This window comes from Fusarium falciforme, chromosome 1 (assembly GCF_026873545.1).
Source record: "Fusarium falciforme chromosome 1, complete sequence".
Lineage (NCBI taxonomy): Eukaryota > Fungi > Ascomycota > Sordariomycetes > Hypocreales > Nectriaceae > Fusarium > Fusarium falciforme.
This window is the reverse complement of record NC_070544.1, coordinates 1,133,772-1,654,677: the sequence shown is the minus strand read 5'-3', so window position 1 is coordinate 1,654,677 and position 520,906 is coordinate 1,133,772. Positions and strand designations below refer to the sequence as shown.

The window sequence follows — 520,906 nt, the reverse complement described above, 5'->3', positions numbered from 1 at the left end:
CAAATGAGAGGGATCGTCGAGGCGCACACCGGCAATGCAATGCTGCGTAAAATCCATGGTTGTCGGTACGTACCTATGTCAACAACCGGCACCTCTCTCGGTCTTGAATTAGCCCGATGAGACGAGCCTCATCCACTCCGGCCATAGGCCTCGGGAGTCAGGACCGGAGATAAGCCCGGGATCAAGGTCCGAACGGTTTAAGCTTGACAGAGAGGCAAGACAAACAAGCAAGCAAGCAAGCAAAACAGAGACAGGCGACCGGAAACCTGAGATGTGACAACTCCTGATGCACGTCAAGGAGACAGACAACGGTCCATCCATCCATCCATGATGCGAGTCAAGCCAGGCCAAGCCAAGGTGAAGGGTCCAGTCACAGGTTGCAACTCCGAGGCTCAACGCTTAATAATAGGCTAGACAGCAAAAGCGCACCAGGTGATTCGAAAAGTGGTGAGACGGTGAAGCCAGAAACAGACAGGTCAGGCACGGATACCGAACTCGTCCCTTCGGCTTGGATCGCGTTGCGTCGGTGAAAGGCCCCGATGTCGCCGGAGCGGCGATTGGCTGACGAGCAGGTACATGTCCGGGAGGTACGTACCGCACCCTCCGACCCCGACAGCCCAGGTCCAAGTCGGGTGCTATCCCGGTCCATCACGGGCATGGGGATGCGGCGTCAATGAATCAAGCTGTCGAGCATTGGGCAACCAGAAGCCAAAGGTCCAGAAAAGTGGGGTCAGATCTGGTGATGTCTCGCGAGGGGATCTCGGTGAAGACCTGGGACCTGGCAGACTGGGGGGTGAAAACCCGACCAGATTTCGGGTTTCTCTCTCTGTGCGTGCGTGTCCATGTCCGTGTGTGTGGGTGTGTGTGTGCGGGCGGGCGAGTGTGCTGACATTCTTCTTTTCTGTGTTAGACCTGGGGACCTGAGACACCCAAGAAATAAGAGTACATAAATAATGGCATCATGCATGGGCTTGGAGTTGCTGCAAATGCCGCCATGGGCATGAGATGAGGCCATCATGGCCATGTGGGATGCCGCCACCGACGATGTGTGCGACCATGTGGCGGTCGGATATCTACGCAGCTACTCGTGCTCGCTTTGTGCGCATCCCAGGTATCTTGTCTGGGGGGTTTCCTGCCCTGTCCTGTCCTCTCTTGTCTCGCTGTTCTGGGGACGTGATAGATGAGAGTGCCTGGTGTGCAAGACATGGCCGCCAAGACCCAAGGTATTAACCTCGGTGAATCTGTCCTGGAAGGGACCGGGGCTGCTGCTGGTGCTGCTTTAGTACAGAGAAAAAGAACAAAAGACTGGGCCTTCTCTTGCTCACGGGCACGGGGGCGGAGAATTCATCCCTTGTCCTGACCTGTAAGAACCCCTGGTCATGATGAGCTCCTGGCTCCTTGGCGGAGCACCCCTGGTTGCCGACGCCTTCTGGTAACAAATCCTGGGGTGAGGTGAGCCGATCCAGCGTCTCTTGTTGACGAGTCCGGTCGTCCATTGCGGACTTAGACCACCGGCCACCCGTCGTCCATGCGCGCACGCAAACATCCGCGAACGGGCGCCATGTTGGCTCCTTTGCCCGTGTGTAATTGACACAAGATAGGACTGCCATTGAGTCGTTAGGTAACAGAACGACATCGATTGCTGTCACACATATCCCGTCCGTGGCCTCAGGTTCCCTTCCCTTCATCAGCAGGAGTCTTGGCCCGGTCGGTGGCTGGCAAGGCGGCGTGCAGGTCTGTCATGCATACTCGTACTGTGGGAGGGTGTGCGTGCGTGCGTGCGTGCGTGAGTGTGTGTGTGTGCGCGTCGAGGGCTCGTTTTGCTCCTTCGGGAGATATTGGGGGATAGAGGGAGGGACGGGATGACGGATGATGGACGGCCAGCCATGTGTCTGCCAGTTCTGCAAAGAAATAACGTCCCGTCACTAACAACCGTCATCAAATAACCCGCCGCCGTTCAAGATGCATCGTCCTGCTCCCTTCGCCTAGCCTCCCTTCTTAGTGCCAGACAGGGTGCCCATTTGACTACCTAACTGTATTGGGTTCGGCTGCCTGCTTCCCGAGGTCAGAGCCGAATATCAACGTTAGCCTCGACCCTACCGTCGCCCTTCTCACCGAGCCCGAAACGGGGCGTCGGAGGGCGGCGAACGACAACAACTTCGTGCGGTTCCCGTTTTGAGTGGTTTTCTCTCTGGATGCTTGGTCCTTCCTTGGACGTTGGGATGGAGATGGGCTGGAGACGGCCAGCTCCTTCAATGGAGGCGCACCTATGGAACATGCGGGCGTGGGGCACAGGCGTGGAGGTATGGAGACACTTGGGGGAGCTAAGCTAGAACGCGCAGTAGGGGTGGTGGTAGGTGCGTCGAGAAGGGCCCTCTGACGGCCTTTGGCCTTGGTAGCTCAATGCTTAGCCGCGGATAAGTTCTCGAGGCTGATGGCACATGAATCTGTCTTGGTTTCGGGAGCGAAGGCTGATGTCGACGTATGGGGTATTTCGCTGGGATCTGTCTTCATGTCAATGAGTCCGAGCATCGTGTCCAGGATGAGAGTGGGGGCCAGGGGAGTCATGATGGTGTCTGAATTCCTCATGCGTTGTGGTAACCAGGGTCCCGCTCAAGATGTCTGGGGATGTCATCACCATCGAGCCAGCCAGGTGATCTCTTGCCAGCGGCCATCCTAGGGCGTTCTAGAGCCAGGCACCGAGGCATTGGGGACAAGGTGAGGACGGGGTGAGAGATGAAGGTCGGTGCTGGGTGGCAACGGTAAATGGACGGGCGGGTGAATTAAAAATAGCGCGGATGCGGGCAGAGGACAGGAACGATAATGACGGCAGAAGGTCTGTCTCTAGGCAGTCGGTCGACGCAGATTCAGAGGTGCACTCATGCAAGCACATCCCGCTTCGGCCTATCGGAGCTGCAGGCGCCGGTGAGGCTGGCCACAGAGCACCGGCCGGTGAAGGCACCCGGTCACAGCTATCTCTCGCTGTGGGAGTCAAGAGCTCGACAAAGACAAAGAGGGTGACAAGAGCATCATGAGAGCAACGGCGATTTCGGAGCTTTAACGATTGATGACTGAACGGCATGGATCCACGACCCGAGAGTTTGAAAAGGCGGAAAGGGAGCAGATAGGACAGCACATCTTCGCTTGCGGAACAAGAGAGATAATAACAACGTGATGAATAGAGCCGTGTCCGCTGCGAGCCTGTGACGTTGAGTGAGATTTGAGGCTTGAGAGTCTGTGCTCGGTCTTGCACCTCCGGGCAACATAGAGCGACCTGGGCGAGATGCTAGACAGCTGCCCTGTACGGAACGTTGACGGGTCCCTTACACAGATCCCCTTGGGGGAGCATCAAGTGCCATGGGCAGGCCATGCGGCGAGCAGGGACCAGGTCTCGGTCAACCCGTGGTGCTGGTCACACACAGACTGCCCTACCTCACATTCATCTCATCCATGACAGAACAGACAGGCTTCAAGGCACAGGTACATATGTACTTACATTGCAGAATCTGGAGTACAGCAGGCGTGCAACGGGGAGGCGGACGTTGACCGGGCAAAGTGCAATTGTTCATGGCTTCCTCCCCAGGCCTGTTTGCTGACAAGCCGGGGTGCTCTATAGCCGAAAGGTTTTTCGAGATGAGCCTCCAACGGCAGGCATATCACGACCTTTCGGAGGAATTATGTGGCTCGGCCAGACCGGTACGGTATTCGATAGTCGAAGGAGGGTTGTATTCGGTCGGGAGTGAAAGATGGAATCCCGTGCCGGGTCATGGCAACCCCTACCGAGATCCTGACCTTGGAAGAGCCCCCGATATCGCCTCGCCTGACTGCTTTACCTGGGCTGCTGCCGTGTGCCAATGGCTGCTGCCCGGTTGATATCGACATATCTGGATTTGGGCTTGGAACCGCTTCTTGGAGACCCCTCAGTGAGATATGGATCCCGTCTCGGAGGAGGTCCGTTGACGATTGACTGCAAGTCAAAGTGGGACGGGTTGGGGAGACGAACAAGCGGTGCAAGTCTAAGAGAGAGAAAAAAGAAAGCAAACCCGAGGAAAGTCCATGGAGACAGTTCAAGTGATGTGCAGAGCTGGAGCTGGAGCCAGAGGAACACCATCAGCGGCAGGTTTGGTAGGTGCGTTGCAGAGCTAAAGTAGAAAGATTAAGCCCACCTGCCCACACTCTGGAGGTGAGGATTGCCGCCAGAGCCGCCATCGCGGCGCCACCTGGTGTGACCCTTGCGGGAAGTGTATTGGACTGGAAAGGTCCTGGCCTTGAGACACGAGACTGGATGTTCATTTTCAAAGGGAAGAAAAAACAAAGACCAGGTTCTGCGACTGGTGTCTCTGGCCGAATGGATGCCCCAATGTGCAGGTGCAGGCCGTTGGTGCGGTACAGCCCGCCCGTACAGTACAGAGGTACAGTACGAGGCGCTGTCGCTGAGAAATCTCACAGTGGTACGTACTGTACTCGGCCGGGATGCTGTAGCCGGGTCTAGCCTAAATCGTCTCACCTTGGAGGACCCCCATTTTGCATCCCCATCTTTCCATTCATCCATTCATCCATCCCAGGACTTCGGCGGTCTCTTGTCGGTATTTCCTGGCTGGCCCGTCGCCCTGGGTCTGAGCCTTTCCGAGCCAATCGTCTCTCTGTGAATTCACCACCTGGGCAGATGCCATCACCGACTGATACGGAATACCACTCTCCTGGACATCCAATCTTGGGACCAAACACGGTACGGTCAACTTGGCATCTCCCGTCGGTATTCCTCCTCCCCGGCACCGTGAGCCCGGCCGGACAGCCTTGACCTCGACTGACCTTGAGCCCACCTGACAGTCCAGTGACCACAACAGCCAGCAGCCCAGGCCACACTCAGGTCCCCCCGCCGTGGCTCGTTTCTACCCCAAAGTTGATTTGATTCCCGGGCCGGTCCCTTATTCTCGGCTGCAAGTACCACATCCATATAATTGCCGTGTGCTGGTACTTGGGCCTAGGCCTCCGGGGAAGTCCACTTCCCCCTCTGCTCTGACACTGTCACCGCATGCACTGGGCTCCTCTCCGCCGCCCAGTGCCCAGGTTCCGCCCACCCCCTTCCCACTCGCTCGCCCTACTCCTCCCCCTAGGTATTCCCATCCCACGCCCTTCCACCTCCGTTATCACACGCCACTCCCAACTGCTAGTCGTCTTCGCGAAGACGGGACTCTCTCGGTCTCTTTCCATGAACCTCTCTCTTCCTTCTCTTTACCAACCCATTTCCTCGGCCAACTCAGCGGACTGACCTCGAGCTGCTCTCCTCTCACCGTTGCTCTCCTCACTCACCTTGACGAGTTGTCGACGTCTACCTGCAACAGAGAAGTCTGCATATCTATCCAACCCGAGTTATACAACTACACAGAGCCCGGCCCTCTCGTATATACGACTACCATCTCCGCCCGCTCGCTGTCTTGACCCGACTCCGGGGCTCCCTCCAATTACCACGCACCTAGCACGCCCGAAAACCGAATCCGCGCGCCTCTTCTGCGACCGACCCGGGGACGGAATTGTCATCCACCTCCTCCACTGAGTCGCCATCGTGCGTTGCGCGCCTACCCGAGGAGGCTGCAACTTGTTCGCCTTGTTTGCTTGAGCTGCCCGCCCCCGGCTTTGCCATTCCCGTTCCAATTACCAATTCTACTGCTGCCCTGGGCTACGTTGCGTTCAATTGAACTGCCCGCCGCCCGACAAGCCCCCATTTACACTGCGTCTCCATTCCTGTCCTCACTCGCGCCTCAGGCTGTTTTGCCTTGCCGTCACAAGTCATCCAGCCTACCTGACCTGCCTTACCTATCCACCAATAAGTCTCCTTGTTTAACCTCGACGCTCACCACCCGCTCTGTCCTCTTCTTTCATACTACCTCGCATCGGAGACGGATCCCTATATCCTGCAGAACAGTGCAGCAGTACCCTGTCCCGCCTGCGATCCTCTTTACTCGACTTGGACGCGCCTCTTGGTGGGGTCAAATCTATTTCAACGCACACTTTAACGCATCGCTCACGGCCTACCTGCGCCGTACGCTTGCGCCTGCGCCTACACAATTCGCACACCCGCGCGCAACAAACCTAACGGCTACGACCTATCACGGCTTCGGCTTTAGCCAATTCATCGATTGGCACGGTATTTTGACGCCTACGAGCCGCCTCCCGCCCGCTCGACTCTTCTTCCTTCCCCTCAGCTTCTTCCCCTCCGAGATAATGGGCGTTTGATTTCTCAACGCGCCTGTCCTATCTCCCTGCACTGTTAGCCATGAACACCGTCGCCCATAGCCTGGCCGAGGCTCCTCCCCCAGCTTCCGCTGTCGCGCCCATCAACCAACACCAGCACCAGCAACCGCAGCCTCCGCCATCACCGTCGCCCTCGCAGCCGACCTCCGTCTCCGAGACCGCTCCAACTCCCGTGCTGCCGCCCATCTCCTCGCCGTCTGCTCCTCCCGTTTCGCTGCCTGCTGCTCTCGCCGCCGCCGCCGCCGCTTCTGCGCCCTCTCACTGCCTCCCGCAAAACCCCGATGAGCTTCCCCCGCTCCGCCAGCCGTCGCCCACCTCGCCGGCGCATTATACGTTTGAGCAGCATCAGCAGCAGCAGCACTCTCACCACCACCTTCACCCGGTCACCCCGCCTCTGAGAAAGGACACATGCTCCTCCATCTCGACGCAGGCCACTACCGCCACCTTGGCCTCCACCGAGACCAACAACACATCGTACAGTGCCGACACCTCTCCTAACCTGCACCAGTCTATTTTCTCTGTAAAGGATGGCTCCGACGTCTCTAACAACCGCCGCACGAGCAGGAGACGGACCGGGCCCCTTTCCCAGCAGTCTAGAGAGCGCGCCGCACTCATCAGGAAGCTCGGTGCTTGCAATGATTGCCGGAGGCGCAGAGTTGCTGTAAGTCATGGCCTGCCCTACCAGATGCGCACTTGCGCTTGACTGAACCCTTGTCATTATCCCTCCCGTGTCAATTCTCGACTTAGATGCCAACACTGGCTTTCTCCTAATATAGTGCCACCCCAGTCACCACAACATGACATGGGAGGATGTTGTCTCCAAGTTTCATCGATCCCACAGCCCGACTATCCAGGACATCGCGCCCTCCCTCGCCGCTGCTGGCCGGCCATTGAGCCCCGCCCCCGCCGTCGCCAACGTCCAGTCCCTGTTCGCCCACGACCCTCAAGAGATGGATATTGATTCGAACCCTCCCTCTTCTCATCAACCCGGCCGGCCTCCGTTGAGTGATGCTAGAATCCGCACTCCGCTGCCATCGGGCCCTCGCCTTGAGAAGTCGTTGTCATTGCCAGGTATCGAGAGCTTTAAGAACGACCTTCAGACTAACGTGGGGCGCATGCTCTCCACCCCAAGCCGAGACCGGTACACCTCGGTCCAGGTCCTGTTTCTGTTCTGGCAGGACGACGAGGACGTGTCTACGATTCACTCGGCTGTTCGGGAGCTTGGTGAGGTCTTTGACAAGTACTACCATTATGGCTTCCAGGTTCAGACAATACCTTCGTCGTCTGATGGCTGCAAGAGCTCCTGGAGGTGGCTTTCGCGACAGCTCAACGAGTTTGCCGAGGACCGTGACGAGCGCGATGTCTTGAAAATTGTCTATTATGCCGGACATACATATCTAGACGGCAATCGCGAGATGGTCTTGGCGAGGTAAGGATATCACATGTGATTTTTTCAACTTGGTGCTAACATGAGTGTAGTTCGAGAGACCCAGAACGAGCTTCGACCATCCGATGGGGTGGAATTCAGCAGACCCTGGAGGAGGCTCGAGCCGATACTCTCATCATCATGGATGCGGCGTACTACCCATCATCTCGTATGGTTCGACAGCAAGGTGTTCTGGAGCTGCTGGCAGCGTCAGTGTCGGAGGAGCACTTCTATGGCCTCGATCGGTGTGCCTTCACACGAGCTCTGGCTGAGCAACTTCGAGTCAGAGCAGCACGGTTGAGCCCCCTTTCGGCCGCTGAGCTGCACGCAAACCTATTCTCCCACTATGCCAAGATGGTGCAGGACAAGAACCCAGAGCAAGAGGTGGTAACCAGCTTCCCCTCGCCGCTGCACATGATGATGTCGGGTAACTCGAGGCTTCCGTCAATCTTCTTGTCGCCGGTATACCAGAATAGCCCGATGCGCAGCAGCTTCTCGTCGTACGAGAACAGTCCGCAATTGCATCTGTCGATTCGTCTGGACGACGACAACGTGAACCTCGAGAGCTGGAACGAGTGGCTCCGGCTGATGCCCGAGGGAATCAAGGACATCAAGGTTGAAGGCCCCTTTCGAGCTACCTTTAGATGAGGAGCTGAGGGTTCTGGGATGGTACCCTTCACATACGTTCAACGGCTCAAGCCATACCATCAGTCAGCTACTGGTGCTCCTCTAGAAATAGAGGCGGCCGAATCCTCTAGAAACAGAGGATTGCTGTTTGGTTTACCCTGAAAATGGGAAGAAGCCTCGACCACGATGTCGGATGCTGTTGATGACCTGCTCCAGGACAGGACACTATGAACGGTGGTCCTGGGGACGGCTCTCTCAAAGACTTTGCAGCAAGCACGCACTCCCCTCTTGTTACGCTCGCATTGTTTTTTACCACACTATGATTTGATCTGCAACATGTAATGACGAGTCCATGAAATGAAAGCGCATGGAGTCTGATGGACCGGGCAAAAAGCAAAAGGGGGGGTGACGGACCCGGCAGGATATGGAACTGTGCCGGGGTTATTTGACGGACCGGACCAGGCCGAACAACGGACGGCCGGGCGGAAAGACAGAGGGATTGGCGAAAAGGCGAAAAGAGGGCCGAAAGGCAGGACAATGAAGAACATGGCTTGGGTTTGTTGGGTTTGGTTTGATTTGGTTGGGTTATAATGGCATATAGGCATACATAGCATCTCTGATTGTTTGTGTTCGGTTATCAAAAAGTTTCACTCCACCTCTCTGGACCTTGACATGGATGGACTCGGGCACGGACGGACAGCCTCGCCTGTCCTCGGGCACCTGCAGGGAATGACGAGGGCCAGCCCGACATGTGAAAAGGGCGGGCTGGGCTAGATGAAGGTCCAATGATGACGAAATAGTCAACGATTCGCAATGCCAGCCATCCTTTGCACAGGGTTGTTGAGGAGGAGGAGAAGGAGGAGAAGGAGAGGAGCAGACCGGGGCTATGAGTCGGGTGATGTAGCGGTGCTAGCTAGATGTGACTGTTCATGGAGCGGGACCGTGGGGGATTGTCCAAGGATTCTTTCAGGACAAGGCTGCGAGGTGGTAATTCGGTTATCGTATGTTTGCAATCGAGGGTCGAGGAGGGGTTTGAGAGTGTTTGATAGAAGCTGGGAGAAGCTGGTGGTTCCCCTCCATCATGACTCTTACCCTGCCATGGGTGGTGGTGGTGTCGAGAAAGCTCTGCTGTCTACGCGGCAGACGGTGACATGTCGAGCAACCAAAACCCCCCCACCAGGGGCCGCAACAGATGCATTGATATGGACAAGTCGAACAATTCAGACCCAAAAGGGCCAAACTAAGGCCGTGAATCCCGCTTGGCATCCAATGTTGCCTTACCGAGCACGGCCCAGCCATTCATTTTATCACCGAGGTGACCGCCCGAGAAATTTATCACCCAAGGAGAGGCCTGATACGATTTTCGGACGGGACCTGGGCTAGCTAGCCGCCATTGATCCATATCCAAGCCAGCACAGCAGGCGGGCAGCCCACCACCCGACCTCATACCTGACCTAACGCTACCTACCCGCCGCCGCCTCCACTGCACCACCAACCACAAGGTACCTAAAGCTACGCAGCCGCCCTCCATCCCATTGAGTGAAAAAAAAAAAGAAAGGCTTCCCGTCTGCAGCCCAACCTAACCTCTCACCTCTTGCAAATTCCTAAGCCTCTCATAGCTTTTTCCTCTTCCTCTCTTCTTTCCTTTCGTATTCATTCTCCTCCCCTCATCATCATACCCCCAGGACCCATAATCAAAATCTGATCGACATGGGCGGTGTCATATCTTCTTTCTCAGGCAGTAGCGGTGAAGACTCCATCGCCGCGCGACAGGCACTCGAGAAGAAGCTCGCCGACCGGGAAGAGACCATCTCGGTCCTTGAGGAGGACCTCAGCAAGAAGGAGAGGGAGTGCACAACAGTTTCTCAGGATGTCGACGACCTGAGGAAAAAGATCAAGGAGCTCGAGGCTCAGTCCTCGTCGGCTCTCGACGAGACCCACGCTCGCATCGCCATCCTGCAGGACGAGCTCAAGAAGGGCGGTGACACATCTTCCGAGCAGCTTCGCAGCACCAAGGAAGCCGCCTCCAAGAGCGCCCAGGAGCTCGACGCCGCCAAGGCCGAGCTGGTTGCCCTCGAGGACAAGTTCAAGACTCTGGAGCAGGAGAAGCAGTCCATCGTCGACCAGCTCGCCGCTCTCAAGGCCGAGCTCGCCGAGGTCAAGGAGGCCCGCGAGGCCCTCGAGTCTGCCCTCAACAAGGAGATTGCCACCCTCAAGGCTCAGATCACCGAGGCTGAGGAGAAGAACCAGACCCTGCAGCAGGCCCACAGCAAGCTCGAGGGTGACCTCACCGCCGCCTCCAGCGCTGCTGACGAGGGCAAGAAGGCCCTGACAGGCACCGAGGAGAAGTACAACACCCTTCAACAGACTCACGACAAGCTCGAGACCGACCTGGCTGCCGCTGTCTCCGCTCTGGATGAGCAGAAGAAGGCCTTGGCCGGATCCGAGGAGAAGTACGCCACCCTGCAGCAGTCTCTCGACAAGCTCAAGGAGGAGTCCGACGCTCAGCTTTCCTCCGCCAAGACCGACCTGGCTCAGGCTGAGGAGAAGACTGCTGCCCTTCAGCAAACACACGACAAGCTCAAGACGGATTCCGAGAGTGAGCTCTCATCGCTCAAGGCCCAGCTGGCTGAGCTTGCCGAGCTCCAGACCAAGCACGCCGCCCTCGAGCAGACCAACCAGACCCTGGAGAAGGAGCTGGCCGAGCTCAAGGAGAAGGTTGCTTCCCTGGAGAAGAACAACGAGGCACTTAAGAGCGATTCCTCCGCCGGGCTGGTGGCTGCCCAGAAGGAGGCTTCCGAGTGGCAGGAGAAGCACGGTGCCCTGCAGACCGCCCACGACGGTCTCTCCAGCGATCTTGAGGCTGCCAAGAAGCAGCTCGCTGACTCCGAGGAGGCCCAGAAGAAGTCCAGCGAGGAGCAGGCCGCTCAATTGGAGGCCGCCAAGAAGGAGACCGCCGAGGTCCAGGCCAAGCTCACCGCCACGACTGAGGAGCATGCCGCTCTCGAGAAGAAGCTCGAGGAGCAGGAGGCTAAGCTGAACGACGTCGAGAAGCAAGCGGAGGAGGCCAAGGCCAATGCTACAAAGATTGAGGAGGACCTCAAGGCCTCCCAGGCGGTAAGCAATCTCTCTTGACAACTCCACTTACAGAAGCTAATGAGTAAATAGGAGAAGGAAGCCCTCCAGGCCAAGATTGCTGGCCTCGAGTCTGACTCTCAAAACTCCAAGGAGGCCGAGTCCGGTCTCAAGACCAAGCTTGAGGAGGCCGAGGCCAAGGTTACCAGCCTTGAGGCTGATGCCGCCAAGGCCAAGGAGACTGAATCCGAGCTCAAGGCCCAGGTCGAGGCAGCCCAAGCCAAGGTCACCAGCCTCGAGGCTGAGGTCCAACAAGCCAAGGATGCCGAGGCCGCCTTGAAGACCAAGGTCGAGGAAGCTGAGGCCAAGGCCGCCAGCCTCGAGTCGGAGCTGCAGAAGGCCAAGGACGCCGAAGCGGAGCTCAAGGCCAAGGTTGAGGAGGCCGAGGCCAAGATCGCCACTCTGGAAGCGGATGCGCAAAAGTCGACCGACGCCGAGTCCGGCTTGAAGACGAAGCTCGAGGAGGCCCAGGCCACCGAGGCTGATCTGAAGAGCAAGCTTGAGGAGGCTCAGGCTGGTCAGACCAGCGCGCAGACTGAGAAGGAGGAGGCTCTCGAGAAGGTCAAGGCTGCCGAGGCCGAGAAGACCGCCGCCGTCGAGAAGGCCGAGGCTGCGGAGAAGGAGAAGGCTGATGCTATCGCCAAGGTTGAGGCTTCTGAAAAGGAGGCTTCCGAGGCCACTGGCAAGGTCGAGGCCGCTGAGAAGCAGGCTTCTGAGGCTGCCGAGAAGGCTGAAGCCGCCGAAAAGGAGAAGACCGAGGCTGCTGCTAAGGCTGAGGCTTCTGCTAAGGAGGCTGCTGATGCCATCGCCAAGGCCGAGGCCGCCGAAAAGGAGGCCGCTGAGGCCAAGGAGAAGGTCGAAGCTGCCGAGAAGGAGAAGGCTGATGCCATTGCCAAGGTAGAGGCTGCTGAGAAGCAGGCTTCTGAGGCGACCGAGAAGGCCGAATCTCTGGAGAAGGAGAAGGCCGACGCTCTCGCCAAGGCTGAGGCTTCCGAGAAGGAGGCTGCTGAAGCGGCAGAGAAGGTCAAGGCTCTGGAGGCTGAGAAGACCTCTGCGGCGGAGAAGGCCACTGCCCTCGAGAAGGAAAAGACTGATGCCGAGGAGAAGACCAAGGCTGCTCAGTCTGCCTTCTCCAGCGCCCTTGAGAAGGTCAAGGCCATCCAGGCTGAGAAGAAGGAGGCCGTGGAGAAGAGCGAGGCGTCCGCTAAGGAGACTGCCGAGGCTCTCGAGAAGATCAAGGCATTGGAGGCGGAGCTCAAGGAGCTCAAGGAGAAGCAGACCAACGGAACGGCCGAGGCATGAGCCAAGGCTACGTGACGTTGGTGATGTGAAGTGATGGATGGACGAGATGCCCCCTGACGAATCTCTCGGTGAAGAAGAGAAGAAAAAGTTTATATGATCGATGTATGACGCTGGATGAACTGAAATGTCTGTCTAATTCATATCACGGGAAACGAAGGAGTGGACACATGCGTCTTTGATGAACTCGATACCCTTACATTAGTTTTTAGAGCGTAATTTAGATGAGCGTCTATGCCACTCTTTTACCTGCCATCTTTGTCTCTATACTGTCCCTGTCTCTATGTTGTGACTGAGTTGAGTTGCCATTGGTGAAGCCATCACGGTTTGGGTATATACTGTACTCAATATATAAGACTGGTATTATCACTAGACAGTTGAAGGGTCCAGAATAGGCAATGGCCGAGACTCGAGATGGCGATGCTAGGGATCAATTAATTGGCTGCTTATGGTTTCATGCTCGCTAAGCCACCTCATCGCATCCTTCCTCGTGTTCTAGGCAAGCCTGAGCAGGGATCACATCACAGCCATCTTTTCAGCTCGGGGCTTCAACATGATCTCATGTCGACCAACTCATCTAGTCCTTGATAATTCCTTTCCAAGTCGAGAGAGAGAGAGCAGGTTGACGATATCCTTCCACCTTTAGAGACTCTTGTGTCATCGCGACCATGTCCTCGCTACGGACTTTAGGCGCCATCCTCTACCTCGCCGTCTCCGCGGCCGGGGCAAACCCCTCTTTCAACCTCGCCGACGGCCTCGTCGACGGCCAAACTGGCGACGACGCATGCCGCGATGCCTTCAGCGCCGACGTCGCGTGTGGGCCAGAATTGAACAAGTTCATAAGAACCCGCTCCATGTACCGCGAAGGAAGCCGTCTCCCCACCGATGAAGACCTGGACTCCTTCTGCACCGACTCATGTTATGTGAGCCTGCTTGAGTATCGGCAGTCCGTGAGGAGCAACTGCGGGGATGCCGTGTACAAGGAGCTTGGCGCCGGACGGCCCTGGAAGCCTTATCATCGCGCCGAATTGGCTCTCTTTGCGTACAAGCGCAGATGTCTCAAGAACCCGTCAGTTGAACGCTTGTTTATTCGACTCATTCCATTCCTGACTAACCATCCTCTAGTGATGGCCAATACTGCAACGTCTTGGGGGAAAAGGGCCTCCCCCGCGTCCTAACCGACCTGCGATGCGACGGGTGCTGGTCTAGGATGCTCCATCTTGAGGCTACATGCCCCCTCAACCCAAGAGCCTCAGAAAGGGCTACTCAACTTTACGCTTTTCAACGTTCATACTGCCCACCCGAAGGAAATTCGTTTAGGTCCGTCCCTCCTCTCCGATATTGGACGAAAACACTAACAAAAAATAGAGTGACGAATTGCTGGCGCGGAGGAGGAGACTGCACATGCAAGCAGCTCATCCACGTCAAACCAGAAGACACCTGGCTGAGCCTGTCCCTGGAGCACGGCGTCACAACGCGTGACCTGAGCAGGAACAACGGCCTCGACTTTGTCCCCGGGAACCTCCACCGCCTCGGCCTGCTCTGCATCCCCAGCCCGTGCCGCCTCCACGCCATCGAGGTGGGTGACACGTGCGAGTCGATCGCCGCCGCCGCGGGCGTTGAGAGGGATGAACTGGTGGACTGGAACCCTTATATTGAGTCTAGGTGTGGCAATCTCTCTTTCAGGGCTGGGGAGACGATTTGTGTGTCGGAGCGGTATGTTGAGGGTAGGTCTGATGAGGAGGCGAGGAGGAGGAAGGGTGCTCATGGTGACTCTCCATTTGATGTCGACCCAGATCAGGATGTCTTGATGCCGGATGACTTGTGATTGCAACAGACTGGAAGACGTAGATTATTGGGCATCTCTTGCTGCTGGACAGGAAGTGAAGGAAGTTAGTTGCCTGGTTGCTCAGAGGCCGAGATAGAAGTGCTCTCTGACACCATCCGTTGTCGGTCAGTTCCTTGAAACACTGGAGCTGAGATATTCTCCCGAGGAGGCGACAAAGAAGCCATTGGCTCTTCTAAGGCAGTCACTACAGTTATACCATGTATAACCTTGTATTCCTTTCAATTGACAAATGAGAAACGCCGTACGAGACATCCAGTATGCCGATATATCCAAATCCATCGAATTCTGCACACCGTCCAACACACCATCAACAGGCTCCAAAGATAAACTCTCCAAAGGCGTTTGTCAATCATAACACCATGAATCTTCTCAGACCCTTGACGAGCACCTTGAAAGCAAGAACGTGTCAACTCTACAGGCTGAGGATCTTCCTCACTTCGTCGTACGGGCTATGCAATACTGACTTGACACTGACGGTGTATGCTCGTTCAAGCACAACGCTACGCAGGCCCTCAAGTGAGACAGTTCTTCCGTGCTACAGCCACACGTCAATCTATTCGATCACCATCTCTTGGTGTTGTGTCGTCATGGCAGAATTCGCAAGACGGGTTCCGAAGATCTATCATGTTTCCAATACTCTGCCAAGTGTCAACCATGACGCTTCTGGAGAAGGAGAGATATATAGAAGAGAACCTCTCCCCTATCCTCTCTTATCTTGGTTGCTGCTAATGCTATACTCACACAATGACCGTCACCGACACGACCATGAAGCTGCCCACCGTGGTGCTAGACACTACGCTGACGGATCTATACCGTCAATCTGGGAGTCCCTGTGCCGACAAGTGTATTGGCCAGGTCCTTGGTACCTTTAGCGCGACTCTAACACTCGGTCCTAAGGTGCCTCCCAACCGCAAATACATCTATCAAGACAGCCCCTTCACTAGCAGCCATGATGTAACTCCCGCCGACGACGCTATAACGACCATCAAGTATCTCTCCCTCCTAAACCAGCGAGATGCTTTCATGTGTGGCACGTCGCCTGCCATCTTCTTCCATATGGGTTCCTCGTCACAGCGCAAGAGGCATGACCAGAAGCAAGTTGTCAAGACGCTAGCCATACTATCGGATGCACAGCGACCTCCCCTCGTCTTCTGCGATGGACCCGAGTACATCCCCATCAAGGAAGCAAACATCGATGTGGTGGCGTGCAAGGCTATCAGCGACTACCTTGAGGGGTACGAAAACGTCGTGCCGCTCGAGACGCATTGGTTCCTCAACACGAAGCGCGCCCTCGCCGAGTCTGGTCTCCCGACGCCAAAGAGCGTGGCTGTCACTGTCGAGGGCTTCCCCATAAACGCCGAGTCATGCTGTGCGCTCTGCATCGAGAACTGTCTGGATGGCTTCGTCATACCCAGGGGCTGCGCGGGGGCCCGAGGGACGTGGTTGAGGGAGCAGAATTCGAGGTTGTACCAGGCCGTCGAGTCGTACCCGCTGCCGTTTGTGCTCAAGAGCCAAATGACGTTTGGAGGAGCGGGTACGTTCATCGTGAGGACCGAAAAGGATCGTCAAGGAATCATCAACGACTTCGGAAAGGGCTTTCTCAGTCGTCTGCTCTCGTCCGTCAACGAGATCAACTCGCACCTCGAACCAGCGACCCTCCTCTTCTCAGACCTCATCCAAGACCCGATCGGCGACTACGGTATAACCTTTTTCGTCAACGAAAAAGGACGACGGCCCATCTTTCTCGGTGTCTCGGAGCAGATCATCGAGGGTGACACGGCATGGATCGGCAGCATTATCGACTACCGCCAGCAGAACGAGCTCCGTCTCAAGTTCTCCTCGCTGATGGTTCAGATCTCGGAATGGCTGCAGTCGTACGGCTACGTCGGGCCTGCGGGCGCAGACGTTCTTGAGGATGCCGATGGGACGCTTTATGTTGTCGACCTTAATGTGCGGACGACGGGGTCGTGTTCCCTGCCGCTGCTGAGGACTCACTTTACGAGTAGGGGCCTCGATTGTGCTTCTTCATTCGCTGTTGACGTGGAGAAGCGCAGAGATGACTTTATCAACATGTTTTCGAGCGAGTTCCAGGAAGGTCGCATGTGTATCCTAAGCTGGTACGAAGATGAGATGTCAGGATGTAGCTTAGGTCACTTGGTAGTAGGCGCACAGGACGAGGCGAGCTTAAAAGAGCTCACAGATCGAGTGAGGGAGACATGCGGGCATGTGATATTCTAAGCAACGACATGGAGAATTTCAACAATGGCTTTGCAGTTTGCGGTAATGGGCAAGTTTGACGATAGTGGAGAGGAGGTTGGTAATGCTGACAAGGGTCACGGTTAAACTGCCGAAAGCGTGGAGGGGGAGGGGAAGCTTTTAGTTGGAGGCGGCCGACCCTTGGGGTCTAAGCTAATCAAGCATAACTTGGTCTGAACCCAATTCACCGTCATTGTTTGTGTGATGAATTGGGCATCTTGAAGTCGATGGATGTGCTTGGGATGTGAGAATGACAGTGAGAGTGAGCTGTGAATCTTCACCTCCTAGCACAAGATGTAGCTACACGACATCATCACCATCACCATCACCAACCACTAGACTAGACGGATCCAACCTGCATGTGTAATCCCCTGCATGGGTTGGTAATGGCCCTGTCAGCCACATCAACCACCTAAACTAAACTCCCCTAGTCTCAGCTGAACAAAAGACACAAGGTTAAAAAGGGTAAAATGCAAGACAAGCTCCAATGAGAAGCGCGTAGCACAAAAAGCTCTCCTCTTCCTCCTCACCTTGTCTCTCCCTTTGCATCATCATAATTGCTTCAAGATGAATTGCAACGAGCTTCAGGGTCACGCCAAAGCCGACTGCTTCGTCGTCAAGAGGCCTAGGGCGCTGCAATGGTTCTACAAGGGAGAGCTGCAAAAGACATCTGAGGAGGAGCGTCAGGCGGGGCGCTTTGAGCTCTTCCTCGATCTGCTCTGTGAGTATCACCAACCTTGACTTTCAACAACAAAGACTAATTCACCGTAGACGTCGCCATCGTCGCCAACTTTAGCGATGAGCTGGCAGAGCATCCAGATGGCGCTCACCTCGCCAAGTACATCCTCATCTTCGCCCCGGCCTGGCACATCTGGGCCGACCTCCGCGAGATCATGAATTCGTACTACACCGACGACCTTCTGCAGCGCCTCGTCATCCTCTGGGTAATGGCCCTTCTGGTTCTCTACGCCAACAACGCCAATTTCGCCGACGAGGACATCTCAGCCATGCGCACCACCGTCGGCGCCTACCTAGTCGCTCGCTTCACCACCCTGAGTGTCTTCGTCCTCACTTCGATTGCTGCCTATCAGCACCGTACGCAGGCTCGCATCATGGCTGGCTTCATGTTTGTCGGTTTGCTCATCACTATTCCTCTCTTCTTTGAGAACATCAGCATCCGCGCCAAGGCTGCCGTTGTTGCAGTGTCCATCTTTTACCAAGAGGCGACTTGGGCCCTCACATTGAGTCCTTGGATCAAGCGCAAGCTGAAGCTGACATATAGCACTGCCGTCGATATTGCCCACGAGATTGATCGCATGGGTGCCTTTTTCATTATTATCCTTGGAGAGTTTGTGTACAGCATCATCGTGGGTAACAAGACGGGTATTGGATTGACATCCGGGTATGCCAAGGCCGTTTGCACTTTGATTATCGCCTTTGTGCTCAACTGGATCTATTCGAGCGGCGACGGCAGCATCCAGGCTACTCACCCGATCCGACGGTCCGCTTGGACGGCTTTCGGTTTCTTCCTCCTTCACCTACCGCTGGCGGCTTCGTTCCTCATCGGAGGTCACGTTGCGGCGGCAAGCACAGGGGTGGAAGAGTTTGAAGACGGACAGCGCTGGCTTCTTGGCGGAGGACTGGGAGTTGGCATGTTTTGCCTGTGGGTGTACGGGATGCTATATCGAGTTGAAGGAGAGTGCGAGCTCTTCCTAACCCAGGTTCCGCGTATCGGCATGAGGTTGGTTGTGGCCATCATCCTCATCGTGTTACCCGAGTCGCACAACCATCTCAACGCCGAGGACTTTATGTTTGTCATTATGGCTTTGTTCGGCTTCTTATTGATCTGGGAGACCATTGGTGGACTATCCAAGACGTCCAAGCTCTTTGAGCCTTGGAATGAGAGGTTCCCGCCGCAAGAGGAGGAAGACACAGAGAGCTTAGCGAACTAGAGGTAGAGAAGACAAGACGGGGTTGTTGATGAGTGGGGAGATACGTACAGGGTTTGTCAGTAGACGGAGTCTTGGCCTTTTGAGAGTAAAGTATGCATAAAATAACGCGAACACGAGATATACCTAGGTAGTTGAATCAAGCAATTGAGAGTTCGGTCATGGCCCAATGAGAGTCTGGCGTATTCTGCACTGGGGCACATACTTGCATTTGACGTTGGCAGTCATGAGGATGCACTGCCACGATGAGTAACTACCTCGAGACCTTATGCTCGAGCTGGAGGCTGATGGAAGCTTCCACGAAAGAGACCGAGGCATCGATCACTGAACGTCATCGCCACTAGTCGTCATCTGTGGCGCATGCTTTGTATCGAGCATCATTCCAAATTGCTAGCGGAGAGAAATTCGATGGCTGTGAAGAACAGTGATTCCAAAATTCAAAGTCTGTGAGGCAGCCCAATCAATGTTGTACCTTGGTAGACGGCTAAAGCCAAGAGAAAGAGGGCAGTGTTTTGCGAAAAGCCTGGGGTCTGCTACCTATTCACCCCGATGACCTTGTCATAAATCATGTACCTCTGGACCCATTTACATGCAGTCACCATGCGAAATGCGCAGAACAAGTACATGCAGGGACGACAGCTTGGCATCAACTGACCAATGTCTCTACCGCTGAATGAACAAACATAACTCTACAGATCATGGCCTCACAAAGAGGGGCTTTGGACTCTTCTCGTCCCTTTTAATAGAGGGTCTCATGCAAGCCTTGGGTACTGTAGATGCCGGAGATCCGAAAGGAGGCTGTGCGGCTTTCCCTAACTGCAACCCGATGTTCTCGAACCAATGGCGTCACCTGCGCCGCGCGCGTTGCGTGCGCTGGGGGCGATCGGGCAGGTCGGGGTCCGGGTGGTGACTGCCCCTCCTCCCCCCCCCATCGCATCCCGTCGCCTTTCAAGGTGGCGCGGGGTGGGTATCAGGAAGGCGCGAAGCTGTAGCAAGAAAGGTCACAGGTGGTAGCGGTAGTGGCAGTGGCAGGTGCCATCACGCCAAGGGGAAACGCTGACGACGAAAGAGGAGAGGACGGCACGGGAGGGAGGCAATCGCTTTAAAAGGCCAGCGGAGCCAGTGGTTCCTTTAAGTTCCTTCCTTGCACGAACGATTCCGTGATTCAGTTTGATTCATAGATTGTCAAACAATACTTTTCCCTCATTCACCTTACATCCTACGGGTACCTACCTATTACCTCTAGTACCTGCATCATCGACTCTCCCTCATCTGCGTCCTCAATCGCCGCAAGTATCCATCCCCATCGCCCTCACTAAACACTCCGTCATTATCTCTTCCATGGACGACTTTGCTCCTCCAACTGGCCCGCCCCCGCCCAAGGCCCCCGAGGTCCCTGCCGGATGGGCCGTGCGATGGAACGACCAGTACAAGGAATGGTGAGTTCTCAACCTGCATCCTTCGCCGCACATCCGTGTCCTGACTTGCGTCTCTTACAGGTTCTACGTCAACATCTACACCAAAAAGTCCCAATGGGAGAAGCCCACTGCTCCCGTCTTCCCCGTCGGTGAGGATGCGCCCCAGGGCCCTCCTCCCGGATACCAGCCCGGCGACGGCCCTGTACCGACAGACACAAAAAAGAATCCCTATGACGACCAGCGCAACCAGACAGTCGGCGGCCCCTCTTCTACCGAGGAAGATGATGCTAAGCTTGCAGCCAGACTCCAGGCTGAGGAGGATGCGCGCGCTCGCGGTGGCCCCGGTGGCCCTGATGTTCCTGCAGGATATGGCGGCTCAAATAGCCCTTTCCCTCAGAGCAACAGTCCTTATCCCCAGCAGTCTGGCAGTCCCTATCCTACAGAACTCCCTCCGAGGGAGAGGAGTAAGAGCGGTGGTGGCTTCCTAGGTAAACTACTGGGCAAGGGCAAGCAAATGGCCGGAGGCCATCAGAGCGGTTCTCCTGGTGGCGGCTATGGAGGCGGCTACCAGCAACAGCAGTATTACGGCCAACAACCCCAAGGATATCCTGGACAGGGTCCTCCCATGGGCTACGGCGCTCAACCCCATTACGGCCAACAAGGCTATGGCGCACCCGGTGGATATGGCGGTTACGGTGGTGCTCCCGGCTATGGTGGTGGCTACGGCGGTGGTTACGGAGGTGGCCACGGTGGCGGCTTCGGCGGCCACAGTGGTGGTCGCAAGCCGGGAGGTGGCGGTATGGGCATGCTGGGTGGTGCTGCTCTCGGTGCCGGTGCCGGTATTCTGGGTGGTGCTCTGATTGCGGATGCCATCAACGACAATGAACAAGACGCCTACCAGGAAGGTTTCGGTAAGTCATGACATCAAGTCCTGCATACTCATGACAGCGCTAACTCGTGAGTAGAAGATGGAGCCGACTATGGTGATGATGGTGGTGACTTTGGTGACTAAGGCAACAGCTGAGATGTTCTCATCCGGTCGCCCTCATGCGATTTACTTATGAACATGGTTCACTGGAGTCTCGGATTGGCGGTTGGCTGGGTTTTTTTCTTCATGAATGCACGATGGGTAGCAGGGATTTGGGTTTCGGATTGAGCATATGACTGAACCACACCAAAGGGTTTGGCTAGAATTCCAGAAGAATTGGCCTCTATTGGGCAGAACCATTGACTCAAGGAGAAGCCAAATTGATTAATGATATCCATTGCCAAGGGCATCCAACGCCCGTTGTTTCATAATCTCTCTATCATATCATATGCTGTAAGCCTCTCGGCAACGCCACCTCTTGGGTTTATATCCCGGTGATCAGGTCACAATTCCGATTTTGTATGTGCATTACCGTCTCACGCCCTGGTTCTTTGAAGAGCCACCGCCATTGTTGCCGCTGTTTCCGCCCTCCTTCTTGTTGGAGCCGGCGAGATAGGCAGCCATATCAAAGTTGGTGAGAGGGTTCTCGCCCGAAGCCTGTGCATTCATGACGGCGTTCATGGGGCTGTTCTTCTGCTGAGCTTCAAACTCGGCGCGCAGCTCGGGATCCACTAAGTAGCTTGTTAACTTTTGTTCAAGTGTTGAGGTGGTGTAGGGGCCACGTACTGCTGTCCATGAGTTTGGGCATGCCGACCAGCAGAACCAAACTGACAAGAGCCATGAGGATCATGGGGTTCTTGAGAATAGAAAAGACAGAGACTAAAGTCACAAGGTCAGCATCTTTTTCAAACCGCGAGCAGCCGGATATCCATCACTCACATTGCGGCCTCTCCATAAAGTAGTTCTTAGAGCCAATCGCCCTAACCTCGAATCCCCTCCCCTTGCTCCCCTCCTTCACGGGGACAACCTCGCCCTTGTTTCCCCAGTCATTTCCGCGGAAAGTCTCCCACGCCTGGACGACATCGTGCTCAGCGCCCTCGACGACCTGGATGTCGATGCGTAGCGGGTGGAACGCGTCGGTCGGGGCGTGGATGTCGGCGAGGTACGACCCGGGAGTGACGTTTCGGAAGACAAAGGTGTTGGATGAAGATAGCGGCGCAGAGTAGTGCACGCCGGAGGAGGAGAGCGTCGCGTGGGTGGAAGGCGGGAGGGTGAAGGGGTTCGGCTTCGCGGGGAGGTACAGCGTAAGAGGATCAGAGGCGAGAGCAAAAGAGAAGAAGGCGCTGAGGAGAGCGCCAGTTTCGGGGACCGTGAGACGCATCTTGAAGGGAGGGATTGGCGATGAGGTTTTATGGGTTGAGGATGGTGGTGATGTGTGGAGGTTGGACAGAGTGACGTTTGTGGTGTTGAGAGTTGTTGCTAGAGACCAAGTGGGCCAATCAGATTGAGTCTAGGCGGGTGTGGCTTGGAGCTCCTTGTCAGCCTCAATTCGAGCACGCAACGTTATGGCGTCAACTTTTTTCATCCCATCTTTTACATCTCAGGCATTCAATTGGTTTATACATCATGTAATTGATAATAAGATGACGCTTTCTTCATTCAACTATCTTCATTGGGTATTTCATCAAAATCATCCCCGTCGCTCTTTATCCAAACAGCAAACAATACTCTATTCGTCTTTCTAAGGAGCAATGGGGGCCTCGGCCCCCTTACCCTCGGGGACAACAACCTTTTGCTCCTCGCCCTTGGTGGTGGCGTCGGCGGCAGCCTTGAAGGACTGCTCAAAGTCGGCAATGATGTCGTCAATGTGCTCGATACCGACCGAGATTCGGATCAGGTCCTGAAAAACAACTAGTTAGCAAGGAACAAGTGACAAGAGATAAAGAATGCTTACCTCGGTGACACCAGAGCTGAGCTTCTCCTCGTCAGAGAGCTGCTCGTGTGTGGTGCTCCAGGGGTGGATGGCAAGGGTCTTGGCATCACCAACGTTGGCAAGGTTGGAGATGAGCTTGAAGCCGTCCACAACCTCGCTGCCGGCACCGCCGCCCTTGACGCCGAAGCTGAGAACACCACCGAAGCCTCGCTTGAGGTACTTCTTGGCCGTCTCGTGGTAGGGGTGGCTCTCGAGTCCGGGGTACGAGACCCAGCTGACGTAGGGACTGGCCTCGAGGTACTTTGCGAGGGCCAGGGCGTTCTGGGCGTGGCGCTCGGCGCGCAGGCTCAGGGTCTCGGTGCCGAGGAGGAGCTGCTGAGCAGCAAAGGGGTTGAGGGTGGCACCAAGGTCACGGAGGATCTCGACTCGGGCGCGGATGATGAAAGTGGCAGCGCCGAAAGTCTCGTAGAACTTGAGGCCGTGGTAGCCGTCAGAGGGCTCGTGGAACTGGGGGAAGCGGTCGGCGTGCTTGAGCCAGTCAAACTTGCCAGAGTCGACGACGACACCGCCGATGGTGGTGCCGTGGCCGCCGATCCACTTGGTGGCAGAGTGGACGACAATATCGGCGCCGTGGTCGATGGGGCGGATGTAGTAACCACCAGCACCGAAGGTGTTGTCAACCTAGGGCAGGTGAGCCAATGGCAAGCAAGTAACTCGGGGTTTCAACTTACAACAACGGGAACACCCTTCTCGTGGGCAACCTTGGCAATAGCCTCCAGGTCAGGAACGTTGTACTTGGGGTTACCAATGCTCTCGAGGTAGACGGCCTTTGTCTTGTCGTCAATGGCAGCAGCAATGTCCTCAGGCTTGTCGCCGTTGATAAACTTGGTCTCGATGCCCAGACGTGGGAGGAAGACCTTGAGCTGGTTGTAGGTGCCGCCGTAGAGGTTGGAGGTGGACACGATGTTGTCGCCGGCGTGGGCCAGAGTGTTGATGGCGATGAACTGGGCGGCCTGGCCGGAGGAGGCGGCGAGGGCAGCGGCACCGCCTTCGAGAGCAGCTATTCTCTTTTCAAAGACATCGACCGTAGGCTGTTGTGCTTGTTAGCCAATAGCTTGCTTGCAAAGTGAAGCCGAGGCAACTCACGTTCATGATACGGCTGTAGATGTTGCCAAACTCCTTGAGGCCGAAAAGCCTCGCGCCGTGAGCCGAATCATCAAAGACGTAGCTCTATTCGAAGCCATTGTCAGCATTAATTACCGAGCTAAGAGGTTTGGAAGCCGACGACCCGAAAGCTGTATGAATCGGGGAGGTGGGTCATTTGTGGGGGAGGCACAAAAGCAACAACAGACGTACAGTCGTGGCGTAGATGGGGACGGCTCGAGAGTGGGTAGTAGGATCGGGCTCAGCGCTAAAGGAGAGACGTTAGCTGAAGCTATTCAAGATGATTATTGTAGACGTGGTGTCGTCCAAGGGCGAGGTTGAGGGTGAAAATGGTGGGATGTAAATACCCCGCCATCAGGGTGAGGTCGAGTTGGGAACGTACCCCGCGTGGAGCTGCAGCGTCTCAAAGTTCTTGCTCAAGTCGGACATGATGAGAGAGGAATAGGTGAGAAGAGCAACGGAAGAGTGAAAAGAAAGTTGACAAGTCTCTAGAAAAGTCTAAACAAGAAGAGGGGACAAGAGAGAAGGAGGGAAAGGGAAGAGGTTCAGCTTTGCAGTTCGTGTCATTGCTCTTTATACTTTTGCTCAACACCCCCCTCAGAAGAAAGTCCCCTTGCGTGGAACAAGCAAGTTATGCGCTCAGCAATGGTCTTGCATCCAGCTCAACCACCAAGCCCAGCTCTGTCCCCCTCGCAGACCCCTACTTGTCCCCGTTTCCCCTGCCTCGGACAAGCAGAATTGACAACAGACAAGACAATCCCACGACCTCTCGCGGTGTCACCATCCAATCCAAGCCCCTTCGGGCATGGGCCTGTGGGGAAGGTCTCGGAGCACGCCATCGACGACAAGTCCCATCGCGTCGATTTCGAGGTCGCCTCATTCGCTGTGCCCCCCGCGAACAACTGCCCATGAGTTGTGAAGTATGAGACATGGCTTCATCCTCTCCTCTGTCCGGTTGCCGGAGCCCATGGTGCAATTCCGACGGCCGGACCGAGGGCCGTTTAGCTGCTGCGCCGTGTGCCTGGTTACTCGAGTTTAATCGGACGTTTTACGTTTCAATAATATTGAGACTTCTTGTGCTTCCGTGGTCGGGCATGTGGCATGTGAGCTTTCAACTCCATCATGTCGATCCAAGTGCGGGGCAGGTGACAGGTTGACCGAGGGAACATTGAGAGTTGAAGAACGAGGGGCACAGAAGCGGGATGACAAGCTCCCAAAGCGGCAACTCGAGGGTTGCATTCTACAAGGTAGAAACCAAGAGGTACAGATACTCTCACTCAGTGTATGTACATGGCTCGTCCAATATCTCGGTATGGAATGGATCATGATGGATGGATGGGCAAATAAACCTCCCCCATGGCACAACGAGATCATCCCCAGCTCTTACATCGACCTGCAGCATTACCCAATGCCACCGCAGGATGGTGCAATTGGCTTCCATGCTGCCATCCCGCTCTTGTCCCCCACCATCAACAGACACAAACTCGTTCCAAGACAATGAGGCGTCGACACCGCGAACCGGAGCTGTCGGGGACACCACCCCTGGGCGACAGCACGACTAAGCCCAATAGGCTGTGAGTTCTTAAATTGAGAACCTCCCTCGTACGACTTCGAACCCTCGTCCTCTTTCGATTCTGGCATACGCACGAGCCTCACCTCACCTCACCCCCGGGCGCTCCTCGGTCTGGAACTCGACATGATGTATGTGTCGTGATTGCGATAATTCAACGATAATCCAAGGTCCATTGAAAACGAGCCAGCCCGGCTGCTCTTCAGCTCCCAAAAAGGTTGCCAGCTTCCTCTCTCGGACGATTCTAGCTATTCAGCCATGCTATGAGCTACCAAAAAAAAACGCCTGGTGCCGCCACCACCGCCCCCTCCATGAGGGGAAAAAAAAAAAAGAACTCCAGAAGGTATTGTCCTTGCCGATACACCTTTAACAATTTGGAGAGGCCATACCGGAATGGCGCCGTCTATCTCCTTGCAAATCAATCAATGCCTGAACGCCTGTCATGAATCCCATCTTCCGTCCTTTACGCATTTCCCATGTTGTATCGAAAGCATCCGAAGCTGAGTGACCGGCCAGCATTCAGCTGAATAAATGCCGAGGTTGGACATCGCTCCACGTCTTGGATGTTGTAATTTGGCCCTAACTTTGATATTTTAGGCCTCTTCAAACTTGTCCCATTTCCCGGCTGTTGTCGGCGTACTTGGGTTGCTCAAAGCCCCTTTTAAACATGTCCTTGGCCATGAGGATTGTCGTGGCGATCCACGTCGTGAACTGGCCCGCGGCAACCACGGCGTCGGCCCGGCCGGAAGAGCAGACGGCTCCCTCGCAAAAGATCAGCGACCCGATGTAGATGGCGATCGCAATGAAACCAGCAAAGTATAAAGCGGCGTTGACGGATTCGACCCCGATGGCGACGTATTGTTGTGAGAAGCGAGGTGCGAAACGAGGCACCAGTTCCAGGTATACGAGCGAGAATACCGAGAGGATCGATGATACGAGGAGGTAGTTGAAGGGTGATGGTATGGACTTCTTGTTGCTCATAAACCAGTTGATAACTGCACACGGAATAGGTTAGTCACATCAGATCTCGCTCGATAAGGGCCCATCGAGTCTTGACGCCAAGAACTCAGCTCGGCTCAGCTCTTGGTCAAAAACGCCGTGGTCTCAAATGAGGCCATTTGACTCTCTCAACGCACCATAGCTGCTAAGACTGATGCTGGCTAAAGACAAGGCCAGCTGCAAAACTCGCAGAGATATGAGGACGACTCGACCCATGATGAAATAAACTCTCGGCAGCGCAGGGGCGGGATGGCCGAGACGAGGCGAAGACTAATAAGACACACGAGGGATTCTCTCCAAGAAAGAAAAAAAAAAAGATGGACAAGTTTCCGACAAGAATATCGAACAGACTTTCGCCCAGAAGGAGGGAGAAGGTCCCAAGAACGACGGCAACGTGGGAATCTATATAAACCAGGCCGGCTGACGAGACATCTCTCAGACGATGTGGGGTCCGCGGGCGATCCAAGGGAGATGCTCCGAGAGAGAGACCGTGGACCCGTCAGGGAACCGCAAGGGGCCACTAAAAAGGAAAAGGGAGTCAAAGAGAGAGAGAGAAGAAAAAAAAAGACCTTTTTTTAGGTGCCGAAGGAAACGTCGATCGGAAACAAGCAGGATGGTGGCATTAAAAATGTCCTTTTCCGGGTATCACCAGAGGGGCGCATAGTACTGCAACGACAACCAGCGCCGTCTTGAGTCGTGCTTTCTGACCCGCCGAGGCAACGCTGAGACGGGGCACGTCAATGTGAAACGACCTTGTTTCTAGGGGCAGGTCCTCTTTTTTAATGCGAGGGTCCCTTATCGAGGTGACGCTCTTGGGCATCACCCATCCCATCGGCAAATGTCAAAAACCGTGCTCAGGACCCAAGACGGCATCCAGGGGCATCATCAATGCGCTCATGCGAACCCGCATCAGGACCAACAACCCTTTTCTGTCAATGCTGAGCAACTCACTCAGGTAGAGCGACCGGCCACAAGGGGATCCCTACCTCGTGCGGCCCAGTCGGATTCGTAGGATTTCCCAACCAACCAGCCAGGTCGTCGACGGGCGTGCCAGCGCTGTGAGACGGTTTGCTGCAGATCTCGTAGATCCTCTATGGCCTCGCATACCGTACCGTGGTTGAAAGGCGTGAGAGCCCGTGATATGAGCTGGGAGATGACCGGACGGAGGCTCAAACAGAATGTGACGGGAATGCAGTCACAGCGGCCGGGCCAGGCTTAGAGCCTGATTTGCGGCCGGCACTACTGTTGCTGATCATCCAGCCCTAGCTGGGTGCTGGCCAAATAAGACGGGCCACTCGGCCAATAATGTTTGCGACATGCCTACAGGCCTCTCGAGTGAAGAACGGGAGTTGGGAGTTGAGATGCAACATCGGCAGCCGTGTCTTCGGCTGTTGGTTCTTCGAAGACAGACATACATAGCTGGCGAGATTGCGATGATGATCCGCATCAGCAGCCGCTTGGCATGCTGTGAGTGTCCGTGAGAGGGCCGGGAATGCCAGCACGTGCAGGCAGCGTCTCACGTGCCGGAGCGCGACTCGACTCGGGACGGGAAGAAAGAAAAGCGTGACCTGGCAGACAAGAATTTGTGTTTTCCGTCTGCGTTGAAGAGGTGACGTCGTAGTCCCAAAGCTTGAGTATGAGCAACGGTCCTTTCATCTGGTGACAAGCTAATCACAAACTTTGTGAACGGCATATCCGTAGTCGGCCAACGATATCGTGTCTCGAGTTAATCAACAATATTGAACAACGTGGTCGTCCTGAAAGATTCGCTCCTTGAGCGCATAATCCGTCATGATGTTGAACAAGACAGAGGAGGCATGGATTTCGTTGCCGAAGGATACGCGATTGGTTTGTGGTAAGATTCTGGGGAGACGAAGGATCATGTCATGAACCAGACAAGAAAAGAAAAAAAGAGGAGACGAGGCCGTGAAAGCTGGGGGAGATGGACAAGGGCATGTAGCGACAGCCAGTTAAAACCAGACAGATTGTCGAGATGGATGGGATCACGAGGAAGCCAAGCCATCAGATGAACTTGACAAGAAGTGCTCAGCCACATTGAATAGATTTGGGGAAAGGAAGAAATTCACATGAAACCGAACAAGACCCGACAAGACTGACTGGCCTTCACTCAAGGGTCAGAGAAGGGGGGGGACACGCCAGACTCTTTAAGACAAAGAACCATCTTCTGTTTGGACAGAAGACGGGAGGCATCAACTCCACTTTCTTGGTCTTGCAGCCTCCCTAGCGTCCGTTACGACCGACTCGGGGGGGAATGGGGAGCAACAGAGTGCTGACGGTGCGCATGTGCCACAGCATGTGTTTGTTGTACGACCCCATGTAATTCATTCACCAATATCTCTGTTTCTGGACGGGCATCCTCAGTCGCCTGTGTTTTTCTTCTGCACAAAAGCCACTGCGTCCACAGCGTGCGCAAGTGCTGACAAGCTGAAAAAAGAAGGGTGATACTGCGCGCTCCAAATGTCGTTGAGAGACTCAACAGCAGGCCGCAGTGAGACTTGACACGAGATACATACAGCGCTCTGCCGTCATGGTCATGGCAATGGCAATCTCATGGCGACCACCCCCGCATTCTCTCCATAACATGGACCCTCGCCAAGTCGTCTAGGGCGATTCAGTCCAGCGCCCATCTTGCCATCTCCAGGTCATGGCCTCGGCTCAAATCTCTGAATAAGGCCATGCCCGAGTCCTTTTCCTTCCCTCCGCCCATGCGACGACGGTTTATTGTCCTGTTCGCGACAAACCAGGCCGAATCAGCCAGTCACAGCGAGGCCAATTTCCCCATGCTTCGGGGACATGCAGAGGCCCGGCGTGCCCCCCCGTGCCCCAGTCCAGAGATGGATGGAGAAAAATCTGGGGCTGCCGAGGCACATGGGGTTTAAAGGTGCGGCGCCTCGGTCCCTCCTCTCCAAGCTTGACGTTGGAACCTTGGAAGCCGATGGCGTCGTCGGGGGCTTGGGTGTCCATTAGTACCAGTACCGTACAGTAGAGCTGCTCAAAAACCCAATCCCCTCCGATCCAGTCGCCGTCGTCTGTTTCTCTCTTGTTATTTTTCCCCGTGCCTCTCCCTCATCCCTTGCTTTGCTTGTCTGGGCCGTCCACGACAGTAGAACCTTCTCTCAAGGCATCATCGCCATTGTCCTTTTTGCTTCCTCCAAGTAAAAAGACCCAAGATCCAGGCTCCTTCCCAGCGTCCCCAGACTCTCCCATCGGCTCCGTGTCTTGTCTTGTCTCGCCTCGCCTTCCCGGGCCGCTTCCTCCGATCCATTCTCCAGCGTCGACCCGTCGACGACTCGCCCTCGCGACCATGGCGCCTCAGACAGAAAAGGACTATGCCGCCTTGTACAAGAAGCTCTCGACTCCTCCGCCCCCGGGCTCCCCCTACGGACTTCCGATCCCCGGCTCCGAGCGGCCCAACCGATCCCCCGTCTACCGGCACTGGGCCGTCCGCGACGGGCCTCTCATCACCACGCTAGAGCCCGAGGTGCACTCGACACACGACGTCTTTGAGAGGAGCGCCCGGAAGTGGCCCAATGCCAACTGTCTCGGCACCCGTCACTGGAACCCAGCTTCCCAGAAGTGGGAGGACAAGTACGACTGGCTCAGCTACGCCCAGGTCGACGCCCGGAGGAAGAACTTTGGCGCCGGCATTGTCGAGATCCACAAGGCCATCAACTACCCGGCCGACAAGTACGGCGTGGCACTATGGTCGCAGAACCGCGCCGAGTGGCAGATAACTGGTAAGACCTCCCCTCCCCCGAGCTCCGCGACACGGGCCGTCATGTGCGTGTAAATGTGAAGTCTAACATGTCTTGGTAGACCTCGGCCTTGTTTCTCAGTCTCTCTACTCCGTCTCCCTCTATGAGACACTCGGCCCTGACACAACCGAGTACATCATCAACCATGCCGAAGTCGCCTGTGTCGTCTGTTCTCTGCCTCATATCCCCGTCCTCCTCAAGATGTCGCCTCGCCTGCCCGGCCTGAAGCTCATCGTGTCTCTGGACCCTCTGGATCATGGCGAGCTGGCTTCCCACACCAAGGCTGCGGTTCTCAACGAAATCGCTTCTCATCATGGTATCCAGATTTTCTCCATGGCTCAGGTTGAGGAGATTGGTGCGAGGTCTGGACTTGCGCCTCGAAGCCCAAGCCCCGATGATGTGTGCACCATCAACTACACCTCTGGCACCACTGGTAACCCCAAGGGTGTTTTGATTACCCACAAGAATGCCGTGGCTGCTATTGCGGGTGGAAGAACCAACGGAAACATTGGTCCAGGTCCCAAGGACGTTCACATGTCGTATCTGCCTCTTGCGCATATCTACGGCCGTCTTATTGACCAGATCGCATTTTCTGAAGGCTCAGCCATTGGCTTTTTCCGAGGCGATATTCTCGGTCTGGTTGACGATATGAAGATTCTCCAGCCCACTGGCTTCATTTCTGTACCACGACTCTTCAACCGCTTCAACTCGGCTATTCGAACCGCCACCATTGAGGCTGACGGTGTCCGAGGCGCCCTGTCTCGGCGTGTCATCAACACCAAGAAGGCCAACATGCGAGCGGCGCCCGGCAAGGCCTCCAACTCACACTTCCTGTACGATAGAATCTGGACGCCCAAGGTCAAGGCCGCTGTTGGCCTCCAAAAGGCCCACAGCATGGTCAGCGGCAGCGCTCAGCTCGACCCCGATGTCCAGGAGTTCCTCCGCGCTGCCTTTGGCAACCACTTTGCCCAGGGATTCGGCATGACGGAAACGTATGCCGTCGGAACCATCCAAGCACGAGGCGACTTTACCCTCGGCAACATTGGTGGCCCCATGTGCTGCGTTGAAATTTGCCTCGAGTCGGTGCCAGAGTTTGATTACACGGTGGATGACAAGCCCAACCCGCGCGGTGAGCTCCTGCTACGCGGACCCGTCATCTTCCGCGAGTATTACAAAAATGAGGAGGAGACCAGCAAGACGCTCGATCCCGACGGATGGTTCCACAGCGGTGATATCGCCGAAGTCGACAAGATGGGCCGCTTCAAGATCATCGACCGTAAGAAGAACGTGCTGAAGCTGGCCCAGGGCGAGTACATCTCCCCCGAGCGCATCGAAAACGTCTACATGGGCAGCACCAACCTCATCACCATGGCCTACGTCCACGGCGACGGCACTCAGTCGTCGCTGGTCGGAATCTTTGGCATCGACGTGGAGAACTTTGCGCCGTTCGCCAGCAAGATTCTGCAGGAGACTATCGCCCCCAGCGAGGTTGCAGCTCTCCGGGAGGCGGCCAACAACCCCAAGGTGAAGGCCAAGTTCCTCAAGCTCCTGGATGACATTGGTCGCAAGCACAAGTTTAATAGCTTTGAGAAAGTGCGCAATGTCCACCTCGAGATTGACCCCTTTACCATCGACAATGGGTTGTTCACTCCTACGTAAGTTTTTACCCCAAAAATGACGTTTACTGGCTGGCTAACAAAGTAAAAAATAGGCTGAAGCTGAAGCGTCCTCAGACGGCCAAGGCTTTCCGGGACCACCTGGACCGCTTGTACGAGGAGCTCAACGCCCAGGAACCTACTGGCAAGAGCAGGCTGTAAGATAGCAAGTTGTAGAGGGCTTAAACATTTTATTTTGGCGTCAGAGGGCCATCGAGGATATAGTGTGTATGTTAGGAGGTAGTTAGCGACTTGACCTTGTATATGACTGAAATACTACCACCATATTGAACTGATTCCAATTGACAACGAATCCGCATGTAAATGTCAGGCTTCGCACCTGGGGGAATGCCTGCTTGACTACTCACTTAAAGACCGTGTTTCTTTCATTAATTCATATTTAAAAGACAATTCAAACCTGAAGCTATTATTCCTAGAAATAGTTATAAATACAGCTAAAGGGAGCAGGTTTTATTATATAACTACTAAATAGCATCTTTTACTTATAATATAGTTATATACTACTAATAGCTTTAAAAGACCTTATAAGCTAGTATTAGATAAACTTTATAAGTATTAGCATTTTAATGAGTCGGGTTAAGATTTTTCCGCCTTCTATACCCACTAATCCCCATGCTTAGGCCCTTTAGCTGCCTGGTAACCTCGCAACCTCCGCTAAACGGGGCGATGTGGTAAGTGAACTCTTCCAGCCTCTGCTATTACCTCTTGGAACGCGTGGAATCGGCCTATCTTGGCCCTCTTTACATATCCAAGCTGTCAGGCTTTTTCCCCAATGAGTTTCGGGCTAACAACGACTATTACCAGGCCATTCAACGACGGTGGTGGCCGTCCGCCTGTGGTGCCGCTCTCGCTGTTAACCACTATTCCGCCGCCCCGCGACGAACCACCCCAAAAGCGCCGTCGCGTCGATCACAGCGAGACGCGTTGGAGACCCGTCAAGGACTGTCTAAACCAACAAGTCGTACCACACGTCAGCAGAGCCATCGGGACACTGTCAGCGAGTGTTTACCGCGTCAATGACATTGCGATAGGGGTACGGAGAGGCCGCAGTCAGGGCATGTGGGTTAGAGTTTGCTAACAAAGGGTCTATCTAGACGCTCACCGAACTCACCGGGAGCAACTTCTTTCGCACGCGATGGGACGAGACGGGCGGTTATCTTCTTCCGCAGGATGAGGCCTGGCTGGGGGCGCAGGCGCGCGACTGCGTCAAGAGGCTCGCGGCAACGGGAGTAGGTGTGACAAAGGATGAGGTTACGGAGAGGGTGGCTAACGAATCAAAGGAATACCACCATCAACCTACACCTTCAAATACAAAACCAGCGACAATAATCACCGAAATACCGAAGCCTCTTGCTGTGCCTACACCCCCTACGAAACCCTCCATACCATTTGAGAACCTTGAACCACCACCCTACAAGCCCCGAGAGCGGTGCGAGCCAAAACCCAAGAACCGATTTTACCAGCTCGACGCACGCCCATATCGAACAGCAGCAGACCGCAAAGCCATCGAGCAGGGGGCAAAGAAGCCGGTGAGGGTTAATAGAACGGTCGTCTCACAACCCACCGCCTACCATGTCGACTTCACCGCCCAAGAAGTTGCCGAAATCGCCAAATGTCTTTCAGCGTACGAAACAATACCCGTCCCAGCGACATATGAAGCGCTCGCGCAACGATGTATGAAATACAACATCCCAACATTGGTCGGAAACAGCATCAAGGGGAGGTCTATTGAGGACATTCGCAACTTCTGCTCGGACTTGCTGGCGGGACAGGCCACATCCCCTAACGACCTCCGAGTGTTGTCATTAAGTGAAGGACCTAGCAAACAGCAGGCCCAAACGAAACGGACCAGCCAACTTTCGTCACTGCTCTTAGCGCGCGAGCTGTACGGAAACAAGGGCTTTCACCGAACGAGAAGATACGTCAACTTTCAGAACGAGTTCAAGACATTGCGCGAGGACGAATTCGAGGTGGTGGCCGAGTTCACCAACTGCGCGGGCGATATCACGACTAGCGCATGGGTTTCCAACAACAGCTTTCTCTGCGGAACCACTGCGCATTCCGATACACACAACCAACAATATAACAAGCCAGGCAACCTGCTCCTCTGTTCTACGAGCAAGGGCACATTGCGCGCCTTTCCCGACCACCGAATACCGCGGCCACATGTGGAAAAGGGAGAGAATTCTACAGAGGCGATGCGCCGAAGTCAGGACCCATGGCTATACTCGTCAGTCGTGTCATCAGATTACGACCAGCTTAATGATCTGGCCTACACTTCGAGCTTTGACAAGACGGTCAAAGTGTGGAAGGTCGACCCGAATGGCGAGGATATGGAGGCCATCGCAACGTGGCAGCACACTGGCAACGTCAACTTTGTAGCTGCCGCAAAAGATGGATCCGGCCGCGTAGCCACAGCCGCAGACTCGCCCACGGATGCTGTGCGAGTTTACACCGTCAACAAGAACAACATTGCCGACAGCCCATACCAGACCTTTTCTTGCTCACGAACTGACGCTGATGGCTCTGACAAGTGGGCTTACTTTCCAGCAACCATGCAATGGGGACGAGCACCAGGAACACAGCATTTGCTTCTCGTTGGATATTCCCCTCGTAGCCGCAGTGGCGACGATCACGACATTCCCGAAGAGAAGAGAAACTCTGGAGAGATTACACTATGGAATGCCGCGGAAGGTCGTCGCATCCCTGTCATGACAGCCTCAACGGCAAACGTCTTTGAAGTCGCATGGCACCCGAATCTGCAACGCTTCATCATCGCCACCACGCCCACAGGTCTGAATGTAGTTGGCCACAAGATCCGGACGCAGGTGCATGTCTTCCAGCGCGATAGGGAGCGCGCGGATGGGGGATATGGTCAGTTCCAGGCACTAGACTGCTATGCCTCAGATATTAACGAGCTTACCATCCTGCCAAACTCGGTCACCCACGCTTATGTCACCGCTGCGTGTACCGATGGCAAAGTATATATATGGGACACGGCACAAGGCGACAAGCCGATCCACACCCTCCGGCACGGGAAGCCGATAGAGGAATACTACGGCGACCGAGAAAAGGAGGACACCGGCGTCAAGTTCACAGCATGGGGCTCCTCGCCGGATCGGTTCTACACTGGATCCAGCGACGGCGTCATCAAGGTCTGGAACGTGCGCAAGGGGAAAAAGCCCTTTGTGCGAGACGTCCTCACGGCTCCCGGTCCGATCGCCTATGGCGGATTCTCCCCGGATAACTCCAAGCTCGCCATCGGAGACGCGACGGGCCGCGTCTTTGTCCTCTCGGTGGACGAGCGCGACACGCCAGAGTCGCACTTCATGACCCTCCCCGGGACCGATCGGCGAATCCGCCGACCGAAACCCCTCATCCCGCACCCTGAGCCGGACCCACCCGGCGCCGACTCGGACGACGACGCCATGTCCGACTCCGACCTCTCCGACTGCGACATCAGCACCTACACCCGCCGCACATATCTCGACACCAAACAGCTTTCTCTAACAAATAACCCTGTCATCGGTGCCGTCCAGGGACCTGATTATGCCTCGACGGGCTTCTTTCGCCGCGATGCGCACCTTGACAGCGACCCGTCACTACCCCTCCTCGCCGACTTTGAGCGCCAGCAGCAAGACAGCGAAGCCGCTAGCCTCGGCGGTCGGCGCCGCTCCGTGCGTCGGGTCAAGCAACCAGGACCCCCGGATGAGTGCCTTCAAGCCGCCCACGCTCAGAATCAGAGCCGAGATTTAGATATAGGCCAGCTGCCGGGCGAGGAGATGGATGAGCTCGTCAAAGCTGGTGCATTGCTTACTGTCGAGGAGGATTGGGGGTTTAGATATGAGGAGATGCCCGATGGGCCGCTTGGTGTTTAGGACACCTCATGTTAGGATTACATATCACGGCTCAGTGTGGCCGGTTAACGCTTGTAGTGATGACTATCTCTTGCTAATAAACACACATTGCTATAAATCATAATTGACATGTTCGTAACTGGGTCGCTAGCCAACAGTCTAGCGAGATATAGATGACCCCCACCCCGGATGGAGAAACGAACCCACACGACCCTTTTCCACGAACGTTTGCTACTTGGGTCCATCAGCTCTGCCTACCGGGTAACCTGCGTTAATAGATCTCCGACCTCGCCCTTGATCATTCCGGGACGGCCCGACAGCCGCGGTTGAGCTTCCGACCTCGCTCCGGAGGCCAGAATAGCCTCCGTTCTCAGTTCAGTGGTTGTTGAATGAGCTCAAGGCCTAGGTTCTGGTCGATGCATTCAGTGAGAGAGGATGAAAGCAATGGCAACAGTATAGCTGTTTCAGCCATGAGCATGCACGTCGCGAATAGTTATGCTACTACTACAGCTCCTGCATACGTCGGGAGCTACCAAAGCTACCCCAATGCGACTGCGAGTGAAACGCCATGACAAGATGCGCACATGTTTTCCGTCTATTTTGACCAACCCATAGGGCTGAGAGCTCGTCTACAGCTAGAGATCACACAGTAAAAGCATACAGCATACGCGCGTCTCCCTGATACAGGACATGACCGACCCGCATCACTCGTTACATGAACCCAAATCCAAACCCATATAGAACTGACGACCCATATATAAACCCCCTTTGAGCCATGTTATAACGCTCCCCTAACGCCTTCTAATGCTTAGCAGTAACCGCATCGCCGGTCAGCTTCTCGACGTAAGCCTTGGCCCTGTGGTTGAGTTGGATTAGTATATAGCCGAGTTGATTGGCTGCGGGGAAACTCACATGTCACCAAACGCAACCATGCAGACCGTCTGCCAGATACCCAGAGAGATACGGGGGGTGATGCCACGGTAGAGACCGCGGACACCGTTGGTCTCGTAGATGTACTTGAAAGTGTTGCCAACCGTCATCTTCTTGGGACGGTTGGGGTCCTCCTTCTTGCTCTGCATCTCAACGCGGATGACCTCGATGGGCTGGTTCCAGGCGCTGAGACCACCACCGACGGCGCTGGCAATGACCTTTTCGCCAGCAGAGAGCTTCTCACCCTCCTTCTTGCCAGTGGCGGAGCGGATCCAGCCCTCGGCGAGACGGCTCAGACCGAAGCGGCTACCCCAGTTGGTCATCTGGCGGATAGCGACGGCGTTGACACCCTTGTTGATGCCACGGATACCCTCCTTGCGGTAGATGTCGCCAAAGGTCTGGAAGGTAGAGGGGGGCTTGACACCGGTGGCGGCGATCTTGTGCTTGGTGATCTCGACCGTCTTCATGCAGGTGCAGAAGCCCATGGTGGCATAGGCCTGAGCGACACCACCGGTAATACCACCGATGATGCCACCGCCAAACTCGGAGGCGCCAGCGACGCGGGCGTAGTACTCGGCCTCGGAGGCGACGAAGAGAAGGACGGCGCCCTTGGTGGAAGCTTCGATCCAGGCCCAGGGGATGAGACCTTGGTAGACTCGAGGGGGGTTAGCGAACAAGCAGCCAGGAGAAAGGAGATGATCGACTTACAGCCCAGAGGACCACCGCGGGACCAGACGCGTCCCAAAGCCTTGGCCATGCCGTCACCTCGGTTGGCAGCCATGGTAGTCTTGACGACCTCGAGAGGCTGACCCAGGGTGGTCACCTCGAACATGTTGAGGCCAGCGCCCAGCAGCAAGTTGGAGAACTTGATGGGCTTCTTCTCCAGCTTCTTGTCCCCAATGGGGCCGGGAAGGTCGGTACGGATGGCAGCCATGACTTTGGGATGTGTCGCAGAATGAGGGCCCTGACCAAGGGAAAAGGGAGCTTCTTCGCAAAAAAAAAAAGGTGTTGGAGGAGGAAAAGTATGTAGGAGGGAGAAGGGGAAGCGGAGGGTGGGAAGCTAGAGGCGTGCGTGGAAACTTGCCAGGGTGGGGGGGAAGGCCAATGGGCAGTGAGTGGCCGTGGGAGGGATAAAATGTGCTGAGTCAGACAGCAACAATACAAGCAAAAGAAGCAAGTTGAAGCAAAAAAGTGATGAGCTACCTGTGCAACACACCTAGCTAGTACAAAAAAATAATGCTTGGGGGAACACTGCGATCGGGATGGGCGCCCGAGTACGGAGGCGTTGAGGATCCGAGGGGTGAGGGGGGCCGCAGAGACAGAACTGCGGAGGGAAGACCGAGGTTGGAGGGCTACGCGAAAACCCGGGTCGAAGGGGGAGGGGGATACGATTCAAGGGATTTGCACGTGTCTTTTTTTGTTTCCTGGTGTTGTTGCTCTGTTCTTTTGCACAGGGGAAACCTTGCTTGGCACGATTTACTTGTCGATGCTGTTCAACACGAGATGAATTGGTTTACAGGATAAAAATGGGAGTAGATTTCCATCTCAGGGGATGTTGAACCTTATACCCCAAAGAGGCAAATACTGGCTGACCCCTATCTGAGTAAACATTTGGCGTACAGTAGGTTGAGAAGATGGATGGAAGCCGAGATTTCGGGTGAGATAAGATCCATCTCGAACTATCAGCCCATGTGAAATCCGGGGGTGGGTGCGCGTGGTGCAAGATCCATCAGTTACCGACAGGAGGGATTAGATAGATGCCGACATGATGCGAAAAATGGCTTGTGATAGCGGAGGTCTTGCTCTCTGAAGCTCCCCAGAAGCTTCACGGCCGTTCTAGACTTGCTATTCCTTTTTACTTGTGACCGTTTGTTACTTTGATGACAGTTGCTGATCCGAGTTACTTCTAAGCCTGACCTCAGCCAGGAATAGACACACACAAACCTTCAGCCTCTGTCAATCCAACGTCAGTCACCTCAATCATCACGAAACCACCAAAAAAGGAGAAGCCAGCCTCTTCCATCCTTCAATTACCTCTTTAGGTATCAACCTCAGCCACCGCCTCCGAAATCCAACACAACAAACAGCTTCTCTCTATCCCCCCCCTGCCAGGAGCTGAGCCCATCCATCGAATTAGGACCCTCGTCCCCTCAACGCCCCTCCACCTTTCTGTACCCAACTGCTGAGTGTTGAGCAACCCCCTGAACCACCCCCGGATTCCATCGGTGCAATCTCTCACCGAGCCCACGTTTTTTTTTTTTTTTTTGTTTCTGTTTGCGACGACAAGGGCCCTTTTTTCTCGCTCTTTTGGAGGGGAAGCTTTTGGGGCCAAAGAAAGGCCTGTGCGCGAGCTCTCATGGACGGTACTTACGCCTGGCTTGATCCAAGTACCGATGGCTCAGGTACCGTTGAATTGAAGCTTTGGGGTCAACGCCTGCGCACCAGTCAAAATTTAAAGACATGGCGGACGCCATCGCGGGATGGTAAGTGATCGGCACACAATCCGTTTTGCATCAACGGCCATGATATAGTAAATTAGAATTCAATAATTCATGCTTCACAAGGCCTTCAATTAATTCACTCTTCACGGTCATCCACAATGTAGGCAGAATAGTAAAGCTGGAAATCATTTCATTTCAATCGCCGCTCCTGCGACGACTTCTCATTACCAAACGAAAACAGTCCCGTTGTATTTTACAAGTGCCACCGAGTTGGCAATCCATTCTGCCCATCTCCTGGCTGTCCTCCTCGTATTCCACAACATGCCGTCCTCGTCCTTTTCCCCTTTTGCTTTTATCCCCTTACAGCTTCTTGACGAGCTCGATCCACTTCTCAGTGGAGAAAGACTTGGGTCGCTCAATGGGAGCACCGAAGGCGCGGTCGATGATGAGCTGGGGAAGGACACCAATGGCGCGCGACACACCGAAGAGGACGGTGTAGTAGTTGGCCTCGGTGAGACCGTAGTACTGGAGGAGGACACCAGAGTGGGCGTCGACGTTGGGGTAGGGGTTCTTGGTCTTGCCGTGCTCGGTGAGGACCTTGGGGGCGATCTTGTAGACCTGGCTGACGAGCTTGAACATGGGGTCGTCGGGCATCTTCTGCTGGGCAAAGGTGCGCTGGGCGGTGTAGCGGGGGTCAGTCTTGCGGAGGACGGCGTGGCCGTAGCCGGGGACGACGCGGCCGGCGTTGAGGGTGGACCAGAGGTAATCGGTGATGGCCTTGTCGCTGAGGTCGTCGCCAATCGACTTCTTCATCTCGGTAAGCCAGTTGAGCACCTCCTGGTTGGCCAGGCCGTGCAGGGGACCGGCAAGACCGTTGAGACCGGCAGCCAGGGAGAGGAAGGGAGAGCTGAGAGCGCTGCCGACGAGGTGGGTGGTGTGGGCAGAGACGTTGCCACCTTCGTGGTCAGTGTGGATGGTCAGGTACAGACGCATGAGCTCAACAAAGTCAGCGTTGTCGCCGAAGCCGAGCTGGTTAGCAAAGTTGAAGGAGTAGTCCTTGTCCTTCTGGATGGGAGCGACCTTGCCACCCTTGAAGACGTTCTGGTAGATGCGCGAAGCAATGTTGGGGAGCTTGGCAATGAGGTCCATGGAGTCCTCAAAGGTGTAACCCCAGTACTCCTTCTTGTTGATACCCTTGGCGTAGGCCTTGGCGAAGCTGGAGGTGTGCTCGAGAGCGGTCACGGCCAGAGAGAACTGGGCCATGGGGTGGAGGTCGGTCGGGCAGTGGTCGATGAGCTCCTCGACGAACTTGGGGAGGTCGGAGCGGGCAGCCCACTCGGCGGAGAGGTCGCGGACCTGCTGCTCGGTGGGAACCTCGCCGGTCAGGAGAAGCCAGAAGAGACCTGAAGGGTTCGACGTTAGCACACAATGGCACGCGCACATACACAACTCATGTCTACTCACCCTCAGGAAGAGGCTCCTTGCCACCGGGAGCCTTGGGGAGAACCTCCTGGCACTCGGGGATGGTCTTGCCACGGAATCGGATACCCTCCTCAGCGTCGAGGACGGAACCCTCCCAGACGAGGGCCTTGATGCCACGGGCACCACCGTAGACCTGGTCGAGGGTGACCTTGTCGACAACCTTGGAGCCATGCTCCCTGTACATGCATGTCAGCTCGAGTGCTCAATATTTTTGATGCTCACATGCTATGCCGGCGCTGAAAGCACATGCCCGTGCTTCACGTTCCGAACATGGCCGAGCGTCGGCCAACAATAAGCCGAGGGAGGGGAATGCGACTGACTTTCGGAGGGCCTTGACCTGCTCAATCTTCTCGGGCAGCAGCTCGGCGAATCGCTCCTTCAGGGTCTATGAGGGATCACTGTCAGCGTCTGCCGCGCACACATACAGGGAGCCATTGGGCTCGGGGACAGCAAGCTTACCTGGGTCTTGGCAGAGTAGCATCGCACAGCGTTGAAGGCAGAGCCATTGACGGGAGAGGAGCGGAGGGTAGCCCGCAGGGCAGCGTTGCTGAGACGGGTAACAGAAGCCATTGTGAGAGGATGTGATGATGCAAAGAAGAGGAGCAGATCAAGTGGCGGAGGTGCCGGGAGAGGAAGAGGACGGTATATGAGAGGAGGGGAGAAAAGGTTTAAGGGGAGGACGAGGTTAATAAAAAGGCGCAGGTTCGACCTGGACGGGAGCCCGAGGAGAAAAAAAATACCTGCTTTTTTGGTTCAGGCATGTCCCGCCCCGGCCGAAGACATTACCATTGATCCATACACCTACACCTACAGCACACCTACGTACAGTACTTGGCTGCCCGTGACCCTCTCAACGCCTCCTCCTCCTCTCAACCTACCTCGGGGGCCGGGGGGACGGGGCCCGTGAAGCATGGAGACAGCCAAGGCCCCGTGGAGCGGAGCTCAGCAGCGCAGCGTGGAGCGCCAGGTAACGGGACTTGCGGGGCGGGAATTGCAGGTTTCTTCCAGGGACGGGCATGCTACAGGGGTCTAGGCAATTTTTTTTCCCTCTGCCACTGGGCCTCAGGGCTGCCTCTTTTCTTTGGTCATGCTGCAGCCGATTTGCAAGGGGGGGTTTCTGGGGACAGCCAGTGAGTGCCCTCCAAGGCCATCCAGGGCATGGGTTGCGGAACTGGCCTTCGCGGGGACACCTTGACAGAGTACCAGATGAGGAAATGTATCTTGTATCGTTTCGTTGCACGTAGGAGAATTTGCGCCCAGCCCAGTTCAATCCAATCCGATCCATGATGGCATCCAATCCCTCGTCTCGCTAGGTTGTTACCGAGCCATACAGACCTCCCTCCTCTGACGTGCCTAGCTCCCCATTCCGTCATCAATTGCTACCGACTTTTCCTGACCTCTCTGTCCCGGACCTACATGTCCACCTGCCCTCCTTGCTGTCTCTGTTTTTTTTTTTAGTGAGGTTGCACAGTCCTCAGTCAAGGATTATTGCCGCGGCTGCACCACCCCCAACCTGCGAGCCCCAAAATTTCCGTCCAATCCATCTGGTCTGCCCCTCGACGCCTCCTCCAATTCGACGCCGTCCCCCAAGTGACCGAGACGCGGCCCCAACAGCTTTCCAGCGGTTTCCCGTCTGGGGTTTGTGTGTGTGTTGGCCTGTCGGCAAAGGGAGAGGGAGGAGGGCTGGATCTTGAGGGCTTGCGCCTGCAGCCCTGAGGAACAGGAGGGTGTTCGTGTGCTCTCCCAAGAAAAAAAGAAGCGAGCATTTCATCCTACGTAATCCTACGCAGTGCAGCTCAGGAGCTTGCCGTAGCGAGACTCACCGGGGCAGAAGAAGAAACGTGACGGTGCATTCAAGATCTTGCTGACCAGGTCCCCCCGTTGCGTTGCCCTCGCGACTCCATCATGACAACCTACAGTACCCAACTGCGCCGTACCGGTACATCCTGTTTGCGCCCGGGGTGCAGCAACCACTGGAGGGCATCCCGTCCTGCTCCATCATTTTTCGGTTATGCCTCTGGGCTCCATTGGCAGACCGAGAATTGATAAGAGCACCGCCCGCCCCCTTCGAACGAAGAAGTGGAGATGTTCTCCTTCGTTCATGCTTCGGGGGACCTCGGCCACATGTCGTCCTGCTGCGACGTAGCGTCGCGGTTTGGCTTTGACGTCAGATGGGTTCCTACTAACGTCGCAGGGAAGCAGCGTGGACGTGACGGAGCTCGTCGAATGGCTGGCCAATCCCGCCCTCCATGGCCCCCAGCGGCGGGCCCAGAGCAAGCAGCCAAGCACGCTGTGTGGACAATCTTGGAGTGGAGGGCGTCCGGATCTCCCGTACCCCATTGCCGCCGCCGGGCCTCCGAAGGGCCCTGCGGCGCTGGCTCGGAGTGCCGAAGTCCCCTCCATCCGGACAGACATCCCATCCAGCGTAGCTGGCTGACCGTGAGGAGAAGCGAGCTCTCGATTGCCCCTCACGTTCTCCGATTGTCCTAGCTGCCGTGGTCTAAAAGAGGCAGACGTTCCCCCAATCCGATCTGAAAATGTCGTGCCCTGATTGTCGACAGGCACTGGTTCCAGGACAAGGTCTCCGATCACCCGGTCAGCTCGGCAGTCTCGCAGTCACAGATAAGTCGTCATTGTCGGCTATTCCTCCAACCTCCCTGAACTCGGTAATCAATTGGCTTTTACTTGTTGCCTCCGCGCTTGCCAGTCTCCAACAGAGACGCTCGTCGTGTATCGTGGGCCCTGTCCTGTACGATTCCATTATTAATTATCAGCCATGCGTCTCACGGGGCGCCTTGTGGCCCAGGCCGTCCAGGACATCCTTGGCTCTTTTCTCTTCGGTGAACGATGACCGAGCGCTATTAAAACAACGCACTTCTCTCTTGTCCTTACCTCGTAGGCAGGCTCGGCCGAAATTCGCGCTCTGACGGGATTGCCTTGCCCTTTGCAGGGTCGTCGTTTGTCGTTGTTGTTAATCTGTTAGTCAGTGCTGGATCGATCGCCAAAAGAGGCGTCTCTCGGCATCAACGCGGATATACGGCGCAACTACCCTTTGAGTAACAGTCCGTCTATGATTCACGTGACCGCCCCCCCCTCTCAAACAAACTGCAAGATTTTCACACCTGAGCTGCCTCAGGTGCCGTTTCGGAGAAACCACGGCAAGTGGGAGAACGAAGGCTGCCTCTGACCAACCGCGGCTCTCAACACGTGCTCCATCTGTCATACTCCTCGCATCACCTTTTCTTCCTCCCTCCTCATCACTCCATCATCGTCACCTCACGACGACCATCAGACACAGCATCAACGACGACGACGCCCATCAAGGCAACAGCAGCCAGCATCGGCGCTCTATTCTTGTGCACTTTTCTCGACATTGTCTAGTACTGACGGCCATCTGTTAGACGGTCTGGGTTGGCTTTCGCCGCTGCAGATCACTCAGCATCTTGTGACCTCGTCGCGCTCCTGACGCAACAGTAGAAGAGCTTTTCTCTCGCGCAAGTCGTACCGTACCGTACTCCTGAGGTCTGCCTTCTATCGTATCTGCAACGCAGACTTTTTGCTCTCGTACACTTCACCAGTCGCGATCGCGTAAAAGGGTTCTGAACTTTCGTACCAAACAACGCGGCCAAAAAAGAAACACCGCACTGGGGAAATCTCTTCTCGTCTCTGCTCTCCCGTGCTACAGGCTTCCGCCAAGGCGTGGTTTCGCCCATATCTGGACATCTCCGCCCCTGATCTCGTCTTCCCTGGAGTGCATATTGAGGCATCGCGCGTAGCTCGTCGGCGACTACAGTTCCTGACAACATGGCGTCCGCAGTCGCGGATCTGGAGGTCGGCCTCCAGGCAATGCTCAACCTAAAGCCGCCAGGCGTTTCCGGATCTCGCATTACCAGCCTGACATCGCTTTGCGTGTCCAACATCCAGGTAAGATTCTCCACCAAGCTGCTTCTCGTGTTTGCTCCGCAGCCTCTGACTCGTCTTGCTTGCACAGTCCGAATCGGTTCTCATCCAAAAGATCTACACACACTTCAAGAAGGCTCCAGGAACACACAAGTTGGGGGTACTCTACGTCGTAGACTCTGTAACCCGGAAATGGCTCGAACAGGCCAAGGCTCAGGCACAGGCAATAAACAGCTCTGCCCAGGATGGAACCTATGCCGCTGGCGTCCATCGAGTGACGGAACTCATGCCCGTTTTGATGAATGACATCCTGCAAACCGCCCCGGAGGAACAAAAGGTACGCATCTTTGAAACTTGCATTGCAACATTACCCTTCTGTAGCTGGCATCGAGTACCATGTGCCGCAATCCGTGGAGCGCCGTCAAAGGCGCTGCTACGAGCCCGTCTCGTTTCATGACCTACTCGGTCCCGTATCGTCTCGTCTTGTTTGGATCGTAACTCACATATCGCGCGGCGTGCAGGAAAAGATTAAGAAGCTTCTTGATATCTGGGAGAAGGGACAGACGTTCCCCATGCCAATGATTGAGTCTTTCAAGGAAAAGCTCAATGCACCACCACAGAGTACGTTGTCCCTCGGACGGCATCACGTCAGGGTCTACACCTTGACGCTGCTGCTGTGCTGCTTGAGGAGAGGATATCCCATCTAACCATTGTGACGCTGCAGACGAATCGACAACTCCCCCCGGCAGCCCACCTCCAAGTGTGCTGGCCTCATTCCAGGGCCACTCGACTGCTCCTCCAGCCGCCCCAGCTCCCCCGGCCCCCAATGGTTCTTCCATCCTGGAGGCTCTGGCCAATATTGCACGACAGAACACCAGTGCTCCCCCGGCCGGCGCTCCCCTTCCCGCCCCTACGGCATCGTATAGTCTGCCGGCTTCTGGGCCGCCGCAGCCAGTATCATCGGCTCTGCCGCCCGTGTCGTATCCCCCGACCTCGCAGCCTGTGAATGTGCCGTCTCTTCCTTTCGGCCTCCCGCAGATGCCGGTCCACAGTGCCCTTCCAGGTGCTCTACCCAACAATGCGAGTAATCCGCCCAACCCAGTTGGCGGGGCCGTGCCCGGGGCGCCCATTCCCGGTGCTTCGGCCCCTGGCCTAGGCCTTGATCCCAACACCCAGCAGCAGATTCTCTTGATCAAGGCGCTGGCTGATCAAGGCGTTCCGTTTGATAAGATTCCCGCCCTGATCCAGAGCATGACCTCGGGCCCGGGAGCGGCACCGGGAGCGGCCTCTCCGGGCCAGCAGCATCTCCCTCTGCCCCAGAACTCTCATGTTCCCGGTCAACCTGCATGGGGTGGCCCATCGGGGAAGCCAGATGAATCACGTGACCGAGACTATGCCCATGTAAGATCTCCCCCCAGATATCATGGACGATCTCGATCAAGATCTCCGGACCGTGGCTGGGGTGCCCGAGGCTCGCCTCGCAATGGACGTGACCGGATGGAGTACGGACGTGAGTCGCCCAACCGTGGGCGTCACGATGACCGACGCGGAGGCGACTACCGCCAGCGAAGCCCTCACGGACGCCGTGGCCGAAGCCCAAGCCCGCCTCGCGACCTTAGCCAGGGCGAGAAATGGATTGAGTACGATCCGACTCTTCCATCTGGACACATCAAGGTGTACAGTCGAACCCTGTTCGTGGGTGGAGTAAAGTGAGTACAGTGCCAGTCTTGGATGCGTCGGACACTATGTTTGCTAACCATGGATCAGCTGCCCCGAGAGCGAATTGCGCAGCATCTTTAGCCGCTATGGCACCGTGCAAACCTGCATCGTCAACAAGGAGAAGCGGCATGCCTTTGTCAAGATGCTCACACGGCGTGATGCCGAGAGTGCCAAGGAGGGCACTGAGGAGTCAAGAAACCAGACCCTGCTTCTTCGTGTAAGTATCTACCCGTTCCCGACGCTATGACTCGAGCTAACAGTTCCCGAGACTCGCTGGGGTGTTGGTTTTGGTCCCCGAGACTGCAGCGACTACTCGACGGGTATTAGCATTATCCCCATCCACAAGCTGACCGAGGCCGACCGCAAGTGGATGCTGACGGCCCCCTTCGGCGGCAGCGGCGGACGTCCCATCGAGACAGGCCTGTGCGTGGAGGAGCCCGATATTGAAATAGGAGCTGGTGTTTCATCCAAGGCCATCAGCCGACGCATGCAGACCGACAAGGGCGGTAGCAACGGACCCAAGTCGACCCGCAACCGGGATGATGACCTCACCCGATGGCGCCGGAGCCGAGAGAACGGCGGCAACCAGAACGGCGGCAACCAGAACGGGGCCCACCACCGACGGGACGATCGCCGGGACGGCCCTAGGGACAACCACCAGGGCATGTCGGCGGGATTCCCATTCGGCATCGGCACCCTGCCCAACGGCATGCCCAGCTTCCCGGCAGGCTTTGCATTCCCCGATCCCAACTCCGGCAAGTAAGCGGAGGAGGGGAGTTTTGAGAGTTGCGCGCAGTTACCTACTACCTATGTGATACCCCAAGGGCAAAAAGGAAAACGGGAGGACATTTGTGTTTTTTTGGCTTGGTTTCTCTGGTCTATCCTGATCCTTGAAGGAGGGAGACGATGATGATTGGCGTTGGTGGCGTGGCTGGCATCTTGTTGCATTGAGCAAGCAAGCAAGCAATCGATGGCGAGTCGGCAGTTTGCCCATTGGTACAGAGGGAGCCATCTAGGCTTCATGAGATGAGATGAGATGAAACTCGCGGTAGAATTAGTAGCAGCGAAAGCTACAGCATAAAAAGTCTTTTGGAATTTCAATGGTTGTTTAAGGTGTTTCAGTATGTGATGTCTTTTGAGCGAGATGCCTGGCAGAATGGTCATTTGTAGTCCATTATATCTCCGGTGATAAGCTCATGCCTTGTTCGTTCGTTCGTTCGTGCTCGATAGCTACAATCATCTAGCTCTGTGTGTGTTCCATTTGTAGTCGCGGATGTGTACGGTGATGCTTCGTGGTGTTGTCTCTGTGACGAGCACACTCAACACTCGTCGATGGCGATGTGACATTGACCTTTCTGGGGGTCTATACATGAATTGAATCATTCTCTTATTGGTGCTCTAAACCTACGCATTCAATGTGTGGTCTTCTGGTAGTTGTAGTTATAGTTGTATACATGGTGATGGGGGTTGTTGATGTTATCACCCGAGTGTGAATAGCAGATGCTCATTGGCCGTTGTATGCCGTCAACCAGTTAATGAATTATACACCAAAAGAGATTTTTTTGGCTGGGTTATTATGCCTGTGCCGTTGAGCTATACTATCTCTTGTTGGTTGCGTATGCAGATAGAGGTGATGGGGTTTGGTGGTGTTGCTGTGAACACACTTGACACTTGTCAGCAGTTGTGCATTTCCAGCCAATCGACAAACCGCACGTGAATGAGCTCGTTTTTATTGAATTCTTGAATCCTATACTTGGTGTGCTGTCTCTTGTTTGTCATGTAAACGCATGTGGTGGCTAAGTTTGGTGGTGCTGTCATCCTCGTGAGCATACTTGACACTCATCGATAGCTGTGCATTACCAGCCTATATATGGATTATACCTACGCAAGTGGATTTTGGCTGAGCTTTTGGTCCTATTTCTTTGGTTTTGTCTCTCTTATTGGCCGTAGATGCATATCGTGATGTGTCCGTGGTGTCATGGCAGTGAACCAGCATGCTTGACACTCATCAACAGTTGCCCATTAATAACCGATTGACGAATTATAGGTGTACGACCTCATTTATTGCAGGCTTTCTGGGCCTTTTAACTTGTCATTTTATCTATTGTTCAGCATGGATATCTGTCGCTGTGGGCTTGGTGGTGCTGTCACTTTGGAAAACATATTCAATATATATCGACAGCGATGTACCATCAGCCCCGTAAATTGATGCCATGTGATCTCTTGCTTTATAGTTCTATATATGTATATACATGTGTGCGTGTGCGTGTGTTTGTGTGTGTGTGTGAGAGGGAGCGAGAGAGAGAAAAAGGGAGGGATAAGTGGTCTACCTGTGGCCGTAGATATAGTGATTGAGCCTCGGTGTGCTGTTATCCTAGAAGCATCTTGTATATCAAGTGTTGGCATCGCCGCCACTGTCAGGTATCTGGCGAATCATGGAAGTATCTCATTCACAGTTGACTGTCTGTGTCTTCATTGCAGAGTCTCTTCGTCTCCGATCACTTACCCTATATCATCAGAGAATGGTGTTGTCGCTCCTAGCAGGTACACTCAACACTCATCTCCCATAACTGCCGCCATGGAAGGTTAACCGTATCTAGGTTTCCGTGTTTCTCGGTTTGGATTCGGTGCTATGGCGCAGTGGTTACTGGGTTCTTTGTCATTGTACCTGATGCCTTCTTCTGGAGACGTGATTGAGATCAACAATCAACAACCCGACACTCGTCGATAATGACAGATCGTCAGCCCGAACCACTATAATTCTACGTGTATTATATTAATCCTTCTCTTGGCATCGATAGTCTTTGTCTTGATCGTCGAAACTGTTGAACCCCTATCACCTGAGGATCAATGTCTTGGTGAGTCTTGCGCTTGTTTCAATCACCATTGTGATCTACCGCCAAGCCAACAGGCTCTGTGCAATCTCGATGAGAATACCACACCTAGAACAGCCACGCCGTCGACCAGAATACTAGTCAACAGATACAGCGAGGGTTGCAAGGGAGATAAACAGTCATGACAAGCTTTCGAGTCAGATTCCATGTCAAGGTGTAGGGTAGCGATCATCACGACAGACACCTCGTCACAATAACCATTTCGATCAACACGATGCAATTTAACTCTAAAAAACTAAGAGTCATGCTATAGACTTGACAGTCACCTCGTTAGAACTGGCGGGGAAGAGTCGATCGTGACCGCGCCGTCGTAAACTTGCCGGGAGCCATCTCGGCCATATCTCAGGAGTCTTTGTCGATCAACGCTTTGCTAGAGAAGACGCGGTGTGCAATAGTCGGGCGACAGACTGTTACCTTATCGGTGGTTGTCATTATTATTACCTACACACGACGATCAAGTATCCATGATCCATGGAGGATTGAGGCCGGAACAGGCCCCCTGTATTTAATCCGAGCATTACGGACATGCATACGGCCAGGAGAAACACGCTACTGGCCGGAGCTACGCTATCGAAGCTTGACTATAATTACACGACGCCAAAGAAAGAAAATAAGCATTCAGGCATTGCAAACGAGATGCCAAGACGCCGAGTTCGACAGAGTAAGACTAGAGGACACGTCGAGAATGCAACTATTCACGAAAAGCCCACATATGACACCCCCTGAAAGACAAGACCCCAGCTGAGAACCAACTTGCGGATCCCTCCTTTTCCCACTTGGGGATCCAGAGCAATATCCCAATGCATGCCAATCAAAGCTCCAGTTGTCCCACGCCCAAAGCATGCAGCAATCTTACTAGCATACCCACCCTCGTTATCAAAGGTCATGACATCAAACACACAAACCATTCACGAACCAAAGGAACCACCCCCCTTGGTCGTGCATGTCAGTTATGTAGGTCATGTCCGATGACACGAGGAAGAAGAAGAAGAAGAAGGAAAAAAAAGAGGATCGAGAGTGGGAAATATTCATCAAGCACTCGCATGAGCTGTAAAAAGAAAGTAACCAAGGCGGTTCCAATTGCTCTAACAGATGGATGGGTACGTAAGAGCAACAAAAAGCACGCTCAATCAAAAGAAACAAGCAAGCAAGCAAGCAATCTTCAATCACGCGCAGCGGAAGTGCCCGTCGCCTCGGACCACGATCAAATTCCAGACCAGACCAGAACAGACCCTCTCATACAAAACAAACAAACAAACAATTGGGACATGCTCTCATCGAGGGCATCGAAGGGAGGGAGGTGTTGACTTGAGGACGACCGAAGAAAAAAAAAAAAGAAAAAAGTGGGCTGATGGAGATGGGGTCTGGAATCCTACCTCCAACTCGGCCGGGTCGTAACGGTCTGGACGATGAGGAATGCAAAGCTCGAGACCTGACGTGCATCTGCTTCTGCTGCTGCTGCAAGAGTCTAGACGAATATCCGCGCGTATGGTTGCACGTCTGCGTGAGTCGTGCAGCTGTGTCGTGTAGTGCAGTGTAGTCTATCCCGCATATCAAACCACCTCAACACCATCACGTCCATGCTCCATCGCCGTCTAGAGCTCTCTACTTGGCATCGGGCACGGCGCACACGATGCGCCGCCACACAGAGAAACAGGAAGATGGTGCATGGCATGGCATGGGTGGCCAGAAGCAAGCCAAGACGGCAAGCCGAGGGAAAAAAAAAAAAAAAAAAAAAAAAAAACCTCACGCCCTTCCTGTGCCAACCAACAACCGAGCAAGCAGAAAGCCAAGAGTCAAAGCCAAGAGTCACTCTGCAACGTGCCCAAACATTGGCATCGGTTGAATCCGTCTTGGGAGTTTGCCAATCCCACGCTGCCAAGATGGCCCAGAGTTGGACAGGGCTGCAAACATCAACCTCGCTCAGTCTTGCTGGATGAACCTTCTTTTCTGCCTCATCAACTTGTACACTCTGTACAGCTGAGCCAAGATGGGACACTCTAGTCGAGACGTGCTGCAACAGGCTCGGATGGAACGAACGCGTAAATCTTGAAACTAGCATGACGAATAGTAGTCGTCAACTGCTGAGGCTTTTCTCAACCAAGCCTCCCCAAACGAGTAATGCGCCGCGTCGTCCGGTATCAGACTGATGTGTAAATATAGATCAACTCGAGACACCGTTGGTCCAGTCATGGTAGAACGCAACACACAAACATGCCCTGCCCCAGTTGGTAGGATCCCGCCTCCTCTGTAGCTGCGAGGCATACAAGGAGAATAGGAAAGTAACCACGCGAGGCAAAAACAAGCAACCCCAGACAAAAGACATTCACCGCACCCCGGATATCACACAAGGATCAAGTAGAGTGCACCCATCGTCCGAGGACAGCAGCAGAGAATAAACATCTCACCTGCATCCTCTATGCCATGCCGCCATGCCATGTACGGAGTATTGTATCCCGCCAACAAACCTACCGCCTTGTTCTCCCCGACGACGAGGTTTCCCCAGCCTCCTCGTCCTCCTCGACTGTTGTCTCCTGCCTCGATAGCCATATCCAGCGCGGCAAACCCCACAGAACGGCGTACCACGGCCCGCCGGTCGACCGGCAGCCTGCGCGATGCAAGCAACCTTTCCTGGGGAAGACCTAGATAGAGCGAGGGGGGATGTCGGGGACGAACGAGACTGGCCACCCTCGTGGCGTGGCCCGCCGCTATGCGCCTGTGTATGCGAGAGCCCATGTAAGTGTGCCTCTGTCTCTGCCTATCTGCCTCCATGTGTGACCGTGAGTGCGTCCTGGAAACGCCTCTTGTCAGCCAGAAACTCTGCCTGTTTGTACGACGACCGAGGCAAAGATGTTTCATCAACCGGTCGTTCCTCGCTTCACAGCTCTTGGCGTGTCCGGAGCGATGGAGGTCGAGATTGGCTCATGACACACGGGAAGCACCGTCGCGGCCGTCCAATCCATCGCCCACCATTCACCACATTGTCTGTGTTACTCGGCCGCCAAGTCGTCAATTGTCCATCGAAATCTCAGCGTGGCGGCCAGGCGCAGGACTAGCACGACGAGCATGTGTCTTGGGTATCTCTTGATATCCCACAGTATCGGCCTGGCCTCTGCGAGCCAAGACCTGGGGTACGACAAGGCGTTGGCCGTGTAAGCAACAGGCAGGTCGTGAGTATCAAAGGAGCATCACCAACATCTTTGATGTAGAGTCCCGTCTTCGGCTCCGTGTCTTCATCTGCAAGTCGCAACCCGCGCTTAAGTCTTCGTTCGCCCCAGTTCAAGGGACCAGTTCCCGATGCCTTGCCTTGCCTTGCCTTGTCTGACCGCTCAGGAACCAGCATCCTTTCAGCTAGCCTGCCGCGTCAAATCAGTCCCAATGTGCTAGCCCGAGATAGCCGGCTGAGTGATTTGATGATTTGATTTGCTTTGATTCATAGTGCTGCTCATTTTGACCGCCACAGTAGTCGTAGTAGCTGGCTGGTGAGCCTCCGCCAGCCGGGCTGCATGGTCCTGTGCTGGCTGTACGGCACTCGGCGACCAGGCCTGTGTTAGCGGCGAGACTTGCGCCATATCAATTCTCCCATATCAACAGCTCCAAATTGTATGAGTGAATTAGTTGTCGAGATAGCATGCAGGGTCCTCTGACAGCCTCGGATCCAGCCATCCATGGTTGGCTTGCAACGCCCCGGTTTTCCACTCTCGACCAGACCAGACCAGCCAAGCCGGCCGGGGTCCGTCTCCATCACAGTCTCCATCCAACGTTTGGAAGCCTTGCCATGGATGGAGCCTCTTGCTCGATTGCGAGCTGCGGACAGGTGCCAATGAGAGCTGACCGCCAAAGTGCCGGTCCCTCGTCGATCACGCCTGGCCTGCCTCGTACAGTACGTACCTCGTACAGTGCATCCCAAGTCCCAGGTACGTCCCGGCGCCGTCTCTAAGTGCCCGGGACGTGGCGCGCAACCACTCGAGTCAGGACAGAGCCTCTGGCGCCCCGATGTCTTCTCCGCACCGTTGTCATGCAAAACGTAAAAGAAAAACCTCTCACATTTTTTTTTTTTTTTTCCACTTGCTAGCTTGGGAAGGAGATGCGCCGCCCGTCTTCGGCAGAGATGACAGACGAGGCAGACACACAGAGACAAGACCATGATCGAGGCCTGGCTGTCATCAAACCAGTCCAGTCCTGCTGCCGCCAAAGCCAATTAGGTCAAGGCGGGCGCCCCGTTGCTGAATATCCGACGGGCCTGTTTCAGGACCAACGCAACATGCCGACGTCACCGTAGCCTCTGATGTTAGTGCTTCGTATCAGGTACAGAGCAAAATTATTTCTTATCCAATTTCCAGCGCTCCAGGCGAGGATTCCGCCCGCCTGGCATCCATTGACATCATACTACGACGCCCGGTGGGCTTGCAGATTCGCGATTGATTCAACCATGTGTGTTTCGGGAATGACGGCACGGATAGATAGCATCTTGGATGGGGGAGAGAGCCTCATTTGCCGCCTGCAGAGATGGGATGCGGCAGGACTGGGCTAACAGAGCCAACAGCAGCCCCGATTGACATTGGCAAGTGATAGCGGGTGGGTTGTCATCAAAGTCCAAGAGCCACGTAAAGAAAATAACAACAGAAAAAAAAGCCGCGCCTGGGGGTCCTCTAGCCTGGTGCGTCTAGTGCCTCTCTGCCTTGGGGGAAGTAATGTCCGACGAGTGACAGGGCCGGGCCTGGACTTCCTGGGCATTCGACTGGAGCGATGCGATGCACTGTCCACACCAGCTCCCAGCACCACAAGAACAGGGCACGGCCAGCCGCGGCAACCAAGTTCGTGAGCTGGGGAGAAAAGGCGAATCAAACAAGTGGGCATCAGGAAACTAAACTGGAGCCCTTGCAGGTGGTCCGGAGGTGGAGCAAGTCAACGAGACGACGACCGTGCCAGTTTGCAACCAGCTTTTGACCTCGCTCATCGGCCCTAAGCCCTGGTCTTACTTCCGGCTCCGGTGAGGCTTTTGTCAAGAAGCCTGTATCGATTCTGCCGATGACTGACACCCCGAACGCTTTCAGGAGGTCCCAGTCTCGAGCTGTTCCAGACAGAGAGACCCTGATTTCGTGCAGTTGTGGCTCGGGCGGCCAGAGTTGCACACGGAGTGGATGTGACCAGCGCCAACCAGGACACGACCGCGGCTCCACGAATGCCGAGAGGTCGCGTGCGAAGCCAAAATCGCCTGGATCGGTACCAGCGGGTCTTTATGCGGGCGTGTTGCAAATCCCTGCATTTCCATTTGTTTGCCCCGTTGGGGTTTTTGGGGTTCGCAGTTGGAGCTCGAGCTATAGCTTGCAGCCTCACGAGCCTCGAGAACAAGTCGACAGCCTGCCTGCATCAAGAAGCATTGATCACTTCCATCGTCAGGGTTCGAGCTGTGGCAACGTCGAGAATGCAGGTTTTCCACCTCTGTCTGTGCTGTGACTCGAGACTGGGACCCTTGAAGTATGACGTATATATCCCATGCTCGCTCGCTTCGCCATCGTTTTCGTAGTCGGCTTTACAACGGCTGTGTATGAGTAACACCTCAGCCTCGAGGGGCAACGTCAGCTGAGGCGAGGCCAGATGCTCCTGATCATGTCCTCATGCTCTCTGTCGTGGATTGCGAGGTCCTTGTCGGTGACACAGAGGCGATGAAAGCTTGAGGCGAAGCCAAGGCGCAAGGTAGTGAGAAGCCCATGCTTTGATGGCGCCTGTCGGACGAACAGTCCTCCCCCGGACTTTGGCTGCTGGGACTGTAAGAAGTGCGGAAAAATGGTAAAGCGACCAGGGCCCCAGGGACATGGGAGCCAGCTCGCATGTCAATGTCCCTCAACTCCCCCGCAATTGTGCATTGTTGCCAAGGAGGTCCAGAGTGAGGCAAGCGGTGGACATGTAGGTGCGGTCAAGAGAAGACGGAGATGCAGAGTGTGAAATGGGGACGAGGAAGCCTGGAGCAGTAGGGAAGTATCCTGGGGTATCATGTTTCGTGGGGAGGAAGGTGGTTGGTGTAAGTCAACGAGTTGGAAGGCACGACCAGTCGCCTGCGATATTTCCCATTCAGGCAACTCCAGAGAGAGAACTTCAAACAAGCTCACACATCTCCCTACCGTAGCGCACGGCACTGTGTCGCTGTCACTTGATTAAGGTACAGTACCCGCCTGGCTGATGCTGATCCTGGACATGTTACCCGTTAATGGTCAATGGTTGACAGTCCATCGACGAGAGCACACGTATCAAGCAGAGTCAGTGAGTGAGCGATATTGGCAAGAGTCTAGGTCGAGTCCATGGGCTTGGACCGTTTCAATGGTCTCCAATTCCCGCATCCACCCCGACCGGCCAATGGTAGTGGCCAATTCACAGAGCTTCCCCCTGGTGCGACAATTGGAGCTCTTGTTTCGAGGCGCCACACCCCCATGCTTCTAGCTCAGGCGCCTCCCGGGCGACCCCGGATCCGCCCAAGGTCGATGATGGGGAAAGCAAGATGCAGGAGCATGGAGCGAAGAAATGCCTCGTCCACTTGGGGCATCGTGAAGGGGGATTGGATGGGGCGGGCTAGAGCTGGGCGAGATGAGCAGCAAGTTACCTATACGTGTACTTTGCCAATGGCCCTATGCGCGCATACGAACCATGTACTCCAGGTTCCTGTCGATGCGATTGCGATGCGACAGGGCGAGCTGTCGTGGGATAATACGTCTCCACGATAATAGACGTGCATGATGCAAATGTCCTCAAGCTCATATGACCCGGCTCCGTCGGCGCGAGAGTGGACACGACAATCTGCAACTTCTCATTCTGCTTCTTCTCATCTCATCTCTTGGATTCCCTGCCTTTCCCAGTTTGACATGGCTCGATGCTAAAAGTAGACGTAGGGTAATTCGTACGTATTTTGACGGGACAAGAACGGCCGGCGGCGGATATCGGATCACGATGTTTTTTCCCCAGTGACATGTCCCCGATGGGTTGGAATAAGGGTATAGGCGTGCGTCTCACAATAATACAGGCGTCAACGTAAGGTGTTAAACACGCGGAGGATCAGCGACAGAAGGCTTGCAGTGATGTGAGTGGGCTTCAGTGTGGTCTTGGTGCGTCAGCAGGGTAGATGGGGCTTAAGGGATTTCTGGGCAATGAACGACAGGCGCGGCAAAGTCTTGGGGATTCTGGGCGAGGCAATTCATCGCGGCCGAGTAAGCGTCAGGGTGTCGAGAGTCAGTCAGACTGCCGGTGCCGGTTGCGGTGAGCGACTCGACTCGTTGGAGGACCCGTGAGCGACTCAGGACCCTTCCGCCTTGGAGCCTCGGCGAGCAAGAAAGGGTTTACCGTAGCCGTGCGCTCCGATCTCTATTGCCCCCCCGAGAGACCCAGTGAAAAAAGTCCTAGCCGGAGAAGCATGGTTCACCGTGAAAAGCCCGGATTTTCTCCTCTATCGCCATTTGACACACCGAGGCAGCGGCGCCAAACAAAGAGCCGACCGACGGACAGCCACTCGCCTCCCGGAGCTCGCGGCCGCCAAGCGCCGATCGAGCAAAAAGCTGTTGATGGCCGACGGAAGAAAGCGACCCCAGTTTTGGCAAGGTCCCCCCACGGCAAAGCCGAGATGTGGTGAGCGGATGTAACACAGGAGAAAAAAAAAAAAAAGACGCGCGAAAAGGCGAGAGCGAGAGCGGTTAGTCGATCGGACCAGTAGGCGCCGCCATTGGCCACCATTCGTCTCACCTTCTTTTTGCGCGTTTTCCCCGTTGGAGGAACCAGAGGGAGGTTGGGGAGGATCACGACCGCCATTCCAATGACGTAGCTCTGTTGGTGCGTGTCCTTTGACGACTCTGGGGCACGACAGGGCTGCCCTGGGAGCTGACGGGGACTCCCAGCTTGTCCAGCCCAAGGTCTTTCTCAAGGACATGGGGGAGAATACAGCACAGCAGCAGCGACATGGTCGGGACCGGCCTGGAGCGGCTTGGCTGCGGCTGGCTGAGAGGCGATGACTGCCATCATGACCATGGCCAGCGGCGGCCAAGCTCCGAGCATCACAGTCACGGGTCGAGTCAGCGCCATGAGGCAACGAGAAGGCATTGGCGAGAACGAGGCGAGAAGCCGTGGTCAGCATGGAACGGTCACCTTCCAGAAGAATTCCAAGTGGACTCCCCGAGCCACAGACCGATCATGAGTGGACTGGAGCTTTCCCGTTCGTTGAAGACTACGCTGCGCGTGAGGCTTGGAAGCTCGGCCGTCAGAATTACAGCCCAGACCATGGCGGTCGACATAATCATTGGGGCAACCTTTCGAGAGTTCTCACACCGCAAGAGCACTGACCATTATGTCCCCTCCTGCCAGCTGAGGCAAGATTTTGCCCAGGTTCAGCTTGGCGCGCGGCCAGCGTTGCACATGGCGTTGCAGGCGGAATGCCGTTTTGGAGATGGCTTCAGCGTTCTCACCCTCTGCCCCAAGTTTTCCCGCGTTCACCCGCAGACCGGATCGAAGCCGCTAGTGGCGCCTCATGCGTGGAAGGCCAAGCGAATGAAGCAGGTGGATTTTTAGATGTCCATCCATCCATCCCTCGGTCATCAAAACACACGGACACGGAGAAGGGAGAACGAGCCTAAGAGAGCCAAGCCGATCCAGGCCAGGCGAGGCCCAGGGACCGACAGGGCTCCTCTTTCCAGCCGAGGACAACGAGCGACGAGGCAATTCGCCGGTTGGTAGACAGCTTTGATCAATCTCTGGAGGGCGCCATCCCATCCCATCCATCCAGCGCCTGGTCTGGCCGTGCCGCGCACCGTACGAGGCACCTTGCCAAGGCTGGCATGGTTCAATAGCTGCCGATAAGGCGATTGGACAAGGTTTCATGAGGCACAATCGTGGCCAGTCAGAGTTTGCAATCTGCGGCCCCGCAGCAGATGCCGGCCAAGTTCCCTTGGTCAAGCTGGAACAGTTCCGTCATAGCAGACCATTGCGCTCAGAGCATGGCCGCCGGTGAAAGAAACCCGTGAAGGGCAGGACGAGAAGGGCAAGGCAGGAAAAAAAAGAGAGACCTTGCTCTATACGCGCGGCCGCCTGTCGCAAAAATGACGATTGTCGTCTTTTGCGGCGAGACACGGCGATCCCGTTTTGGTCTTGCCATCCGTGAATACGAAGCAGAGCGACATTGAAATAACCTTATGCTCCCTCGTGCACGCGGCGACACCAATTGACAGGTTATGGTTATGCTTTGCACGTGAACCTCGAGGCTGTTGACGCAGACAGAGCACATGCGTCGTCGTCATCGAGAGGGCGGGATCTGTGAACCTAGAGTTTGTCTGTCGTCCATCTCAGATTCCGTCCAATGTCACGCCAGTTCCCAGTCCCGAGGCAGATCTGTCCCGTGGGGCGGGCATTTGGGAAATTTGAACCTCGATGCTTGCGTGCAAATCGCAACCAGGCACTGGATAGGCGGATGAGATGAGTATCCGTAGATAGGTAATACCTAGGACCGCGAACTGCGCGTCTCCAGGCAAAACACGTCGAGTGGGTTAAGCATAGGCAGAGGAAGGACCCGTCCATGTAATTGTCTGCCAAGTGATCTCAGTTGCTGCGCTGCAGCGTTCCGCAGTCAAGCTCCAAGCCCGCAGCACGCTTGCTGGAGCCACGAGCTCCACGAGCCACGAGGACCGCTGTTTCCAGTGGGTAGCAGTAGAGGATGAGATCGTCCCTGGATGGAGATTGAGGCCAAGATTGGCAAATCCGCCTTGTCCCATGAGCGGCCCCCATAACCGCCGTCCTCCGACTCAGTCCTGGCAGCCATCGCCAGAGAGTCAGTCTCCAGTGCCGCCAGTCGCGATTTTGCTGACCGCCGGGGGATGGGCCATCCAGTGTCGTCATCCTTCCCACGGTCGTGAGAATCGTCCAAGAGATCACAGTGCACATGGGCATGGGGGAAGGGGGCCCGGGATGGGGGTCCCATGGGCGAAAATCCCTCAGCGCGACGGGGGGGGGCAGCTGGGACGCCTGGTACAAGCAGCGCCAGCAATGACATACAGCAGAGGTACCAGGGCCCCAGGCGGCAGCACGCGCACGAGGACAGTGGAGGTGGTGACAGGCACAGGTATTCAGCAGGTCCAACACGGGCAGACGTCGAGGTCGAGAGTTGTACTAGGCTTCTTGCTATCGTGAGGCAAAAAATGGACCGAGCTTGGGGATGGATGGATTGATGTGCATCCTGTGCAACAGGGTCTCCAGGGCGGAAGCCAGCGGGATCCGGGAGATGCACAGTGTCGTACAGTATTGTGTCGAATTGAGCTGCCGTGGAGATGCTTTCGGATCGCCTGGAGCATGAGGCAATAGAGAGCATGAATGGATGGATACCCTCAAATTGCCTTGGTCTCGATGTGGATTGCCTCTTGCCTCTCCAAGGCCGGGCGACCAGCGAAGTATCGCCGACCGATCAGACCGGAGCGGGAATTCCCCCTACCCATGCTTTATCGCTCGTGCTCGGTGTTGGTTGTCCATCGGATTCGGCATTGCATCAAGATCAAGGAAAGCAGGTAGTTGGTTACGAGGCAAGGCTGGTGGTGGCTAAACATGGATTGGTGTCATATCAGTCATATTCAGTCCAATCCGGGTCACCAGTATCAGCCATTGAGCATCAGCCACCAGGGACTCGAGACACGCGAGAGAGACACCTGGTTCATCGTCATCAGACGCGATGGGGGGATGCGGTTTCGCCGTCGGTCCTGGTGTTTACTCTGCGTGTTTTGATGTCTCGGTCGGCCGGTTGAAGCCTCTTGCTGCAATCTCCTTTGTTTGGAGATGCTCTGCGGCAACGTCTCTCGAGGTAAAACTCTCCACCCTGCTGAGATTACCGTCTTGTTTCCATTCCCCACGCTGCGAAGCGCCACGCACTGTGCACTGAACATCTGCACCTGCATGGAAGGACCTGGGCCGAGGACAAGTTTGACCAAGAGACTGGGGCAAGGGCAAGGGCAAGGGCGATTTCGATGGGTCATGATGGTCGTCGGCCCCAGCACAGATGCAGCGACCGACGTTTGGAGAGCATACGGTCACCCCCTGACACGAGCTGGCACGCCCCCCGGCAGAGCAAACATTGCGACAAGTGAGAGAGGGAATATCAGCACCAGCATCAAAGCTGCCGCCTGTCCTGCGTGGACCAGAGTCCAGCCGACGCTACCGGGTGCGGGTAGCTCAGTAGCTCCTAACACTGGCGTGCTCGCTGGTGCAGCCGACGGACGCTGATGTGGATGTGGGTGCGGATGCTACTGCGTTGTTTAGAATGAAGGTATTGATTGCTCGATGCATGGGGTTCATTGTTGATCTTTCGTGTTTACTGTTGGCGTCTCATTTGGTTGTTGCGGCTACCTGGTGTAATTACTGCTCCCGCTGCTCATGGCTCCCACTGCAAGCTACCCTGAATTGAGCAAAATCTGACATCTTTCCATTGATTGCATTGATGATCTGGCGAGTCAATTTCTGGCCATTGAGCATCCCATTGATGTTGCCCGAGGCTAGATACGTCCAATTGATACTCGCGACATTGGCACTCTACTTTGAATTGAGGCGAGACTACGGTGGCGGAGGGTGCAGCTAGCAGGACAAAAGGGTGTGATCCAATTGCCCTTTTTCCGTATGTGCGGGCAAATGTCGTCAATCCCGAGTACATGCGTTGTTAATCGGCAGCCAAAAAGTAAGAAGGGAAAAAAAATTGAGCGCGAAAAAACGAAAAAGGCAAATGACTCTGGCCTCTCACAGGTTGAATTCGCTGGCGCATGAGCGAGGCAGCAGAGTCCTGCAATCGCTGCGTGTAAAAAAAAATGAGGTGTGTGCCAGAGTCCTGACTACGGGACCGGCAGGGCCGTGGCTCCCCCAACTCAATTGGTCGTGATGTGTGTGTTGTTGTCAATCGCCGGTACCTCGAGGCCTTTCCGGTTGTACCTGGAGACGGCAAGGGCCTCACAACCTGGGGCACTTGGAGATTCACAGAGGACCAGACTAGGACCTGCGCGAGACTCGTGGGAAGTCGCTGATGACATCCACCCATCCCGGCTTGGGACTCCATCCAATTCTTTCGTGGTGGGGACTTGAGTCTCCGTGAGACCCGTTTGCTTCAATGAGACCCCGGTCCTGTTGTCTCTTGGAGGGTGACCCACCTTGACACAGAAGGAGCGGGTCAAGGTGCAGATGCAGGCATTGAGCAAGAAGAGTGGGTCCACCCGAAAAGACCAGCGACGACCGGGACCCATTGTTTTGATCAGGGCCGAAAGACTGCTGGCATGGGACGTGGGCCGGCAACCTCGCCGGTAAAAGAAAGCTGTTGAGCTCGGTCATCTCGCGGCCACATTGAAATAGAAGCTCTCGCCCACCTTCAGAGCCTCTTTTTTCTTTCCTTCCTCTTCACCCACGAATGCTTCATATATAAGCGACCCTAACTTCGTGCGGTGCTAGACACTTCTTTTTTTCTCTCTCCCCCCCTCTCCACTCAACCTCGTTCCTCAACTTCTCCCCCAAACGCCCAACAGCGCGCAACCTCAGCTTTATCACTACAACCCCGTTTGCCTGCTGTTGCCTACAGCCGCCCTACAGACTCTCACCTACAACAACCAAGCAACGCTACCGCGCCCTACCGCTTCGACTCCCCAGCAATGGCGGAAGAGAAGGTCACCGGCGCTCCGGCGCTGGACACCAACATTGAGACTGGCGGCTTCGATGAGAAGCGAGGACAGGTTCCTCCCCCCTCCCACGCTCCTGCCAAGGGCCCCGCCGACGACGAGGAGCCCGATGAGGATATGGACGCCCTGATCGAGGACCTTGAGTCCGAGGATGGCCACCAGTTCGAGGAAGAGGAGGAGACCCAGCCCGGTGGTGGACGTGTCGTCCCCGAGGATATGCTCCAGACCGACTCTCGCGTGGGCCTAACTGAGAGCGAGGTCATTGCACGACGACGCAAGTATGGCCTGAACCAAATGAAAGAGGAGAAAGAGAATCTCATCCTCAAGTTCCTGATGTGTGAGTCTTCCCGCGGATCGAAGGGTCCCTTCAAACTGAACTATACTTTGAACAACCAAAACTAACGGAAAAACCCCACAGTCTTCGTGGGACCCATCCAATTCGTTATGGTACGTTTTTCTCTACAAAATGAGCATATTCCCGTTCAAATACGCCTCGATTCGACCCCAATATGCCCGGAAACAACTAGATGAGATCTGGGGTGAAGCTATTCGCAACATCGAGAACTTGGCCCCACCGGCCCACTTTTCTCGACATCATCGGATTTTTCATCCCATCTCAATTGCAACATCTGTTGACAGACTGACAATTGCGATCACTGGAACCCTTCTTAAGAGGTTCTCGTCGTCTTTTGCTGGCCTTGTCCATGTTGACAAATTGACCTGCCACCCCAAACCCCCACGTCCACAAAACTTGCCTCTTGGCGGAGCTCAGAGGTGAAGCTATCACCAACGAGAAGAGTCGCAAACACGTCGACCAGCTGCTATTGGTGAATCGTGTGGATGATTTTCAGTGCTCCAAGTGGAGCTGTTCTCATCTCCAACTTAGTTTTTCTCGTTCGAGTTCAATTTGACTAACAATCCACACAGGAAGCCGCTGCGGTTCTCGCTGCTGGTCTCGAGGATTGGATCGATTTCGGAGTCATCTGCGCTCTGCTTCTTCTGAACGCAGCTGTTGGTTTCATCCAGGAATTCCAGGCCGTACGTCTCCCTAACCCTTTTGGAACGATTCAAACTGACATAAACCTAGGGATCCATCGTTGAGGAGCTCAAGAAGACCCTGGCCCTTAAGGCTGTCGTCCTCCGTGACGGCACCCTCAAGGAGATTGAGGCCCCCGAGGTTGTTCCCGGTGATATCCTCCAGGTTGAGGAGGGTACCATCATCCCCGCCGACGGTCGCTTCGTTACCGAGGGCTGCTTCGTTCAGGTTGATCAGTCTGCCATCACCGGCGAGTCTCTGGCTGTCGACAAGCACCAGGGTGACAACTGCTATGCTTCGTCCGCTGTCAAGCGTGGTGAGGCTTTCGTTGTTATCACCGCTACTGGTGACAACACCTTTGTTGGTCGCGCCGCTGCCCTCGTCTCCCAGTCTGCTGGTGGCACCGGTCACTTCACTGAGGTTCTCAACGGCATTGGTACGATCTTGCTTGTTCTCGTCGTCCTTACTCTCCTCATTGTCTGGGTTTCTTCCTTCTACCGCTCCAATGGCATTGTCGATATCCTCCGTTTCACCCTGGCCATCACCATTGTCGGTGTCCCCGTCGGTCTTCCCGCCGTCGTTACCACCACCATGGCCGTCGGTGCTGCCTACCTCGCCAAGAAGCAGGCCATTGTCCAGAAGCTTTCCGCCATCGAGTCCCTCGCTGGTGTCGAGATTCTCTGCTCTGACAAGACCGGTACTCTGACCAAGAACAAGCTTTCTCTTGCCGAGCCCTTCACTGTCGAGGGTGTTGAGCCTGATGACCTGATGCTTACTGCCTGCTTGGCCGCTTCCCGCAAGAAGAAGGGTATCGATGCCATCGACAAGGCTTTCCTCAAGTCGCTGAAGTTCTACCCCCGTGCCAAGAGCGTCCTCTCCAAGTACAAGGTCCTTGACTTCCAGCCTTTCGACCCCGTCTCCAAGAAGGTTCAGGCCGTTGTCGAGTCCCCTCAGGGCGAGCGCATCATCTGTGTCAAGGGCGCCCCTCTTTTCGTTCTCAAGACCGTCGAGGAGGACCACCCCATCCCTGAGGAGGTTGACCGTGCCTACAAGAACTGTGTCGCCGAGTTCGCTACCCGTGGTTTCCGATCCCTTGGTGTTGCCCGCAAGCGTGGTGAGGGTGCCTGGGAGATTCTCGGTATCATGCCCTGCTCTGACCCTCCCCGTCACGACACTGCCCGCACCATCAACGAAGCCAAGCGCCTGGGTCTCTCCATCAAGATGCTTACTGGTGACGCCGTCGGTATTGCCCGTGAGACTTCTCGTCAGCTCGGTCTCGGTACCAACGTCTACAACGCTGAGCGTCTCGGTCTCGGTGGTGGCGGTGACATGCCCGGTTCTGAGGTCTATGATTTCGTTGAGGCTGCCGATGGTTTTGCCGAGGTCTTCCCCCAGCACAAGTACAATGTCGTCGAGATTCTTCAGCAGCGTGGTTACCTCGTTGCCATGACTGGTGATGGTGTCAACGACGCTCCCTCTCTGAAGAAGGCTGATACTGGTATTGCTGTCGAGGGTGCCTCCGATGCTGCTCGTTCTGCCGCCGATATTGTCTTCCTTGCCCCTGGTCTCGGTGCCATCATTGATGCCCTCAAGACTTCCCGCCAGATTTTCCACCGCATGTACGCTTACGTCGTCTACCGTATCGCCCTGTCCCTGCACATGGAGATCTTCCTTGGTCTCTGGATTGCTATCCTGAACAAGTCCCTCAACATTGAGCTGGTTGTCTTCATCGCCATTTTCGCCGATATCGCCACCCTGGCTATTGCCTACGACAACGCCCCCTACTCGCCTACCCCCGTCAAGTGGAACCTGCCCAAGCTCTGGGGTATGTCCGTCCTTCTCGGTGTTGTCCTGGCTGTCGGCACCTGGATTGCTCTCACCACCATGTACGCCAACTCGCACGACGGTGGTATCGTCCAGAACTTCGGTAACATCGACGAGGTCCTCTTCCTTGAGATTTCGCTCACTGAGAACTGGCTCATCTTCATCACCCGTGCCAACGGTCCCTTCTGGTCCTCCATTCCCTCTTGGCAGCTCGCTGGTGCCATCCTTGTCGTCGATATCCTTGCCACTCTCTTCGCCATCTTCGGTTGGTTCGTCGAGGATGGCCGCACCAGCATTGTCGCCGTGGTCCGTATCTGGATCTTCTCTTTCGGTATCTTCTGTGTCATGGGTGGTCTCTACTACTTCATGCAGGGCAGCACTGGTTTCGACAACCTGATGCACGGCAAGTCCCCCAAGCAGAACCAGAAGCAGCGTTCCCTTGAGGATTTCGGTAAGTTGGAATCTATCCCTTCGCACATTCATGACCATGTTGCTGACTCTTTTCTCAGTCGTTTCCCTCCAGCGTGTCTCTACTCAGCACGAGAAGTCTCAGTAAATAACGATGGTTTATACCCGGACTACCATCAGCCGGACTTTTCACTTTCGCCCTGTCCAAATTTGAATTGTACTGCTCATACCCGAGTACTGAGACTTTTGGAGCGGTTCACGAAACCTTCCATACCCTTAGAGATCGTCTTTTAGACACCTAATAATAAAAGTAAAATAAAAAAAACTCGTGCCTCCGCTGTGACGTGACATGATTTTTATCTTTGCGAATGGGCGAGTTTTTAATTGTAACCACCACCTGTGTAGAGCTTTAAAAAGAGGTGTTTCTGCGATAAATGACATCGAGTAGCCTTGTAGGTTGTCACGTGGTGTATCGTATGTTGGACCTGCCGGGTGGTTACGTCAGGGCAAAGCATCCAATCCAATCGATCCCTAACCTAACCTGACTTCCTTCGCCTACTTCCCGTTTTCAATGCCATCAATCAAGGCCAACGCAGCGTTCGACCATGTCTGGTACCTTGCACAAAATTTTACCAATATCTCATCTCTTTCGCTGATAGTCTCATAATTCTCGTCATTCTGTGGTTTCAAAGAGAAGCCTCAGTGGGACGGCGAAGATGAATCGCGACATCCCGGGCTATTACTATGGTACCATTATCACCTTGCGGATTCCCCCAGGTTTACTCACATGCTTGTACAGATACCGAGAAGAAGAAGTACTTCAAGATTGAAAAGTCGCAGACGGCGCCTTCATCAGCGTCATGGTCATCAAATGCTGTCAAAAGGCGTAAAGTTGAGGGTCAAGCCCAACAGGCGGCGAGACATAGAGCACATCTCGTACGGAATCACATCAAGAGGCACCGCCTCGCCCAGGATGCCGTTGCATCTGGTCTAATCGCTAGGGAGATTGGGCTCCCGTTTTCTGCAGAGCGTGGGCGCGGCAGGATGGAGGACGGTGATCTTGGGGCCGCAGCATGGGCGAACGGCGTGGTGGCCAAGGGGAGCGTGCCGTTTCCGTCTGGACCCACGAGGACGCGGTATGCCAATATGCCGTGCTTCTACGTTGCAGCAGAGGATGAGAAGACGGGATTGGGGGTTGCATATGCGAGTGAGTCTTGAGCGGGATGAGATTTGGTTAGGTGACGACTGACCGAGTGTGTAGCCTTGGATGAGGAAACACTAGTTGGGAGTCATATTCCCACAGACAAGAACGACAGGTATACATACTATGAGATCCCCATAGCCCTACTCGAAGGCTAACTTGGCGTAGAATCCACTTCTCGCGCGATGCGCCCAACTCTTCTGGGAGAGCCCAAGTCTTTCGCACCGAGATGATCCGGTGTCCACAGATGTCCTCGATCAAGTATCACCGTCCCACACACAGAATCCTCCTGACTTCCCGCGAGCCCGATCATAGCTGCGGAGTCTACTTCTTCTCACCACCCCTCTCCGATTCTGAAGACGAGACACGCCCTCAGTGGCGGCTTGGTGAGAGTATGTCTGAGAAGCATTTGCACACTTGGATGCCGGCTAATCTCACGGCAGCAAACCACTATCAGAGACTCTCTATCCGCCATGGCCTCCATGACGACTGGGTCGTCCACAGCAGCACGCCCGCTCCTCCCTCCTCAGACCTCATATGCGTCATTGGCTCAAACAGTGGCTTACTCCAAGTCCGCTCCAACGAGAGCCTCTCAGCCATTGCCCCTAGTGTCACCCCAAAGGGCATGCAACTTCCGCAGGAGATATTTACGCAGGACTTTCAACAGGGGAATCACAACGTATTGTTTGCAGGTGGGCGTCAACCGAGGCTCTGGAGAACTGACCTCCGAGCCCCTGAGGCACGATGGTCATTTGCAAAACACACGAGCTCGATAGCGCATCTGAAGAGTGTAAACCCGCACCAGGTTCTCGTCTCGGGTCTTCAGAGCTCAATGGCTCTCTACGACGTGCGCTTTCTGAGCCAGAACCCCAGAGGGGCCAGGCCACTGCTCAAGTTCCAAGATCACCAGAACGATGCGCACTTTCACATTGGATGGGATGTTAACTCGGATCTCAACGTCGTCGCTGCTGCACAGGACAACGGGACCGTGAAGATCTTCTCGCTTAAATCTGGACGGCGATTGCGGTGCCCAGTCGTGGATTCGATCAATGTCGACTCACCGATCAAAGCGCTCATGTTCCAGCGGATGCCGAGAGAGAGGCTGCCCAGCTTGTTTGTAGGCGAGGGGCCGTCACTGAGGAAGTTTTCGTTTGGGGCCGTGAAGTGGGAGGATGAAGTTTGATCAAGACCAGGTATTTGTCCTTAATTTTCGAGGAAATGTTCTGATACTTAGAAGAGTTGAGCTAAAACTTTGAAGATTTACTCTTGATTATCAAAAAGTCTCTTCTTAAATCATCAAAGAGCTGCTCTACCTTTACAGAAAGTCACTCTAAAAGCCATACGGGGCTGGGGAGGGACCCGGAGGGAACCAGGCTGAAGGGCCACTCGATTAGAATCTACTTCTTCTTCCTTATCCTAGGTTGCGTCCATTTTCCATCACAGACTAGCCCCTCAGTCTCCTTGCACCTATTGCAAGGGTCGAGAGATGATGATGCATGTGGGCGCTTGCAAGGGACTTTTTCCTTGTCACAATTGCCGCATTTGCCCGTGCAGCTCCTCGTGTGTTGGGACATGGAGTGCTTATCACGCATGGTATCACACTTTGGGCACTTCCCCTTGGGTACCATATGCGCATGGTCCTTTGTACCGCAGATGGCGATCTTCTCCTTCCGACAACGGGCACATGTTCCGGAGGTATCACCTTTGACGGTGACGCAGGGTTCCTTGGCCTTGACGCAGGCCGAGCACCTCCCGGAGCAGGTGCTTACATGCCTGCGCAACATGTGCCCGTCGACTTGACATCTTGGGCACTTCTCCCTTTTCTGTTCAACCTTGTCCGAGTAGCCGCGCGGGCAGTCGACCTTGTCTGCCTTGCAGGTGGAACATCCGGCCGTTGTCTTGACGCCGCAACCTTTACCAAGCTCTTTACAGCGTTTGCATCTCCCCATGCAAGACCTCTCGTGAGTGTTGACATTGTGGTAATCAAGACCGCACTTCGTACACTCATTCGTGTCGTCAAGCTCAAGCAAATGCTGATGAGAAAACCCCTCGCACTCGACGTTGATGGGGCTCTCTTTACACCGCGTACACTTCATCAACGGCCCCGTCGTGGGAACGCAAGGCTCACCGGCAACCTGGCAGGATTTGCACCTTCCTGGGCACCCGTCTCTATGATGCCGTAGGTATTCCTGCGTCATGAAGCGCTTGCACCGCACGCACTGAACTTTCGCGTCTTGACGTTCATGCGAGTAGCCTGTGCAGAAGTGCTGTCCTTGGGTCTTGCAGGTGATGCATCCAGATCCAAACGGATTAGGGATACAGGCCTTATCGAACTTTTGACAATATTGACATCTTCCGCGACAGTTTTTCCGGTGTTCGGGCAGGTTGTTGCTGACGGCCCCGCACCAGGTACAGGTGCCCGTGTTGGGCGGATCGCGTTGAGCAGTGTGTTGGGCGTTGCTCTTTGATGGGGAGGGGGGGCGGAGCGGCGTTTGGACGGCTGCTGGACGGCGAACAGCCTCGTCTTGAGGGACTCGCAGTTCTGGTCCCATAGCTCGAATGGGACGTCGGCGTCGTCGACATTCCCGATGGCAGCAGCCGCGTCAGCCTTGGCCTGGGATCTGTACTGTGATGCTCTACCCTTGGCCTGGAAGATCTCGGCTGGCCTCACATTGCCATCCAGCAGGAGCTGCAGGTTCCGGCAAACCTGCCGGCCTGAGACGTTCCAGGACGAGACGGGAAGAGCGGATGTAGGGCGCAGATGCGGCACTCCGCGGCTTGTAGTCGACGGCCCGGCTGGAGAGAAGGCTCATGTTGAGGTTTTCGGCATAAAGAGCCAACGCCGCACACTTCTGGTGGGTAGAATCGGCTGGGTCGCGCATGTCTACTGGAAACCGTTGGCTTGGTAGGAAGAAGCGCTCCTCTGAGCGCCCGAGCTGTACATGGGCCAGGAGGATTGACTTGTCCAAGAAAGTTTGCTTCAGTTGTCGTCCACGGATCATATCCTCGAGGTCTAAGTTGAGGACCTTGTTGTGGCATGCCATTCCTGGCTGCTTCGCCAATCATGGAAGCAGTTGGGTCCGTTGATGTCGCGCTGCCACTATAAATATAATGTGTAGCCTGCGAAAGGTGTCCAACCGCAATGTATGCGGTGACGAAGTCTCCGCCCTCATCGGCCCTGGAAAGATCGATCTTGGGCCATATTGGGTCAAGCATGGTGGGCCACCATACGGGAGCACCAAGGCGATACTGCAAGGCAGGTAGCTGCACAGAGGGGTGCGTCAACAAGTTGAGCAGTCGTTCCCGACGCTCTTCCGTGGCGTTGGCCGCTATATATAAGAACCAACCCTGCATAGACCGTGGCAAGTCGTCGCGAACGGTAGCGGCGAGCATGAGCTGCGCCAGGGACTTGATCAAAGTGCGGACGTGTTGTCGATAAGTCTCGACGCACCTCTTGATGTCCGGGTTGTTTCCCATGTCGTTGACTACAGAGGTCAGTTGGTTGTCACACACACACACACATAGCCTAGGCTGTAGAGAAAATAGGTACTTACCGACTTGGGTGTTTGCTGGAAACAGAGAAAAGATCATCTCCTTGGCTTCTAGTGTCAATCCGAGACACCTGCGCTCGTGCCCTCCAATGGCCTCCTGGATACGTCTTTCGATCTCCTCCTCGTCATCCATGTTGACGGTTGGCATGTTGTCTAGGACCTTCTGTATATTGAACTTTTCAATCTCCTTCATTTCCTCTTCTGTCATGCCGTACCTCCCGGCGTCGTTGTCGTCGTCGTCGTCGTCATCGTCACTTTCATCATCATCGCTTTTGTCTTCGTCGTCGCTAACATCGCTCTCGCTGTCTTCATTGGGCGAATCAAGGTACATGTCATCGTCACAGACGTAGTCATCTTTATCGTCATAGCTGTCTTCAGTGGGAACGTCAATGTTCATGTTGTCGTCGTCACCTCCGTTGCCGTCTTCGTTATCTTCGCCACCTTCATCAGCATTGTTGAGGCTGCGCTCAGGGTTATTTCCATTCTCAGATGAATCACCCCCAGGCCCGGCCAGCCACATGAGCTCGTAGCCACCGGGGCCATCAGGGAACGCCCACCACTCTGCTCCAGCAGGCACTTCCTGGTTGACGGGAGGCTGGTTTCGAGGCATCTATTCCTAAAGTTAGTGGCTTGGGATCAAAGCAACAGTGGATATCTTCAGACCTACCTTGGAAATAGTATTGGTGGAGGGGGGAGAGGACAGATAGAGGATGGGAGGAGATAAAGGAGGAGGAAGAGGAGGAGCGGCGCTATGGGTGCCTTTGATATCCTTCACTGAGGGGGATAGGGGGCGCTTGGTTGATATCTGATCCAACCACACTTCAGAACTTGACCGAGTGGGTGAGATGTGGGTTGGAAATCGATGAAGATGAATCAGAAAAGTCTGAAGTGACTCTGGCAGGCGTCACTCAAGAGCGTCTTTGTGCAAGTAAGTGTGAAGTCGATGCAAAAGCTCTGACTGTCGCAGATGCTGGAGGAGGGTGAGTGGAAGGAAGAGTGCTGATTATAACTCGATGAGCCGACCACTCCAGATTATCGAGTTCCACTTGTCGTGAGACACCTCCGATGTATCTCATCTGTGAAAAGATGAGGCCGTTGCTTGTCGGTTCAACAACCTATGCAACTATTTCCAACAGAGGCAGTTGGTCCGGGGATACAAACGAATTAACAGCGAACCCCATACACCCGCAATGCGTCGGAATGAGAGGACGAGCGAATATCGGCGAAATAGTACGGGAAGTGGCAGCGGCAATGGCCATCCGGCCTGCACTGTCAAGGGCCGGCACCACATCCGGACGAATCATTCCTTTTCAACGGTTCCAATCAGGAAGCGTTCAACGGCAAATGGGCTTAAACCGATGCCAACGTTACCTGGCAGACGAAAAAGAAGGACCCGGAACTGCTCTCCTGGCACTATAAACGAAACCAGGCTTGCCAACAATAGCAACTTGTATGAGAGACAGCCTAGGAGAAGACGGCATCAAGCGAGAGACCCGCTGACCAATCGGCGCCTTGCATTAGTTGCGGCAACTTAGCTCTGTGCGACTTGGGCTGGGGCCGCGGATGCAATGTTCCAACCCGGCCTCCTCCTTGTTTGGTAACGATGAGGCCGAAAGGAATCTTTTGCATTTGGAGCTTGTTTTCCCTTCCCCCCAAGACTAGTCATGCTTCTCCGTTTCGGTGAGCTTGCAGGTATCTTCCTGTTGCTTGAGGGTGTGGGCGGAATATGAAATGACACACTCTTTGCACGCCTCCCCCTCAACAGAGCCATCGTGCATGGGCAATCCCAACGTGAGACGCGGCACTCGCATGACGTACCACCCCTCCATAGTGTCAGGGGGCATCTGACCTGTTTCAATAGTGTGATATACAATGTCTTGAAGTTTACCTTGGCCTTGTCGACTTCCTCCATGTTGGCCCACAGATCGGCCTCGGATTGATTCAAGCTAACCTTGAGATCCCTGATAACTCGGGAGATGACGCTGCTAACCCTGCGTTTCAACGTTTCGCTTTCCCAAACTCAGTCCACTGAGGTGCTGAGACCAACGTCGTGCTTGAACCGTTCGATGACGGGGCTGCGTAGAAGCTTTTGGTTTCGCACTGGCTGGTTTTCGATCTGGACTCTCGTCTCAGTCTCCCTGATCCGCCCTTCTCCTGCCAGGTGCTGGTAGACTATACAATTATAGAATCTGTGCTCGGGCTCATCGCCGCCATCGTTGGTATTGTTGTTGTTGTTGTCGTCGTCGTTTCCGTTGTTATCGATATCCATGGGGTCCCCGTTGCCGTCGCCGGGAATATCAATATCCGTGCGGTCATCGTTGTCGACGACGAGACGTCCGTTCCCAGGCGCCATCTATGTTCTGGCCCTAAAACATTGTCCACTATCTAGCTAGACATACCATTAGAGATGCTGCTGATGAAGAAGGAAAGAATAGGAGTATGGTTTAAGGAGATTAGGGAAAGAATAGGAAGACCCTAGGGAGAGGATAGGAAGAAGATAGAAGAGGATACGACGAGGATATGAAGAGAGTGGAAGATATTAGGAGGAGGAAAGAAAGAAAAGGTAGGGAAATGAAGGGCACGGGGTAATTTATCAAGGGGAGGGGGAGGCTAGATCAATCAAAGAGCTTAGTCTTCTTCCCTGGCAATGGTTTGTTGTCTGCAACCATCTGGCTGGCCGTGTCAAACAAAGGTGATTGATTCCTCGGTGGACATTCCCCTTTGGTACTACAAATCCACGTAACCTTAGCAAAGGACCAAATCAAACGTATTCAAGCTGCTCTTGCTCTGTTTGTATTACTTTCTTCGGAAGAAGAGGAGGGTCGTGGTCAGAGACAACCACGCTTGGTAGCCTCGTCAAATTGATAAGGTTGGACATCAAAATTGCACAATACTATGTCTACTTTTGACGGCTCTGCCAGTTTTGCACGGAGAGACTGCTCGGAACCGGGAGGCCGCCGCTGCCGTGCATTCCTAGACAATCAAGCTGACTGATTTTCTAGATTATTCCATGAGTCGTGGGCCATCTTCGATGTAGCTCGGCCGTGAATCACGAGGCGGGTGTCCGTCAGTTTTGACGCAAGTGTTTCCATCAGGGGCAGGTGGCCCGGAGGACACAAAGGGGATAATAATTTAGAATGAAAGAGGGAAAAAACTCTTCGGAAACATACCGTGACCTATGAAAACATCCTTCCGGTCTGTAATATAAGGACTGACAAGAAGGGAACAAACAGTCGCCGTCAATGTTACCAATCAAGAAGGGTTAAACGGCATGCTGCATGGCAACGTTCCCAGCCAGACGGGAAATCAGGCACGGCATTGCGTACCTAGTTGAACAAGGGATATTGCCTATAACGTAAACCAACTAGCCAACAATAGTTTGCGGCGGGATGACTGACGACAAAGGAGAGAGGGCGACCAAAAGAAAAAAAAAAAAGTTAGCATTAAGAAACAAGATTCCTGACAAATCAGGGCCTTGCATTACTTCCCGCAACTCCTTGGTAGTTAGTTGTGTGGGCGCCATGACTAGCTCTGTATTACTTGCGCCGGACCGCGGATGTCACATTTCAGCGGGACTGTTTGCCTATTTGGTAACGATAACACTAAAAAGAGTCTCCTACATTTGGAGTTTGCTTTCTCTTTCCTCTATTCAAGGTCAAGTGTACCCAGGGTCCCATCTGCCCGAAATACGAACTACTGACCGAGCAATGAACGAAAGGAAGCAGTGACGAGACCAAGGCATCTGTCATTACTGACTTTAGGAAAGACTTTCGATAGCGGAGGATAGATTTACCATAGAGCACTGTGAGAAGGGTACCATGTCTATCACAAGTGTCATCATAAGCCACACTTCTGTCTAGGCTATGAGTCTTATGGGAAACACTCTGTACAAGGCCCTTTGCCCACCCTGGATCAGGCTGTTCATCTTGCCCAAAGATTCAACTCCAGATAATGAAAGGCAATGGTTGCTGAGGAGTTGCTGAGTGCGTCGTGGCTAGTTGGTATACCGAATTCGCTCCCTTAGTGATGGCGTCACAGCAAGGACTTGGAATCAATAGTTTTGGATACCTTACATACCTAATGCGTGCATACGTGCGTGCATACCTACATACATCATGACCAAAAACAAAACCCTCCCCGCAAACTCCATGGCGTTGAAGCCCCTGCCAGAACCCAGCGTACAAGTGATGATGATACAAACCTATTGTATGCATGCCGTTTCCCCCCTAGTGACACAGTGAAAGAAAGCAGGTCTTGGAAGGCCTGATTTGACAAACAGCTAACCTATGCACACAAAAAACACCCTCCCCCCAAAACGCCAGCAAAACAAAAACCACCAACCCATTACATTTTTTGTTGTGGTGCGGTCGCGGGCCCCTAGCGGCTCCCAGATGAACAAGGCCGCGCCGGGGACTGTGAGCTCAGGTTGAACGAGCCCACGAGGGTGGGAAACGCCTTGGCAAAAGCGTCCCCCAGCTTCCAGTTGTCCAGGTTCCGCAAGTGCCGCTCAAAGACGGGGTTAATCATGAGCTCGTCACCGTCCGGGCTCTGGAGCAGCGTGTCGGTGTCCTCGTAGGGCCAGGAGAGCGACAGCGTGGTCGTGAAGGGGATAAAGAAGTTGTCAAAGGGGTACAGGAGGGGGTTGTGGTCGCGCACGAGGCGGTCCCGCATCTTGGGGAAGGGGATGTGATCGAGCCAGGCAGCATGGGGGACTGTGAGCTGCGAGGGACGGGGTGTCATCCACTCTGGGAGACGGTCGTAGTTCTCCTGAGTGGGGGAGATCTGCCAGCGCATGACAAGAAACATTATGTAGAGGACCGCGACGCGCTCGGGTAGCGTAGAGATGTCGGGAAAAGTAGCGAGTATATCGGTAAAGACTTTAGACAGCGGGTGGCTGTAGACGCTGTTGGAAGGGTTGAGAAGCGAAGAGACGGACGGATAGCGAGGGCCAACGACGTCTTGGACGGGAAGACCGTCGGCGGCACGCTGGCGGCGCTCGCTGAGAAAGTCGAGGAGGAGGGAGTCAAGAGGGCACGTCGGCGCGCAGTTCTTGATGGGGGCCGAGCAGTCGACGAGGCTGGGGTCGCTCCGGGGAGGGGCGTGGCCCGCGGCAGAGCTCATGGCAGGACTATAACCAGGACTATGAGTACTTTCAGGGGTATGGGCGGCCGAGAGGGCATGCGGGTGCTGACCCTGATATTGCTGCTCCTGCTGGGGCTGCCCCGGCCTCCCCTGCGAGCCCCAGCTTGTAGACCTGCTGTGCAGGGCGCGCTCCTGGGAGACGCCTGTCCAGTCGTGCTTCATAGGCACGTGATGATACTGAGGCGTGTCTTGGGCGCCGTTGATGCCGTTCTGAATACGATTCACCCGTTGCGCCGGGTCGAGGAGAAAGTCTAGGCCTAGACGCTCAGGACCCAGCTCAAGTCCGTGTCGGAGCTCATGTCGTTGTTGGTTCAGCTGGCTGGTAGCGTGAGATTCGCTGGTGGGAGTGCCAGCAGGATGATGGTGTGGCGGCTGCTGAGGGTGCCAGTGCTGAGAATGACTCTGGCCAGGAGGTGGCTCATGACTTGGAGGAGAGGCGGCACTTCCAGGCGTTGAAGCAGCGTTTGTGTTGGTATTATTGTGGTTGCTGTGAACGCTCAAAGGAGGTTGATGATGTGCCGGAGGGGCATAAGTCTGAGCAGGTGATATGTACGCCTGCTCAACAGCACCTGTCCTGCCTGTTAATCCCAAAACTCGAACTGGGGGGCTATGGGGAAAATAAACTTGCCCTGGCCGATGAGCGGCTGAAGCATGGCGACGATGCCAGCCAAGCGGCGCTTGATATCGGCATTCTCCTGCTCGACAACCTCCTTTGCGCGGAGGACGGCCTGCAGTTCCTGATATGGCTGCTGATTTGTGAGCTCCTGGATGCGGCGCTCCAGCGTCTCAATCTGATTCTTTGTACGTTCACGGATGGCACGTTGAGCCTCTCGATCTTGAGAAAGTTAGCGACATGTCGAGCAACTAGTGAAACAAGAGCCAAGATGGAAGGGTTAAGTCGATCCGGAACCACAACCGACCAGGGTGTGAAAGAAATCAACCTGTCATGACTGCAAACTCACCATTAGCTCTCTTCTTGGCCAACTGCTCAGGGGTCAGATTGGCAACCCCACGACTCCCCGGCCCCGTCTTCTTCTTCTTCCGTGCACTGCCGTCGTCCCCCGCAGCCGGAGAACCCACCACGTTGGCCGCCTCGGCATCCCGTTTGACGCCGGCCCCATCGTCACCCACTGGGGCGGGACTCTGTACCGGTCCCGCTCCCGCCCCCGGCGTATCGGGGCCGGGACTCATTGGAGCACGACAGGACAAGGGACGGGAGAGGAGAGACCAAAAAAGGGGGGACCCCCTTCCCCGTGAGACCTTGTGATTCGGGGCTCGGTAGTTGGGATATGCGCGTGTGTGTGGAGAGAGAGGGAGGGAAAAAAAAAAAAGCGGGATGCGGCTCCCGCAGCTTGGGGGGTGCGGGATATCCACCCCCGACCGCAGAGATGTGAAAGGGAAGAGAACAAAGAAACAATCGCCAACCACGACCGCGCTCCTTCCTTCCTTGGCCTGATTCGTTGATCTCTTGACTCAAAAAAAGACGAACCTCGAGTAACTATAGTAGGTAGTGGGATCAGATGGGGAAAGGGGAAATAACACGGGTATTGCTGTGCTTATGGGCCCCCCGGACACGACGACACGCGTGTCTGCCCTCAAGGCTGTTGAGATAAGAGAGGGGGGATCGGGGATAAGGAAAAAAAAAAAAAGCAAGCCAAGGCTAAACCTGACCGACCGTCGTACAGAGAGGATTTTTTTTCTACCGGGTCCGTGGGAACATGTTGCAGCTGGGGAGAGAGAGGCAGGTTGCGCCGCAGTCCCGAAGGGGGGAAGGTTGACTCATAAAGCCCAGGAGGTCCAGGTTGGCACCGAGTCATGGACCCCTTGGAGCCTCGAAGGGGGCGTTGCACAGACCACAAGGTTCGTGCATCCAGCAGACCCACGGGCTCAGAGTCCAGGCTGTCAGGTGACCCTCGCCAAGAAGGACCCCAACACCTCCACAGCAATAACGCCGAAACTCTCTGCTCTGTGATGGAGTGAGTTGGACGGGGGTTGCCGCATCATCGATTGTTGAATATTGTGTAGTCCGAGGTATGTAGGAATCAATCAATGCATTTCCCACAATGCCAGCAACTGCCGCTTCTTGCCCTGCCGGCAACACTTGAAGATAGTGTTTTGCGCGATGGACAGGGTGGCTTAAGCCAGGGTCCAGCCCCCCGTCCTTCCATCCTGGTTGGTACCCTTTACGACAACCAAACAAACTCATCATGGCACTCAACATGACCTCAAATATGACCCTTTCAATACATCCATATATACGCCTGTACAATTACGATGAGGCCGCGCGCAAAAATAGCCCCCTATCTCTCTGTCATCTCTTCCAGACAGTGTTGTATGCTACGTACCCAGGTACTACAATGGGCGCCCAATGTTGCATTCACCCTTGATCTTGCCCTGTACTTGACCATCCGGACACTCTCCGATATTGATTCCACCCGTCCGGTCTCCTCCGCCCACCCGCCGCGCTCAAGCCACACACGGCATCAGCCATATCCCACCATCACACATCTCGCAACTCCATCCATCACTCGGCTGATGCCCTCGCAAGAGCTTCGTGCAAGTGTGGCGGGAACCGGTATCGCAGCTGGCTGGTGTAAGTCGTCAAGTCCAGCGTCATCTGCTTCAGCTGCTCCACCATCAGCCGTCGCGTTCCCTCGTTGCCGCTGAACTGTCCACTCGTCAGCTGCTCCCGCTGGCGGACGCAGCAGATGATGGTCCACATCAGCAGGTTGGGCACGTTGATCGAGACAGGCTGCGACAAGCCCGAGAACTTGGAGGCGTAGGCTCGGATCGTGCTGCCATCGCCCGCCGCGTCCAGGGGCAGAATCTCGAGGCTTCGGATTTTCTATTCCTCATGTTAGCACATATGACGCTTCATTTCACGACTAGGTAACTTACGTCGAGGCATTGAGCCCACTGTCCGGCCTCCACCAGTCCCTTGATGCTGCTCATCTCCAGGAGTACCCGGCAGGCCACCTTATTCTGATCCTGGATTCTCCTGTAGAACATGGCGTCTCGCTCGTACATGCTCATCATAGTCCTGGCGAGCTCCACCGGGTCATCGATGGCCGCCAAGCTGAGGCTGCTGCCTGCCTCCGCCTCTTGCTCACCAGCACGGGGCTTGACTGGCATAAGTCGCATGGGGTCCTCTCCGATCTCGATGGAGACAGCCTCGCTCAGCGCCCGGCTGACAATGGCAACGACAGTGTCATACTCGCCGGCGAGATGGTACAGCAGCACCGAGTCTGTGGTGCGTCCGTTTTCGTCCGCAAAGCTGGCAGCCTGGAGTGTGACCGTGTTGACAAAGTCATCCTCAGCATCCAGACCGATGAGCGGGCCGCGCTCCTCGATAATGCCACGAATGCGCTGTCCGTCTGGTCGAATATCGCCAATGAGCTTGCTAAACTCACGGGTTTCCAGAACCAGCTCTCGCAACGCCTCGTGGCAGAGGCTACCGTGTCGCTGACCAGCCTCACCACCAAGGTCCCGGTTGAGACAGATCAGTGTCAGGTAGTCTACGGCAGATACAACATCCGCGGCCCTAAAGTCTCGCGTGTAGTATCCGATCATGCGACCAAAGTTGATCTGTGGTAGGTTCTTGGTGCTGTAGCTGCGAAGGTCGTTGGCCGACGACAGAGCGTCACTCGGCCGTAGCAGACCGTAGAACTCGAGAGCCAGACCAAAGTGAACTGCATCCACATAGGAGAAGGGATACAAATAGGCAATGGCATCCTCAAACATACCCGACAGGATTTGAAGATAGAAGAACATGCCGAAGCTGCCGTTGCTGTCCTCCGAGCTGGCCTTGGGGAAGTGCTTCAGACCAATCTCTCGGATGCTGGACTGCAGCTCGGCCAAGCCGTACGACTCTCCCGCCATTTCGATAGTCTTGTCTCCCTCTCGCGCCAGGTTGAACTGCAACCAGATCCAGTCGTTGATGTCCGTGTTGAGTCCGTCCAGGTTGCGGTTTCCAAGCTCGATGCGTCCAATGACCTTGTAGCAGGCCATGCGGAAGGGGTCTATCGAGTTCTCAGGCGCGTTGCGTGATCGTTGGATGTACTCATTCGTGCAACGGTCCAGAAGCTTTCTGTTGGTGATACGTCGATCCTCGCTCGCTGCGTAGTTGTTCAAGTATGTGGCAAATGTCCGATCAATGCCTCGGAACTGGTTGGTGTTGTCGTTGACATACTTGGCTGCCTCGTTCACATGTCCAGAGCGTAGCAGGTAGAACACAATAGCCCACACAAACTCGCCCTGAACCTGCTGCAGATCAGTGTTGTCGGGGACAAGATCTTTCCGGGCAGATCGTAGTCGAATATATGCCTTGATCTTGCTGACAATGTCGGGGAGACCACCGAGCTTCGCCTCGTGAGGGTGCTTGGCGATGAGCGACTCAACCTCACGCAGGAACTGCTTCTCGAGGAATCTGTTTGCGCCACTGAGAATGCGCTTCCTCATCTCCACAGACTTGGCCGAGTTGGGGTTCTCATTAAGATACATGTCTGCAAACTCGCGCTCCTTGGCTGTCGCGTTGTTGAGCGTCGTCTCAGCCTCGGGGTTCTCGCCTACAATCTCCATGACAGCCAGATACGCCTCCACAACATGGGGCGCGTGAGGCTCATGAGACTTTTGTTCCGCAGCTGCCAACTCGGAGAGGATGGGGTAAGGGCGCTTCGACATACGAGCCGCGTTGAGATGGCGAATCTTTTCAGATAGCCGCGTCTGCCTCTCGCGAAGCACTCGATCGTCGGAGGACACACGACCATCCAGACCTCCAGCCTCGGAGGAGCGGTCGACGTCTGCGAAATCTGTCTGATGGGCTCCAATTCGGCTGGGAGTTCCAATCACAGAGCGGTGAAGTGTCGACTTGCCAAGCACGCTGCTCTTGCCAGCTCGCGAGGGAGCGGTGCTCTTTCTTCTAGAACGGCCAAATGCGCTCTGGGATTCGCGTCCAGCAGTCGCCGTGTCCTCGCGGGGTGTGATTCCAAAGTGCTGGTAGATGCGCTTCCTCTGCGCCTCCCACTCCATCGTCACATTGTCCTCGAGGAAGTTATCAAAGTCGCGAACCGATCGTTCGAGTCCATCGGCAATCATGCTGAGAGTTGTCTTGGTCTGGAGGTTCGAGAGATAGGTTTCGACATCGAGTTCGTTGGGACCGTGAGTCGCTCGCTCAGCGCGACCAGTCTGAATGTCGAGAAGACCGAGGTCCTTGGCAGCGGCGCTGGGGTCGACACCGGATGCCGCCAACAGGTAATGAGCCTTACCATCCAAAGGCTTCTCGTTTGGCTTGGACTGAAGCTTTCTCAATCGGTGGCGCAGGTCACCCAGACCAAGCTCGAGGCTTGGGAGGTCTTCCATATTCGACTTGCCGTCGGCCTTCTGGCTCTTTGCGAAGAGACTGTCAAAGTAGGCGCCGGCTGGTTGCGACTGAGCTTGAGATTGGCCATTGGCAGCCTGGCTGGCAAAAAGACTACCACCTAAAGTGCTCGCGCCCAGGGCGTTGCCGCCCAAGATGGAGCCCGCCATGTTTTGTTGAGGCTGCTGCTGTTGCTGCTGCTGCTGTCCGGTTCCGAAGAGAGAGGGCTTCGCTGCCGTGGCGGGTTGTGCGAGGGAAGAGCCAAACAGCGATGGCTTCGGCTGGTTCTGCTGCGCGTTGCCGAACAAGCCTCCCGTGGTGCCGGTCTGGGCATTTTGCGCTGGCTGGCCAAAGAGCCCCGTGCCCATGGCCGCGCCTTGCTGCTGCTGCTGTGTGTTCGCCTGGCCAAACAGACCGCCGCCGGTGGTAGCTCCCGCCTGTTGTTGGTTTTGCTGCTGCTGTGGCTGACCGAACAGACCACCCGTAGTCGCGGGTTTGTTTGCGCCAAGGCCGCCTCCAAATAGACCTCCAGCTCCAGTTGCACCCGTTTGCTGCTGCTGATTCTGCGTCGACTGTCCAAATAGACCTCCGCCAGACGTGCCTCCCTGCTGCTGGTTCTGCTGTGTCTGTCCAAAGAGTCCGCCGCCCGTAGTTCCTCCCGTGCCGCCACCAAACAGTGAGCCTCCAAGGCCACCGCCGGTGTTGCCAGTCTGCCCAAAGAGAGACATGGCGCCTCAGGATATAGGTGGATTTCGACGACCGCGAGAGGGGAGAGGGGGCGAGGATGATGATTTAGGTGGGCGATTCGTCTGGTTTCGTGGTTGAGGAAAAATAAAGGTCGGTCAACAAGAGCTCTTCGGTGCGCGTCTGTCTAGAAATTTGGAGGTGGACCAAGGCAAGGCTGGGATGATGGAGTGAAGCTTGGACCAATCATCGACGAGAGCCGTTCCCAGGCAACGCCAGGCACCCCTTAGCGCTGCAGGCCTCAAAGAGCTGGGACAAGTCACTACGTTTTCAGCTCCATGTCACAGCTTCTACAGGCCCAGAACAAAGCCATTGATATCAATATTGAATGAATGTGAGGCAGATTAACTTTGTTCTATTTCTTTCACCATTTTAAAAGCTTCCCCTATCCATCTACATATATGCCATCAATCATTACTACCATATATAGGTACCCATTATCCGACGCCATTTGCCCAATCCGAGTGTCCCAGCTGTTCTATCATCAAAACTGCAATCATCCTCTCTTCTCTTTATTTAGGCACCAAATTCAGCACCCCACTGGGCAACAGCCTTGTCGACCTTGCTTCGGTATTCTTGCTGAGTTCTGCACATGTCCAGGAAGACCTCGTACTTGGCATCGAGAAGAGCCTTCTCTCCAGGGTCCGACTGGGGCTCCACGAGACGGCCTCGCTTGCTCATCCTGTCCATGATGCTCCAAAGCGTCTCGGGCTCACTACCATCCTCCTTGCTGTGACTGGCAGCCTTGGCACCGAGCATGGCAGCACCGTGAACCACAGCAGCGTTGACATAACGCGGGATCAAGACGGGCATGCCGCAGGTGGTGGCCAGAAGAGACATGAGAATGGGGTTCTGGCACTGAGATCCCGACATGAAGATGGACGAGATCTCGTGACCGGCCTTGTTCATCTGCTCAATGATCTGACGCGTCTGCATGGCAATGAACTCCATAGTGGCATAGTACCACAACGCCATGTTGTCAGTGCTCTTGTCGCTGTCCAGGCCGATCATGCAGCCCTTCATGTTGGGATCGGCAATGGGGGATCGGTTGCCCCACAGATCACCATAGAAGAAGTGATGACGTCCCAAGTAGGACACGGAGGGCGCGTTTGTGTTCTCAACCATCAGCTCAAGGTGGTTGTTGAGGAAGTCGTAAATGTGCTTGTCCTCAGCCTTGGCCAGGGCGCATGTCTCATTGTAAGCGGGGTGGATGTCGAGCATATGTCGAAGCAGCTCGCCAGTAGCAGACTGACCACCCTCAGCCATCCAGTACTCGGGGAGGAGAACATCGCGGTAAGGTCCCCACACGCCGGGCACAAACACAGGCTCCTTGGACAGAGCCAAGTGGCAAGTCGAAGTACCGGCAACAGCGGCGAGACGGGTAAAGGCCTGAGAAAGATCGTTGTGGGGCACCTCGGCGTTGAGCTCATCGTCACCAAGCTCGACCTTGGCTCCGACAGTTCCGATCCAGCCAGCATAGGCGTCAATGACGCCGCTTCCAACGGGGATGCCCATGGGGAGACCAAGCTGGTAGGCTGCTTGTCGGCTCAGAGTGCCAACAGGCTCACCGGCGCTGACATACGATCCGTTCTGTGGATTCGATCGTTAGCCTGGGTTACGACAACAGCGCGAGAGTATATAGATTCAAAATGCAGGGCGTATGAGAAAAGGAAAAGGCTCACCACCCCGTTGACGCCACCCATCTGCTTAAAGTCATCCTTGGTAAGGTCTCCGAGACCAATCTCGTGGTAAAAGTCCTCTTGCCAGCCCTTGACGCTGCCGTCGACGCCGACGGGGACATAGCCCTGCTTACAGACAACGCTGCAGTAGCTGCGAGTCTCGTTGCCGGTGGCCAAGTGTGTGAGAGCATCAGCAAGATCATAAAACTTGGCGCGCTCAAAGACCTCGGGTGGCATGTGGTTCTTGAGCCAGAGCACCTTGGGCATCTCCATCTCGATGCTCATCTTGCCGCCAACATACTTGAGGAGCTTGTGCTTGGTATTGTTGATCTTCTCGGTCTCTTCAACAGGTCGATGGTCGAGCCAAAGAATGACGTTCCGGTCGTTGCCATCGTTGGCAAAGTCAGGCCCTGTGACAGGCAGCGGCTCATCGGTATCATGGGTGAAGACAGCGAGGGAGCAGGTGGCGTCAAAGCCAATGCCCTTGATCTTGGTAGGGTCGACGGCCGACTCGCTGACGACTCGGCGAACACACTCGCAGATACATTGCCAGATGTCTGTGGTAGATTGCTCCTAGGAGAGGGTCAGAATAGGTCATGTCTCGAGGATTGGGGCAACATACGTAGTAGCCGACCTCGGGCTGCCACAGCTTGATGTTCTCAGAGGCCAATGCCTTGATGTCACCTGTCTCGTCAATGATACAGGCACGAGCTGAGCCCGTACCGACATCGACACCAATGTAATGGTCCTACACAAACAGTCAGTCAAGGTTCAAAGCTTGGCATGCCGCTGCCACCGTCAACGGCCACGGCTCATGACATTGGCAATGGGCCAATTGAGGTTATCGGGACGGGAGTCGCATACAAGAACTTGAGGAGGCCTATCCATTGTGGCAAAAAGAGTGTCTGTCAGCCAAGTACGTTCCACAGGGATGGGCAAGACTGAGAGCAGATTTGAAAGCTGAAGAGAAAGGGAAGACGAGGAGAACTCACTCCATGGCAGTGATCGGTTTGTTGTAGGTATACATAATGTGCGATCGAGGTGGGCGCAATCGAATCGATGCTTTTTGTTACCGGAAAGGATAAGCTCTGGGCCTGCGCCAAAGATTCCCAATGGGGAAGATGAAGAGGGGGAGGGGGAGCCGAGAAGGAGGCGTTGAACGGAGATGTCACCCCGCGAAGAAGGTCTCGATTCGGGAAGGAGGAGGCGTGTGTGATGAGGGGATGTTATGTCTGAGGTGTGTGTGTGCGCGTGAGGACGTTGAGTGGTAGACTTTCTTTTGGTGTTTCTTTGTAAGAGATCAAGACACACGATTTGTAAGGAGAAAGAGTGACGTTGGAGAGAGCAAGAGAAGAAGGGAAGAGCTCTAATACCTACCTAGCTAGAGATCATCAGATGACCATGAATCAACAAACCCCCTTGCCCAAAGGCGACTCGAGCTTTGGGACATGATGGGAGAGCCAGCCAGCGAGCCCAAAGCTCCATCATGGCAAACAGCTCCTTGCCCATCGAAAACCCCCACCATTCCCACTAAATTTTGCCATCTTTTTGGCGGGGCCCTCATGCTTGGAGCTCGGGGCACGGGGTCCAAGACCAGGGAAGAGGCGACAGGGGCAAGGAAGCGAATCGAGGGGGAAAAAAGGGTGTGGCATTAGCCAAGCGTCCAAGGGAAGCTCTAGAAGCTTGTTGAGGCTGTCTGGGAAAGAAAGCTCTCTCCAATCCTGCACACGGGAGCTTGTTCTCGGCATCCCGCCAAGTATTGACGCTGTCGCCGAATGCTACATGCATACGCGTGAGGTGGGCGGCGGTCCTTGTCCTGCAGCACACTCTGATAGACGGCCCCTTCGTGTGTCGCTCAGGTCTTTCTTTTTCCTCTCTCGACATTTCCCCCACCATCAGCCAAGAAAGAAGGTCTTTTTTCAAGCCCAAGACTAATGCCCAAGACGGCATCGCCGTTTCTCCCCCATGTGAAAAAAAGCTGCTGCCTGGGGGGAGGGGGCGGATCGTTTCCACGGAGCCGAAGGCCCTCGACACGAGCCATCAGTCCATCACAGCCCGATGGAGCTAGTGGGAAGACTTCATGATCAGCTGTAGAACCCATGATGGGCAACAAAAATGTGACGGGATACAAGGCGAATTGGATGAATTGGAAGAGACTTGGCTTGGTAAGAAGCAGATGATATTTTCTAATGCCCTATTCTCCTCCTTGTTGCGTCTTCCTTTTGGCGATCCTCAACTGCCTGATGACCAATCATGAGACCGTGGGGATCAAAGGAAAGAGCTGATCCAAGAAGGAGCTACACAGAAACCACCACTCTTTCATCCCGACTTTGGACCGTCATGCATTCAAGCAAACTCGCATCAAACATTTTTGTTGACTAGACTGCTTTACTCAACAACAACTCCCTCCTCTCTCAAACGATTGCCTAGCCGTTAGCACGATGCGATAACTGCTCTAGCCTCGCAGCAACGTCTATCGACCCGCGCGACTCACGGCTCGCCATGATCGGCCGCTGCGCACCCACACACGCAGCAGTCTTCTCCACCTCCTCGCTCGCACAGCAGGCGCTCACCGCTGCCGCTTCGCTCACCTCCGGTCTTCGCTCTTCTCCTTCACACATCCCGTCGTCAACCTCCATTCTGTGCCTGCAACCATGGTGAGACGAGGGTGATGTGGCGTCGGCTCGTCGTTGTCTCCCCCTGCCTTATCCCGCGCGCACCGCAGCGGGTACAGAAAAATCCATTCTTGTTCAGATGACCTCGCAAAAAATATGACCTTAGCCGGGATTATCTGTTCCTATTAGACAAGAACCCGGCTGTGTTCCCCGTCCTGCTTCTCTCTCTGCCGAGCCGGTCGGCTATTATCCGACTTGCCTAGAGGCTCGGGTTAGCTCTCTTCTCCGTCCTCTTAAGCATGCACTTGCTATCTCTCCGTCCACCTCAAGAGGGGTTGATTTAACATCATGCAGCTCAGGCCCCCCTCCGGGTATCTCTGGCCGGGGTGCTGCATCCGGGCAATGGAACGGTCCCAAAGCCTCGGGCTTCCAGATCCGGACTATCCGTAGACTCTGGCCACTGAGCAATTGCGCTGACAGAGCCAATTGGCCAATAGCAAGCTGCATGCCGCTCACCGAGAATGCTCACCTGCTGGACCTGCCCCGGTACGGTGAACAACTCAGTCAGGTCATGATTCAACCCATAACACCTGAGAGCTATGGACCTTCGCGGCGAATGACCTACTCCCGCTACAGGCAACCCCATTATAGCAACTATTCTTTTGAGTTGTGAAACTATCCACTAACTTTCGGGGCCCAACTAAACCTTGTTCCTCGTCCAAGGTCGGCCGATCCTTCACCGAGCCCGAGCGTGACCTCTGAAACCCTCAATCAATATACAAGCATTCATACAACTGCTCCCTCACCGCCAGATGAGCCCTACTCTTATCCCTTGGTTCACAAATCAGACCCTTGCCTTTAAACTCCGCCCACCCTCGACAGATTTCCCATTATTTGTCCCTCTTGGCCTTCGAGACTCAAGATTCACTCTTCGCACCCATTCCCGCATCGCCAGCCAGTCTCGCAACGCAACGCTGGCAGGAAAAGGCGAACAGTACATAACTTCATAACAGTCATTAATCATCATTGGGGTATTCCTGTCCTTCTACCAGGATCACCACTGTAAGCGTAGCCGCGTACGCTTCTCGGATGGCACACGCCATGCTGCACGTCTGTCAGCTCAAGTCATGATAGCTTCATAGCTCAGTATTCAACTCACCATGTCTTTTGAACATCTGCCACGATCGCGCTGAGGCCCCAATGCGAGCACCAAGCTCGAGCGAGGACCTCATTGTCGCGCACCCCGAACGCTTCAACCACGAGCACCTTCTCGTCGTCGTCTTCTTCCTCGTTGGCGCCATGGCCGAATAGGTGACCCTGAAGACGGTTATGACCAAAGCTATGGCTGAACATATCCCGGTACGGTCCCTGCATCATGCCTGGACCGGGGCTCGATCGCACACTATGCGACGGTGGTCCCCCGTAAAGGCCTCCCCAGTCCCGTACCCCAACTATCGAGTCAACACGGATCGCCGTATATATGTAGTCGAAGAAGAGTGGATGTGGCCCCTCGGAACACGGCCATGCTGCCACAAAAGATACGTCATACATGAGCCGCAACGGCCATGATACCCCATCGATAGCGAACTGCACCGTCGCGTCAAACAGCCGTGAGCCTGAACTTGTGGGGGATGCACCGTCGGGCCGATCCGCAGCTTTGAGGCTCAGCAGTTCTATCCGCACCGTGTCAACAGCATCATCAGGGCCACCTTTCGGCGCTACCGGCTGATATTCGTCCACGGGATAGACCTCAGCCGGCGGACCCAGCGGGTCGGATCGCTCCCCCATCGACTCCACGTCCTTGTCACTCATCCGTTGTTTTGGTTTTCTACTGCGGATACGTGCAATCTGAGATGGAGCTAGATCTGTCGTCGTCCGCGCGGGACCGACCCACCCAGCAACCCCGTGGCAGGTAGGTGCTAGAACCTTGCCTACAATGCAAGTGGCAGACCAGTATGTGTAGCTGTTTCGATACTGGAAACCGCACTGAGGGTGCATGTGTGAAAGAAGGGCCAATTCATTGGTGGCATTATCAGGGTCGAGATCAAGGAGTGTGTTCATGATGAGAAAGGGGAACGTTTGCTGTTCCTCAAGTCAGCCTTCACGCATCAAACAAGCCAACGACTACCGCCGCTTATAAGTTCCAGGGTCATGAACGGTCAAACTCACCCCAGGCAGCACGAGCCCGCTGAAAAAGGCAAAGGCATCAGAGCTGACTTCATCCAAAGACATCTCCGAGTCTTTTTGTTTCATATTATCAAGGGTCTCATCCAGGTTTGGCCACCTCATCATCTGGGCAAAGCGCCTCAGCATCCTGATCTGGCGCTTCTTTAATTTGTAGCGGAGAAGGACTGCAGCCAGTGTTAGAAAACCCAAATTCTTGGTGTATGTCATGCTCCGTAGCATGTCGCTACCAACACGGGCTGCTTACTATCTTCAGGGGTCTTGCCAAAGTCGTCAACGCGGACGAAATTCTGCCATCGACGAGCCAGGGCCAGGTTCCACTGGATCGTGGGAGGGATCTGAGAGGTTAGCTTCTCTTTTGCCCAGTCGCCATGTTGTTGCGACTGAATGCGCAGCTCCAGCTCGAGACTGAGAAGTAGCTGGTGGAAGAACTTCTGGTATTGTTCGCGGTTTTCTTCGCCCCTGTCAAAGATGAAGCGGGTCGCGACCTGGTTGCGCGGATTGCTAAAGTCGATCCATTCTGGGCGTGACAGGACAAGGATGAGGTCGGTAATTTGCTTGTCGAGGGTCCGATGGGGACTAAAGATCTTGTCGGGGTCCCTCAGAATGCGTTTGTAAAGGTTGCGATACAACATAGCCTCATTATCATCCTCGAGGCCATAGCGCAGTTCCTGTAATCGGTCGAAGATGCTCTCAAGATCCATCGGTCGAGGCACGACGCCGGAGTCGCGGAGCATGATGGCAGGAGGCAAGACGCTCGACATGGAGGCCCATTCATTAAGAGTGATAGTTCCCGGCAAGTGGCCAAAAAAGAATGAGTAGCTAGGCTGCTCGAGTGTTTCCCATGGATAAGTGGCATGGCCGTGACCAAGCAGTCGCAGGGTCATCAGCTGGGTCATCGAATCGTGAAGGTTGGAGACATCCATATGGTCGGTGCCTTTGCCATTAGATCGATTACCACCAGAGGTTGTGTAGAGCGAGAAGAACTCTTCGGGGTGATGGGGGATTGGACGTTTATGGCCTTTGTGAGAGGGAGCGCCGCGGGCGACAAGTTCCAGGGCATGCTGTGGCGGCAACTCATCGTTGATAGAGATGCCTTCGGGAGGCCAGGAGGTGGTAAGAGGTTCACGGGATCGGGCTGTGGTGGCGGTGCGTCCGTTTACACCACGAGGTTTCTTCAAGAAGGGGGTAGACCTCACTTGTCGAGGTTCGGGCTCAGGTTCGGGCTGCGACCTTCTAGGTCGGCGTCGGACGCGAGATTCGTCATCGGCGGTCGCGGGGCGGCGCTTCTCGTAGCTGAGATCGGGAGCAGAACCAGAGTTTTGTGGAAAGGGTTGAATAGCATCGCCATTGCTAGCACGGCGGGGTCGGTGGTATTCCTTGGGCTCGAGGTGTTCCCTTGTCTAGAAGCCACGGGGTACAGTCAGCAAAGAGACTCTCAAGTGATGAGGTTGTCGAGTTAAGCTTGGCTTGGCATGGCAGAGCTAGAGCTCTGCAGAAGCCGAGGCACGGCGCGCTCAAGAACAAAGAAGATGCCACTACGCACCGGTGGTTTGGTGGATTGTCTCCTGCTACTGGCTCTTCGGAAAAGGCTCCAAAGACCCTTCTTTTCGCCTTGGTCCGTCATGATGTCATGAGCAGCGACAGCGCAGCTCTAGGGCGACTCGCGAAGCTGGCGAAGAGGATGGGGTTATCGAGAAAAGCCCATGAGGAGGGAGGATGATGTCGCGAAAAGAGATGTTGGTCGCAGGTCGTGCGGTTCGCGACGCCCGATGGCGCGCGGGACTGGGTTCAGGTAGAAAGGGAAATCGGAAACCCAGGGTATGGTACGTAGCTCGCCGAGTTAGCTAAGTTAGCAGCAGACGGGCTCGACGTTGCACATGATCTCCCCGCTCCTGTCAAGTCTTGGTTGTTTCTCTGAGGAGAAGCGATAAGAGAGAGAGAGAGAGAGAGCTAGGGAATTGCTCGTGAAAGCGGGAAGAGAAGGGGAGATGAAAATGCGCAGCCCAGAATTGCCCACACCCAGCGCACGCAGGCCTCAAAATGGACGGCCCGGGCAGGGGAAGCCGCGTTTTTTTTTGTGGCGCGACTTGCAGGTCGACAATCGTGGAGGCGAGGCTGTCGTCCAAGCAGCGGGAAGCTCTCTGGAGGCCGATGTGACAGGGATATGAGACGGAGGGGGAGGAGGCCCAGTTGGAGTTGTTGTCACCTCACAGCAACACCGTAGTTGACACGCCTCAAGATGAAAGTTTAAAAGACCACGAAGTCACACTCGAAAAAGAGACATGAGAAGAAAAAGTGTAAAGTTGCGAAAGAGGCTTTTCTTCCGTCCGGAATAATTGAAGGGATGGGATGGGGGCAGGGGAAAAAGAGAGACAGGGCAGGTACGGTACGGACGGGGACGCGCAGCACATATGCGCGTAGAGGGCCTTCGAGCCTGCCTCACCATCCTTGCCTCGCCTTGCCGCCGGAGGCCTATTGTTCCTCAAGGCCGAGGCACCCAGGGCAAGACATTCTGCCGCATTGAAACCAAAAGAAGATTTATTGTTCAATTGCAATAATTACTCCGCGAACAAGTTCAAGCTGGGCCATCTACATTATCCTACGCATCTCCATGAATCATTACACATAGAGGTACATGCAAGTTCATAAATGTGGAGAGCAAGAGCTGCAATCAACAAGCCCATGCCTGCATGCTGCGCTTCAGGGGTTCTATCAAAGATGGATGCTTCGGCTTGATCATCCTACGCTATATTTGGACGGGGACAGTCTTGGCTCAAGATTAGGACCTGCCTTATTGCAGGGAGTCTTGCAAATGTCACCATAGACGCAGGTCCCATGTTCAACAACAGTGAGAGCACTGCTCACATCATGAACATGATGGCTCCTATCGATGACAACCAGAGTCATATTTAGGTACTCAACCTCAACACAAGACCAATCACAACTGGTGAAAACATATGAGTCTAGCAGTAAAATGGCCGATGCCTCCCTCTCCAACATCTTCAAACCGATCAAAACGAAACACCAAAGGAATGCATCATCCAACGCCCATCCTATCCGATTCTCACAAAACCAACACTACAACTTCCATCTCTTTCATGCTCGCCTACCTCAGGTCTTCGGACAAAGGCTCACTTCCATCCTTACCATCATTCATTCGTCCAAAAGCTGCCCGATACTGTTGACTGATGTTAGCACTTGATAGACCCTTGCCGTACCAGTAAGACGTACCTGAAAGAAAAAGTTCAGGATCAGGGCAGCCATCAGAGAGACGCTGATGATCATGGGTCCAATCATATTATCAAAATCCTTGCCACTCCGTTCCAAGATCATGGTTCGGCGCACCCTAAGCATGCCGTAGCCCCAAGCTCCTGCAAAGACGGCGATCAGAACATAGACAAGGCCCATGATAGAGGCAACCGTATCCTTGCCGGCCGCTGTGTATAGTCCAACGGCCAGACCACCCTGAAGGATGCAGATGTGCTGCCACTTGAGGAACGTTCGCTCGTTGGCGAGCCAGACCTTGGGTTCGACCTTGAGCTCGCCAGCGTTCTTGATCCACTCAGTTGGCGCCACCACGCCCTCGGGAAGAGCTTGCTGCGATGCTCGCTTCGCTCTAGAGTACTTGGAAAGTGAGAAACCTGGGATCACCGAAGAGAGAGTTCCATAAGACCTCTCCTGCTGCTCCTCCTGCTGTCGCGAGCTGCCCTCCCCGCTCTCCTCCCCGTTGGCGACCCTAGATGATCGGTTGTTGAGGGCTTGAGCGATCGAGTCCTTGGACATGCGATCTGCCAGATATGACTTGCTCACTGGGGAGCTCTGTGTAGGCTTATACGATCCTGACTTTGCGCCCGCGCCAATCAAGCTGCCCACCGCCATCACGTCCTCGTGTCGTTGGGCACGACGCTGCTCCTCTTCCTCAAATGACTTCTGAGGATCCTTTCGAATATCTCCCTCGAGGTCACTGAGCCAGAAGGGCAAGTTGTTGACATAGTCTTCAAATAGAACCGCCACACCATGCACAAACTTGGAGAAGCGCGGCGTGGGATGGACCAAGTGAGAAGACATCAAATCCTCAACCCAGGATGGGCGCTTCCGGAGACCGTCCTCCTTCAACTTGATTTCCAGAAGAGCATAGGGGAACCGGTTGACCTCACTCTGGTTCATCTTCTTGAAGGGATAGGTCATCTCACTCTCGTCAATGTCCAGGCGGTGCCACTCGTTGGGATCACGGCAAGGGCGGTCGCGATCGAGGGTGTCCTCGCGGATAAAGGCAACATCAGTGTCAATGGCAATGCGGATGCGATCATCGGCGGGTTTTTGGAACGCGGTTCGCACGTAGTTGGCCCGTAGAACAGGGCTCAGACCCATCTCCTTGACAAAGTTCTGGATGGCATTCACAGTCTTCTTGTAGGCGTCCACCTGCTCAGGTGTGAAACTCTGCCTCTTCATCTTCTGGATCGCCTTGTCCATCTTGTAGTCGCCGTCCACAAACGACTTGACATACTTGTCTTTGATGGAGAACTTGAGCTCCCTGCTGCCCTTGTCGTCCACAGTCTTTTCCTCAACAAAGATCTCCGGGCGGGTGGTCAGCTGCCCATACCAGCGAAGGCGCAGGGAAGTAGCCTCGGCTTGACGGTTGACCTTTTCGCCATAGAGATCAAATTGCCTGTTGTCAAAGTAAAGCGAAGTGATAGACGGCGAGTCGCTGCCATCAAGTTCCTTGGCAGACTGCTCGCTGTAAACAAGGGCAGGCAGATGTCGAAGAATGACCGTCTTGACCTCGAGAAGGTTGTCGGGATGAACCCAGACTGCCGAGACATGTTAGTACTTTGTTGTGTTTCACGACACGGTACGACTGCCAAGCAACGTCCCGTCCTCGGAAGGAAACCTACACTTGTGAGCGGTGTACCGCTCGCCGTTGTGAGTCTCGCCCTGGGACTCGAGGTCCAGAGGAGGGAGCTGGTCTCCGCCCTCCTCGAGCTGTTGCCTGATGGCAAAGTACATAATGGACAGCTTGTTGAGGAGGGGCGAGTAGCCGGTCTCCGAGTTGAAGGGGCGCTGAGCGAGGCTCAGCTGCATCATGGGTCGGACCTTGTAGTGATCACCCCGCTTTCGATCGTGCTTCTTGATGATCTTGAGGAAGCCCGTGTAGTTGATATTGCTGTACTTCTTGAGCTCGCGGACCTCGTTAGTAATGTCGTCGAGCTCCGACTCGAGAGCACGCAGGCGGGAGGCCGAGATCTCGCCCTTGGGGATGGTTCCGTCATCCTCGGTAGACTCGACGGGAGCAAGCTCCTTGAGCTTCTCAAAGGCGGAATCGACGCGCTCCTTGAGGGCGTTGAAGCGCTGCTCCTGGAACTCGGCCACCTTCTCGAGCTGCTTGTTGAAGATCTCCTCGCAGAAGCGAGTCTCGTCGTCCTCAGTCCACGGGCGGTCGTCGTCGGCGACGTCCTCACGCAGCAAGCTCTTGAGCTTTGCGTAGTCGATGTACTTGTCCTTCCATGGCGCGTAGATGGACTCGCGCAGGGTGCGACCGAAGCGCATTGTGGGCGAGGAGGGGCTGGTCGTCCACGGCCTAGGAAGCAACTACACTTATCAAGGCAGGCAGGCCGGCCGGGCGGCGGAGAATGGACGGCCGGGTAGGGCGATTATCACGTCGGGATCGGAGGATCGGAGCGAGACAATCAATGGATGGCAGGCGCAGGTAACACGGGATCCGGGAGATGGGTCGGGTCACAGGATCATGACACAATGATGATGTCGTTCTGCAGGAGTGTCGAGTCGAAGAAGGCGCGACGAGATGATGGAGATGAGAGAAGGATGGACGAGAGGGCAGAAGGTGAAAAAAAAAATTGATGGATTCCCAAGGGAGTAGTAGAGTCGTGATCCACGGTCCCACGTTGTCGCGAGACTGGAAAAAAGAACGAGCAAGAGTAATGCACCCACTCGAGCAAGTTCAGGTTGTTTAGGTAGGTAGACACGATGGAAGGAAAAAAGGCCGACCGACGTGAAACCAAGCATAGACAGACGACGCAACAATGGAGCCCACCCATTGCCACCGCGCCCACCACCTGCAGCAGGTACCCAAAGTGTCACCGGGGCTTGCTCAGTAGCTCCCTTTCAACAGCTCTAGCAGCTCGGCCCAGCCACTTGCATTAGCCAATTCATTCGTCTCGAGAGCTCAGCGGCTCCTCGGTGTCTCGCAGCGGACAGCCCGCTGCAAACTTAGCTGGGCTCCCTGGGTCGGGCTAGTCCTCAGAGGGAAGTGCGGGTCCCGGTGTCGCTTGCTGGTGCCGCTGCTTCTTCTCTCCCCGATTGCCCTATCAGATCCCCCGACTTATACACGTGCGGCTAGTGACGCAGCGGGTAGGCATGCATGCACCCCGATTCCAGGTACCTGACCCATGCTTTCATTCTTGCTGCTCTGTGCATTCTGGTGCTGTAGTTGACGCACGTGAAGGGGAGGGGAAGGAATAGCTTCATCTGAAGATTTTGGAAATCAAGTTGCTGGTCCAGATTGGTGACCCCCTCGGTTCGCAAAATCATCGCAGTTCTTGACCTCTCGGGCATCAAGATGTCACTCGTGTCGAGAGAAACTTGGCTTCTGCTAGAGCCCACGGACTAGACCCAAAGGGACGATAGCCCATCTCCCAAGCAACGCAATTGCAACGTCCTTCTCAACAGCACGTGAGCGGCTCAAGACGTCAATATTGACCCTGTCTGAGAAGGAAAATGGTCTCTTGATGGCAGCATTCCTGTCTCATTTGACCATGAGTCCCCTATTCCCTGTCGCCAGACTGAGCTCGGAATATCAAGGGCGCACACGACATGTCTTGTCGAGGCCACATTCGTCTAGGATTTTTCAAAGTGAGAACCCAATGCACCTCGCGATCCCTTCTCGGCGCTTCTCGAGACGAACATCTGCCACCGAGGGCGACTCCGTACCTAAACGATTGCCAAGTACCGTTGCTCTAGCGTCAACACGGTTAGCCTCAGTGTGATGTGCCCCGTATTGAATCGTGTTCGGTGTTCCCCAGTGACAAACCATTGACGGGTTGGTTTTCTGAAGGGACCCAGTACGACAATTCATCAGCTTTGACTGACACAGGGCAAGGGTTCCCGCAGTCCTCAGTAGTTGATCAAGGGGGGGGCTAAACACAGTCCGCAATGACCAATTTAAGGAGCAGGTGGCAAGAGTCTCTATTAGAAATAGAAGGTCGCCATCCTCCGTCTCAGCCGCCTTAGCGAACACACCTGAATATGAGAATTCGCTAGGATGAAGAGCCTGGAGCAAGCAATGGGCCTGAGATGGTTCAATGGGAGAATTGATACTCTTAAGGTAGCCACAGAAGATTCACAACTCCCAGTTCTACCCATGGCTTGCCCGGACATGGTTACCTCGCACTTTCATCTCAGGCTCGTGGTTCCGGCTGGTGAACCGTCTGGCGCGCCACATTCAGGATGGCAATAGACGACAGAGTCAACTCGACAACGCAACCTTCTATGGCCGTAGACAGGTCATGACGCAGGGACATTGAGGGCTCAGAGTCTAGAGTGTGCTGGAGCTGACGTGCCAGATCTGTGACCTTCTTGTCCTCGGTTGGTGGAACTGACTCTGGAAGAGGGCACGAGAGGGCCCCAGTTTACCTTGCCACAGCGGATACTGAGTCCATCCAACATTAGGTTAATCAGATATTTCGGATGTGGATGGCTCTGCTTTGGTTCTGATGCAAGGAGGTGATCGGTTGGCAAAGAGAGCTGCGTAGCTTTGAAGTGTGTATCGACGTGTCGATCTCAGATGTAGCCATATCCCGAGTGATGAGCTCTTCCAAGTTGACATTCTAATTCCAACCAATTCATATAGAATCACGAGATATTTCAATGGTTTGATGGCAGCATCGTCTTCCCTCGGACACTCCCTACGAATAGCAGGCACATCGCCGATACGTTCTCATCGACCCTCCCCTTGAGCTACTGAACCAACCCATGAAGACGCACGTAGTAATGCTACACAATCAATCGAGAGCCTTGTGGTTTGAAAACTCTGCAGGGCCATTCGTATTATCCTAGGTTCAAATTGCGCAGTCCCCCAACTCTGAGACAGCTGTCTTTGATTCATGCAGGAACACAATTGGCTGCATAGAGTCCCCCTGGTTGAGAAGACCTTGCAGGCAATGCCCCATTTTGATATCCCAGATAGGCCAGCTCTTGGTGAGAGCTAGATCGGGTCCCATATCAAGTCTTGCGCTGAAATGAGTTACAGCATTCCAGGCCGGCGCAGGACCGGTCGACACAACCATTACCAATTTTTATTCGTCCAAGAATGAAATTGAGATCAAGTATCGCTAACCGGCAATTGCATAGGAGGAGAAACCAGCAGCTGTATCCCAAATTCTCGTAGTCCAGCCACATATCGCCGACGTACTCAGCTTGGAGTCTTGTGGGAATCCAACGAGGACGGCATGGTCCTGGCGGCATTCGAGAGTCTTGCGGCATACACGACGCTCCAGCAGTGTTCCTATTTTCAATCCTGTTAGATTCAACGTCTACGTAAAAGAGTATCTTTCACACAAGCCGCGGGCCGGGATACCGCCCTGCAGGAATGTGAACGCCGCAATGGCTGATAGACAGGGCTGGAGTAGCATAATACCAAGCCCCTAGACAAAAATAAAAGGAAGCCAGTCCCTCCATGAAGACAATTTCTAGCTCTCCTAGGCTAAGAGGATAGTACCTCCATTGGAGAAGGTTTCCTAAGCCACCCCTCCCGACATGGTTGTGAAGAGTATTTACCGAAATGGCGGTTAAACATGCTACCCAGAAATCCAAAGAACTCATGTCCGAGGGAGAAAACGGTCTCAGAAACAATTACAGAAATATCCATCATCTCTGAATATAGCACTAGTCCAGATAATGCATCGTCATGGACAAGCGTGGTGAGTGTGCCGACAAAGGAGCTTTTTCAGGTTACAAGCACATTCTGGACATCACTAGGTAGGATCCAAGATACCTCTTAAGAACGATTCTGCAGTATCTTGTATGGTCAACTGGGAATTCGGCTTATGTTACTTGACTGGGACAGATTTAAACGATATCCATGGTTTATAACTCATGAGCTAAGAGAAAACCAAACGGCCATCGCCAAAATACAGGGGCCCAAGTCTAGAGGCGATGACTGTCGATGAAATGTTCAGAGGCGACGAGGAAGACGCTGCCGAAAGGGGTTTGCCGCAAAAGTGAAAACGGTTCTGCTAGCAAACAATTTAGTGTGAATTATAACGGAGGGAGCTTCACCCCATCTACCGATCTCTGACTTGTTGGTGTTGTGGCGGGGTGATTATGGAGAACCCCCTTGGGAGCTACCAATTAGGACTATGCGGCAGATGAACTATCACAAAGTTCAGATGATAAAATGAATAGTTAGACGTTCATTTTTGCAAGAGTGCTGCCGATGCTGCCTCCTCGCCATGCTTCCAGTGGCCAGTGTTGAGGCAGTGGGATGGGTCGAACAGCAAGGGCTACCACGTACCTTCGATCCTCCTAGACTCGCTTGTTTTGAAGAGCATTTCCCCAAGAAAGCCCTCATCTATGAAGGGCTTGGCAACGGCCCTTGAGATCAATGGCTTTGTCATGTCTTGTGACTACAATGCTACAGTTTCTTACCCTCCAAGATCGAGCAGGGGGACCAACCCCATTATCTAGATGACTTGGCATACTCCATTCTGCAATAGTAACGTTATTAAACATGATCGAAAGATTAGCATGAGAGATTCTAATACCACCTTTGACCAAGGATACGGTATACGTGGCGACGCTGGAGTGGCTGGTCGGCACTACAACGACCCCTGGATGAGGAACTTCGACATGATATCACTAAGTTAGAATGAACAGATGGGTATAAAGGTCAGGTAATGCTTAGGGATGGGAGTTAGGCAGTATTACCTAAATGTCCAGATAAATCTGGTCAGAGTTAGGGGCGATATTTAGGTGTGGACACAAGCTCTGAACGGTCGAATAAATGCCATGCGGCCAACTTCGCTCAGGAGGCAATTAAAAACGAGCAAGTGATACAAATCATAATTTTATATACCCAGCCAAAAGCGCAATTCTACAAATTGGTATAGAAAAACAACAAAGTCGCAGTTCCCCGTTAACCCAAGCCTGCATGAGCTCCAATTGTCCCACAATCAGGGTATATCGCTGAACCGTTTGCTCCCATGCCCACAAAAAACACGAGAGAAAGACCATCTTGGAATGACGGCGTCATCTATCTAAGCCTCGACCTGGATCTGGGTGAAGATCTCCTGCGCGGTGTGCTTGGTGATACCACCGGTGACTGGCAGGTTGGTGTACTGCTCGAGGTAAAGATCAACCTCACGAGCAGCCTGGCGACCTTCGTTGATACCCCTGATGAAACAGTTAGCTTTTGGTTCACAATCAAGAACACATGTTTAGTGATAACTTACCAGACAATCAGAGACTGGCCACGGCGGGCGTCACCGGCAGCAAAGACACCCTCAATGTTGGTGCAGTACTTGCCAGGAGGCGTCTTGACGTTCTTGCGAGCGTCCTTCTCAATGTCGTCACCGAGCACGCGAGCCTCAGGGCCAAGGAAACCCATGGCAAGCAGGACAAGGTCAGCATTGAAGTACTGCTGAGAACCGTCGACCTTCTTCATGTCCCAACCACCGCTGGGAGACTTGGTCCACTCCACCCGAACGGTGACGATACCCTTGACCTTGCCGGAACCGTCGCCCATGAACTCCTCAGACATGATGCAGTACTCACGAGGATCCTTACCAGTGTGCTGGCGGACCTCGGTGTGACCGTAGTCCACACGGTAGATGCGAGGCCACTGCGGCCAGGGGTTATCGTTGGCACGCTCAGGCGGGGGCTGGGGCAGCAGCTCGAAGTTGGTGACCGACTTGGCACCGTGGCGGAGAGAGGTTCCGATACAATCGTTACCAGTGTCACCACCACCAATGACAATAACGTGCTTGTCCTTGGCAGAGATGTAGGTGTTGTCGGCAAGCTCGGAGTCGAGGAGAGACTTGGTGTTCTTGTGCAGGAACTCCATGGCGTAGTGGATGCCGTCGAGCTCGCGGCCCTTGATAGGCAGATCACGAGCGACAGTGGCACCGGTAGCAATGATGACAGCGTTGTGGCTAGCCCGAAGGTCGTTGAGAGAGGGATGACCCTCTTCACCAACAGCAACACCAGTCTTGAAGATGACGCCCTCAGAAGCCATGAAGTCGGTTCGGCGCTTAACGATACGCTTGTCAAGCTTCATGTTAGGGATACCGTACATGAGCAGACCTCCCAGACGGTCAGCACGCTCGTAGACAGTGACGAGGTGACCAGCCCGGTTGAGCTGATCAGCAGCGGCCAGACCAGCGGGGCCAGAGCCAATGATGGCAACAGTCTTGCCAGTGCGGACCTCGGGAGGTTGGGGAACCATCCAGCCCATCTCGAAACCTCGGTCAATGATGGCGCACTCGATCGACTTGATGCCGACAGGGTCCTCGTTGATACCCAGGACACAAGCACCCTCGCAAGGAGCAGGGCACACACGGCCAGTGAACTCGGGGAAGTTGTTGGTCATCAGCAGACGGTTAAGAGCATCTTTCCATTGCCCTTGGAAGACCAATTCATTCCATTTAGGGATAATGTTGGAGATGGGGCAACCAGTCTCGGACTGACAGAAAGGAACACCACAGTCCATGCATCGAGCTGACTGATACTTGAGCTCATCCTGGTCCAGGCGAGAGCTGAGCTCAGCCCAGTCCTTGAGACGGGAGGTCACAGGTCTGTACTTCTCAGCGCGACGCTTGTACTTCATAAAACCCTTAGTCTTGTCAAGAACAAGGGCGCGCTTCTTCTCAGCGGCGTTGTCGCCAACAGCCTCTTCGAGATCCTGGAGTTTGGCGGCCTTGTCTGCCTTCTTGGTGTGAACACCCGAGACGACGGGCAGGTTGTACTCGGCACGCTTGGCCTCTGCCGCCTTGGCAGCCTCCTCCTCGAGAACACGCTTGTAGTCGACGGGAAGGACCTTGATGAAGCGAGGCAGAGCACGGTTGAAGTCAACCAGGATGCGAGCCGCACGCTCGGATCCAGTGTAGTGGTGGTGGTCCTCAATGAGACCGCGGACGAAAGCAATCTCAGTGGCGTCCTCGATGGGACCAGCCTCAACCATCTCATCGTTCAGCTTGGACATGAAGTCGCCGTGGACATCCAAGATGTAGGCGATACCACCAGACATACCAGCCGCAAAGTTGCGACCAGTAGATCCAAGAATGACAACGCGGCCACCAGTCATGTACTCACAACCGTGATCACCAACACCCTCAACAACTGCGGTAGCGCCCGAGTTTCGGACAGCGAATCGCTCAGCTGCAACACCGCGGAAGAAGCAAGTACCAGTGGTAGCACCGTACAAGCAAGTGTTTCCAATAAGGATGTTCTCCTCAGCCTTGAAGACAGCAGAGCGAGGAGGGTAGATGATCAGGCGACCACCCGACAGACCCTTGCCGACATAGTCGTTCGCATCACCCTCCAACTCAAGTGTGACACCAGGGGCGAGGAAAGCACCGAAGGACTGACCGGCAGAGCCCTTGATATTAACATGGACAGTGTCCAGAGGCAGACCGGCCTCTCCGTAGCGCTTGGAGATATGGTAGGAGAGGGAGGTACCCATCGCTCGGTCAGTGTTGACAATGTCACACTCGATTCTCGAGGGTAGACCCTTGTCGAGGGTCAACTCGGCCTCAGAAATCAGCTTGTTGTCGAGTCGGACATAGAGCTTGTGGTCCTGCTTTCGGACGTTGAAGGTGGCGACACCAGGTCGGAGCTTATGGGCTGGGGTCAGGAGGAGAGACAGGTCAATGTTGGCTGTCTTGTTGGTTCGCAGGTCATCGCGCATCTTGAGGACTTCGACGTGGCCAACCATCTCGTTGATGGTACGGAAACCAAGCTGAGCCATGATGGCTCGGAGCTCGTTGGCAACATAGTAGAAGAAGTTGATGACATGCTCAGGGGTACCCTTGAACTTCTTGCGCAACTCGGGATCCTGAGTAGCAATACCAACAGGGCACGTGTTCAAATGGCACTTGCGCATGAAGACACATCCCATGGCGATGAGAGGAGCGGTGGCGAAGCCCCATTCCTCAGCACCAAGCAGACAGGCCAGGGCGACATCGCGACCAGTCTTGAGCTGTCCATCAGTCTGCACAACGACACGACCACGGAGATCGTTGAGGACCAGAGTCTGGTGAGTCTCAGCCAGACCCAGCTCCCAGGGCAGACCGGCGTACTTGATACCAGTCCATCGGGAGGCACCGGTACCACCGTCGTGGCCAGAGATCAGGATGTGATCGGCCTTGGCCTTGGCGACACCAGAGGCGACGATACCAACACCAACCTCGGAAACAAGCTTGACGGAAACTCGGGATCGAGGGCTGGAGCACTTCAGATCGTAGATCAGCTGCTTCAAATCCTCAATGGAGTAAATGTCGTGGTGAGGAGGAGGCGAAATGAGACCGACACCAGGAGTCGAGTGACGAGTGCGAGCAATCGACTTGGAGACCTTGTGGCCAGGAAGCTCACCACCCTCACCAGGCTTGGCACCCTGGGCCATCTTGATCTGAAGCTCGTCAGAGTCAGCCAGGTAGGCGGAGGTGACACCGAAACGACCAGAGGCGACCTGCTTGATGGCAGAGCGCATGGTATCACCGTTGGGAAGACGCTGAGATCGCTCAGGATCCTCACCACCCTCACCAGTGTTGGACTTGCCGCCAAGTCGGTTCATGGCGACAGCAAGGGTAGAGTGAGACTCCATAGAGATGGAACCATAAGACATGGCACCAGTGCAGAAGCGGCGGACGATGTCGGTCCAGGGCTCAACCTGGTCAATGGGGACAGGAGTGCAGTCCTCAAACTTGAAGTCGAGGAGACCTCGGAGAGTACAGTTCTTGATCTGCTCATACTCGGAGCGGGAGTAGGCTTCGTAGGACTTGTCGTTCTTGGTTCGAACGGCGTCCTGGATGTTGGCAATCGAGGTAGGGTCGTTGACGTGAGGCTCACCGCCATCACGCCAGTGGTACTCGCCGGACTCGGGAAGGCCAGTAGGTCCAACGGTGGATCGCGAGGGGAAACCACGCTCGTGGAATCGGAAGGCGTCTTCAGCAATGAGCTCAAAGGTCAGGCCCTGGATGCGGGAGGCAGTGCCCTTGAAGCATCGCTCGACAACGGACTCGTCGAGACCGAGGGCCTCGAAGATCTGAGCACCCTTGTAAGAAGCAAGAGTTGAGATACCCATCTTGCTCATAACCTTGAGGATACCGCCGTCGCACGAGTGCTTGTAGTTTCGGATAAGAGCATCATCGCTCAGTTTCTTCTTGATAAGACCCTCACGGTTCAACTTGAGGATGCACTCCATAGCAAGGTAAGGGTTAATGGCGTCCGCACCATAACCGAGAAGAACACACATGTGGTGGACCTCACGAGCCTCGGCAGTCTCAACAACCAGGGCAGCCATGGATCGCCACTTGTTGCTGACCAGGTGGTGGTGGACCATGGCAGAAGCCAGAACAGCAGAGACCGGAACGCGGTCAGGGGAAGTGTTACGGTCAGAGAGAACAATGACACGGTCTCGGGCCTCGATAGCAGCAGTAGCCTCTTCGCAGATCTTGTCGAGGTGGCTGATGTAGCCCTGGACACCCTGGCTCTTGGGGAATGTAAGGTCAATAGTCTTGACAGTCCAGTCAGAGTAGGTGGAGGACATGTTGTTGATGGCATTGAACTCCGGGATGGAGAGGATGGGGCTGGGAAGCAGCAGACGACCGCACTGGGAGGGGTCCATTTCCAGCAGGTTACCCTGAGGGCCAACATAGCACTCCAGAGACATGACAATGGACTCTCGGATAGGGTCAATGGGAGGGTTGGTGACCTGGGCAAAGAGCTGTCGGAAGTAGTCATAGAGCAGACGAGGAGCCTGGGTCAGGCAAGCCAGAGGGGCATCGTTACCCATGGAACCAAGGGCTTCCTTCTCATCGGCGGCCATGGGGGCAAGCAGCAAGCTAACCTGCTCGTGAGTATATCCAAAGGAGAGCAGAAGGGGATCAGCCTGGAGAGTCTTGTCGTCCAACTTGGGCGCAAGGTCCATAGCCTGCTCCATGGTCTCGAGGACCTTGGGCATGGTAATCAATTCCCTATCAAGCCACGCTCGGAAGTCGTGTCTGCTAGCAACAGCCTCCTTCAACTCCTTGTCGTCAATGATACGGCCAGCCTGAGTATCAACCAGCAACATGCGACCAGGCTGGAGACGGCCCTTCTGGATGACAGTCTCAGGCTCGACGGGGATGGTACCGACTTCGGAAGCGCAGATGATACGGTCGTCGTCCATGACGTAGAAACGGCAAGGTCGAAGACCATTTCGGTCCAAGTTAGCACCACAGTATCGGCCATCAGCAAAGGTGAACAGAGCGGGACCATCCCAAGGCTCCATCTGGCAGGCAGCCCATTCGTAGAATGCGGCCTTCTTGGGGTCCATGTGCTGGTTGCCTTGCCAAGCCTCGGGGACCATCAGCATGACAGCCTCGGGCAGAGAGAGGACTCCGTTGATGGTCAGAAGCTCAAGAACGTTGTCAAAGGCAGCAGAGTCAGAGCCACCGTCCTCGACGACGGGGTACATCTGCTCAAGCTCCTCCTTGAAGATATCAGACTGCATGACACCCTCACGGGCGCGCATCCAGTTCTTGTTACCTCGCAGAGTGTTGATTTCACCATTGTGGGCAGCCCATCGCAGAGGCTGAGCACGGTCCCAAGATGGGAAGGTGTTTGTGGAGAAACGAGAGTGCACCAGGGCGAAGTGCGCCTCGTAGTCGGCGTTGACGAGATCGTGGTAGTAAGAGTAGACTTGTACAGGAGCAAGCTGACCCTTGTAAACAATGTTCTTGTTGGAAAGGGAGCAGATGTAGAACCAGTTGTGCAGTCCAATGCTCTGAGTAGCACGCTTGCGGAGGATGTACAGCTGTCGCTCGAAGAGGCGATCGTCGAACTGCTCAGGATCAGTCATCTCCGGAGCAACGCCGGCACCATAGGCGGAGGCAAGGACGACAAAAGGCTGAGCAATGATGGGCTCGCGAGACTTGGCAGCGGGACCCAGAAGAGTCGAATCAACAGGGGGCCGTCGCCATCCCAGGACTCGCAGACCCAACGACTCGGCAACATCTTCCAGCTGCCTCTTGGACTCCTCAAGAGTCTCCTCGTCGGGCTTGAAGAACAGGTTTCCCACGGCGTACTGGCCCAGAGGAGGCAGCTTAATGTCCTCCTCCTTCTCAAAGTTCTTGATAAAGAACCGATGGGGAATGGATGTCATGACACCAGCACCGTCACCATCTCGAGCATCGGAACCCACAGCACCGCGGTGGGTCATGTTGCAGAGCAGGTTTCGGGCTGCAAGAGATCAGTCTTGTGCAACTACACTTGGGACGAAAAACTCACCATCGCTGACAATCTTGTGGCTAGGCTTGCCCTTGATGTGGCAAGCAAAGCCGACACCACAGGCATCCTTCTCGAGAGAAGGGTCATACAGACCCTGCTTCACCGGCAAGGCACCAGCCCACGAGTCATTGTTATCAGTCTGATACTCATAGGGGATGTATGGTTGTTGCTCGGATTCGATATGGATCTGTCGGTCGTCGAATTCCTCGTTTAGGCCCATGCTAGGCGAGGGTGTCGACCGGGTCTAGGTGGGGTTGGTGGGGGTGTTTGGTGGGGTGGAGGATCGCGGGGTTCCTCGGTGGAAGAGCAGCAGTAGCGACTCTAGCGGAGATCTAAGCATTTGGAATTAGCATGGGTAAGGGGACAGGATGGATACGACAGGTAGAATGGATTGTGCAGCGAGATCCAGTGGTCGGGCAATAAAAATCCAAGGTTATTCCTCCAGGCTGCCAATCCCCACAAACTGTGCCGAGGTTGGTGCGAGATGGATCCTTCATTGATTCCCATTCCGGCTTCGGGAGTGGCGCTGATAAGGGTATCTTGCGATAAACTCAATCCGTCAACCACACAAGATGCGGCCGTGTTGCCCCGCTAAACAGCACCAGTGGCTCCCACCACACTGACTCTGTGCCGCACCATGAGTCGCCGGTGAGCTGATTCCGTTGCGGACATTGCTCCCGAGAACACATCACGGCAGCTGTCCACTCCAAGACAAGACGACGCAGTGCCAGGAGAGGTTCACGCAGCCGCATCAGCCAAGCTTTCACAGCTGTCTTGTTTGGGCCATCGACCCACAAAGTGGCCAAGTTGGTGGTCCTCTCGGTGGTCTCCCGGGCGGGCCCCCTTGCCCCGGTGTGCAGAGTGGGATGTTGCAGGGCGGCACAGCCAATAATGGCCCTCGCAATGCCAACAATGCATGCGGCTAAGACAAGGGGCCCCTAGGAGGCGCCTGGGGAGGACGTCACCTCGGCGATGCCACCACTGGCCGAACATGGGAACAAGCGCCACGCCAGTCAGAGAAGCCGCGAAACCGGAGAGATGGTTGCTGCATGGCTCCGCTACAAGAGTCGTTGTTTTTTATCGGTTGAGAAGGTGACATGTGATTTCGGGACTGTCGCCAGTTGAGGTCTTGTCGTTTTCTCCTGGCAGCGATGGCCCGTTTGTCGATTCTCCATGAATTCAGGTCGGAGGCACAGGCATGTCGTCCATAGTCGTAGGAGAGAAGGCGGGGTATCCAAACAAGGTGCCGAAGTAATGAGGGATGCAATGAGGGCAGCACTCAGCACACAACTTACCAGGGATGCTTGGTCCTCTTTACCAGAGTAGGGCAGTAAAGCGAAAGGGTATCAAAATGCGACTGGCTTGCAGCGGCAGGATAGGCACGTTGGATACTAGGGAAGGGCGAACGCGAGAGGACAGAGCAGAGAGGTAGGAGGAAGAGGAAGGGCGAGAGGGAAGAAAAGTTGGAGGGGGAGGGCAACGGGTCTGCTTTTATGGAAGGAGGAGAGTTGTGGGAGGTGGATGGGGAGCAACCTGAGGGTGGGAGAATGGGAATAGATGTCCGGAGCCGTCACCAATGCTAAAGCAGTGCCAACTCGGTCTCTCGGCAGCTCAGAGCAAGCCAACTCGAGTCACAGCTCGCCCAGCACTGGCAGTCTGCTGGGGGGTCTGCCCGGTTCGAGTCAATCGACTGGGTCCAGCTAGGTCCAAAGCAAGCAGCTTAATCCAAGCCCCACGAAAGGGAAATGGGCGAGCAAAGAAAAAAAAATCCAATGGAGCGGCTGCGGCGTGCGTAGATGGTTCAGGCTAGGTACCGGGGGAGGGGTGTGTGTGAGGGGAAGACGGGGAGAGGGGGGGTACGTAGTGTAGGGCTCCAGCTCTCAGGTTGAGTGAGGAGAGGAGAAGCAGACAAGACGCATAGCGGAGGAGAGCAGCCCAGCCCACAGTCGCACTGCGAAGACGGGGAGACACACACGGCGTCAGAAACGGAGGGTCCAGGGAGCAAGCCCACAGGGTTATGCGTAGCGGGGTGGGGGACCGATGATGCTGATGATGTTGATGGCTGGCGCTCGAGTAAACGCTGGCGGGGGTTTTGATGAGCAAGGGTGCACTACACGGAGTCGAGAATGGATGGGATGGCGGAAGGGTGCATCAATTGTGTTGTGCTGGCGTCTATTGAGAGGTTGGATGGCAGATGTATATCACATGGGAAATCCAGACAATCCGCTTGGATAGGTCGATAATATCTAGCTTTTTGCGTTATCTATCAAACTTTCTTCTTTGTGTGCTGAAGAAAAACAAAAACGACCTCGTCGCCCCCAAAACACCATGGACGCCCACTCCATGTCTAGGACAGAGACAAACTCCTACTACGTCTTCGGCGTGCAGACCCCGAACCCGAACTAGGCGGGCGCACACCACCCTACCGTGGACCGATTTGTCTACCGTTTTTTCTGGTTAACTTATGAAATGGGGGAACGAGAAAGCACATGCCAACAAAAACAGCGCAGGCAAATGAGGTTCCAGGCATTTGCACGACGCTCCCGTCATTGACATGCCACCATCCGGGGCGCATCAGAGCAGTCAGAAATTCATGGATTCCACGGACTGCCAGCCTAGGGTGGGCAAGCCCTCATCCCCTCGGCGTCACTCCCGCACCCCAGGTGCCGCTGCCCATGGGCATCTCGGGCATTTGGACCTTGCGATTCGAGCCTGTTCCGCCGATGCGCGAGGTCCAGGGTTGGTTGATTGAAGCTCGGACACGTCCCATTCATCCATACGGAATGCCGCGCTTGAGAGAGGTTTACGTTTGGCCTCTGCTCTTGGTCCCAGCTTTCCCATCCCCCATGCCAAGTTGAAATAACCATATCCATGTCTACCTACCTATTTCTTCGGTATGTGTATGTCGTGATACTATATCGGCCTTCCCCTTCCATCCTTCGGGTTGTCCTCCGAAGCAACCTGGAGATGCGAGTCTGGAGCCTCGCAGGGCTTCAACGCCTTGTCCATGACCTGCCTTAGCCCGTCTTCTCCATCCCGCCGTCCCGCCACCCGTCAATCCAATCTTCCGCTCCATCCCTCTCCATCGTCCGTCCCGTTCTCTGCTCCATGTCTTGCCCTCCACTTGTTCCATCCATCCTTGATCCCATCTATCCATTCACCCTCCTCCGTGGATCGGCATGTCTTCGGACCAGGGGATCCTGCTTCCCCGGCAAATTCCCTTTCCTCTGGGCGGACACAGGCAAGAGGAGGCGAAAACGCCCATCTTTTGCTGGGCGAGATGGCACTCGGAGATGCCGTGGATGGAGGAGCTTCGACGAGAGAACCCCTCCTTTCCGATCTGCACCGTTCAAGGGATGAGATCTACTGCCAGCTACGTCTTTGATACCGGCCAGCCCACTCAGAGAATTGATGACATACTGCCCACATACCACTACCGTACGCTCGCCTCATTGAGATGAGATGTCCACTGCAGAATGCACATCCTGGTGTCTACCAAGGTGTTGTTTCCCCCATGTATTCGTTGACCGAAATACCTGGTCTGCTTCTCCATGTTGCGGGCGCTCACCGACTCGCTTACACCGTGGCAAGCAGACAATGCTCCCCGTGTTTCTGAATTAATCAAGCCATGCACCGTCGTTGCCTGATTCTGATCCTCTTACCGTTGTCCTGACCTGACGGCACGGTTGACAAACCCAGAAAAACACCAAGCGGTCAGTCCGTCAGCCCGTTGGAGTCAGTCAACTTACTCGCGGTGGATACAGACAGACAAGCAACCATCCATGCAGTGGCCAAACAGCCTCAATTGCTCTCCTCCCCCGGCCATTTCTCCTTTTGCGCTTCTCTCCGCTCCTCTCCACTCTCCGCATTCATATCAAGCCCGATCTGTTTAACCGACGCGAGGGGGATGAAAGAGATCTTCCCTCACTCGGCCCAATCACCTACAGGCTGATTCGGCGTTGACGGCGCATCTCTATCTCTTGTCAATCTGTGAATGGGTTTGCAACATGGTTCGTGTAAGAGAAATCCGGCCGAGGGGACGAGACTCTACCGCAGGCCAAGGACCAGCCACGCACGAGCGCACCCCACAGAGCTGCAGCTCCCTCCGTCACCCTTTCAAGCCTTTTCCCTCTGTCCAGCGACGCCTCAAGCCAGGGTCGAGGGCGCTAGGGTGCCAGGCAACCAGGGTCCGGCTGGATATAGCGCCGAATGGCTGGAAGATGCTGCGAATCCGTGCGACGCCGCCTGGAACGTTAAACCTACCTCCGCAGGGATCAGCTTCGACCTCTCAACTTGCGACACCAATCACGGCTCGCCATTTTCAAAGCCCAGGCTGGCCGATGTCGCGCCCACGTTGCTCGCCTCCAAAAACGAGGCTAGAGAAGGGCTGCGATGAGCCATCCCGTACGCTTGCGAGCCTGGGGGACCTTTGACGTACAGATGCTGCGCGCGGGGGAGCTAAGCCGGGTCTGATTCGTCGGGAGACCCCCAACTTGAGCCATCTCGCAGTCCGCATCTAGAGCGACCTCTCCGAGGAGCTGGATGTTGCATCTGCTGCGCTGCGCAACGGGCGCGAGATTTGAGATGTGATTCCGCGAGTCACAGCTATCCGCCCCGACGTCCCTACGCACATGCGCCATCACCGCAGCTTGCTGCTACGTAGCATGTCCGTCCCTCTCGTCTGCAGTTGGGCAAACCCAACATTGATTGTCACGCCAGGCTGGATATTGAGGCTTCCCAGGGCTGATCAAGGGACTGGGGTCCTCAAACTGCAGAGCTGTTTGGGTTTGGCTATGATCTTCACGATTGGATGTCATGGCTGCCAGTGCTGTGCTTCTGCCACGCCGCCGCAATTCCAACCGGCGTCATCGACATACGAAGCAAACGTTACTGCTTATGAGATGAAAACTATCCCCCGTCATCCTCATTGGCGAGAACCTTGGTCAAGGCCGCCGACCAAGCCGAATGGGCTTCTCGGTCTGGCGTGAGAAGCAGGCCACACAGCATAGCGGAGTTGGCCCTGAGATTATGCCCTGGGGGTCTTCGGGATGTTTGCAAGACTCGCCGAGCGCACAGCAGAGGCGGCCGAGGCCCTGACCCTCTATCTCCATGCCTCCAGTCGTTGAGTGTCGTCTCACGGTCTGCCATCACCCCATATCGCACAGTCACAAAATGGACAACAGAAAATTGGGGGAGGCGGCCAATCACGGACCCAGCCGTCTTCGGTGCCGTTTCTTATCTCGAACCAACCAACTGCTACCATCGCGTCTGCGGCATCTCTACACTAAAACGGAAGAAGCTCGTGCCGTAGAGTCGCACACCACACGGCAGCCAAGGGTGCGAGATCGCCTAGCGCCGTCTTTAGTCGACGCCATCGCGCAGACGCACATGTCTCGCCACGCTTCGGGGGTCCCTGCGAGGTGCGAGGGGCCCTGTGAGGTTCTGCGAGGTGTTGCAGACGCCTGCAGCGAAAGACGTCACTCGTTTTGGTAATTTGAACCGGTCGACGACTTACATGGCAGTCAAAGGAGATGTTCCATCAGCCATGGCTGCTGGGACCGCCTGTCAGCGGCGGCGGATATTCAATTATCAATCAAGGCCTCTGCTCATTGTCCATCTTCTTTGTGTAACGGGCGACGTCTAAAAGTCGTGGTAGCAGGCATCTGGCTCGAGCACACGGATCTCATCCCCATCTTCCCCGACGCATGCAAACATGGCCCTACCGAGCCTCACGGTCTTTGTCCTCCGCCAACCATGACCGACACCTTGACGAATACGTGTACAATGGGATTTCTCCTGAACAACTCGGACGCATTGCAGGATGGATGCTGGTGGCGGACCACACACATACGTCGGCGCCGTATCTCCTAGCGCGAGTGCTACAGTTTCTTATCTCTGGGCCTGGCATGCTAAAACGGCGGGCAAATGGATGCCGAGAGCAGCTCAAATCAAGTCGAGGCATTATAAATATGAAAGCGAGCAACTGGCCGGGCGGAGCCTGTGGTCCTGTGGAGGTCGAGACGATGGCAGCAAACTTGGGGGTAAGCTCTCAGGAAGAGGGCCGAATTCGGCGGTGCTAACGGTCGGCCTGCATTTTTGCAGTGCGTGTCGCGGATTTGCGGAGCCGTCATGGCCAGTACCTACGCCCACAGCCTCACTCGCACGCAGCCTGGACGAGCCAGTTCCCGATTCCCGACGACTCAAAGAACCTCCCTCCTTGCGAAGGACGGGGCAGATGCCGACGGACCTCCACGGTCCAAGTCCGGGGTTCTCATCTCATCAAGGCGGTCCTCGGCGGGCACCCCCAGCGTCCTGCTCAACCTACTTCCCCCGACCGCAACGACCCGACATCTCCCGAGGTGCAACTCGAATGCCATTCCAAGTCTTAGTTCCGAACAGCATAGTCTGTTTCGGTGCATAAGGGAACGACCTAGCGCAGGAGCGGAAGCGACGCTGCAGGAGTTTGTCGCCGAGCAAGGGTTGAGGCACACCCGATGGTCCTTTTTTTCCCTTTACCTCACACAATGAATAAACCCATCGGGCGCATCCCCTTGCGACCGAACGAACGATGGGCAGGACTGGGAAAAGGAGAACCATCCCTCTGAGCTTGGCCGCAGGCGGTGAGTTACAGAGTTGTAATTTCACAACGGCAGAGTTGCAGTCGTTGTCTGGCCTTCATTTCCCAGAAACACGAGCCTAGAACCTAGTGTCGAGCCAGAAACTGCCCACACCCAGTTGGCATTCCCCCAACCGATCCAGCCGCTGCAAAATTAGGGGGCCCTACTTGAGCGAAACCCTGGAAATCCGAGGGGCGTCCTCTCTTGGGCGGAATTTCCAGTTCGTAGTCTCGGTTTCTGTCGATCGAGTTGAAGATTCATCGTTGTCGTGGAATTTTTGTTGGTGATGTTTCATTCTTGACCTGCCTGTAAAGGCATTTCGGCGGCTGCGGCTACTAAGCGCGGCGTCGCGCCTGTCGCGTGAATTGCCCCGCCATTTTTGGAATGCACCTCAGCAACGTTGGCGATACATACCTTATCTTCAAAACATCACACATACATCCATCAGATTCGACGGTGACGACGCCGTCGATAACTCCCATGTTTACCACACTGCCAGACTTTACACCACGGGATGTATGTTTCTTCAATTCTTCTGCAATCGCATCTACTAACGCCCAACAGTCACATCTTCTGTGGTATAGATCTTCTCGCAGTTCCTTCTCCCCACCGGGACCCCTCGAAGAACTCAGCAGCGAATCGCAAAATCCTCAGAATGCCGGGAACCAGTCGCGTCAGCGCGGCAAGATTATCGAGCGCTCAGCTCTCGCGCGTCTCGCCTCGGACGAGCAATACATGCAGCGGCGACGGCTGAATATCCAGAATTATGGCAGTGGCTGGCTAAAACCACCAGGTGTGCCCAAGACTCTGCACCAGATGCGCGAGGAGAAACGGGAGCAGGAAGAACATCAAGAGGCAATGCGACGGGAACAGCTAGCTCAGGAGTTGGCCGAAGCTGAGGCAGAAGGCATGCCCGAAGACGGCACAATGGACGATGTACAACTCGATGGTGCTCAGGATCTAGATGACGAAATTCCCGATGCTGATGATGGATTTGGTTTTGACGACGACGACGATGATGAGGACGAAGAAGATGAAGGGGAGGAAGAAGAGGAGGATGACGATGCGACCGAAGCAGACGAATCAGCACTCAGGGAAGAGCGACAGAACGACCTCATGGCTTCACAAATAAGAATGAACGATGACACGTTCCGAGAAGCTCTAGTCCGAGGCGAGCCAGACGCCGGCGACATGTACGGTGACGGCGAGGATCTCGAGGCGGAAGATAATGGCCATCTTCTCGACGAAGACGATTTCACCCAGGAGGGTACGGACGACGGGCTCGGCGTGGACATGGATGCCGACCTCGATGACGACATCCCCGAGGCCGAGAGCGGTGGTTATGAGCACACCGACTCCGAGGCCGAGTTGACTAGCAGCGAGGAAGAGGCTGATGAAGATGAAGAGGATGAGGACGAAGATGACGATGACGCTGATGTTAGCTATGCACCTCGCTCCACGACCCTCCCGCCTCCACGATCACCAACATTCCACGGCCGCTCCAGCATGTCACATCCACGCGTCAGCATGGACCTCAGCAACCTCCTCTCCCAGGACGGCAGCAGCTTCATGGAGAGCAGTCCAGCTGGACGACGTGCCCGCCAAGGGTAGCATTTGATGACAGGACACGAACGAGATGGGATACGGGATAGAAATAGGGTTTTTGGGAAGTAGCTTTTATATACCCTTTTGTTTTTTGGCCTCATTATCAAGAATTGAGAAGATAAAATGAACGCGCTCTTGGTCTCACTGGATAGCTGGCTACCAGGCAAGTCAAGAACGGCGAAGATTACAAACTTTGTATGGGCAACGCTCGACGTGATGATGCTTCTCATGTCTGCCCGAATATTTACTCCCCCCATATCATGATGCAGAAAAAAAAAATCCCAATACGCCATCCCAAACGCCATCCAGAAAAATGCACCCCTTACTGCCTTCTCTTTTTCCTCATGGTGAACCCTCCAGCTCTAGTGTGGTTGTCAACTGGACATTGACATTTGGCCCCCGTCAATTATGTACCCTCCATTACTCGGCGTTTATCTCGTTAATCCGAATCGAGTGTTGTTTTTGGCATTAAAAGAGCCACACGTAGGTAAAGAGCAGGATGACGGCAGCAAAGAAGGCGATCCAGACCTTCCAGCCCACACCAGTTCGCTCGGCCATGAGGAGCATGCGGTTCATAGTGCCGCGGAGGCGGACTCGTGTCGAGTCGAATGTGTCGTTCATCTTCTCGGCTAGGGCCGAGGACTCGCGGATCTCGTCTCCGATGGCGACCGTCATCTAGAAGCCAGCTGTCAGTGTCTGTCCAACTCAACTGGCTGTATCCTCCCTGTCATTTCCTTGTCTCCTCGAGAAACCAAGGGAAAGGCATGGGAGAGCGTCCAGAGAAACTCACATCCTTCAACACCTTGACCTTGCCGAGGATACCCTCCACCTGCGCATCATTCTGGCTCTCGAGCTCATTCAACACAGCATCACTGTACTGTCCCCTCCGGTTCGGAGTCGCAGACCTAAACCCGCCCCTCGCGGCCGCCGCGCCGCCGTCGTACCCTCCAGCCCCGAGAGGCGATGGCGAAGGAGCCCCGTATCCGCCGTAGCCGTACCCGCGGCTCGGGCTGGCGCTGACGGGCCGCCGCGAGGCCGCATCCCCAGTGTATCCCTCGAAGAGCGCGCTGCGCGAGTCGCGCTGGTGGAGCGATGAGGCGCCGAATCTGTTTTTGGTCGCGGGATTGTCAGTGAGTGTCGATGTGGTGACGTGGTTGCCGCTAAGGACAAGAGAGATGCCTGAGACGAGACATACCGTTGCGCCATGGTTAGAGGGTTTGAACAACTAGGAGCGGAATTCAAGATTGAGCCAAGAGGAAAGAGAATTATGTTTTAAGAAGGAAGAAAAGAAGAGGAAAGGGAAAAAATCGAGGGGCTCGCGAATCTCGGACTTGGCCCCCTACGATGATCCTGGTTGGGTCAACTTTTTTTTTTAGGTGTTCGTGTTCTCTCTGGCCTGGTCTGATGATCAGGGGAGGCGGAAATCGGGGGGGTTATGGGGACGGGGTGATGGACACATGGATGGATACGTACCGACCGAGGGGCTGCCCAATGATGGATCCAATGCCATCGCCACTTGAGTTTAAGCTCAACATTGCGAGAACGACAAAGGATTGGACACGATTGGTAGATTAAATAATTATGCCTGGGGATTGATCAAAGACAGATGAGAACTGTTCTTTCAGGGGTGCTCAAATTGGATGCTGACATGGTCAAAAACGTGTACAAGTTCATGCAACTAACCATCGAATCTGCATCAACGGCCTCTCGCAGATTCAAGACAGCCTCGTATGACCGTATTAAGGTGCTTCCATATTGCTCCATGTCTAACTAATGGGGACAGTAGCTATGCAAAGCAGAGAATGCTGGGTTTTGGCTGATGCTATCCACGACTCCCTCCATCCCGCCCAGATCCCAAATCCAGGCCCGAGTTAAAGAGTTGCCTGCCAGTTCCCGTTTTTTATTTGTTCACGTCCCAAATCATAACATCATGCCTCTCCCACCCGTTAAATCCTGCGCGAACGTGTCGTCAAATCGAGGTTTTGCGACTTCTCGACGTGCGCCAACTTAGTCGGACATCTTGACATCCTCGGTGGGCTGGAAGTCGTCATCATCCTCCTCATCCTCGTCCTCGGCGGGATGTTGCTCGGCGGCCTTGGCAAAGTCGATGACGGCGCCTCGGGTGCGACGGCCACCCTCGACGATGTTGTTGAGATCAATCTCCTCCATGCCGTCCTCATCTGTGCAGAATGGTTAGCTATGGTCAGGGTCTAAGTATTGCGAGTGGGCGTATACCAGCTTCGACGACCTAGGAACCCCATGTTAGTAATGCGTACGGAAATAAACAAATCGCGGCAGCACATACCTCCTCATCATCGTCACTGTCGTCATCATCATCATCCTCGTCCATGGCAGTATCCTCATGGATATCCTCAGGGGCAGCAGCGCCCTTGCCCTTGGACTCGGCGACGGTATCCTCCTGGATCTTGGTGGGATCCTGGGGAATGGTAGCGCTGTTCTCGGCCATTGTTGCGGTGGAGGATGTTATTTGCGGTAGTGTGGAGTGGGGAAGTGGTGTTTTGGTAGAAGTTCGCAAAGAATTGGGAGTTTATGCAAAAGCGAAAGATGCGACGCGAAATGCAGGTGAGCGAGCCAAGTGAATTGGTTCCAGCGCGAGCGGGTTGCGACGAGCTTCAGTTTTAAAGCAGGTGCATGCGACGCCCAGCCAGATCTTCTCATAGCAACCGCTCTAAGCCTGATTCGTCTTAGCGGTATGCGACCTTGGTATGGTTTGCCGTGTCACATGGTCTTGCACGTGATGCTATTGATTCTTCCCCTGAATACAGCGCCCAGGCAAGGGAACAAGCAAGCAAAGAGAAGGAATCAAAGAGAAAGTGAGTACGGTCAGTTTGTATCAATCCATGTTGATCCCCGGATACTCAAAATCACAACGCATCATGGGAGAAATGGTCAGTTGGCAACATACAGGACACCCCCCAGAGCATGTACCGAGACACTCAATTCGAATCTGAACCAGGCGGAAAGCCATGATACTCGAGACCTAGGGCGGAAGAACAGGCTCCCGCCATATCACAATATGTTGTGCTTGGTAGTGAAGGCATCCCGCTGTACCCGGCCGCCGTTCACACGTCCACGTTCATGAGAACACACGGTGAACATAGAGGTCTCAGATCGTACACACAAAACCGGGATCAAGTGAATTCGTCGTAAAATGGTTGAATTAAAGCGGGTATTGATTGCGCTGTATCCTCTATTTGTCGCCTCCTCCGGCCATCGACATGACAACCACAACAGCAATAAGCCACCAGTACCTATACCAAACAGTTAGCATTCCATCACTCTTAGGTCTTCTGGGAGAAACAGTTTGAACTCACTTTTGCAAAAACGTCTTCTCCTCCTCCTCGCCCACCTTCTTGCCGTTGGGCGACAGCACAACCGGCTTGTTCAGCTCCGGCTGGCTCCCCTTCTTGTCCGCAAACACAACAGCCTTGGGACCGAAATCCCTCGTCTGCCCAGCGTCGATCCGCACGCCCTTGAACGCGACGCTGCGCACGTCGCCGGCGCTGTCCACGGAGAGCATCACAGTCGGCGCGTAGCCCTTGCCAAAGTTGTCGGCCGACGCGGCCGTGGTGCCGCTAATCCACTGCGAAGACTTGGTGTCGTAGAGGCCGATGCGGACGAGCGATGCGCCCTCGGGTAGCTCGGGCGCCTCGTAGGAGATGACTTCGGTAGAGGAGAGGGCGGCGACATCGTAGGCTACTTCGGCCAGTGGTACAGGGGCTGATGCTGAGGAGTGGACAGGCTGGACATAGATCTGGGCGGTGCGCGGCTCAGCCGCAGCAAGCGCAGCAGCGCAGATGGTTGATAGAAGTGTCGTGATCCTCATTATGGGCAGCGCAGTGGGACACGGCTGTATTTTTAGGATGAGATGGTTGTCGTGGGGGTGTAGACCGTGTAGCTGTCGATGCTCGGAATTGACACCTAGACAGCGTCATGCCCATGGCGGCTGATCCTCGGTAGAATTCTCCGGACGTCCAGGCCTACCCATGGAGATGGGGAATTGGCATAGAGGTCCCAGCTCAACGGCTACCGCCTCAAGACCCTGGACATGGAACACGTTTGATTGATGAATAATTGCTCTTAAGTCTGAAAACTTGTCTCTGGCGAAATGCAATGTAATTTTTTCGACATAATGGTCGAGTCTAACGTCTGCCTCCCAAGCTGTGTGTACAGATGCTTCATTGCCCAACCCGGTGATGCTGTCTTAAAATGAATCAATCGAATCGCCCCGGTCCCCAACGCCAGTAAATGTCGTGTTATGCAGGGTCCACCCTCGGTCCCTCCGTCATGGTCATGCATCCATCCGCTCGCCATGTAGTATCCGTCCAAATCCGCCGACCGAGATGGCGTCTTCGAGCTGTCGGTCGGTCGGTCTGCAAAGTGGAAATATATGCTCCGATATCGTCTTGGAATGAGCACCAGGCTGACGACGTTCTAATCGTCCGAACTAGCATTATCTTCTCCATCCATGCCATCGGCCTCGGTGTCGTCTTCGTCGTCTTCGGACCCGTCTGATTCTAGAATGTAACCTGGAGTTCGTTCCACCAACCCTTTGTAGTAGGCCACCAGGACCTCTGGATTCGGCACAATCTTCCAGTCCACGCGGTAGAGAAACTCGAGTTCAAGCAGTTTAAGCTCGGCTACTCGAACACCACCGACCCTGGCGTACGTAGTGTTGTTCCAGAAGGAATCGGATAATCCTTTTGCGGCTACCGTAGCCGCGGTTATCAGAAACCGGTGTACAGTCAACGTATTGATGGTAAATTCTGGGTACATGGCGCACAATCGGTCAATGTAATAAACCATGGCCAGTAGAAGCGGCGGTGTCAGGGTCGCATGTCGGGCCAGGCGGTGTAGATAATCTCGAACAGAAATACCGGGTGCAGTCCTGTAATACACGTCAGTTAGTTGGCTCCATTGTAAAAGCTGCAAAAGAGCCTCAAAATACCTCGAGTGAAATCGTGTCAGGCCGCCATTCGATATTCGGATGGCGTCATTTGTAGCTATTAACTCTGCCAGCATGTGGGCAATCAACTCGACCATGTCCTCGACCGGGCAGAATTGATAACTCTCGGGCAAGACCTTTGGCGGCGGCGCATCGGGTTTTGGTCGCTTAGTCGACGGCGGTGGTGATTTGGCAGCGGCAGTGGCTTGCGAGTTGGCCAGAGCGGGCGAACTTCGACGTTTGGTTGGCGACACCCCGCTCAGCGCTTGGGCTTGTTGCACGCTCTGCTCCTGGGAAGGGCGTGAGGGGGTTACGGACGACTTTGACATGGGAGACGGCCGAGGCGACTGCAAGGGCTGCGCCGGAGGCTTCTGGGAGAGCGACGACGAGAGTTGCTGAGCATCGGCGGGGGACCCTTGGACGCCCGAGTCGTTTGCGACATACTGTCTCGGGCGCTGGATCGGAGACGACTTCATAGCGTCGGCAGAGGAAGAGGCGCTAGAGCGTGTGGAATGCCGTCGCCGGAGAGCTGGCGAAGGCTTTGAGGAGTGCTGGGGAGACGACGTCGCATATCGAAAGACGGTAGGCGAGGCATTGGTGGAGGCGGACAAGGCAGGAGACGTCTTGAGCATCATCTGCGGCGCATGGTCGAGTTGTCTGTCGTCGGTTCGTCGGTTCGTGGATGTCAGTCGAGGGGTTTTCGGCTGTCAAAGTTCAAAGTGCGTGGTTGATAGGGCTGAGGGCCGGCTGGAAAGGAGGGAGGAGAACAAAGGGGATTTGAAGATTTGAAGTGGCGACCAAGGAGCACCAAGTTGTAGATATGGGGTCGAATCGAATCGCGAATTAGATCATGGCGTTGGGGTCGATTCCATGTGGACGCGACACTGCGCAAACTGGCTGCCAAGAACTGGCGCTATCGACGAGAACGCTCACCGAGGGATATCAGACTAACAAGAACAAAGCCCCCAATGCGGCTGGGTTATGGTGGTGCACCGATGCAATGGTGGCTGTTTGTCAGACACGCGCGCACGAAGAGTTTGGCTGGTGGAATGGTGCCGGATGGCGGCCGGGCAATGGATGGGTTGTGTGGACTGTGAGGGAGTGGGTGTGGATATTGGGTCGCCGGCGGATGGGCTGCGAATGGGTGCGTGCGCTGAGCAGGAAGGGACAGGCCGGAACCCTTCGCACAGGGTGAGTCCCTGAGACGGTTTTCCGGGCCTTCTCGGTGCCTTTTGGGCAGTCTAGGTGGTTCTCGGGCCTCTAGGAGCCTCTGGCTGAATTCCCCGTCTCCAGCTGGTGCTCTTTTTCCCGGCGTGGAACCTGCCGGACCGCGCTGCCTCAGTCAGGAGGAGGTCGTCTTCCAAGCCGTTAGTTACCTAACGCAAGCTTGGCAGGCCTTGTTAGGACTCGGGGGATGTGTGTGCCCTCAGGATGGGAGCCTTGGGCTACTCCTTTCGGAAATAGATGTGTAGAAAATTTTCCAGGGGCCGTTGAGAGCCGAGAAAGTGTGAGTCCAAGTCGAGGGCGTGATTCTGGTGGTTCTAAAGATGATGTCAGTGTGTGCGAACAACAAGAATGCCCAGGCTCAAGCCGCCTATCGCGATCTGTGGTTGGCCGGCTGAAGCTCTTGTGATTGACTTAACGAGGCAGTCTTGTTCGAGTTATTGCTTCTCGCCTGCAAAACACGAGATGAATGCCGGCACACCACTATCACGGCAGCACTCGATCAAGGGATTCACACTGCCGCCTGGCTTTGCAAGCATCGAGCTGGAAGCCAAGCAACCTGCTAGCCCTGTCTCAGAGAAGACGGTCCCTGATTTTTGGCGTTACCCCAGACGCATCTCACTCCCCCAGAAAGAGCCTCGCACAAGCAGGCGCTCGTCTGGCCGTTTGTGAGCCACTCGATGGGCAACGTGGGTGGAAGCAGGGCTGCCAGAGGGCGAAGCTCCCCAGGGTCCCGTCGACCCCTCGCCCATTTCGCCGGCTGATGAGTCGTCCAGGAAGGGAGCTCGGTGAGGAGTACCGCAGGATCGTGGAGCTTTGAGCTTGATTGCTGCTGCATGGCGGCATCATGGAGATAGTCGGTCCACAATCAAGACAAGAGCGCGGCTAGACCATGATGAATGAGGAAGGTTTAGTTTCTGCTGGCCGCGTCGTCGACACGCAAGACGTCGTGACACAATCAAACTGACACATCTCCCAACTCACTGGGACGTCGAATGCAGGTGGAACGAGTCTTTTCCCATCTTCCCCATTGCCTTGCTCTCTCGTACCTGTGCACAAATCTTTCTTTTTTCGTCTCTCATCTCGTGGTATTGCCCAGAGCCTCCGTCATCTGCGTGTAAGCGGCATCAGCGGCTGTCGGGGGCTTACACGCCGGCGGTTCAACAAGAGGACACATTGCCCTGTGCAAGCGAGCAGGAGTAGTCAGCGGTACACAAGAACAGGCAAGACAAGGTAAAAGCCCTTCTTGGCCAAGGCAGAACGCAGTCATGATGGCTTCAGATAATTGTCGTCAGATTTAAAGGTGAGTCCACCGTGGGGGCTCATGAGCCGTCAGCCACGGTTGCACGAGTGTCCCAAGGCTCATTCCCTCTCTTATCGGCCCCGATAAGGCAGGAGAAGCGCGGAACACGTGCCTCCCGCTACTCGGAGTCCGCCTGGAAATCCATCCATGCCGTCTTGACGTGATTGACCTGACGCCGGGTTCCCCAGGCTGTACCTACGTAGCAACGCAACTCGCATGTTTAATGGTTTGACACTCTAGGCTCCATCACGACAGCACATCGATCGCCTAGCCATCGCATCAGCCCCTTGGCATAGTACTTTGATTCTCGACTTTTGCTTCTTCTCTTCTCTTTGCATCTGGAACATAGCTCCCCAGTTCGTTGGCGCATGCAGATTGGGTGTACAGACGCGATCATCGGGTGGCCAGTGTCCTCGAATTTTAGCATCCTCGAACGACAATCGCAACAACATTTTGCATCATCCGCAACGTCTCTGTTTATCGCTTCTTCGACCCCGACTGCATATCCAAAGTTTCCCGTTTGTCTCATTAATTCGTCTTGATGGCTCGACCGCAGAGTCCCCCGATCTTGGCGCAACTGCGAAGCGCCAGAACTTTGCCCGAGCAGACCGCTGCCCTGAGAGCTCTGAAGAACGAGGTTGTCGGTCACGTACAAAGAAAGGAGCTTTGGATCAGCTTGGGTGTTCTTGATCCTATTGTCAGGACATTGGCTTCAGCCAGGCCGCCGGTCAAGCCAAATGGAAAGGATGCACGATTCCCTCTCACGCAGAGGCCGCTATCGGAGGATGAGAGCGTGAGGTTACAGGCGCTGCAGCTGGTGGCTAGTTTCGCCAATGGTACGGTATTATACATGTTGAAATTTCGTTGTTGTGGTTGCTGATAAAGAAAAACAGGTGGTCCAGCTTTCCTTGCTCCCCTCCATGCCGCGCGGGCGATCCCCGCCCTCATGGCCAACATATCTCCGTTTACGAACGCACCGCAGCTTGTCGTGGCTTCTCTCAAAGCCTTGACAGATATTGCAGAAGCCTCGATCCTAGCACCGCCGTCCTCGCCCATCGATATCGAGTCTCTAGCCGATACTGTCTTCTCACCACAATATCTCGACTCGTTTGGAGCTATGCTCTCCATTACCTCTACCAACTCTCTTCTACAATCTCAGGTCCCGCTCGCGGCAGGTCTGATTTCTCGCCTTTGTCGAGAAGACCGCCATCAACAAGCATTGACGACATCTGGAATTCTGGATGCACTAGCCACGCGGCTGGCCAGCGTTGCCGTGCTTCGTGGCGAGGTCGTTCCTGGTGCCGATGAAGCGGCGAGGAACGACGGGCTTTTGGACGCCTTCCCTGAACCTGCCCCCAAGAGCCTAAGGCTTGCGCCGATACTTGAGGCTATTGCAGCTATTCTTGGGGATTCAAAATACAGGGCCAACAGACTCATCGACTCTCCCTCCATCCTCGCCGTGTTCCCCTCGATCAAGTTTGAGCCTGCAGAAGTCGCGGACCCCCGTTACGATGCCGAGCAGCCAGGGCCCAATGTGTCACGTCAACCTCCATTGACTGCGATGGAGTTCATGCTTCCAATCGGCTTGCCTCGAAGTCTATCGACATCCCCATATGGCTCGTTCTCTCAGGGAGCATCTTCGGATTCACAGTCTTCTTCTCGGTCATCGCTGAGTAAATTCAGTTCATCCGCGATCTGGGATTCACCTCGCTATCCGCCAGTCGGGTCGAATAGCGATGACACGGAAGAGATTGAAAGTCCCTTCATTCCCTGGCTGGTGCACCTTGTGAGGTGCTCGGAGGAATATGAGCGACTCCTTGCTTCCTCTATTCTTGCTGCGCTCATTAAGGGTGGCGTCGGAAGTAAGGGTATGAGAGAAGCAAGCTTGGGACTCCTTGTTGTTCCTCTACTGGTCGACATGATCTGTAAAAATGACAAGGACGCTTCTGATGTGAACGAGGTGGATGATGCGAGCAAGCGCATTATTCTGGAGCGAGCGCCAGTGGTGCTGGCCCGGATGATCACGGATAGCGAATACCTCCAGAAAGCCGCTTACGAATGTGAGGCCGTGCCGGTATTGAGCAGGCTTTTGAAGCACGCATATGCCCCTGTCCGAGACACTGCGCAGCCGCGTTATTGGTCGCCACAACCTGATACGGATATGGAGGTTGAGAGCAATTCTCCGCTTTCTCAGCTAGGTCAAGAGGGCCAGAATGGACTTTTGATCCATCGGCTCAGGGTGCGAGAAAGCACACTCAAGGCCATCGCCGCCCTTGCGGGGGGCAAGGAAGACTACAGGAAGGCGTTTGTGGCCGAGGATATCACCTCGTACGTTGTCGAGTCCCTCTCGGAGTATCCCAGAAAGCCACAGACAGCCAAGGAACGAACAGCAGAAAAGTCAAGCGGCGATGCTACCAGGAAGGGGGAAACTGCAGGATACGGTGCCAACCCCGCGTCAGTGATCATCGCGGGCTGCCATGTTGTCAGGATGCTGTCTCGGTCGGTCAATATCTTGCGTACGTCGCTGGTGGACCACGGAGTTGCGCTTCCCATCTTTCGATTCATGAAACACTCGGACGTCAATGTTCAAGTTGCTGCCACTGCAACCATCTGCAACCTGGTAGTCGAAGTCAGCCCAGTGCGCGAGGTGAGTCGATGGCATATGTTGTCTGCAACGAGCTTGACAGCTAACAGTAACAGCTTCTTGCGGAAAACGGAGTTATGAGGGTGCTCTGCGAGCATGCACACTCGGAGAACCCTGCCCTTCGACTCAACGCCTTGTGGGCGCTCAAGCACTTTATTGATGCTGTTGGACCTGATTTGAAAAAGGCATGCCTGGCGCAGCTTGATCCAGGATGGTTGGAGCAGCTCATTTGTGACGACACAGAAGACTTGGCCTTACAGATGGCCAGGGAGAGGGAGGCGTCGGGACTGGACATGGATGACGATGTGGATATGCAACAATCAGACGAGGCACACCGCTGGGTGTACGGCACCAACGGTATGCTTCGAGAGCTGGATGCAACAAACTCGACAAGGCTGCGTCAGGTGGAAGACAAACTGGCAGCGGTGCGAGAATCCGAGCTAAATCCGGTGCGGAGGGCACGGAACGACGATTTGGCAATTCAGGAGCAGGGCCTGGACTTCATCAGGAACCTGATCGGAAGACCGGGAGCTGGGCTGTCGGAAACGACAAACGAGACGACAGAAATGATCGACTACCTTCTGCGCGAACTCGGGACGGAGCGACTGTTTGAAATCCTGTCATCCAAGCTCCGGGCCAAGGTGCTCCGACCTTTCTCCCGCCGAGCTCCGGTGACGGGGCGGGAGACTCGGTTGCTCCACCCGCAGGCCAAGATTATTGTGGCCGTCATCTACATCCTGGTGCACATCGCGGCTAGCATCCCTCGGCACCGGCAGATGGTGATCAACCAGACTGAGCTCCTGAAGCTTCTGGCCCAGCAGGCGAGCAGCAAGGACAGGGAGGTCAGGGTGGCACTATGCCATCTGGTCATCAACCTCACTTGGCAAGAGGACGACGGCGAGGCTCAGGCGTGCGCCCAGAGAGCGCACGAGCTACGGAAGCTCGGATTCCACGCCAAGATGGAGGCGCTCACCAAGCAGGATGGGGACCTGGATGTTCGCGAGCGAGCCAAGACGGCAGCATATCAGATAGAACAGGCCACATACTGATTGTGGTGCTGCGAGGGAGGGAGGAATGTACTTTTGTGTAGATGTATTATGGACTGACCCTTCAAAGGAAGAGCAGCGGTGACAAAAAGCGATTCTTGTTTTTGGAGTGTAACATTGTAAGTAGAAGAAATGTGGTACATGCAACCTATAGCACCTATACTCTGCACATCACATCACGCAGTGGAATATCATGATGGGGTACGCTGGAAGACGAGTACGCTTCCCCATCACATTTCTCTCGTGATATCATGGAATTGGCGGCAGATTGTACCATGCAGTCCACTGTACATCTGCCGGTGCTAGTTCTACTGCAGCCAAGCCAACAGGGGGTGATTTCCTCGTGACTGACTGACAACGACAAGGGTTGGACGATCGATCAATGTCGAGACGAGTTCGAGTCCAAGATGTGACGGAGGTTGGCATGCAATGCAACATGGATTGACAATGCGAGCGGAAGATGACGGCACATGGCGGTCACTCTATGACTCTGTTTTGATATCAAGCATCTGTCTGTACAAGGTACACGGAAAGGGCTATACTCGATGTTTACATGACAATGAGGTTTTTAAGAGCTGTATTGCGTCAAAGACTTACCCTATATCGCCATGAGTCGAAACAACTTGACTGTCTAGTCCTGGGCATGTAATCACCTTGACGTCAACCACCCGCCGACTTTGATCCAATGTCTCGACATGGAAATGTCTCTCCCCGAACGATGGAAGCCGCTAGAGCCCCATGCTTCTTCTTTAGCTCCCGTAGGGCTCGACACATGACACATCCGGAACCCGCGGAGGTTTTTGTTCCAACATGGCATGACATGTGGGAATTGAGGTGTTGCATTGGATAGATCAATTTTTTCTTTCTGTTCAAGCGAGAATAACGCCAGGTTTTTCAAGGGTAACCGAAAAAAACAGGCGAGGAGATGCTTCCCGGTGGTGCCGGACCTTGTTGTTAATCTGCGGTACTCGGTTGATCTTGGATATTCGGCTTCCAGTCACATCAACCTATCCAATGCCGAGTTAAGGGCTGATTAATGGATCCCCCATACCCCCATGCGAGGCCAGCCGCATCGACAGCCTTGCCCCCATGTACCCTCTACCTCGTCTGTTACTCTCACACGTCATTGCCCAGTCGAGACGAAGTCCAGAATTGCAAAAGCTCTCTTTTCCCGCACTTGTCATCACGAGATGCTGCACGAATTTCTTGCCTAATGGGACAAGACTACTCATCCAATGGGATGAGACGGATGCGTTCAAGCTTGTTGGGGTGGGAATAGTTCCTGAGGAGAGATGTTGGAAGGGTGCGTCATGGTGAGATGAGAGAAGATGTATAAGAGGAGGGGGATGGGACGTTGTTTGTTTGCCTCCTTCTCCTTTCTCTTCACTCTTATTCGAGGCAAAACAGATATACATGCGATCATCATCAAGCAGTTCAACTTGAAATCGACAAGTACAATATATCGTGAACGTCTATCAACCTCAAGTCAACCATGGCCGTCATCTTTACACGTAACGACGCCCTCAACATCAACCCCCAGGCGGGCGACACTCACCTCTCGGTGGGCGGATCAGACTGGCTCTGGGCAGTGACAGCCGTCTACCTGCTCTCCTTCGTGAGTCCCTCAGATATCACATACTACAACAACATCACTAACACCTACAGCTCATCTTCTTCGCCCTGAGCCTCAAGCCTCCGCATGGCGAAAAGATCTTCCACTACCTCTTCACCATTGGCCTCCTCGTCGGCACAATCACATACTACGCCATAGCCTCTGGCCTCGCCTACTCGGTCATCCCCACGCAGCGCAACCGCGGACACGCCGCCTCGTACCAGATCTTCTTTGCAAAGTACATCAACTGGGTCGTGGCATTCCCCGTAGTCATCCTGGCCCTGGGTCTCCTGAGCGGTGTTAGCTGGGCTACCATTGTGTTCAACATCTTCCTCGCCTGGATCTGGTATGTCCACTTCCCCCCCTGACGGAGAGGATATATAGCTGACGTGAATAGGGTCATCTCATACCTCTGCTCCGCTTACACGGCCACCTCGTACAAATGGGGTTTCTTCGCCTTTGGCACAGCCGCCTACCTCCTCCTGGCCTTCCAGACCCTCCACGTCGGCCGCACCTCTGCCCGCCGCCTGAACCTGACCCGGGACTACCTCATGCTCGCAGGCTGGCTCAACCTCCTCTGGCTGCTGTACCCCATCGCCTTCGGTGTGGCCGACGGCGGCAACCAGATCAGCGTGACAAAGAGCTTCATCTTCTTCGGCATCCTCGATCTCCTCATGATCCCCGGCCTCGCCTTTGCCTTCCTGTTCCTCTCCCGCAAGTGGGACTACAGTGCCCTCAACCTGCACTTTACCCAGTACGGCCGTGTCAACGCTGGCGAGGGCGTATTCCCCGAGAAGAGGGCTCCCGCTGTTGCGGCTCCTGTCTCTGCTGCTCCTGCGGCTACCCCTGCTGTCTAAGGACGAAACAAAAAAAGCGATGCTACAATAGCTGACTGCTATGATGGCTGGCTTCACTTGGAACCCAGAGTAGTATAGCAAAGGGGGAAGAGTGAAAGCACCCACGGTGCTTGAGATAGGATAATGCGGTTGGAAGCCACTCGTTTAGATGGGGATGTTGGTAATGGAAGGGGGAGAGATTAAGTGGAAGGAATTGTGTTTTGATGCATGTTGAGCTGTTGCTTTTGAGATACCCTCGTTTGGACGGGAGCAGGATACCCGCTGATTGCTGGCTACTTGCTAAGTTGGTCACCCATAATGTCTAATAAACAAACATCCTCAACTCCAAGAGTCCCTAGCTGCTCGTAACTGTTCTGACTCGATCAATTAACAGTCTTCTCGCATACACATCGACACCCATCGTCATGTCCACCCGGTAACCTTCCCTTCTCTCAACCTCACCATCCCTCGCTCTGTCAGTTCTAGAATAGCTCACTCACCAGCAGCCTCTGCCACCATCGCCCCATAGACAAGGCCTAGGCAAGCCGCAAACCCACTCCACGCACATCGAGGCCCTTCCACGAACGTTGAACACGCGGCCGTGACAAGGGAAGAAATATGCAAACCCCAGTCAGCCAGCCTCCTTCTTCTAACCTGAGACACTCTTGTTGCCAAGCAGCACTTTGAGAGGCGGGCCAGAACATGCCGCCATGTCAAGCCCGCTCAGAGAGACGAGAGCTCTCTCTGCGTATCGTAAGCTCTTTTGTTGAGCTCCGACGCTAACCTAGGGTGAGCGTCAATAAAGCCCTACTCCGTATTGTTCAGCAAGCCCTCCCCCCAGCTTCGTCACATATCGACTCGTGGCTTTGGCGCTACCGCCGCGAGGGAGGGGAAAACAGGTTCGCGGGCTGTTGAGACATGCATTAGAGGTGAGGAGAAAGAAGGAAGCTGCATCATGGCCCACGTGGGCTCGAACGTGTGAAATCCACTGTGAACAAGAAAAAGAAGACTTGCTGAAAAGGAATCCCACGGTGAAGCCCGGAGACTACGAAGGCGCGGAGGTTGACGTGCCAAGAGAGGGTAGATCTAGCCCGGGCGGTGATTCCGGGGAAGGCCGCGGGAGAGCTCCGACGTCATCCCGACCAGAGCTTTTTCTCCCAGGGGGACGGTATCGATACCATTTCTGCCCAGGAGCACGGGTAATTGTCTCCTTCAGGTTAAGGTAGGGGAGAAAGGCGACGGTCCACGGCTGCGGAAGAGACAACAATTACCAAGTGTTTCTAAGAAGCAGCTGCAGCTTGGGAGAGACGTCTAAGACGCAGTTGCAGCAAGTACCACTCGGATGCACATATGGGCTTTGAGCCTCACTCCTATGACAGACGTGTGTGTGGCAGGTTCTACGAATCCAACTTGGAGCTACCACACGAGATGGTCACAGAGAAAAAGGGGCGCAGCATCAACGGCCGTTCAAACGTCCTGACATGATGAGACACGGGCTACGCGCGCTCTGCATCATGTAGGTAGGGGATAAGGGCACACAAGGCCGAGACAGCCATGTGCGGTACGGCCGCAGCTCGCAGGATAGTGCTGCATGTTTGCTGATCGACAAGAGATGCCGTCCAACCTCGAGCAAAAAGTGCTCGGCGATGCCCAACAGGGGGTGAGGCTGAGGGTGAGAGGGGCGCACGGCAGAAGAAAAGCATGTGGTGATGGGCATTGCTTGTCAGCCATGGCTTGTTTCTTGGCAAGTTTGGGGCAGTTGAACTCGGTGAGCCAGTATCGAGTGCACAAGATGCCGGTGAGTTTGGTTCTTGTGTGCCCAGGCAAGTCCCAGCGTGAACAGTCAACAGCAGTTTGACGGTTGTCAGTCTTTGTGCTGCTGGCTGCCCATCTTGTATGTGATATCTGTGGGTGTGTCAACCCAAGTCTGTCAGTAGACGCAGATGCCGCCCAGAGCCCTATCGGCAGAGATCGCTGCCCATCCGGTCCATTCAGATCTCGGTGGTCGCATGCGCCAAGATGAACTAAACCTGGGGCATGGGTAGTCAATGGTGACACAGCAGCGATGGCGCTGGGCTTCTCAGGTTCCGAGAGCCTAGACACGCCCACCATCACACCAGAGGCTGGTTTCACTCTTCTTCCTTGGCTATGCCATGAGAGGCAAAGACACTGGCGGCTGAAGGAGGGGAACGTGTCGCAACCAGTCATCATCGGGACCATGATGGGACATGCCAGCATAAGCAACTGGATTGTGGCGTGTAGCGGGCGGTCTCTGGCGAATCTACACCCGCAACTCGAGCCTTGGTCCTGGGTGCGGGAACAAAGAAAGGACAGTATCCGATCGAGAGGTAAGCCGTGCCATGCTGCGCCATGTGAGGGCCAACAACTGAGTTAGCCAAGGCTGTAAGCAATTTGAAAGTGCAGCCACCAGGTGAGATGTTGTTGGTGGCGGACTTGCAGAGCAGCCAATGAGACATACGAATGCATCCTAGACACTTGGTGAGCTTTTCAGCAGCGTCTTCTTCCTGGCAATGGGACAAATGAACACAAACCCACGTACCGCTCCAAAACGCCATCTTGTTGAAATCATCTCGAGTTGGAATGCTGTCCGGGCGAGTTCGGCGGTCAACGCTTAGCACCCAGCCTTGTGGAAACCTTGTTGTTTGAACATGATTCAGGAAGCCAGGCAGCTGGACCGCGTGACGTTCTGGTTACCCGATTCGGCATTCCGTAAGTCCTGACTTTCCGTCTTCCAGAGATATGGACGGCAGTGAGAGGGGGGGAGGGTGACTTGTTGGTGGCGCACAGCAGCATCTCGAGGCATAACGGTCGCCTCAGCGGGCTGATGAATACGATCTGAGGGGAGGGGGAGGCTCAAATCTGCGGTCATCTCTGCCGGCAAGGGTCGTCGACAGGTTATCAAGATTTGCCTCTGCCAAGTTGAGAGGGCTCTGCGGGTCACCAGATGAGTCCCGTTGCGTTTGCTCAGGCTGTTGGTGATGACCGGCAAACTGGAGAAAGAGCCAACTGTCTGTCCTCGTCCCACCCGGCCCGTCCCTCGGATCTGAGGAGGCAAATCGATAGCCCCCTCCTTGACCCGGGAGAAGGGCAGCTGGGAGACCCTTTCCGGGTGGACTGCAGGGAGCCTGGAGTGGCAATACCGTGGAATGAGGAAAACTGGAGGCCACCTCATGACCTGACCAACCCAACAGTGCAGGGTAGGGGCCTGCCGTGACCCTGAGAGGCTGAGACGATGAGAATTGCTGTTGGAACGTAGGGAGCCAGCCAAAGGGTCCGCGCAGGCGCCGCGCCCAGGGAGTCGGGACCCTGCCCGAGATAGGCTTTTTACGAGGCAGCCGATCAGCGTTTTCTGCCCTGCTGCGAGTGTCTCGAGGACGGAGAGCGAAAGAGAAAGAATAGCTGTCGTCGTGAATACGTAGGGTAAATGCGAATTCCAATGTCTGATTCGAGGCCCCGTATGGCCGGAGAATTCGCTCGGGTAATGCAACACCTGCCCCGCCTTAGATCGCCTGGATAATTGGTGCTTGCACACCCATGGATGGGTGGATGGAGGGATCGTTATGAATGAACGTGCTCCAAGTGCGGTATTGGAGCCGCGAACCTTGAGATTAGACAGGGCCCGAGCCGACTCTAGCTGAAACGACAGTGCGCTTCCTCTGCAGGCCGAATTCAAGACATGTTGAGAGCCGAATGCCGACGACGGAGTATTGAGCTGCTGCCCAGTACTCATAGTAGTAGGCTGTTGCTTGAGTCCAAGCCACCCAGTGCAGATGGCTCACTTGCAGTATCACGAAGTCGACCAACTACACAGTGTTCATGGGCTGGCAACTCAACTTGGTGGCACAGGTACAGACAGATCTGAATGGCCATCAACCATCCTGTCGTATCTCGCAAAACGAGAACCGAAAGCAGCGGGATTGCGATGCGTGTTGACTGCAGCCACAAAGTCTGGTCGTCCTCTCCAGGCGCAGGGTTGCGACGGGACAGGGTCTCTCAGGTACCGAAGCGTGGTCAGAGAGAGACGATGGATGCGTGGCTGGAACGGAACAATGACATGGAGTTGGCCTAGTCGAGGGCAGGGCAGGGCAGGGCAGTGAGAGGGATGTAGGGAGGCTAATCCCTGACACCTCCCACGTTAGCTCGTTGCATCGTTGCATGCGCATTGCAGAAGGCATCAATCATAGTCCTGTCAAGGAGGTCATTAACAAGCAGGAGCAGAAGCAGCAGCAGCGGGCTGTCAAATGCGCACTCTGACTGAAACCATATCAGAAAGACGTCGACCTGCAGATGATAGCTTGACGTCGTGAGAGTGAAAATGGTGACATGGATACTCGAATGACTGTTTCAACAACGACCCACGATCTCGAAAGTCGAGAAATACAGTGCAAATAAGATACGGGTTAGCACAGTACGGGGCGGGGATGATCATCAAGGGAAGGAAGGAACAGGTCTGAGCAAGATTCTGCTTCTGCTTGAATTCTAGTGACGGGAGCGAGTGAGAAAAGAGAAGACATTAGCCCATGGACTAAAAGGACGGATGCGGATTAGCCCCAAGACCGGCCTCGAGGATTCCCGCGCACCGGGTCCTGCATCCCGCGTCTCTAGCAGCTCGCTAGCACGATTTTACTGGGACTCGATTATGCGCCATTCCTGGTCAGGAAAGGTCCCCAAGACGATCAGGGTTGTCCAGTGGCCGGGTTTCTCTGATGAAATGACGTCCACCAGATAAAGAGAGACCAGAAACCATATGTACATACGCGGAGGCGGAGACGGAGACGGAGGCCAAGACGGACCCGGAGGATAACTAGAAGCAGGACCAGGGTCAGGTGGGAAGGAGAGAAGGGGAATCTTGAAGATAGATAGCACGGTGCGCACGTAGGCATGTCATGTTCTGATGGAGAATCGCCTAAGCTTGGTTAGTTGCCGAGGGCAGAGACAGAGAGACCTTCTTTCTCCTTGCCTCTGCGTATGAGACATCCAACGTCCGTCCAGCCGATGGTGAATGAATGAATGGATGACAGAGAGGGGCTATAGTTGTCAAACAATGAAATGATGTGCATATCGTCCAGATGCCTGAGTAGAATCCCGTTTCTAGATTTTCTTTTTCGTTCTGCCCTGCCCTGCCTTTCTTGTCAGCTCTTGTTGCTTCTTTCGGGACGTGCTCGTTTCTCTTTGCTTCTTTCTGCGATGGATAGACACAGCTTTCAAGTCGTGCCAGCCCGGCCGACGCCTGTTGGCTGGCATGACCGAGGGGGCGTCCAGCCAGGGCCCGGCCGCTTCTGCAACCCGTGCTGCACCCGCCAGCCCCTGTACCCGGCTAGCGCCTCCTCCCGTGGCCTGGTGGACGGAGGCGGTGGCCTGTGATGAGCTGTGATGGGCTGTGGGCGTGGGGTGGGAGGGAGCGGGAGAGCCAGTCAGGCCGGGTCTTGGCGGCGCCGTCGCGTGCTCGGCTGCAAGGTTGGATATCGAGACGAGAGGAGACGACAGAGTGGCAGCCACTCAGAAGCCGCTGGCAGTGCTCCGAAGAGGCGTGATTGGCCTCGATGCTCTAACACCACCGAGGCTTGTCTCTCGGGATCCTGGTCCCAACAAGCCAACCAAAACCCTCCGATACCCCTGTCAAAAGGCTGTTTCCCTCGTCCCTTGGCCATCTTTCCACTGTGCCGTTCCCTGTCCCTGTCGCACTGTTACATGATCCGCTTCGTTTCTCCATCTCCCGGAGCTTTTCGCCTTTTTGGCTACTTGCCGTTACCGATGCTGCAACGGTATCTGCACTTTTGCTGGCTCTGGGTGCTGTCTTTTGAATTGAATGGCTGCGGTTCTTGTGCTGTGCCTTGTAGCCCGGGCCGGATCTACACGCAATCCTCACCTCACCTCATCTCCTTTTCTCAACCGTTGCCGTTGTATTTTTTACTTGAGCGTCTAGCACAGTATGTCCGGAACGTGCGAGAGACGTTGATGGCGTCCTTCAGCTGAAAGCTGCCAAGATGGAATATCTTACCAGGATTTCTTGGCACTTCCAAACTCTAAAGAACAATCAACCGAGACCGTCATCAGGAGAACTGGTAAAAACTGGAATTCCAGAAACAGCAGCAAATCTAGTTAATGGCAAAACTCTGGGGCACGAGAGGGGGGAAGGGGAGGGGGGTGGTAGGGAAAGGCGGCGCCGGGAACCTGGACCTCTCGTTCGCTCGCTTCAACGCATCGAAGAACAACCAACAACGCAACGGAACAGTTGGGAGGGCATCGATCGATTCCCGTCTCCCTGGCTGTGGACTCCGTCCCTCGCCTTTTTCACCCCGCGGGCGCCCCCGACCTGCGAACTGCCAGCCAATGGAACCCCATTCGCTGCTTGGCGGGCTTGTTCAGCCCCCCGGACGATCCCACCCTCGGGCGGTCTCAGTGGTCTAGGTAGGGGCCCCGAGCCCTCCTCCAATGGATGGGATTGCAGGGTCGGGCGCTGAAGCTGCCACGCCCGGACCTGCCCAGGCGTTCGAGTCAGCTGTGTACCGAATCCAGGCTCCTGGGCCTCTTCAGCCATCCATCGCGATGGGTAGGTAGGTTGGCTGGTAGGCAATATCCCTGCCAGAGCCCGACAGCACACCTCGTCTCATTAATTATCCACCCGAGGGGGCCCCCTCCTTCTGTGTCAAGGTCTGCGAAATCTCATTCCCCGAACCAACAGACCTTGCATTTGAAGTTGTCATCATCGTCAGCATCGACTACTGCTGGCAAAGAGACACCTGTGACTAGACTGAGCTGGACTGGACTGGACTAGACTGGAGAGGACAACACAACACACTGTACTCGCTTCCATCTGCACAGTACCGACGGGAATAGCGTTACTGGGCTTGCTCTGCTCCACTGGCTGAACTGCTAGTCCAGCGCCGACAAAGAGCCACCTTTTTCCCGTTCAAGAAAGCCTGTCACTTTTCTCGCTCGCGCTCGTCTTGCCCGTCCTGGTCCTGGGCCTGGCTCCTCTACTCCTACTCCCTGCTAGCCGAAGACACTACTGGCCTTGTGTGCTCCATCTGCCTCTTCAACGGCCTCCGCCCCCGGCCTCTCACTTTCGTCCTCTCTCTTCCTCTCTTCTCCCTCTCCTCCCCCCGGTTCCATAATCCAATCCTTCACACCCCTTTAGCACGTCCTTTCGTGTCGCGTCGAGGCCTCTCTCTTTCTTCCCTCCTCCGCCGGCACGAATCCCTCTTCACTTCAATCACGGTCGTCGCCCTCCGCCCGTGAGTTGACTTGAATTGATCTCGAATATCCATATCCATATCCACGCTTTCGAGTCGACCCGTGACCCTTGAACTCGGGCGTCTCACATTGAGGGTGAGTCTCGATCACACATCCCAACGGGCGAATCCACCTACTCGCTTCGTCCCGCTCGCATAATATCAACGCTTTTTAAACTTCTTCAACACCTTGGGCTTTGGCTTCGCATGCATACCCGCTCTCCTCTGGCGCCCGCATAAACCGTCGACCGTTTGAGTGACTGACCAAGTCCTCGGGATAGGCTTCATTCTCACATCGAATTCTCCAAAACCGTTCCTTTACGCGCGCACATACGCGCTCCGATAACCGACACCATGGCTACTCCTTCCGCAATCCCCCTCAACGCCCGGCGCGACACCATCGCTCGCCTCCACCGTGTCACCAGAGGAAACCGCAGCCTCTGGTATCAGATGACGGTTCTGCAACAACCAGAGCGTGCCCGTGCTTGCGGTTCTGGAATGAAGGGTAAGCTGACATTGGGCGGCAATGGCTGAAATGCTCTCATCAGCCCTGTCCGCCTTTCGAATATGGTCTCTTGCATGCTGACTCCCAATAGCCAACAGCGACCGACGACCTGTTGATCCTCCTCCCGTTGTCGAGCTCCGAATCATTGAGGGTCCCACAGTTGAGGAGGGCAAGGATATCACTTTCGACTACAACGCCAACTTCTTCCTCTACGCCAGTCTCGAGCATGCCCGTCCGATTGCCCATGGCCGTGTTCAAACTCCTGCCGCCAACAACCCACCCATCTTGACCGGTGTCCCCGCCTCTGGTATGGCATACCTCGACCGTCCCACCGAAGCCGGATACTTCATCTTCCCCGACCTGTCCGTTCGCCACGAGGGTCGATACCGTCTGACTTTTAGCCTGTTTGAGACGACCAAGGAGGAGAAGGATTTCGATCTTGAGCCCACTGATGGCGACCTGCCTCCTGGTGTCGACTTCCGAATGGAGATCAAGACGGAGCCCTTTAGCGTGTATAGCGCCAAGAAGTTTCCCGGATTGATGGAGAGTACTCAGCTCAGCAAGACTGTTGCCGACCAGGGTTGCAGAGTCCGAATTCGCAGGGACGTCCGTATGAGGAAGCGTGACGGAAAGTCTGGTGGCAACGGCGGTAATGGTGGCTACGACCGACGAGAGGAGGATTATGGCCGCCGAAGGACTGTTACACCGGCAGCTGAGGACCCCAACAGTATTCGAGCCCGATCTCTCAGCAACTCGAGCGAGCACCGTGCTCCGTATCATGATGCATCACGCCGGCCCTCGATTGCCGACTCATACCCGCCGCCGCCTCCACCTCCGCCTTCATACGAGCCCGCTTCTTCCGGCTCGCGTCACCTATCTTTCGGCGACCCTTCTGCGCCGCAATACCCAACTCCTCGCCAGTATGCGCCGCAGCCCGGCTTGCAGCTAACCCCAGTTTCGGCCACTGGCCCGTATCCTCCGTCCGCCCAGTCACCGTACCCCAAGCCCGAGAACTCATACGCCTTCCCCAACCGGAACCTTCCCCCGGCCTGTCCTTCACCTGCGCCGTCAATGAAGCATGACGCCTATGATCGACGGCAATCCAACAGCACCTACGTTCCCCCCTCACCTTCAGTATACTCTACCGATGGCCACAACCGAAGAGACTCACAACCATCGTATCCTCCTACGCCTGCTGCTGCCCAGCCTCCCCGGCCAATGCACAGCCAGATCTCCCTGCCCTCGCTCAAGATTGCTGCGCTGGTTTCGCCGCTGCCTCCCATCGAGGCACAGACCGACCCTGCTCCTGAGCTGCCGTCAGTATTGATCGGAGGTAAGCGCAAGCACGACAGCGTCTTCTCCCAAAGTACAAGGCCGCTGCACAACGGTCAAAGACAGCTTGACCCCCACTATGGCAATAACCACCGCGGCATGACACCTGAACCGGATCAGGGCATGTACTCTCGAGCTGATGGCAAGATTGGCGTCGTTACTTTCAACCAATACCAGTAAATACCCAGATGCGCGCGACTTGGGGTGATGGGATCAGACGGCTTTGGCTGGTTGGCGCCGCTTGGCGTTCTGGTGCTGTGTATTTCTAATCACCGGGCGACACTTGGAAGAGATGGGACGCATGAGCGGTATGGTTCAGGAGTTCAGGCGCAAGTGATGTTTCTCTCGGCCTCGGAACAGGCAGTGCATCCATGGGACGATGACTAGGGAAAGCTTTGAGTTCTGTTTGGGACTCATGAATATCTTTGACCGCGCACACACATTTACAACACCACCCTCTTTAACGTTGGATCGCAGGAAGGACTCGATCTTTCTATGACGACGACGCACACTTGAAAACAAACAACGACGAAACCTGTCATTTCTTTACGTCACTCAATTTACTTTACTTTACTTTACTTTGGCATCCTCTTTAGCAAACACGCACCATTTCACACTATTTATTCATCTCCTATTGGCTATCTATCTATCTACTTGTTTCATTCCGTCTCCTCACACTGTCGATTTCACACACACTTCTCTTTTTACAAAATACGTTGATTACCACTGGGTGGCTTGTTCCTGGTTATGAGGCCACTTGCCCATGGATGGATGGGTACTGGAACAACTAGAGACGTTTCTCCAACGTTGGAGCACAGGGCAGGGTCTCTGTGTAGAAGATGCTGTGCCGCCTCCGCCGAGTGTCATTTATTGTTATGGAAACTGGAGATTATGCTGGGGTTTACAAATGGGATTTTCGTGTCTGGTATGGATGGTTAGGTAGTTTATTGACAAGGGTTCAAAACGTCTTGGTGTGCCGTCAATGCAGAGTGAGAAATGTGATGTGCATTGGAGATATGCTGAGCCGTGGTTTACTACGGGTGAGTGCTGCCATGTGTCGCAACTTCCGGGGTTGTGATAAGCATGCAGAAGTCATTTGCAAGATGTCTGAGACTGTCTCATCGGATCATCGGTTGATGCACCCATGCGCGGTCAGTGACAGGCGGAATGTGATGATACAGCAACCGGCTCAAGGTATATCGCTTCAAGTACATTGGACTCATTTGTTAATTGAAGCAAGGACCTGGCTACGATGTTTCCCGAGAGGCTCCAACGAAACGAAAAAAAGACGAGCCCCTTCTTCATCTCAGATAAATTGCTTTCCCCGTCGCTGTGCAGCATCAAAAGCTGCATTTCCCGTTTGGGTAGCCCGACGGTTACTAAGGCGGCCATGTAACCTGGTACCTCCTTCCCATTCCAGGCCGTGTGTCTGTGTGCCAGCAGGAGCAAGTCCACTCGTCTCGCTCGCTACTGCTGCAGGTACGTCGGTACCTCGCGGGTCGCGGGTCGCGGGTCGCGGGTCCCCCGCTCCTGCATTTTTCGCTGGCTACCTAGCATTGCGCTGAGCTACGCTACGCTCCGCTGCGACTGCTGGTTGCCGTGGTGAAATCTCACGTGTGCCCGCCGTTGATATCAACAAAGCATGCCCCGTTGCTACTTGACGATTCACCTCCTCTCCCATCCCCAGATTGTGTTATCTAGCCAGCCACTTTTCCTACTTCTTGTGTGTGTGGATTCTCAATCCGTTTTGAGAAGGTCGACCAAAAGAGAGTTTTTTACTCAGCTCGTCCTCTTCCCGCGACTGCAACGGTTTCCCCTCGCTGGGTACATGCACAACTTACACATATTCAACTACATCTCTACGACGACGACCAAGATAACGGCGGCAGCAGCACCGCATGGGTCGGCCGAAAACCCGCCGCGCGCTCAGCGCGAGCCGCTTCCATGAAGGTTCTATGAACGACCGCACCTCGGCAGCACCGCCAGCTCAGTTCATGGGCCCCGATGAGATTGCCGCATTGGAGCGTCCAGTCTCCTCGAGCGTTCGGTCGCAGCCTCGGCCGGTTAGCGACGACTGGGCGGACAAGCAGGTGAAGCAAAAAAGGCTTCTGGGCCAGGTATGGGACGGCGTGCGAGGCCGACTGCGCTTCAAGAAGGATGGGGAGGATGACAGAGGCTCTAGGAGGCGAGAGAGAAGCCGTAAGCGGGATCATTCGGAGCAGAGGGGAAGACAGAGGGACAGGGATGATAGGTCCAGAGAGGAGAAACCTGTTGAGGAGCCTCAGAGGGATGAGATGCCGAGTCGGGAAGAGATCCTCGCCAACTATCATCACTTGATGGCCTCGGGCTTCTTTTCGTCTCATGCTATTCAGTCTACTCGACAGCCTCCTCCTGGCTCTTCTCAATCTTCCGCCCAATCTTCCTCTCACTCCTCTGTTCAGCCACCTACTCCGGCTTCCTCGGCAAGCATCCTCGAAGCATTGTCTCGAGCACCCACGCCTCAGAACCTGGCCCCTCGCCCACCAGTATCCCGAGTACCAACTCCTCGAGCTCGCACTCCACGGCCTCCTACGCCAACCACCAACCCTACCTCGCCCTCCAAGTCTCGACACTTTCACAGAAACCACTCACCTCAGCATGATCCCCAGGCTGCCACCTATGAGGAGCTTGTCGCCTGTGGCTTCTTCTCTCCCCCAGCTCCTGCAGCTGTTCCACCACCGACTCCCAAGGGCGCTGCGCCAGCTCCTACTGTGCCCACTGGTCGAAACTCGCGGGACTATCTTCAACTGCCTCAGCCGACCCGGAAATCCTCTCGCTCTCGGTCAGTGACACCATCAGCCTCTCGATCTCACTCCCCCATTCAGTCGCCAGCCAGTGCTTCTTCTAGGGGAACCAAGAGAGCAGCAGTTGACTCGACTTCTGACGACGAGGATGATGAGGTGGACCGAGATCCGCCTACCCCGAACAAGAAACTACGCAAATCGGCGTCTCGAGATATTGCGATTCCCAAGCTACGGAATGTGGCATCTCGGCGAGCCATACTATCTCGACGAAGTGTTTCGGGGCCTCATGGATCCAGCAAGGAGCGCAACACCCTTGCCCGCCGTGTCCTCGGACACCTACCTGGCGGCAATGGTCGGAGTTCCTTTGATTCACCTGACCGTCGGACTGAAGCTGCTTCTCGACGTAGTGCAGATGATTCTAGACAGCCACTACAAGAAGTTCAGCATTCGCGAGTTCTACGATCACGTCGGAGTGCTGCCGAAGCGCTCCGTGTTGCGCCCAACGCCAACCGGGGCATCCCCAAGGTGCCAAACATTCCCGAAAAGTTCACCATTTACGACGAGGATGCCGAGAACATTGCCCCAGCAGTGCATATTAGTTACTAGTTGACAGCACTGGCATGTTAGATCGACCCTGCCGAGTTGTGATGGATGGGAAGCACACTGGATCTTTACGACAATGAAAAGGAGTGATGGTGAGACGACAACGATTAGAGTCTCGACTCTTCGTCTCGATAACCGAGGATGGACGATTTTTCATGCGGCCACGACTTTGTTCTTTTTCTCATTCTTGATGACGACAAACACACAAAACAACGTTGCTTTTGGATTTTTGAGCGTCGGCTTGTTGTTGTTGTTAACTGTATTCATGCTGGAGATATCCATGAGGACATGCGACATGACACTTTTTGGTTTTGAAACGTCTCTTTTTCTTTGCTTCACCTGTTTGGACGAAGCTCTGATCTTTGGGTTTTGTTTTATTCGGACAATGAATGGGATCTGGGTCTGGGGTTTGCTTGGATGGGCAAGGAAGGGAAAGGACAGGAAAGGGCATGGATGTCAATTTGATATTCGGGCAAATGGGGTACAACGGTCCTTTGTCCTTGTACGCGTGAATACGCTCGGTTTGGAAGGGACTAGTAAGGAAGGGAATAAGGGGCGTTGGGTTCAAATCTGGCATGTTGATAATAATGAATGACACATCTACTCTTGACGACGTCTTGTCCCTGTTGTAAGTGCCTCTGGTTGGGTATGTCTACTGTCATGTCATCTTTATGGGTCACGATCAAGAGTCTTACTTGAGACTGAATGAATCACGATTGGGCGAGTCTTACTTGATACCTGTGATATTCCCAAGTAACTACCTATCTGCAAAGCATGCCTCCCATGCCTACCACAAATAGGATTGCTATGTACATACTGACAAAGACATACATACATGACTTGCAAACCAACAACGGGTGTTCTGCTTAGTACACCCTTCTTCTCCTCTGGTTTGCTTTTGCGCTGGCATTTATCCTTATACAACAACAACAACAACAACAACAACCACCTTCTTCTCCCATCCATCCGTTCATTGCTCCCCTCAAGAACCCATAACCAGAAATACACAAAACACACCCTTGATCCTCCATAACAATACCTGCTTGTCCACCCATTTATTCCCACCGTCCGTATGAACAATCCACCAGCTTGGTTTCAAGAAGATCCCCCCATGCTCGCCATCACAGGCTCGATCCGATCAGCCTCAATCTGAGGGACTATTCTCCATCCACTACACCTTTCCGAGCATGGGCTCCTCACCCATCAAAGTTTCAACACCCAGTTGATTTCCCCGTTGACTTGCCCCGCCGACCGTCGTTAAAAAAAAGGAGGTAGTAAACACATAAAAAGTCATGCGCTGAGAGACCCGTTGCTTGTTTTCGTGGTCTAAACGAATGACGAGTTTGAAATGTTGAGAAGCAATATATCGGCCGTGGCGGGCAAGTAAAGCAGAGTAAAAAAGTAAGTATGCGGAAAACAGACTCCATAAGCCAGTCGTTTCGAAGAGTACGCCTCAAATCTATTAGTCAAGAATGAAGACAAACACCGTCATGATGAATCTTGCTAGACTTCAACCACCCGCTCTGGCAGGTTCTGTTGAATCAGCTGCTGAGTCCTGTCGAGTCCGTTCTGGTAGAACGACCGGACAAAGGCCCAGATAAAGGTAAAAAGGCCTGGGAAATAGCTGTACGCCATGGCACAGACCATTACGAGCAGAAGAGGAATCTGGACGCTGGTTAGCTTCATGTTCAGGATCGGGTGTCGTTGCATGGTACTTACCCAGATGAAGAATAGGTTGCGATCGCTGCTGAGTCTCTTGAGCTTCACCTCACGAGCCCTGAGGAACTGCTCTTGCTGCTCCTTGGTGATGGCGTTCTTCCGGCCAATCTTGAGAACTCCGGGTTCTTCCGTCCATGTCTCACGAACCTCGACCGCCTCAGTCGTTGTGGTTGTCTGATCGTACAGAGCAGCACACTTCATGTCAGCCTCGGCTTCAACGGCCGCTTGTGCTGCAGACGCCTGCTTCGTGTCGAGGTCTTCCCGAGGGAAGATTTCATCGTACGCCGGGGGTGCCGTTGCCGTGGTCTTGGACGACGAGTCCCACCATCGCTGTGGCTGCCCGTCTTCATTGTCCGTGCGAGGTGCTGCCATTCCTGGCATGAACTGCTGAACCCGGCGCATGAATGGTGCCTGATAGTCAGGCATGTTGGGCAACGCGGGCATCTGAGGGAAGTGTGGCAGGTTTTGGAACTGCAGAGCAATCGACTGCTGGAACTGATGGAGCTGCTGCTGGAAGTGCTCCTTCAAGGCTGCCGACGCAGCTGCCATGGCCGTTGCGGGAGGCTCCATCTCTGGCTCCAGCTCGTTAGTCTTTCGCCGACGGAGGTTTGGCCGCTCGTTCTCTTGTCTGAAGCCACTTGATCTTCTCATGCTCAGATACACGTGCTCATCTGGGTCTTCATCCTCAAAGTCTCCTGATGTGTACTCAGGGCTCTCCTCGCTCGAATCTGGCGAGACAGGCTCCTCGTGAGTATGGACCTGGGTCATGGGCTCCCACAGAGACCGCAGAGATGTGGCGCTGCTAGCCTTGCTATGGAGCGAGCCGCCGCTGCTGCGAGATCGGACATGGCGCTCAGAACGGCGAATAGCACGTAGCACAGCACGCGACTGAGCAACATCGGCGGCGGTAAGGCCAGACAAGCTTCTGATTGTGGGGTCCGCGCGGTTGATCATCAGCCTTCGCACAATCTCGGGGTGGTTGTGGATTGCAGCAAGGTGCAGAGGCGTGAAGCCACCCTTGTCCCTAGCGTCAGGGTTGGCGCCACGCGCGAGCAGAGCGGCAACAAATCGATGGTAGCCGAGGGAGCATGAGAGGTGAAGCATAGTATGGCCAGTCGGCCTCTTAAGATCCAGGCGGGTCCTGTGCGTGCTGTCATCAAGGTCAATGAGATCCAGGCACTTCAGGAGCTGTGACTCGAGGTGCGTGTTGGGAGCATGGTTGAAGGTGTTGCCCATCATCTGGCCGCCAGAAGACGAGCCACCTGATGAACCACCGGACCAGCCCGAGTTGCCATCGTTGAGGATCCTCCTCGCAAGATCGCTGACGTCAACGATTTGTCCCGACATCTTCTGGCCCAGAACTGTGAGAGCCGTCCTTATGAGCTTGTCCTCATTGTCATCGATGTACTTGAAGATTGCCGGCTGCTTGCCCGTCGGGTAAACCTGTGCAGCCTGCGCTGCCTGATGCTTGAAAGTGACGGCGACAGCTCCAGCAACAGGTGATGGCGGCAGCAAGCAGACCAGTGATGACTCGCCCCAGAAGGTAGTGGTAGTAGCCTTCTGGTCACCAAACCAAACTTCGAGCCCTTGGAAGAAGGCCGCACCCAGAACCGTCACCTCGATTCCACCAGTCTTGGGACCCTCGTTGGGGATGATCTTATGAATGACGGGGGACGCCCTCGTCTGGTTCATGCCCATGGGGACGGTAAACAAGCTGCTAGTCAATGTTTGAGCAAACTGGTTCTGGGGGTTAAGGGCGATGGCATTCCTAAGCCCGTTCGGACTGGGGGCACGGCTTGGATGTCCTGATGCAGGCGCTGAGTAAAGCTGTGCTGCGGCTATGTTGTCCATGCTAGCAGAGCGGTTGCTAGGGAAGAAGCCAGGTTGATCATTGCTGCTAGGGGTGGGAGGGCTGGTAGCAAATGGCGCAAGGCCATTCTGCTGGAACAGAGAGTCTCCCTGAGAAAAGGCACTCAAATTCGACGAGAAGGGAGAGGTTGCAGTAACCATCTGGTTGTTCACCTGAGAGCTGGGCGAGGGCGTCGTATCGTCGATACGAGTCATGGCAAGCCCGTTGGGCACTCTTGACGCGCTCGACTTCCTCTTCTTAGCCAAGGGGGCTCCCAACGTTGGCGATGCAGGGCGTGAGAGTGTCCGACCAGTCGGTGTTGTCTTGCCCGATGAGGCTTGGTAAGAAACTTGGCCGTTGCGGTGCATGCTTGAGAGATCGCCAGTCGATGGCGACATGCGGAACGAGTTGTTCGCGGCAGGAGGGATCAGGCCAAGGTTGTCGATGGCCTGTTGAGGAGCTGCGGTCGTCACAGGAGCATCCGGGAGGGGCTGTTGGTGGGCAGTAAGCTGTGTTGTCATCGGGTGCGTCTTGTGGTCGTCTGTGATCATAATAGGATCAGACATGGCCTGGGCAATGACACGGTCCTGGTAATCCTTTATGGTGAAGATGACGTTGAACCCCTGCTTCTCGCCGTGGTGTCGGCAATAGCAGGCAATTCGCATTGGTGCATCGATTTGCATAGTGCCTGCGGGAACGACCGATGCGTCCATCATGACTCCGCTGACAGACTGCCATTCCTTGACCTCGGCCGTGTTAAACACAATTACACGGCGCTCCTCGTCTTTGCTCCAGAGCTTCTCTTCATCAGGTTTCTTGATCTTTTTCCGAGCTGCGCGCTTGCGTTCTCTGGTGATACATCCTTGACATATTCTCACATCACCGCCGTTCTGGGGCGAGTTCTCCTCGTCATCCAACGGAGGTAGATAGCCTTGGGGATGAGAGGCGGCACGCTGGAGTGCGTTCTCTTTCATCCCAGGGCCCTCCATGGCACTGGTGCACACCAAGGAGACGTAGAGTTCAAGCATGTCAGGGGACTTCTCAGGACTTGGCTTTGCGAGAAGCTTGGGTTTTGAGATTGTGTGAGCTGGGAGGTGAAGCCTGTTAACGCCAGGTGGGACTGGGCTGAGCAACATCTTGATGGGAATCTGAGTCTCGACCCTTGACTTGAGGGGTGTGGGCATGATCTTCAACTCGCACCGTCCACCAAAATTCGGATGCGTGGCCATCGCCATCTGCTGCGGCATTGGTACGGTCTGGCCCATCTGACCGCCAAAGTGAAGTGTTGTGGGCAAGACATCGGGTGCAGCTTGTGCCGCCACGTCCATTTTGTTTGGCCACAAGGGTTGCGCACCCAAGCTATTGACAGCCCTCGAAAAATCAACTGCGTGGGGGGATGGTGAAGTGAACATGGCCGCTGGCGATCCGCCCTGGCTCAATACAGCACCATTGGACATGGACATGGGTGACACTTCGCGTGAAGTTGATGTCTTCAGACCGTTCATAGCTGAAGATACTGAGTATTGCTTCAGTCTGTTAGTAACGTCCGAAGTCGACGATGAAACAACCAGTGATGTACGTACTGAGAGAGCCTTGTGGTGGCTCTGGGACTTCTTCTTAGGCGTTGCTTCTTTGCTCGAACTTTTAGCCTTTGCAGTAGGCATGGTTGGTGAGGTGATTGAATTTCGAGCAGCAGTAACCCGGTCGGGGCTACTAGACGCCTCAAACGGCGCTGTCCGGTCGAAAAAGTGGTCATCGTGCTCGAAGTTGTACATGCCATCAATCTGATCGCGGCCAAACTCAAAAGGGCTGTCATCGTCGGGGAAAGCAGTAAACGTCGTACCCCATTCCATCTTGCAATCCAGGTCGTCTATTTGGGCATCGGCCGAGGTGATAGCCGCGTTGACGGCCGTCTTTGAGGATGTGGAGCTGCCGGTGCGCTTGGAGGATGCAGACTCGGACGAGGAATCCTGATAATAACCGCCGGTTGGTGAGTCGGCAAAGGATCCCCTCGTCAGATCCTGGGGCGAGAGGAAGGCCTTGGGGTCGCCGCCGAGCGACTCGAGTGTCTGGAGCGTATCTGGGCTGTTTGAGAAATCGAAGAGGTTGTTGGCGCCGAGGTCGTCATCGGAAAAATCGCCAAATTCGCCGCCCGACATGGCAACACCTGCGATGAGAGGGCTGCCGGGGCCGGTTGGAGCGGGTGTCATGACCAGCGAACGAAGGCTGGGGCTTCCTGGAGGCGTAGCCCAAGTGAGGGTCGTGGTGTTTGGGTAGGGTAATTGATTTCGGCGTCGCAAATTATAGTCGGTGTCTCGCGGTGGGGTTTAATGGGAGGGTCAAAGGCATCGGCACGGGTCGTAGTAGTATCGATAATTGCCCGTATGCGATATGTATGTGGGACTGCTGAGAGTTGCTGAAAAGGATCCGGCTCCAAAAGGAAGAGCGTCGGGTGCAGCGGCGTTGATCGTTGTCGAGACAGGTCCGTGACTGACTGTTGGGGGCAGACGTGCAGTGCAATATGGACGGGCCCCTAGACGCACGCGAACACGGCGGGCACGGTCGGCAGGTCGGTAGGTTAGGTAGGTCGGTCAGTGGAAAAAAGAGACGGTCAGGGTCGCCTGCTGTCGTCACCCCCTGGTCGAAGTCCGTCCCTGCAGCGAAGGCGGCAGGTTTTGGGGACAGGACGAGGTGAGTCGATGTCGAAATGGCGATGTTTGTTCGGAGGAGAAGGTGAGGGCTAGTTCGCGGCGGAGAGAGCGAGGACAAGTCGTCCAGCGATGGAAAGGCGAAGATGGGTTGGGTTTGGTTTGGTTTGGTCGATGCGACAGACAGGGCTAGAGGTAACTAGCTGAGGAGAGTGGAGGTGGTAGACGTCCGGTCTCTCTGGCTGGTTCTCTGGGCGCTCCGCGGGTGGGCGGCTAAACCTTTCTGGGCCAGCGTGCTGGTAATGTACTAAAATGCTCTTCAGAGAGTCGAGTGGTCGTCTCGTCTCCCCGTCTCGTCTTCCCCCTGGTGTGAGTTTTGAAGTGTGCGTGCGTGTATCCCACGCCTTGGGAGGAGAGTGGATTCGCTTGGCCCTCCAGTGGCGGGGGGGGACGAGGTACTTGGAGGCGCAGATAAAAGGGCCTGGCAGTGGGTCCGTTCTCGGCGCTGGACAGTGCGGTTGAGGCTTACCTCGCACAGAGAGTTTGGGACGCTGCAGGCCACCGGGCACGGTGCTAAAGTCCGGTCTCGCACGTCTCGGGGCTGTGCGCCGGTCCCTCTCTGTCGAGTCTTTTCTCCCTCGCAGAGACAGACCGGCCACTTCATGGTGCAATCTGAAGGATGGATGTGATGCAGCCAGGTACCAATGCACGTCTGAACCTGGGTGTCTGTACATACATCCATCCATTTTGGATTCGACTGCCTGCTGTCGCTGCTGCACACTGATAATGCCCTAGCATTGGCGAAAGACAAAATGTGAGCCAGACCGACATTGATAAACACAACTCAAAACACGCAATCTGGATGGACCCCCGAGCAATAGGAGGAGGTCGGTACTTTGCTTGGGCAGCTCCGACGGGATATTGGGTGGCCAATCTCATCTGGCCATCTTTTTTCGCTGCCCTGATGACACTCATTCATCTCTGCTAGCAAGATTAACTGCTGCTGCTCTACAAAAATTGCTGAGAGCGGGGGGCTCCTTCATCAATCCCTGTATCGAGCACAACAGCCAGCGAGGCCTCACGTATTACGCAAGCTTTGTCTGTGACTCTTACAACAGCAGCAATTCAAAGATTACTTCCCCAACCGCCAGGACACGGCGTATCTCGGCCTCCGGCCACCGACGGATGGACATGTCAAGACTCCCGGTTGATTACTTTTCACCCGTACCTTAGCTTTTGGATGGTACAGCGCTACGACACTAGAGGTGGTGCCAACAGAGTCGAATGGTACCTAACTACGAGAGCCCTGTTAGTGCAGGCTGCCGTGCACTCGGTGCCATTACCATTCACACCTCGCACGCACGCGACGCCGCCGAGGCGCTTCGCACGGGAACATCATCCATCAGGAGGACACCCGGGCATCCCCGTGGACATCAACGTGCCTCCCGTCTAATGCCACCGTGTTGTTTCTTGTTCTTTCCTTCTTCCCAAGGAAACTCTTCCGTGACGCACACACACATACACACAGATCTTTGTGCGCAAGTGGAGTTTGAGACACACTTGTCCTGGGTTTGGAGACATCCTCCACCCTCCAAAGACCCTGTAGATCCAATGGATCGCCTCTCACTCCCCCTTCCCATTCCCCTGGAGTCACCGACTAACACGGGGCGAATCACCATGATTCAAGCCTCAATTGCGAGTGTCTGTCGAGAGGCGTTTCTGCCCCCTCTCTCCAATCTCACCAGCCCCAGTTCAAACACACCAGCCCCCTCGCAACTCTTCAGCCGGGAGCCTTCTCCAGCTTTCCCCAGGCTTTTTCGCCCACCTAAGTAGGAGTCCCAAAGAGGAAATCGGGGACGTAACTCCAGAACTCAACAAACTGCAAGCTGGGCCCTGGTCATGAATCTCTCGGCCTTCCGTGTCATCCGCCGGACGGATTGATGACAGTGACGTTTTCTTGTCTTGTCGAGGGTGGGAATCTCATTCGATGAGGACACAATGTCCATTTGCCATCCCACGTTTTCTCTCAGAACTGGAACCCTCTCGGACGTTCAGTTCAGGTACGTAGGTTCCATAGCTTGCTTCACACCTGAGGGGGGGTTGTGTTAGGTTGTCAAGGGCTAATCAAGAGTCTGACACACTCTGCGCCCAAAAGCCCTCTTTGCTCTTCTCTTATCTCTCTGCCTTGGTAGATTGGCTGCCATGGCGAAACTCTCTCCTCTTCGGGAAAACGAGACCCTTTTGTCTTCTACTCTTGGTGCGGGATATCAAATGCCACAGGCCGCCACTCGGGACCGCCACCACACTCATGCTGTCTCTGCCCCTCCCCCCCTTGCGTATAGCCTCATTGCGTCCCTTTTCTGATACAACCCCATTCCTGATAGCCAAGCTGCAGCGGGAGCAAAAGAGATGGTGTGTCCCTCTCACGTCGTGCAAAGGCGTAAGAGGAGCCAATCACATATCAAAGCCCATCCATCCATTTCCATCCTGCCATGCCACAACGTGCGGGCGTCCCAGGTTCGGGATTCTTCTCTGCGCGCGGCTTGGCGCCCTTGCTTCGGAGACGTCTTTGTTGCCCATGTTTGATAGACGCCGAACATCTCAACAAAGATTGGTCCGTCAGCGTTCATCGCTCGCAGCCGTTGTCTGTGGCGTACGAGAATGTCTTCAGCTTGCGTCTCGAGACCGCTTCTTTGGCGTTGCTATCTAGATGTCTCTTGTCAATGTCGTCCCTTTTCTTCTTCCAGAGACACGCGGCAAATGCCTTTAGTCTGAGACACGAGCCGTTTTTTCCTTTCCCATTACACGACCTGTTAATTACACAAGAACATGCTACCAATGTCTCAGCCTTTGGGTCCAGATCGCTGAGCACATCTAGATAGTAAAGCACCAACAATCAACACCGCCATCGCCAAGATCGAATCATGGGCGTTTAAACGAGACGAGAGACCGACTTGTCCTTTGGAACTCACTCTTGACCGGTGAGCCACAATGGAACCCGCCCGGCAGATCTCCGTGGGCTCTCTGCGTATCCGAGAGATTGCGATATGATCCCTACCCATGAGGCGCACTTACACACATACCTCGCCAACCTCCCGAACGACACTAGCCCGGGGCGTCTTTGCAGCCTCAACGCCCAGGAGAGTTGAACGAGTGAGAGCATGGTGTTGCCACCGCCCAGAAAGCTGTCCGTTGCAACTCTGCTATTGCCTCGGATCCGGACGCGAGGATGCGACGTCGGCTATCTCTATCGCCTCGATCACGATTCTACCGGCTCATATTCGTATTATCCATTGGGCTTGACTAACAACTACAGTTAACATCAACGTCAACTTCGATACCGGACCTCCTTCATCCTCCTCCACCACCACCAAAGTTTCATCAATCCTCCATCCATGAACGGTCCACCCCCGGCGAAACCTCAATCGAGCAAAGAAAACCCTCACCAAGACTTTCCTCAATTGACTCGGTTCTGCAGCAAAGGGGCGTTCCCTCGCAGTCATTCTGACATCACCCCAGCCTATTAGCTTCATGATGCCATATCCTTACCCTTACAGTTACTGAAGAGTCCCTTGAAATGTCTCGGGTTTCAAACCGACTTGCTCGTTCGTTATCTTTCCTACTGTATTTTTTCCCCTCTCGCCTCCGATCTTGTCAACGGCCCGATCTAGACAAAACTCGGGCCGCCTCTAGCTCGAACTTGTTCCCACCGCGGCGGGAGGAGGAGGGGGGGACATGAACCTTTCCGAGGACATTTTCGTGTGTTTAGCCGTTTTGCTTAATCGTCTCCGACTTTGCTATTCAAGGCAAAGCAGCAGCTAGGAAAGAAAATATCTCAATTCTAGCCTTGGCCCAGACTTTGCGTGTCAAACCTAGCCCAAAGTCTATTTTTTTTTCCCCTTCAAGTTCGACGGAACGGCACCAGGAGAAGCTTACCCATCTTCCCCGAGCCCACGGCCGGGTCAGCCACCTCGTTCGATGCCCCAGAATAGATAGAGGCTAACACAAGTTACCTTGCCCACTCCATGACTGTGCATTTCTCATCCTAGTCCAATCCAGATGCCCTCGGGGCTTGTCATGGGCCCCCCCGACCATCTCGATACTGCACTTAGCCGCCCGTTGTCACGTTAATCTGCTGTCAATGTCAAAGCACAATCCATGATCTACGCCTTGCGCCCGCGGGCCAAGCGTCACCACCTTCCGGCTCCTCGTTCCGGAGCACCGTAGCCTCATGCCGTGCTGGTTCATAAGCCCCTAGCTAATCTCTCGGGAGATGGTGAGATATGATGAGTTGTAACCGTCTCGTACTTGTCCAACTTGTGCTATCGTGCATTAGACGCCTGCGGAGCCACTATCTTCTCCGCAGTTCTCCTCATGGAGATATAACATACGTTCACCACTTGTACGCAAATATTACAAAGAGAAATCAATCAGGTAGTTGACAGCACTTGCTGAAAGACTTTACGCAATTACCCGAGTTCGGTTCTGTTTCCACGGAGCCAATCCACCAGCAGAACGCATGTAGGAGGCAGGTATCATGATATTTTGACATGAAAGATAACAAAGTCAGCAAACAAGAGCAGAGATCGATCTGGACGAAAGAAACTCCCAAGAACAAGCAAAATAACAAGACGGCATGGAGTAATAGCGCCTCCATATCCACAGGTAAACCGCTAGACTCCTCGATTCTGAAAACAGACGCAAGACCGTGACATCGATATGCTCCATACAACAACACATGTCCGACTCCCCTTATTTTTTTTTTTCCCTCTCCAATCCCTTGTCATATATACGAGGCATCTATTCCCCCCCTGGAGAGCATCTTATGGCATTAGACAGGACTCAAATCGGCTCCAGCGACGGCGAGCTGATCTGCCGCAATATTACCTCGGCTGCTGGCGTGCCCCTTGACCCATTTGAAGTAGGTTGCGCCTCCAGCCCTTTCCCGCTCTGCCTTTTTGGCCAGGACCTCCCGGATGATGTCCTGGTTCTTGACTTCTGCGCCATTAGCTGTCTTCCAGCCCTTGTTCTCCCAGCTCCGCGCCCACTGCGTTACGCAGTTGATCGAGTATTGGCTGTCGGTGAAGATCTGGACCGCCTGCTCCAGGGGTGCAATCTGGAGTGCTCGCAATATGGCCATCAGTTCAGCTCGTTGGTTCGTCTGGGGCAGGCCGGGGAGCCGCTCCGAGAGGTTACGCTTGTCATGGTCTCCGAAGTAGACGCCCAATCCGGCGCGAGCGCTGGTTCTGCCGTTGGCGCGACTGCTGCCGTCGGTGTAGATCTTGAGCACATCCTCCACAGGCCCCGAACCAGGAACCTCATCCGGGACCCGCTTGGTCTTCTTGGCCGGTGGCTCCTCGGGTTGAAGTTCTAATACTGGCTCCGGTTCTGGCTCCGGGTGCGATCGTCCCTCCTCCCCCAGAGCATCAATGGTTTCCTTGTTGCCAAACTGCTTGATATATCCAACTGCCTCTGCCCGTGTCGCAAACCGCTTATACTTGGGTCCCTTGATGCCCTTAATAGCTTCCGAGGCCTCGGTCCAGTCCGTATAGATACCCGTAGGGTTGCCCACGGCTACCGCGTAGAACTTGTCGGGTTCATTTGACGTTGAGGCAACCTTCTTGCCGGCAACAAAGTCCAGGGCGTCCTGCTTCGAAACGAACGACTTGACTGGGACACATGAAGGGTTAGCGGGATGGTCCTCTGACTCTGATATTACCAGATGTACTCACAGACTGCACCTCTGAATCCCGACGTCTGCTGTTGGCACTCGGGATAGGTCAAGTAGACGCCGGGGTTGAACCCAGCTCTGACTGCGTAGTACTTTTGCACACCATCCATCTTCCGCTTCTTGGACGAGGAGCCTGCAGAGGCAACTGCGGCCCCGGGGGCACTGCGCTTCTTATTCATCTCGACAAGTTCTTGGTACTGGAAAGCCGCGTGGCTAATGCTATCGCTGCTGCTGCTGTGTTGATCGGCGGTTGAGATAGTGGGGGCGTTGAGAAAGGTGAAAATCGACAGGTCAATATGCCTTCTTTTTGTTGCATGCTCCTGCGACCCAGCCGGCGCCAATGAGGCGTTTATATGTCGGTCGCAATAGCGCCGGGCTCTTTTGATGGTGTTCGTGAAGCCGTGCTCGGGGACAGCGGGAGTGGTGCAAGAGGTGCCGCGGTAAAGGGTCGTCGCACGAGGCTGAAGGCGGCGTTGACAGAGTCAAAGGAAGTGCATGGCGGGTTGTCCACAGCACCGTGATCGATAGAGGGCAGACCAAAAAGAACCAGAACAAAGAGCCGCCTCTGCTTGTCTTGAGCTGAAAGACCCACGCCGATACGAGCTTCTTTGTGGTGCGTCTAGCCGCGCGGTGCAAGCAGAGGCAGAGCGAGAGGGAGGGGGGGGTTGCGAAAGAAAGACGGACGGGAAGAAAGAGGTGCAGTGCAGAGAGTACAGCGAGCGAGCGACTGGCGCCTTGCGATCCCCGTCAAAGAAAGAGGGGCACCTACCAGAGCAGAGAACAAGGGTTCGCCCAACTAACACGGGTTATGTATCCCTCCGTCTCAACCCGCACCGCACCCATTGCCGTCTTCTTCCATAGACCACATGTAAATGTCTCTTCTGAGGCACTCTAGTCAGCAAGCAAAAGTCAATTGATGCATCGTCGTATCTGATTAAATCTGCCAGTGTGCTTCTCCGCATCCGCATTCCGCGGCCAACTCGCCCAAGGCTCCCCCAGCCGTACTCATTCCCATTCCCAATCCATACATAGTTACAATACCGCCGCCAACGTCCGTAATCCGACTTCTCACCTGGGACATAAAGGACTATCTAAATCCTTTGTTTGTTTTCCAGCCAACGCACCAGCTGCAGGCAGGTCCAACTAGCATACCCCACCAGCCACCAGGGGGTAATTATGCCCTCCAGTTTCATAGCCATGGTACATGGCCAACATCGTGTAATGCGTAATACTCTATCAATGCTCTTCGGGAGCTCCGTCTTCTTTCGTTTCGTGACTGGTCCAGCATCGTGCCTGAATCCACGGAGCCGACGAGTCTCATATCGACCGAGGAGGTGGTAATCCTAAACATGAGTGATGGGTTCAACAGAGGGCAGGTCAGGAACGCCGTCACGTTCCCATTCCCACGCCATCAAGCTCCAGTTGAGCTCTCGTCTCCAGAAGAGCCCTAGTCCTCGTCCACCTCCATCCGGACGATCATCTGAGCTCAGTCCTCCGCTGCGAGGCATGTGCGTGGCAAACACGACCTTGCCCATGCGAGAATGAAGAATGCCCATTGAGCATGAAACACAGGGCTCGTGCGTGACATAGAGCTCTAGCCCGTGGCAAAGGTACCCGTCCTTGTTCGGATGCTCCTGTTCGAAGCATTGTTTCTCCATCTCGAGGAGCGGGCCGTCCTGAAAGGCGTCGTATTCGAGATTGGGCGTCTGTACGGACAGACCAGCAGCCCTTCTTTCGTGCCTGACTAGCTTCTGAGCCACCATGCTAATAGCACGAACGACACAGTGTGTCATGGGGTTGCTTGTGCCGTCTAGCAGGCCGCATTCCTGGTGTCGGCGAGCGTCTCCGGCAAGTCCAACAAGTTCAACCTTGCCTGCATCTCTCTGGACGATCACAGCACCCATCGCTTCACCGATTCCAGCTTCCTTGGCCTGTAGAGCGACGCGGTGTGCCAGCGCCATCCAAACAGAGGCATCTTCTTTGATCTCCTCGGTTCCACGGGCCACCATGCTAGGGTGCGGGCCAAGGGGATTGTTCTTTCGGTAGACCGTAGGCCAAAACTGGGAAGACCACATGGCGGCCTGGACCTGAGATGTGGGTGCGAGGAGTGGGATAGGGATCTTTTCGATAAAGAGGTCTTGCTCCATGCCTTCGATGGGAGATAGCACGGTAGAAAGCTCCTCTCGGGTGAACTCCTTGACCTCTCCGACAATAATATATATCCATGTTGACTTGGCCGTGTGGATCTGACGACCGACTGAGGTGTCGTTCATGAACTGTGTCTTGAGATGGGCGGGAAGGTCTGCAGGTTTGGCGCATCTGCGAAGATGAGGTAGGGGGTTAGCGCTATCATCAGGTCGCATGTTACGCAAAGCCCTGGGAATTGTCAGCAACCGTCATCTTGAGCCGCCGCATGGTGGTGCAGTTGGACGAACGTGATGACCTCGTTGGCCTGCTTGGTTGGCGCTCGTGTAATGAAGGCATGAGTGATGGTGTGATCCTGTCGGACTTCCTGAGTTGTTTTGAGGGGGATCAAAACACCGCGGTTGGTGTGGCTTTCCCTGAGATCGTCGATCAAAACATTCGGAACAATCTCAGAAGGCCCGCGAATCTCGGGCTTGGTGGGCTGGGATGTCTCGACTCCCTCTTGGGCAGGCGAGACCTCGGCGGCTGGCGCCTCGACAGCTGGATCAGGGGTGGTCATTTTCTGTGAGGGTAGAAGGCGACTCTGGAGCAGGCAAGCTATGTTCTAGGATCGGTCAACGACAATGATGGCTCTGGTCACATTCTAAACTTACGTGTGCGATGGCTACGTTTTGATGTTGTGAAGCACCTTGAGGGGCGAGTGAGTGCAGCGAAGCAGCTAGCGCAGCTGGTGCGAAGATGCTGGAGAAGAGAGCGGCAGAATCCTCGGGTGAAGAATCGTTCCTCGAGCAAAAGCAGATTGTAAGGTTTGTGTTTGGGGAGAGCCGGGCGTGCTTAGAAATGGTGGTTCTGGCCACGACTTCTGGCTAGTTGACTTGTCGAACGAGAGAAGGTGCGCTCTTGAGCTGGAAAGCAGGTGCGCGTCACAATATCTCACCTCCGCTTGGGTCCTTTGGAAGCACCCTCTTTATTCTTTGCTTGTCGGAAAGTCAGTAGCTGCGTTTATTGCAAGATCATTCATGGGTTGCACTCACTCTTTCACCGCGCCTTTCAGGGACAGTCTTGGTTTGCAGGAGCAGGGTCGAGGGGGCCGGTTCGGTTTGTTTAAATCCAGTTAATAATGAGTCTTTGACGATCCCAGTGATGCAGGTGCGGGGTTGCCGTTTGGCTCCGATATGGATGCTTGGGTTGATATCGTGGGCAAGTTGACCTTGACAGTGACGGCAACTGGCAGATATTGTTGGGGAAATATCTGTAATAACCACCAACGACTAATGCCTCGCTTTATCGATAAGCTGACAGATATTCCTCTGCCGGTTTTCTTCGGTTCAGAAGCAAACTTGCCAGTCACCTACCTCGACTTCTCATGTAAGAATTCACCTTTCACTGCGCAGGCAGAATCTTGAAAAGGCCTGCTACAAACAGAGCCTTTTTGCGACCGCGAGCAGCTTCAGTAAAGAATTGATACCCAGTTCCTCACCCTTCGAGCACTTCCTGCAGTTAGTGAGATTCCTTTGCCAGCATGCCCTAGTCGCTTTTGACTCTGGCTCTCGATGGTTTCTTGATGTCTTGTATCCCGGTTGTCTGTGAGGATGAGTTCTGTCGTGTGGACCTTGGTGTGGCGAAGACCCTGCATGAGTGGCTTGACTTGTGCGTTCAAGCCACACAGGCACACACGCTTACCCGGAAGGACAATGGATATTCGAGCTTTCAGCTTTCAACTTTCAACATCCACGTATTGTTCAGATGCATCATGAGTTTCTGACAAACGATGGCCTGCTTGCTTCTTGGAACTTGTATATACATTACTGACGTAGTACCAGGGACGAACACAAAGACCGAGCCACCTGAATGAATTGTCACCCTCTAATGGTAGGTGACAGCAGGTTAATGCCATGACAATTCCCAACCAAGAGTTGCATCAGAAAGCACATCATGACGACAATGTCATCAGCCTTACCTCGGAACTCGATTTTGATATTAACCACCACGTGGGACATATGACAACGGCTCCGCGATGACTGTTCCGCCTCGGCCTACAGATGGAACAGGTCATAACCAACCCCGCGTCTCCCCACCAGACATCGTACCCTGGACCGGCTCTTCTCACTGAGCTACATTCCCCAATCTCACGATCAAGGGACGGAGAGGGTTGCCATCGCGGGGTGCAGATGATCCTTCTACCTCTTGTGGTAATTCTCCTTCTGGCATCTCCGTCCTTGATCGTGCGGAGAATGTGTCATTCTCCGCACAAAGCACCTGGTTCCGCCGCGCCGGTGCATGTCCCATCCCAACCGACAGAGTGTGGGTTGCCCAGCTTGTGAAGAACGGATGGGGAGATGGATGGGCTTTTGGGCATTGACGCCCAAGCGAGGTCTCCAAATGGGCAACCGTCAGGCGCCCCCAACCGCCCAGTCCGTGGGATATGGACTGTTGCTCCAAGGCGGCTTCAGCCTGGTGGAAACATATGAGACCAGTTGCCCCTCTCGATTGATATCTGCTATCATATCAGTCGATATCGCCTACACAGCCTAGCTGGGTACGCCCCGACGCAATAAGCTGTTTCATCACGGATTTTGGGTCCCGGCGCTTAGTGCTAGTCTAACCAGTTCGCCAGGCTCCTGGTACGGACGGATCTCTGACCCTAGCATGGGACGTCCACCGGAGGCCATCCGCATCCGCGCTTTTGATGCTCGCCAACGTCGACCCTCAAACGGCAGTTGTTTGCTATGGCATTGAAGATGTTCAATATTGATGTAAGAATGGCCATACTGTTGATCACGCTCTTTAACATGAGACACATGACTTGTAGGATCCAAGTCCTAATCATTGGGAGGCCTACCAAGACATGGTCTCAGCCGCCGGGGAATTGTCAAGTCCCGCTGACGTTGGCTGTAAAGAGCTTGCAGGTTTGTCGCTGGGCATGGTACCACGTATTGCTGACCAAGGCTCACCGCGACATGGAATAATAATAAGCCTGACTGGACAGCGGACGGATACGTTGTGACGGCATCACATGATATCCAGCTCCGTCAATAAAGAATCGAACAAGGGGGAAGATGAGCAACAATAGAACGGCCTATCGGGAAGATCCCCGCGTCTCAGGCCTTGGTCTGTGCCGCCGGAACATGTGAATTGACAACAAAGTCCAGCAAACGCTCGCCAAGGATCCCTTTACCTGCCATCGCCCATCGTCCCGCAGGAAAAAGCAAATAAGGGCAAAAGGGGAATACGGCCGGCAGACGAACAACAAAGTCCGTGAGCCTGGGAGTCATAGACTCGTGTTGAAACCCAAGCGGGCAAGGACAACGACCAGGCTTCCGGGACGCAGCAAAACTCGTACTATATCGATGCTTTGGAGTTTTGCTCGAACGATATTCCAGGGCCAGTGCACCACGGAGACCAAGGCGACTGGGCCCTTGCGGGAGGCTTCATTACGCTTGCGAGCCCACGAGAAGCAACGGTAGCAATGATTCGTACTCTATGGCAGAAGCCAAAAAAAAAGGGATGCGAGGAGGATGCATGCATTGGATGGACAGCAGGCTGCGGGCATGCGAGATGACCGTGGCATTATCCGTACTCCTGTCTGCACCACCACCAATGCAAGGCGAACAAAGGAAACATACTTCCGGCAGTCTGACAATTCCTTGCATGTGGCATTGAGGCTGGAGGTAGAATATCCAATGAGCCTAAAATGTAATAGCAGAAACAACAACAACAGGAGCAGCTGAGAGGGTGACTCAGCCTTGAAGCTCTCTCACCTGCAGGAGAAAAAGAGGCGCCTCGCTGCACGACGCCTCATCTTGGTGTTACAAATACCTCAAAGGTAATTTTAACCGCAGAGACATAGCACACAAGATAGCGGTGGAGATTCAGGTCGCTTTGTTTCCTCCTCTCATGCAACCAACCCCTCTCCCCCTTTGGGTTTTACTCACTCTTGTGCGGATACACCCCGCACCTGGTTGGCGAGATCGGAGGCTAGCAGCAATGACTCTTTCTGGAGTTTGCGATTGTTAGAGCTGAGGCCAGGTTGGAGCTTCCAGTTGCTGGAAGGAAGGTCTTGGACCGCAGTAGCGCGGCAACTTTTGGCAGAAGAGCCACCGAGGCTTGACTCGATAGAGCCTAGAGGCAGCGCACCACGGTCAAGATGGAGGTGGAGGATGGATGCCACTCATGCTGGAGATGGGTCTAGGATGCCCTGGCTGCATTCTGCATGCTGCGAACAGATTGAAACCTTCATTAGGCTCGGCCAATGCATAGGCGGTCGCAGAAAAAAAAAGACCCCAACGTCGGTTGGAATTGTAACGAGTCAAACAAACTCCACCGTCGCCTCGGACTGCCTCTTTACCCCCAAATCGATAAAGCAGTTGTCGTGTCCATGTGTTCCCGCAAGATTGTCATCTAGTGTGTCGACTGACGCACCATGTCGTATGTCATCTGGGGCTTTGAAAAGGAGGGCGATGATGATCAATTCCCAAGCCCCCCTCCTCATCATCAGCTTCAGACCAGGCAAGACAAGACATGGACAACGACTCGCAAGCGAAAGGAGGGTGAGTGAGGCGGCAGGCGAAATGTTGGCGCGGCCCAGCGTCTCGGTGAGTTTAGGGCAGAACAGGGGTTCGGCGTCCAGTTAATGGCCGGCGTGGAGGGAGCTAGCCGTGGTGGATGGGCTCATGGACCCGCGCCACCGTGGTGACCCAGCCGGGGATGGTGTCCATCGAGGTCTTGGCCAAGGGTTTCTTGCCAGGTTGATCCAGACGCTTGGCGAAATTTGGGGGTCTTGCTCCTGCTCTCCTGGGACAGACACAGACAGACTCTCACTCATGGGGATTCCAGTTGGGGGAAGCCCGCGGACCAGAGAATCCGAGTCACTCCCAAACTCGGCCGCCGGCCTGGGGGATAGGATGGGGGTCCCTTACGGCGTAGTTGGCGGGGCGAATCCGATGGGCGCGGGGAGCATCCAGCATCAGCATCCAGCATCTTACCGGACTTGTGATGCCGTGAGATGTATGAAGCAGCTGTGTTGCCAGCGAGCTCACCATGCCATGGATACCAAACATGCCATGTCGTGGGATATTCGGTACATGTTTCCTTTGAATTGGAGCCATGAGGTAAGGGAGGCCCAGGCGGACGGGAACACCGTGGATCTCGGGACCCGAGGTGATCTTTGGGGGGGCGATATCTCTGGGTCTGTCATTTTCCTTTCCACTTTAGCCTGAAGCAGCCCATCTCATTGATAGCATGAACCTATACCCATCGCCGGTGCGGAACGTGCGCTGGTCAAAGGGGTATAGGTACCATATACGAGCGATAAGGGGGTCAAGGTAGATGCGACTTGAGATCTGGATGGAATCCGCAGTGCCGTAACTGTACCTGAGTATAGGGACGGGACCTACGCATGTGGGATGCAGTGGATGAGATTTGCCAACGTACAATGATGTAAGTCGACCTGTGCCAGGATCCATCCATTGAATGGATGCGGCGCCACAGCGAGTCCACGAGAGCCCAGCGCGGCACCTGCAAAGCTAATGGCAGCTATGGAATGGCAGCAGACACACACACACGCTCCGAAAAGGGTCAAACGGAGGGAGGTATGGATGGAGGGTAGTTTGTCCAAGGACCTTGCCTGAAACCTTGAAGCCATTACCAATGTTTCTCCCGCATCCTCCATCTTGACGGCAGCCTTGGGCGTTGCTTTGCTTGCTGGCACCCATACATATTTTTACCTGGGCTCCTGGTCATCCATAACCGCCCGACACGGACCATCGACCACCTCACATCACCTCACATTGCCTCGTCGCTCTCCTGATATCGCTGGTCAACCCCAGCGACCCCCGTCAGGGCAACCGAATACCCAAGCAACCGCCTTCGAGGCCGCCACTATATTACCTGCCTCTGCTTTCCTGACCTGCAGAAGGGGGTTCCCTTCTGACGGGCAGCACAGCCTGAAGTGGTGACGTATCGCATTCAGACACGACCAGCAAAGAAAGGAACAAGAAAAGAGGAAGAGAAAAGAAAAAGCAAAAGAAACGAGACATCTCGCGACGGCTCTGGTATCATATGTGTGCCAAGCTGTACGAGAAATCAATCGACAAGAATAGGACCTCAGCCCAGAGCAGAGGGAAACGAGGCAGACCGCATCGAACAACACATACACAGCAACGTTGCGTACTTGGTTGGTACACGTTGAGGCAACGAGCAACCCATCGACTCATCAACAGTTCTTTTCCTTCCTGTCTCTCGACACCGACAATACCTAGGGCAAGGGCTTGGACGATCGAAGCTCGACTCAACAATTCCCCAACGTGGAAAAGTGCCCGTCTAATTAATCCTCCTGTTGACGCCTTTTCACCTCGCACCTCTTCAAACCTTTTATCAACAGCCCAACTTCCCATGCGAGTCTAGCGACGCATTTAGGGTCCAACAAACTTCTCCACTGGACGGCACCACCGAGTCCACTATCGAAAGGCACCAAATCCTCTTCCAGCTCCATCATTGCAGTCAGCTCGCAGCTAGGCCTCAGGCAGCGGCACCCAAACAGGACGCCCCGAGCGCCCCGACAGAACAGAGACGCCACCTACTGTCCCCCCCGCGCTGCATCGCATCCATCCCATCGAATCCACTGTGAGACTGCCCACAGCCTAGCGCAGCCTCCAAGAAACACACGGCAAATACCCACTGAGGAGCCCTGAGCAGCCACTGTGACCAGACCAGACAGGACGGGATCCCTGAGGTGCGGCCCACTGCGCGCTGCGCCTAAACACCACGCCCTCCCCATTCCCTCCCAGCAAGTCAGGCTAGGTTCGCTGGGACCGTAATCCCTGCCGCTGGATTGGACAAGCCAGCCACTCTCAGTGGTTGCCCTCCCAGAGAGTACGACTCATCGCTCAGTGCTTGGACTTGGCTCTGAGCGCCGAGTCTCCCTCGATACCCAGAAGATGCCTTCAGCAGTCCAGGTCCCTGTCACCCCAGCAGGTACGTACCCATGTAGCTTCCAGACTTGAGGTTGTGTGTGTTGCTGTGTTCACTCCTTGTTTCTTGCTGCACCGCGGAAGCTTCGTCCTTATTATCCTTCCACTCTGCACCTTCCCTTCCCTTCCATCTAACTTTTGTTTTCTCCTCATATATTGCCATTCTCCAAACGATCAACCAAGAATACTACGCAACATTTTTCTTCCATCACATCAACCCTTGTTTACCATCATCACCCCCTGTCTCTCCAATCGAGTTTCCTCCACCACCCACACTCATCGAGACCAACTCGACTCTCGTCTATCGTCTTGTCCGGAAACACAGAACAGCCATACTCACCATTTCATCCATTTAGACGCGGGTCGCAAACAATCAAAACAGTCTGCACTGGCCAAGTTTGTCATGCATAGTCTGCTCGGTCTTTCACCATCGTCCTCGCCCGCTCTGTCGTCTTCGTCAGCTGCGCCGACATCAGCGCCTGAGTCCGATTCTCTTCCTCCCACGTCAGATCCCTCATCGCATTCGCACAATTACGCCGTCCTGCCTCCTCCCACCATCGATGATGACCACCTACCTCCTCCGAGCAACCAGCCTTCCTCTCTGGCTGTGGCCCTGCGAGCGATGAACGACTTGACCGAGACCCCCACATATGCGCGTAGCGTCACATCGACGGCGCCCAGCTCGCCACGCATGTAAGTGCTGTCATTTTTGAAAAAAAAGCCCTCGGAGTCGCGAGTCACAAATCCACCGGCTTCGGCCCTTTTAGCACCGACGATCCCGCTTTGGATGAACTCCCCCGCGCTGACACATGGAAATAGTCCACCTTTGCGACAGAATTCGGGCAGCCAAACACCTCGAGTGCGACCGCATGCCACAACACTCAACATCCCGGGCATGACCCGGTCGAGGGTCTCGCCCGACGGAAGAATCCCCCACCGCGATGTCGCCGCCAAGCTTGTTATTGTCATGGTCGGTCTGCCAGCTCGAGGAAAGTCGTACATCACAAAGAAGCTCCAGCGATACCTGTCCTGGCAGCAGCACGATTCAAGAATTTTCAATGTTGGCAACCGAAGACGTGTGGCCGCTGGCCGCAAGGTTCCTGTGCATCCCAAGCTGCTCCCGGAGCCCGGCCACCTCGATCCTCCCGTCCACGCCGCCTCAATCCTGCTCAATGGCGTGCCCGCGCCCCCGCCGCTGTCTCCCGAGCAGACCGAGCCCGAGATGCTTGACCTCAACGACTCCGTGATCAAGGAAAAGGCCGAGATGGATCAATCGGCTCAATTCTTTGACCCCAAGAACGAGAAGGCCGCTGCCATGCGAGAGCAGTGTGCCATGGACACCCTGGATGAGTTGCTGGATTGGCTGCTCATTCATGGTGGTGCTGTTGGCATTCTCGACGCCACAAACAGCACCATTGAGCGGAGACAAAACATTGTCAACCGCATCAAGAGGCGGGAGCCCAAGCTGGGTATTCTCTTCATCGAGAGTATCTGCCAAGACCCTCTTTTGCTCGAGGCGAACATGCGTCTGAAGTTGTCGGGTCCTGACTACCGGGACAAGGACCCCCAGAAGTCTCTGGACGACTTCAAGAAGCGAGTCGCTGCCTACGAGAGCGCTTATGTGCCCCTGGGCGAGTACGAGGAGGCCCATGACATGCAGTACATTCAGGTACGCCCAATTCCCTACACAAACCCTGGGACTAGTAGCTAATTGCCTCTTAGATGATTGATGTCGGCCGAAAACTGGTGCAACATCGTCTGAAGGGTTTCCTGAGCAGCGGTATTAGCACATACCTTGCCAGTTTCAACCTTGCTCCTCGACAAATCTGGATTACTCGACATGGCCAGAGCGTTGACAACGAGCTTGGAAGACTGGGCGGCAACTCGCCCCTGACCGAGCGAGGTCATTACTACGGACAGGCTCTTCACAGGTTTATTACCTACCAGCGCAAGCAGTGGCTTACCGAGCAGAAGAGCAAGATGGCTCAGGCTACTTTCCCACCTGTGCCTGGTGACAACACTCCTCCTTACCCCGAGATGAACCGCGAACTGGACGACAAGAACTTCTGCGTCTGGACATCGATGCTTGAGCGCAGCGTGGACACGGCCGAATACTTTGAGGCCGATGACGATTATGATGTCAAGAACTGGGAGATGCTCAACGAGATGAACGCGGGTCAATTTGAGGGTATGACGTATGCCGAGATCGCCAAGAAGGAGCCTGAGGAGTACGCCAAACGGGCGAAGGACAAGCTCAACTACATCTACCCTGGCGTCGGCGGCGAGGGATACCTTCAGGTTGTCAGCCGCCTGCGCGACATGGTCCGAGAGGTTGAGCGCATCGAAGATCACCTCCTTATTATTGGACACCGATCCGTCTGTAGGGTCTTGATGGCCTACTTTATGGACCTGTCCCTGGCGGACATTACGGACATGGATGTCCCTCTGGGTATGCTCTACTCGATCGAGCCCAAGCCCTATGGCATTGCTTTCCATGCCTTCCGATACAACGAAGAGCTGGGCTGGTTCGACGAGCTGCCCAACTACAAGCCGCAGAAGACTGCTCGCAACAGCATCTAAGTCGGCGGCACATCGATATTTCCTACCATTTCGCCGGATCTGTCCGGCGTGTACTACTATTACGGCGACAACACCTACTAATTTCGGACATGGTTACTGGGATTTTCCTTTGTCGAAACTCGTCTTTCCTACGGCGTTTTAACGGACTTGGCATTTTGATGATGATGCGCCAAGGAGGGACTATCCACACTATCAATGGAACGGAATGGCAACGACGACATAAACAAAACAAAGACGGGGCTGGCGTTTTCCGTTCGATTGATATAGAGATACCTCCGATAGCGTGACACACTCCGCATCGGCATTTTTGTTTTTCTGGGCGTTTGACATTGTCAGGGATTCACATGATGATTTGAAATTGAGTCTGGGGCGGTTCTGGTCTGAGAGTCGTGTTACAACTGTATCATGTTGTTTGACAGTTGAGACTCTCGATCCGTGGCGTTGCGAGATGTGTTTTTTATCCCCATTGTCTCCTCGCCGCTGGGCGACGAAAGGATTGACATGAGTGATTCTTGTTTTGGAATTGGGATGGGATGAAAATAGACACTCAGCGCGACGCTCACAGCAGACGGATATGCCGCTTATGCACGGGAAACATGAAGCTTTTAGTGTTTGATCAACTGGGATCTTTTGATGTTTAGACTTGATAGCTGAGGGAATGATATTTCTCTGCTTCTAAATGGTGTTTTATGTGTGACAACCTTGATTTTGATATATATGTTAAGTTGTTTAACCAGGAGCTGTGTAAACTGGTAGGTGTGATAGGTGAGCACATATCCAGCACCCATAAACCCATACAGACGTATATAGCACTCAATGCTCGTGGTATTATTCTTAAACAACTCGACCTATCTACTTTTCCCCATAGATAGACGACCTGAACGCCATGCAATGCGATATCATGTCCTTTTAACAAGCCCATTTTCCTTTTTTCATCCATAATAAATCGGATGAAACTATTTCCTCTTTTGGGTGTCCTTTTACTTCTCCGTTGCCAAAACCATCTTCTCTCTTTCATTCCTTCGTCGCTCAAACTGCTTCTTTGTATGGCGGCGCTCATTCTCCTCACGTCGCTTGATGCTCTTGATCTCCTCAGCCTTGATCTCGCCCGCCTTCTTGAGCACCTTGGGCACGTGGCGGTGACGGTGGATGCGACGGATCTCGGGCATGTGCTGGTAGCGCTGGACCAGGGAGTCGTTGTACTCGAGGGCCTGTCGCTGTCGGGCCGACTTGACGCCTTCGCGGCGAGAGGCGTTGGCACGCCAGAGGCGCACGTTGCCGTCATCGGAGCCTGAGAGGACGTAACGGGCGTCGGGTGTCCAGGCGGCCGCCATGACGCGCTGCATGCGCTTGGTATGGTAGATGTCTCGTGAGTGGCCACGGTCGCGGTTCCAGAGGCGGATGGTGCGGTCCCACGAGGCAGAGACGAGCTCCTCACCCGTGGGGGAGAACTCGACGTCCATGACGGCGGCAACGTGGTCCTTGAGGACGTTGAGGGCGCGGTCAAACTTGCGCATGTCGAAGAGGTAGATGTTGTGGTCCTCGGATGCAACAGCCATGTTGAAAGCCTCCATGGGGGACCAGGCGATGCGATTGCTCGCAAACTTGAGGACCGTCTTTGTGACTGGGGTCGAGGTGCGGAGGTCGTAGATGACGATGGAGCGGTCGTTGGAGCACGACGCCAGGATCGACGTCTCGACATAGTTGAACGAGACGTTGGTAATGGTGTCGACAGAGGTTGGCCAGCGGAGAACCTCGGGGGCGGCGGTGTGCCTCTCGAGGTCGTAGATGGATATAACACTTGAAGCAGCGGCAAAGGCGTTCTTTGAGCGGTGATGCGACAGGCTTGTAAAGGCTCCAGATCCTAGCCAGGATGATATAGGCGAGGCGTCGCTGGGTGTGTTGTAGGGGTCAAACAGCTTGATGGTCCGGTCGGCGGCGCAGGTCAACAGCTTCTGATCGCGAGTCCACTCGAGGCCCTTGACGATGTTCTCGTGCGCCGTGGCATGCCATATCTCGTCCCTATCCGCAAGATCCCAGACCTTGACAACTCCGTCACCGCTCGCACTGGCAAAGTGCTCGAGAGAGTTGGGGTCCTTGGCGATGGAGTAGACACCGTCGACGTGACCTCGTCCAAGCTGTCCGATAAAGGGCTGGGCGTGCATGCGCTCAAGCTTGACGGCGTTGAGGGCTCGTTTGTACTCGCGTGCGCGCTCGAAGGGGTGCAGCGCCGAGTCGAGGTTGCGGGGCTGCTTGGAAACGTCCGAGCCGGCGGCCTGCTGTGCCGACACGGAACGGCTAATGGCCTTGATCTTCATGGTTGAGAGGCCCCTATGAGTCGATTGGACTGGGAAAGTTGAAGCTCTCAATCTGAAGATATTTCCTATTGTCGAGGCTGGTTCAATGCAAATGGTGGGGATAACTTTTTTTCTGCCAGTCTTATCGCGATAATGCGAACCATGCAGGCCGATAAGACCCGGATTAGGTAATATTCCGTGAGCAGCAAGTTCTCGATCGCATAGTAGTAATGCCAGGCACATCCGCTCAAAGGTGCTTGGCAAAATCTCTCCTCGCTCTTTGTCCCTTCGTTCGCCCTATCCATTGAACGAGTTGACGACGAAGCAACACCTGAAGCACGATTAACCGATAGACGAATTACAATATCGCTTTTGCGCGATCACCGCGCTCACACTTGCTATCACAAACCGAATCTCGAGATCGAGCGAGCGCGCGCCGCCGCAAGCATGGACGGGATGGACTATGATCCTATGGTTATGGACGGGGAGCCTGAGCAGCCTCAGGTGAAGATCTCTGCGGTATGGGATTGATCCCCTCCCTTCAAGAGTCGCTGGCATGAGCTGATTGTGTGCGACTCAGGCCGACCACACCCACGTCGACTTTGAGCTCTCCAAGACCAACCTCTCTTTCGCCAACGCGCTGCGGCGCGTCATCCAGGCAGAGGTTCCCACCATCGCCATCGACCTAGTCGAGATCGAAGTCAACAGCTCCGTGCTGGCCGACGAGTTTATCGCCCACCGCCTGGGCCTCATCCCGCTCGATTCCAAGGGCGTGGGCGAGCTCAACAACTCGCGCGACTGCGACTGTGAGCAGTACTGCGAGCAGTGCAGCGTCACCCTCAACCTGCACGCCAAGTGTACCTCGGACGAGATCATGAAGGTGTACGCCCGTGACCTTGTCGTTGACGGTAGGCACGCAAACTCGGTCGGCAACCCCGTCATCACCGACCCCGAGGGCTACGGCTGCCTGATCGCCAAGCTGCGCAAGGACCAGGAGCTCAAGATCACCTGCATCGCGAAGAAGGGTATCGCAAAGGAGCACGCCAAGTGGATGCCCACCTCGGCCGTCGGATTCGAGTACGACCCTCACAACAAGCTGCACCATCTTGACATGTGGTTTGAGAACGACACAGATCCTGAAGTAGAATGGTGAGATCTCCAGGCTTTAATGGCTTACTCATTACTGACTACAATTAGGCCCAAGAGCAAATACGCACAGTGGGAAGATCCCCCGCAAGAAGGCGAGCCCTTTGACTACGACGCAGTCCCCAACAGGTTCTACTTTGAGGTGGAAACATCAGGAAGCATGGAACCCGATCAGATCGTGCAGAGCGGCATCCGGGTGCTGCAGCAAAAGATTGGCGGCCTCCTCAAGGGTCTGGACCCTAGGAAGTACGGCGGCGACGAGGCCGAGTTCGACGGGCCCCGGAGCCCTGATATGAACATGGACGGCGGCACGACGCCCTGGCAAGACGGGGGCTACACCACACCATACGGCGGCAATGCCACGGCCTACGGCGGGGGCATGACGGCTTACGGGACGACACCTTATGGACAGTCTTCGTGGCAGTGAGGACTCAAAGAGGGCGTTTGAAATGGGTTATTTAATTCGATAATCAAGGGTGGTGTCCAGGGGTTGAATCTTGAAACGGTAAACAAAAACAGCATAGCAACGGTCGTAGAATGGATTCTTTTCTTGTTTTCTGGATGAACCTGGATAGAACCCTCTCTCCCTCTCAAATGCTACAACTTCTAATGCACATCTCTTCCTCTTTCTCTACCTCTAGTGTGGTATCCAAAGTGAGTTATTCCCTGCTCGACAGAGCTACATCAAGAGCCCTCGAGTTGCCCAACAAACAAACGCCGTCGAGAATGCACCGTGTATATATGGTGACAAGACAATGTTAACGCCAAGATTTTATGCCCATCTCTTTTCCACTCCTCTCATCTATCATACCCAGCCAGTCTATAGGTTCGCATCTAGGCCCTTGACCTTGCGGTAGGCGTTTCTGTGCATCTCTAGGAAGACAAATGTACAAATAGTTTGCCTAATTCCATGTTAGTCGCTGTGTATACCATATTCAAGGGTGGTCACTTACGGTCCGAGTCTGAGAAAGCTAGGAACCCATCCCTTAAACACCCACATGAGGCCATCGGAGCGGTAAATGTCGCCAATGAGATGCAGAACGCCGTGGTTGTGCGACGAAGACATGACGCGGGTCTTGATGACGTCGATGGGGCTCGTGACGGTGGCGGCGACCAGACCGGCGAGGAACGAGGCTGTGAAGTGCGTCTTGAGGTTGTCCTCCATGGGGGTGTACTTGAGCAGCAGGCGCTTCGAGACGTCGTAGCTGGCGAGTTGTCCGGCCGTCATGAACATGGCTCGGGTGCTGTTGGGCCACCATCCTCGGAACATGCTCTTGGGACCCTCCTCGCGGGCCATGCGCACCATGCCGTCAAAGGCGTGGCGGTAGTTACGGCGCTCCGCGTGAGGAAGCGCAGCATCGTGCTGCATGCGCACGTTGAGCACATCCGCAAAGTTGCCCGCGATACCGCCCAGGAAGCCGGAGCCGGCAGCCAGGCCTATGAGCACGGGAAACGAAGGGTCGCGGCCTCCGGCCGAGAGGCGGGTCTTGAGTTCCTCGTAGACGCCGAAGCGGACGGTCGAGTAGGTCATCTGACGGAGGAGGGAGGCCGAGATACCGCTGTAGAGCCCGAGGGGTCCATCGTGCCGCAGGATGTGGACAAAGGTGCCGACCATGTTCTTGGGCGCATTGCCGGTGCGCATCTGGAGACGGACCTAGAAGGGGTGAGCATGTGAATGTATGCGAGATCTGTGGAGACGGGGGCGAGATCTACCTTAACTGTGTTCTCTGGTTAGCCATGTATATGTTCCAAGACGTTCAACACCACGTACCTAGATCCAATGGGTGCGTGACGCAGGCGGCCAAGCTGCTAGCACTTCCGCCAAACCAGAAGGGATACCGTATCGACGCCTTCTTCCTTGTCGGCTCTTCCTTCTTGACGGGCTCCGGCTTTGTCGACATGTTGGCCACAGATTCTTGCGCAGCGGCCATGCTGTGGTTATTGCGGGGAGAGGGGATCCGGCCGTACGGGAGAACAAAGCTTCACGAGCTGCGAGACACTATCGTCGACATCCCCTTGGATCGAGGACGCAGAGAACGAGCGACAAGGTTGCGCAGAGTGGGCGCAATGGTTGAATTGGGGGGGACTCGATGAGTAAACCAGCGTAAGCACGGGGTTGGGATTTTTTTTCGTGACTTTCTCCTCCCTTCGTTTATCCCTGACCCTCAGTTATCTCTGGTTTCCAATTGACCGAGCTTTGGCTGGCAGCCGGAGATTCGGATCGGGGGAGTGCATCCGAGCAGGGATCGTGGGACTCTCTTCTTCTGGTTGCGCCAACGGCGGGCCGTTGAAAAGGCAAATCGTGGAAATTCCGTCTTTTTTTTTTGCGGGCCGGCCGGCTTCGGAGCTGTCCCTCCGGAGCAGCTGTAACGCCGAAAGCCGAACATTTTTGCAAGACGGGAACCATGGAACCACTCACAGTCGAGGTAAATCAACCTAAAGCTCTCTTTGCGATTGTGTCCACTAGCCATTGGCGTCTGCTGCGTGGTCCGGTCGCCTTATAATGTGATTGTCGAGCTCCGTACGCCGTCAAAATGAGATTCTACGCCCAGGGCATGCGCTGCCTCCGGGCCTCTGCCCCGCGAGCCGCCCACCTCTCCCGGAGCTCCATCATCCTCCGAACAGCTTGCGCCGTGAGGGCATACTCGTCGGGTCGGTCCAGTTGCAGCTGAATACTTGCATAGACGTCTCGCTGACTGGCTTGACCGCGTTGCAGCACCTCCGACGGGCTCCCCAAGCTCCAAACAAGGCTCCGTCACTATCCGTGGGCAGACCATCAAGACGGATCCTGAGTGGTTCAACGCCCCGGCCAACGTCCTCGATGCTACTTCGAGGAGCTTGCACCTGCAAAAGGATCACCCCGTCTCCATCACCCGCCAGATCATCCAGTCCAACTTCCCCGAGCCTACCTTCAAGTACCACAATGAGTTCAGCCCCGTTGTGTCCACCGCCCAGAACTTTGACTCGCTCGGCTTTCCCGCGAACCACCCCGGCCGTGCTCTCTCAGATACCTACTACCTGAACAAGGAGACTCTCCTGCGAACGCATACGAGTGCCCACCAAGCCGACACTTTCCGGGCCAACCAGAGCGCTGGTTACCTCATTTCTGCCGACGTGTACAGACGAGACGCCATTGACCGGAGTCACTATCCTGTTTTCCATCAGATGGAGGGTGCCATGTCATGGGACCGTAACGAAGTTCCCAATGGTGACATTGCTGCGGCTGTGTGGAAGGACTTTGAGAACCTTCCCGTGCATGGAGTCCAAGTAGACGACCCAAACCCTGCCATTCATCCCGAGCGCAACCCTCTTCAAGAACCCCATCACACGGCGGCAGAGGCTGAGGCTATCGGTGCTCACCTGAAGAGGTCACTTGAGTCCATGGTTGTCGACATCTTTTCCCGTGCCAAGGCTGCAGCGATCAAGGAGGACCCCGACTTTGTTGATGAACCGCTCCAGATGCGATGGGTTGAGGCCTACTTCCCCTTCACCAGCCCCTCGTGGGAGCTTGAGGTTTACTATGCAGGCGACTGGCTCGAGGTACTCGGATGTGGTGTAGTCAAGCAGGATATCTTGATCAACGCCGGCGTGCCGAACCGCCTCGGTTGGGCGTTTGGCATCGGTATCGACCGCATTGCCATGCTCCTCTTCAAGATCCCTGATATCCGCCTATTCTGGTCAAAAGACAACCGATTCCTGTCACAGTTTGAGGGTGTGACCGACAACCTCGATACGCTGAAGCGCTTCGTGCCCTTCTCCAAGTACCCTCCCTGCCCCAAGGACGTGTCCTTCTGGCTGAGCTCGACGTCGGCGGCGGGTGGCAACACCAAGGGCAGCTTCCACGAGAACGACGTGATGGAGCTGGTGCGCAACGTGGCAGGCGATGTGGTAGAGGATGTGCGGCTGATTGACGAGTTTACGCATCCCAAGACGGGGCGTAGGAGCATGGCTTACCGCATGGTGTATCGCAGCCTGGAGCGGACGCTGACCAACGCCGAGGCCAACGGTTTCCACGAGAGGGTCCGCGAGGCTCTCGTCAAGGAGCTGGGTGTTGAGCTTCGCTGAGCCACTTGGCTCGTGACTGGCCCACGCGCGCAAGGCTAGGGTAGGGAGCGCCGGCAGTGCATCATGCGGAGGAGAAGGGAGCTGGGCCTGTGGAGTAGCTGAGGCTTGTGAGCCTCTTTGCTCCAGATCCAGCTTGACATGGTAGACCCCGGGCTAGACCTAGACCTGTAGGCTGGAAGCGGATCCAGCTGCGGAGATGTACTAGTATCTGTACTGTATCTTAGCTATTCAACGTATGTATGTATCATGACGGATTCCTCCTAAAGGGAGCGCTGCCCCGTAAGCTAGTGTTTTCAATGCCATGGCCATGGCCGCAGCTCATGACGACGCGGTCGCAGAGCTGTTGCTGTTGCTGCTGCGCCCTGCCAGTGGCCAACTCCCCAGCAATCTCAGACAGAGGAGGACCCCATCCAGCCCGAGGCCCGTCTCGGGATGTGGATAAGCAGGTTCGAATTGCAAATGAGCAGGATTCCAATGGCTTTGCGAGAGTGACGTCGTCAGTCCGAGCTGAGCCACGCGACAACGGGGTCGGGTCGTGTTCCTTGCAGATGGTTGAGCTGCCTCCCGGCGGGGCGGATGAATTTGACAGGGGCGGGTGGCTCGTGCACTGTGGCGTTCGAGATTTTGCAGCCGTGGCTTGTTCCGTCTGTTTCGGAGGGAGGTCTCCAACCTTTGATGATGAGCATTCCTCGGCGGTTTATTGGTCTTTATGGGATTAGGCTTGGGGTTGTTTGACGATTAGAGTTGTTTTGTTAATGCGGAATCTTGGTAATTGTCCGAAATATAGGAGGTTGGTTGATACACGTTGAATCATGGCTTCGTCATGAGAGCCTAGATTGATTCAAGATGAGGATAACGATCGACAAAAGTGCTTTACTGGCAATGAAAGCGTAGAGCTGTTTCATAGACTACACAAGTCTCAGGGCATTCCTTGAGAAACTAGTCCCTTTTACCCGTAAACCTGATCTATCGGCGATTTACACGTCTTGTCTCGGACTGACCTCTGAAGATGAACCGACTTCCGCAATAGGAAGGTATGAGAAGACGAGGGACTTGTGTGCTTGGGCGCAATTGCGGAATAGGTGCTGCCATGATTGCAGGTCGTACTGTAACCCCTCGGAATCCCATCGAGGCAGGCTCAGCATGTATTGGACGGTGGATACGCGCATAACGCTAGCAACTCGAAATTGCGGGGGTTGAAGAGCGATAGCAATGTTGTCGAGGCGGAGTTTCATGATTCCATAGTCATGTACTGCGGCTTCTCAGCAGTTGTCAAGGCAGATATTACATATTCTCCATTCTTCATGGCTTAGCTATTGGAGAGGCAGTTGGGCTGAACTTGACTGACCGGCACAACTCCTGTGCAGCATGCCTCGGCAGTACTCGATGGGCCGAGTTTCGCCTACCTACCGTCTGGTTTGTATCCTTCACCGCCCATCATTAACCCCCCAAGGTGCATCGGCGGCACTGACGATGGATGCGGACATCCGGTCCCTCGAACCCCGCTCGGGGGGGATGTATCCCGAGACACTACAACTCTTGTGCTGGTGCAGAGAGGCCAAATGTCTTGGCGAAAAGCTAAGAGAGCACAAGCCCAGAACTGCAGAGAAGCGTATTCTTTGCTGCGGTTGAGGCTGTCACGACGTTCGCAATCTCGTTTAATCAACCCTTCAGCCACGAGTTGGGAGCATGGACAGGTTCTATAGTCTGAATAAGCTGGGCGAAGTTGACATGAGCGTAATCGTGCTCGGCATCTTCGGTCCAGACACTTCAGCAATCTCTTTTCCCTCAGAGGGAAATAAAATGTTTTGTTCACCCCTCTCTTGCACAGCCCCCTTCGAGTAGAGAGTCTTGGACGGTCATCGATCATCGAGAGCCTACGACTGGTTGCGCCCAATTTTTTGACTCGTGGGGGATCCCCGGAACATGGGCGGTTGGGGTGTGAACCTGGTCTGGCGCTTTGTAGGCGCCGGATGTGAAACTTCAAGGCTCGTAGTCAAAACGAAAAAGAGCCCCTTGTTGAGACTATCGTGTTTGATCCTTTCTTTGCTCAGCGCTTATCTAAGAGCGAGAATAGAAGCAAATGTCTTTCGAGTTTCACAGACGCTGAAACCTTTGGAGTGAAGAAAGGTAGCGCAGCGAATCGTCGGTTTGGGGTTGACGTGCACGAGCAAAGTGCAGTGGCCTCATGCACGTCTCCAGGGGGTGGTTGGTTGGGCGTCTGTGTGCGCAGTAGAGATGAAGATGGCGCCTTTTCGAGACAGGACAAGAAGTCTCGAGACAGGGTATGGGAGCAGTGAATTGTCTGCTGCTTTTGCTATTAGGCCTCTTTCGCTTTCGGGTTGATCCAATATCTCTCCACTTGCTTCACTGCCCCCCGTGTGATCCCATGAACATAGGGGATGGCCCATAGGAGCGAGCTCTGGACGGCTCTAGAATCTGGCAAATTTTTTGTTGAAGCACTGCCTCTGTCAACTGAATCGCAAGCCTGGCGTACTCACCCGTGTCCATGTACCGCTGTAGAGAAGTGGGCAGTTAAGGTTTCTAGGCCACCCCTGGAGAGAAATCGCCATCGCCATGGCCGTGGCCGTGACCTTGTCCAAGGGCGGCAGCCCGTTGCTTGAGTGGAGACCAAGAGAGCACAGCCTTCGATGGCCCGTGCCCCACATGCAGCACTACACGCGCCCCCCTGCTTGTACGTGGCCACCAGATGGAACCCTCTTCCCGCTAAGCTAAGCTAAGCCTCTCTTTTTGCCCCGTCTTCGGGACATGCAAGGTCAGTAAGCGGCTTGATATAATAGCCGCCCATATCACCACACTTGCACTTTCTTCAACTCAAACAACAACACCGACAACATCACAACTATAACAACTACAACTACACCAAGAAATATCACAGACTACAGCTGCAGTCACAGTCACACAGACGCAACAGTCTAGAATCAACACCACGAACTTCACCACTTCTCCCTCAACTATCACATCCACATCTACATCCACAATGGAGCCTTCACCTCGACACTCCCGCTCCTCCTCGTCTGCCTCGCGACGATCAAACCTCACCCTCGACCTCTCGTCCATCCCGCCCATGACCCCGCCCACACCCCCATCAAACACCCTCCTCCTCACCAACCTCGCCGACCCGGCCATCTTCCTCCCCGAGAACCTCGACGTCATCCGCGACCTCATTTCCCAATCGGCCACCATCCACGCCTTCTCTCCGCTCAAGTCGTTCCGACGCATCGTCGTCTCCTTCTACGACGAGCAGGCCGCCATCGCCGTCCGACAGATCTGGGACAACGAAGTCATCATGGGTCAGCAGTGCCGCGTCTACTTTGGCAAGCCTACACCTGTCGATCAGCGAGATGAGCACCTCGCTCTCCCCGATGCCGGCAAGCTCTTCTTCATCTCACCTCCTCCTAGCCCTCCCCACGGCTGGGAGGATCGTCTCGAGGATGCTCCCAACAAGCTCGTGCACGCCGAGGACCTGGCCGACGCTCTGGCTAAGCTGCACCACCGCGCCGGCCCCGTCGACGACGATGCCAGCTCGCCCATTACACCTCCCGACTCTGCTCTTCCCGGCCGCACGCGCTCGCGCTCCTCCACGCTCATCTACAAGCCCAACGAGGAGAGCAGCATGCCCGCCGTTTTTGTCGAGGACATGACTGATGAGCCCTGCGAGTACAGCCCCGTGGAGCCCACCAAGCCCATCATGGCTCACACTGCCCGGCCACCTGTCGAGCTTATGAGCGACGCCTAAGTGGCTTGGCTAGCAGCGGGATGAGCATCTATAGATCGAGAATCATGCAACAGATTCTTTCCAGTCTTTAAGGCGTTTCACAGGGGATCGGTGACACACGGGAGGGTTCGGCTGGTGACAGGATCGAGCGGGTCTTTTTTTTCATAACGGTTCGTACGGGAGCATTTTCAGCATTGGTTCTTTGTATTCGCTGGAGTTGGGTAAAAACAAGCATTATCTTTTGTCTGCATATTGCAGACTCGGCGGGTTATCTACACCAGCACAGTACCGTATTCGGTCTTTGCTTGGTTGGCCCAGATAGGAGCCTCTGTACTATAGCTATTCGGAAATATTAATATCTGAAACCAAACTCTGTCTGCTTTGTCTACTGTTTGTGATTGGAATAATGTGCAAATGGCGACTTGATGCCGTTCGACCGATAGGGCTTGTGCAGGATTGCTGACCTCCATCAGAGGGCCTTGTGACTTGCGCATATCAGGCTCCGTGTGTAACAAACTACTTCAGCTGGCAACTTTGAAGAAGAAGATGCTCGAGAGGAATCAATTCGAATAGAATTATCGAGAAAATTTGTTAGTTATTCTTATTTCCCTTACTATTGCACCTGTGCTGTGTTGGAGCGGACCTGTCCAAGTCTGGGGACTCAAAAGTTCTGTGTTGTTCAAGATATCCAGAAACCCATACAACGCCGGATGGGCTGATGAATGGATGCCGGCATAGCGCCAAGTTGCACATTCAAAGCCTCCAACGTCATGTTGCCAAACGTCCTTGTCACTGAGGTCAAGCAGATGCCTCTTTAGCAAGAAAGCGACAACTATAAAGCCCAGTCGGTGTCTACCTACTTAGCCAAGGCACATCTATATCTATACAACCAACTCCAATAACTAGACTAACGGTCACTGCAAGTGAGCGCTCTCCCACCGCGCTTCTAGATGAGCCGACTCACCAAGCCCGAATAGGCTGAATTCTTGACGAGATGACCAGATGTGACGACTGCAGAGGGAGCGGGGAGGTCAGGGTCAAATGCCACAAGTACCGCGGCAACGGCGAGATTCAGTATCCATGCTGCCGGAACCGCAACTGTGGGCAGTGCAACGGAACCGCGAGGAAGAGTTTGCAGTGTGATGAATGCTACGGAACGAGATACGTCCGGGAAGAATGCATGCCATGCGAGGGCACGGGTCACATTCATTATGATTCAGATTCAGATGAAGAAGATTGACATTGAGATACTTGGGTTGTTGGGTCAGTTCAACTTTTGCTGCCTATATCTTGCTGCAAGCCACTGCACAGCCTTCCTCACCATTCTTTACTCAATAAAAACGAAATACCTAAATGAATGTGGCTCCCAAACTCCAGTTCGCCTCGTGCCTTTCGATAATAATTCGAGATAGTAAACAAGATTCGTCACACGAGGCTTTGCAGCAACTGCGTCTGCGCCATGACTGACGAGAGCAGATGGCGCGGCACGCCTCGCAGCCAGCCCGACCATGAGCCCACGAACCGGGCGAGGCTGACCACGGCCACGGCCCCGACTATTGTCCCGACTACGAGCACAGCCCGGATGGGCATCTTGGAATGGCGTGTCATCAATCTTAGCGTGCCCGAGCTCGACACGACCTCCTTCTCGCCCGGCTCCTCGGGTTGCCCCAGCTCCGTAAGCATGCCAATGCGCGGGAGATACTGGAACTCGAACTTGGTGGATTCGCCGATGCCGCCAATCTTTTTGCTGTGGATCATGAAATGCGCAAAGCTTTTGAATTTCTGTTACACAGCGTCAGCCACATTAGCTCCTTTGGTCTCGTATTTCCTATCCCCAGATGCAGGGTCCAGGGGTAAAGAGACAACACATCTCAATGATAGAAGTCAAATTAGAACTGGGAGTGGGGAAATGGTTGCTGATGTGTTGTCTGTGTTGTGCTGATCATGTACGTACCCTGTCCCGGCTCCTCTGCATGTCAGTCGGCAGCCAGGGGTAAGTATAGCTCAGCCAGTAGAGGACGACGCATTGCACCCAAACGATTGCACGGTAATGCCATCGAGGCTTCTCAATGCCTAATGCACCAGCTAGATCATCTCCGTTGAGTTGGTAGGCCTGGGCAGCGAGAAGTTCGCGGGGTGCGTGTAGTGGCGGAATACGTGCTTCGGCTGTGAGGATGTTGTTGGCGAGGATGCGAGAGTTGGCCGACGGTGCCACTTCGGATGTCATGACAGACTCCATCATGGCCTTGGCCTGCGCCGGCGTAGCCATCCAGTCCACTGGCGTGCCTAGCAAGTATCCGACCCAACGCCATAGTGCAAGATAGTCGGTTATCTGCTGATCTGTCAAGTAGATGCCCTGTCGTGGAAGAGCCATGTAAATAATGGCTACCGAATAAACGGAAATAGTGCCGATCGAGTGTAAATCATTGATCGGCACTCCCCACTTGTCCATGTCGAAATAGCCTGGCCGTTCGTGCTCCAGTTGCATAAGCCGACGTCGAACTGCCGCATGTAGTAATCGAACCCGCACTGACGAGACGTAGCCCTTTCCACCAGGCTTAACAGCGTCAATGTCTTCGACAACTTCCATGAAATGCTGTAGTGTCTCCAAAAGACGGCGTCTGGTAACTCGAACTCCAAAGCCTCCTGTTCTTGAGAGGGTTTCGACAACACGATATGCGCCCATGCCGCCTAGTAGTGACTTATATAAGAGCTACGACATAGTTAGCAAGTATTACTTCTTTAGAACGACATTTACTCACCCCAAGGAGAATTTGTGCGCTGTACTGGTAAACCACACGTTGACCACGCTCAATTTGCTCCCAGTCAACCCACTCGGGGACTGTCGAGACCTCTTCCCATAGCTGACCCAGAACCTCATCTGAGTCGGCGTACTTTTGAAGGAGAACATAGAGGTCCCTCTGGCCATCTCCCGCACCATGAGGACACCTCCATGCTTTCGAGGTCGGCGGCGAGAACTCGTCTAGACGGTCCAATGCGTCTGTGGCCAACTTGTCGTATGAGTAGAGCAAGTGAGCAATCTCAGGCGCCGTCTTGTGTTTCGAAGTCCAGTAAAAGTCATGACCCCAGACTGTTCTAAAGTCATCGAATTCAGACATGTGAGAGTGGGGATACATGGTTTCGACAGAGAATTGAGATTGATACCAGACAGAACCAGGAGAGAATCCAACAGGAAGGGACTTGACAGACTTTAAACCCCCCGAACCAACACCCGGGAATCTTCACAAACTGATGACGAGGACTACTCGGCACATGACGGCGGACACTTGTCGCGGTCTGGCCACCCCTTGGATGGACCGGGATCACCGTCAAAAACCTCAACATCCTGGCTCCCGTCGGTCTGCATGTTCTCGATGGAGCTGGTGGACAACGACTGAATCAATTCCCACTGGACAGCGAGGGCGAAATGGCAGACGAGTGGAGAGGTTGCAGTGCGAGGGAGGCCAGGAATAGGCATGGAAGCTCGGCTATAGAAGAACAGGAGCCGGCCATGATGAGACAGACCGGAGGCCAGAAGCCAGGAGGCGACAATGCCTATCAGGATCTGAAGGGGCGGCCAAGGTCCTTCGGGCTCAGGAGAGACCCGAGACAGTGGCATCCCCTCGTGCCAGGTTGTCAGGAAGAGCTCCTATAGGCCAGCCGTAGTTCCGGGAGAGACATGCCGCAACCAAGACGGTGCTCCCACCTTCTTGTAAAGTCGAAGAGTCCGAGTCTGGGCCAACCTGATGCATTAGGGCGGCGACAAGAGTCCCCATCGAGTCCACCTCTGTTCCCGCGAGGGAACTGGTAAAAACAAGACCCTCTCTGGGCGCATGGATGACATTGTTTGATTCAGACGTGCGTTCCAGAGGAAAGGCAACCATTCAGCGCAGAGAGTTCCCGAGCCCGTCTCGTCAGCCATTCCGCTGCAGCGTAAACTAGACAGTCCTTCCTAGGCCCATAGACGTCCACACAACAGGCCGCGCAGCATTTGAAGTGGACCTTGTCCTCGGAGCGGCACCGCAGGTTGACACTTGAAATTGGCCCGGGACAGGGATGATTGACCTGATCTTGTTCAAGCATATTGACGTGGTTGGCGTGGATAAACGGGTTGTTTAAGCGAAGTTCGCCGACAAACCCTCCAAGGATAAGCCGGTCACAGTCTCCCTCCCTCTTGGTTCGGGCAGGGACCTGTTTGCGGGGCGAACTAACAGTGATCGATTGACACGGGTGGCTGCCCCTTAGTTAGTGTGCCCGGAGTAGATCTCCGAATAGCGTAGAAGATCGATAGATCGATGACTCTCCTGGGGGATAATGACGCCCATGATATTGTCCATGGATTTCAGAAGGGGTTGTGTTAATCCGGTCGATGTTGCAATTGTTGGTCCAGAGACTGCAAGCCCTCGCCAAAGGACCCAAGAAAAGCAACGGGAACCGGCCACTAGAATGCGGGATAAACCAAGTACTTGCCAAATTATTTCCTTCTTGCAGCTGCATTTGCATCCATGCCTCAACGACTAGTTGCGTGGAGATGACACCACCCAACGCTGAGGATCCATGGCGGGCCGACCAGTTGAGGTGGTCTCCTGCAACAGCATGGAGGAACATCCTAGAGGCCAGTGAGAGCTGTCAATGCCTCGTCCTTGAACGGGTCAACTCCACGAATAGAGGTGATGCATCACAATCCTAGGTTGAAGAAGCAAAGCAAGGGATTCCAACATGCGTGCCATAGCTCAAGTTGGAGCCCTTATGCCGGGTCTGTTGTATCTTGAAACGTAGACCGAATACGGGCAGGGTTCACGGAAGCACGGAAGGCTTGCATTTCCGTCTCACTGCTTGACGAACGGTGGTCTTGCGTCTGCACCGGCATAACGGCCATGGTGGGTGGACAAGTCAATGAGACCCGAATTCCCCCTTCACATGCAAGTTGGTTGCTGCTCATGCTTGGCACCGGACAACGGAGCTACTTCATCCCGAGGTTCTAAAATGAGACTAGCTCCAATTGACTGATATGCCCCCACCGTCAGACCCTTGCTCGCTCATGATGGAGTCTTATGCTCTTTTCCAGATTTGGTCCGACTTTTTTTGCTATCGTCTCAATCACTCGCTCCGGCACCGCCTGTCATGATGGGCTGTACATGCCGTGTCACGCCCTTGAGGATCTTTGTCCAAGGCCTATCTCAAGTTCACAAGCTTGAAGCCTCGCCCTCCTTCATTCGCCTTCCCGCGTCCGCCACACGACCTGCCCTCTATCAGAATCACTTTGCCTTGTCGCGACAAGCTCGGTCCATTCATGTGTCAAAGCAGCTAGGCCAAGATACTTCCAGCGCAAGTTTTGCTCTGGCCAGCTCAGATTCGGATACCAATTCCTCTCCGAAGGAGGAATCTCCCGCCGTGAGCAGCGAGGCTCCCCAACCCGAGCATCCAACCGAAACACCAGACTCGTCGGAGTCCTTGCCCACACCAGCAACCCCCAAATACCAGCCTCGTAAGAAGGTCGACTCCTACGGTGCGAAATGGAGCAAAAATGTGAAGAGGGAAACAAGCAGCCCGCATAGGAGAGAATTCAAGGGTGCCTCTGTTGAGCCACCTGAGCGGCCCAAGGGACCTTCACCAGGCGAGCCGCAGTCAAAGGTGGATATGTGGAAGGCCCAGAAGGCGGCTCTGAAGGAAAAGTTCCCTGAAGGATGGCGTCCGAGGAAGCGTCTCTCCCCAGATGCGCTGGCCGGTATTCGCGCGTTGAACGCTCAGTTCCCCGATATCTACACGACGGCCGCCCTGGCGACAAAGTTTGAAGTATCGCCCGAGGCGATCCGTCGAATCCTCAGGAGCAAGTGGCAGCCCTCTGTCAAGGAGGAGGAATCGCGACAGGAGCGCTGGTTCCGCCGTGGCAAGGATGTCTGGGAGCAGAAGGCGGCCCTTGGCATCAAGCCGCCGCAGAAATGGCGCCGAGAGGGTGTTGCGCGAGACCCTAGCTATCACGCCTGGAGGCAAGATGCTATTCAGCGCAACCGAGAGAATGAGGAGCAGGACGATCGAGAGGTCCATCGAGGTTATCGACCTCGAACCGGGAGGGGCAGATCATGAACATGTGTGTATGAGTACCATGATTTCCAGCCTTTGTATATAGACCGGCGCTGGTTCTGTAACATAGTTGTAAACTAACCCTACTATCTATCAATGTTGTACAATAAAAAAGTTGAGATAGTTTTCATCCGTTGTCTGGATATTGTGGATGCGCGTAACCACTCGCCATATTCCGGGAGGCAGCTGGGCACTGGCTGTAGCCAGAAAGACGCCTTCATACTTGATAGGTCCTCAATATCGATCCAAGCGCCCAGCATTTAATTCATCGGATGTTGTTGAATTTACCTCCTTGTCGGCTTGGAGGCTCTTGGATGAAGTGGGCTCAGGGCGGCGACACGACAGGGGGTGGTCGGAGCTCCGCGCTTAGAGACGCAGGCGGTTTCAGTGCCACATGCTAACACGCAGTCAAACTCCAACCTCGTCTCACATCTTGGCCTTTTTCCTTCTGGACAGGGGGACCCTTTTTAACTCCTTCACACTCACTTTTGCACGGATCTGATGTACTCTGTGTCTTTGTAATACCTCCATCACTTAGCATCTCTCATCCGAAGTGCCACGGCTCACGTCGCCTCATCTCATCATGCCAGTCAACGCTCAGTACCCGCGCCCTCCCCAGCGCGAATCATGGTTTGCGCCCATGTCGATTGACCTCATCCTCAAGGTCCTCAACACGACATTTCTTCATCCTTTTGTCTGCTGGATTATCCCTCTCTGCTTCCGTGCCCAGACGGTCAAGTGGGATGCCCCGCCCATGATCGCCTCCATCGCCTGGGCCACCTTCATCACCCTCTGCTGGATGGCCAACATCATCAACCAGCGTATTGCTCATGGCATCCCCCGCGAGGTGGACTTGAGTGAGGAGGTCATCGTCATTACTGGCGGAGCCAGCGGGCTTGGTCTTCTGGTTGCTGAGGTGTACGGTATGCGCGGCGCGACGGTGGCTGTGCTGGATGTGAATGAGATGGAGAACACTGAGGCGAGGGGTGTTACGTACTACAAGTGTGATGTTGGAGACAAGGACCAAGTTGCCAAGGTTGCTCTCGAAATCGAGAAGGACGTAAGTTCAAGGCCTCGATATATCCAATGCATTGCTAATCGGACTTTAGCTTGGCACCCCAACTGTGCTCATCAACAACGCTGCCATTGTGGTTGGAAAGACTCTTCTGGACCTGTCACTGGACGAGATCGACCAGAGCCTCGCCACCAACCTCCTTGGACCCTTTTACTGCCTCAAGGCCTTCCTACCTGCTATCATTCGGGGCGGAAACGGTGGCACAATTGTCAACATCTCATCCGTCATTGGCACCGTGGGCGCCGCGCAACTGACAGACTATGCGGCCGCAAAGGCAGGAATCACGGCGATGCACCGATCACTGACAGCCGAGCTGCGCGAAAGTCACCCGGAGATCCGTACCGTGCTCGTGACGCCCGGCCAGTTGAGCACGCCTCTCTTCTACGGTGTTCAGACCCCCAACTCATTTCTTGCGCCCGTCGTTGAACCCGTCGACGTCACCAAGGAGATCGTGGCGGCCATTGACAACGGAAGGGGCGCAACCGTTGGAATGCCCTTCTACGCCAGATGGATCGACTGGTTCAACGTGCTGCCCGTGGGAGTGCAGGTCATTGCGCGGTGGGCAGCAGGTGTTGACGGGGGCATGAAGACGTTTGTTGGAAGACATGGTCAGAAGCTGGAGTGAAATCGGCGCTGGCGCCGGGATCTGTGACGACAAAGGAGCAGGGGACAGAGAGAGGGATACGGATACACGGAATAGAAATGATAATGTATTAGACCCTACAAGGCTGTTGCAAGGCCAAGGACGTGGAATTTGCTGGATCAGCTTTGTTTAAGTCCATGTACTTGTAGATATCCACATGAAGACAGATGGTGATGGGTAATTGACGTTCAGGGGTTATGTGTTGCCCATGGCCATTATCTTCCCATCGTCCTCCGAGAGTCTCCGTCGACAAGGCAGTCAGCCATTCGGACTGGACCTTGGAATACAAGGTGATGATTAGAATCCGATGTCGTATTCTACTAAAAGTGGATTGCTTTGAAAGTTTCTCCATGGCCGAACTCATAGAACAGGCCATTTTTCAGGGGGTGAGTTGGTTCCTGGTTTGTCAGAACCGTTCCGCACAGCAACCAAAGAACTACTACGTAGTATGACGAAAGAACTTTCCCTATCTTCCGCTAGAAAGACAACGACGGCGAGATGGCGTCGAGCTTTTACCTATCCAACTACTTGTTACGGCAAGACTCGAGAACTACTCATTAAGGTAAAACAACGAGTTGCCTAGTTGCTGCCCTAGCCGGAGCCTCTGTGTAACGTGGCTTGCAACACACACCGCGCGCCCTATGACAACTGGTGTCACATAGTCAAGCCAAAGAACCGTTGAACCTGGTCCGAGACCACACGACGCCTGCGTTGTGCAACTGGGCTTTTGAGAAAAAGCATGTGGTGTGACGAAACCTGCCCCTCTGTTAATGCCGTGACTGGCTCGGGGAAGCGTGATCCTGGGCGGGATCGGACAGGAAGAGGTCACGCTTTGAGCCATGGGAGGAGGCATCTGCAGCAGTTGCGGGCGCTCGAGGGTATACAGAACGGCCGTTGGGCTGCAGGGAGTCTGAGTCGTCCGTGGGGAGTAAAACGAGAGCCGCGATCAAAGGAGGTCTGTGGGTGTGCCAAGGCATGGGGACTCTGCAGACGTCAACGTCACCGGAGGCTTAACCGAGAGTGACAGGCTTGGGAAGGTTAGGGATAGAGTTAAAAGAACCGCGAACTTGAGCTTCAAGAAGATCCGTGGAACGTCATGACCCCGTATGGCTTCAAGCCACGGGTTCGTCTGGTCTCTCTCCCCTTGCTTGTGCTAATGGGAACGGATTACAAAGCTACAGTACCATGCGGATAAGCAAGGGAAGATTATCTGCGCTGGTCTTACACGTGGAGTCCAATTTGCATGGTTTGAAGCAGTTGAACGAGACACCATGTGGTGAGGGTGGAGGAGGTAAGGGTAGGTTAAGCAGCAGCTAGCAGCCCCTCTAGGACATTGGCGATGCTTCCGTTCGGAACACCGGCAAGATGGTTCATCCAGCAAAGGCATTAGTAGACGCTACTGCGCCCGTTATGAACTGCACCGAGCCGCAAATGGAGACAAAGAGCCTTTTGGAAGTTCGTGCCCGGGAATGGATGTTTAAAGAGCGAGCTTCAAGTTCGGACTGGAGTGGGGAGGTCAAACATGGACCCCTGCTGGTGATGAAAGATGGCGGGGGGGAACCGTCAAGGGCTCGAATGGATAAAATGTCACTTGGGGCGCCTTCTACGCCCGCAAACCTGCACCTTGAATCCGCCGACATTGTCGACGGGAGGGGCTCTCTCCAGGGCTTTTGACCAAGCAACATCCAATGGCGGGAAGCTAAAGTGGTGATGCCAATCGATCGAAGCGACGCAAACAGTCGGAGTCGACGACATCTAGACAGCCTCGAGAGAGACGCAAGCCAAGGAACGAGACTTTCAAGAGCACGCGACATTACGGATATTCAAAACGCCCCTGCAAGGGCTGCAAGCAACCTATGAACGGAGCGGTACCTCCCGGTAATAAACGCGCTACGATACGCCCGCTGGTTCCATCCTTTGCGACATAAAAACGCCCGCTCTAGCTACAAAGCGGGAATGGGCAGTTGACGTCTTTTAACCTGCGAGCGAATCGCCTCGAGTCAGGCCCAGGCCCCTCTTGAAATCGGATCCCATCCATCGTCTCACTCACGTCTTGTTCCTCTCCTCTCGGTTCCCATTTCAGAGTCACTCTCAGCCCTTCTTATCTGCGCCCGCCGGCCACTGTCTCTCTGCCCCTCCTCGCCAATCACGCCGTCACGACAGCCCGCAGCCACCGCGCGGGCAACCTCACACACCCCCCAGTTCCAGTTTTGCTTTCCGTTCTTGAACGAGATAAGCCTCTAACTCGCGCGCTTTCGCTTGCTCCATCCATTCGTCTTTTACTCTGCATCTGCTGCACCCGAATCCCGACCCCGACCTGTCCGTCTCCCTCGCCTCCATTCTGACGGATCCTGGCCCAAGCCATGTCCATGCCATCCACATGCCACGAGCCATGAGGCGAGCCCCCGAACCCTGGACGCCATCCACTGTCACCTTCTCCACGGCTGCCGTTGTTGCTGCTGCTACTACTACTACTGCATGCATCCATCATATGAAAGTCGTCCATGTCCCCTGAGCAGACAACCACGGCAGTAAACCTTTGATTTCTCGTCCAAGACGGTCTTGTCAAGAGTCAGACGGACGTTAACTGCGCTTCCATCAGTCCCCGCTGCTGCGAGTTTCAAAAGAGCACCGCCATACGGTAGACCCAGCCTCAGCTGCCGCATTGCCCACCTTCAGCGATCTAACCCTCCAACTACAGATGCAGGTCTAGGCGACGCAGCATCGTACACCTAGAGGGGTCATCTCCTTATCCTTCACCTCCCCCCCATATAGTCCGCCAAGTCGACAATGCCACAGTGGTGGGTCGACTCTCGCATCGAAGCCACCGTCACCCGGCCCTTCGTCCTGAGCCAGCTTCTCCCGGATGAGATTGAGCGCCTAGATCGTCCCGTCGCCTTTGGCGGCGAGGACCTCACCGAGCGCACCTACTGGGAGAGCATCCGGAACGATGCCCCCCGCATGTTCCTCATCCTGGTCGACCTTGGCGTGCCCGATCAGATCTTTGGAGTTATTGACGATGGTTGGGACGACGCCGAGCTTCCCATTGCCCTCGAGGACGTGGACCGACTCGCGCTGACTGCAGTCCGTGACGAAAAGGTCGAAAAGAAGTTCTACCAGCGTCAATTCCATTACCTCCTCAAGCCTCTGCAGCGCGGGAGCCACCTTGCGTACGGCGACCACGAGGTTGTGCCCCTCGATGTTGTTGAGCGATCTCCCCTGGCCACTCACAAGTCCCATGCTATCGACAAGGTGAAGCTCCCCAATGTTTCGGGGGCGTTCTTTTGTCGCCGGCGATATTCCCTGGGCGCAGGGCCTGGCGCCATACCGATATCCGAGTTTCTAGACGCCATCCAAGGGATCAAGGGGCTGCAGAACGAGCACATGGTCTCGTACTGGGCGTCTTACACTCACAATGGATTCGGATACGTTCTTTTCTCGCCGCCGAGCGACCTCACGCTCAAGTCGTTTCTGGCGACGACACCATCTCAGTTCAAGCACCTGGCAAAGACACGCCGTAGGGAGCTCCTAATGAACTGGATTCTGTGCCTAGTCGACACCCTCTGCTATCTCCATAGCAAGAATCGATCGCACGGCTACATCAAACCATCAACCATCTTCTTCACCAACCAGAACCACATCTTCTTCTCCGACTCCACTCGACTAACTCCCGACGCTGTTATTCTTCACACGGATAAGTCATCTTTCGATCGAGAATGGTATGACTATGCAGCGCCAGAGCAATGGGCACGGCCTGCGGGCGCGTCGAGTCCGCCAAACCGATTCACGCCTCCCGAGGACAGTCACTTTAACATGATGCAGCACTACAACTCCAACTCGTCCACAGCAATGTTTCTAGCCTCAAACGCGCATCTAAGCGCCCAGCAGGCCGATATATTCTCACTAGGATGCATCATACTAGAAATTCTATCACTGCTGGTCAAAAAGTCATCAAGCAAGTTCGCGGCTTTCCGGTCTGCGAAACACAAGACGGCTGGGCGAGGTGGTGCGGTATTGGACACGTCTTTCCACAAGAATCTGGGCCAAGTAGAAGCATGGATGTCGGGCCTCGCCAAAGACGCCTCTCGGAAAGCGTCGCCAGGCAAGGATGACTCAAACTTCTTCCAAGGAGTCACTCCCATACTACATGTTGTCACGGGTATGTTGTCGGCCAATCCATATGACCGGCCTCCTGCCATTGAGGTACAGCAACGCATCTACCAGATCATGACGGAGGTCTGCGGCATCTCGGAGCCACATTGTGTGCACCAATACTCGCAGGACCTTGAAACCTCGTTTGGTGGGCTACAGATCCAATCCAACGTTGGCAGCGTGGTGGGTCGGTCGCAGTATCAAGCCAGCGTCGGTCACGGTACGATGCGGACATACCAGCACAGCCGGAATAGCAGTAGTGGCGAGTACTCACAGGGTAGCCGCACGACGACCAGCAGCGAGGCCGAAGTGGACGGTCTCTACATGAGTGGGCATCCAAGTCCACCACAGATGATGCCGCAGGGCACTTGGTCGCGAATGACCAATGCTCAGGGCCAGCTCTATGCGGCAGGTCCATAACAGACTTCCGAGCGTGGGTTGAATACGAGAACACGTTGGCTGCGTTGACTGTCATCAAACATTTTATTAATCTTATTGCGATGAGCGATTCCTTTGGAGCGAACTCATTTATGGGGTTGGGGCTATTACTCGAGCTATTACTCAAAATACGTACTCCCGCTGATCTGAAACGTGACGGCTCGTTGTCGGTCTGCCTGGAGTAAGCTCAACCCTGGCAGTGTCAAATTGTGCTTCATATATCTGACACATGAGAGGGGCGTGGGATGCGAGGCTGACTTGTATCTGCATCATCAGCAAGGCGCGGATCTCACACACACACATTGAATCTCTGCCATGGTGTCAGCCTTGAAGACAAGGTAGATGAAGCATATATTTACGAAAAAGGAAGATGATATTGTAGGATATAAAAAGAGCATGAGCCTAGAAAAGGCCGAGACAATGGAAGAAAGTGGGGATTGGATAAGGCACTACGATTCATGAGCTTGAGACATTTGGCATGCAATTTACATTTGACATTCTTGTGATTGGAGGGCACTTCCACGTGAGGCATGGGCATGGGCTCTTGAGCGTTGGTCCTGTTTACTTTCTTTGGACAATGCTGCTGCAGATGTGGATGTGGATGTGAAACACGGGAGAGGCCATCATACGTGAGGCTTTTCCCGTGCTGGGCGACGATGCTGTAACTGGTGTGTCTAAACAGGATCGATCCTTTTATAACGCATGACATCGGCATTGCGACATGACATGGGGAAAAGATCAACGAGGTCCAGTTTGCAGGTGGATGCAGCTCGGCCGATGCCGACTTTGCAAAGGAAGCGTTTCACACTGGGGGGGAGAGGGGGGGCATGGATGGGGTGGCTTCCATGTTTTTTCGTGATCCCGGGACAAGCCCGTTCAGCCAAGCCTGGCGTTCCCTGTCATTGAGTCCCTTGATACATGTCAAGCTTGATCTGAAGGTTCTTGCTCTGGCTGCCAACTGTATCGAGATCAAGGTCCATATCTCTGAGCCAGAGGCGCGTGGGCAAGATGAACCAATCGGTTCTACGGTAGAGTTCTTTCTCTCCAATAAGCCTCGTCCCGTTATCTTTTCCCGAGAGGCGTACGTCATCGACGCCGAGAAAAGTGAGCGAGTGTGGGGGAGGGAGGGGGAGCATGGGAGGCAGCTGAGGGAGAAAGCAGGATCAGGATCAGGATCAGGATCCATCTTTGGTGGAGAGGCTGTGACTTGAACGAGAAGGGACGCGCGGTAATCGCGGGGCAGCATTCAAGCCAACAGCATCAATTTTTCTTCATTTTTCCTTCTAGAGTCTTTTGGATGGATGGCCCAGGGGCTAACTATTGAGTGGCGAAAAGAGCCTGTGCTTTGTTGAGAAATAAATGGACGAATGTCTTTTGCGCATGAGTCGTTTATCCCACCGGCCGCCTCCTGAGGCTGAAATTTTCTGGGCCAGCCTTGCCCCCATTTGAGAAAAGGCCGAGAGAGGTCCTCATGAGACGATTTTCTCCCCCCTCCTTCCTTCTAGAAAGTAGGAGGTATGGGAACCAGTGTCGTCAGCAGGTTGCATCTTAGCCCTGCCTTGCTTCACCCCCTGCAAGGCTGCCCAGACGCGGAGAACGGAGATCTCACACTCCTCCTCTTTTTTTTTGCCCAGGCTGAGCAAAGCAGGATGATTATGAGCTGAGCAAGGCTCCAGCAAAGCAACGAAAAATGGCTCTCTCAATGGTCGATGCGGGCCTTCTTTCCCACCCCCTTTACCCTTTCTAGCGCCAACGCTCTATTTTAGTGAGACTCTGCCAGCACCAAGTTGGAGGGCTGGCACAGCCAATAGCGTCGTGACGCACACACTCCACCATCGACGATGTGCAGCAATAGCGGGAAAAATGAGCTCAAGGGTCAAGGCAAGGTTAAGGAGCTTTACCTTGCCTTGTTTTCTTTTACCTGCGACCTTCTTTTTTTCTAATAAGGGACCACGACCCAGTTTCCCAACGAGATCCTCAAGGCAGTGGTGTTTTTTATTATTTACATTGGGACGACGCTTCATTCCATCCATCAATCGTTTAACATCTGGAACAACAACAAAAAAGGAAAGCCTAAAAGACATTCGACCAAGCTTCTGCCCCCACGATCGAGACACACACCACACCCGTACGCGTGGCCCCGAAAACCCGTCCAATCCCCTTCGCTCTGAATTCTTCAGCTCCCTCCTCGAACGGGCGGCCCCATCGTCATTTGTTTGTTTAAGGAGTGGTGGAAAGGACTGGAGCCTTGGAAGGAATTTTGGATTTTTCGGACCCTCACAGTCTTTTCCTGATCATCGCTACAACCTTCGGGAAAAAACTCTCTTTTTTTTTCGTTTTGCTGTCGCTACCTACTGGTCCGGATTTGGAGGGGCAAAGTTAATTGCTGGTGGCTGCTTCGACCTCACGACGACGATAACGACGCGCAAGAGCTTCAGCTCGTATCTTGGCTTGCCATTACTCGCCCATTCGCTTATATCTAACCGATTTTTCGCCAAAAGGAGGAAGAGAGAGAAAGAGCTCCTTTCATCGCTTTTGCATCACGATGCGTTCGCCGACTTCACTCTTGGTTCTGCTATGGGCATTGGTGTCCATAGCTTTGGCAGCTGATTCTGTCCACCTTTCTGGCACGTCACAGCTCGCGACACATGGTACGTCTCTTTGCGCAAGGCCGCGTCACCGAGCTTCCCCAAGCTAACAAACCACCTTCTAGGCGTGGCATCCCAATTACCTCCTCATGAGCGCCTCGTTCACGCCCAAGACCGCTCAAGACAGGTCGCCCTGACGCAGAAGCTGGGGCCCAGCGCATTCAAGGTGTCCATCCTCGAAGCCGCCTCTGTCAATGTAAAGTCGTTTGCGCACGGCGGCATGAGCCTGCTCCTCGACCTGGCATCATCGTCCAACGACGTCCTCGACTTTATTGGCAACAATACCAACTCCGTCTTTTCACGATCCGAGCCCAGCGAGAAGGGCAACGCAGCTTCGGGACGGAAGCACGTCGCTTACACGAGCATCGCCCTCGTCCTCGTCATGCTCTTTTTCGCCGTCTGGATGTAATCGGCAACAACCCTCATCTACTTCTTTTTGAAACCTTTTTCTACTTCGTATGCATATTATGATACCCCCCCGGTTTGGCGTTTTATCGGGCTGGCTACGCCCCGCGACGGTTTTGGGTGCATTTACTTTTGTGTGAATGATCCCACGTGTATGTTGACTCATACTCTGGAGATGTATCCCGTGGACGGGCATGAGGTGATTTTTGGACCGGGTCTGTTGCTGTTGGGCGGCAATGGGAGCACCCTGGTTGGTGGTCTTGACTAATGATAATGGCTGGATAAATAATGACAAAAATGTAAATGACAATACGTTTCGCATCTGGGAACGCGTGCGTCTCCTGGTGGCGGAATATTCAACAAATATACAGATATAGATCTGCACATAGAAGCAAACACCTTGAAACTCATGTCTACTATTCATAATCAATCGTGGATTTGTGCTATGTCGAGGTCATTGGCTAACCAACTTGCTTCTCAATTTATGCAAACGACACTCAGGGCCCAGATGAATCTACAAGGCGACAAATGACAAGGCCATACCCACAGACAACATCATGCCCATGTACGGTATTTGAAGCATTTCGCTTGTACTTAGCTTGACCATCCCAACTTCGCCAAACTTGAACCCGGTCGAGAGCGCCTTGTGGCTTTCCGCCTTGTCTTGTCCAATGTTGAATGTCTCAGACACGGCCTCTTTATCCATTTCCATTCTCGGCAGCAACAGGCTGTCAAGGAGCCCTGTTCCTGAGTCCAATTGCTGTAGACATCCATCCGGCGAACATGTAGTGCCCTCGGGACAGCATCCACCACCGAGTTCTCGTCCGCACTGCGTCGTGTTGGCTAGACATGTCGCGGGGTGCTCCTTAGAAACAATGCACTCGTCTGTTATAGCGCAGCAGTATATCCCCGAGGGAGACCATTTTGTCTCGTGGCAGACTTGGAGCGGAGGACAACAAAAGTTCTAAGCCATCATGTTAGCAAGGAAGCGCCGCTAAGGGCCAAACATGAAGCGTACGGGCTTAAAGTACGCCTGGCAGTCGTGAAGGTGATTCCCACAGATCTGAAAAGGCGGGTGATACGGATGTTTCTCTTTATCGCCGTGAAACACCTTTGACACCAAAAAGTCGGCAGACATCAGGTTCGACAAGTCAGGTTCCGGCTGCTTCTAGTGACCGTTTGCGAGATCGACCACGACAAGGACAGCTACCACGACGGCGGCGAGAAAGGTGACAAAGAGGATGCCCATAAACAGGTATCGAATGCGGCGGTCGTAGAGATGGGCGGGTTTACCCCAGGGTGTGCGGGTGTGCGTCTGGCATTGCGATTTGTCCACCATGGTAGTCTAGGGATATAGTGAAGCTGGAGTAAAGCAATCTTAGGACGATAAGACTTAGGATCTAGGATATGAGGTGAATTGTAGAATCGGGATGTTGAAAATGAGACTTTAGAAGCTTTGGGGAGTTAAAAATGGTTCATGGATACGGTTCAAGTGGTGGGACACTCCTTCTCTGAGCTCTCAACACGTAAAGCAACGGCTACCTGCCCAGTGCGGATGATGCACCTTCAGACTACCTAAGCCTCCCATCTAACAACATAGGTAGTCATCTAGAGCGCTCAAGGAGCCTCGGCCAAGGACAAGTAATATAGTAGAAACTCGACAATGAGGATACCCCAAGCCAGGTCGGGCTCTTGGGACAGCCCCCAAGGACAGGGTCACAACCTTGATAGAAAACTCACATCGCATTGATGAGAAAGAAGCTGAAGATCGCCTTGGCTTGAGCCATGCATTGTGAAAAATACCCATCAACAACGCCACAGAGTCGGCCGAGTCTAGCGCAACCGTTTTGAGAAGCCACATAGGGGTCTTGTTTCATGGCGTGTAAGGGGTGTATGCCAGCAGAATCGCTGAGTGGGATTTGCTCAATGATGCAAATTAATTGATTCCCGTTCTCATCTCGAGTTCGCATATTGTTGTAGAGATCTGCCACTTCTACTTCGCATGTTGCTGCTTCTCATTGCAAGGGTTGCCACTGAAGCAAATGTGACTTATCACGGGGAGCATACTTCACTCTTAAGCGTACTCGCGCCAGAGCACATTAAAGAACGATACATATTAATTCAGAACCAAAGCGCAAGACCTAACAATGCCATACCGTGAACTAGATGTAGTGTCTACTGTCATCGCCCCGGTATTTGACCTCTAACACCATGACCCACTCGGGCTGAGAGGATGCTTGAGACTCTAAAGGATTGATGTTTTATAAACGGCATTATAAGCTCATGGCTAGTCTAGAGACAGATAAACATTTGTTCTCCTGAAACAAACAAAACAAATACCTAACTTGATAGGTGAGTAAGACGCAACCGAGCGCATCATGGCTGATCAAGAATGGGTAAGACTTGTTGATGAATACACCAAAGAACGCCGAGAGTCAGTATAATTCATCTCTAGGCTTTCGCAATGCTTTGATTGCAGAATTTAATCAAGTCTCGAGGAATGATTCGCGTAACCTCGAAGATGATGTTCAAGTCGCAACTTGAGCATGCACATGTGCAGCCAATCACAAGCCTCGCATTTGTGGCTCGTAAGAAGCTCTTACCCAACGAACAAGCAAATAATTAGACCGCTTCTTGGCCAGGCGTTCTCATGGGCACCAGTAGACTATGGATTGATGTCATCGGAGGGGCAGGTTACACAGCAGTGGTGTTATCGTTGTTGAGGCTACTGGGCAAGATTGAACACCGCCCTCAGACTGGGTGCCTTTCTTGATAAGTCTCTATCTCGGTCAATCGGTGCTTGTATTCGCCGATAGTCGCTTATCAGAAGCATCGACGAGTGCAAGCAAATTGTTTACTGTCGTCGCAAATGCAAACGGGGAGTGTTAAAAATGGTTAATCAGTTAATAATATTGTCTATTGATCCTCAACCAAGGCTTCCATCATCCAAACGGCCAGAATTTTGAATTTTGCGGCGGAATATAAATTTCCCTTCTCATCCTGTGCCGTTTGTGTATCGCTCCTCACCTGAGCTCTGGGGCCAGAAATAAGGGCACCGATCGGACTTACTCAGCAAATTTTCTCCGGACAACCATCATCCCGCCGCCTCTCGACGCCAGAACGAAGCCGTTGCCAGCTGCCGCGCTGCCCTCTGAGCTCCTCAGACGAGAAATACCTCTAATTGCGCCTGTTGCTTATGTACCGATAAAGTCACCATGATGGCTGAGCCCGCCCAGCCCGATCTCAGCGCGGCCATGTCCCCGACGGGTGCGTAGAAATCCATGCTTCCAATGTCCCGCTTGATCCCCCGCCACCTGAAGAACTCTTGCGAGCTCGCGCCGGTCTGCTGCGTAGCCATGCTGACTGCCGTGCCCGTAGGCATCAAGCAAGAGACAAACATCCTCGACGGCCTCGACCTGGACTCGATGCTGCAAGCTGCGACCAAGCGTCCCTTCGATGGAAACACCAATGGCGACGAGTCCTCCAAGAGGGTCAAGACCGAGACCGAGCCTGCCCACGATAACGCGTTCGAGCCAGATCCAGGCGCCGAAGAATCGCTAGAAGATGGGCTTGCGCTTCTGGTTCAGAATGCGCTCAACAATGTCGGCGATCTGGTGTCCCAGTTCACTCAGGACGCAAACATGGCTCAGACGACAAATGATCCGATGGATGTTGATCCCGCGCCCATCCCCGAAGCTTCTCTCCCTCCACCCCCCGTAACCTTCCTCTCTGACCCTCAAAAATACCTTCGTAAGGCCAGTCGACATGCGCTCGGCAACATGGTAGGTTGGCGCGACTACGTACCGCGACCGAGTGCTTACACGACTGGCATAGGCTCTCTCTATCCTCCTCTTGTTCTCGCAATCCTTCGACGACTCAATAAAGCCGATTCGAGAAGCGGAATCGCAACATGCCAAGGCTTTCCGGAACCTGCAGACTTCCTTTGAGCAGATCAAGCAAATCTACTCTACCAGCGCCATTCTATCGGCTGATGAGCTGGAGCTCCAAGACCATGAATCCCGCACCATCCTCGACCTCGCGAATCTCGCCCAATTCGCCATTTGGCTACTCCAGACTACACCATCGTATTCCAACGCTCATCAGAACTTTCACTCCATATTTCGAGGACAAGTCTCCGACCTTGGTTCTGATGCACTCGATCTGTACCTGTCCCTCAAGACTCAAGTGGCGATTGACGCGCTTGCTACGAAAACGCCAGAACAACAGTCCGGGCCTATATTGGATGACGCCATAATAAGCGGGATGGAGGATAAGCTACGTGGGCTTCATCACAATTCGGATCTGACACCAGCAGATCAGGAGTTCATCTCATCTGTACGATCAAGGAAAGACGCGCTTCAGGGCGAGGCGCAACCCGACACTGGTGAGTGTCTTACAGGCGCCGCATCATGAGAGCTCTCGCTGACGAAAAACAGCATCTCTAAGGGAAAAGTACAAAGTGGATGACTTGCTGGCTCAAGTTGCTACTTGTGTCAAGACTCGACTGGCGTTGATGTCGGATCTCGGATCAAGGCTGGGCCATCCCATGCCATCCAGTGAGGAGACTGCGGTTGACCTATTGGGTGACGCGGCCGGAAATGACGATCCCGATCTCGACTTGGACGATCTATCTTCCTTCTTTGAGAAGACAACCTCGGGTCTTGTCCAGGACGCTCTGGCTGGTTTGACCGAGACCAACCCAGAGCCAACACCAACACCTGCAACTGAAACAGTTGAACAACCGGCTGCAGCCGAACCCACAAAGAGCCCCGAGAAGGCAGAGCCTTCTTCGACGCCTCAGACAAATGGCAAGGTGGACTTTATGACGGACTATAAGGAGTTGGAGGCTCTTGTGGCCGAGAGTACTTCAAATTACGTCAAGACCACATTACACGGGCTATCTCCAGTCCCATATCAGCCAACCGTACCTACAAGTACAAGTAAGTGTGAAACCAACCTGGATCTCAAACTTTATCCAAGAACACTTGCCAACAATCTGGTAGCGCAATCGTATCTCAGCCAACTCCAGCAGTCACATGCTCAACATCCTTACTACTCATACACACATAGCATACCTGAGCCTCCTCCTCCTCCTCCGGAGCCTGGTCAAAACTTGCCGCCGAATCAAACCTGCCCAAGTGCTGTCTTGTATGACAAGGCGAGACAGGCGGCAATCTCAAAGTCGTCCGCCCACACTAGGAGAGAGGGTCTCCACTCGACACGCCGCCCTTGGACTCAAGAAGAAGAAAAGGCACTCATGGCTGGTCTTGACATGGTCAAGGGTCCTCACTGGAGTCAAATACTCACTCTGTTTGGGCAGAACGGTACCATATCCGATATACTCAAAGATCGGACACAGGTGCAACTCAAGGACAAGGCTCGTAACCTCAAGCTGTTCTTCCTCAAGACCAACTCAGAGATGCCGTACTATCTACAGGCCGTAACTGGCGAACTCAAGACTCGCGCCCCTACACAGGCAGCCAGGAAGGAGGCGGAGGAACGCGCCAGGTTGAACTCGGAGGAGGATCAGGCTAGGATACAAGGCATAATGACACTGGCCGGGGGACTGCAGAACCCTCCACAAGGACGGGCAGCGGGAACACCAGCCTCAGCAGTCGGCCAGGCTGTCATGACACCCGCTCAAGCGGCGAGTGCAGCACAGGCCGCGTCGACGCAACACGGCTCGCCTGCGCAACATCAAACACCTACTCACTCTTACAACTCTGCCACTTCCTCGGGATATCCGCCCTCCTCGCTGCCGCAAGCCAGACCGAGCTTGATGACTGCTACACAACAGTCTCATCAGTCTACACCTCAGCAGCCCGCCCGGCCACAGGCACCTCACACTCCTCGAGCCCAGCAGCAACACCTGCCGCAACAGCAACAACCCCAGAGCGCCATGCACTCTCCCGCTCAGGCTCGGTCCCACACGTCGACTCCTGTCGGGCAGATGCATCACTCGCCACCGGCTCACCACACCCCAACTCCTCAGCCCGCACCCGCGCAGCCTGCTCAGCCTCAATACTCTCCCCCTCAGCACTCGCAGCTCACATTCCCGTCGCCTCCACCCACAGCGCCCGTTCACACCATGCAGATGCCCCATGTACCTGCCCCTGAGCCTCAACACGATATGCACGACAACGCTGCGGAGGCAGCGCTACTCCAAGGCCTTCAGGCGGCGGTGGCAGAGTCGCTATGATGCAACGTCGCATAAGGACGCCTGCAGTCCAACTCGGTAACAACGGCTGATGCCAAGCCATGAAGAGTTTTTGCTTCCCCTCTGAGCTCATCCACGCCTCATCTTGTTGTTTCTTTTTGAACATTTTTTCTTTTCGGTTTCCCATTTGCTATAACAAAAGCACCATGGATAAAAGTGCACTCGGCTACCCCTAAAGTCCTAGGCATTACCCTGATTTGACTACTTAGGGAGGGGGCCTAGCTATAGATGAAAAAGCCTCGACGGCGGAATTTTAACAAAAAGGGGTGAAATGAACCAGGCTTTGCTTGCAATGATACCACGACTTAGGAGCATGATTGTTGGGTAGGGGAGAGCGGGAATAGTTGCGATAGACTATCAAATCAAAAGTATTACAATTCGGTACCTGGCTTGTCCTCGTGATTCTTGTGCAACGGTCATAGCGATTCTGTGTTATCACGATACGATATAAACCCGGAGAGTTCAAGCCAGGGGGTTGAAAACTCTTGGGTAGCCTTAATATATATTTGCGCCCAACGGCAACGGCATGGTCATGAGACTCGACAAAGGTGTGTTAACTTCCAATCAGGAAGTTATCCTCGATGCCGTATGCCATATGTGGTGCAGCGAGCCGAGACACCACGTCAACTATCTGTAGCATGTACCTAGCCTGAACCATGAAGCTTGTGAGACGTGCCATCCGTGGATATACAGAAAGAGCATCATGTACCATGTATCTGTGTAATAGCACGGAGCAATATAAGGAACATGGCGAGGCCAGCTGCAATCATGCCAATAGTAGTAAACGCGTCGTCCCATTTGCTCATAACCACGCTCCAAAAATCATCAAAAGATTCAACATGTTCCAGAGAGTATATCCCGGCCAAGGAAGTGGCTATGAGGCTACATGCGCAGCAGCCGGAACTGTGTGTCGCAACCCGCCTACAGCACTGAAGCTCAATGGTCAAAGAATTACATCACAGTATTGTCAGTTTCACGCTTGCAGGCAAGTTGAAGGAGGGCGGGCATGCCCGAATGCAAAGCTGCCTCGAGCTGTAGTGTGCAGCCAGCGTGAGTTGATGACTACAACTCGGGAGGGTTGCTAACACATATGCCCAAGATATCCGGTGTCAGGCTATTGACAATGGAACGAGATGCAATCTCGACGTCAAGGACGGAAACTCGGCCTTGTACAGGTACTGCACGCCGCTTCGTGAGACATCCCTGGCCTACAGTGGAACTTGACTTTAGCAATTGACAGCAAGGAAACAGACCTGTGTACGCTACCCGGCTGCGAGGCTCAACGGACGTGGCATAACGGTCACGATCTGGCGTTTTGCCACGAGCATCGCTGCGAGTACGACGACTGCCGAAACCATAAAGCTGCCGGTCCCTTTTGCAAAGACCACACATGTGATGACACTCATTGCATAGCCTTTGCTCAAGGAGTTGATCCAGATGACCCTCAACGCTTCTGTGAGCGACATCGTCACTGCCAGAAACCACAATGCCGGCGTCTCTGTCACGTCCGTGATAACGGCCAACCCTCACCCTTCTGTGGCGCACACTACTGCGAGGCACCCGACTGCGAAGCCGAACGTGAGGGGGGAGCCCACTGCCGCGACCACACATGTGCTGAGCAAGGCTGCCTCGAAGGCCAGGAGTCTCCGGGGAGTGGTTACTGCAAAAAGCACACGTGCAAGACGCGCAATTGTCGGCTGAGAAGGCTTGGCAAAGACTACTGCCCGTATCACGAGTGCGTATATGGCGGCTGTGAAGCTGAGGCGATGGAGGGCCGTTATTGTGAAGGGCACCAACAGTGCTCCGAGGCCGGCTGTGAGAATAGGAGGTTTTCTTTTCAAGGGACGACACACATCGTATGTGAAGACCGTAAGCTCCCCTTCTCCCAGATCCCCTATGAGCAACTCTGAAAGTAAGCAGACCTGTATGGGGTGTGTCCAGGCAACAACGATAGACGAGGCTGTGGTCGACGAGCAGAGCGAGGCACACGATTCTGTGAACACCATCTTTGCCAGGTTCGTGACTGTCAAGACTCAAAGGCTCCTCCGTTCGAATTCTGCATTAGTCACAAGTGTCTTGTACCGGAATGTCACCGACCCAGGCAAACTTCGATCCACGGACTTGCCCAGGGCAATGCTGACGGACTCTTCTGCGACGGACACGGCTGCAGGCAAGTGGGCTGCAACAACCAGGCTGCGGTGGGATCAGGCTGGTGCTTGAACCACGGGAGGAATCGGATAGTCGGCGTCAGGCAGCAAATAGGCGAAGCGGGAGATGAGCTGGGAGAGCAGGTTCCTGGGCATGGCGAGGCTGGGTATCGTCGCCCCCAGAGGCATCTCGGCTGGGCCGAGAGAAGGTATCAAGACCCATGGGCCTCGTGGGGTATGGCGATGTGACGAGAAGGCTCTGAAAGTGTAACAAGCCATGAGGCAGGCTGTCAGAGTGCCTCGCTGCAGCCTGGGGAACAAGCCACGCTGGTTCTTCACCAGTTGTGGGATGTTTGGGGGCCGAGAATGTCAGGAGTGACGGCTGAGAGGAGAATGTGTTTGTTAGTTGAGAGTTGGGGGAGGTGGTGGGCATCTTCAAGTTCAACTTCGTAGCGCAAGCTTCAAATGGTTAGCTCCAGCTGATCCGAGAAGCCTGCTTCTCGAGATAATTGATGGGACTTCTCTTTCGATTCAAATGAAACATGTTAAGAGCGATATGAAATAAATAGGATCAGGAAGCCATCTCAACCAAAGCCTGGTGCGTAGACAAAGAAAAGACTTGGACGGACGCAGAGGCTCAAAGACTGCCCTACGCACTTGCACTGCCCTGCGTCGCATGTTGCAGGGCCTAGAACCGAGTGATCGGGCGGTGCATCTCGGGTCTATGCTGCTGCAAGGGGTCCCGTGGTGACGATTCCTCTTTTGTTTGGTTTGGGCCTTTGATGGTGTGGAGGAGGAGAAGATGGATGGACGATGAGGCCTCACAAGGCGTACATGTCATGCGGTAGCGAAACTGTGTGTCATCCATATACACACTGTAGTGTACTTGTTACCCCTGCCAAGCTTCGTGCATCCATCAGTACCGCCCAAATTAGGCTCTATTCACACTGTATGCTCTTGCAGGTCACCATGTCCATCTCCCGCTCGCCCTCGTGGACGAACTCCTGCACCATGCACGTCACTCCCATCTCCCGCCAAAACGCATGCACGACACAACAAGCTAGAATGGATATTGCTGCTACCGTTATCCCCGTTGCTCTCTTCTCTTTGGTGCCCTTTCGTTAGCCGCATCTTTGACGCCGGTCGGCCCATGCAAGTCAAATCATCGATGCCCCTGGCAGGGCTGCTCGAGGTCAAGCGCCTCTAACAACGGGCATCAAAGACTTTCATGCAAGCCTCCAAGCCCGCAGGTCAACTCTGTTTCATGGATGCTTTCCAAGTATAATCCATCTTGTCGCAGCTGCTCTAAACTCTCCCTGTCAGCCACTCTTTTCTTTGTCTTTGTCTGCCCGGGAATGACCACCATCACCATTGAGACATGGACCACGCGCGCCTCATCCGACCGACTAATTCCCAAAGTCCCCCTCGGACACCCATCAAACCAAAGTGTTGGTTGCTCTGCCACAGTTGTTTGCTTGCTTCTCTCGTCGAGTCTGCCACACTTGTGCTCGAGTCCTAGAGCAAAGGCCAAGACGGAACCTTCAGGAACATTTACACTTGTTGACTCCTACTCATCAGCCGCCCCTACAAGCCACGATAGCATGGCCTTGAGGACGCTTTTCTTCCATTTTTTTCAATCCATGTTTGACTGCCGCGTGGTTTATGTGTCATTCTCTCTACCGGTGACAGAGTCAGAGCAAGTGCCTGATACAGAGGCTGGTGTTTATAAAAGAGAGCTTCTGCTCTGACCTGCAGCAGCCCGGTTCCCCTTGTTCTCTATAAACAACACTTCTGACCTTCTTTGATCACCTGCATTAGCCCAGTGTCCCTTTCAGCTGTCATTCTCTCCTTGGTGGACCCCTTCCGAGACAATCATCAGGGTCATTCATTAGCTTCACAACTGCTCTTCTCTAAAGGCAGACACTACTTGATCCTCTTTAGCCCCGAGTCCTAGATATCTCTCGTGTTGTCTCAGAGATAGACTGTCTTTATATCTCCCATCGCCTACCCAGCTCCCTGGAACTCTGACTGCGACTGATCATCAGAAACCGGTACCACTCTACCATCTCAGGTCACCCAAGCTTCAGAATCAGACATCAGTCAAAGAAACCCCGAGACTTAACCTATGCCCGAAATGACATCTCGACGCTTCTACGTTGAGACCAGCCCCGAGGGGCGGCCTCAGTTCGTCACTGTCAAGCGATCCCGATCCTACCATCACCACCGTCACTCCTGCGACTACTACAAGGTCAGCCGTGAAGAGTGGAAGACTCTTGTCAAGCAGAACCAGCAGCTTGAAGAGGCCAACCAGGACTTTGCTGCTCAGAACGAGACTCTGAGGGCGAGGCTCCATAACGCAGAGGCCGAGACTCATCGCCTGTGCCATGTCGTTATCCCTCAGCTCAGGGACCAAGTCGAGCACCTTGCGGCCGAGAATGAGTGCCTCCGTCGATCCATCGACAATTCCTGCGACTCTACATCCCGGAGCCATCGCGAAATGGATAATCTGCGGGCCAAGGTCTGCCGTCTGGAAAAGGAGAACAAGACGCTGAAGGACGAGAACGGTGACCTCCGCTACCGTGTGTGCCAGCTGTCCAAACAGATCGACCATAACCTCAGCCGCCGTGTCGCCGACTTGACCAAGCAGATCGAGTACTGGACCAACCAATCTGGCTTCTGGAAGAAGACGTACGAGGAGCTGCGGGAGCGCCACATTGGTCTCATCACTGTTGTCGAGTCCAAGACGGAGAAGATTGAGGTCTACGAGGATATCCTCAAGCGGCGACGTGTCTGTTAATTTGATGGATCCCTCCCTCTTTTCTCTTTCTTCTCCTCTGTTCACCGGCACATCTGGATATCTACGGGACAGCAGCCGCGTTGGAGTGGCCAGGCAGTCTGGATCATGACTGGCTTTGTTGGGATTGACGACATCTTGCACTATGTCTTTATGCCGGCTTTGGTTTTCTTTTTTGGACATTATGTGTCTTTATCTTGAGGTGAGCAACATTGTTTACGCTTGTATTCACGACTGGCTAACAAGCTGCGGTTGTAGTTGGAAATACCCCTTTCTGTACCGGGCTGGGACTTTGGATCTCATTCAGACTGGATCAACATTCACCACCCCATGATATCTTTCTTCTTTTTCTTCTTTTCTTCACTTTACGTTTATGCGCTATGACCAATGGGTAGACGACGGCACGGCATGATGGACAGGATGTGTTCGGAAACAAGGAACTTATACCGGCTAGGATAGGGAGGGTGGTCCTCCCACTTTATTCAAATCACCTTATACAACCCCACGAAAGTGTCTCAAAGCAATTAATGCCGTTGGTGAAATTTCCAGTGTTTATCCACTTTAGTTCCGCGTGATAGTTTCTTTGTTCTTGCAAAGTTCATGGTCATCTGGTGTCCAAGTCGTGATGGTTTAGGGTAGCAGTCAATAGCACAATGTCTCGAAACACCGAGGTCTGAGGCACACACTCTGCCCTTCTGCAGGCCATATGTGACAAAAAGAAACAAACTATCCCGTCGGCTCTATACCCCTCATCAGTCAGTCCACTTGGCACCCTGCTGCAAGGTATCTCAGCATGGCCATGACATGAAGTGGGACCACGAAACTGCAGTACAAATTCACAATCACAATAACAAACAACAACGACAAATTCCCCCATGCTTTGTCACCCCGGCCGGGCGATGAGTGTAACGGGATAAACGGGCTTTGTCATCCAAGATGAGCCATCAATTTGAAATTCTGCCTGCCCGAGGTGGAGGGAAGGGGGCGGAGGCGTTGCGCGCGATGCAACGCGATGTCCCGTGGTATCGCGCATCTGTACAATACTCAGCGGGGTCTCTTGACGACGACGACGACGACGCGAAAGGGATGGGGAGGGGTGACGAGGCAACCGAAGAGGGTGTGGCAGAGGGAAAGGGGGTGTTTCACGAGTGATCGCTAGAGAAGGAATGCTGTAGAAAAACTAGAAAAAAGGCAGCCACCCAGCGTGCAGCAGTTGAAATAGAAAAAAAGTCCTATTTCAGGCAGAAGAGGGACTTTGTGGGTGATGGGGATTGGTCGCCTGACATGGGCGCCAAGGGTGTGGTTTTTGGGGGCCATGACGACGGAACCAGGCTGGCTGGTGACGACAATGAGGATGGATGGATGGACGGTAATAATTGACTCCCATGTTTGTTGCACAGAGATGTGTGGAACTGGAGGGGGAGAACGGCGTTTGAGAATACGAGGGCAGGTTTAAGGTGAGAGTGCTGGCCTGAAAATGGATCATCATGATAATCGTGGGTGTTGGATAGTGGTGGTGGGTGGGCAATGTGAAACACCCGACATCATGATGGATGGCGGCACTCGAGGTTTCATGGGCGATATCCTGAGTGGGTGCCAGGAGGACGGGATAGATAATCTGTAGTGGTGTGTGGAAGGCCGAAAGAGAGGGTGTAGAGAGTGGGAATCTCGAGGGGGCATGACCATCACCAAGAGGTTGTAGACCCTGCCAAAGGACTATTCGCATGACCATGAAAACGACACCAACAAAGTCCTATTTTTTCCACTTTGACTCATGGACCTTGGCCTTGGCCCAATCCGCTCGTCGAGACCAGCCACGCAGTGACGAACCGTTTCTATTTTGCGACGTGCCCGCCAGTTCCAGCATGAGCTGGCTGTCAACGTGTGCACGATAGATACGCTTCCCATGAAAATCGAAATCGCCAGCGGGTAGATCCGTGGCTTAGCGAGACGGATAGGCCTGGGATGAGGTTGAGGTGGCCATGGATCGAGTCAAGTCTAAATTACTTGCCCAGTTGGGAAATGCCATCGAAGGCTGTTCACCGAGGGGGGGCTTCCCGATGGCGCTTAGCGACCGTTGAGGGGGGACGGGACGCCCCATCCGCTGGGTAGGGGCTGGAAACTTGCCGTGCGCTGGCTTCGGTGAGGTCGCTCGGTAGGTCGGGACCAGGGGCCACAAACAAGAATACTCGAAATTTGCTTCAAAATGACTGCATCCTCCAGGTAACCCCGTGAAAGGGACGCACGTAGGCAACAAACGAGGAACCGACCTAGGGCTGGAAACGTGGTGACGGGGCAATCTTGGCAGCGGGAGCGGGAATGCAGGGAGAGCCATGACGGCGGACCAAGGGACACTCACTCATCTCATCTCAATCAATCAATCAATCAATCAATCATCCATTCCAGTCGAGGCCTCCTTGTCCAGCCAGGGCCGATTCAGCCCAGCAGTGCCCAGCCAGTCAGGGAGCACCCAGCCAGGCCGAGGCCACCAGAACAAAGGGGGCGGATACCGAAACACCCACACGCAATCCAAAACCATCCATTTCAGCTCCATTCCCACCCATTCCCGCCGTGTCAGAAATTTCTGATGTGCCCCAATTTTGTTTTGACAGGCGGCAAGTCCAAGCGTTTAACTTAGGTTGTGAGGCCCCAGATGCGGGAGGCCCCCCCGGGCGGAAGCTCCCCCGGCCCCGGTCCCAAGCGACCGGCGACCGGCGGCGGGCGGCTTCTCGAGTCGCTAGGGTACCTTGGGATGTTAGACCCGACGGGACTTCCTGTCAACCTTCCGCCGCTCCACAGTCATTGAGGCCCTACTCAGCTTGGGCAGTGCGTGCCCCCGCGATCTTGTCCAGATTTCCAAATTGCAGTACCATTTTGGCTCTGCTTCGTGATGCGCATGTGCTCTCCAGCTCCTGCAGCTTTCGTCATAGCTGGCCAACAATATCTCGCTGCTTCTCGGCCACTCCCGGATGCAAGAAAGACGAGCAGAGGAGGGGTCAAAAGGCAACCGTAGACGAACAAGGGGGGTCAGGCACTACAGGAATCGCCTCTGCGCGAATGTGGCCCTAGTCGCCCACCACGGGAGTTGAAGTTGGTTGCTTCTGCTTCTGGCGTCTGCGAAATCAAAGAAACTTCCATGTGCCGAACGGCTCGCATTGACGACAAGGAATGAGGCGCATCAGATCAGACACAGCCAACGGCCACCACGAGACAAGCCCGTGTTCGAGTTGAACCCTTCTTTTGTCAGCCTATGAGTCACTCAGATCTCTCGTTCAAGACTCTTGGTGCCTTTTCTGCGGCGCCGGCGCAAGATGCGGCGCAGGGTTGTAAGCTGGCGGTGACGGTTACGGGACTTGAGCCACGAGGAGGCGTGGAGCCGAGTCGGCCCTCAATGAATGATCAGCATCTTGCCCTCGCATTTTAACCTCTCAAGCATGCGAACCGGTTGCGGACCAGATCAATGCGGATGTGCCTCTGATTCTCTGATGATGGAGGGTGCGTTGCCGGGTAAACTGGCCATCGATATCGTGATGAAAGACGGGGGGCCAAACGGCCTGCTTCCTGGCACCCCTGTCAGTCAACGAGTGTGTCTGGCACCAGGGTGCTGGTGGTGGTGATTGTGCAAGTGGTGATGGCAGCAGTAGTGCCACTCCCCTCCCGCATTGCTTTTGCTCTGCCCTTCCTTTCTTCTGCCTGGGCGTGGTTACGGTGTTGCACAGCCCCGGCATAGCCAATCAAGGCTCCTTTGCGCCGGCTCCGGGGGATCCAGGAACCAGGGAAAGGCCGAGGGCTTGTGAGGGCATGCAAAAGGCACTGAGGACCAGGAGAGCCGGCGGAGAAGCATGAGGGTTGGGAAGCGGACCCCGGTTTGGCAAGGGTATCGGTAGGGTAGAGGTGTGGGCGAAGTGGGCATTGGGCTCTTGCCAAGTGCCCCTTGGGCACTGATTCTGGTGCTGATGTTGGCGTCACAACGGCGCCTCTCTAGACATTGCGCAGGCCGCAGCGGCGGGATTGTGTGTCGACAAAGGTTGCTGAGAGCGCAAATGCGAGTGAGAGTGTGTGCGTGCGGCCCAGTTTCCATTTCCCGTGTCTTGTGAGCCTCCCAATCACGACAAGATGTGCCTCACCTCTCCCTCACTCCCTCACCCCTCCTCTGCTCCGTTCCATTCTTTGTTGGGAAGAGGAGGAGTCTCCTTCAGTCCAGACAGGCAGGGGCGGACCCAACCTGCAGCTGGCGGTGGAAGAAAAAGAGAGACAAAATGCCCACTCCCTCGGGTCCAGCCCATCGAGGGGCCGACTAGACCGCTGAGAATCTGAGGGTGCCACTAGAATGTTACCGGTAGCTGCCTCTTCCTCTCCGCCTCTCCGCCTTTGCGCGCCGTGATGTACCGAGTCTGCATGTGGGTAGGCAGGCAAGCAGGCAGGCAGGCAGCTAGCTGTCCTGTCCTATTAGCAAACTACTTACCGATGACTCCCTCCCGCCTTTTGTCGTGACCCGTGCCGTCGGCCCTGGGAGTAACAGAGGACAAGAGCGTGAATGTAGACATCCATGGATGGAAATGGATGAGAAAGCAAGGAATAAGCACAAGGCAGTCTTTGGCCCGTGTTGTTAGAGTAGCAAGGCGTGTGCGTACATAGTAATAGAAGGAGCAACAGTCATTTCCAGTTGCACCTTCCCTGCCTTGCTTTGCCTTGCCCTTTGCATTCCCTTCATCTTCCGCCCCCCTCCACCCCCCATTCCAACCAGGCTTTTTTTTTTATTTTTTCCTCCCACACCCGAGTTTGATAAAAATCCATATCAACCCGAACACTTTTTTTTTTTCCCTTTTCCCCTGCCTGCACCCGAACTCATTTCCCTTTTTCTATCGCCCACAGGTTTTTATTCTCGACCTTTTTCCTCATTCCGTGTTGGAAAATTCTCTTGTTACTGCCCTCTTCAGTAACAAACTAACTCGAGTTGACCTGTCAAGTCGTCCATACCAAGACGTCACTCTACCCAGCTTTTTGCCTTTGTGGCCCCTCGCGCTCCCGCTCCCGCCCCTCCCACGGCCCTATTTACCGCTACAGCGCTTCTCCGCCAATTCGCCTGCCCGCGCTCTTATACCGCCTGCCAGACCTAGTCGTCGTTGGGCAGCGCTGCATCGCAGCGAACAGGATATCTCCAAATCACCCCAGAAAATACCTTCAAGACGGCTTCGGTTACTTTTTCCGTTCCTCTTTCCTCTTCTTCCTCTTGTCGTGTGGGCGATCGTGAACTGCCCCAAACCGACGCAATGCCGCTGCACCAGAGGACATCTGCTAGCCCGGTCAAGAGGAGCTCTTCCTCGGCCTCCTCCACCGTTTCTTCCAAGGCCCTGACTGGTGCGCACAACAACGCCCGGCTCTTCCTGCTTCCACCCACTGACCGCCGAAATCTAGTTCACGACTACGACTACTCATACGAATATGACTACGAGTCGGATTTGCGCGACGATCTTCAGAAGGCCAACACCGACCTCAACAAGGCAAACGCCGAAAATGACAAGCTCAAGAACACCATCGAGACACTCACCCGCAAGCTGAACGAGGCCAAGACCTCTCTTGAGCAGGCTAACCGCAAGGCTACCGAATCCAACGTCTCTTACCGCGAGGTCAAGGCGCAGCTCGAGGGCGCCCGCTCCGAGGCCGAGGTCCTCAAGGAGGACAACCGCCGCCTCAACACTGACTTTGAGGAGCTCAAGGAGGATAAGCGCCGCCTCAACAGCGAGTGCGAGGAGCTCAAGGAGGAGAAGGAGACCCTCAAGGAGGAGAACGAGCGTGTCAAGTTTGAGCACCATGACCTCGAGCAGCGCTTCATTGGTCTCACGGCCAAGCATGAGAACCTGACCATGCGCTTCAACGCTCTTAACAACCAGACGCCCACCTCAACCATGACGAGCCCCATGTCGAGCCCAATGCCTAGCCCTCTCCCCGCTCCTCTTCCCGAGGCCACTCGCAAGCCGTCCCGGCCTTCCAGCAAGGCCTCGAGCAAGGCCTCTAGCAAGCCCAGCAGCAAGACTGGTAGCAAGCGCGAGACCCGCGAGGCCCGAGAGGAGCGTCACCGCGAACGAGAGGAGCGACACCAGTCTGAACGCGAAGAGAGCTCCCGCGAGGAGCGCCCACGCGAGCATCGTCACCGGGATGAGCGCACCCGCGAAGAGCGCCGTGAGGATCGGGGCCGACGGAGCGACAAGCCCAAGGACAAGGACAGCCGGCCCGATATCAAGGCGGACAAGGAGCGCTTGTCGAAGCGGTTTGATGAGCGTCCTGCTTCAGGACCTCGCCAGACCAGCTTCATCGAGCCCTGGGGACCCGGAGGTTGGTCTCGCTATGACGCCCCTTCCAATGACCTTGACGCTTACGGTCAAATGACAACAGGACGCAAGGCTGCCAGCGTCGTCTCTAGCCAAGCTACTTACAACGTGCCTCGCACTTCCAGCATCGTCAATGGTCACTTTAGCAGCGACAGCAGCACCTACGATGACGAGCGTTACGAGGATGGCTCATACCACGCGTATCCCATCCCGAACTAACCTCACTCACATTATTCTCTGATCGACCTGCATCTCGAAGGGAGGCAGGCGGTCCTGGCCGAATGCCAGTGACGGCCACTCTGGGAAATTACCAACCTTCCCGTGTCGCAAGTCAGGAGCAAGACTCCATCAGGATCTTGCCCACAAACAAGATTACCTTGGACACACCCCATGAGACATACATCCAAGGGGTGAGGACCATCCTAGCAAGTTGGGCTTAGTAGGGCCCACCATGCTTCTCTCCCAATCGTCACCGACAAGCGGATTCTGATTCCAGAAACTGACTCTAATACTCAATGGGGCAGGCGGGCATACGGATCGAGCCCACCGCTTTGACGCCATTCCGTTCCCCGCACCGCACCCCACGGAATGCATAATCAGTGTATCCCCGACGTCGGTCGACATTTTCTACCGCACACAAATTTGTCTCTGTTTCAAACAACTGGACATCCATCCGCATTCCACTCAATTGCAGCATTGTTTTGCTTTTTTGGCTCTGCGGTTACATTACAGCCCTCAGTTATACTCGAGGTACCTGCTTTTCACATTATACGTTTTTACATACTCGCCATGAAGCTTTATCCGTCCATCACCGAGGAGCTCGCCGAGTGGGTGCAGCGGCAACCCGTCTTCTTCACCGGCTCGGCGCCAACCCTTGGCTCCCACATCAATGTCTCGCCCAAGGGTCTGGCCGACTCTCACTTTGCCATCTTGGGGCCGAACCAGTGTGCCTACATCGATCGCACCGGCTCGGGGTGCGAGACGATTGCGCACTCATATGACAATGGTCGGCTCTGCCTGATGTTTATGAGTTTCGGCGCGGCCCCTCGGATTCTGCGATTCTTTTGTCGGTCCAGAGTCGTCGAATGGGACGAGCCGGCCTTTGCCGATCTCGTCCGCCGCATCTCCCAAGGGAAGCGGTCAGCATTCGATGGCGCCAGGGCCGTGATTGTGGCGGACGTGTTTGAAGTTCAGACGAGCTGCGGCTTTGGTGTGCCCCGGGTCAAGAGGGCCATCTACGATCGCGACTCGACATCTGAGCAACCTGTAGAGCAGGTGCTTCCAGAGGGTGTCGACGGCAAAGTGGACGAACTGGTCGTGTTTGAAGAGCGGCCCACTATGGATGCTTGGCTCAAGAAGAGAGTCGACAGCAATACGCTTCAAGAGTACCACAACGAGACCAACGTGCTGAGCATGGACGGTCTGCCAGGACTCAAGGCTGCTCGTCGAGGCGTGGGAGAGAGGTTGTGGTGGACAGACGCGAAGGCGCACGCGAAGAGGGTTCTCGCCCAGGGTGAAGCGATTGCGGTTGGGTTCATTGTTGCTGTGTTGTTGTACGTTGTCATGAATGTTGTGGGAGCGAAGACTCTTGGTCAGTTTTGAAGGGTATAGGACGGCGCAATGGGGTTTGGATACCAAAAAGTACAGTGTTGTTGGAGCGGAAAAGCTCCCGAGGGATTTCCTTTTTTGTTGTTGTTCAAAGATATCATGTTGTTTTTACTCATCTTGTTTCGATAGACTTGCTGTTTTTGCGTTTGCTACAAGTTCCGGGTTCAACAGCCCGAGTAGAAACGATTCCCCAATGTTAGCATAGGATAGGAAAGGAAAGGATAGTAGTAGTAGTAGTAGTGATAGGATAGGATAGGATAGCCGTACAGATTTTTCATTCAACATTGTCGTTACTTTATGCCCGTGTCTCTTGACATGTTTCTATCTATCACTCCTTGTACTGTCGTCCAAATGAGGTTGACATGCAGGAGTGCATCCTCGTGATATGTGAAACGCTGACCCGACAAGCCACACGGAGATGCAAATAACACACTGCAACGAAAATACCCGCCCTTATTCAAGGCTGAATTTAGCTCAACGAGCTATTCACAAGAAGCAGCTAATCAAAGACGAGCGACATGCTGATCGGTTCTTCAGTCTGCACTCCAAACACCTCTGTCACAGGTCTTGGCCAATGACCCTCCTCAGGGTCACATCTCGAGCGGCCCAGCTGAAAAGGCTTCGAGCAGGGGGGGGTTGACTGCCGTGTGGGCACGGGATGGTGTTCGTGAGGTGGCTTGCAGGGCCTTGGGGTCTTTTTTTTGTGTGAAACGGCGGTGCGCGATTTGGTGATAGATATATATATAGAGAGGGAGGTATATTCACACGAGGGAGTTTTGGTGGCTTCTTCTCTCATGACTGAATGACCTCTTGTTAAACACAACTTCAATATGGGCGTCTCACGGGCTTCTTGCGCCCAGATGTGGGGGATAGAGGAGAACTCGAGGGGATGGAGGGTATGGCTCATCTTTGCAGTGTTTCGTGAGTATCTTGTCTGGGGTGAAGAGTATGTATACAGAGAACTAACTAGACACAGTCGGCCTGATTGTCAACTTCATCGCTGTTCTGGGCTGTCTCTCCCCCGCGACACAGACGATCCATCTATACAAACTCCAGCAGGATGAACTCTTAAGGTCGATCGAGATGGTATCTCAGAAATCTACAAAGTCCCTCGAGAACCCTCATCTACCTCGAGTTTGGTATTGGGGCTTGTCAGGTTAGCAACACCGCCGTCTTTTTAAGAAGCAAAGTTAACAAATTCTCAGGAGTATGTGATGATAACAATCATTGTCATAAATCATTCCCACCGACTCTCTCCCTCGGCGCCATGGTCGACTCGTCCCTTCGTGCCTCCATCTCCAACGAAACGGCTCTCTCTTCAGCGCTTGCTCCTTGGGCGAGTTTCATCCGCAGCTCCTCCATCGACGGCTCCTCCAAGACGGTAAATCCTCGTCTGCACACATCTCGCACAAAGTTTCTCTCCTTTTCACGTGCTTCTGCTGCGTTGGCTGTCCTCGCCCTGTTCACGTCGGCTGGCCTCCTTGCTGTCGCCGTGGTGTCACTACACGCTAGGTTTCGAGGAAAGGTGCGGCTGTGGATGCTGTACCTTGGCACCTTGTTCGACGGACTACTCTTACTCGCATCGGCCGTGTTGGCTATATATGCCATGAACGAGGGTCCAAGGGCAATCGTGCGTTATGCCGGGCTAGAGAAGCAAAACGAACCAAGTGATTTCCTGGGGCCGGGTATGTATGTGCTCGCGGCGGGGGTTCTGGTCAAGTTCCTCGCCATCGCCGGCGTCTTTATTGGATTCCTTCTCTTTGGCTTCATCTCGCTGGTGGTGTCATGTCTGGCCGTCATGTGTGCCTGCGCCTGTCTTGCAGGAGGAGCGGAACGAGGGCGGTACTACTGTCAATATTGTGGATGGTCGTCGGATATACGACCCTATAATGGTTGCTGTCCAAGCTGTCAATGGTAGTGAGTCGATAGCCCAAGATAACATGTCATATGTAGTGCAAAGTAAAGCATTGTATACCTGTGCTCGATTCCTTCGATCCTACTTAGCGTGTTCTAACTACTGCTACTACACCCCCAGTAGACCAGCCTGCATATGTGCCGGCGCGGTCCGCTTGGAGTTGCCGTCGTTGAAGATCGATTCTCCATCGAAATCCCCGTAGCTATCATGCTTGCTTGCAATGAATGGCGGCTTCGTCTGGGAAACGGGCGCAACACATTGAGTTGCTTGCCGTCTTCTCGCTCAACAAAGGCCAATGACTGCTCAGTCTGCAACTTGTCCATCTTCTCTGAACGAGCTGGATCTACAGCGCGGGCTGTGGTCGGCGGTGAGCTCAACGATTAGCGGCGCTGATCGTGACGGACGTCGCCTCGCCGTGCTGCTCGCTAGTATCTGTCTGAAATGCTCGAGAAAGGATCATATAGACTCCTCCTGGTCTCAGCCGCCGCCATTTGTTGCTGTTGTGGCAGCAGCAGCAGTAGCAGTAGCACCACTGTTACCGCCACCCTCCTTGCTGGCTCCCGAATCCTTTGCCTTGTTGCCTCCACCTCGTGCGCGTCGGCCACGGCCGGACGACTTCTCCGGCGGGGCCGGCCCGGAAGCTCCCGATGCTGTAGCCGTGTTCGCCGGCTTCTTGTCCTTGCGTTCCAGAACCTGCACCGTACCCTGCGCAACGGTGATGGGGCTTGACGTGACTGCCTTTACGAGACCCTCGTGCTCGGCAAAGTCCACATAAGCGAAGCCCTTGCGCTTATCGATCTCCACAAACGTGATGGTACCAAACACTTCGAGCGATTGCTTGAGAAGTGCTTCGGTGACGCCCTGTGAGGGGTTGGCGTGCTTGACAAAGCCACGAGTAGCGTCTGCAGAAACAGTTGGGGGCTTCTTCTGTGCGTTTCCAGACTTGTTAGAACCACCCTTGGAACCACCAGGTGCATTGTTTGCCTTTGACCCAGCAGCCTGCGCCTGTGCAGGTGCTGGCTGGGATGTTGTGCCCGTTGGAGTTGCTGGCCGTCGGGGCTCGACTTCAGTGCTCTTCTTCTTGAGAAGGACGACAGGTGGGTTCGGTGTAGCCTGAGATTGGCTTGGCCCGCCCTCCTTGTCCTTGTCCTTGCCCTTCTGCTTTTCATTGTCCTTGTCTTTTTCCTTCTCCTTCTCCTTATTCTTCTCGGAGTTCTTTCCGCCTCGAGTCCTACGACCTGATGATTGAGACTTGGAGGCGGCTCCAGAAGCACCTCGGCCCTTCGCAACTGGAGGGGGTGTCTCTGTAGATTTGACGGGGGAAGTCGGTCTCTCAGTAGTGGTGCTTGCAGTCGCAGGGGGCGTGGTCTCCTTCGTCGACGTCTTTGCATCCGCCTCGGCCTTAGCCGCATCCTGACGCGCCTTCCTATGAGCGCTGCCAGGACTGAGGCCGAGGTCGCGCTGGAGAATCCTAGCAGCGGCCAAGATACCTGCACGCCGACTCTTGGGCGCCGATTCCTGAGCGGCGTTATCGCTGGTCGGTTTCGTGGTCGTGGCCTTGGAAGCTTCCGCGCTCTGTTCAGTGGAGGCCTTCTTGGTCAGGATTTTGACTGTCTCCTTGGGAGTCTTTTCCGCCTTGGATTCCCTCGACTCCTTGCCCTTCTTCTTGCCCGGCTCGTCGTCCTTCGAGGCACCTTTGCCCTTTCCGCTCTTAGATTCTCCTTGTCCGTGCTTAGCGTTCTTAGAGGAAGCACCGTCTTTAGCCTTGTTTGCCTTCTTCTCCTTCAGGTACTCGATAAGTGGTGTGGTTGTGACCTTTGTCTCTGCTTTTCCAATATCATCGCCTTCTTCGCCCTCAGCGTTCTCCTTTGGCGGCGCAGGGTTTGCGAGATCCTCCAGAAAGGCCATAAACTCGGGGTCCTGGTCAATGGTTCCTTGACGTGCGTCGGTTCGCTTCTTGTTACCTGGAACCTTTTTGTAGATGGCAAACTCAACCGAGGGAGGTCCAATTAACGATGGGTTAGTGAAAGTAGCTTTGGCATCTTCCCAGACTGCAGTTCGAACAGCATCGTTTAAAGCCATGATGTCGTCTTTCCTCATCACATGGACATAAGCGCGACCTGGTCGAGACGGCTTTGAGGGACTTGGAACAGCTTGTTAGCGAACAAAACAGCCGATTGAGGAACTGTGGCATACTCGGTGGAAATCTTGCCTGGAGCAAAAGAAAACCAGTCAACCCTTCCCTTACCCAATTCCCAGGCGTTTCCAAGAATCGACACAAACTCTTCCTGCGTCATCCCTGGGGGAAGACGGCGAATGACGAGCTTCTCGCCCTCATTGTGAGCCTTGGTTTTGGCTGGCTTAGGGGCGTCGCCTTCATTCGCTTTCTTCGTCATGATTAGTCCAAGCCCAATCAATTCTTACATCTCACTGTAGAAATAATCCCACCTTGTTTGCCTCAGTAGATCTCGCACTCGAGCCTCTCCCCCTGGATTTTCCGGGCCCGCTGTTGTCGTGCGAACCCTTTCCCTTTGAGACAAGTCAGATGCGAGCGACTCCTTGAATGAGCGACATGGATGTATCACTCACCTTTGCGGTTTCCGAGGTCTGACTCGGCGGCGCCGGGAGAACCCCGTTTGCCCGCCGAGACAGGACTTGCGGTGCCTGAGTTGACATTGCGCATGCCGCAGGCCGTCTCTGGTTCTGGTGATGGGCGCTGATATTGACGAGGCCGAGTGGCTAATCAGCCAGGAAACTTGTAAGGCTTGATGAGTCGCGGCCTTGGGCGATGCCCCGCCAAGCAGCCAGTGGGGCGGTTTTGGAGGATATGCGATTAAAGAGGGGATCTCACGTGCGGGCTGGCGTTCAAGTTGACAGAGGAGTGATGTACTCAGCAGGTGCTTTTGATGTCGCATGTGCTTCGAATATTTTTAAAGATTTCAAGAGTAAAAGATCCGCGTCATGAACTCGGAGAAAACGCTCTGTAACTCAAAGCAACCTCGATTCATCTGACTTAGAAACAGGCGCTCCTCAAGGCCCGAGGATTCTCCGGCGTTTCACTATCGCACCCCTCCATTATCTAAGCCCCACCCCCATTCGTTCCCGTGTCGCCTCAAGGTACCACCACATCGCCTTGCAGCGCTGGGCTGATATATATTCCCCCCTCCATATCCTCCCCCCGACCTTTTCGCGACGGGGCATGCCTGAATATGGCTGCAAGTGTACCTCGACCGGGCCCCGCGAACCTGGGGCCCAATGCTGGCCTTGATGAGTGGCTGGAGGAGGCGAAGCAGTGCCACTACCTGCCTGAGAGGGCCATGAAGGAATTGTGCGAGAAGGTCAAGGAGATTTTGATGGAAGGTGAGGAGCGGTGCTCGGGTGTGCCCAGCGTTTATGGCTGACCCGGCAATCCAGAGTCCAACATCCAGCCGGTCTGCACCCCTGTCACCGTGTGCGGCGACATCCACGGCCAGTTCTACGATCTCCTCGAGCTCTTCCGTGTTTCTGGCGGTATGCCAGGCGAGTCCAACGTGCAGGCGCCAAAGACCGCGACCACAGTCATCACCTCGGACGACATCGAGCCGCCTACCGAGATCACAAACCCTAAGCTGAGGAAGAAGATAAAGGCTTCAGGCGATGGGGCGGCGACGAGCGGAGCTGAAGGGGAGGAGGGCGAGGGAGACGACGCCGAAGAGGACCCCGATGCGACGGTGGCAGACCGCTTAGACTCTGGAGTTGCCGTTACTGCGTCGTCAAGTCAGAGCGCCGATACCCGATATATCTTCCTGGGAGATTTTGTGGATCGAGGATACTTCAGTTTGGAAACCTTCACATTACTAATGTGCTTGAAGGCCAAGTGAGCTTCACAAGATGCACCTCTCATGTTTCGCTGCTCACATCTTCAACAGGTATCCAGACAGAATAGTCCTGGTCCGCGGTAACCACGAATCGCGGCAGATTACCCAGGTCTACGGATTTTACGAGGAGTGCCAGCAAAAGTACGGCAACGCCTCAGTCTGGAAGGCCTGCTGCCATGTGTTTGACTTTCTTGTCCTCGCCGCCATTATCGATGGCGAGATTCTTTGCGTCCACGGAGGGCTGAGCCCCGAGATTAGGACTATTGATCAGATCCGAGTGGTTGCTCGAGCCCAGGAGATCCCCCATGAGGGTGCGTTCTGTGACCTTGTGTGGTCAGATCCCGAAGATGTCGAAACATGGGCCATTAGCCCTCGTGGTGCTGGTTGGCTGTTTGGAGACAAGGTAGCGACGGAGTTTAATCATGTCAACGGTTTGAAGTTGATTGCTCGAGCCCATCAGCTCGTCAACGAGGGATACAAGGTATGTTCCTCCTCTCTGTTGACTGAACCCTATTAACCATGAACAGTATCACTTTCCAGAGAACTCGGTGGTGACTGTGTGGTCAGCACCCAACTACTGTTACCGCTGCGGCAACGTTGCATCTATCATGGCCGTGGACAAGGATCTAAACCCGAAATTTAGCATCTTCTCGGCTGTTCCTGATGACCAGAGGCACGTCCCGGCGAACAGGAGGGGCCCTGGTGATTACTTCCTGTGATGAAGGGACGGTATACGCATAACGGAAATTAATGGCAATGGATGGCTTGCATGTAGAATAGCATAGGGTCACGATACCCATGGACTTGAGGTGACATCAGTGGGAATGGATGGGTACGGTTTCTGGGTAGAGTCGTTATATTAAACCATGATCATGTTGAACAACGTCATTTGATATAAATCCGGCATTGATTTGATGTGTTGGTTCCTTATGATAAATTTGTAGTGATGTGTTTCATTATTAAATATGCTATTTCTGCGATGGTGAGCTTTCTGGCAGGTTTTATCCAGAACCACATCTGCCACGAAAATGCCAAAACCGAAAACGACAAAGGGAAATCCAATCCAAGTCGCCATCCGTGACTGGATTGAGTCAACTACATTCGAAAATACAGAGGCGAACCAAACATGGCAAGATGAACTTCTAAACGGTGCGCCAAAGCGCTTCACAATCTATGAACCGATGGCGCTTCTGCCCACGGGCAGCTTCACAAACATACCCTGGACAACCACGTTGCAAGGTGTCGGCCAAGACGCCCGTGAGCGGCTATGGTCTAGGATCCTACAAGAGCTTTCGAGACAGGCCAAGGGGCCCTTGACTCACCTCGCGGTGAACGAGGGTATTCCTCTGCACAAGGCTGAGGGTGAGGCAGAAGAGAATGTGCTCAGAAGTCCCAGTGGGCTTCGCACCTTTTACGGAGACTTTGGGCCAACAAGTACATCGGCAGAGGGACCATCTCAACAGGATTTCAATAAGACGCTTTGGGTATCGACGAAGCAGAATGGCATCTTCCAGACCTGGGCACCCAGATGGACCATGTTCAGCCGAGGAAACGTCAAGGAAAAGGCGAGGCTTCTGGATATGGGTGACACTGTGAAGGACAGAAATGGGGACGAGAAGTGGGCAGTCGACCTCTATGCAGGTATTGGCTACTTTGTCTTCTCCTACGCCCGTCTCGGAATGAGAGTCCTATGCTGGGAGATCAACCCTTGGAGCGTGGAAGGTCTACGACGGGGCGCCAGAGCAAACGGGTGGAGCGTACGCATCGTCCAGGGCGACGACCTGACGCTTCCGGAAGAAGAGATCCTTAACGGTGGGGAGCAGATCGTCGTGCTCCTGGAGAGTAACGAGGAAGCTCTGCGGAGGATCCACTCTCTACAGGCTCGAGGCATAGCCCAGGATATCCGACACATCAACTGCGGCTTCCTGCCCACGAGTGAGCCGACCTGGAGGCATACATGGGACATGTCGGCCACGTCCAGTGAGACACGGCTGCATCTCCACGAGAACGTGGGCGCCAACGAAACTGAGACAAGACGGAGTGAGATACAGCGCATCTTTGATGGCTGGGGCGAGGGCACGGGACGGGCGGCAGAGGTTGAGCATGTCGAGCTGGTCAAGACGTTTGCGCCAGGCGTCTGGCACTGCGTCTTTGATGTCCGTGTTTACAATATCTAGCTGTTATCATGTATCCCAAAACAAGTTGTTCAGTGCAATTCATCCGTCATGATATCATGCGCCTCTCCCCACGCCTCGCTCCCACTACACCTCTCTCTCGCCGCCGAATGAGTAAAATACAATTTCGTGTCTATCATCTACATGGCCTCTTAAGCTTGCCGCCGGAACTTTTTGGGAATGTTGGACTCGACGATGGCAAGCTTCTGCATGGCCTCGAGCCTCTCCTCGGCGTCCTCCATCTCGTCGTGCTTCTTGAAGTGCTCAATGTCCTCGGGGTGCGTAAGGTCCTCGAGCTTTGTGTTCTCATCGTGATACTTTTCCCAGTGATGGATCTCATACTCGTACTCGTCATCACCGTGGTGGCCGGGCCCGGTGCCCAGGTCAGGCAGCGTCTTTCCGGCACCGACATAGTCCATCCACTCCTTGCGGCTGACCGAGAAGTCGGCGTCGGAGTCGAGGAGGCCCAGCAGGATTTCGAGGACCTCGTCTTTCTGCTTTTGCTCCATGCCCTTGTTCGAGTCGTCAAAGAGACCGTATGTGCGCATGAGCTCGGAGGCTTGCCACCAGCCGTCGCTGTTGAAGTCGTGGAGGGAGAAGAAGGAGTCAGGGTCCCAGCCCTGTACGTGGTGCTCCTCTGTAGGATGTTAGTTTGAGATCCTCTAACCGTACGGAATAAATAGTAGCATACCCGCCATGTGCCTCGTCATCCAGTCTGCGTTGGCGTCCACCACGGGCTTCTGAGAATGGGCGCCGCCGTGGGCGAGCACCGAGGTCGCAAAAGCGACGCTGAAGAGGGCACTTGGGCGCATCGTGAGATGATGACTGGCGCGTCGAGGACGGAGGTGCAGCAAGAGGCTCGGGACTTGCGGCTTGGAGAGGCGACGTAGACACGGAGGCAATTGACGATATGGACAAGCTGGCGACGGCGTGGCTTAAAGGAGACGCTGAGTAGAGGGACGGGGATACCTAGCCCGACAGCGATCCTGGCTCAAAGTGGTCTGGAGCTGGCCGCTGTCGTAATGGTGGTGGATGTTGCCAGGGGCGCACGCTGTCGCTTGGTGGGGGAGGCCACTGAAAGCTTAACTGCTACGGGGAGGAGATACGCTGAAGACGCTTAGCTAGGACGTTTTCATCTGCTGGAATTTCGACATTGGAGGATGGTATGGAGGAGGAACTTTTGACATCTCGAACAGTAGCTTGCGTCTACTGCGTATGTTTTAGGGAAACAAGCACACTCGACTTTCTGGTTTCATATTTATCCGTATTCTATCATTGATGTCTCTCGATCAAGCAACTCATTTGTCTTGCCAAGTGATCGGCATGCTCATTAATTTGGTGGGGGAGGTGAATAGCTGGCATCTTCAATGAGATCCTTGGAGATAGTGGTCCCGTGACCAGGCGTCAGGAGTGACTGCGGCGCTACGCGTCTCAATCTCGTATCGCGTCTCCAACTTCAAACCTCGATTCTCAACAAGTATCTCACAAGCACGACTTCCGCAAACGCCAGAGCTGCCACCATGAGTCGCCAAATCGAGCAGGCATTGCTCTCATTGATGCCAACATACGGCTCTGATCTACCACCAGCTCTTGTGGAACTCGCCGGTTCATTGCTTGCGCAGTCCCGACTTCATGCAAGTACCCTCAAGGCCGAGGAAGAGATTGCTAGGCTCTATGCTTGTGCCAATATTGCGTGCGACCGGTATGATTTATGGTGATTGGCAGAAGCCTTCCAAGCTTACAATTATAGACTTAAAATCACACTCGACCTTCCACCTATCGAACCACGACCACCCATTCCTCCTCGCATCTACAAGCGACTCTATGGCCATCTCGACAACATCCTCCCCAATAGCGCCACGACGCCTGGTAGGGCTGCATCAGGCCGGGTGAGGACACCAAGCTCGAGATTTCGGGATGTTGGAGGCTCACCGGCATCTGGGTCACGGCCGTTGCCATCTCGTGGGACGCCCACAAAAGATCAAAGCCTTGCCCAATTTCGAACCCCTTTAAAGGGGGATGCGGGCACACCGACCAAATCTACTGTCAAGAAAGAAGCCGTTTCGTCAGAGCACGCCCTTCATCCATGGATAAAGCCTACGACTCGATTCTTGTGCGAGGAAACTGATCACAAGAAGCTCGCGCCCACGATTTTGGCCGGCATGGAGGCAATCGTCACACCGGGAGGCCGCAGAACCGAGGATGAATGGGTTCTGAAGAACGTTACAGCCTTGTTTGCTGCCATCTACTTCTTTGTCACAATGCGTGTTAAAGCCCTTGCATCAGGGGAGGCTATCGACCGAGAAGGCTATGTTCCACTTCGCAAAGAGATTCTTGCTCTACTTACCCGAGCTCGCGGTGAGGTCTCTGTCAGGGGTTTGGATGAAGACGAAGCTTGGGATGGGTGGACCAGTCTGAAGACGAAAGAGTTTGACGACGCTGTTGCTCGTGTCAACGAAAGGGCATGGCTCACCGAAGACTGGTATCAAGGTATCGCGGATGTTATCAAGCTGACCCAGCGAAGCCAACTTGACGACGTTGAGATGCTCGACGAGGAGACGATGCCCAAGATGCAGGTCAAGAAGGCAGACACCATGTTTCAAGACAAGTACGACTTGCTTAGTGAAGCTAAGCGCGCGGATTTCATGCACTTCAAGGAAGATATGCTCGCCAGGATTGCTCTATTGACGACAGCGGGCGCTGCCATGGAGGTAGATACAAAATGAAGGACCAAGACCTGCTTTTGGCCACAGAATTATACACATATCGAAAGCTCCCCTTCTATCTTTGGGACAGGATACCCGTCAAAAATCTTCTTCAAATCACGATATCTTTTAAAAAGCTGGTCGGGTCTGGGTGAGGAAGCCAGAGGGAGCGACAGTGGCCTGGTCGTTGTCGCCGAGAGGGACGCCGGGAGTGGCAGCGAAGGTGGGGATCTCACCGGGAGCGTCGTTGGCACCAGTGGGCTGCTCCTGGCTGTCATCGTCACCGCCGGGGAAGTTGCCAGCGCCGTTTCCGGGAGCAGCGCTGAAGGTAGGGATGGCACCAGGAGCACCAGAAGGAGCGCCCTCACCACCACCGAAGCCCGCGCCGGGAGTAGCGATGAAGGTCGGGATGCTGCCTCCGGGAGCAGTGCCGGGGAAGCCACCCTGGCCGGCACCGGGGGTAGGGACAAGCGTGGGCGCGGGAGCGTCGGTAGCATCACCGCCGGGGAAACCGCCGAAGCCAGCACCGGGAGTTCGGGCAGGCCCATCCTCGGAGCCGCTGTGGTGACCATGGCGACCGCCGAATCCGGGGAAGCCACCGAAACCTCCGCTCTGAGAAGGGAAAGCGGGAGCATCGCCGCTGGGGAAGCCGCTGGGGAAGTCACCGAATCCGGCGCCGGGGGTCTGAACGGGAGCCTCGTCGTCGCTGCCGCTACCAGGGAAGCCACCGAAACCGCCGCTCTGGGTTGGGAAAGCAGGAGAGTCACCACCGTCGCTGCCGCCGGTAGGGAAGTCAAAGCCGGCGCCAGGAGTTTGAGCAGCGTCACGGGCACCAATGTCGCCGAAGCCGCCGGTAGGGATGATGGAGTCGTCTCCGCTACCGAAGCCGGCACCGGGAGTCTGGATAGGGACATCGCCGCTGCCGCTGCCGCTGCCGCTGCCGGGGAAGTTACCGAAGCCACCGCTGGGGAAGCTACCGCCGCCACTGGGGAAGTTGCCGCCGAAGCCAGCGCCGGGGGTCTGGATGGGCGACTCGCCGTCGCCGCCGGGGATAAGACCAGTAGGCAGGCTACCAGAATCACCACCAGGGATGATACCAGTGGGCAAGCCAGTGGGAAGACCGCCAGCACCACCACCAATGCCGCTGGGCAGACCAGTTGGGATGTCACCACCGAGTCCGCTGCCGGGGAAACCACCGGGGAAATCACCGAAGCCCTGAGGGCGAGGGCGAGGGCGGGCCATGGCCTGGGAGGAAAAGGCCAAGGCCAATGTCATAAGAGAGAGGACAGCCATTGTGATGGAAGAAGGAAAGATGAGACTTGAAAATTTGAAGGAAAGGGGAAAAGATCGTGTAAGAGACGGATCACAGATGCCGGCAACTGGATGTCTGGTGTTGAAAGAAAAGAGCGTGTGAAGGTGGCGATGAAGAGAATGGTAGAAGACGTTCAAGACACCAGAAGGACAGCCATTTATATCTGATCAACTCCAACATTCTACATCAGGGGATCAACATGTTTCTCACGACTCCTGTTCCGTGATTCGGAGCCGCCGTGGGTGTTACACGCTGACAGCGTCAATCCCGGCTCCGATGGCAAGCTGATGGTTTCACTCACAAGCCTCCGACGACATGGAATTGGGGATGGATTCATCCAGATTCGTTCAAGTCGCCCTGTGCTCATGAACCCCCTGGCGATCAGTGCCAGGATCCACTAACATCTGCTTGGCGGAAGATCTAGCGGACTGGACTAGAAAAAAAAGCCCGATGCTGGTGTTAAACATGGACGGGTTTCGAATTGAGGGACGCGGCGCTCAGCGCATCGGCATGTGGGAGGGATGACGCGGCTGATGTTTGCCAGGGCGCGTTTCCGTCAGATGTTTCCTTGCTGCTACAACGGCAAGGGGGTTCATCACGAAGCTCTCCGTCGTTGCGCGTTTCAGAATTCGGGGGTGGGATGCTTGTTCTTTGAGTCAGGACGGGGCTCGATTGGTGTTTCGACCGACTGGCCCAGACCAGGTCCCGGTTTTTCTCTTGTCAAAGGTAAACTAAACTACAACCTCAACTCGACATGGACGACGGTTTGTGGATATTCGCAATCGATGGTGTGACTGGCACTTGGTCCAAGAGATGGTTCTCTCCTGGATCTTGCATCTCGATGGCGCCATTCTTGACCACCTCTCCTACATTGCTCACTAGCCCAGCTTTCCTGGCACAAAGGGATGTCCCGCGCTCAATCCTCCGTCGACGGCCCATGCCTGTCCGTTAACGTAACTGCTCTCATCACTACCCAGGAAGAGGGCGACCCGGGCAATCTCGTCCGCGTGGCCACCTCTCTTGGTTGGATTCAGCTGCCCAATCTTCTTCTCGTTGCCCCGTGCCCTAGCCGCCTGGTAGACCTCGGCCGTCATGCCCGTTTCGATGAGGCCGGGGCAGATGGCGTTGATGCGCACGCCCGTCCCCGCGAGCTGGAACGATATCGTCTGCGCAAGGGACACTACCGCGGCCTTGGAGGCGGAGTAGGGAGTGGAACCGGCGTTGGAGCGGATGCCGGCGACGGAAGCCGTGCCAATGATGCTGCCTCCAGGCCGGGGCTTCTCGGCAGATGTCTTTTGCATGGCCGGTGCGGCGTGCTTCGCAGCCAGGAAGACGCTGGACGGATTCATTAAGCTGATGCCCGCTGTGGAGCCAAGATGCGAGATGAGACATACCTTAGAGTGTTTGTCTTGAGTATAGACATGAACTCCTCATCTCCAAACTCTGTAAACAATGTGGTCCTGCCGACGACGCCTGCGTTGGCAAAGAAGACGTCTAAGCGGCCGTAGCGTCCAATCGCATCTTGGACCACCTCCTTGACCTTTGACTCGTCCGCGGCATCGAAGCGGCGAACGTGGACCTCTACCTTGGGAAATGCGGCGGTGATCTCTTGCTTGTGAGTCTCCAGATGTGTATCAATGAAGTCGCAGAGATACAGGGCGCGTGCTCCGCTCTCTGCGTACTGGTGGGCTGTGGCGCGACCGATGCCCAGTGGTGAATTGGCGCCTATGAGATCAGTGTGAAAGATGGGTGGAATATCCGAGAGTTGAACACATACCTGTGATGATGATGACCTTGCCCTCGACGCGTAGCTTGCTGGATCCTGGAGCTACCTTGCTGATTGGAGGGAGGAGCTGATTGCCAATGGCCTCGATGCGCTTCTGAGCTTTGTCCGACATTTTGAGATGATTGGATTACACGCAGTGATACAAGAAAACAAAGATGAACTTATAATGAATAGATTAATGGGGTTTTCATGGCAACTCGGCCCCTCATCATGACCCCGAGAGCTCTTGGTGAAGCCGGGGAATGTGGGGCGAAGAGGGGGGCCGCCCCGGAGCCGAGGCTCGGGAAATTTGGAGCTGGGGGGAGCTCCGATGTCACGTGTGTCACTTCCTTCCCCTTTGGTCATGGGCTTGGAAACAACCTCCTTAGGCATCGGAACAGCATCTCGAGCATCAAGTATCATGGTTCATCATCAGGGATATGTCGAGTTTCTCGTCCTCCAAGGCAAACGAACCCCTTTCTGTGCGGTCACCTGCGTAAACGCCTGATCCACTCTCGCATGATTGCATCAGATCAGGCTGCCGGTAGCCAAATTGTTTGCTTCTCGAGTACTCGTTGATTGTGCGAGACAAGGACTCTTTCCCGCCTCCCAAGCACTTGGGGCAAGCTACCGTTCCTGTGTCGACGGACCATTTCTTCAAGATGTATCGTCAGCAAACGGGGGAGGAGGAGGCCTCAGCAAGGCTAATGCATGACGGGCCGCAGGCCTTCGGTATCGGTCCTTTGAGGACGATGTAACACTTGGTCAAGGAGATGATGCCTTGTTGCGGAAGTGTGTAATCCGTCATCTCGGGAGTCTACCAAACGCGCACATCAGACGAGGACGGGAAGGAATAGTTGTGTCTTCGGAACAATCCCAAGCTCGTGTACGATGTGACGACGACCCGTTTGCGCCTATCACAGGGTCATCACCAAGGTGACGAGGAGCAGCAGATGTGATGCCGAAATTATCTGGTGCTTGACTCGTCGCCATTTTCGGATGCTTGAAACTTATGGGGATGGAACAATCCGAAGCATGACGTCGACGATTCCCTTCAAGATGACCAGGGCAATGCTTCTCATGGGCAACTCTGTGGTTCGCTGTCCTATGCCGGGATGTATATCGTCCCGTTGGCCGACCTCAGGGCCTTGGATTGAAATACGAGGTTGCGCAACCCAATTCGACCAGCTGCGGTATTCTGGGCTGTCAGACTGTCCCTGAGCTGGACCTTAACCTGGATCCAGCATCGGCCAATCGCTCTCGCGGGTCTGTTGGTTACATGACAAGAGGCTTCTATTTGGGGCCACTGCCCAGACTCGAGCACTTCAAAGACACTCCCACGTGAGTTCTACCGAGTTCTGCCGTGAGAGGTCGATGGCGTTCGTCCCCTGTCCACCCCTGCCGCGGAGGCGTCGTTGCACAACTCTCAGGTAGCATGTCAAGCCATTCATTTATCAGCAAGCGATTGCGCGCACGTTGTCGACTGTTGTCGAACTGGTTGTGCCGGGTCAGCCTCAGCGTTGGATGTCATGCATCTTGATGCACCTGCCATGTCACTACGCTGGATGTGAGGAGGTGTTTCTGGTCTTCACCGCAAAGTGTGCTGCAGCTTTTCGACGAACAAACATGCACGGACAAAACAATTGTCTCTGAGCATTGATTCAGGGTAGCAGCAGGAAAGAAAGGGGCTGGCGAGGTCAGAGCAGAGGAGAGAACTGCACGATACCGTCTGGGCTGAACGGCGACCAAGGCACGCGCGCGAGAGCCTCAAGATGCAACTGGCTGGGATAAGCTTCCAAATGACGGCATTAAATCAGCCGTCTCTTGGCTCATTCTCACCGAAATCCTGCAGCCCATGACGCGCGTTATCAACTCAGCTTCAGGCGCGGGAAGCATGGCGGGGAAGGCCTCTGTGTGTAACCACACGACGCCAAACGCAACGCAACGGGATGGGCCCAGCCTCGAGCGAGAAGAGCAAACAAAGCATGGAATGACATGATGATCCTTGAAAGACGAATGAGGCTCAATGGGAGCAAAACGGAATGCGCCAGGCTCAAATGCCTGCCTGCTTGCCTCAAGTCAGGATCTGCAAGATTTGCCGGCAAGCTGCACAGGACGAGACAATGCTCAGAGTTTTCCCACCCCAGCCCTAGCAATTGCGCTGAACACTGTTCGCGAAAGGGCTATTGCTATTGGTTACCAGGCTGCAGGACCCCGGTCGACTGCTCGCTTGACCTGCCAAACAATGGCCATGGGAGACTTGGGCATGCGACACAACGAGTGGGAAGTCGGGGGAGAAGAAGGCCTTTGTCAGGCACCCCCATTGTGCGAGGGCTCTGAGGAACCACTGGGGAAATACCCCATCGGGCAGAGTCTCTGAGCAGGTGTTGCTGATATGCCAACACAAAGACAGACAGATATGGCAGCTTCTCTGAACACCAAGTTGGCCTATGGTAGTGACATCCTGCCGGCTCACCTTGCCCCCTACTGTATCAACTTTGACAATGTATGACGGATATGTCTGGCCAGAAGAGTGCAAACCCATCGTGGCAGCCACGCCTACCGACTCCCGTTTGGTCATGGCTACTCGCAACGAGGCGCTCTGATTGCGCGCTGCAAAAGACAAACGGCATCAGAGGCCCTCGAAAAGCTGACCCGCCATGGGCAATTTGCCCGCCTTGTCGCTGCAGCCTCTCGGGACGACGCAGGGCGGCTCGTTCTGAAGCCCGCCATGGACGCTTCCATGCAGGCAGCCCCCTCCCCTTCAGCAACCCGTGGGCATCCGCGTCGTCGCTGGAAGGCTCCTAGAAAGAGAAGAAGGCTATTCCATCACCAATACCATACGAGGCCATTCTCGTCAGACGTGGGTAACCGCAGGGGGGCGGTGTAACGCCCTACGGCCGGTGGCCACGGACACACCAGCCTGATCTTGTCCATGCTGCCGGTCCTGCCGTGGGAACTATCACTGCTTGTGCTTCTGCTTGGTGCGTCTGGACTCACGAACAGGAAGAAGGGGGGCAGAAGAGACCGGTGTTGGTGGGTGAAGACCGTTTATCAAAATGAACCCATCTTGAGCCCTTCCCCCATCCCTCTTACAGCGTCCCGTCTTTTCTGTTTACTGTTTCCATCCCACCCTTCTCTGTTTACATTACTCCGGTTACTGTTCGTCCCGGCTTTCTTGCTCTGTCGTTTCGAGTTGCCAAACTCATATCTGGCTGAAACCCTCCTATCCATATTGCCTTCCCTCGAAGAGCATGTTCGGCCCGAACCATCACTCTTCTTTATCTGCCTCTTGAATCACATCCATGGCACGCCAGGCTTCGAGTCGACTCCGGAAGAGAGGCTGCAGCAGCGGCCACGGCTGGGGCTTCATCGCAGCCGACGTCGAGGATCCGCCGCAATGCATCGCCATGTGCAGGGAGAGGTTCCTGCGGGAGCTGTTGCCCAAGGATGAGACATTCGAGCGAGCGTGCGAGGCGCTGGGGGACAGGGGCGAGCAGCAGCACCGGTCCTTCAGGGCTCTCTACTGCTGCGACTCTCAGCTCTGTGGCGTCGACAACCTCGGCGAGCGTGGGAGAGACCGTATGTGCGACACTAGAAGGTCTGAGGGCACGAGGTGCTGATGAGCAACTAGCCAATGTGAATTGGTTCATCAACGCCTGCCAGGAGTAAGATATCTCTTCTATTTGGGGTTATGAGTGAGCTGAGGCTGACATTGCTATCAGAACCGGCTATCACTCGATAGTTGACCCAGGTCCTCCAGACGTAGACTACGTTTGCGATCCTGAATCTACTCATGGAGGTGATGTTCATTGTCACAAGGCTCAGTCAGCGGATAGGGCCGAGGATGAAGCATTCGAGAGTGTATCGAGCACGTCTCAGGCACCTGCGTCAGAGGATGCCACGTCGAAAAGGTCCACGACGTCAGAGACTTCAACATCAGCACCGGTACAGAGCTCAATGCCCGATACAACATATTCCACCAGTAGTGATCCCTCACTGGTCACCACATTGCAGCCTTCGAACAAGGAGCAAGACAAGAATGATGAAACTGGACTTCCCTTGGGCGTCAAGATCACTATAGCCATCTTGTCTGTTGTTATTCTTGCAGCTGTCATTGTACTTGTCGTATGTCTTCTTCGAAGGAGAAAGCCCCGCCGAAACGACATCCGCAGACTCATCAAGCACCCAACATCACCTCCCCCTGCAGACTCTCCTACTCCCCTCGTCTCGCCGACTCTCTCTCACACCGACGCAGATGGCGTGCCCCTGACACCGCCAGCGCGACTCAGGGAGCGCAAGTTCCTCCCTACGCTCAGCGAGCCAAGCCTATCACCGACCAGTAGTAGGCATCGAGATCGGTCTGGATTTCCCGCGTCCCCTCTCTGCTCGCCTACCAGTAGCAACTTGACGCCAAGGCATGAGAGGACACCCAAGATCTACAGTGCGGACCAAGTTCCGCCTGTCCCTATGATTGTCATGACGGCGCCAGAAGGGGGACAGAACGACGGCTCGGCCAGTTTCAGCGGTGTCACTCCTCCCGCTTCTGTTCAAAAGATGCCTGGTCATGGAAATGGTTCTCTGCCATGGCCCCCACTATCTCATGATGGACTGTTCAAGATACTCGTCAGTCCAGGACCGCCGCCGACCAGGGCACTTCCATCCACGCCCCCCAACCGACCATCGACCCCTACCAAACCCCTATCCAGTCCGCCACGAAAGGGGGCTACAGTCTATCCTCCTGCCCAGCAACTGACGAAGGATATTGTGCTCTCGCCAGAGGCAAGGGAGCTTCGCGACATGACGGAGAGCTACGCCAAAGACGCCGGGAGGCACAGCGGGGGAAGCTGGAGCGGCATTGCTGGGTCGTCGCTCGTCAAGGGGAGGAGTGTGAGTAGCCCAGTGATGGAGGAGGCGGACCTTGAAAGGCTGGGAGGGAGATACTAGATGGGGAAAAGGGAGTGTAAGGGGAGATGAAAAGCAATGTTAGCCTCATACATGAATGTGCATGTATCTGATAGTAGGGTAGACAGGGTCACGGTGATGATGAGTAAGTACATGACATGATGAGACGTCATGGATGTATCGTTACGAGTGTGTTCAACGAGTTTACAGTATAATTACCCCCTTAGGCTTGTAGTGTGTCGCATGTCTTTAAAGCTTGTATTCATTTGTCTACATATCTCCTTAAATGCCCAGCTCCTTCAGCGACTTTACCAAGTCAATGACACTCTCGTCAACCTTGATCCAGTCGATGCCCAGAATCTTGTTGGTCTCGTCAGCGTTGAACTTGAAGATCTGGTCCTTTGGCGGGAGCTCTCCCCCCTTGACCTCAGGCCCGGGTAGTTTGTCTGCAAACTCGGGAAAGTTACGCTGCACAGCGTCGACGAACTCGCGGTGCGTGAACCAGCCGGCTGTGGCAAAGAGTCGCTTCCCACCAGCTTTGGGGTTCTCCAGACCGCGGACGTGGGCGCGAGCGGCATCTCGGACGTCGATCCAGAGGGGCACGGGTGTGCATGGGGGGATGCTGTCCTTCCAACCGCCACGGAGCAGGCTCACAACACGCTCGTTGGATGTGTTGATGCTCTCCAGAGTGGCGAGGTGCTTGGAGACAGGACCGAGGACGAGAGGTGGACACACAGTCACCAGATCAAAAGAGGGCTTCTCGGTAGCGACAAAGTCCCAGGCCGCACGCTCAGCAAGAGTCTTTGAGGCGCGGTAAGCAGTCGCAGGGGATCGCGAGATGTCGTTGACAGTGACTGGGTTCCAGCTCGCCTCAGAAAAGGTGGTTGAAGGGTCAGTAAACTTGTCTTCGTCTAGGATTGAGGCAAACGATGACGTGATGACGACACGCTTGACAGACGGTGCCGAGGCGTGAAGGGCCTTGAGAATACCCGTGGTGCCAATAACGGCCGGATCAATCAGATCCTTCTTGGGATCAGCTACCTCAAGTCAGCCACCCGCTCTCATTGTACCATGTCAAGATCACTCACTGATGTTAAAGTGAAAGGGGCTCGCAGTGTGCAACACGGCATCGATGCCAGGCGTCTTGGCCACCTCGTCAAACGCCCCCGGCTGAGCAATGTCCGGCACGATGACCACCTCGAGCTTGCCGTCGGCGGCCTTTCCCGGGTGGGCGTCGCGGATCTTTTGAGCCTTGGCCTCGGAGCGGACGGTGGTGACGACTGTGTAGTCCTTTTCGAGGAGCTGGTCGAGGATGTGGGCTATGAGGATGGGTTAGGAGAGGTTCATGGGAGATATAGTCATGTCTAGCTGAGAGGTTTGATGGAGGTGCTGAGTACCACGTACCGGCAATGAAGCCTGAACCACCTGAACACATGTTAGCATCATGGAAATCATCTGTTGGGCATCTTGACTTACCAGTGAGTAGAACCTTGGTCATGATGGGAATAGTGTTGTTGAGTCTTCTATCCAGTCTAATCTTTATCGTCCAATGTTTCTAAATGACCAACAGTCTATCAATTGAGTGTATCTTGACTTGTCCAAGCTCTTTCCTGTCGTCAATCCAAGATTGAGTTGGCGAGTGAGTGAAGGAGGGGGTTTATAAGCGATGGAATGCTTGCCCCGCATTCGTCATTCCAGCTGGCAAAGACGGTTGCTTCGGAATCCCCCACTGCTCTTGCCTCTTTTTCTCTTGCTGCTTCCTTATCGGCTTCCATTCGCGGCATACATATATTGATAGGTATCTTAGGTAAACATTGCACATGGACTAAACAGGCAATAGGAGATGCTTAGGCCTCATGTCACGGAAAGGGCGTCTTCATGTCTCGCTCGTATCCTTCACAACCAGACGTCACAAGCTCTGCATCATACAAAGTAAAATTACAATTGAGGCATATAATCGAGAGGGATTGTCCATACTACACGGGCCTATGCCAAAGATTCGCATCCTGCATTAGGGCTGCTTGCTCATGGCTATCGCCTCATCATGGCCGCCCAACTTCCAACTCGGTGTGCAAATCGCTGTCCCTCCTCCTCATAGAAAATCATTCGCTGGGCGCCCATTCATTAGGCCAAATTGCCCTCGCTTCATGAATCCCACTCTCGGATATGTCTCGCGAGCGCAATCCACCCAATTCCATTCTATGCTCGCCATGAACACATGCCCTCGAGTTGGATCGCCGCTCGTTTCTTTTGCGTGTTTGCCCATCTACTATCGTGGTGCAAACTCGCCAGGGCCGTCATCTCTCTCCTCGGCCCTGACATGCTGTAGGTTGCTGATTAAACCTCTCAGCTGTTGGTATCGGATGTCTCCGCCGCCGCTGGGGGTGCTGGTGTCTCCGGAGGTTGAGGTTGGCCTACACCACCCAGACCTGGGGGTGTAGGGGTCTCTTGTGGGATGGGTAGCGTCAGGGGTCCTTTGGGTACTACCACTCGGCCGGGGAGGGACTCGCCCCGTATCACCTTCTCCACCTCAGACTTGTCCAGCGTCTCGTACTTAACGAGAGCCTTGGCCAACAAGTCCAGTTCCTTTCGCTTCTCTGTGAGCAGGTGTCTGACATCCTCGTATGACTTTCTCAATGTCTTTTGGACCTCGCCCTCGATCGCAGCCTTGGTCGCTGAGCTGAGATTCTCGTATCTCCTGCCATATTCGACAGGGCCAAGAGCGCTCGACATGCCAAAGAGGGTCACCATCATGAAACTGAGATCGGTCGCTCGCTCCAAATCCTACAGGCCCAGAGTTAGTTCAACACATTCAAAAGACTGACAGTAAGTTCTTACCGATGAAACACCCGACGTGACCTTGTCGTCACCATATCGCATTTCCTCAGCCATCTTGCCTCCGAGCAACACTCGGATGTTGGACATATATTCGGCAGCGGTGTAAGAGTACTTGTCCATCTGAGGAAGCTGTGCTGTGTGACCCAGAGAAGGGCCCTTGGGGAGAATCGTGACCTTGTACAGGGTGCTGGAACTTTCCTTGTCAAAGAGCTGGACAAGAGCGTGTCCGGCCTCATGGTACGCTGTCATTTCCTTCTCCTTTTCCGTAACAACCATCGACTTGCGCTCAGAACCCATCGTCACACGGTCAAATGCCCAGTCCATGTCCTGCTTTGAAACCATCGTGGCCTTGGCTCGGCTTGCTCGGAGAGCCGCAACATTGAGCATGTTCTCAAGCTCAGCACCAGATCGGCCGGGGCAGCGGGCAGCGATAGCCTCCAGGTCAACGTCAGGAGAAACCTTGATCTTCTTCGCGTGGTGCTTGAGAATCGCAATTCGGCCACGAACATCAGGAAGTTCAACATTGACATGACGGTCAAAACGTCCGGGGCGAGTAAGGGCCTTGTCGAGCATCGTGGGCAGGTTGGTGGCTCCAATGATGATAATCTTGGTTTCCTGGTCAAATCCATCCAGTTCGGTGAGCAGCTGGTTCAGAGTTTGCTTGGCGTGAGCCTGATCTCTCGGGTTTCGCTTGCCTCCAATGGCGTCAAGCTCATCAATGAAGACGATGGCGGGAGACTTGGACTTGGCAGCGGTGAAGAGCTCGCGAACTCGCTTGGCTCCGACACCCACAAAGATCTCATCAAACTCACTACCAGACATGTAGAAGAAGGGAACACCGGCTTCACCAGCAACAGCTCGAGCAAGAAGCGTCTTTCCGGTACCGGGAGGGCCAACCAGGAGAACACCCTTGGGCAACTTGGCACCAAGGTCGCTGAACTTCTCAGGGTTCTTGAGGAACTCGACAACCTCCTGAAGCTCCTCCTTGGCCTCATCGCAGCCGTGGACATCGCTGAATCGGGTGGTTTGCTTTTCGGCCTTGACTTCAGAGTCCTGCTTGGCACCGGGTCCGCGACGGTAAGTGCTGAGCGTCTCAATCACAATCGTGACAGCGGCGAAACAGAGGTAGGTGATGACAACAAAAACAGCGAGAAACTTGAACCAGCGGAAGATGACGGATCGTGTAGACTCCTGAACAATGACGTGAATGGGCTCGCCCTTGCCACCCATGGCGTTGGGGGCGACTCCAGACCCGCCCACAGCAGCGTTGGCAACGGCATGCTCAAAGGTAGGCCACTGGTTGTTTCCGGTAGAGGCCACAGTCGGGTTAGCAGCCGAGGAAGCACTGGCCCCGAGCAGGGCAAGAGCCTTTCGGTAGGCATCGTCAGTTGCGGGGTTGGTCGCGAATCGTCCAGATTGGTATCGCTCAACGAGAATAGCAGGCATGTTGGCTCGGAGTAGAAGTTGATAGAAAGCATTCTGCGCATTCGCATTACCAGGGTTTCGGTTGGCAGATTCCTCAAGAGTCGCGAGTTGGTTGCGAGAAATTCCGTTAGAAGTTCCAAATCCTCGTCGCTGAGCGTTCAGAGAACCAAAAGTAGAGATACCACGAGAAGATGACAAGATGCCGGGGGACGATCGCATAAACGGACGGATGATCGAAGGAGACGACGCAGCGCGGGGTTGAAAGTAAGGATGTCGCAGAATGGGGTTGGACGCCTGGAGGCCTACCCGGCCGAGGCTGGAGATGGTGGTTTGTGCAGTAGTCGGCTTCATCGCATCGGATCCTGCGCGCGAGGCAAGAGAGCCAAAGTTCACTCGTCGAAGAAAGTCGGGAAGCTGGGTTTCGGCAGCCTGCGCCAGCAATTAGCTTAAACTCATGAGCACGCGACCCAGGCTGCGACTTACGTGTTGAGGCTCAGCGACCTTGGTCCTTGCGACAGACTGTTCGACGTTGTCCTTGGATGAAGGAAGCCGGCGGTGGAGAGGAGAAGTCGAGCCTCTCCAGGGAACCATGACGGTGTTTGCGATTGAGGGCCATAGTTCCGTGGTGGCTGCTGCCATGTTCTGACACATTCGTCAGCGCCGTCCGCCGCCATGTCAAATCCGCAAACTCCGCAGGCACTCACCGGCAGCACCATGGCGTTGTAAGCCATGACAAGATGTTTGAGGAGCCTAGTATGCCCCAAAGAATGATGATTCAAGACTGTTGATCAAAGAACGGTCGGGTCGGAGCGGTTCGATGACGTCCAGGTAGAGTTTCGGCTGGCTGTCCCGTCGGTTGCAATGTTTCAACGGCTCCCGGGACAGGCAGGTGGGACGTGGGCTTGGTATCGTACGTCTGATAAAAGACACGAGAAGAATAATCTACCGGGCCGTACTCATCGTGATGAATTGCGCACAGCCATCATCGGTAAGTCGGTTGGTAATTGTTGGGGAGTCTGGTTTGCTTGCCACTCTCGTCCGCAGTTCGGCATCACGAGGCGACCTTTCCCATTCTGGGCTGTTGCTGAGTCATCTCCGCTCGGCCGCCAGATGTTCCGACCGCCGATCCCGGTGAGGTCATTTGAGGCTGTTGCCATTGGATTGGTCTGGGCTCACAACTGAACCCCTGTTTGATTCTAGAATGGTCTAATGCCATTGAATTGAGTGTAAGTCGGAGGCATAGTGTTATTATCAGAGGGACAGACATACAACAACTCGCCGAAACGCTCGCTGAGAAAACTCAAGATTGCAAGGGCCAAACACCAAACTACGTGTTGTATATATGGTAGCTGTCTTCCCCTCTACTGCGCTCTGTGCAGCAAATTACCATAAACCCAGGCCTCATCTCGTGTGAACGCTCAACTCTTTTTGTTCCTCCACGTTCCCGTCTTTCCTTCCATTCCATCCATCGTCACTCATGATCGCGTCCGTGAATCCAAGCTCGACATGCCGTTGTCAGCGCTGAAGAAGTGATCTTCTAGATGGCCCCGAATCCCTCCAATATACCCCAGCCTTGCCGCCGCCCGCCCTGTCGCCCGCCCAACCTCTGTCTGGGAATAAACTGTACGCCTGATCCAACATCGACACAACTTTTTGGAGGGTATCAGCGTCATCTCATGCCGGAACGGCAAGAACTTGAAATGCAAATCAACTCAAACAAACTGCAACACACTGAGACATGCCCAAGAACAGCAAAGATCCCAGAGAACCATTAGGTAGTAAGGCTGAGTTGATGGGAAACAACCCATCGTATGTGACTCAGACATCACACTTGCTGCGCTCAAACAGAAAAAGAATAAAAATCGCAAAAAAGGGTGAAGAGTAGCCCGTGAGTTCGCTCAGGATATGAGGCTAGACTAGAACGCCAATAGATGCTCTCGCGTTGGGTATAGTATCTTTCATGCGGTCTAGGGGAAATGCCAACGGACTTTGTTCAACAGGTTCTCAAGCCCGTTCATGTCAGGTCCTAAAAGTCCTGATGGGTATATTCTCTTCAAAAGAACAAGAATCAAATCAATGATAGGGGAATCGTTGCGTGGTCCAGCCCGGGTATGATTATGGTGTTACAAGTTATCGTCGTGAACAAAATGACGATCTGGAGCATGGTCATCCAAGGGAATATTCGTAAAACATGAAACGGTCTCCAAGCTTGAGTCGATCACAGGCTTGCGAGCCTGCTGCTTGGTAGCTGCATTGTCGGGTCATCGAACTCAATCTTCGGCCCGTAGAGATCGTAAACCCCAGTTCCGTAGGCCGGCAACTGTCCAATAGTCGTGACTTCGATCGGCGGGTCGTAATGAGCCCACTGCTCCTGTTGTGGCTGAGCAGGCGGTTGAGGATAGTGGTCAGCCGGCGGAGCCTGAATCTGCGGTGCTTGGGAAGTCACAGGTGGCTGAGACTGGCTCATGGGATGTTGGATAGGTTGGTGGTACTGGATTATAGCCGGCTGAGAATCCGCCGCGCTATAGGCTGGTGGGTTTCCAGGTTGATGCGCGTAGAAGCCCTCCGGGATCATTGGGCTAGGAACCGAGGTGGCAGAGAAGGCGCTGGGGCTGCTCTGAATCGAGGTTGCAATTCCTGAGGCCGGATATGGTATGTCCATGGGAGGTCGCTCCACCTGCTGAGGGAGTTGATAATGAGGCTGAACGGCACTCGTCATGGTGGCAACGCCGGGGTTTCCTTGCTCAGTTACATAGTATGCCTGGCGTGGCATATTCGTGGGTCGATGAACCATCTGGACGCCCGCATGATGGTCAGGCATGGGTGGTCCATGGAACTCGTGGGGAACGTTAGGAGGAAGGCCTTGTCGGCCGCCGTACTGCTGCTGAAGATGCTGCCCATGGACTTGCTGCTCAAAGTCGGCATAAGAAGCCGAGCGATGCAATGAGCCGTGCGGGATCCCTTGGTTCATGGGAACCATATCCTGAGGGGACCAGGTCATCCCAGAGTGCTGAGGAGTGGACGGGGGCTCGTCATCATCGGAGTCCGAGGAGCAATCGTCCAGGATATCGTTGGGGTTCATTCCTTGTTGGTGCGATCGACGTTGGTGCTTGACCATTGTCGTCTTTCTGCAGAAGCTGGAATGCGAGTTAGCAAAGGGGATCAAAGACATCCGTGTCTTAACCTGCCTCTTGGAGCATCCGTCGTGGGCGCACTTGTAAGGGCGCTTTCCAGTGTGAATTCTGCGATGACGGGCAAGACTCGAAGACTGTTATGGCCAGTTAGCGTGGCTAAGGTGTAAGCCCTAATCATACGTACATCTGAGAATCGTTTTCCGCATCCAATGTGCTGACACTGGTGTGGCTTCTCTCCAGTGTGAGTTCGGATGTGAACGGTCAAGGCACTCCGTTGAATGAAGCTCTTCCCGCAACCGGGGATAGAGCACGAATAAGGTCGCTCATTGGTATGTATCCGGTAGTGTCTCTGCAAATCGGATTTGCGATTAAAGCTCTGGCGACAAGTGTCAGCTTGGTCGAATATGAGTCTCAGGGCGTGCTCAAGTACTTTAGTGCATGATTGCCAATCGCACTGAAAGGGACGAGCGGTAGGCTCGTTTTCAACCAGTTCCATCAGCTCCATGTTGTCTTCGTGGTGGTCTCGGTGATGACGAGAGGCGTTGCGCCGATGATGTCGGTGGTTGTTGGGTACAGTAATGCAAGCCACCACCTAATCACAGCATGCTAAGATTGGCTGGCTCGGCGAGGAATTGTTGCAGTTTCCGAAAGGATATCAAGTCTTGTTCGGATCTGGAGATAGAGTCACAACCAAATAGTTGACTCTTAGGCGAAATTAAGAGCACGATTAGCGCGAGAGTGAGGTAGGGTGGTGGTGGTGGTGGTGGTAGAAAAGCAGTCTAGTTGAGTACTCCAAGAGATGAGAATCAAGACTAAACGATTATCCAAGGACTATGCGGCAAGTGGTTCGCAAGTGAAGGATTCTTCTGTATATCGAGTTTCGGTGGCGTGTCCAACGTGTGACTGAAGATATGAAAAAGGCAGATGGGGAGAAAACGCAAAGCGCGGGAACTGGCAGCTCAACTTAATAAGGCGTGTTAATGCAGGCAGATCCAGGCCTAGTGGATCGGGAAGAGATTTGGCTGGGGCCGGGGAAAGGATCGGAAGAGGTGCTGAGCCTTGCGCGTGGTCCGAGCTGGTACTCCTGTCCAGGTCCAGGTTGTTCCAGACGAAGGATCGGGGGACTCCGCAACGAAAAACACAGACAGATGAAGACCTCGTAGATCAGCTGGGGTCGGTTGGAAGATACGAGAGAGCGACGTCTGCGGCGGCAACCGTGTTGATGTGAAGCGAGCCACAGTTCGTTCTATACGACTGTGTTATGTCCTTGTAGGCGAGTCGGCTGTTGTCTCGAGGACGATTGGGTTGATAGAGCTAAGGAGTGTGCGGTCGAACCAGAGTATGGAGATGTTGAACAGAAATAGCTCTGCCTTGGGTCTATAAGACACAATCGCTGGGAGCAAGAGTCTTATGTGACGGCAACTCGGTAGAGACGAAGCCGAGGTCAAGGATAGAAACAAAGATTGGGGTTTGAGATGGACAAGAAGCTGACGCGGTATGCGCCAAGTGAACAGGGCCTTGTCCAGGGGATGAGATTGACCAAACGAGCTGTTATGAGTTCGAGAGGTTGAGATGGGTAGGTCTGGCTCAAGTCAGGTGTGGTGTCTAGCTGAGGCGAGTCGAGTCAGGTATCCAGACTGCGAGACGGGGGGGTCGGCGAGATATCAATAAACGGCCAGCTTGCTCTGGGCCTGGGACGAGACGAGGTCCCGCTGGGTAAGGGCAGTGGAGAGAGTGCTTTGATAGCAGCAGCAGCAGCCCAGGACCAGGACCATGCAGATGCCAAATGACAAAGTAGACGGGGGAGGTGAAAGACAAGACCAGGTGGCGAGCAGCGAACGCCCTCGATGTCGCAAATCGCACTTAGTTATAGGTGTGCGGCGAGCATGGCATGGCATGCACCGGGACCAGCAAGGAACCACGCAGGAGATCAAGAAGAACCAAGGGGCCCCTGCAATGGCGGGCGTCAGTGGGGCTCATTCGGCAACGAGAGGGAGGGGGGACAAGATGGTCATGGGCGAGGATTTGGGGAGATGGAGGAGGGAGAGAGGGAAGTTTGAGCGAGAGGGAGGGAGGCTGATGGAGAAACAGGTGAGTGAGATGAAGAGATGCATCAGGGGCCAGGAAACGATATGTGGGCATGGATCCATGGGATGGGATGGACGGGCAGGATGGAGAACGGGGCGGGCACTAACAACGGACTGAGACGAGGAGGTATCGAACATATCGATGGCGGCGTAAAGTGCCCGGGTGAGCTAAGAGCTGGAGTTGGTAGGTAGTGCGTCAAGACGTATGGGCGAGAGTACGAAGCGATGGTCCAAGGTGGTGTAGTGCGGGCCACGATTGTGTGAGCGAGACCTGTGGTGTCTTGTTTAGGTGTTAGGGGCCGCCCCATCACCGCGAGCGCTGCGACGCAACCATTGGGCGTTTCCAATGATAGCACCAAGCAAGTTAAAGCACGCAGCGCAGAGGGGAAATTTTTTTTGGCAGAGACACAGTGCGTTTGTCGACGACGTTGAGACCGGGACAGGGGACCAGGAGCCGAGGAGCCTAATGGCGTCGAGGGTGGTGTCGAGCGAGCGAACGAGGGTGCCAAGGGAAGGGTGTCGACGGACGACGAAGACGACCTACGACGAGACGAGGGCGTCTTGCAAGGCAAGGGATCAATTAGCGGACCCCGCCAAGTGTGCGTAGGTGATGCGTAGAAGGCTGAGAAGACGAGCCGACTGCATGCATCAGATGTGCGCTAGCTAGCTCATGACGGGAGGGCAAGAGATTTGAAGAGAACGGACGAGAAAAGAAGCACGATGGTTGAGCCATCTTGCTTCCCCGGCGCGACCACCAGAGGAGAAGCAGAGGAGAGCACCTCACTTCTAAACAGACAGACGATGAGGCGGCGGCGGCGGCGATCCGCTTTTGCCCCAAAGTGCCCGCAGAATCCACCGTCTTGATGCCTGTTGGAAGCTGTCTCCTGCCCGTCCTGCGTCTGCTGGCTGCGTCTGGCTGCGGTGCAGAGTGAGGTATTAGCTGGGGGAGAGAGATCCAGCCAGCCCTCGCGAGGGTGGGCGTGCAAGATGCGCTCTCACTCTCTCATTCTCATTGATGGGCGTGTGAAAATGTGGAGTTGTGGGTGTGAACGAGCGGGCTTGGGTTAGCGTCGGGGCTGGGGTGAGGTTGAGCGCGCCAACGCCAAGTGGGGATGGACTTTTCCATGGATCCATGGGCGCCTCAGCCATGGCGCGCGGTACGTACCGTAGGTTGTGCTTTTTTGGAGATGGCCCATGATGGGACCAGTTCACCGGAGCCCAGGGCAGGGCAGGGCGGCCCAGAGCCGATGAGAGACTGCACGAGATGAGATGTGCACAAAAAAAGGTGGCAAACGGTATTACACGGTAGAGCAGGCAGCTGGACCTGGCTGGAGGCGGGCATGTATCCGATGTATGTACCTCACTCTTACGACTGACGAGCAAATGTACCTACTGCCTGTACCTGCAGTCCTTTGCGGTGACGCTTGAGGTGGATAATCTCAGCTCTCCTCCCCCACATTCCCCTATGCCGTCCTTGTGCTGTGCCTCGAGCAGGAGTGTGCCTGTTAGTCAGCCGTCTTCTCATTGTTGTTCCCCATTGAGCTTCCCGCTCCATCGACTCGCCGGCCACAACAATGCCATCGCAGCTTGACTCGAACAACTCTCTTTGACAGCTGTTGGCGGCGACCCAACGACGTCTAGGCGGCACCTTGCACGTTGGACAAGGCGGGAGTCAAACCAGATGGCGGGGTCAGGTCGACCAACCCAACACTTGCCAGACTGACCTTGGTTAGGCTCGTGCCGGTCCAGGGCGCTCATGTCATCCGCGAGTGAGTGCCTCGTTCCGTCTCATCAGCATCCCATTCTGGCTCCTGGCGCTCTGAGCAGGAGCCTGAAGAGGAAACGGGATCGAGCCCGGGACATCCAGAATAGCCTTTTGCAAGTGCTTAGGGAGGTAGGGGCAAACGAGGCACACGAGGCACACGAGGCACGCCGAGTCGACCTGATACAGCGTCAATATCAGACAGGAGTCGGGCTCGCAGCAAGCCGTGCAGAACCATTGACCACTATATGGCATCGATTTCGAGCCATGACGCGGAGTCTACGTGCTCTTCGCCCTTAGCAGGATAAACCACGATGCCACTTGAGCCTGCTGAGCGGTGTTTCCCCACCACCCACAGCCAGCACCCTGGTCCGTCCCGGCCGATTGTCACCATGCCGTTCCTGACTTCGGCTCTTTTCCCACCGTCACCCGCTTGACCCTTATCCATGCTACCCCCCAAGCTCAAGCCCATGCTCCGGGCTCCAGGCTCAACAGGGCAAGCCAAGGGCTCCAGAGCCACAAGGCGAGCTTGGGAGGGGGGCCTCGACTGGGCTCCAGGCGATCCCCTGTTGCAATTTTCCGCGTGCCGCTTACCGCAGGTAGACGCCTCTTGGACGGAGGAAACCCTAATGCCTCTTTATTGCTGTCCTTGGTAACACAACACACACACACGCAAGCGCACACACAACACCAAAAAGTCTTACCGCACAGCACCTCACCTCACCTCATGTCTGTTTTTATTAAGATTGCAAACTTTCGATAGTATCGATTCCCAAGTTAGATGTTGTGCGTGAAAGAGCATCCGCCGCGGGTCACATCCCAGGTGGAGGATCCAAGGATCCTGCTGGTGCGGGAAGCCCCCTGCCTTCCGCTAGCCCCGATTTGCTGGATGGTCTGCCCTGAAGGACTTCCAGACCCCGACGTTTCAAACGCCGCCTCCACATCCTCCAGCCGACGCAGCTGCCCCGAGGTTGATTTGATAGGGAGAAGAGGGCTTTACGGGCTGCCATGCCATGTTGTGCCATGCCATGCCATGCCATGCCAGCTCTTTGGCAAAATTCGGTTATCAGGTCTGAGTGACGCGCAGCCAGGACGGACAGCTGACCTGTCGTATTTGACCATGAGAGCTGAGGGTCAAAGTTGATGATGGAAGCAGCTCAGTGTAACCTTGATCTATGCCCCAGATGATCAAATGATGAATAATAATACCCAGGTACCCTTGGAGAGGGCAAGCATCCCATATCAATCTCATCCATGGCCGTTGGCCCTACGGTCGATCAGGCCATGATGCATGCACAGCCCTCTCCCGTCCCCTGACGCCGATGCAGCCGCCTGGAGCAGCGAGCAGCCCAGCACACAGTGTAGGGACTGCACAGCGCAGCATCGCATCGCATCGCATCGCATCGTGTCAACCCAGCCAGGTCCAGCCAGGCCCATAATATCGAGATCCCTCTCCCCTTTACCCCGGGCTCGAACGATTAAGGCATGGTTCAACTCCTTTTGTGTTGCCTCACCGGGATGCGAGATTCTCTGATTCAAACATGACGAAGTTGTCGACGGCTCGAGCCAAAGCCACGTCCATTACGGGCCGGAATGGCGTCGCAGGTTACCAAAACCATGGACGATTGCCAATAATGCCGACCGCGCCAACGCCATAAGGAGATGGTGATAGACGCCTTATCCTGGATTAGAGTTTAGAACTGGGGGGGTGGTTGGCAACGGGTGAAACCAACGCCGGTGCATTACATGTATTTCTGGCTGGGCTGGGCTTCGTTGCTACTGGTCCCCACACACTTTTCTTCCCTAGGTGAGGTGTCGTCGACGAGGCTTGATTCGAGGCCAAACAAACGTCGAATCCTTTCTCCGACATTTCCAGGTCCAATCCAGAAAATGCGGTTGCTGATCATCCGGGACCCGTGAGGCTCGCGGCGGCGGCGGCGCGGACGCGGGCGCAACCCACCTCTTCCGCCCAACCTTCCCTTCCATCCACTGCTTCCCTTCCCCAAACGCTGCGCGCTACGGCTAAGCATGGCTCCCCGGAGAATCGCTTCTTCAGAGATGACATCTCCTCCTCTAGTGTTGCATCCGCGGTGAGGGGTTCTTGACGGATTGCACGCAGAGATCATGCTAGGCGGGATATGCTAACTAGATTGGCGAGCCCATGATAAGTGTTGGGCTTGCTAATCATACGATCCAACGCTCGACGTTGCCTTGGAAAAGCCTGGAGGAACCGAACCGCCCCGTCCGGAGCGAGCAGCATCCATCGTGATGCCTGTCCTCACCGCCTCGGCGAAGGACGTCTCCGTTGATGTTTGGCTCTCGACCCTGTAAGACACGAGACGAGGCGCCTGCTACGTCCCAGTCCCAGTCCCAGTCCCAGTTGCCAGGCAGGTAGGCAAGCAGGCCGAGCTAGGGCGCGCGCTGCGGGAATTTTGCACCTACATCCGGCGCGCTAGTGCGATGGAGGCTCACTCTCTTGATCAAGCAGGAGGGCGAGCACGGGTACAGTACCTGCCCATTACACACTATGACACCTGCGGCTGGAGATGTCGGGGCCATGGATGAATCCAGATGCTGGCGCAGGAGTGAGTGTGGTGATGCGTGAAGGCCCTGCTCGGTCAAGGTACAGTAATACTGGAGATGTGGCGCTGGTTCATCTCCAGTTTCCAGTGGGCTCCTTCTCCATCGTGTGGCTGGCGAGATACAGCATATGGGTTCATCTGCTTCGTCGTACAGCCTGTACAGCAAGTATCTCGGCAGTGGACCGACCGAGTTGGAGCGGTCTACAGATACAGGCAGACTACCTCTTTCAACGCGCATAAGGCGGGCTCGAGAGATGGGCAGATGTCTTGCACATGAGGCCCTTGGAATGTCGCTCTCGGGGGTCTGATAGGTCCCGCTGGTGTCCTTGGCCGTTACCACCGGGCAGACGGTGTCGCGTGGCTGCTCTGATATTCCAGTCCGCTCCGTAATCTGCACCTGAAAATCTTCAACCCTAATACTCTAATGCATCACATACATGGATGTACAGTATGGATATCGCAAGCCCTCTCCATTCCTGTTCATTTCTGGCGGGCAACGTGGCAGCCGTATAGGACGCTTTGACCGGCAATTAGGGGAGAGCTGCGCGTCCATGTGAGTAAGTGTGTGTAACGCACCTTGCAGTTCAGTCGATCTACAAGACTGCATTGCAGCAAGCTCACGACTGAGTCTGAGTCCGCCTCCGCCGACGACTGTTGCTCGCATACAACCTACCTACGAAAAAAAGACTCCCAAGGCTACATCAGACTAGCTCCAGATGCATGGTGCCAACAACGGTTTGTCTGCAGCGAATCAATGCCGGTCCAGCAACACCAAGGACAACGTCCGGGAGTTGTGATAGCTCATTCCGTATGACAAGCCCGACCCTTTTGGTAATCTGCACATACGCCGCAAAACAAAATATACTCTGGGTGGCTTTTGATACTATTTGGATTGGAATATCCAATCGCGACCTTGGCATAGATTGAGAAGGTCAGAAACTCAATGAGGATGAGGAAAGAGCCAATTGCCATCACTGCCTCAGGCCACCTTCACAACATTCATCCACTGAATGCCAGTCGCACTGCAGTCGTCGACGACAAGACGACCTCCTGCAACCATGACCCTGCCACCCACACAGGCCACACCACCAACCGACCGCTCATCCCTCCTCATCTGGTCTGCAAGGGTCATCCTCCAGGAGTCGCCAATCAACTCTTCACGGCAATTCGTTTCTTACTGTGCTGTTGCAACTGTGCCAAAAATGACAGTCAGGACGGCTTTGTCAATGCACCCTCGCATGGATATGGATCTTGCGGTGACGGACCATCCGGCTCTGGCTGGTTTAATCTCATATGCATCGGCCATGGGTATGGATGGTATGGCATGGTCTGGTATGGTATGGGTGCGGCCAGACGTCGCCAATCGTGGAAAGAAGCAAATATGTTTGCATGGTCAGATCTGAGCCTGGCCAAGCTTCTTGATCGAAGAACACACACTCGACCAAAGTGCTTGCTTGCTGTCTGTACGTCACCCAGCCCTGCCCTGCCCTGCCCTGTCCTGTCCTGCCCTACGCTTCTCTGGCCCTACAGTCGTCCCTCCCATGATCTGACCTGAGACCAGCTCAAAACAATGGTCGATTTAGCAATGGCTGCCACGTGCCACACCTGCTCACGCCAATCGGAAGCAGCCGTTGAAACGGGTACTCAGATCAGACCATTAGCCAGCCTGAACCCTCAGACTGAAATCTGGCACGTTCAGCCAGGGCCCGCCTCAGCCTGCATTCACAACGCTGTTGCACGTTCGAGGTTTTACGTCAAAATTTCATATGCCAAGGACCAGCCAAAACGCCCAAGAGGAGAATAGGGACGAGCAAAGTGGCTAAGACCGCTTATTGACATTTGACAGTGTCGTACCAACGGTTCTGCCATGGCTGAGAACGTGGTCTCGTAACCACCAAGCCCAAAGCCTGTTGGTCAACTCTAATACCATTTACAGCAAACTCCCCTTGCTAATTACCGACGATGACGCTACTACGGACCTCACCTGAGAAAAATCTCATGTTCACCCAACCCTTCTGTTTCCACGAACAGCACATCCCGGAACCCACCACACACCTCCATCAGATCCGTCCAGGCACGGGCCACTGGTTTCTTGGCCATGTGTACGCGAGAAGCCTTGTCATTCCCGGGATCATGAGGGCGGAAGCGGACTCCTTGCTATTTCGAGGAGTTCGCTTCGTATGATGATGAGGGACTAGGCTGACAGTACAAACTACTTGACTCGCTCTTGACACTAACGTCTCCGGCTTGTCCATGCTTCTTGACCCTGACCATGGACAACTTGAACGATTGCCCCGTGTTTACCTGTGGCATATCTTCATCGCGACCAGGCCATTGGTTCCACAAACTAAATCACGACATTCCTATCTTGTCAGGCTTTAGCATTGACGTTGTTTGTCTCATCGAGCATGTCGGGGAAACTGAATTGGGTTACAAGGTTTACATGCCAGGCTGCGCTTATATCCGTTTTCGAAAACAGCAACGTCACTTGACAAGACAGATGGTCACAAGCACAAGAACCCTCAGGAGAAGTGGTGCCCCAAAGGCCATGCTACTCATTGTACTGAGGGCCGATCAGGTGCACCTCCAAGGACTCACTGAACTGGCATTAATGCCTCTAGGAATCCACGATGCAACGCCGAGGTACCAAGGTGAACGGAGTTGTTCCGCACAGGCAATGGAGACAGTATAGCGAACGGGTAGCGCCGTGATTGGTGCGTGCCTGGAGCCTCGCCGGCGCTGCCATTGTCGACTTCAAAGAACTGGAGCCGGCTTCGCTAAGTTAGCGAGGTCGCATTGCAAACTGCATTATACCAGTCCTTGTTATTAGTTATCTTGATGCCGGTGTCTGAATCGTGCCGGCCCTGACAGGTGCAACGGCAAGGGATTGAGCTGAACCAAACTAGTGGTCATAGCCGAACTGTCAGGTGGGGACGATCCTCGCGGTCGGCTCCCAAGATTGGATCACAGAGTTCCCGATCCGTCTGGATGTGACAGCAGCCGACATTGTGTTGAGAGAGACGAAGGAGAGGCGGTAGGGCGGCTGAGATGGTAATGTCGATACGACGTCGGGCTCTCGTCGAGGCTTACTAGCAAGCTTGACTGTGGGCGAATGGAACCGAAAACCGGGGTCGAAGCCGATCACTGGAGGCCTCGATCGCCTCGAGATGGCACAGAAACAAATGCCGGTATCAGATGCGGCATCTCGTCAATCCTGACTTTCATCTGGCATGGCATTCCATGGAAGGATAATGATCCTTGTTGGGCTGAACCCTTCAGGGTTGCCAGACATCTCGGCGACTACGGTTCAATCAGGTGTCACAAAGAAGTGACAGCCCGTCACGTTTCTTCCGACGCCAGTTGATAACTGACTGTTCTGACACACATACATACCACTCTGAACTGACCACAACCCAACAACCAGGAACTTCAGAACTCCACCTACGGGCGGGATCCAGAGATCTTCAGCGCCAGGTCTCTTTACGACCAAGGAGATGAACGAGCAGCAGAGACCTGCAGACCTCACGGGGCTGTGCTGCCGGATGTGCCTGACTGCAAGTGAAAGGCTCGTGTATGTAATCTGCGAGGTACAATACAAGATGCATGGGCTGACGTACGTACAGCGAGCATCAGGGCAGAAAATTCTCCGAGCTTTGCAGGTGAAACGTCGTACTCGCCGCTCTACGCACATGTATGGATATGGGGGCTGCAGAACTGGGATCTGAATTCATCTCAACCGGTCAGCTCGGGGCAAGGCACAAGATGCAATTCGCTCCATCGTTGCGCATTAGAAGCAAGCCATGGACTCGTCATCAACTGCACTTTGCGCCAGGTATCGCAGCCCCGAGTGGAGGAGAGATTCGAGACCAGCGCCCAAGGCTTGGAATAATTCAACCAGCCCCATTTCCATCATCGTGTTGAAACTAGACAAGGCACCGGCAAACCGAGTTGAAAACAGCCGCGGCAGGAAATATGGAACCGGCTCAACCAAAGACGCGGACCGCTGAGGAGCGGTCCGTAGGGGACAGCTGTCACCGACTATTCTGTACTACTGGCGGATCGACCCTCTCATGGAGTGGAACAAGTGGCGATGGTTGACGGCCTCTGAACAACGTACATATACCTACAGCACTTGATGAAGCGTCGACGGTGGCACAGGCAGCTCTGGGCAGCGTTGGCGCTGGGACCGGTGCAGAGACCGCGGCCAGAGCGGGAAATCATTATTATGCGCGGCCCTGGCAACCCGGTCGATGCTAATGATGGCCCCATCGAGGTCAAGAGACGGACATGGCAAAACTCTGACATCCACGGGACACAAAGGAGCGAGGCTTCTTGTGTTTTGATGAGCTGACATGAGAGCGCCGGGAAAGAGCTGGAAATGAAGTCCAAGACGTTTCAAGCCAGGGTCGACGTGCACATCTCCGAGTCATTCCCTCTGCCTTGTGAAAGTTACAGGCACAACGGGCAACGGTTCAGAACTCTGATGGGAGGAGAATTTGGCACGACACGACATGCTGGCTTAGCGCGGCATCTCGATACAAGGGCAGGTCGTCTCCCTGCCTCGGCCTCAGGGCGGGCTGTGGACAGTGGACAGCGTCAGTGTGCTAGCCGGCCGCTCTGCTGTTGCATCCCGGCGAGCAATCGGCCGAGTCCAGTCTCACTCAAGCTGGAGGGTCCCCTCCCCTGGCAGCCGTGGAGAACGTTGCAGGCGGGTCCCTCTGGCCTCACCCCCTCGACCCTTGCAAGCCTTGTCCTGTTGAGCTAGGGCGCGGCCAAGACCAACGAGTCATGCCGCCGCCCCGCCGCCCGGAGTCCAAGAGGATGACATCCCCACCGTCTTGCTCTCGAACGATAACGTACCGGCATCTCACTCAAAGCTTGATGTCACAACAGTCAGCGGAGGATCATTGCAGCGTGTCGCGGCTATCCTCACAGCACGTTGCCCAGCAAAGCCCCCAACCGACACAGAGACAACGGGTTGGGGGTCCAGTGGGTGGTGGGCATCGTCTCGTTGATGGTCTAAATGGCGCGATGGCGGGGAACGGTGGGGATTCACTCAAGCCATGATTTCGTCTGGTTGTCTTGGTTGTGGTTTGGGCACAGTCTTGTCGTTGACAACAGCTGGTGAGTGGTTGAGAAGCCGACCGACCCTCAGCGGAAAGCAGTTGAGCTTGGTGAGAGACTTGACTTGATTTGAGGCAGAGCCAGACAGAAATGGCGCCAGCGGCTCACTCTCCTCAGCTAACGGCGGCCTTATCGCGTGTTTCATGTTGAACAGTTGGCACTCACCCTCAAACAGAGCGCTTCGACTCTATCGCTCTCCAACCATCGTCTTGAGGGTGCCAACAGTTTCGAAGCTGCACCCCGCATGCCCATACGGTATCTGTTGATGGGAATCGATCTCATCGATCTACCTTTTCTTTTTCAGGCCTCCACTGGAACTTGGGTGTCTTTCTCGTGCCGTCCTCGTGGGTGCGAGTCGCGTCATCGGCATTTGCCTCCGTTGTTGCAAACACACCCGAGTACAAAGTTGTGCGAGCCAAGAGTTGCTAGACGGGAAACGAACCGTGGAAAAAGAAAGCAGCCTATTTCCCGTCACGGAGAACAACAGGAAAGAGGCTGGAGGAAAAAGGAAGTTGGACGAGGGAAAAAGAAAAGCTGGGGGAACACAAGAAAAAGCAACGGCTTGCGATGCGATGAGATGGACGCTCCCTCTACCATGGCTGTGGGATCCCTTGCATCTGGCTGAACATCTCTGTCGGGGAATGCCCGAACTACGTTAGAGGTTGCAAAGGAGTATCGTTGGCGATATCACTTGGAAACTGATAATCGTTTATCTAGAGTTGAGGTCCCGGGCCGACACTTGTCCAGATGATTTTGCACTTTCGACAACCTTCATGGTTACGACGCCGTTGACCAGCCTCCCTCGAGTGGTCGGAGAAATACCCCCATGAGCAGGGTTTTGGATATACCTACCAGTCAGCCTTCGCTCTGCAGCTTCTTCCACTCAACTCTCTCGCTCGCTCACTCTCTAGCTGCGCATCAAACGGCGCCGCCTCAGTCACCAAGATGCCCCGGACTCAGAAACCAGCATCGTGCCGCTCCGCCGTCTACTGCGCAGTAGTTAGTGCTGTCATACGGCAGCGAAGCTTGCCCGTTGGGGTTTTCCTTGGTCCTTCTGGCGGGCTTCCCCCCTTCCTCCGCAAAATATGATATATGACAAGAGCCCAGCTTGTCCCAGTACGTACTCCCCCGGATCTAAGCAAAAGCTCAGCCAGTTGTCCCCCCTTGTTCTGGAGCGTCACGCATGCATGAATGGCCAAGTGGGAGAAAAAAAAGAAGGAAAAAGAAAAGCAAACTCTGGCCTCGACTGGACTCGACCGGGGCATGTCTCCTCCACAGCACGCCTGGCAGCCCTGAGAGTTGCGGCAATCCTTCCAACGTGCATTGTATCCCGGCCGCGGATCTCTTTTGTCACAGAAGCCCATGTTTTCTGTTACACCGCAGGGAACTAGACGGCTAGCCCTCGCACTCTCGGTCGTGTCAGCGCCTATCATGACGGTCCGGCCAAGTTCGTATCCCATCCCCTCCCCCCTCCCCTGGCAAGCTATGGAAGCAACAAACTTGACCGTCCGTCTCATTGCTTGCCTTTTTCTGGATCTTGCTCCTTGCCCTGCTGCGGAACCGCTAGACTACGTCCGCCACCAACGGGATCCTTGACGAGGAGTCATGATAGGTTCCTGGCCGTGAAGGAGGGGGAAGCAACAGTTACAATCACAAGCAAGTCAATTCAGGTCTTGCTTTGTTCCCGTTCGTCGCAACTCGGGACCCCGCCTCGCCCATGTTTCCCATGCTTCCTCGCGTTTTCTTTGCTTTTTTCTTTTTTGCGGGGGAAATCTCGGGAGTGTGTGGATGTGTGATGGTAGTGGTGCTTCTTCAGAACCCCCCCTGTCGCCCCTTGTCACCGCTTCAAGTCGTCGATTATGATATCTGTTAGGTCTCTCCGTCAGTCACACCAAGAGAGCCCTCGCCACTCACTCTTAGCCTCGAGTCCCCCCCCCGGATACAGGCAGGGCTTCAGCTGCTAATTACTGCCTCCCTCTGTGCGTACGTCGTACCTACAGAGGGGACCCGCCGTGGGCCACTTTCCGACGGCTGCACCCTGCTACCCGTGTTTGACAGTTTGACTTGTCAGAAGCAACTCATGCCAACTTTTGCTTTTTGGAGGTCGACAGAACATCCAACTTGACGGGATGACTGCACTGCACGCCTTTCGCCCGAAAGCCCCCCTGTCCCTTGTCCTTTTCAACACTCAACTCGACGTTCCAACTGGCGCCTTGACGCCTGGCTGTGTCTACTTGCATTCAGCTGGGGGGCTTGAAAATGGGAGCTTGACGAGGTGCAAGGAAGTCCACTCAAGTACAGGGGCGAGCTATCACTTCTCAACTGTACATAGGTAGGCGAGGCTAACTTGCCCTCAGCACACGGGTCATTCCGCGCTCGCAAGCTTTACTACTTGTTGATTATCAGGCCCAGATAGGGAACTAACTAGGTAGCCAACCCTTCTTGCCCCCCCGGGTAACGGAAACCCTGAGACACGACACGCTCCTCGCTGCAGTGTTCAGTTATGTCGCACAACTTGTGAAACATTGAGGAACCACAAAGTTCAATTCACCCATCTACGCGGAACCGCAATTGGCAAGCGACTGAAACAAATCCATTCCAAAAAGAGGTTTCCCGCTTCCTCTCTTGGGGGTGCAACCCGTATCCAGCAACTCCTCTGGCCGGCTTGTATCAGAGGCCTGAGACAAGCAACCTCATGGCCTTGGCTTGCCTTTGCCCCCCCAGTCCCGGGGACTCGCTTGCAGCCCAGGTGACTTACTGACCCTCCCTCCCCTAGCCCAGCTGTGGAAACTTGGCGCGACTAATACCACAGCTAGCATGGAGAAGGGGTCAACTTGATGATCTTGATAGCCAAGGAGAGTAAATTCACAATCGGCTTTGCCCCTGTTGCGCGTGTGGTCCCTTTGGCTGAGCGTGGTATTCCCTTCGGGCGGCTTCGTTTAAGGAAGTACCCTGGGAAACGAATGGCACCCTGAGACATGACGTTATGGCATTGCAGAATCGTACGACGGGAGTGCCGCCCGTTGTGAACCCTTGTCTAGACGGTGACGATCAGAAGGTCGAGCCCAACGGCGGCAGCATCACGTCGCATAGGCGAGATGGACTTGTGAGTTTAGTCTTGTCTCTGTCTTGGCTCGACTTTTCGCAGTTGTCATCGCTTGCTTGATTGTATTGAATGGGGTAATAACAGAGAGGTCAGTCAGACATCCCGTCTTGTCCCCCTTATACCTCAAGAAGGAATCGTCTTGAGGCTCGCCAAATAGCAAATCTAGATAGGTAATCTCCAGTCCCGTGATGGTTGAACAACAGTCTCCTCGGGAGGTCCATGTTGAAAGTCAACTCTTTCATGCCAATGCTCTTCCCTAGCAACATCCAACAATAGCCAACTCTAACCTTGATTCTGTTTTGCTCAAGGTCCAGCGCCGTTGACGGTCAACTCCTCTAGCCGCTCCTTGAGCAAATGGTCAGGCTTGAGAGAGCCATTCGTTTCCGCCTCGCCGTTGACAGATGACTCCGACGGAGTCTCTCCACTCGTGAGACCCTTTCTGATGGCGAGGACGCTGTCAACAATGACGGCATCAATGCCCTGCTTGACTTGACGCTACAGAAAATGTCAGCTACTGTTGCTACTCGTAGATAAGGACGAAGCCACCTACCTGAACCATCAGAGGATCATTGTTCAACGTGCCGTAGCTGAAGCACACGATTCCGTTCTCCTTCACAACCTTAACCAGACGGGGACTGTTGATGAAGGGCTCGGCGGCGGAAACAATGCCGAGCAAGTTCCAGCGGCTTGCAAAGCGAATAGCCTCTTGGAGGGACGAGGCACGAACGTCGCAAACTTCGCAGCAGCCCGCGTCTGTGAGGAAGAGGATGGGGATGGACGGTTGCTTGTAGCTCAGGCAAAGACAAATATCGGGGTTGAAAGAGCTGAAGATGATGTGTCGTTCACCAGCCAGGTCGTATACCTTGGAAAGAACCGTGTCACAGAACGAGTTGAGTTCCACGGCATAAGTGTCCATCTCGTGTTCCTCGCTCTCGTGCAACATGGGGTACTTCATCTCTATATTGAACCCGATGTTTTCCGGCAGCTTGCGGAAGAGGTCCTCCAGGGTGGCAAAGGGGGCTTGGATGAAGTTGCCCCTGGAGTTGGCCTTGAAGCCCTTGGACTTGAAGTCACGGGTATGCTTCATGCGCTCGTCCATGTCCTGTAGCCCACTGCCAGCGAAACCCATCGACTGCGAGCGTGTCGGCGCAAGACTATTGCTACGCGCTCGGAAGCCACCAGGTTCGCCCTCAGCCACAGGCTTCGTCGAAGAAGTGTGACGAGGTTCCCGACGAGTGTCAGGGTTGATGTGCAGAAACTGCTCCAGGGTCAACGTATGAACAGGAGCGTCAATGCCTGTCTCGCTGACGAGGAAATCGTGGTAGATGACGGGGACGTGATCTTTGGTAAGCTGAACGTCAAACTCGACGTACTGAGCGCCAAGGTTGGCCGCAGCAATAAAGGAGGGCAGGGTATTCTCGCCAAGCTGAAGGGACTTGTTGGATGTGAGGTTCTTGCCCAGTCCTCGATGGCCGATAATCATGGTTGATGACATCTTCTTCCAGTAGGTCTGTCTTGAGGTAACCTCCATATTGGGGTGATGGAATGGGGTAATGACCAGGAAGTTGAAGTTGACGGTTCCGATAACATCCAAACTGCTGGACATGATAGGAACGCAAACATCGCCTTGCAGATTCATTCTTCGAGACCCCAATGTCGGCTTCACAGAAGACAAGAGAGCCACGGCTCGTCCAACCTTGTTCTGGTTGTTGCCAGAGTAGGTAGGAACAATGTCGAAGAGGAGCTTCACCTTGGTGGCGTCTTTTGTCATGAAAACAATAGGCTCCGTGGCGATGTTGTCGTGCACCGGGAGATCGATAATCGTCGGCTCACCCTGGGCTCCAGTAGCGGCCACGACGATCGACAAGGCAGTGTCGAGTTGGGTATTATGAGCTTCAGTGAGCGGGATGCGATCCAAGCTCACTGGCTCAACATTCTTCCGCATGTCCATAGACCCCAAGCTCACGAGAACAAGGCTCTCATCCGTTAGGTAACGGTGACCAAAACTCTTGACGGCCTCAGGGGACCGCGACACGCTTGAGGCGCCATTGGAGCGCCGCTCATCGATGGACGACATCTCTGAGGGAGTTGGCTGCAAGGTCTCGACAGGTCGGGATGGAGGCTCATCCTCAACTGTGTCGACCGCAAGGAGTCTTGCGATATCCATGTGGCCTCTCAAGGCAGCATGCTCTCTAGCGGTCCAGCCGGAGGAGTCTATGCGTGTGGTATCGGCTCCAGCCTCGACAAGAAGCTCAGCCACGTTGAGCTTGCCGTCCACAGCCGCAACATGGAGAGGAGTCCATGCATACGTGTTCTCCGTGGCCTCAAGGTCTCCCTTTTGGAGCTCGGTGCCCTTGATAATGATTCGAGCACACTCAGCGTGGCCAAATCGGGCTGCAACATGAAGAGCAGTCTCATTAGTCTTGTCTCTCCAGTTGAGGTCAACGCCGGCATCAACCAGCATCTGCACGATGGTGCTGTAGTTGGATTTTGTGGCAAGAGCCAGGACAGCTCCTGATTTGGAGATGGACTTGCGAATCTCAGCCTTTGACTCGCTGCTCCCCTGCCAGTTTTCACCCTGCAAGAGAGCTTGAGTTGTCAAAGGGTGACCTCCAACAACACTGAGGTGAAGCGGAGCACAACCGTCATGATCCTGCCACTCAGGCGTGTCAATGCCATCCTTGACATTGAACTGATTCCACTCCTGCATCTTGGCCATGATGATTTGACAGACCACCACGAATCCGAATTGGGCAGCGTAGTGAAGCGGCATTCGCCCGAAGGAGTCACGGCTCTTGAGCGCAACTCGCTGTTCTGGGCGCAGCTGATCAAGGAGATAAATGAAGAGCTGCACAACTTCATCGTCCTTGCCAAGAAGTTGGCTTTCTTTTGTGTTGAGTGCTTTGGCACCGGTTGCAGAAAATCCAGCCTGGATATGTTTGTTGCTAAACTGAGAGCCTGCAGGCACAGGGTAGGACTTTGATTCCTGGTCTCCGGGGTTCGACTTTGTGCGGCCAATATGAATGACAAGGCGATGAATACAGTTGCGACCATTGATGTCATCTGGTTCATCGAGGGTCTTGATATTAGAGAGCAGGAAGGCGATAGATGCTTTCGCCCGTGCAGAGATGGATCGCTGAAGGAGGTTCAAGAGGAGTGGCTTTGAGCCATCTTCAGGGCTCACATTGCTCTCCTTGAGGCCAGCCTCGAGTGCTGCAACATCATCGTTCCGGACCGCCTGATCAAGCGCGTCAAGCTGCGCCTGTGGCAGGTTTAGCAGTCCTTTCGTTGATGCGCGACCCAGAGAGCGAGTTGAGTGGTCAGACATGGCATCGTCAAAAGTCTGGGCCTCGGCCAAAACAGACATCCACTTGTTGATTTCAGTCAAGAGCCTCGCCGTGTTTGCCTCCTTGGCAAAAGGCTTTGGATCAACCTTGGTTGAAATGTAAGGGTGCTGTGTTACAAGGTCCGGGACCTTTTTGTCAAGCTTCTTTGTGATCTTGACAAAGCCTCTGCGGTTAATCTCACCAAACCACTGCAGGTTGCGCAGCTGGCTTCTCAGCTCGAGGAGAGCGCCCATAACTTCCTCAACCTCATCTTGGTCGAGAGTAGAGACGACATCGGGGGTGCGGCCATAGCGGTTGTAGAGGAGGTTCAGGCGGCGGCAGGATTCAGCGAGTTTCTTGTTGTAGAAAAAGTCGACATCTTCGAGGTTTCGGTCAAGGGCGAAAAAGAATTCTGCATGGGGAGTTAGGGGAGAGGCTCAGGGAGCGACACAAAGAGAGTCGTCAAAGCCGCCCACCTGCAGGGTCCACCTTTTCTCCATTCCTGGCCTTTTCTGCTGCAGCCTTTACCAGTTTCTTGAGGCCCTTGTAGTTGATGTACGAGGACGCCCATTCGGGGACCTGATTGCGCGGTAGGCTGCGTGAGTGGTGAGCGAGCTGAGCTGAGCTGCGGCGCTGATTCGCTGGCTGATACGAGGACTCACTTTCTGCCAAACTTCATGCTGCAAAGGTTGATGGGGGTACTCTTTCGCGTCGAGACTCAAACCTGCGCCAGAGAGTGAGAGAAGAAAATGAAAGCTTTTGCGATCAGGAGCAATGAGTCGCGTCAAGTTGGAAGGCGAAGGCCGTTGTGATAAGAGTTCCGGCGATTCGCCCCCAGGGTAGTCCGGCTGGGACAATGGAAGTTCCCAGACGAAGCTCGTGCTTCAAAACAGCTCGCCAATGGACAAATGTCTTTGTAATGCTGAACTGAACCGTCGCAGTGCCGCGCAGTACAATGATGTCAAGCCAACGTCCGGTAGTGATCAAGAATATCCGGTGGCTTCGATAAGAGAGGATGGAGCTTGTGACGTATAATCCATCGGCGTACGGCAACAGTCTTCGTCCTCGATCTCGCGACACAGCTCGAGAGGGACAAAGTGAGATGGAGGAGGGAAGAGGAGGAAGACGAGCCCAGGATCCAGACAGATTTTTTGTTAAGCCGACATTGCCTTGGAGAAAGCAAAACAATTCGTGGGTTGGATTGTGAAAATGGGAACAGCTGGAGCCCTTTCCACTTGTTTGGGATGAACTCCATGTGGGGGAAGTACTGGACTCCATCTTCCAGGCTCCAGGGCTCACGGCGGTACCTTTCCACTGAGATACAAACTCCAAACTCTGGAAGGGTGCGAGGGGGGAGGGCGTGCCCCTAGCTCCGCTGGAGTCCATCCTGCCAATCCAATTGGCCCCGTGGACCCTCCATCCCTCGTGACTGGATGACGGCGAGTCGAGGAGCATCCACTCGACTCCTAGCCCAGGGCGCATCGTGACCCTTGGAGGGTCCATATCTTCAGCCGGGAACCTGTCAGAGAGGGAGGCTGGGACCTGCGATACAGTGCTAGCTGACGAGGAAACTTACTATAGAAACTATGCCCCGTGAGACTGCAGACCGCCATGTCCCAGAGAGCCCTTTGTCGTGTCAAATCCACTGTGCCGTACCACGATTGCTCGTGACCCTGGACGCTGGTGGCGGCGAGGGCGGCGCCTCCGGCTGCGGGGGACCATCTAGGTAGGTAATCAAGGGATCTGCTCGTGGTAGGCGCAGGTGCCGAGGTAATCAATTCAAGGGTTTCGCAAGGCAATGCGAGTTAAGCTGGTTGGCAGGTGTTGATACAAGAAAAGTCATTCATATGTATGCTGGGTAACGTCTACCCAGCCACGTGTAGCTAAGTTTACATCCAATGCGGCTCAAATGCCATATCAACTTCCCTCGACAATCAATGTACAAACGAGAGGGGTCGCCCATCTCCGTCTTTTGTCCGCTCAAACCAATCCCGCCCACTGCCCCTGCTCCAGATATGCCGGTCGCTGATCCGGTACTGGCCATGTGATCAGCCTCCTTGGCCTCGCCCTCAAATGTGCTGGCCCAAACTGTCCAGGCGTTCTGCTTATCCGCCCAGCCGACATTGCTATCGGTTCTGGAAGAACGACGGCTGTCTTCTGATCGCGAAGCCATGCCTTGGCCTGGTTTTTAGCCTGATTCTTCCTTGACTTCTTCTGCTTCTTGGCTGCCCCATCAGCCCTGTTGTTGCTCGGAAAACCCTCGCACTCCATCACCGCCTCCAGCACACGCCTCGAGATCGAGAGTTGTGACAGAAAACCAATCAGCTCCTGATTGAGCTTCAATGTCTGCTTGGTTGCCGTGTTTCCAATGTGCAGAGCCATTGACTCGCGGAACTGGGGGCTGAAATCTGGATAGAGGAGTTTACTCTCAATAGAGCGCGTTGTCCTTTCCACAAAAGCCACCTCCTTCCAGAGAGCCTCTATTTGTAGCAACCTGCTCTCTGAAGAGTGGACGAGCTGAGTTGTTGAGCTCTGTAGCTGAAGTTGTGAAGTAGAGTCGACCGTCGCTAGAGCCTCCAGAAACTGGCGGAATCCCTGAGTTGAGATGGACAGGTTATCCAGAGTTGACTCGGACACTTGACCACCAGAAGTTCTCAGACCAACAAGGTCAAGGAGGACATGCAGCCGGCTGATGAGATAGGTAGTGCTCTCGTTACGATTCATCAGCATGGATTGCCATGTGTTTGGGCAATTCGTGAAGCCTTGAATCAGACGCACAGCAGCCTTCCAGTCAAGAGCGAGGATGCACTCGTCAAACAATTGCTTGATCGTGTTCGTGCCAAGCACAACGTTGGCCTTCATGCATGACACGAAGAAGAGTGCAGCCTGGTCGAATAACTTGAAATGAAGAAGACCATCAATCACTGCCTCGATGATAGGCTTGGTAAGAGGTGCGTGCCCCCAGATCCAATCACCTGTTTGGGTAGATGTCTTGTTACTCATTCTTTTTGCCTTGGGTGGGGCAGTGTCAGTGACATGTCTGCGACCCAGTTTGGCTCCCGTTTCTGTATCAAGGCCAGTAAGGCACGCAAGAGCGCGAAGGAACCTTCCATGGTTCTGGGAGTTCTTGTAGTGGTTCAAGATTGCCACGAAAGTAGATGGCGTTGGCTGGACGCGTCGGTAGTAGAAGAATGAGTTGACCAGGGCCTCGGAAATATACTTGTGCCCTTGCTTGTCAAAGGCAACAATTAAGGTGTTGAGCGTGTGCATATCAGCTGGGTACGCCGACACAAGCAAATTGTAGCACACCCTGCCAACTTTTTCCTTTAGCCTGAGATCGGGGGAATCAACCACTTCTCTGAGTCGTCGGTTCAAGGTGATTCGGTTTCTCCTAGCTCTGGCAGGGTCGATCGAGTCGAAAGTATAAGAGACGCCCTCGTACGCCAAATGGCGAGCCTCATAGTAGCTGGGGCTGGAGGATGTTGATTTGTCGTGAGCAGCAGCGCGGTCCAGGAGTTGTGTGACAAGATGAACAATTGTCCGAGAGTCGTTGTGAAGATGTTTCTGGTTTAACGGAGTTCGGTGAGGAAGAAATTGATCAATCTCCTCGTCCTTTATAGCTTGCTCAAGGCGTTCGTAGTCTGTCTGCCTCAGAGCAAGCATTGCTGCTTCATCCGGGCATTGATAATAGTCGGCTTGCAGGCGGTTCAAAAACTCGGAAACGCGTATGGTAACAGGCTTGTCGATCTCTTTCATATACGGTCGGTTCGTGTAGATATCCTTGAGAGATTGCCATAGAACATCCATCTGGCTGAGGCTCAGTTCATCCTTTTGGGTAAGGTTGGTTGTAATTCGCTTCGTCTCGAGGGTTCGGAGCATCTGAAGCTCGGCCAATTCCCGCCGCGTCTCCTCCAATTGGCGATCCAAGTCTTGCCTGCGGTCCTCCTTCTTCACGGCATCGACGACAGCTGCGGTCGCAAACATGGAGCTGTAGCATGCTGTAAAGATATCGGCAAAGGTGACTTTGCGTGGTCGAGAGGCAGTCGTCACCCGTCGGCCGAGGGCGCTGACGGCGGTTTCGCAGACCCGGCATCCGCAGCGGTGAGCCTGGCCGGCTCTCGACCATAGAGTCTGCATGATGGAAATGCGATTTTCGGTCAAGACATCGCTTGAGGGTGATTGAGGCGTGGGCTGACGGCTATCGTTCAATTGAGGTGTTTCGCGGATCCGGAAGCAAGAAATTGGCCAGTCACGGATGGTTCGATTATCCAGATCACGTGAAGGTCTCCCGACGGCCCTCCGACTGCTATTCGCACACCCCACCACCCCACCTTCGTCACTTGGAACCTGACGCAGCTGGATTTTGTTCTCTGTGCTCAACACACTCTGCGATATTCCATCTTGCTGCTTAGTTCATTTCTGTTTTTTGTTGTTACTGATCTGCTCATACCTCTCAACATGTTCGCTCTCTATCTCACCGCCGAGTTGCAAGGGTACGCCAGACAAGCTTGTGGACGCAACCCAACTGAGCTTCGCTGATGAGGGGCAATGACAGGGTTACCAACTTGCGCCCTGACGACACTCAAGACAACCCTTTCTGGTACATGTTCAAGGTCCAGTGTACTTCTTGTCGTGAGGTCCACGCAAACCATGTTGGCGTGAACCGATTTGTATGTCTTGACTCGTCTTAGCTTCTTGAGTAACTACTCATCACCCCTAGGAAACCAATGAGATGAGTGGAAGTAGAGGAGAGGCCAACTTCGTCTGGAAGTGCAAAAACTGCAAGGTAATCATTTCCATACACTCTTATTGCCTCTTCATCTAACACGATCCCAGCGAGAGTCGTCGGCATCCATCAAGGCTGCACCAGCCCCCTACGAACAGAGTGAGCCGGCGAAGGCTCAGAAGATCATCGAGTTTGACTGCCGAGGACTCGAATTCACCGAATTCAAGGCCGAGGTGAGTAAACATTCAGCCCTCTTATATTATGATGTCGACTAACATGATCTGCAGGGCGAGTGGCTGGCAGATGGTGCCGAAACCAACACCAAGTTCAACGACATTGACTTGGTGGACGGTGAGTGGTTCGACTACGACGAAAAGGCGAATGAAGAGGTCAGCATCAACGAGATCAAGTGGGAAATTCGTCGTGCCTAAAGTTACTTGTCGCTTCTGAGCAGTTGAGTTGGCGTAGGGGTTGATGTTTTTGGGTGAGGTTGTGGTTTGGGGTGTTGAACAAACGGGCGAAGGCTTAGTTGGGGACGGAGTTTTGAACAAAGTCGCAAGAGAAAATGGAGCCGAGTTTATGGCTCTTAAAATGAATCAACATTAGATGAGAAGCCACACTTGAGAGTCTTTGAAGTGCGAAGTTGGTTTATAGTACCATGTTCCTTGCCTGATGAAGCTTGTGGTTGTGTGCAAGGGAGGAAGAGCCAATGGGGTTGGGTGATCTCAGCAGACCCACTTTCTAAATCGGATCGCCTTCACGTCAAAGCGTGTGTGTCCGCAAAGGTTCTGCTGAAGCAGCGACAACTTCAAACTTCGACAACATTCAAAGACAATATTCTCCGAGAGATTGTGCAATCCTCAACCTCAAGAAACAATGGCTCTTTCTGAGCTTCCAGGAACGGTCGACTTCCTCACCGATGCAGCACACCTCCTCCGCATGACAGCTCCAGAAACCTCAGCGCACCTCATGAGCGTTCGCGGTCAGCTCCTCTTCCAGCAAGGGATCCCGCCATCCGATGTTCAACGCCAACATGTATGTGGCAGATGTGGTCTAATCATGATCCCAGGCCAGGGAGCTACTCTAAAGGTTGACGCGCGAAAAGCCATTCGAAGAAAGGCCGAGGGCGCCAAGTCAACCAAATCAACCCCTGAGGTCCCTCAGCCTTCAGGCCCTTGCAAAGTTTTTCACTGCAATAGCTGCCAACAGGAGACAAAGATATCGCTTCCACCTCCGGGACCTGCCACACGACGCAAGGCTGCGACCCAATCCAAGGTTAAGAAACCTGTTGCTCCCGAGCTACTTAAGCCAACTGCAAATGCTAGCAGCAAGAAGAGGGCCAAGAATCGGAAGGCCGGGCTGCAGGCGCTTCTGTCAGGGCAAAAACAGCAACCAACCAACCCGCTCAGTCTCGCTCATTTCATGAAATGATCATGTTGTCAACCAGACAGAGCCCGTGATAACAAGTCGCCACGGATGAATCTAGGCCCGCCTCGCTCAGTCAGGCCGCGACGCAGAGCATCCCGAAGATTCTAGCGCCTGCGCCCACCAAAACTCTGCGCTGCAGCCCCATGACATAACCACCGCCCACCCACTGTGGCTTGGGCATTTCAGTTGCCCCTCCAAAAATTTCATGAACCCCTCCATCGGATCAGGACCCAACACGCTTTTGCAAAGAGTCACGATTCGAGCCGAACAACAATGACGACCGACGACGTGAACAAGCAGACTCCTCAGGAGTTCTTTGAGACCATCGGCAACAAGGTCAAGAACCTTGCGCCTACTGCCGATGGCGAACAACATGACGACGACGAGCGGGCTGTTGAAGAAATTGAGTCGCTTTGCATGAACTGCGGCAAGAATGTGAGTCGAAATCTCTCTCGAGCCTTGCGCAAAGATCAGATACTAACGCATGCTTCTAGGGCATGACCCGAATGCTCCTTACCGCGATCCCCTACTTCCGCGAAATTGTCATCATGTCCTTTTCCTGCGAACACTGCAACTTTCAGAACAACGAGATCCAGGCTGCTGGAACCGTCCAGCCCAAGGGCACACACTACGAGCTGCGCTTGACTGCCCTCGCCGACTTTGCGCGACAGGTTGTCAAGTCGGATACTGCCACCGTCAAGTTTATCGAGCTGGACCTCGAGATTCCCGCTGGCCGCGGCCAGCTGACAAATGTCGAGGGTCTTTTGACGACTGTCATTGATGATCTCGAGCTGGGACAAGAGGCGCGAAAGGAGCAGGCTCCCGAGGTGTACATCAAGGTCGCCGAGATCATCGCCAAGGGCCGTGCCATGCTGCTTGGCGACTCGTTCCCCTTCCGTGTCTGGGTCGACGACCCTGCTGGAAACTCTTTCATTGCTCCCGACCTGAAGGACGGTGTGGGCAAGTGGGAGAAGCACGAGTATGCCCGAACTCCCGAGCAGAACGCTGCATTGGGTCTCTCCGACTCCGACCCCAGCGCCGGCCAAGAGCACCAAAACCCTGGCTTGACTGCTGATGGCGAAATCATCCCCAACGAGGTCTACAGCTTCCCTGCCACATGCCCCGGCTGCATGCACCCTTGCACTACACACATGAAGATGGTTGACATTCCCCACTTCAAGCAAGTGGTTCTCATGTCGACCGTGTGCGATGACTGCGGTTACCGGTCCAACGATGTCAAGACTGGTGGTGAGATCCCTGAGCTGGGTGAGAAGATCGTTCTCGATGTCAAGGATAGTGCCGATCTTGGCCGTGACATTCTCAAGAGTGAGACATGTGCGCTTGAGTGCCCCGAGCTTAAGCTCCAGGTCAACCCCGGTACCCTTGGTGGTCGCTTCACCACCGTTGAGGGTCTCTTGACCCAGGTCCGCAACGACCTCCACTCCCAGATCTTTGAGGCCGACGGCTCTGGCCAGGGTGGTGACTCTCTCGCTGCCGAGGAGAAGAGCCAGTGGGATGAGTTCTTCGACGGCCTCGATACCGCGATCCGGGGAGAGAAGCCCTTCACCATCATCCTCACCGATCCCTTCGCCAGCAGCTACGTCCAGCCCCTGGTAGACCCGCCAAAGCCTGACCCCAGCATCCACCGTGAGAACTACACCCGCACAGACGAGGAGGAGGAGGAGCTTGGTCTTAAGGACATGAAGCTAGAGAACTATGGTGAGAAGGAGGAGGAGAAGGATGGAGATAAGAAGGAGGAGGAAGCAAAGAAGGAGACGGAGCAAAGGTAGCAGTGGGCAAGAGGTTCCCAATTTTAGAAATTCCAGAGTATAGACGACGCAATGAGTAAAAGTTTAACGAGTTAATTCACTGATACCGACTTTGCTTATTGTGACTCAACTGCTGCCAGAGCAAACCTGGGTGTCGCGGCCAGACAGAATCACGGCAAAACCAAGATAGATGCACATCACTTGGCATAATAATGGATGTATGTACTCATTACGTGATGTGCATTCCCGCGCACCTGACTTGATTGTCTCAAGAGAGTAGGGTAGTTAGATCAAAGGTCACCTGGCTGAACCCTATCCCACCAACTTACATATTTTCGTAGCATGTGAATAGAACCTCTCAACTTGAAACCAAGATACTTCGAGTGTGCTTCTCCCTTGCAAGAAGAGCTCAAGTTTCAGCAACTTGTAGCAACATGTCTGTGACGCATATCTATCATGCGAGTCAGAGTTGCAATTATTAGAAGAGACACGGTTGCACCTTGCAGCTTTTTCTGCTGCTCCAAGATTTCTATGATATACCTAGTTAACAGAATAGTTGCCAGGAAGGGCGTACTCAGTGGAATCTCTTCATTATCGAAGATGATCTCCTGAATATCAGCTTGTTTAGGGATTCCTAACTCACGCCGGAATAACCAAACCAATGCTTGAAGAGCTGAACAGCCTTCTCATCTCGTTGTCAGTTGACCATTGAGAAGAAATTGAAACTAAGAGAGCCTAAGATCAGCTATAAGAACAAGACTTGTGATATATCTTGTCCAATGTCATTGAGACAACCGGTTCCGAACCAGTCTGTGATAAGGATAAAATAACCCATACTGGAAAAGTAATTCATATTCAAAATTAAGTCAGTATTAATTTCAGGAACTCTTTCATCATAGAAAACGGAGAAAGGGACCATTAGACTCCTAGCCTTTCCCTCCTAGAGTTTTACGCGCGTTTGATGTATCATTTAGTTAGGTCAAGTTTAATGCAGGTTACCGATGAAGAGTAAAATATGAATTCAATCCATTCAAAGCAAAAACTGATGGTTATATAAAGTTGTGGAGTGGTTAGAAAGAGATGCTCTCAAACAACAGTGGCCTGCTTGTTCCTCATTAATCCAAACATCTGAACGATCTCCACCCAGAAACCAACAGGAACCTCCTCAAACGAAGCCTCGTAGGCGTCAATCTGCGGCTTCTCCCACACGAGGTCAGCCTCAGAGGCCTTGACAAACTTGGTCTTCTTGGTAAACTTCCAGCCGAAAAATGTGATGGGCGCAACCAGCACCATGGTGTAATATGTGAAGAAGCCGTCAACGGTGAAGTTGCCGGGTAAGAAGACGCTGTAGCCGTACACGCAGACGACGCAGGTCAGGAAGATGGCCGAGATATAGGATCCGTAGGGCTGGAACCAGCCACAGTAGGGGAGGGTCTTGCGGTCGAGGCCCTGAGCTTTGCAGGCGTTGTAGAAGAAGATGTAAGTGACTGAGATGACGATGTGGTCGATGATTTGGGCCGCAGTAATGATGTTTGTGAGCCATGTGAGGACGACGACAGAATCGTTTGAGACGGCCAGGAATGCCAAGAAGGGGAACAGCATGACGATTCCCAGACAGTAGATGGGCAGACCGAAAGACGTGCACTTGAGAAGAAATCTAGGGGCTTGGCCCTCAAGAGCCAGACCGTAAAGACTTCGAGTGCCATAGTATGTCAGGGCGTTTCCAGCTGAGAAGATGCTGGACACCAAGAGGGCGTTGGTGATGTGAGGTAGGACTCCAATGCCAAGGTTACCCATGGCAATGACATAGGGAGAGGCAGCTCCGGTTCCAGCACCCTCACCAGTTCCGCTGACAATACCAACAAGGGTAGAGTCGTTATAGGGGAGAACAATGCCAACGCAGACGGCCGAGAGGATAAAGAAGATGCCGAACCGGATGTAGGTGGTCTTGAAGGCGTTCTTAAGGTATCGACGAGGCAGCTTGGCCTCTCCTGCGATCATAGACACATACTCGGGGCCCACAACTGTGAAAGCTGCAATCCAAAGTGAACCCAGAAAGCCTTCGAAACGTCCGAGGTCGCCAGTGGTGATATACTCGGCAAAAGCCCCTGGATTCTGCCAGTGTCTGAATCCATACGCATCTTTGGCTGGATTTCCTCCTACCATTGTGATGAATGTGAAAAAGAAGAGGATGAAGAAGAGGAGGACCTTTCCGAGGGAAAGCCAGAATTCAGCTTCGCCGAACCATCTAACGGCGCCGACGTTGATGACACTTGGATGAACAAGTTAGCAGGCGATGTCACGGTAGGAAAGGATAGAAAAGACTCACCCATAAAGTACGATGCAAGCAGCTACAACAACAGCAACGGGTATATCATCTCTCCAGAATTTCAAGACGACATTGAGGGCCGAGATTTCAAAGGGGACCAGGAGGGCTTCGTAGAGGAAGAAGTTCCAGCCAACCATGAAACCAAACGACTCGTCAACCCAGCGACCAGCCATGCGAATAAAAGCACCAGACACAGGCATAAACGTCGCCATCTCGGCCATGGAGTTGTTGACCAGGCCCACCATGCACGAGTACAAGGTATAGGCCAGCAGCAGACTCGCAGGGCCTCCGTGGGCTAGACCTGTGCCGATGGAGACGAAGACGGCCGTGCCAATGGAGCCTCCGATGGCGATGAGTTGGATCTGACGGTTACCGAGACGACGGTGTAGCTGGCTCGTGTATGTGACGCTGCCATTGAGGACGCTGCCACCACCGGTTGTGGTCTGTGGTTCGAGCTTGGTGTCGGCGATGCTCGACGCGTCGACGGGGGGTTTCTCGTCGTAGGTGTCCATGATATGGAGACGAAGTAGGTTCAACAAGAGATAGAGAAGGGGAGAAGAGAGGAGTGATGATCAGCAAGAGAGAGTAGTAAAACGGTCGGGGTACGGCTGGGTTTAAATGTCCATGACAAGACATGAGCCATCCCTCTAATCAGTCCCGGGACAATGGACTAGACTGACTCGAAATCTCCTCCCCCGCAGATCCAAGCCTATCCACAAGTGTGTCTCCGCTTCCCCAGAGCCTGGGGTAAAAGAAGGTTGCACCAAACAGAGTCGAGGCCCAGACCCTGGTCATTCATGATACTACAAGGATTTCCTCCAGCCGGACTCCCCGTTTGGTTCTTTCTCTTTATCTCTTTGAGTGCGCGAAGGCTCCCAACGCGTACCGGACAGGGGTTTGATCCAATCAAAATGGAGCTTACGAGAGGTACTTCTTTTCCCACCTAAATTCTATGGTGATATAAGTCAAAGCAGTACGATGAGTTACATAGTGCAACATTGCAAAGCTCACAGCCGTACCTTAATTTGGGCACCTTCCTTTTCCCCCTGTTCCCGTCAATCTCCCCCAACGCCTTCTCTTTTGCTTGTGACCTCACAACACCACAGCGATGGCCCTGACAGGCGTGACAGGCAGAGCGCTTGGTGCGGCCTCGATAGCTGAGCTTATGGCCCGGGTGATTGAGGTCTTCGTTGCCGGCCCTGTATCTCTTCCTTCCATGAAAATCGGGACTGAAGGTCGCGATGAGGGCATCTACAAGGCAGCCTCGCCACGCCTCTTGCGACTTGTATCTCTTCCAACTTGGGCTGCCGTGAAGTTGAAGAAGATAGCTGTTGATGAGGGCAATGTCAAATAAGAAGGTCCAGGCTAGAGCCTGCCAAGGGCCCCGACGAACGCGGTGATCATAGCCTAGCGATGCCCTCAGTTGGTCTCCTCGGTCCATATGATTCATTTCGTCGTTATAAGTAGCAGCAATAGAAGGAATCTCGAATTGCTTCACAGCTTCCTTACCAAAAAAACGCTATATCGGCCGTGCCCGGGCTTCTATTGTATTTGGCCTCTTCCTCTTCCGGTTGACGCGTTCATCGCCCTTGAATACAGAAGTCAGGAAGAGCACGAGGGCGTTATCCTTCCACGCGATTTGGTTGACCTGCCAAGCCAAGGGACAAATTAGTAAGGGAAATACAGCTAAATCTGTCTGAATTCCTTGCCTTGTGATCAACTGTTGGGGCCATTCGAAGCTCGCTAAACCGAAGAAGGTTACGGCCGGCAGTGTCATCGACTTTGAGCTGTACGAAGGGCTTGAAGATACCATAGTTGCGGCGGGCTGTGCCTGTGGCCCCGTGACCTAGCCGTCGAAGATGTGTGAAGAGATTCGCCGATGAGAAGAGGTTATCGATGAAGACGTGATATCTGGCTTTTGGCAGCTTATTGACTAGGGTAACGACCACGCTTTGAGTCGGATTGAGAGGCGTATATAGGTCCTTTCGTCTCTGAATGCGTAGTTGACGAGAAAACTGACTCTTCTTCCTTGGCTGCCGGCGCGGCTTCTTGGGGAGACCAACAGGTCCGTATCTCTTCTTCGGCTGGTGCCAAATCCACCGTAGGAAGAAGCCCTTCTGGGCCATAACCTAGGTCTTAAAGCCGAGGGGCGTGGGTTTATTTGGGACCTTCGTTGTCTCGTATGACCTCCCTGTGAAGCGGGTCATATACTCATCCACAGCGATATTCGTGCCCGGGCTCCATAGCTCGAGAGACGCCGCTTGTAGGTGCTCAGACCAGTCATCTACGGCCTTGAAGACCTTCGGAAGGCCTGTATCGGCGAGGTTGAACGGGTTGAAGACTCGTAGGTGCCGTTGAAGAAGCTGGAACCTGTCGAATGTCATATATCGAATAATCGAGTGGTTAGGGCCTTGATGCCCCTGATGAGAAGTCTCCTAATGGGCGTGGAGCCTTGGTTCCTTGTGAATTCCTATGTAAATCAGGATAGCAAGCCATACGTATACCTCGGCGACGGAGGTGTTATGCCAGCCTCTAAGCCGGGCTGCCGGGCGTAACTGACGGTCTCGGAGCAGGCTTGCAACCTAGCTATTGGTATATTGGACCTATCTTTTAACTAAGGAATAAGGTAGGAAGAGCTGGAAGAGCTGTAGGGGCGTATGGGGCAGTGGCTTGACCTCAAAGTCGCGTGAAGGCATCTCCATTGGAAGGAAGTAAGCCCCGCAGGTTGTGGCCGGGCTGAAGACCGGCCGGCACGTGATATCGTTGGGCTGCTCGCGGCGGCTATTTTCCTCTGTGATATAGCTACTTGAATCAGAGGCGTTAAGTGCCTCGCCGGGAATTGATTGAGAAGTCATAGGTCTCTTCAAAATGATTTCTATGGTGTTTTGGCTGTAATTCCTTTCTGAGAGACCTTCCCGTACCCCGCCCGTACCCTCGTCATTACGTGAGAAAAAGTGGGTCCGGTACGCGTTGGGAGCCTTCGCGCACTCAAAGAGATCCCCCCGCTTGTCTATGAGGGCAGTGCATCTCTATCCCGCCTTACCCGGATTAGATACGTTTACCGGATTCGCCATCTCCAACGGTTCCCCCCTGGGAGGACAACGTCATGGTGGAGAGTTGGCTCATGCTATCCATCATGACCCAACAAGAAGCCCGGAATGATACGACTAGTCTGTAACAGGGCATTTTACCCCGTCTAGGTCAGTGTTTTTAGCCTTTTGCCAAGTCTCGACTGGTCTGTGTATATCACGCATCCTCCCTATGGTGTTGAGTCTGATAGTAATGGCCCGACACCATCCCGGTCTCTAAATCGCTACCTGACTGTACAGGAGAACTACATGTTTTCCCCGTTTATCATGCTGAGCGAATGTATCATTAACGTATCTTGTCAAATCCACAGATAACGGTCTCAAGCGGCGGGATTGGGGCATTACCGTATCACAGCTACAACACTACCTATTGGTTCTACATCCCAGCATGAACTCACCATGGCGCCACAAAGTTGATTTGAGGGGACCTGGAGGGAGAAGCTTAACCAAGTTGGTTCCCTCCGCTTTCTCCTTTCAGTTCTCCGATCTTTCTCCAAGCCCTCCACATGATTCATGAGCTGAGCATGATGGCTGTCCCCCTTGTTCGCGTGGCGAGCTTGGGGAAACGCAACCTCTCCAAGACGTCGATCAAGGGTCTTTTTCATGAAACTACAGTTGTTTAAACACAATGGTTTTTGGTGTAGAAACAATCAAGACATCTGAGTGTGCTTTGGACCGAGTCAAGACACCAAGGTGGCAAAGCACCTCGATAAGAAGAAATTCCCTCGCCCCTTTTCCACTAGGGGACACCAATGCTTTTTGTCTCTCATCAAGTAGATTCCCTGTCTCATCATCATGAGCTGGTGAAGCGGTTCCGACAATGGAAGTTGACCTGCCCGTCTCCTATTGGCTGCTCGGTGTTCACATCCGATCCCTGACGGCTAGAGAAAAAGACGATTGGCTAGTTCCCGGCAAGGCTTCAAGGATAGGTTCGGCTCGGCTAACCGCTTTGGATGGAGTGTCGGATGAGAAGCCGACCCGGATGATTCTTGTTCTCGGGAACTTGATCGGGTTTTCTTTCAAGTCACGGCCTCGGATCTTGGACTCGACCCGAAAGTCCTTTAAGGACGCTTGGTCGCCCATGTTCCTCGGGACGTCGGGTTGGAGGGAAGGATGGGCTTCCCGTCGAAGAGATGACCACCTCCCCTCAGCCACTTTTCCTCCCCAGGAAACCTTTCGACAAATCTTGCATGCTCTGCTTGGTATCAAAAGCGATATTCGGAGCCATAGATAATGGTACGCGATCAATACGAGGGGTGGTTGCGAAGCAGTGGTGTAAGAGTGACAAGAGCTGGACAGACATATTAATATTATTATGATTCTTTTTTCATTTCTGGCTTGAATGCTGTCTCCATTTTTGCCCTGCGATTCTGAGGCCAAACAACACTTTCTCACAGAGAAGGAGCTTAGGTCGAGGAGACATGGTCTTGGAGCAGAGGTACAAAAGTGGCTGCATACGGAGGCGCGTGACAGGACATGATACCGTTGATAAGTGTGGGGGAGGGATCAACAATGGACCAAAGACACTAAGATATGATGGCCTGCAATCGAACCAGATTACGCAGGTTAACCTATTCAGATAGCTCAGGACATGTGAGTGTCGGTTCCTCACACTTGGGCTTTGCCATTGATCGTTCAACTTCTCCCTCATAGAGATGAAAGTGTGTCAAGGCGCAAAGAACACAGTTCTCGATGCAATGGCAGCACTCAAACCTAATTCTGTGAAAGACCGCAACGTAGAATTGGACCGCGATCTTGGATATCAAGTCGAGAATCAACGTCTCCCCCTCCCTAACTGCTTCGAACTATCCCATACATAGCAAGCACCATATCAAATGCCGTGGACTAATGCCCCAATGATAGCCTCTGCGGGGGGATCTAGACTGCGGGAACTATATCCGAACTCCACCCCCTTATCAACGACAGCATTTCCCAACTCGATCAAGCTGACGAATAGGAGACTCCTACACCCCAGGCGTGACCAGGAACCAGGCCCCTAGCTTATACTCCCTAAGCTCTGTCACTCTCCTTTTGGAAACTCTCCTGTGTCGGTATCTATACCCCCCAGATTTGGTCACTTGACTGTTGGTTGATGATTAAATCATGATTTCTCCCGAAGCGACACACAGTCTCTGCTCGTTTCCCGCGGGAAAGCCACTCTGCTCTAACCCGTGGGTGTTGATCTTGGCTATTGGTCACGCTCACCATGCCTACGTCCGAGATTCGGGCGTTAGCCTACCTCTTGGCGGAGCATCTATAAATATAAAATACCCTTCCTCCGTCCCCAGGTCTTGTTATCTTGATCACTTCACCTCAACTCCACAAGGACAACCCCCTATCTCAAAGATATCCTAACAGCACATCCCGATAACAACATCCCGTTCAAAATGCCCAGCGCAACCTACGAAACTCCGGCCCCCTTGCCCGCTCGCAAGCCCGCCCCCTTCGTCGTCGGCCCTACCAACAAGACCCCCCTACGCCCAACCACCAAGCTTCCCCAGGATGTCATTGACGCCGCCCGTGCCATCCCCGCCGAGGACTTTGACGCCCGCAAGCACGTCTGCTTTGAGCCGCCCAAGAGGACCTACACCATGAAGGAGTGGGGGTATGAGAACCAGGGCGTCTCCCATATCGCTGGCTCCGACCCCTTCCCCCTCTTCACTGAGGCCGCCGTCAGGCAGGTCCGTCGCGAGCTATTCAGCGAGGAGGTGCTCAGAACCTGCCAGTATGCCTCGACCTTTACCAAGAACCAGATCCGAGGCTACTCTCAAGAGTGAGTGAGCTCCCCTCCCCGGAGATTCCGAGCTAAACCGTGATGCCAGGATGGCCCCCTTCGCCCATGCTCTCTGGAAGAGCCCTGAGGTACTAGAAGCTGTCTCCGAAGTTGCTGGTATCGATCTCGTCCCCTTTGAGTACGAGGTTGGCCATGCCAACCTCTTCTTCAGCGACGGGGACGAGACCAGTGACAAGGGCAATGACAGCGTCGGCTTCTCGTGGCACTACGACAGCTTCCCATTTGTCTGTGTCACTATGCTCTCCGACTGCAGTGAGTTGACACCGAGGCTCTAGCTATGTACGCACTGAGTGACTGACGTTCTTGTAGCTGGAATGGAGGGTGGTGAGACTGCTGTTCTCACTGGCAGCGGCGAAGTCCTCAAGGTCCGCGGTCCTACTATGGTGTGTCGACCCTAGATGCTGACCCTACTCTCTACTAACTCAACTCCAAGGGAACTGCCGTCATTCTTCAAGGCCGATACGTCAAGCACGCCGCCCTCAAAGCCATCGGCAAGGAGAGAATCTCATTCATCACAGCCTTCCGACCCAAGTCGCCATTCGTCAAAGACGAGCTCGTCCTCACAGGCTCCCGTCTCATCAGCAACCAGTCAGAGCTGCTCTACGACTACTGCACCTACCGTGCCGATATCTTGGAGGAGCGCTTCCGCGATCATGCCAAGAAGCTGAGGGATGCCCGGGCCGCGGGAGTCAAGTTCAGCCCCGATGCTGTGAGAGAGTTTATCCAGGAGCAAAAGGAGATGCTCGAGGCGGCTTTGTTGGAGATGATTCCTATCCACGATGTTGTAGAAGTTGAGTAAGGGTAGCCTTTGGGGTGATATAGCCTACGAGATACATCATGACAATCAAAAAGCGTGTGATTTCTTCAAGTCCTTACAGAGCCAATCCCCCGTGAGTTGTGATTTCCTGAGGTGACTATCACAAAGGTACAACTGACTACCGATAGAGAACTCAAGGAATACCCGAAGGAGATGCAAGCCTCCGGCACCTGAAACTGCTTCCGGCGGTGTCCAAGTGGAGGCGCCGGTCTTGGAGTCCGGTTCCCGTAGCGGCGCCGGATAGAAAGACCGTAGTCTCGGAGACCGGTTAGCTTAGCCGATCTACGCGAGCCGGGAAGATAAGGCACTTGAGGGGGAAGCAGGATTATGGCTAGGCCAAAAGCAGCGTCCAGGATGAGCCTGTTTGAGTTATCTTCTTCACCCAGGCAACCAAGAGAGCATTCAATGTATATGACGTAGTCTGCAAGAAACATTCCTCTCTCACTCCTCCAGTTTGAGGCATGAGAAATTTGATTTCCATCTACGGCACAGTTGATAACATCTGATGGTCCACGGGACGAGTTGTTCTGTCACAGAACCGTTGTGCTCTTTCACACAGCAGGAGGTCGTGTGAGGGTAATGTTTTTAGACAGTGCCCTTGAGTTCCGTTGATATGCCCAGTTGTTCGTTTTTGTTTTTGTTTTCTTACCTTCTCTAACTCGGTTCTCGTGGTTACAAATCGCACGGCTAGCTATGGCTTCATCCGCGTCCAGGTGAGATTCTGTCTCGGGAACGTGGACGAGTAAGCGAGGCCGATGTGGAAGAGTCCATTACCTTCTCAAGAATATAGACAGTTTATCCAAGTTGGCTCGAAAGATTCGCTACGTCTGGATAGAATAATTTCTAGCTGCTGCTCTAACTAACACACCGGTTAGGCCACATCTATCCATGTAGTTAGTGCTTTGTGTTCTAAGTAAGTTTCTATATCGTTAACTCGAGACGGACTTTGAGCTTCCAGGCTCGGGCATAGCTTTACCATGTGGAGTTGGAACCTTTTTCTTTATGCATGCGTTCTGCACTCCTAGCAGGATTAAACTTGACGATGATAAGTCAAGCAAGACAGCTCAGTAACTAGATCGGTGTCGACTGGTGAACATCTGCTCGCGTGTATTTTTTTTTTTTTTTCGTTCTTTTCTCTCTCATACACACTCTCACTCTGAGTTGGTTTTTACTGTTCTGTGTTATCCACAACTTAAACCTAAGGTTAAACCTGACGTAGTGATGGCTACTTCGCTGGCAAAAAGAACACTCTAATAGCCTCAAAAAAGGCTGGGCCGCTCATAAAATTTGACAAAAATACTAGAAGAGAACAGCAAAAAAGCAATCGCTTGCCGTCAGCAAGACTCGAACTTGCGTTTTCAGTGCTTCATTGAGCCACAAACTGATGTACTGACCCCTATACGATGACGGCTTCTTAGTGATTGTTGAAAAGCAGGGTTCTTATTGTACTTTATGTACCCCACTCCGCAGGTACCCGCCCATGTCACCACCAGCGACAAGCCTTTGCTCACAAACATGCCAACATGTGTGAAGCCCCGACACGAAACAATTCGGGCCTTGGGTTTATTGTGTCATGATTATAAACTATACATCGCTGTCTTCATAGGACATTAGAAGCAAAGTTATTTAGATGCACACGGACTTGCATCGAGCAAGACTACAGTGACATGGATGCTGGTAATTCACTCGCAGATTGAGACCCGAGCATGACTTTAATACATTCAAGAAAAGTATCAGCACAGAAAACATCATGTCGTCCGTCTTCATACTATATTATGAGGCCTCCTGGGCGCTTTGGTACCACCATGTCGAGTCTCCCTTTCCTTCACGTTGACACAGCTTCCTACCACCACCAACCGACAGTTGCCATCGCCATCAAAACCAGCATCAGCATATTATAAACCCGACTGAGTATCTGACAACCTTGGCAGATTGTCTCGGGCCAGAAACCTTCTGACCAAGACACCAAGCATCAGCCTCAGCGAGTCAAACTAAAACACATACAACTTCACAAGAACCACAAAGCGAGGAAATGCTTCCCATCTCGTACAGTAACAGCCGATTACGAAACCCCTACACCGGGTATATTAAGCAACACACCCAATTCCGAACACCGCCCACTCCGTTTCCGTAGAGTCCAAGTCCAGTCTTGACTAAACCCACCCGTTTCCACCTCCCTCGACCTTCCAGGTGTGGCCTGAACCGGGGCCCTGAGAGAGACAGTGTGACAAAGGAAATGAGGAAAAGAAAGGGTAAAACAGATTAGGAAGGTCATTCTAGTGTGCCGAAACCGATTCCTTTTTGGCTCAACCTCCTTCCGCTTCTTGGTTGCTGAAAAGCACAACACTTTGCAAAAAAGGGCTCCCTCCCCGCGCTTATACCGTACAGACAAGACAGCCCTAGGAAACCAGAAAAAAAAAAGGTTGTCGAGAACAACGTAGCGTATAAAGTATTAGTGGTGAAAGGTCGCAAAATCGTCAATCGCTCCTTGCAACGGCTATTCGTGTATGCGTCTGCCAGCCGTTGTTCGTCCCGACTTGAGCGGGGACTGTTCAAGTCGACAAAGGTAGAAGCATTGTTTGTTGTAGTGGTTTAGAAAAAGGATGGCTTGGTAAGCACGCGGTATTCCACATAGTCCTCACCATCGATAGTGATGATATTGCCCTGGGACACCAACTTGCCCATGAAGGGACCATTGGCCTTGCGTTCGTACTTGACTCCACCATAGATCTTGGCGTCCTCGGATCCTGCCTTCATACGAAGGCTTTCCTGGCGCGCCCAAACTTTGTTGAGACGCTGCATCTCTTCCGATTCGTGGAACCGCATCCGTCCATTGACTGCCACCGAGGGGATAGCGGCGACGGCAGCGTTAGCAGCATCGGCAGCAGCGGCTACAGCTCGCTCGCGGTTTGCGGCGTGTCGGTCAGCACGTCCTTGGGCAGCCTCGGCACGTGCAATTTCGCGCCGGGCAAGAGACGAGGTCCGCTCGAGAGCATCAGCTCCTTGTGCTTTGCCAGCAGCGGAGGCCGACCGAGGCTGGGATTGGGGTTGAGCCTGGGCCTGGGGCGGTGGCTGAGCCGAAGTTTCAACCTCTGCAGGCAGTTGACGTGTCGGGCGTGACTCCATCCTGGCAGCGTCGATTGCCCGTGCAGCTTCGACGCGGCGGCTTTGACGAAGTTCATGACCTCCAAAGCCAGCCCGTCCAGTCTGGTCAGAATCGTAATCATCCGGCATGCGAGGCAGCGCCGGTGCAATAGACAGTGGAGCGGCAGTCTTGAAACTTGTTCCCGCAACCCTAGCCTGAGCATCGTATACTGCCTTTGTTTCATTCGCCGTTCGTTCATCCGGTGACTCCCCGTGGTCAATCTGCCACTGACGCACGCGGCAATACTCCTTGATCTCGGCACGAGGCAGGGACTTGAGGTGAGGCTCGAATATTACCTCCTCATACGGGATCCAGAGAGCACCAGCACCAGTTGGGAAATTGCCGTCAACGAACCGGCCATCGCGTGTCTCTCTTACGAGCTTGACACGGAACATGTCATTCTGACCCAAAATACCATAGACGGCGTGCTTGTCCTTGGGGTTCGGCTCCGCAGACTTCTCCCAGCAGCCCAGGAGGATTCGCGTAGGACGAGTTCCGGGGAGAGGGTCGATGACATTTCGAATAGGCTGGGGTCCGCCGGGCGCGGGCTGGATGGGAGTGTGCTCGTACACAACGCCGTTGGTGGGGGCCGGATTGATGGTGGCGAAGCCTCCACTAGTTCTTCGTCGCTTGGGATCACGGCTAGCCAAGATGTGGTCGGGGAGCTCTGCACCATAGGCAATCTGAGGTGGGTTGGTGGCGTTCTCTGCGGTAGGGTTCTGCTTGACGCGCTTTATCGCCTCCTTGACAGCGGCCTTATCCGCGGCGATACGTTCTTCTTCCGACGACTCAGTTCCTGCTGTATCGGCACGAAGTCTAACAAACTCCTTGACTTGATAGTGATCGAGGCCGACGAGGTGCTTGAGAAAAACAACTCTCTCAAAGGTGACCCAGCTGCCACCAGGGCCAGGGGGTAGGGGATACTCGTCGGGTACCAGTTCACCGGTCAAGGTGACAGGTTGGATGCGAGTTCGAAGGCGTTCCCGGACATCAATAAAGCCGATAACAGCATGTTTCAAATCCTCAACCGGGGCAGGTGAGTCTCTCCAATGACCAATCGTTACTCCCTTCACACTACCCAGGCTCGGCCGTGCAGGCTTGGGTCTCGTTGTGGCTGGAGGTGTCCTCTCCTTAGGGACTGACAAGGGTGCTTCGATCCTGCTATCGTTCAAGTCGTTGAGAATAGATGTGCGCTTCCGCTTAGGATAGTGAGAGACGATGGGTTCGTCATCGACATCGGCCATGGTTTCGTCCTCCTGATCAGATACAATGCGAGGTGATTGCTTGCGCAATCCGTTCGCACGAGCACCAACAACTATCTCGTCCTCGGGTTCGTTGAACTCGACGCCTGACGGTGAGTGAACACTGCTGACTGGATCGCTCAGTTCACTCTCAACCTCTCCCTCCCCGAACGAGGTCTTGCGACCGTTGGGCTGGCTGTTATTTGATTAGTCCATGTTCATCAAGTATATTCCAACAACAAAAAGTAGTTGTATCGGGAACAAGTACAGCGACAGAAAAGAACAAGGCGTTGAAGCGCAAACGTGGAGGCTGAGGGTTGGTGACCCGAGACTGCTCGGTCACGTGTGGGTAGAGACGCGGACGGCAAGGAGGCAAAATCAAGTGAACAAGATGAAGAGATGAATGATTGTGGAGAGTCAGGTACAGGGCCGTCCAAGACTCGGCGCGGTTGCAGGGATGATGTGCCAGTGCGAAAATAATAAGACAGGGTTGGTAGAATGTGAAACAGCAAGAGGGAATGGAGCGAGAAATGGGAGTACCTGAGGTCCTGGGGCACGGGAAGAAGGCCCATAGTTCCAAGGGCAAAGGCAGCAACGCGTTGCACAACTGTCGGCAACTCGGGGGCACGCCCAAGGGTGTATGAGGAAGGTGTATTTGTTGGTGGAAGGGGCAGAAACCAAGATATGAGATGAATGGCGTTGCGTGTATGGTTGCAAGACTTGGGAGAGGGAGCGCGTCCAAGAACAGCCAGAAAGGTGGGAAGTGGCGCAGAGGACCAAAAGTGCAGAAGAGAGACAAAAAAGTATGAAGAGGAAAGAAGGTTTGAGTTGTGGAAATGCCAATGCAGACCAGGGATGGATGGATGGATAGAAAGACAAGGCAAGACAGTGTCTGCCAGTTGTCACGAAAAGAAGTGGGAGCGAGTTGTGACAGTGATTCAGCCCGTTGGGCAACTGTTGACCGACTGACTGACGGCTTCTGCTCGACCAAGATTTTCCTGGCTGACAGACCAGATGAGACGCCGACAGTGATTCACAGTCACCGGGCTTTCTCTTTTAGGCCACAACATGAGTTGCATGGACGAGACAAGTCAGGCCAGGTGCGGTCAACAACCTACTGGTCTTGACAAATGGGGACATGCCAACTAGGCCATGACCCTGGACAAAAGCCACGCCACTCATTCACTTGCTCACTCACTCACTGGCTGGCTGAGGACGCGAAGAGATGGCCAAGCAAATGCAACACGACCGACGGTCGATCGCAAGTGCGAGCGAAATGACATGGGGGAAAAAAGCAAAACGGACAAGAGGGCACAAACAATCAGTTGACAATTAAGAGAAGATGACTTACTTGGGTGAAGCAATGCGAGATGATTGATTAGCAACAGCAGCACCGGGCGACGTTCTCCCGTTCGTGGTGCCAGTTGCGGGAGCGGGCGCAGATGCAGGCGCAGGCGATGGCGCGCTATCGTGAGCAGCCGGGCGAGCTGAAGTAGAGGTGGCCGGGTGCGGTGATGGCGGCGCCGGAGAGGTCGACGCGGGCCGGGGAGCTGATGCCGAGCCTAGGCCTGTCGTCGAGGTCGAGGTCGAGGCAGGTTTGGCGGGCGCCGAGTCTGTAGCCGGTGCTGGACTTGTGGCAGAGACAGAGACGGGAGCAGCGCGAGGAGAATCCGGAGTGGGTGCTGTGGTTGGTGATGCTGCTGGCTTTGCCAGGGCGGACTTGGGGGCAGCAGCAGAAGCTGACAGAGCTGGCGATATTGGCTCAGGTGGCGCAACTGGCGGCCTGGGCTTGTCGCCGTCGATGGTGTCCATGACGCGACGTGTAGGATGCCGGGATTAGCGATGCTGGGCGCGAGATAACTGAAGCGGATATCAGGCGGGCTGGGGGGGCTAAAGGGGAGTTCAGCGAGGTCCTGATGATGCTGGGCGCGTTTCCGGGGGGGTTGATGTTCGAGGTTGAGGTTGTGGTTGTAGAAAGAAGAAAGAGTCCGTCCGCGTCGACGGTCGCAAATCGACAGTTACGTGATCAAGGTATGTTAGGTTTAGGTAGGCAAGTACCTAGGTAGGTAGGTAGGTAGGTAGGCAGACAAGGTAAAGGCAAGGTAAGGCAAGGTAAGGCAAGGTAGGAAGATGCAAAAAAGGTGTCGGGGGTGGGAATCAGGAATGGAGGACAGACACCCTGGTTGGCCGAGGATCTGGATTCTGGAATCTAGAGCCGGGGGGTGGTCCAGGGCTAAAGGCAATAAGCCCAGTCCAACTTGGCAGAGAGACAGACAGATATGGGAAGGCAACCTACCAAAGGGGGGATGGAGGGGGGCAAAGGGCCGCAGCAGTGAGATGGAAGAAGCTAAGACGAGATTTATCGGAACCCAGAAGAAACGCGTCGGATTACGAGGCAGCCAAGTCTAGCAAGGTGAGGCTGCTAGTGAATGAATGGTGGATGTACAACCAGCCAGCCAGGTATGTTATTAATAGACCGGGTCAGAGATTCGAGCTCGGCCCAGTGAGCGAGGATAGAAAGGAAAAGGATTTCGAGTTGGGTTTGGAGGTGCAGAAAAGGATAGGTAGGGAAAAATTGGGGGTGTTTTGGGTTTTGGTGGGGGGGAGAGATAAAATAGAGACGAGTGAGACAGGGAAGAGGGAAAAAAAGAGGGAAAAGGGAAAGGGAAATTGTGTGGAGGGTGAGTGTGGGCAACAGAGGCAAGAAAGAAAAGAAGTGGATTTTGTCCATTTAGATTTTGCCTTAGGTTGCGACTTGCGATAGCGAGCGAGTGAGTGAGCGACAATCACCTCAGCCAAGACATGCCATTGCCATCCATTACTGGACTGTAGACCTACAGAAGTAATAGTACCCAACCCATCGCAGAAGCGCCCAGGTTTGATTGAATTGGGGGGATGGGGATGGGGATTGTGTGGAAATGGGCTAGCCAGCGAGCAGCAGTTTGGGTGGCCCGCCAGGAAGTACTAACCTCCGAGTCCGAGTCGAGTAACTTTCTGTCGAATCTCGCCAGGGGGTGGACGTGTTTTAGTTTCCAAGGGAGGAAAAAAGCATCCTCCCATCATCAGTTGACTTGGAGCACAGAGATTGGTCCTGCTTCTTCTTTCTCATCTTGTTGCCCATTTCGGCGCTAGGTCTACTTTTGGACAGCTTTCTCATCAACTTTCCGGCCTTTTTTTTGCCCCATTTCTCAGACCAGAGTCGAAAGCTGCTCATTGGTTTATTGCGTCAACAAGCCAACGTTGATTGGCGACGGGACCGACCCGACGCGACTTGGGAACTGAACTTGACAGCACCTGTTCTTGTTCTTGTGCAGGCGCCTTGGTTGATCATTGCGTCCACTAGGTCGGTACTAGTGCTCTCTCTCTGATGAACAAGCCAGCCAGCCAGCCATCTACCACAACAAAAAAGGGAATCCCCGTCAACAAGTGTGCCTCCATTGTTTGAAGACAAGAAAGCATCTCTTATGCATTGCCCGCTCTCTCTTCTTCAATGCCCTCTCTTCATTGTCACCCTCCTCGAATCTTATATTGATTGTCAGATGAAACATAGACGCAGTCAACCAACTCATGCGCGCCATTCTAGATCCACTCCCGCATGACGCTCGGCCCACTCCTCTCCCTGGACCAACAGCGCACTCTCTTTCTCTCAGAAGCTCTCGACTCACTGTAGGTTTCTTCTCAACCTCAGATAAGGTGCTACTGTGCTTGGATGAGTCGATGCAACTCTAAACGCGGTGGCCCCTTGGTTATCCTCAAACTCTGTTTATTGTTTTTTAAAATCACGTCCTCCCACTCACGTCTCTGCTTCTCGTATTGTCAACATTGGAGATTGATTGCCTGCCCGCCCCCCCCCCCCAGTTGACAACTCATGACACCGCCCTTTTACCCACGAGATGGATACGAAAGGAGATCGATGGAAAAAATCGAACCAGGGTTCGGGGCGCGAAACCCAACAGCGATACAGAGAGTGATACAATGGGCTCGGTTCTCTACCACTAGAGTGCGAATGATCGACCCCAACGACACCCGCCCCTCTCCCCATGACTCCCCCCCTAGCACCGCCCGTAAACTCATTACGAATTACGTGCGTGCGCCAAGCTTTGGTTCTTCCCGGGCCTGGGTTGAAGAGTGACCATCATGGCTCGATACAAGTTCAAGCCCGGATGACCCCTTTTGGGTTATGCGCCCGTATCTTGTCTTTCTCTCGAGCTTCCATCACTGTCTGGGCCCAGCATTCTTTTCAGCTGATGGATAGGTGGACAAGTCATGCACCCCGTCAGGCACTTGTCATGCTCTCTCTCTCTCATCTTACCCGGTTGTGCTTTGGTGCGACAGTAAGACTTCGGCAGTGTCGGCCACAGCTCACAGAGGTAGAGCATCAAGAAAATCAACATGTGCTGATGGGTGATGAATACCGAGCGAGCGAGTGATGTTCATCAGTGGCAGTCCCATTTCTGATTATGATGACATGTCCGCTCCCGTCGACTGGACCGCCGACACCAATCACAGGAAACGAGGCCCGTGGTCCAATTCCAAAGCACACACCTCTCTCTCTCTGTCTGTCTTGGAACCAATCAACAAGTGTCGAATTGCCGTGGGGCCCAGAAATCTTGCTTGCAATCTCGCAACTTCATGGACCCAGAAACATCCATTCCCATTCCCCGGCCTTGGGCGCACGCCCTTATTCTACACGCCCTTCGGTCCAAGCAATGAGGAATCCTCTTTTTGTGCGTTGCTTGCTCCCTTGGGGATCTTTCGAAGGCATTCAATCCTTAGCTAATGTCAATGCCTCTTCTTGACACACGACACAACTCAAAAACTTTACTCTCGTCCCCGTTGTTGAACGTCGCTCGCGAAACTGCCGAGGTTGGATCTAGATGGGGGGCACTCTTTTTTTGCACGAGTGTTGTACATACATACAGGACATACATAGTGGCAAAGCAAGGGTTAGGCGCGCACAGAAAGAAAGCTGAAGGGGGAAAATGGCTCCACGTTCTTTTCTTGTTGCCCAGCTGGACAGACAAACTCGTAACCTCCACCACCTACTCGAGTATCATGTCGCGCACGCCGCACTCGCATCTTGTTGGACAGATCGCGAGAAGGAACAAGTGTTGATGCAACAAGTGCTTACGACAGAGCCATAATACTGTCTGTCAGACTTGCAGAACAAGGGGTTTTGGTTGGTTGCCTACCAACAAACTGCCCTTGTTTTTTTCCTTCTCGAAACTCTCACAGTGGATCTCTTTGTCTTCTCTACCTAATATCTTTTAGACAATGGAAGGGGACTCTCATGACTCGACAAGATAATCAGATGTCGAGTCGACTTCTTTTTTAGTTAGTTAGGCGGGAGCGCGCGCCGCCAACAGAACAAATCGACCCATATCTCCCACACACCCCTGCAAGCTTTTTTTTCTCTCACTCTTGCCATTTATTTCTTCTTTCGGTTTCAATAGCTCAGGTAACCGGCAGACGGTCCTACACAGTGTCAAAAGTCCACGCGCAGAGCTCTCCACTTTGGGAGGGTCTTCCAAGTCTACTGCCGTGGGAGCAAGGTTTACGCCATTGATCCTTTCTTCATTTCAACATACTGATACTTTTTTTTATTCCCATGGTCCTTGTTTCGTAAGGGACTTGCAGTAAAAAGTATGCGCATCTACTTCCAATTAATTCACTCAGTTGCTACCCTGTTTTGGTGTGAGTTGTCGAAATTGTGAGGGGAGCGAATGACTATCCTGCCGAGTACCACAACAACAAACTGCATTGCAGACTCGGCGGGTTCCTCCTGCAACATGCCAGTAGTAGTAACCCCCTTTCTCGGTCATCCTTTCCCGTCCTGTGTCGCCGAGCCCGTTCAAGGCAACAATTAAATGAACAAAAAGGGCGCGCAGGATATGACTTGTGCGTCCCTCGTGTACAACCTCTTCACTCCCGGGTAGCACGCTTGATCGCGACTGGTTGGACTCGGGAGAGACATTCTGGCGAACGAGCTACTGCTCATAGCCGAAGTGATGCCTAGTTCCATGTTACTTTTTTGATTCGCACATAACTTGATGCAGAGGCGATTGTGGGACATGCCTGTCTAGGTGCAGTTGACAACATGCCAGTTGTTCATCCATGCGAGTTGAGTCAACATTGACTAGCATCCATATACTGCCAACATGCGCTCGCAAACTCGACATGCTTCTATTTTTGAGGGTTCAAGGGACCAACATGTCCTTACGATGCTTACGTTCAACTGTTGGTTCTGACAACTTGTATGCAATGCCTGATGCCATCCATGACTTGTGTCTCGACAGCCAACAAGACCCCATCACAACCACTCGAAACTTGGCACACGTCAGCTCATCTTGCATGACTTGCTTCATGTTCACGATGCATCCTGGGTAGATCCAATCTGTCACGTCGATTCGTGCGCGATGCCAGATGTATCATGTTCCTCCGCCCTATCTATCTGATACAAATTAGCCTGAGAGGTGTGGCCTATTAGCCCCCCCGTCCCCGTCCTCGTCCGCGACCACCACCCCTGCCCCTGCCTCCTCTGCCCCTCCCTCCGCCGCGGCTCGTCTTCTTGCCGCCCCTCTGCCCGCCCTTGTTGTCGAACCTCTCAAACAGCCTCTCCTCCCCAAACGCCCCCTCGCCGAACCTCATAAAGTTGACGAGGCCGCGGTCCACAATCGCCACCAGCACGTTGCGGTGTCCGTGCTTCAGGCGCTGATACATCCGCCCGGGGCCCTTCCACGCCTCGTTGGGCGGGTCGTGAGGCGTCGATTCCAGGAGGGCCTCAATCTCCTCCAGGGTCGGCACGAATGTGTCACCGGCGTCGACCACGGCGATGCGGAAGTCGGGCGGCGGTGGGTTCTTCTTGGAGAAAGGTGCGCCGCCAGACTTCCACACGTGCCAGAAGACCCGGTATGGTTCCTGCGGCGGGTGTATTGTGGGAGGTGTAGGCAGCGGCTTATGACGGGGGAGGATAGCGAGTTGATCGTAGATGGGCCTATAGGCACGGTAGAGGCCTGGCTGAACAAGAGGTCCCAATGGCTTCTGCCTTGAGGGTGCGGCGCCCGAGCTAAAGAAGGAAAACAGCCACTGCCAGAGGGTTTTTGACGCTGGAGCCTGAGGTGGTGCCTCGTAAGGCGGCGCCCGTAGGACGTAGAAGCCTGCTCGCTTGAGGTGTGAAAAGACTTGAAACTGAGGCAATGTGATCTTGCCCCTCTCGCCTTCATGGCCGATGAGGATTGAATATGCCGCCTCGAGACTTAGCGGGAGTCCAACATCGTAGTTGTCTGGTCCTAGATCTGTCCTTGGGGTTCCGTCACTCGACAGAAGCTCCTCCAATTGTCGCTCCGGCCACCAGAGGTCCACGGTCCCTCTCTCAACCAAGTAGAGAGCTTCTTCAGGCAGAAGCCAAAGCCGTCCCGCACCAAGGCGCTCAACCTTGCCGGGCACTGCGCGCCCAATATCCTTCTGCCAGCTGCCGCGCTCCTGCTCGACCATGACGACTCTGTCCCTTAGCCAGAGACCATCACGCTCGCCAGAGTGCTCAGTCTCAGCCCACCAGTCTGGGAAGCACCAGCCGCGCACCCAGGCATCCTCGCGATGTATCCTCGTGTAGCCCAGCACGTTGTCCATGACCTTGCGGCTCTGCTCGAGGAGGTTGTCCTGCGCGCGAGTGCCATGCGACTCAAAATCCTTTTCGCCCTTTCGGATCGCCTTTCCCGAGACGCCGGCCTTGTCAAACATGGAGAGGAATAGCTTGTAGTCGGGCGCATCTTCGTCGGCGTCTTCCGTAGCAGCAGCATTCGCGCCGTTCACCGGCGTAGCGACGGTGGGGTTATCGTCGTCGTCAAAAGCCATGACGGGCAGTTGAGGTGGGTTGTGATGGTTATTCAGACAGTCGCGGTGATCCAGAGAATTTCGGGCAGGACCTCGGGATATGCTGTCATCAGTATAGTATCGGTCTGGTTGAAGAGAAGAAGACGTAAGTTGAAGAAATAATTCCATGCGAGGCTGCGAATGTGTGAAGCCTTGCTGCCCCGCGCCCCACCTTGATCTCACCGAGGAGACGTCTTAACCTGGACTTTGTCGAAGCCACACAACGAATCATCGCTAACTTGGCCGAGTGGTTAAGGCGCTGTGTTTAGGTTATCATCAGAAACCAAACCCGCAGTGGGAAACCGCGGAGGTTCGAACCCTCCAGTTAGCATCTAGCGATTCAAATCTTTTTTTTTGCCCTTTTCAGCAATTCCCAGACTCACTAGTGTAGCTCTCTTAGTTGCTTGCTCGTCCGTCTCGATGGTTATCAGTGCTCGGTGCTCCTCTGGATTGACAACGTGGTGGCTTCTTTTTGCTTTTCTTCACTGACATGTCGTTCGGTTCTCATGACGTTCGGTGTCACTCACGTTGCCTTTGTGTCCTAAAATGCAACACTGGTAAATACAATTTGCTCCGAGCCTATTGTAATCGTCTAGGTGCGCCATGGGATCAACGTCCTCCACGAACTCATTATCGCTATTTTGACGCAAGCCCTCACCTTGCTAACAGTATCACCCAACAAACCCATCGCCTTCATCAATACATCTTGATTCATCTCGCTACTGCGTATCGACATCTACTAAACATTGCTTGTCGTGCACTTGCCCACTGCCTGTGCCCAGAACCCCTCCCTCCTAGGTAGTCCTCCGGAACGCCATGAACTATGCCCGATTATAAGAGCCCCATCCCATCTTCGCCAAACCCCTGAAATGCAAACGCCCCTGGGTATACTTCGAGTGGCGGACCTGGCCTCCCCCTGGACCGTCTCCAACCGTCGCCTCCGTCCATCTCCGCTTCCATCTGTCGTGCTGCCGGTGCGATCCAGTCCCGAAGCCGGAGTGCTGTGACGTTCGGCCTCGGAGGAATTCCTGACGCGGGAGATTTGTTCCTTCCGACGCGGCACTGCCTGCAGCGATATACGGGGCGCAGCAGGCGTCTCTCCGTCATCGTGCGGACGTGGCGTGCGGCTCTGGAGGCTGCTATAAGGTGACTATCTCGGAACCCGTATTTCCGTCACTCAATGAATGGCTTCTTTTGTCCGCCCACCATGCAAAGGCCCAGAGCTCGTAATGAATCGCGGTCGTTGGCGAGGATAATGGTCTGCGCGGGTAGCATGGGGTTATTGGGGTCGACGTGCGAGGCTTCTTTGGCCGCTTGCTCGATGGCGTCCATCTCTTCTTTGCAGGCTTGTTGGTCGAGGGGGCAGATGACGATCGGTTGTCGTAGGGTCACGTCGCGAGCGCCGCTCAGATTGACCTGGGAATGTTAGCAGAGACGACACAAAAGAGCAAAGCCCATATACCTTGATGCTGAGATAAAATTCTATCTTGTAGAGCGTCGAGGTGGTGGTAAATGATGTGACCTCGTAGAGAGGGAACTGTGGTTTCCCCCTCTTGATAATTCCATCTGGATCGCGCAAATCCTTTGAAGGAAAGTTGAGGCCTATATTGGTGGCATATCCTGCCTCAGGTATTTTCGTCTTGACCACCTGGACCTGTCTTGATATCTTGTTCACTTTCTTTGAGGGTTCGTCGCCCTCCGGGTTGTATGTAATCTCCTCCTCGATGGTCAGGGTGATCTTGTCAATGGTGACTCGCTTTGCCTTGTGCAGCCAGTCGGTGTTGGGTGACAACTTGATATATACTGTGATGGGGTCGCTGGGGCCGTAGCTCCATCGTGGGAGGTTGATGCCCAGGTGGACAATGTTGTCGTTGGTTACGAGCTTGGACTCGGGTTTGTTGTACATGCCAAAAGTGGAGAGGGTATCGTAGCGCAGAAGTGGTATAGGGAAGCTGTATTTGTACTGGTTGCTGTGGCCCTGCTGGACCGTGACGACGAGTTCGTAGTATGTCTCGGCGGTTCGACTCGGGAGCTGGAGAGAGGCTGGAGGGATGCGTCGGTTCGACTCTTCTCCGCCGCGGCCGTAGGGAATAAAGAGGACAAACGGGAGGTCCATGGCGATGACCTTTTCGGCCTCCCTCCCGGATGCGCAGCGAAAGAGAAGCTGCTCCTTGCCGACGAGGTCTGTGGTCTCCCGTCGGGGGGCGCCGAGATGTCGTTTCGCGAGGCTGTCGGCGTCGGGGTGGATGGTTTCTCGGCGCTGAAGGCATATTCGAACGAGGGAGATGGGTACGGGCATGGAGTAGCCCTGGCCAGGACGGATCTCGACCTTTCCTTCGATGCGCGGCTTTGTCAATTTGTCAGCTTTGTGCGGGAGACATTCACAGTCGCGCAACAGAGCGAGAAGGCTCCGGGGCGTAAGCACCAGATTGAACATACCAGAGTCGCAGAGATGCCGGGGTAGCCCACGAGGAAGCTGCTATTGGGAGGGCCGGATACCCTCACACTCGCGGGAGCCGACATGATGGCGTTGTGCTGCTGGAGGGGGATGTTGGGAGGCATTGCGAACTTGTGCTGGTCCGGTCGGTTGGAGCGGCGGTGTCGTCGAGCTGCGGGTGGGGGAGATGACGGCGACGAAGGCGGAAGCGGAGCGGGAGCGGGCGGCTGGCTGAGCCCCGAGGGCGACGAGAGCGTCGGGCGCTACGCCAGAGCCGGAGGGCAGAGCGTGAGCCAGTGTCGAGGAAGCCAGAGCGGGCGCGATAGCTGTCGACTTGGGGATGCGGCGGGCATGAGAGTCTCAGCAGCAGCAGCAGCAGCAGGCAGAGAGGGACGCAGAGGACGAGATGCGTCGGTCGCTGTGCTAGGCCACCCACTAAGCAGATGGTGTGCGGGATCGGGGAGCAGCAGACGGGACGGGGTTCGCCAAGGCCGATGCGGGGGACTCAGTTGTATAATAAGAAGAAATCAAGTGGCAATGGAAGCGAGTGTAGAATATAGAGAGAGGGTTATTAGAGACGATGTGACGACGGTTAAAGGTCCAAGGTTGGCGGTCGCATCACAGTTCAGCCAGGAAAACGGAACGGCAGGTAGGTCAAGGTTGGGCGGCCCCCTCCTTACAGTAGTAGGCTAGTGCTGTCTAGCACGCGGGCGCGAGGCTCTGAGTGGAGTAATGCAGGTAAATGGTGATGGAGGGCAATATTCTTCAGCTGTGTCTGGAGATTGGGTGAGAGGACGAGTCTACACAGCCTGAATTATCCAACAGCACAGCTATAGTGTCATAGTTGTGCGCTGTGCTGAACAGTCTCTACATCCATACAGTCCAGGGTCCAGATCGTCCACCTCACGCGCGGCGCGGCAAGGCAGCCTCGACGTCTTAAGGCTGACTTGTCTCTCTAGCCTGGGGCCAGGTCAGTCAGCAGTGGGGAAACATCCATGAATCCATGCAAATAATGATGACAGGTTGTATGAGAGGCTTTTGTTTCTGAATTGTTTTAAGCCCACTGGCAGTAACGATAATAAATAGACTACAACAATGGCATTTGCTTAAACCTTGCTTCAAGCCCCAACTCGCCGTTTCTTGTCTCCAACATTCGTTGCCATGGCACCCGCTCCGTCTCCATCAAATGTTGATCCCCAGGTCACGTCAGTCATAGGCTCTCCTCTCAATGCTACCCCAGCTGCCCAGCCCAAGCAGAGGCACAGCCGAGCTCCTGCTGCCCTAACCAGGAACCCACATCTGACAGAGACTCTGACTGTCCTTCTCCGTCCCCGTCTCGCTCCCGCTTGCGAATCCCTCGCCCCAGAGTATTCAACCAAAGTCCCTCGCCTTGACTGTCCCCTCCAAACCCCAGTCTCATGATGGTGGCGTCGTGCTCGGAGATAAAACACGGACGGACAGGTCAGCCAAGGGCCATTCCCATTCCCCCACTGTCGCAGATCAAGATAGTCAACCTTAGCGCCAAAACGGATCGAGCCACTGTGGCTGGTGCATTGTTCAAGTCTAATTTAAGACGTCTGATCCTCCTCCCCTTCAGCTGCTCAAGTTGCGATGGCTGCCGCTGTAGGTATTGTGTCGGGGAATGGGTACTAAATAGGGAGTGGATAACTGCTCAGCCACATGTCGAATCTCTGTTTCTTTCGTTGTTCGATTCGTATTCTCAGAGGCTGGTAGGGCTGATCACTCACTACTTACTCTAGGATGCCCTGCTCGGAGGCTCCAAGCTGGAGCAGAATTGGGTCCTGTCAGATCCAGATGAGGATATCAGTTTGGAGCTTATGCGGTGATGGCATATTTATCGGCCGAGCTCTTCAGACGTCGCATCAGCAATCATTCTTCTCATCCCAATACGTATTCTCCTATTGATCCTTACCGCCTCGTGGAGCTCATTAGGTATACCTAGACACTTAACATCAAAAGCTTTGAGGCCGACTATTTGGCATTGATACAAGGAGACAGAAAATCATTTCATCTTCCTAGTCCCACAGGCCTCTTGGCTGACCTGCCCAACCACCATCTCAATGCCGACAGACTCTCGCAAGTTGTCGCCATCGCTCACCCTAGCGTGGGGACTGACGCAAGCGTTGTAGCTGACGATGATGCTCGCAGTACCCAGACACCTATTCTCACCCTTGGAGCAAGGAATGAAGTTCCTTGTTCCCAGAAAGAAGGGCGGTATCCAAGCCATCGGGTCCATGTTGCTCCCCCAGTCGTCGGAGGCCTTGCTCGGCCCAGCGTCAGCTAAGACGCGAGAGTCAATAGTGCCAGCTGACCACATTCTATACGAAGAAGATCGGGCAATCTCACAGGAGACGCAAAAAAATATCACTTCCGCCATCCCGACCTTGAAAAGTTCTACCAACCTTGGCGGCCATTGTGCCTTATTGTCAGTTCACCATGAGCCAGCTGGTCATTCAGCATGCATACCTAGCGTAAGAGGATCCATCTCGTAAGACAAGTCGTGCACAACACACGAGAAGGGGACTGCAATCATGGCCGATTCTAGGCAGCTCGGCACTTGTCCCCCGCTGCATCAACATCGGACGGGACTTGGCATCGAGATGGTGGACCCCGATCTCCGAGTGGGACCGGGAACTAGACCGGGGCCGGGACCCCCGGTCTGCCGGAGCGACACGGCAGTTGACCCTGTTTATGATAAGGACTTAGATCATGAAGGCACTCTCTAAAGGAGACGCTATTCTCAGCACGAATGCTAATTCCATTTGTCTGTACAACCCATTGTCCGAGACGATATGACGCTATGAAGTGCCCCTTCGCAACCAAAGCGAAGACCTCAAAACACAACCCTGCTATCAACTATACCCTTACCCATCCTGCACTGCAATATCAGGGTGAATTGCCCACAGCCCTTGAGGATCAGGATATTCATAACCACCTCATCTTCTTCTTTCTATTCTCGCCAGTTGGGCTTCCGGGCCGCTTCTTCACCCTTTCCCTGTTCACCAGCTGCACCTTTTGAGACACCCGTGGCTCCATGCCGTACGTGTTACGATCGGCCCAGATGTCGACAGTTATCTGGCTCGCTCCGGGACGCCCGGGGACATCAGTATCGACAATGCGCTTGTGATCCATTTTGTGATCAAATGTGACGACGGGACGCTCGTCTAGCGGGTCCAGCTGAGAGCCTCGTACGAGCTGCTTCACCTTGTGACGCTCCCACCGGCGCTGACCAGGCATACGGTCCGCTCCGAGCACGTCGCAACGGTCTTCACCGAACCAGATATCCATCCCAGGTGCTCCGGCAAAGTAGCACACTTGGAACGGGAGCATCCCAGAGAGACGGGCGTCTTTTGGGTTCTTCTGCCGGACTGCCAGGGCGGCCTCGCTAACGTCTTCTCCGCGCTCACGGCGAATTTTGACCTCTTCGTCGGTTAGCGGCCCGAGGTCAGGGTCTATCCCTTCAAGAAGAATCATGACGGGGGTGATACCGCCTAGCTCGCGACGCTCTGTAGGCCAGACAGGGTTGTCACCCACGAGTGACCGGCCATCATGACGACAGACGTCAACGCGCATCTCGTAAATTGCGGCGAGGGCTGAAGAATTCGCCGTGTTGACATTGATGTGCGTCTGAGGAGGATATACCTTTCGATCAATACCAATAATATCCAGGTCGGTGTTGTACAGGCAAGGGTGAGACGCGCCGCTGTCGAGTTGCATCAGAAAGAAGCACCGCGCCGCCATCTCGTCGTCCTCAACCCAGCACTCGTCCCTGGGCTGGGGCTGGGGCAAGGTTCTTACCCTCGTCTTGTACGCGAGAAACTTGCCGCTCTGGGTCGGTTGGGTGCCGTCACGGCTGTGGAAGCCCTTGACGCGGCGGAATCCCATGGTGATGTCCCAGGCCTGGTTTATGCCGCCGCTCAGCGTGCTGGAATCTTTCGCTGGCTGAGCCCATGTGGCTGCCATGAGAGATGGTTGATGACCGGAGGCTGGAGCTAGTGGGGACTCGTACCAGAGCCAGCCTGGGCCGTGTTTCTCATAGTATCGATCGAGCCTCTCTGCTCGATCGTGAGTGAAGGAGTCGTAGGAGTAGCAAAGGTCGACAAGGTGGCCGGCGTAGAACAGAGCCCATAGTTCCCAGCATTGGATGGCCCCCTCCTCGTAGGCTTTGATGGCAGCGCGGATGTTGATGCTTGCAGTTGGGCACTCGGTTCTCTCAAGAGCATTCTTTAGAATGCGAATGCGTTCTTGGATCTTTTGTCGTTTGGTAGACTCGAGTTGATCACTAGACAGTCAGACAAGGTTGAGAGTAGATATCAGGGTACTAACACAGGCACCGAGTTCTCCTCAGAGTTTTCCATTTCGTTGAACTTCGTGCGCGCCTTCTCCAACTGTTTCTCAAAGCTTGACAGGTCGGCCAAAGGTTGCGTCTTGCGGGCGTTTTCCAGGATTGCCTCCCATTGTAACACTGATCGCTCTGCTTCCTCTATCCGACTAAGATTGTCTCCTAAGGAGGTACCAACTGCAAGAGGAGGCTTCCAATCAGGAGGAATCGGTCGTCGAGATCGTTTGGGGGGCGCAGGAGTAGGGGCGGGAACCTGCTCGGGTTGTGTCTCTGCCGACGACTCATTCCTTTCCACCCGTACTCTCTTGCTTGCTGAAGAGGAACTTTCATGAGTCTTCCTGCCAGTGTCTGGCGTTTGTCTGGAAGGGCCGGCTTGCTGCTCTTGAGCCTTTTGCTTTCGCTTGAGTCCAAGGTTGATCTCTCTGTTGGCCTCACTCCTCCCAGGACGCCAGAGTTGACCTCGAGCAGGAGCCTGTGGGCTAGAAGGCTTCTCATATGGCTTTTCAGGAGAGTATTCAGGGTTGGGGCCCCTAGCCTCTGGCTGGTGTTTCTTGGGCTCTGGCTTCGATTTGTCCCCCATGACTGATGATTTGGTCGGTATCAGCAAGTCAAATATTTCCCTAAGAGATGACGGTTGAGTTTTACGTCGGTATTTGGTTCAAGTGGCCTAAGCCCCTCTTCCTTCTTTGTCTTCACAGCTGGACGGTGAATTCACCCTCTCAGGTTTGTGGCGCCTGGTTGAACAAAGGAACCAGTGGTTGCCAAGCCCCCCTTTCCTCACTGGCCGCATTCAACCACCCCTGCCAGTTTGTCAAGTGTATTTTTGGACAACTTGAAAGAAATCTTGTGTGTCAATTGAAAGTCGGCTTCGCCGGTCTCTTTGTTGTGCCTATTGTGAGGGGCTTGGCGTGAGGCGTCAATGTTGGATTGAAGCCTCTATCGGTACATGTCTGTACCGTGCACCATGCAGGGCAAGGTTCTTTGAGCTTTTACAAGGCTAGTAGTATTGGGGGAAGCTATCAAACGACGGTATTTCTTTATTTGGCCCTTCCCCTCCTTCACTGGGCAGGTCTCTTTGTCCCATCTTCTCATCGAAGAATTGCGTTCCTCGCTCTCACCTTCGCCGTTGCCTTCATCCTCGGTTTCCTCTCAACTACCAAAGACTCCTAAGGCAGCTTCATTATGGGCGAGCCTATGGAAGAGGGCCCCCTTCCGCAGGTGGGTGAGAAAGAGACAGTTCCCGAGACTCAGGAAGAAACCGCCACGTCAACTACGGACCCGGCTCTTGTTCGGCGTCGCAAGAAGCTCCTAGGTGAGTCGAGAAGAAGAGCTAATTCCTTCAATCAATTACTGATGCAAATTCAGAAAGAATTGCCTTGACCATACATTTCGACTTCCAAGCTCTCCCTAGCGAGGCTCAGGAGGCATACTGGAAATTCCAAGAGGATCGTGGCTTTTCCAGGTTTGCCATTGACCTGCAGCGCTTACTCCTCGATCACAAGATAGACAACTTTCTTCACCAGTGTCCAGCCTTTCTGCTTGCTGTTGCTGAGCTGTTTGACGAGAAACACCCTCAACTTGGACTCCGAGAGCTCTGTGAAGGTATGACTGGTCCCGCCCTGCAAAACAAACAGTTTGGTTAACATCACAAAGAGCAAGGACTTACCCGTGATGATGAATCTACACTGGAGGCCCGTCCAAGTGACTTTGGCACCAGGTATTTGCCGAGAGATGGCGAATCAGATGTTGACGATTCTGAAGGGCGTAGGTCTTTAACTCTTCCTCTCTCTACATAGAAGCTAACGGCACATAGAACATCGTCCATCAGCTCAACTTTCGAGAACTATAACCTTGACTTCACACACTCGCCAACCTGGGACAATGGGGCTGTGGGATCAAGGGTCGCTTCGACTCATCGCCGGTCAGATTCCAGACGACGAGGACAGCCCAACCCAAGCCCCAGAGCTTGAACCTACTAGGACCAAGCCGCTCATCCCTGGATTCGTCATCAGCACCAAACGAACGCCCTTGGCCTCGCCAGGAGAAAAGGAGAAAAACACCACCTCTGACAAGCCGCCTCGAGAGACTAGCAATGGGCCAGCTAGAGACGTCCGGTCCCAGGAAGAATACAACTCGGGTTGGCTCAGAAACTTTGCCGGCGACAGAAGCGCGCCCCCTCCTGACTTCAACCTCTACCCGTACAAGGGCTGGAAGATCGAGCCTCCCCAGGTACTGCTCTCTCGGGCCAAGAACTTCCTCGCCGACGAGGACGTCAACCGGACCGTCGATTGGGACCGCAAGTTTGCCGAGCTGGCGGAATACTTCTCATACCTCCTTCACAACTGGAAGGGTGAACGCTGGGGTGCTGACCTCCACGAGTGCATCGACATGCTCCATGCGCATCGCGTCTTCGAGGACTACCACTACGGCAGGCCCAAGCTGAATCTTGATTTTCCTGCCAAGTGGACAATCAAGAGCTGGAGGCTGCCGCGAGTACCTGGACATCATGTCGTCGTGGAGGATGAGGAGGACATGGGGGAGCGGAAGCTGCTCTTCAGCCCGATCCGTGCTGCCCATGATGTCCACTACGAGATGCCTCAAGATGTTCTCAAGAAGTACGTGGAAGAGTATGGACAGGATGCCGAATACTTCTGGTCGTCGTCCCACGGCGTCGAGCCTCGCCCAGAGAGACTGAGCGACGAAGACCCCAACAACAGAAGATTCAACATGGTCGAGTGTGAGAACAACGCCTATGAGAAGAGCATATTGAAGAACATGCAAGAAACCTGCTCTCAACTTAGATCTCAGTCTCGACCTCCCGCTGAGCAAGTCAAGGGCACGCCAGACACCAACTCGCTCCGCCAGTTTGCGTGGTTCCGAGGAACTCGACGAGCTGCTCTCCAGCAGTGCCTGAGCCAGTTCAGCAATGCAGAGAATGCTGCTGTGTGCAACCAGTGGCGAGCCATCATCCTTCCACCACCCAAGAAGCCAAAGCAACCTGACGCCGGTGTTCTTTTCACCATCATGCAAGTAGCTGATATCCCTGAGAAGGAGGCCCGCGACCCTTTCAGCTACACCCTCGCGCACAAGTGGTTCATCACAGCGGAGCAATGGTGGGGTGCCTGGATGCGCCCTCACTCCATCAAGGAGTCCTACGGGCAGAGACTCTGGCTGCATCGTAAGGAGGCCATCATGGAATTGCCCCACAACTTCAAGGGTCCGTATGTCGTGGACTATTTCGACAAGGAAATGAGAAAGACTCAGCAGCTCCTTAACAAATGTCAGATCATCTGGGATAGACTGGATGACAAGAAGAAGCATTTCAACCGCGAATTCTTGACCAAGATTGTCAAGTGTGTCTGGGAGGGACTCCGATCAGGAGAAGGCAGCTATCTTGAGCAAGGTTCTCTCGTTCGAAATGATGGAGCCACTCCTGTTCCTCACATTAGACCCCTTGAAGAAGAGCTCCTTCGCTTCATCCTTGAACCTTCGGTCAACACCACCATGCTCGGCATCAAGCAAGGCGCCGACGCAGGTCAGGGCGAAGACGAGGGAATCTCCCCTATCCTCAGCGCTCATGGCCAACTGTTTGAGGAGAGAGTCGACGAGATGCTGAATGATATCAGTCACGACTCCTTTTTTCATCCTACGGCAGGACCCAAGTCGCAGGATTTCATGGAGGTTCTCAACCGTGACTGTGATGGCCCCATGAAGCGTTACAGATTCTCCAGAAAGGAGGCTATCAGATATGCACTTGCGCTCAAGAGGAAGGGCAAGATTTAGTACGTTCCTCACCCCCTTTCCAAGAATCAGAACTAACAAGCCCAGCGCAAACAAGGATCTGGTGGTCCGTCGCCCCAAAGTCGACTTTCACCCAGAAGAACGAATCCGCTGGCTTGAGTCTGACAATGAGGTTGAGCCCCCGCCACTTGTTGAGCCCAAGATAGGTCCAGTCAAAACCAAAGCCAAAGATGACGATGGCGTGACCATTTCAACCGACATCTCGACCGAAGTCACTGAGCCCGAGTCCGTCGATCTCGGCCCTTACGCCAAGGGACTTCCCAAGCTGGCCAATATCCGATCCTGGGACGAAACCATCCTCGACCGCCAGGCTGTCAGCACCGACATGGAAAAGACACTCGTCTTATTTGAGGGCCTTGGCTATCGTCTTGGCAGAACGCTTCGCGATCTCCGTAAGCAGCATGCCAAGGACCTCAAGAGTCTCACTCCCGAGCAGAGAAAAGTGAACAGCAGATACGTTCGGGACATCTACGACTGGTGGGAGGGGGATTACCCATTGCGAGCCAACGATCCTAAGTGGAACCCGAATATGATTGACGACTCTTGGGAGAACCGCGTCACGCCAAAGTTCTGTGACACAATCAAGATGGCCGAGCCGGAGGCCTACCAGGAGTCCTGGGACCGCGAGCGCGGTTTCAAGGACATTCACGACTCGGTCTGGGTGGCGTCTGATATGCTCCGCAAGGGTATCATCCGCGAGGCCTACGAGAACAAGAGCATGTTGTTCCCGACCCGTGTCACTCGCCGTATAGACGACACCGGCAAGACGATCACTTCGGCGCCCCGTCGTGAGCCGGTGTGGTCGTTTGGACATCCTGAACGATGCGGCAAGGGACCACGGTTCTGGAGCATTGACCGTTGGCCTCTGCACTTGCAGAGCGAGGAGACAAGGGATTTGATTGAGAGCTCAGGCCCTGATGATTCCGTCTGTGTCGTCCCGCCTTCTATGGGGGCCAAGCCTCCAAAGAGAACCAAGAAGAAGAGACCCAGGGGCCCTAGGAGATTTGGAGAAGAGGCTGAGGAACAGCGCGATACTACCATTGAAGACGCTGAAGAAAGCGAAGAGGAGGATAAGGAAGTGACTTGGGAGCCGAAGGGTAAGGGGCGTGCTCATGACATCTCCCTTCGTCAGCTTGGCCAGCCGTTCGGGTTCACGTACCAGGACCAAGCCCACATCCGACGACGCTTCAAACCAGGTACACCAGAGTACTGGCTGGGCGACACGCCTCTCCAGAAGCAGAGGATCGAAGATAGAATCAAGAGCGGTGAGTTTCACCCCAAGAAACTGGAAGAGCCTCACTAACACGATGTCATAGGTCTTGTGGGGTCAGAGCAACCACGCTCCTGGCGTCAGCGTCTCGCAGACCTTCTGGGCAGCAAGGGAGACGATCCCACGGCGCTTCCATACGTAAGCCCTCGAGATATCCCCCAGAGCAAGCCGCTACCCAGTGGGACGGAGCAAGATAACCCTGTGTTGCTTCCTGTTAGTTCGGAGGATATCCCCATTCGCAGGCCGCCACCGATTCTTGCGCAGGTAGGGGATCGTCTTAGATTCAAACCATGGCGCAAGCCGGCAGATTCACCAATGAACCCTCCTCACTGGGATGAAACAGCCAAGGATGATGAACAAGAGGACAGTCGACAAGAGCCGGAAGGCACATATGCTTTTCCGGGAGACTTCGAGAGTCTCGTTCCGCCGATTACTCGCATGACTCCTCCACCTCCACCAAAGGACGAGCAGGCTGCATCATCGACGGCTGGCTCGCAGAGCACTGCTCCCACGGGGCAGCGGCGGCGAAATTCTCGCCCATTGGAGTCTCAGCGCCTGGAGCTGGAGATTGTTGAGCCTGAGCAAGATGAGTCCGAGAGACCTCTTAGGGATCCGGAAGATGAGGCCCTCGACCGAGCTCTCCACGAAGAGTTTTATGACCCGTATGCTTAACATGGCTGGCATTAGAGCAAGGACGTGTTTTTATTGACGCTGGCTTTTTCTGCTTTGTACTGTTAGTCATTGGCTTACCCTTGTATTGGTGTTGATAGCTCTTGTGATCAACTTGGCACTCGATCTGAACAACTTCACACAAAACAATGCAGGGCCAGCCTCTTTGCTTCATTTCGCAGCGTAACAGGTGAAATTTTTTTCATTCAGACCCTAAGCCATTATTCTCATAGCCTCAAATCTGACCGGCCAAAACCATGCAATGAAACACAATGGATCGTGACTCCGCGCACCGTTTCCAGCCCGCCCTCTTAGTATCGCTTGCCGTCCCGCAGGGTGTCGGCGTACTCATCCAGGGGACTCCGGATGAGCTTGGTCTCCTTCCACAGGTTGGGGGTGAGGAAGCCGTAGGTGTTGGAGACGGCCACAAAGGTAGCCTTGAGGGTGTTCTCGAGGGTCTTGGTGGAGCCAGCGGACGAGGTGTAGGCGTCCTCGACACCGGCGAGCTGGAGGAATCGCTTGACGGCGGGGGAGGCGACGAGGCCAGTACCGCGGGGAGCGGGGATGAGCTGAAGCTGTAGTCAGTATTTTGATCATCTCTTTGTTTCCCTCGTTCACGGATAATACTCACACGGACGGTGACGGAACCGCACTTGCCAGACTCCTTGCAGGGCAGGGAGTGAGGCTGACCAAGGTTGGTACCCCAGTAACCTCTTCGGACGGGGATGACGCTGAGCTTGGCGATGATGATGGCGGCGCGGATGGCGGTAGCGACTTCCTTGGAGGTCTTGATACCGAGACCGACGTGGCCCTCGGAATCACCAATGATGACAATGGCCTTGAATCGGGTTCGCTGACCGGCACGGGTCTGCTTCTGGACGGGCTTGATCTGTAGTTCCGCGACATGTCAGTATTTTTATTCTCTCCCAATGGCCTCCCATCACAATCGTCTGAGGCTCCTCGTGTAGTCGTTCCGCACCTTCATAACCTCATCCTTGAGCTTGGGCAGGAAGTTGTCGACAATCTGGTACTCCTTGATGGGCAGGGAGTGCAGGTAAATCTCCTCCATGCTGTTGATCTTGCCGGCCTTGACCAATCGACCGAGCTTGGTGACGGGCTGCCACTCCTTCTCCTCGTTCTTGCCACGGCCACGGCCACGACCACGTCCACGTCCACGGCCGCGGTCACCGCCTCGGGATCCGAAACCACCGCCGCGAGAAGCTCCTCGGTCAGCCATCTTGAATGTATATGTTGCGCTGGGGGGGAGTCGACGTCAAAGGTCTGCGCAAAGATGTGGTTTTGGTGTTTCGGCGTTGGGCGTTGCTGGGAACTTTTTCGGCTGGCGGGGTCTGCACACTGAATTTTGGGGAATGTGCTCGAGTTAGCGAGCCCTAATGCGTTTGTGGATTCCTGCCTTGGGGTTAAGGCACAAAAATGGTGGGGTGTGGTTAGCTTCACCTGGGTGGCTCACCGCGGTGAGAAGCTCCGATTCTCGGTGAGACAAACTGACCCCTCACAAATTGATCGGCAAACTTCCGAAACTCCAACGCCGGCATCGCATGAATGCGCATGAAATTGCAACACCATCAGTCAATTGATTCGCAACTAAACACGTTGGAGTCTCTGAAAAAGTGTGGAGATGATACAAGAGAACCAAAACTACATTGCGCCCAATGCAGGCGTTCAAGAAACCTCAAGCCATGCGAGAATAGAACTCATGTCACAGAGGGGGATGCATGTTCGTACACGCCTGGCAGCTCCAGGCCATCATTAAGGAGGGTATCGCAACTCAACAGCCTCGTATATCTGCCCTCGCCTAGAGCCAGATCACACCACATCTATTCCTTTGTTGTCTTGAGAATCAGGTTTTCCGCAGGTTTCACTCGCTGAGCCCATTCGCTATCATGTTCTGTTAGCAGTTGTCATGAAAAGTGTGGGAATTTCACTTACGTCCAGCTGCCGTCGTAGACCCTCCGAGACTCGTGAGAACCAACACCAGCCTCTTCGAGGGCAGTCTCAAGAACGCAGGCAGTCACTCCAGTACCACAACTTGAAATAATAGGGTGGTTAGAGTCCACTCCCTTCTCCTCAAATACCTTCTTCAGCTGGTCGCGGGGGAGGAAGGCCTTAGTCTCAGGGTCCAGAACGGCGTTGAAGGGAATGTTGATAGACCCAGGCATGTGCCCAGAGGAGAGGCCTTCGCGAGGCTCAGGGGCTTCGCCAGTAAACCGGCCATTGGGTCGAGCATCGAGGATCTGGACGCCCTCGGCACCCTCCTTGTTGTAGTCGTTGGCAATCTCCTTGACCTCCTCGAAGTTTACAACCCGTGTGGACTCGACGTTGGGAATAGGATAAGGACAGCACTCGACGCTGTACAGCTCTCCTGACTCGGTGGGAAGGCCCTCTTCCACCCACAGCTTGAAGTTGTTCAGGATATGCACCTTGGGGTGGCCAAAGACCTGCAATGTCCAGCCCACACGGGGGGCACTGAAGATACCAAGCTCCTTGCTGTCATACACCACCACTGTATCCTCTTTTCGAATTCCCAGTTCGCTCATGGCGGCGGCAAAGCCCTTGGCATCGGGGAGCATATGAGGGTAGGGACTACGCTTGTCGATGACCTTGTCGAGATCGAAAAATCGTGCCTTGGGAATGCGCTGCTCGCGGAACGTTTGGATACCGGATCGACCATCGTTGGGGAGAAACCATGAGGCGCAGAGAGGAATTACTCGGGGCTCAGGGCTGATCGGCGAGGGAGGGTTCTTCTTGAGGGCTTCGTCGAGTTCCTTCGGGGAGACGAGGTAGTTTGAGAAATTCCGCCGGGTGAGCAAGACGGGTCGGAAGACTCTGGTGCCCCATTGGGGCAGGCTAGCTCTTGTTGAGCGAGAGAAGGCGACAGCGGCCATGTTGTAGAAGCTGTAGCGGGTTGCGGGATGGGAGAGGGAGGAGTGGTGACTCGTACGAGCCGTTTCGGAGTGGTTGATAAGCCCGAGGCCAAAAGTTGGCGACAGCTGCAGCTAAGGCAGGCGGGAAATGCGGCGGGTCAAACGTTGGATAGAGACAGCTAGCAAGAGGCTGAACTGTCCTTGTTCGTCCGCATCACTAGGCGAGAGAGCGCCCGGTTTGTGTGTAGAGGATTGAGGTGAAGTTGGTGACGGTGACGAATTAGTTAGCGGCTCCTTGTGGGATCCAATTTGATGATGGCGACACGGACACGGGCGAGGTTGGCGTCAAAATCAGGAAGGAAGCTGCGGGATTCGGGACCTGCCCTGGAAGCTTTGACCCGGGTCTGCGGCTACTGGATGGGAAGAGAGCCCAGGGCAGCTTCTCAGTGGAGGGCTTTAGCGGTGCGAGCCCTTTCAGTGGGCGACTCTCAGCGCATGAGGTCACTGAAGCGCCCTCACGTAGACGCCCGCCCACCACTTTCCAACGTCTCCCCGCCAGCTCCCACACCCAAACCTTGACCCTCCTCCTCCGCGTCAAGGTTCCATCGTCATCTTGACACTTTCGACTCTCTCGAGTCCCTCTCTTATCAATCCCGTGACTCTCCCTAGCGGCGAATCACCATGAAAGTCACCATCAAGGAGTGGAACACGGTCGCTACCTGGCGATGGGACATTCCTGAGGACGACGTCTGTGGCATCTGCCAGGTCCACTTCGACGGGACGTGTCCGACTTGCAAATATCCTGGTGATTCTTGCAGCCTGTGTAAGTGGTCTTCCTGACAGGCACAGGCACATCAGGCCATATTCTATGCTCCCATTCTAACAATCTCGTCTCAAAGTATCGGGAAAATGCGGCCACAACTTTCACATGGTCCGACTTCTCCTCCCTTGTCTTTGTTGTCTTTATTGCTCACTGTTGGTGCGTGTTTTTAGCATTGCATACTCGAATGGATCAAGCAGGACTCTTCGAGGGGTCAGTGCCCTATGTGTCGTCAACGTATGTTGCCTATTGTCAACTTTACCGACAGCTCTCAATTGACATGGTCCACAGGGTTTGAGTGGGAAAATCCTCTAGTCCCGAGGCCACCGCAAGCTGGATAAAGGAGCTCGAGTTGGTGTTTGGCGTTATTGGCATATGAAAATGGGTGCCGGGCATACCCTGAACAGGTCGCAGCAAGTCCTTTTTATTGTTCTCCAGCTAGTATTTGCCTGTTATTCATGACATTTAAGATATAGTCTTCGAGTAGTCCCAAGTGATCCTTAACCTGGGACTAGAAGATACTCCTCCTGAGTCTTTACCCGAGTCACCAAGTTGTATCTTCCAACATCTCCAACCTCAGGAAACTAGATTTGATATCATGCGCATGCGACGGACATGGAGACAATGATATGCATTCAGGTGAAGTAAACAGTACACTTTAGGCCAGCAATTAAATCGGAAAGCGGCCTCGCGAGAGGAGTTTACAAAAGGGCCAACGCAGCCAACACTATAGCCTCCTTGGATCACAAATGCCGGTTCTACAGGCACAACTCGATAAGCTACTATGGCGATGACTGGATGTCATAATTTGGGATTTCGAGGTTTCACTTGAGAGGTTCAACTTTGCTCGAATATGGACCACTTGTTACATGGGTTCAATAAAATCTTTTACCCGCCATTTCGAGTCCTTGGTATTACTCATGTATATGTATATATCTATTATTAAAGTCTTTGATCCAAGTTTGAAGCAGTTGGAACCTTTGAAGCATTCGTCTTGAAACGATAAAGCAGTCCCTTTCCCCTCTAAGCCTCTGGGACATACACGCCATCCTTGCACAGGACAACCACCTTCTTGAAGAAACGTCGCCACTCAAGAGGATCACCCTTGACCTTGACGAAGCGCACGTCGAGAACCTCGGTGCCGTCAGGTAGAGGCTGCCGGTCGACCTGGATCTCGCCGTGGAGGCTTTGCTGGCGGCCGTCTAGTGCCTTGACCTTGAGCGTGGCTACGGGGCTGCCGTAGAGATTTGGTGAGACAGGTGCGAGGGGGACGTTGAGCTGGTGAAGAGCATCACTGAGCATTTGAATGATGTGAGCAGGCGGCACAGCGGAGAAGAATCGAGTGAGTGACTCTGGTGGACAAATATCGCGGAAACGGCGAGCTTGTTGTGTAAGACTCATGGAAGGGCCAGGAGTGTGGGAGAATTGGGACATGGAGGGTTCGTCAGCGAGAGAATCCATCATCACGCGGCGAGCGTCATGAGCGCGCGAAGGTAGAGATGAAGCTGGGGCAGCCATGGAGCGGAGCGCAGGGCGTTCCCAGTCCCAATCGCGGTCGACAATGGGGGCTTCAGGCTGGGTCGAGGAGAACCGGCCGGCGTTGAGGCCTGTGTCAAGGTCCATATTATCGCTAGATGACGGTTGCGATGTGGGTTGCTGGCTAAAGTCGATGCGCAGGTTCTCCAGCATCTGTGTTGCCAGGTAGATGGGATCCGAGACCCGGCCGTCGGCGGTGAGAAGAGCATTGTGTCGTGTGTACCAGGGGTGCTGGCGGACTTGAGTGAAGCTGAAGCGTTTCGTCGGGTCGATGCTCATCATTCCTCGTAGCAGAGAGAGGGCCTCCGAGGGTATCCTCTCCCAGAGTGCGTCGGTGCTGCGGCCTGCTGTGCGAACGTATTCTTGGAACTCCCAACTGCCCTGTGAGGGCTCATCCCATGGGGTATTACCGACCAGGAGGACGAATAGGATGACACCGCAAGACCATACGTCGACAAGATCTGGTGAGTACTTGGCAGCGTTTGGTGATCTCCTGTCGGCGCGGCCGCAGGCGAGAATCTCAGGGGCGATGTAAGGGGGGCTACCGCACAGCGTAGAGCTCATCTTTCGCTGACCCTTGTACTCAAACATTGTAGCCATTCCAAAATCAGCGAGCTTAAGTGAGCCATCCTGAGAGAGGAGAATGTTCTCTGGTTTGAGATCACGGTGCGCCACGCCCTTGGAATGCATGAAGCTCACACCGCTGACGAGCTGCACAAAGTAGATCTGGGCAATGTCCTCACGAACACCCACATCGGCCTCGATCTTGTCAAAGAGGTCACCGCCTTCTGCGTACTCCATGGCGATCCAGCGCCAGATAGCGTCCTCCCCCGAGGCGAACCACTCGATGATGTTGGGGTGCTGGCCAATGTGTGAGTGGAGGGAGACCTCCATGGCAAGCTGCTTTGTCGAGATGCGGCCATGCTTAACGGCGTAGCCCTTGTGGATGAGCTTTACTGCAAAGATTGGTGTTGGAGCATCGAGTGGAATGGCCTTTTTGATCCTGTCCCGTGTTAGTATGGGGTAGCATGTGAGATATTGGCGAGTGAAACTAACGAGGCATAGGCTCCTCGACCAACAGTCTTGGAAACGATTCGAAAGGGAAGATCCCTTGGCAGAGGATCTAATTGAGACTGATTCATCTGTGTTAGCAGAAGATTAACGTCAAAGAAGTGATACAAGGCCGTATAAGAACCAAAACGAGGTAGGGATAGCCTGGTGATGCCTCATCCATTCACGGATGAAGAACCACGTGCAAGCTGCACAATTATCAGGAACCATGAGCTACCTCGCTGGTACAATTCAGGACAAAAAAAGATGGGGACTTGCCATGATTTCAAACTTGAAACTCTCCAGCTGCCCACGCTGCAAACCCAATCGCGACGTGAATAAAGAGGGTTTGACGGGATGATTGGTTCAGTCGTGGTTATGATGCAGGAGTCCCCCAAGTGAAAGGCGGTCGCGTTTTTGGTCGAGTTTGTCGCGTCGCACCGCGTTAAGTGTTTGCTTGTTGCTGTGAGACCCCTAAACATTCAGTGGCATCTGGCGCCCCGCGCTTCCTCCTCCAGCGCTTCCCAGGCCTACGGTTTCAGGGCCCAAGCCCCCCATCTGGTTCCATTGGCCGTAGGCGTCCGACTTTGTCGCCCCTCCCTGCCCCGGTCGCGCCGTTGCTGCGGTAAACAATTCAGTTGTTTCCATCCATCCAATGTCTTTGAAATCATAACCTCCCTCGCTCTTCATTATTCCTGTCGCATCCCGATCCCGTTCCCAAAACAAGAAAGAAGGCGTCTCGCGTCAAAAGCTTGTCCTAGCCTCACTTTAAGACCTCCTTCCCCTTCCTTGCACTTCCCAGTTCTCCCGCATACGCCACCAACTCTACCTCTTCGTCTTCCTTCGCTGCCCCTGCATCCATACCGACTTCACCTCCTGCCGGTTGCGGAATTGCTTCTTGTGAATAACAATTCCCTTCCTCATCCCGAGTTCTCTCTCATCCCCATTCACGACTTCGGATCCGACATTTTTGCTCGTATCTGTTTCTAGCCTGTGTCTTTGAGCATCACCAACAGCATCATACAATGGATTACACGGAGGACAACCAGAACTCGGCTCCTGGCAGCGTCCCTGCTGCCAAGCTCAACAATGGTCGTTCAGGTCCAGACTCCCAGAGCACTACCAAGAGGTCAGTCAAAGTCCCCTCTCATCCGCAGCTCGCCAACCGCTAACACCATGCAGACTGCAGACCGAGTTGATGCAGCTCATGACGTCGCCCGCTCCCGGCGTCTCGGCCTTTCCCTCCGCCGACGGCAACCTTCTCTCTTGGACCGCCACCATCGAGGGTCCCGACGACACTCCCTATGCCGGTCTCACCTTCAAGCTCAGCTTCGCCTTCCCCTCCAACTACCCCTACGCTGCTCCCACCGTCCTCTTCAAGACACCCATCTACCACCCCAATGTTGACTTCTCTGGTCGCATCTGCCTCGACATCCTCAAGGACAAGTGGACTGCTGCCTACAACATCCAGACTGTTCTCCTGAGTCTGCAGAGCTTGCTTGGCGAGCCCAACAAGTAAGTATTCCCCTTCCGGGTTGCTACATCATGACATGTCCTAACACCTTTCAGCGCATCCCCCCTCAACGGCGAGGCGGCCGAGCTGTGGGACAAGGACCCCGAGGAGTTCAAGAAGAAGGTGCTGGGACGTCACCAGGACGTTGAGGACGAGTAATTGACTTCTACTGGGGTTTGGTGCTTAGGCTTGCTTGAATAGGGGACAGGAGTACCAGGTGTAAGGATTTTGTTTGATGACTTGTTAGGGATACGGGATTGCATGGCATTTCCTGAACTGGGCAAACAAGGGAGGGATATCGTTTGGGTCAGAAACAGGCAGACCATTGTCGATAGAATACCCTCATCGACATCTCGAGACATCCACGACCACTAGATCCGAAAGACATGATTGATTCGCCCCCATAAATAGCCTTGAAACTGACCACTTCACGCCGAGGCACCGATGATTGTCGTCAAGGTTGGACTTCAAAGCTTTGATCACATTTTCCCTCTGTGTATTTTCAGCGTCAAAAGCCAGTAAGCCGATTGCAACTCCAAATGCCATGCCACCGTAGACCTTGTCCCAGAAGAGAAACTTTTTGCATTTATTCCTCAACAAGGACCGTGGGGAGGCCCTTGGCGTCCTTGACGTTCACAGCCTGAACGTAGCTGTACAGCTTCTCCTTGGCACCCTCCTCGTCATTTCGTCGTCGGGAAATTCGGATTCGGAGTCGGTAGTCAACACCCTTGATACCGTTCTCCCAGACCTTCTTGTTGAGCTGGGGGTCGATGCGGACATCAGAGGTACCCTGGGTTCCTGTTAGCACTGGTGTCGTTGAAAAGTGACAACTCTGCCGGTTTCAATTGCATCTCGCTCGGCGGCAGGTGTCTCGGGTGGGCGGTCGTACCATGGCCTTGGTGGCGAAGGACTTGATCTCCTTGATGGCACGGGGAGCCCTCTTCTTGAAGGTGACACCATGGAGCTTCAACCCATTAGCATATGATCCTGATCTGGAGCTCCGATTGTCGAGCTCTCCTCGTCGAGAAAACGTACTCGCTTGTGCATGTGGATGGTGTACTCGCGGGCGACGACATCCGCAATAGCGGAGCGCTGAGTCTTGCCAGAGGGCTTCTTGGACGACATGGCTGTGTGTGGTTTGTTAGTCGGTCGGTCTGGAGGAAACGACGAGAGTATAGGCGCAGGCTTCGAGGCGCTCGTAGTCTCTCAAAGATGTGGTCTTGCGAGGGAGGAGAAGTTGTCGGGGGTATCGTACCTGCGGCTCGTCTCTTTCAAGGTCTGGCGTTGAGAGGTGTTGATTGTCGGAATAGTCAAAATCCCACAAAATCTTTGTGCGTAGGGCAGGCACGAAATTCAGTGGTGGGGAAAGCGAGCCAATGGCCTCGAGCCCTCACTCCCCACCAGCATTTCACGTGACATTGCAGGAACGACCCACTCCTAGCCTCCGAGTTAACGGGAGTTGGCTTAGGGGCCAAGTGTGGCCCGATCCACGTCGACCTGCGGCTGTTTATCGAAGCAACGCATCGTATCGTCGCCTGCATTGCGAGCGATTCCACATTCCAACGGCGACTGACCCTCGAGGCACCGCACCGCAACGTTTCTCTGCGCATCGGCGCCCCTTCTAAGCCCTCCTTCTGTGTTCGCAGGGATCATCTTGACCGGGAGAGAGCGTGCTGCGGTTGCTGCGACAAGGAAGCCTCTTTCTCGTCGTCATCAAAAGGGGGACCTCGCCTCGCGTACCGGACCTTTCCATAAGCTCTCGGCAGTTGACATCACCCGCGCCGCCGAAACGAAACGTCTCTTTCTTAATCATCTACACTCTTTAACCCAGCTTCCAACAACCTTGCCCAACATGGCTGAGCACGAACCTGTCACCACCATGGCCTCGCCGTCACCGCAACCTGACATGGCGCGAAACCGACTTCCAACACTGTTCGAGGTGCTGAGTCGTCGCACCTTGCCGCCTGTCGACCTGTTCTCGTTCTACATCTACATGCGAGACCAGCAGAGATCAGTGGACTACCTTGACTTCTGGTAGGTGAACGAGAAGCTCGGTGGCTTGGGCAAATCACTGACAAACACAGGCTCGATGTCGCCCAGCACATGTCTCTCTGCCGTCACTATGTGCGAGAGCTCAGACGTTCGGTCCTCATTGGCACGCCCGAAATGCAATCCAAGAGATCATCTGCTATTCTAGAGAACATTGGCGACCTGGAACCCCGAGCGGCTGGCCCCTCGATGTACGCCACGGAGAAGGAGAAGAACCAGGATGCCCAGATGTCTGCTTTCCTGCGAGAGGAGCAACACGAGTCCCCGCAGAGCACCACCGCGCCTGTGCGACCCAGCCCTCAGTTCAGCAATTCTCACGATATCACCACCGACTCCAACTCTCCCGCCCACACGGTTGCGCGACAGGACATTCGCGCCTCGGCGGAGAAGATTCTCTACACCTTCCTACTTCCCGGCGCTGAGCGAGAAATTACCCTTCCTGGCTCCATCACCCAGGAGGTTACCACAGCAATCGAGGAGTATGGCCGTGACGATCCCGAAGTATTCGATGTGGCCAAGGACTACGTCTTTCAAGCGATGGAGCGAGATGCCTTTCCCGGATTCCTGAGAATGAAGGCTCTTGGCAACCTGATCCCGCCAACCCTCATCATGAGGCTGATCTTGGGTCTCATTGCCATGTTTGGCGCCTTCTGGACTGGCTTCATTCTCATTTTCCTCGACAAGTCTCGTCTGACGAAATGCTGGGTAAGCTCACTTGTACACGTCGTTTAGGCCCCCACTGACCATTGCCAGCTCATCATCCCCTTCACCATCGGTGTCTATTTCCTTGCGTCTTACCAGTACTCACTCGACCCGATTATGGCTCTGGTCGGCTTCAGCGAGTATACCCCTTTCAACTTCTCTCGCATCCGCGAACCGTACATCCGCAAACTACTCGCCAAGCGAGCTCTCATGGTCCTGGCGGTCACCATTCTCATCGATGCCGGCCTCTGTGTTCTCTTTATTCTCGTACCAGGCAAGCGCCTGTAGGCACATGTTCTTGTCGAACAATCACGGCCATTAATGCCGGCCGTTACTGGCCTTCGGATTTCTTTCTAGAGCAAGCCACTAGGCGAGATTTATACAGGGACAGAAAAAAGTTTCACGACCGTAATGACTTTGAGAGCTTTGATTCGGCAGCGATATCAGCCGCCCTTCACAACGGAGGTTGTGGCCCTTTTCTTTTCTCTTTGGAATGTTGGCGTCTGGAGATCTATCTGTGTTGTATCATCTAGGGCTTGCGTGTAACTTAGCTATTCTGCAGCCTCTGCTTTGAGATGTCACATCTCGGAGTTTCTGGCTATGTCATGTTTCTTCTCTTCTTGGCCATCGTTATGTAGGGCGGTAGCGTCACATTTATGGTACAGGCACTGGCGGCACTCGGTACTAGGAGTAGCTAATCAAGGGCGTTATGTCGTCTATTACATCGTGGTTCTTCGTGATACATTTGTTTTATGCAGTTCTCGCCGCCGTGTCTAGCCGTCATCAGGGACACTGAGTATCATCACATCTTGCGCTTGCTGGCTCGCTTCTTCTCCTCCTCGGACTCGTCCACGTCCATGAGCTCACTCTCTGGCAGGTTACCGACTTCCATGACGGGCCGCTTGTTAAGGCCTCTTCTATTAATCATTTCCCTCGTCAAGCCTGTCATGCCAAACGCGCGAGCGCTACCCTCCTGGGCATCACTCACTTGCTGCTTGAGCTTATCGTCAGCAGCGCGCTGCTCCCGCTGTCGCGCCGTGGCCGCTGTCTGGATATCCTTGATCTGAGTTTCCAAGTCCCCGAGAGTCGAAGTGCAGCGGTCTGACCACTTCTTAAGCGCCGTAGCCAGGTCGGGTATCGCTCCCGGAGCGAGGTCACGTAGGGGCGCGACGCTAGTGACCTGGACGACAGCACGGGCTGGGTCGAGCGTGGCATGGAGAAGACCAGCGTAAACGGCCGAGATGACGAGGTTCTCAACTTCACGGTCTCCGGGCAAGTCGAGAGCATCCTGTAGCGCGGCGTAGGATAGGTTCTTTCTGTCTCGGGCTAGTGTGAGGAGCGAGAGCTGACGGAGCTTTGTTGCCTGGACCTCTGAAAGGGCGGGCAGGCCCTCGGTCGTTTTGTAGGAAGCGTATGTGCCGTAGGCGAATGTCTGGAGGAGTGTGAGGTGTGACGCGAACTCTGAACCAGTGAGGCCCTGGATGGCGGGTGTTTGGATGAGCTCGGTGAAGAGAAAGGTGTTTTGGGCGGAGGTGGCTCGGGTGACGAGGTCGGCGGCGGCGCGGGGAGAGGTGGCTGGCTTGGAGAGAGCGAGAAAGGGCTATAGAGTGTCAGTATCTGTCATATCAGTCAGATATGGGTTCCAGGGCTTACCTCGAGGGCGTTGAGAGCTTTTGTCTGCTCCATGATGGGCTGCGGTTGAGGCTACAGCCTCGCGGGGTGGAGGTTCACGGTGCAAGACAATGAACAGAGTCGGAATATTCAGCGGCCGTTGGATTGAGGAGGGTCGTATAACTGTTGTGCTTCGTTCTACTCAGGTTCTTCCCAGCTGGATAATTTGCCGGTGATGCCTGGTCCCTTGTGTTTTGTTGGTTACTTGAAGTTGCTGAAGTAATAGGCAGATGCAGTTGCATGTTGGAGCTTGTCCGGATGTGAGGCTGGGGCCTGTGGCGGCGCGGGGCTCATCCTGTGGGGAAGAGTCGTGGGGTCATTTTGAGGAATGCAAGCTCAGACTCAAAAAGTTGAAGTTGACTTACCCTACGACATCGTGCCGACGGGCCGTTGACGTTGGGAAATCTTATTGAAACGGCATGGCCGGTTTCTCGATTACTCTATGTCTCTTGTTCACGCGACATATCTTTTACTTCACTACCTATGTGAATGGTCATGTGGACATTGCTTAATAGAAGGCTATTAGATCAATTAGAAGTGGCTTCCTACCTAACCAGCTCAAGAACCATCAAATTGATCAATCGCCATAGCACCAACAATGCACAATACTGATGGCTAGTGGACATGCGTGCATTAGAGCACTGATCTATCGCAGGTGACCGAACTTGGCATGGTTAGATATTCAGCAGCATTTGAATGCGATAGCTGGAGTCAGCAACTCACGCAGACAGTTGTCCACTCTCTTGACAAAGCACAAATGCATGTTCCAAGCCGTGTTACACAAGCGTCCCCGAATAAGCACACGCTACTGCCGGAACCTTTGCCATCTTGCCAAATCGTCCTCGGCCACGGCTGCGCAGCTGACCTACAGCCTCAGTTGGATGTAGCCACGCTTACACGAGCTGTCGGAACAAGTGAGACCCGGCTTGCATCTCACTCTTGGGCGGCATGGCGTCTTACAAGACATCAAGACACTGCCGTCTTAGTTGCAGGCGGTGATTGGTAAACGTCGCCAAAATGCTGGTGACAGAGTTGCGATCGACGGCTCCTAGGTCGAAAGAGTGAAGCTTGAAATTAACCATCACAACCCTCTACGTCTTCTTGGACAAGTTCATGTCTGTTCAGCGACCGACACTGAGCCTAGCCTCGATAGCCTGGCAAAGTCAAAGTCTGGTTGGACGGCAAGGTCAATCGGAGGCTGCCCCCGCGAGAGATCGACGCTCACGTCTTTGAGGGCGTGGGATGGCGACATCACGAAACAGGAAACTACGGAGCATCGGCAGTGCTCTTCTGGGAGAGGAGTGAGACGGCAGATGTGGACAGCAATGCAAATATAAACACGGGTCAGTTGCGCCTCTCTTGTGTGGTTGCAGCGACTCTCTCACTCACCCTCCTCCAACTTGCAGTGCACACACACTCTTTTTCCAACTGCACCACCAGTGCATCAGAAGCGTGGATCACATTCCCCGTTTGTATCATTCGGCCAATCGCTTCACAAGGAAGAGCGGCTTGCCCAGCGGGTGGATCACGCCCAAGAATCCCGCGCCCAGCGTCTCAGGCCTTGCGCGCCCCAAGCTCCAGTCCAAATCCATCCATTGTGGTCAGTGTCCGCAGGTGACAAACGGGACGGGACAGAGCGTTCATTGTTCTGCGCTAGGTAGCAAGCAACAGAACAAGAAGGCAAAAAGACCCTAGACTGACAGACACCCCTGCAACAAAGATTTCCGCGGCTCCTGCAGACGCTCCCTGTCTCATCATCAATCCCACCAACGAGACTTGTCGGACAACGTCAAACCGTCCGGGAACCGGTCCAAATCTGGAACTTGGCCGCAACAGCCGCTGAGCCAAGACCTCGTCATAACTGCTTCGGATCTGGGATAATCTGGCTGAGGAGCCTGTTCTCTGTGCTGCGGCCGTCCTTGGTAATGCTGTGCTGAGAGGGGTGTGAGTCCCTTCCCTTCCCTTCCCCTGAGCCTGGGTGCGAATGGGCAATAAAATGCCGTCGCATCCGTCTCATGTCATGTCCTGGTTCTCGTCCTGGTCTAGGCGTCCTCTTTTTTTTTTCTTCTCACCCAAGTGGTCATTCATTTTGTACCCATTTCGTTTTGTTACTAACGACAAAATCGCCCAGTCTCGATTACTGACGTCTCGATCAATCGGACGACGACCCGCGTCAGCTCAGCTCGACAAGAAAGAAGCCGGTCTTCGGGGTTCAGTGGCGTCGTTTCTCCAGCCTCGTTCACTTAACGTTATCAATCAGCATCAGCTGTTGTTTTCTACTCCATTTTCCTTTAGTCTGCCTGCTACCTGCTTTTAGCTGCGTTTCCTCATTGCGGCTTTTCCTTTACTTTTCCCTTCTGTCCGAGCTACTGCTCGCTTTATTCTTGGCTGAGTTTCATCATCATTGTTGGGATACGAGTTGATTTCCACCAAATGCCTGTGGCTGGAATAGCGAACTGAGGGACCAAAACTACCGGGGAACGAACCCAGCACAGTCAGCCAACCAACCACCACGACTAATTAACCGCGAGAACCACGTTCCATCGACTCCGCCCGCCGCTGTCTCTCTTATCACCAACAACCACCTCCCGCTCTCGGTGCTCTTGGAGAGCATATCAATCGAACGAGGAGGCTCGCGGGCCATAACCCGTCCGTCGCCATGGCTCCTTCGTACATTCAAATCCCCTTGAGGGAACAGGGCAATGACGTTGGCGCTGCGGATGCCGCCCTCTCCGTGCCCAGGAGCGCTGGCGCCAGCGCCCACCTCGCTACCACGGCTCTCCGCGTGGACGGTATGACGTGAGTTGCTTGCTCGCCCCAACATCAACCACCTCCGGACATTCCGGCTCCGCTATGCCGAGAAACTCTTGGCCGGACATGGCTGTAGATATATTACTAACGCCTATTCCTCTACAGATGCGGCGCATGCACTTCTGCTGTTGAAGCTGGCTTCAAGGGCGTCGATGGTGTAGGAAACGTCTCAGTCAGTCTGGTTATGGAGCGCGCAGTCGTCATGCACGATCCGAATATCATCTCTGCCGCTCAGATTCAAGAAATTATCGAGGATAGAGGCTTCGACGCCGAGGTCCTCTCTACCGACCTTCCGAGCCCTGCTTTCAAGCCCACCGGTAGCATCAACCTCCTCGATGGAGACGACGACTTTGTCACGACTACAGTTGCCGTCGAGGGCATGACCTGCGGCGCCTGCACCTCTGCTGTCGAGGGCGGCTTCAAGGATGTCCCGGGTGTCAAGAGCTTTAGCATCTCTCTACTATCCGAGCGAGCCGTCATCGAGCACGACCCCGATCTGCTCACCGCGGAGCAGATTGCCGAGATCATCGAGGACCGAGGCTTCGACGCTACGATTATCGACACAGGAAAGTCGGCCGCGGACAAGACGGCCAAGGATTCTAGGAGCGTCGGCGACGTCGCCATCACGACAGTTGCCATCGAAGGCATGACGTGCGGCGCATGCACGTCGGCCGTTGAGGGTGGATTCAAGGGTCTAGAAGGTGTCCTGAAATTCAACATCAGCCTGCTCGCTGAACGAGCCGTCATCACGCACGACGTCACCAAGCTTTCACCGGAGAAGATTGCAGAAATCATTGACGACCGGGGATTCGACGCCAAGATTCTTTCGACGCAGTCCGCCGGCGACCACCCCAGCGGCGCGTCATCCAATGCGCAGTTCAAGGTCTACGGAGTTCCCGATGCGGCTGCAGCGGAAGCTTTGGAGGCTACATTAGCTGCGCATCACGGCGTCGACTCCGTTTCGTTGAACCTCGCTTCCTCGCGACTCACCGTCAACCACCAGCCCAGCGTTATCGGCCTGCGAGCTATTGTTGAGGCCGTTGAGGCGGCGGGCTACAATGCCCTCGTCGCCGATAACCAGGACAACAATGCCCAGCTCGAGTCCCTGGCCAAGACTCGCGAGATCAACGAATGGCGGAACGCTCTCCGCACTTCTCTAGCTTTTGCTATTCCTGTCTTCATCATTGGCATGGTACTGCCAATGTGTTCGTCTAAGCTCGACTTTGGAGGTTACGCGCTAGTCCCCGGCCTGTTTCTCGGCGATGTTATCTGTTTGTTGCTCACGATACCCGTCCAATTCGGCGTTGGAAAGCGATTTTACGTCTCCGCCTACAAGTCCCTCAAGCACCGTTCCCCTACGATGGATGTCCTGGTGATTCTGGGTACATCGTGCGCCTTTTTCTTCAGCATCCTTGCAATGGCAGTTTCACTGCTTGTGCCCCCTCACACAAGGCCGGGCACCATCTTCGACACGAGCACCATGCTCATCACCTTCATCACACTCGGACGTTATCTGGAGAACAGCGCCAAGGGTCAGACTTCCAAGGCCCTTTCCCGTCTCATGTCTCTAGCGCCTCCTATGGCGACCATCTACGCGGATCCAATTGCTGCTGAAAAGGCTGCTGAGACTTGGGACAAGGACCCAGCTACGCCCCGAACTCCCAAGACTCCTGGTCTTGGTGGATCAGCTTTCGAGGAGAAACTCGTCCCTACAGAGCTGTTGCAGGTTGGTGACATAGTGGCTCTCCGACCTGGCGACAAGCTTCCCGCAGACGGCGTCCTTGTCCGCGGTGAGACCTACGTTGATGAGAGCATGGTGACGGGCGAGGCGATGCCCGTTCAGAAGCGAGTGGGCGACAACGTCATTGGCGGTACTGTCAATGGCGACGGTCGAGTCGACTTTCGAGTCACCCGTGCTGGACGTGACACTCAGCTTAGCCAGATCGTCAAGCTGGTCCAAGATGCGCAGACAACCCGGGCACCCATCCAGCGACTCGCCGATACCCTTGCTGGCTACTTTGTCCCTGCCATTCTGGTACTGGGAGTGTCAACGTTCCTCTGCTGGATGGTTCTTAGTCATGTTCTCTCGAACCCACCCAAGATCTTTCTGCAGGACGCCAGCGGCGGCAAGGTTATGGTTTGCGTTAAGCTCTGCATCTCCGTCATCGTTTTTGCATGCCCCTGCGCCCTTGGTCTGGCCACGCCCACCGCCGTCATGGTCGGCACAGGTGTTGGCGCTGAGAATGGTATCCTGATCAAGGGCGGCGCAGCTCTCGAGAGGACTACCAAGGTGACCCAGATCGTCCTCGACAAGACCGGTACTATCACCCATGGCAAGATGAGTGTTGTCGAGTACAGCATTGAATCTGCATGGGATGACAATGGATGGCGCCGTCGACTTTGGTGGACCATTGTTGGTCTTGCTGAGATGGGTAGCGAACACCCCGTGGGTAAGGCCGTTCTCGCAGGAGCCCGTACTGAACTGGACATTGAGGTCGATGGCGTCATTGAAGGCAGCGTTGGAGAATTCAAGGCGGCCGTCGGCAAGGGTGTGAACGCTCTGGTTGAACCTGCGTCAGCCGTTGACCGCACTCGGTATCGTGTACTTCTCGGAAACGTTGCGTTCCTGCAGGATAACGGAGTTGATGTACCCGAAGAAGCCATTGAGGCGTCAGAGCATCTCAACTCGAGCGCGAGCAAGGCAGCAGGAAAGGCACCCACTACTGGCACGACCAACATTTTTGTGGCCATCGATGGCTCTTATGGCGGTCACCTCTGCCTGGCTGACTCCATCAAGGAGGGTGCTGCTGCCGCCATCTCGGTGCTTCATCAGATGGGCGTCAAGACAGCCATCGTGACTGGCGATCAACGGTCCACTGCCCTCAGCGTCGCCGCTGCAGTGGGCATATCCCCTGACAACGTCTACGCTGGTGTTAGCCCCGACCAGAAGCAGGCTATTCTGAAGGAGATTCAAGCGCAGGGTGAGATCGTCGCCATGGTCGGCGATGGTATCAACGACTCTCCTGCGTTGGTGACGGCTGATGTCGGTATCGCCATGGCCAGCGGCACAGATGTAGCTATGGAGGCCGCAGACCTGGTGCTCATGCGCCCGACAGATCTGATGGACATTCCTGCCGCACTCAACCTCGCACGCTGCATCTTCCGTCGCATCAAGCTCAACCTTGCGTGGGCGTGCTTGTACAACCTTGTCGGACTGCCCATCGCCATGGGTTTCTTCCTTCCTCTCGGCTTCCACATGCATCCCATGATGGCAGGCTTCGCAATGGCGTGCAGCAGCGTTAGCGTCGTTGTAAGTAGCCTCCTGCTCAAGTCCTGGAAGAGGCCTAGGTGGATGGACGAGGCGGCTGCGGCTCCTCATGGTGGCCTGCACTGGAAGGGCGGACGTGGCATCTTTGGCTGGGTGCGCGAGGTGCTGGGAAGGAGAAAGGTGAAGAAGGAGGAAGGATACGTGCCGTTGTCCAACCTAGAGGCGGCGGAAGTATAACATAACATCTAATGATGCATTGTTTCGAAAGCGGTGGTGTTGTTGTTTGGTGTAGATATGTATAGCCGATTTACTCAACCTTGATGATATCCTGTAAGTAGTCAAAAACATGTTCAAATTTCAACCACCGGCGCCTTCGGAATGGTCAAATCAACTTGGGTACTCTCTCTTATTATTCCAATCTGCCGGCCCCTTTCACATCCCTGCTCTTTCGGCTCTGCGCATGGATAACGCGATCGATGGCAGTTGCTCGTGTGGTGGTCGGGTGGTGCTCGTATGTTGACATGTGGTGTATAGACACATACGTACGCGAGCACGGACTCGGATTAGATGGTGCACGTCTCGGTTCTGGAGCTTTGATAGCACCGTCTATCATCAAGTTTGAGGCGTGTTTCTTATCTTTTGGTGGGGTGATGTATGCGACATTGTCGTCCATGGAGTTGATATCTCAACTTCAAGATGAAGTGGGTTAGTCATCTCACATGCTATTGCCAGCACTGCCCGAGAACACCGAATTATGGCCGCCATTGTTCTTCTACATTTAAACTCAATTGGCAAAAAACGGGCGGAGCAGAAAAAAAGAAGAGGCCGTTGGAGGTTGCACGTGATCCTGCAACCTCTTTGACGAGCAGATCTTTCGTAGTTCCCGTCCTCGGCCAAGGAGCTCTCTTCACAAACACTGCCAGCTACCTATCAATCACTCGCTTCACCAACAATGCTGGATCAAATGGCCAACGATATCAAGCTCCTCTCGGGGAGCGGTCACCCGGAGCTCAGCTCCCTGATGGCCACCCGGTACGTCGAGCAGTCATGATGATGATGACGATGCACAAACCCCACGCTGGTGAGCACAAGGGTCCGATTGGGCTAACCAACCCCTGCAGACTCGGCATCACTGTCGCAAACACCATGTGCCTGAAGTACTCGAACCAGGAGACGAGCGTCTCCATCGGCGAGTCGGTTCGTGATGAGGATGTATTCATCGTCCAGTCGGTCGCGCCGGGCCAGGTCAACGATGGCATCATGGAGGTCTTTATCACGGCCAATGCTTGCCGTAGCGCTTCAGCTCGAAGCATCACCGTCGTCCTCCCCTTCTTTCCCTACAGCAGACAGGACAAGAAGGACAAGTCGCGCGCCCCAATCAGCGCAAGGCTAATGGCAAACATGCTGCAGGTGTCTGGTGTCGTGAGAATCCCTGCTCCCCTAAGCCACGTGTGTATCGCTTACAAGATGGTCAGAATCATGTCATCACGATGGACCTGCATGCCTCGCAAATCCAGGGCTTCTTCAACGTGCCCGTGGATAACCTCTTTGCTGAGCCGTCCATCTTTCGATGGATCCGAGAGAATCTAAACATTGAAGACTGCGTCATTGTCTCACCTGATGCTGGCGGCGCGAAGCGTGCGACAAATATTGCTGATCGTCTTAAGACTGCATTTGCTTTGATCCACAAGGAGCGTCCACGTCCTAACGTCGTCGGCCGGATGGTGCTGGTCGGTGATGTTAAGGATAAGACTGCTATCATTGTGGATGATATGGCGGATACCTGTGGAACTGTACGACACTGACCTCTTGCCTTTTGTTTCTTTGTCGTGTACAGAACTGACTTCTCTTCGCAGCTTGCAAAGGCGGCGGCCACGCTTAATGAGCATGGGGCCCGTCAGATCTTTGCGATTGTTACCCACGGAATTCTCAGTGGTAATGCCATTGAGACTATTAATAATTCTTGCCTTTCTGGCTTGGTCGTAACCAACAGTGAGTTGCCCCTGTAGGATGTGGTTGACTTACTGCTAATAAGTTTAATAGCTGTGCCGCGTAAGTCTCCTAGACCAAGAACTCCCTCTTGCTTCCATTTATTGTCAGGTTTATTGTGATTTTGACTTACACTGACCAACGGATTAGTTGGCGACAAGGTTGAACGCTGCCCCAAGCTCAAGGTGATTGATGTGTCTGGAACTCTGGCTGAGGTAGGTCTAACACGGCTGGACCGCAATATATGACAGGCATACTCACATCCCCTTAGGCCATTCGGAGAACCCACAACGGCGAGTCCGTCTCGTACCTCTTCACCAACGCTCCTCTGTGATCTAGATAGGCCTTTCTGAGAGGTACCTTTTGCTATTTGCGGAGTTGGGGCTGAAACTGGGGTTTGGGAGTTCGGATTGATATGCTTTCCAAGTCTGTAACCTGGACTGGAGCTAATGGGTATTTCTTGGCGACGAATTTCAGCTAGGTAGGTAACAACGCCTCAAGGTAGTGTAATCAGCTGTTCTGTTTCCGAGTGGGCATGCTTGACATAGTAGTATGCCGATGAAGGAGCCTCAATACCGTGAGCTGTCAAAATGACACGCTGACAGACTCATCGGCAGCAGGGCGAGGGATATGAATGTCAGCCCAACAGCCGAGCACAGAGTACGTAAAAATGCGGCTAGGGCTGTCTCTCAAGGACGGGCTCTAAGACCAGGCTCAGGGATCGGTCGATCTGACGGGTCTCCGGGACCTGTCTGAATCATCTGCTAACCCTGTTGATTCAAAAGAAGCAAGGCTTCTCAAGCATTCCGGCCGTCAAGCTGTTTGAGAGGCGTCTCGGTTCGCGACACTGATAGCTTAACGTCTGTTTTTTTTTTTTTTCGGACAAGAAACAACGGTGTCAAGTAGTACAAAAGTAACCGGCCTTTACATCTCATGCCAGATCGCAAGCCACATGAGCTATCAATCTTGCGGGAAGGCTTTTGATGCCAAGAACTTGGGACATGAAGGGGTGACCTCTTGACTTGGGCTCCGCCGCCACGTGTGGCGTTTGGGATGACGGCAAGGGGTAAGAATGGAACTTGGCAGATGGAAAGAGGATGATGAGAGATGTGGTCGTCTGGGCAGGGATTTTTCTCATCAACTTGATGCAGACATGACGACCGAGCTTCGTCTGGACCATACTGCATACATATGAATACAACAGCTTCTACCAAGTGACACATTTTAGGATGAATGGCAACCTTGTCTGTTGGACCCGGGTTCGGATGATGCCCCTATTCCCAGACGGCATGCATTCAATAGCTCCCGCGCCGCAAGTGGGATTTATCTGATAGCTCGCGCCCTTGTTCTGTAGGGCTAGTCGTGTGTGGGTGGGCTAGACATCTTTCTTCGATCGGCGACGTTGGAGAGAGCACATACCACAAGGCACGAGCGTTTAAAGTGCACCCGGATAAAAGAAAAAATTCTGCCCCTTGTTTGTTGGTTCGTCTCTTGTGCAGGATGACGTGCCCCCTTCTCGCTTATTGCCTGAGCAGATTGGGGATGTAAGTGTTGATCAAGAAGGATATTGGGTAAGCATGGGATGGATATGGGAATAATCAGCCTGCTACACAGAAAATGGCAATTAGTTTCACCAGCTGATTCCTTATCCTCCTTGCTATTATCTAGTGATCCTTTTATCGTAACCCATCCAAAGGCAATCAACGCCCATCCCAACGCGGTTCCATCATTCAAGAAAAGAATCGCGCGTCAGTGGTGACGAGCCCCTGGATGCAGTCCCATCCCGCGCTATCGAATATGCCAGCACACGACGCTGCGATTGGACCAAAACAAGTGCGGGTTTCCCAGCGATCTTCCTAGTGCTCAGATTTTGCCCCCGCCCCCTTTTCTCGACCCCTGGATTGATTGAAGCAAAACGCGTTCCAATGAATCTCGGGACGGATAGGGTGACCTGGATGCATCTAAGAGACCCAGATCGTTCGTTTGCTTAATGGTCCCTTTCAGCTCAATCCAGATGTCGGTCAGGGGACGGGAGGGGGGTTACTGTAATGTGAGGGTGGTCTTGTGCAGGTAACCTTTGGTACGTATGGTGCCGGAGTCCGACGGAGGAGTGATGCGTGAGTGTCTGATCGACAAACGGTTAATTAAGGTAGTGGATTCAATTCGTGTTCTCTACCCGAATGTCTGTCTGTTTGTAATATGTACTGTACAATACTGTTGTACACTGTTGGAGGCTTCTCCCCTCGCAGCTGAGGTGCAACAGCCCAAAGAAAAAGGTAGAAGCCGTTCGTTCCTCTTATAATTCCTTTGCCCACCATCGAGACCTCGATGTAATTTCCGGCTGCAGCAGAAAATATGCACATACTAGCTCCCCTCCGGGTGAGAACTTGGAGCTTAGCGCTGGCTGGCAGGTCCTCGTAGGTTCCGCCAATGCTGACACTTGTTCACTTAATTTGGCACAGCCCTGAACCCGGGTGGCCATGTGGGTTAGGTACTTTGGCACGGGGTACCTCACAAATGGATGGATGCTGCGACCAAACTTGAAATCCTGCGCGAGCCAGTCAGCGGAGAGAGGCCGGGGGACCCTCCCTTGAAGTCCAGGTCGGATGGACGCTGATGAGGTTTGGAAGTGTTGTGCTGTGCTGACAAGCGCCGCCCATAAGCAGAGGCCGCTACGCTAGGTACGCTACGTTCGCTGCCCGTCATCCGCCCGCCGCGCTCCATTCTCCTCCCCATCCCCATCCCATCCCATATCCCTCCTCCCTTCTCCTCCCTTTAATTTTTTAATTCCCCTCTTCTCTTTGCGAGTCTCTTCTTCTTTTCATTATCGCATCGTATCGCATTCCCACGAGTCTGCACTTCCTTTCTGTCTCACCTGTTGGGTCCAATCGCTCGCTACTACTTTTGACTTCTGTCTCCCGCCTCCGCCCCGTCCATCCCGCCCCCCTTCTCCTCCCTCTCCCTCCTGGTCTTGGCCTTGGCGGCCCCTGTATTTTCTTCGCTTCTCCGTGTTACGTTTCCACTCTACACCTACAACTTCAAACCTTTGACGACCTCGGCCGCTCCGTGCCCATCATCATTTGCATCCGCAATCGACTTTGCTGCGCGTCGATTCATCATCATCCTCCATCCTCATCATCAGCGAATCGGTCCCCCGAGATTAGCATGCTAGAGACCCGACGACAATAGAGCGCACACGGTAAACTCTCTAGCACCCGACCTCCTCACCACTACCACACTCTCTCGACCCCATCTTCATTTGAACCCGGCGCATTCTCCTCTGCGAAAAGCGACTCCAACATCACCAGCACAATGTCTCGTCCCAACAATGAGGAGCCCGTCCCTCTCCTCTCCTCCGAGGAGAGAGATCTCGAGACCAAGGGCGAACTCGACCTCGAGAGCCATGCCGGCCGCGCCGAGCCCCCCAAGAACCAGAACCTCGAGCACGAGTACTCGATCCCCAGCACAGTCAAGTTTGCTTGGCTCGGCACCTACTTCTTCTTCTCGCTTCTCCTGACTCTGTACAACAAGCTGGTTCTGGGAATGGTAAGTCTACAACCTCGAGAGTTTGATGACGCCCGCGCCTGCGCCCTCTCGGCCCGCGCCGTCATACGCAACTCTGTTCGACACGATGCTAACCATGCGCCCGCGTTGCAGTTTCACTTCCCTTGGCTTCTGACCTTCCTCCACGCTTCTTTCGCCAGCGCTGGTACCTATGTCATGATGCAGTTGGGCTACTTCAAGCTGTCGCGACTGGGTCGCCGTGAGAACCTCGCCCTGGTCGCTTTCAGTGCCCTTTTCACCGCCAACATTGCCGTCTCCAACCTGTCTCTGGCCATGGTTTCCGTTCCCTTCTACCAGACCATGCGCATGCTGTGCCCGATCTTCACCATCCTCATCTACCGCGTCTACTACGGCCGCACCTACAGCTCCATGACCTACCTCTCTCTGCTGCCTCTCATCATTGGTGCCGCCATGACCACTCTGGGTGAGATGAGCTTCACTGATGCTGGTTTCCTCCTCACCATCCTGGGTGTCATTCTTGCTGCTCTCAAGGTAAGCTTTATCTCTAGATCTCAACCGATTCCGCCACTGACTGTTCCAATAGACCGTCGTCACCAACCGATTCATGACTGGCTCTCTCGCCCTGCCTCCCATCGAGTTCCTTCTCCGCATGTCTCCTCTCGCTGCTCTCCAGGCTCTGGCTTGCGCCACCGCGACCGGTGAGGTTAGCGGCTTCCACAAGCTCATCACCTCGGGCGACGTCTCTCTCCCTCCCGCCTTCGCCTCGCTCTTCGGAAACGGTTTCCTTGCTCTGCTGCTCAACATCTCTTCGTTCAACACCAACAAGCTTGCTGGTGCCCTCACCATGACTGTTTGCGGTAATCTCAAGCAGTGCTTGACCGTTGCCCTCGGCATTGTACTCTTCGATGTGACCGTCGACCTGCTTAACGGAGCTGGTATGGCCGTCACTATGCTTGGTGCTGCCATCTACAGCAAAGCCGAGCTCGACAACAAGAACCGAAAGAGCCAGCAGGCCGCCGCCGCCGCTGCCACCGCTTACAAGCCCGTCGACCAGCAGGTCCGGTAGAACAGACTTGTGTTGGAAATCAATACCCCCGCTTTTTAATACATGACCTTTTTTATAGATGATCGGGTAAGGGGGCCAGCGAAGACAAGGAAAGGGGAAGCACTTCTTTTTTTGGCGTCTTGCTATGCTTGCTCTCATTTTGGGATTCTCACTGGGTGCATCGGGCACGGGATGGATCTCTCTCTGGTAAAGCATTCCTCGCCTGTTGTAAACTTTTTTGATATACGGTGGTCCTCCACGGGCTTTTCGCTCAGCAGAGCAAAATGGGGCAAAGAGATTGGGATGTTTTTTCTTAGTGTTGTCATGATTATGGGCTATGGCTTCTTTTTTCCAGAAACACGCAGGGCCAAAGATGTCCTGTGGCTTTCTTGTACAACTTCGGTTGTTGTTTCTCCTTTTTCTTGGATAGGGTCTGCTTTCCTGAGTAAAAATAGACACTCTACATTAATCTCTCGGCGCTCTAGTGTTGGTGTTTGTAACTATTGTAGATGATAATATGGGGCTTTTGACTTTGAATGCGTACTTGCATGTGATAGATGCTGTTGTTTACATGTTAGTGTGAATATTATTTGTGAATCTAGTAAAGTAAGATACTGATGTGTTATAAACAAGAGGCTGGTGCATTCCAAACCACCAAAAAGATCCATTCAACGCCGTGCTAAACGAGTTACAAAGTAAAAAAGATAGAAACATGAGTCAAGAGGCGTTAGATATCCTCATGCCGCTGTGGCGTATCAATGAGGCTCTCCTCCCGCAGAGCCCAAATACCCTGCCGAACTTCATCAAATGACGCATTCGCCTGCAAACCCAATGTCTGTGCCAGAATCTCTAAATCACTCGGTGGCAGCGGGATGCTTCCTGACACACCCTCGCCGAGGACGGGCATGGCGAGGGCCGGGTTCGCAACGGGACCCTTGGCCTTGTGGAGCATGCCGAAGCGGATTGCGACCTCTGTGACGGTGACCATGATACTAATGACAATGAGGACGATGATGATCCAGGTGATGTAGCTCATCTTTGCGGTAGCAATCGAGTCGGACAGGATCTCGGCGAGATCAAGAAAGACGCGGCATCGCTCGTTGAGGACCTTGATTCGCGGGTCGATCTCGAGATACTCACGGATAGCTGCGTAAAGAGGGTGAAGTGTCGGCTCAGACTCCCAGAAGAAGTTGGGGACGTCGAGGATATTGGATGCTGCACAGGTTAGCCTTTGTCTAGATTTGTCTGACAGAGCACTCACAAAGGTTGATGTCGACACGGCTCTTGAAGAGACGACCGACCATGCGTATAATCTCGGCGCGTGTCATGTTCAACTCTCCCGTGAGAGCCAGCGTCTTGGGTACATGCTGCGCATCCAGCATCGTCTCGCTCATGCGCTCCTCAAAGAAGCACAGGCGTGTGCTCTGCGCGATGGCATGGCTAATGGTGAGCTTGATCATATGGTCGGAGCGCGGCAGCAGAGTGATCATATCGTTAAAGACGCGCGGGCGCTTGATATCAGCGCTATACTCGAAGTGAAACTCTTCCGTTTCAAAGTCATCCTGATCAAGCGGCCGGGTGAGCAGGCTGCTGGTGCCGTTCTCAATGGCGTCGGCGTCGGCAAAGGTGAGGTCGGCGAGGATGTCCTTCTCTTGGTGCTCGGTAAAATTCCAAAAGACCACGACACCGTAAGAGTACACAAACATCTCTGCAAAATTCTTGGCGTCAGGCGCAAGACGGTTCATTGCCGAATCGTCATCATCGTGACGGAACGGGTTGCTGTGCTCCTCGGGGGTGACCGGGCGATCGCTGAAGTGAGAGGGCATCGAATGGCCACGATCAGGGCTGGCTCCTGTATAAGCGTCGTCCTCGAAGTAGCCCTCGTGATGATCTCTCTGCTCGCTGCGCTCAATCTCAAGGTCCAGAACCGTCTTGCCCGTCCCAGGGGTCTTGAGGATAGGTCGACTCCGGACGCGATATCCATCGGTTCCATTGAGAAGCGGCAGAGCGTAGATGACATACAGGCAGTCATCGTACAGCTTGGTCTTGGCTTCATGCTTCTTCCGCAGGAACTCGGCTGTCGGCTTAATCTTGTATGCCTGCGCGGTGCAATAGGCCGTCACTCTGCTAACCCTGTCGGTCCTCTGCATCTTTGGCAACCTCTCGGCGTAGCTCTTCCCACGGATACCGCCTCTCTTTCGAAGCACATCAAGCTCTTCATCCTTCAATGGTCGGTTCTCTTGATCCTGTAGGCGCCTTGCGAGAATCGCCTCGCTCTCAATCTCTTCATCGACGTCATCGTCCTTTTCGTCCGTTTCGGGCAAGAGTACCAGCTTCTCGCTGATCTTGGTAGTTCTTGAAGGCATCGGCTGACCGGTACGGGACTGCACGTTCGGAAGACCTCCTGATACGACTCGGCGATTGCTGAGGGGGCTGCCTCCCGGGCCTCGGGGGAGGGGCGCCGGCGGACCGCGAGGTTGGCCTGATGGGATTTGGGAATTGTACTGGAGGACATTGTCGACGGTCATGAATCGCATCGGCGCGGGGGGTCCAGGAGGACCTGAAGCGGTATCCTGGCGTTGCAGAGCCCTCCTCTGAGGTGGGCGCTCCCTTGCATCTGTCACCTGGAGGTTGGATTAGCAAGCTGTATGTGACGCGCAAACATCATGATCGTACAAGGACAGATGGGCGCTGCTTGGAAGCCATGGGTTAAGCGGCTGAGCCCAATACAATTGGCTTTATTTGTAGAGGATAGTCGCGACAGGCGAATAATGCAGATACTCGAGTAGCCTGAGCGAAGATTGTGAATAATTAATTGATGATTGTGGTTGGTGGGTGGTTCATAGCTTGGTGGTGAAGTCCGAAGCTTGGGTTCGAGATACAGTGCAAAAATTGGGGATACGCTCCTGCCTACAGTGCGCTGCAGCCTCTAGCAGCCTAAAATCGCACCACTGGGCCAATCACGAGGCGGAATCAATCCTTGCTCTTGCCATGACCTTTATCGTTGCCTATCGATTGGTCGAGCCTCGCAGAAGATTTCGCGTGGATGACCTCATGGAACCCCACTACGACACAGCAAACTCCATTTACCACTGCTGGATGAATCACCTTTTTGTGCTGCTTGCAGGCTCATGGCTGGGGAATCATTGATGTTGTGCTGGTGAGGTCTCGTTGAGTGTCGCATGTATATCTCTGTTTCCTTTTTGACATTGTGTGGATTAAGTGCTTATCCATCGATTGCGATCAAAGATCTTACTCTGCATGTGACTGATGCCTCGCTCTTCTTTGCATCCAATGCAAGCTGATGCTAGGTTTACCTGGTTGTTTTGAACCGTTGCCTGTTTCAACCTGCCCAGCCGCATTTGATGTGTAACACCGATGCTTTGGCTTTGTTAGACCACGTTCTAACTCAAAACGTGCTTGCGTCTACTCACTCAAAACCTTGTGTAAGATGAGTGTGAAGGGGAAAGCAAACATCAAAGAGTCTTCAAAACCAGGTCAATTCATCCCATGTCGCCAGCCATATGCGCAACTCCGAAACAAGTAGAAAAGAACAGCGCATGAATCAATTTCTGTGTGTTGGCACTTGATTTGCATAATAATCTGGCCATATTAAACACATGAGAGGCTCGTAAGGATGAAGTTGACATAAAAGCGGGCCAGCGGCCAATCGGGGCCACGGCGGCCGTTGCTAGGCGGTTGGCCCGTTGTTTGTTTACTACGGGATTTGGCTGGCCGAAGCCTCCACGCCCCGCCATACAGACAGAGGTATACTCTTCCTTGGTCTGCCGTCTTCTTGGGCACTATTGACAATTTGTGACATGGGCCAGATCGGAGACGTAGTAACGATCCGTGTTCTTCTGACGCTCCAACACTTTGGTCTTTTTTCCCCCTCTCACTCATCCGAGTTCCTCAACATCACCTCCCATCACCAGGCCAAGCGCATGTCTTGAAATCGAAGCACCGTGCTCAAATCAAATTGAAGCGCTGACCACGACCGCCCTTCCATCCCTCTGACGACCCGAGCGCCGCACGCTCGAAACAATGCGTTAACGTCACCCGGAAGGTGTTATTATTTCTTAATATTTTCTGAGCCCAACCTTTCCTTGACCGTTCCAAAGCGAGACCGAGACTGCGGCTCGGTCGACGACCACTACAATCACAATGTCGTTCCGCACTCACCATTTCCAAACTCAACATCTGCATCAACCTCAACACCATCTTCACAGCCAACCATCTCCACAATCTCCTCCGCATCCGCTTCGCCAGTCACAAACCCTCGACTTTGGCACCGCTACATCACCCTCCCACCTCAACCGCTTTCCTTCGACAACATCCTCATCCGCGTCGTCTGGCTATTCGCACGCCTCTGAACATAGCCTCAACAGCGGTTACACATCCGTCTCTAGTTCAGCCGGCTACGGTCAAACAGCTCCCGGTCATAAACGTGCCCAGAGCGATGTCAGAGCAAGAGCAAAGACTTTTGAATCCGGGCAAATGACGAGCCCCAAGAAATCCAACGACAATCCCTACGGGTCCGTTCGACAATCTCTTCGGCCGCTTCCTCAGGCTCCTGCAGCCTCGCCGCCAGCTACACCTCCCCATAAGTCGCCCCGTCATGACCGTGGCAAGAGTCTCGATATAGGCAAATTGTCCTTGTATGATGATGGTCGTGCCTCACCTACTTCGCCGTCTCGACCAACGATGATGCGACCCAACTCGATGCTTCTGACAAGATCCGACTCAGTTCGCCCACAGTTGCCTCATCATCCTACATCACCACACCATGTGCATGCGCATAGCACGCACCTGGCTCGGGATGAACTTGAAGGGCTGGGCAAGTCTTCGACAAGCCAGCTGAGGACGCTCTCTCGCCTAGTATCATCAGACTCGGCTGAAGACTTCACCATCACTTCCCCTGCACAAGAAGTTGTTGGTTTGCGTGGCCGACGCAGGTTACAACGGACAGACAAGAGCAATGGAGGTCGCGGTCAAAAGTCGACTGGCTATAGCTGGGAGGGACGAAATTGGATGGACAAGCAGCGTCAGTTCCTTCAAGCCTACGAATACCTCTGCCATATTGGCGAGGCCAAGGAATGGATTGAAGATGTCATCCAAAAGAACATTCCTCCTATCGTTCAACTCGAGGAAGCCCTTCGCGATGGTGTTACTCTGGCGGAGGTTGTGGAAGCACTCAATCCCGATAGACGCTACCGAATCTTTCAACACCCTAGGCTTCAATACCGGCACTCCGACAACATTGCCATCTTCTTCCGATACCTCGATGAAGTGGAACTTCCGGATCTGTTCCGCTTCGAGCTCATTGATCTGTACGAGAAGAAGAACATCCCCAAGGTCATTTACTGCATTCATGCCCTTAGTTGGCTCCTGTTTCGAAAAGGCATAGTCGACTTCCGCATCGGTAACCTCGTGGGTCAGCTTGAATTCGAGCACCATGAGCTGGAGGCGATGCAGAAGGGTCTCGACAAACTTGGAGCGAGCATGCCCAGTTTTGGCAACATGGGTGCTGACTTTGGCGTTCCGGAACCTGAGCCTGAGCCTGAAGAGACTGAAGAGGAGAGAATCGACCGCGAGTTGGCAGAGAATGAGGAGTCTATCGTCGAACTACAAGCCCAAGTCCGAGGTGCTCTGGTTCGCGTGAGACTTGGCGATGTCATGCAAAGGCTCTGGGACGAGGAGGAGTGGCTGATGGACCTCCAATCTCGAATCCGCGGCGATTTTACCCGGCAGATTATGGGATACCGACTGGAGATGAGAAACTTTGCTGTCAAGCTGCAGAGCGTAGCACGTGGCTTCTTGGTCCGGAGGAGGATGGATCGACGGGATCAAATCCTGGAAGCACTGGAGCCTGATATCCTCGAGTTGCAGAACATGATTCGGGCTAACAAGGTCCGAAATCAGGTGCAAAACTTGACTTCTCAGCTCGAGGTGTGCGCAGGTCCCATCAGGCAAATCCAGGCCATCTCGAGAGCCTTTTTGGTCAGGAAGAACCATACCGCTCAGTACGAGGAGACCAAGGAGACGGCTGCTACTGTCGAGAAACTGCAGGCGGCTGTTCGCGGAGCATTGCTTCGTGGAAAGGTCGAGCAAGATCTCCAAGAGCTGGATGCCCAAACACATGCCATCACCGACCTGCAGGCAGCGGCGAGAGCATTGTTGACTAGAAATGACATTGGTCGCCAGCAAGAGCAACTCAAGGCTTTCGGTCCTCAGTGGACCTCTCTCCAGGCCTTTGCTCGGGGTCTCCGCGCTCGAAAGGAGACGGACGCAGTCAAGACCGAGCTTGACAAGCACATCAATGACATTGGCAAGCTTCAGGCTTTTGCCCGTGCAGCAGCAGTTAGGAGAGATGTCACGAGCTTGCTTGACGCCCTGCAAGAGAATGAACCCGCTGTCATTGACCTACAAGCATTCATTCGAGGTGCGCTTGAACGAAAGCGAGTCGGAGCAGAGTTGGATGCGCTTGAAGAACAGGAGCCTCAGATTGTGGACCTCCAGAGCAATATCCGAGGATTCTTGTACCGAAAACAACACCAAGCCTTCCTCGATGAGCTGGCTTCCCACACGCCGCAGATTGTTGACCTTCAGAGCATTCTCCGAGCCATGATGGAGCGCGCTAGAGTCGAAGACATCATGGCAGAGCTGGAGCAGGAGGAGGAGTCAATTGTCGAGTTCCAGGCGGCCGCCAAGGCCTTTATCGTCCGGGCTCGATTCGAAGAGAAGAGACGGTTCTTCAACGAGAACATGCAAAAGGTCATCAAGATCCAGAGCTTCGTCCGTGCCAAGGTACAGGGTGAGGCTTACAAGAGCTTGACTACTGGCAAGAACCCTCCTGTCAACGCTGTCAAGAACTTTGTCCATCTTCTCAACGACAGTGACTTTGACTTCAACGAGGAAATCGAGTTTGAGCGGATTCGCAAGACTGTGGTCCAGCAAGTGCGACAAAACGAGCTGCTGGAGAACTACATTGACCAGCTCGATATCAAGATCGCCCTCCTGGTCAAGAACAAGATCACCCTAGACGAGGTTGTTCGACATCAGCACAACTACGGAGGCAACTCGATGGGTTTCCTCGCCAACAGCTCCATGTCCTCTGCCAACCAGTTCGACCTCAAGGCACTCAACAAGAGCTCAAGAAAGAAGCTTGAATCTTACCAGCAACTCTTCTTCAACCTCCAGACCCAGCCTCAGTATCTTGCTCGACTCTTCAAGCGCATCCGAGAGCAAGGAACAGCTGAGAAGGAATGCAAGCGCATTGAGCTCCTTATGATGAGCCTCTTTGGGTATGCCCAGAAGCGACGAGAGGAGTACTACCTTCTGAAGTTGATTGCCCGTTCTATCCGAGAGGAGATTGCTGGAGCTAGGGCCGTCCAGGACTTCATCCGCGGCAACTATTTCTGGTCGAAGCTCCTCAGCAACTACACTCGCTCACCTCGCGACCGCAAGTATCTCCGTGACCTTCTTGGCCCCCTCATTCGGGACAACATTGTCGAGGACCCGGCTCTCGATCTGGAGAGTGACCCCATGCAAATCTACCGATCAGCTATCAACAACACCGAGTTGGCCACTGGTCGACCCGACCAAAGACCACTGGATGTCCCCCGAGAAGTTGCTATTCGCGATCCTGAAACCCGACGACTCTTTATCGATCATCTTCGAGACCTCCGAGAGATCTGTGATCAGGTGTTTATGGCTCTGGAAGACCTTCTTCACAAGATGCCCTACGGTCTCCGCTTCGTTTGCAGTCAGATCTTTGAAGGCCTGCGACAACAATTCAAGCGGGAGCCCCCAGAGAGCCTTCTGCAGGTCGTGGCGAACTGGCTTTGGAGATTCTACCTTCAACCGGCAGTGACAGCGCCCGAGAACGTGGGTGTGATCGAAAAGACTCTGAGCCCTCTCCAGAAGAGGAACCTCAGCGAGGTCGCCAAGGTCATCAGCCAGGTTGCCTCTGGCCGACCTTTCGGTGGCGAGAATGTCTACCTCCAGCCCCTGAATGCGTTTATCGCCGATTCCATCGAGCGTCTCGTCCAAATCACAGGCGACCTCATTGCTGTTCCCGATGCTGAGAGGACGTTCGACATTGACGAGTTCAACGACCTGTACGCCAAGAACAAGCCAACCCTGTACATCAAGATGACAGATGTGTTTGCCATCCACAACCTGGTGGCCTCGGAGCTTCAGACAATGTGCCCCAACCGCGAGGACGTTCTCCGGGAGATCATGCACGACCTCGGCAGTGCTAAGAACAACGAGAGCGAGATGAACGCTGCCGGATCCTCGGATATCCAAATGTTCCTGACACCCAAGCTGCACGACATTGACGACCCTGAGGCCGACGTCAAGGCTCTCTTTATGGAGACCAAGCGATGCGTGCTGTATATTATCCGCGTGCAGACTGGTACCAACCTGCTCGACATCCTCATCAAGCCCATCTCCCCCGAGGACGAACACAAGTGGCACATGCTGCTTCGTGACGACTTTGCTGATGGCAGCAACACCCGAGGAGCCTACTCCGACTCCAACATGATTGATGTCACCCGGATGTCGTACCAGGAGCTCAAGCGGACGGCGCTGGAGAACGTGATGAGGCTAGAGAAGCTGGGCCGCATCTCCAAGCACAACTGCTACCAGGATGTGCTCAACGCCATCGCCCTTGATATCCGCACCAAGAGCCGTCGAAGAGTCCAGCGACAGCGAGAGTTGGAGGGTGTCCGCATGACTCTTAGCAACTTGCACGAGAAGGCCAAGTACCTCGAGCAGCAGCGCAAGAGTTACGACGACTACATTGAACAGGCGATGAAGACCCTCCAGAACAAGAAGGGGTAAGTAATACCAGTCCTACCGTTGAGATGACACTCACTAACAACTTGAATAGGAAAAAGCGCTTCCTGCTCCCCTTCACCAAGCAGTACAACCACCAGCGCGAGCTTGAGCGCAGCGGTCGCGTGCCCAAGTTTGGCAGCTACAAGTACAGCGTGCGCCAGCTCTCAGAGAAGGGTGTGCTCGTGTCGTGGACCGGCGTGGGCGAGCGCGACATGGGCCAGATCAACCTGACCATCTCGTGCGACGAGGTGGGTGTCTTCAGCCTCGAGGGCTCACGAGGACACATCCAGATCCCCGGTGCCAGCGCCCTGGTGCCCATCGAGGACCTCCTTCAGGCTCAGTTCGAGTCGCACCAGTTCATGACACTCTTTGAGGGCAACCTCAAGCTCAACGTCAACCTGCTGCTGCATCTGCTGTACAAGAAGTTTTACCGAACGCAGTAAAGGGAGATTCATGTATACTTTTTTATTCATTGGCTGCCCCTGGAGGGAAAGCGACTGTTCAGGCTGGCCACGTTCAAGAGGGAAGATATACGTACGAGACTGGATGAAGCATTGCAACCGGCGCGACGGCAGGGTATTGTGCAACAATGCGTGTTGTTTATTTCTTCCTTTTTTTTTTTAAGCTTTTTGGTTTCAGGTTGCTCTGCGTGGGAGGAGATGGTGGAAGCGTTCAAGAGGCATGAACTGCAAACGACGACAACCGAAAAAAATACTCACGACGGAAATCCAAAGGGCATTCATTGGGACAAGCGGAGTAGGGAAGGGAAAGGGAAAGGGATGGAAGGGGAAACAGAGGGAATTGTTCATGCTTTTTTTGTGTTGACGCCAACGGTCGCTTCGGATGGTGTGTGAAGGATGGATGAATTGAATTACTAGGATATCGTTTCTGATTGGCATAATGTATGAAAATGGCATTAGAGCCTATTATCAAGCGCCTTGAACTCCCCGAACCTGCCGTGACTATTGTGTGATTACTTGTACTGTTTCGTGTGCTGTTCGCTTCACGTCCTTGTGACGATCGAGTTGTCAGCACAAAACAAAGAGTTGTGCCGTCGATAAAACACAGACAGCCACTCATTGAAGAGAGGTTGTCGGTGATCGGGTATCGGAACAGCTAGTCCATGATTGGTTGGCTACCTTAGTTCAGTCGTTAGTTGTAAGGAAGCCCCGGTGGAGAAGGCGTGAACTAGCAAGGTTCCTACGAGTCGAGGCCAAGGAGGAAGCAGCAGCAGCAGCGGCGGCAGCAAATTGATTGATAGGGGATTATGTGTTAGCTTGCAGGCCGTAGGGAAGGGCGACTAGGGGATACGTGAATGGGGCAGAGGCAAAGAATTGCATATCCACTGACACCGACTCAAGATGCAAAGTGGGCGCACCGAAGACGAGAAGGGAAGGAAGGCACGTAGCATGGATTACGAAGGGAAATTGCTCACGAGCGGTGGGCGAGTTGCAGCTGGTGTGTCGCGTGAGGGACATTGATGCCTTGCTCGGGAGTGAGTCTTGAGTCGAGAGAGCCATGGGCGGTAAGGCCGTTGAGGCGGTTAGTCTCAGAATTGCGGACGAGACGAGATAAGCCCAACCTCGGTAAAGAAAGCAGACAAAGGAAGGTGAAGCATGATCAGCTGAGACCCTGATTGTGCGCGAGTCGATCAATTGTCCATACTGGATCCAAAATTGAGACTCGTTGGCTCTTGGTCATGGCCGTAGCCAGACGGAGAGCAATCTCCTCCACGACAGTTCATCAGTCAATTGTGCTGACTGGCATCGCAGCAGCAATGCGAAAATGCGACCTTCAAGTAGCCGAGAGTGACTGATTTCGTTTTGCATGCGTGGCAGACAATGAGTTGTTCGGGTACTGGCTGGCTGGCTGTGCGACCGCAGCAGAAGCGGCTGCTTGCTTGCTTGCCTGCCTCGCCTGCTTGGGTGCGGGCTTTTGGTGGCGGCCGTGGTGGATTGATGAGCAATGAAAGTCCGGCCGGAAGTCGGTCGGCGCCAAGAGGGTCGATCAGCAAAAGCCCCAACAACCAAACCCGGGCTGATGTGGACATTGGCCCGGTCCGGGACCCAAAATTGCGGCGAGCAGTTCTCCCTCCAAGCTGGCATCAAAGAGAGACGGAGGGAAGCGACCCCAGGAGGTCCCGGACCATGAGAGGGAATCGTCCGATATTTCAATGTCGACATCGGTAGTTGAGAAGGGGTGATTGCGTCGCGTCGTGTCGTCCTCGGCCAATTCCAACGCCAATTCGACTCTTACGGTTTCGTGGATGGCCGTAGCTCGCCGGATTGTCGGGAAAGGGTTTGACAACCCCAGATTGCACCATCCAACGCTGACAAGGCGTTATGGCACTACCGAGGAGCGCCTGGCTCTTGGTCGGGGTGTACCAAGTAAACTGTGAACACTTGCGCTAATCCGGGCGTGCCGTTCGTGTCGTCCGTCGGGTGTCTGTCGTGTCTTGTCTTGCCAGAGCCTCGTCCTGTAGTTTGCGCAAACATGCTCCAACTGCATTGCAATGGATCGGGTCTTCGTTTCCATTCCATGAATGTCGCCTCGTTTTTGTTTTTTCCTCCCTTTAGCGGGATAGCCGTGGTCAGACAGACGGTCGATTGCCGGAGGAGGAGACGAGACAACAGAGGACGCGTCGGGAGCGAATGGACATAACCCGAGGGGAGGGCGTTGCAGATGGATGCGCAGCAGAAACAGGCAGGCTGTGGCGGGCGGCCAAAAGACGACGTGATGAATGCAATGGCAGCAGATTATCGCCCTGTGGAGCGCGTGAGGATTCTGAAAATTGTCTATACAGTGAATGGGCACGGTCCGTGGCGGCGGCGATCGGGAGGGCCATACAGTGTCATGTAGGATCCCCATGCACCGTATAGACAATTCTTGGAGGTTGCAAATTTCTCGAGCCCTTGGCCTCAAGGGAGGTGCAGATAAAGGATGCAGGGACCGGCTATTGGGCGTCCGAGGCCAGTGCGTCGTCAACTCCCAAAGCTCCGTGCTCCGTGGGCCATCGTGACGCCCGCTAAAGCAGGAATGCAGAAGCAGGAGCCAGTGGAGAACGACCTGGGTGCTTGTGTTGCTGCTCGTTGCTCAAAGATGGTGGGACGAGGTGCAGGTTGCATCGTTTGGTTTGCATGAAACGAGGGACGGGAGGCGGAAGACCTTCGACAGGCGCATGTGGAGAATCAGCATCAGCAACAGCAACACCAGCAGCGACGCCATCATGTTTGAGCTGAGGCGGGCACTGTATGTATGTGCCAATGCTGAAGCTGGATGCATCACGATGGAGTCGCCGATGCGTAAGAGAAGGAGATCCCCGAAGCCCAGGTCAACAGAGATCGGTGTCCATGTGATGAATCGAGAGCGAGGTTGTGACCTTGGCGGTTGCTGCTGATGCCTGTTGCTCATGGCGCAGATTCTGCACCTTGACCAACCCATGCAACGGCATGCAGTTGAGTATTATGCCCACGCAGGATGCAATCTTTCTCGGACGTGTTGGAGCTGCCTGTCGAGGCTGACGAAGCCAGGACTTGACGAGGCTCAACACAGCCAAGCTTTGGATCGACTCGCTCTCTGACGACATCTTTAGCTAGACTCTCGTTATGGCTTGGTCAGATTTATCTGATCTCCGAACAGCGCCAGTAAACATGATGTATGATGATGATGCTGATTCTAGTCAATGGCCGGAACGAGTGGGAAAGACGTGGCTTCTCGACTTGGATGGCTGATGGAGGGTTGGATGGAACATGGCAGATGGACCGTGTAAGATGGAGGGGCTGTCAATCTTTGTGGGCTTGACCGGGGAGGGATTGGCGAGCGAGGCGCTGACCAATCGCGACTTGCCGCTGGCCGAATTGAGTAGTCGCTCAGCCCTGAATCCCTGCATCCTTCAGCACACGAATCCGAGACGCAGCCATCAAGCGCAGTGTTTGTTTGGCGCTTAACAAGACTTTACACTATCGAGGTCCGGGGGCTTGTGAGATATGGACACAGAGGTCAGAGGGATCCGTGGAGGGATGTCTAACTCTGCGGCCGCGCACTACGGTAGCGCAACCGGACATGTGCCACGGATATCTACATACCGCCGTATCAAAAAAAAGACAGACTTGAGATGGAGGAGGAGGAGGAGGAGCAAGGATAACAAAGGATGGCCATGTGATGTGGTTTTTTTTAATCTCCCAGACACGGCATTCACGGACTTGGGAGCCGAACGCCGGGCTCATCAAGGGAGTGATGGTGGGTAGAACCGGGCATCCATCCCTTGCGGCTCCGGAGAAGGCGTGCATGATGGTGACCTCCGGAGATGACAATAACAACAGAGTCCTCGCCCAAACAGTGCTCTGGCACTCGTGGTGTGTTCATCATGATCCTCGTGACAGTCAGTCTAAGCTCGTGTTGATTGACGGTGGGAGAGGCTGGCCTCAGAAATAAATTATGCACTATCGAGGGCCACCCCGAACTCGGACAGCCTTTGATACGCCCCGTTCAGTGCATATCCAGCTCTCATCTCCCCCAGCTTCCACAGGCTCCAATTTTCCCCATCTCCATCATTGCCTCACACACACGCCCCTTTGCCATGCCCTAGCGCGCTCGTCTTCTTGCGTGATCGAACTTGCAACATGGCTTATTGGAATAACCCCTGGCTACGCACCCCTGCCACCCATCATGGACCCAACAGTGATATCGTCTGCCGAGCAGGGGTCGTCTGTCCGTCCTCCACCGCCGTCGTGAGCCGCTTTACACACCACGCCCCAGCTTTGCTTCCGGTCCAAGAGAAGACTGATGGAACAATCGGAGACCCCCCAGCTCCAAAGATAAAAGGGCGACCATGTTCCCACTCGTGCCCATTGCAAAACTTGTGGCGTCAATCACCTCACCGGTTGCCTTCCCTTTTTTGGCCTACCTAGTCGGGGAATTTGCTGCTTGTCTCGTCGTCTCTTACCAGGATTTCATCCCATCTCGAGCTCTCACCCACACAAACCCTCACACAGATCCAGCCTCTACCCCATCTTCCTCCACTCTGCTTACCCCTGCATCTCACGCTGTCCCCGTGTACATACATCGAGACAGTATCTGTTCGTACGGAGCGCGCTTGCTTGCTTGCTCGTCCGTCATAGTCTTGATCCTATCCTGTGCAGTGCAGTGCTTCCGCGTGTGCCGTACAGTCCAGTCCAACAACAAGTCGTGCTGCGCCCTCTCGGCCCCATTGATCCTTGACTTGTCCATCCGGATCCCACTTTGTCTTGTCTGAGCGGCAACAAGACGGACAAGGATACGAAGAGACGACTAAGCTAGTAGATCTCCGCATCGAATCTCACGAGACGTGTAGAAGCTTGACTCGATCTATCTACCCGTCTTCGCCAGCACGCCATACATTTATCAAGCCATCCCCTTCCTCCTGCCGGCCTGACTCACCTCCAACATCATAATCCTTAACCCTCTTCACATACAAACATCCCTCGATACCCCCCTACCATTGTCATCAACCCTTTGTCCAAAGACAACACCAGCAACATCAAGACCGCCAACAGTTCCTTCACCAGCACTTCCCAACATCACACAGCCATATATACAGACTGAGCTTTGAATCTCACAATGGCCCCTGATCTTAACTCCCTCCCCCCCTCTAACGGGGAGACCTCTGCGGCTCCTCACCTCTCCCCTGATGCCGAGAGACCCAACATTCTCTTCATCATGGCCGACCAGCTGGCCGCTCCCCAGCTCAAGATGTACAACCCCAACTCCCAGATCAAGACACCCAACCTCGACCGTCTTGCTTCCACTTCAGTCCAGTTCGACTCTGCGTACTGCCCATCACCCCTCTGCGCCCCCTCGCGCATGAGTTTGATCAGTGGCCAGCTGCCCATGAAGATTGGTGCCTACGACAACGCCGCCCAGATCGGCTCCGATGTTCCCACTTATGCCCACTACCTGCGAGCCAAGGGTTACCACACTGCTCTTGCTGGCAAGATGCACTTTATTGGTGACCAGCTCCACGGTTATGAGCAGCGTCTGACCAGTGACATCTACCCTGCCGACTTTGGTTGGGCCGTCAACTGGGACGAGCCTGACACCAGGCTCGAGTGGTATCACAATGCCAGCTCTATCCTCCAGGCCGGTCCTTGCGGCCGAAGCAACCAGCTCGACTATGACGAGGAGGTCATGTTCAAGAGCACTCAGTACCTGTGGGACCACGTTCGTGAGGGCCCCAAGAAGCGACCATTCTGCTTGACCGTTTCTCTCACCCACCCCCACGACCCTTACACCATCACCAAGAAGTACTGGAACTTGTACGAGGACGTCGACATTGCCCTGCCCGAGGTCAAGGTTGCCAAGGAGGACCAGGACCCCCACAGCAAGCGACTTCTCAAGGTCTGCGATCTTTGGGACCAGAACTTTACCGATGAGCAGATCAAGCGAGCCAAGCGAGCTTACTATGGCTCTGTGAGCTACGTCGATGACTGCATTGGCAGACTGCTTGAGACTCTCGAGGACGCTGGCCTGGCTGAAAACACCATTGTCATCTTCAGCGGCGACCACGGGGACATGCTTGGTGAGCGTGGCCTCTGGTACAAGATGAGCTACTTTGAGTCGTCCGTCCGCGTTCCCATGTTGATCAACTACCCCAAGCGCTTCGCTCCCCACCGTGTTACCCAGAACGTGTCGACTCTTGATCTCCTGCCTACGATCTGCGACCTGGTTGGAACCAAGCCGGCACCCTACCTCCCCATGGACGGAATCAGCATGCTGCCTCACCTTGAGGGCCGCGAAGGCCACGACACTGTCATTGCTGAGTACACTGGCGAGGGCACCGTTCGTCCCATTATGATGATTCGACGAGGTGACTGGAAGTACATCACCTGCCCGGCTGATGAGCCCCAACTCTACAACTTGGCCCGAGACCCCAAGGAACTGGACAACCTGGCCCGATTCAAGAAGATCCTGCCCAAGACCCCCGAGGAGGAGGAAGCCAAGGATGCCATCCTCAAGTTTGAGGCCGAAGCACACGCCCGGTGGGACTTTGACGCCATCACAGAAAAGGTGTTTACTTCTCAGCGCACACGGCGGATCGTGTGGGACGCCCTCAAGGAGGGCGAGTTCACCAGCTGGGACTTTGACCCTGTCGATGACGGCAAGAAGAAGTAAGTGCTGCCTTACCCCCCCCCCCTACATGCAGTCCAAGCCACATCGATCACATCACCCGCAAAGTTGAAGACGTGCTAACGCCGGCTGCCGCAGGTACATCCGCTCCACCATCCCTCTCGACGACCTGGAGCGCCGAGCTCGCTTCCCGTTCGTCGACGCCAACGGGTACGAGAGCAAGGCGGTCTCTTCAGTCCGTAACTCTTAAAGGGGGGTGTATGTGTAGAGAAGGAACTTTTTTTACGAGACATGAACTAGGAAATTTGTTGGTGGAAGCTCAGTTTTAGCGGATTTGTCTGTCTGCCATGCACAGCGGTTGGGTTTTTACTTGAAAACCATTCTTTGGCATTTGCGTGCATAGCCAGCTATTTGGATTTTGTTTGTTTGTTTGTCTATTGGAAATTGGTTAAAAGCAAGGCAAGCTGTATGTAGTCATGATGCGATTTGCAATTAATGAAAATGAAGATATTTTAAAGTCAAACAACTCCCCGTGCATAATCATGAGCTGGGCTTGAAGTATCAATAGGAGGGCTTGCCGAGGGTGACTCAAATCTCGAGACTCCCCGAAGCCAACCTATTCAATGACGAATTAACGCCGAAGAAAGCCATTGATTATCGCGATTATCATCTTGCATCATCTCCCCGGACAATAATGAGCGGTGAGATTTACTCCGTTTGATCTTGGGTATCAAAGCCCAATGATGAGCTCCAAAGACCGCGTCCTCCGAATCTCCGGAGTGTCGGCCTGACTCGCCCGACACGGCCGATCGCGCGATACGCGGGCCGCTCGCTCCGGCGGCTGCTAAGAAAGAGAGAAGGAAAACGTCTTTCATGCAGGAGGCAAAAAAAAACCAAAACCAAGGCCTGCTTACAAGCGCGATTGTGTGATTTTGGCGTTGATGTCAACATAGACCCATGACGTGTGTGAGTCTGGGGTGAAGTGGAGTTGTTGTTGCCCACAGCAGGGTCCAGGCGTTCTAGCGGATGGGTTTAGAAGCTTCAGGGGCGTTGTTGTAGAAGGGGTCCCCCTCCATCATCCCGGGCAGTGTCCGGGACTTGTGCTGAAGGGTGTGCCTGGCGCTTCAGGCACTGAGGTGAGCTCTGCCTGAGGGTGAGGTCCATCTGCGCGTGGTGACACGCTTCTAATTGAAGCTTCCATTGGAGAGCCCCGCGCATCGTGAACCTCCATTCTTAATTGTTTAGACCCATACGGGGTCGACGGATACATTCAGCGCATCGTTATTGCAGTGTTTATTTGCATCGCGAGTTCTTTTTAGCAATCGAGAGGGTCTCTGTAACCGCAATTGTCAACTCCCGAGAGGCGCCTTCTTTGTATCGACATGATGGATGAATCAAGGACGCACACCTTGGACGATGACGAGCTCAAGGTCCTGGAACAGACGCTCAGCAAGTTGGCGCAACTCTCTAGTAGCATCCAGAGCTTGAAGGCGGACCTCATGAGGAGCAATCCACTACCACCAGCGTGCGCTTCTCGCCTTGCATCTTTCTCTGAGTCGCAATGACTAACCCGCTACCAAGATCCTCCCTTCAAGCCTCGACCCAGATTCTCCAGCGAAACCTTCAAACCGTCCTCGACAGTCTTAACGAGAACTCGGAGCTCTTTAACCGCATGGCCATCCATCCTTCACCAAACTACCCTGGCCGAACCCAAGAAAACGTCCTCACCCAACTACTCCGCAAGAAACTCGAGCCCGATGTGGAAGAACTCGTTATTGAGGGTCGGGAAGTTGCCCGCCTCGCCACACCAGAGGGAATCAACGATCTTCAGGATATCTGGCACGAGCTACGACAGTGGACGATCGATCGAGTGACGGCCTACGTCCGCGACGAGGCCAGCGACGTATACACGGCAGAAGAGCGGGCGGCAGGCGTAGAAAACGTGCGCACGGGTCTACGCAGGGATCTAGAAGATGAGGATGAAGATGAGGATGAGGAGGAAGACGACGACGACGGGACGGCCCAGCAAAAAGTAAGGGGCGCTGAGCCAGAGACGCTGCTGTGGTTTGCGGCGAGGGGAGACTTTGAGGTGCCGCGCAACGTCGAGTATGAGCGGAAGAGGGATGTGTACAAGGGGCTTCAGGGCATCAACGCCTCGCCTTTTGATATGCCGGCACAAGGAATGTAGAGATGGTTGGACAGGTTGCGGCCATCTATTCGTGATATTACGAGGAACTACAGCATGGCTTGGTCAAGGCTGCTATGCAAGTCGCCAGTCTTCAAAACGAGTTGGTCAAGGTACATTCAGCTCAGGTCTTGGAAAGATAAGCTGACAGCTGCTTAGCGCTTGAGAGACAGCTTTGACGTGCATAGCTGATGGGAGTTTTGGGGGTTAGAACTTTGGGTGGGTTAGATTCCTTTCTATTGATTTTACAGTATGCAGGTCGCCAAAAGCAGGAAACAGAGAATTAGCATTGGTTGTTTATTCTGTTCATGTTGGCGTCTCTCGTGTATCAATCCAGATGCATGCCATCCATCCCGGTCATGGCCACGAGCAATGGCTTCATTGCTAAAGATTCCAACAAGACACCATCTGAGATCCTTCGCTGAAAGTTACCAACGGCGGGTCATTCCAATGCCATTGCGCAAAGTTACCAATGCTGGGTCATTCCCACCTCCAGATTCGCTCCCAATTGGACGTACCAGATAACCCCTCCAAGCACAGTACGGTATCCATCGTCCTAAGCTGACCTTGCTGTGGCTGACGGTCCCTTCTGGCCACAACCAGTGTCGTCACTCCAACGTCCATGGCGCGAAGCTAGGCCATTTGACTGCTCGCGCTTCCCCGCGTTTCTTGACAGCGCATGGCTGGGATGCTAGTGCTCACGAGGACGGGCGGGAAATGGTGGGTGCAAAATAAATGCGACGGTTATCTCTCGGTGTGCGGTTGATGTGTGTGTTGGTGTTTTTTGACCGAGGAGCATGAGTCGGTTACATATACCTTTGCGTCAGGAGCTGACGTTGAAGCTTCGGTTTGCTCATTTCATTGCTGTCTTGCCATCATCATCTTTGCCATGATGGAATATCAATTGTGTCGCAGTGAGCGACCGCATACTCAAGACTTCTTGTACGGATCATTGGACATGGATATCACGAGCGACGATGCGACGCCCCGTTCAGTACCCGATCTCCCAAAGGAGAAGGGTCATGAGAGAAAGCTTACCCTCCTCTCTCTCCCGCTCGAGATCCGTCTTCACATTTACCACTGGCTTCACCTCATGAGCCCCGTCCGACATGCCCAGCTCGCGCCGTGGTATCCCACCCCCGTGCACTGCCAGTACATCCTCCGGCCCCTCGACCACGAGGCGGCGCCCGACGGTGGCGAAGACATAGAGGCTCGGGGCCTGCTCTCCCCGTACCGCCCACTTTCCGGTCTCCCGACCAGCCTCCTCCGGGCAAACTCGCAGATCTACCACGAGGCCCGGCTGATCCCCTTTTCGCAGAACGAGTTTGTATTTGTCAACTGGTTCGCTTCGGGGCTCTGGGCTGCCCGCGCCTTCACACGGGCCCTCGCTCCCTGGCAGCGCGCGGCCTTGCGGTACGTGCGCCTCGAGGTGCTCGCCCGGGATGTGGTAGTCGGCGGCGCGGGCCGGGAGGAATGGCGGGCCCTATGCGGCGAGTGGGCCTCGGGGGTGCGCGGCTTACGGATGAAGATGGTGCTCGGTGCGAGCACGGCGACAGTCTCCGGACCCTCGGCGGGCGGAGGGGTGGGGCCCCGATCGGAGGCGGCACGGCGGTGGGTCGGCGAGGGCCTTGGCTTGATGAGACGGCTCGAGAGAGTTGAGATGGAGGTTGTGGCGCGGGGGATGAGCGACGAGGACAAGATGCTGTGGTGTGAGAAGCTGGAGAGGGAGCTGAGGGAGGGAGGACTCATGTGGGTTGTGGTTGTGTGCACGGAGAAAGTGCAGGAGAGGATGGAATGGATCAAGGGTGATGTTGCGTGGAAGAATCAGGCGGGTGCTTAGATGATGTTGTTATTGTTAGTTTGGGAGTTGAGGTTCGAGATTGGCATTGTGAGTACGATATATGACTGTATGATTAACGTCTGTATGTAATGGGATATGTATTGGTGGAGTTGTTGATAGGTTATTGAAGCAATTATTGAGACAATTCTCTCCGACATCCGGACTACATCTCACCGCGTCACTAGCAGATTGGATCTCTTGCCTCATTGACCTATTAACTTGCATTAATTACACAGATTCACTCTGAATCCGTCATCCCTCAATGCCGCATCCGGTCATCGGCCACCGACAATCCGGAGATAAAGACAAGAACGGGATAATAATCTGTGCTAAAAATGCAGCTAACTCGGAGGCACACGAAGCCTGCGGTAAGCACAGGCATTGTGCATGTGACTTCGCGCAACTCTCGCCCGCCCAATGGTCGGCGTGAGTCACGTCACACGTCGTCAGTCACGGATCCTCTGCAGCTTCACGAAGCGATAACGGCTTTGTCTGTTGGAGAATTGACCGACTCTTTGATTCAGTGACTGACTGGTTGTTTTCTTTTGTATTAATATTCTCATATATCTTGCTGCCTGGACCTTTGATCCATTGGCGACTTGAAACGTCATCTCACCCCCGCCTTCACTGCCTCCACCTCTTGGTCGATTGAGCTTCTGGAACGAAGAGACGACAACGCGGCGAGACTTGGCAGCACTTGTTTTTCTCGACATACACACATATACACGATGGAGGCTCGGTGTCAATGCGGTTCCGTGTCTTTCAAGACGCCTCTCCCTCAGCCGCTGGCCCTCTACATCTGCCACTGTAGTGCGTGTCGACGGCAGACGGGCTCTGCCTTTGGGACGTCGGCCATCTTTCCTCGATTCAATCTGCCAGAAACTGATCAGTTGAGTTGTTACAGGTATGTAGGCAGAGGTTACAGTCACTTGGATATGTAGGCTAATGTGCTTGGCTCAGTCGACCAACTGAATCGGGTCATCAACTCTACTGGTGAGTACCTAGTCCAGATTACATCTCCTAATTCATTATTGATTGACATTGTACAGTTACTTTTGCCGCAACTGCGGTACTCGTCTCATTCACTCGACGCCAGTATGTAACCCTCTCACTCTCACCACAGGACCAGACTCACCAACCCACAGACCAAAAACGTCGTCTCAGTCAAAGGAGGCTGCCTCGAAGGCCTCGACTGGAAGCGTGCCATCCACATCTGGACTAAGAGCGCCATGGTCCCTATTCCAGAGGGTTCCGAGACTCACTCTGAGGAATCAGGCTACACCGACTACGGAACGACGCAGGAGGACCTAGATCAGCCCGGAGACCTCGTGGGTAGTGGAGGGTGCAACGATCCCCCCAAGAAGAGCGAGGATGCCGTTGTGGGTGGTTGTGATTTGAGCGGGTGAGCTTAGTGTATAGGTGATTGTGGTGCATTAGAGATACCTGGTGGTTGTGAGATGAGTTACCGGAGTTGATGCTTTGGAGATGGAGAAAATGTCATCTCAACATGAATCTGATGGAGTAAAGTCTTGGGAGAATTATAGGCGCAATACATGCGAAGTGGATATACAAAAAAAATCTACACTCTTGATAATACATAAAATCTCATAAATGCCGGTCTTGCTTAAACCAACCCATCAACGCTTTCCCCGTTACGTCCATCCCGTATGTTTCCTTCGCGGCTCTCCTCATTCGCACCACCTGGCTTGCTCACATCCGAGTGCTTGGCAGGGTCAAACACGTACATGGGAAACTCGAGAAACAGCGTCCGTTTGAGAAAGATGGGCATCTTGTCATACAGCTGTGGTGGGAAGGGGATAAGGATGCTGGTACGGTCTAGCCATCGCTTGTAACCTTCCCAGTTGTTTCCCTTTTCATACCGTGACTTTGCCTTGGAGCGTTCAGAAAGAGGGAGGCCAGAGACAAACATGAGGAGGATGGTGAGAAAGAAGGGGCCTAGTATGGAGGCGTAAAGGGCCTTGTATGCTTGACCGCCAACGTATCCATCCGCCGCAGAGGATACGGCAATCATATAGATGGCTACTTGGTCAGTAAGGGTCGATCGATGAAGTAGTTGGACTTACAAAACTGCATGATAATTTCTCCAAAGTAATTCGGGTGTCGTGAATAGGCAAAGAAGCCCTTGTTGCAAACATCGGTCCCATTATGCGTCTTCCTAAACCGATACTTTTGCATATCGCTCACACTCTCCATAACAAATCCAATCGTCCACAACACAACACCAGCAATATCCCTCCCCGTACCAAAATCATGCTGACGATATTGCGTGACGTTGGGACAGTTGATCAGCGTAACGGGCAGAGAAACAGTCCAGACCCAAAACATCTGAAAGACCCAGAAGCCGAGAAACGGGAAAAACTTGTCGCGCTTGTCGTCGAAGCGGTCATCCTTGCCCGTCTTGAGGATGCGGAAGAGGAGGAAGCCGGAGAGGCGGAGGGCCCAGACTATTAGAAAGAGGGAGGATACGATTTGACGGGCGCGGTGGTGGCCGCTGAAGGAGAGGGTGAGGATGGCTAGGAGGGCAAAGTTGGTTCCTCCGGCAAAGTCTGGGTGATGTGAGTAGCTGTGTTTTTAAGGGAATGGTGGATTTACCTGTCAGTTTGTCGAATTTCAAGGTAAAGGCTATGGCGAAGAAAAAGAGTTGATAGGCGACCGTTATAATGGCGGTGATGCCTAGGTAGTAGTTGTCAAGGACGTGTACGACCGTCATATTGACTGCTAAAGATGCTTGAATGGTGCAACTCCCATTTCATCAAAGAGTGCAACTCATTTGAGAATAAATAACCTCAAGAGTCGCACTCGCATTCGCATCAAGACAAGTCAAGCATGTCATGTTTATCATTGACGTTGAGCAAACAATGTCGCATTCTGTTGGTGAATGTCTTGGACCCTGAGTGATGACGTCGATGAAGTTATCCCATCATCGGGCGCAACAAGACAGAAGTACCCCGCCACGTGTTTCCACGCGGAAAGGTACACGCTTTGTCGGAATTAAACCGTCTCAAAAAGGGCAAACCGATCGAGTTTATCGTTTGGCGATCCACGGCTTGCTCGGATCTACAGGAACCTCAGCGGCCAAGCCACGGTCAAAAGGCACTTTACGCGCTCTCTCCCTTTACTTCTTCTCCTGGTCATTTTCCATCTCTGCCCGCCAAGGCTTAGCTCCATCCAAGTCAATGCGCCCAATGAACCAGGGAGGTTTCACTTCCGTCTCGCCATTGACGGAGAATTTTCGAGCCGCCGTCTCTTAAGCATAGACAGGGTTTTTTTTTTTTTCCCACCTCAGCCACAGCGGAAGACTTGCCGAACACGTTCTTTTTGACAGGTACAAGAAGCAAAGCCCACAATCTCGGTAGGATGCGTATGCGTTGCGTTCCTGCAGCAGCAGCGCGTGCCCAGAGTCTTGGGTCTGAAGGCGCTTGTCAAAACTCTTGGTGAGACTGTATTGTCTTCATCTGGTGTTTGACTTGTTGAAGGATGGTGGTATCAGATTGTCGCCTACAACCGTCATCATCTCGTCTTGCTCCAACAGATGATATCAAGTTGATATCGACAATTCAATTTCACACAACTTGACGCCTTGAGTCAAGTCCTTCTTGTATTTCAAGAAAATCTAGGCCCCTCCGCTACCATAAACTAAATGGCACCATCACCGAGTCCACCGCTTCACCCGTCGCCGCGCCGTCTCAGGCTCCCCCCCCTTTGAACCCCCTGAACCCAACCCACACCCTAGCTTTCAATCCATACCTCGGGACGGTTTGAGCCTCAGTCGCCGATTCCAGAATCAGTAAAAAATGCGACCCTGGCCTTGGCGATTAAGCCATGCAAATCGTCCCATTTTCCCTCTCTCCTCTCTCTCTCTCCCGTTGAGAACTCTTCTTCTTTCCCCTCATGCCCGTCTCTCCTTCGGCTGTTGAGAAAACCCCCTCGTTGATCTGTCACGTCGCGTGTCTTTCGGGCTAGGACCCCCCTTCGCCAATCTTTTTTGTGCCGTATTCTCTTCTCATCTGCCGCGGGCAACTGTTTCAACTTTGGCCCAGTGCCTTGTCGACTTGTGTTTAATGCCTGCGTCGGGATAGTTTCCCCTCTTCCCTCAGTCACTCGTTCAAAATATTCACCTGCCTTTGTAACCCCTCGTCAACAAAAACATCCCAACGGCTGGACTGTTGTGTCATTCTTTTAACCCGAGCGTTGCGTTGCGTTGCGTCTGAGATACCCTTCTAAAGAAATAATCGATATGAGGCTGGTGGCTTGGGGCCTATGGCTCGCCTCTGTCCAGGTTGCGCAGGTGGGTTCTCCAACTTGCACCACCCGTAAAGATCGACAACTGACACTCTCTTAGGCCGCCACTAGTGGGAGGTTTGGACATAGGTCTTTCAGGAAGAGACAGGCTGTTGAAGAGCCCGCCGCTCCCAAGTTTGAAGGGTATGGCAAGTTGCGATAACATCGTTCATGAGACTAACACTCATGTAGACTCCGGCTCTCCTACGTCACCGAGACCACCACCGAGAAAGTGACCGAGACCCAGGTCATCGTTCAGACTGCCCAGAACGATGCCGTCGCCGCCGCCGAGACCGTCACTGTGACCATCAACCCGCCCGCCGTTACCGTCACCATCAACGCGCCGGCTGAAACCGTTACGATCAATGCGCCTCCCATCACCATCACCGAAGTCGCCGCGGCACCTGTGAGTTGCTTTGCTAGAAACTCATGTTGAAGCTTTGCTAACGAGCGACTCCAGCCTCCCATCACTGTCACCGAGACTATCACTTCAGCTGTATGTTGTGTCATCCAAGTATTCAAATTCTGCTCACAGACAAAAGGTTGCCCAGCCGTTTACTGTTGTCGAAGTTTCACCCATCACCATTGTCGAGGTCTCCCCTATCACCGTTGTCGATGTCGTCACCCAGCCCGTGCCACAGCCGCCTGTGACCGAGACGATCACTGTCGCTGGCGAAGCTCCCGTAAGTCCCCTCTCTGATGCTTAAGCATTATATGCTGACTAGGCGAAGCCTCCCGTTACTCTCATCCAGACTGTGCAGGCACCAGCAGACAGCGCTGAGGATAACAAGACAGCGGGACCAGGCGTCACCACTATCCCCATCGCTGAAAGCGCCCTCCCGACGACGACATTCTCTGAGGACCCTCTGGCCCAGTCCCGCGTTGAAGAATCATCCTCCACTGAGGAGTCGGCGACATCTGCCAAGGAGTCAGCAACATCTGCTCAGGAATCGACTGCACCAGCCCAGGAATCAACTGCATCGGCCAAGGAGTCGACCGCCAGCTCCAAGGTATCGACAACAGCCGCGAAAGAATCAACCACCGAGGTCGCCAGCGTCCCCAACGACACTACCGAAGCAGTCCCGACGACCGAGACACCAGCTGCCACGTCTGCCCCCGCCATCCCCGTCATGGAGAGCAACATCGTTCTGGGGCCATCGCCATCCAACGACGCAGCAGCACCCGCACCCGCTCAGCCTACTGGGGGCTCCAATTCGCTCAACCTTGGTGACCTAGCACCCGACGCAACTGCAGACGCTGGTACGGCCTTGCCTGCCGTCACGGCCGAACCAGAAGCCGAAGAGCCCCGGACCCGTGCTCCCATCAACATCTCAACCCTGTCCCTCAGCAGCGCGATCAACTTGGGAAATCTCGGCGGAGGAGGAGGAGCAGGTCTGCTCAAAGCCCGTGCGACGAATGCTCCGTGAGAATATGCCGATAATGTGGTGGTAGAGTAGGAGAGGGGGAATCGCTAGTCGATTGAATGCGAGCGTGTGGTTGTTATCAAGATACCTCTTCCCAAGGGCCCTATGCTAATTCTTCTGCCCTGATAATAATGTGAGCGAGTCTCTGGAGATTTGTGTCAATTGTGCCTCCTTCTATGGGTATCATGCCATCTCGTGTCCCTTTTCCGGTCCTAAACGCCAGTATCGATTCACTTTTTCATTTCTTGTCTGGTCCTGCACCCCTTGACGCCAGCTTCATCTTCTTGGCCTGTCGCTTGCTCATCGGCTGGGCGTCCTCCCCATCACTCTTGCGCTTCTGATTCTGTCCCTTGTTCTTCTTCTTTCCAGTCGCATCTGAGGCCTTCTTTCCATCCTCGTCGGCATTGCCTTGATCTTCATCTCGCTTGGCAACCTCGACTACGTCAATGACCCCTCTGAATCCACTCCTCTTGATGCCCTCGTTCACTACGATGGAACGGGGTATCGCGCCGAGGCCCTGCATTCCCTTTTCGCTGTTCAGGCCCCACACATTCAGCAAGTTGACCACATCCGCAGGCGCGCGGAGTGATAGCGCATCCTTTGCTTCACTGCTGATCATGATGCCCCGACCGCGAGTCGCCCGCACCAAACTCGTGACGTTGCTGATGAAGTTTGCGCGACCTCGAGCGTCAGCGGCTAGGGCTTGGCTGTAGCACACCTCGAATCGCACACCGCGCGTTACGGCAGCCATACAAGGCTTCGGACGAAAGTGGAACTGAAAGTGTTGGGTAAAGTCCATGGATATTATCGGCACATCGAGGGTTAGGCAGGCATTCTGAAAAGCCTTGTCGGTAAGAGGTCGGATGGCGAGAATATCGTACGCAGCAACGAGAGAGCCTAGGCGATAGTTTGAGGCCGCCGGATCTGTGAGCGGGAGTGTCGCGCGGTGGAGGATGTTTGGGAGCTTTGCGGACGATGATGGCAGCTTGGGGAAGGGCGCAACGGGGTTGGCAGGAAATGGGAGGGTGAGCTCGTGGCTCAGGGCGACTGTCGAGTAGCCGAGGGAGGACGAGAGGATGAGGGTCTGGAGGAGCTGGTCGGGGGTGGTCGAGGGCGACCAGGCGATGTTGAGGTCGTAGAGCATGGTGGGTGGTGGTGGGTTTGCGCTATGGTGTCCAGAGGGAGCGGTTGAGCATGGTAGAGCTAAAGCAGTAGTTGGAATAACAGATCGTCGTCTCCTTTGCGATTGGAAGCTCTACATCAAGGTGAAGCTATCTCGACGCTGGTTCAATGGCATGCGAGTTGAAGCAAAGAGTCGCACGCGATGGATGTCTGGTTTGGCTTTTTTTTGCGGGACGTTGTACCTTCCCCGTCCTAATGGTTGGTGGCGCCGGGTGTCAGGAGAAGCTGTGGTCCGTGCGTCCACGAACCTGCCGCTAAGCAAGCGCGACTCGTCCTGCCTTCGTCATCACCTTCTTTCCCCAACAACCAACCAGGAACAGCATCTCGGGTCTGTAAAGCTGCAGCCTGTTTATTATTCATGACCTTGATTCTTTTATAACCTCACCTCTATAAACTTTCTACTCTTTCCCCTCTCTTGCAACGTCTCCCCGCATATCGGCCGACTACTCTATCCCAATCCTCCGACCGTTACTCATTCCTGATCACGTCTGCCGGCGTCTGTCGCAGCGGAAGAAATCACCGAGAACCCACGCCAAGACCTGCGCCCCCTTGTGACGACGCCCAACCTTTAACTTGGGTCCGACACACAACTCCGACACAACCGTCCTTCTACATCTTCTGATACTCAACCGTCGACTCGACCCGATCGTATCCCATCGTCGTCCGCTTACAGACTTCATCATGTTCTTCTTCTTTGTGTGCGGAGAGCACACCTTCCGAAAGGAAGTCTCAGGCTATGAGGGCATGGTGTGCCAATGCCACCACTGCGGCAACATGGCCGCCCACGTCACCAAAAGCAATCCTTGGTTCACTTTCTGCTGGATTGTACGTCCTTGTGATTTCCGTCACTTTGAACATCTGCTAATGCTGTCATCTTACAGCCTGTCGTCCCTCTGTCCATCTCTGGCTACACCGACGTCGCATGCCGCATCTGCAACTTCCACCAGCCGCTCGAGAACCGACCAGACGTAAAGGCCATGGCCAACGGCGGAGGTCCACCTCAAGGCCAGTACTACCCTCCACAGGGGCAACCTCACGGACAACAACCCATGCGATACGGTTAAGACGAACGGACGCTTCGTTGTGTGCGCAGTTATCCAGGAAACAAGCCGCCGTGAGCGTAGGCCTATGTGGATGTATACTGCTGGTAGGGGTAATTTGGGCGCTTGTCGTTTTGATTTGTGTTTTGGGATTTAGAGGCAACAAGCCTGGTGTTGTGGCGAAACGGTTCACAGGAGACGAAGAGGATTCTATTACAATTTTGCCATGTGTCGGGAGTGTGTTCGGGCCGTGCCTTTGCTGGGAGCATGCCTCGCCCGTCAGCCATGTCTCTTGGACCAGCCATGGTCCTTTGTCATGGAAGAGTCTGCAAATACGATGCCCGAACCAGTTCCAGCACTTACAGAACATGGTTCAAGACACTCTCTGTCCTGGGCATGTCAAATATTGGCCGGGAGTCGACTCGACTTGATCTGGAACAGGTACGGACTACCGACCTGCGCATGAAACAATCGAGCTACTAGTTCGGCTAGAAGGCCGGGTTGTCTCTTCAACATGTCTGGAAACGGAGGATTTACCTCCCCAATCGAATCGACCTTTCAGGCCTCAAAGACACAACTTGGTTCTATTTGAACGATCGTCAAGGGTAAAGACAATATTCGTACACATTCAAGCATCACAATAATTAGGTGTCCTTTGGGTTTTTCTTTTTCTCATCTCTTTTATGTCTCTATCTATGCCTTCCAAGGCACTCGCTACCTTTACCTCCTATCTATCCATCCTTTCTTTGCCTCAACGCTCACGTGGGTCCCTGAACTGCATCCTCAGCACATACAATCATCGTTGAGGATAGTAAAATGATTTAATAATCATTTGGGATACGGAGAACGGGAGCTCTGGATAACCCTCTAGCTGAATATCATCCCAAGAGCGCGGCACGCCAGGATTCTCGCTTGGCTTGGTGACATCGAGAATATGCTGCTCTGCCCGCAGCCTCCTCTGCCTCCCCGCCGTCGCCCAGTACTGGCTCATCAACACGCTCCTCTCCGGTTCCATCTCCCTCTTCCAAGACATGAGCAGTCCCATTTCAGGGACCGAGAAGCCCTCGGCGCTCAGCGCCAAATGGAACAAGCGCTGCCAGTCTTCCCCTAGGTTGTCATCGTACAGACCAACGCATGCTCTGATCCTTCCCTCGGGGACAAAACCGGCATACGTCCAGTTCTGGATGCCAACAACGCGTCCCTCGCTTGCTCCCGGCTCGCAGTGGAAAATTACATTCTGAGGAGCCAGAATGTTGTGGGCAAAGACGAGCTTGGAGCAGTCCAGGCCCATGGCCACGCAGTTCTCGAGCATCGCCTGAGGCGTGTTGCCCGCTATCCAGGGGTGGATGAGAAGACCACCGTCACGCATGTGGCTACCGTTGACGCCCCCGACACCCTCGATGCTACGACGCTCCCACGATGCGAGCTCCCTACAGAATCTCGCGATCTGGAGCACGCAGCGGTTCTTGTGGTCTGCATCCAGGTCCTTCCAGACCGTGTTGAGGGGCACGCCATCAAGCTTGCTGTGGATGATGTATTCATACCCGTCAAACTCGAAGCTGGCGTAGACGACAGGCACCTGAAGGCTCAGGACCCGTCCCTCGAGGGCTCTCAACGTGTCTGCCTCCTTGGTGTCGTGGCTCCCTACTCTGAGCTCCGCCCTGAGCACACACTGCCCAATCTCCCACATGGCGCCCTCCTCCTGCCAAGAACGCAGCAGCTTGAATCTGCTGGGATCCTGGATGGGGCTTGAACGCGGCCGCGGGTTCGGCGCCTCAGAGGCGTGGTACCAACCCGCTCCGTCACCAACGGGCCAGCTGGTCCTGTCCTTGGGCGAGTCAAGGAGCGTGATGAGGAGTCTTCCTCCGATGATCCACGTCCACTCGTCGACTTGGCGGAATGTCCGGTGGAAATGGACGTACTGCGGGAGACGCATGGGGTAGAGCTGAGAGCCCATGGTTGCTGTGTTTTGCTGAATGGTTTTTCTGAAAGATATTGGGTGTATGTGAAGTGATGTTGGAGGTTGATGTGCGAGATGATTATTGCTGTCTGAGGAGCTCATCAGATGATATTTATAAGAAGCAGATTCTATTCTATCAACATCTGTCCGTGGATCTGAAGTGTCTTGTCCATACAGAATAAACTCAACACAAGTAAACACAATTTAGAGTAGAAGCTCTCTCTCGCCATATGGGCAGGAACATGATTTTGATGCTATACGCAACAGCAGTGAGCAAGCATGCACGTTTTGCTCACTCGACTGAGCAACGTGCGCTCATCATAATCTGTATCCTCTCGAGTGAACAACACCTGGGCCCTACTTGGATTCTTCAGCCACTGCGTCTCTTTGTGTTCTGCTGGCTCGAGCTCCTTTCCTTGCCCAATCCTCTCTTGGTTGAGGGACACACAAAGGAGAATACCCCTGAACAGCCACCAACACACCAGCAGCAACTCAAGTACAAAAAAGTATCATCCACGTGAGTATTTCTCATTATCCTTCTAGTCAATTCAAAGTAACAACTTCCGCTATGGTACCATCACTAGTATTCTGAAACATAGTTCACCAATGGTACGTTTCATAGATCAAGAATAGGCAAGAAACTGAAATCCCTTCTTCTATACATGTTGCAACGTGGGTATCCTAGCCTCCTACGGCAATACAAAACTAAAAAGAACTCATCAAATCATTTAGTCGCTCGGTATAGCATCAAGCCCCTGACGGGCCCGAATAGTCCCCCTTGCTCATCTTCAAGCTCTCCTCCATTGCCCGTCTCAGCTCCTCATCTTCATTCTCCTCATCTGCCTTGCCTTTCCCTTTCATCATCTGCTGCCTGTACTCCTCTTCTGCCAAGCTCTGCTTTTTGACATATTCCATAACAATCTCCTCCTCAGTTCTCTGGCTCTCCTCCTTTGCCATCGCTTCTTTCGAGGCGGCGATGGCGCGTTCAAGTTCTTCATCGTCGTTGTCTCTTGGGGGAAGAGGTGGTGGGTTCTTTGATGCTTCAATGGCGCGCTGCAGCTCTGCGTCTTCATCGTTGGGTGGCTGTGATTGTAGTTGTGGTTGTGCGAGGGGAGCCGGTTGAGGAACAGCCGTGTCCACGTCGAGTTCCACGAAACCAGATTCCTGGGGCAACTGTGCGTCGGCAACGAGACTCTGCTGAATGGCCTGTTCGATGAGAGCCTGGTACTCCTCGTCCGTAATCTGATAGTCTTGGTCTTCGAATATCGACGGGTCCTTGAGTGGAAGCGGCGGAGCCTGCTCTGACTCGACCTTTTGTCGCACAGCCTTGACACTCTCTCGGACGGCTGCCTCGATCATAGCATCCTCCTCGGCATTTCCTCGTGAAGTCTCCAGAACGGATGCCCGAATGGCTCTCTCTAGCTCGGTATCTTCCGACAAGCTTGTCTGTATACTCGAGGAGTCGCTGGCCGTAGGTGGTGGAATCGCGACGTCCACATAGCCCCTCTTCCATGCCTCCTTCTCGGCATGCAACTTCTTCCTCTCATCAAAAGACAGCTTTCTTGTGTGTATCCATCCAGTGCGTGGGCGATCAAACGTGGAATCAGCTCCCCCGCTGGTCGGCCGCGAGTCTGCTGGGAGCTTGCCCGCCACCTTCTCCTTTCTCTTCATGGCGTAAAAGTTCTTGAGGTCGAACTTGACATTGTTCCAGCGCTTGACAACATCTTCTCTCTCCTCAGGTGTCGATTCCATCATCTCATGCTGACCTTGAACAGCTCTTGATGAGACGATGTAGTTGTGAACACTTTTGGTAAAGAACTTGTTGATCTCGGCGTGAACTCCCTGCATGGTGTAGGCTGGAATGCCCCAGATACCTTGAACAAGTCAGCACAAGTTTAAGTATTTCTACTTCATTCGACTCACCAGCTGCGGGCTTCGCGACCAAGCCACCAATGCCTTTTCCGAAACCCTTGACCAAGCCTTGCACTCCCTCCTTCTCAGCACCTTTCAGGGGTTGTGTGACAAGACCAGCGATGCCATCGAAAACTCCATAACCGAGCTCCTTACCAGCCACCATGATTCCAGAACCAAGACCGGTGACTTTCTCAACTGGCCGTATTGTGTCATCGTTGTAGAGTCGGGGCATGTTTCTGAAGCCTCTGGCCAGGCCCAGACAAAAGTTCATCGGTGTCTTAGCTCCTGTAGACACAATCCTGCCAACCCCCTTCCCAGTACCTACCGCCGCGTTAAGGGTCATGTAATTTGTGGGCGAGGAGCTCCGGTCTCGATGGCCTCCAAATGCTTGCTTCAACTGGTCCCTTGATGACCTATGAATTGTTGATCCTTGGAAATTCGAGGACCCTGGGGACAAAGGAGTTGAGAAGGTGGATGAAGCATCGCTCAAAGTGGGCTGAGATGCGTTAGAATGGCTAGTAATGGCGAGCGTCGAGTTCACAGTTCCAGTCTCCGAGGCGCTAGGCGCAGGCGTCAATCTCGAATCTGTTTCGGTTGTCGGAGGTGTGAGCAGTGAGGTCTCACTCTGCGATGCTGCAGGTTTTTCAGGGCTTTGTGGCCGATCCTGTGAAGCTTCAGGCTCTTTAGTCCGTTGCATACTTCGGAAGATCTCCCTGGGCATATCGGCAATGGCCATTCCGATGCCTCCGAGATCAGAGACAAGGGACATGGTGCAGGCCGAGATGGGGTCTGGGGGTTGATCCTCGGTGTTGTACTCATTTGGGCGATATCTGCTCTTGATTAGCGCAACACTTCCAGGCCTGTCCAGGTGGCTTACAGCTTGAGGTCAGACCACTGAAGTGAGCCGTCATCAACCAGAACCGCAGCAGCAAAGGGGCTCAGCCGCACTTGAGTTCTCCTTACACGCCAGGCCGCGGCACGGCTTGGTGACACGGAGCATCGCAAGTTGTCCACGTTTAGATGATCATGGAAGCTCTTTCCACCCACATCAGTGCCCTTCTCTTCTCGAATCTTGGCTCCTAACGCCTTCGCTTGCTCCAGAGTCTCAGGGCGAAGGCAGAATTGAATAGACTCGGCCAGCTTCTCTGCCGTCAACGCCTTGTAGGGGACCGGTTCAGGACCTGCATTAGCTCTTGCTATCATGGCACCCCAGAACGGCTGGTCACCGAAGAATGGAACCACAATCGTGGGCTTTCCGGCCTTGATACCAGCAGCAGTGGTTCCTGCGCCGCCGTGGTGGACAACACAAGAGACATGCTCGAAAAGCCAGTCATGAGGCACATTTCCCAACATATACACACCATCAGGTATGCCAAGTTCGTCAGCGCCAAGTCCTCCCCAGCCTTTAGATACCAGGGCTCGTACACCCGCAAGCCTGACTGCTTCGAAAATCATTTCAGTCATGGCGTTGGGGTCGTCGACGACGATGGAGCCAAATCCGATATAAACGGGAGGTGGACCGTCTCGCAGGAATGCCTCAAGTTCTGGGTCTGGTGTGTAGGACGATGCTAGGTTAAGAAAGTAAAAGCCAGCAATGTCGATATGTCGACCCCAATCATTGGGCTTTGGGATCAGAGCTGGTGACCTAAGTTAAAGTCAGAGGTGTTTTCATTCAAGCCAGCGTATATACTCACCAGCAATATGTCCAGGAGATCTGGAGCCTAGCCAGTAGTCCAGGAGCCCAAATCAGTGAAAGCGGAGGAAGATCGAGGGCCTTTTCTCGAAACCGGTTGATAACATCTCCTAGGCCTTGCCAAGTCATCATCTCGACAAGTGTGTAAGTCATGTAGTTGGTCATAACATCATCCGTGTTAGAGGATTGGATATTGGCCAAGGGGTGAGGAAACGCCCTTGTGGGCGACCAAGGCATACTAGACTACCATCAGCAGGTGCTCTTTCATAAATGATAGAGTAACTCACGTAAACATCATGTGCACTGGAATTCCCATCTTTTCAGCAATGTGAACATGGGCAAAGCTAGGAGGGTTTGCAATGATGGCATCGGCGACAAAAGGCTCTTGGCCTGCGCCAGATACCTCCAATGACGCATCCAGAGGAGCATTCTTGGCATGAGGAGTCGGGGGTGGTCCAAGGCCATCGCCTCCTTCTATGCAAGATCGCCAGCAACCGAGGAGAATATCCTGGATACCCTTCCGACGCTTGCTCACTTCACCGCTCGTAATAGCATCAAATCCAGGCATCAAACCGGGATGCTTGACCATGAAAGCCATCAGTTCAGCGGGGTCACCGCCGATATTAAAGAATTCGAGGCCATTCTCTTCGACAAATGTTTGAAAAGTAGCATGTGTAGCAATTCGAACTCGATGTCCATAAGTATCTTTGAGTACTTTGCCTAGGGCGACAAAGGGTTGGACATCGCCTCGGGAACCGACAATCTGTACGACGACGTTGAGCTTTGGTGGCGGTGTCTGGCCTGGGAGGCCGCCCAGGCTTGGAGGGATGTATGCGGGAGGAAGGACAGGAGGTTCAGGTTCGGCGGCGGTGACTTGTCGTTGCAGAGTCGGGGCAAGGAGATCGGCGAGTCTCCTGTTCTTGGTGTTGATGTTGATATTGACTCGGCCATCGCCTAATGACATCAGTTAGGTGGGATGCTTCCATGACAGCTGCACACATGCTGGGTACATACCCGTCACCTCGGCGCCAGCATCAAAACCAGGCTGGGAGAAATGAACTTGATCATGGCTCTCTCCATACGGTGGTGGAGCGCCATCACCAGGATCGATATCGGGCAACTGAAAGCCATCTGTGACAAGGGCGTCTGCCATGTCATTGCGGGGGAAAGCCTGCTGCTGTTGTTGCTGGCTCGCAGCAGCAGCGGCAGCCTTCTTCTCGTCCATGACTGCCATGGCGACGAGCTTGCAGTGTTCGACGGAAGAAAGAATAGTAGGAGCCTGGCATCCAAAGAAGCTGGGCGGTTACTGAACGTGGGAGATGGAGGGGTCTTGTATGAAGCTCCCATGGTGGAGCAGAGAGGAAGGTCCCGTCTCATAGTGGGGGAACGACTTGAAACTGATCAACCTCCTACGTCAGCCCCACAAATTCGAGCTCCAGCTCTAAGCCCCCCCCTGGAGCTTGGTCCTCGATCCACTATCCTAGAAGGGCTTAGATGTTATTAATAGCGGGCATATCGCAAACTCGCTCTCGCACTGGTGTGCGAATTCAAGACGCAACAAAGGAAATGAATGGCCATTGTTGCGGTAATTACGTGGCCAATCATACAAAATCACGCTCTTCCATACAAGAGCAATTCAGTGTTGCCTGATATCCTGTCCCAGGCACGTATCGAAGCTATCGTATCCAGCGAATCATTACACCTCATTCCGCTCGGAGTACGGCATACGGATACGGACCACCGACACGGAGTATTACAAAAGAGACCTCCACCACGCAAACGACGACGCGTCTCCTTCTTAACCTTCCATCTTCGCTTAAGTCATTCATTTCATATCTGATCGCTCATACGGAGCCAAGACGGACTGTGAATAACGGCAACCTACTAGACAGGGGCGTCCAAGACTCGGGGCGTCATCGGCTTGGCTATACGGCTTGTGCCAGGGGATTCTCAACCAAGGTCTTTCTGCATTAATCACTTGACTGATATATCCGCGATGCCTTTTCTCGCTCTGGCCCCATTCATGGCAATGCCGTCCAGTCAATGAGAGGCGCTTTCTCTCCCTCTCATGCTCAACACCTTTTACTCTCACAGTATCCTTCACTCTCAGAAGATCCTTGATAAATCTTGGTGGAGGTGATTCAACCGTCGTCGGGCTATGGTTATCAACCCAGCCTTCAAACCAACCATGCGTAGCTCAGAGTTCTAACCACACCAAACCTCAGGTTCACTTTGAAAGACTGAACTTCACAGAGAGCAGATCTCATGGCGAAAATAAAAGCGATCACCACACGGATTACTCCATGTCACATCAGAAACAAGCAAGTATTGTGCTATATCGATAGTATTTATAGGAAATATCCAGGCAGACCGGGTCACTTTGCTATGGCCAGGTCGGCCACCTGGCGGATCACTCTATACCTCCACAGAGCATGATTCACTTACAAAACGTCACAGAATCAAGCTCAGATGCTTGTCCGCCTCCAAGAAACCATCGAGTGCTTCGATAAATAATGTGCGCTTAGCCATTGATCCTGTTTCCATGTACTCAAAATTATATTTCAGTGTTCTTTGTTACGAGACAAACTCACAAACTTATGTCGAGGTCATTATTCAGGATGACGATGGCCAATATCTAGCTTATGGGTGTTGGGTCTACTTATTCAGGAGTTCCCTTTACCCTTGCTCTCTCAATCCGAACGGTTTCTGCTGAGGTTGTTGGCAATTGTCGAATAGCACTGTTTTGTTTGAGCCTGTGATTGTTTGAGTGGTTACTGATTGTATAGCAACTCGTCACATCCTACTCCGAGTCACTGTCACAGACAGAAAGTAGAGTGAATCACAAACATGACGGTCTCCGAGGTGTTGCCTACCAGCGCAAACTATTTAAAGACTGGAACATCTTGACTTTCAGAATTCTTCCACCTTCAACATTCCTCACCTCAACACTCTTGAGGATAACACCTTTCAGCACGCCTCATTACCCTCTTCTCACCAGCAACACCGGGTAATCCGACAACATCTGCTCACTCAGCGGGTGCCGAAAGGTCTTTGATACGTTTCACAAGACTCCTTTCGAAGAAACCCGACACCATGGTACAGTTTCCCATTACTCAAGTTCCTCATCACCCTCTCATATCTATCTGATAGGCTCCCTGGGGCTCGTGGGACCCAGAGCCCCCTTCCGAGGTGAACACCGTCGTGACTGGTAGGGATTTCACCGTTGTAAGTCTTCCAACATGTTCTCCAACAGTGCTAGCCTTGCTTTAACCACTTCCTCCCTAACAGGTCGACCTCCCAACCGATAAGATCAATGAGCGCAAGTACGGTATCGCATCGTCTGAACCCACCGAACACCATACCCCCAGGGACTTGTGGGCCAGCCCGTACGCTCCAGAGCTCCGTCCCTTCCAGCACCAGGGATCCCCTCGCGAAGTGCCCTGTCTCCAGTGCGTGAACCGCATGATGGTACGCGGGTTCCACGGCCTCTGCCGCGATCACTTGGGTACGATACTCCTCTCCCACTTCAACCACACTTGAAAGTCACTGACTTGGATTTCTCTCAGCTAATGTAAACGGCGAATGCTATTGCTGTGTTCTCCATGGAGTGGAATGTGAAGAGGTGCGCTTTCTACTTGGTTCTCCTCCTCCGCGGTGACTGACTCTACAGGTCCCCGAGACTGCCTTCAAGTCAGCCTACGAGCTCCAGGTTTGTGCGCGCAAGATGGATGAGGGTCACGAGGTAACTTTCGTATCTACCATTGTCATGATTATATCTAACACAATTGTAGGACACGGACTGGGAGTATCTCTCCAACAAAGCCGAGCTCACCCTTATGAAAGAAGGACTTCTCTGGTTTGCCCGCGAGGATACGAACGACTACTGGGACGGAAACAACCATGTCAAGGAGGTCGTCAATGGCAAAGTCAACCTGGTCGACAACGGCAAGACCTGCTGGGACTACAAAGACAACACCAGCTGGGACGGCAGCGACAACGTCAATGTCAACACCAACACCAACCAGGTCAACATTGGTAAGACCTACTGGAATGACGGCAGCAACACCAACCGAGACGTCAACGCCAACGCCAACCGGGCCGGCAATGACAATATCAATTGGGGCGCCAACGGCATCCCCCGCTGGGGCAGCGGCGAGATCGCAACCTGGAATGAAAAACGCAACACCAACTGGGCCGATAACAGCGACAGCGACAACGCCCAGGGCACCAAGACCACTCCTGATGCTAAAATCGACAGCGACTGTGATGACGAAAGCGATGACGGTCAGGATCCAATCCAGCTCACTGCCGAGTTTTCTTCCGCTGATAAGATCATCTCCGCCATCGACCGCAACACCGACGCTGTGGCCGATCTCTGCGAGATCATGGAAGGCATCAAGGGGAGCCTGGATCTTCTTCACGAAGACAACGTCCAGAGCAAGAAGTTGTTGCAGAAGTTGTTGACTGAGCAGCGAACTCTGAGCGGTAAGAAGACGTAAGGATCCTCCCAAGCTGATACTCTGGTGACATGAAGCTGACCGATTTGTTGGGAAGCATTGTTTGGTGATCATGACTACCTCGAGGTAGAACTCAAGTAGGTAGTTATACGACAACACAAAAGCATCACTTGTCATGTATACTCGATCTCGTCTATGGGCACTCAGCTCTATTAGACCTTTGGTTCTAGCCTAGATTGCCGTTTCCTAGATAGGGTCCATCTGGGCCAGGTCAAGATACAAATCAACCCCTGAGTCTAACAATTCATATGCCAAAAGTAAAGTGAAAAGGAAATGATTGAGTCTAGTTTAATTGAACACTTATTTATCTGGCCAGTATTCGTATCGCAGTGTTACGGTGTCAGTTGGACATGTATTGTCTCTCAAACCAGCCGAAACCTCGCCGCTTTTTCGCCGCTTACTCCCCGTTTCTATCTATACAGATACTACCTCGATCTACTTGCATGGACCCAAGAGCAAGCAAGGAAATCTAATCCGCCCCATTGGCTGAGCAGTCGATCAATGCTGCAGCACTGCCAAGCACTTCCCAGGATCATCTCAACATCGTCATCCAAACTGTACCATCTCAGCACCTTGTTTTTTTTTATTCTTCCCTAACTCTTTTCTCTTAACCATTTCCCATTCGCGTTCTGTTTGTTGTCAATACGGCGCGCCTGCAAGCCCCCAGTTACTACCCCGTCCCATTACCACCAACCTTTATCCCACGTCGTTCAGGAAGATCTCATCACTGATTCAACCATGAAGCGCAAGGAAAGAGTTGCAAGCCAGCGCGCCTCTGAGCTCATGCGTCACACAGCTCTCCGATTCGTAAGTCACCGCGAGTCATTTCATTAACCCCCAACCCCAAGCTAACGGATTCTACCCTCCCAGGCGCCTGTTTCGTATGGCTCCATGGATCTCCAGAATGACAGCGGGAGCGAGTTTGAAGATCAGCCAAGTCCCGCGAGCAATGGTAACGATCAGGACACGACGCGTCCTGCCAAGCAGCCCAGAGTCGATCCCAAGACTCAAGGCGAGCCTCGCGAGATCTCGTGCGCGGTCTGTATCAACAGGATGCTTGCCTGTGGTCCAGAGTTTCTTTGTCGGTGCCGAGAGAGTTAGTGATCCTCCCTCCCATGCCGTGGGCTCAACTAACTGTTCCTCGTTCAGCACCAGCGGCCGTCTCATGCTACGGCTGTGCCCAGGGTGGACGCAAGTGCTATCAAGTAAGCATTCTAGTCGCCGGTATCGTTTGTTGGTTCTTGTGCTAATGTTTCAAAGGTTCCTCAGGCAGCGTTGCCTCATGCCCGTACCCTTCAGGAGGCGGCAGTCCGTATCCTCAACGGCGAACAGGTAAACCACCCTCTCAGAGTCCTTGATGTCTTGATAACTAATCATCCAAGGTTCTCAACTGGGATAAACTGGCCCTCGAGGCTAAGAGAGCTGCCATACAGGCAGAGAAGAACCCTCGTTTTGTGCCCAACCCTCCACGGGCCATCGACCAAGGCGCAGCTCCCTCGCCTGAACCATCACAGTCCCCTCCGTCTCAGCGATCTTCTTCTCGGACGCCTCCTTCCGAGATTCCTCCTGCTCAGATACCTCTTTCTCAAACGCCTCCCTCTCAGACACCTCCTCAGACACCGCCATCTCCATTGCCTCCCTTTGTTCTCTCAACACTTCCGGTAGATGGTATTACTGCCGCGATAGCTCGAAACAACGAGCTGGTCGTTAAGACCAACCAGCTCCTGCGGCGTGTTCTCGGTGAGATGGGAGCGTTTACTAGAGGAGAAGAGCCCCCATTATGGGATTAGGCGACAGCATCAAGCAACTGGCATCTTAGCCAGCTAGCTTCGGCTTAGAACATGGCAGTGTCTATGTCACTTCCTGATGACGAGCATGGCTTTCTTACGTTTCTACCTATCCACTGTGTATGTCGAGCCTGAGACGTGAGCATGGCCTTACACTGACCTGTCTTTAGATGAACCCATCTCTATGAGCCTTTTTGGCCAGCGAACGCCTTCAGGGGGTCATGTAACTGGGGAGCTCACGAGGGTCCCATGAAATTGGCCATGAAGACCTCATGGCCGAGCTACTTGACGAGGTTCCTGTTTAGAATGCAGAGATGAGGCACTGAATTGGCTCTGCTTTGGTAGAGTTTGGGTGGTTCTTATACTTGTACCGTAGCTATACCTGGCTAGCAAGTCGATGATGAGCGTATGTGGGATCCTTTCAGACTCTCTCACCTGTCAAATGATTGTATTAGGCACCACCATAGTCTCCTTGTCCAGTTGTTCAGTGAACATGATCTCATATGAGTCGGTTCGAGCTGCTTTCAAGTTTTCATCAGCCACCAAACATGCACATAATTGCCCAGCAAGGCCAAGTAGACATCACCAACATCAGTACGAGCCCAAGACACCATCAAAGCGCGCGAAAACAGAAAAAGTCCAGATTGCCGTCTGGGTCCCTTTTGCTGATATAATACAAAGGCTTTATCTCATAACCCGCAGCAATTCAACAAACGACAAAAAAAGTTTCCGGTGTGGCCGTATTATCCTCCCCCCACGCTCCATTTGTAGATTTGCGCATCCTCAAACATCCCAGATGTGAAAAGGCTACGCCCACTGAGAAAAAGCGCCTCCCTTCTTCGTTGATTCCTCCTCGTCGGTGATGGATGGTGCAATTAGCTAGAGAATTTTCGGGTGATCTTGGCAATAACTGTTAAAGCGTTAGGTGTCGTTCTTGGCTGATGTGAGGACAGATATGGACATACTGTGAAGGGCGACAACACTGAAGATGAAGACCAGAGAGAGAACCAGAACAACAACGGGGTCGACCTTCAGACCGGGCGACTCGTCAGTGTAGAGTCCTGTGTCGCATGTTAACAACCTGTCCCAAATGCTCCAACCTCCTTTACACGAAAAGGGGCAACATACGCAGCATGGTGCTGGAGGAGCCACCGGCGCCGGCAGCGCGGGTGCTGCTTGGTCGCGCATTGGCAATCTTCTCCTTCTGATCGGCGGCAGCACGTCGTCGGATAGCAGTTCGGGGACCACCAGGGATGGCAGGGGACGAGGGGCGGCCGACGCTGGCACCGCTGGCAGCAGCGCCGCTGTCGGGGGAAGAGGGACGAGGAGAAGACTATAGCTCAGAAGTCAGCATTGAAGCTCTTGATTGACAAGGTAGCGATGGAGCCCCCGTGTGGAGGAACCAAAGTCGCAGCGCATCACCAGCAGCTCGCGACACTAGCAATGGTAGCATCGCGACCACGTGCGATTGACTGGCCGAACAGGAGGAGATGTCTTCCGTACCATTGTGAAGAATAGAACCGAAGAGACCTAGGAAGGACAGTTGACACGGAACCGCTGCAGGATTCCAAAGTCGATAAAGCTAGAGACGCGAAAAGGAGAGAATGTCGAGGTTGGAATTAAAGGTCGAGACGGGCTGGGCTGCGTCGAAATTATGGGCGTCTTCCCCAGTAAATGGGTCGGTAGGGAGTTGAGGCCACCTTCGCCAGAAAACAGGGAGGTCGGGTCCTCTTTTTTCCGGGCTCCGTCCGAGCTTCAAAGCGGCAGCTCGACCAGCGCATGCTCCACCAAAGGGACATGCGACTGGCTACCGGATAAGGCCGAGATGCGCTCCTGAGTTCAAGCATGATTCACCACTAGGATACAAAAGCGTCGGGGGGATTTTACAATTTAGTGACAATAGCTATGTATGGTAGAGATGACTATGGACTCTACTCCCGCTGATCCTACTGATCAGCACAAACGCTGTCTTGCTCGCTTCCGAGTCCGCTCGCAGACTCGCATGTATGAGGTGATGTATAATTCAAGAAAAAAAACAGAAGCAGAATCAAAGACGCAAACCATGAGACAAATGGAATCGCAAAAAGCCCGCCCCTCGCCGCTGGCAGTTTATCCCATCCACACAGGGGACTCCCTCTCACACATGCTTGTCCGTTCCTCTACCCCGTGCATGGTCCAGAGGCCTCTTCTCCCATCGCAGCAGAATTCGCCCTCCTTTTTCTTCCTCCGCCAGCGTATTTGCACAAAAATCGGTAGTCCTTTTCAAACACCACGTGACCATCTCCGGGAGAAGAAGATCCTGTTCTTCCACCAATGATCGTCCCGTGCTTGCTTGCTTTTACTTCTGGTTGCTGATCCATCTTTTGCCCCGAATCCGTGAGATGTAATGGCAATGCAATGCCCGCTCCAGAGGACCTCCGCGCTGATGCCAACCGAGTCTCGCCGGGTAACCTCGCGTCGAGGGGAAGTTTGAGTTCGTTGGTGAGGTCCGTTTCCTTCCAACCGCTCAATTATGCAACATTAGACAATAGTACATCTACACCAGGAAACGAAAGCTCTCAACCAAACGCCTTCCGCTATGATGGCAATTGTGCAGATCAAGGGTTGTTGTGTGTTTCGAATCGTTGGAAAAAGTTCGACAAAGAGAATAGAAGTGAAGGTGGGTATTTTAGAGAGTGACGTCGAGGACAAGACTGACATCGGCCACGTTGGGGCCGGCCAGGTCTTCAAGAACGGGTATCAAGTCTAATAGCTCGTTATCGTGAGCATCAGAGAACCAACTGCTGATAGGAACTGCGTGTTGGGGGTGGAAGATGTATGACGTTGGTGAGTTGTCGATGATGATGGTATCCTTCAGATCTCGTCCGACTTGAGAAAGATCCTTGACATAGTTGCCTTGGTGGTTATAGCAGCTCTCTCGGAAGAGTCTGTGGTGGACGACTTTGTGGATGTCGAGCTGGTCCAGCAAAGGGTCTCCATACTGCCGATCATTAGTACTAGTCGAACCATTGCGGAGGATCCGATAAGACTCACCTTAGAGACAGACGCTGTGAACACTACAACCTCGTACAGCTCGCCAACTCGCTTCATGAACTCGTCGACGCCTGGTCGCTTTATCACATAGACGTTGTGGTAGTTACCCTCAATCTCAACAGGGATGGTGAAGTCGGCCTGATGCAGAATCTGTCAAATAATTAGCGCACGCCATACGATCCAATACCATCGCAAGACATACCTTAAAGGAGCTATGGACCAGAGTTTCGTCCAAGTCAAGAACCAGGCATTTCCGGCCCTTGTGCTCTGGCGCAATCGGGGGAAGCAACCACTTCTGCGGCTCAGGCGCCGATGGGCCAGCTTCGGGGAATGGAACGGGTGCCACGGCAGAGGGGCCCGGACCTGGGGATGGAGGTGGAGGAGGTATCGTGCTTTGGGGTGGTTCTTCGGCTGCAGGGGCTACCTGCACTTCTTCGGCCTCATCGACGGGAGCATCTCGCATATCAACGTCACCAGTGTCGGCCGTCTTGTTGCCTTGCTCCTTGGGCTCCTCGTCTGCTGGAGATGGCTTGGGTGGCTCCACCGTGACGGCGGGGGGAATCGATTGCTTCGACTCCCTGTTTTCTCGCTCTGCCACTGTAATCTCGTCGTTGGTGCTGCCAGATGAAGTAGGCTCGTCCTTGGGCTCTTGTGTGGGGGCGGCTGGTTGGGCTTCTTTCTCGGGAGCTGGCTTGGGCTGCTCCTGGGGAGTGTTGGTTCGCGACCTAGCAGATGTTGGCCGCTGAGGCAGTTTGTCCAGCTTGTGCACGTTTTCGTTGTTTTCCTCGCCGCCGTTGGGGCCCTCGGGTGTGACGCAACATCCAAGGAACGAGAGCAGACCACCTCTCTTCTTCTTCTGGGGGGGAGCAACGGGAGAGCTTGGCTGGGTGTTTACAGGGGTGTTTGTGGGTTCAGTTTCGCCGCCAGTCCGGTTGCTAGACGTGCTTCCGTTCCGTCGTCGCCCCCGGAGGCTACCTTTGGAGTCTTTCGATCGGCTTCCGATGCTGTTCCGGGAATCGCTGACGGTCGCCCCACTCAAACCCGTAGATGTTGGTGACGATTGGTTCCGCTGTGACGATGATCTCGAGGGAACTTGGAGGAGCCCACGGCCTTTCTTGGAGCTTGACCCATCTTCTGGTGACAGTAGATCCTTGTCCTTGCCCATCTCAGCGTCGTTGGAGTTCGACTGAAGTTGGATTTCGTCGTTCGGAGTCTGCGGCTTGTCGGACATGTTTGCTGTTTGCTTAAAGGCCCGTCAGTGAATGTCCTGCAGGAGTTGATTTCCAAGCAGCGATTGGGAGCCGTCAGCAGCCGGATGGAGTACCACGGCCAGGAGCGCGCAGACGTGGTGATCACCAGCTCACACCAATATCATCCCAGCACAGTCTTCAAACTGGTCGCGACAAGGTCGCCAAGGAGACGATACTGTTCCCGTGTCCTCACGAGCATATAGCAACCAGAAACCGCGCAGGGGGCTACCAGGATCGCACAAGGGATGATGGCAACTCACGTCGTCGACCTCGTCCACACACAAAACCAGTCCTAAATGAACAGCCCCTAATTCTTTGTAGATGGCCTACAGAGGCCCGGAACGCGGGAGGAGGCGAGACAGTTCGATTTGGCGTCGATGAAGGAGGCGAAGGGCTTCAGAGCGCTGAGGGGGCAAAGTTGGTGGGAAATTGCAGCGCGTTTGGGCCGAGGCAAGCGGTGGCTGAAGGTTGGATCAAGGCAAAGGGTACGAGTGAATGAAGCGAAAGGTAACCAAAGGGAGAACCGGAGCGAATGAGTGACTCGTCAAGAGACTGCCGCAAACGGGAAACCTGTTCGGGGGTTGCGTCGGTCGGGGATGGAGCTCGGTGAGGAGGAGGAAGAACGGAGGGCGGGCGGAGGACGGAAACGAGAAGCAGGGCGGATCGGAGGCTGAGAGGGAGGACCTGGCGCGCAAGCGAGATGATTGCCTTTAAAACGTAGATTGGGTCTTGGGCTGGGCACTTGGGGAGGAAGAGGAAATTGGAAGATCAAGGCTGGGAGCGCGCGCAGGGGGGTAAGTGGTAAAACTGCCCGGTCTCTAAGACTCCCTACTTGAAGGCTGAAGGTTGGTTTTGGAAGGCTGGACGGGCGCGGTGGGAGCAGCGGGAGACGTGCTGGAAGCCGGGGGGAACATCCGCTGGAAACGCTGAGCGGCAGGGACACTGGGACGTCGAGAGACTGTGTGAACTGTGAGAGGATGGCCGAACGGGACGGGGCTCGACTGGGCTTGACTGGGGTGGGTGGGAGAGAAGGTGTGAGTGGAGTCTTGGTTGAGATTAGCCCTCGGCGAAGGATAGTACAGTATTGGGGGAGGTTTGTGACTACCGTACACGCACTGTACTTATAGTACAGTTCAACACACATAGGACAGTGTGACATTTCCGTCAACACCCCCCTCACAATACCACTCTATCTCTCCCCTTGTCTCTCATCTCCGCTAATAATGGTGCCCGCCAGGCTCATCTTAACCACCCTGTCCTATGGTCGCCCGTGGCCCGCCCATGCTCGGTGCGGCGCCTAGGACCCCTGCCCCAGGCTCACAGTAGCAATAACTGACTGCGGGAGGATGTTGACTTGGGCGCGGGAGAGAGCAAAGGGGACAACAGCTTGACTTTTGCGACGTCTGTGCTCTACGATATCCCCTTGCCGGGTCTACAGTGTCTGCGTCCCAGCTCTCTGATGCGCCGCTCACGAGTCGAGCTTGCATGTTAAGGGGACTCATGATGTGGGTTCAATCCGGAGACCTGGCGCCCGCTAGGTTGAGATAGACTCTCGGCCATGGCTTTCAATCAGAGTGTGGGCGTACCACGGGCTTTCGTTAGCAGGGCCGAGAAGAAATGGGAGAGCTCACCCATTGCGTGGTGGCCACTCAGTTCACGACCAGCTGCTCCATGCTCCAAGCTCTCCCCGGCTTTTCAGCCGTGTTCCCTGCTGTGTGCTGTCTGCTGTCCGAGAATGCCTGGCGCACTCGCACTCTGTTCCCAGTTTCCTTGTGGCAACATCATGGGTGCCAGGGCACAAGGGTCAAGAAAAAGTGAGACACCAGTACAAAGACATCAGCTTTTCATCCCATAGGAATGCGTATAAAGCTGCAGCGAGATACCAGAATAATACGTCAAGCTCCTGGGACTTTGTTTTTGAACACTATCTTTTCCCGATTTTTTCCCGATTTTTATGTGAATTATGTTGTCAGAAAATAGCAGCCTTTGAGAGAGTTCGAGGTACTTTGCCCTTGGCTGTGTCATTTGTTTCTTGACCCGCCTGCACGGGTAGATGCAGTTCCGACGACGAGGTCTGGTGGTGTGCTGATAGTGTGTCCTGCGAAGGACCTCTTGTGCATGTTTCATTGAAGCGCCCTCTTCCGATTTGTACTGAGGCCCGAAGCTTTCGTCGATGCATTGCTGTTGCTCCGTTAGCAACGCCGAATCTCCATAGCATGGAGATGAGGGCTCCCAGCAAAAAGCACATCTTCAGCCATCCTGAATGCTCGAGTCCGTGGTCGAAGAGACTGAGACACGTAGAAAGGGCCATCAACCTTGTCAGTCCAGGAAGATACGTTCCGTCCAGACGGCATGATTGGCCGCGTTGGCGCCTGGATCAGTGATGTCTCCATGCATCGTGGGCCCCTCAGAATTGACCAGTCGAGAGACCTACATACCCGCTGTGGCCGGTTGGAAGACCTCTTGCCACCATCCCAAATCCGTCAGAACCCTTGCGCCTTTCTCTGGTGATGATGAAGTTCTCGGTCGGCATTACCTGCGTTTCTCAGAACGCGACAGGGATCAGCAGGGAAACTCGTGAGCCTCAGCAAGCCTTCTCGGGCACCCTCCATCTCGTGTCACAAGACAGGTCATCCCCATGAGTCTACGTAATTAGCTTGTGGTCACCCAATGGGTCTGTGACGATCCATCCTTGGACCCTGGAGAGATAGAGAGGGGGGAAAACCGTGGGAGCTTCCTGTGCATCCGAAATGTACGTGTGAACTGGCAATGAATTGGCCATGAACTAGCCCATCTTGCGACCTGTCGGAAGTCGATGTTCAGTTGCATTGCCCGGGTCCCATGCCCCTGGCTACCTTAGTTAATTGCATGGTGGATCGGCGCTCGATGTCCATTCGCCCTTGGCTCTGTGGAGGAGACCTTCATACTGGACCCCGTTGATGAAGACATGTGCGTAGAGTTGACTGGGACTTGGAAACCAGAGAGAGCCGCATGCTTAAGCACCCACAAAGTCTGTCTTTATCTCGAAGGCGACCAACTGGAGATCTGGGCAATGACATGTGGCTCTGCGTGCCTGTCTTTTGTTCCACCCATGGAAGTTCTAGACCAGTTTCTTCTGTTACATTCATCCAGATGAGATGCGGGCCACGACAATCTGCCACAGGCACAATCCAGTCAAAAGCCCCTGACGCCCTCAATGTGCCATTATATACGCCCAAGACACGTCACAGAATTTGATACATGCCAAGCACACGATAAGGATTGCATGAGGCATCAAACGTGCCCGTGAATAAACTTTTTGAGATTCTCGAAATTCTCTAGGGTAGACGTTCAGCAACGGGTTGGACGAGCTGAACAGGAGAGCGGAGAAGCTTGTCTGGTTAAGGATTAGCCGTTCCCCCATGCTTCGTCCAGCCAATCAGGAGCCGAATGTTTCGGCCCATGCTCTTCCCCAGCTTTTCCCACATCATGTGACTGCACGCTGTGGCGTCATTCCCGTCCCGAGCTGGCCGCTTCCGTCGGCTGCAGCAGGCGCAGCCAGGCGAGTTGCAGTCGCATGTGGCACTTGCCTCGGAATCCGTATTCACATGCTCACACAGCGGCTTGATGACACCTACCTAACCTAATCAAAGCACAATTGTTGAACCTGGATTGATTCGGCTATCTGATTTCTCGCATCATCGAATCTTGCACCGTTTCATTCTTCATTGAACTTTCTGTTTTCATACCGAATCGTTAAAGACACCTTCTCGCCGGATGGGGAAGTGAGGGAACCTTTCTGAGGCTCTCGAGAGTCGCTCGTGCTGCTGTGGGGAAGCTCCTCCAGCGCATTCAACGTCATCCCTATACCATCACCAATGGCTGCGCAATCAACCTTGCGGCATACTGCCGCTGAGGAGATGCTGGCGGCCTTCCTCGACAAATGGACTGGCAGGATACAGACAAAACTCCGCCGAACTTCGCGCACGACGCGTATCCTCGCGACTCTGGCACTCGCGGCCTCAATTATCCTCGGCGCAGAGGGAGGGCGACGATGGTGGAAAAACCGACGGCATGAGCGAGAGCAAGGTCGCAAACTTGTGCGCACCAACTCATGGCTGCACAACAAGGATGGATCGCGAACCATCTATGTCCCCTACAAAGATGGGACAACCAAGGTTGTCATCAACACGACCAAGCCGCTCACATTCGACGCTCATCGGCGCCTCTTCCTCAACCCGCCGCGCGTTTCTGGACTGCGCGAAGGCACTGTGCCCTCAGCGCAAACCAAGCCCGGTCTGAATCTTGCTTTCTTGCACCAATTTCTGAGCCTGATGAGCATCATGATTCCGAGGTGGTCAAGTAAAGAAGCTGGATTGCTACTCAGCCACGGCGTATTTCTGATGCTGCGGACGTATCTTTCGTTGGTCGTGGCCCGTCTCGACGGTGAGATTGTGCGCGATCTTGTCGCTGGCCATGGCAAGGCTTTCCTCTGGGGTATCCTCAAGGTAAGGACGAAACCCGTGTGTCTGAGGAGTCGGTCGCTGACAATCAATAGTGGTGCGGACTTGGAGGCTTCGCCTCATACACCAACGCCATGATCAAGTTCCTCGAGTCCAAGGTATCGATCGCATTTCGAACGCGACTTACACGGTACATCCATGATCTCTACCTGAACGATAATCTTAATTACTATAAGCTCTCGAACCTGGACGGAGGTGTTGGCCAAAGCGCGGACCAGTTTATCACCCAAGACCTGACTCTATTCTGTGCAGCAGCGGCCAGCATTTACTCGTCGCTTGGAAAACCGTTTGTCGATCTTTGTGTCTTTAACTACCAGCTCTACCGGTCGCTTGGCCCCCTTGCTCTGACAGGTCTTATGAGCAATTACTTCTTGACTGCGAGCATCCTTCGAAGGCTATCCCCACCATTCGGCAAGCTAAAAGCCGTGGAAGGACGCAAAGAGGGTGACTTCCGAAGCTTGCATGCCAGGTTAATTGCCAATGCTGAGGAGGTTGCCTTCTATGGTGGTGCGGAGACGGAAAAGACGTTCCTGAATCGCGAATTCAAGTCACTGAAGTCGTGGATGGAAGGCATCTACATGCTCAAGATCCGATACAATATCCTCGAAGACTTTATTCTCAAATACAGCTGGAGCGCCTACGGATATCTCCTGGCATCACTGCCCGTCTTTTTGCCAGCATGGGGTGGCGTTGGCGGCCGAGCTGAGATGGCCGAGAATGGACTCCGGGGAGGCCGAGAACGCAATCGCATGAAGGAGTTTATCACCAACAAGAGGCTCATGCTCTCGCTTGCAGATGCCGGAGGTCGTATGATGTATTCGATCAAGGACCTTTCGGAACTGGCAGGGTACACTAGCCGTGTATACACGCTCATCTCGACTCTGCACCGGGTACATGCCAATGCCTACCATATCCGAGGTGGCCAGAGCGAACTGTATTCGCTATCCGACGTTCAAGGGACGATCCAGAAGGGATTTGACGGTGTTCGGTTTGAGCATGTTCCGGTTGTGGCCCCTGGTCTGTGGCCGCAGGGAGGCGAGGAGTTGCTTGACTCCCTGTCTATCATAATTCGAAGGGGTGAGCATCTACTGGTGAGTCTTTCTTTCCCGACACAAAATATGCCGCTGCTAACGAAGAATAGATTTCTGGACCAAACGGAGTGGGTAAAAGTGCCATTTCCCGAATTCTCGCAGGTCTCTGGCCAGTTTACAGAGGATTGGTGAGTCGGCCCAAGAACATCGGCCAAGACGGTATCATGTTCTTGCCCCAGCGACCGTACCTGAGCCCAGGCACACTTCGCGATCAAGTCATTTATCCCGATGGCCACGTGGACATGCGAGAGAAGCGCAAGTCGGAAGATGACCTCAAGGGCATACTGGAGGCCGCGAGGTTAGGCTACCTTCCTGATCGAGAAGGAGGGTGGGATACGCGAAAGGAGTGGAAGGATGTGCTTAGCGGAGGTGAGAAGCAGAGGATGGGATTTGCTCGTCTGTTGTATCATGAACCTCAGTATGCCATCGTGGATGAAGGCACCAGCGCTGTGTCAAGCGACGTGGAAGGCTTGCTCTACGAGACATGCAAGGAGAGGGGCATCAGTAAGTTGATTCCATGGCGACATTTTATTTCATGTGATGCTGACATGCCGCAGCTCTCATTACCATCTCAACTCGGGCTTCCCTTAAGAAGTACCACACATACAACCTCGTCCTGGGAATGGGAGAGCGAGGCGATGAGTGGGAGTTTGAGCGAATTGGAACCGAGCGAGAGAAGATGCAGGTTGAGAAGGAGTTACAAGAACTGCACGAGCGACTTGCGCAGGTGGACGAGTGGAAGAAGCGACGGGATGAGATCGAGGCTGAGCTGGCAGCGGTGTGGACGGATCAGGGAGAGAAGCTGGAGGCCCCGGCGTATGCGGAAGAGATTGTTGAGGCCCAAGAGTAGGCCAAGAGTAGGCGAGGCGATTGGAGTGATGGTGCATGGAGCAGGCTGGCGGATATGTCTTGTATAAGCAAGTAAGCAGGAAGAGGGCGAATGGATATCTACGCGCCCACAACTGACGGCATCTTGGGACCATGTGGCTGGCTGCTTCGGCCGAATATGCGGAGTATCTCGAGTTGTCTGATGCTGAATGCGTAGATTGTCTAAGAGCCGAGGCGGTGAGGGAGGTTGTAAACTCTGATCTTGTCTCTAGACTCTGTCATTGACTCCAAGGGTTAGGGTTGCCAGAGTCAAGAAGGACGAACGAGTGCCGAGATGGAGCGCGGCACTCGACCTCATCATCACATCATGGGGATGAATGGTACTGAACCCTGCTTTCTCCCAAGCTTCCAATTGCCCATTGACGCCTCGGGAGCCTGGTTCACAGCCACCACCAACGGCCCCCAGAAGCATCATCCATCCATCAGCTCACATAGCTCAATAAGCAACAGCTAGCTGCCAGGGCTTGAGAGAAAAAGCCCCCAGGCTGCCAGGTTCTTCCAGCTCACGCAGCAAACGCCACTAACCAGGCCGTCATCCCCCCAATCACTAGTCTCGCTGGGCACACCACCGCAGCAGACTATTAGCGGCAAGCAGCATCTTAGGGCGCGCCGCGTCGATCCCGGTCTTTGCCCCCCCTCCAGAAAAGTGCAAAGAGAGAGAATGGCGAGGTTCTGGACCTGAGCTGAACCGGTAAACCACAAGGTTGTGTAGAGACTATTGAACGACAAGAATTGAAGTGACAAAATGATCAGCAAGAAAGAAAAAGAGACTATTTTCCCTCTCTCCCTGCCACCCTTTCCTTTCCTCTCCTTTCTCACTTTACCCTTGCCGTGCCGTCTTTTTTTTTTGCTGCTTGTCTTGACATCCTGTCCTCTACTAAAGCTGTCTTGCCTTTTCTTGCAAGAGCTACTGTGGAAATTGCGCAACTTTGACGCAGAACCAGGCTGTCCTTGAAAAAGAGGCTCTGTCCTCTCCCTCAATTGAGCAGCCTGACTACCTAATTAACGCGCTTTTACCCATCCCTCTTGTCTCTTTCAGCTAAAGCTTGGGTTTCCCCCCTCTCGTCCATTCCAGAGTTCATCGTCATCCAGCTTCTCTCCCCCGCAAATCCACCTCGCTTTTAAGTTTCAAAGCTATGCTACTACATCTTGCTTTGGAATTCCTCCCAACGCCATAAAGGAAAAACCAAAGAAATATCAACGCAAAGTCGTATTGTTAAATAACTGCAGCCATGATCCGTGGCCATGGCCGCGGTCCCGGCTCCCTCGGCTCTCGCTCCGGCGTCTCTTACATGCCCCCCATCGACGAGAACGAGGTCGCCTCGACACCTTCACCTAGCCCGCCCAAGACTCCTCTTCGAGTACCGCACAAGTCGCCGCGGCGAGGAATGCGGACTCACAACGGCGTCACAAAGATCAACAGCAACTACAACGGCGCCGCAAAGCTCAACGGCGTGCTTCCGCCGCCCTACGTCCCACCTTATATACTCTCCGCCGGGTATTCGCCCCCACACGCGCCGACTCTGCATCCCCCGCCGCCGAGCTATAAGGAGGCGCATGCGGTGAAGGGAAAAATCGTCGAGGGGGACTCGCTTGGCGAGGAAGAGGGAGTTGTTCCGCGAGGGCGAATTTGTGGTGTTGATAGCAGGAGAGTGTGTTGCTTGATTGGTGTCGCCATGGCCGTCATGGCTATCATTGCCATAGGACTTGGCATTGGACTGACAATTGGTTTGAAGGACAAGTAAGTGAAGCTATCATGAAAAGGAAACCGACCAATTGACCAATCCCTCTAGGCGCCAAGTCTCAACCAAGGACAACTCCCCATTGAAAGATCCCAACTTCCCAGCCGGCTCTTTCTCCTTCAAGGCAAACCTCCAGAAGCCGTTGACAGAGTGTACCTCGAATCCATCCACATGGCGCTGCTACCCCTACACCGAGGGCGAACCCGCGACCTTTTTCTGGATCATCACCTACGTTAACACCCAGTTCTACAAGATCTCGTCCACTGACAACCCCTTTGCACCCTCCTTCACCAACCTCACCCTTGAGCTCCTGGACGAAAACACGACCAAGGAGCGTCTTCTCTTTTCCTTCTCCATGAACAAGACTGTCGTGCCGGACGACCAACTTTCGTCTAGCAACCGTGCTGCGCGGTGTACCTTTGACGACACGCGCTTTGAGGCCACCTTGTGGACGCACAAGAGCAAAGGCCACAACAATGACGACGACAAATCTGAAAACAGCAAGTTTGTCGCCTGGCCTGGTGACGTCGAGATTATTCAGAGCAAGTCCTTCAAAAGCGGATCGCCAAGATGCGTGGATGATGACGGCGACAAGGTGGGCGACGTCAAGTCTCGCTCAGGGGCTTGTGAATGTCGATACACCAACTTTGACACGGACTAATCAGTCCATCGCGTGCTTACCACAGCGCGTCGACCACATTGCATGAATTATTGGTAATGGATGCTTAGGTGATTTTGATAATGGTTTAGCGGAAAAAGGAACAGGCGATTAAGCGATGGAGTTAATGATACCCAGATATGACAAACTGCTTTTGGCTGGAATAAGCATCAACGATACGTAGCGTATATGAAGTGCAAAATGAACCTCGATTAATGAAAACGAAACAATCCACCTACAAAAAAGAAAGGGAACAAAGCGGTAAAAAGCAAGCTGCCTGAACCTTGAACTCCTGCATGCATGTATCACTTGATACAGTCTCAAAGGAATAAGACATACGTGACAACCAAGAAAAAAAGAAACTCGACTTTGACCTGCCTTCTCAAATCAAACATCAAAATCTCCCTTTCCGCCTGCGGTTGTATACGCAAGGGCAGGAAGATTGCCATCCGCGAGCCTCTGCTCGAGATGCTTTGTCCTGGCCATAAGATTGCGGATGGCCATGGGTATGTCACCCATGGCCGCCTGGACAAACGTGTCGAGGTTGTTCATCTTGACACCAGTCTTGAGGCTCCTTGTACTGGGCTCTGAGGCTCGCTTGTTGACCCTCGATCCACGTTTCTTGCCATTCGCGAACCGCATCTTGCTCCTGTCATATATTGAGCCAGTCTTCTTAGCCTTCCCTCGCCCAGCGCCACTCTTGGGAAGATCAAATCTTATTCCCCGTCGTGCCGTAGGAACAGGAGATTTATCGCTGCCAGTTTCAGATACGCTGCCATCAGGTTCGGCACGTGCGCAACGCAAGTTGGTGTAAGACCCCCCGGCATCCTCCTGAGCAGCTTCGTCATCGTCCATAGCAGCAGTTTCATGGCTGGGTGGATTGAGCCACGAGGGAGCTGCCGCTGCCGCTGCCGCCGACGGCCGGTCGCCAACAGGCCTCCGGGCAATCCGTTGGGGGACTCGCAAATTGGCAGGTCGCCGAGGAATCTGATGTTGGTCTTGACCAGGAACAGGCGGCTGATGCCCACCAACAGGTGGTTGAGGGGTCTGGTCTCCATCACCAGTAGCGCCAGAAGCCCTGGATTGTCGATCCATCCACTTCTGAAAATACTCGAGTCGTTCTGCGGGAGCAGAATCTGCTTGCTGCCCATGTCGGTGAGGCTCTGATCCCGGGTCTGGGTGCAGGAATGGCATTATGCCTCCAGCCATAGACTCCTCGAGGGCATCGGCAACGTCGTCATCCATTGGATCAGGTATGGGCTCCGGATTTTTAGGACCAAAAAAACACTCCCAGAAGTATGCCATTTCTTCGGGGCTCTGGTAGAAGGGATGCATCTTGCGAATCGCAATCTCTCGCAGAAGCGTCGTGATGCTGGGTCGTTCGCCCGGCACCTCGAGCTGGCATCGCATAATTAGGTCGCGCAGAGTAGGATCGACATGGGAGAATGATGGGTCTTGCAGCACCCATCCATAGGTGTTCCCTGATTGTGTCCCATCCATACTATCAAAATGATAGGCATCAAATGGGTACGCCTCGGTAAGAAATGTGATGGCCGCTTCCATCTATGGCTTGTCAGCGGGATCAGGTTGTAGGAATGATGAAACTAACCACTTTACCAATGAAAAAGATGTTCGTCCAAGTACCGAACCGGCCAGCAATCGGATGTCCTTGAGTGAGATCTTCACCTGCGAATTGGGATCCGTCCAGGTTGACGCCTTCGTCTGTCCGCAGTTGGTCCCAGTCCTGGTGAACTTGCTCCTAGTAGCGGTTAGAGACTGATGATGTATGTGTTGACTATGTCACGTACCGGAGTCACTCTGTGGAGCTTGCAAGGCTTCCTCATCTTCCAGTACCGGGAATCGTCCCAGGTCTTCCATTTTTCGCTCATGATGTAACTAAAGGCACCGAGATCGTGAAGCTAGAAATTCGTCAACGCGTGCCTCATGCGCCCAGGTGTTTGGGGAATTACCTTGAAAACAGGTTTGTGCGGATGACTATCAGCTGTACCAGCGAGAACTATCAACCATGTTAGAAGGGGTGAATGTGTAGAACAGATGCAAGTACCGTTTAACTCTTCCAAGTCTAGGTGAACATCGTGCGATTGTTGGATATTCTCCAGTTGCGCCAAGAAGTGTTCCAGACGGTTGGTATCAATGGCTATTTGCAACTCTTTGTCAAAGTCTCTGTGCATGGCAAGGAAAGAAGGCACATATGCAACAGAGGCAACTCCCCGGACCACTGGACACGAATCAGTACAAGGACACAAGTGTATAAGGGGAGATACATACGGCATTCCCAGATTCCCCAAAGCGTCCTGTCCGGGAATTGCACATCCATCTGACTGGCTAGGGTCAATACTTTGTGCAAGTCTCCGTGTTCCATGAACTCAAAGACGATGAGTTGGAGGGATCCGGCGTTGAAGTCTGAACCATTTCTGTACCGGAGACGAGCCAGAGGATTCCTCTGTCTGACTTGATCCTGTATCTTCATGGCTTCAGCGTGTAGGTCGAGGATCTGGCTGGTATGCTCGGCACCGGCGTATCGAAGGTGAAAGCGGGATTCCCTTCCAACGTCAAAGTCTCTACCAAGAGCCCTTTTGATGACCACCTTTTTACTAGATCCATCCTCAAACCAAACCCTCCATAGGGAAACATATCCATGACCGCCGGCAGCAAGGACTTTGATGAATTCGAACCTGAGGCCCTTCCACTGCACATCGTCAATGCCGCGCCTTGCAGCCGCGTCATCTACGTGCTGAGGTAGATTTTTGGGCCGCGCGTTGCGATAGTAGAAGTTGTATCTCTTGTTCAATTGGCGATGGTTGTGTCGGACCTTTTCCCAATATTCTATTGGAATCTCTGGACAGTTGTGGAACAAAACCTCGGTTTCGCCTCTGACGATGGCGCCCTGCAAGGTCATCATATTGCGCCGATGGAGGAGGTCGTTATCAGGCACCATAATGGTCCTGACTTGAATCTCTTCGGGCCGCATGTTGAAATGATGGTGAATGAATGATTGGAAGTGTCTCTATCGTGTGAACATGGCGAAGTGCCAAGTCGGATGGGGGACTTCCTTGGTAATAAGCATGTTCGGGAACAAAGACGCGACGCCTTCAACGCCCGACTGGTTCTAGAGGGCGGCAATCCGATTCGTAACAAGGGAGGAATTTGAAATGTCAAAGCTAGCCTCAATGGCAGCATTGTGAGGGACTCGAAGCCGAATCTGGATGTTTTGGGATAAAGGATCGCGGGGTGTTTGGCAACTTCTTTGTTGAGCGGCTTGGTTGGGTCCAACAGCAAATAACCGATTCTAATTTGGGAGTTGAAGTCAGGGAGACGAAGGCGGCCGTGCGCGGACGTGAAAGAAATCTCTTTGATGCTGCGATGCACTTCATGATGATGGGTGAATGCGCGGGTGATTCGTCGAAGCTATTGTCAATGCAGCCATGATGGCTGAATCTGAGGAGGGGGAGCTCCTATTCTTACCTGAAGACGTCGTCTTTGTCCCAATGGTGATGGTATCATCAGGGAACGAGGACACCTTGGTCGACTTCGTGTGGCACAATGAATTGAGTCTCGTGGGGACAGCCTTGGTGTTGACCACCTCAAGTCTGGCATCTTCATGTCATGTCCTCGGGTGAATTAGAATGGGGGCCAGGGTAGGTCCGTAGAAGCAACGGGCACCATGTGGGGCAGCTGGTGCCTTCCCTTCCTGTACGTACAATATCCGCCCGCGTGGAACGACGTGGGACCACGACTTTAGGCTAAATTGCTTTCTCCCGGAGCTTCATCCTCTCGGTCATGATATTCAGCATCAATTCTACCCTTATTCTTCCGCGCAATTTCACCGACAGAAAAACCCTCTTGAAGCTCCCAAGACTGGGGAACCTGGGCAAATGCTCGTGGGCTGTAAGAAAGCTGTACTGATACTACTACCACGTCACCCAGCCTTGACCAGAGTCATCCGACGACCCGGCCGGGGTATGGTACGGGGTCTGTGGATGGTCTGCCGCATCAATCACAGAAGGCCAAATGCTGTCCTGGCACACCCGCGACAGAATCCACCGGGCCTTTGCCGCGACACCGACTCCAGTTGTGGTTAAACGCACAAATGGGCGTCGACGGAGCTCCCGGTCTGCCACGGTAAGCTGCCGCAAGCTCCAGACGACCGACGCCAAGGGACCTGCATCATCTGGGCCTACAGAATGGGACATGACACCCATCTCGCTGTCATGATATGTGCGGCGCATAATTGCTTTTGGCCTAGATCTCCTGCCGCTTTTCTCGCCTCTCCCCCCACGACGAGGGCTTGGTTCGCGGGGTGATTCTGCGTCCTTCTCTTGGCCCGGGGTGGCTGTACATGTGCCAGATGCTCGAACGACAAATAGAGTGACTCAAGTTTGGGCGTGCGGTGAGTTTTGTATGTCCCTGATCCTGCTCGGTGAGACCTTGACCGACAGTATGGGCTTTTGTCCAGACGGTATGGAAAATCACTCGGGACGTCGGTCATGATGGCTGGAGAGCCGGCGTTTACTCTCAGCCTCAGCCAGCTCAACCGTGGCGATAAGCGATTGAGATCCCAGCTCGGCCATGAGTGTCTTGCAGTGGATCACACGCCCTTCTGGAAATGCCAGGCTAGTGATCCAATTTGAAAATATCCAGCGCGGCCACCGCTTTTCCCAAACATCCAGATGCCCACCCTTCGCCGGGTGAATTCCCTTGGGCCCCACAGAGGCGGCAATGGTGGCCGGGCTGGTCAATACGACCTCGAATCGATGAGACCACGCCTCATTCTTGCACAACCGTTGCACACCTCTCACGCTTTCAGTTCACGCCCGGCCAGACCCATGATACCTACCTACTGTCCCTACCTTACCCGTGGACAACACTGCACTCTCTCGTCTGCGCTAGCCGTCCACGTCTCGCCGACCCATGCTCGATGGAGTCGCGCTATCAATGCCATGCCGTGCCATTCTCTGTCATGCCGCGCCCATGAGGGACGCCGGGTGAAGCTGGAAAGTCGAAAGCTGGGCCGACTGAGGCATAACCTCGAGACGGGATGTGGATGTTCTCCTCTCTGGCTTAGGAGCTCGACGTAGCATAAATACGCCTGTTCCCTCCCTCCTCTCGGGGTTTGCTTCTTCTCCCTCTTCCTCCTCCTTGTCCTCATCTATCCAATTATACCCAGAGACAACACCACAACCTACCAAAATGGCTGATATCCCCACCGTCAAGCTCAGCAGCGGCCACGAGATGCCCCAGGTCGGCTTCGGCCTCTGGAAGGTTGACAACGCCACCTGCGCCGACACCGTTTACGAGGCCATCAAGGCTGGTTACCGTCTGCTGGATGGTGCCTGCGGTACGTGAATGCTTCCCTTCTACCAGCTTGAAGTCGCTATAGACTTGCCTGTCCTCTGTCGATAATGTCCTCGGCGCAACAACACCAACAACGTCTGCCCCTCCTTCGATGCTATATCCCTGCTCACTGCCCCTCCATTACCCCCTGTCCACTCCCAATTACCCCGGCAGAATAGCCACAAAGGACCCCTGCAAATCTGCCCCTCCACCAGCGTCATGTCAGTTGAGAGCTTGGCCCCACCAGACGATGGCTTCATGAGACCTGTAGGATTGAGCCATGATATGACACCCTTTGTTCCCCTCAAAGAGACCCAAAATGAAGCAAATTCTGATATAAAATCCCTACAGACTACGGTAACGAGAAGGAGTGTGGTGAGGGTGTCGCCCGCGCCATCAAGGAGGGCATCGTGAAGCGCGAGGACCTCTTCATCGTCTCCAAGCTCTGGCAGACCTACCACGAGGAGCAGCACGTCGAGCCCATCACCCGCCGACAGCTCGCCGACTGGCAGATTGACTACTTCGACCTCTTCCTCATCCACTTCCCCGTCGCCCTCGAGTACATCGACCCCTCGGTCCGCTACCCTCCCGGCTGGCACATCGACGACGCCCAGACTGAGATCCGATGGGGCAAGGCCACCAACCAGGAGACCTGGGGTGCTATGGAGAAGCTCGTTGAGAAGGGTCTGGCCAAGTCTATTGGTATCTCCAACTTCCAGTCCCAGGCCATCTACGACCTCCTCAAGTACGCCAAGATCCGACCCGCCACCCTCCAGGTCGAGCTTCACCCCTACTACCAGCAGACCGAGCTCGTCCGCCTGGCCAAGGCTGAGGGCATCGCCCTGACTGCCTACTCCTCCTTCGGCCCTGCCGGCTTCATCGAGCTCGACATGGACCGTGCCAAGAACGCTGTTCCCCTGATGCAGCACGAGGTCTTCACCACCCTCGCCGAGAAGTACGGCAAGACCCCCGCCCAGGTCCTCCTCCGATGGTCTACCCAGCGAGGCATCTCGGTCATCCCCAAGTCGACCCGTCCCGACCTCATGCAGGAGAACCTGGCCTCCGTCAACTTTAACATTGATGAGGAGGACATGGCCCGCATCGCCAAGATGGACCTGCACCTCAAGTTCAACCAGCCCACCAACGTGAGTAGTACCACTTCTGCTGTAGTCTCGAGTATTATGCTAATACCTTGCAGTACTTCCCCACCGAGAAGCTCTGGATCTTTGCTTAGAGCAATGACATGTGATGACGAATTTAAAAAGAAAGAAATAACCTGGGAAACATTTTGTTTTGGGATATTAGGCGTTTGTTGATGATGGGCTGCATTTTGTAGAGTCCAAAGGACATGATGGAGGAAATCCGCCTCATAGAATTCAAAACACAGTTACCCCTTCAAAGGAATGCCCTGGCTGTCATCGATGATGATGTGGTTGAGCTGAAACATGACCGGTCATCTAGTTTGAATATGCGCATTTGATGAACCTCGCCTTCACTTGAAACTGTCTAGACGTTATCGACAACTGCAGCTGCAAATCTTTATTCTGTCTTTGATAACCACCAGTGCGTGTGCTACTGATGTACCGGAATGCGGATGAAAGAACCCCCTCCCCAAACGCCATGCTGTTTATCATGATGCCTTTCAAAACTCTTGATGATCATGCTCTTACGAAAGCTGTGGGAAATTTCAGCTGGCGTTCCTTTTGTTGTCAAGGGGGAAACTTACTGGCATCAATCTGTTTGATTTGAGGCAATGTTAATCGGATCCTGTTCCTATATGCCACCGGCTCCTGCAGCTGAAGCGGATTTCCCTCGAAATACACCGTCGTGAGGTTTTTCTTGTCCGCAAGGTACTTGGACACCTCCTTGTAGTCGCTGACAAGGTTGTAACTGGCCCAGAGCTCCTCCAGCTCAGCGAGGGGTGCAAGTCCCTCAATGCTGGTGACCTTGTTGTTTGAAATGTCGAGCACTCGCAGTTTAACGTTGTGCTCGAGACCCTCCAGTGATTCTAGGAGGTTATGCGAGATGTATAACTCCTCGAGTGTTGGAACATCCTTAAGCGGGGACAAGTCAGTTATGCGGTTCGACTGGATGCTCAGGAGGCGCAGGTTGGGTAGACCGCCGAGGCCGGAAAGCTCGGTAATCTTGTTCTTTGCCACCCACAGCTCCTCGAGAGCAACGAGGGTGTCAAGGTTCTTCAGCTCGCGGATACGGTTCGATCCAAGCTCAAGCGAAGTCAGCTTATCCAGCCCTTCGAGCCCCTCGATCTTGCCAATCTTGTTGGCTACAAGGAACAGCTCCTTGAGATCCTTGAGGTGGCTGATGTGCTTGATGTGCTTGATCTTGTTGAAGCTGAGGTCGAGGCTCGTGAGGTGTGTCAAGTCGTCGAGGCCGCGGACGTGCGAGATGAGGTTGTCGTAGAGGTCGAGGTCCTGGAGAGTCTCGGCGAGGCCGGAGAGGCCGTCGATCTCCTGGATGCTGTTTTGGCGGAGGCAGACGCGGGCGGCCTTTTTGAAGCGGTCGAGGCGGAGTGAGGTTATTGAGCCGATGCGGGAGTGGGAGCACATGATTTCGTCCGTCTCGGGGTCTTCGTCGTCGAGGAGGTCTGTAAGCCGTGTTAGTGAACTGTCGCATGCCCTGTGCATAGAGTACTGGGCTTATTACCCTCATCAGCGTTAATCGTCTCGCCGCCCAGGACATTCTCGTCGTCTGAATATTCAGGATCGGACAGAGCCTCTGGATTTGTCACGAGAGCAGCCTTGGGGACCCGAAGCTTGCCGTCCCAGCCCTTGCTGTTCCTTAGGCCAGGGCTGGTCTCCCCCTCGGCGCGCGGGGACGGGTGATCATCCTGGATATCGATGTGCGCGTGCGAGTCGTTTTCCTTGTCGGAGCTAGGCATCGCGATCGAACAGTCTTGGAGGAGGAGGAGGGGCGGTGATGATGTATTTGATGGCGGGGCAAGAAGAGAGGTTGGGAAGCGTGTATCTGCGTTTAAAACGGTGAGTTTTGAGAGTGGGTGACGAGAGTTTAAAGCAGAAAGTTCGATAATGGGAGAGAAAGTAATCAGGGAGGAAAAGGAACAAGTCGCGGAATTGGTCGGTTCGGTGGTTGTAAATAGTTCCAGTTTTTGGGATCTCCAGGAACCAAGGCGACAAAGGTCCCAGTCCGGGCGGGCTGCATAGAAAAAAGGACGAGTCCAGCCAGGCACTCACGCTCACTCACACTCACAGGCGGAGAACGGCGCTGTAATGGTTGCGCCAATTGGCACGTCGCAGCCCGGAGCCGAGTGACGTTGAGGGCGAATCAGTCCACCCCCAGGCTTGCAAGATGCCTGAAAGCGGGGGTCAAGCGTTCATCATGGGCTGGGCTTTTTGATGCAGAATGTTAAAGAAGCAGCTATACAGAGTTATTATAGAGAGTATTATCTTAAAGGATTCGATATTGTTCAATTCTGAATAGACATGTCATAGTTTTGCTGGCTATTTCGTGAATGATTCTTATTACCTCTTAGGCTATACTGTACCTCTGAGCTCTTACTTGAGTGTCGCCTTTTCGCCTCACCAACTGGCAACACCACTCGTTCTCCTGCACATCATCATCCGCAGCTGCAGGGCCCCGAGCCCAGTCGCGAGCGAACATGTCATAAAGCCTCAACCTCTTTCGACCACGGCATCCCACGTCTCTATCTTTTCCCCTTGCCAGCTGTCCCTCTTTTGACTGCCCTGCCTCGTTCGCATTTTCAGCAATGGTGATCCAGCGCATCTCGCGCCCTTGGACCGCCGGCAGGACGTTGCCGATATGCAGAGCAGCAGCAGCAATCGGGCGGCCCGTCGGGGGACGCACGAGGTGCTTCCATGTCGCGCCTGTCCTGATGCCCCCGCTGATCTTTGGTGGCCTGTTTGTGGCTCTGTGGTCTTGGAAGTGTGCCATGATGGTGCTGTTCCAGAACGCCATCATCTACAACCCATTCCTGCCGCCCAATGCGCGGAGCATGCGCATTGATGAGTTTTCGCGCGAGTGCGGGGGCGTTCAATGGAGAGAGGAGAGAATACGATCTCTGGATGGGACCGAAATTGCCTTGTGCGTGTCGGATATGCCTGCGTCTCGTACTGGGGCTAAGAAGCTTGTCTACATCCTCTACTTTCAAGGTTTGTTACATCATGAGGCCTTTTCTCGTACTTGATCTCATCCAAGACTCTAGGAAATGGATCTTCAATACCTCCAAGACTTCCTCATCTGTCTTGGATTCTTCGTCGAGCTCACGACAACGATCCGTCAGTCACATATACTATGGTTTGTCTGAGTTATCGAGGCTATTGGACGTCTCACGATCGGCCATCTGAGCCAGGTATTGATTTGGACTCACAAGCAGCCCTGCAGTGGATATCTCAATTACACGGGTCCAGAGCAGAGGGAACTGACCATAAGCCGACAGTCGTGCTTTGGGGCCAGAGCATTGGATGCGGATTTGCCACCAATCTGGCTGCCAAAGGGAAATGCCCTCCCAACATCAAACTTGATGCCCTTGTCCTAGAGACTCCATTCACATGTACAAGAGCAATGCTGCAGGCATTATACCCCCAGAAGTGGCTCCCATACCAGTACCTGTGGCCATTCCTCCGGAACCACCTGGACAGCTGGACCAACCTCGGCATGATAGCCAAGAGGTTCAAGGAGAGCCCGCCGGGGGTTTACATCGTGGAAGCGGGGAAGGACGAGCTGGTACCCGGCGATCACGGCGAAAAGCTCCAGCGGCGCTGCGAACTCGTTGGGCTCCCAGTGGAACGGCACAGGGTGCGCGGGGCGCTGCATAATGAAGCCATGGTGAGGGCCACTGGGAAGCAGGCTCTCGCCGACTCCATCTCGACGGCCGCTGCAAGGGCCCAGCACGGAGATTGATGAACGGGATTGGGCTTTGAAACTCAGGGATATGGCATCTTGACATGTCTGGTTCAACTGGCGTGAATTCGGGACATGTCGGCCGTGGCGGAACAGGGATATCTAGAGTGTGTGACTGAGAAATGCCGTCACGGTCAAACAGACTGACGGATCCGTATGGTAGATCACCACCCCCCGTCGATGCCCTCAAGTCTCAGGGAGGTGTTGCACTAGGCGTCGAACTAAGACCCAGCAAACCGAGTTGTGTGGAGGTGTTGGGAGAGCCATCCATGCCAGGTACCGTACACACACACACACAGAGCTTACCACCCCCTGGCAGGATTCCTAGCCCACGGACCCCAAGGCTAGCCCGGTGGTCCACCACCGTCAATGGGAGGAGAGAAAAAAAAGAAGCATGGGTTTTGAAAAGAAAGTTGTTTGCCGGAGTGTGTGCGAGTGTGAGCAGCTGGTTTCGCTTGGTCGTGAGGATTAGATAGAGGACGACAAGCTCCCACAACGATACGTCCTCGAGGAGGCTCAGGATGGGCTTCAATTGAGTCCAATTGATTCCTCCAGCTCTCGCAGTAAATCTCCAGCAAAAAAATGACGAGGCTCGCTCAGAAATTGTGAGCCTTGCAGCTCCATCGCCGAGCATGCGTTAGCATCCAGTCCCAGCACCACCAAGATGTCTGCCTTGTGATGGAGGCTCACGCAAGTGGGGGGCTCCATATTTCCTCGAGGCGAACTGTTGTTCCACGCACTGAAGCCCAGAACTTGGAAGCTTTTTTTCAAGCCAACAAACCAAAAGGAAATAACGAGATGGTACTAACCCTTGCATTATTATCTACGCACCCCAGCCCCCCCTTTTCAGAGTGTGACTCGATCCCTGTTCACAGCAAACCTCACTGCCCCGATTCCAATTAAACACCCCTGCCTGGCATCACGTGGTTCCGTGGCAATATCGCGTTCCCCCTTTGGCTCAGCCAACGCGTCCCACTGACGACTTATCACCACCTTTTCGGGGGCTGACTCGCCTTGCCTTCCAGGGGCCCGGGGGCTTCGCAGGCCGGGTGTGCCGCTATAGCAGGCAGAAGATGCCTTGTTTTCCGCACGGGGCATGCCTGGCTATTATAAAGATGGCGCGTCTGCTCGCCCAATTTTGCCAGATCAGAAAAAGAGTGTGAATACTCATTTAAACAAGACGGGCTTCATTCCTGACCCCGAGGTAGGTTTTTAGAACCAAAACAGATTTTCTTACGGCGTCTTTTTATCTCTTTCCATCGTTTGCCTTACTCTTTTTTCCCTCGTTGCCTCATCTGCCTGCTGCATCATCACCAAGGCACCCCCACACCAACTCAAGTATAAGAAGCGTGAACAAGTCCCCATCGCTCGCTCGCCTCCGATACCAAATAATCACGGGAAATTCCTTCGACAGCCGCCAACATGTTCTCCTCATCCAGACGACATGAATCCTCGAGCAAGAGCTTCTCCAAGAGCCACAAGGTCAACAAGTCCAGCTCTTCTTTCAGCAAGGATAGCGGTGTCACCAAGCGACGACATGAATCTCGCCATCGGAGACCGGCTACGGCTTCTACAGCCACAGCCAGCGATGACACCGTTATGGGAAAGTAAGTATACCCGTTCTCTCTTTTCATGAATATCACAATTCTAACATCGTCAGCAACTTGACTTCTGCCATCGTCACTCTCGTCGTCGGTTCTGAACAACGCCTCTTTGCCGCCCACGAAGACGTCCTCTGCGGCAGCCCCTTCTTCAACCACGCTCTTCGAAACGGGTACATGGACGCCGCCACCAAGCGCATCGCCCTTCCCGACGAGGAGCCCGAGATCTTTAGCTCTGTCCTCGAGTATCTCTACAAGGGCGACTACTACCCTCGTCTGGTGCACAACAAGCGACGCAACTCTTGGGAGATTGAGCCCACGACTGAAGAAGAGCGTGCTGCCGTCGAGAGCACCGTCTATCATCGTGGCGTGGATGGTGATCTTCTTAAGGATACTGTCATTTACTGTGCGGCTGAAAAGTATGGACTGGATGAGCTGAAGAAGCTGGCACTTCGCAAACAAGGACTCCGTAAGTCATTTGATCTCGTCTATATCGAACCAACTAACATGTTTGCCCTTCAAGAATCTGGTATCCAGTGCAGCACCATCCTCGCTTCGGCCAGATACGCCTACGCCAACACTCCCGACACAGACTCCAAGCTGCGAGCCCACTATCTCGCCCTCATCATCCGCTCTCGCAGTACCTTCAAGCGCAGCGGAACCATGCAACTCGAGATGTACAACGGAGGCACGCAGTTGTTCTTTGATCTCTTTGTCGCTCTCTGCAACCACGTCGACGACATTTCCTCCGCCCAGTGAGTTTCATCAACAACACTTCAAGTTGATCGTGGTAAACTAACAAGTCTGCAGAAGCACGCCACGTTCCAATCGCCACTTCTCTTAATACCCACCACCGAGACAAGCGGCACTCTTCTCCCTCATCATTAATGAACCATGAATTTTTCTCTTATTCTTACAATACACGGCAACGGCTTTGCAAAGATTAACCAACATGCAAAAAACTAAAGAAACCGATGGGGACGGGACGGAGTCAAGGCGTCAACAGGTTTCTTTCTACGGAGTTATTGACAAATTTGCCGGGAAACGTCTTTCTGTACTACTATTCTTCTCATGAACCTCTAGGGTCTTTTCACTTCGGAGCACAGGATATTTGGTATTTGTCTCGCTAAAGCGAGCTGGTTTGGGTCATTTACTTTTCACGATGGGTTTTTTTGCGAGCGGGATACCAAGACTGACATCTGACGACGGATGGGCGGAAAGTTGTATCATTACCCCTTTTTCACGACGCTCTTTTTTCACGAGCTATTTTGAGAAGCGTAAAAGAATTTGAAGCTTTGTCACTTATGGACATCCGACTCCTATTCCGTGGAGGCAAGCGTGAAAGCAACTTGGACTAGAATCCGCCGCTGCGCCCAACAAGGTTCGCCAAGTCTTAGTGAAACATAGATTGCTTGTGTCGGAATGCCTCCCCGGGCGTGAGTCATACGACCGACTGGGGGCGTGTCGGATCGAGTATCGGCGTGGAAACGAAAGGCGACCCATCCGAACCAGGAGTGTGAAAATGCGGGGAGACCACCACGCCTCAGGATTCGATGGAAATCTCGAAGCGGAAGATAATGCCCTTACTGGCAGACACATGCTTTAGCACTTTGCATCGACGGTGGGATGGGGGCTACAAGGACGTGGGTGGAAGCGGATCGATAACAAGAGACATGGGGGATGCACGGTATGGTGCTTCAGCGTGAATATGGCGCAAAGATAACTTCAAACGGGCCAAACAGGCCGGGTCGGCTCAGATATCAGCTTGGGCTTAAAAAAGCAAACACCAACGTGTGTTGCCGATGCTATTGTGTGATTTGTCGACGCCAGCGTCATCCTGACGGCTGCGGTGTCTCTGTCCTACCCGTGCTGCTAGGTTTCGTTCAGACAAGCGACGGTGAGTCTAAGAGAGAAGAATATCTAAACCGTCGTGTTTTGCCTAGTCTTGATTCAGGTTGTGTCGCACACAAACGACTTTGCTCGCTCGCCTCACACTCCTGTGCCGGGGAAAGCACCCTTCTTGGAGAGAACCACAATGCCTCGCTCCCTAGCGATATAACCTTTCATCAATTCCTAGAAATCAAAGGTGCCCAGTCAGTGACTCAGATCTTTGTAAGGCTGAGATGGAGGGGAGTGTGAATGGAGACCGTGAATGCCCCAGGCAGACACTGAAATAAGGCAGCATCTTGGTGACGAGTATATAGTCAAATGACTGCCGTGGGGATGCCAACAAACAATTCTTGCCCGTTTTCCACCGAAAAAAGGAAGAGCAGGGATCAAAAGGCAGCCGGTGCCTCGTGTACACCAAGGAATCAAACAACTCACCTTGTAAATCATGTTGGCCAGTAGGCACTCAACCTCGTCACCCTCGATCATCTGGCCGCTGCTCATGCTAATGGCCGCCTGGAATTCCGTCACCGGGATGCGGGTACGACGCACGGGAGCCGTGTCGCCCTCTTTTGGCTCATCGTAGCCGCCGGCGATAAAGACCTTACGCAGCAGGTTACGCAAGGCGATATCTCTGCCCCGCTCGAGCGTCAGGTAGATGCGCCGCTTGACGAATTCGTCTTCGCCACTTTTCAGGGCTTCGTCAAATTCCTTCAGGTTTCCGGATTTGATGCATCGGGCCAGCGGGAGGAAGAGTTCCTGTAGTCGGGGGTAGTTTTCCAAGAGAGTCTTGGTGGGGAGGACATGGCTGGTGATAAGGCGGCAAGGGATGAGGTAGGTCAGGATTCGTCTGGCATCATGTCAGCGGTGAATCAACTTGTGTCAAGTCATGCCTACTCAGATTGGGTGATGGCATCTCTGTGGCATAAGTTCCATGCCTCGTTGAGGTGGGATTCCGCCTGATAGATCTTAGTACACATCATGCAATGGACCAGATAGTGCCTTACCGCAAAGTAGTCCTCTTCTAGGAAACGCAAGACTCCCTCGTAAAATTTGAATGTCACTCGTTGAGACTTTGGGAACATTTCGAGGGCGGGCATGTCTCCCTTGTCGTTGTACACAGACAAGGTCTTGATGATGGTTCTTGATAACGATGCCGAGTTAAGCTTGAAGTAAGTTTTGAAGAGGAGGTTGATGACGAAGTAAATTCCCCATTTCCTGGATTCTTCTAATGGGGCTCTGAGTATTGTCAGTCACGAACGGAGCAAACGAGGGGATAGTCCATACCTGTCGTTTAGACACAGGGAAAAGATTCGCTTGAGGTGGCCCTCGCAGTCTCGTAGTTGGAGCTGCCCTTCGGTTTGAGGATCGAAGTCATCATCCATCAATGAGGCTCCAGGGGCACCACTCAGAGATTGAGTTTGGCGTTCCTCGTCGGATTTGATGGCGAACAGTCGCAGGTACTTGCCCACCATGTAGAGAGATGGGATCGTCCACGCTTCGAATCCGTGTGAGTTGTATCCGCGAATAAGCACAGAGGTCAGTTCCTTCCAAGCCTCGTACACTTTTGTCCATGTAGACTGCACCATGGTTAGCGAGGAACTCTCGACTAGATAGTCACTCTCATACCTTGCCACTTTCCCCAGCCAAAATTTCACCAATTGCCTTCCAGTAGGACTGGTAGACATCCACCCAGCCCGTCACCTCATCATGGTCCAACTTCTGTCGATGGGAAGTGTTTGATTTGATGAAGTGCTTGATATCACCCTTGACGCTGTGAGAATTCGTACTACGCCATACAGCCATCAGCCGTTGAGGGTCATCTGGTGGAGGAACAGGAGATAAAGTTTGAGCTAGCTTGTAGCCGTTTCGCAAGGCATGAGCCTGCGCAAACTGCTCGAACAGGGTATTCATGACCTTGGCACCAGATGCAAGGAGCGTCGCGATGTCTACTCTGGCAGGTCTCAAATCGGGTGTTGGTGTTTGACTGGGTAGAAGGCGACAGTGAGCCCGGATCCGGAGAGGCTTGACGATATGAGATAGTGAGCTTGAGATGATGTACTATTATTGTCCGAATAGTGTTTTGGTCAACGTTGATCTCGGTCCTATGGCTTTGTCGTTCAGGCTCATTGCCTTCCTTCCCAACTTCTTTGAGCTGGACCACATCTGATTGGACGTTGGACCCACTGTCTTGGCAGTCAACACAGATGACGATGCACGTGACTGTTTTCACGAGTGGGTCGAAACTGGCCAATCGCCTTTGGGGCCAAAGCCCTGCAGGTGCTACGTCTCTTAGCCCTCCCACACCTTCGCACAAAAAAATATCGCCCGCGACTTTCAACTTCGGCCATCTTCACTAACCTTCGCGCAGTTGGAATTGACCACCGTCACAGTAAGTCGGCAACATAGGACACATCCAAGCAGGCCACTGACAGATATTACAGATGGGTAAGCATTTTCTATCTCTCGCGCTCGACCATGGCGATGCCGCCCGCCGGAGGAGGACCGACGAAAACAATTTCGATAATTTTGCACTTCGACTGGGACGACAAGAATGAGGGATCAGACTGCTTCCTGGGACTGCGACGGCTCTCTAGACTGGCGGATTGGACTTCGATTGCGTCTCGACGGGACTTTTTGGGGAATTTCGCCTCGAAAACCCACAGCCCTCGAATTTTCAATATCTAGTCTCAACCAACCCCGACCAGCCCAGGATAGCTCCTCGACACTCGACCCAACCCTCCGGCGCGCGGCATCACGGCACACAATTCCTGAGAACAAAAATACTAACCATGAACTCAGGTCGTCTTCAGGAATACGAGGTCATCGGGCGCCACCTGCCCACCGAGGCTAACCCTTCCCCCGCCCTCTACCGCATGACCATCTTCGCTCCCAACGAGACGGTCGCCAAGTCCCGATACTGGTACTTCTTGCGTGGTCTCAAGAAGGTCAAGAAGGCCACCGGTGAGATCGTCAGCATCAAGGTGGTGAGTAGCGACAACTGGACTCGATGCTCATGGACGACGCTGACCTGAGATGCACAGCTCCACGAGAAGCACCCTCTTAAGGTCAAGAACTTTGGCATCTGGATCCGATACGACTCTCGTTCCGGCACGCACAACATGTACAAGGAGTACCGTGAGCTGTCCCGAACAGATGCCGTCGACTCCCTCTACTCCGACATGGCTGCCCGCCACCGTGCCCGCTTCAGGTCGATCCACGTACGTCGCACTCACATGGCCTTGCCTAGACCTAAGCTAACCCTAGGACCAGATCCTCCGCGTCGTCGAGCTCGAGAAGACCGAGGATGTCAAGCGACCCTACATCCGCCAGCTCACTCAGAAGGGCCTGAGCTTCCCTCTCCCCCACCGAATCACCAAGGAGAACACCAAGAAGGTGTTCAGCGCGAAGCGACCATCCACTTTCGCTTAGAATGTTTTCGGTTTCGAGGACGGTTGGGCAGGCTCTGCGGGTGTTACAACGGATCATGGAAATATCAACTGCATTGCTCGATAAAACGGGTGACGAATGAACCAAAAATTCTGAGCATGCTGATGCTGCTGCGTGATGCACAATTGATTGGGTTTTTCTAGCAAACTACCGATTGTGAACTTGTCAAGTCGATTCTCCTGTACCGCTCCCGTCCGGTGAATTGTCCATCTGCGTATCGTTGTAAAACTCTGTCCAAAATGACCACTCCATGGGGGCGCCTTGTTCCATTCCTTGGCCTAGGTTGAGGTTGAGTAGCTCTGGTGGATACTCGAACAATATTGAGGGATCCATGACACTGGTGTCGTATTGTGCCAAGGGAGGTATTGTTGACTGCGCGGTTGTTGTCTCGCACAACATAGGTTGAGTGATTGTCTGTGTGGGAGGGATCAATGGCATCGTTGATGTGGTGTTGAGGTTGAGACCCTTCAAGAGAGCCTCTGCCCTTGCTGTTCTTGCCTTTTTCAACAACTTCTTGATAGGTCGCCAGAGCGAGCCCGTCGCAGTATCGGCAATATGATTTCTTGATGCAGGAAAGTTGCGATCCACGACAACCCATGCCCTGTCCACCAGCTCGCCCTCTGTCTGGACACACAACTCAGCCAGCGCAACCGCCAGAGGATGCCATTGCACATATGTATCTGTCCACCAGGCAAACCGGTCTTCCCATTGGTCCTTTGTCATACGCTCACGCAGTTCCATGATGGACACGGCGGTACGCAGCATCGTCTCCTTGGAGACGCGGGGCCGATCTGGGGCTGGTCCGCCATTGAAGGGGTACTGGATGTTGAGCCACAGCTTGAGTATGACAACGCGGGCGATTTCGGAGGCGTACATGGAGGGGAGGTGAGAGGGTCGGGCAGTGTGGATGAATGTGTTTTCGAGGAGTCGGATGTGTGCTATGAGTTCGTCTTCTGTGTACAGGAAGTGCTCTGCTTCTCCTGCTGCGTTGAAATGGGGATGTGAAAGGAGGCCAAATATGCTTGAGCACATAGCTGTGCACATGCATATGACGTTGTCGGCGGGAGTCGACTTTGGGACAAGAGGTCCGGTTGAATCTGGACCAAAGTAGTCGTCGTCGATCGGTGTTGGTAGCACAGTATCGAAGCGTGCCCGGGTGAGGATGGCATCAGAGCCTCTGTCCTCAGAGCCGCGAACGTCAAGAACAACGATAAAGTGCCACAATCGACGTCTCATCTCTGCTACAAAGGGAGTATAGCGATGACCGTCTCCATCGCGATCGAGGCCCATCCCTTGAGCTACGCGAATGACGAGAGATGTGAGAGCCCAAGATGATCGATTATGAGAGTAGACACGAATCATGGAAGTGTAGAGCGTCAGGGCTTGCAGTGTCTCTAGTTCATTGGTGTTGAGGTAATCTGCTTCAGCGAGCGCTCGCTCAGCGGCGATGCGATACCGAGCAGTTAATTCGGCCTTGTTCTCGCCCAGTTGCTTCTGACAGTCCTCCGGCCTGAGACATGCGGCGGCGCAAAAGTAGATGGAAAACATTACGGCGTTTGTTGAGAGGCTGAAAGAATATGTTGATGAAGTATCGATATGTGATTGGATCTGTTTGGTGATGGTAGGACGGTGTAGGATCTTGACGAGGGGATCGACACTGCGGGAATAGATAGTCCAGAGCCGTATCATCATATCTGGAGAAGGGTGCTTCAGGGGTTCCCGCTCATTATAATATGGATTTCCGAGCAAGAAGCCTGACGGTGCTGTGGGTGCTGGAGGCGCCGGGTCAACGGACTCTGGGCTATCGCCTTCTGCCTCCTCCTCATCGTCTTCAGAGGGTTGATCGAGCGCTTGCCGGATCCCCTCGACTTCAGAGCACAGATTCCTCCAGAAGCCAGCGCTGAGGTACTTTTCCCCGGCCTGGGCATTCGCGGCGTGTGTAGCAGCATCCTGCGATTCCTGACATTGGTCTTCCAGGGTGGCAGATAACGTTGTGGCGATGGACGCGGACCGCGTGTCCTCATCGAGCTGCTTCAGCTTGGAGGGATCCGCCAGATTAACAATGGTCTCAAGGCGACTGATCCGATCCAGCAGCTCGCTCTGACGCGGCCTCGGCGCGCGACGGGTAGGCTTCCTCGAGGGATAGACGCACTCAAGTCCGAAGCGAGAGCACTGAGTGCAGGCGGGCTGTACCTTGTCGCACTTGATCTTGCGGGTCCTACAGCTCGAGCAGCTGAGGACCTTTGCGGGTCGGTCTTCTCTCGCGCTCATTGTTTTTCTCGTACTGCGATGTGTTGATGGTGTTGAAAATGCTGTAAGTGGAAGCTTGGTCAGGGATTGAGCAAGTGCCGGCCCCACCCGATTAAATCATTGACGGTTCGATTTGTGGGCGTGAGACTTTGGGGGCTTTTTCAAATTGTTCACGACAATGCTACATGACCCGTTGGAATTGAGGTTATTTTGAGAGAACTTTGACTTGTTTGAGTGTAATTAAATGCTACAAGTTCACTCATGGCGTGCCCAGACGGAGTTACCGGCCTTGCCTTGAGTAAGAACGCGTCAGCGGGTGGCCGACAAGGAAATCCTGGACCGTGAACTTGGTCGACCTAGGCGTGACTCACCGGGCACAAGGCGAGGAGATGCTATGATAGTTGCGTTGAATCTTATCCATCTCGTCACTCTAGAAAATCTCAGCTGTGCAGTGGTTAGTAGCCGAGCCAAAAACCAATGAAACGAGACTCTGACTCTGACTCCAGCCCTGTTGACCTTTGTGATCGGCAACTTGAGTCCGTCTTTTACCTCCAGACTCCGTATAAGCTCTCCAGTATGGATTTAGCCTCGTTGTTCCTGCTGTCTGTCATACGTTCCGCCGGCAGTGTAAAGACCAGGGCGCCTTACCAAGATACTGTTTCCGTAGCCATCCCCTCATTGGTAAGAGGACAACACAGAATGAAGGTTCGCATACCTGCAGATTTCAGTCCTGATTGAGTCTCAGTATATATGAAATATCCTTTATGGCATCTGTGAAGGCCTGGGGGGAAGATGAGTCCCTACCCAAGGTCGCCATGGCCACAACTGCCAGACAAAGCCTCTGCCTACCTTCCTCACAAAGAAGTTGGCACTGGATGTCAGCGATTTCCGTCACAATTTGGAAGTAACGGTCGTTCTCTCTGCTGTATTTACATGCCCCTTACCTCCGTGATATGATGAATGTCAACAAATCAGAACTGCCCGTGCCTTCCTCGGCTCTCTTGTTTGTTAATCTCGATGACGTCTCTGGAAGAGGGCCATCATCCACTGGCAGTAACTGCGCTGTCAAAACTGAATCACCAGCCACCGTAATCTAGATCATTACCTCTTCAACACCATCATCAGCATCCATCAGCATCTATCATGACTCGTCCACTTGGCCAGGCCACAGGGGCTGAAAAGCTCAAGAGAGTCACCGAATTGATCGACAAACTTCACGAGGATATCAAAAACATCGCACTACTTCCCTCAGGTGTGTATCCAAACCAGCCAACAATTTATCACCTCCTAACCCCAAGCCAACACAGACCGCGACCTCGCCTTGGAGGAACTCAAGATCTACAGTAGAGACCCTGACAATGCTGATCCGATCTTCTCAGAAAAGGTTTGCTATTGTTATCTCCACGATTTCTCATCTTGGACCACTGACATCAGCTCTTCCAGGGCATTAGCACGCTCCTGCCGCATGCCTTCTACAGCCCATCCACCAAGACTGCACGCGAGGCTCTTCGTGTTTTGGTAAACGCCATGGTTTTAAAGCCCGAGACTCGACAAATCGTTATCGATCAGGGATTCGCTAAAAGGGCTTGCGGGGAGCTCAAAGGCGAAAACTTTGATGACGAGTTTCTCAACTCCCGCGTTCTCCTCCTGTCGACTTACGATACAGTAATCGACGTTGAGGATCTCATTGACAATCACCACCTGGCGGAATACATTGTCGAAAAGCTCAATCAGCATGCAAAGGATCTATCCAAAAAGGCCGTCGATATACTCAGTCGCCATGCCAAGGACCTATCAGGCAAACCAAAGTCCAAGTCCCGTTCCAAGTCCAAGGTTGATTCCATGCAGGACATGGCGCTCACCGAGACTTCGAAGCTCCTGTACGTCGTTTCGCACGTTTGCCCCGACCGCGTCTCCTCTTTGAGTGCCGCACTCCCTCATCTCGTATTTATCTTGTTAAAGCATCCAGTCCCGGAGCCGAAACCTCTTGATGGCCCCTTCAAGGCGCTCATCAGTGCCTTTACAAATCTCGATTTCGGAGCAGAGAAGAGCAAGGCAGCCCTCTACCCAAAAGGCGAGACATTCAAGGTTGCGGACAAGCTGATCAATATTCTCGAACGTGTGGTAAGAGCGTATCCGGACACGGAGTTGGATGAATTTGCGTCACCGTCCGTCAAGGTCATACGAAAGGTCTATACCAATGCCCCAGACACTCTCAAGAAACACATGCGCGGTTTACTCTTGCCCACAGTTGAGGATCGCGTAGACGAGTTGGGCACGAGAGATACCTTGCCCGGCAAGTTACTCAAACACCTAACCAGCCGTACATGCCCAGTGTTCCGGGTCGATATTTCTGACCTTTTTCTCGAGATGTCGGATAGCGATGCCAACAAATACGTGGAAAATGTTGGGTATGGCTTCGCGGGAGGCCTGTTCTTGCAGGAAAGCATGCCCATCCCTTCTTCTGCTACAGAAGCGTTCAGCGGTGGTGCTGCCGGCTCGCAGGAGCCACGGGTGCTGACACAAGAGGAGAAAGACCGGCAAACTGAACAACTATTTGATCTTTTTGATCAGTCAGTCGAGCTTTACTATGCCGTTGAGACTCGCAGGGCTGACATGATCCTAGGTTAAACCCATCGAGCCTTACAGACGTTCAAGAAGACCCCAAAGAGACTGCCACAACAGAGAGTCAGCCCCCGACAACCAAGAACGATGCGGCGGACAAGGGCAAAGAATGACGCTTTGGCCGTGATCCACCATGTTCGAGTTGAAGATCTAGCCAGCCAACTTGCAGCAGTCAGCGCGGTAGTCCAACAAGCAGGGGCAGACACGACGGATGCAAAGACTAATGGATGAACAGCGTGTTCTTTAATGGTATTCCAGTAGCAGTATCATGTAATGAGTTAAGGCTGTCACAGGATTATTAGTTGGGGTATATCGCCAGGCGGTCTGTCAGTCAAGTGCAAGCAGTCTGTTTTTTGCAGGGAGAAAGATATCAATACACAGCGTTGGGCGAGAAACAGACTCCTTCCCCACTCCAGCACGTCTCTCATATCATTCCAACGAAACTGATAAGATTCCTTATGCCTTGGCCATGTTTTCCGGAAGCTTGCATCTCGCACTGCCGGATCATTGATGGACTGCCACCAACTCACTTCTTCATATTCCATCAGCTCGCCTCGAAAACTCTTCAGAGATTTCCAGAGTCCCCAAAAGAAACTGTTTGTATGCGATTAAACGCTTATTTTCAAGGTATGGGCCCATGCTCGAGCTATTTACTGCTGCTGCGGCTACCTTTGTCACCTTCTATCACCCGTAGTCTGTATTTTCCATTTCTAACCTAACACCAAACAGTGAAGCTTTGAATCAAGCAAACAGAGCATATTTGCGCCGGGACTCCTTTTCATAACAAGATTGAACTTATCCCCCTCCAATCAAAATCACCGCCCTAAGTTCTCCAGCTTCACCATGCCTGCCCCTGGAAATCCAACTGTTTTCTTCGCTCGCGACAAGCCTGCGCCTTCCGATAGCACTTGCAGGTCATTCATTCTTTTAGTTTCCATATCGCATCGCCTCGTGCTAACTTTCTTTCAGCCCTATCCCAAGCATCGAGGACGACGATACCATGGTGCGGGTGGTTTCGGACATCGTGGATGGCGAGGGCAACGGCGAGGATGCCGAGTCTGGCACTGAAGCCGAATCTGGCACTCGCGCCGACTCTGAAAATTCTGCCGGACCTGAGAATAATGGTGAAGTCATCGACAAGAAACCGGAGAAGCTCCTTAAGGGCAAGGGCAAGCGCCAGCCCAGCACTCGCGGACGAACCACCACCGTCCGTCGCTCCGGCCGCATCTCATCCGTTGTCCCGCCCAAGAAGGCAGAGCCGCTCGTAGTCAAGGCACCAGTCAAGCGAGGTCGTGGACGCCCTGCTACCAAGGCCAAGAAGACGACAGAGCGTGGGTGTGAGAAAGAATGGGAGGTTGAGAAGGTGGTTGGCTCGCAGATCGATGCCGACACGAGCGAGCACTTTTACCTCGTCAAGTGGAAGGGATACCCCGCCAAGGAGAATACCTGGGAGCCCAAGAAGAATCTGGGCAACTGTCGCAACCTCATTCGAGAGTTCGAGAAGACGATTAGCAAATAGGCTGAGCTGGATGGCGAGATGGCTCAGGGACAGGGATTACGCCAACAAAGGGCAGCAAGAGGGACTGAAGTAAAGGGATGAAATTAGCTAAATTGAGCTGCGTTTTGTCCAATATGCGCCATCAAAGCACCTTTTCCCAACTCACAACTCAGTACACACTCTCAAACAAGGCCAGGAATGCTGTAACTGTCCCAGCCAGGGGAAGTAGACTCCGTCCCAAGTTCAAGACGCCCCATCTCCCAATCAACTTGGCCACCTCTTCATTAGTAGCCTGCAGCGTTCCCTTGGCAGCCCCATGCAACAGCTCGTTTGTGCCGCTCATAAACAGAATGGTGTACGGCACAATAGCAACAGTCAAGACAGCTCCAGACACGAACCCCTTCCAGCTCTGGCCGTTCTGCCGGGCATCATAGGCGGCGTACAGGTAGGCCAGTGCTGTTGTGACGGCAAGCTTGGGCATGATGGCGACGCCGTGGTTGAAGATGGAGGCCCACACGGTGGCGGATGTGGAGGGTGCTGAGAGGGCAGCCGGGATGCCAACAAGGGAAAGACTGGCGATGGCACCTAAGAACGAGTCGTTAATAATGCGACATACAACTATGAGTGAGGTCTTACCAGAGGTCCATGCTGAGCCAGTGAGGCCAGTGGCAGTTGCCAGTAGGGACGGGACAGGGAAGTGCATGGTGTTGAGGATGAATGAGATTTGTGGCTTGTTAGTACTGGTTATCTTCGGTATGGTGAGAATGAATTGGGGTCGAAGTATTCAAAGAGAGGGAGCGTGTTCCAGTGAATAAATAGGCACGATTCATCTCGACGTCATGTAAGTTGGTGGTGTCAGAGACGGATGGAAGTGGGTCCTTTCGGTGCCGGACACTCTCACGGACTTCCAAGATGTCCGGCCGTGTCCGGCATAACCCCTCCGAACTCTTCGATTATCAATTGGCCATGCAGTGGCGAAATATCCATATTCATTAGTCCTATTAGTATCTTCCGTTCATGTTGATGGAGATTTTTCCTTCTGTGCAACAAATCCATACAGGGTAACCATCTTGCTCAAATCCCTGAGATCGGGCTCCTCCCACGCCGTCACCAAGTCGAACCCACACTTTCGCAGCACGTTCTGGCTCGCTGCGTTGTCGTCCACTGTAATGGCTACTAAGCACTCTTTCTCGAGACTTCCATCCCCGCGGACCGAGTTCTTGTCCACCTTGAGCTCGACCTCCTCCCTCGGGAGTGCCCACCACTGAGGGAGGTAACCCCTCAGAAACTCTGTGATGTAGCCTTTGCCCCAGTGCTCCTTCAAGAGGCTGTATCCCACCTCAGGCCAGCCCAGCTCTCCGCTCCACATGCCGTTTCCTGCGATGCCGATGAACTCTCCCGTCTCAACAAGACAGATGGCCCAGTTGTATCGTTCAAGATCGTTCGGGGGCAGATTAAGGGCGAGTGCCTTTTTGGTTTCTTCGACATCCTTGTCTGGCCTACCCTGCGTGAACCACACCATGACCTCGGGCTGTGTACGGAGGACGCGCAGCGCCTCAAAGTCATCCTCTGCGAGGGGCCGCATCAGTAGGCGCTCCGTTCGAAAAGGCTCTCGCTCATCGTTTGAGGGAAAAGGTAGTTTTGGGAGTGTCGTCTTGACCGTGATGAACTCGATTGGGGCTGGCTCCATCTTGAGCAAAGAGGTGTCTCAGATGACCAGAATTGAGAGAGTAAAGGAGACTTTCTATGATGATGAGATGAGAATAAACATCACTGCTGTCGAATCTCGCCATGTTTTATACGAGCAATGTTGCCTGATGAGTCATGCCTACCTTCCTTCTATGACCGTCTTACAAAGGTACCTCTAAGAGTAGATATGGATCCATGGATATTTGTCGAAGAGTCACTACTGAGCTAAAAAGCATGGCGTGCCATGGACCCTAGTCCGGAGTCGGAATTGAGCCGGGGAAACGCGCACGGACCTCCTGTTTAATTGATTTTCGACCTGACCGCCCAAAGTCGCGCGCTTCGACGCGTTTGCCGGGGAAGGCAGGCGTGGCCCGGTCGTGTTTGAAGGTCCTGCCTGGCTCGACCCTGGATGTTGAAACTGAGTTAGAACATTTGACTTGCCATCGAGATCTGCCTCAACACCCACGCATTTCCGTTCAACGTGCATTCACGGTTTCTCTTTGCTTTCAAGATTGTTACTGCTTCTTGTGCATTTTTGTTTTCGTCTTTTCGAGTTTCGTCGTCGACTCTCGTTTCAACCAGCTCTCTTTTCTGCATGTGTCGCTAGCGGTTTCCCGGCCAATTCACTGCTGTCTAGATCGCCAAACGCTGCATGGCAGCCATGGCATCTTCAGCTCCGGCCTCCAACCCCGTCCTCGACGCTCTTCCCGCCCGGCCGCCGACTCCTCCTCGAGAATCACGAGCTTCCATGAAGACCGCCGCCGGTCGACCGTTCGACCCTCGACTAAATCTGCAGACACCGCCTGGTGCAAACACACCTTCGTTGACCGGGGCAACCAACTCCAACTCGACCTCGAAGCGCATACGGAAGAAGGTCGAGTGGTCAAGTCATACCGAGTACAAAGACCCGCCCGATTATCGCGACTTGGCCAAATATTTCAGGTCATCGCCGCTGTCTGCTCCCTCATCCGCCTCCTCAAGACCCGTCAAGGGCATCCTCAAGCCATCTGCATCCCCGAACCCTCTCGCATCGCCTCTCAATGGCCAGTTCAATGGTCTCACATCCCAAGCTAGCATTGCCGAGATGTTGGACTCAACCATCAAGCAACTGGCCGGCTCCGACCGGGCCTCGCGGCTCGATGCCTACATGATGCTCTCTCGTGCCCTCAAGGCCTCCAACAATCTGCCTGATCGGATCGCCTTGCAGGACAAGATGAGTCTCTTCATGTCATTTATCGAACGCGACGTCAAGGCCAAGAACGAAAACGGATCTCTTGACACGACCCTCATCATACACGCTCTCAACCTTCTCTCGACTTTCCTTCATTTCCCGGCGATCGCCTCGACCCTCACTTCGGATTTTGGAGTCTTCGTCATGGATCACTGTATTCGATCTTTCGCCGACCCATCTCTGCCAAAAGACCTCGCCCGCCATTTGATGCAAGTGGTTGCTTTCCAAAGTTTCGCTCCCAAGGTCGTAACTCTGGATCGAGTTGGCCGTCTCGTCACTTCTCTACACAAGATCGAGGACCACCTGACAGGCAAAAGCATCGTCATGGGCCGCATCCAAATCTACAAGCGGCTTATCAAGCAATCACGGAATCACATGGCCGTCCACACTGACTGGTTGGAGGATATGTTTACAGATATGTTGAGCACGATTCGAGATATCCGAGCACAAGCCATCAGCTTGGGTACTGAAGCTGGCTTTGCACTTCGAAACGAGAAGCATGTCATGCGCAAGGTGAACGAGATACTGCAAACCACAGATGAAGAACAGACCTACATCGAGTTCTACATTCGGAAACTGGAGAGCATGCTTAAGGAGAAGCAATGCTTGTCTTCTGTACCCCAAATCTGGGGTGTTGTCACACTCTTCCTTCAATGTCCACTCAACAGGTGGCAGTATTTTAATTCGTGGTTCAAGATTGCCCAGGACGCCTTCAACACAACCGACATGCAAACCAAGCAAGAAGCGAATTACGCATGGAACAGATATGTCTATCTTTCCATAACCAACAGCAAGATGCCACCCAAGTCCTTGGCATTATTGGGTCAACCCTTGGCGAGTCAATTACGAAGAAAATTCAGCTCAAAACAAGCGGACGATGCGATGAAGCTTCGAAGAACAGTCATTGGCGGAATCTGCAACCTCTACTACTACGCCTTTCGCCCTATTCACGACAGTTCTTGGACCGATGCCGCCTGGGACTTTGTTCTTCACCCTGTCATAGCACAGCTGATCAACGTGGATGGGAAGCCCGACGTGTCTGCCGATTCAGTGACACATGCTTCACGTATTGTGACTGGCCTTCTGGATGTTTCGACCCCACGAAGTTGGAAAGAAGATCGCATCAGGGAAATGCCCCTGATAAGCCCTGACGAGTTGCCCTCAATAGACCCCAGATGGACTCGACGGAATTCCGAGAAAGTCTTCCAGCTTGTCGGCCCAATCCTGGAAAAGAAGTTCATTGATCTGGCAAACAAGGAGAGTTTGGCATACAGACTCTGGCAAGCTTTCGTTGGGTCGATTGCCGCTGCCTCAGCAAAGGACATCAAAGTAGCCGACGACACGGCAAGATTCATTGCTCAGTCTTTTGATATCTTGTCAAAAATGTGGTCCAAGGGCTTACCTGAAGGCTCCGAATCACTTGCTACCAAGTTCCTTTCAAGCATTCACCACTACGTCGATGTCCTTGTTTCCAGCCTCGGTCTCCTCCCCTTTACCGAGAAGAGATTCTCCGTATCCCTTGCCAACACCTTTGAGCCTGCCTCAACACCATCAAGTCGACATGACCGAGCAGAAAAGTCAAGCGGTACTGCTCAGGCACCGGTCTACCACCTCTTCTCCATGCTCTCTTCGATCCCTCCTGGCGCAACCGACAACGAGGATCTGGCCGAGTGCTTTCTATCCATCTTTGAGCCATTTTTCCACGACAAGAGCATGAGAGTCCGTGTGGAATTGTCTCGGGATATGCTGCGACTGTTGCCTCGAGACACACTCTCCCCTTATGGCCCTTGGGTTCTGGCCGCGCAGAATATTCGCTTGCTTCTGGATCAAAGCTACGTTTCATCGGGCTCTCATCCTTCGAGCAGTGAAAGATTACTTGGGCCCGAATATCGAGAAATCGTTTCCCTCCTGGAGCGTGGCCTCGTATCTCACCCTAAGCTTCCCTCACCGCAGTGGTTCTCTCTCTTCGACTTACTCTCGGATCATGTCGTTCAAGAGTGTGGTGATGCCGGCCGGGCACTTGGTCTCGTCGAGCCCCTGGCAAAGATTGTTGCCGACAACTTCTTCGAAACTGAGGAACAGTCAAACCAGATGGCTCTAGCTGTGGCGACAGCACTCTTCAAGACTGCAAGGCTTCCCCGTGATCGCCAAGCCGTGGAGGCCGCTCGACGGCGTTTATGGGGTGCACCACCGACTGTATCTCGATCAACCTCATTTGATCCTTTCCAGTACCTGTACCAGGTCCAGGACCGAAGCATGAAGTTCTTTTATGAACACTACGAAAAGATGGGTGATGGCGGTTCACTGGCGTCTTTCTTTGAGGTTGTTGATACTTTCATGACAGCTTCCTTCCCTCAAACTGGTGTCAAGATCTTGTCCAAGTTACAAGATGGACTTTCTCCATGGATTCAGGACGCAAAGGCTCAGGTCAAACTGAGTGACGAGTCCCCCTTGTCCAAGGCAGTAAGCTCGCCTGTCGCAGATTAATATGATACAAAGCTAATGATGAGCAGTTGAGAACTATCTGGGACAATGTTTGCAGCCAACTATTGAGTCTTGGCCGTCTGGAGGATAAGGACCTCAACACCATCGAGCCCCTTTTTTCCGCCGGTTTTAAGAGCAGGCACCGACATGTGGTAAACAAGATGGCTGAAACGTGGAATGCCTTGGTCAAAGATGAAGAGAACCTGGACTGCTCTGATAGTCTCAAGTCAATCATTGCTTCTCTTCGGCCAATGGTGGACGTTTCTTTCCCTGGCATGGAGGAATCCAGTGGCGAGTTTGGCGCCCAAGCCCAGTCCTTTGTTGACTCACAGGAGGACTTGAGCTTCGTTGCTCTCTCGTCCGCCAAGTCATCTGGTCATGGTGTTGACCAAGCAGTCTCCCCGGCACCATCAATTACGAAAATGAGCCTGAGGGGTGCTTCGGCCCGCAAGCGTCGGCGAGATGCCACCCCTGAGGTGATACAGATGAAGCCAGCCAAGCGGACGAACACGCCTCGTCTCCGACATGACAATTCACAGATCCAATTTGCTCCGATTGTTTCCTCCCCATTGGTCGAAGAGTCTCAACATCTCACCGAAAGGCAAAAGGAGGTCCGCCAGCGGCAGCAGGAGAATGCCGCGTTATATCCCAGTATTAGGTCCAGTCCCCGAACTCGATCCCGAGCTGCTGTCGAGGAGCAAGAAAAAGAATCCGACACAAAGAAGACGAGAAACCTGGAGTCCACACCCGAACGACCTGCTTCGTACGAGGACTTTATCACCTCAACGCCGACTCCTCGGCGTGGACAAGCTTTACAGTTGGAGGGCTTCAACGACCCACCATCATCGCCACCAGATCCTAGACGGAACCCGCTCCTTTCCGAGATTCAGACCCGATCAAAGGCCAAGAGTTCCCTTGAGAGTTGGCAATTCTCTTCGCCTCCAGGTTCACCCTCCAACAGCCAGCAACCCGCCGAGTCCCAACCTGAGCCGCCAGCTCCGTCGAGCACCAAGAAGTCCGGCAAGAGCTCACGATCAAGGAGGCGTAGAAAATCGAGGGCAAGTTCTCTGGCCAACGAGGAAGTTATTCCTTCGAGTGTGCCGGTGGAGGAAGATGTGACAGATCTGTCCATTCTTCCGGATGCGGGCGATCTTGCAGACGTGGAGGAACAGAAGGAAGAAACAGGCGAATTCCTCACAGAGGAGCACCCCACCACACCTCCGCAAGCGATGTCACCTGTTGCCCAAGTTCAAGATACACCAAAATCTGGGGACGACGAATTCGTCGATGCTAGGAGTAGTCCTGAGGAGGCGTCAAATGAGCAGCCACCTGCAGCACTTGTGGAGGTGGTCTCAAGCCAGAACCAGGACTCCTCCTTTGCACTTAGCGAAGGTGACGAGAGCAGTCTTATGAGATTCGTGGTGGAGCTTGAGTCAAGACGATGCAACCTTCCTTTCGACAAGGTCAACTCGGCATCTGCCTCCCCGGAGAAGATGCGTATGGCGCCGGCCACGGAATGCATCGAAGTGCAGGGAGACTCGTCGCCCGAGAAGCAGAGCACCACCAAGAGACCCTTGTCGCCGCCGGTGATCCCCTCTACACCTATCGGTGCGGGCTCTGAGAACCCGGAAAGTCAAAGCCACAGCAAGAGCCAGGGTGGAAGCAAGAGGAAGAGGAAGAGAAGTGCAAAGATCGAGACTCTTCGCAAGAGAAGACGGTCAGCCGACCCCCGGGGTTCGGACCAGGGTGAAGAGAGCCAACAGACATCCCAAGATACTGGTTCGCCTATGCCAACGCCATCGGTCCGACGGTCGTCTAGGCGAAATGCCGGACAGAAGGGCAAGAAGCTGCAAGGCAAGGATACTCAGGTATCGTCAACTGAGGAGTCCCCCACACCTCAAGCGAAGTCGCCCCCAGCAAAATCGAACGACGCAACTGGAGTTCGGGACGGCGGTGATACGGATGAAGAGCTCATGTCACAGCTGGTCACGGAGTCTTTTGCAGCCTCACAGTCCCAGCAGGAGGCGGAGCCTGAAGTGCCAAGTGCAGTGATTGAGGACTCTATGGAAGTTGTGTCGGCGGAGGATGAGTCTCCACCAGAGGTTGCCGACGAGGCAGCCAAGGCGGAGAGCGAGGAGGTACCTGAAGCACCCGAGGATCCTGAGGCATCAGAGGCGGGCAAGTCCAACACAATCATGGACGTTCTACGTGGGGGATTAGATCAACTCCGCGGAGCAGCACTGTCACGCGAAGACGTATACCAGCTGGAAGACATGTTGATGGATATGAAGCGAGAGCTCTTTGAGGCAGAGCGACGAGGAAGACGTTGAGGCATGACAGGACAGGACAGGAATGAACTGGAGCACAGGGTGCATGCATTATTTCTGGGGCGCAGGTGTATTTTTGGGAACTGGCTGTAATACTCCCTGTACAGATTCTTGCTTGGTCATGGCTGTGTAACGTCTTGGTAGGATGGAAGGGCCTCAGGGAAGCACATGCAGGACAATAACTATACCTATACCTATACCTATGTAGATACAAACTAACAACAAACAAAGAATTCCAAAAACGGGGGTACCGAAAGTCGGGGTTGAGCAATTAGACTTTGTCTAATTCGGAGGGCGAATCTGGGGAATGTCGGGGTAAGCAACGATATACTAGGAAAGGAAGCTCGTGTGCTGGAGGTGTGGTTGCGGTGAGACATAATCCGACTGTCTCGTCTCGCGTAAATGGGATGAGGCCGAGATTCCACGTCCCGCGTGCATGTAACGCTACGATTATTGAGTGGACGATGCGGAGGATCGTCAAGGCGAAAAGATGAAGGGGAGGGAGGGAAAAACTGGAGGCCGGGTTGTCCCAAAAGGGAAACCCGACGAGGTGACAGGGTCGGTGGAGAAACGGAACCAGGGAGGGAACCTTTGGAGGTGTGGTTCGGCAATTTTTCTGATCTCTTGAGGGGAGTGAAGGTTTGAGATTTGAGAGGACTGTGGCGGACGCAGAGAAGAGATTTGGCCACTGAGGATGTTTTCTAGAAGATTGATGAAAGCTTGTGGTTGCAAGAGTCTTGCGGCTCTATAAGTGACTACTAATGTTGCAGCTCAAGTTCAGTAGGGAGGGAATAGGCGTCTTGTAAGTCGGCTTAACGCGGCATTGCCCGTAAAACGGTGGTTCAATCAACGAGCGGTTAAAAACGACCATGACCCCATCGTCGTTGGCCGTTTTGCTGCTGCCTGGTGTTCTTTTTTACACCGGGGGCTGGGGTCAAGGTTTTTGTAAAGTACCCAACGTTAGTTCGCAGCAAATGGATGGACCCTCTGCGGAATCTACAACGACTGGTTAGTAAGATCTCTCTTGTCCCAGTTTTCATACGAAAAAAGAAAACTGCCGGGCAGATCATTGTTCAATTGTGGAGGACAAAAGAGGAAGGGATATGCGGTTCCGGGGTTTTGCGAGAAAAAAACTCAGCCCAAGGATTCTTTCTTGGACAAGCATGGGTTTCCCCTCGAACCCTGAGAATTGTGCTTGTGGTGTGATTTACAAGGATGAATTGGAAAAAGAGGATTATTGTTGTCGGTGCGGCTGGTTGAGGATGAGATGGGATGCTACCAGATGTGGATTAAGTTGTCGACTTGTGTAAAAGCATGGCTTTGGAGTCTGTCAACGTCACTACGAGCTACAATCGCTATTGCTTTGAAATATTTGGACTGCACGTTACTCAGAAAGACAATGTTTATCGAGGAAAATTCGCCTAGTTCCTGCATTGTGTGGTTTCTGGCTTCTTCATTTTGCAGTCTGGCATATACTTGTGAAGCATCACCATCCGTATACCCTTCTTGCCTCGTGACCACATCTGCGAAGCAACCTCGATTGTGCTTGGCTCAAGTACGCATTGCCAAAAGCAGCATGGACAAAAGTCTCACGGCCGAGAAAAGACGGCCGGGCGAGGGAACCTGCCCAAGTGGAATCGCCCAACTTGACATGGGCTAAAAGACCAAGATCGAATATCGAACAATGTATCATTGGGTGGAGACGAGTCAAGACAAGACAATGGATACAAGGTACCTCAAGAGCAGCAGCATCCATGGGTTGCTGAGCCCGAAGGATTTCCGGACCCGTCGCCGCGCTGGCCACACGGCAGTCGAGCGATGCGCCGGGGAGGCACATAGTACTGCTTCGGATGCCCTTTACCGTGTGTGCTGCGTTGACGGTTATTGCGTCCAATGTAGGAAATCCGAAGACAATTCGCAGGCAGCAAGATATTACAATTAACTGCGTCTGAGAGCCGCCTCTCTTACAAGTTGATAACTAGATAGACGCCCTCGCTCTATTCGGCCCGCCCGTGTCTATTATGACGTCAAACGACTCGAATATGGGTCTCTCCTGGAGCTAAACTGAACGGCGCAAAAAGGTCATCTCCATCAAGAAGGATTTTGGAGAACGGAGCACCCAACACCGTCCAACTGACCCTCATTGCGGTTTATATCCGAGGAGCGGGACGGACGCAAAAAAGAGTGGTCCCCTTGGTTTTACGGTCAAGCAATACACCGTCACAGACGTTGGTCATTCGTTGAATGCTGCGGAGTCGAGCAGGGAAGTTGTAATCTTGGCGGCAGACATGGGAGTGTGAAGCGCGGTAAATGGCACGTTTTTGACTGTTTGTCGGACAGGGGACCGGCTTCCGTTCTTGACGGGGCGCAATATATGGGTGCGGTACTGGGTACTGTACATGAGACGGGTTGTGACATGGGTTGGTTCTTCAGCCATTAACGTGTTGTGACCCCGTCGTTCGCGATGAGGATGGATCCCCAGGTAATAGGGAGGATCCAACGCGGTGGGTGTCGACGACGGAAATGTCAAACCAGAGTGGGATTGAACGTGTGTGAGTGAGTGTGTCTGCATGAGACGGGGATACACACTTATCCAGCTCGTTGGTTTGCCTCTTTAGAGAGAACGTTGCAACGCACACTTTATTCTACACATCTTCAGCCTCGTGATATGTCGTCAACTTGCAACATATGTTTTATAGATTCATCAATTGTCGTTGATCAAGCCAAGAGCCAAGCTGTCAGAGAAGCAGAGCCTCATCGCTGGGCACTTCTAGTCTACGCCATGGCGCTCTCAAGTTTTCTTGTCCCGTTCTTGTCCTTGGACTTTTGTGGAGGTGAAGAACATGGATGGTCGTCTTGGCTGACATGATCACGTGAATACCTTTGATCTCATCGGTTTACCTCTCTTGAACAAGTGTTTGCCTCGGCCTAGAAACTTTTGCCATGTTGAATCATGTCAAAGCACGGGAACCCCTAAAAAGGCCTCAGACAAGGGGCGTTTTTTTTTAATCGGATCGTCGCTTTTGGTGTTGGTGCCATCTGTAAGTGGTTTCTCTCATGGTTCACGCACGATTTAGAGAGGAACCTCGGCTTGCCCAACGGCGACAAGATAGGTACGGAACAAAGCGGATCCTCAAGGTGCCTCTTCCAAGGATTGAACTTGGTTCGAGAATGTCGACATTGAAACGGGGCAACATTTCCCCAAAACTGAGAGTGTCAAGATGGAGATAACTACTGCCGCACTTTGACGCCCTGCCCCGATTTTCATTCACGCCTCCCCCCGGTAACTTGCCATGACGTCGTCTTTCCCCACGCCTTCTCGCAGGGACACCATGTTTTTTTTCCCGCTTCCCCAACTCAACTCGCACCACAGGCTGCGGAGGCGAGATGGTAATATTATGGGTTTTTTTGGGGCGCGGCTGGAGCGGTGACCTGATGTAAGAGAGGCCGTGGAGGTGAGCGAGTGAGCGAGAGAGTGTGTGTTGTTGGCCGTGTTGCTATGCAAGGCAAGTCATGACTGTCTCAATCTGCTTTCCGTGCGCCCCCTACTCAGTGATATACTTCCTCGTTGATTTGAGATCCATTGCTTACTCTGGATCATCGCTGACCTTGTCTTGTCTTGTCTTGCCGTCCATGCAGGGGTCCATGGCGCACCGCATGCAACGCGAGAATTCGACTACGGATGTAGGTACCACCCATCCAATCCATCCATCCATCCATCGCCTCGATGGATCCATCCTCGGCCAAGACAGCCATGGTTCAAGGACCAAGGTTTCTGAGACGCCAACGTCGTGGGTGTGGATATCACCATTGCAGCCGTGGACCCAGTAGCAACCACACGCCGGCTTGACTCGTTTCTGTCTCTTTGCTCTCTGCAGTGCAACATGGAACCCCGAGACCCTTCCTGTCGGGTGCGATCATCGCTGACCTGCCTCTTTGTATAAAGACCCTCGCGTCTTCTCCCCGTGACGTTATTGTCCCGTGCTTCTCGTGAATCATTCTGTGGCTCAGAGTTTGGGGTGAACCAGCGAGTTCCTCGTCCTTTTTCATCATGTTTAAGAAATACTTTGGCCTCAAGGGCCAAGTCCTCAACTATGCTATCAGCACTATTGCAGGATGTGATTTCCTTCTCTTTGGTTACGGTGAGCCCCTCCTGAGCCCTCGCGTCCCATGACAAGTCAACATGCTTCATGAGATCATCTCAACTTCACAGGATGAAAGACTAACGGATGTTTTATCACAGACCAAGGTGTCATGGGTGGTATCCTGACCATGCAGCCCTTCTTGGAGCAGTTCCCCGACATCAACAAGGACGAAGAGGGCATTTCAAGTGCTCTAGCCAAGAACCGTTCCAACTACCAGGGCATTGCCGTGTCCTCATACAACCTCGGCTGCTTCATCGGCGCCATCATCACCATCTTCATCGGCAACTGGCTCGGCCGCAGAAAGATGATCATGCTCGGCACCAGCATCATGGTCGTCGGAGCCGCCCTTCAGGCCTCGGCCTTTTCTCTTGACCACTTCATCATCGGACGAATCATCACCGGCCTCGGAAACGGAGGCAACACCTCGACCGTGCCCATGTGGCAATCCGAGACGTGCTCTGCTCACAAGCGAGGCAAGCTTGTCATGATTGAGGGTGCCCTCATCACACTCGGCATTATGATCTCGTACTGGGTCGACTACGGCATGTACTTTGCCTCTGACACTTCTGCGTGCTGGCGTTTTCCTCTGGCGTTCCAAATCGCCTTCTGCCTCTTCATCATGGCTTTCGTAATGAACCTGCCCGAGTCCCCACGATGGCTCATGCTCAAAGGTCGCGACGAGGAGGCGCGAGAGGTTATTGCTGCTATTGCCGACAGAGAGCTCCATGACAAGTACGTCGAGAACGAGTTCAAGGCTATCAAGGAGACCACCATGGAGATGAGCAAGGGTTCATTCTCGGATCTGTTCCAGCGCAACCACAACCGCAACCTCCACCGAACACTTATTGCATATGTGAACCAGATGTTCCAGCAGATCAGGTATGAACCGCATATCCTTACGGTCAAATTGCATACTAACAAAACATAGCGGTATCAACTTGATCACATACTACGCCGCCACCATCTATGCGGATCTTGGAATGAAGGGTCACATGCCCCTTCTCCTGGCTGCACTGAACGGTACTGAGTACTTCATCGCCTCCCTGCCGGCCATCTGGCTCGTCGAGCGTGTCGGTCGTCGCAAGCTTATGCTTTTCGGCGCCGCCGGTCAAGCCATCACCATGGCCATCCTCGCCGGTGTCGGCTCGAGTGACGCCAGGGGCTGCCAGATCGCTGGCATCGTGTTCCTCTTCGTCTTCAACTCGTTCTTCGCCGTTGGCTGGCTCGGCATGACCTGGCTGTATCCCGCCGAGATCACTCCTCTACGAATCCGCGCCCCTGCCAACGCACTCGCCACCAGCTCTAACTGGATCTTTAACTGGCTGGTCGTCATGATTACGCCCCCTGCGTTCCAGAACATCAAGTCCAACACGTACATCATCTTTGCCGTCATCAACGCCATCATGTTCCCTTCGGTCTACTTCTTCTTCCCCGAGACGGCCTACCGATCCCTCGAAGAGATGGATACCATCTTCCAGAAGGTCAAGGGCCTCAGGGGTGCCCTGGATGTGGTGCACCAGGCCAAGATCGAGCCTCGGCGGTACGACAACAATGGAAACCTGCTCATCGCTGTTGAGGAGGTGGAGGAGAAGGGTCACACGGAGCACCGAAGTGGCAGTTCCAGCGGCGCTAGCAACAACGGCCCTGCCAATGCCACCATGTTTACCTCGACGGACGAGGAGAACCAGCGCCAGGAGAAGTAAGATGTGTGCTTCCCTTTTTGATATCTGCTCGCTTGGACGAGCCGAGGCGGTGCTGGGTTGGGATTTGTTAGAAACAGGAAAGATACCCCTTTTGTTCCGCTAGAGGATGGGGCAATGGTTGGAAGAGTGGAGGACAGTAGAGTTGTGATAAAGTATATGCTACATAGATACCCAAGACAACATGACTCTTTTAATAGCTGAAGCGATCCGTCCCCGTGTGAAACATGTTTGATGCCCCAGTGAATCTTGGGTTGCAAGTTGGATCGTGCTCAACTAGTGTAACTATTTTGAGAGCATCGACACGTTTTTAAGTAAGGCTGCAGATGTTTCATAGCTGTCAAGACGCCATGATGGTCGTCATGGCATGACGACGCTGTTGAAAGGAACTGGTGACACTTGAGGCGGAGACAATTATGGAGTATTGTTTATCCTCGGAGCCGACTCATCGCCGCACATCTATAGATAGTCAATTACTTATGATGGGATCCTCGTTATCCAAGACGTGACAACGACACATGTGACGGCTCCTCAAGTCAAGGTTTAAAGAAACTATAACGTGCCCGAAACCGGCTCTCGGCCGCTACGTTGCAGAAGCGAAGCGACCGCGACGGTAATTCCCAGAAGTTGCCCTCGGCTACTTGGACGCAAAGCTACCTATACCATGTATGTTGTGTCCCCCGTGCCTTACGACGTGGATTAAGCGGGCTTGGAGGGTATCACAATCGACGGGCATCTGAGACGTGTTTCAGCTCTGAGTCTCAACGGCGACGACACGGCATCCCCATCTTTTTGAGGGTGATGATTGGTGGAGAGGAGCTACCCCGCCATGCCGATGGACGAGGTGGGATGTCGGCCGCCTGCACATCACCACCCATCTTACAACATCACGACAAAGCGAGCCGTGGACAAGGCAAAGAGATACTAGGCTGCTAACAAGTGTGGCTTCTAATTACTCATTCTTATCAATAAATACCTCTTTGATTCCTACTTATTCCTCTAATACCTCTTTCTCTCTTCTCTTCCCTTCCTTCACCCCCACTCGTAACTCCAAACCCCACCCGTCCACTTCCATCATCATCCGCCACCTCGAGCTCCGCCAAAAGCTCCCTCTTTCTCTATAACTCGAGATACTTCTCCTCTTGTCAATCAGCAAGACAAAGCCGAAAAATCAGCCACAATGGTCGACCGCCCCAACAAGCCCTCCGCCCTTTCCGCAACCCCCGCGGCCGCTCCCGAGTCCACCGCCAACATCACCCACGACGACTCTCGCGTCTCGGCCGTCCTCCCCACCGGCGAGAGCGTCGAGGTTCTCCTTCATGGAGCTACTGTCATCAGCTGGAAGGATGCCTCAGGGAGCGAGAAGCTCTGGGTGAGCGAGGCTGCCGCTCTTGACGGCAGCGCTCCCGTCCGAGGTGGAATTCCCATCGTCTTTCCGGTGCGCCAACTATTTACCCCGTCGCAGGTAGTCGACTTACTAACAGCCATTCTCTCAGGTCTTTGGAACCGCCCCCGATCACGAGGCCACCTCCAAGCTCCGCCAGCACGGCTTCGCCCGTAACTCGCGATGGGAGTTTCTCGGCAAGTCCACCAGCGAGGGCTCCAGCACCAGTGTCAAGCTCGACTTTGGTCTCTCCTCCGAGAGCGTCTCGGAAGAGACCAAAGAGCTGTGGCCCTACAAGTTTGCTCTCATCTACAGCGTCGTGCTTGACCGGGATAGCCTGAACACCACCCTGGTCATCACCAACGATGGCGACGTTCCTTTCGAGTTCCAGACCCTGCTGCACACCTATTTCAAGATTGATGTAAGTCAATTAGCATTTGAGCCTCAAGATCATAGCTAACGGTTTCTCTCAGGACATCTCCTCCACCGAGGTCACCGGTCTTGAAGACTCAACCTACATTTCCAAGCTCGCCGGCCCACAGGAAGAGACCCAGTCCGGCGCCATCACCTTTGCCGCCGAGACCGACTCCGTCTACACCCCAGTCAACGGCCCCAAGCACCCCGTCGTCATCTCCGAGTCCGGCACCCCTCGCTTCCGCATCGTCCGCGACAACCTCGACCAGGTCGTGGTCTGGAACCCCTGGGTCGACAAGTCTGCCGGCATCAAGGACTTTGAGCCCAAGGACGGCTGGAAGAAGATGCTCTGCGTGGAGCCCGGAACCGTCAAGGGGTGGCAGAAGCTGGAGAAGGGCGACACTTTTGAGGCGTCGCAAACGATTACCCTGGTTTGACAGTCATGGAAAGATGGAAACGCAAAGATTGGGAGCAGCAAGATGTGATGAGCTTGGAGAAGCACAAAGACATGAAATGACACGAAATTAAGCCTTTCTAGATTCAGCAGGCCCTAAAGCCAATGTGTTACACAGATCAAGACACACGCATCGAATGGTCAGAATGAGAGATTATGTCTGCTGGATAGACTGTTGATTTCATTCCGACACCTTGCTTCATATTCGTAGATATGGCCCGTGAAATTGGGCCCTTTGCCCTGTCTGCTTTTTTGTCTTATTTTACACTTAACAACACCCCCTTTTTACGCATCCCTCACTAACATGACATCTCCTCATGACGACTCCTTCTTTTGCTCTCTCGAAAAGTGATCAGCAACCAAAAACGCCAACTCAAGTGCCTGCTTCTCATTCAATCTGGGATCGCAGAAGCTCGTGTAGTTGGTCGACAAGTCATCCTCATCCAGGCCCTCGCTACCACCCAGACACTCGGTAACGGCGTCACCGGTGAGTTCGAGGTGCATTCCGCCGAGGTAGCTTCCCTCCTCCTTGTGGATGCGCAGCGTCTCCTCGAGTTCACGGTAGATGTCGCCGAAGCGGCGCGTCTTGATGCCCGTGTCCGTAGAGAGGGTGTTGCCGTGCATGGGGTCGCACTGCCAGACCACGGTGCGGCGGTACTCGGAGTCCTCGACGGCGCGGATGTGCGTGGGGAGGAGCTCACGCACTTTGCCGGCTCCGTAGCGTGTGATGAGGGTGATCTTGCCGGGCTCGCGGTCCGGGTTGAGTGTGCGGAGCAGGGAGAGGAGGTCGGAGGCTGGCGTCGTGGGGCCGACCTTGACGCCGATGGGGTTGGCGATGCCGCGGAAGAACTCGACGTGGGCGTGGTCGATCTGCCGGGTGCGGTCGCCAATCCAGATGAAGTGCGCAGAGGTGTCGTAGTACTCCTTTCTCGGGGCGGGCCCGTCCGGCGTGGGGCTTCGGTTCCGGGCTCCCGGGGCGGGTTTCTCCAGGAGGCGGGTCAGGGCCTGCTCGTACTCGAGGAGGAGACCCTCGTGGCTGGTGAAGAGCTCAACAGAGTCGAGCTCACCAGGGCGGGCGTTGATGACCTGGAGGAAGCGCAGAGTCTGCTGGATGCTGGAGGCGATGGTCGAGTACTTTGCCTTGAGCTCCGGGTCCCTCACATGGCCGAGACCCCAGTCCAGGGGCCGGTGGAGGTCCGCGATGCCCGAGGCGAGGGCGGCGCGGATGTAGTTGAGAGTAGCAGCCGAGTAGTGATACGCCTTAACGAGGCGCGCAGGCGTAATCTCTCGGTCCTCAAGACGGAACCCATTGATGATGTCACCCTTGAAGCTGGGAACCTCCTTTCCTTGGACAATCTCGGTCGGGCTAGATCGCGGCTTCGCATACTGCCCAGCCATACGACCAATACGCACGACTCGCTTGTTGGTACCCCAGATGAGAACGACACTCATCTGCAGCAGAAGCTTGATCTTGCTCTCGATAGGTCCCTGACGGCAGTAGTCAAACAACTCCGCGCAGTCGCCGCCCTGGAGCAGGAAAGCATTGCCCTGGGCCACGTCGCGGAGGTGGGCCTTGAGGGCGTCGATCTCGTTGGGATGCACCAGCGGCGGGAGGCCGGTGAGCTCCTCGACGGCGGAGGCGAGGGGCTCCGGGTCTGGGTATGAGGGGGCCTGCTTGATGGGCTTTGAGCGCCAAGAGGATGGGTTCCAGTCGGAAGAGGCCATCTTGTATACTCTGGTGAGTAAGAGTAAGAGTATGAGTGTGAAAGAGAAGAAACTCTGCGGGACCTGCCACGCGCAACAAAGATATTCAAGGTTGAAAGATCCCTTGTAATCTCGTATATGTTTCTCAAGAAAAGTTAAAAAGTGGTGAGACTTTTTTTGTTATGGTGTCCTGAATGAGTGAGTCACATCCAGCAACCCTTTGAACAAAGAACCGACCCCTCGAAGAGAAGAACACAGACCCCGGGCAAAAATGAAGTTGCACAAGGGTTGATCAATTGGCGAATGAGGTGGCTTTTAGCCGACGGTAGCCACCTCCGCGGAACCAGTTGTGTGTGGCTTGTGATGTGGCGCAGACAAGTCAAAATATTAACCCATAGAACTTGAAAGGGTGTTGTTCATAGCCAGGAGCTAGATATTTTACAGATCTCATACTAATGTGTATAAATCGTTCCGATAGACCCCAGATCAAATCTGTCCTGCCTTATCCTTGGTATTCTAAGACAGAGATTATTAGACATGCAGCCAATGGTCTATTAAGCCAAGAGTAAACAAGTAGCACCGCTGGCAATCCAGGTATACAATAACATCTTACTATGCATCGATGCAGTAAAAGTTAATTTACACATGATGTTGTCGTAACATAGGTACCTACCCAGTAAGTGTCTTTCCATACCTGGGTACCTATCCAAGCTGTTATCCACCCCACCTATTCACGCCCCTCCAAACCCCCACCAAGAAGCTTCACCTCAACACCAACATCAAACACAACCCAAAAAAGATGTCCGCCACAGACGAAACCCCCTCCCAGACGGCAAAGTCGGCCGAGGACCGCAAGGCCGCCTCCGCCCTCGAGAACCTCGACGCCGACACCCCATCTTCGGCCCAGAATGTCGACGCCGACGCCGTAAGCAAGGCCATGAAGACGCTCGGCGGAGCCGCAAAGTCGTCGTCCGCTGCCGCGGCATCGCACAAGAACGTCAAGGTCGACCCCGCGGATGTGGCACTGCTCGTCGAGGAGCTGGAGCTGCCCAAGGCCAAAGTTACGGAGCTGCTCAAGAGCAACGAGGGGGATGCTGTCAAGGCTATGCGAGCTTTTGTGGCGGCTTAGAATGGTTGGGAGGAAGACGATGGGCGACGGGAAGCGAATGGTCATACAGCATGACGGACCACCCTCAGGTCGAGATGACATGACGAATATTACGATGGATCAAAGGCCAGCATCTTCAAATCCAACACTGGGTCGGTTGGCAGGAACCGAGCAAGGTCGATATCTCGTCGCTCGACAAGCCAGCATAACGGAGATTATGGGCATCATAACACGGCCATACACACAAACACCAAAACCCTTGCTCAAATCAACTCGAATAGTTCAACAAGTCATACCTTCACCTTGTTCATGATCGATGCGAATTGCTTGTTTCACTTGATCCGTCACCGAGGTCAACGCAACTTGTCAAACATGATGCAATTAATACGGCGGGCTCCAGACCATATTTATCTAGACGTCCACACCGTTTCTTCAGATAAGCCGCCCAACGCCAGATCACCCGTCGTGTCTGTCCCGTGGTATCCCAGTTCCAAAACGAGTGTCTGCCACTCCATTCTCAAAAATACAAAAAACCAATCGCACCTTGAAACTCCTGGTCCATTCACAGTAATGGCCATATGCTCGCCATTCTAAATCTATTTCCAGGCCCTCGCCAGCGGGCTTCCAACCTTGGGAGCAAACTGCAAGCTCTTGCGGCGAGCAGCCATGAGACGCATGAGGACGTGATCATCCTTGTTCTGGCTGATGATGCCAGCACCCGCCTCGCGGAAGGCGTTGGACTTGGGAGGACATGTTCTCGTGAGGAGATCAGTCTTGGTGGGCGAGTCATCGAAATCCTCCTCGTCATCACCAGCAGAGGGTGTTTCAGGGCCGAGGTTGGCAGCATAACGGGCAATCGCCTCAGGGGCAGGGGTCTTGGGCACAGGGGTCAAGATGGCCGCAGACCACTCATGGTCCTCCATGTCCTCGTCCTCATCTGCCTCTGATGGGGTGTACATCCATGCGGTGCTCTCCCGGCGCCTAATGGGCGTTGTAGGGGCCGTACGGGGGCTGCTCTTGGATGGGCTGCTCACAAGAGTGCCGTTCATGTTGGCCAGAGCTGTGGGCTCCATGCTCTTGCGACGACGAGCACCGCCACGCGGAACATTTCTAGTGTTGATGTGGTAGGGTGATTCGTCAAGCCACTCATTCTCGCGCTCACAGCTGGTTTTGGTTAGTGAAAGGTTCATGGCGGAAGTCAGGGATATAAACTTACTCAAGCACCCAGCTAACTCCGACACACTGGACAATTCCGTTGCTCTCACGGACCTTCTCCAGTGTGCGCTTGCTACCGTCCTTGAAGACTACGTGTGTGATGCCAACCTTGCTGGAAGTCACGTCACTGGCGGAACCGCTGGGGTTCCAGTTCCAGGTCTTGATGCACTTGGCTCCCATCTGAGTGAGCAGCTCAACAAAGATGCTGCTGGCATCGGCTCCTTCGCTGGTGTATACATCAACAAAGACGACGGCGCCACGGAGCAGGGCAGGGTCGACATCACGTCGGGGAGTGCGTGCCGGTGTGCCCATCGAAGACCACAGGTCAGCCCTTGAAGGCGTTGCTGGAACGGGTGTGGAAGGTGCGGAAGGAGACTGGACAAAGGTCGCAGGCAGGCTCTTCCTGTTTCGTGATTGTGAGTATGGGATGGTATTGCTTGTTGAGCCAGAGGGTCGCTTAGGAGCAACTCTGGATGCGGTAAAGCTGCGCTTCTTGAGAGGAGTAGGGGTCGAGAGGTCAGCAGGCTTCAGAGGCACCTTTGTTGTGGTGTGGAACGTCTTCATCACTGGACGGACAGGAGTAACAGGGGCCGCGGACCGAGGGGTCATGGCAGGGTCGACAGGAAGCTCATTCTCGTCGCCATACTCTTGGCTGGCTTCAGAGAGGGTGTCATCGAAGGCATCAGTGTTGACAACCTCGTCCAACTCCTCCGGTCCCATCAAGGACATCTCGTTGGCCTCAAGAGCCAGAGCGACATCCTCCTCAGTAACCATGATGTCATCAAACTCGGGCTCCTGCACCTCATCGAGCTTGTCCTGTTGAATGTTCTCCATGCCCTCTCGCACTGTCATCTCATCCTCGAAGAAGTGATTCACAGCGGGGGAGGACTCGGAGCGGGGCGTGGCAGTTCGCTCAGGAAGGGCGACAGGCTCGTTGGAGCCAGTGGCCTTGGCGGAAGTGAGAGGGGCCATCTTGATGGGTGTGCTAGCGGACCAAGAACCGAGACGGTCAACAAGAGAAGTGAAGCCTCCGAGAGAAGCTCGGGAAGACTTGGGGGTCTTGCGGTTGAAGGGGGTTGGAGTAGCTGGCTCTGCGCGCTTGGGGGGAATGTTCTCATCATCCGACTCTGAATCTATGTCTTGGCAGGGGTCCAAGTCCTTCTCTCGAAGCTGGAAACTGGGATTCTGTTGAGCTGGCGATTGAGCTGCAGGTGAACCGTTTGGCGTGGTTGCCTGCGAGACATGTTCCTCTTCGGCAGCTTCATCGTCAATAGCCATTTCGTCAGCTTCTCCGGTAGGTTCAGCCACCGGTTCGGTCTCGGCCGCTGCCTCCTCTTGGTCTACAACGATAGCATCCACCTCGGTAGCGTCCTCTTCAGCGGGGGTAGGTGCCTCCTCAACCTCATCAACGATACCCATCTCCTTCTTCATAGCAGGATCCGCATGACGAGGCAAGACGGCAGACAGCCGGCCAGGGAAGTGCAGGCTTCCAATGGGCTCGCTAAAGACGTCGTCCTCGGCGACACCAAGGTCGGCATCAGACTCCTCCTCAAGCATGAGCTTTTGTGAGGTTCTGGTGTGGTTGGCAGGAGTAGGTGTTCCCAGGACCAAGGGCTTCATGGCTGGTGGCTCGCCGAGGGCAGCAAGATCCCGTGGTCGAGGCTCAGTGAGAGGCTTCAGGACAGGCACGGAACGCTTCGCAGGCGAAAGAAGCAGGGAAGGCTTCATGGCCGACTGGCTTTGCTGAGCATTAAAGGTGGGTGCAAGGTTCATTCCCTTGAGGGGCGACTGTGGTCGTTTTGCCGCAGACTGAAGGAGTGAGGCCTTGAATGATGAGACCTCTCCGTTCTGTGCATTTCCATCCTGAGCCTTCTTCACTGTTGATCCAGGTAGGGGAACTGCTCCAATCCGTCGAGCTGGTGACCGCATTGTGTCCCTCAGAGGTGAAGCTGGTCGTCTCTTGGCCGGAGAGACCAAGGATGTACCGAGATCGGGTGGGTTGAGGATGCCATCGACAGCAGTTGTCGACTCGGCAGGTTCCTCTTGTTCGACAGGCTCCGGGTTCTTCTTGGCGGCGGCGTTGGCGGGAGGCTTGATCGGGTTCTTCATCAAGGGTTTGACGGGGGTGGTGTCGCCGGCGAGCTCGTCCTCGGAGTCGTCGTCCCTCGAAATAGGCATCTGAGTAATCTTCTTAGGACTTAATGGTTTCTTTTCGGTCGGCGCAGCGGATCTTACCACCGCTCTGGTTGTTCGGGTGCCCGAAGCAGCACCGCCGCGTTTGGCTGGGCGGCCTCGGAGGCCGACAGGTGCGGGCTCCTTGGCCTCGATGGCGGGCTCGATGTTCTCCTTGTCGGGCTCTTGGAACTTGACAGACTTCTTGGCAGCGGGCTTGGTAGTCGTCGCTGCCCGTGTAGTTGTTGTAACACGAGTGCGTGTAGTTGTCTTCCTCACAGGCTCTGGAGCGGGCTCGGGGGCTGCAGCAACAACCTTCCGAGGTCGTCCCCGAGTCGTTCTGACAGGTGCAGCAGGCTCCTCCTTGGGAGCTTCTGTGACAGTCTTCTTGGTGGCTCGGCCTCGTGTGGCTCTCACAGGTGCCTCTGGCTCTGGAGCTTCCACTTTCCGAGGGCGACCGCGAGCTCGTCTCACGACGGTGGCTTCACGGTGCTCCTCCTCTTCATCCTCTTCATGCTCATCCGCCCGTGTCTTTCTCTTAGCGGCGGTGCTCTTGGTGCTTGCTGTCGCTGTGCTTCTCGCCCGGGCGGCAGCTGTGACGATCTTTGTGGTTTTGGACTCGCTGGCCTTGGCGGCAGCGCGGGCACGGGTCATTCGCTTTGGCGGTGACTCCATGGCTGATGTGTGCTGTTGGTGTGGTTTGGTGTTGGTTAGTATGTAAAAGGAAGAATTCGGGAAAGCAACATGACGCTGCAATGATTGATGTGAATATGTGTTTACTCTTCTGCTGGGGGGGCTTTCCCTTGAGAAGGAAGGGTCTTATTTTGGGTGACCCGTGTTTAGTGGCGTTGCCCGGCAACTAATACCCACTTTTCCGGTTGGCTGCAGATCACAAGCTGCCAACCGCGTCAAAGGCCCCCAACCCCCGCAAGCGGTAGTTGGCCCTTGTTCACGATTTCAGGCATGAACTGTGTGTTGGCCACAGCAAAGGCCACAGAGAGGCCGTGAAAAGAGGCCTTTTTGTTGACGACAGGGTTTGTTGACCAAACACGGGCTGGAAGTTATTGAATCCCGTGACGTGACGGCGAGGCGAGCAACCAAGCGTTGTGCGTTGTCAAGTAAACAGACAAAGGTCAAATGTGCACATAGACGACATCTTTCAGTACTTTCTGGTTTCTACCTTTCACCGTAAACGTGCTGTCTATCACAGGCGGGTAGTCACCCACCTCTTGCGCATGTTACCTCCTTGTGCAAGCAATCCAGTTACGGTGTCGGCTCAACTGCCGATGCAATTTGATCCATATGCAATTGGCTTGGCTTGCCCGGCTAAGAAGAGCACAATGGATGTACCACAGGACGTCGTTTTGCTAGCATTCGTCCATATTGCCAGGCTTAGCGAGCTATTCGGGTCTCAGTCCATGTAAGCGCCCACTCAAATTAGGGTGGCCTTGGACTATAGGGTGAGCAAAAGTTCAATCGGTGTACAGGAATATGCAACTTTAAAGCACCACAACTACAAATAGTCGACCTAATGATACCTTGTGCATCCATTTTTTCATGGTTTAATCTTCCCCTCGCATACAAAATTATTATTCCTAAATGCCACTCGTAGTTATAGTTGCGACAATTGATTGGTACTCATCTTTGCAACTGTCAAGTGACAATATGGATACCTTTGTCCACGGTTCATATCCTAGAGTTCGAGACTGGATCTCAGCGATCATTCCTTTCCCACGTTTTCGTAACCAATGCCCTCATTCTTTGATGTTTTTACTGGCCTTTTTTCTTGAAAAGTGTATAGACGCTTACATCATTCCATTAATATCACGTATGGGCGATTGGTCCAGCGTTGTGTTCTGGTAGTGAAGGCCTGGGATATTCTCGTAGATGTAGGCCAATCGATTGAAGAGTGCGCCATGATATAAGTGGTTGAGGCTGGAGACAATGAGTCAAGGAGAAGAATACACATCACATCAAGGTAACTTGTTCATTAGTAGGTTGTTCCAGACATAAGCCATAATGGACACTACATAGCACTCCTCATATGAGGTGTTCTTACCATACCTCAAGCACCCTTTGCTCGTAAGAAGGGACTTGTAATTCCAGATCCTTCAAAGGTCTTGTCGCACTTGTCATACTTCTCATATCCGTTGGATTTCGTCAAGTGCTGATTCAAGCGGAGCACTTACGACAGGACGAGTCAGGCAAAGGCAGTGGGCTTTATATGTGGATGAATGGAGAGCTCCATGACACCCATGATGACTCGTGAATAACGGCCCTTTTATGATTCCAAAAATCCCACTCACTCCCACGCCAAGAAAAAAACCCGGAGGCCTTTTTGGACCTTTCCACGTTGCAACGGGTCTTGTCAATGGTGATCAGCGATACTGACCCATAGATTGATAAGCAGATGGTACCCCGATGAACCAGGACTCCCCTACCGGATGAATTCGATATCAGGCGGGATGGTGTCATTTTTTTCGGGAGATTTCTCACTCTAGACTGCAGCTTCCGGAAAGAGACGCTCCGGTGCCTGGACGAAGGAGGAAGCTGAGTTTGATCGAGAACGGCCGAAATGAAGGATGCATCCACTGCGCGATGATACTTTACCCTCGTGGCCTCTCGTGGCTACTGCATCCCACGCTGCAACGGCAGCTACCGAAAGTATATTTGCCCTAGGCTCGCAGATATGGCTACGGCGGGAATAGCTTCGCCGACTTCGGTGGATGGAATGGAATGGATTGCACCGCCTCGGCCGACGACGTCACTTCAGCCTCAAGACGCGTACGCAAGTGAAGCTTACAAACTGGATGCAGCGGGATAGAAGCACTAGAAGGTTGGACTGTAGGGTCCAAGTCTTGGCATCGTGACGTGAAACGCGCGCGCTTGAATCCACAGGCCGTCAAATTTGCCTCCAACACTAGACAAATCTATGCGCTACAGAATCTGCATCGGGGCGGCCGCGCTGATGTGACGCTAGAACGTTGAACCCTCAAGCATTGGATCCTTGTCTGTGCTATGGGATGGATGCCGTTTTGTGGCTTTGAGCCTTGTTCTTAAGCTTAAACATCATGGGCAACGTCAAAGACGTTTTACAATCCTGATTCTTGCAAAATCATGCCAAGCTGAAGAGAAACTTTAATTCAAGGCGGATTGTAAAAGAAGGGAAAAATCTCCATCTTGTCGAGCGAGTCTAATGCCGAATCAAGCAACATAATCCCGTGTTTTAAGCTCAACCAACGACAAGGGTTCCTACGAGGCCAACAGTGGGACTCAAGAGCGGATGAACTCTTAGGAGAAGCTGTTAGTTCGTTTGAGTGAATGTCATCCCAAGTGACGTGCGTCTTTTAGAGTATCCGTCTGACACTATAAACCAAACATTCACTGCGGTTTCAGGTCACATATCTGCACTTATGCGCAACCTTCCTTCTACGGCTTTCAGGATCAGATAAAGTACAACGTGCTACAAGCGCAATTTCGGCAGTGGGACCATACTCCCCCCCGTTAGGATGGCGGCCCGCAGGTGCCCTGTTCGCTGCAACACAAGCCCATTACGTAGATGCTAGCCTAGTCCAACATACAGTACGCTTTCAAGGCTGGGCAGAAAGTCTAAGCAAGAGACGGGGCCTACACATCGGCCGTCGGTGGGATGACTCGCTCCGGGGTCCATGGATGAAGGATCGGTATCATGTAGAGTATCCATGGCCAAGCTGCTGGGAGACGAGACCAGGAAGGTGGGATAGGGCAGACGCTCGATGGAACTTAAAAGAGCCGCCTTGCCACTCTTCCAGAACTCTTCTCTTGATCGAAGCAGGATACACCCACTCATCCATTCTTTCTCTACACATCCTTCACTTCACTCTTTCATCACAATGCGAAGCCAACTCCTCGCTGCTGGCGCCCTCGCCACGGGTGCCATGGCTGCCCGTCCTTTCCTCGAGCAGCCCGACACCGGCATCGACCTCGTCCTCGGTGACCTGCCCACCGGCGAGCTTCCTAAGCTCGACCAGATGATTGGCATTCCCGACTTCGAGTGGGCGGCTCAGAACTACCTCCCCATCGAGAACTACACTTACTACCGCAACGGTGCCGCCGGCGAGTGGTCGTACCGCAACAACCTCGAGGTCTTCCACCGCTACCGCTTCAAGCCCCGTGTCATGGTTGACATTACCAACGTCGAGAGCACTCTGCCGTATGTATAGAGTTAGACATTGGGTGATGGTGTTGCTGATTGGGTCTAGCACTACTATCCTGGGCCACAACTTCTCTGCCCCCTTCTTCATCAGCCCCTGCGCTCGTGCTGGCAACGCCCACCCCGATGCCGAGCTGAACTTTGTCAAGGGTGCTGCCGAGGGTGACATTCTCTACATGGTGAGCTCCTATCTATCCGGTACGCATGTTGAGTTGCTAACGCTATGTAGCCCGCCCTTTACGCCTCCCGCACCATTGAGGAGATTGCCGCTGCCAAGGCCAAGGGTCAGGTCGTCTTCCAGCAGCTCTACCTCACCTCCAACGACACCGAGACTCAGGAGCTCTTTGACCGCTCCAAGAAGGCCGGCGCTGATGCCCTCGTTTTCACCGTCGACTCTGCTGCCGACGGCAACCGACACCGTGCTGCCCGCTTCGGTGTTGGCTCCGCGTGAGTTATACCCTTGGACCAAAATTTAACTTAAACTAACATGGCCAGTGACTCGGACTACTCCTACATCACCTGGGACTACTACAAGAAGCTCCAGAAGATGACCGACCTCCCCATCATCATCAAGGGTATCGGCTCCGCCAAGGACGCCCAGCTCGCCGTCAAGCACGGCGCCCCTGCCATCATCCTTTCCAACCACGGTGGCCGCCAGCTCGATGGCAGCCCCTCCGGTCTTGAGGTCGCCCTTGAGATCCACGAGGAGTCCCCCGAGGTCTTCAAGAAGATCGAGGTCTACGCCGACGGCGGTGTCCGCTACGGTGCTGACGTCCTCAAGCTGCTGTCCCTGGGCGTCAAGGCTGTTGGTCTCGGCCGTCCCTTCATGTACGCCAACGTCTTTGGTGTCGACGGTGTCAAGAAGGTTATCGACATTCTCAAGCACGAGATTGCTATTGATGCCGGTAACCTGGGTGTCCCTGACATTCACAAGATCAACCCCAGCTACGTCAAGTGGAACGTCAACAGCTGGAACCAGTAAATATTTTGTTAGGACTGGCCGGTTGAGCCACGACCTCATCTGTATATATATTCAACTGTTGATAGTTTAAAAGTTATAGACGAACAATGTACATTTCTTGCGAAATTTGACACGTTGTGCATATTGTGTTGATATGGCTGGGGTATCCTTGTTGAGTAATTGTAACTATTCCTCCTCGCCAACAATGTTTTGTATTCTACAACCTCAATGAAATGTAAGACATACTAATTCACCAATGTCTTTCGCTGCTGACGACGAGTTGAGTAGATTACTCACATCTCACAAGTTCCCTCGGCTACGAAGAGAGGAAACAACAAAGACGCTGGCTGACATCCAAGTGGGCCATAACAAATGCCGACGAAAGAACAAAGTAAACATTGCACAAAATATGTGCAAAATCAGCTTTGGCAAAATGCAAGACTTGCATCATGCGGCAGCCAGGCGCTGAAACAAGCAAAGCAAGGTCCTATCTTGTGTGTTTTTCTGCGGAGCCATTGCTCCCGCTTGCAGAGTCAGATCTAGAACATGCGGCCTTTGGTTGTTTCCGAGGATCTGAGATTAGGAAGATTTCTTGGGGAAAAGAGAAAAGAAGAGAGTTGCTATGAGACATTGTTTTCTTCTTTTATAGAGATCGATGGGTAGTTTTCTTTTGCGGCTCTCATCAACTCCGGCGCCCCGAGCCGGCCGGCTCCGGCTCTCCCGAGATCAACCGGGGCAACGACCTCCGATGGGGACGTGCCGGTCCACGGATATTCCCTGCTGCAGAGACAATGTCTTTGACGTCTTTTCAGCCCCATGACAAGAAACAAGGACCAAGGAAATATTCCATGCATTCCCCCTCGCCTCGGATGACATGTTGTGCTTGCTGCACCACGCCCCCTCCCACATCCGATATTGCAGCCTCTCCCGATCCGGCGAGGTCATTCATAGGTCACTCGAAGGTTCCACAGACTTGTGTCTTCAGCTTGTGTCGTGCAGCTGTAAACATGGATCACCCTCGATCTCGGGGGCGGCCCCACGGGGACGCATCTCCGTTTTGTTAGATGCCGTCCTTGTATAAATAGCTTTATCCCGAGGGCATATCCCGTCTCTTGTGTTTGATTCTCTTTCTGGGTTTTCTCATCCTCTACTGCTCCTTGGTCATACTCTTGTGGCTCCCTCTGCTAGCACAGAGTTCATCCAGCTCCATCACCCCCTCGAGCAAGGCCTTGCGCCTCCCGCTCACCAATCCCCTTCATCTCACAACTGCCGACCTTATCCTTGTCGACACGACCCTGAATCTCCCGGTCGTGCAGGAGAGCCTCGTTCACCCCGATCCTTGACCGACCTCTTGAGTGAGGTAGCTCTTTTCTCTAGCAGTATATCTCGAATAGCTTCAAGATGCCCGGCTCGATTCGATCCATCAAGCGCCGGCCGACGGCCAAGTCGGCTGCCAAGCGCATCAGCCGCATCTTTCGTCGTTCGAGCATGGAGGAGAATGAAGGAGGTGCACCTAGCGATCAAGGCCAACCCGCCAAGGACTCATCCGAGGGATCTCGACCCTCGACGTCTTCTCGATACTCGACCATCTCCCGAATCACCACCCGTGAAGAAGCCGACGTCCCTCCTCTGCCGCCAAAGGATCAGTCACGCCCTATTCCCCCAAGGTTCAACACTGAGCCGGAGAAGGAACCTGAGCTCCCGCCCAAGGAGGTGTCTCGTCCTCTTCCGCCGAGATTCAACACCGAGCCTGAGAAGGAGCCCGAGGCGCTGACTCCTCTTCCTCTTTTTGCACCCAAGCCGGTGGTACAGCAGCCGCAGCCGCCAAGGGAGCTACCCAAGCCAGTTGAGAAGAAGATTGAGAAGAAGCCTGAGCCTGTCCTCGAGAAGAAGCCTGTGGTGTCTGCTCCTAAGGTCCTCGATGAGCCAGAGTCCCCGATCTTACCGACGAGACAAGTCAGAGAGGAGCCCAAGGTTCAGCCAAAAACCGAGCCCAAGACTCAGCCAAAGGTCGAACCCAAGATAGAGTCAACACCAAAGATCGAGTCCAAGCCCAAGCCTGCTCAGCCAAAGATTGAACTCGCAAAGAAACCCATCCTCCCCCCTCCCACGGTCGAGGATGCACCCGAGAGTCCGACCTTCCCTATTCAGAAGCCCGAGGCCGAAGTTAAGATTGAGTCAAAGCCGGCGCCAGCAAAGAAGCCAGAGCCAGTAAAGAAGCCCTCGATCCCTGCTCCTACTGTCCAAGATGCACCAGAGTCTCCCACCCTGCCGGCTAAGGAGGTTAAAGAGGAACCTAAGATTCTGACTGAGATCAAGCCCAAGGTTGAGGCAAAGGTTACAACAAAGATCGAGCCAAAGACCGTTCCCAAGGCTGAGCCAAAGGTTGAACCCAAGATTGTTCCCAAGGCTGCGCCCAAGGTCGAGTCAAAGATCGAACCAAAGGCCCAGCCTGTTGAACCTAGGACTGAAACCAAGGCCCAACCCAAGATCACCCCCAAGGCTGAGCCGAAGAGTCAACCTATTGCCGAGCCCAAGACCGTCCCCAAGACTGAACCAAAGGTCAAGTCAAAGGTCGAACCCAAGCCTGAGCCCAGGATTGAAGCCAAGGTTCAACCCAAGCCCGAGGTCACAGCTGAACCCAAGATCCAGCCCAGAGTAGAGGCGAAGATCGAACCTAAGGCTGCTCCTAAGTCTGTCCCCGCGGCTGAGCCCAAGATTGAGCCAAAGGCTGCTCCCAAGACTCAACCCATCATCGAGCCCAAGGTTGAGTCCAAGCCTGAACCAAAAATCGAAACCAAGCTTCAACCCAAGTCTCAGCCTCCAGTTCAACCCCTTCAGCCAAGGCAGGCTCCCAAGATCGCACCCTCAAAGCCAGCCCCTGTCCCCGCCGAGACGACTCGCAAGATCCCTCAAGCCAAGCCAACCCCAAGAGCACAAGCTCCTCCCAAGGTCGCCTCCATCTCGCCCACCCCCAGCGTCTCAGCTGCTCCATCAACAGCCTCCGGACCCAGCACCGCCTCTGCCCCTGAGACTGCCTACATTTCCAGCTTCACCTCCGCCCCGTCCACCTTCCGAGCCCCAAGCCCGGCTTTCGCGCCCACAACCGCTCCGCCCCCATACACCGCTCCCGCTCCGGAAACAGCCCCGGCCCCGACCATGGCCGCGGCGCCCGAGGTCGTCATGTCCATGCTCGCCTGGGCCTACCCAGAGCCTGCCCCTATCCCCAGCCTGGCCTCGACTCCCCGGCGGGCTCGCTCGCCTTCCGTCTCTTGGCTCACAGCTTCTGCTTGAGTCAATCACAAATTGAATGAAAACAAGGTGGGGTTTCTCTTCACTTTGCCGTAAAAACAACCTTTCCTAGTTTGTCTTGATAACTGTTACGATGGATTGATATTTGAACGAGGGCGAAATTTGTGTAACTATTATAAGACCGGTCCAGAATAAACAGTAAAATCAATGGTTGTGTGTTTTGGTGAAGTCAGCTTTAATTCAGCTACTGCTGTCCAGATGCTGTTGAGCTATATTAAACCTAAAGATCTGCCCCGACAAAGTACAAGCGGGAGATAGGGGCCAGTCATCTTCAAATTGTTCATCACGTTATGAAGAAAGGCCTTGTCTTGACAGAAATGTTTACTCGGTAAAACGCACGTTTATAGAACCGCAGCGTTATCGTAACCGAGAGTCGACTTGTATATACACCGGCCCGGATATAATATGGTTGCCTACTGAGAGCTCTCCAAAACACCCTCCGAAATCAGGCTCTTGACAAAGGCAACAGCTCCCTTGATAGCCACAGGCGGAATCTTTCCATCCTCATCAAACGAAGGGTCAAAGGATGCAACCGTCAGCGACACCGGCTTTGTCTGCCTCGGGATCATACTCATGCACCCCTCAAGATCACTCTCCAACAAACCACCAGGTGCAGAGAACTTGTTGACGTTTCCAATAGAGGTATCGAGACTGTCGAGGTCCAAGTGGACCATTGTCTCTCCGAGAGACATTTCCTGAAGAGTCTTGAGCAGCTCGGCTTCGAATTCGACATGCTTGTCCACGTTGCCCCAGATAACGGGGAAACCGGCCTCGATAACACGCGAACGCTCAAGCTCTGTAACATCGCGCATGCTACAGTGTACAAAATTCTTCTTGAGGTCCAGAGGTTTAAAGTTGGGGATGCTAGCAAGGAGTGTCTTCCAGCAGAGACCAGCCAGCATGGCCACGGGCATCGAGTCGAGATACCCGCTGGCCAGCACGTCAGGCGTGTTGAAGTCATCGTGAGCGTCGAACCAGACGCAGCTTGGAACAGCGCCGCGGGCGGCATTTACACCAGCCTGGACGCCAACAGTGGTGGAACAGTTGCCGGCGAGGATGACGGGGAATGAGCCATCCTGGATGGCCTGCGTGACGGTCTTTGAAGTGCGGCGGAGAAGCTCAAATAGGCGACCAATCTCGCCCTCGTACTCATCAACGGGTTCGAGCTCAATCTCGTGGACCTTGACGCCCTGCTTGCGAATGGCATCGATGAAGCCGGCCTTGAGCAGAGCGGTTGGTCCACCACCGACGGCGACGTCGCGGGCGCCGAGGTGGTAAGGAGAGTAAATGACTGTGATTGAAGTGGAAGGAGACATTTTTCTAGTCTTGAGTGAAAAATATCGTGAAGATTGGGAAGATGATGTGCAAAAATGTTTGTTATAAGTCGGCACTTGTGCTGTTGTCAGTCCAAGGGCGTGAGTCAAAGGGCGCCGAATGAATCGTCCGAATCCACAGCAAAGCATTGGGTTCAACTGATTAAAAGAATAAACAACAAGAAGGGAGAATTCATTAAAAGATTTTTCACATCTCGGCCTTCTTTTATAATGCCTCCGATAACATAATATGAGTCGGTCACTGCATTGCCGCCTTTCCTCCAAAGTTGAGGCGTAATGGAGCTCCTTCCTCCAAAGTTGAAGCGCGATGGATATTCTTACAGAGGATGAGACGCAGCATGACCAACCGAGGAGCAAAGGGCCAATCAGCTGTGATGTGATAGCATCATGAGTGAGGAGAAGGTTATAGGGATGTATGCTATTGGGAAGTTTTTGCCGAGTTGAGTCAGGGAGTCGAATGGCTGTTTGGAAGTGGTGGTAGCTTATCTCCTCGAGATTGGAGTTATTGGACAAGTTATCACACTCTTGCCCCGTCTGCTCTATGACAAAGTCATAGTCAAAGTGAAGAGACAAGTCTCAGCTTAACCAATGGTAGCATGAACCGGGCATCCTTAGAGAAACCGGAGTCAGAGACCCCATAAGTCTGATTCAACACTCTCACTACATCTCCAGTCCCAAGTTGCGGATCTATCCCGCCCCAAAACCCATGTAACCTAACCAATCGCGCCAGCTGGAAACAACTTACAAAAGCGATAATCCCACTAAGCATACTCCCGCTCTTCCCCTCCTCGGCGTTCTCCAAACAGGTATGCGGCTTCGAGGCAGAATCGTCCGTGGCCTCTGTCCATCCGCCTCTCGCTGCCGTAGCAGATCAGCACCGCGTCCACGATGCCGCTCAGGATGCCTTCCATCGCGCCCATGACAGAGTAACCGATGAAACTAGCCATCAGACCCACGACGTAGGCGTAGGCGGACCCGCGAATCCCCACTCCGTCTGGCATCTGGATTCGAAGCTGCTTGGCAGTAATGACCCATCCCGCAAAACCAAGACCCGTCGCCATGATAAGGCGTGTCGCTACCAGCAGCAGCTTGGCGAGTCGATACGGAAGGAGACCGTTAGGCTGTGCCCGGTGACGCAGAACTCGCGGTGTCAATGTCGTCGTCGGAATTGCTGGAGATACAAGCTCCATCTGGTCCAGTCCTCTAGCTGAAGTAGCCAAGTTTTGCGAGTGAATGGCCGCATGAGTTATAGTTAGAGGGTTCATGAGCGCAACAACAGGCGTCGGGATCCAGAACGAAGCTATGTTGGCCACCACTGCCCCCAGTCTTCTAGGGAGGAAAATCAGCGGCGCTCGGATCAGCAGTGACAGTAGAGTCGACTCGCAGATGCTTCCAAATATCGTCGTGAGCGCATGATTGAGCGCAGCCGAGACAATCTCTCGTGAAGGCGTGGGAGGCCCCGCGTTCCTGTGAAAGTACCACTGAGACACAGTCGCCGCCGTGGTTGCACGGTGGACAGCGTTGATGACCGACACGGTCCACATGTACAAGAAGATAAAGGCGGCCCCGAGCCACCAACTAGAGAGGCGGATCACGAACTTGACCAGTGACTTGGAGAAGTAACCGCCCATGAAGACTCTGGTGAACATGGCGAGCCACGCCCACGTCCAGACGACAATCAGCGCCAGACATCCGAATCCAACGAGCAGAAGCGCCGAGTTCTGGGCCAGAATTCTGCTAGAGAACTGCAGAATCTCGATCGCTTGCTGGATAGCCCGTCGCCCTCGCACCACAAGAAAGATCCATAGGATGCACGCGGCCGCAGGCACGACAGAAGCCCATCTCATGACCGAATCCTGGAAGCTCGTTCCATGCGTCCGGCCCTTGAATGATGAGACGAACGAGTAGATGGAGAAGGAAAATAGAATGGCTGGCACCGCGACCAAGATGGCACTGACAAGCGCTCTCACAAAAGACCGCAGGGTTGCAAGCCATACAAACGAAATAAGGACCGCTACTACAGTGTCCACCGCGAGCATGTGAAATGACTTTTGCAAAGTCGTGTAGATGGTGTCTCCAACCGGACTTTTCCGCGGTGCTGTGTGTAGCCATACCAGAAAGAAAGTCGATAACATCGCTGCCATGCTGATAAGAAAGATCCAAGCGAAGAAGGGATCGTGTCGGAATATCTCGCCCTCAAAGTACTGCATCGTCGTCTGTACATGCTCCGCTTCTGGAGGTTCATCCTGCCGCATGTTGCTCATGTCTGTTTCGGTTGTCGATCCTCGGCGTGCCATGAATGGTGTCCGCTCCGTGTCGCTGCCCTTAAATCGTTGGAAAGCTGGGGGACTGCTCTCTCGCGGGGTCTCAGCCCCCAAGAGCGAAGCTGGGGGATCCTCATCTGGATCATCCTGCGACTCAAGACCGACGTCCACCATCTTGCCCTTCGCATCGGTTCCGCGGTCGCTGTCTGCGTCGGTACTTGAACGAGGTTCATCCTCATTCTCTTCCAACAGCGCATCCCGTGCCAGGCCGGGGCGATGCGCACTCCGTGTTCCGTTCCAGCTGCTGCGGATGCCGCGTCGCATACCCATGTCTCGATACGGATGGTCCTCGTGGTTCATGCTATCCTCTAGTGACGCACGGCTGTGAGCATCTGACTCGACGCTATCGGCCAGTTTGCTCGCAGCTGCGACCCGTCTTGACCTCTGGAGGGCAAACATATCAGCGGCCTCTCTATCCCTCTCTTCCTCATCGTCCTCTTCCCGAAATTCGTCCAAAGTGCTGTGAAATAGAGGGGCATCTTGAGCTGCCGAGATCCGTGACCCAAAGGCTAGCTGACTGAATCGAGAGCCGCCGCCCGTCTGTTGATACGGGTTCCCTCCATAGCCCCGACCCAGGAATGACCTGCTGGGGTTCCCTCGGCCTGTATCGCGCTGGTTTCGTGAGGGACGCGATGTCCAGTCGGACTGTCTGGGAGGGGTATCGTTGTCGGCCTGTCCGAAGTTGGATATCCTCGACTGGGACTGGGCCAGGAACCTCGATGCATCTGGGAGGCTCAAGTCAGCGTGCTTGCGGTGAGAGGGAGACATGAATCATTCAACGCACACTCAGAAAACATCGCGCCCTTTCCACACCTTCCACCTCACGTGCGCGTGAGCACGCGGAGACGAGCTTTGCCTCTGGCTGGATTTCCGACGTGACGTAGCGTGAGCGGAGGTGGGAGAGCAGGCAGCGGATGGTGTAAGCGTCGAGTCTGTTTGACCGGGTTATCTATTCGCAAAAGATGTGATTGCAGTCGGTGGGTAAACAAGTGTAAAAAAAAGAAATGGCCGCGGGGGGGAAACAGAAGCCCGACGAGAGGTTATGAAAGGTTAAAAATGGATGCAGAGTCAAGTTTGCAGACGGGATGGATGTCAAAGGTTAACAAAGTACAGAGAGGTCATGAGGCGAGGCGGCAGATGGCAGATGGATGAGGCGCCCCGGCTTATCACTGGTTCCGCAGCGTGTGAGTCGCTGACCGATTGCAGGCAGATCCGCTATCGCCAGGCAGAGGACCCTTGTAAACAGCCCCGTACTTGGAGGTACCTAAGGTTTGTAGGTGCACCTGCGCGAGCGGTCAGAGGCCCAGGCGCCACAAGGCACAGGCAGCCAGCTGGGATCCATCCATCCATTGAATGCGGAAAAGGCACACGACACGGATGTATCGCGAGGCATGTGTCTTGCCTCTCAGTGCCGCTAATGGATGGCCGAGGATACTTGCACGTGAGGTACTAATCCTGACGCAGATGCACGCAATCCGTCGTGACCAGCAGACAAAATCCGCTCGGGGTCTGCGATGCATGGATCTGATGTTATTCTGATTCTGGCAAGCGAAGAGCTTGTTGTTTTTCTGCGAGGGTGGCTTGCAGGTTGACTGGCTGGGAAACAGTCTTCCACTGGCTATTGTATCATTTCCAATCCATCTTTTGCTCACTCTTCGATACTACTATCTCGGCACCTGAGAGTTGATAGATCAAGTCTCGTGTCCCTCAAACATGGACTTTCTTTGAGACTCCCATCTTGATCCAGATATCAAACAACCACAACGGATGACTTTTATATCAAAGACTCCGGATCAAACGACCTCTCAAACATCTCAAACAAGACGACATCAACTGACTTCCAATCCCCCACTGCAACCCGTCGATCCGTTATCGCTGCACATCGACCCCCGTGCGAGTTGCGTCACCAGTAAAACCGCCTCGGAGGGACCCCCTAGGCCCCATTCGGAGAGGCTCCTCCAGGCACGGGGTTTCTGTATGTGCTTTCCCGCTGATGCCGCCACCTGAATCACGTCCAAGGGGTAAGGGAAGGAATCCATCCCGCAGTGGAGTTCTTTTAGTTAGGACTTGTTGAACGGAGGCTTCTCCTGGCCGCTGTTGTACGCAGGAGAGGAGAAAGAAGCTTGTACTGGTCATCGCCCCGGTCTCAGTGGCTCGTGACAGCTCCCTCCCACCAAACACCGAGACACTCAAAAGACCACACCGAGTCGTTCCATTCCCCCCAACACCTGACCTCACCACAACCGCTCGCTCCTGTATACCTACCGTCTCTGCATCTGCATCTGACATTACCATCTTTGCCCCCAATTCTAACATTCTCAGTTGTTTAACCATTTACCCTTTTTTGTGTTATTTTTAACCATTTAGATTCACTTCCTTCTTTGTCTGGCCGCTACGTGTTGGGGATTTATACTCTGCCGAGACGCTATCTTGAACCATCGTTGCGCCGTACACGCCTCAAGCCTCCCCCCGATTCCAAACTTCTGCCACCTAAAACTGTCTTATCTTGGTCGCTCACGGCTCAGATTCGCGGCACGTCATCGTCATAATAAAGTCTTCTTCTGCAGTATCTGAACTTGCACTTGGACCTTGACCTTACTTCACCACCAAAAGGACAGCTCGCACGTGCTCTCCTCCTACTTAACTTGCCGCCGCCCCATTGCGAAGCTTCCCAGACGGAACAACTTCTCCCTCTGCTCCAACCCCTTTCTCTATCTCCTTCTCTCACCCCCTAACTCTCGTCCTTCCCATGTCGACCACACCGTGGGACTACATCGCCAAGCTCGTCTGCATCGGCGACTCAGGATGCGGCAAGTCCAGTCTGACCATCCGCCTCTGCGAAGGCCGCTTCTCCCCCCATCACGACGTCACCATCGGCGTTGAATTCGGCTCCCGCATTGTCCCCGTCGGCCCTCCCCACTCGAAACCCTCCTCCTCCGCCGTCACAGACCCCGACGCTCCTGCCGAGTCCGCCGATGGCCTGCCTGAACCTCCCCGGGACGACTCCGCCACCCCTCAGAAGCACATGAAGCTGAGCCTCTGGGATACGGCCGGCCAGGAGACGTACAAGTCTGTCACGCGGTCCTACTTCCGCGGCGCGAGCGGCGCCCTGCTCGTCTTCGACCTGTCCCGCAAACAGACCTTCCAGCACGTTACCGACTGGCTCAACGACCTCCGGCAGATCGCCGAGCCCGACATTGTGGTCATACTCGTTGGCAACAAGGCCGACCTGACGCAGCAGGACGACAACCGCCGCGAGGTGACGCGGGAGGAGGCTGAGGAGTGGGCCAAGCGGAACGGCGTCATGGAGTACGTCGAGACGAGCGCAAAGAGCGGCGCCAACGTCGAAAAGGCCTTTATGCGCGTGGCCGAGAGGATATACAACAACATACAGGCTGGCAAGTACGACCTCAACGACAGGAGATCTGGCGTCAAGGGGCCGGCCGCCGGAGGGAATCGACAAGTGAAGCTGACGGGTGACGCCGCCAAGTCGACCGGAGGGGGTTGCTGTTAATCAAACTGTAGCGGGAAAACAGGCAAAAAGAGGTGGAGAGGTCTACAGGCACACGAGCATCATGATACCCAAACAGCCAGCAAACGTTGTCATCATCCAACAAATGTATGAATTGAAGCTCCCATGATGGATTGTACACACACAAACACACAAGTAATGCATAATACACTGTCGGCCGTAACAGGCCGCTCAAGACTCTACCAAGGAAAAAAAAATTTGAAGTTTCTCATATTGCATTAATGACGCAGAGCAAATCTCATGACTGTCTGGTTTTGTTTCTGATGATCACTCCTCCTCGTTCTTTTCCCCATACTCGCTTTCCCAACCAACCATGTGAACCATCTTTTCCGTAAAGATCCCCATGTCCTTCTATATCCTCAGTATTCGAAAGTCGAATAATACACACAAACACGCCTCAAGTGGTGTTACAAGGGACGGCTCGTCTAGATTACAACATGTAATCGTGAAAAAGGGGGTTGTTCAACTCGGTAGAGAGTCGGGTACCTCCTTAGTCGGTAACTCGCCAGTTGTCGAACCACTTCATGTACTTGTACTGCCGGTGGTTGCCGGTCATACCCCAGCAGATGGGGATGAAGTAGATGTAGAGGCCGATGATGACGGTGTACAGAAGGCCGTAAACGATGGTCTTGAGGGTGTTGTTGCGGTTTCGCACAAACCAGTCGACCAGGAAGCCAAAGGTGAGAATGGCAAAGTAGAGAGCCGGATAGTAGTGGTGCACATAGGTGACACGGGCCATAATAACAAAGGGAAGATAGTGGAGGAACCAGCCGGCCAAGGGGTACAGAGCCGAGTAGTGGATGTGGTCGATCTCGTCCTGGTTGAGATCGTTGAAGCCACGCTGCCATCTAAGGATGTACCAAACAACGACCAGGCCAGCAACACCGAGAGAGGCGGTAGAACCCCAGTAGACGAGAGGGTTACCGAGGAGGAAGTACTTGACGATGTCGTCAGCCCAACCGCACATGCGGAGACCGACATGGAGGATGGGCCACTGCCACCACTTGGAGGCAAGGTCATCCTGCTTGTCAGGGTCGGGGACAAGGGCGTTGTTGGAGGTCATCATGGCAACGTTCAGGTGGACAAAGTCGTGGAAGAAGGGAGACCTGTAGACACCAGCCTCGGCAGGGGGAACTAGGTAACGTCAGTATTGCCATGATCGATCAACTTCCTATGATATACTCACGCTTGTCATTCCAGTGGGCCTCGACGTTCCAGTGAGTGTAGGTGTCGCGGGGGTTGTTCTCCTTGGTGCAGGTAACCTCGATCTGCTTGAAACCCCACTGAGGCAGGTTGACGTTGCCAGCTCGAAGGTAGCAGCCAAGAACCTCATGCTTGAGACGGAAAGCCGTGGTAAGAGTCCTGATCTTGCTGCGGTCGCGAGAAGCAGCATCGCGGACAACCTCAACCTTCCAGTGATCCTTGTCGTCACCAACAGTCAGGTTACCGTAAGAAGAAACCTCCTTGTGGCCTCGAGTGATGGGGGCAGCAATGTCGTGAGAGTGCAGGTTGCGGCCAGTCTGGGCGTGGATGAGGCGGATGACGGAGCCGTCACCGATGAAACGGAGATCAGCCTCGGGGTTGTAGTCATCATCTCGACGGTTGGGGTAGAAGAACCAGTCGTTGTTGGTGTCCTTGTGGTGGTAGCAAGTAACCTGCTGCTGCTTGGAACCCTCGGGGTAGGTCTGGACGTGAGAGTGAAGAAGACCACCACCGTATCCCATGTTCTTGATAGTCGCGCGGGAACCAATCGCAATCTCGAGAGGGCTGTCCTTGCCGACCTGGGTACCCTTGAGGTTGGCCTGGAAGAGGGAGCTCATCTGGGCATCACCAGGGCCGCTGCGGTCGAGGATGGCGAAGTGGAGAGCGAAGGAGATGAGGTAGATCAGGAAGGGGATGACGATGAGACCAACGACACGGGTAAGGACGTGAGCACCGAGGACAGTCTAGGTCATGTTAGCTACTAGGGTATTCCACACGATGAAATTGTACCTACCACAGGCATCTTGGTGTCACCAAACTTGCGCCAGAGATCCTCAATGGTGTAAAGACCAACGAGAGCAGTGACGAAGAGACCAACAAGCTTGACACTGCACACGCAGCCAATGCTGATACCAGTTGCAAACAGCCAGAAGAACCACTCAGGCTCGAAGCTGTTGTGGCGCTGGTTGTGGAACTTGGCCCAGCAGAAGACGGTGGCCACAGTGCCGCAGAGCAGCATGGAGTCGAGGAGGATGAAGCGGCTGATGGTGGTGTACGAGTTCTCGCATAGGACCATGAGAGTCACAAGCCAGACGGCAGGTCTGCGAAGGTGGAGCTCTCGCGCGGTGAAGTAGGCCAGGGGGATGCAGACAATACCAAAGGCGGCATTGAAGATACGCATGACGGTGTAGTTGACTTCCTCGGGGTATTTCTCGCCAGACTTGAACTCGAAAGAACCGTTGTATCCAGCAAGAACTCCGGAGAGACCAACGAGCATCTTGCCCAGAGGAGGGTGGACATCGAAGTAGTACTCATGCTTGATATAGTAGCTTCCGAACTTGCCAAAGCTGCAAGGCTACGATTAGCAAAGGTCATCTCAATGTTCAAAGACCAAGAACATACTGAGCCTCATCCCAGGTGACAATGTTGCTGATACCAATCTTGTATAGTCGAGTAAAGATAGCAACGGCCGTGAAGATCAGCGGGGCAATGATGAACTCCCACTCGTCGAGAATCTGGAGGAAAGATGGCTCCTACAGAAGCAGTCAGTACAGGTCAAGCTGGAGGCATCTCGTGCTCGATGACTGACCTTCTTGGCAAGCTTCTTGTTATCCTCGGGCTGAGGAGTCGGGGGCTTGAGGCCAGGTTGCGACGCGGCGACGTTACGCTGCCTCAGACCATCGCCCAGGTCAGCACCCGAGGCGACGGCAGCCTTATCGGCAGCCATGATTTATTCAATCGTGCGAGTACCGGTTCGTAGTCAAGGTCTCGATGGTTTCTGACGAGGAAGAGCGGATGGGCGAAGCGAAAGGGGGTAAGCTGGCTGGGCTGAAAATACGAAGCAGCCGAGCTCTGGGGGAGAGAGAAAAAGACCGGACGAGCTGTCAAGACTCAAAGGGAGGACACCAGCTTCAACGACGAAACAACGGGTCGTCGTCAATGCAAGAATCCACAACCGAGGGACCTGAATGGCAAAGGCCTGTTAAAAATGAACAGGCTAAAGAAGAGAAGAAAGGGTTGAAGAAGAAAGTCAAGTCCCAAGACCGAGCAAGGTCGAAAGTCGAGAAAGAATTCAAGTGCCCGTTCTAAGAATATGCGATGTCCCCTGAAATGCCACCTATGCTCTACCAGGCCTGTCACGCTAACAGAGCACTTCCCCCGTGGCGCCAGCTCCGGAACAGTCGAGCACCCCACTTCAGCCGCCTCAGCCCTCCAGGTTCCTGTCGATAGCGGCGTCGCAGTGGAGATGTTTTAGGGGAAAATCGGCGGCAGGGATCGTCTGTGGGTGGTGTGGGTGGACGGTTGGCTGGAATGGACTCGTCGAGGGAAGAAGTACGCGTCGCGACGACAGAATTAGCATCCAATCACCAAGGTCGCGTGGCCCAATGGCAAGGCGTCTGACTACGAATCAGAAGATTCTGGGTTCGATCCCCAGCGTGATCATTCTTTTTGGCTTCTTCGACACTGTGTCAGTTGATGATTGCTTTTTGCTTGCAGCTGGCGCTCGTTCGTTCCTCCTAAGATTCACAGTCTCTATGGCGTGCTGTTTTCATGCTGGATTCAGGGTTCTGTGCCTGATCGACCGGTTAGATCGGAGGCCTGTGCTCTCCTCATTCTCATTCGAAGAATACTTCCGCAGACACTCACTATTTCGAAGTCTTCATCTCCATCAGCAGGGCGAACTGATAGGATCTGCCCTAGAAGTAATTTCACTTTGCAAGATGGTTCAGCTGTACTAGACTCTAAACTAGTTTCCTCTTCTGCTCAGCAAGAGCTTATTTAACTGCTATTGTCTAGCTCCGACTCGGCCGAAATACGCTTTCCTTCCCCAGAATCAAAACGCCAACTTTGGATGCAATGTTCTGAGACATTAGGCACAATGACGTCTTTTTATTCATATGCAGACTATATGAAAGCGATCCAAAGCCTTTGCGTGGCTTGCCTTCATCGTCGGCTGCACCCGTCATCCTCGACTGGCCTTGGTCATGACCTCAAATGCCCAGCTTGACCTTGGCTGAGACACCCCAGGTCGGGGCCTTTGTTAACATAACTAAGCTGTACACGGCAAGTTTTGAGCCCAGACAGATCATTGTGAGCAAGACAAGTGTTTGTTCTGCCGGTGCAAGACCAGATGTACATGTATATCCGGTTCCATTGAGGAAGAAACCCATGACCAAGGGTGTGACCGTGGATCAGTGAATCCTAGTCCGACAACCTTATTTGTAGATTGAATATCCGAACACGTTTACGCGTTATTAGTCACACCTCTATAATCCACCTTGTCAGTGACTATTCCTGCGCTGTTGAGCTGTATATCCGGGTCCTCGTCTGATCCAAGACACGGTTCAACCCGTCCAGTACCCGCTATCGGAGTCAACAAACAAGCAGCAGCAACCCCAATGCCGGGTTGAACGGCGGCCGTAAGCAGCAGGCGGCAGCACGGCTAGTCGAAAAGTGGCCAGCTGAGGGCTGACAATGGTTCGCCTGTGGGGAACGGGATCCTCTCGGTCAACTCTCGGACGGAGCAATCTCTGGCAAAAGCGGTTTGTTGAATGGAACTGAACTGCAGTCACATGCTGGAAACGGGGCAGCTCCGCCGCCGGAAACCTCCACCGCCGTCTGCATGGTCCATACAGGGTGCATGTCACTCGTGAGCAGCCGCTTCCATTGCCTTATGTCATCCACTCACTTGCTGCATCCGCCTCCCGGCTTGGAGGCCGTAGTCCTGTCCTGTACTATACCTCGCCGGGCTCCCTGGTCTCTCGTCATTCCGCTGTTTTGAGGCGTCCATCTCAAGTGTTTTTTACTCGCCTGTGACTCTGTTATTACCCTTCTTTGACCTCGTTAGATCCATCTTCTCCTTCGTCATTCCCTCCTCTCCCCCCTCCTTTCCAAGGCCGCGGCGCACGCTTATTCGACATCCCGACCTCGCGCCATACCCTTTCCTTGGATCGCCCGCTGTTTAAGTCGCCCGCCTCCGACTAGGCCCAGATGTCCTCCCTCGTCTCCGAGTTCCTCATTAACCCCGTCCTGCGCCAGGCACGTCGATTCTCTGAAATCTCGCGGTCTACCTTTGCTGGAGATGGAGGCGATTCGGCAGATCACACCGACGCAGTGAGCGACTCTGGCCACGTCGATAGCCCTGTTCCTACGGATAATCCGACATCTGCTGCTCCTGAACCGGAGTCCAGGCCCGCCCCAGAGTCTCCCCTCACACGACCCCTCAGCGTCTCGACCCTAGAGACCAGAGTCGAAGAGATCGAACCCGTTCCGATCATGGCTGAAGGATCTCCCCCTCGCGATCACATTGGCATTGCGCTGAGTCCGCTCAGCTCTCGCCGGATTCCAGAAGACGATGGCATGCGCGAGCTGCGGTCCCGGATACATGCGATCAACGCCAAGGATATCTCCCCGCCTGAAAAGGCGCGGCAGATCCACGATGCTCTGCTAGAAGGATACAATGCCTCCAGACACGTCTTGCATGCGAAGAAGCCCTTGGAGAGTGGCGACGGTCTGGAACATGCTCTCGCACAGTCTCCCTCGTCGCCGGCATCTCGACCATTAAAGTTTTGGCAGCACCAGGCTGAGGAAGAGTCTTTCGTCTTGACTGAGGAGGACAAGAAACCATCATTTGTGCCTGTGAAGCCTCCAAAGCGTCACGGCAGTGAAACACCTGTGGAACCACTCGAGGTGGTAACGGAGACGGAACAGCCCCTTGGATGTCAGCACTATGAGCGGAACGTCAAGATGCAGTGCTTCACATGCAAGAAGTGGTACACCTGTCGCTTCTGCCATGATGCGAATGAGGACCACAACCTCATCCGTTCTGAGACCAGGAATATGCTCTGCATGATCTGCACAACCCCTCAGAAGGCTTCCGACATGTGCATCAACTGCGGCGAGATATCCGCTCACTATTACTGCAATATCTGCAAGCTATGGGAGAACCGCCAAAGCAAGCCCATCTACCATTGCAGCGACTGTGGCATCTGTCGACGCGGCATGGGTCTGGGCAAGGACTTTTTTCACTGCAAGGTAAGGCGAATGTGTCTCATGAGACGGTCACCCGCTAACGGCATAGACCTGCCGTGCATGCATCTCTACATCGATCGAGAGCTCGCACAAGTGTATCGAGAGGTCGACAGACTGTGACTGTCCCATCTGTGGCGAGTATCTCTTCACCTCTCCCCGGCCCGTTGTGTTTATGCACTGCGGCCACAGCATCCACAAGAAATGTTACGAACAACACATGAAAGTGTCTTACAAGTGTCCAATCTGCAACAAGAGTCTCACGAATATGGAGAGCCAGTTCCGGAATCTGGATGTGGCAATTCAGAGCCAGCCTATGCCCCCCGAGTTCCGCGACACCACCGCAGTCATTCTATGCAACGATTGCTCAGGCAAGAGCACAGTTCGATATCACTGGCTGGGATTAAAATGCTCCATCTGTCGATCATACAACACGGTGGAGTTGAATATTGTAGGAGGCGAGCGCTTGCCAGCACAGCCCTCGATGAATGAAGAAGGGGAGGCTTCGACAGAGCCGAGAGAAAGCGGTCGAGATGCCTCGACTTCTATTAGTGGAAGTCGAGGTGCTATTGCGGTATCAAACAGGCGTAGGCACTCATCTCATGGTGTCGAGGCGCAGTTTCGTGTCCCAGACAGGGTTGCACGATCTGTATCGCCTGTCAACATGGGATTCGATTCCATTGGGGCTCATCTACCTCCTGACGAAGAATCCGAAGATGATATCCTCGGTCTGTGGAGGAGCCGAAACCGCAACGATGAATCGAGCGACGACGACTCTGAGCTAGATGATCTCAGTGATGATGCGTTGTCCGAGGCAGAAGACGAGGAGGACGATGACGACGATGATGATGCTAACGAAATTGTTCTAATTGGGCACAGATGAGGGACGAATATTTGATAACATGTCTCTGAGCTCATGTTCGAAACTGAAACGAGGTTGGGATTGGACTCTTTTTGCAAGGCGTTTGGATGGGTCGCATTGGCTTCAAGGGGATACCAGCCTACGGTTGCTCAACTTTGTGTTATTACGGTACACTGCATCTCGACAGGCGTTTGATAGTCGTCAGTAGTTCTACGGTGTAGTCAATGGGACGCAGCAGGCCCAAATGGCATGGTTGTTTTGGATACAAGAGGTCATACTCGTCCATCCTGTTGATTCATGTGTATCAAGTGAGACGCGGTTACTCCGCCAAACGCCCAGTCCGAATACTAAACAATCCCATGGCCCAGTTTCCAAATCCAATCATCGCAAATGCATTGCTCTAGTCTTAGCGCCTTCGGGTTGACGCTGACAAGGGCTGTTCAACCTGTTGGGCTTCCTGCCGGAGCTCCTTGATGACTTGCTGCAACGTTTGTTAGCACACTCGTCGACTACTACAAGAATGAAAGTACAAGAGGGCGTAGCATACCGCGAGAGCCTCCGGATTCACACCGCGCTCAATCATCGAGATGCAAATGGACAAGGTGCGGCGATCAAGATGGCAGTTCTAGGGTTGGGCATAGGTCAGCATGGTCAGGCCTCATCAGCGCGTCCAGGCTGAACAATAGACGTACGAGAATGGTGGAGATCTCGTGAAGAATATCAACGGCTTGCTGCGCAGCAGCGTGCTTGTCTGGCTCAGGCATGTTGGGTGGTTTGATGTGGTTTTAGATGGAGAGTTGGGAGATGGATGGGAAGTGGAGGTGTGATGGCCGATGTGGGGGAGACGCGACGCGATTTGGTGATTCTGTAATGCATCAAGATCAGCTCTCTCTCAGAACAGCAGGCGAGAATTATGCCAGAGCTACGAAGAAGCTTTTCTTTCACACTAACTCAGTATGTTAACCATGTGTCGTTATACTGTTTGCGTACAAAAAGTGGCAGTATTGGATATCCTGTCTTAAAATAGGGCCTGGTGAATCTCTTGACACCCACAGAAGAGGGTTCATACTTCAAAGAACCAGTCATGTTTTACTGGCCCTGAACAACTCCGTACTTGGTTGGATTATAACACATACGCGAAATCTCTTCAATCAAAGAATAAATAACTTGGTATACGCAACATTAGATCCATAGCACATAACACATCATCACATCAATATCTAGGACTTCATCGCTTCCGCAAACAACTCTCTCATCCCCTTAAGCAGAGTCACCAACTCCCTCGACTCATTCACCCTGTCGAGCACCTTCTCCACCTTCTCCCTCTCGACCTTTGGCCGGCAGTGCTTGACATCATAGTCCCGCGAACTAGTCACCAGTTCAAACCAAGCCTCCCTCTCCCAATCCTTCTCGTCAATGTGCGTGTACACAAACTTGAGCCGGTCGTCGTGCCCCGCGCCCTCGATCTTGAGGCACAGGTTGGTGATCCAAAAGTCGAGCTCGGGCACGTTGAAGCGGGACTGCGCCTGCTGCTGCTGCGCGTGGGCCCGCTGCGCTGCGAGGCGGGCGTCGATCTCTGCCTGGGTCTGCGCGATCTCGGCCTTGAGGCTGTCGCGGGTCGCGAGGTGGTTGTCACGCTGGGCGGCGAGGGAGTTGATGGCGGCCTCCATCTCGCGGGTCTCGGCTTCCTCCTTCTCGATGGTTTGCTGGTGTGTGGATGTCTTGACCTGAATAATTTCGATATCTCGCTTCTTCATGCGTTGGTCCTCTAGAAGGCTGGAGTTAGCACGTGAAAGAAACTTCGAGATTGAGTTCTCGTACCCTGAAGTTCAGCGACATTCATGCGAAACTGGTTGCGCTCCTCCAAGACTCGCTTGCGGCCCTGCTCGATAAATGCGTCGAACCTGGCAGTGAACTTGGCCATGCGGTCGCGCAGGTCGTCGAAGCCAAAGTTGATGTTTGGCAGGGTGTCTGCGACCGAGGGGCCAACAGGCGCCATGCTCTGGCGGCTGAGGCTTGCGGAAAGTGATGACTGGAAATCGGTAGCCATTGCGATTCGGTATATGCGCGGCGCAGTTAAACAATGTGGTCAAGCTGTAGTCTCGCTTCACGATCCTGTTTCGTGGTGGGTGCTGGTGATTGTGGTGGATGCGACAAGGACCCCTCGGAGTATATTTACACTTGGATGAGGGCGTTGCTCGGCCGACCCAAGATGGGTGTGGCGCATGCAGTTCGCACCGCCACGTGGGGCCTGAAAGCTTCAATTCACGTCGCAACGCGCAGAGTAAAGCAACTCTCCTTGTCCAACTCTTGGATAACGCTCATTCACCGTAGCCTGCATAGTTACCGCCTTTACACCGTCACCGCATTCATCCAGCTCGCTTAGAATGCCAGCCTAAGTCTCTCACTATTTTCTGCTCATGCTCTCGCTCGAGACTCTCTTGCACCTGCGCTAGCTCATCTCGCGATGAAGAAAGGAATATCGGCCAAACTCTTATTACATTGGACATCGATACTAGGGCCAAATGGCTGAGGCCAGGCGACTCACGGACCTAATCCACGGTCACGTAGGACGTCTGACTTATATTTCTCCTGAGAATGCGACCTCTCAACTCGGTTCTCTTCACACCAGCCGCGTAACTTCTGAAGGTGAGTTTTTACCCTGTTTTGCGCCTCATGCCATGCTGACCACATACCTTCAGCGCCGCACTTCAGAGTCATTGGGTCTTCAGCGGAGCTATATCCGCCGTCAAAGTCATCAGCTCCCGAAGTCTCGTCAAATCTCTGGCAGGAACGCCGGACCCAGAGACGATGGCTTCTCCAGTCGCATCCTGAGGCCTTCGTGGGAAACTCAGCCCTGCAGGAGCTCTTGGAAGAGAATATGAATCGCTATTCTAAAGTCGAAGGCGAAGCAGTCGACCGCCCTTTGCTTTCCATCGGCCAGATGACAAATGTTGCCGACAGTTCAAGAGTCAAGGGAGCCCTGATGCTAGCTGCGGTCACCGGCGAGTCTGGCGAACTTCTCAGGCTAGCACGTGTTGACGAGTCGAAATGGCAATGGGACCATAATAAGGACACGGTCCTGCACTTGTCCGTTATCGATCCTGAGGACCCGGATGAAGAGGCAATCTGGGCCAGTGATGGTCTGCCAATCTCACAAGTCAAGTTTGCAACCAGCCTCACCAGATACGACGCTGTACGCTGGGTCATTGTGCAAAAGCAGACATCCACCACAATCCTTCAGCCAGAGTATCACAAAGTCCCGGTCGCCCAGCCGCCCACCGCAGACCTCGATGCCCAGCAACAACGACTATCGCGGATCGACCCAAATCCTATCGTGACGCTGTCTCATAAGAAGACGGGCAGCAATGCACAGGTTGATGTCGCTTTCAACCCCAATTCGAAAGGCCAGCATCCACAGATGGCCATCATTGATGAGTGCGGATACTGGAGTGTGTGGGACGTTATCGGAAACAAGAATACGCGACTTGCACTGCAGAAATGCGGTCACATTTCAGAAGGTCTACTAAATGAGTTACCCTCCACGACAGAGTCCTCGGCTGAGAAGCATGGCATCTTGTTTGTTGGTACCGCCAAGGTAGACAGCTTTTGGGAGGATGCAACACAAGGCGATGATGACGATGCCAACGGATTTGCCAGCCGGTCAAGTCATCTGCTGCTCTGGAACCGAGAGAAATATGAAGTGATTGACATGGCGTCAAACATGGCTCTCCCTCAGCTACCAATCTTGACTCCTTTGAAAGGAAAGCCTGATTCAATTCTTGATGTTCGCATCAGCCCAGTCAACCAGAACCACATTTTCATATTGACGATGCAAAATTTGTTTTGGATCGACTTGTTCGCACCTAACAGAGAAGAGGACGAGCCGTCAAAGCCCACTATCCTAGCTACTTCTCCCCATCTGCTCGACGGAGAAGGACTTAGGATAACCGCGTGCCGAGCCTCGGAGGAGAATCAAGATTCCACTATGGTGTTTACCTTTTCTCCTACCCATAGACAGCTCCACACCTACTGGTTTGGGCATTCAAAGGACAAAAACCTTCCACAATGGCATCGCCAGGTCTTGACTCTGCCTCATGAGAACACGGCTGCGCCGAGCGATATCCAGTCGCTCGAGATCCGCCCCGCCAAGCTCACGCGAAACGGAGCATCTGCAACTGGAACTGGATTCGAGTATCTCAATGCTGGTGTTCAGTTTTACCAGGGAACCATTCTTAACAAGGATCTCGGAGTGCGATATTGCATTTGTGCTTCAGCCAAGGACCGTGATATGCAGATCGTACTACCAACCGGTCGGATAAAACGGTCCAAGACGGCTCAAGCGAAACGATGGAGGAAGAAGCGAAATCGATTCCTTCGACACATGGGTGAGGTGTTTGTGCTTCCTGACAGCCTCGCTGACACTGAGCTGGCGCAGCTCGTGCAACCTCATTCCCACAGAAGCGAACTTGATTCCATAAACATGAGGGAATCTTCGGTTTTTGGACCAGTTCATCTGAAGCTTGACTTTCTCTGCCGAGCCCTCCTGGATAACCTGATGGCTGTTTCCACGAGTTCTCATGATATACCTCCTGCCTTGCTCTCAGCTATTCAGGAACACATCGCAGAGGGTACAGCTGAAGGGAGACTTTCGCTCAGGACTTGGTAAGTTCTCTTTTTAGGTCCAAAAAGACGCAACTAACTCCCTTGTAGGAAAGAAATCGGCCAGGATCTTGACCAGCTGCAGTTGGAAACCGACGACGGTACGACACAGATCAACATGTTGGACTTGTTCCTAGAAGATGATGGTCAGGCTGTCGTTACTCAACTCGGAAGACAGACCTCGAAAGAATGGGTCAGGGAATTAATCAGCCTGTCACATCTCAATCAGACCTACGTGGGCCTCTGGCTTGATCAGCTGGAGGGCAGGTTGCCAAATGAGGATGAGGAGACCAGGCGAGGTTGGATCGCAGACCTGGCCAAGGACATGTTCCTAGCTACGGCCGGTGTCATGGTCCAGGATACTCCCCTCCTGGGCTCCGGAAGTCGTGAGATTGACGAGGGGGGGGTTCATTATACACAGATACGGTCAAGCTCGATACCTATCAAGGCATCGCAGTCGTCGGATGCCGGAATTCCTTCATCGCCCATCAGCACGACGCCAAACGAGACCAACGACGCAACGATCCGACGACTACAGCTACTTGCGCCATCATTGCGGCTGGACAAGATGGCGTCTGCCAAGCAATCGAGCGTTCTGTCTTACTGGCCCACCGAGCGTGGTGTTGGTACAGAAGACTATGTTTCCAGCGTTGCTGTTGCAAGCGACAAGAAGTTTGACGATGCGAGACAGCGATTGCAGAGGATAGAGACCAAACGCAAGGCCCATGCTGAAAAGTATAAACTACCAGCATTTATGAGACAGGGCGGAAGTTCCCAAAGGGCAACACAGGGCTCATCGCAGGCTCGCCCGCCAGCAGATGAGGGTACATCTCTCCCAGCTCTACCAGCACAGCCAGTACAGATCATGTCGAGCCAGCAGCGTGTGCCTGAATCTTCACAGAGCCAGGGGCTCCTGGGACCTGCGTTTACCATGAGCCAGCCTGTATCGGGTGTGTTTGGAGATAGGAAGAAGGTGAAGAAGGGCAAGAGGAAAAGTGGATTTAGATGAAGCGATATTGGATTTATACCCAGGAAAGGGTCTGATAGGATATGGCCATATAAGATGCTTGATGTGAAGATGAATATATTGCTTGTATCTGGAATGTCAGAAATTTGCCACATTAGTGTTGTTGATGCCAAGTTTGCAGTGTCTTTGTTCATGATGAACGTAAGGCGCTTACATACGGCAGCCTGCTAAAACGTCATTTGAGGATTCCGGCTCCATATGTACAGTACCTGACTTACAACCAACATCAACAGCTCGACTCAACCCATCCATCACTTTATTCCCGAAAAGCACATAAAAAGGACCTGTTCAGAGTCACTTTTCACTATCAACAGCAGCAGCCTCATAAAAATGTCTCACTGCCACGACGAGCACGTCGGCCACGGCGGTCACGACCATGACCATGAGCACGACCACTCGGACGACATCACTCCCGCAGTGCAGCACTCTCTGTACAGCCAGATCAACTTTGACCACATTGTGACGCTCAACGAAGCGCAGCGGGACGTCGGGCAGGCTGTCGTCAAGAAGACGTGGCAGGAGAGGCTCAGCGTGGAGCCTGAGCTGGCGAGCGACGTGGATGAGCAGCTCCTTATGACGGTGCCGTGAGTTTCCCTCATTTACTAGGACATTCATGTATGTGCTAATACATGTCAGATTCACTTCTCAGATCAAGCTTCACTCCATCCTCATCCGCACTTCCCCCTCCGCCTCAGCCCCCAAGACCCTGCACCTCTTCATCAACCGCGACGACATCGACTTTGCCGCCGCCGAAGAGCTCGACCCCGTGCAGACCCTCGAGCTCTCCCAGACGGGCGAACTCCAGGAAGTCCCCGTTCGCCGGGCGCTGTTCGGCAAGGTCCAGCGTCTGGTGCTCTTCTTCCCCGACAACTTTGGCGACGGCGACGAGGACGTCACGAGGGTCTCGTACATTGGGTTCAAGGGCGAGTGGACGCAGCTTGGAAGGGCGCCGGCTAATATTATTTATGAGGCTGCGGCGCAGCCTGGGGATCACAAGATCAAGGGGACGAGTGTGAATCAGATGGGGAGTGGGATTGGGGGGAGGGGACCTGGAGCGTAGATGAAGCAGAGTCAATGGGATCAAGTAGATCAAGACTATCTCAACAGAAGAATCAATCAAACTAAAGAGAAAATAAATATTTCATAAAAAGATACCATTTCATCTTGCCCTATCGTCTATTCTCACTCGTCTCGTGGTGGTTGATCTCAGTCCCCTCTAGCCGGGAATTCTCCGGCTTTTGCGAAAGCTCCATCTCAACCTCCCAAAAACTTTCACCACCAACGTCCAACGTCCAGAACACCACCGCCCAATTCCACCTCTGGACGGCTCAATTGATCTCCCAGTCATGCCTCCCCGTCTACCGATCCGACTCGCCCTCCCCCGGCCCTGCGCCGCGGCGGCAACCCGCCCTCTCCTCCTCCCCCTCACGGCCACCCGCGGCGTCAAGAACGGCTGGTCGACGGCTCCCCCTCGCAACAAGCACAAGCGATTCAACCAGCCCTCGTCCGGTCTCCCCGCTCTCACCACCGGTCCTGCTGCTGCCCTCAAGCGCCGAGAGAACACGACGCCTCTCCGCACGGGTGTGCTGGCTATCAAGAAGGGCATGACGAGCGTCTTTGTTGGAAAGGTCCGCGTGCCGTGCACTGTTCTGCAGCTCGATCAGGTGCAGGTCATCGCCAATAAGACTCGCGAGAAGAATGGTTACTGGGCTGTGCAGATTGGCTCTGGGTCTCGAGACGGCCGCAACGTCACCAGCCCCATGCTGGGATACTACGAGGCCAAGGGCATCGCCCCCAAGGCCGACCTCGCAGAGTTCATGGTCCGCGACCAGTCCGGCCTGTTGCCCGTCGGCGTCCAGATCCTCCCCGACTGGTTCAAGAAGGGCCAATACGTCGATGTCAAGTCCCGCTCGAGGGGCATGGGCTTCGCCGGTGGTATGAAGCGCCACGGCTTCTCGGGTCAAGAGGCGTCGCACGGAAACTCCAAGAACCACCGCACCATCGGTACCACGGGTCCCTCGCAGGGCAGCGGTAGCAGAGTCCTTCCCGGAAAGAAGATGCCCGGCCGCATGGGCAACGAGTTCGTCACGGTGCAAAACCTCAAGGTCATGATGGTGGACAACGAGCTGGGCGTCGTGCTGGTCAGCGGGCCCATCGCCGGTCCCAAGGGCCGCGTCGTCCGGCTCCAGGACTCCAAGAAGCGCAAGGCGCCCCCGCAGCCGCATCGTGAGGCCGCTCTCGCGACTCTGCTAGAAAGGAACCCGGATCACGCCGAGAAGCTCCAGGCCGCGAGGGAGAAGCACCTGGTGCTCAAGGAGCAGAGAGAGGCGGCGCAGCTCGAGGCCTAATGTCATGTATGATGATGGGATTCGTATGAAGGGGGACCTTATGAGGGCAAAAAGGAGGAGATCATAGCGGGCTTTTTGTATTATACACACACACCATCTACCACTACTGTACAGATTCAACTACAACCGGAGTCCGAGGGTTATCATGTTTTTTTTTTTTTTCACATCCATGTCGTCTTCTCCTCCTGTCGTTCCTCACTTGTACTCGACCTGCTTGCGGAAGCCTCTCGTGGGAGCATCCTCCTCCAACGCCGGCAATTCTTCCGCAGCACCACCCAACAACCCCTTGAAAGGATCACCGTTATCCAGCAGATCAAGCCTCGTGCCATCCTCCATGGTAAGGCTCCACTCGGTGGTATTGAAGAAGCCCTTGCTGGTAGGCCTGTTGCTCGCGAAGCGCATGACACCGACGCCCTTTGTGCCGCGGACCGAGAACCAAATGTCGATGCGGCCGTGCAGCTGGTTCATCTCGCCGTGGATCCAGGGGATCTGGTGCTTGAAGTAGACCTCGTCGCCCAGCAGGGCGCGGGCCTCGGGCGACGTGCGCAGGGCGTACAGCGTCGAAGACACCACGGGCGACGACATCTTTTGGTAGTTGAAGATGGCGACGGAGCAGGTGGCCACGATGGCGATGAAGATGGGGAGCGTGCGGCGCCAGCGGAAGCTCACTTCGGTGATGTCTGCAGAGTGTACATGTCAGCTAGATGTCGCCTTGACCGCATTGGCTTTGTCCGAGTGCAGGAAGAGTCGTCGTCGTACCTGGGAGCTCTCGATCCGCCCGTCTTGACATCAACGGCCCATCACCAGGCTTGGGCGCCCTCGTCATCCACCTCCTCTGCGCAGGCCTCAAAGCCGACGGCCTAGCCTCGAGGGCCGCGACGAGCCTACGCCGGACGAGCCGGGTAAGCACTATTTGCTGCGACATTGTTGGCTGTGGTTGTTTGGTGATGGAGGTTGTATATACATCAGGTGAGGGCAGCACTTTCCACTTGGGGTTCGGGGAAATTTTACTGCCGGATACCGATGGTATGGTGGGGGGGGCCGTTGCGTCGTCGCCTCGTGTGGCGTCATAAGGCTGAGCCTCAGCGACTCTGACCTCGTGAACCCCTGCCCATGTGACGACAACTTTGTTACATCCACTACGTACCTTGACCATCATCGTCCTCTGTTCCTCTCTTTTTCATCTTGATGGGAAATTGACATCTTTTCAAGTCGAAAAAGACATCATCATGTCCAATTCAGGGGGCGCAACCGCCCGTCTGAGGCGTACATTCCACTACCCAGAAGAAGACTCCAACGACTCGCAGCCTGAAGCCCTCGACGAGCAAGGTAAACCAAACCCTCCCGCTACATCGCGATGACAACTAACAACGTCGCCAGAGCAGGAAGACCTTATCGAACGTCTCGTAGAAGAAAATGCCGCCCGAAACGCCCAGTTCCGTCGCCTCCTTCTCGCTCTACCTCTATTAGCCACCATACCCTACCTCCCGGCCCTCATCAACCCGCGGACAGCGCTCCTCGCGCTTCTCAGCCTCACGTCGCTCTTCTCGACAGCATACCTTCTACATCACCAACCGCCCGCGACATCGGGGATCGCCTTTCTCGACAAGTGGGCGCGTCCCAAGACCCCGCGTCCCACCCGTCCACCATCCTTGTCAACACGTGGCGAGTCGTCGGGAATAACAGATGATGAGGATGATGAGGATGATGAAGTCGAGTACGTCCCCAGGGGAAGGCCTCGACAGAGGAGGAGTTCTTTCAGCTACGTTGAGAGAAAGTCCCCTCTCGAGATGTATCTGCCCTACCTGAACCTTGGCCTGGGTTTCATTTTGATTTTGATGGCCTGGGCCGTAGGCAGAGTAAAAAGTGAGGCTGTGTGGCCCGGAATGGGCTACCTGCCGCTTGTAGTGTATGGTGTAGTTTTGCTGGCAAAGATAGTCATGGGCGGCGTCGACCCTGAAAAGGAACTGTCGGCGCTCAAGTATGAGTACAAGGGAGCTTGATAATTTGTCCTTTATACGGACCTGGTCACAAGTTGGAATAGCTGCAGGAACTGATTAATAGCTGCGCGAGTTTGGCTACCCAGCAACACCTCACGCAACGCCTCTAATGATTCTATCAAATGCATTTCTTTCATTTTGCTCCCTTCTATCCTCTCTCGTCCTAATGTTTATTGTGTAGGCATGTCTCATTAGGACCCATCTACTACATGTCTATCGAATCATTGAATCGCAAAATCCCATGGCTTTTCAAAACGCCATCGACACCCTTGGGTGGCCGCGGGAAAGGGTCCGTCATGGGGCTCGCGTCGGGGGAGTCTGAAGACTTGTCCATCACCAGCGCTAGTCCATGAGACTTGATGGCATCCACAAGCGCCGGCACCATGTCCTACTACAAGTTAGCCACCAGCTAGTTTCAAAGGGTACAAGTTTTCAACATACCAACAGTCGAGAATAACAGATCAAACCCATAAAGTTGTTGCTCTGTGCAATCCTCACAACCTCCTTGATAGATGCGCTTCGCCGACCACTGGTGAGGGCCGTGCCGTTGGCTCCCGTCGTTTCTTCCCGTCCCAAGTCGTTACACAGGAAGACGGGGAAATTTGGTTGTTTCCAGTTCAGTGCTGTGCATAGTCGAGGGTTGTAGCTGCTGAACACGATAGACCGCACCACGTCGGGAGCCTGAGCACGTTGTGCCCGGGCATGGTCAAACACGATGTTGAGAATCGAGTCCACAAACACGTTGACGTCCAACGCAGGGCCCATAGAGAAGGCCTTTTCCTCCTCTGGTGTCGGGTACAAGACCTGGAGGTTGATATGCATACCAGGGTTCAGCAGTGTGAGTGCCTCCTGAAGTGTGATACCAGCCGTAGCAAGAATGTGGTAAACCTCCGCAATGCTTTCTGATGTCTTGCTCGCCAAGCTGGGTAGATCTGCGCGGCTGTTGCTTCGCGCTGTCATAGACGTGAATTGCTCCAGGGTCAACCGGCAGACAGGAATATCAAGCCCGCCACAAGCTATGGTCCATCGAGGCCAGAGGACTGGGACACCATCACTGGTGTACTGGACAAAGATTCTCACATAGTCGCCGGATAAGCTCGATCCTGTAACAATGGCGCTCGTTGGTTGATTGAATTGGCTCGTAGCCTTCCAATACGTCTCAAAGTCTGTGATCTCCAGGGGCTTTCCTTGGAACGGCTTGATGACCTGAACGTTGAAGCAGATCTGGCCAATAGCACGAAGCCTAGGATCGAAAAGAGGCAGGCAGCACGTTGAAGTGCCCTGCAGGCCTTTGAAAATGCTGGATAGTGCAACCGTCTTCGCGATGACCTTAGCACCGTAAGTAGGGAAGACGTCTATGTCCAGACTGAAAGAATCCAGGTTGTCCACCTGGAAAGAAACAATGCGGGTATCTTCTTGAAAGGGTAGAATAATGTTCTTGGGAATGAGATCCGAGACCTTGGAGGAAATAGTAAGCCGAGCAGCAGGATACTTGCCGTCCTGGAAGAACATAAGAGGCTGTTCGTCCATGTCTCCAAAAGTGATTTGAACGACCGTCTTGGTATCAAGGAAGTTGTGGCCATATCTCCTGAGGGGAATAATCGGAGGAGGAAGTTCGAGTTCGGGGATCGCATCCGGGTCCAGGGACATGGGCAAGGGGGCGCTGCTTGTTTCTAGAGGACCCAAAGAAGGTTGCACTATGAAAGGACTTGCTCGCGGCCGCGTGTTGAAGGGTGTTAGGAGATTCATGCAGGCCAGATGCCCTTCCCAAGCAGCATAGTACATGGCTGGAAGGTCCTTTTCGTCCACAATGCTTGCGTCAACCCCAACCTTGAGCAATGCCTGAAGGCAGTCGACATTTCCCTCGCTCGCGGAATGGACAAGGGGTGTCCATCCATAGAGCTTGTCAACTTGATCCAAATCTGCGCCGAATTGCTTCAGGAGCAACAGAAGCTCTGATGTCTGGCCCGCCCTTGCCACTAGATGCTGGGGATACAGACCCTCGGCGTCTGGCAAGATCTTGGCACCGTGCTTGAGGAGAAGCTCAACAACCGCCACCGAGCCGTGTTCGCATGCCAAATTCAGGGGGACGTGATCCGAGTCTCCGACAGGGTCGATACGTGCGGATCTAGCGAGGAGGAGTTCGATGCATTCGAGGTGGCCGTGAATAATGGAGTGGATCAAGGGAGTAAAGTTGTCGTGGTCCGTCAGGTCAATCGTGCTTTGATTTGCTACATAGTTGTCAGCCACGAAACCTACAAGATAGGGGCTTGTATTTAGCATACCGTCCAATAGAAACTTGAGCATCTCCAATCTTCCATGAAGACTAGCATAATGCAGGGGAACTCGCCCATAGACATCCGTCCTGTCCACGGCAACATTGACTGAGAGGCCCCATTCCAGCACATACTGCTTCCCATAGATAGCAGCCTGGTGCAGGCAATTCCGCTCATTGATGTCGTCGTACGAGTGGAGGTCGACAAGGCCTGTGTCGAGAAGAATTCGCAGAGACTCCTGGGGCGCCTCTGAAATGGCTGCCAAAAAGGTCCGCGTTATCCTCTCCATAAGCGAACTGTCGCCTTCATTGGTTTCATTAGCAGATCTCATCCTCATGAGCAAGTCCCGGAGAGATTCGTGGTTCCCTGCGATGACAGTGTCCAAAAGCAGCGTGTCTGCATCCCCTTCGTCTGTGCCCACGAAGTGCTGCGAAGTCACAACATGGTTGGTCTGGAAATTGACCTGGATTCCATCTGACCAGGCACCAAGCTCTTGCAAGCTCGTGGTGGCCTGGTCAGACAGCTCGCTTATGACGGTGGCATTGAAAAACGGTTGGACCTCTACGGCTCGCGAGAGGTAGAGCTCCTTGGTTTTGGATTTTGATGTCTTGTCCCACTTCTTGAGGATCTTGGAGAAGGCGGTGCCGTTGATTTCGACGAACTGTTGAAGCTTGTTCAGGTCGGTAGCAAACTGCTGGAAGCCCTCCTCGAGAGTAGTGAACTTTGCGGAACGGCGGGAGATGCCTTGCCGCGACTGCAGCACCTTTTTCTTGTCTAGGAGGGTCTTGAGGCGGATTTTGAGCTACGGCGCGTCAGATAAACGTGCTGAACGAGGCTGAAAGACGTGTCGACAAACCTCGGCTTCCTTCTGTAGGTAGAAGGCATTGACTTTGTCGAGTTCCCGTTCCTGATCATCGTTTAGCAACCACGGAGGGATGTTCATGGCGGAGACAAAGCACCGGGGAAGATCCTTACCAGCTGGAAGAAAAAGGTCGCCTTGTTGGCCTGGAGAGCAGCCTGGGAGTCGACGGGGGTAGCCGAGCGGAGGGCATCATTCTGGGAGGTGAGGGTCGGGGTTGCGGACAGCTTCTTGATGAGCTACATGGCACCGTGTTAGTGGCAGGCGTCCCAAGGGTCGTGGGGTCGCGTGCGGGCAGCGGGTGAAGAAACGTGCCCTTGGGCTGCAGAACGAATGGAGAAGCAAGGAGGTTTGCTTTTGGCAACCCCCGTCACACTGCGTGATGCCTCTTGCTACAGGTGATCGCGATCTGCAGCTGGAACAAGCAGAGGATCGGAGAAGCTGAGCCGAGAAGGGCAGGTAAACAGGGCCAGGACAAGGGTTACGGGCACAGATTCAGAGAGGGGGGACAGACAATTGGGCTGGGGAATCGAGGACCAGAGAAACTTGGGGCAGGGAGGTTGGACATGTCTGTGGAAGAAAAGTGATATAGTGGACCAAGCACCGTGAAAGAGAGATGACAGCGGAGACGGGAGCCGGGGATACCGGTAGCGGGAACGGGAACGGGGGGACCTGAACTGAACCAACAGGGGCCGGGAACGACATGGACATACCTTCTTCAGGGCTTTGTAGTTGACGAAGCTAGCCGCATACTCGGGCACCTCAAGCTGACGCTTCTGGATCTGCTTGCCGAACTTCCTGGGGCGAGTGTGAGTTGTCTTGAACAGTCTGGGTCTCACCACGAGCACCAAGTTGCCATTGTCCAGCAAGAACCGTGCAGTTTAGAGCAGGTCCTCGGGGGGGGGCGTTAGGCTCGGGCTGGCTCTGATGTAGGCAGCAACAGGGGGGGCAGAGAGGGCTTACATGTTTCGGCTTGGACGCCCTCGAGCTGCCCTTGGCGTCCGAGAGGGGAGCTGATGAGGGAGCGAGTGAGTAAAAGCGACAGGAGTTGTCTACCAGGTCTTGCTTGGTAAGGGGGGGGATGAGACGATGGGATTTGCAGCTGGAATACGTGAGTCTCAGTGTCAGTTACAGCGTCTGTGTGGTAGGTATCTTGAGCGTCGTTTGTGCGTGAGTGCAACAGTGACGAGAGAGGCTGGAGCTGAAGGATAATAGGTAAGATAGGTGACGAGGGGAGATGACTGGACAAGTCGAGGCAGGGCAAAGGCTGGGCCTGGAGGAAGCCGAGTGAATGCCTTGGACATGGAAATGCAGTGTCAAGACAGGTCAGGCCGACATCAGCTCAGCCAGAGTTGAGAGGCCAGGTTGAAGGCCAGTCCAGGTGGAGAGTGGTATGGATCGTAGTGCAGTGTGAGTTGAAGCCCTGTGAGTCGTCGGGTGCTCAACAACCGCCACTTCCCGTCGACGACACTGTTTAATTTTTTTCCTCTCTCGACTTTGTCTGTCCCCTCTACTCTTGTCATGAAAACGTGACACGATTAAACGCCTGGCGCCGCAGGGTCCTTTGATTCATCACCCGACCGCCCGACAAGGCGGCGTGCGAGGTCGACTCCCGTAGGGCACGTGGGGGGGGTATTCCAGAGTCTTGAGTCGGGCGAATGTCTTGCGAGGGTGTGAGGGCGTGGGCGGCAGAAACTCGCCTCTTATGGGGTTGTTTTTCCGCGCGAGATGCAGATGCGGATATGGATGGGTATGGGTAGGCATGGATACGGTGTGGTGTAATAGGATTGAGGTGTTGGGATTGGATAGAGGTAGAGGAGATATTCGAGATGAGCACTCACCGAAGCCGAGGTAGGTAGGTACCTCAACTCTCAGGTACAGCCACCGCAAGCAAAACCCAGGCAATAGTGAAGGTTCCTGGTTCCTTATTCCACTGTCGACCGAGTCCGAGTCCTTGCAGTTTGCGCGGCGGGTCTAGACCCCCGAATGAGCTTGTTCGTGGGGTGCGGGAGACGAGGTGAAGTCAAGTGAGGTGAGGCTTGTTGAGGTTGAAGTGAAGTGACGTGCGTGCATCCAAGACAAGACAGACGGCACGACGTTGACAGCAAGGCGAGCCCAGGTAAACAAACACTGACGAAAAAAAAAGCAGCAAAGTCAAAGAATCTTGCCAAAAAGAGGAAAAAGATGCGCGTTCCTTTACTGGTGTTGGGAGATTTTATTATGACAAAAGGTCGTGAGAGAGGGACTTGAGCCAAAAACCCGCCCCTCCGCCGTCCACGTCCACTTTGATGCTCAGTGGCTCTTGCAACGAGACGGTCAACCAAAAAGGCAGTCGGACCTTGAGCCCAGCACCTCTGAGGAAAGAAGCGGGGACAATTCAAGAGCCGTCGACTTTTTTTAGTCCCTTTTTTTTTCGTTCTTGTTCTTTGTCGTATTCGACTGGATCGATCTTGGCGGGAATCGGCTTGGATCTCGTTCTTTTTGCTGTTGTCTTTTCGTCCTCTTCACCTCGACATTTTTCATCTCATCTCCCGTTCGTTCGTGCCTGCCCCCTCCGACTGCTGGTTCTCGTTCCGCCGGCGCCCGTGGTCCCACGGCGTCAACCAGCACGGCGGGGCTCGGAGGAGGCTCGTTGTCTCGTCTGCTAGCAGCCTAACAGCTTGGGCACGTTTCCCCGGCGAAGCCGTCATAACTGCCCATCCTCTGCCCACAAAGCCTCTCACCCCGTCGTCCTGGGAATAAGCATCCGCTAATCTCGACCCGTTCGCGCCAGCTTCTCGTGCGTGGCCGGCCGTTATCCGAATGTCCAATCGCCGTGCCGTATCCGACCCCGTGCTCGAGCGACAGGTGCTCCGTCTTGCACGTCCGGGGCACCGCCAACGTCGCCTGTTGCTGGCATGCACCGAGAGACTGCATTGTGATGGGGTCTGTCGGGACTTTCTCCGCGCGTCGGCGCTGCACTTTATCACAGTCAGCCCAATGATTAACGTAGCATGTGTCTCTAATGTGAGAAAGCCACGAGGGACGTCATACCCAACAAGTTCAAGGGGCTCTGGACCCGTCTCCTTGGTCTCTGTCGCTGCCCATATCACACACCAATTGCGCCCAATACGTAACTTTGCAGTTCATGCGCTTGCTCTGTCTCATTTCCAGGTCTCCGGGACATCCTTGGAACGTCACCCCAGCTTCTTCAGTTGTCTGACTAGTCCTATTGTCTTCTAATTCCTTCTCGATTGCTCCATCTTCAGCCCCGTCACAATGACATCTTGCTTCACACGCGAGCTGAGACCCTGCTTTGAATCTTGATCACTGACTAATAGAATCGACTCAATTCGGTCTCGGTGTTGACCTTGACATGGGATATCCAAGCAGACGAGTTCCCCGGATCACAGGTTCGACTGTGCTCTCAACCACCACTCGACCCGGTCCAGACCATCCAGGATCTCACACCCTTCGACCCTGCTCATGCAGTAAGTCACGAGCCACATACAGTACGTAAGAGGAAAAAGAAATGCGGGTAGTGAATGAAGAGGCTACACTATGCTGCTGACCCAATACATTGAAACGGAGCTATACCCGGAAATAGACCACCCATGACAGCGAGGTTGCCGATATGATATCAAACTCATCTCCCTCAGCTTCTCTCATGACCTTCCCTTGTCACGTTTCACCCTCTAGCATCCGCTCGTCTTCACTTTTGGCCGTCACGCTCATATGTTGCTTCTGCTCTAGTTCTTCTTCGCACTCGCGTCTCCTTGTGAGTCGACCAGGTTGTCGGCCATAGCTTCTGCGGCAGCCTTCTTGAGCCGCTCGTTGTCATCTGACTTCTCGTCTTTGGGCTTTTGATGTGTCTCCCGCTCATCCTCGCTATCCCCCAGGCTAAAGGGGTCGTTCTCAGCGATAGGGCTGGGCTCGACCGTCGACAGCGGCTGCCACTTGCTAGCCTTTGCGCTACCCGCGGGGGCGGCATCCTTGGGCGGCACTCGCGGCGACGAGTCGTACATGTTGATCTCTTCCGTCTCCTCCTTGAAACCAACACGTCTACCGGTGCTCGGCTTGGGCGAGGCCGAGGGTGGTGGTGGCTTATACATGCCCGTGTTGGCCATTGGGCGGTTGATCGGGGCTACATGCTGTTAGCTCTGGTTCCTGGCGTTTCGCATGGGCAACACTTACTTCCATCAGATGAAAACTTCATGCCAGCAAAGTCGTCACTGAGAACCTGGGGGTCCGCGTCGTATCGCTCGTAGTCACCGCTCCGTCGGCTGGACTCACCAGGGCGACGGAAAGGTTGTCCCTGTCGCTGAGTCTGCTCCTCGCTCTCGTCAAAGTTCTCCTCGATCTTCTTCTTGATGTTGGTGATCCACCCATTGACCTTGGTCTGTGTCTCGAGGAACCCCTTTCGAAGGTTTTCACGGATTACAGGGAGGTCATCGTCGATGAAGCTATGCTCCCGCTCATCGTCCCATTCGTTCTGGCCCTGCCTGGGTCGACCATCGTTATAACCTCGATTGGCGGTCCGAGACTCGTAAGCTCCAACGTTGTCGTAGTGCTCAGCAAGTTGTCGCGCATAAAGTTCATCCGCCTCCATTTGCGACATCTGGGCTCGGCCCTGCGGCCTTGGTGGTTGGGGAGGAGGGACATCATCCTCGGGCTCGTTCTTTGCAGCATCGGGGTCGGTCATCTCTGTATGTGCGTCAGTTTGCGCCGCTCCTCCGTAATATGGCACAACGTACCCAACAGGGCGTTAAAGGCGGGCTCGACGTTGCCGCCGCTAGCCCTCAAAACAGCCTTGATGATACCCTGATCAACAGTAGGGAATGCCTCCTTGAGTATCAGTTCGTTCTTTTGCGCTTCGGTCAACGGTCGTGGCGGCTTAGGGGGAGCAGCTTCGTTGGTTGGTGTCTGAGAGGTTGCGGTCGCAGCAGCGGTTGTCGGCTTTCCGTCGTCCCCGAGGACACCAGACTCCTGAACATCATCGTCATCCAGATCGAGGGGTCGAGCAGTAGTAGGCGACTCGGGAACACTCTCGACCGTAGCCTTGTTCTTAATGACGAATGAGTGTCAGCCATTTGCTTCCAGGCGCAACTTTGCGAGCCTAGCTCTTAAAGGAGTAACATACCGAATCTGTCGGGGCGGACATCTTGACAGCGCGTTGAGATCGTAGTTAGGGGATGTATCGACGTCAGTGAAGTTAGAGATGAGGACCCTGAACTATAAAAATACGTCCGAGGGTAAAATAGCGGCAGGAAATTGGTCGATCTCGCTTCAAGTTGGCCTTGCTCGTGATAATATAAGGCAGATGAGGCGCGAGGGGTCGACTGAGCCACGACGGCTGATGACGTTGACCCAGAGTTAAGCTCTAGGCTGCCGTGATTCGCTACTCAGCCACTCGATCTGATTGGGTGCCACTAGCTATTTTTATGGCGCCACAACAAGTGTAGGGTAACTTTAGGTGTATCAAGCATCTCTCTTGCGACGCCGTTTCTACATGAAAGTGCTTCCATGCATGCTGATGCAGATGTTTTTACGCAGAAGGTTGCACGTGGACAACTCTTATTTATCTGGGAGTAGTTATCGGTGCCATTGTGTCTTCTAAGTTGGAATCTGTGATCTCGGACAATGGGTGATTTGGATTTGGACTCAACTTTCATTCCGGCTCTTCACAAGCCAGCTGCTCTTCTTCCCATCGCCAAACACCGAGAAAGTTTGCTCTATGTCGTAGAGACACACCCAGTCACGATCGTTATTGGTCAGACGGGTTCCGGAAAGACGACACAGATCCCACAGTTCCTAGAACAGGCAGGATGGTGCTCAGACGGGAAGATCATTGGCATCACACAGGTAAGCAACTCTCGACGCGACGTGAAGTATCCCACTGACCAATTCACAAGCCCCGCCGAGTCGCGGCAACCACAGTTGCAGTACGTGTGGCTGAAGAAGTTGGCTGTGAAGTTGGAAAGGAGGTCGGATACTCTATTCGATTCGAAGATGTCACTTCTGCCTCCACCAAGATCAAGTTTCTCACTGATGGCCTGCTCATACGGGAGGCCCTCGTCGATCCTCTGCTGACGCGGTACTCTGTCATCATGGTAGATGAGGCACATGAAAGGTCCATCAGCACTGACATTCTCCTTGGCCTACTCAAAAAGATCCGGCGAAAACGGCCAGACCTTCGCATCATCATCAGCAGTGCCACCCTGCAGGCCAAGGAGTTTCTGGATTTCTTCACGAGGACTAGCGATGACCAACCCACCAAGGGGAATGGAGATGAGAAAAATGAGATTGGAGCCATCGTCAGCCTGGAAGGGAGGACGTATCCGATAGACATCCTATATCTGGAGTCACCGGCGGAGAATTACCTGGAAAAGGCCATCGACGTGGTCTTCGACATACACACCCAAGAAGGCGAAGGAGACATTCTCGTCTTTCTCACCGGCCGAGAAGAAATCGACAACGCCATTCAGGCCGTAAGCGAGCGATTGGCTGACCTCAACCCAAAATATGGCACTCTGATGCCATTGCCGCTCTATGCTGGTCTCTCTACCGAACAGCAGATGTACATATTCGACAAAACACCCAAGGGCACACGAAAAGTGGTGTTCTCGACAAACATCGCAGAAGCATCAGTGACTATCGACGGTATCGTCTACGTGGTTGACAGCGGATTTGTGAAGCTGAGAGCCTATGACCCAAGAACGGGAATAGAGTCACTCACCGCCACGCCTGTCTCCAAGGCGGCGGCATCACAACGCGCTGGACGAGCTGGACGAACAAAGCCAGGGAAGTGCTTTCGACTTTACACCGAGCAAAGTTACCAATCATTGCAGGAGGCCAACATCCCAGAGCTCCAGAGGTCAAATCTGGCCCCAGTCATCTTGCAGCTGAAGGCACTGGGGATAGACAATGTTGTTCGGTTCGACTTTTTATCACCCCCACCTTCCGAGCTGATGTCCAAGGCACTGGAACTGCTCTATGCTCTAGGAGCACTTGACGAATACGCCAAACTGACCCGGCCCCTTGGCTCAAGGATGGCTGAGCTGGCGGTGGAACCCATGATGGCCAAGACCCTCCTGTCAGCGCAATCCTTTGGCTGCCTCAGCGAGATGCTTACAATTGCTGCCATGACCAGTCTTGGGGGCAGCGTATGGTTTTCGCACGAGGGCGAGAGGAAGAAGATGGAAACGTCACGAAGAAAGTTTGCTGTTGACGAGGGAGACCATTTAACCCTCCTCAACGCGTACCAGGCCTTTGTCACCAAGGGAAGAAAGGAGGCCAAGTTTTGTCACGAGAATAACCTCAACTACAAGTCGATGAGTCGAGCGGTGAGTATCAGGGCACAGCTGAAACGATACCTGGAGAGGTTCAGCATCAATGTCGATGAGACGCTCGCTGGACAAGCATCGGTGGACAATATCAAAAAGGCGGAACAGATCCGACGCTGCCTCACATCAGGATACTTTGCCCATGCGGCGAGGATGCAGCCCGACGGAACGTTTCGCAACGTTGAAGGAGGAACGGTGCTGCACGCGCATCCAAGCTCTCTCATGTTTAACCGTAAAGCGGATTGGGTCATCTTCCACGAGGCGATGGAGACGGGTGGCAAGATCTTCATCCGGGAAGTGACCAAGATCGAGAAAGGCTGGCTGCTAGAGTACGCGCCAGAGTTCTATAAGGTGACATCGGATAGGCGGGGGTAATGGGAAGCAGGATCAATATGAAAGGAGGCGGGAGGAAGCCACGCTCGGATGTGAAACCGCCGAGTTTGGGTTCAGCCAGATTGATTTCTGGTTTCAAGGTTTTATGAGCAGGGATGACATGTTGGTTGATGCAGGTGTGAGGCATTTGCGAGCTCCTCTTGTTTCTCGCGATCTAGGGTGAGATGGTGTGACTTGATATGGGGTTATAGAATGTAATAGAGGAAAAGCAGTTGGGCGGATTGGAAACCCGTCGAGCATGGTGGTACACCGGACGGAGTAGAACACAGCCTTCTCACTGCTCACAACTCATCTCGGTGATATGTGAGAGCTTGTGTGACTTGCATTAGCTCGGCTGTGATCGTAGGTCAGGATAATATCAGAACCAGTCGGTTTACGACCAACAAACAACTGGTGTGCTATGTAAGCGGCCCGGACATCTCGGGGGAAATGCAAGACAAGGCCCAAGACAGAGCCTCGCACCACGGGCGATCCAACCACGGCAAAGCAAGGTGACGATGGCCTCGTGCGGGAAGACGTAAGGGGGCATGCCTACGTAAGCCCGGCTGGTCTCCCCGGTGGATCATTGTTGTTGTTTTTTTCGCATCGTCGCAAGCTAAGTTGCGATACGGGGGCACCGATTCAAATTTCCAAGGCTCCATGTCATTGTTGCCGATCATCTCTGGTGTTCCTGTAATCTTGTCCCATTGAGGCAGGCATTGCGCTCCTGATATGCACCGAGTATAAAAGGACATAAGCCAGCTCACTACTGCACAACTAGCAACAGACAGCGCACGAGATAGTAATAATGCCCCACGTTATGTAGGGTCCTGATGCATGAGCGCGGGAATAGGACAATTGTGTAACGCTGGAGACATGCGGTTTGATATGAGGAGTCGATGATCACGAGCAAGCCACTGGGTCACAGCACCAAGCACCCCCAGGGCATCAAACCTGGACGACGGTGACAGTGTGTTAGATAGCGCAACCCACTGTATTTCGTTTCCGAATCTTTGCTTTCAGGGCTCAGGCCGGTGTCGACGGGGGATCATCATCATGTTCCAGGGGCTAGGACGTCTTCGGCCATTTCACGGCCGGCACTGTCGAAAGGTCGGTCTCGGATACCGTCGTCAATGGAGTGGAGGGTCCCACTGCTCAGTCAGGGGACCGCGTACCTGCAGCAGAAAGCAGCCACTGGCGACTGGCGCAGCCGCCCCTGACGCCACTGCGGATAGGCGGGGAGTCTTTCCCCTTTATTTACTTTCCAATTCTGGTGCTTTGCTTGTTAAAGCAAAACCATTCCATCGCTTCCGTTGGCCGGCGCCTCTTGGTCACCTCCACCGCAAAGCCGGGGGCCCTTGATCTCGTGCCTTGCATGAAGCGCTCATAAACCATTGGATGCTCAGTGTCTCTGCCATGTGACTGGTCAGGGGTAGGAGGGCCTGGTGTGCATCTTGGTTCGCCGGGTTATGCGAGACTGTGTGCTCTGCCGCCTGAGCAGAGCACGCACACACAAGAGCCGTGATGATTCTTGAACCGTTATCTATGGCTGCCACTGGATGCCGTCACCGGGCGCTAACGGGGTGGCGAGGGACGATGATGGATACTCTTTGGGAAATTAAACATCTTTTTGCTTCTTTAGTTGATGGCTTCAGGGACGCATAGGTCTGGGCGTGCGGAGGTACAGTAGGTACATTATTATCTTCAAAGGTGAGGCTGGGAGACTGTCGTAGATGGTTGCGGTCAACGTCTCCTACACGATTCAGCCTTTGTGCAAGCATCCTGGCTCTTCGCAGGGCTTCCATGACGAGATGCCCTCTCCCCCCTTCGCTCTCGACCAAGGCCATGCCACAAACCCCTTCCTGGATCCAGCAGGATGCCCCGAAAATGCTTCTTGAGGCCCACCTCAATCTCTCTTGGAGGAGCACTGGAAGGGGTCTGGAAATGACCGGGGGGTCCCAAACCACCAATGGTTTGATGGATCCAATCATGGGCCGGACGAGAACCCAACCTGGTGTCACTCTCGCTCGCTCCCCTGATTAGGGATCCATCCAGTGAGCGACGGCGAAGCTCACCGTCTTGGACGGGCGGGACCCATCCCCTGGTGCTGCGCTGGACAGGCCATCGAGGCATTAGCCTGCTGTAATCGATATTGTTAGAGGGTACATCGCGCTGCAGCATACGCGGACAGTGGGCGCTGGTCCCGGCAGCACGCCCGCTGCAAGCTGCCCTGGGGGAAGACGCTGGGACAGTCAGTGCCTGCCAGGAGGAACGCTCCCACCTGGGCCTGGTCTCCCGCCTCGCTCCACCACCTCCATCCAACCTCCACTACCTCTCTTCTTCCTCTCCTCTTCTCCATCGTCGTTCTCTCTCTCGTTCTCCAACTGTCGATCGACCGAACGACGACAGGATCCTTCTGTTTCCTCCCTCACAGAAGCTGCCTGCCAGCGGGCTCGTCATTCTTTTAACCTTGCCTTAATACCGAGTCTTGATTTTCAAGCTCAAGTCCTTCTTTTCGTTTTGGTCTGCTCTTGGCTTCATTGTCCGGCGGCCTAGTCCTTCTTTACACAACAACAGTATAGCCCTTCACTCACAATCGCTCGCTGGCCTTTTTGGCACTTTTGACAACCTCGTTTCGAACCTTGCGGTGTCCCATTTGCTTCTACGCTTCTCTCGATCCCTCGACGAAACGACTCAAGACCCCCGAGCGCCTTATCAACATTGGAGACTATTCAGCCGTCTGCCAACCTCGTCACCAACCGTAACTCTTAATGGTCAGGACAGTTGTGTTTGGATTTTAATTCGACAATTCTTAATATCTTTCTACGCCATCTCGAGAAATTGTTGTGGAGGAAAACCGTCTTTATCGCCAACACCCTCATTGTTTTGAAAGCTCTCAAGTTGCATGCGCCGTCACCACAACTACACGCAACATGGAGCTCACTCACTATGGAGGCTACCGCCTTCAACCTCGTATCAACCTTGGTCGAGAGGTCACCCCGGTCCCCCCCGACAGCACAGATAAGCCTCCGACTGGCGTCTTTCATCGACTTTTCGCACGATCGTCAGAAGACAAGTGCAAGGAAACGCCCGACTCCAACACCTGCGAGAAGCCTGTTGGAGGAAATCTGACTGTGCCCATCGTCGTCGTTATTGTGTATGCCATCAACTATACCTTTTTGAGCAGTGCGGTTGGTGAACTTGAGGAATGAATTGCTGACTCTTGTTGTGTAGTGTTGTCCTCGTGCTTATTGCAGGTTTTCTGTTCTACCTTCATCGTAGAAATGTTAAGAGGGCTAGACTGGAGGATGCTCGAGATCCTCACAAGAGCCTGGATTTTGGACTGGGCGATCAAAAGAAGTCGGCCCGCAGAAGCATCTTCATGGGTGGAGGCGGCGAGAAAGGTCTCCATCACAAGCAGAGTCAGCTCTCGATGGACATGAACCTCTCATCGCCTTACCTCTTGCCTCCGGGCCTGCAGCAGTCGCGCGAGTCACTTCATTCTTTGGCCAGGTCTCTCGGTAATGATAGCCAAGACCCCTACCAGTATGTTGCGACCTACACGCATAGCGAGACCGGCTCCATGCGGTCCTTTAACCCCAAGGAATCGTCCTCGCTGTATACTAAATCAAGCAGCAACCGTACATCTGTTGGAAAGGATCCCTCCCAGAGGATGCCTCCCTCGCGTATGAATTCTCTTCCCGAGACGCCCATCTCAGCCACGGATTCCAAGATTGATCCTTTTGCCACGCCCAAACTCCCTGAGCCGACTCATCAGGCAAACTCCCCCGTCGAATCCGAGAAGGCGAAGGCCCATACCGCTTCCATCGTCCCCGAGATCGGCGTCATCTCTGACTTTGATGAGAAGCATGACAGCTCCCTGGTTCAACAACCACCAGTCGCCAGGACCAAGAGCCCCGAGTTTGAGCTTCCCTCGTTTGCTCAGACAACAGACACTGCCCAACCCGCCAGCAACGCCTTTACTCTGCCTGCCAACAAGGATAATGAGCCAACTGGTCTTGGACTGGACTTTGGATTCCCTAAGCCTACCTCCCCAACTGTCGATGATGCTCCTCGCTCTGCTCCCCTTCCCAGCCAAGACCGACACAGCGACGGCTCTAACTACCAGGCCTACCAGCCTGTGGTTGACATTGCTGACTACTATGGAGATGATGACGACGAAGGCCGTGGCCGCACCATGCAGCGCAAATCATTCTTGCCCGACCAGTCTCAGCCCCAGGGCCTGGGAGTTCCTCAGCAGGATAACAAGCGGTTGTCTGTTGGATTCCGCCCTCTGCCCCCGGATGAGATCACTGAATCTGAGGACCCCGAGTACCGTGCCAACCGTATTCGATCCTTCTACAAGGAGTACTTTGAGGATACCAAGGAGGCGCCACCACCTATGCCTCCCATGCCCCCCATGCAGCGCGGCAATGGTGGTCACGGCCAGTACTACGGCGACTACAACAACCAAGGTAACCTTGGCGAGGCGGCGGCCTACTTCGACCCCGAGACCAATGCCTTTGTCATGCCCTATGCCGAGCCTGTCACTCGTCGTGCCATGACTCCTCCGCCTGCCGGCCGCTTCCGGGGCGGACCCGGCCCCCGTGGTCCTCGCGGTCCCCACGGTCCTCATGGCTCTATCGGCGGCATGAGCGCCCAGAGCGGACCTCGAGGACGGTCTCGTGCCGGCTCTGCTCTCGGCCCTCGACCTGACTCATCTGCCTCAGCGAGATTCCGTCAACCGCCCAAGAAGAGGCTCCCTCCCCCTGCTCCTCTCCCCACGCTCCCAACCCCCTCCAAGCTCAAGGACGACAACTTCGCCATCATCAACGCAGCCGACTTTGCGCCGCCTGATCGTATCCGAGACAACGTCGCCGGCCGCTCCCAGAGCCCATTCGGCGAGAGGCGACCCTACTCGCCAACAGTGCCCGCAGCCGTGCCCCTAGTGACTGCCTTCGACGAGCTCACTGCTCTGCCTAGCCCGTAAGTTAACACTGTGATCTAAAATGATTAGATGCTAATATGTCATAGTCACTTGCTCCGCAAGTCAAGCACATTCACGGGTCTGGACTTTGCTCCTCCCAAGAAGTTCAAGGACGCAGACACGATGAGCGACGCGGGCAGCATCAGGAGTAACAGGAGTGGTATCTCCCAAGCACAGCTTGGTGCCATCCGTGCTGGAGCTGGACGTGTGAGCCGACTCCCTGGCGACACGGTCTTCACGCAGACGTCTATGCAAGACGCACTCAAGCCTTCATGGACCCTTCGGCCTTGATGAGAGGCAACAAGCAGCGCAACCTGTCTGTCTGATGTTTTGGACAGTTTTTTGAGCGTTGGTTTTGTGGCATTCATTGCATTACTCACACAGCGTGCGCCGGTTCTTGACAAATTCTTTGCACTTTCTTCGCTTCACGGGCGCATTTCAGGGTCATGACGACTTGCGATTTTCATCTTTCACATTCTTGGGCAACATGCAGGGCTTGCATATAGAAGGTTTTTGGAAAACCACACGACAAACTAGATGACGACTACTGGCCTGGACAACGTCTAGCCATTGTATATAGGTCAATTGGATGTGGTGCTATCATATTGAGCATCACCATCTCGTTTTTACCATCGACACTGAACCAGATTGATGCTACTGATTGACTGACGTACGAGCGATTTGATGACTGCCGTGGGGTGATTGGAGCGAATAAGTTACACGGGCTGGCATGGTCCGAGTTTGGGCCTGCCCTCTTCTCAAGTGGGCAGTTGGTATTTAGAACCAACAACTCGTATAGTCGGCATTCCCGTGCCTGAGAATGGAGTTTCTATTCCAGAAGGACACGGGAAACCTGACGGCGACACGAAGTGGCGAACGAACGAACGAGATGCAACTGGCGGGATGGATATGCAGCATTCAGCAGCGCCAGCTCGACGTTTTTTTTTTTTTTTTTTTTTTTTTTTTTTGAAAGATCAGCATTCAGCACCGCCAAATCGAGGCACTGTTCCTGGGGCGATACGACTGGATGAGCAACAGCGACACGCGATCAGATTCCTATTTTTAGGGGCCCTCCGCCTCCAAGGGTGGCTCTGGGTGGCTCGCGGCTAGCGTGGGATGGGCTGTACCGGGGACAGACGATGAGTGGAGATTGGGCTTGGGGCTGGGTTGAAGGCTTGAGATATCTAAGATGGTGGTAGATACGGCAGCATGGGCTTGTTTGGATTTGATAGAGGTGAATATGATATCAAGATGAGAGTGGCGGGCCGAGTTATCACAGCTGCCAAGTCGATGCTTGATTGGATTAATAGAATGGGCTGTTAAGGTGTAGGGGTCCAGTTGGTGGCGGTGATGATTTTGGGGAGCGAGATTATGGCTGACGGGGTCTCGTTTAAGTCTTCCATTTGCTTTTGGAACCAGGTTGGCAGGTGGAACAAGAAGACTTTCAGTTGTCTTGTCTTGGCTGAGCCATGTTTTAGACTCATTCCTCTCTGTCGCGTTCCAAAGATCTAGATTTCTGCGGCCCAGGAGGTGTTGGCGGACATTGTTGTCGATTTCGGTGGTGACCGGGGACAGCAGCGTTGCATCGCAACGGCTATTCAGGGCGTGACTCCGAGATTAGATGGTTCTTCTGTCTGCATCCTCTGGCTGGGGAAAGATATTATTTAATATGTACGATTCCAATTCTGTGAATGTGATTCTTGACGAGTCGTTGTAGTTGTCGGACCATGACATTCCAGTGCGGCAATGGTAAATTGGAAGGGGACTCTTGGGCGGACAAACCGGCACTGATTGAATGCCAGTTGGGAAATTATCCGCCCTCATCATGATGACGTCTCATGGAGATCAAGATGGTGGTGAAACGGCGCCGTGTTAGGGTTTTTCTCACAGATGGCCTTTCACATTGTCACAAGCTTTTGCAAAATATTTTACTCTGCATGATTGGGAAGGAATTATCACCACAAAAGTGTTTAGCCTAGTCAGCATGGGAAATTGATGTCTCTATGGGACTATTGACGTGTACATATATATTAGCTGTAAGGGAGGGAGGGGAATCCCTTGTTGTTTGTAAATTGCCAGGCAGCCTCGGTGGCTGGTGAGAGCAACCCTCTCGCGTGCTGGTATTCATTCTCTGTCGAGGCATTCGATAGTCGAACCCTCGAGTAGGACGTCGACAATGACAATCCAACAAAGAGAGATGTTGGCATCTCCCTGTCAGCTGCCCTCTCGTCGAATCGTGCCGAGGGTGGGTAGATCACAGCCTCGCTGGGCCCTCGTATCGATTCGGGGGCTACATGGCGCTAGAGTAGAAGGCCCCCCCGGGGTGTGGCCGGTGGTCCAGAACCGGGCAGAGGCCGCCGCAGCATGTGGTCCATCAACCCCTGCAGCAAGTTTGATCGAGATAGAAGGGGATTGGTACTTGCTACACGGTGGTGGATGAGGTGAGAATCAAAGTACCTCGACCAGTCAGTCTTCTCGTACCTGAAGCACGGAAAGGTACCCGAACGGCACGACGATTTGCTGCTGCTGCTGCTGCTGCTGTAGTGCTTGCTGCGGATGATGGATGCTCACTCACTGCTGATGATGTTCAGGAGCAAAAGCCCATCCCATCCATGTGCCACACACACTCTCTGTTCTCTTGGTTGCACTCTATTTTTCCCCTTGTCTCTCTTCCGTCTCATCCTTCTTCATCTTTTTCTTCTCTCTCACACACACACAATCTCTTCTTCGTGATTGCTCGTCGCCGTTAGCAGAGCATCACGCCTCTTGCCGAAAGCAAACAGACACACCCGTTCCAAGTTCCAGGACGTGCGCCTCGACTAGCTCCTCCGTTCCCATCAACAACCCAACTTTGCGACCGCCGCCCGCCAGCCGCCCGCCGCCCGGCTTTTTCTTCACTTCTATCGATTCTCTTGACGCAAATTAAGCTTGACTGTTGGGACTAGCTGAAACTGGAACTGCCCTTCAGCTTGGAAGAAGGAAAATAAGGCAGGGTCAGGACCTGCTAAAAGTCCCAGTAACGGCCTCCACCCGCGCGCGTCCGCCCGCTAAACAAGGCCCTTACCAACTGCCCCCGGGCATTTCATTCTGAAGAGGGAAAAAAAAAAGAACCCGCTGCTCGAGTGGGCTCCGTTGCTTGTGTTTATTGTCTCGCCTACAGCTCGCACCACCCCCAACCAACCACCCCCGACTCCGACCCGACAGCACCTTACCTTTGACCTTCAGGCCTACTCCGTACGCTTTTGACACACTCTCTCAACCTCTCCTCGTACATCCACAGGCCGACTTCGAAACACCACCTGCTCGTCCTTGACTCGCTCCGCGACGAACCGCCTTGTCGCCCTCTACGCATTCTCATTCTCGAGACAAGGGGGGAAAGCAAGCAGAAAGACCGGTCAAACGATTCAAGGTACGTTTTGTATCACGATACTCGTGCATTCTGCCATGCATTCGCCCGTTGTCATCTCTCCACGCGACCATCGCCCCCAGTCTCCAGTCTGGGCAGGATACTCCTGATCCGCAACCATCGCCAATATTGTCCCCCTCCCCATTCCGAACCCATCGCGCTTAGATGGCCTATCCCATCCGTCGCCTCCCTTTTGTTGATGGTCTTCCGCTCCTATCACTGCTTGATGCACTACACTACCCCCTCGTCCTTGTCTACATCACCCGACTACTGCTGCTGCACCATCATTCAACAAGCATCTACTTGGATCCAAGTATCATCGTCCCGCTGACATGTTCCTCAATCCCAGGCAACTCCCCAGAGTGAGCACGCCCGGCTTCGTCATGTCCAACACTACGGGCCAGGGCGACTCCCAGCCCACCGAGGCAGCCTCGGTGCCAAACTCTCAACCCTCATCTCCCGCCGACGACAACAACACCGACAACAACTCGGCCGATAATAACTCGCCCTCGCAATCTGCGGGTAACAATTCTCCTACATCCGCTGCCAACCCGGCACCCACTTCAGATTCAAACGACAATGCGTCAGCTACCAACAATGAGCCAAGTAACTCTCCAACTGAGGCACCCAGTCCTTCAAACAGTCCCAGTCCAACACAGGCCAATTCGGCAGAAGAAACACAGAATGAACCATCCTCCGATGATTCAAGCCCTTCACCGACGGAGAACAAGCCCGAAACTCAACCTACTCCATCAAACGCGCAACCAACTACTGAAGAGTCCAAGCCGTCTCCTACGAATGACAACAACGATGACAGCTCTAGCGAAGACAACCAGCCGTCTGCCTCCGAAATTACCTCATCCGAAATCCTATCGACTATCGTTACAGTTACAGGCAGCAAGGGCCCAGAAACTAGTATAGTGCTAGTTACGGCTGTTAGAACTCAAAGAGTCACCGCTACTGAGGCATCCGCCTCAGCGACGAACTCGGATGATGCCGAGGCCATCGATTCTTCTAAGAGCAACGGTGGCGGTGGTGGACTGGACCAAAAGAGCAAGGTTGCCATCGGCGTTGCCGTTCCAATTGCTGCCATTGCCCTCCTTGCTCTCCTCGGACTGTTCTGGTGGAAGAAGCGGAAGACCAGAAGGCAGGCCGAGGAGGAGCGCCGCAAGGAGGTCGAGGATTATGCTTACAACCCCAATGCCGACCCCACGATCCCGGCTGTTGGAATGGCGGACGGTGGTTATGAGATGAGGGAGGATGGATCCTCGGGCTACCGTGGTTGGGGCAACACCACCATCGGCTCGACCGGACGCAAGGCCTCCACCACCATGTCTGGTGGCGTTAATGGCCAAGCTTATTCTGACGTTACTTCTCCGACCCGGGGTAACTTTTCGGATGCACGATCGGGTGAGCCCCTGATGGACGGCTCACACTCTCCAGAGGGTGAGATCCTGGGAGCCATGGGCCCTTCTGCTGCCAACAACCGTGGCGCCGAGGTGCACCGCGGACCTTCCAACGCCTCATCTTCATACAGTGCCGCTGCCCGATCCGATGCCTCAGACCCCATGGGAGTACCATATGGCGCCGGTGGCTCGTACTACGATCAATACACTCAGAACCCATACAGCGACAACGTACCACAGCAAGCCGTTATCCGAGACAACCCGGCTCGTCGAAACACGCGCATCGAAAGTCCCTCTCACTACCCTCAGCAGAGCGCGGGTATCTCTCAAAACTTTTAAGCCTCTCTCACTTCGCTCTTCCTCACGGTGCTATCAACACTCGCTGGCCACCGTCTCTTTTTGCTTTTCCTTTGTGACTACAAAGATACCCGCATCCTGTCGAAAATCTCTCTCGCTAGGAAGGTGGACTGCACTGCACTGAACCGGCGTTTGAACAACAAAATCACAACGGCGTCTGCTTTGTTTCTGGACGAGAGGCAAAATCTCATGTTACCTCGACAAAGTTACAATCTAATCGCTCACTTTTCTTTTTCCATTTGAAATCTGGGAGTTTCATTCTCAACGGTGTTCTGTACCAACATCCAAACGGAGCATTTTTGCCTTTTTATTCCCTTTTTTATGTTTTTGTTTTTGTCTTGTTCTTTTTTGCTTTCAAAGACAAACAACCAAGGGGTGGTTCTTGAACTCCCTCTTCTTTTTTATCCCCTTGACTATCTACGCTTATATCATGAGTTGGAATTTGTACATACGATGAACGGCAGACCAAGCCTCGAGGCTTTCTTTTATCCAGGATGATTCAAAGGGCTGTATTAAGCCCAGTAATGGCTGCAGGAGAAGGAGAGGGGAGGAGGTGGTGGTGGTGAAAAACAAAAGCAAGGGATTCAAAGCCTCGGGTTGAATCTGTTGGTGGATGCGAGAGATGGTTGTTGAATCATCCAACGTGGGATGGATGATGGACTTTTTAGAAGAGTTGATTGAATGATGCTTGGATTTGGGTCTATATAGAGGTACATAGCGAGCGAATTGGAAAGAAATGTTTTTTATATCTTGACTATCGTCACACTGAAAGTGAGGAGCCATCACTAGTTGGTTTGCACAAGGACTCTGAACCATATGCACGACTGAATATCTGAGCCATCACCATTTGTTCTGGTCATCACCAGTCGATCTACCCAGACACCCTGAATCGTACAACTGACAATGGGTGGCAATGGCTGACAATGGCCTCAATTCTGGTAAACAACTACTAACTGATGCAGTTTTGTACAATTTTAATACAGCAACAACTTTGCGCGCCAACACCCCCTGATAAGCTCGCAAACCAACGCCCTCGCAAATACTCAAAGCAACAATATCTCAATAACAAACAAAAGCAAGCACATAACCAGTGCTAAACCCCAATCCTTTTTCAACTCCTGGCTCAAGGCAAAATCAATAATACACGCCAGCTCAAAGGCCATTACGCAATCTAGTGGTCTTGCGACCCATCCCTCAAGACATCTCTCAAAGCCTGCTGCTCCTTGCGCTTCTTCTTCTCTGCCCACTCTCGACTGGCGATCCTAGAGCGTTCTGCCGCTTGCTCACGCGCCAACCGAGTAGCAGCCTCACGCTCTCGTTTCTCTCGCTCTCTATCGCGTTGAAAGCTGGTGTTGTCTCGCTGAAAGATCTCCTTACCACGGAGCTTGAGTTGATGTGCTTCCTCGGCAGTGAGCGTCGCCCGTTTTCCGCTGGCACTTCCTCCGGATGTCGAGGTGCCCCTGCTAAGATCCTCGCGTGATGTTGCGGTAGAAAGCCGGCCGCGGCCATGAGAGGGCTTGGCCTCCGAAGGAGCGACCACTCGTGAGCCCGTAACTGACAATCGCTTCGTTTTGTTCTCATGCTTTGCTCCATCATCTTCTTGAGGAAGCTTGCCCTGGCGGGCTAGGCTAGCAATTGTCTCCCGCGGAATGCTAGCCGGCGTGATACTAGTACGCACGGGTCTTGCCTTGAACTCGCGCTTCTTTCGCTCCTCTTCCTCCTGCGCCTTGAGGCGGGCTTCACGCTCCTCCCGCTTCCGACGGGAAAAGGCTTCTCCTGGAAGCTCAAAGTTGGCCTTGGTGGGTGGCTTACTAGACTTGGGTCTCGGGGGAGGCACATAAGCTTTCTGAGAATCAGCCTGAGCACGGCGAGCTTCACGTTGTTCCTTGAGCCGTCGAGCAACAGCCTCGCCGGGAAGCTCAAAGTTGGGAACAGTTGGGGGTTTGGTCGACTTGATAGGTGCATGGAGCGAGGCGGACTGGGAGATGGAAAGTCTGCCTCGTGAAGGTTGCGGTCTGAGTTTAGGTGCACCCTCTGGTGCCTCATCCTGCTTCTTATCGCGGAACACGAGGGAGGTCGATCGACGAAGCGCTGGTGCCGACTTTGCGGATGGCTTGATGCGAACTGTAGCAGACATGCCGGCTATCGAGACCCTCTTTGAGATGGTTGCCTTCTTACTCGTGGACGGTGGCTCAAGATGCTTGCTGCTCGAGCTGCCATTGACCGGCGAGGTAATTCGTCTTGGCTGGGTTACAGCATCGATAGCCTCAAGCTCATCCTCGAGCTTGTCGAGCTCCTCTAGAGAGTCTTCGATGCGAGGTATCGAGAAGGACCCGTTCCTTGAAGAGTTGCTATAACTACTGCTCCTCTCGCTTATCAAGGTGAGCGACGGCGAGACGGCCTGTTCCCTTACCTCCACCACTTCAGGTACTTTGAGTGGTGGGTTTTGGTGAGACTCATAGAGTGGCGGAGGAACCAACGACATGTTGAGCCGATGGTCCAGTAGCTGGGAGTAATCAAAGCCCAGGGATGAGCATTCAGTGAGGGTCAAGGGAGTCGCTAGAAGCGAGAATGTGTCAGTCGAAGGAATGGCGGAGGAATTAGGAAGGGTTTCGCGCGACAGCAAGTTGCAGCCATAGACCTTGGTCTCGTTCTCGCCATCGTCGGAGGAGCCGTGGTCGCTGGCGTAGCTAACTGATGCCGGGCAGGCTAGTAGCCAGTCGAACTGACCTGCCAAGTGGTCCTGGTACCGTTGGTGAGGTGACTCTTCAACCTTGAAGTTCAACAATGGATGGTTCTCGTCGTTGATTACTACCCAAACTACGTCAGTATGTCGTGATCGACCAAGCGAGCGGGTGCGCAAAGGACTGATATGAGACTGGAGAAGATTGCTTATGGAATTGGTAAAGGAACTGACCTCTGCGTAACTTCTGGCTGAGCGACGAGGGCGAGCCCGCGGTCGCAGCAGACCTTGGAATGGACAAAAGGGACGATTCTTCCAAAACCACATCCAAAGGCTCAAAGGTGTCCGAGTCGACTTGGGGGCGGCGTCGAAAGCCGCGGGACAGGGAGGATCTGGACTTGACGGGGCCGCCCTCTAGGTCTTTGGTGAGGAATGAGTCGGGGGCTTGGGCGTACAGAGGGGAGCTCCGGGCAAGACTCTTGTTGTGGACCTGATCAACGGACAGCTCTTGAAGCTTCCCTCGAAAGGCCGGAGAGGAAGAGGGGATCGAGGAGGGAACTGAATTGGCGTCGACATAAATATCCTGGCTCGTCACGGGCCCCGGGCAGGCCAGGGCCGTGGCAGTGGCGCGTTGGACTCGGGGTTGGCCCATGGCTTCCGAACAATGAGCCTCGCGCAGCAAGTCGCTGATGGGTCCTCGGGAACCCTTGCGAACCCTGGGAACGTGGGATACCGGGGCTCTGAGAGGTCCAAAGACAAGAGACTCAGATTGAGGCGCCACCAGCGTCCGGTAGAACAGGGGAAAAGTCAGGGAGCGGATGTGTAATTTCGCAGATGAGCAGGGATCAAGACGCCGGCCGACAGCGGGGCCCTGTCTGACTTGTGATGGACAGGAATTAGCGAGAATGAAGTATGCTTGGGCGGGCTCTTGAGGCAATAGAGCCACGAAGTTGGTGATGAATCGATGAAGGCGAAGCGGCCAAAATAACTAGCAATCAATGGTGGATGTTTGATGTTGAAGAGGAGAGGAAGTGGGTGTCAGCAGTGAGGCTAGAAAAATAAACAACAACAAATAGAGAACCACGGCAACCACAGCTTGGACATCCACCTTCCTGCAGTGCAACAACTTCTGTCGTCACTGCCACTGCATCGCATCATTCTTATATAGACGACTTCCCCTCTTCAAATGCAGCTGCAGCATCCAAAGGGAGCCGGCGAAACCTTCTCCTCATCCGGCTTCTCTTGGCAGTTCCATTCCACACAATATCTACACTGCGACTGAGTCGCAACCCAACGGACAGCTCGTGTTCATTTGCAGCTTCCTCGTGTTGCGTCTCTCTTTCATTGGCCAAACCCTCTCGCTGTGGCTCCAGAGCGGGAGGCCCGCAGTAGCTGCTGCACCCCGAATTGATAGTGCACGCACATGCACAACATGGGCGATGATCCACCAGCTGGAGAAGAGACGGGAGACGACATTCAAACCTCGACTTGTCTCTAAATCGACATTGGATTACATTGTGGACAATGCGGCATTGAGGGATACAATCTGGCCAAAGTTGGCTTAAATTTGACCCCCAAGCTAAGGTGGTCTCTGGCAGAAGCCGTCTGGTAAGGGTAATCAGGAACCATGCAGCCACTTTCATTCCTTGCAAACGCCAACACAACTTGGGCTATCAATCTCATCAAAGCCGACAGGCTCCCACCGCAATCATACCCTATATCTGGCAACATGATTCCAGTCAGGAACTTAGTCTCCAGGATCTAAAGCTACTATTTTCCTCCACTCAGAGCTCTCAAGTTGTGGTAGCTATTGATAACCACCTATTCGGTAAATCTGAGTGGCTGGATCCTTTGAAAGACAAAGACACTACCACGCGCCCGTCGGAAACCTTGAGTGCCGTCTCGAATCCAAGCTCAACCAGCGAACGAGGGTTGTGCACGTGAGAATTCGAATTGCTCCATCGTTTAATTCGTTCTCAGTTCCAACCCTTGCTGTCGTCAAGATGCATCACCTTGGTTGACATGGATGGTTAGGTAGGTACCCTATAGGGGGGAGGGTGAATCCCAGAACTGCGTTGAGCTTCGAGGATTATTCTTTCTGGTGCATCGCTCACGAACCACTCAGAGGATTGATCCTGAATCGTCAAGTGCGCAATTAGTTGCCAATGTGACGTATCTGGCGTACAGACGGCATGGGTTTGACCGCCTGGCGATCGTGGAGACGCTTCAGATGGGCGTTTAGCTTTCTCAGATATCATAATGTCCTAGCTTTTATGACGCTTGTTCCTCGGCGGCGGCCTCGGCAGCTTCGGCCTGCGCCTGCAATGCTGGTGCATGTTCTGTCGGAATTCGTACTAGAGTCTGGGGAAGCGGCCCTGTTTCGTCTTGAGACTCGGCGGGAGCATTGGCTGCCGTCTTTGCAAGTTTGGCTGTCGAAAACATATCAGATCAATACTCTTTCGTGTGACATGTCGAGACATACAAGAAGCCATGTTGATGGCACGTAGCACGTTATGCCAATTTCCAACAACCGCCGCAATAGCTAGCAAGCGTTAGCCAGAGCAAGCCATAAGTGACAACCTCGTTATGTACCCTCCGTTCCATCAGATAGCGTCGATAGCTTCTGCTCAAGAGCTTCCATTTGTGTTGCGACCGCGGCACTCAGATCTCGAAGCTCTCTCAGGTTCTCGAGCTCGGCCTTCTTTTCTTCGATGCGTGCCAACAGAGCCGGCGACTGTCCGGCGCTGGATGTAGCCGAGGCGCTCGGGTTGCGCATATGGCCCGAAAACGATCGCGTAGGATAGGACATGGTCGCGGTTAACGAGCTTCAAAGAACCATTCGCGTCTCTTGTCGTCAACTTGAATATCGCGTCTCTGCATGACTGATGGTGGGGTTAAACCGAGGGGTTACCTGAATGAGCTGGCTCCCCGGCAACGGGTGGGTCCCCGAAGAAACATTCCGCGCTACGTCAAAACCGGTAAAAGTAAATAATGATATAACCAGAAATTCCATTCGCAGACCGACACTTGACAACACCCTTTGACTTAACCCAAGACAAACCCGCTCCCCTTCGACAAACTCCACAGCCAAAGTACCCAAGTCGATTGCTCACCGCCTCTGCATTATGAGCTATGGCTAGGTTGAATGAACCCCCCGTGCCTACGGACAGCCTCGAAACGCGTAAGTTGCATCTCAGGACCTCTCGTTCTCGCATCTTGCCTCGGCGCCAACTCACCATGTCTCTCGATATAGTTCGAAAGAAGCTGCTGCGCCAGAACCGTGACCTTGCCAAGTCAAACAACATACGAGCGCTTCGAATCCGGGAACTCGAGAATGATTGCGCCTGCATGCTGTCCGAGAACCTCGAGCTCCGGGGTCGCATCCTGGAGCTTGAGAAGGAGCTCGAGGACAACGATGCCAGAAGAATTGCCGACCACGCACTCGCGATCAAGGCCAAGCTGGAGTCCCAGCTCACAGAATGGGGCACCCTTCTTGCTGGCCTTGGTCTAGAGCCTCCCATGAAGCGACATTCCCCTCGCCCTCGAAAATCACAACAGAAGCCGAGATTGAGCTTCAGCTCTGCCCGACCTAGCCCTTCTCAACGGCGGCTGCGAGACATTGCCCGAGAGATTGAGGAACTAGGACACATTTCAGAGACCAAGGCCTATCCTCGCCAGTCCATGAAGTAAGTCGTCCAGCCACCCTTGAAGGGGAAACAGACTAACAACCTCACAGCCCCGAACAAATACTTGCCCTCCGATCAGTCGCCGACGATGCCAACTCCCCTAATAGCGTTGATTCTCCTGAGCTTGGTCCTCCTCCCATGTCACAGTTCATTGACCAGGACCCGGTCAAGGTCGACTCACCCAGCCGGTCGCGTTCTACACCGGTTCAAGAAAGCCCCAAAACAAAGCTTTCGCCACCCGAAGCCCTTGAATCACCACACAGTAACAAGATGATGCCACGATCCCCGTCGCCAGAGAAGAAGAAGAGGGAGGTGGTAGTCGAGCCCCAGGAGCCGCAAACGGAGACAACTGTACCAGAAAAGAAAGCCATCGAAACGAAGCCACTTGAGACCAAGGAACAAAACCCTCCTATGGCTGATACCTCATCCATTCAACCTGTCAAGACCGGATCGAAGCGAAAATTCGCCGCCAGAGACGACATCGGGGCAGCTAAGCCGCAGAGAATCAACAACGAAAACGAAAACACTCGAATCATTGCCGAAAAGCCATCGATCCGTGAGAAGGCTGGAGGCAGGACACTGAAGGAGCTCACTAGCATGAGAAAGGAAGCTCGCGAGAAGGCAAACGCGACAGGTACAAGGAAGCCTCTCGCAGCCAAGAGCACCAACGACGATATGACTTCGCCAAAGAAGACATCAAAGCCAGTGGCTTTGGACGAAGTTGCCGCAGCCAAGGCTGATCTTGTCAAGTCCAAGGCCACTCAAGATCGACCTAAGTCGAGGTCCAAAGTCCTGCCTCCCATCACCATCGAGACCGTACCCGATCTTGAGCCCACTGCACCAACAGTGACAGACGTATCTTGCGACCTCGGAACACCCTTGACCCAACAAGTCCTTCTGTCTCCAAACTCGCCGGACAGTGCCGTTTCGACGGAGGCAGGACGTGGAGGAACTCCTCCACCCATCGATATCAACACGAGCCGGGAACCAGCAAGGCCCAGCAGACGGAGTAGGGCAGCAGTCAGCTACGCGGAACCGAACCTTCGAGACAAGATGCGACGACCCACCAAGGAGCTGCTCGATGCTGTGGCAGGCGAGGGCAAACATGCTCGACGATCGAGTGTAGCCGACCTGGCTGCCCCCGACACTGTCAAGGTGAAGCGCGAGACCGATGCAAGTGACTCCTGGAAGAAGCTTCCTCCTGCGGGCTCCACGAATGCCGAGAACGAGCCTGGAAGCATCCCTGCCAGCCCACTCGCCGGAAAAGGGTCACCGCGAGAGCTTCCACAGTCTGTCGGTGTACGAGGAGGTAGAAGTTCGTCGATGATGGTTCAAGGGCCTGCCGCGGACCGCGTTGAGTCGAATGAAGCCAAAGACCTCAAGGAGGAGTCAACCCCTGATTCGACAAGCCTGAGCGAGGTAGACGTGTATGACTTCACGCCCTCCTCGCCTCAGCCTGAGAAGCAGGCACCAGTTGAGCCGAAGAAGAGGACTGCCGGTCGGCGAGCCACGAGACGTGTGTCGGCGGCTGTCCATAGCGAGGAAGGCCTCGCGATCAGAGAGCGAGCCTCATCGAGGCGAAGGAGTATGATGCTGTAATGATGCATATTGCAATAGCCGGAGTTTTAGAGAATTGGGCGTTTATGGGAGTCTGTTGCTTGTCAGCGCTGATGCCTTTTGATGGGAAAAAGATTCAGACTGGTTACATGCCCAAGATACCTCTACACCAAGCGATGGAACGTTGTTTATTTTTCTGAATGATTGTATTTAATGTTGTTTCCGTGTTGGATACCTCACATGCACCCAATTAGAGACTATGTTGACGGTCCGTCTGAGCTGCACGATGCATGTCGAATATGAGCGTCCCTTGTCTCTATTGGAGTAGTATTTGTAACGTGCTCCTTGAAGCTGTGATGGGTATAGATTCTTTGGTCTTTAATGCATCGCTGAATGTCTTTGAGTGGTAGCCCCCTACTGCTCCTGTGTCCATCTCATGATGATGATCCTCCTGATGGCTCAACCGGCTTTGTGTATGTCACCTTCTCCACCGCCACATTCTCATTACCCTTATCATCCTTTCGTAATTGGTAAACGTAGAGAGTGAGGGAGATTCCCTGGACCTAATGATATTGTCAGTATGCAATGACCTTCAAGATATTAGTCGCAGAGCACTTACATCCATCAAGCAAAAGCTTGGTGTCGGCTCCTCGCCGTCCTTGCTCCAGCTTCCAGGGAATGCGCCAGTTGCGCTTCCTGGGTTCACGAAGAACTTGTCCATGTACTCGAAAGCATCGAAGCGGTGAGTGCCGCCCCAGCACAGAACATCCACGTCCAACTTGTTCGCCTCGGCAAGGAGCAGGTCGGGCTCGTTGGAGACGAGAGTGAAGCCCTCGAGGAACCCAATGCGGAGGCTACCGTGGGTGACGACCTGGGTCAGGGGGAGGGAGGTGGCCTCGACGTCATAGCGGCCTTTGACGATCTTGAGGTCCGGAGAGATCGATCGCAAGTACTCGTACGTGTGCTTGTCGGTCAGGTTTCCGAGGCAGAGCGTCTGGCCGATCTTGCCGGGGGCGAGGAGCTTCTTGAACTGCGGATGGTGTTAGCGAGCGCGCGGCCCTCGAAGCATGTTACGGTCGGCGATTACCTTGGCGGGAATGTCAAGCGCCCTATCGGGGATGTGAAGATCCCCTATAACGAGAATGAGGAAAGCCATGGTGTCTCTCTGGCGCCGGGGGAGAAATGAAGCTGCAGATGGGTTTGCGCTTGACAGGTCGAGAGGCGCAAGCTGCCAGCCCCTTGAGCTCCGTGTGAGGCTGGAGGGGCAGTTCGAGACAAGGTACGTAGTGGATCGGATAGAGCGGTAAGCTGGAGGGAAGCCACATCGTCATAACGGGGGCTGAAAATGTGGCTCATCACAGAGCACCAGCCACGCCTTCTTATCGGACAAGTCGGCGGGGTGCGATAAGCAATTTTCAAAAAATTTGGGATTTTGCGGGCTTGGGCCTGGGGTTCTGCTTTCACCGAACCTACAATCCCAGTCTTTGGTGGTTGCGGATTGAATTGCTCGACAAACATGGCGACCCCTTCTCTGGCTGAAAAGCTGGACAAGATCAAGTCTCCTGGCTTGCAGAGTCAGCAGAGGGTATGTATCTGCCGCCCTGGCCTTGCTGGAGCTGTCCAATGTCGAAAGTCGCGTACTGACATTGTACTAGACTGTCGTTGTACTTCAGGCCGTCGAGTCGACTCTCAAGGAGCAGAACGAAGCGCCCACGCCCACCGGATACTTTGCGGCTCTGTTGGCTCTTCTCCAGCAGGCCAACGCCAATGACACAGTCAACCCGGAACTGGCGACGCCTGCCGTCTACCTCCTCGACGTTGTTACGCCTTATGCCCCGCAGCCTCTACTCCGAGCCAAGTTCACCCAGATCCTGACCCTTCTCGCCCCGGTGCTTCTGCTGCAGGATGCGGAGCCTCTGCTGTTGCGATCCTCCATAGGATGTCTCGAATCGTTGCTGTTGGCGCAGGATGCTGCGTCTTGGGAGCTCTCTGTTTCTCAGATTGGTCCCCGAAGGGCTGTTGCAGGACTTTTGAACATGTCTCTTGACCACCGACCCAAGGTCCGAAGAAGGTCGCAGGATGCCTTGAAGAAGGTCCTTCGAAACCCGCCCCCGAGCCCTTCCCTGGATCACCCTGCCGCCGACATGTGCGCCCAGACTGCTCTGAAGAACCTTGAGGACCTTGCGACCAAGGTCGCGCAAGCACGCAAGAAGAAGTCGGACGCCCACGATCCCGCCATGATCCACGCCCTGCAATTGGTAAAGACAGTTGCTGCCGCCAGTGGTGGCTGGCCCACCAAGAAGATCGAGTCGCTGTGTGAGCTGCTGCTGGGTATCGCGAAGAGCGGAAACGAGTACATGACTATGGCCGCTTTCGAGATTTTCGAGATGATCTTTGAAGGCATGACGGATGAGGTTTCGTCTGCCAAGCTGCCGCGACTTATGGAGATCATCTCTGAGCTTCGTCCGGCTGCCAACGACACCCAGCTTGTTCCTCCGTGGCTCGCGATTCTGTCCCGAGGATACGACGTATCGGCGCAGGTCGAGCCTGATGAGACTTTCCAGAACCTCCCCCAGATGTTTGACATGGTCGCGCAGTTCCTCGAGTCACCGTCTGAGAATATTCGAATTTCGGCTTCCGAGTGTCTGGTCTCTTTCATGGCCAATTGCGTCCCTCGACAGGCCATCCTCGAGCCCTCGATTTACGACGAGAAGATTCTGGAGAAGGTTGCAAAGACGGCAGAGTCTCTTCTTACCGTCCAGTTTCAGGCTGCTTGGCTGCAGACATTTAACGTCCTGGGTGCCATGTTCGACTCGTTGAGATGGAGGTCGTTCCCTATCATGATGAATGTCACCAAGACAATTGGTGAGATCCGAGAGAATGGATCTTTCCGTAATAAGAAGGATGCCGATGAGGTTATTGGCAAGGCCATCCGGGCAATGGGCCCCGAGGCTGTCCTCTCTGTTCTCCCCTTGAACCTGGCAAAGCCTGCGAAGGGCCAGCCAGGCAGGGCTTGGATGTTCCCCATCCTCCGAGACTATACCAGCAACACAAACCTGGCCCACTTCAAGAGCGAGATGGTGCCGCTAAGTGAGCTCATGTTCCAAAAAGTTCTGGACCACGGACAGGCCGAGAAGACAATGGAGGTCAAGATCTACGAGACGGTGGTTCAGCAGATCTGGTCTACTCTCCCCGGCTACTGCGACCTGCCTCTGGACCTGACCGAAGCATTCGATCAGGGCTTTGCCGAGATTCTGGCCAACCTCCTTTACAAGCAAGTTGAGCTGCGGTTGGATGTCTGCCGTGCGCTCAAGACTCTGATCGAGTCGAGCCAGGCTATTGCTGAAATTCAAGATGAGGAGGAGGACTTAGTTCTTCAGAGCCGAGTGAGCCGTGCTACCGCCAAGAAGAACCTCGAGTATCTCTCTCAGTTCTCGGGCAACATGCTCGCTGTCCTGTTCAACGTCTACACACAAACCCTTCCTCAGAGCCGAGGTCCTATTCTTCAGACCATCAACACTTTCCTGAGCATAACACCCAACGGAGAGCTGATGGAGACGTTTGACCGGGTTAGCAAGATGCTGGCGGCAGAGCTGCAGGCAGAGAAGCCTGTTGAGAAGGAGAAAGGGCAGAAGTCCAAGGATCACATGCCATCAACAGCCCAGACTCTGATGGACCTTGTCATCACAATGTCTGTCTACCTCCCTCGAGACAGCTTCGCCGCTCTCTTTGAGATTGCAGCCGTCATCATCAACAAGGAGGATGAGCCTCAACTCCAGAAGAAGGCATACAAGCTCATCCCCCGTCTGGCAGACTCTGAGATCGGAAAGGCTGCCCTTCAAGAGCGCAGCGCCGAGCTCCAGAACCTCATCTTCTCGAGTACCGAGAAGGTCTCTGCTCCTGCTCGACGAGAGCGTCTCGCTGCCGTTACCGCCCTCCTCCCCTTTATCCCCGACACCTCTCTTCACTTCATCCCCGCCGTCCTCAGTGAGGTTGTCATCTGCTGCAAGGAGAACAACGAGCGTGCCCGTGAGACTGCTTATGAGCTGCTTGTCCAGATGGGACACCGTATGGCTGGTGCCAACGGCGTCCCTATCGACAACAGCAAGGTCCCCCACATGCCCAACGATGCCCCAGCTGGAACCGCCAACATCGAGGAGTTCTTCACCATGGTCAGCGCTGGTCTGGCCGGCAGCACACCTCACATGATCTCTGCCTCTATCACCGCCATCAGCAGACTCCTCTACGAGTTCCGCAGCGACCTGAGCGAGCAGACTCTCTCCGACCTGGTCCAGACCATGGATCTCTTCCTCACGTCCAACAACCGCGAGATCGTCAAGAGCTGCCTGGGCTTCGTCAAGGTCTGCGTCATCAGCCTCCCCGTCGAGCTCATGCTCCCCCGGCTCTCGACCCTCGTGCCCAACCTCATCGTCTGGAGCCACGAGCACAAGGGCCACTTCAAGGCCAAGGTCAAGCACATCCTGGAGCGCATGGTCCGCCGCTTTGGTTATGACAACATCCACAACAACTGCCCCGATGCTGACAAGAAGCTCATCGTCAACATCCGCAAGACTAAGGAGCGCACCAAGAAGAAGAAGGATGCTGCCAAGGCCGCCCACGACGGTGATGATAGCGATGACGATGACGGTCAGCCTAAGCGCCAGTTTGAGAACGAGTACGACCAGGCCCTCTACAGCAGCGACTCGGACGCCTCAGACGACTCTGATGACGAGGCTGCCCCTCGGCCAAAGAAGAAGGCTCAGAAGGGCGGGAAGACCTACATCATCGAGGACGACGACGAGCCCCTGGATCTCCTGGACAAGAAGGCCCTCGCCAACATCTCGTCCACCAAGCCCGTCAAGCTTCGCAAGCCCCAGCGCACAAAGGCCAAGTACGACCTCGACGGCAAGCTCATCCTCGGCAAGGACAGCGACGACGAGATGGAGGTTGACGAGCCCAACCCTGAGGCCTCGGGCGTGGGAGCCTACGTCGCCGCCCTCAAGGGCAAGGACGTGGCCAAGCGTGGCCGTGGAGGCAAGCTCAAGTTCTCCAACCGACGTACCAAGGACGACGACGACGATGAGGATCTGGAGATGGACCGGGGCGACGCTGCTGCTGTCAAGAGCAAGCTTAGCCCTGGACGGGATAGGGGCGGAAGGGGTAACTTCCGTGGTAGGGGAGGACGAGGAGGGCGTGGAGGTGGCGGCGCGAGGAGCGGAAAGGGAGGCATCTCAGCTGGACGAAAGGGGCTGGGCGTTGAGAAGAGGCATGGCCCGTCGATGGGTGGCGTGGGCAAGCCGAGGAGAGGACGCAACTAGATGCCATAGTTATACCCCCTATTCCATGTCGTCATGTTCGGGCATTCATTTTCTAGTTTAGATCACGCACAGGCAAGTTATTTCAGGGTAAATAAAAGTTCAAGTTACATATATTCGGATCCAAGCTTATGCATTATGATTGAAACAAGACTTCTACATAATTCTTCAAGTCAGAGCATAGCATCGCTTGCTCTCTGGGTATCATTCCATGCTGCCGTCGAATTCCAGTACAAATCTAATCAGGGGGCTAGTCACTGTGACCGCCCCAGCCTCGCCATGCTCTTTCAGATACAGTAAGTGATATCGATGCCAGTGATGCCAACCAACTCCTCCGTATGCGTCGTCATCGCGCCCAAGCTCTTTGTACAGTGATTCCAATGAGACAGGTGAGCAAATAGCTCATATTACATCATGTCGTCAAGTCGTGTGTCGTCTCATCATCACTCGAGAACAATGACGTTCTCGGGTTGCCGTGGGTGTAGAGGGTGCGTCCGTCCATTATTGGGTGCAAGTGGTGGTTGATTCCCGTAATGTCGCGGTATCGGCTCTCGTTGCTGGAAAGCCTCCGGGGGTCGTTCTTCAATCCGACTACCTGTTGTGAGTATCCATCTCACGTTTAGAAGTAGTCGTACTTACATCTCTCGATACGGTTCGCGCCTCAGTCCTGGGTAATCACTCGTTATAAGACGAGCCTCCAAGCTGGGTGCGTCATGATGAACAAGTTGGGGTTCTCGCTCAACATATCTCCAAGAACCAGAGGGGGGTCCTGAGGCTGCTGGCAGATACGGCGCAGAACGAGACTCTACCAAAATAGGGCGTGGTCGGGCCTCCAACGGAGGAGCGCGAGTGATGGGAATGACCTCAATCCCCGCGCCGTGTCGACTATCATGCAAGACTCGTGGCCCCTCGTGCCAGGAAACAGGTCGAGGCTCCTCAACCCTCCGAGTCTCACGAGTAGGCCGTCTATACTCGACAAATCCTGGATCATGGGCCGCTAGGCGGGTTCCATCTCCACGGACTGGGACCCGTTGGTAGAACCCGCCACGATCTTCCATAACGATCGGGGAATCGCGATCTCCTGGTCTTGGGGCCTCCTCATAAGGCCGTCGACTTACAGCAATGGCCGGAGGGGTGTGTAGTGCTGGCCTCGCGTCAGAGCGATACAAGGGGGCAGTAACAATACGGCTTCCATTGCGAGGGGCATAGTCCTGTTCGCGATGTAGCACGGCTTGTCCAGGACCATTGAGACGCCCATCGTAGGGTCTGTCCTCAGGGGCGAAGCGATCAGGGCGGGATATGTGAGTTGGGTCATCTCTCACATTGAGGCCACGCAATGGAGAGGAAACTGTGGATGGATGTTGTATCCTGGAACCAAAAGGGAGCTCATCCCTGAATGCCTGGGGTCTGGGCGGCACTGTACGTATAAAAGAAGGCTTCATGGCTTCGGGAGATGCTGGCTCAATGGATGGCACCAGCATATCTTGCAAGCGGCTGGTAATCCTCGACACCGGTCGACGTGTGACAGGTGATGACTCATTGAAGGGAGACTTTACCTTGCGTGCAACCGGAGAAAAGGACTCACGTCCAGGGTTCATGAACTGGTTACTCGGAGGATGGTGCGGTTTCCCGACATAGCCATTCTCGTTTGGCGCAGGCCCGGCCCTTTCCGGAACAATCCTAAGCTGGGAAGCGGGCGGGAACTCATCATCTCTGAGCGCAAGAGCTCCTGTGGGTGGCGGAACATGTGTATATGGGAGGCTTCGTGCCACGGGGGATTGGGGAGCTGGGGCCGGTTCTCCGCGGGAGCGTTCAAGGGCTTCTTGCCAGGCTTGATATCTCTTGAAACCGCGTTGGCCTTTTCTCTCTGCCGAAGTCTTTCGCTTGGCTTTCTTAACCTTGGCCTTCTGTTTGGCTGGAGTAAGGGGGCCGGGGCCTTTGGCGCCCGGGTTGAGTCTGGGAGATTGGCGACGACCAGGGCCATCTTGGCCAGAGATGTTGCTTGTGAGTCTGTTTGTCAGAGTAGATCGAGGCTGAGGCATGACCTCTTCGACCGAATCATCAGTCTCCTCGCCGGACTCCTCCTCCGAGTCGGATATGACGACGACTTCCCGCAAGATCTCATCCAGCTGGTCCCGGCCACTCTCCTCATCTCCTCGCCACTTGACGAGTGTATCCAAACACAAGGCCTCAACGACCTTGCGAGCGTTCTGCCATGTAGTCTCTCTGAGTAAAGTGTCATACCTGGTATGGGTATGGCGGATATGGGCGAGCACTGCAAGTTGAACCCGTCGGGCAAGGGTGATGTCTGCTGAGAGTCCTACTTTTTCGGTCTTGGACGATGTGCCCTACCATCATAAACATTCGTACCTAGACTTGTTAGGGAGGGAGTACAAACCCGTCTGAAAGCATGTTCGATAATCATCTGGCGGTCGGTATTGGGGATCCTTGGGAATAGATCTCGCAAAGCGGCATCTACCTGCGCATCATACTCTTCCTGGGATTCTGGGATAGGCTCGGGCGAGCCACCAGTTGGTGGTAGCGTGCGGTCCAGGATGTGTCCTAAGCTAGCTCGGGCTTCCTCGACAATCGTTTCTCTGATATGATGACCGATCCGATGGACCTGATGTGATAGTGTGTTGGTGGTATTGTCTTTTGCGTTCTTGAGTACGACTAGGTTAGTGAAAGCGGTCGGGGGAGGCGGCGGAATATCGCAATCGCATATCGCATACCGAAACTATAAAGATCATGGCATCTTTATCGCGGGACAGCTCTTTGCATGCTGTTGTTAGTTCGGGATTGCCGGCAGGGACAAATTCGAAACCAGGGGGGGGAGTGTTTTTGGTGGTGATCTAGAGGTGGTGAGTGCTGTGATAGATAACCTCGGCGCGATAGTCGCATTGTACCTGAAACTCGAGCTTCTTCTTCTTCTTATCTTTGTTCTCCACAAACTCGAAGTACGAGTGATGCTTTGTCTTTGGTATGGCTGGCTTGGCAACAAAGCCTTGTGGTACAGGCGCCGTAGGATCATACTGAGATCTCTGGGCTCGGCGATGCCTCTCCTTCGGGCCTCCTGCCACGGCGGCGGGTAGGCCGCGCTTTTCTCTCCCCATTTTGCACAGCTATGGTTAGCTTACCATCCACATGGTGGTCAGGCACCAAAAGTTCAGATGAGGTGCAAAGCAGGACACGGGACGGCTGTCAAAAGAACGTGAAGTAGCAACTCAGAAGGTTCTTCCGAGGCCGAGCAGTAACGTGTGTGTTTGCAAGGCGTGTTCCTCTGGGAAACTCCTCGAGCAAGGTCGATGATGCCCTTGTATGGAAACCGGAAACAAAAAAGAAAACCAAGATTGCAGACGAACTAAGTGAAACGGCCGAGGCTGTTTCGATTTCTTCTCACAAGTCGCAAAACGAGGCACAAACACTCTAGATCGCGACAGGGCAAGCACAAACCAAAAGCGCGACCTGGAGACACTGAGACCGGGCGAGATGGAGGGCAAAGTCGGGCGCGTGTGCAGTTGGGCGCGCACAGCTCGAGGGCGTAAGGCTCCGATGAGGTTCTGCAGACGAGATGCAGGCGGATGGGTCCCTTGGATGGATGGCCTCACATCAGGCTGAACCAAATCAGGCTGTAGCAGGGCCAATCACGTGCCTTGGGGTCAAAGCAGAGCTCTGATCACATGAACCAGCACGTGGCATAAGTCATGTGACTGTTGAATCTCCAACCTCCAAGTACTCGCACTGCCCCTGGTCTGCCTCGGCTGGGAACGAGAGGTGATATTTCTAGAACATCCAGCCTGGCCGCAATGCTTCTTTTACGCCAGGGTCCCCTTGCAACAGCAGAGCCCCTTTCGAAAGGTTGGTCGTTGTTTAAATGATTCGCAATATCAGCGTGGCTGGCGACTTCTCCAGGTGTTCAGGGAACAGCTTTTGGGGTGTCAGAACCAATCACTCGATCCGCATGAATCCATTTGAAATACAATCCTTGCAGAAACAATTCAAAGCCTTCATCTGAGTTTGACGGCTCGTCAGAGGCAGAGTTTAAAACTGAACAAAGCCTCGAGATCGCCAGGCGCAGGCTTATGGGATTCCACAGTGAATTTCGGCATATCAAACTTCGGCATGTGGGCGAACAAAGTAGGCTAGAGTCAGCTTTAGTACTCGGAGCGCATTGTCTACCATCAAAACTTTGAGCCGGATATGGGTTTCAGATTTCACGGTGCTCACGGCCAATCGATCGATCAATGTCTGAAACTCCCACAACGGAAGGGGGTCCCGATGCTGACTTGTTTGAAGATCGAAAGATGGGTTGAAGCAGAGAGGCTGCCGTTGGTGGAAGACTGCAGACTTTGTTTCGTGAAACAGGACAGGTCTGGATCAATGCAAACCGGCATGTGGGAGAGACGGGAGTCGCTCCAGACCGTCGTCAATCGCCTCGGATCAGTGACACTTCATCGTCAGGGGCGGTGGGGAAGATATTCAGGGCGGCAGTTGAAAGGGCGGACTGTGCTCCAGTCCGTTTTCTATTTTTGTCGGCAAGGGGGCGCAATACGGGGAGATGTGCACATCATAACACATGTTATGCCACCGTCTGAAGTGTGTTTTGCGAGTGGCAAAAAGGAGCCCCGGCGACGGCATTTGAGACGCCGATGGGATGGGAAGTGATCGGTGTTTACACGCAAAAGCGGGCCCGACGGCGTTTCATTAATGCCGGTGGTGCTTTGATGCTGTGAGCGATGCTGAGAGTGGCGCTCCTTCATGTCGCGATTCGCTCTTTGTCACCGAACGAGAGCGAGCTTGTTGGTGAGCCAAGAGTTGAACCACTGCGCTGCACAGCCCCGAGGCGACGTTTGTGCCACTGTGTCTGATCACACAGATCAGCAGCAGGGCACAGTGCATTAGCAAGGGCAGTGACGGATTAGTGAGCGAGCATTGAAAGGAGAAGCAGTGGGATGGACAGTGCACGTGCTGGTGAGAGTCGGTGGACGGTGGTGATAGGTAATGAGGGCGGTGGCAGTGCAATCGATAATATCGTGACGGCCAGAGGTCGTCCCCGCAATGGAGAAAGAGAGGCGAGACCATGTCTATTTCATTTGGAATTAAGATGAGCAAAGCCAAAAGAAATGATGTTGATCCCTTGATCATTTGGAGCTTGTCAATCTGAAGGGAAGACGGACAAGGCGAGATGGGCAGGTTGCCGATGTGGGTTTCAGAACGACCAGGAGACATGCTACGTAACATGATACTACGGTATTGACGCCAAAAAGCTTCCAAGCTTCTCTTTCGCACGGCGAGAGCGAGGAAAGCGAGAGCGAGGTCAATGGTGTGCGGCATGGAGTCCGTTTAGGCTAAGCGTTCGAGGTGAGCAGGGCCTTTTGCTGGCGCCTGATAATTCCATTGCCTTTTCCTCAAGCAGGAAAATGCGCGGACTCTGTACAGCCACGCTCGGGATGCACGGATGACAAGTATCGCTACCCGCTCGCCTGCCATGGCCTGGCTGGATTGGGGAAGATGATTGCGTATCAGTACCGATCTGTCAAGCCAATGAGGACCGGAGGGTCGGCGTCCTGCATCGCCGTTTGTTTACTCTCAGCAGTGCAGTGTCGTTACAGCAGACGCCGACCAGCATTCCAGTGACCAAGAGATAGCAGATGCCGCGTTGCCGTCTGAGCAACCGCTGGCTGACGAGGACGTGATGCATTTCCCATCACATTGTGTCTATGACAGCGATTGGACGCAGGAATTACCGTGCGTGTTTCCGTCTGCACCAAACAAGCGGGAATGATGCTATCAAGACGTTGTGGCATCGCTTCGAGGCATGAGGTCGCAATCTCAAACGCAGGCAGCGGAATAATCAACCTGAGGCTTGACCTCTTTGAGCTCAGGCCACGACGAATATTCGTCAGCTCCTAGATGCAAGAGGTTGGCGGTGGTCTTCAGCTGGCAGCGCCCACAATGAAAAAGCCCAGCGGAGCGGCCCTTGATGTCTGGCTGGCAGCGAGAAAGCGAGCGCCATGCTGCCATCACTGCCTTTCTGGCGTCGAATCTGGCCCAAAAGGGCAGTCGAGCGTCGTCATCCTCAGGCCGCAGTCTCTCCGGGGGGTCCCCTCTCGCATCCCTCGGGACACGATGAGACCTGGAACGGGCTCTGGTGGTCAAGATCCAGGGAGAGGTGGGGGGCCAGAGCGACTCTGGCACTTGGTGAGAGAGGCGCTGGGAGGCTCGGCCGCCGAAGGAGTCGGCCTCTTGGCTGGTTTTGGTTGGTCCGATGCGGCGCTGCCTCAGACGTCGCCCGCGCCGCTCACCCAGTCGCTCACATCCTCGCCCACATTCTCGCCCTTGGCTTGCACCACCCAGGAAAAGAGCTGACGCGTCCTCTCGCTCCACTAGTCGGCTCCCCGGCTGCTGATCCTTGTCAGCCCGGACAACGGCCCTGGCAGCCCCGGCAGGGGTGGAAGCGCAGAGACGGACGGCGGCTCTCCTGCAAACCTTCAGGGGATTTAGAGCATTACATCCTTGGAATTAGGGGCTTTGAGTTTGTTTACAGTGGATTCCCTTAGTGGGTTTACAGTGGCTCCTCGTGGCTCTCCTGGCGTGCCGGGGGTGAGTTGATGTCCCGGTGGTACGTACCGCCACCAAGGCACCCATCCCATTGATAGAACACCCTTCCCCCAGTTCCCGATTTCTGCCTGGTTCCATCTTCCATCTTTCCCCTTCTCAACTTTTGCAACAAACTTGTCACCAAATCATCCTCATCAATCAACTCATCGAACATATTGGACATCGTCGAGTCATACCTGGCCTGTCATCACTCACTTCTTACATAAACAGGCGGCGACTTCACTCTCTCTCTTACCGTCGCTTTCGCTTCCTGCGTCTTCCGCTCTAGTCCGGTACCCGCCGCTCTGATAACACCCGACTTCACAAAACGTCATCATGTCGGCTTCGGCCCAGAACAACGTCGATATCGACGCCCTCCTCGATCTCACAGAGTACGAGAACGTCTCGAATTACCAGTCTCCTTCGGCCTCAGTCTCACCCTCAGCGACCTCGAAGCCTACCTTCACAAGCCCCGTCACCGCGGCCGTGTCAGTGCCCGCAGCTACCACAACCACACAGACCTTGAGTGGTCCCAGTCACAACTATGATCTGTACCGACAACAGACTGGCTTTGTGCCCGGTGCGCTCGCAAACACCATGGCGGTGAACCAGACCAACAACACTGGTTACCAGGACTTTGCCAGCCTCGACTATCTTTCCACCTTCAGCCCCGAGAACGACATGTTTGACTTCAACACGTCTCCTTCTCAAGGAACTCTGGGCGCTTCGGATATCGATATGGACTTTGAGTCCCCTGCCGATTCGCAGCAATTCTTCACCATCAATCCCAGCAACATCGAGCAGGATGCCAGCCTGCCATCGCCGCCTGTTCTGCCCACCCAGACCAACAATGTCGGCCGTCTCTGGCCCGGCGCCCACTCTCAGGCTGCCCTCGCCAAGGCTCAAGCTGAGCAGCGTCATCAGCAGCGTCTGATCCAGCAGCAGCAACAGGCTCAGCGACAGAGCCCCCAGGCCAAGTCCCGCGGCAAGGCTCCTCAGCCCACCGACCCCATTGTTGAGCAGAAGATCACTCAGCTCCTCAACTCGATGCGGGCCAAGCCCTCTATGCCTGACGCTCAGGGTCAGAGCCCCCTCACCAACCTCCCCCGCGCCAAGAAGGACGAGGATGAGATGGATGAGGATGAGCGACTCCTGGCCAGTGAGGAGGGCAAGAAGCTCAGCAGCAAGGAGCGCCGTCAGCTTCGCAACAAGGTTTCCGCTCGTGCTTTCCGTTCCCGTAGAAAGGGTAAGTCAATATTCTCCAATCACCTTGGTACATGTACTAACTGTCACTAGAATACATCTCTCAGCTCGAGAGTGAAATCGCCAACAAGGTCAACGAGAATGGTGATCTCCGATCCCAGAACCGGGCCCTTGTTGAGGAGAACAAGCGTCTCACCGACCTGACCCGCATGCTTCTGTCCTCGTCTTCCTTCTCCAACTTCCTGGACACGCTCAGCAACAACCCTGCCGCCTCTACTGCCCCTACCCCTCAGCTCAAGGTCGAGCCCCAGCAGGAGCAGCGTCAGATGCCCAAGGACATCAACCCTTACAACGCCCAGCAGTCCCAGCAGCAGCAGATTGGCATGGCCATGATCCCTGAGCAGAACATGGACTTCTCCATGCTCACCCTAGACAACACCTACAACTTCCAGCCCCAGGTCTTTGTCGTCGACACCCCTGAGGTGCCCACTCTCGATGCCGCTGTCCTGTCCGGAAAAACGTCCAACTTTGTTGAGCCTGCCTTTGATTCCGAGGATGAGAAGGTCGACATGCCCATCATCGAGCGACCTGTCGAGAAGCCTCAGGTGTCTGAGCCTGTCGAGGCTGTCCCCGTCGACGCTGAGTTTGAGTCTGATCCCGATTTCGCCCTGTTCCACAACGAGCCTGCCACTACCACTGAGCAGCCCAAGGAGCTCGACACCGAGGGTCTGTCCAACGTCGACATCTTTGGTGGCATCGAATCGGAGAAGGTTCTCTCGCGACTGGAGCTTGTTGATGCCAGCGAGGAGGAGACCACAGCTGCTCTGGCCATGCTTCGAGTGGAACGCATCTGCGCGAGCACCGAGGCCGTTGTGTCAAGGTTAGAGCTTCTCACCCTTGACATGTAAATGTAGTTGGAATAGGACTGGAAGGGCAGGAACAGAACAGGACATACAAAACTAGCGATTTCATTTTCCTTTGTCACGTACGGAAACCATAGCGGATTGGGAACGGACACCACGGCGTTTTGGCAGATGGACGGATCACCCATAGGCGGTGCCCCCTACATAATTTGATTGATACTGGCGGGATGATGAGTGATGACCCGAGGATTTAGTTGTGTACAGTTAGATAGATAGGCCTACCGCCGCTCGATATCAGAATCAAGACTTGAAGTCTATCTTTGTTTTCCTGAACGTGAAGAGATCCATTGCCGTGTGCACTACCGTATATCGTCCAGGGGGGCTAATATTGGTAGTGCTGACAAGGGGCAAAGTCCCGCCTGCGGAGAATGGAGGGATGTATTGCAGCGGCAATTCTGTTGGTGTCGCAACCTACCTTTTCTGTCGTTCCACATACGAGCAGGCTGACTGTGCTACTGTCATGGTCTTGAGGGATAGAGCACTCTCGCTATGTCGAATCGCAACTCTGAGAAGAGTTCGTGTCAAGACGTGCATAACCAGAGCAGCTCACACTGACTCGAGCGATCGACAAGGACGGCGTCAATGGGCCCGAGGAGTGAATCGGCCCTTTCATAGTCGCCACGACCGGCCTTTGCACCATCAGAAACAGCCGTCTCGGCTCTGCCAAGCATCTCACAAGGCTCGCTACTCTTCCGTCTCGGTGTCACCGTTATCCATGGATCATGTCCTCGTGCCGGGGGATGCGCCGACTGCGGAGCCGTACCGGTACGAGCACTTTCGGGATAGCTACTCGATCCGTATCTTGACGCTCGAGCCCGGCGTGGGCGATGAGCCGCTAGTCGGGTCTCTCAAGTTTGAGAATCTGGATTTTAGTCCGGAGTATGAGGCCATCTCCTATGTTTGGGGTACTGAGGGCCGGTGCTCAGAGATCCTCATTGATGGGAGGGTGCTACCTTTGACGCGGAGCATTGAGGGCGCGCTGCGCCGCATGAGACATGCCTCGTCCCGTCGTCGTCTCTGGGCAGACCAGATTTGCATCAACCAGGACGACATTGCGGAGCGGAGTCAGCAGGTTAGTCTCATGAATGCCATATACAAGGGAGCCCGGCATGTCTTGGTGTGGCTGGGACCGGACGACAACCGTGCTGCCCAGGCGGCCGTCACCATGGTTCACTATCTGCACGGAGTCTTTACGAATGATGAGATGCATGACGAGTTTCGTCTTGCGCACTCGGAGGAGCTGCTGAAGCAGGACAAGAGTCCCTGGGTGCCGTTGGCTCAGATGACGAGGCTACAATGGGTGAGTATCAGATGCTTGAGAAATGGGGACGCCACTGATGAGTCCAGTTCAACCGGATATGGATCGTCCAGGAGATTGGCACTACAGCACCGGCCACGCTCTACTGGGGAGACGTCGAGATTGATTGGGAGATCTTGTCTCTTGTCACGGGCGTCTTGGGCGAGAGCTACCATCATCTGAGGTCGAGGTTTTACATTCTCACCCCCAACATTCGGTATCTGTACCAAAGATTTGTTGAGCCGGATGAAGACAACGACATCAACCAAGACCGTGCCTATTTTGTATATGAGCTACATCGTGCGAGACATCTCCTCGCCAAAGATCCTCGGGACCATGTGTATGCCTTTCTGGGCCACTTCTCTCTTCACACTGGCAGCAAGGCCCTCTCGGAACTGGAACCAGATTATAGCAAGTCGATTGAAGACGTCTACTACGACGTTGCCACCAGAGAACTCTCGGGTTGCGAATCACTTCTCTTATTGTCAGCCTGCCATGATGTGCCGTCCACGTATAGGAGGAGGCCCATGACAAGGGGCGATCTGCCAACGTGGGTTCCGGACTGGCGCATCGTTCCGCTTCACCTCATCGGAACCCCCGGCACACCTCACAGAGCTTCAAGGGACCTAACGCCGAGATTGCATATCGATGATGAGAGGAAAGCCTTACATATCCGTGGCATACGTGTAGATCGGATTCGCCGACCGACATGGACTTTCTGGGCCAACGCCTTCCAGTTCCGTCGTGAGCCAGTACCTCAACTACCTATTGAAGCACTTTGGGGCAGCATCTGCGGTCGTGGAAGCAAGCGCTTTAGTCTGCAAAAGAAGTATTTTAACGGTGAACCGGCCTTCTTCGCCCTTATACAAACGCTGACAAACGCCTGCGTCGGCGCGGACCGCTCCCGTCCCTACGAGGATATCCCCAAGGAGGAGTGGTTCGCCAATGGGGCGGCGTACCTAGTTCGCGCGCTGGGGAACACGGACGGCGTGGACCAGGAGATCCAGCGGCTGGCGCTCTCTGGGGATGGATTCAAATGGAGCCACCAGGCGACGCTGGTAACGCGGTATCGCAAGTTTGCAGTAACCGCGGGGGGATTATTTGTCCTGGGGCCGGATATCATGCAAAACGGGGACGTGTTGGTTGTGCTATATGGGGGAAAAGCGCCGTTTTTGCTAAGGAGGAGGGCGGATGGGGAAACGTGGATGCTTGTGGGTGAGTGTTATGTACATGGGTTGATGAACGGAGAGGCTTTGGAGGGCGATACACCGCAGGAGGAGTTTGTTATTTTATGAGGGTTTGGAGATCATGAAGGATGGCAAGGTCAGGATGGATATACCCCGTGTGATAGCTACATAGTTAGCAGTTCGGATATTGGATACATGTATAATCATAGCGATATAAAAGAAACTCCCTTCCTGAGCGTTTCGAGCCTCTGCCTTCAAAATAGACTTCAAAGTGATATGATTCATGTCGTGTGTCATTGTGTCAGTTGGGTATATACGTCCACATTCCATCCATCCAAATGAGTGTATCTAACAAGATGCCAATCCAACGCCGGTTCAACTTCCGATACAAATATTCATAGTTCGGAAAGACTGTAAAGAAGCAAAGGGTATAACCAGTCCATATGACCATTCTCCATTCCTCCCTGTTCCTCACCCATGTTCATTCCTCATCCATATCATGCCTCATATGTCACTTTCACTTAGACGGTCTCATGTTCCTTCACTGGCGTCGCTCCCAGGACACTGATGCCGTCTTCGTCGTCACTAAGCGAACGTCGAGGATCCGGCCCCAAGTCCTTGTTGACGATGCCAGATGTCTGGGGAGGCAGATTTCCGCCTCGAAGCTCCCAACTCCCAACACGTTCATGGTGAACTCCCGTCTTTGTCACCACGACATCAGGATCACCCTCCTTCCTCTCAGATCCTTTGAAACCACCAACAGCAGCCTCAGTCTGTGGCTCTTCAGCAGGAGGAGGAGTGTTGCGACTGAGACGAACTCCTCCCAAGAAGTAGAGACCTGCAAATACAATGGCGACAACAACGAGCATGATGATCGCACCGATGATTCCACCAATCGCCGGACCAATTGTAGAGGTGCGCAAGTCCAGGTTTTCCACTGCATTCAAGAGACACCAGGGGGCAGGCGTGGGACTGCAGATGTCACACCAGTCGTCGGCCGTCCTGCCGAGATTCTGCATGGTTTCCAAGAACTCGGTATACAACACCCCGTCGGGACTTGGACTGAAAAGCCCCTGGTTCGCAAAGTCCTCATCCGCATCCGCCGAGGCACGATAAGACAATCTCACACGCAGAGTATCGGCAGACGGCTGTCGGCTAGGAAAGTCAGGGTCCTCGCCAAAGAGCTCAAACACCAAGGCAGCCCCCGGCTCGGGAAGTGACGAAAAGGGCTCCTTAAAGATCTCATCACCTGTGACGAGCCCCGCGAGGGAGACGAAGCTCATGATGGGCTCGAGGGATCCAAACATGAGGCTGAGCTTGTTGTACTCGCCCTCCCACTTGATGTTGTTCTGGAACAGCTGCGTCACCCTGTTGGCCAGCGTGCGGCCGGCGATGGAGTAGAGGATGCCCAGGGGGTCGTTGTCACCCTGGCGCTCCTTGTAGCTGTTTTGAGCGCGCAGCAGGGTCGTGGCGTATGAGTTGAGGAAGTCGAGCGTCACGTTTGCGTTGCTCATGCCCCTGTGGACAGTCTCATTGTGGCGATACATGTAGTCGACATACTCCCAGAGTTCATAGGCGTTCCAGAAGTGAGCATAACCAATTTCAATTGTCCCAACGAACGGCTCAGTTGAAAAGAGATTCTGGTAGAAGGGAAGGGTTGACTGGTAGAGATTGTTGAGCTGCTCGTCTGAGGTCAAGTTGGTGGTGATCTCTGTGTTCCAGGCAGAGCATCGCGCTGTCCCGTCGAGTCTGGAATTTGTTAGCAGGGGCTTGTTTGATGTGGTTGTGAGCGTACGCAGTAGAACTAGGGTCCATGTAGCTGGCAGTCCTGATATTGGCATATTGATATCCATTGAGTGGGTATTCAGTGTTGTTATCACCCAGGTCCAAGTTGAGACCCAAGTCTTCACCTCCAGCGGTCGCATCGTAAGCATTGGGCGACGGAGGATAAAGGCCCTGCATGAAGGCCATGGCACCAGCAGACACCCATTCATCCGTCTGAGAGAGAATGTCGACATCGTCATTGTCAATCACATCAATGTTGAGCTTCTGAATGTATGCAGTCTGGATATCGTCAAAGTCGGAGTCATTGACGCTGTTTCTGAGATAGCGAGCTCGAAAGGCCGTCCCCTGCCGCCACATCTGCTGGGCTCCCTCGGGAGTCAGGATGGTGCGCATGTCGCTAATGATGGGCGTCCTCTCGCCATGGTTGACGAATGCGACGGCCGCCCAGACCTTGTCACCGCTGCTCTGGGCGGCTGCGCTGTTGATGAACGGCGAGACCGCAAAGAAGCGCTTGAGGTGAACCATTGTGAAGACGATTGGGGGCTTATGGCCTCATCTGACACCGTCGAGGTGAGGGGTGAGATGCAAGGGAAAAGAGAGATAAGCTCAGAGGGAAAGGATGCGAGAGGGATTCATGGCCGGGTTATACAAAGCTGCAAGCTATGGGCGATCGTCATCCATTGACGGCATTTCCGCCAAGATCAGGCTCTAACAGAGGGCAGGTCTCTGTACATGATTGCAGAGCCTACCGGCTACGGCGCATCTTCTCATCGAGACATGGCGTTGGGACTCGTACAACAAGGCTGGGCAATGATGTGCTCGTGAGCGGGGTGGCTTTTGCACACGGGAATCGATAGCGCGAATGGCATGATGGAGGATGGGCTGCCACCTTCTTTCGCCGGGAAGGGCGAAGCCAGCATTCGAGGCCACCCAATCATGGGGAGTCGACTTGAGATGGTTGCACACGATGTGCTGCACGAGCGGGGGAAGGGTGGCTGGAAAGCTGAACAAGGATGGATGGAAGCTAAGGTAGCGCAGGTTTGTTGAAAGCCTTCAGCCCTTCACAGATCTAGGAGCTCTCTGTGTGGTTTGGTGGCGGTGAGTTTTGGGGTGGGAGCTTTCACCCCGAGACAGTTCGAGGCTTTCCGCTGAAGCCAAAAGCAGCTTGGGCTACAGCAAAGGAAGGGTGTTCTGTCGTGGGTGACTCGTGAGTCAGTATGAGGAGCTCTGCTGCTTGCTTGCTTATCCTGCAGATCCAACCTCACGGAGGATTACTCTCAAGTTCCGCTGCAATGTTGCGTTGCAACTGCAGACGTCGGGTCGGTAATCATTCGGCCTGGGCGAGGTTGACAAGATGCGGGGCTTGAGATAGACAGTAACACCATGGATCAATTGCTGATTATGTCAAGATGCTTTCGCAGATACTCAAGGTTTACCTCGTTCCAGGTTACGGGCACTAGATTTTTATGCAGAAACATAGACTTCATTCCATGACGTCGTTGGCAGAGGTTTGGTGGCAGGGATATTCATGTCAGTGACATGCCATCTCTTCAACACGGTGAGAGTTGCAATTGGGGATGTGTATGTGAAATGCGAACGCGGATACGCCCATGGCTTGGCAGCTAACAGTTGCTCGTGATTGACGGTCACGAGATCCAGCCATTTGAATTAAGTTAGGTAGAACATGCAAGGCAGGCATTTGCATCCTCAAGTCAAGGCACACTCGACCCCTGTCACAGTGTAAGCACCCAGGACCAGAACAAAGACCATGCCCTGTTCCTGAACAACCATTCCTTTCCTAACCTGTAAGAATAGTTAGCAAAGACGGTAGGCACTAACTGGAAGCAATCATTCCCCCAAATAGTCTATCGAGGCATGAGTATGGCTATGAAGACACTCTTTGTTTGGCTATCCACTAAACTGTTAGGACCTTGACCTGATCTCAACCAGGACGGATACTCCCGGCCCCAAACCGTTAACCTGAGGGTCCTTCGATTGATATCACATTCCACTACCAATTAGCAAGTGTTCTATGACAAAACGGTGGAGCAGAACTGGGCCGTCTAGCATATATCCCGCAATATCGAAGGCTGCCCACCACTCACCACAATCGCCCATGGCAAGCGGACAACCGCTTGTGAACAACGGTTCCATGGTCTAACGGTTATGACTGCGGATTCTGATTCCGCCAGCGAGGGTTCGACTCCCTCTGGAACCTTTTTGCCGTTGCTTTGATGTGAACGTCGTTTTTGCTGCGCTGGCGAGGGCGGACTTGAGATGTGTTGCCCCACTTCAAACCCTGTAAACAGGATCCGACACTTGAACCCCCTTGATTCGGGTTGTTGTCTTGTTCGTTTCGTTTTGTACGAATGAAGACAAGGGGAATGCACACATTGACCGCACAAGACAGATCTCCCGTCCTCTTCGAATACTCCCGTTGTATTGTGAGGACCTGGGGCAATTAAGCTTATTCGCCGACCCCTGGACTGGCCACTTACACCCTACCAAGTTCGAGACATGGACCTAGGCATGGGACTTGATGTGATTTTGAGGTCGTATAATGTATTGTGTCAATTTGTTTGTGTCATGCTGATTATAAGAACCGAGGGAAATATCTTCATCCCTGAGCCAAACAAGATGACAGTCGGAGACAATAGGCCTTTACAATACTGACATTTACTGCAAGTGATGGCAACACATGTGGAGACCAAGTCGGCCATAACAGGTATAACTGTTTCCCAATACATTGGTGTTCAAGCTGTGTCCCATAGACGTTCGCATTGTGTCGACATAGGGATGCCAATACCTCCGCCGGTTCTCACTATGAACAATCGTTGGCATTGGTGATTCTGTGCCATGTTCAAAAGCAATGCAGAATCGACAGAGACCCATTTAAGTAAGAAGGCAAGCTTCTCGTATAAGTAACACCACCGAGTGCTCTACCAGCCATCTTCTTTGACATGCTTACACTGACATATTTACACTGCGCAGCATCATTTTTAGCGTTCCACAGCTGACCTTGCCAGGGTATATGCACTTGCGCATCGGACTCGCCCGTCATGCCTTTCCCATGGAGCAACCAAGAAGGCTCAATCAATATGAGCCGAGAACTCACTGCTTGGATGCAGCCGTCAGGTGAGCCGGACTGGTCGAGCCGCAACAACCCCTGGGACACATCTCCTTCTGGAGCTCCAACCAAAAACCTTCCGAGACCGGATAACTCCCATCCTTCAGAGCTAACACTTAGACCATTGATCTTGAGCGCTGCTGAGAGCCCATCGCTAGAGGAATCAAGTGCCGCCGACAGTCTGCTACTACTAGCCTTGGACGCTGTAAGAAGTCTGGCACAACAGACTCCAAATGCGACTGAAAGCCCGGTAGAAGAATCAAGATTTGAGGCTAAAGACTCGGTAGAGGAAGCTTCCAGCCATGCTGAAAGCCAGACAAAATGGATAGCAATCAATGATGGAGATACCCACATGGTAGAAGCATCAATGAGCGTCGATGAATATATGGTAGAAGCACCAACAGACGGTGTTGAAGACTTGGTGGATGGAGCAGCATCCAACAATGAAGACAGGCCAAGAGCACCGGAAAACGATGGTGGATACACACCGGAAGAAGAATTAAACGGTGATGAAGACCTAGCAGAAGGAGCAGCGAGTGAGGATGAGAACCCGGAGCAAGGGAAAAGACGACCTGGAAAATGCAAGGATTGTTCCATGCCTACTAAAGGCAAAAGCCTCCGTTGTCCTGGGTGTAAAAACAAACATAAATTGATGAGGCAAAGACGAAGGTACGATCGCTTGAAGGAACAGGGAAAGTGCTCCCAGTGTATGAGCCCAAAACCAACAAAGGGGCCCTTTTATGCGAACGTTGCGACACGGCGCGGAGAGCTGCAATCCGTAAGGCGAAGGAGGAAAACAAATGTTGTTACTGCAGAAAAAGAGACGCGCAGAATGGGATGTTGGGTTGTGCGAAATGCTACGCCTCAATGAAAGCTTGCCAGCAAGCTGCGAATGATAGAGCCAAGAGCCAAGGACAGTGTCGGGCGTGTAGAAAGAACGAGGCTGTGGAAGGAGGAACGAGTTGCGAGGCATGCAGAGCGTCTCGCAGAGAGGGGAACCGAAGGAGGGAGCGCTTAAGACGTATAGTACCTATAGCTCTATAGATTTGACTTGAGCATCGATCAAACTAGTCCGTCTCTTTTTTCTAATATGGAGCCGTGCAGGACAGATATACTTGTGAGTCTTGATGTTGAGAACTCAGATGTAGTGGATAATGACGGGTAGGGAATCGCCTGGATAGAGTGAACCTGGAGCAAGGACCATCAAGATGAGGCCATCATGGGGTCAATGTGGGACAGGACAAGGCCGGGATGGCCGGTAGTGCACGATTGCCCCCGGCTTTTTGGTGTTGGGTTGGGTTTGAGGTTGGGGAAATCTTATCAATCTCATCAAGGTGCGTCAGATGAAGATCTTTCGAGATCGGATGTCGCATGTGTCATGATCTTGGCCTGGGGGTGGGTGGGTCAGAAGACGTAGCGTTTAATCAAAGAATTGGACGATTAATTGTTGAATGTCTCGAAATTTCATCCCGTGTTTGTGAATATTGTCTTGTTCCCATGCAAAAAAGGAGCTTCTCCCTGATGGAAACCTCCGAAATCGAATGATGCAGGAGCGACGCTATGCCCCTGTCCTGTCCACCTACAGCAGATTGCTGATGCGGTAGATTGGCTTTAGCGGCTCCCTCTGGGTACTTCTCTGCCCTGTTTCTTCCGGTGGCAGACTGGGGCGAATTAGCGCTGAGAGTCTGCAAGTACCTACCAACCGAGAATAAGCGTGATGGGTACCTGCACACTAACGTTTCCTCTGCATCACCTGCCCTTCTGACCACCAACTTTACTCAACTGTACTTGGCCGACTACACCAAACCCAGTGCTCAAACTCACACGCCCTCTTTCATCTCTCGCTTCCAACAAACACTTCAACTCTAACTCGCTCGATAAACACGATCTCCCCGCCCTTTCTCGAGCGATCAAACCCTCAGTATTGCGCCGCACGCCGCAGCGATAAGCGACACGGATCCCACAATTCCTTCCTCAATGGCACCGTCGCCGATTGCGACGTGATCGCCCACCATGTCGGAGTCGACGTCCAAGTCGACCGACGCCAGCATTGCCGTCGCCGCGCATCCCCTCCAAGACGCTGTCGCTGCGCCGACCGAGACCAAGGCTCATGATGCAAAGCCCGCCAAGTCCGATCAGAGCTTCCTTCATTCGCCGCCCGATAGCAACGACACGGCCAAGTCGGACGCATCTGACTCGGAATTGAGCGACCTAGAGGACGAACCCATTCTGAGCGATGCGCCGCAGCCTGCGCCCGCCAGCGACAACGGCGACACCCATAACGACGCCTGCGACGATATTGGGGAGGTGCTTCCGGACCACTGGTCTGGTACTGTTCCTGTCTTTAAGCCGACCATGCACCAATTCAAAGATTTCAAACGCTTCGTAGGTCTGAACAAAGACTTTGTCGTTCTGTACTAACCCCCTCAAGATGGAAGCTGTCGACAGCTATGGTATGAAGTCTGGTATTATCAAGATCATCCCTCCGGAAGAATGGAAGGACTCTCTCCCGAAGCTCGACGAATTGGTAAAACAAGTCAAAGTGCGAGAGCCGATTAAGCAGGATATCATGGGTTCCAACGGAACGTACCGTCAGGTTAATATTGTTCACGGCCGGTCGTACAACCTTCCTCAATGGCGCCAGCTTTGCGATCAGAGCGAACACCAGCCTCCAGCCAGACGTGGCGAACGACGTGCCAACGCCGAAAAGCCAAAACCACGGACCCGAGCGGCAGCGGCAGCGGCATCTAACACTGCAGATTCTGCGACTCCCAAGAAGCGAGGGCGAGGACGACCAGCCAAACGCGGAGCTAGAGGCAGACGTGCAAAGGAGGAACCAGAGGCCGACGATGACCGCCCCATGACCCCCGTTTCTCCTAAGCAGGATCCTGCAGAAACTCAAGAACCACCAATCCAATCCATCGAGAAGGACCCGGGCGTCGAGGATGATGAAGACTATGAGCCCACAGTTGGTCGCATGGGTTCCCGACAAGCAAAGGCGAAGACCCAAACAGTTTCAGCGCGGCGCAAGTACAGTCGCCGAGAAGGATCCGCCATGATTGACGAAGCTGCATTCAAGGACTGGGATTACAAGATGGATATTTCAGAATACACCCCCGAGCGCTGTGAGGAGCTGGAGAGAGTATACTGGAAGACGCTTACCTATGCTCCACCTCTCTACGGCGCTGATCTGATGGGCACCCTTTTTGACGAATCGACCGAGATCTGGAACCTCAACAAGTTGCCTAACCTCTTGGACGTTCTCGGAACCAAGGTTCCAGGAGTCAACACGGCGTACCTCTACCTGGGCATGTGGAAGGCGACCTTTGCTTGGCATCTGGAGGATGTTGATTTGTACAGCATCAACTACCTCCACTTTGGTGCTCCCAAACAGTGGTACAGCATTTCCCAAGCGGACGCCCGTCGTTTCGAGGCTGCGATGAAGAATATCTGGCCCGCAGACGCCAAGGCCTGCGATCAGTTCCTGAGACACAAGGGCTTCCTTATCTCGCCACAACATCTAAAGTCGCATTACAACATCACAGTCAACAAATGCGTTTCATATCCGGGCGAGTTCGTGGTCACATACCCGTACGGATACCATTCTGGATACAACTTGGGTTACAACTGCGCCGAGGCCGTCAACTTCGCGTTGGATTCCTGGCTTGACATCGGCAAGATTGCCAAGAAGTGCGAGTGCGCCCAGGCGCAGGACAGCGTCTGGGTTAATGTCTACGAGATCGAGCGAAAACTGCGTGGCGAAGAGACAGAATATGAGGAAACAGAAGATGAAGAGGACGAAGAGGATGACGATGACGAGAGGTCTGGCCTGCCCACCCCACCGTCAGGTTCTGGTGTCAAGTTCAAGGAGACTGGGCGAAAGCGAAAGCGTGGACCTGGCGAGAAGGGAGGCAAGGTCAAGAAGATCAGACTTCGTCTCAGGACGAAAGCTGAGCCTCCTTGTTGCCTCTGTCCCAATGAAGTCCCAACAGCCGAGCTGTTACCCACTGATGATGGCCGGAAGGCTCATCGGACATGTGCCCTCTATCTCCCCGAGACGTACATCGATACTGTCGACGGGCAGGAGATCGTTGCCAATGTGGCAGGCATTCACAAGGATCGCCTTGATCTCAAGTGCCTCTACTGTCGATCCAGGCGCGGCGCATGCTTCCAATGCTCGCAAAAGAAGTGCGCCAGAGCCTATCACCCGACATGCGCGGCTGCAGCAGGTGTCTTTATCGAAGAACAAGATGTTCCTGTTTTTGGGGAAGACGGCACCGAATACAAGGAGCAAGCATTTGGATTCAGCTGTCGATTCCATCGGACGAAGCGAGACAAGAAGTTGGATGGAGATGCACTGGAAGCCGATTCACGTATCCAGGCAGCAGCAGCTAAGCTTCGAAAAGGAGACACTTGCCAGCTGCAATATTTCAAAGGGGAAATTTTCGCTGGTGTTGTTGTGGAAACCCGCCTCGATGAGCAAACGCTGGTTCTTGATGTTCTACCAAACGGGTACGCCACCACTACTTTTATCACCTATTTTGTTTATCGCCAATTCGTCAAAACAACACAAAACACAGAAAAAAGCTGACTCTTCATAGCGATCGCCTCGAGGTTGAATGGAAGTGGCTATTGCTGCCAGACCCTGCTGATTACCGTTTGCCAAAGGCATCAGCAAAGGCCATCCCGATGCCTACCTCGCAGAAGGACAAGGAGAAGCTGAAAACCAAGCGTCTCAGCGACAACAAGCCCCAGAAGGATGATCCGTTCGTCGAGGGCTTCACTTGGGCTGATTTCCAGGTGCATCCAGTCAGCAACAAGTTCCAGGTCAAGATCGACTTCTCCAAGCCCGATCAACTCTGGCACTACCTGGGCAAGACGTCGACCGAAGCCAAAGCCCAGTACACCGAGGATCCTGCCAAACCCCGTCACAATCCGAGGGGCAACTACTTGGATACGCTTCCCAAGGATCCTAAGCCGGCCAAGCCCCCGAAGGTGGCCCCGGTCAATGTGCCGCGATACACATATGCACCAGCAACTTCATTCGGCGGCCCATACCCTGCTGTCAGACCCGTTGCCCCTCCAGTTTCCGCCCGGCCAGAGAAGCCATACGTCTACAAGCCGCGAAAGCCTGTCGAGGCCAACTTTGCTGCTGCTGCAGGTACCTTCACCACGCAGCGATTCACCCCAACCGCTCCAGCGCCTGTTCCTACCCAGCAACCTCCTACCGTGTATCATCACTACTCGTACACACAGCCACAAGGGCGCCAGGCTCCAGCTCCACATTCTGCCCAGAGGTTTGAAGTCAAGACTCCCCAGAGTTTCGCAAATGGTGGACACTCATCTGGTCCATCTCGGCCCCCAGCGCAGCCTCAACACCACCAGTGGCAGCATTCTGCTGCTCCCAGACCTGCAGCCCTAGCTCGAGCGCCTGCACCTGCGTCTGCACCTGCGCCTGCGCCTGCACCCGTGACACAGCAGCAAGCTAATCATGGATACCCGCGTCCTCAACCCAAGCCATCGTGGCAGGTTCATACGTCAATCTACCACAAGTACCCGTTCTTCCAGGTCAACCACAACAGGTATGTCTCACGGTTTGTATGGACGGCCCTAGCTAACGTTCGCGAAGGGACTCTACCAAGTACAAGACACCCTACGCAGCATGGGGAGGCTTCACCAACGGATACGAAGGCAACCTGAGAGCCCACATCATGGCCAACAAGGACGCTTTCCTCCATCGCAACTCTCCTTACGGCCAGCAGCCGGCAGCTCCAGTAAGAAACCCGGCTCCACCGCAAGCAACTCCCAGCGCTGCTAGCGGTCAGAACCCCTTTTCAAAGCCACCAGTGTCCAAGCCTGCGGCCGCTGCCCCTCCGATCCTGGGAATCCTACCTCGTCCTGCTATCAAGGCCCAGTATCTGCCAGGTGCGCAGGCGCGTCCTGAAGTGGTTCAGCCTGTGCAAGCAGTCCAGCTTCCACAAGCTGTCCGGCCTCCACAAGCCGTCCAGCACCCGCAAGCGGTTCAGCCTCAGTCCACCGTTCAGCCTGCACAGGCTGCCCACTCGCCTAACCAGAGTAGCAAACCAAAGATGGCACCTCCAGCCAAGCCGTATAAGGTAAGTACCTGGAACTATCGAGAGTAGTCACGGGTCGGCTGAGCCGCCAATCCAGATACCTCCCAAGGAGTCGCCAGTGCCGCTGCCGGCGAACTTCCTGGCGGCCATGAGTTCGACTCAGAGTGCTCCCGCTACTGGAGCAACCCAGAAGTCACCAAAGGGTTCAGTCATGAACAAGCAAACCCCAGTTCCGATTCCCCAGCTGCCTGGAATCCCCCCGATGGCATCTCAACAGCAGCCCGGTGTACATCAGCAAGCAATTTTGGATCAATCCTCTCGTGGATCAACAAGGACCACCGCTGGGGCCTCTACGCGCCAACCTGCGGGATCAGTACACATTTCAAGTTCGACAAGCCCAACATTTGCACCAACACACAAGCAAGTGCCCGCACACCCAGCGCGGCCTGCTGAACATACTTTGCCGGAGCCAGTCCAGAAGGAATCGAACGTACTCTCCAAGACTAGTCCCTACGAGCCTCAAGGGTTTCCAGACGTTCCAGGATGTGAATCTATGGAGTTTGTCGAACGTCTCATGAGCAACCTCCGCAAGGTCTCGCAGCGCGGCACCATGAATTAGGTGGAATACAACAGGTTTTTTTCGTTCAAGGTTCCTCCTCAGGACTTGTACAATACCCCGACTTGCATCATTTTGACTTTAGGAGATGTGGCGTTCAGGGGCATCAGGGAAACTTTTTTCAGGTCACGCATACTCGAAAGAAAGATGCGTGAAAAGTACGGACGGGAACGAAATGCAACGAAGCGAATGATCAGGCTTTGGGAAGCCTGGCACACAGGCATGAAAGGGCGGCCTCTGTGTAGAATTATTGTTTGGCGTACTGTATAGCTATAGTGTTGAAATGGCAATAAAGCCGAAAAGCAAGTTGTGGACTGCCATGATGTGAAGACGTGATGAGGCTCGAAGCTTTTATCTAAGTATTATTGGTGACTTTCCCATGCCATGAGCGTGACTATGGATTAAGACCACGGTAAGCCGTCCTTCACCAAGCCCCTGGGATATCTAACGCTGTATATATAAAACAGGAATAGTGAAATAATCCGCATGAAGTATTTCGCTGGGTATCGTAAACGCCCAAACTCGCTCTTCAGGCAGTGGTAGAACTCCAATCCTAAATCGAGTTGGTTCCTTCATACGAGTTGTACAATGTAACATGGCCGAGCTGTCTGCACCTCCAAGTCCTCATCAAGAAAAACGTTGCCCGGACATTCTCCTTTAAGGTGTCCTCCGTCGGCCTCTTGCTCGATTTCGCCATCATCAGACTCCGAGATGATCTCGTCTTTCTTCACTTGAAAGAGCTCATCCTTGACCACTTGTATAGGGCCATATTGGACGTTGTCGGCCTCGTTCCAGAATAGCACCCTTTCGAGTGTCGGGTAGTACTCGACGCCACGTTTGAGCTCCCCGCGGTGAGGACTGGGTGATTGACCCATCTTCATGGCAGAGAGACGCTGCCGCCTTGAGCGGCGAGCATTGTAATCTTTGGCGCCCATGTTTTGTGCGCGTGCCTGGAAGGCTGGGAAATCGCAAAAATTGACACCATCCTCGAACAACCTCTCGTCGTCGAAGAAGGCCCATGCTCGTTGGCGATACATCCGGATGTACGCCTGTACAAGGGCTTCGGGTCCTTGAGCAAAGTGAAAACGGAATCTGAGCTCGGCCCATAAACCATCATTTGGAATGACTGGGTTATAATATCTGTCGATGGTCGGGTGCGAACTACTTCTCGGAGCCATCACGGGAGTTTGTATCGTCATCTCGTCGTAGAGATGGTCGAAAAAGGCTTTGCACTCTTTTATGTCCAGCCTAAGTAGCTCGTCGATCAAGTTTACTCCAGAGGCGGCAAGACAATTGATGAGGGTGCAGATGGCGCTCGAGTCTGGACTGGTCATATGTAACTCCGGGTTGAACTGGACATTGTTGGGAAATACCAGGCCCTCGAGCGTCGACCAAGCTTCACGACGCCCATCGAATAGAGAGGCCAGCGTCTTGAAGCCGTCGTCCGCGAACCTAGCGGCGAGAGCCCCAACCAAAGTACGAAAGTACTCGTGGACGCATTGGGTGGCGTCAATGTCCCGGATAGTAGGGCTATAGCTCGTCCCCCACTGAGGCATCAACCACCAGCTCTGTTCCTCAGGAAAACGAGTCTGGGACCAGTGCCTAGGTCTTACCGGCTTCGCCAGGCAGTTGAGTTGATAGTGGAAAAAAGCCTGGAATAACCGGTCGCGTTCTATACTCGAGAGAGAATTGAGGTGGACCCGATATTGGGACTTGACCTCGGCGGTTCGGTGCTCGTCGTAGGAGAGATGGCACCAGTGAGGTAGCTTCAGGTAAGCGTGGATGCGGTCTGGGCTCAAGGCCTTGGAAAGATAATCTTCCATGTACTGCTCCGTCAAGCGCACAAACTGGTACATCTTGTCGAGCTCTTTTGGGAGATACTCCTCCAGGGGGTCCGACAGTTCAAGGGCGAGCCATTCCTCGAGATGTATGTTGATGGCGTTAGGCATATAAACGAACTTGCCGCCCCTTGGAAAGTTGACGATTGCCATAACGTCTTGAGTCCTGCTCTTCAGGTTCTCCGAGAATACACGCTCGAGGTAGTCCCTCCGGGCGGAGTAGCTGGAAAGGAAAGTGGCCTTGTGAACGGTGGTCGGGTCGACGGTCTGGGATAGCCGTGCCATTTCATATTCGAGCTCATAGTGAAGTCTGGAGCCGGGTTGGGGAGTATAATATTCCGCAGATGTTGACTTCATGTTGGTTTTCTTCGTGATAGACGTCTTGAAATCGAAAGAGAAGAGGGCTCCGAGGCAAGGGAAATGAGGAATTAACTTGTTGAAGTTTGTATATAGAAAAGGAAGAGAAGTGTTGTCAGCCTGGCATGTCTAGCAAGCGAAAGAGAGAGGAAGAAGAGAAAGTGTTGAGGAATCTCCTTGGCCGTATGGGACAAGATTCCCAATTTTAAGATTCGAATCAAAGTCAACTTGTCAAAGTCGGCCTAAAGCGAGCTGTGGAGTATCATGGCATAAAAGTCGATCCAAGAAGGATCAAAAGTCACATCGAGATGTGCATCAAGCTGGCCCTAGGAAGTGAGCAAGAGAAATACCCCTGACAAAGGATATGAAATGTCTTTGTCCATGCTATAGCGAAAGACGAACAACAAATGAAAATAATGAACAGAACTGTCAGGAGTGAAAGCGAATAAAATTCGCAAACGGTATGTTTTGAGTTGACCTTTATTCAAACTTCTTTGTCTCGCTGGTGGTTTGTCACTTCTTTGCACTTGACTTCAGCCTTGTTTCCAGCTGCCCATCACCGTCAATCTCCCATAGCTCTTCTAGCATTATGATTCGCAGAAAATACCCTGGGCTTGTCACTGGCAAAGCGGGCCGTGAGAAGCTATTCCCACCTGCATGTATGTTTGCCTCGCCCACGCCCCCAACGGGAACAATGAATCAAACAGAAACAGAAGCATAGACAACTTTGTCCACTGTAATATCCCCATCAGCGACGTTTGCAAATCCTCTCACGTGAGGCGCAATACTTTTTTCGAACGGCTGCAGGCACCCTCACGAAGACAACACGTGCAGTGCAATTATCCCGTCCCGTCGTCACTGCAGTGCAGGCGGCCGGCGAGGTAGGACTCCTCCTCCTGCTTTATCTTATGCCTTGACCCGTCCATCGCATACACCAAAAAACCCCATCTCTTCAATCTCGACCTTTTGCAATCACACACTCTGTTTCTACACCAACAAAGAGCACTTCTGCCTGCTGCACCCACTGGGCGCTTTCTTTCAACATGTCGTCGCTAGGGGTTTGGGATAGCGAAGACGTTGAGCAGTCCAGGGTCCGGAATCGCGACTTCCCTGGCGGCCCTTACATTCGAGGGACCCTCCTAGGCCAAGGCGGCTTCGCCTGCGTTTACAAGGTTCTTCGACAACGCGATGGAGGCGTGTTTGCGGGCAAGACCTCTCCCAATGCAGTGAATAACCTCCGCAGGGAGGCTTCCGTGCTCCGAAATCTGAACCACGTAAGTGAATGATGGCTCATACTTGTGCAGCTGATACTTATCATGTTGATAAAGGAACACATCGTCAAGTACATTGACTATTACGAGGACGCAGACTATCCCTCCGCAAATGTCCTCGTGCTGGAGCTCTGCCCACATGGCAACCTGCAAACACTCATCAACGACTACACATATGGCGTGCCACAGAAGAAGACGCTGGAAGTGATGCTTCAACTCTCGTGGGCTCTTAGATACCTCCACGGACAGGGTCGATACCACGGGGACTTTAAACCGCGAAATGTCCTGGTTCGGTCGTGGGATCCCGTCAACGTGGTCATGGCCGACTGCGCGGATGTCAAGCGAGTCATCAACATCAACAGCCGCGACAAGCCACACGGGACAAAGTCGTACTGGTCGCCGTACGTCTTTCGACACAACCGACACGCAGGGACCAGCGACGACATCTGGGCCCTGGGCGTCTCACTGCTCGCCATGATGTCGCAGTCTCCCAGATTCGTCAAGAAGGAGGAGCGCATGTATCCCCGACAGTGTCACACACACGCCCAGAACCTGCTGGAGCTGAACCCGGATCACGACATTGTCCGGCTTGCGAGCCGCATGCTGGACTGGAATACCAAGGCTCGAGTGACGGCGGCTGAGCTTGTCGAGGTCATCCCTGGCATGCTCAGCAAGGTCGAACGACAAGAATATGAAACGGGGATGGCGAAGAGGATGGAACTCAAAATTCCAGAGGGCTTTGAGCCCATCGTTTTCTGGTGATGGAGGGTTGAGCGTGAAAGCTACAGGAGAGTTGAGGGGATGTAATCAAGCGGAAGCAAGGTTGGAGGCATGGACTTTGCAATTGTATGAGAACTTAATACAAACTGCGACACAGTCTCAAATTATGTGGTTTGCTGAATCGAACTGATCAGTTGAAGCTCTTGTCATGGTGAGAGTGATAAAGTAGGATGTATGCAGCCGATAACAACATCGAGGTTCAACCTTGAAGTCCAACCCACCTCCGGCCTCGGCCGGCTCGTACGAAACTCGGCATCGGGTCGGAGGCGGGATGGAAGAGGGTACCATCGGAAGCAACCCGACGCAGGCCGGGGCTCGTTTCTCGAATTGCAAGACCTCAAAAGAAAGCTGATTCGACAAGCCTCACAGCGTCCTACCCCAGTGTGGAGTTGTCGAACCAATCCTCGCGGAAATAGAATCAAGTCCTCATCATTGGAGGGTATGACGCGATTCGCACTGTCTCCCCCAGACTCCACTGCATTAGTCATCAGGCCTTCGTCCCCGGTTACGGCGATGTCGCAACCGCCAAACCTTGTGGAGAGGAGACGGCTCGAGGCCCAATTGAAGACTTGATTTGAGAATCTTTCCGCGGGAAGATAATAAGTGAGATGCCCTGAACAGACTTGCCTGCGAAAAAAAAAAATAAAGGTCATCTGACTAATACCCAGGATAGGTTGTTTGTCGTGGTTAATGTCGCGCTCCATATTAACCACGGGCCCCTCCTCCTCCCAGTCTGTGCTCCTCCGGACCGCACTTCGAAGCATCACCCCTCTTCACTCGAGAGCCTTCTCCAGCAGCGTCACCATGAGCCAGACACGCAAGCTTCGGCCTGCGGCGCGGGTGGAGGGCCAGAGACAGGATGTCTGGTGAGTCTTGGCGCATCAGCTTTGACGAGATACGACTCTGACTCTGCTGGCTGACAGGTCCATCATCAATGAGGCCGCTGCCTCTTCTCCCAACCAGCCTATTGTGAACTTGGGCCAGGGTTTCTTTGGATATAACCCTCCCAACTTCATTCTTGATGCTGCCAAGGAGGCCTTGGACCGTGTTGAGTGCAACCAGTATGCTCCCGCCAAGGGACGGCCTCGGTTGAGAAAGGCCATTGCGGATGCCTACTCACCCTTCTGGGGTCGTCAGCTGGACCCCGAGACTGAAGTTACCGTCACCACCGGCGCCAATGAGGGTATGCTCTGCGCCTTTATGGGCTTCATCGAGCCTGGTGATGAGGTTATTGTCTTTGAGCCTTTCTTTGATCAGTGAGTGCCCCGCTATCCTATCAGTCCCTGAGCGGCTTACTGATAGCCACCTAGATACATTAGCAACATCCAGATGGCTGGTGGAAAGATTGTCTATGTGCCCCTCCACCCTCCTGCGTCAGGAGCTACTAGCAACTCTTCTGCTGCTGACTGGACTGTTGACTTTGAAGAGCTCGAGAGGGCCTTCACTCCCCGCACCAAGATGATTGTCATCAACACTCCCCGTGGGTACTTTAAACTTGAAATGTGGTTTCAAGCTGACAACTAGTAGACAACCCCGTTGGCAAGGTCTTTTCTAAGGAGGAGGTTCAGAAGATTGGAGACATCTGTGTCAAGAACCAGGTCATTATCCTCTCCGATGAAGTGTACGACCGTCTCTACTATGTGCCCTTTAACCGAATCGCCAAGGTTTCTCCAGAGGTTGAGAAGATTACTCTCACTGTGGGCTCTGCCGGAAAGAACTTTTACGCTACTGGCTGGCGTGTTGGTACGTTGATCTCAGCCATCTTCAAGAAGTAGCAGTAACTGACATATCTATAGGCTGGCTGATTGGACCCCCTGAGCTCATCCAGCACGTCTCTGCCGCCCACACCCGCATCTGCTTCTCCACCGTGGCACCCCTCCAGGAGGCCGCGGCCGTCGGCTTCGAAAAGGCTGCCACCAACGGCTTCTGGGACCAGACGATCCAGGAGATGAAGGGCAAGATTGATCGACTCAAGGAGGTCTTTGAGGAGCTCAACCTGCCCGTCACCTACCCCGAGGGTGGATATTTCTTGCTTGTCAACATGGCCAAGGTGAAGCTCCCCGAGGACTACCCCTTCCCTCCCCACGTGGCGAGCCGCCCGCGCGACTTTAAGCTGGCGTGGTTCCTGATCCAGGAGGTTGGAGTCGCGGCGATCCCTCCGACTGAGTTTTACACCGAGGGCAACGCGCACCTGGCTGAGGACTACATCCGGTTCGCGGTGTGCAAGAACGATGATGTGCTGGAGCAGGCCAAGGAGCGTCTAAGGAGCCTGAAGAAGTACATCCAGGAGTAAAGAGTAAAGGTCAAAAAGCGTTAAATGGAGGATTAGATATCGGATAGATGAATGTCATAGATTTACTTTGAACAAATCGGGAAGTGTCCCGTATATGCGTGACTACCCTTGTTCATGCACCTCGGTCGATTAATATGTACGTAGAAGCATGCTGGGGACCTGGGGAAGTCGGGATAAATCCCCGGATAGGATGCCAAGAGATAACCGTGTCAATACCTGGAGCAGCTACAACAAGGTGATATGGCTCGAGCGGTTTGTGCTTGTTGATAGGTATGGGGTGATCTATATAGACCAGAGTGATTTCTGGGACAAGGGCAAGAGTTGAGCAATACTATATACCTTGACTGTCTTATCTATTACAGACCTCTATCTTTACTGTCATGTATAAAGGTCCCTCCCTATCTCGAGGTGGAAGCCCCCGATCATACTCCCCGCGGAGCCGGCCGAGGCGGTGGACCCTTCCGGAGCAATCGAGACGTGGGGTAAGCGGCATGTTCCCCGCCCCGGTGACGCACGGGTGTAAATCTGCCCTTATCAGTGGCGATTAGTACAGTACTACGCTGTCTCTGACTGGCGGGCGAATCAAACAATGGATCTGGCACTCACTGCCACACGCAAACTCGCCCGCGTTTGCTCACCGTTCACCTCCCCTAATCGACACGGGCGTTTTTCAATCAGGGAAGGTGCTGTTGCACAAGCGTGGACTGTCAGTGGTAGAGATGACGCACTGATGTTCTGGCCTTTGCTGCTTGATGATACCGCCCCCTCCATCTAACTTGTGTCGGCGCGTCTCGTGAGCGTCTGTCTCTCCCCCCCTCGTCAGGAACCTCGGTTTGATATGAACCCTTAAAAGGAACCATTGCCTCTAGTTTCGAAGCTTGTTTCTTTTTTTCCTTCTAATTGTTTTCCCTTGCCACTTGATAGCAGGCGTTTCTGTTGTTCTGTGTCGATACTGCTATCCCATACCTACTTGACCGCATTACATCCATCATGGCGCCGAGCGCCGTGTCTCCCGTGCGGGACACCAACCCTGAGCCCTTGGCCACTCTGACTTCCAAATTCGACGATACCCTCCGCTTCTATCTTAATGGAACAAGAGTTGTGCTAGACGAGATCGACCCAGAGGTTACAGTCCTCGAATACCTGCGGGGAATTGGACTTACAGGGACAAAGCTGTAAGTGCCCTGAAGTCATCGCGAACCTCCCATGCTGACATATTCAGTGGCTGTGGCGAAGGTGGTTGCGGGGCCTGTACCATTGTGGTCAGCCAGTTCAACCCCACGACGAAACAGATTTACCATGCCAGCGTCAACGCCTGCTTAGCTCCTCTCGTCAGCTTGGATGGCAAGCATGTCATCACGGTCGAGGGCATCGGCAATACCCAGAGGCCCCATCCTGCCCAAGAACGGATCGCCAAGTCCAACGGCAGCCAGTGTGGCTTCTGTACTCCTGGTATTGTTATGAGCTTGTACGCCCTGCTGCGGAACAATAACTCGCCTTCGAAAGACGACGTCGAAGAGGCTTTTGACGGGAATCTGTGCCGATGTACGGGCTACAGGTCGATTCTCGATGCGGCTCAGACGTTCAGCGTTGATAAGCCAGGTGTCAAGTTTAAGAAGGCTGGAGGAACTGGATGCTGCATGGAGAACGGCAACGGTCCACCCAACGGAGGATGCTGTATGCAAAAGGCGAACCTGGACGATGCACCGATCAAGAAGTTTACGCCCCCGGGGTTCATCGAGTACAACCCAGAAACCGAACTCATCTTCCCGCCCGCCCTCAAGAGACACGAACTGCGACCTTTAGCCTTTGGGAATAAGAGGAAGAGATGGTATCGGCCCGTCACTCTCGATCAGCTCCTTCAGATCAAGGCCGCACATCCACAAGCCAAGATTATTGGTGGAAGCACAGAGACACAGATCGAGACCAAGTTCAAGGCTCTACATTACCCTGTCTCGGTATATGTTGGTGATATTGCCGAGTTACGGCAGTACAGCTTCAAGGACGATCACCTCGAGGTTGGCGGAAACGTTGTCTTGACTGATCTCGAGATGATATGCGAGCATGCCATCCCCCATTACGGACGCGAGCGTGCTCAAGTCTTTGAGGCTATACTTAAACAACTCAAGTACTTTGCAGGTCGCCAAATTCGAAATGTCGGCACCCCAGCTGGAAACCTGGTTACGGCCTCGCCAATCTCAGATTTGAATCCGGTGCTGTGGGCGGCCAATGCTGTGTTAGTCGCCAAGTCGTCAACAAAAGAGACAGAAATCCCTGTCTCCCAGTTCTTTACCGGATACCGAAGGACGGCGCTTGCTCCAGATGCAATCATTGCATCAATACGAATCCCCGTTACCCAGGAAAAGGGTGAGTTCTTCAGAGCATACAAGCAGGCGAAGCGGAAAGATGACGACATTGCCATCGTCACCAGCGCCCTCCGGGTGAAGCTGGATGACAAGGGTATTGTCACAGAAGTCAATCTCATTTATGGCGGCATGGCTGCGATGACCGTTGCCGCCAAAACAGCCATGGAGTATCTTGTTGGGAAGCGCTTTGCGGATTGGGATACCCTTGAAGGGACCATGAGCGCCCTCGGCCGAGACTTTGATCTGCAGTTCAGTGTCCCTGGAGGAATGGCTTCGTACCGAAAGGCTCTTGCTTTTGGCTTCTTTTACCGATTCTACCACGATGTTCTCACAATTCTCGACGGTAGCTCGAACCATGTCGACAAGGAGGCGATCGATGAAATCGAGAGAGACCTATCACAGGGACAAGTTGACGAGCATGCCGCGGCCGCGTATACGAAGGAAGTGACTGGACAATCCAAATCTCATCTGGCCGCTCTGAAGCAAACAACTGGCGAAGCACAGTATACCGACGATATTCCTCCCCTGAAAAACGAGCTTTACGCCTGCTACGTTCTCTCAAAGAGAGCTCACGCCAAGATCATCTCCATTGATTATGCAGATGCACTTGATATGCCTGGAGTGGTGGACGTCGTAGACAAGGACGATATGCCATCTGCGGATGCCAACAAGTTTGGACCACCACACTTTGACGAAGTCTTCTTCGCAGAGGACGAGGTATTGACTGCAGGCCAACCGATCGCCCTAATACTAGCAACTTCACCTGCAAAGGCGCAAGAAGCAGCCAGGGCAGTCAAGGTGGAATACGAGGATCTTCCTGCGGTTCTTTCGATTGAGGATGCTATTGAAGCAGACAGCTACCACAAATTCTTCCGCGAGATCAAGAAGGGCGATACGGAGGAGGCTTTTAAGAATTGCGACCACATCTTTACCGGAACGGTGAGGATGGGTGGTCAGGAACATTTCTACCTCGAGACGAATGCCTGTCTAGTCGTCCCTAAGCATGAGGATGGTGAGATGGAGATATTTGCCAGCACACAAAACGCCAACGAGACGTAAGTCTAGCCCTTGAAGCATCATTTCGGTTCTAACATTTCCCAGCCAAGTATTTGCGTCACGAGTGTGTGACGTGCAATCAAACAAAATTGTCGTACGCGTGAAGCGATTAGGCGGCGGTTTTGGTGGAAAGGAGTCACGATCAGTGGTTCTCAGCTCTGCAGTGGCTCTCGCGGCAAAGAAGACCAAGAGGCCTGTCCGCTACATGCTGACACGAGAGGAGGACATGGTGATAAGCGGCCAACGACATCCCTTCCTGGGCAAGTACAAGGTGGGAGTCAACAAGGACGGCAAGATCCAGGCACTGGACTGTGACATCTTCAACAATGCAGGATGGACGTTTGACCTGAGCGCGGCGGTATGCGAGCGAGCCATGACGCACGTGGACGGGTGCTACAGCATCCCCAACGTGCATATCAGGGGACGTCTGTGCAAGACAAACACCATGTCCAACACAGCCTTCCGAGGCTTCGGCGGGCCTCAGGGCATGTTCATCGCCGAGACGTACATGGAGGAGGTGGCGGATCGGTTGGGCATGCCGGTCGAGCAGCTGCGGCAGATCAACATGTACCAGAACGACGACAAGACTCACTTTGGCCAGGGGCTGGGAGACTGGCATGTGCCGCTCATGTACAAGCAGGTGCAAGATGAGGCCATCTACCCGCAGCGGAGACATGCCGTGGCCGAGTTCAACAAGGCCAACAGGTGGCGGAAGAGGGGCCTGGCCCTCATCCCGACAAAGTTTGGCATCTCCTTTACCGCCCTGTTTCTGAACCAGGCTGGTGCTCTCGTGCATATCTATCACGACGGCTCCATCCTGGTGGCCCACGGCGGCACTGAGATGGGACAGGGGTTGCACACCAAGCTCACGCAGATTGCTGCACAGGCATTGGGTGTACCACTGGACAATGTATTCATCTCGGAGACCTCAACCAACACGGTGGCCAACGCGTCTGCAACGGCAGCCTCGGCGTCTTCAGATTTGAACGGTTATGCCATCTTTAATGCTTGCGAGCAGCTCAATGAGCGACTGGCGCCCTATCGAAAGAAGCTGGGCCCTGAAGCAACCATGAAGGAGCTTGCCCACGCTGCTTACTTTGACCGTGTGAACCTTTCAGCGCAGGGTTTCTACAAGACACCGGAGATTGGCTTCGACTGGGACACGGGCAAGGGCAAGATGTTTTTCTACTTTACGCAAGGAGTTGCCGCTGCTGAAGTCGAGTTGGATCTGCTTACAGGAACATGGACTTGTGTGCGGGCAGACATCAAGATGGATGTGGGACAGTCGATCAACCCGGCGATCGACTACGGGCAGATCCAGGGAGCATTCATCCAGGGGCTTGGCCTCTTTACCATGGAGGAGTCACTCTGGCTGCGGAACGGGCCGAGTGCCGGTCACCTCTTCACACGGGGACCAGGCACATACAAGATACCCGGGTTCCGCGACATCCCCCAGACCTTCAACGTGTCGCTGCTCAAGGACGTGGAGTGGAAGGAGCTGCGGACGATACAGCGGAGCCGCGGCGTGGGGGAGCCTCCGCTCTTCATGGGCAGCTCCGTCTTCTTCGCGATCCGGGACGCGCTCAAGGCGGCTCGGGCCCAGGCCGGGGTGGCGGCCTCGGGGCAAGGCGAGGACGACGACGGGGGCCTGCTGAGGCTGGAGAGTCCGGCGACGCCTGAGAGGATCAGGTTGGCATGTGAGGACGATATTATGCGCAGGGCGAGGGTTGTGCCCCAGGATGGGGAGAAGAGTTTCTTTGTGGCGATCTGATCTGATGAAAAGTGTGGAGGACGGGAAGGCAGATGGACGAGGGGGGGCATGTCTTGGAGGCTCGGTCTGGACCAACGAGACAAGGTCACGGCAAGTGACAGAGTGGGACAGGATGCGTCAGGGGCTTGGTGTTTACTGTTTACTCCGTAAAAGAGCAGCCAACTTTGTCAAAGGGATCAACAAGGGCCTGGAAGGGGCTTCAGAGCAGTCCAATGGAAATGCCACGGCTGATCTGGAGTCTCCCCCGGGTTCTTCTTGAGCCCTTTGACAAAGTTGGCTGCTCTTTTACCCAGTAGCAGTGTTTTGGATGGTGGTTGTATATGCAACAGGTCAAGGACGGATGCATGACGTGAAATGTGCTGTATGTAGATGATAATGATGATGACAACAACAACAACAACAACAGCAACAATGCAGAAACCAACCTCGATTTAGATGCAATTGCATTCCGGTACAACAATGTGCCGACAGCACAGCATCATGAAGATTTGCAGAGAAACGAAGGACGTGAACTTGGCCCTGCAGCGGGCGACATGTTTTGATGCAGAGACGCCAAGCGTCTGTCGCGCTCTTGCAGATCGAGTAGCATTTCAGAGGTCACGCTTTGCGAGGAATTGCTTTGTCCAGCCACGCGTCTTGGAGAAAGATACATGTCGTTTCTTCTTCGGACTGGAGGCCGTGTCCGGTTGCGGGGGTGCTGAGATACAGAGATTGCGCTTCGGTCAAGAGATAGACTCTCAACGGTCCATCTGATAATTCATCAGTTCCAGAAGCCTGGATCATATACAAGCTGTGGCACCAGACGGCCGGGTGGTGCTAGGGACCGACCGCCGCACCGCCTCAGGCACGCAAATTCCAGCCTCCGAAATGAGTGCCTGGTCCTGACCGTCCATGTCACCGATGTCTTGCATCGGCCCAACGGGGCTGGGATGGTCATCATGTCGCCTTACGTATGCAAGTTTGTATGTAAGTGCAAGGCAAAGTACCTACACCAGGCGCTTGAAGAAGAGGCCGCGCACACACACACAAAAACAAGAGAACGAATTGGCTTGAGAGGAACACGTCCATGATGGTTGTCACAAGGCGTATCATGAGGCGCGTCGACGGGCGTGTCATGGATGATTGATAGCCGCGCATAGCCGATGTCCGGAATGACTTTTTTTGCTCCCGTCAGGACTTTGGCAGTTCCATCCAACTTTGGGGGCTGACAGAGGGCGGGGGTAGGAGGTAGGTATCCAATTGAGCGGTGAAGAAAAACGAGGCCTCTTGCGAAATATACCATGCGAGATTGCAAAGCTATGGCGATGGGATGGGCATCAAGAGACGCAGCGAGTGAATTCATTCAAAGAATAGCCCAGGTGAGAGATTACCCAATGTGGAAAGGCGCCTCGAGTCTAGCGCCATGGATCTTCCAAAGCCTTCTCCGTCTTCCACGGCTACGGATCTCTTTTTGGAAGGGGTAAAAAAACCTCGTACGCTTCAGATGCCATCGTACCAGGCCCCATCGTCCAAGCTGAACATCAGATGATATGCCTGGCAGATACACAGCCCGTTTCATTTGGAACAGAGCAAGGGGAAAAGTGGCCTGACAACGACTGTAGACAATTGGAGACTGGGGTTTTCTTACGGACGGGCCAGACAGAGAGTCAGCAGATGTGAAATGAATTTCTCATCCTTGGTGTGTGATGGGGAGGGGGCTTGGCTTTGAGCTTATTCATGCTGTGCCTGTCCCATCCCCCATTCGGCTATCTTGTGCTGCTCATTCTTTTTTTTCTCCTTCCGCTCTGCCGCGATTTTCGGCTCCGGGGAATTGTGAGGGGTCCGAGGAATGTGGTGTGTTTTCTGCTGATTGATGCAATACAAATCGATCATCCATGGAAGCACAGTCTGGTCTCGATATCATTCAACACTGTATACGAGTGCTCTCGAGTGTTGGCTTCACTCTCTCGTTATGTAAACCAGCTGTACGGTGCTTGCGCTAACGAGTCGGCTTGTGGAGCTGTTGCGCGCCTAGAGGAAGGGAAAGTCAACCCGGGCAGGGGGGTTTTGGCTTGGAAGCTGGGAGAAGAA

At 54.1% G+C, this 520,906-nt stretch overlaps 148 protein-coding genes and 3 pseudogenes across 151 annotated transcripts, besides 3 other annotated features; 81 read left to right on the top strand and 70 right to left on the bottom strand.

The window, feature by feature from the left end:
• Positions 1 to 6,277: 6,277 nt before the first annotated feature.
• Positions 6,278 to 8,329, top strand: NCS54_00042200 (Hypothetical protein; the record flags this gene model as incomplete). Its single annotated transcript, XM_053146074.1, has 3 exons — positions 6,278 to 6,916; positions 7,032 to 7,684; positions 7,735 to 8,329. 3 exons carry the CDS (start codon positions 6,278 to 6,280, stop codon positions 8,327 to 8,329), a joined length of 1,887 nt encoding a protein of 628 aa, XP_053002049.1.
• A 1,689-nt stretch (positions 8,330 to 10,018) lies between these two features.
• Positions 10,019 to 12,745, top strand: NCS54_00042100 (Hypothetical protein; the record flags this gene model as incomplete). The annotated part of the gene is made up of 2 exons (XM_053146073.1): positions 10,019 to 11,425; positions 11,477 to 12,745. The coding sequence occupies 2 exons, from the start codon at positions 10,019 to 10,021 to the stop codon at positions 12,743 to 12,745; spliced, it is 2,676 nt and encodes an 891-aa protein (XP_053002048.1).
• A 665-nt stretch (positions 12,746 to 13,410) lies between these two features.
• Positions 13,411 to 14,570, top strand: NCS54_00042000 (Hypothetical protein; the record flags this gene model as incomplete). The annotated part of the gene is made up of 3 exons (XM_053146072.1): positions 13,411 to 13,811; positions 13,868 to 14,062; positions 14,111 to 14,570. 3 exons carry the CDS (start codon positions 13,411 to 13,413, stop codon positions 14,568 to 14,570), a joined length of 1,056 nt encoding a protein of 351 aa, XP_053002047.1.
• Positions 14,571 to 15,335: 765 nt separating this feature from the next.
• NCS54_00041900 (ATP-grasp domain-containing protein) lies at positions 15,336 to 16,829 on the top strand (the record flags this gene model as incomplete). The annotated part of the gene is made up of 1 exon (XM_053146071.1): positions 15,336 to 16,829. One exon carries the CDS (start codon positions 15,336 to 15,338, stop codon positions 16,827 to 16,829), a length of 1,494 nt encoding a protein of 497 aa, XP_053002046.1.
• A 585-nt stretch (positions 16,830 to 17,414) lies between these two features.
• NCS54_00041800 (Hypothetical protein) lies at positions 17,415 to 18,799 on the top strand (the record flags this gene model as incomplete). The annotated part of the gene is made up of 2 exons (XM_053146070.1): positions 17,415 to 17,568; positions 17,619 to 18,799. 2 exons carry the CDS (start codon positions 17,415 to 17,417, stop codon positions 18,797 to 18,799), a joined length of 1,335 nt encoding a protein of 444 aa, XP_053002045.1.
• A 1,338-nt stretch (positions 18,800 to 20,137) lies between these two features.
• NCS54_00041700 (WW domain-containing protein) lies at positions 20,138 to 21,226 on the top strand (the record flags this gene model as incomplete). The annotated part of the gene is made up of 3 exons (XM_053146069.1): positions 20,138 to 20,235; positions 20,296 to 21,125; positions 21,180 to 21,226. 3 exons carry the CDS (start codon positions 20,138 to 20,140, stop codon positions 21,224 to 21,226), a joined length of 975 nt encoding a protein of 324 aa, XP_053002044.1.
• Positions 21,227 to 21,610: 384 nt separating this feature from the next.
• Positions 21,611 to 22,514, bottom strand: NCS54_00041600 (DUF2012 domain-containing protein; the record flags this gene model as incomplete). Its single annotated transcript, XM_053146068.1, has 3 exons — positions 22,022 to 22,514; positions 21,869 to 21,961; positions 21,611 to 21,813 (listed from the first exon to the last, which is right to left on the bottom strand). The coding sequence occupies exons 1-3, from the start codon at positions 22,461 to 22,463 to the stop codon at positions 21,611 to 21,613; spliced, it is 738 nt and encodes a 245-aa protein (XP_053002043.1). The 5' UTR covers positions 22,464 to 22,514.
• Positions 22,515 to 22,823: 309 nt separating this feature from the next.
• On the bottom strand, positions 22,824 to 24,608 carry NCS54_00041500 (Homocysteine synthase; the record flags this gene model as incomplete). The annotated part of the gene is made up of 6 exons (XM_053146067.1): positions 22,824 to 22,982; positions 23,037 to 23,696; positions 23,747 to 24,106; positions 24,162 to 24,245; positions 24,372 to 24,426; positions 24,562 to 24,608. 6 exons carry the CDS (start codon positions 24,606 to 24,608, stop codon positions 22,824 to 22,826), a joined length of 1,365 nt encoding a protein of 454 aa, XP_053002042.1.
• A 1,744-nt stretch (positions 24,609 to 26,352) lies between these two features.
• Positions 26,353 to 26,964, bottom strand: NCS54_00041400 (MARVEL domain-containing protein; the record flags this gene model as incomplete). Its single annotated transcript, XM_053146066.1, has 2 exons — positions 26,353 to 26,744; positions 26,886 to 26,964. 2 exons carry the CDS (start codon positions 26,962 to 26,964, stop codon positions 26,353 to 26,355), a joined length of 471 nt encoding a protein of 156 aa, XP_053002041.1.
• Positions 26,965 to 30,073: 3,109 nt separating this feature from the next.
• On the top strand, positions 30,074 to 32,341 carry NCS54_00041300 (AMP-binding domain-containing protein; the record flags this gene model as incomplete). The annotated part of the gene is made up of 3 exons (XM_053146065.1): positions 30,074 to 30,506; positions 30,586 to 32,179; positions 32,236 to 32,341. 3 exons carry the CDS (start codon positions 30,074 to 30,076, stop codon positions 32,339 to 32,341), a joined length of 2,133 nt encoding a protein of 710 aa, XP_053002040.1.
• Positions 32,342 to 32,972: 631 nt separating this feature from the next.
• On the top strand, positions 32,973 to 36,078 carry NCS54_00041200 (Hypothetical protein; the record flags this gene model as incomplete). Its single annotated transcript, XM_053146064.1, has 2 exons — positions 32,973 to 33,233; positions 33,295 to 36,078. The coding sequence occupies 2 exons, from the start codon at positions 32,973 to 32,975 to the stop codon at positions 36,076 to 36,078; spliced, it is 3,045 nt and encodes a 1,014-aa protein (XP_053002039.1).
• A 780-nt stretch (positions 36,079 to 36,858) lies between these two features.
• NCS54_00041100 (Citrate/oxoglutarate carrier protein) lies at positions 36,859 to 37,921 on the bottom strand (the record flags this gene model as incomplete). Its single annotated transcript, XM_053146063.1, has 3 exons — positions 36,859 to 36,913; positions 36,970 to 37,642; positions 37,696 to 37,921. 3 exons carry the CDS (start codon positions 37,919 to 37,921, stop codon positions 36,859 to 36,861), a joined length of 954 nt encoding a protein of 317 aa, XP_053002038.1.
• A 1,867-nt stretch (positions 37,922 to 39,788) lies between these two features.
• NCS54_00041000 (Citrate synthase) lies at positions 39,789 to 41,480 on the bottom strand (the record flags this gene model as incomplete). The annotated part of the gene is made up of 4 exons (XM_053146062.1): positions 39,789 to 40,831; positions 40,893 to 41,086; positions 41,231 to 41,295; positions 41,370 to 41,480. 4 exons carry the CDS (start codon positions 41,478 to 41,480, stop codon positions 39,789 to 39,791), a joined length of 1,413 nt encoding a protein of 470 aa, XP_053002037.1.
• Positions 41,481 to 44,714: 3,234 nt separating this feature from the next.
• On the top strand, positions 44,715 to 47,292 carry NCS54_00040900 (Hypothetical protein; the record flags this gene model as incomplete). The annotated part of the gene is made up of 7 exons (XM_053146061.1): positions 44,715 to 44,834; positions 44,902 to 45,147; positions 45,192 to 45,275; positions 45,332 to 45,431; positions 45,535 to 46,519; positions 46,578 to 46,746; positions 46,798 to 47,292. The coding sequence occupies 7 exons, from the start codon at positions 44,715 to 44,717 to the stop codon at positions 47,290 to 47,292; spliced, it is 2,199 nt and encodes a 732-aa protein (XP_053002036.1).
• Positions 47,293 to 62,067: 14,775 nt separating this feature from the next.
• On the top strand, positions 62,068 to 65,510 carry NCS54_00040800 (Plasma membrane ATPase; the record flags this gene model as incomplete). Its single annotated transcript, XM_053146060.1, has 5 exons — positions 62,068 to 62,431; positions 62,513 to 62,541; positions 63,022 to 63,132; positions 63,182 to 65,405; positions 65,464 to 65,510. 5 exons carry the CDS (start codon positions 62,068 to 62,070, stop codon positions 65,508 to 65,510), a joined length of 2,775 nt encoding a protein of 924 aa, XP_053002035.1.
• A 423-nt stretch (positions 65,511 to 65,933) lies between these two features.
• NCS54_00040700 (Hypothetical protein) lies at positions 65,934 to 67,746 on the top strand (the record flags this gene model as incomplete). The annotated part of the gene is made up of 6 exons (XM_053146059.1): positions 65,934 to 65,969; positions 66,022 to 66,109; positions 66,162 to 66,569; positions 66,624 to 66,678; positions 66,732 to 66,955; positions 67,007 to 67,746. 6 exons carry the CDS (start codon positions 65,934 to 65,936, stop codon positions 67,744 to 67,746), a joined length of 1,551 nt encoding a protein of 516 aa, XP_053002034.1.
• Positions 67,747 to 74,491: 6,745 nt separating this feature from the next.
• NCS54_00040600 (Hypothetical protein) lies at positions 74,492 to 76,447 on the bottom strand (the record flags this gene model as incomplete). The annotated part of the gene is made up of 3 exons (XM_053146058.1): positions 74,492 to 75,830; positions 75,881 to 76,091; positions 76,219 to 76,447. 3 exons carry the CDS (start codon positions 76,445 to 76,447, stop codon positions 74,492 to 74,494), a joined length of 1,779 nt encoding a protein of 592 aa, XP_053002033.1.
• Positions 76,448 to 77,780: 1,333 nt separating this feature from the next.
• NCS54_00040500 (Hypothetical protein) lies at positions 77,781 to 81,340 on the bottom strand (the record flags this gene model as incomplete). Its single annotated transcript, XM_053146057.1, has 2 exons — positions 77,781 to 78,101; positions 78,155 to 81,340. 2 exons carry the CDS (start codon positions 81,338 to 81,340, stop codon positions 77,781 to 77,783), a joined length of 3,507 nt encoding a protein of 1,168 aa, XP_053002032.1.
• Positions 81,341 to 81,872: 532 nt separating this feature from the next.
• NCS54_00040400 (Hypothetical protein) lies at positions 81,873 to 83,923 on the bottom strand (the record flags this gene model as incomplete). Its single annotated transcript, XM_053146056.1, has 4 exons — positions 81,873 to 82,946; positions 83,039 to 83,608; positions 83,658 to 83,783; positions 83,900 to 83,923. 4 exons carry the CDS (start codon positions 83,921 to 83,923, stop codon positions 81,873 to 81,875), a joined length of 1,794 nt encoding a protein of 597 aa, XP_053002031.1.
• A 2,743-nt stretch (positions 83,924 to 86,666) lies between these two features.
• Positions 86,667 to 89,461, bottom strand: NCS54_00040300 (Hypothetical protein; the record flags this gene model as incomplete). Its single annotated transcript, XM_053146055.1, has 5 exons — positions 86,667 to 86,754; positions 86,810 to 87,732; positions 87,820 to 88,001; positions 88,082 to 89,237; positions 89,381 to 89,461. 5 exons carry the CDS (start codon positions 89,459 to 89,461, stop codon positions 86,667 to 86,669), a joined length of 2,430 nt encoding a protein of 809 aa, XP_053002030.1.
• Positions 89,462 to 90,943: 1,482 nt separating this feature from the next.
• NCS54_00040200 (SPX domain-containing protein) lies at positions 90,944 to 93,384 on the bottom strand (the record flags this gene model as incomplete). The annotated part of the gene is made up of 3 exons (XM_053146054.1): positions 90,944 to 91,015; positions 91,069 to 92,648; positions 92,733 to 93,384. The coding sequence occupies 3 exons, from the start codon at positions 93,382 to 93,384 to the stop codon at positions 90,944 to 90,946; spliced, it is 2,304 nt and encodes a 767-aa protein (XP_053002029.1).
• A 4,724-nt stretch (positions 93,385 to 98,108) lies between these two features.
• On the bottom strand, positions 98,109 to 104,557 carry NCS54_00040100 (Glutamate synthase; the record flags this gene model as incomplete). Its single annotated transcript, XM_053146053.1, has 3 exons — positions 98,109 to 98,244; positions 98,304 to 104,289; positions 104,338 to 104,557. 3 exons carry the CDS (start codon positions 104,555 to 104,557, stop codon positions 98,109 to 98,111), a joined length of 6,342 nt encoding a protein of 2,113 aa, XP_053002028.1.
• A 6,781-nt stretch (positions 104,558 to 111,338) lies between these two features.
• Positions 111,339 to 112,565, top strand: NCS54_00040000 (Hypothetical protein; the record flags this gene model as incomplete). The annotated part of the gene is made up of 2 exons (XM_053146052.1): positions 111,339 to 111,470; positions 111,519 to 112,565. The coding sequence occupies 2 exons, from the start codon at positions 111,339 to 111,341 to the stop codon at positions 112,563 to 112,565; spliced, it is 1,179 nt and encodes a 392-aa protein (XP_053002027.1).
• Positions 112,566 to 113,027: 462 nt separating this feature from the next.
• On the bottom strand, positions 113,028 to 113,765 carry NCS54_00039900 (T-SNARE coiled-coil-like proteiny domain-containing protein; the record flags this gene model as incomplete). Its single annotated transcript, XM_053146051.1, has 3 exons — positions 113,028 to 113,234; positions 113,350 to 113,665; positions 113,755 to 113,765. 3 exons carry the CDS (start codon positions 113,763 to 113,765, stop codon positions 113,028 to 113,030), a joined length of 534 nt encoding a protein of 177 aa, XP_053002026.1.
• Positions 113,766 to 114,566: 801 nt separating this feature from the next.
• On the bottom strand, positions 114,567 to 115,026 carry NCS54_00039800 (CHZ domain-containing protein; the record flags this gene model as incomplete). The annotated part of the gene is made up of 3 exons (XM_053146050.1): positions 114,567 to 114,739; positions 114,795 to 114,807; positions 114,865 to 115,026. The coding sequence occupies 3 exons, from the start codon at positions 115,024 to 115,026 to the stop codon at positions 114,567 to 114,569; spliced, it is 348 nt and encodes a 115-aa protein (XP_053002025.1).
• Positions 115,027 to 115,770: 744 nt separating this feature from the next.
• NCS54_00039700 (Hypothetical protein) lies at positions 115,771 to 116,472 on the bottom strand (the record flags this gene model as incomplete). The annotated part of the gene is made up of 2 exons (XM_053146049.1): positions 115,895 to 116,472; positions 115,771 to 115,831 (listed from the first exon to the last, which is right to left on the bottom strand). The coding sequence occupies exons 1-2, from the start codon at positions 116,404 to 116,406 to the stop codon at positions 115,771 to 115,773; spliced, it is 573 nt and encodes a 190-aa protein (XP_053002024.1). The 5' UTR covers positions 116,407 to 116,472.
• Positions 116,473 to 117,014: 542 nt separating this feature from the next.
• NCS54_00039600 (Hypothetical protein) lies at positions 117,015 to 118,160 on the bottom strand (the record flags this gene model as incomplete). The annotated part of the gene is made up of 2 exons (XM_053146048.1): positions 117,015 to 117,468; positions 117,529 to 118,160. 2 exons carry the CDS (start codon positions 118,158 to 118,160, stop codon positions 117,015 to 117,017), a joined length of 1,086 nt encoding a protein of 361 aa, XP_053002023.1.
• Positions 118,161 to 120,593: 2,433 nt separating this feature from the next.
• On the top strand, positions 120,594 to 123,745 carry NCS54_00039500 (Hypothetical protein; the record flags this gene model as incomplete). Its single annotated transcript, XM_053146047.1, has 3 exons — positions 120,594 to 120,888; positions 120,946 to 122,699; positions 122,753 to 123,745. 3 exons carry the CDS (start codon positions 120,594 to 120,596, stop codon positions 123,743 to 123,745), a joined length of 3,042 nt encoding a protein of 1,013 aa, XP_053002022.1.
• Positions 123,746 to 125,234: 1,489 nt separating this feature from the next.
• Positions 125,235 to 126,211, top strand: NCS54_00039400 (Hypothetical protein; the record flags this gene model as incomplete). Its single annotated transcript, XM_053146046.1, has 3 exons — positions 125,235 to 125,357; positions 125,408 to 125,700; positions 125,752 to 126,211. 3 exons carry the CDS (start codon positions 125,235 to 125,237, stop codon positions 126,209 to 126,211), a joined length of 876 nt encoding a protein of 291 aa, XP_053002021.1.
• Positions 126,212 to 133,800: 7,589 nt separating this feature from the next.
• NCS54_00039300 (Developmental and secondary metabolism regulator veA) lies at positions 133,801 to 135,463 on the top strand (the record flags this gene model as incomplete). The annotated part of the gene is made up of 2 exons (XM_053146045.1): positions 133,801 to 133,951; positions 134,043 to 135,463. The coding sequence occupies 2 exons, from the start codon at positions 133,801 to 133,803 to the stop codon at positions 135,461 to 135,463; spliced, it is 1,572 nt and encodes a 523-aa protein (XP_053002020.1).
• Positions 135,464 to 137,181: 1,718 nt separating this feature from the next.
• NCS54_00039200 (Hypothetical protein) lies at positions 137,182 to 138,672 on the top strand (the record flags this gene model as incomplete). The annotated part of the gene is made up of 1 exon (XM_053146044.1): positions 137,182 to 138,672. One exon carries the CDS (start codon positions 137,182 to 137,184, stop codon positions 138,670 to 138,672), a length of 1,491 nt encoding a protein of 496 aa, XP_053002019.1.
• Positions 138,673 to 140,172: 1,500 nt separating this feature from the next.
• On the bottom strand, positions 140,173 to 144,447 carry NCS54_00039100 (IPT/TIG domain-containing protein; the record flags this gene model as incomplete). The annotated part of the gene is made up of 3 exons (XM_053146043.1): positions 140,173 to 140,334; positions 140,389 to 143,763; positions 143,821 to 144,447. 3 exons carry the CDS (start codon positions 144,445 to 144,447, stop codon positions 140,173 to 140,175), a joined length of 4,164 nt encoding a protein of 1,387 aa, XP_053002018.1.
• Positions 144,448 to 149,716: 5,269 nt separating this feature from the next.
• On the bottom strand, positions 149,717 to 150,795 carry NCS54_00039000 (Ribonuclease H; the record flags this gene model as incomplete). The annotated part of the gene is made up of 2 exons (XM_053146042.1): positions 149,717 to 150,555; positions 150,618 to 150,795. The coding sequence occupies 2 exons, from the start codon at positions 150,793 to 150,795 to the stop codon at positions 149,717 to 149,719; spliced, it is 1,017 nt and encodes a 338-aa protein (XP_053002017.1).
• Positions 150,796 to 151,959: 1,164 nt separating this feature from the next.
• NCS54_00038900 (CMP/dCMP-type deaminase domain-containing protein) lies at positions 151,960 to 153,320 on the bottom strand (the record flags this gene model as incomplete). Its single annotated transcript, XM_053146041.1, has 2 exons — positions 151,960 to 152,992; positions 153,052 to 153,320. 2 exons carry the CDS (start codon positions 153,318 to 153,320, stop codon positions 151,960 to 151,962), a joined length of 1,302 nt encoding a protein of 433 aa, XP_053002016.1.
• A 6,379-nt stretch (positions 153,321 to 159,699) lies between these two features.
• Positions 159,700 to 162,312, top strand: NCS54_00038800 (Hypothetical protein; the record flags this gene model as incomplete). The annotated part of the gene is made up of 4 exons (XM_053146040.1): positions 159,700 to 159,736; positions 160,089 to 160,425; positions 160,552 to 161,401; positions 161,455 to 162,312. The coding sequence occupies 4 exons, from the start codon at positions 159,700 to 159,702 to the stop codon at positions 162,310 to 162,312; spliced, it is 2,082 nt and encodes a 693-aa protein (XP_053002015.1).
• Positions 162,313 to 163,292: 980 nt separating this feature from the next.
• On the bottom strand, positions 163,293 to 164,630 carry NCS54_00038700 (Sof1 domain-containing protein; the record flags this gene model as incomplete). Its single annotated transcript, XM_053146039.1, has 1 exon — positions 163,293 to 164,630. One exon carries the CDS (start codon positions 164,628 to 164,630, stop codon positions 163,293 to 163,295), a length of 1,338 nt encoding a protein of 445 aa, XP_053002014.1.
• Positions 164,631 to 164,864: 234 nt separating this feature from the next.
• NCS54_00038600 (RPOLD domain-containing protein) lies at positions 164,865 to 166,182 on the top strand (the record flags this gene model as incomplete). The annotated part of the gene is made up of 3 exons (XM_053146038.1): positions 164,865 to 165,128; positions 165,190 to 165,758; positions 165,807 to 166,182. Exons 1-3 carry the CDS (start codon positions 165,057 to 165,059, stop codon positions 166,180 to 166,182), a joined length of 1,017 nt encoding a protein of 338 aa, XP_053002013.1. The 5' UTR covers positions 164,865 to 165,056.
• Positions 166,183 to 166,575: 393 nt separating this feature from the next.
• Positions 166,576 to 167,686, bottom strand: NCS54_00038500 (Hypothetical protein; the record flags this gene model as incomplete). The annotated part of the gene is made up of 4 exons (XM_053146037.1): positions 166,576 to 166,657; positions 166,709 to 167,409; positions 167,469 to 167,473; positions 167,527 to 167,686. 4 exons carry the CDS (start codon positions 167,684 to 167,686, stop codon positions 166,576 to 166,578), a joined length of 948 nt encoding a protein of 315 aa, XP_053002012.1.
• Positions 167,687 to 168,289: 603 nt separating this feature from the next.
• On the top strand, positions 168,290 to 169,820 carry NCS54_00038400 (Phenylalanine--tRNA ligase; the record flags this gene model as incomplete). Its single annotated transcript, XM_053146036.1, has 2 exons — positions 168,290 to 168,407; positions 168,472 to 169,820. The coding sequence occupies 2 exons, from the start codon at positions 168,290 to 168,292 to the stop codon at positions 169,818 to 169,820; spliced, it is 1,467 nt and encodes a 488-aa protein (XP_053002011.1).
• A 3,001-nt stretch (positions 169,821 to 172,821) lies between these two features.
• Positions 172,822 to 173,580, top strand: NCS54_00038300 (Hypothetical protein; the record flags this gene model as incomplete). Its single annotated transcript, XM_053146035.1, has 1 exon — positions 172,822 to 173,580. One exon carries the CDS (start codon positions 172,822 to 172,824, stop codon positions 173,578 to 173,580), a length of 759 nt encoding a protein of 252 aa, XP_053002010.1.
• Positions 173,581 to 174,984: 1,404 nt separating this feature from the next.
• Positions 174,985 to 176,696, bottom strand: NCS54_00038200 (MPAB-Lcp-cat domain-containing protein; the record flags this gene model as incomplete). The annotated part of the gene is made up of 3 exons (XM_053146034.1): positions 174,985 to 175,341; positions 175,514 to 176,272; positions 176,322 to 176,696. 3 exons carry the CDS (start codon positions 176,694 to 176,696, stop codon positions 174,985 to 174,987), a joined length of 1,491 nt encoding a protein of 496 aa, XP_053002009.1.
• A 1,942-nt stretch (positions 176,697 to 178,638) lies between these two features.
• On the top strand, positions 178,639 to 179,646 carry NCS54_00038100 (Required for respiratory growth protein 9, mitochondrial; the record flags this gene model as incomplete). Its single annotated transcript, XM_053146033.1, has 1 exon — positions 178,639 to 179,646. Exon 1 carries the CDS (start codon positions 178,684 to 178,686, stop codon positions 179,644 to 179,646), a length of 963 nt encoding a protein of 320 aa, XP_053002008.1. The 5' UTR covers positions 178,639 to 178,683.
• A 580-nt stretch (positions 179,647 to 180,226) lies between these two features.
• On the top strand, positions 180,227 to 181,343 carry NCS54_00038000 (Hypothetical protein; the record flags this gene model as incomplete). The annotated part of the gene is made up of 2 exons (XM_053146032.1): positions 180,227 to 180,703; positions 180,753 to 181,343. 2 exons carry the CDS (start codon positions 180,227 to 180,229, stop codon positions 181,341 to 181,343), a joined length of 1,068 nt encoding a protein of 355 aa, XP_053002007.1.
• Positions 181,344 to 184,151: 2,808 nt separating this feature from the next.
• On the top strand, positions 184,152 to 185,933 carry NCS54_00037900 (Protein kinase domain-containing protein; the record flags this gene model as incomplete). Its single annotated transcript, XM_053146031.1, has 1 exon — positions 184,152 to 185,933. The coding sequence occupies one exon, from the start codon at positions 184,152 to 184,154 to the stop codon at positions 185,931 to 185,933; it is 1,782 nt and encodes a 593-aa protein (XP_053002006.1).
• Positions 185,934 to 188,496: 2,563 nt separating this feature from the next.
• NCS54_00037800 (Hypothetical protein) lies at positions 188,497 to 189,008 on the top strand (the record flags this gene model as incomplete). Its single annotated transcript, XM_053146030.1, has 2 exons — positions 188,497 to 188,602; positions 188,665 to 189,008. 2 exons carry the CDS (start codon positions 188,497 to 188,499, stop codon positions 189,006 to 189,008), a joined length of 450 nt encoding a protein of 149 aa, XP_053002005.1.
• A 510-nt stretch (positions 189,009 to 189,518) lies between these two features.
• On the bottom strand, positions 189,519 to 190,343 carry NCS54_00037700 (Hypothetical protein; the record flags this gene model as incomplete). Its single annotated transcript, XM_053146029.1, has 3 exons — positions 189,519 to 189,968; positions 190,023 to 190,172; positions 190,215 to 190,343. 3 exons carry the CDS (start codon positions 190,341 to 190,343, stop codon positions 189,519 to 189,521), a joined length of 729 nt encoding a protein of 242 aa, XP_053002004.1.
• A 1,876-nt stretch (positions 190,344 to 192,219) lies between these two features.
• NCS54_00037600 (HTH myb-type domain-containing protein) lies at positions 192,220 to 195,203 on the top strand (the record flags this gene model as incomplete). Its single annotated transcript, XM_053146028.1, has 5 exons — positions 192,220 to 192,271; positions 192,383 to 192,786; positions 192,839 to 193,388; positions 193,441 to 193,944; positions 194,008 to 195,203. 5 exons carry the CDS (start codon positions 192,220 to 192,222, stop codon positions 195,201 to 195,203), a joined length of 2,706 nt encoding a protein of 901 aa, XP_053002003.1.
• Positions 195,204 to 199,493: 4,290 nt separating this feature from the next.
• On the top strand, positions 199,494 to 200,165 carry NCS54_00037500 (HAP1 N-terminal domain-containing protein; the record flags this gene model as incomplete). Its single annotated transcript, XM_053146027.1, has 1 exon — positions 199,494 to 200,165. One exon carries the CDS (start codon positions 199,494 to 199,496, stop codon positions 200,163 to 200,165), a length of 672 nt encoding a protein of 223 aa, XP_053002002.1.
• Positions 200,166 to 205,435: 5,270 nt separating this feature from the next.
• NCS54_00037400 (Hypothetical protein) lies at positions 205,436 to 206,713 on the top strand (the record flags this gene model as incomplete). Its single annotated transcript, XM_053146026.1, has 1 exon — positions 205,436 to 206,713. One exon carries the CDS (start codon positions 205,436 to 205,438, stop codon positions 206,711 to 206,713), a length of 1,278 nt encoding a protein of 425 aa, XP_053002001.1.
• A 369-nt stretch (positions 206,714 to 207,082) lies between these two features.
• Positions 207,083 to 208,096, top strand: NCS54_00037300 (Hypothetical protein; the record flags this gene model as incomplete). Its single annotated transcript, XM_053146025.1, has 1 exon — positions 207,083 to 208,096. One exon carries the CDS (start codon positions 207,083 to 207,085, stop codon positions 208,094 to 208,096), a length of 1,014 nt encoding a protein of 337 aa, XP_053002000.1.
• Positions 208,097 to 210,494: 2,398 nt separating this feature from the next.
• On the bottom strand, positions 210,495 to 212,693 carry NCS54_00037200 (RRM domain-containing protein; the record flags this gene model as incomplete). Its single annotated transcript, XM_053146024.1, has 4 exons — positions 210,495 to 212,160; positions 212,214 to 212,404; positions 212,466 to 212,546; positions 212,607 to 212,693. The coding sequence occupies 4 exons, from the start codon at positions 212,691 to 212,693 to the stop codon at positions 210,495 to 210,497; spliced, it is 2,025 nt and encodes a 674-aa protein (XP_053001999.1).
• Positions 212,694 to 213,226: 533 nt separating this feature from the next.
• Positions 213,227 to 214,593, top strand: NCS54_00037100 (Serine/threonine-protein phosphatase; the record flags this gene model as incomplete). The annotated part of the gene is made up of 4 exons (XM_053146023.1): positions 213,227 to 213,377; positions 213,432 to 213,873; positions 213,926 to 214,355; positions 214,402 to 214,593. 4 exons carry the CDS (start codon positions 213,227 to 213,229, stop codon positions 214,591 to 214,593), a joined length of 1,215 nt encoding a protein of 404 aa, XP_053001998.1.
• Positions 214,594 to 214,902: 309 nt separating this feature from the next.
• Positions 214,903 to 216,051, top strand: NCS54_00037000 (Hypothetical protein; the record flags this gene model as incomplete). The annotated part of the gene is made up of 1 exon (XM_053146022.1): positions 214,903 to 216,051. One exon carries the CDS (start codon positions 214,903 to 214,905, stop codon positions 216,049 to 216,051), a length of 1,149 nt encoding a protein of 382 aa, XP_053001997.1.
• A 149-nt stretch (positions 216,052 to 216,200) lies between these two features.
• On the bottom strand, positions 216,201 to 216,971 carry NCS54_00036900 (Hypothetical protein; the record flags this gene model as incomplete). The annotated part of the gene is made up of 2 exons (XM_053146021.1): positions 216,740 to 216,971; positions 216,201 to 216,685 (listed from the first exon to the last, which is right to left on the bottom strand). Exons 1-2 carry the CDS (start codon positions 216,858 to 216,860, stop codon positions 216,201 to 216,203), a joined length of 606 nt encoding a protein of 201 aa, XP_053001996.1. The 5' UTR covers positions 216,861 to 216,971.
• Positions 216,972 to 217,457: 486 nt separating this feature from the next.
• On the top strand, positions 217,458 to 218,774 carry NCS54_00036800 (annotated as a pseudogene). The gene is made up of 2 exons: positions 217,458 to 217,750; positions 217,799 to 218,774.
• Positions 217,458 to 218,774: a sequence feature.
• A 108-nt stretch (positions 218,775 to 218,882) lies between these two features.
• Positions 218,883 to 220,046, bottom strand: NCS54_00036700 (Hypothetical protein; the record flags this gene model as incomplete). The annotated part of the gene is made up of 1 exon (XM_053146020.1): positions 218,883 to 220,046. The coding sequence occupies one exon, from the start codon at positions 220,044 to 220,046 to the stop codon at positions 218,883 to 218,885; it is 1,164 nt and encodes a 387-aa protein (XP_053001995.1).
• An 897-nt stretch (positions 220,047 to 220,943) lies between these two features.
• NCS54_00036600 (Hypothetical protein) lies at positions 220,944 to 221,963 on the bottom strand (the record flags this gene model as incomplete). Its single annotated transcript, XM_053146019.1, has 3 exons — positions 220,944 to 221,400; positions 221,460 to 221,790; positions 221,843 to 221,963. The coding sequence occupies 3 exons, from the start codon at positions 221,961 to 221,963 to the stop codon at positions 220,944 to 220,946; spliced, it is 909 nt and encodes a 302-aa protein (XP_053001994.1).
• Positions 221,964 to 225,135: 3,172 nt separating this feature from the next.
• NCS54_00036500 (Hypothetical protein) lies at positions 225,136 to 226,777 on the top strand (the record flags this gene model as incomplete). Its single annotated transcript, XM_053146018.1, has 3 exons — positions 225,136 to 225,412; positions 225,465 to 225,498; positions 225,556 to 226,777. 3 exons carry the CDS (start codon positions 225,136 to 225,138, stop codon positions 226,775 to 226,777), a joined length of 1,533 nt encoding a protein of 510 aa, XP_053001993.1.
• A 240-nt stretch (positions 226,778 to 227,017) lies between these two features.
• Positions 227,018 to 228,233, bottom strand: NCS54_00036400 (Epimerase domain-containing protein; the record flags this gene model as incomplete). Its single annotated transcript, XM_053146017.1, has 4 exons — positions 227,018 to 227,772; positions 227,824 to 228,054; positions 228,140 to 228,160; positions 228,212 to 228,233. The coding sequence occupies 4 exons, from the start codon at positions 228,231 to 228,233 to the stop codon at positions 227,018 to 227,020; spliced, it is 1,029 nt and encodes a 342-aa protein (XP_053001992.1).
• Positions 228,234 to 229,081: 848 nt separating this feature from the next.
• On the bottom strand, positions 229,082 to 231,729 carry NCS54_00036300 (Hypothetical protein; the record flags this gene model as incomplete). Its single annotated transcript, XM_053146016.1, has 4 exons — positions 229,082 to 229,519; positions 229,574 to 231,427; positions 231,482 to 231,640; positions 231,703 to 231,729. 4 exons carry the CDS (start codon positions 231,727 to 231,729, stop codon positions 229,082 to 229,084), a joined length of 2,478 nt encoding a protein of 825 aa, XP_053001991.1.
• Positions 231,730 to 233,216: 1,487 nt separating this feature from the next.
• On the bottom strand, positions 233,217 to 234,637 carry NCS54_00036200 (Hypothetical protein; the record flags this gene model as incomplete). Its single annotated transcript, XM_053146015.1, has 2 exons — positions 233,217 to 234,266; positions 234,317 to 234,637. The coding sequence occupies 2 exons, from the start codon at positions 234,635 to 234,637 to the stop codon at positions 233,217 to 233,219; spliced, it is 1,371 nt and encodes a 456-aa protein (XP_053001990.1).
• A 14,459-nt stretch (positions 234,638 to 249,096) lies between these two features.
• NCS54_00036100 (Glycerophosphocholine phosphodiesterase) lies at positions 249,097 to 252,798 on the bottom strand (the record flags this gene model as incomplete). The annotated part of the gene is made up of 4 exons (XM_053146014.1): positions 249,097 to 249,288; positions 249,344 to 252,531; positions 252,596 to 252,714; positions 252,782 to 252,798. The coding sequence occupies 4 exons, from the start codon at positions 252,796 to 252,798 to the stop codon at positions 249,097 to 249,099; spliced, it is 3,516 nt and encodes a 1,171-aa protein (XP_053001989.1).
• A 1,301-nt stretch (positions 252,799 to 254,099) lies between these two features.
• NCS54_00036000 (Hypothetical protein) lies at positions 254,100 to 256,256 on the bottom strand (the record flags this gene model as incomplete). Its single annotated transcript, XM_053146013.1, has 1 exon — positions 254,100 to 256,256. One exon carries the CDS (start codon positions 256,254 to 256,256, stop codon positions 254,100 to 254,102), a length of 2,157 nt encoding a protein of 718 aa, XP_053001988.1.
• A 216-nt stretch (positions 256,257 to 256,472) lies between these two features.
• Positions 256,473 to 257,276, top strand: NCS54_00035900 (Hypothetical protein; the record flags this gene model as incomplete). The annotated part of the gene is made up of 5 exons (XM_053146012.1): positions 256,473 to 256,612; positions 256,675 to 256,789; positions 256,840 to 256,905; positions 256,956 to 257,078; positions 257,133 to 257,276. The coding sequence occupies exons 1-5, from the start codon at positions 256,578 to 256,580 to the stop codon at positions 257,274 to 257,276; spliced, it is 483 nt and encodes a 160-aa protein (XP_053001987.1). The 5' UTR covers positions 256,473 to 256,577.
• A 445-nt stretch (positions 257,277 to 257,721) lies between these two features.
• Positions 257,722 to 258,276, top strand: NCS54_00035800 (Hypothetical protein; the record flags this gene model as incomplete). Its single annotated transcript, XM_053146011.1, has 1 exon — positions 257,722 to 258,276. One exon carries the CDS (start codon positions 257,722 to 257,724, stop codon positions 258,274 to 258,276), a length of 555 nt encoding a protein of 184 aa, XP_053001986.1.
• A 270-nt stretch (positions 258,277 to 258,546) lies between these two features.
• Positions 258,547 to 260,063, top strand: NCS54_00035700 (Hypothetical protein; the record flags this gene model as incomplete). The annotated part of the gene is made up of 2 exons (XM_053146010.1): positions 258,547 to 258,708; positions 258,768 to 260,063. 2 exons carry the CDS (start codon positions 258,547 to 258,549, stop codon positions 260,061 to 260,063), a joined length of 1,458 nt encoding a protein of 485 aa, XP_053001985.1.
• A 1,065-nt stretch (positions 260,064 to 261,128) lies between these two features.
• Positions 261,129 to 262,883, bottom strand: NCS54_00035600 (AA-permease domain-containing protein; the record flags this gene model as incomplete). The annotated part of the gene is made up of 2 exons (XM_053146009.1): positions 261,129 to 262,314; positions 262,372 to 262,883. The coding sequence occupies 2 exons, from the start codon at positions 262,881 to 262,883 to the stop codon at positions 261,129 to 261,131; spliced, it is 1,698 nt and encodes a 565-aa protein (XP_053001984.1).
• Positions 262,884 to 267,847: 4,964 nt separating this feature from the next.
• On the top strand, positions 267,848 to 269,053 carry NCS54_00035500 (Hypothetical protein; the record flags this gene model as incomplete). The annotated part of the gene is made up of 4 exons (XM_053146008.1): positions 267,848 to 268,233; positions 268,283 to 268,506; positions 268,564 to 268,637; positions 268,688 to 269,053. 4 exons carry the CDS (start codon positions 267,848 to 267,850, stop codon positions 269,051 to 269,053), a joined length of 1,050 nt encoding a protein of 349 aa, XP_053001983.1.
• A 2,610-nt stretch (positions 269,054 to 271,663) lies between these two features.
• Positions 271,664 to 275,269, bottom strand: NCS54_00035400 (Hypothetical protein; the record flags this gene model as incomplete). The annotated part of the gene is made up of 2 exons (XM_053146007.1): positions 271,664 to 273,653; positions 274,809 to 275,269. The coding sequence occupies 2 exons, from the start codon at positions 275,267 to 275,269 to the stop codon at positions 271,664 to 271,666; spliced, it is 2,451 nt and encodes an 816-aa protein (XP_053001982.1).
• Positions 275,270 to 279,940: 4,671 nt separating this feature from the next.
• Positions 279,941 to 281,311, bottom strand: NCS54_00035300 (Hypothetical protein; the record flags this gene model as incomplete). The annotated part of the gene is made up of 1 exon (XM_053146006.1): positions 279,941 to 281,311. One exon carries the CDS (start codon positions 281,309 to 281,311, stop codon positions 279,941 to 279,943), a length of 1,371 nt encoding a protein of 456 aa, XP_053001981.1.
• Positions 281,312 to 282,502: 1,191 nt separating this feature from the next.
• Positions 282,503 to 283,891, bottom strand: NCS54_00035200 (Arrestin-C domain-containing protein; the record flags this gene model as incomplete). The annotated part of the gene is made up of 3 exons (XM_053146005.1): positions 282,503 to 282,745; positions 282,792 to 283,676; positions 283,769 to 283,891. 3 exons carry the CDS (start codon positions 283,889 to 283,891, stop codon positions 282,503 to 282,505), a joined length of 1,251 nt encoding a protein of 416 aa, XP_053001980.1.
• A 2,821-nt stretch (positions 283,892 to 286,712) lies between these two features.
• On the bottom strand, positions 286,713 to 288,709 carry NCS54_00035100 (Hypothetical protein; the record flags this gene model as incomplete). The annotated part of the gene is made up of 2 exons (XM_053146004.1): positions 286,713 to 288,069; positions 288,114 to 288,709. 2 exons carry the CDS (start codon positions 288,707 to 288,709, stop codon positions 286,713 to 286,715), a joined length of 1,953 nt encoding a protein of 650 aa, XP_053001979.1.
• A 602-nt stretch (positions 288,710 to 289,311) lies between these two features.
• NCS54_00035000 (Hypothetical protein) lies at positions 289,312 to 293,872 on the top strand (the record flags this gene model as incomplete). The annotated part of the gene is made up of 6 exons (XM_053146003.1): positions 289,312 to 289,441; positions 289,495 to 289,731; positions 289,783 to 289,893; positions 289,943 to 291,911; positions 291,958 to 293,195; positions 293,247 to 293,872. The coding sequence occupies 6 exons, from the start codon at positions 289,312 to 289,314 to the stop codon at positions 293,870 to 293,872; spliced, it is 4,311 nt and encodes a 1,436-aa protein (XP_053001978.1).
• A 308-nt stretch (positions 293,873 to 294,180) lies between these two features.
• On the bottom strand, positions 294,181 to 295,106 carry NCS54_00034900 (40S ribosomal protein S2; the record flags this gene model as incomplete). Its single annotated transcript, XM_053146002.1, has 3 exons — positions 294,181 to 294,438; positions 294,501 to 294,758; positions 294,849 to 295,106. 3 exons carry the CDS (start codon positions 295,104 to 295,106, stop codon positions 294,181 to 294,183), a joined length of 774 nt encoding a protein of 257 aa, XP_053001977.1.
• Positions 295,107 to 295,707: 601 nt separating this feature from the next.
• On the bottom strand, positions 295,708 to 296,775 carry NCS54_00034800 (Hypothetical protein; the record flags this gene model as incomplete). Its single annotated transcript, XM_053146001.1, has 2 exons — positions 295,708 to 295,768; positions 295,820 to 296,775. The coding sequence occupies 2 exons, from the start codon at positions 296,773 to 296,775 to the stop codon at positions 295,708 to 295,710; spliced, it is 1,017 nt and encodes a 338-aa protein (XP_053001976.1).
• Positions 296,776 to 297,435: 660 nt separating this feature from the next.
• NCS54_00034700 (Anaphase-promoting complex subunit 11) lies at positions 297,436 to 297,915 on the top strand (the record flags this gene model as incomplete). Its single annotated transcript, XM_053146000.1, has 4 exons — positions 297,436 to 297,577; positions 297,654 to 297,685; positions 297,748 to 297,811; positions 297,866 to 297,915. 4 exons carry the CDS (start codon positions 297,436 to 297,438, stop codon positions 297,913 to 297,915), a joined length of 288 nt encoding a protein of 95 aa, XP_053001975.1.
• A 682-nt stretch (positions 297,916 to 298,597) lies between these two features.
• Positions 298,598 to 300,252, bottom strand: NCS54_00034600 (Hypothetical protein; the record flags this gene model as incomplete). Its single annotated transcript, XM_053145999.1, has 2 exons — positions 298,598 to 300,113; positions 300,167 to 300,252. 2 exons carry the CDS (start codon positions 300,250 to 300,252, stop codon positions 298,598 to 298,600), a joined length of 1,602 nt encoding a protein of 533 aa, XP_053001974.1.
• Positions 300,253 to 301,185: 933 nt separating this feature from the next.
• On the top strand, positions 301,186 to 301,832 carry NCS54_00034500 (Hypothetical protein; the record flags this gene model as incomplete). Its single annotated transcript, XM_053145998.1, has 3 exons — positions 301,186 to 301,289; positions 301,343 to 301,675; positions 301,730 to 301,832. The coding sequence occupies 3 exons, from the start codon at positions 301,186 to 301,188 to the stop codon at positions 301,830 to 301,832; spliced, it is 540 nt and encodes a 179-aa protein (XP_053001973.1).
• Positions 301,833 to 302,259: 427 nt separating this feature from the next.
• NCS54_00034400 (60S ribosomal protein L31-B) lies at positions 302,260 to 302,798 on the bottom strand (the record flags this gene model as incomplete). Its single annotated transcript, XM_053145997.1, has 3 exons — positions 302,260 to 302,463; positions 302,563 to 302,637; positions 302,709 to 302,798. The coding sequence occupies 3 exons, from the start codon at positions 302,796 to 302,798 to the stop codon at positions 302,260 to 302,262; spliced, it is 369 nt and encodes a 122-aa protein (XP_053001972.1).
• A 727-nt stretch (positions 302,799 to 303,525) lies between these two features.
• Positions 303,526 to 304,712, top strand: NCS54_00034300 (Hypothetical protein; the record flags this gene model as incomplete). Its single annotated transcript, XM_053145996.1, has 3 exons — positions 303,526 to 303,707; positions 303,758 to 304,427; positions 304,476 to 304,712. 3 exons carry the CDS (start codon positions 303,526 to 303,528, stop codon positions 304,710 to 304,712), a joined length of 1,089 nt encoding a protein of 362 aa, XP_053001971.1.
• Positions 304,713 to 305,226: 514 nt separating this feature from the next.
• On the bottom strand, positions 305,227 to 306,110 carry NCS54_00034200 (PCI domain-containing protein; the record flags this gene model as incomplete). Its single annotated transcript, XM_053145995.1, has 2 exons — positions 305,227 to 306,024; positions 306,078 to 306,110. 2 exons carry the CDS (start codon positions 306,108 to 306,110, stop codon positions 305,227 to 305,229), a joined length of 831 nt encoding a protein of 276 aa, XP_053001970.1.
• A 2,644-nt stretch (positions 306,111 to 308,754) lies between these two features.
• On the top strand, positions 308,755 to 312,411 carry NCS54_00034100 (Hypothetical protein; the record flags this gene model as incomplete). The annotated part of the gene is made up of 2 exons (XM_053145994.1): positions 308,755 to 308,894; positions 309,012 to 312,411. 2 exons carry the CDS (start codon positions 308,755 to 308,757, stop codon positions 312,409 to 312,411), a joined length of 3,540 nt encoding a protein of 1,179 aa, XP_053001969.1.
• Positions 312,412 to 313,126: 715 nt separating this feature from the next.
• On the top strand, positions 313,127 to 314,497 carry NCS54_00034000 (Ribose-phosphate diphosphokinase; the record flags this gene model as incomplete). The annotated part of the gene is made up of 7 exons (XM_053145993.1): positions 313,127 to 313,206; positions 313,296 to 313,596; positions 313,650 to 313,967; positions 314,031 to 314,166; positions 314,218 to 314,226; positions 314,314 to 314,378; positions 314,435 to 314,497. 7 exons carry the CDS (start codon positions 313,127 to 313,129, stop codon positions 314,495 to 314,497), a joined length of 972 nt encoding a protein of 323 aa, XP_053001968.1.
• Positions 314,498 to 317,475: 2,978 nt separating this feature from the next.
• NCS54_00033900 (TPT domain-containing protein) lies at positions 317,476 to 318,754 on the top strand (the record flags this gene model as incomplete). The annotated part of the gene is made up of 2 exons (XM_053145992.1): positions 317,476 to 318,219; positions 318,272 to 318,754. The coding sequence occupies 2 exons, from the start codon at positions 317,476 to 317,478 to the stop codon at positions 318,752 to 318,754; spliced, it is 1,227 nt and encodes a 408-aa protein (XP_053001967.1).
• A 706-nt stretch (positions 318,755 to 319,460) lies between these two features.
• NCS54_00033800 (Hypothetical protein) lies at positions 319,461 to 321,439 on the bottom strand (the record flags this gene model as incomplete). Its single annotated transcript, XM_053145991.1, has 3 exons — positions 319,461 to 319,948; positions 319,995 to 321,357; positions 321,410 to 321,439. The coding sequence occupies 3 exons, from the start codon at positions 321,437 to 321,439 to the stop codon at positions 319,461 to 319,463; spliced, it is 1,881 nt and encodes a 626-aa protein (XP_053001966.1).
• Positions 321,440 to 322,855: 1,416 nt separating this feature from the next.
• On the top strand, positions 322,856 to 328,020 carry NCS54_00033700 (annotated as a pseudogene). The gene is made up of 2 exons: positions 322,856 to 327,576; positions 327,630 to 328,020.
• Positions 322,856 to 328,020: a sequence feature.
• Positions 328,021 to 333,175: 5,155 nt separating this feature from the next.
• On the top strand, positions 333,176 to 334,931 carry NCS54_00033600 (Hypothetical protein; the record flags this gene model as incomplete). Its single annotated transcript, XM_053145990.1, has 2 exons — positions 333,176 to 334,722; positions 334,820 to 334,931. 2 exons carry the CDS (start codon positions 333,176 to 333,178, stop codon positions 334,929 to 334,931), a joined length of 1,659 nt encoding a protein of 552 aa, XP_053001965.1.
• Positions 334,932 to 336,066: 1,135 nt separating this feature from the next.
• Positions 336,067 to 336,869, top strand: NCS54_00033500 (Mediator of RNA polymerase II transcription subunit 8; the record flags this gene model as incomplete). The annotated part of the gene is made up of 2 exons (XM_053145989.1): positions 336,067 to 336,206; positions 336,263 to 336,869. 2 exons carry the CDS (start codon positions 336,067 to 336,069, stop codon positions 336,867 to 336,869), a joined length of 747 nt encoding a protein of 248 aa, XP_053001964.1.
• Positions 336,870 to 337,755: 886 nt separating this feature from the next.
• Positions 337,756 to 338,706, top strand: NCS54_00033400 (Hypothetical protein; the record flags this gene model as incomplete). Its single annotated transcript, XM_053145988.1, has 1 exon — positions 337,756 to 338,706. The coding sequence occupies one exon, from the start codon at positions 337,756 to 337,758 to the stop codon at positions 338,704 to 338,706; it is 951 nt and encodes a 316-aa protein (XP_053001963.1).
• A 728-nt stretch (positions 338,707 to 339,434) lies between these two features.
• On the top strand, positions 339,435 to 340,112 carry NCS54_00033300 (CENP-V/GFA domain-containing protein; the record flags this gene model as incomplete). The annotated part of the gene is made up of 4 exons (XM_053145987.1): positions 339,435 to 339,610; positions 339,667 to 339,699; positions 339,756 to 339,801; positions 339,852 to 340,112. The coding sequence occupies 4 exons, from the start codon at positions 339,435 to 339,437 to the stop codon at positions 340,110 to 340,112; spliced, it is 516 nt and encodes a 171-aa protein (XP_053001962.1).
• A 218-nt stretch (positions 340,113 to 340,330) lies between these two features.
• Positions 340,331 to 341,437, bottom strand: NCS54_00033200 (Hypothetical protein; the record flags this gene model as incomplete). Its single annotated transcript, XM_053145986.1, has 3 exons — positions 340,331 to 340,746; positions 340,791 to 341,273; positions 341,320 to 341,437. 3 exons carry the CDS (start codon positions 341,435 to 341,437, stop codon positions 340,331 to 340,333), a joined length of 1,017 nt encoding a protein of 338 aa, XP_053001961.1.
• Positions 341,438 to 342,964: 1,527 nt separating this feature from the next.
• On the top strand, positions 342,965 to 344,435 carry NCS54_00033100 (Hypothetical protein; the record flags this gene model as incomplete). Its single annotated transcript, XM_053145985.1, has 6 exons — positions 342,965 to 343,015; positions 343,070 to 343,152; positions 343,201 to 343,414; positions 343,469 to 343,504; positions 343,551 to 343,691; positions 343,734 to 344,435. 6 exons carry the CDS (start codon positions 342,965 to 342,967, stop codon positions 344,433 to 344,435), a joined length of 1,227 nt encoding a protein of 408 aa, XP_053001960.1.
• Positions 344,436 to 344,670: 235 nt separating this feature from the next.
• NCS54_00033000 (Hypothetical protein) lies at positions 344,671 to 345,576 on the bottom strand (the record flags this gene model as incomplete). Its single annotated transcript, XM_053145984.1, has 1 exon — positions 344,671 to 345,576. One exon carries the CDS (start codon positions 345,574 to 345,576, stop codon positions 344,671 to 344,673), a length of 906 nt encoding a protein of 301 aa, XP_053001959.1.
• A 719-nt stretch (positions 345,577 to 346,295) lies between these two features.
• Positions 346,296 to 346,678, top strand: NCS54_00032900 (Hypothetical protein; the record flags this gene model as incomplete). The annotated part of the gene is made up of 2 exons (XM_053145983.1): positions 346,296 to 346,439; positions 346,496 to 346,678. The coding sequence occupies 2 exons, from the start codon at positions 346,296 to 346,298 to the stop codon at positions 346,676 to 346,678; spliced, it is 327 nt and encodes a 108-aa protein (XP_053001958.1).
• Positions 346,679 to 347,450: 772 nt separating this feature from the next.
• On the bottom strand, positions 347,451 to 348,611 carry NCS54_00032800 (Hypothetical protein; the record flags this gene model as incomplete). Its single annotated transcript, XM_053145982.1, has 1 exon — positions 347,451 to 348,611. One exon carries the CDS (start codon positions 348,609 to 348,611, stop codon positions 347,451 to 347,453), a length of 1,161 nt encoding a protein of 386 aa, XP_053001957.1.
• A 750-nt stretch (positions 348,612 to 349,361) lies between these two features.
• NCS54_00032700 (Glyco-transf-28 domain-containing protein) lies at positions 349,362 to 353,455 on the bottom strand (the record flags this gene model as incomplete). Its single annotated transcript, XM_053145981.1, has 6 exons — positions 349,362 to 350,488; positions 350,538 to 351,358; positions 351,406 to 352,173; positions 352,223 to 352,459; positions 352,509 to 353,175; positions 353,236 to 353,455. The coding sequence occupies 6 exons, from the start codon at positions 353,453 to 353,455 to the stop codon at positions 349,362 to 349,364; spliced, it is 3,840 nt and encodes a 1,279-aa protein (XP_053001956.1).
• A 1,859-nt stretch (positions 353,456 to 355,314) lies between these two features.
• NCS54_00032600 (Hypothetical protein) lies at positions 355,315 to 356,720 on the top strand (the record flags this gene model as incomplete). Its single annotated transcript, XM_053145980.1, has 6 exons — positions 355,315 to 355,317; positions 355,372 to 355,446; positions 355,510 to 355,726; positions 355,788 to 355,843; positions 355,892 to 355,963; positions 356,013 to 356,720. 6 exons carry the CDS (start codon positions 355,315 to 355,317, stop codon positions 356,718 to 356,720), a joined length of 1,131 nt encoding a protein of 376 aa, XP_053001955.1.
• A 2,680-nt stretch (positions 356,721 to 359,400) lies between these two features.
• Positions 359,401 to 360,031, bottom strand: NCS54_00032500 (Protein transport protein Sec61 subunit beta; the record flags this gene model as incomplete). The annotated part of the gene is made up of 4 exons (XM_053145979.1): positions 359,401 to 359,435; positions 359,491 to 359,586; positions 359,654 to 359,858; positions 360,029 to 360,031. The coding sequence occupies 4 exons, from the start codon at positions 360,029 to 360,031 to the stop codon at positions 359,401 to 359,403; spliced, it is 339 nt and encodes a 112-aa protein (XP_053001954.1).
• A 1,162-nt stretch (positions 360,032 to 361,193) lies between these two features.
• NCS54_00032400 (FCP1-like proteiny domain-containing protein) lies at positions 361,194 to 362,789 on the bottom strand (the record flags this gene model as incomplete). The annotated part of the gene is made up of 3 exons (XM_053145978.1): positions 361,194 to 361,505; positions 361,559 to 361,708; positions 361,761 to 362,789. 3 exons carry the CDS (start codon positions 362,787 to 362,789, stop codon positions 361,194 to 361,196), a joined length of 1,491 nt encoding a protein of 496 aa, XP_053001953.1.
• A 3,876-nt stretch (positions 362,790 to 366,665) lies between these two features.
• On the top strand, positions 366,666 to 369,251 carry NCS54_00032300 (Hypothetical protein; the record flags this gene model as incomplete). The annotated part of the gene is made up of 4 exons (XM_053145977.1): positions 366,666 to 367,295; positions 367,346 to 368,401; positions 368,452 to 368,905; positions 368,959 to 369,251. 4 exons carry the CDS (start codon positions 366,666 to 366,668, stop codon positions 369,249 to 369,251), a joined length of 2,433 nt encoding a protein of 810 aa, XP_053001952.1.
• A 1,270-nt stretch (positions 369,252 to 370,521) lies between these two features.
• On the top strand, positions 370,522 to 371,692 carry NCS54_00032200 (Hypothetical protein; the record flags this gene model as incomplete). The annotated part of the gene is made up of 2 exons (XM_053145976.1): positions 370,522 to 371,030; positions 371,083 to 371,692. The coding sequence occupies 2 exons, from the start codon at positions 370,522 to 370,524 to the stop codon at positions 371,690 to 371,692; spliced, it is 1,119 nt and encodes a 372-aa protein (XP_053001951.1).
• Positions 371,693 to 372,076: 384 nt separating this feature from the next.
• Positions 372,077 to 374,681, bottom strand: NCS54_00032100 (Protein kinase domain-containing protein; the record flags this gene model as incomplete). The annotated part of the gene is made up of 5 exons (XM_053145975.1): positions 372,077 to 373,252; positions 373,299 to 373,448; positions 373,498 to 373,608; positions 373,660 to 373,928; positions 373,979 to 374,681. 5 exons carry the CDS (start codon positions 374,679 to 374,681, stop codon positions 372,077 to 372,079), a joined length of 2,409 nt encoding a protein of 802 aa, XP_053001950.1.
• A 2,219-nt stretch (positions 374,682 to 376,900) lies between these two features.
• On the top strand, positions 376,901 to 378,278 carry NCS54_00032000 (Hypothetical protein; the record flags this gene model as incomplete). The annotated part of the gene is made up of 3 exons (XM_053145974.1): positions 376,901 to 377,048; positions 377,396 to 378,189; positions 378,243 to 378,278. The coding sequence occupies 3 exons, from the start codon at positions 376,901 to 376,903 to the stop codon at positions 378,276 to 378,278; spliced, it is 978 nt and encodes a 325-aa protein (XP_053001949.1).
• A 408-nt stretch (positions 378,279 to 378,686) lies between these two features.
• NCS54_00031900 (Hypothetical protein) lies at positions 378,687 to 380,189 on the bottom strand (the record flags this gene model as incomplete). The annotated part of the gene is made up of 3 exons (XM_053145973.1): positions 379,709 to 380,189; positions 378,771 to 379,649; positions 378,687 to 378,709 (listed from the first exon to the last, which is right to left on the bottom strand). Exons 1-3 carry the CDS (start codon positions 379,941 to 379,943, stop codon positions 378,687 to 378,689), a joined length of 1,137 nt encoding a protein of 378 aa, XP_053001948.1. The 5' UTR covers positions 379,944 to 380,189.
• Positions 380,190 to 380,789: 600 nt separating this feature from the next.
• On the top strand, positions 380,790 to 381,943 carry NCS54_00031800 (Abhydrolase-3 domain-containing protein; the record flags this gene model as incomplete). Its single annotated transcript, XM_053145972.1, has 2 exons — positions 380,790 to 381,192; positions 381,246 to 381,943. The coding sequence occupies 2 exons, from the start codon at positions 380,790 to 380,792 to the stop codon at positions 381,941 to 381,943; spliced, it is 1,101 nt and encodes a 366-aa protein (XP_053001947.1).
• Positions 381,944 to 383,365: 1,422 nt separating this feature from the next.
• NCS54_00031700 (Hypothetical protein) lies at positions 383,366 to 384,388 on the top strand (the record flags this gene model as incomplete). Its single annotated transcript, XM_053145971.1, has 4 exons — positions 383,366 to 383,550; positions 383,604 to 384,013; positions 384,068 to 384,299; positions 384,355 to 384,388. 4 exons carry the CDS (start codon positions 383,366 to 383,368, stop codon positions 384,386 to 384,388), a joined length of 861 nt encoding a protein of 286 aa, XP_053001946.1.
• A 1,145-nt stretch (positions 384,389 to 385,533) lies between these two features.
• NCS54_00031600 (CSN12-like protein) lies at positions 385,534 to 387,489 on the bottom strand (the record flags this gene model as incomplete). Its single annotated transcript, XM_053145970.1, has 6 exons — positions 387,061 to 387,489; positions 386,719 to 387,011; positions 386,439 to 386,670; positions 386,329 to 386,390; positions 385,870 to 386,281; positions 385,534 to 385,617 (listed from the first exon to the last, which is right to left on the bottom strand). Exons 1-6 carry the CDS (start codon positions 387,343 to 387,345, stop codon positions 385,534 to 385,536), a joined length of 1,368 nt encoding a protein of 455 aa, XP_053001945.1. The 5' UTR covers positions 387,346 to 387,489.
• Positions 387,490 to 388,223: 734 nt separating this feature from the next.
• Positions 388,224 to 388,863, top strand: NCS54_00031500 (60S ribosomal protein L20; the record flags this gene model as incomplete). Its single annotated transcript, XM_053145969.1, has 3 exons — positions 388,224 to 388,418; positions 388,476 to 388,652; positions 388,699 to 388,863. 3 exons carry the CDS (start codon positions 388,224 to 388,226, stop codon positions 388,861 to 388,863), a joined length of 537 nt encoding a protein of 178 aa, XP_053001944.1.
• Positions 388,864 to 389,046: 183 nt separating this feature from the next.
• On the bottom strand, positions 389,047 to 391,152 carry NCS54_00031400 (Zn(2)-C6 fungal-type domain-containing protein; the record flags this gene model as incomplete). Its single annotated transcript, XM_053145968.1, has 1 exon — positions 389,047 to 391,152. One exon carries the CDS (start codon positions 391,150 to 391,152, stop codon positions 389,047 to 389,049), a length of 2,106 nt encoding a protein of 701 aa, XP_053001943.1.
• Positions 391,153 to 392,274: 1,122 nt separating this feature from the next.
• NCS54_00031300 (Hypothetical protein) lies at positions 392,275 to 393,869 on the top strand (the record flags this gene model as incomplete). Its single annotated transcript, XM_053145967.1, has 4 exons — positions 392,275 to 392,383; positions 392,430 to 392,515; positions 392,575 to 393,704; positions 393,758 to 393,869. The coding sequence occupies 4 exons, from the start codon at positions 392,275 to 392,277 to the stop codon at positions 393,867 to 393,869; spliced, it is 1,437 nt and encodes a 478-aa protein (XP_053001942.1).
• Positions 393,870 to 395,423: 1,554 nt separating this feature from the next.
• NCS54_00031200 (Hypothetical protein) lies at positions 395,424 to 395,957 on the bottom strand (the record flags this gene model as incomplete). The annotated part of the gene is made up of 2 exons (XM_053145966.1): positions 395,424 to 395,839; positions 395,891 to 395,957. 2 exons carry the CDS (start codon positions 395,955 to 395,957, stop codon positions 395,424 to 395,426), a joined length of 483 nt encoding a protein of 160 aa, XP_053001941.1.
• Positions 395,958 to 396,269: 312 nt separating this feature from the next.
• On the bottom strand, positions 396,270 to 396,944 carry NCS54_00031100 (N-acetyltransferase domain-containing protein; the record flags this gene model as incomplete). Its single annotated transcript, XM_053145965.1, has 1 exon — positions 396,270 to 396,944. One exon carries the CDS (start codon positions 396,942 to 396,944, stop codon positions 396,270 to 396,272), a length of 675 nt encoding a protein of 224 aa, XP_053001940.1.
• A 660-nt stretch (positions 396,945 to 397,604) lies between these two features.
• Positions 397,605 to 402,988, top strand: NCS54_00031000 (Rif1-N domain-containing protein; the record flags this gene model as incomplete). Its single annotated transcript, XM_053145964.1, has 2 exons — positions 397,605 to 400,637; positions 400,688 to 402,988. The coding sequence occupies 2 exons, from the start codon at positions 397,605 to 397,607 to the stop codon at positions 402,986 to 402,988; spliced, it is 5,334 nt and encodes a 1,777-aa protein (XP_053001939.1).
• A 4,048-nt stretch (positions 402,989 to 407,036) lies between these two features.
• Positions 407,037 to 408,833, top strand: NCS54_00030900 (Hypothetical protein; the record flags this gene model as incomplete). Its single annotated transcript, XM_053145963.1, has 3 exons — positions 407,037 to 407,127; positions 407,229 to 408,009; positions 408,059 to 408,833. The coding sequence occupies 3 exons, from the start codon at positions 407,037 to 407,039 to the stop codon at positions 408,831 to 408,833; spliced, it is 1,647 nt and encodes a 548-aa protein (XP_053001938.1).
• Positions 408,834 to 410,010: 1,177 nt separating this feature from the next.
• On the top strand, positions 410,011 to 411,065 carry NCS54_00030800 (Glucose-6-phosphate 1-epimerase; the record flags this gene model as incomplete). The annotated part of the gene is made up of 3 exons (XM_053145962.1): positions 410,011 to 410,268; positions 410,327 to 410,635; positions 410,688 to 411,065. The coding sequence occupies 3 exons, from the start codon at positions 410,011 to 410,013 to the stop codon at positions 411,063 to 411,065; spliced, it is 945 nt and encodes a 314-aa protein (XP_053001937.1).
• Positions 411,066 to 411,397: 332 nt separating this feature from the next.
• NCS54_00030700 (Phospho-2-dehydro-3-deoxyheptonate aldolase) lies at positions 411,398 to 412,807 on the bottom strand (the record flags this gene model as incomplete). The annotated part of the gene is made up of 1 exon (XM_053145961.1): positions 411,398 to 412,807. One exon carries the CDS (start codon positions 412,805 to 412,807, stop codon positions 411,398 to 411,400), a length of 1,410 nt encoding a protein of 469 aa, XP_053001936.1.
• A 736-nt stretch (positions 412,808 to 413,543) lies between these two features.
• Positions 413,544 to 413,915, top strand: NCS54_00030600 (Hypothetical protein; the record flags this gene model as incomplete). Its single annotated transcript, XM_053145960.1, has 1 exon — positions 413,544 to 413,915. Exon 1 carries the CDS (start codon positions 413,586 to 413,588, stop codon positions 413,913 to 413,915), a length of 330 nt encoding a protein of 109 aa, XP_053001935.1. The 5' UTR covers positions 413,544 to 413,585.
• Positions 413,916 to 414,490: 575 nt separating this feature from the next.
• NCS54_00030500 (BRCT domain-containing protein) lies at positions 414,491 to 417,956 on the bottom strand (the record flags this gene model as incomplete). The annotated part of the gene is made up of 2 exons (XM_053145959.1): positions 414,491 to 415,058; positions 415,111 to 417,956. The coding sequence occupies 2 exons, from the start codon at positions 417,954 to 417,956 to the stop codon at positions 414,491 to 414,493; spliced, it is 3,414 nt and encodes a 1,137-aa protein (XP_053001934.1).
• A 3,080-nt stretch (positions 417,957 to 421,036) lies between these two features.
• On the top strand, positions 421,037 to 422,455 carry NCS54_00030400 (FMN hydroxy acid dehydrogenase domain-containing protein; the record flags this gene model as incomplete). Its single annotated transcript, XM_053145958.1, has 4 exons — positions 421,037 to 421,473; positions 421,523 to 421,652; positions 421,703 to 421,920; positions 421,969 to 422,455. 4 exons carry the CDS (start codon positions 421,037 to 421,039, stop codon positions 422,453 to 422,455), a joined length of 1,272 nt encoding a protein of 423 aa, XP_053001933.1.
• A 1,380-nt stretch (positions 422,456 to 423,835) lies between these two features.
• Positions 423,836 to 425,728, top strand: NCS54_00030300 (Hypothetical protein; the record flags this gene model as incomplete). The annotated part of the gene is made up of 1 exon (XM_053145957.1): positions 423,836 to 425,728. The coding sequence occupies one exon, from the start codon at positions 423,836 to 423,838 to the stop codon at positions 425,726 to 425,728; it is 1,893 nt and encodes a 630-aa protein (XP_053001932.1).
• Positions 425,729 to 426,159: 431 nt separating this feature from the next.
• Positions 426,160 to 427,062, bottom strand: NCS54_00030200 (Hypothetical protein; the record flags this gene model as incomplete). Its single annotated transcript, XM_053145956.1, has 1 exon — positions 426,160 to 427,062. The coding sequence occupies one exon, from the start codon at positions 427,060 to 427,062 to the stop codon at positions 426,160 to 426,162; it is 903 nt and encodes a 300-aa protein (XP_053001931.1).
• Positions 427,063 to 427,841: 779 nt separating this feature from the next.
• NCS54_00030100 (Protein PNS1) lies at positions 427,842 to 430,172 on the bottom strand (the record flags this gene model as incomplete). Its single annotated transcript, XM_053145955.1, has 1 exon — positions 427,842 to 430,172. One exon carries the CDS (start codon positions 430,170 to 430,172, stop codon positions 427,842 to 427,844), a length of 2,331 nt encoding a protein of 776 aa, XP_053001930.1.
• A 1,981-nt stretch (positions 430,173 to 432,153) lies between these two features.
• Positions 432,154 to 432,918, top strand: NCS54_00030000 (Hypothetical protein; the record flags this gene model as incomplete). The annotated part of the gene is made up of 1 exon (XM_053145954.1): positions 432,154 to 432,918. One exon carries the CDS (start codon positions 432,154 to 432,156, stop codon positions 432,916 to 432,918), a length of 765 nt encoding a protein of 254 aa, XP_053001929.1.
• A 508-nt stretch (positions 432,919 to 433,426) lies between these two features.
• Positions 433,427 to 435,865, bottom strand: NCS54_00029900 (Dolichyl-phosphate-mannose--protein mannosyltransferase; the record flags this gene model as incomplete). The annotated part of the gene is made up of 5 exons (XM_053145953.1): positions 433,427 to 434,070; positions 434,123 to 434,882; positions 434,933 to 435,485; positions 435,541 to 435,671; positions 435,728 to 435,865. 5 exons carry the CDS (start codon positions 435,863 to 435,865, stop codon positions 433,427 to 433,429), a joined length of 2,226 nt encoding a protein of 741 aa, XP_053001928.1.
• Positions 435,866 to 438,129: 2,264 nt separating this feature from the next.
• On the top strand, positions 438,130 to 440,050 carry NCS54_00029800 (Hypothetical protein; the record flags this gene model as incomplete). The annotated part of the gene is made up of 2 exons (XM_053145952.1): positions 438,130 to 439,173; positions 439,220 to 440,050. 2 exons carry the CDS (start codon positions 438,130 to 438,132, stop codon positions 440,048 to 440,050), a joined length of 1,875 nt encoding a protein of 624 aa, XP_053001927.1.
• Positions 440,051 to 440,435: 385 nt separating this feature from the next.
• On the bottom strand, positions 440,436 to 440,793 carry NCS54_00029700 (Mitotic-spindle organizing protein 1; the record flags this gene model as incomplete). Its single annotated transcript, XM_053145951.1, has 3 exons — positions 440,436 to 440,510; positions 440,577 to 440,654; positions 440,722 to 440,793. The coding sequence occupies 3 exons, from the start codon at positions 440,791 to 440,793 to the stop codon at positions 440,436 to 440,438; spliced, it is 225 nt and encodes a 74-aa protein (XP_053001926.1).
• A 456-nt stretch (positions 440,794 to 441,249) lies between these two features.
• Positions 441,250 to 442,079, bottom strand: NCS54_00029600 (Kinetochore protein SPC25; the record flags this gene model as incomplete). Its single annotated transcript, XM_053145950.1, has 2 exons — positions 441,250 to 441,797; positions 441,851 to 442,079. The coding sequence occupies 2 exons, from the start codon at positions 442,077 to 442,079 to the stop codon at positions 441,250 to 441,252; spliced, it is 777 nt and encodes a 258-aa protein (XP_053001925.1).
• Positions 442,080 to 442,554: 475 nt separating this feature from the next.
• Positions 442,555 to 445,700, top strand: NCS54_00029500 (Hypothetical protein; the record flags this gene model as incomplete). Its single annotated transcript, XM_053145949.1, has 3 exons — positions 442,555 to 442,678; positions 442,732 to 444,694; positions 444,743 to 445,700. The coding sequence occupies 3 exons, from the start codon at positions 442,555 to 442,557 to the stop codon at positions 445,698 to 445,700; spliced, it is 3,045 nt and encodes a 1,014-aa protein (XP_053001924.1).
• A 348-nt stretch (positions 445,701 to 446,048) lies between these two features.
• NCS54_00029400 (Hypothetical protein) lies at positions 446,049 to 446,778 on the top strand (the record flags this gene model as incomplete). The annotated part of the gene is made up of 2 exons (XM_053145948.1): positions 446,049 to 446,302; positions 446,355 to 446,778. The coding sequence occupies 2 exons, from the start codon at positions 446,049 to 446,051 to the stop codon at positions 446,776 to 446,778; spliced, it is 678 nt and encodes a 225-aa protein (XP_053001923.1).
• A 286-nt stretch (positions 446,779 to 447,064) lies between these two features.
• NCS54_00029300 (Hypothetical protein) lies at positions 447,065 to 448,066 on the top strand (the record flags this gene model as incomplete). Its single annotated transcript, XM_053145947.1, has 1 exon — positions 447,065 to 448,066. The coding sequence occupies one exon, from the start codon at positions 447,065 to 447,067 to the stop codon at positions 448,064 to 448,066; it is 1,002 nt and encodes a 333-aa protein (XP_053001922.1).
• A 195-nt stretch (positions 448,067 to 448,261) lies between these two features.
• On the bottom strand, positions 448,262 to 448,991 carry NCS54_00029200 (Hypothetical protein; the record flags this gene model as incomplete). Its single annotated transcript, XM_053145946.1, has 2 exons — positions 448,262 to 448,746; positions 448,826 to 448,991. The coding sequence occupies 2 exons, from the start codon at positions 448,989 to 448,991 to the stop codon at positions 448,262 to 448,264; spliced, it is 651 nt and encodes a 216-aa protein (XP_053001921.1).
• A 304-nt stretch (positions 448,992 to 449,295) lies between these two features.
• NCS54_00029100 (Hypothetical protein) lies at positions 449,296 to 450,069 on the top strand (the record flags this gene model as incomplete). The annotated part of the gene is made up of 2 exons (XM_053145945.1): positions 449,296 to 449,395; positions 449,447 to 450,069. 2 exons carry the CDS (start codon positions 449,296 to 449,298, stop codon positions 450,067 to 450,069), a joined length of 723 nt encoding a protein of 240 aa, XP_053001920.1.
• A 202-nt stretch (positions 450,070 to 450,271) lies between these two features.
• NCS54_00029000 (Ankyrin repeat protein nuc-2) lies at positions 450,272 to 454,060 on the bottom strand (the record flags this gene model as incomplete). The annotated part of the gene is made up of 7 exons (XM_053145944.1): positions 450,272 to 450,454; positions 450,508 to 452,297; positions 452,352 to 453,144; positions 453,199 to 453,249; positions 453,318 to 453,440; positions 453,915 to 453,999; positions 454,050 to 454,060. 7 exons carry the CDS (start codon positions 454,058 to 454,060, stop codon positions 450,272 to 450,274), a joined length of 3,036 nt encoding a protein of 1,011 aa, XP_053001919.1.
• A 2,869-nt stretch (positions 454,061 to 456,929) lies between these two features.
• NCS54_00028900 (CUE domain-containing protein) lies at positions 456,930 to 458,341 on the bottom strand (the record flags this gene model as incomplete). The annotated part of the gene is made up of 4 exons (XM_053145943.1): positions 456,930 to 457,324; positions 457,375 to 457,884; positions 457,935 to 458,244; positions 458,321 to 458,341. The coding sequence occupies 4 exons, from the start codon at positions 458,339 to 458,341 to the stop codon at positions 456,930 to 456,932; spliced, it is 1,236 nt and encodes a 411-aa protein (XP_053001918.1).
• A 479-nt stretch (positions 458,342 to 458,820) lies between these two features.
• On the top strand, positions 458,821 to 460,898 carry NCS54_00028800 (Hypothetical protein; the record flags this gene model as incomplete). The annotated part of the gene is made up of 2 exons (XM_053145942.1): positions 458,821 to 459,042; positions 459,093 to 460,898. 2 exons carry the CDS (start codon positions 458,821 to 458,823, stop codon positions 460,896 to 460,898), a joined length of 2,028 nt encoding a protein of 675 aa, XP_053001917.1.
• Positions 460,899 to 463,828: 2,930 nt separating this feature from the next.
• NCS54_00028700 (Hypothetical protein) lies at positions 463,829 to 466,173 on the top strand (the record flags this gene model as incomplete). Its single annotated transcript, XM_053145941.1, has 3 exons — positions 463,829 to 464,052; positions 464,130 to 465,881; positions 465,930 to 466,173. The coding sequence occupies 3 exons, from the start codon at positions 463,829 to 463,831 to the stop codon at positions 466,171 to 466,173; spliced, it is 2,220 nt and encodes a 739-aa protein (XP_053001916.1).
• Positions 466,174 to 469,620: 3,447 nt separating this feature from the next.
• Positions 469,621 to 471,033, top strand: NCS54_00028600 (Hypothetical protein; the record flags this gene model as incomplete). Its single annotated transcript, XM_053145940.1, has 1 exon — positions 469,621 to 471,033. One exon carries the CDS (start codon positions 469,621 to 469,623, stop codon positions 471,031 to 471,033), a length of 1,413 nt encoding a protein of 470 aa, XP_053001915.1.
• Positions 471,034 to 472,222: 1,189 nt separating this feature from the next.
• On the bottom strand, positions 472,223 to 474,437 carry NCS54_00028500 (Hypothetical protein; the record flags this gene model as incomplete). The annotated part of the gene is made up of 2 exons (XM_053145939.1): positions 473,969 to 474,437; positions 472,223 to 473,862 (listed from the first exon to the last, which is right to left on the bottom strand). Exons 1-2 carry the CDS (start codon positions 474,384 to 474,386, stop codon positions 472,223 to 472,225), a joined length of 2,058 nt encoding a protein of 685 aa, XP_053001914.1. The 5' UTR covers positions 474,387 to 474,437.
• A 1,568-nt stretch (positions 474,438 to 476,005) lies between these two features.
• Positions 476,006 to 476,543, bottom strand: NCS54_00028400 (DASH complex subunit DAD2; the record flags this gene model as incomplete). Its single annotated transcript, XM_053145938.1, has 3 exons — positions 476,006 to 476,163; positions 476,217 to 476,276; positions 476,327 to 476,543. 3 exons carry the CDS (start codon positions 476,541 to 476,543, stop codon positions 476,006 to 476,008), a joined length of 435 nt encoding a protein of 144 aa, XP_053001913.1.
• A 323-nt stretch (positions 476,544 to 476,866) lies between these two features.
• On the top strand, positions 476,867 to 479,019 carry NCS54_00028300 (Hypothetical protein; the record flags this gene model as incomplete). The annotated part of the gene is made up of 2 exons (XM_053145937.1): positions 476,867 to 477,420; positions 477,471 to 479,019. The coding sequence occupies 2 exons, from the start codon at positions 476,867 to 476,869 to the stop codon at positions 479,017 to 479,019; spliced, it is 2,103 nt and encodes a 700-aa protein (XP_053001912.1).
• Positions 479,020 to 479,411: 392 nt separating this feature from the next.
• NCS54_00028200 (Vacuolar protein sorting-associated protein 29) lies at positions 479,412 to 480,133 on the bottom strand (the record flags this gene model as incomplete). Its single annotated transcript, XM_053145936.1, has 3 exons — positions 479,412 to 479,540; positions 479,597 to 480,007; positions 480,065 to 480,133. 3 exons carry the CDS (start codon positions 480,131 to 480,133, stop codon positions 479,412 to 479,414), a joined length of 609 nt encoding a protein of 202 aa, XP_053001911.1.
• Positions 480,134 to 480,493: 360 nt separating this feature from the next.
• On the top strand, positions 480,494 to 484,295 carry NCS54_00028100 (Hypothetical protein; the record flags this gene model as incomplete). The annotated part of the gene is made up of 2 exons (XM_053145935.1): positions 480,494 to 480,562; positions 480,633 to 484,295. The coding sequence occupies 2 exons, from the start codon at positions 480,494 to 480,496 to the stop codon at positions 484,293 to 484,295; spliced, it is 3,732 nt and encodes a 1,243-aa protein (XP_053001910.1).
• A 440-nt stretch (positions 484,296 to 484,735) lies between these two features.
• On the bottom strand, positions 484,736 to 487,405 carry NCS54_00028000 (DUF2293 domain-containing protein; the record flags this gene model as incomplete). Its single annotated transcript, XM_053145934.1, has 5 exons — positions 484,736 to 484,883; positions 484,932 to 486,640; positions 486,691 to 486,954; positions 487,025 to 487,144; positions 487,199 to 487,405. 5 exons carry the CDS (start codon positions 487,403 to 487,405, stop codon positions 484,736 to 484,738), a joined length of 2,448 nt encoding a protein of 815 aa, XP_053001909.1.
• Positions 487,406 to 491,228: 3,823 nt separating this feature from the next.
• NCS54_00027900 (BZIP-type transcription factor MBZ1) lies at positions 491,229 to 493,003 on the top strand (the record flags this gene model as incomplete). The annotated part of the gene is made up of 2 exons (XM_053145933.1): positions 491,229 to 492,138; positions 492,189 to 493,003. The coding sequence occupies 2 exons, from the start codon at positions 491,229 to 491,231 to the stop codon at positions 493,001 to 493,003; spliced, it is 1,725 nt and encodes a 574-aa protein (XP_053001908.1).
• Positions 493,004 to 493,733: 730 nt separating this feature from the next.
• Positions 493,734 to 495,610, top strand: NCS54_00027800 (HET domain-containing protein; the record flags this gene model as incomplete). Its single annotated transcript, XM_053145932.1, has 2 exons — positions 493,734 to 494,318; positions 494,366 to 495,610. 2 exons carry the CDS (start codon positions 493,734 to 493,736, stop codon positions 495,608 to 495,610), a joined length of 1,830 nt encoding a protein of 609 aa, XP_053001907.1.
• A 413-nt stretch (positions 495,611 to 496,023) lies between these two features.
• NCS54_00027700 (Hypothetical protein) lies at positions 496,024 to 497,812 on the bottom strand (the record flags this gene model as incomplete). Its single annotated transcript, XM_053145931.1, has 2 exons — positions 496,024 to 497,251; positions 497,298 to 497,812. 2 exons carry the CDS (start codon positions 497,810 to 497,812, stop codon positions 496,024 to 496,026), a joined length of 1,743 nt encoding a protein of 580 aa, XP_053001906.1.
• Positions 497,813 to 502,427: 4,615 nt separating this feature from the next.
• On the top strand, positions 502,428 to 507,107 carry NCS54_00027600 ([Histone H3]-trimethyl-L-lysine(9) demethylase; the record flags this gene model as incomplete). Its single annotated transcript, XM_053145930.1, has 5 exons — positions 502,428 to 502,799; positions 502,846 to 504,926; positions 505,016 to 505,996; positions 506,044 to 506,530; positions 506,586 to 507,107. 5 exons carry the CDS (start codon positions 502,428 to 502,430, stop codon positions 507,105 to 507,107), a joined length of 4,443 nt encoding a protein of 1,480 aa, XP_053001905.1.
• A 569-nt stretch (positions 507,108 to 507,676) lies between these two features.
• NCS54_00027500 (Hypothetical protein) lies at positions 507,677 to 509,299 on the bottom strand (the record flags this gene model as incomplete). Its single annotated transcript, XM_053145929.1, has 1 exon — positions 507,677 to 509,299. One exon carries the CDS (start codon positions 509,297 to 509,299, stop codon positions 507,677 to 507,679), a length of 1,623 nt encoding a protein of 540 aa, XP_053001904.1.
• Positions 509,300 to 510,342: 1,043 nt separating this feature from the next.
• Positions 510,343 to 511,332, top strand: NCS54_00027400 (Protein kinase domain-containing protein; the record flags this gene model as incomplete). The annotated part of the gene is made up of 2 exons (XM_053145928.1): positions 510,343 to 510,573; positions 510,628 to 511,332. 2 exons carry the CDS (start codon positions 510,343 to 510,345, stop codon positions 511,330 to 511,332), a joined length of 936 nt encoding a protein of 311 aa, XP_053001903.1.
• Positions 511,333 to 512,025: 693 nt separating this feature from the next.
• Positions 512,026 to 513,643, top strand: NCS54_00027300 (annotated as a pseudogene). Its single transcript has 5 exons — positions 512,026 to 512,216; positions 512,274 to 512,606; positions 512,661 to 512,830; positions 512,878 to 513,093; positions 513,147 to 513,643.
• Positions 512,026 to 513,643: a sequence feature.
• A 990-nt stretch (positions 513,644 to 514,633) lies between these two features.
• On the top strand, positions 514,634 to 518,836 carry NCS54_00027200 (Xanthine dehydrogenase; the record flags this gene model as incomplete). The annotated part of the gene is made up of 3 exons (XM_053145927.1): positions 514,634 to 514,818; positions 514,866 to 517,064; positions 517,111 to 518,836. 3 exons carry the CDS (start codon positions 514,634 to 514,636, stop codon positions 518,834 to 518,836), a joined length of 4,110 nt encoding a protein of 1,369 aa, XP_053001902.1.
• Positions 518,837 to 520,906: the final 2,070 nt, after the last annotated feature.